Genomic DNA, 437,274 nt, shown 5'->3' with positions numbered 1-437,274 from the left:
CGATTGTTAGAACGATCTTGGTAGCCATTTAAATCGTATAAATTTCCACATTCTGTACGCATATAGAATAAAAAAGAAATGAAGCGTTACTTGGGTCACCAGCACTGAGAACAAAGAAGTTTGCTGGTACTTTCGCACATTCAAAAGGGATTGTTTTGAAAGTATTGCCTTTTATTTTTCTAATGAAAAATATGGTCACAATAAAAGGATGACAGCCCAAAGCGTTGTAACTAAACCTTTATCATATTTTGCCAAACTCATGGGCAAAGACAGAGGCACACAAACCCATGAAAAAACATCATACCACAAGGAGTTCGTTCAGGTTGGGCTGGATTTGCTACAAAGTTATCGCAACCCGCAAAAGTTATTAACCAGATAGAATCTCAGAGGTCTAAAGAGATACAAAAAGACTACGACCAATAGTAGAGTCTGTAGGGTTCTTAGGTCGACAAAATATTCCTTTAAAAAGTCATCGTCATACTGGCCTTCTGCTTCTGAACGAAGATGCTGGACCTAGCAATGAGGGGAATTGTTAAGGTTTAAAATCGCATCAGGAGATAAGACTCTTAAACAACACCTATCCATAGCATCTTCCTGGGCAACATACATTAGTAGCACCATTCAAAATAAATTGATAAAAGGTTGTGAAAAAATAATTGAACAAATAATGAATCAGGTTCAAAAATATTACTCTGTCATGTTTGACGAAACGACCGACGTATCCCACATAGAACAGCTTTCTCTAAATTTGAGATACATACACAATAACAACATTCGTGAAGACTTTATCAAGTTCATTGACGCTTATGAGAACATAAAAATAATTAGTGAAAATCAAGAAAGAGGGGAAAAAGAAGGACTGGTAGGAGAAGCATTGGAAAAAATAGTATTAAACTTATTGAAAGAACTGCACTTGGATCCGAAGAAATATGTAGGAATCGGTTCTTCTTCTTCTTCAAGTGCCGTCTCCTAATCGGAGGTTGGATATCATCATCACTATCTTTACTCTATCCACCGCTGCTCTAAAGAGTTCTATAGAACTGCATCTAAACCAGTCCCTTAAATTCTTTAACCATGACACTCTCCTTCTTCCTATACTCCTTCCGCCTCTTATCTTTCCCTGTATTATCAGTCTTAGCATTTCATATCGCGGTCCCCTCATTACGTGTCCCAGATATTGTAACTTTCTTATTTTTATTGTGTTTATTATTTCGCATTCTTTACCCATTTCTCGCAGTACTTCCGTGTTCGTTTTCCTCTGTGTCCATGCTATTCTAAGCATTCTTCTGTAACACCACATTTCAAATGACTGTAGCTTATTTATGTGTTCTTGCTTTAATGTCCAGCTTTCAAGTCCATATTGTAGTATCGAGAACACGTAGCATCTCAAAGCTCTTGCTCTCAGTTCTAAGCTAAGGTCTTTGTTGCAGAGAACTGTTTTCATTTTTACAAACGCATTTCTTGCTATTTCTATCCTGGTCCTTATTTCTGTTGTTTGATCATTTTTCTCTGAAATCCAGGTTCCTAGGTATTTGTATTTATCAACCCTTTCTATCGGTACATTTCCCAAATGTATGCTTGTTTGTATGTTTGTTTTCTTAGTTATTATCATGTATTTGGTCTTTTTTATATTCATTTTTAGTCCATATTCTTTACAGAAATTGTTTGTTTTGTTCAGTAGTAGTTGGAGTTGTTCAGAAGAGCTTGCTATAATCACGGTGTCATCTGCATATCTTATGTTGTTAATAGATCTTCCGTTAATTATTATTCCTTCACTTTGTGATAGCAATGCTTCTTCAAAAATGGCTTCACTATATGCATTAAAGAGTAATGGAGACATAATACATCCCTGCCGAACTCCTCTCCTGATTTCAATTTCTGGACTGGGTTCGTTATCTATTACAATTTGTGCTCTTTGATTCCAGTAAAGGTTTGTTATTATTCGTAAGTCCCTTTTGTCTATGTGTTTTGTCTTTAGAATTTGGACTAATTTTTCATGTCTTACTTTGTCAAAAGCCTTCTCAAAATCAACGTAACAAACATGCACATCAACATTCATGTCCATGCATCTTTGAGCTAACACATTAAAAGCAAATAACGCCTCTCTGGTTCCTAGTCCGTTTCTGAACCCAAACTGACTATCATCTATTCCTTCTTCTAGTTTTTTGTTTATACGACCATGTATTATTTTCAAGAATAATTTGAGAATGTGACTTATTAATGATATTGTTCTGTATTCACTGCAATCTTTAGCGTTTGTATTTTTAGGGATAGCACAAAAGGTTGAGAGTAACCATTGTTTTGGTATGTTTCCTGTTTTGTACACTGTGTTAAACAAGTCTACGATAATGTCTAAGGTTTAATCATTTATACATTTTAAGCTTTCTACTGGGATTTGGTCTGGACCTACTGCTTTACCATTTTTGCTGTTTTTTAATGCCGATTTAATTTCTTCTTTTAATATCTTCAAAACCGTATCATCTTCTACTTCGACTTCCATCTGCTCTGTTCTATTGTCTTTGAACAATTCATTTATGTATTCTGTCCATCTCTTTAATTTTTCGTTAGTACTCAACACAAGTTTCCCATCTGTATCTTTTAGTATTCCCGGTTTTCTTTTTCTGTTGATCTGCGTTAATTCCTTAATTTTTTTATGTGTGTTAAAATTATCATGTCTTTTCTGGTGTTCTTCTATTTCTGCGCATTGTTCTTTTAACCACTGTTCTTTAGCCTGTTTAATTTTGGATTTTATTTGTTTATCCACATTTTTGTACATCTGATTATCTTTGTTTTTATGCTGACGTCTTTCTTCCATTAAATCTAAGATTTCCTCCGTCATCCATTGTTTCTTTTTGTATCTGGTTGGTGTAAGAATTTCTTTTTGACATTTATCTATTTCTGTCTTTATTAATAACCATTTTGTCTCTGTTTCAGTATTTTGCTGGATTTGTTCTTTAACATTCATTAAACGGTTATTAATTTCATCTGTCAGGCGTTGTTTTATGAGTGGGTTTCTTAGTTTACTTGTATCGATTTTTACATCTGTTGTTCTGCGTTTTATTATTTTCATTTTGAGCCTAATTTTGGTCACTACTGGATTGTGATCTGATCCTATGTCGGCACCTGGATAGGTTTTTGAAGATATAATTGCGTTCTTGTATCTTTGTCTAATCAATACATAATCTATTTGGTTTCTTACAATTCTCCCTTCTTGATCTGCTGGTGACTTCCAGGTATATAGTCTTCTCTTTGGCATTTTAAACAATGTATTAGTTATGACAAAATTATTGTTTTGGCAAAATTCGATAAGCCTGTCACCTCTTTCGTTTCTGTTGCCCAGACCATATCCTCCTGTACATTCTTCTACTTTTTCGTCTCCAACCTTTGCGTTAAAATCTCCCATTATAATTGTAACATCCTGCGTTTTAATGGATTTTAAAATATTGTCTAGGTCTTCGTAGAAAGTTTCAATATCGCTCTCTGGTTTGTCCGCAGTCGGAGCAAAGGAATCGGTACGGACTTTAATAATACGTTATTAATGTTAAGTTTTGAATGTCTTTCTGGCCCTCAAAAGTGCGTCAAAATTGTCTTAAAACTCGCCATTATAACCCTAATTTTTAAAAATTACCCCCAGACCCCTTGGTACTCCTCCCCAAAAAAGGTCATGGCCCCTCCCGAAAATCGGTCCTCGATCCGCCCTTGGCTGAGAAAGCACTGGAATATAATAAAAACCTGCACTTATGTGCTTTATAGATCTGACTAAGGCCTTCGATTGTGTAAGATTGGAAGATGTGCTAAGATTGCTAAAGGAGAAAAAGCAGCCCAATAAGATGATAAGGATAATTAAAGATATTAACATCGGAAGTAGAAATCAACTCGGGAATCAGACAAGGGGATAGCTTGAGCCCATTGCTTTTTAATTTAGTAATGGACAAAATTATAAAAAACAAAAAAGGTACTCGAAAAGGATAAAAGATGGCAGAAAAACAAATAAAAATCCTGTTATGCTGACGACGCAATCGTAATCCCCGATAACGAGGATAACCTACAGCGAATGGCACAAACTTTCAATGCAGTGGCGAAGAACTACAACATGAAAATATCAAAAGCTAAGACAAAATCCCTGGTAGTGTCAAGGGAACCCATCAGATGTAAATTAGTAATTAACAACGAACTAATTGAACAAGTCTCGAGATAAAATATGTTGTTATGGAAATGTTAAAGAGAGTGTCCGAAAGCAAGCAAATAAAGCCAATCACGTGTCAGGCTGTCTGAGGGATGTCATCTGGAGGACCAAAAATATGAGGCTGAAAGGGAAAGTACGCATATACAAATCATGCGTAAGACCGATCATGACGTACGTGATAGAAACAAGATGTGATACAGCAGAAACCAAGAGGATACTGAGAATATCAGAAATGAGAACGTTCATGCCAATAACTGGGAAAACACCTATGGAAAACACTGACAGACAGAATACCGAACGACACAATAAGAGATCTCTGTAACATACAAGATATAATACGGTGGGGAAGACAGAGAAGACGAGAGTGGAATCAGCATGTAACGAGAATGGACAGCGAGAGAATAGCCCGTATAGCGAGCGATTCGAAGCCAACAGGCAAGAGACCAATAGAAAGGCCCTTTAAAAGGTGGCGAGGTAGCTGGCAGTCAACATCACAGCTACAAATACAAGCTCAAAATCGGTTAAGAACAGGCCAAGAGGTCTAATATAAGAAGAAAAAGAAGATGAAGGATCATTACTCAACAATAATTTGATTATATTTCAATTAATGTAGCTTTAATTTCTTCAGTACCTTAGTCGTTCAACTAAAATTATGAAGGTTCTGAAACTGTTTTCTTGTGGCATGTCTAATTTAAGTAGTGTGTTTATATGGCATTGAGCCACCATTATTGGTGTAATTAATATTACATTTTTATTTAACAAATGTTTGACGTTTCGTTTTCCACTCCGGAAATCGTTCTCAAAAAAGATTCTAAAAATTCTGAGAAGATTACATCTAGATTTATTAGGCTATGTATGTCTTCTCAAACGTTGATATATTTGGCCTGGATCTCACAGGACAGAAGAACAACCAGGATTTAGAGACGGAATATCTACAATTGACCACCTTTTTGCAATCACACAAGTCATGGAAAAGAAAACAGCGGTTAACCAAGAGATTCATTTCGTATATATTGATCTGAAAAAAGCATACGACGGCGTACCTTTGGTAAAGTTATGGGAGGCAATGAAGAATACAAATATAAACATAGAAATCATAAAAATAATTAAAAATTTTTTATAACAACACGACCACGAGAATTAAACAAGGAAACAAACTCACCGAAGGATTTCTGACAAATAAAGGGCTCAAACAAGAATGCTGCCTCTCTCCAACACTTTTTAAATTATACCTATTTAGAACAAGCTCTTAAAAATTGGAAACAGAAATGCAAGAACATGGGACTCCCACTAAATGACCATACACTATATACTCTTTGTTTCGCAGACGACCAAATATTAATAGCACAAGACTACGATGATATATGTTACATGACAAAAAAGCTAATAGAGGAATACAGGAAATGGGGACTAGAGATCAACATAAGAAAAACCAAATATATGAATATCGGTGGAATGCAGCAGGACTTGATACTAGAAGGAGGAGAAACAAACTGGACGGAGCCATTAAAGAACGAAATACTCAGGGCAGGAAAGCAATTACGCTCCTAAACTCAGTACTCTGGGACAAGCAGATAAAAAACCAAAACAAGAAAAAGATCTATAACGCCGTAGTGAAAAGCATCATAACATACAGCTGCGAAGTATGGCCTATGAAGGAAAAAGCAAAACGAATGTTAGAGGTCACCGAAATGGATTTCTGGAGAAGAGCTGCAGGAAGATCAAGAAGAGAACATGTCACCAACGAACGAATACGAGAAATAATGAAAGTCACACATACAATAAATGACGAAATCAATGAAATACAACTGCGATGGTTTGGTCACGTACAAAGAATGCACGAAGACAGAATCCCAAAACAAATACAAAACTGGAAACCGCAAGGTAGAAGAAGAAGAGGTAGACCGAGGAAAAGCTGGCAGGCAGGAATAAACAAAGCCATGGATGAAAGAGGTCTGCAAGTAGATCAATGTGCGGACAGAGAGGAATGGCGAACGGGTATCGGAAAACGGAGAATGTTGTAAACCGATAATATATATATCTCACAGGGCACAGCAAGTGTGTGGTTGAAAAAAATTGCTTGAAACTGATGTTATTACCATAGTGGTATAAAACCAGTATCATAGATGTGGTTGTATACAAGTAAGTTTTTTAAAAGTTTTATATCTAGAGTGTGTTAGTGTATTGTGTGTTAGATATGTATTGTGCATAAGATTGTTGTGATATGTTCTTAGACTTCCTTTATTTCGAAATTGTTGATATGTTCTTGATGTTGACTTCTTCTTTTAGTATTGTCAACCAAAGCCTGCTGTATGGGTTTGCTACATATTTTTCTTCGTTAAGTAGAATGAGGACTGCTTCTTGGACTTTTATCTTTTTCGTGTATGCTTCTTTCATGATTATTTGTGCATCCTTTCATTGTACTCTGTGCTCCTTGTTCCAGGCATGTTTGCCTATCTGGGATTTCTCGAAGTCTCTGTTCTTGATGTATGATTTATGCTCGTTTACCCTGACACTAAGTGCTCTTGCAGTTTGTCCCACAGAACTATGATACTGACTTCACAAATTAACAGAAAATAACACAAAAAACAGTCAGAATTTGATACCCCTAAGGCCTAGGGTATAACATCAACTTTAAGCAATTTCTTTTCAACTACACACTTGCTGTGGCCTGTGAGTTCTAGGGCAAATATTTCAGTCATTTGAGGAGACGTACATAACCTAATAAATCTACATTACACCAATAATTGTGGCTCAATCCCATATAAACAAAATATTTAAAACAAAATATAAAGAAACTACTCGAAATATATGTTACGGTTAAAACGCGAATATCGGATAATATTATAATTAGCCGGTAGAGTTAAAATAATTATCCAAGAATAGTGGATAAAGCTACATTTTATTTTAATTTAATCAGTTAAACCCATTGTACTTTTCGGTGTTGGGCTGTTTACATCTAGTTCAATATCTACAATTTAATACATTTTAATAATTATAAAATACCTACTTATTTTAACAATACAATTTTAACAAATATAAAGTACTTATTTCAACACATTTTTCTGTGCATATTTATATTTACTCTTGCGGTGCTTCTTTAATGCTTCTTTTCCATAATGTTCTATTTCGAGTTAATTGTTTTAACATATTCCATAGCAGTCCTCTTTTCTCAGCTTTCTGTCTAACTTGTTCTTCCCATCTCATTCTTGGGCGGCCTACTTTGTTTTTACCTTGTAGGTACCCTGACTTCATATACTTTTTGTATTATTCTTTTGTCGTTCATTCTATGAATGTGGCCTAGCAATTCTGCCTGTCTTTCCCCTATACTAATTGTCTCTATGGGTTTTTACTTTAGAGCTTGAGTTATTGTGTCGTTTATTATTTTATCTCTTCTTGTGACCCCTTCTATTTTTCTTAGGAATCTCATTTCTGTCTTGATTCTGTTTTCTGTTTTGATTTTTCTTTTGTTCTTTGTTAGCGTCCACGACTCACTCCCATAGACGATTGATGGCCTTACCATCAGTAAGTGTACTTGTTCTAATACTTGTCCTTCGACATTAATTTTTATTACTTTTTTCGTAGTTGTCATAACCATTGTTTTACTTTTATCTGTGCTTGTTTCCATGTTTATTTTTTTAGTTCTTTTATATAAATATGTATTATTTGTTGCAGTTTCTCTTCCGTATCAGCTAGCAGTACCATATCATCTGCAAATAGTCATTCTTGTATTTCTACATTATTCATTTTCCATTTCCCTATATCATTATTTTACTTTTGTCTTTACTTTTCTCCTTGCATTGCTTTATTGCATCATTAACTACCATTGAGAAGAGTAATGGACTTAGTACGCAGCCTTGTTTTACTCCTATTCTTGCCTGGAATTCATCAGATTCTTGATAATGAGTCCTTATTTTTATTTTATTATTTTTATATAAGGCTTTTATGATTTCTATCATATCCTTTTCTATTCCATTTTTCTTCAAACATTTCTATAATATATCTTCCCTTCTTATTTTATCAAAAGCTTTTTTCAAATCAATAAAGCATATATTATGTATCTCTTTGCCTTTCATCAATAGTTTTTCTCCTATTTAAAAATTAACAAGGAAAAAGTTTTCCTGTGGTTGGCTGTATACCATGTACTACAAAAAAAACAGTAAAATCCTGTATAAAAGGTATATTTAAAAACCCTCAAAAGGGCCACATCAAAATCACATAACTAGTTTTCGACTGGTTTACCAGTCATCATCAGTGCTTACGTGCAATGTACATGCTAACCACCAAGATAGTATTTAACAAAAATATTAGAGTCAAAGCCCAGTAAAAGAAGTCCGTCTAGGAAACATTGGTTTAAAAAGCTACATAAAGTATGGGTATTTAAAATATTAAACTAATCTGCTCCAGGTAACATCTGAGATGTGGATTTGACTTGTTTACATGTTGAATGTATGACGGCAAGTGCCGTCACTTCAGGCTTCAACAACCACCACATATTCGTGGATTTCAGAGCCACACATGGCTCACTTAATAGATTCTTCTTCTTACTATGGTGGAATTGCAAATATCGCGTCATCTTGTTCAACTTACTGAACTTGCACTTACAGGAGTAACGAGCATGGTCAGAATCCAGAATGATTTTTCAAGCTATTCTAATATAAAAATTGATGAAGACAGTGTGAGAGACTATCGTGTATTTTATTTAACCTTGCTCTAGAAAAAGTAATTCGATAGTCCCAGATTAATACGACTGGTACTATCTTTAACTAATCTTTACAAGTTGTCGGATATGCAGATGACATCGACGTCATAGCTAGGTTCACCGAGTTTCTAACCGAAGCATTCCGGTCATTAAGGGCGTCTGCACTGAAAATGGGACTAAATATAAATGCCCTGAACACCAAATATACTTATGTCAAGCTAGGCTAGTCTTATTTGCATACATCTATACATATAAAAGAATAGTAATTGACGATTTGAAACTGGACGGTCTAGTACGTTTCATCGCCGCCAGTTCATCGCCGGTCGATTCATCGCCGACCGATTCATCGCCAGTTAATTAATCGCTAACTGATTTATTTCCAAATTTCCGACCAATTTTCACAGTTACATTTATTATTTATTTTTAATATTAATTAGGAATTCTAAGAAATGACCTAACCTAACCTAACCTGACTCTACATAAATTTGAACATATATATTTCTACAAGGCCATTTAACACTATAAATTTAATACTATTTAGTATCAAATTTGAGGGAAGTAGAAATAGAACAGTAAATTAATATAATAATATTTTTTATCTTTTTAATTGTCATAAGTTTTGAACTGAATTTAACGTCGTGTCGTGTCATCTCCCATAATACAAAATCAACTGACTAACTGGCGATGAAACGGACGGCGATGAAATGGACTGGCGATGAACTGGCGGCGATGAACTGGCAGCGATGAACCGACGGCGATGAACCGGCGGCGATGAAACGTCCCATTCCGGAAATTGGAAGGTGTGGCCACCTTCATATACCCAGGCTCGTTGTTGACTAAAGATAACAACGTCAGCGAAGAAATTAAAAGAATAACGGTGCTTGCAATAAGTGTTACTATTGCTTGGCAAGACACATGTCTTGAAAACTACCCAGAAAAATTACAGTGACCGTTTATAAAACACTCATTAGGACAGACTAACATATGAAGCAGAAACATGGTCACTTACACAGAATGGTCAAGAAATGCTTAAACGTTTGGAGTGAAAAATCGTAAGAAGAATATTTGGAGTAATAAAAGGGCAAGGTTTGTAGCGCTACAACTTTGAGGTGTATAGAAATTTTGGGGAACCTGACGTAAAATGTATTAAGGTAGCACGCCTTAGGATGGATAGGGCATGTATTCAGGCGTGAGGAATTTATATGTCAGAAAAGTTTTTGATCGAAGAAGGCCGATGGGAGAGCGAGCCAGAGGAAGACCAAGACTTTGGTATCAAGATAACTTAGACGATGATTTAACATCTATTGGAGTTTGGAGTTAGAGCATGGAGAAAAGTTGTCAGAGACAGAGACGAATGGAGGATTGTTCTGATGAAGGCTTTGGATCATAACGAGCTGTGATGCCAGTGATTAAAATAAGGTTTTCAACTAGAGTCTTTGAGTCTTTTCCAATGGTGCTCCCACTTATTGTACTTTCACGAAATTATTCCATTTCATTTATTTATGTTCTCATAAAACCGCTGTTCGAGGCCAGTTTTAAACTATTGAAATTAGGGGCTATTTTACAATCAAGCTGATAATAGTTAACCGAAGCCATACTTAAATTTTTTACCTAAAAAAGTAGTTAACAAATGATAATGCAGAAACATAGATAAACGAAATTGTACTAGGTGTGTTTAAAAGTTACACATACTAATCATTCGACTGCGATCGTTTTGATTATTTTGCTTATGTAATTATTATGCTGTTGTCGGTCAGATGGCTTAGTGGGCTGAGGCGCTCGATCGACAAATATAGCGGATTGACGATCGAGATTCGATTCCCGGCCCGGTCATTGAAAAATAAAAAGGCCAACGTCGTAGTATAAAATTCTATAGAATCTAGGACTTGGTCTGGAATAAGTTGGTGTCTAATCGGCCAATGGAGGAGCGGTACGGCAAGGGATAAGGGCTTGTGGCTTGGTGATACTCCTCCATAGATCCCTACCGGAAGGGCGTTGACGCCTAAAAATAGTGTATACAGGGTGGTTCATCTTATTCGCCTCGGTCTCTGTACGGAAAACCACTTGATATTTAAAAAAAAAAATTTCACAGAAATATACAGGGCCTTTAATACTACAACCTAAAAATAATGTGAATTATACAGGGTGTTCCAAAAAAGAGTGGTATATCAAAGTTTTATTTTTTCTTATGGAATGCCCTATATCTGATGACATTATTGAATTGACCTTAAAAAATAAGCTATACTTTCATAAGGGTTCCCTATACCTAAATACAGGGTGTTTTGATTTATTTCGATTTTTAAAAAAATGTAAGGTTTTAGAAAAAAATAAATATCTACCAATCTAAGAAGCAGTAACAAATTCTTTCTTGGATCTTAATAAAAGACTATTTATTATACTTAAATAGATGCTTATTGCAACAAAATTTCTTACAGGGTGGTCAAAATATGAGATTGTTTTATTAAAAAATTCAAGCTGTAATAACTTACTTATTTTAAATGGAACACCCTGTATTTTACTAGTCTATTGCGTAGAAAATTTACTTAGCTTTCAATTTGTACTAGGGTTTCCTATACCTATCTTTTTACAGGGCGGTCAAAATAGTAGATTGTTCTATTAATAAATTCAAGCTGTAATAACTTACTTATTTTAAATGGAACACCCTGCATCTTACTAGTCTATCGAGTAGAAAATTTACTTAGCTTTCAATTCTTATTAGGGTTTCCTATACCTATCTCCCTTCATTTTTTAAATATTTAAAGATTTCCTAATTTGTAAGCTTTATAAATTAGAATTACATAAGTACCTATGTCGTGTTTATGTACAACACATCACCAACACCGGCAATATACTTAGACAAGATACTGTCATTAATGAAATTTTCAGTGTTATCATGTAGTCACACAGAGTGTTGTATTATTTTAGTTGATTTTGGCCTACATGTGAAATTGAATAATACGTTTATTTTAAACTGCATACCCTATATTAGATGCCGTATTCTGGAAGATAATTAAATTATATTTCATTCCGTATAAGTATTTTCCATATCTTAACTCAACGGTTATTAAGTAAATTTAAGAACGCCACTTTTTGTTTGAATCTTTAAATCGCAATTACAAACAATTAAATGCAATGGCTACTTTGACGAAAACGAGCCTATTGTACAAAAATATGTAAAAATGGGTATCTACAGAATAACACGGGAATTTATATCTACAGAATAACATGTGCATTGAGAATGTTAACATGGAATTGAAGAGATTTTAAATATCTTCCATTATAAAGAATAGAATATCGAGTATGTCATTTAAAATAAGAACACTCTGTGTGATTAAATGATAAAAATGTGAATTTTATTAATGAAACTATCTTGACTAAGATATTTAAGTATATTGCCGGTGTTGGTGATGTGCTGTACATAACCACGACATAGGTACTTAATTCTAATTTTAAAGCTCTCAAATTAGGAAATCTTTAAATATTTAAAAAATGAAGGGAGATAGGTATAGGAAACCCTAATAAGAATTGAAAGCTAAGTAAATTTTCTACGCGATAGACTAGTAAGATACAGGATGTTCCATTTAAAATAAGTAAGTTATTACAGCTTGAATTTGTTAATAGAACAATCTCATATTTTGACCACCCTGTAAGAAATTTTGTTGCAACAAGCATCTGTTTAAGTATGCTAAATAGTCTATTATTAAGATCCAAGAAAGAATTTGTTACTGCTTCTTAGATTCGTAGATATTTATTTTTTTCTAAAACCTTACATTTTTATAAATATCGAAATAAACACCCTGTATTTAGGTATAGGGAACCCTTATGAAAGTATAGCTTATTTTTTAAGGTCAATTCAATAATGTCATCAGATATAGGGCATTCCATAAGAAAAAATATAACTTTGATATACTACTCTTTTTTGGAACACACTGTATAATTCACATTATTTTTAGGTTGTAGTATTAAAGGCCCTGTATATTTCTGTTAAGAAATTTTTTTAAAATATCATGTGGTTTTCTGTACAGAGACCGAGGCGAATAAGATGAACCACCATGTATATATTTATTATGCTTTTTAAACATTTCCTTACGATCGTCCAATAATCTGTGTAAGAAGAGCACATAACAAAATAAATAGCACGCTTTTTATATTATGACACGGCACTTAAAAGTTGTTTTACTTCTGTTCTATATCACTGTAAAGGTATGTATACATAATATGCGCTCCGCTCGCGCGCAGCATATTTGTTAGATTAGTATGTGTTTTGTGCGCACAAACGGAGCATCGTTAAAAACACGTACTAATCTAACGAATATGTTGTGCGCGAATGCCGCGCACGCTAAGCGGAGCGCATATGTATACATACCTTTAGATAGGCCCTGATTTATATTTTTATGTAGTTAAGTACAGTAGAACCCCGCAAATCCGAACTAATTGGGGGGACAGCCTGTTCGGATTCCGAAAAGTTCGGATTATCCGAAAGTTAGCCTTAACTAGTAGTTCAAAGCTTTCATTGTGATTTTGAGTAGCCAAACGTTCTTGTAAGAGTGTGGACAATATTTTTGGACTCAAGTTGACTACGAGAGAACCAAAGTAAGTTTGTGTTTAACCTTTATAAACACTTTATAAACCTATATATTAAAGTATAATATTTATTTTTAAGAAATTTTAAATGTCAAAGTCCTAGTAATCCTACATTGTCCAATTTTCTGGCTTTACTCTGTATAATAAACATGTTTTTAAGTTTTTGTCTTGAATTTTTAAATTTTTTTCACTTTCCGTTGGTTCGGATTTGCCGAAAGTTCGGATTCGCGGGGTTCGGATTTACGGGGTTCTACTGTACTTATATATTTCGGAGGAGAGTTACAGCTTTTGGTGTATTTGTGTTTTTTATGGAAGAAAAATTGTTTTAATATAAATTGAATTAGACTTAATTGCAATAATTATGTTATGTTATACTAATCATCGTATTATCTTTAGGTTTTAATCGTGTTTGAGTTTTAACTGTCCCTAAAGGAACGGTAGCAGAAAGAGTTAGAAAATTTACTGATGGAAACAAATAAATTTCCTTTTACATACAAATGAGAAAGTTCAGTCATTTGTACTCTACTGTCGCCAATTAGCAACACTGGTATCATAAAACGATGGAATTACCTAACCTCACATCAATGTATTGTATCATTTGCATAGCGGTCTGGGCAAGAAATTAATATTAATAATTATTAATTAATGTTATTACATGTAAGTAAAATGTAATAAATAGTAATTAAAATGTAAGGTATTTTTGCAAACAATAATCTAGTGGGACCGTTTGTTCCCTTCCGTAATTATTTACACATCAGTAATAAACTTTTCCTCTTTCTGACATGAGGCGAAAGAGGCCTCTTAGTGAAAAGCGTTAGAAGAAGCTGTAAATAATATAGCTGACTCAGAGTGCTATTTCAGTGTCTTGAAAACAGCGAAAATGGAAGTGAAGGAGAAGTGCAAATGAGCGACGAAAAAGAGGAAGGTAACAGCAGTACTGAAGAGCAGATATAAGCAGTGATGATGAATGCCTTTCATCGAATGAAGAAAATGGTAATATCGGGAATTGTGAAACTAGTGAGTTGAACCCTAAAGGTACGTATAGATATGCGCGCCGAACACTTCGCGCCGTGTGTGCGGTACGCGTTCGTGGCTGGTTCGTTAGATTAGTACGCGTTAGTACGTGTTTTCAAGTGACACACAAACGGTGCGCACACGATCCAACTTCTGTCGGCGCCAAGAACGCATGGCGCACACACGGCTCGAAGTGCGCGGCGCGATTATCTATACATACCTTAATGTAAACATGAATTTTTTAACTTGGAAAACGTCTTCAAAAAGTTTTATACCTAGAATAAAATCGCCTAAGGAATCAAATGGTGTCAATCTTTTGGAATTAAACCGTTTGTAAAAACGATAAAGGTATAGGGCAGTTAGATCATCATCATCATTCAACCCGGATCTATCCACTGCTGGATATAGGTCTCCCTCAGTCTGTTCCATGCATTTCTGTTTTGTGCTGTTTGCATCCAGTTTTTGTCGATCGGTTTTATGTCATCAGACCATCTGGTTGGCGGACGACCTCTACTTCGATATGCTTCTTGTCTTGGTCTCCAGTGTATTATTCGCTATGTCCATCTGTTGTCCGACATTCTAGCTATGTGTCCAGCCCAGTTGCACTTTAGGGTCATAATTCTTTCTATGGCATCCGTCACTCATGTGGCAGTTAGATAACAGGATACTAAAGGAGTTTTATTTTTATCAAAGTGCCACTCACCATAGAACACTTAACAGGTGGAAAATGTGCTTTTAATTGCCCTGAAGCTATAGTATTTAACAATTAGAGCCCCCTCACATGAGAGGCGCTTAACGCGCGTTTTGATAACGCGCGATTACAACTACATACATTTTACTTGAGACCGTTCATATGCTAACGCGCGTTTTAGGTCATTAAACGTTTTAGGACCTAAAACGCGCGTTAGCACGTGAAAGGTCTCAAGTAAAATGTATGTAGTTGAGTAGTTGTAATCGCGCATTATCAAACCGCGCGTTAAGCGCCTCTCATGTGAACTGATTTTAAACATATGGGAGGGATTGATTTGGCTCATCAAAATATTGCCATCAACTATTTAGACATAAAATGTATGTATTAAATAGTGGCGTAAAGTTTTCTACAAATTGTTAATGGCATCTGTAACTATGAATTCATGGATAATATTATCAGAAATGCAGAATTAATGGAAGAAAGTTCCTCTTCTAAACTATTTAGTACCTATAGCTGAGCAGTAGATATGTTATGTTTGGAAAGATCCAAAGCCAAAATTTAAACAAAAATCGCTAGTCGTCCAAGTAGGCACACAAAAATGAAAAAATTAAGACAAATAGATCACCTCCCAAAACAAATTCAAAATAAAAGAATATTTCAGTTGTTCCTAACATAAGAAGGAAAGCGGTACAAACATTTTATGTTTTGCAATGTGTTTTGCAGCTCAATTTTCAGGATAGCTCAGAAGTAGTTAACAATGCAATATTTAACTGCTATTATATGGATATATCGAGTTTTAACGGAGCTAGAGCTCTTTAAAAATGGCGTCTTGGAATTAGTTTTCTTAAATATCACCAGAGCTCTTCTATTTAGAAAAACGAAACAGGTACGCTTATTTATCTTCCAAAGATAAATCGATTTCCAAAATTGCGACATTCTAGTACCAGTAATATGCGTCCGTTTTGGGTAGGCCACCGGTTATTTTATTGCATAACTTTTTTGTCTTAATTTTGAAGCATTTTTGACATTTGATGATTAATATGTTGTTTGTGGATATATCGCATACATTTAATCACGGCGATATAGAGGCCACACAATCTCAACAATGTTACCCATAGCCCCATTAACTAGTCCTTTTTCGACATTAATGTTAACTCGTAACATTACTCTTGCGCTGACGAATATCTCCAACTCCTTTAGTAATCCACCTATAAAGGCTATAGGGGGGAAAGGGATGGTCTGGAGCATTTGAGCGTGGTGGAGTGATTCCTGTATAACACGAATTAATACACCTCGCTCCAATGAATTTTTGCAACCGGACGCCATTTTTAGGCGTCTAGACTGGGTTGAATCAAATTGCTTGTTTGCTCACTCAAAATGCCATATATCACCCCGTAGTGGATCTGGGATTCCAAATTAAATTTGAAAACCAAGTACACAATAGAAATAAAATTTGATGAAATATATTTTGATGAATAAATAATTTCCAATATTTCCCTTAAAGTTGTGTGTTAAACATTTTCTTTGGTTTATATGAGTTTAACCCTTTAACGCTCTCTGGTAGCTATATATACCATGAGCTATTACGGCTTATTTTGTCATCAGAGTTGCGGTGAAAACAATCCTTATAGGCGCAGTCGATACACTGAATGCTTGCTGGTAGGTGTGAATACCGAAAACCTGTATGCGGCGTGATAATGACGTGCTTTTCACAAAACTGGTATGATAAGCTACCAGCGCCTTTCTGCAATAGTGTATGTAAAAAATCGTTCAATTTTATTTTTGTTTTTTGCACAAGTGTCATTTGGAATAAACTACTTGGACAAAAATTGAAGGTAAGACTTTTTTTAACTAGCAGATAATTCTTTAAAATCACTGGAATAGTTACTGCAAGAATAAATATATTTTATGAGAATTCTATCCCCAAAATTCATTGTTTTGATTTATCACGGCGTACAAACAATTTTTATTTCTTAGTTTTGAAACTTATGCCAGTTATTAAACAATATTGTGGCAATAAATTTCTATAAAAATCTTGTTGTTTGACATTAGCGATAGGAAAATACTTTTAATCATTTTGAGGATTGTACCAAATAAGAGGTTATTTTTTCACATATTAAACCAACAAAACCTCGAGATCGTAGTTTACGCACAATACTAAATTTTTTACGGATACATTAAAGCAAAATTTAGTATTTAATTGCTAGACGAGGTATAAGACTTTAAAGCAAAATTTAGTATTTAATTGCTAGACGAGGTATAAGACTTTATTATTTATTAGGCCTATTTGTCATTACAATTTTCTAGTACATTATTTAGGTTTGGTTAGATTTTTCCAGTACATTATTCCTATGTTTTTTTTAGATGTCTAGAAATCGACCGCTTACAGAAGCTGAACTCCAGTATATGATGGCGATGATGATGGCGATGACAATTTCCCTGAGACAAACTCAATTTCCATAACTCCGTCACAATCCTCGACTACTATAGTTGAATTTTAAACAAGAGGAGTAAACTAAAAAGACAGATTCACACCCAAGAAATTTACTAGAAAAGTCACCAAATTCATCTTCTTTTTTCGTTGATCATATCACCTTTCGATGATAATCCATACATATTATATTATACTAACACATCGCTAAAGAGGTCTAAAAACAACTGTTTTTATATAAAAGTAGACTAAAAATCTAAAAATTAAAGGAATAATGCAGAAAACACAAAAAATCGCCGATATACTTAATTAACCTATAAAATGACAGAAGTGCCAAAATTTCATAAATGTCATTAGTGTCAAAATTTAATAACAGTGGAGTAAACTTGCCTGCGATTGAACCAATTAGAAACAAACATTACGGCGCGGTAAGTTTGAATCACTCCTCTTGGTTAAAAAACAAACAATAGTATCGAGAACCAGCCGACATATTCCAGTACTTCAGTACAGCTCTTAAAAAGGGTGCGTCAATGTGCTCTTACATGAAAGACAAAAATAATTCTAGCGGAAACGAAGATTTTGGTGATTCGGATCAAGATCCAGACTTTGATCCAGATGACGGATTTGGTTTCAAATACAACAAATTGGCTAGGTTATTTCCTAAAAACATTTTTCCTGATGAAGACGACGAGGATGAACAACTGTTAACATTACCTCAAGCAACAAATTCCCTAACTCCTGCTGATAAAGATGAGAAGGCGGAACAAGCTCCTGTTCCTTTAAATCAATCTTTTGTGTGGTCCAAGAAAAACGACCCCAATGTTCTTTTCGAATTATTTTATTTTACTGAGCCTTCAAGCGTCAATGTCGACATAATTCGAGTAAGCCAATCGACAAAGAATCGAACCTCTACGCTAACCAGAAGAATTCAATACCACTGATGCAGAAACTACTGGAAAAGAAAACTTTTGCTTGTGACACTGTAAGGCAAACAAGAAAATATTTTCTAAAACAAATATTAAGTGTTGATGAAGAGCTTTCCCAAAATCAGTCAGATTCGATTAGTTCTTGGGGAATATCTGTTTAAAAGTGGAAAGATTGAGGCGTAAAATGTGTTAGTGTTGTCAGCAATCTACATAATTTTCAACAGAAAACTCAGGTTTTGAGAACAAACAAAAGCGGAAATAGAGATTATATACCATGTCCTCAGGCAATAGTGGATTATAAAAATACATGGGTGGAGTAGATCTATTCGATCAATATCATGCTACTACTCCATCGCATGGAAATCAAGACGTTTGTGGGTAAAAATATTTTACTACCTTTTAGACGCAGCAATAGTAAACAGCTATATTTTATATAAGGAGAAAAAAACTCAAGTGCTAAGCCTTACTTAATGAATGCATTACAGTTCCTAGCATTACATTGAACTAGCTGATAATTTGATTAGCACTTTTACTTTCAGAAAAAAGACTGGACCTTCATCAAATTCAACTTTGAATGATGGTTCACACTTACCCACCAAAGGAACTTATAGACGCTGTGCCCTTTGTGCTTCATCTAAAAAGAAACAAACGCGCAGCAATTCGATTTGTCAAGTTTTTAACGTTGCCCTATGCAAAGACTGCTTTGCACCCTACCATAGTAGATAGAAAGTTCTTAGATAATAAATCTAAAATATTCCTGTATTTAGTTTTTTTATATTTTCAAAATAAAGTATTTTTTTATAAATTTTTGTAATTGTTTTTACCGGTCGCTATATATACCATTGCCCACTAAGTATTGTTGTCACTAAGTGTTGTTTGTCAAAATTCACACTGGTAGCTATATATACCACCCTTTCCAGCCCTTCTTTTTTTTACATTTTTTATTTTTTTTTAACATTTTTTGTCTTACTAATGATGCATAATGAACTACTTTCACTATTCAAAAGTATAGTTTTACAAAAACAATAGTTCTGCCCGTTAAAGGGTTAAAGTCGATTACAAAATTCTTTTATGACATAGAAATTGAAACAACAAAATAGTTTATAATTTGATATTGGGTCCTATAAATAATGAAAACGTTTTATTATAAAAAGTTCTTTTTTATAAAAGTGTAATTATTTACATTTCAGTTCGGTCGTATAAATTTTTTGTTAATTAAAAAGGGAGCTATCATTGTTGGTAAATGCAGCTCATTATAAACTGTTATTATACCTCCATCGTTCTGAGAAACGATCATCGAAAGCAGCGGCCAAATGTTTTCGCGAACAAAAAACGTCGGAAAGGCACCACCATTATGTTGGTACGTACAATATATTTTGCAACAATCCTTAGCATTTTAGATCAATCCAATTAAAGTGAAGACCGTTAGGCCGGCCCTGTTTTTATTCACTACTGTCCCCTTGAGATGGCCATTAGCAATCTCGCAACAAACTGGACGCGATGTTGGCAAGTGGTAAATTATTTATTCGTTTTAAGGAAAATGTTTTTCTGAAGCTATTTCCTTGTGGCATTTTTATAATCAATTACTTTTAATGGGAAATAAGCCACAATTTTATTAAAAATTTTATTAAAAATGGAACAATGAGAAAATAGAACTTGACAAAAGATGGGTAGAAATCTTTCGGCATTTTAGAGTAGAACATATCCCACATGAAAATTTAAAAGTTTTAGTAGAAATTTTCTTATGTTGTCTAGGCACTAACTAATGCTGCTGTTGAAAGGGTATTTTCACTAGTAAATGATTATTGGAGCAGTGAGAAGTCGCAACTTTCTGGAAAAACATTATCAAAGTTGTTCGGATGTGGCTACATTATTATAGGAACATCCTCATTTAGCAAAAAAATTCATTCCGAAGAAAAATATGTTTTTAAAAGAAAATAAAGTTTTTATCTTTTTTTCTTCTTCTTTTTTTGTTTCGCATATGAAATACAGTAGACTCCCTCTATAACGAGATCTGAAATGGCGGACTAATTACCACGTTATAAGCGGATCTCATTATATGAGACAACAATAATATTGAAATGTTTTGATGCCTCTTACGTAGTTTATTAGGTGTCGTTGGTCGACCTGAACAATGACCGCCATCGTAAATTCTAAATTTTTATTTTGAAGGCGGAGTTTATTCCAGCACTGGCCTCGATAATAACACAGATGTTGGGTTTTTCTATATACAGGCAGTTGGTGTATTTATTTATAACCATTACTGCGCTAAAAACAGGTAAAGAAAGAAAAATATTCTTCGATTTAATTTTTCCTCGTTATAACCAAATATGCCCCGTTATAGAGGGTTACAGCTTAATCGGAATTTCATGGGACACCTATTGTACCTCGTTATAAGCAAAACCTCGTAATATCCGTGTTCGTTATAGAGAGAATCCACTGTACTTGCAAATTGTACTCATTTTGAACAAAAAATAGTTGGTCACCTTAGTATTACATACTCATTGTATATCTATCTATTATTAATATTATTTATAATTTAAACGTATTAAAGTCAGAATTTGGTATTAGTTTTTTGAAAGTAAATTAAATGTAAGACCAAATACTTACGATGTCGTGATAGTATCACGAGGTTCTTTCCTGATTTTCCCTCGTGATTTACTATGGAATCTCTAACGCGAGAATTTTACTGTCATCGTTGCATTTGGTTGTCTTTTTAAAGACAGATCACATGCTATGATTTTTTTGTGACGGATATTCTTGAGTTGGGATTGATTTCATTTAATTGAATGAACTATCTTTTAGTAAAGTCTTCTCAGGAACGCAACTCATAAATATTGGCGATATCATTTTAAAGTCTTCTACTTTAAAATGTATAATATACGTCTGAATTGCCAATATAAATGAGTCAGATTAAATAAATTATTAAAAGAATTTTTTTTTACTTAGCTACAACATTTTTGTTTATTTTAGGAGTATTTTGTATTTTGACAACGAAACCCGATTTGGGCTTCGAAACGTTAATAAAATCATTTTTTTGGTAAAATTGTGGCTTATTTCCTATTAAAAGTAATTGATTATAAGGAAAATGTGTTTGACGTTCAATTTGCCAAAATTGTGAATACAGTAAAACCTCCGTTAACCGAATCCTTTTTAACCGAAACATCGGTTAACCGAATCGCTGAGTTTCAATAATTTCGACAACATCGTCAACATTTCTTTCATACAAAAACGTAATTAAATTTACAACACATGTTTTTATTACTGTACTTATTTAATTATGTAACATGTAAATAAAAAAGAAAGCGATAAAATTAAGGAAAACAAACATGTTTAAAGGGTTTTTAAATAAATCTTTAAAAGAAAGGATTCTGATCACTACCTGGTCGAAAGTAGAGTAAGGGCTAGAATTTCAAACATCAAAAAGGAAAGAGGCTCTAAACATGAACGATACAAGGTAGAAGGACTCAAAGAAACAAACAGAAATAAAGAGTATAAAGAAAAGATAAGCATCAAACTAGAAAACATACCAAAACATGAAAACCCAAATAAGGAGTGGGAAGAGTGCAGAGAAATTATAAAAGAGAAAGCTAAAGAAGTATTAGGCATAGAATGTAAAGAAAGAAGAACAAGAACGAATGAATGGTTTGACGAAGAATGTCAGATTATAACAGACAGAAAAAACAGAGCATATTTACTGATGCAACAGGGGCACAGAACCCGACAAGCAGAGGAAGAATATAAACAACTACGCAAAGAAGAAAAGAAAACTCACCGAAGAAAAAAGAGAAAATATATGAACAAAGAACTTCAAGAACTGCAAGAACTAAGTAGATCGACAGAGACAAGAAAATTTTATCAGAAACTGAACAAAAGCAGAAAATACTTCAAACCGAGAACGACGATGTGTAGAGATAAGGAAGGCAATATATTGACAGAACAGCAAGAGATTCTAAGAAGATGCACAGAACATTTTACGGAAAAGTTTGAAGGAGATGGGAGTAAGACGAACCCTGATATACCATTAGACCAAGCAGACAACAGAGAAAAGAGTCCACCAAGAATAGCCGAGATTAGAACAGCAGTAGACAAATTAAAGAACAATAAATCACCGGGATCGGATCAAGTAGCATCGGAATTACTGAGGGAATGAGGAGACGCACTACAGAAAACAATACATGAATTGATAACAAAGATATGGTCAAATAAACAGCTACCAGCGGAGTGGAATAGTGGTATTATTGTACCATTACATAAAAAAGGGAATCAGTTAGAATGTGGAAACTACCGTGGAATCACGCTGCTGAATGCAGCATACAAAATAATGTCCAACGTCATTTATGAAAGACTTAGATCACACGCTGAAAAAATAGTTGGCAGGTACCAAAGTGGCTTCTGTAGACAGAAGTCAACAATAGACCAGATATTTGTTCTGCGACAGATCCTCGAAAAGACAAGTGAACATAACATCGACAAACATCATCTCTTCATAGACTTCGAAAGCGCATATGACAATATAAACCGATAATTCTTAATAAAAGCAATGAAAGAATTTAATATACCAACACAACTAATATAACTGAAAAAAGAATCTCTAAAAGTAGAAAGAAAAATCCGGATACAAAACGAACTAATGGAAACAATAGATGTAAAAAATGGACTACGCCAGGGAGACGCTGTATCATGCATCTTGTTCAACATCGTACTCGAGAAAATAATGAGGGACACAACAGTCAATACTCGAGGAACAATAATTAATAAAAGCGTGCAAATACTAGCATTTGCAGATGATGTTGACATAATCGCAAGATCAAGAAGAGAAATGATAGAGGCATTCAATCAAATAGAACGAGCTGCACAAAATAGTGGCCTTAAAATCAACCAGAACAAAACAAAATATATGCAGGTAAGTAAAAACACAGAAATAAGGCAGCCACAAAATATAACAATAGGAGAATAAAACATTGAGGGGGTAAAAAACTTTACATACTTGGGATCCCTAGTCACATTTGATAATAACGTAGCAGAGGAAGTGAAGAGGCGAATATTTATTGCTAATAAAAGTTACCATGGCTTAATTCGGCAACTAAGATCAGATAACGTCGCAAGGAAAACAAAATGCCAAATATAAAAAACCCCGGTACTCACATAGGGCTCAGAAACCTGGACACTCATTAAAAGAGAGGAAATATTGCTAGCCACCTTTGAAAGAAAAATCTTGCGACACATATATAAGGGCACAAAAGAAAATGGAATTTGGCGAAGAAGGTACAACTTTGAACTCTACGAAATATACCAAGATCCGGATATCATAATATTCATTAAAATAGGACGGCTGCGTTGGATGGGACATGTAGAAAGAATGGAAGAAGGCGAAATATCAAACAAAATATTCAAACAAATGCCAGTAGGAAAAAGAACAAGAGGAAGACCGAAGCTGAGATATTTAGAACAAATAGAAAATGATATAAAAACCTTAAAAATAAAAAACTGGAGAAAAAAAGCACGAAACAGATCAGAGTGGAGAAGAATCCTGGAACAGGCCAAGACCCAGAAAGGGCTGTCGAGCCAATGATGATGATGACTTATTTAATTATGTAACATGTAAATACAAAAGAAACCAATAAAATTAAGGAAAACAAACATGTTTAAAGGGTTTTTAAAGAAATCTTATATCTTCTTTTGTGTTTTCCTTTGACAACGATGTTTTGCAGATATATCTCTCCAATACTATGTAATTTGATACCTACAAGAAGAATACAAAAAACAATGTTATTTGTAAACGAAATATTCTTGTTATCCTTACAGTGCCGGTTTAACCTAACTTCGGGCCCTGGGCACTAGAGATTTAGGGGCCCCCTTCATTGTTATTCGTTGTCAATTTTTTTAACAAAAAAACACATGCATTATCCTGCATTAACTATAAACGTTTACTGTAAAACCCATACATTATTAAAAATTTTTAAAAAGATTTTTAAAACAAACGAGAAAAATAGCAAACGTAAAAAATATTACAAAAATACATTTGAACATATAAAAAAACAGAAAGTTCTACAGAACAACACATGACAAACAAAAAAACATATTCTAAAAACGATATAGAACAAAAATTAGCTCACTTTTTTTCTTGACTAGGCATTAGCAAACTGCCATATTAATACTATCAAAATTCAGTTGCTCCACTTCTTCATCTTTTATAATACGATAGTGATAATGCGTCGTTTTCTTGACCCTTTGACCTTTAATATATTATGTTATGTATCGTTATTCTTTGTAAACCCAAAAAAGACCGCTCGCCTGACGCATTAGAAATTGGTATCGTCAAATAAACTTGCACTAAAGTTAAAAATTAACAAAAGTTGGATGACATCCTGGATGACACCAAATTTTCAAATGTTTATTCAAATTTTGGCATAACGTTATAAAATGAATAATTTCATTATGCAAGTTTTCTTTGGTTTCATCAACATTTTTTTATATTCCTCGCATAAAATATTAATTCACTTTTTGACTTCTTCTTTATTTAGCGTAGAAAACATCTAAAAGCTGATTAACATTTTTGTAGCATTATATTCTCTTTAAAAGATCTTAAGAAATATTGGGGCATAAAACATTAAATAGGTACTTCAATTCTGAATATGTATCCCTTGTCCCTTTAAAATTGTTTCACTTTCAACTGCTTCATCGAAAAATGTTTTTTTCTTTGTTTTTTGAAGGCCAAATCTATAGAATATGTTTGAGATAATTGCCTTCACAAAAAAATATTTTTGACTTCTAGTTCAATTTCGCTTAATTTATTTCTTACATCTCCAACAATGCTCAAATGTCATTAATTCTACTCCAATTGACACGTTAAAGGCCACAGTTTCTAACGTTTTGCTTGTTGCATTCACTCGTTTTAAAATCCTAGGCCAAATAGAGTATCCAAGTTAACCTGTCTCAAAGGTATCCATTTTATTATGCAGTGCCTTGGCTTCACTTCTAACTTCTGATTTTTTGTTTCTATTATTACTTAACTGGAAAAATAGGTTTGATGGATGCGTAGTTTTTAAGTAAAGCATTTACAGCGTCAAAAGTTCCTACATGTTTTGTTTTCATCGCTTCCAGGAATTCATTGCAAGTTTGGTAAGACAGATAGCTAACTGAACCTTTTTCTTTATTCGCATTCCGCTGTAAATGCTGAGTTGTCAAAAGCAAAGTATATAAGACAATTTAAGTAATTTCCCTTATGACGACTCGTTAAATTCTCATGGGATCAACGAAGAGCTAGTCCTTGAGAAGTAAGTAATTTAATGGTGACAACAACTCTTCTTATGACCTTCAATCAATAGTCAGCTTTGCGTTTTACTTGCTTTTTCAAGCCAGCGTCTCTAATTTAACTGATGATCCATCTAACTCCAACTGATGATCTTGTTATTAATGTAACCATAGAGTTCAGATGAAATTTACTTTCTTCGTGAGATTTGAGTAAATTATTCAAATATTTCCAGTGGGTAAAACATATCCAAAATCAGTTAAACTATTTATTTTAATTGAAAATAATTTGCACGGGTAACAATAAACAGCTTTAACATTTCTCTTTGCCTCCATTGGGTTTTACTCTATAAGAGTTGCTTTCATTTAATCTTCTATAATAAGCTTTGTGTTAGGAATAAATTGATCTCTGGCAGATGAAAATTTTCATAAGAAAAATTCATTTAAAGTGCATCTCGAAGAGATGGAAAATGAAAAATTTATAACTCAGGAACAACTGACGGAAATGAGTTCAATTTTTATACTCTGGGGTTTTGGAGGTATGTAGTTGAATAGGAATTTCATCTAGGCGATGGACTCCAAGGTACCAGGTGCTCAGGGAGGAACACGTCGCCTGGAGTTTTATGTTATAATCAAAATCAATCAATAACCATTACTCGGGGGTTTTGGTGATCGCTGAGCACGAATTTCATGCCGGCAAAGGTCTCCGTAGTACCCTGGTGCCCATGGTGCAACTCGTCGCCTGGGGTTTTATGATATAGTCATTTAAAATCAGTCAACAACCGTTACTCGGCGGGTTTTGGTGGTCGCTGAGCACGAATTTCATGACGGCGATGGTCTCCGTGGTACCTGGTGCTCATGGTGGAACTCGTCGCCTGAAGTGTTCTGTTATAATCATTCAAAATCAGTCAATAAAAATTTCTCGGAGGTTTTGGGGGTCACTGACCACGAATTTAATGACGGGGATAGTCTCCGAGGTATCTAATATGCAGGGTGGAAGTCGAAGCCTGTAGTTTTATTATTATTCCTCGCCTGGTCAATAACCATTACTCGGGGGTTTTGGGGGACGCTGAATATGAATTTTTCATTAGTAAACTATGTATTGAATGATCTGAACGATTATAACATAAAACTCCAGGCAACGACTTCCACCCTGGGCATCGGGTACCTCGGAGACTATCGCCGTCATGAAATTCGTAGTCAGCGACCCCCAAAATACCCGAGTAATGGTTATTGACTGATTTTGAATAATTATAACAGAAAATTCCAGATCACGAGTTCCACGATGGGCACCAGGTACCTTGGAGACCATCGCCGTCAGGGAATTCGTACTCTGCGACCACCAAAACCCGCCGAGAAATGGTTATTGACTGAGATTGAATAATTACAACATAAAACCCCAGGCGATGAGTTCCACCATGGGCACCAGGTACCACGGAAACCTTTGCCGGCATGAAATTCGTGCTCAACACCCCCGAGTAATGGTTATTGATTGATTTTGAATATAACATAAAACTCCACGAGACGAGTTCCACCCTGGGCACCAGGTACCTTGGAGTCCATCGCCGAAATGAAATTCGTATTCAACGACCTCCAAAACCCCCAAGTATAAAAATTGAACTCATTTTCGTCAGTATTCCCTGAGTTATAAATTTTTCATTTCGAATCTCTTCGAGGTGCACTTTGAATGCATTTTTCTTATGGAAATTTTCATCTGCCGGAGATCAATTTAGTTCACAAACTTTCCTGACACTTTCCTAAATCGAATGCAAAAAGAAATGCGTCCAATTGTATTGATCTTCTTAATAAAAAAAACTTTGTGGTACTTATTCGCGTTTTTTGTACTTTGAAATAAATTTAATCCTTGAGCTGGTTTTGCGTTCAGGACTGTTTGAGGCTTAAGTATACCTTTTTCATACATATAGTAGTAGTTAAACTGAACCACTTCTTTGAAAGCCCGGAAGAGCTCGTTTGTTTAATTGTGAAGATGCTGTTTTCTCTTAAAAGATAATTAAAATAATAATATTAAAACGAAAGAGCCGTGAAACGTTCTCGTATTGGAGGGGTTATTTATGGTCAGTCGGACTTTTTGAACACAACTGAAGATATATGGACAGCTTAACTTCGAGCTTATGAAAAATTATAAACATATAGTACACAAAAATCTTTCAATTAAAGTGTGGAAGATCCCTTTGTGTATAATCTACAAATGTTGAGATTTTATAAGAATGTACATCGAGAGCCTATATTAAGAGAAGTATTTGAGAAGGGGTGAAAATAGAAACAAAAATCTCCCTTGTTCGTAGATATTTTTTAAAACCAAGAGATATACTAAAAATAGGTATGTGATCGATACACAGTGCTAATGTTCATAGACAAATCGCAAAGATGGACACTGAGTTTTTTAATACACGGTCACAAAAGCCCGTCTATTCCTCAAAAGCTACTAGAAAAAGCTCGCCTATCATCTCACATTGAAATGAATTGTTCCTATTTACTACATTAAACCCGTTGTGTAGCTCTCGTGACGGATCTATCGTTCTTTTATTAGACCCCAACAATGTGAAAAGAACCGTCGAAAGAACACCAGTAATGAAAATAATATGTATCGCAATATATAACTATACTATCTTGTACCTTTTCCTATATGAAGGAAAACGGAATGTGATTGCATATTGTAGAATCCTTTTCGTTTTCTATTTCATCGTCTCTATGCCTTGTAAATGGTAGAAGGCAGAGATGTAGGATGTTAACAGAAAACGGTTCTAATAAGGAAGGTTTCTAGATTTAAATTAGTGTATATTATTTTTAATAATGTATTCTATATCTGAGACCTTCCTGCTTTCTTTAATATATGTCGCTGCAGCGTCCTTAGAGGGGTTTCAATCTATCCTTGAAATTTCCCTTAAATATGCAATTTGGATTGGTTTTGGTTCAGAGGCGAGCAAGCATCTGTACTGACGACGGTGATACCAGAAACAGCGGTGTCTGCAGATTATGCTTTGCCGCTGAATCGAAATAAAAAATAAATTGCCTTTCACTTCACAGATAACTATACCTCTGAAAATGTGGATGTCTTCACATATCTGGGCACAGAAATCAATCGAAAAAATTCCTTCCGTAAGTAGCGAAATTAATGTACGTATTTCCAGTGGAAATCGTGCATATTATGCTAATAAAGGATTGATGATATCGAAATTATTAGACAAAAAGAACCAAAATCGCTATCTACAGAACATTGATTAGACCCGTAGTACCTATGGTTCTGAAACCTGGGCAGTGGCAGAAAAAGATGAAGCTCAACTCAGGACATTGGAGAAAAAAATACTGAGAAAAGTTGGTAGGTACCTATATGGTCAGGTGCAAGAGGAAGACGGCACATGGAAAATCAAGAGAAACGACGAGGTTAATGAATTGAATAGAGGTTGTGATATTGCAATATTTGTGAAAATTCAAAGACTATCATGGCTGGGACTTGTGTAAAGACAAGAAGATGCAAGAAAAATAGCAAAAAAAATATTACGATGGAAGCCGATAGGAAGACGAAAAAAGGAAAGCCCAGACCGAGTGATGGTTGGATGACGTGGGAGACGACCTAAAAACCATGAATATAAGACAATGGAGGAGAAGGACGCAAGAGAGATCTGAATGAAAGGACATAGCCAGACAAGACTCATCCAATGTTATGATGCCAGAAGAAGAACAAAGTGAAGTATAGACAGGGCCGTAAGTACGATGTTGGGGGCCAAGGGGCAAACCTGATCTGGGGCCCCCTAGCGGGGGTCTCGAGGGTTTACCGCCCAGCAAAAGGGGAGCTAAACCCCATCTCTCATCTTGAATTATCTGGAAAACCTTTTACGAATTGACTGCGTTGTTTTGAAGATCTTGTTCGTTTGCATTCAAAATAAAATCAGGTTGAACAATTCGGTACGTATCTAACACCACTTTTATTCCTGGAAAGCGAGTGTCTAGCTGATGGAATAATGTGTCGAGTAAAACACGGTTATTCTAAAGCATGACTTGGGATCTTGAAGTCTTCGCACAGTTCATCGAAACGTTTTTTCGTTTTCTGCATTATTTTTGGAGCGAACCCTACTGGTATTCCCCAACGTTAGCATATATTTGAAGCCTCTTCAAAAAAGATTTCAAATTGCCCTCTCATTTCAGTTAGTTTTAAGAGGCTCTCTTCAAGTAAACTGTAAGCTGTTACATGGTCCAAAGATTTTGATTGTAGTGTTTTCGAGACTGTGTTGGAGGATTTCAAGGATTTTATTTTGCACAACTAGTAAAAAAACAAATTTGAATGATTCTATTTTCTTTTTTTTAGTAGTGTTGCGTCGTCTCTTTCATTTCTTTTGTTACTAAACTTTGTTTTTTAACCAAGAAGAGTAAACTAAAAAGACAGATTCACACCCAAGAAAGTCACTAGAAATATCACCAAATACATCTTCTTTTTTGGTTGATCATATCGACCTTTGACGGTAATCCATGAATATTATATTATACTAATACGTCGCTAAATAGTTCCAAAAACAACTGTTTTTATGTACAAACAGACTAGAAATCTAAAAATTAAAGGAATACCGCAGAAAATACAAAAAATCGTTGAAGACTTAACCTATGAAATGCCAATAGGGTCAAAATTTTATAAATGTCATTAATGTCAAAAGGACACCGCACACATCTTATGGAAAATATAATGTCACTCAAATTCAATAAAATTTATGTGAATAGATTCGTTTTAAATTAACAGTCAATTCTTATCATTGCGCCAACTCTGTATTTTCAATAATAAGAGCAGGAATTGATATAAATAACTCTGAAATCAAATGGGTACATACATAAGTTAGAGAGAGAAAAAATATTTTAAAATACCCAAATTATCGGTACTTCATAAATCAGCGGATTAGTTTCACTAATCCGCTTAGGCCCAGCGGGGCTTAAGCTATTTTGAATAGCACCGAGAGCAATAGTGATTGTAACTGACAACTGACACATTTATAGATTCCAAAAATGTGATTTCGATAAACTTTAATTGCAATTTGCGCCGTACTTAATCATAATTAAGAGTTGGCGCAATGATAAGAATTGACCGTTAATTTAAAACGAATCTATTCATATAAATTTTATTGAATTTGAGTGACATTATATTTTCCATAAGATGTGTGCGGTGTCCTTTGATAACAGAGTAAACTTGACTGAAGTTGGACCCATTACAAACAAGCTTTACGGCACGGGAGATTTGAACTACTCCTCTTGGTTTAAAAATAGACTACAGTTAGAACTAGACTTGAAAGGCACTTCAAAACATCGCAAAATGTGTGTTTCAATGTATTGACTGCATCAAATCTTCCAGCCCAGCGTGTTGGATTGAGAGGTTTTAGTTTTAGAGTCACTTTCGAGGAACATCTTTCAGATTGGTATGAGAACTTCAGTATCTCTCAATGAACGATACGGTTCGTTCGAAGTTGTAAAGATATGAAGATATGAAGGTTTATTTAGAGAAAATGCAGAAAGAGGTAAACCGGATTCCTAAAAAAAGCCAGAAAATTGAAAAGGCGAAAGAAAAATTCGAGAATCCGTTAAAATTCGATATGAAAAAGTGGAAGAAAAATTGAAGGAGATAGGAAAATGACAAAAAGAGGAGGCCGTCGAGAAATAATTATTGTATACAGCTCTAATGAGATATCCAATTTGGCGGAGTTATTAGAAAACGACATCCGGTACCTTTTATTAAAATCTTAAAAAACAAATTCCAACATAATATGCAGAACTTCGAAGACTGCAAAGATATTATAAGAAGCCATCCAAAAGACGGAGCTGCTTTGCAGGTGAAATATGTTAAAATCGACTATTGAAGTTGTTAGAATAATTAATATGCCGTGTAGGTACTTATTACAATCGGACAACTTCAAGTAGAACTAGACTGAAAGTACTTTTAAAAGTTTATTTGACCTCGTTACAATCTATGCACGGCCAAACAAACGAGGGCCCGTGCGGGGGCCCTGGGGCCCCGGGGCACTGCCCCATTTGCCCCAATGGTAGTTACGGTCCTGAGTATAGAATTCGTTGATTCAAACAAACTTAAGTGAAAAAAAGTAAAACAGATGAATAAAATAATTCACAAAACTCAAAATACAATAGGATAAAACGCTAGGTAGTAACATAGTAGCACAAAAATAAAAAGGTAAGACCCATATACAGAACTTACCAAAAATATTTTAACAATCTCAACTTTAAAATTAAAGAATGCTGGTACCGTCTAAAATATCGGCAACATCGCTTGACAGACTTACTCTTCAACCTCTTAGCCATCAGAGCAGTCACATGATTTTTGCATCTTACCATTTACCAACTTTTTTTAATTAAAACTGGTATTCCCTCTCACTGTACCGTTAGTCTGTGAAAATAACAGCAATATAATTGTTCAATAGATATCTAGCTCACCCACGTCTAACAATTCATTAACATTTTTTTTATTTCTCAGCGTTTATTAGTACTCCCGTTAAATAAAAATATGCACATTTTACAATAACAAACATAAAAGAGAAATTAAGTTGGTAGGTAATCAATATTTTGTGATTTTTATAATGCGTTTTGCATAACGTTATAAGAATACCTAGATATATGGATATCCGGAGAAAGAAACTTAGTTAACATACATTAATATAATTAATTATATTACAGTAATTTTAGAATTTTACAATAAATATTGCTTAATTCTTCTTAGTCTTCTATCGTCCATTTTTGGACACAGGTCTCCCCCGACTCCTTACATCAATCTGTATCCTGAGTATACTTCCAATTTGTTCCAAGTTATTTTTTTGATGTCATCTACTACACACCCCATATTAGTGATGTTGAAAAAGTAAGTATTCGTTACAAAGTACTCGTTACTTAGGAATACCAAACGTAACGATTACTATACGAAGAGGCAAATCGTTACTTTGATTACTCTGATTACTTCGTACCAATCGTATCAGAGCGAGTAACGACTATTGTATCTACAACCTGTACACTTTATTACTTTCTACCAATCGTATCCCAGCGAGTAACGGACCGGACCCGTATTTTACGAGTGTTATCGAATATCGTTATCGGTTTGAAGCGTTTTAAGGGTGTGAGGGTGAGGAGAAGATAGAAGATGAAACAGAGGGAGGTATAATATGGTATACGTAAAATATGTAATGTATGTCACTAACAAAGATCGAATGCGAGAACCCTATATTTTTATCTAGATCTATATCTATACCTATACAAAATACCTACCTACTGAGAAATACGATTCTCGATATGATTACCGGTACTCAAATACAAAAGTAACAAAAGTAATCATAGTAATCAAAGTAACGAATACTGTAAATGATTACTTTATACAAAAGTCACGATTTGTAACGAATACTCGAAAGTAACTATAATCAACATCACTACCCCATATGCGGTCTTCCTCTTGGTCGTCTACCCTCTAATGTCTCCAAATTGTGACGTTCCAACGTTGGTCTTTTTGTATAACAGTGTGGCCTGCGAAGGTCCATTTGGGTTTGGCAATTTATTTTGTTGCGATATCTTTAACTTTTGTTTTTGATTTTACTTAGTCGTTTCTTTTTCTGAGAGTCGTATACCTAACTATGCCCTTTCCATTGCTCTTTATGTTGAGGCTAGTTTGTTCATATTTGCCTTGGTCATGATAGGAAGGATGCACTGGTTGAACACTCTGTCAATAGTGTTAATACTTTTCGAGTTATTTGAGAGCAAAAAAGAAAACATATTTTTGGACTGTTTTTTCGCAAATTACTCAAAAATTAAATATTTTATCGAAAAAAATATTCTTAGAAAAAATATACCTAGCCTATAAAAGAAAGTGAAAAAAAATTGTGTATGCACGAAGTCTGTAGACCCAGTAGAAGCAGAGTTGTAGCTAATGAAAAGTAGGTTCTTCTTCGTCAAATTCCAAATTGAATATTTTAACGTGAAATAACCAAAAAAGGAGTACTTTTCGGGAAAAACTCATTACAAATTTTTTAAAGTGTTAAAAAAGGGTTTATTTTTGTTTAAAAAAAAATTCTAACATTAAAATTAAGTGAGTTACGCTCAAAATATTGTTGGCCCCTTTTTTTTTGGTAAAAAGAATCTCGAAAATCACCCCCTAATTAGCATTCGAAATAAAATTAATCGTTACCGCTTCACAAGTTACTTTGCTTATCTATTCTTTATAATATGATCTGCAAGTTCCATCGGTTTAAAGTGCTTATTTTTGAAAAGGCTGTAGTTAAAGTAACAATAATATACGTTTACTCAAATCAATTAATAGTTATTAAAATAATTTACAATTTCAGTTTACTTACAATAAAATAAACGTAAAAAAGTCTTGAAAGCATAAACATGCTTGTTGACTTAATCTGTCTAATATTGAGAAGTTTATGTTTATTGTTTTTTTTACAAATCATTATTTTATTTTTACAGTTTCTAATCTAAGTTCTATATTTTTTTTGTCTAGTATAATTTAACATTTATTAAATTGTTACACAATTCCCTTTTTTGTCTTACCAAGCAGTAAGTATGTTTGATATTTTTAAAATTTATAAGCAATTGATTGTATATTCTTGGAGAAAAAAATAATTGACCGTTGCATGATTGTTTTTAAAGTGTGAAGACATTCGACATTCAATTTTCTTCTTGTTTCATAATTTGACACTTTTACTTTAAGAGAAATATTTTATCTGTATAAATATTTTTAAGTAGCTCTAAGCAGTACAATTGCCGAACATCAAGAACCTGAGTTTCATGAAAAAGTTGGTCTGAGAGATATGTTGAACCAACAAAATGACTTGAACGAGTCACTAATCACGAGTGTGAGCAAATTTTGAACAGCCATAGCATAGCCAATTTTTGTCTAACAGGAAAATAAAAAATTCAAAATATTCAGAAAAGCAAAACGTACATTTTATTACTCTTTGAGATTTTTCGTATTACTAATGATTTTTAAGTTATTTGGAAAGAAATGTAATTTTTTTCAAAACTAAAAAAATACTTTAGAACCAAAAGGAGCACTTTGAACAAATGAAACTTACAGATCATATAAAAAATACATAAGTAAAGTAACCTGTGAAGCGGTAACGATTAATTTTATTTGGGATGCTAACTAGGGGGTGATTTTTGCGATTCTTCTTACCAAAATATAAAATATATTTTCTACGTCGTAGTACAAAACTCACTAGACTCTACGACTTGGTGATACTCCTCCATAGATCCCTACCGAAGGGCGTTGACGCCTAAGGACAGTATATATATATATATATATATATATATATATATATATATATATATATATATAAGGGACCAACAATATTTTGACCGTAACTAACTTACTTTTAATGTTAAAAGGTTTTTTAAAAAACAAAAATAAACCATTTTTTCAATCACTTTAAAAAAGTTGTAATGAGTTTTCCCCGAAAAGTGCTGTTTTTTTGGTTATTTCACGTTGAAGTATTCGATTTGGAATTTAACGAATAAAAACCTACTTTTCATAAGCTACAACTCCACTTTTACTGGGTATGCAGACTTCATGCATACACCATTTTTTTCACTTTTTATAAGCTATATTTTTGCTAAGAATATTTTTTTTGATAAAATACTTATTTTTTGAGTTATTTGCGAAAAACCGTCTAAAACATGGTTTTTTTTATTAAAAATGAATTTATTCACTCGCAAATAACTCGAATAGTATTGACTTAGTGAAAACACTCTATAGAACAAAAGTTACTTAGAATTAGTCATTTTTTCTAAATCCGGACTTATTTTGAATGTATATTTTTTCACTCCTAAGGAGGGGATGTAGAATTGTAAACTCTTTCTTATATAATAATAGACAATTTCAACTACATATTCATAAATTTTCATCCTTCCTTTATTTTTTTTGGGTCAGATTGTTCTTTTGATCGGGCTATCCTGATTATGTGGAGGATCTGATTCGAAATTATGTACTCGCTAAATCCTTTCGGATTTTCTCTTAAAAACTAGTAATTTAATTAATCCCAGTAATGAGAAATGAAATATTGGCATAAATAGTAACCGGATGGCAGAGTGATGCACTACCAACACCGTTTTAATTTGTTAATTGACAAGAGACATCTTACTATTTTACCGCCTCTCATAAAACAGGAATGTGTAAATAACTACTAAATAGATTTGAAAGTATTTGTTTGTTTGGTTGTGCAAGTAATTAGATAAATTAACTAATTAGGTCATAAAATTAAAGTATACTGCGATCCGATATTTATAGTTCTTTAGCAGGAAAATTCCAATAAAGGTAAATATCTTCGTAGAAATTACGCTCTCTTCGTATGGTAAATGTCAGATTTTATTGGTTTCTATTTAACTGAATTTATAGTCCAGAGAAATAAGGATTTCCTCAGGACACTCAAATATCCAGGTAGCTGACTACTTATAACTTAGTAGTTATACTTAACTTAGTTATTGTAGACCTATAGGAAGTAAACCTACCTGTTTCCTGCCTAGAGTTCGCGTCGGTTTTTTAATTATTAACAATTTAGTGCAAAAAACGCGATTTTTTTTTATTTTTTGCACCACATTAAAAAGCTAAATAGTTGACATAAAATTACAAAATTTGATTTTTTTAGAACATTGAAAAAGCTTCAAAATGCCGATTTTTTAATGTTAAAAAGTCAATTTGGTGCTTCTCGAATTACAAAATAAATGAAAATCGATATTTGTTAATAACTTTTTGTATTTTGATACTTAACAAATCCTCAAAATTTGAGGCCGATCCGTTAATTAGTTTAAAAGATATTCCATTTGTTTATCCCAGAGACCTTTGTTCTGCAATAACATAAGACAGAAAATAATGAATATAGGGAATTCTGCATATGCCAAATGAAAGTATAAGAATGATAGTATCAAAATGTATTAAAAAAAGCTAAAAAGTTTAATTAAAATAGTCAAAAATCTTAATGCCAAATTTTTGAAATTTTGTGGTTTATAAATATTTAGAATAACTTTTAAAACATTGTCCGTAAAAACGATATTTTTATACATTCGAAAAACTAGTATTTTAACACGAATTTTCAAATAAAAAAATTTAGCCTGAGTTCATTTGGGACAAAGTGAGTCATGTGTTTTTTTTCAATTCACAGCTAATTTGTTTATAATAATTAAGGAATCTCATTGATGCTATTTTAAAGAATGGGATTTGCATTTTTTGTTAAAAAATTTGCACAAAGATTGTACCTTCCCAGCACACTCTACGAATTTTTAAAAATGTAGTTCAAACGGTTACTAGGGGGAACCTACAAATCCACCTAGTTAAAATACCGAAAAAGCAATTTGAAACTAATACAATGTTCTGTATCGCCGGATCAACTCAATGGATTTTGATCTTTCTTTTCTTAATTTGTATGTAATTTCTACGTACATTGCAAATATGCAATTTGTTTATAAATTTAATAATTAGTAATTAACTATTTAGATGGAAAATAAGCCACAATTAAATTGAAAATCGGGTGTCGTTGTCAAAATACAAAATAATACTCTAAACAGTTAATTATAAAAATGCCACAAGGAAATAGCTTCAGAACAATATTAATAATTAATAAACAGTCTAATTTGTTTAAACAATTCTTGAAAAAATAATTTTTTTCCAAAAATCTATTGATTTTTGTATATTTAATTATATATTTAATTAAGTATCATTAATGATCATAGAAAAAGTTAAAGTACACTTTAATAAATAAATTATTTTTATTAGATAATTATTGTATGAAGATAATTTATTTATTAAAATATACCTTAAGTTTTTCCATGATTAATAATGATAGTATGATTAAAAACATGGATTTTTTGGAAAAAATTATTTTTTCAAAAATTATTCAAACAAGTTAAGCTGTTTATTAATTAATAAATGTCTAGAAAAATTGCATATTTGTAATGTACAGAAAAATTACTTACAAATTAAAAAAATGCAAGATCAAAATCTATTCAGCAGATCCCGAGATATAGAAAATGAAAATATTTTAAGTTGTTGTTCTAAATCTATTTCCTTTATAAAAATAATTTTAGTAACGTTTCGACACCCAAATCGGTTATAAAATAACTGTGGTTATAAAATAAAAACTTTATCATTAAGCCGAAATGTTACTTGCAAAGAGATTTTCTTCCACAAAAGAATTGCGCAGATTAATTATTTATGATTTAATCGTCAGTGTTTGTCAAGATGGCGTGATATTAGTTCATGTTCATATAGATGGATTTTGGATTTGTTGGTGTCCTTTAAAAATTAACGGATATTTTGAAGGTACGTACATATTATTAAATAAAAGTAAATTGAGTAATTTATGATGTAATAATAATATTGTTGTGTATCCGAATGGTTATAAAAGAAACATAATAATATCTTTATATGTTTTTTAGGTATAATGATGAACAACTCTGAAAGAAAGGAGCTTATTATTATAACTGGGAAATAAGCCATAATTTAAAGCTGGGACAGAATGATATAATATATAGATTCAGAACAATATTAAGAAAGGAGCTATTAACCAACTGCGGGGCCTTCCAGAAATGGTAGAACTTTATACATGTAAGTACCTTCCTAAAAATATGTATACTTATGTATCAACTATAATAGGTTTCTTGAATATATCGTCTTCTATAAAAACATACAATACAATACTATATCAAACATGACGGGTACAAGGCTGAGGATGTTTTCTGTTCATTTATTTGTGATAAAGAAATCAGTTAGCCTATAAGAAATTTTATTGTCGAAAACTGTGAATTAGTTAATATGTATTAAATGAATTCCCGTAATAAAATTTCTTAATGATTAGGTATGATGTCTGTTTTAGATTATAAAAATAAAGAAAATTACATATTATTGTCTGCTTCAATGATTTACATTGGTTGTATTTTCCCTCTTGTTTTAGCTAAACAATATTTATTGTGTGACTTAATATTATACAGATAAATAATTAATATTTCATTAACAAAAAGAAAAAAATTACCAAAGATGTGTAGGTTAAATAATGCCATGTTTGCAATAAATAAGATTGATTATTATTAGTATTAATAGTTCTTATGTGGGGCCGTGTATTTGTTTTTTTTTGTATTTCCTAAATTTGTCAAAATAAATATCTATATTTTTATAAACTTTTTCTACGCGAACTCCGCGCCGTGTGAGCGCCGCTCGTTCGTGGCGCGGTTAATGTTCGTTAAAATTTTTCATTTTGACGAACCTTCCGCGATCCAGAGGAAACTTACGAACAATTAGGAATTGTAGATAATTAGTATTAAATGTGGGTGCCTACATTGGATCCGTTTTTCTCCGATCAGATCAGATCCGATATCGGCCGACGTCGGGAGTAGCTTCTCCTATTCTCATTGAGAAGTGTTTGGTTTCATTTCGAGTTGCAAGTTGGTTGCAAGTTGGTTGCAAGTTGGTTGCAAGTTGGTTGTAAGTTGGTTGTAAGTTGGTTGCAAGTTGGTTGCAAGTTGGTTGCAAGTTGGGGGTTGCAAACTAACATGTTTAAATATATTTAATGTCATCATCTCATTTTCCTTTTCCACGGTAAACATCAATAAGTTTGATATTTCCTTCCGACCACTCCATTACTAACTAATATTCAACTCAGGCGCCCCAAAACCAACAAACCACTCGCAAACCCGTCCAAACACGTATTGCGAACCATCAAAGCATTTGTTGAAAAGCCGAAGTTAGATCGTGGTGCGCCGTGTGCGAGCCGTTTGTGTGCCACTTGAAAACACGTACTAACCGCTTAACGCACACATTTATTTGCAAAAATACGTCAAAAAATTACCTATTTATTTTATTACAATAAAATGAACTACGAACAAGACTATTATCACTAGATATAATCTAAAGTAATAAAACGCATATTTTATTAGAAAAATATAAAATAGCAAATACCCTCATGCGCTCACCCGAGTTAACTTGGTCGTAACTTTTTACATAAAAAATACTACAATAAAAGAAGAAAATCGCAATTATTCAAGTATAATCATGTTAAATATTGTTAACAGTGTGTTACACTCTAAGACAAGTGGTTACACACAGAGGTACGTCCCAGTCAGGGCAGAAAGTGACGTCAGCAAAATATAATTCTACTCATCGTGATCCCACCCCAGTCGGCAGTCGATCGTAGAAAGTTTAAAATTAGAAACGAGAAAACAAGTGGGCACGGGTGCCCATATAAGAATTTTTAGGGGCGGCCAGACGTGAAGATGTGGCAGATTACATTTCTTATACTTTGGAAAACCATATATAGTTTAAAGCACCCGAAAGCTAGGGAGGGGGCCACGGGCCCCCCTGCCCATAGGTATGGACGCCCATGCCAGTGGGGATACCGTTATTTAGCGCTAGAGGAGTTAAAACGCGTAGGCGCCTTATATATAGTACAAATATTTTAAACACGAGTTAACTCGGTTAAGCGAAAATAGAAACGTACTTTAAAACCGAGTTAACTCGGGTAAGCACGTTAAGCGGCTAATCTAACAAATATGTTGCGCGCGAGCGGCTCGCACACCGAGCAGAGCGCATATGTATACCCGCCTTAACGATTTTGTTTTAGTGAATTGTTGATATACAAAATGCTATTAACAAAAGAAGGAAAAATTGACCAAGTTGGATTTGCCTCTCCATCCTTTTATTGTTGTGTAGAAGCAGTGGTTTAAGAGTGAAGAAAATATTTGTATGTAATAATAACGTTTTATACCTTGTTTTTATTAATAAATAATGATTTTACCTTAACACAATGATTTATTTCGCCGTATGTAATATCACTTTATTTTCAAGAAATATTAACTTAACTCTAAATATACGTTTATATCTGCGAAATATATTTCTTAACATTAAATACATTAATTATTAATATTAAGATACTAATATTCCTTACTAAGAAATATTATTGCTCTAAAAGAATAGTTTTGTAATGTCAAGAAAATAATATATTCGTATGACTAATAAAATCATTTAACATCAAGTGTAATTTCTTTGTGATAAATGGGTTTGAAGTTTGCCAGAAAGTGATACATATTTCAATCATGTTTAATATATATTTCTTTTGGCTATAGTAAAATTTATTTGAAATATTTTAGAAAATTATATATTACATACAAAGATATATTTCTTAGTCAATATTCCAAGTCGATCTTTCTTAAATAATATAAATAAAGTTTCTTTATGCCAAGAATTTTTTTCTCTCGGTGTAGTTCATTCGATTACATGAAATCAACCCCAACTCAAGAATATCCGCCACAAAAGTTTTAATTTGCTTTTTTAGTTTTTGAACTCGTGCATTTGTCGGCTCCCAGCTCCCCCTTCACTTACCATGACTAGTCACCATTTGAACTACAGTTTTTAAAATTCGACTAAAATACCAGCTTTTCGAATATGTAAAATGATTTTTTCTACGGACGATATTTTTAAAGTTATTCTAAATGTTTATAAACTAAAAAATTTCAAATATTTGACATTAGGATTTTTGACTATATTAGATAATTTTCTCTCTCTCTCTCTCTCTTTCTCTCTCTCTCTCTCTCTCTCTCTCTCTCTCTCTCTCTCTCTCTAAATAATTAGAAATTTAAAAAAAATTTAATAAGGTCTCTAGGAAAAACAAATAAAATAACTTTTAAACTAATTAATAGATCGCTCTCAAATTTTGACGGTTTGTTAAGTACAGTACCCCAATATCCAACTTTGGGTGAAACACTAAAGTTATAAATAAGTTTTAGTAAAAGTTATTAACAAATAACGATTTTCATTTATTTTGTAGGTTGCGAAGCAACAAATTTACTTTTTAACTGTCAAAAATCGGCATTTTGAAGGTTTTTCAATGTTTTAAGAAATTAAATTTTGTAATTTTATGTCAACTATTTAGCTTATCAATGGGGTGCAAAAAGTCGAAAAAACGCATTTTTGGCACTAAATTGTTAATAATTAAAAACGGACGCGAACTTTAGGCAGGAAACAGGTAGGTTTTCTTCCTTTAGGTCTACAATAACTAAAAAGTAGTCAGCTACCTGGATATTTAAGTGTCCCGAATATGATATATTTCTTGCCTATTTCCTTAGCCAAGCCGCACACCAAAGAAACATGAAACGAAAAACATGAAACATGAAACGAAAAACATGTTTCATGAAAAGAAAACACTGCTAAAAACATCTCAAAGTCCGCCTACTAATGAAACGAGTGTGATTCATACTCATGACACATTTTTATTTTCGAAGAGTCTCATAAATGGCCGGATATATATTTGTTTAGCAGTGGTTTATTTCCATGAAACGTAATTTACGTTTCATGTTTCTTTGATGTGCGGCCGGGCTTAGAGTTGTGGCCGGTTTGCGGGCTGCAAAGTAGTCGGGGCACACTTTAAACTATTTTATTTGTTTATTTACAACAAACTACATACATAAAACAAGTAAGAAAAATTATGACAGTTGTATTCTAAGTTTCTAAAATCTTCTGACAGACGTCCGTCAATCCGTCTCCTCTTCTTTCCCCAGCCAGTCAACACATATGTGGTCGTAGGCTAACTGTCAATCTGCCACAGGGCTCCCCTCCAGTGAAGAACCTACTGGTTTCGAACGGCAATGTTGACCGTGTTACTCATCAGACGGTTGGCATATACATGTTCTTCCTGCACCTGTTGGGCCGCTGGAATATATGCTGGCTTGAGTCGGTCCATGGAAATTCTCTGAGGAACATTTTTGACATCTACAGTTAGAAACTTGTCACTTCGTTCCAACACTCTGAACGGGTCGGTATAGTGAGGTGTAAGCGGAGGCTTTACTTTATCAGTCCGCACAAACACATGACTCGTAGTCTGCAGATCCGGATGGACAAAGGCAGTGCGGACTGAGTGGTTGCTCGTCGGTATAGGCCGCAATGCTCCCATGGTCTGACGTAGTCGTTGGACAAAACTATGCTCGTCGGGTGTAGCAGCACTAGGGACAAGCAGCTGTCCAGGGAGACATATTGGTTTACCATACACTAACTCGGAGGCTGTACACGCAATGTCCTGTTTGAAAGTGTTTCGAAGGCTTAGCATGACCAGAGGGAGGGCGTCAACCCACGATACTGTGTCCGCGGCGATGAGAGCAGCCTTAAGGGTTCGGTGGAAACGTTCAATACATCCATTTGACTGTGGGTGGTAGGCAGTGGTTTTAATATGTTGTACACCTAGTAATCTATTGAGCTGGCGAAATAAGTGGCTCTCAAATTGCCTACCTCGATCCGTTGTTATGGTTGCTGGCACACCAAACCGAGATATCCATCCCTCAAGGAGCTTCTGCGCAACATCTTCGGCTGTAATTTCCGAGATAGGTATGGCCTCGGGCCATCTTGTGAAACGATCGATGATTGTGAGCAGGTATCGAAAGTTCTGATTTGTTGGAAGTGGGCCCACAATGTCGACATGTATGTGTGCGAATCGATCGTCTGGCATTCCTATAGGTGTCACAGGTGTAACAGTGTGACGTCCAATTTTGGCACGTTGACATTGGATGCACTCTCGTGACCACTGCTTGACTTGGCGATTCATGTTATGCCACACAAAGCGTTCGGCAATCATTCGTAATGTAGCAGCATGTCCTGGGTGGGACTGCGTGTGGAACTTCAGGAAAACGTCTCTCTGGAACACAGCTGGCACATAAACTCGTATACGACCATCTTGGACTGAACAATAAATAGGTCGTTGGCTATCTGGTAGAACTATTCGCTGAAGTTGTAAGGAGCTAGCAGGATCGTTCAGAGTTTGTTGGAGAGTCTCATCTGTAGTCTGAGCTTCGGATAGCCGGTTATAGTCAATCGTAATGGGTGTTGTGACAGCGTCTACTTCGGGTCGTGAGAGACAATCGGCAACGATATTGGCTGCACCCTGAATATGTCGAATGTCGGTCGAGAATTGTCCAATAAATTCTAGTTGGCGTATCTGTCGTGGGGACTGCCGCTCATGTCGCTGTTGGAAGGCAAACGTTAAAGGCTTGTGGTCAGTATAAATGGTAAACGGCATGCCCTCAAGAAAATGGCGGAAGTGATGTATGCCACTGAATATGGCCAGCAGCTCTCGGTCATAAGTGCTATAGTTTCGCTCCGTCTTAGAAAGCTTTCTAGAGAAGAAAGCGATGGGTTGTAGATGTTCACCTATAAGCTGTTGCAAAACACCGCCGATGGCAACATCTGAGGCATCAACTGACATGTTCAATTGGGCATTCGGTGCTGGGAAAACCAATTCAGTCGACGCGGCCAAGAGTTCTTTGACTTTGGAGAAAGCTGCTGCAGCTGCTGGTGTTAATGTCAGTTCTTGCTTCTTTTTCTTTTGCTGAGACAGTAAGTCGGTTAATGGCATTAGTTCATTCGCAGCATTTGGTAACCAACGTCTGTAGAAATTGAGCATACCCATAAACCTTCGTAGCTGTCGATAGGTCGTAGGTTGTGGAAAGTTGCGAATTGCGCCTACTTTAGCCGGCAATGGACGAACGCCAGTTGGGGAGACCGTGGCACCCAGGAAGTTTACTTCACTTTCACGGAATTTTGATTTATCCTTATTGATTTGAAGTACATTTGCTTCCAGAATCCTAAGTACTGATGCCAGGTGTTTCTCATGCTCGGTATCAGTCTCCGAGGCAACCAAAATATCGTCGATGTATACATACACATATGGGCATTCTCGAAAAAGGTGATCGAGGTACCTCTGGAACGTCTGGGCAGCATTTCGCAAACCGAATGGCATTCGGAGAAACTCGTAAAGTCCAAAGGGGGTTATTACAGCCGTCTTTTGTACATCCTTCGGGTGGACTGGAATTTGGTAAAAAGCACGTACCAAATCAATACAAGAGAAAATTCTCTTTCCATGTAGCTGGTTAGCAAAATCCTGGATGTGCGGTATTGGGTAGCGATCTGGTTTGGTCATGGCATTTAGACGGCGAAAATCTCCACAGGCTCGCCATCGTCCATTGGACTTCTTAACCAAGTGAAGCGGACTAGCCCAAGATGACTTTGATGGTCGGATAATGCCTGCCTGCATCAGCTCATTGAATTCTGCTCGTGCAGCTTGAAAACGATCTGGTGGAAGTCTTCGTGGTTTAGAAAATACTGGTGTACCTCGAGTCTCAATATAGTGCTGGACCCTTTCAGTATCCTCTGGTATAGTGGCTGCCGGACGATCGTAAGGATGGGCAGTGGATAGGCCTACTTCTGATACTTTAACACGACGAGACACACAGGTAATACTGCTTGACATATTTGAGCTTACTAGTCGTTTGTTTCTCATGTCAACACTAATGCCATAATGTGTAAGAAAATCGGCTCCTAGTATGGGTGTGGTGACATCTGCGACTACAAAAGTCCATGTTACAGGTTGGTCTAGACCAAGGTTTAATGAAAGTTGTCTCTGCCCATACGTTTGGATGCACGATCCGGTGGCAGAATATAGGCATACAGTGCTGGGCCGAGTCGCAGTGCAGATTTTACGTGGAAGCACACTCAGGTCTGCCCCTGTATCAATAAGGAACTGAAGTTGGAGAACACTATCGGTAATGAAGAGGCGGCGTGGTATGTGAGGGGCTGCAGTTGCCGCCATTACTGCGCCCTTTCGTCGTTTTTTGTAAAACTGCAGGGTGGTCTACATTTCTTTGCTTGTGCACCAAATCTTCGATGGTAGTAACACTGCTCGTCAGATGATGACTTGGCACTCTTGACCATTTGAATCTGTTGCCGTTCTTCAGCTACAGCTAATCTGTTGGATAAAGCGCTCACTTGGTCATTCAATGCAGCCACTGCTTTGTCTAAGATAGGGCTTTCGGTAACAGCCATGACTGGAAAATTGGAACATCGGAGGTACTTATCGGCTTTCTTAGCAAGCTCTTCTAGATCTCCATCAAGAACAGATATAACACTTCGAACCGAAGGTGGTAGGCGGTCCAACCAAAAATTTTTTAGAACTTGTGTACTAATGCTATCCGTGGCCAGAGCTTGCATTCTGTGGAGTAGTTGAGTGGGTTTTAAGTCACCCAGAGTGAGCTCCATTAATCTGTGGATCCTGTCATCTGAGCTAATGCCATACCTTTCGAGAAGGCGAGCTTTCAGTTGTGTATAGGCATTGCCAGCAGTTGGATTCTTTACAATATCCGCCACTTCTATTAGTATGTCACTGTTTAAACTAGCAACAGTATGATCGAATTTGCAGTTGTCAGATGTTATTTTGGCTTGTCGGAACTGCGCCTCCAGCCGAAGAAACCATAGTTCTGGTTCATTGCGCCAAAACTCTGGAGCTTTTATGCCTACCCGTGCAATTATTGGGTGATCATTGCCTTCGTATGGTGTAGCATTATCGTTTGGCATTGTTTGGTCGTTATCTGTCATAATGTCGTCTTTAAATCCTTGTACTTACAGTCTTTTTCTCGGGGTCACCAATGTGGCCGGTTTGCGGGCTGCAAAGTAGTCGGGGCACACTTTAAACTATTTTATTTGTTTATTTACAACAAACTACATACATAAAACAAGTAAGAAAAATTATGACAGTTGTATTCTAAGTTTCTAAAATCTTCTGACAGACGTCCGTCAATCCGTCTCCTCTTCTTTCCCCAGCCAGTCAACACATATGTGGTCGTAGGCTAACTGTCAATCTGCCACAGAGTATTAATTATAGTAATCGTTTCATACATATTATTACATTTTTACCTTCAGAACTGATTTATATTGATTAAAATGAATGTTCATAAAAACAGCTCTACTTAATACCAATTAATAATTCAATTATGTATGTATGTGGGCAAACATAACTCAATCTCACATAAGTTTAAAAAAACTATATTATGTAACATTGTGTGATAGTCTGTGTAAATGCTAGGTAACATTGGGTTGCAATATTATAATATGATATTAACAAGAAATAAATGTTAATGTGCCTAGTAAAATATGAAATACAGTACGTACAATATAAATACCGTTACACGTTATAGCACATGATGGCACATGATACCAACACGAAATATTTAAGTGGTAGGTCTGGTCCTTTTTTAGGCTATGGTCTCCAATAAATGCCGTAGGTTGCGTACAGCGGCATGCCTACAGCGTCATGTGGAAAATTTTTTCATTTTCGTTATTTTTAATAAACTTTTGAGTCGCAAAAACTATCTTACAACCGAAAATAGATACAAAAGAGTAATTCTAAAACAAATTCAAATTACGGGGTGAATTGTAGTGACCACCGACTTAGCCGATGGTTTCCAATAGATTCCGCAGGCTGCGTACAGCGTATATTGGAGACCACCGTCTAAGATGCCGCCTAAGGGTAAGAACAGAACAAGTGGGTCGCGGTGGAGGTGGAGGTCGCGGTCGATGTCGATATCTATGTAAAACAAACACATTGTACTGAATGAAAGAGAAGAGAGCAGGTAAGTCGCGGTGGAGTGTAGCTTGCAAACCCGCTACTTTGTAGAATTTATTTTAATGAGACTCACTCTGCATTTAGAGGTCCTCTCAGGTAGCTGTTGATTTTCATTTTTAGCAAATATTTATTAGTCGGTCCATTCATATTCTTTTTGTGCACCCTGTATATACATTTTCAGTTCTATAATGGAATTAGTGATGCCTCATTTAAATTAGAAAAGTTGTTTCCATCATCTCGAATAATATTTATTGAGAAAATATTATTGTCGTTTTAATTTTAAACCGTTTAATTAAATATTTCCAGTTTTCGTTCTTTCTAAATATTTTATTCCGAAGCAAAATTATTTATCAAGCCATTAATTTTTTGTAATTTTAAAACGTTCAACTTTGTCAATTTCAATAAGAGTGTCTCTTTCGTTATCAGCTAATACTGACCTTCAATTAATTTCTTCTTTCATAAATACCATGATGGTGCCTTTCTGGTTCATTTCTATATTCTTCTCCAAGTAGGTAGCATCGAGCAACTACATACCTAATTGGTAAGTTGTTTTTGTGGTTTTATCGTTTACTTTTCCGACCATATCTTTTATTAATTGACTAACTCGAATTTGCAGAATGTATTTATATTTTTACCTATTTGTATTGTAAATTTGATTCATCCAACAAGAAAATAATTTTGGCGTATTTATTTATGTATTTTCCGTGAATGCTAATTCATTAGCATCAGCAGTTGTGTTAAATATTAATTATTTTCAAGTTTAATTTAGTACATTAATTTTATAGAAATATGAGGGATTAAATTAATTTATTTTTATTCATTTATTTTATTGTATTTTGTAATTGGGGTGTTAAAATTAAAATATTTGGGGTCTACTGTTTGATTTAGAAGTCACCTCTAAGATTTGCTGTGCTGCTGGTGGGGAATATTAGGGTTTTGTTGACTTGGGTGGTAGGAGCCCTTCATAGATTTATGCTGCGGGTTATCTACATCTTGATTTCTCTTCTAGGCACCCAGGAGAAGGGCGTGGCCCTAGCTTTACATCGTCTGTTTTGGCCCTGACAATAGAATGCTCTCCAGGAAGCAAATCACATCGTAAATGGTAAATAGCAGTTCCCCAAGACCGTCACCCATGGGTTCGACGAACAGTTAGACAGCTCCGGAGGCAACCACCGAACCACCAGTACATCAAACTACCACCTGACGCCTCCCGAAGAAGATCTGGAGCTGTAGATAACCTAGGACAGCACCGGAAGAAGCCTTCACACCACAAGCTAAGTCTTTAATTTAATCTTATATTTGCCTGTCAGCAGAGACAGTTTTTTTTATATAAAATAACTTCACAATGAATATGATGTAGATCCTGAATTATAACCAATGAAATGAGAAAATAAAGCATTTATACCGAAATTCATTCCTTTTACTGATAGTGTACCGTATGCCTGGAGAATGCAGAGGAGTAGAGTACAAGGAACCACATAAAGTCTCATGCTCGCCGCGTTGGTGTTGGTGATGTTATGTCGAATTTGTTTCTTGGTCCAATGTTGACATTTGGAGATAGGTTCGATATATCATTGTCAATATGAACACGACAGGAGGTTTAGCGCGATGCCATCTAGGAAGTTGACATCGATGCTTTTGAAAATAAAATGATTTTGTTTTACATGGATGTCTACTGCGCGGCCTACAAGGATGCTTTCCTGTAATTGATCCATTGTTCGAAGGCAAGTTGTTATTACCTGAGCTATCTGATTTGATACTTTTTATATAATCCCTTTTTTGTATTTAGTTTATTTTTGAATTTCTAAAGTAATTAAATTCAGTAAATTTTCGAAATAGGAAGGAGGATCTGATTATTTACAGCTGATATTTCATCACTATCATCACTTGACTGACACAACATCGCAAAAGCACAGTCTTTTGTCATTCAAATTTCATTAAACTACTTCACTTGAGAGTGGTTCTAGTTCGACTGACAGCGCAGGTGACCTCCTTGCCATGTGCTGTCGACATCGACCGCGACTTAACTAATAGCATCCACCACGACCTACTCCTCCACCTCGACCCACTTGTTCTTACCCTTAGAATCGTTTAGCCAAGTACACTGGAATTAGAGGAATTAGAGACGTCATTTATTATATACGCGTAGAAATAATATTGGAAGATTTCTATTAATGTAAATTTAAAGAAACATACCCTAACTAGTTTCATTTAATTTGTATAATGGAGTATACATTGTTTTTATAAAGCACACTTGTTCGGATTACACTCTAACTGAATTCGAAAAAAGGAGACTTTTTGGCATAAATTGGTAACATTTATTTGATAGCTGCTTGTGTTGACATTTCAGATTCCTTTTTGTTCTTTACTATAAGTATTTGTTTTATTATATTTAGTATAAACAATATAGTAGTATTAACAATAGTACGAAGCATCATGATATATGCCGCAGAAATTTGGGTCATAAACAAAAAAACCCAAAAGAAAATTCTGGCAACCGAAATCAAATACTGGAGAAGATGCTGTGGTCTCACCAGAAGAGACAGAATACCAAATGAAGAGATAAGGAGAAGAATGCAAGTGGAAAAAGATGCCCTGCAACATATCGACGAGAGGAGATCTTGGGAAAAAGAAGTCGACGAAGCCATGTCCAAGGAAGGATTGGAAGACGGAGACTGGGAAGATCGAAAAAATGGAAGTCATGAAATATTAATTTGTTTTGTTGTAAAATCCACTTCCAATTAGGTGATATATTTGATGTAAAATGAATTCAAAATATTTTTGGAATTGACGTAGATAATGACATGCAACGGTATCTATATTGTATTGTATACAGTGGCGTACTGATAGATCAGCGGGCCCTGGTTCCAGTTGGGATGCGAGCCCGCTCGCCCAATAAAAACACACATTGTATATCAAAAGTTTTAACATCACACATAAAATATATATCATATACATATTTATAAAAACTCAAACTAATTTATAGTCCATTTACTCAGGGCTTTTGCTGTAATTAAAAAAAACCGCTTGGATTGGCATGAGATTTGGCGTACACACACATGGCTAACATGTCAAAAAAAGCAAGTGATATTGTGCCGATGTGTGTTTTTGCCCTGGAGGTGAGTTTTAGCTCTTCTTGGGGGTGAAAAAACATATATTCAAAATAAGTCCGAAATTGAATAAACTGAGTAATTCTAAGTAACTTTAGTTATATAGTGTTTTTTCACTAAGTCAATACTTATTGAGTTATTTGCGGGTGACTATGTTTATTTTTCTACAAAAAAAACAGGTTTTTGGACTGTTTGTCTCAAATAACTCAAAAATGAACAACTCAATGGGCAAGTATTTTATCGAAAAAAATTTTCTTAGTACAAATATAGCTTATAAAAAAGTGAAAAAACGGTGTATATACGAAGTCTGTAGACCCAGTAGGAGCAGAGTTGTGGGTAATAAAAAGTAGGTTCTTATTCGTCAAATTTCAAATCGAATATTTCAACTTGAAATAATCAAAAAATGAAGCACTTTTAGGGAAAAACTCTTTAAAAGTCTTTAAAAAAGCTTTATTTTTATTTTTTTAAGTTTCTAGCATCAAAATTAAGTATGTAACGCTCAAAATCAAGTTGGTCCATTGTAAGTTATTGGTGATACCAAAAATCTCAAGAAGTAAAAAAATATAGGCTTTACTATTGTGAATATTTTGAACTTTTTGTTTTTCTGAAGACAAAAATTTGTTAAGATGTGGCTGTTCAAAATTTACATACACTCGTGATTATTGACCCGTTTAAGCCCATTTAACTACAGCCTTTTCAAAAATAAGCACTTTGAGCAAATGAATCTTACAGATGTTATAAACAATAAATAAGTAAAGTAATTTGTGACGCCTTAACGATTAATTTAATTTCGGATGCTAATTGGGAGTGATTTTCACGATTTTTTTTACCAACAAAACAAAATGGACCAACAATATCTTGATCGTAACTTACTTAATTTTGATGTTAGACAATTAAAAAAAAAATAAAGCTTCTTTTAAATACTTTAAAAAATTGGAGTTTTCCCCGAAAAGTGCTTGATTTTTTGGTTATTTCACGTTGAAATATTCGATTTGGAATTTAACTAGTAAGAACCCACTTTTCGTTAGCTCTCTGCTTCTACTGGATCTACAGACTTTATAGCTACATACAACATTTTTTCACTTTGTTATAAGCTATATTTTGCTAATAATATTTTTTTTTGATAAAATACTTACTTTTTGAATTATTTGCGAAAAACTGCCTGCAACGTGATTTGTTTGTGAAAAATAAACATTTTCACTCGCAAATAACTCGAAAAGTATTGACTTAGTAAAAAAAAACTGTATAGAAAAAAGTTGCTTAGAATTAGTTAGTTTATCCAATTCCGGACTTATTCAATTCCCTGTGTTTCTTAGTAAATTTTGTCTTTTAAATTTTTAATTTTTTTGATGAATTGGTAGGTATTTTTCGTTTTTATTTATAAGTATCTACACAAAAATTAAAATTTATTCAGTTAGTTAGATTTCCTAGTGTGTACTTGTGTAGTTCAAAAGGTCCCCGTCAAATTAGAACCAAAAGAAGCAAAAACGGCGTTAGAGCGGGCCCCTGCGGGGCACGGGCCCTCACGGAACCCGCGGAATCATGCTCAGTACGCCACTGATTGTATACAAAAAATACTTATTTTGTTTATAAATTTTTTTATACCTATTTTATTTTTGTACGGTCAATGGACCCCCAAAAATGTAAAAACCGCTGAGTGCTGCCCTTTTATGGGGTGTTTTTGAGAAAGGGGCGAATTAGTATACTTCAGTTTTTTATTTTTCATTTTCCGTACACATACATTTATAGAAAAGTTCATAAAAATTAAACATTTTCTATCGAAATGTAATCTTCTAAAATCAGAAAAAGGTTTTTCTTTCGTTTTATTTTCACGGGGGTATAGGTATAGACATTGCTTCACAGACAAAAAACTTCTGTCCTTCCTCTTCACAAAGACGTTTGAAAGAAGTCTTTAGGATTCATAACATCTCAGATCAGATTTTTCAAATTTCGCCACTCACACAATTTTTGGAACGTTTTCCCTATTATTCGCAATCATTCTTCTATAAGACTTCTTAAAATTAGACTTGTACGAGGACCTAGAAATAATCAAAGAAAAACAAAAAAGTCCGAATTGTGTCAATCGACATGTTTCGTTCAATCGGGACTTCCAACCACTCCATCGACAACTTTTTTCTTAACACATTTACAATAATACTTCACCCCCCTTTATTTCTTCGTCCACACTCACACTTATAATTCATCTGATACAAGCCACAATATTCCTGGTTTTCATCTTCAGCCATCAAACTACTTTTATCTATCCATAACATACATATAAATTACTGACATCATCATCCACAGACATCCACATTATATAAATTTTCACCTACATACAACCCACCATCATATTTCTACATATGACTATTCTCACTCTACCTATTTAATCTGTCATTACCAACATATAACACTCATCTATAGTAAAACCAAATCAAAAGTCTAATTTTCTTTCTGGGTCCCGTTCATGTTCCTTTCTCATTAACTTTCTCACAGACGTTTCATACCCCCCAGCCCCTACTGTCATCATTAGAGAGCGGAATATATGCAAAGTGCATATAGATGCATATATTGCATATTTTCAGACAACAAACACAACATTGCATATTTAAGCTAAACACGATTTATTTTGCATATTTTAAAAATAAATTATATAAAAGTTTAAAATTTTCCTCTCTTAGTTGGAATTTTATAACTTCGATATGAACGAGCTCGTTATTTATCTATCTATCGCTCATCTGGACTTTCCCATTACTACCTGAATTTAACAATTATGGGTGTTCCCAGAAAAATATTATTTTATTAGCGTAGCAAGTCGTAGGTACCTACCTGCTTTTAAGGGTCTAATAATTATTTTGTCAGTTTCCGGCCAACATTTAAACGTTTTATCATATTTAGTGTTTTTGAAGTGATTGGTATATATTAAATTTAAATATGTCTACCATTTAAAAAAGTGCTTGGATAAAGTGTTTTCCCGAGTTAAAGCTAAGTGGAGACAAAGTATTTTGCAAGGCCTGTTCCAAAATCGTAAGTTACATTCATTTTCACATTTCATTTTTTAAATGAGGAACTGACAAACAAAAGCATCATGTCCCACAAAAGAAATTTTTCTGGAAAGAGTGTTTTTATTCGACAAATTCGCTTTTACTTCTATAAAGACGGACATAGAGAGAAGCATCAAAATACAAAAATCCATCAAATTGTAGACAATTCCGCTTTTGTTCTTCAGCTTAAGTAACGTACTTTGTTCTTTAAGTAACGTACAAATTGCTAAAGAACTTATGTTCATAAAAGTTAATTTTAGTTTGTTACCAGATCTAATAAAGTCATTAGAACAAAGGAATTTACAATTAAGTGATTCGGTTAATCTTGTTAACACTTTTTCTGCTCATTGTCAAAAAATTCCCGGAAATACAGGGATTACAATTAGAAATAAATTAAAAAATGTTTTAGAAAAAAATGAGGGCTTCGATTGTTTGAGGAAAATTGTACGTATTTTTGAAGGCAACTTTTCTGAAGATCTTACGACTTAATGTATTGTTTTATTTTTGAGTATTTTTAATATGCATTTGCATATTTAGACAAATTTAGAAAAAATACCTGCATATTTGTAGTAAAAGTAATGCATATACATATATGCGCATATTTTGGTAATGTTGTGTTGCATATATTCCGCTCTCTAGTCATCATCTTACGACGGTTTTGGTTTTTGGACCCTTAGGGATCCGGGCAGCCTGCGAAGTCTTCAGGAATTAGTCGCCTAATTTTGAGCTTGTGCTTTCTTAACGATACATCCCCCTAGATTATTTAAGACATTTTTACACCTCAGTCACCCCCATTGTGATTTCTTTTAAATTTACACAAATTCCAACAGCTGTCAATAAGTTAAATAAATTCGATAACTTTAAATTAACACAAAATTGCTTTTTAAATCTTAGGTCTTTTGACAAAAAGATTTTATCACTGACTTCAGTTCTCGAATACAAACATTTGTGTAATGTGGTTTGCCTGTCCACCTCCACTAACAGTATACTCAAATACATTTTTAACTACAACATCTAGTTTACTGAATTTCAAATGATTATTTTCACAATGGAGTGTGTTATTACATCATTTCTAATTTTAACAAGTTGTACACCATAGTCTTAAAATATGACAGGCTAATTTTTCAACTTCCTGTGGAACTGTCATTTCTGTCTTGTGATCGTTCTGAGGTCTCTACCCATTTCATTGTCACTTGCTACCAGACTTTCACCATGTAATCAAGTCAAACCTCAGCTCAGATATTACCTGGGGCATAATATTAAAATACTTTAAACATCCATGCTTTAGTTGGCATTTTCAACCGATGTTTCCTTAAAGGACCACTTATAAAGGGCTTTGACCCACATATTTTTGTTAAACTATATCTTGGTGGTTAGCATGTAAACTTCACGTGAGTATAACCGATAGCTTTTTTAACCTTAGTCAAAATTTCAATATCTTTGCATTATTTTATCAGGTTATATTCATTTTAGGTAAGCACTGATGATGACTGGCAAACCAGTCGAAAACTAGTTATGTGATTGTGATGCAGCCCTTTTTAGGGATTTTAAATATATACCTTTTATAAAGGATTTACTTGTTTTTTTATTCTTCTATAACTTTTTTTACTAGTTTTATGCAATGTTAGATAATAAAAAGAAAAATTAGTTGCTTTTAAAATGGTCTATTATAGTTGGCTCTAGGACTAATTTCAAGCAATATATCTAGAAGTTTTTTACTTTTAATGCTCTTTCTTTCTATATACCATTGCATATTATACCTAAAACTGCCTATTCTACCTAAAACTAATAGAAAAAAGTTATAGAACAATGGCAATAAAGCATACCTTACTTACTTACTTACTAATGTTTGCGAACAAATAAGGGAAATGGTGTAAATGGTGAATGGCGAAAAAGCGCGCTAGATTCAGGCGAAAAACATATTAAATAAAGTATTAATTAAAAATAGGCCATATAACACCAATGTGTTACTAAACGTTATCTGAATAGTATCTTCTTCTTTTTGATGCCGTATCCATATTCAGACGTTAGCTGTCATAATGTTTACAATTTCCTGAAACCCTTCTCTATCGGTTGCTGTGCCAAATAATCATTTTTCTATATACTGTGGAACTACGCTATTGTCTAATATTACGTAGATACGAAAGTCTCGTTCGAATAATCCATCTCGTTCCCTCCACTTTTCCTTGTATTATAAGGCGAAAAGATGGAATTCATGTCCTCTAATTATATGGCGGAAGTATTCTGTTTTTCTTCTCTTTATGATGTTTATAAGTAGACAATCTCTATTCGTCATGTTAAGAAGATCTTCATTGAAAGTGTGCGAAACACACAATATTTTTAGGATCCGTCGATAGCACCACAATTCGAATGCTTCTATTTTGTTAAGCATTGTGATTTTTAATGTCCATGTCTCACAATCATATAATAGGATACACCACACATAACATTTCATGACTTTCTTGCGAATATGCATCGATAGATTTCTGTTAGATAAAACTGGTTTCCAGGGCATAAAAGCCTTACAATACGTGATATTTCGATCCTGCTTATTATCTCTTCATCAAAGTCACAACTTACTTTTAACAAGCTACCAAGGTATTTAAAATTATTTACACATTACATCTCCTCTCTGAGAAAGCAGACCTTGATCTATATTCCTCTTTCCAAGTGCCATCCAATTTGTCTTCTTCTTCTTCTTTTTGTATAGACATGACTCTCTCTGTTTTTTCAATGTGCCTCTAGTAAGTTGTCGTTCCATTGTTTTCGTGGTCTTCCCACTGATCGTCTTCCTATTGGGGAACCGTCTCTCGCTGTCCTGACTATCCTATTTGTTGGCATTCGGCTTATGTGGTCATTCCATTATATTTTTCTGTTTCTTACCCAGTTATTAATGTTATACACGATCTCCGTCGTATATCTGTACTTCTAGCTCTGTCCCATAGAGTCTTACCATCGATTTTTCGAAGAGTTTTCATCTCCTCTGTTTCGAGCAATCTTTTTGCCCTCTCTGTGTCGGGTCGTGTTTCTGTCGCGTATGCCGTTATTGGTTTGATGACTGTTTTGTAAATTCTGCCTTTCATTTCTTTCCCGATGTTTTTATTTCTCCCAAATTGTGTCATTCAGGCAACCTGTGGCTCTGTTTGCTCTATTAACTTGATCTTCCGCTTCTGTTTCGAGCCATCCGTAGCTAGATAGTGTGATGCCTAAATATTTAAACTCCATCACTTGTTCTATTGTCTGACCTTCCAGCTCCAATTTACATCTTATTGGATATCTGCTGTTATAACCATGCATTTTGTCTTTTGTGAGGAAATTAACATGTTACATTTTCTGGCAATTATGTTGAATTGGTGCTGCATAGGTTGAAAATCATCTTCACTTTGAGAGATTAGTATTATTTTAAATTGTTTTTTCCCATTTGGTATCCTTTTTTAGTTCTTACTTTTTTTATTATTCCGTCCATGATCAGGTTGAACAAAAAAGACTCAAGGAATCCCCCTGTCTTATCTCATTACCGGGTTCAATTGGGTCAGTTAATTCATCGTCCACTTTTACTTGTATTGTGTTGTTCTGGTACATGTTTTCGATCGTTTTAATTATTCCTAGAGATACCTCTCTCGAGTATAACAAATAGATAACGTCCTTTAATGTGACCCTGTCAAATGTTTTCATAAGGTCTACGAAACATAAATATGCCGGTTTGTTGTATTCCAACGATTTCTCTTGAACTTGCCTCATTATAAATATAGCGTCAGTGCATGACCTTCCCGACCTAAAACCTTGTTGTTCTTCTGCTAATGTTATAATTTCATTCAATTTGTTTATCACTTTGGTTGTTAATTTTAATGTTGTGTTTAAGTTAATTCCTCTGTAATTCTCCGGGTCCGATTTGTCTCCTTTTTTGAAGAGGGGTATTAGGATGCTTGATTTCCATTCTTGTGGTATTCTGTTTTGTTCTATTATTTTTTGTATTAGTTTTAATAGTTGTTTGGTTAGATCTTGTCCTTCGTACTTTAAGAGTTCTTTCGATATTCTGTCCTCTCCTGGAGATTTTCTATTTTTTAATTTTCTTAATGCTTCCTTTACCTCTCCCTCCTCGATGTTTATTTCTTCGTTTGTTGTAACTTCAGGTGTTGGTGGTTCATTATCGTCGCCTTTAGCAAATAGAGATCGGAAGTAGTCTGCCCATGTTTCCTTCTGAATGTGTTTCGCTTTTATTAATTCGTTCATTTCCTTTCTTTGCCCTCTGATCATTCTCCATACTTTTTTTTGTGTTCCGTAGAAGTCGTGTTCCATCTGTTTTGAGGAACTCTGTCAGTGCTCCCTTTTTATTTGCCTCACTAAAGTATTCGTTTCGTTTCTGATTCGTTTGTAGTGGTTGTATGCCGGTTGTGTTTGTTTCATTCTGTATTGTAAAAATGCTTTCTTCTTTTCTTCACATTTTATCTTAACTTCCTCTCTAAACCACGGGGTTTTCTTCTTTAATATGTGAGTATTCGTTACTTTTCTCTCTCCAAGTGATTCTGTTGCAGCGTTGATTATGTTCTTTCTATTCTATTCTATTCTCTGGAATTACTTCCAGTTATCAATTTCAGTCCATAAAGTATTTGTTATTGATATCAAAATATAAATGAAACTAACATAATAAATCTAAAAATTTATTATAAAATTCAAAAACAATGTAGTCAAGGTGCAGTTATATAAAAAATATTATCAGTAATGAAATTAAAAACTGAATCACAGTAAATTTTCTTTTTAAATGGTCGTAGATACTAAAATTTAAATAGTAATTTCCAAAAAAAAATTAACGAAAATTTATTATTTGATTGTGCCAAATTTTGGTTTAAAGGGCACAAAAAAGTAATAACATTAATTAATTAATTATTTTTTAAATGTGAATTCCATCTCCTTGTTTCTACCATCATGCCCCGTTCTCACACAATTTTTTTTTTATTTAAAAGTCATCACTCTATCGCCAGACGTAGTTGTCGTCTGTCCCATGCTATTCCAACAGTCTATTATTTATCCATCGGCCATCTCTCATTCTATTTATCCTATCCAACTTCATTTTATTTTAGCCATGCTTTAAACGATGTAAGTTACTTTAGTTCTCTTGTTTATGTCGTTTGTATTTAACTTTTTGTTTATCTGTTTTAATTTTTTACTGTGCCTCTGTCTGGTCCACTGGTAGACACTGATCATACACTTTTCTTTTCAAACTTATCAGCTATCTTTAAAATGTTTCGTAGTTTTCCATAGACTGCTCATTCCAGACATGACACTGTCCCAAAACCTGTCGTTAGCATAGCAAGAAGCACAACCAAAAGAACATATAATATAGGACTAGGTGGAATGGATAAAGCCTAACCACTGGTACGACCAAATGGCAAGGCTTTTAGACATGAACCTTTGAAGACGAGATCTAAAGATCTGCTGATATGAATAGGAATGACCTGAAAATCATCGTAGGTCTCTAACAGATTTTGTCGAGACGGCAGAACACGTTTTGTACAACTACACAGGGTTAGATAGGATAAGGTCCAATACATTTGAGACTTCGTAAAAGTGTTACCAAAGACCATAATAGACTTTGTTAAAAACGCTGGGCTGAAGGAACAACTTTTAGCCTGGGAATCAGTCACAACACACCTATTAGGTCGAGTGGAAGGAAGGGTGATTATACACCCACTAATATTGAACCTAACCTATTATCGAAGACAGATTCGCCTTTTTAATTGATGGTTTTGGATTTCTCTGTAAATCATATCTCATGCGTTTTATTTTTGATTTTAACGTGCTGTTGACTACTCAATTTGTAATCATGATAGTGTAAGATATGTTTATGTTTAAACCATGCTTTACAATTGTCTTAATGAATGGATGTAGCATATCATTTGTCATTCCAGAACCTAATCAAAAAGTTTAGGTGATTTTGGATCATTGTCTGATTCAACATTTTCTTTGTAAATACTTACTGTTTCTATGCAATTTAAAAGTGGTTGCCTCCTTTTTATTTAGAAAATCAGTCAAGACTAGAAAAAAGCCTGCCGTATTCCACTATTTTGTGAATAATGGTTTTCATGTTTTGTAGATGGTCGTTGGTTCCTTTTTGAAATCCTGCATTTTCCCTAGGTCTCTAGATCTCCAAGTTTCTTCCCATTACACATATTATGCTAGTAAACAACTTGTACGGGTGGCTTAAAAGACTATTAGGTCGAATGTGCCGTTCTTTCATTTCTTGGGAAATTGAGGTAAAGAAAATTGTTGAGAGAATATATATACCTGAAAGAAACTGTTTTCGTATATATCAAGATAGGCATGGAAGACTAGAAAGTTCACATGCGGGCATGCGGGACTAGGGCCAGGACGCGTGCAGGTAATGGTTAAGACTGCTTTACAGCTTGCAAGAAAACTTGCTGCAATTTTTTGCATGCAAGACTTTCATGCAAGTCTATTGCATGGTCTTTTACAGCTTGCAATCCGGCTTGCATGCAATTTGAAAGTTTTACCCTTAACCTAACTTATAAACTTTTGTTTTTTTTTTAATTACTTTATTGCTGTTTATTTAACTTGGTAAATTTCGAAATGCCAAGACTATCAGAAATAACCAAATATAAAAGGAAAAAGGCGGTACCAGCAACTTTAAGTATTAACTATTGCTGCAGCCAGCCTTTTCGTCACTAATTTAGAACGCCCGAGATCGGAGATGGTGAGTAAGATCTTAGTTGAACAAGAAGAGGGGTAATAATGTATCTCCAACAGAAGAATTTATCCAAGTAGATGATGAAAATGACTCTAATTTTCTAGGAATGAATGTACATTTTAATAAACCCTAGGGAAAAATTGAACAATTACAAAGAAATCTATATTTCGAAATAATATTTCTGCGAAACACAAATTAATTATTATCCTAAGGTACTTAGCTAGAGGAGAGAGAGCTCCCGTAACTTAATATACAATTTACAATAATTATAGAATCTCAGAAAGTGCCATTTCATTATTCATTCATTTCCATCGTTGATATATTTCACAAACAGAAAACAGCCGATCGGCATGTATTCGTGAATCCTTGTCGTCAATGACATTTGATATTGTGGAAAAATCAAATTCCCCTAGACTTGCATGAAAACTTGCAGAAAAAATGGCACCAAACCGATTATCGCGCAATTGCAAGAAGTTGCATGCAATAATCAACTGACGCCATACTGCGCATGCCTTTAGGCAACTTTCTTGCGTCTTGCAGGTAGAATTGCAAGCTGTAAAGCGCCCTTTATAAAGGGTCGGATTCTGTTATGGGTAAATTGTGTCTTCTAAAATGAGTCCTTGGTCAAACATGACACTAAAAATTTAAAATGATATGTGGTCTACAAAAATACCGATAGATTTGTAAAACAAATATATGTTTTGGTAAATATAGTAGAATATATCCATTGGATATATTCTACTCTTATATCCAATATTATAGTTGGATATAATAAATTTAATTCGTGCGAAAAGTCTGCAACTAGCTGTATATATGGCACGACAGAACTAACTATGCTCCTCATCAAATTATATATCATCAAACTATATCGTTTGACATAGCTTCATTTACATATGCAGCTTGCTGTTTGGAATCCATCTTATTATCATTGACTTCCTTTCCGCAATGTTTTTCTTGAAGACTTCTTCTCCAGGAAGAAATTAGGAACATAAGCAGATGAAGAATAATCAAGAAGACTATCACACCACAGCATGTGCCTACAGTGAGACCTGGTTTTGTCCAATCTACTATTTTGTAAATAAATGTATATCCATCTCTGAAACAAAAAATTAAATTGGTTAATGTTATACAGGGTGTTTCATTAACAATTGTCCATAACGTAACTGGAGAAACCTTAGCACGAATTACGAAGATTTAACCCAAAACACTTAAATAAAATATTCCTCCTTACCGAGATACAGGGTGTTTTATTACAAATATTCTAAAATGATTTAAGCCCATTGTTCAAGCACCTTTTAATATTTTTTGTTCAAACTTGACACACAGTTTACACATGCTAGGAAACTTTAACTACTGTTAAAAGATAGTTTTCCGCTGTTACCAGAGGCGTGCTGTAGGGATATATACTTCATTTTCGCTCCTTTTTCCTCCTCACAATCTACGCCACTGTCATAGTAATCATTTTATTCCTTGTTACTTTTTACATAAATATCATCATTTTTTCATTGCGATAAAGTAAGTAGTTTTCAAGTCAGTGGCGGCTTGTACCACTTTAAAAAGTAGTGTAAGAATTCGGACAGCTGCCAAAATTTTTAGTGACAGGTTCACGATATTGTCAAAAAAGTTATAAAACAAAAATTAAAAAAAAAATAGACGCTGATACTTTTATCTTATGTATCTTATGTATGTATATTTATCTGAGGTGCAAAGAAATTGTTCAAAATTTATCAAAACAGTTCCGTAAATTCATTAACAATAAAAAACTCTCAACTTACAACCATTATTTACTGCTAATATTACCTAGCTTGTATTACGATTTAGTCTCTATTTACAAAATTATAAAAATAATACTATTTCATTATTGACACACAGGAACAAAGTTGTGTTAATACCACTTTTAAAGTTTACGATACATCCTTCTTGTTTTCTTTTTGGTTGCAAAGTTTTCAATGACTTTATTATTAAAATTATCAATACCATTTACAAAATGCTTTTCTGCAGATAACATACCTTTCATTGTATTTTTAACTAATGTTTTAATTCGTTTTAACATCGAAAAACAGCGTTCTGCTTCAGATATTGATGTAGGAATGGTAATAAAAATGCTTAAAAGTTTAACAGTTTCTTCCAATGTGCTTTTTAAACCTTCCTCATTTAATAAAACTCATAGCGGAACTCTATGAGGAACTTTCTCTTTATGAGAAACTCCAAAGGTAAAATAATTCTCGACTTGGATGAAAAAAAGGAACAATGGACTAACTATATAAAAGAGCTCTTCCTGGATACGAGGCCACCACTTAACACCACAAAGTATACGAATACTGGTCCTAGCATTTTAAAAGCGGAAGTAGAGAAAGCCATCCAACAGAGCAAAAATGGAAAATCTCCAGGCCCTGACCAAGTACCATCAGACTGGCTCAAACTTCTGGATGACGACAATGTCTCACAACTAACAAACATTTATAACCATATATACGAGACTGGAATGATGCCACAGATATGGTTAGAGTCTACATTTATTCCACTCCCAAAAAAACCTAATACATCATCATGTAAAGACTTTAGACTAATTAGTCTCATGAGCCACTCTCTCAAGCTACTTCTTAAGATAATTCTTAATAGAATCAAGCAGAAATGTGAAGAGACAATGGGAAACAAACAATTCGGTTTCAGAGAAGGATTGGGAACAAGGGAAGCTTTGTTCTCAATGTTAACATTACTTTAACGATCATGGGGAGTACAGAAACCAATTTACGTCTGCTTTATAGATTTTGAGAAGGCGTTTGATAGAGTTCAACATGATAGGTTGTTTCAATATCTAGAAATGATTGGAATAGATGATAAAGATCTGAGACTTTTACAACATCTATAATGGAATCAAGAAGCTTCTATTCTGGTAGACGGCAAAGAAACAGACAAAATTTGCATTCAAAGAGGTGTCAGACAGGATTGTGTGTTATCCCCAACTTTGTTTAACGTATACTCAGAAATAATTTTTAATGAAGCCTTGGAAGGACAATGTGGAGTTCGAATCGGGGGTGAAACTATTAACAACATCAGATATGCAGACGACACCGCGATCATGGCTGAGAACATCGAAGATCTTCAATTCCTTATAGATCGAGTCACTAGAGAATGCTCCAATAACGAACTTAACATAAATGCAACAAAGACAAAGTTACTTGTGGTTAGTAAACAAGACGTCGGCCCTATGCAACTAATTGTCAGTGATGAATCAATAACAAAAGTTAACTATTTTAAATACCCAGGATGGTGGATAAACGAGACACTAAATCCGGATGAAGGAATTAAAACTCGTATAGAAATTGCAAGAGGAGCATTTATGAAACTTAGATCTATTCTGAGCAACTCTCAGCTGAACTTACAACTAAGAATCAAGTTGCTAAAATGTTATGTGTATCCTGTATTACTATATGGATGTGAAACCTGGATCATGAAGGTTAACATGATGAACAAATTAGAAGCCTTTGAGATGTGGTCATATCGTAGAATGCTCAGAATATCTTGGGTTCAACGCATTTCTAACAGAGAAGTCTTAAACAGAGTAGGTCAAGGCGAAGGTGACTTAATGAAGATGATAAAAAAGAGAAAACTTGAATATCTGGGGCATATAATGAGAGGTAGCACATACAGGATGCTGCAGTTAATACTCAATGGAAAGATCGACGGAAAAAGAGGAATTGGTCGAAAGAAATATTCATGGCTCCGAAACCTTCGTCAATGGACTGGCTTATCAGCAGATCAATTGTTACATGCCGCACAAGATCGAGAACGATATCGGCAAATTGTTATGGAAGCTACCCACGCCTAAAAATTTGGGCACGGTACTTAAAGAAGAAGATAGCGGAACAGCTCCAGAGGTATTACTTAATTCGTCTCACTAATACAGTACTTTTAATTCAGTTTTAAACCAAGTTTTGTTTAAAAATTAAAATTGTCTCCATGTTTCATTAAAAAATGATTCGGGGAACCGACGCTTGTAAGCAGAAAACTTCTCCGACATAAATAAATTAGAAGCAACTACATGTCAGAAGACGGTAGACCTTTGAAAGATCTGGAACTTTAAATATTATGAACCCATAAGTCGTTGTCTAATTCGGCGCTAAAATTGGCCAGTTCCTTAAATATGCCTCTATTTTGTGAATTTTTTTTCGTCGTGACCTCTTTAAGCTAACTCGAAAGCTCCACCAAACCTTATAAAATTTGTAAAGAAAAACCACCAAAAGAGTTTTTAAGATACTAATCTGATTCATTGTCAATTAATAAATTAAACTTAAGAAATAATCAAAATATTATTTATACTACACCCACGATCATGATGCACTAAAAGTTTAACAATAATATTATAAATACAAAAACTTTAACAGAAAAGAGACATAACAAAAGCGACAAGCCAGCACTTAAAGAAACTCAAATAATAGATACCTTCTCGTGCAAGGCACGAGATTCTCATTTAAGGTATACTAAATAGTCCAATATAGCTCTTTCTCTGTCACCTATATAGGATGCTTGTAAAATCTTTCTCCTTTCAGTCGTGCCAATACCAATTTTGGCTCAAGATTCTCCAGCTGAATAATCTCCGCTGTAAGTGGCAGCGATTGCACTACGCGCACAGTTGCCAGATTATATATAATTTATGAAGATAAAAAGAAATACACACAAAAATATTAACAGGCATTAAAAGATTTTAAAAATAAAAAATATGCTTCTGCATAGTTAGGAAGGTAGTGCCATGGCTCTATGGCACTACCTCACGGGCTGCCACTGTTTCAAGTTATTTGCGTTTAAAGATAATGGATTCCATAAGACTATGTACTTTAAACTACATTCAATAAGATTATGTGTTTAAAATACATAATCTTATTGATTCCATTACATTAAAACGCAAATAACTTGAAAACTACTTACTCTATCGCATTGAAACAACGGATGATATTTACGTAAAAAGTAAGAAGAATAAAAAAACATGCTGAAATGATTATTACGACAGTGACGTAGATTGTAAAGGGGGAAAGGGGTGAAAAGGAACTATATATCCCTACAGCACGCCTCCGCTAATAGCGAAAAACTATCTTTTAAGACTAGTTAAAGTACCTTAGCATGTGTAAACTGTGTGTCAAGTTTGAACAAAAAAAAGGTGTCTTAAACATGGGCTAAAATCATTTTAGAACATTTGTAATAAAACACTCTGTATCTCGGTAAGGAAGAATATTTTATTTAAGTGTTTTGGCTTAAATCTTCGTATTTTGTGCTAAGGTTTCTCCAGTTACGATATGGACAATTGTTAATGAAACACCCTGTATACAGGGTTGGGATAAAGCATGGAACCAAGTAAATATCTTTGAAACGTAAAAGACAATATTCATGAGACTTTCCTTTACATATTTTTGGTTAATATTTTACTTACGATTTCACGAGACGATATTCTCAACCTTTTCATTTGAAATAAGTATATTTTTGAAGTTTTTCAAAAAGTTTGTTATTTCTAATTCAAATATACCAAGTTTGGTACAGGAAATTTATTAAAAGGAGAAGAAATCACGTAAACAGGGAATTGTTAGAACTTTATAAGCAACTCTGGTGGTTCATTTGGAATTGATACCTCTATGGAAGGTTGTCACTCCATCTTTTACGTGGTCGTCCGATAAATCTTCTACCGATTGGTGATTTATCTGTTGTTATTTTGGCCACACGGGTCTCCCCATTCTGCTTATGTGGTTATTCCATTCCTTTTTCTGTTTAGTGTCCATTCGTTTATACACTCTCCGTTACATTTTCTTCTAATGTTTTCATAGTCCAGGGCGCATCTGTTTTGAGATGTACGTTGAGAGGTGACTCATATTTTTTTGCAGAAATTGCTTGGAATTAACTCATATAATAATATTTGAGTTATCCTCCCACTCAAAATGGTCCGGAACATTGTTTAAATAATCAAGATGTCAAAAAATGAAAGAAAAATTCGATTTTTTCTTCGTTTTTTGATTATAACTTTAAAAGTATTCACTTCCGAGAAAATTTGCACTGACATAAAAGTTGTGAAATTATATTTTCTACAATATAGGAATGGTTAGAAATTTTAAAAGTTGTCACCCTTGGTGCAAAATAGCAATAATTGCGAAAAATCCATAAAAAACAAGTTTTCGTATTTTACGGTTTTCAACCATTTTTGCTAAAGATAGGACCTTCATATTTTACACAGAAAAACTATCTAATATAATAAAAGAACACAGTAAATTTCATTAAGATCGGTTTAATAGATTTTGCAAAATAAATTTTGCAATCCAGCTTTAGCAAAAAAAATTCACTTTTTCAAAATGTTGCAGGACTGAAAATAAAGCAGATAGTAAGTTGAATTTTTTTACATATAGAAGAATACTGTACCTTTCATTTGCAATTTGTAAAATTAAAGTCGGTTAACTAACACGGCTTCAGGAATTTTTTTAAATAAACATTTATTTTTGGTGCTACGCGCAGTAGGGATGGCGGTTTTTGACAAAACACCGGTTTTCGGTTATACCGGTTTTTTTTTGCTTACGGTTTAACCTAGCGGTTAAGACCGGCCCAAAAAAGCGGTTTTTGCAAAAACCGGTTTTCCGGATATCAATATGATCAAAATTAGTACTATCGAAAGAACATGTATTACTTTTAACACGTTTGTATATTTGTAGAATAGGTACATTTTAACTCATTTAATAGTTCCTGTATGAGTGTATCGTTTTGAAAACGTAGCGAAATTCTTGGAGATTTGTATTCATAATCAGTAATTCGATATTCATGGTCAGAGCATTATTTTTGGTAATCAGAAAAGTAATTCACCCACTTTCAATGTCAAATATTATGATTACAAATACCTTTTCAAGGAAATATTATCATAAAACTTATAATTGTTTCTGGCTGATGCGAGATTGCACTTTCAGTTTGCTTCTGTATTTTATAAAATAAAATAAAATTTGAATTATGGTTTTGTTTGGAATAATTACTTGAGAATAATAATTATTATTGGGATACAAAATAATACCTAACCTAATCGTAATCACCGTAAAAACCTAATAACCGGTTTTTACTTTAAAAAGAAAAAACCGGTTATAACCGGGATAAAATAACAACCCGTAAAACCGGTTATTGCGAAGTAAAAAAACCGGTTTTAGGTTTTCCCATCCCTAACGCGCAGGACAGCGGTGTTCGATTCACATAAGTTGATTTCCAAAAAAATGTCTTCCAATCTTTATCTAATATATTAATTTTTTACTCTATATTTTGTTGTATTTTAATATTTTAATTCCACAAAAATCAAACTAATTTGACTATTGTTTGTGACATATTGTTTAAACAATTGCATATGTTCAAAAATAATAAATTTTTATTCTCTAAGTTAAGATATATTATTATGAACAAAGAAAGTTTTTGCTAAAAAAGTGTTATTTCAAAGGACAGAGTATGTGTTTTTATTTTGCAATAAACAAATTTATTTATTTACATCGAAATGTACTAAAAATAAAAATTTATCAATCGTTCAATCGTTAAAAATTAATGTTTATTTTAAAAAAATTCCTGACGCTGTGGTAGTTAACCGATTTTAATTTTGCAAATTGAAAATGAAAGGTACAGTATTTTTCTATGTAAAAAAATTAACTTGCTATCTGCTTTATTTTCAGTCCTGCAATATTTTGAAAAAATGGTTTTTTTTGCCGAAGCTGGATTGCAAAATTTATTTTGCAAAATCTATTAAACCGATCTTAATGAAATTTACACTATTGTTTTATTATATCATATAGTTTTTCTGGATGAAATATGAAGGTTTTAAGTTTAGCATAAATGGTTGAAAAACTAAAATGCGGATAGTTGTTTTATTATGTTTTTTTTGCAATTATTGCTATTTTGCAATAAGGGTGACATTTTTTAAAATTTTAAGCTAATCCTATATTGTAGGAAATTTAATTACGAAACTTTTATGTCAGTAAAACTTTTCACGGAAATGAATACGTTTAAAGTTATAATCAAAAACGTAGAAAAAAAATCGAATTTTTCCTTCATTTTTTGACGTTTTGATTATTTAAACAATGTTTCGGACCTTTTTGAGCGGGAGGATAACTCTAATATTATTATATGAGTTATTTTCAAGTAATTTGTGCAAAAAAATGAGTCACCTCTCAAATATTTTTACACATGCGCCCTGGTCTATCACTCCTCTGTCGATCTCCCGATATACATTGCATAAATCTCAAATCATGATTTACAAAGTTTATACATCGTAAATCATGATTCGAGGGTGTTCCTCATAACATTGAAGTGTCTTGGTTTGTTTATTTCTACTGCATCTTGATTGTAAATTTATTATAGTTTCAATTAATCTTTTTAAACATTTGCCACTTTCTCTCATTAAATTGCACCTTTGAGGAAAAGTGAAAAACGAGTATCTGGATACTTTGAACAGTACTGAAATAATCAGTTGCTTCCCAGCTAGATTCACATGCAAAATTCACTGCTAGATAAAGAATGATTCGCACATGGAACGGAAATAGCGGTTGACCATAATGCTCGTATTCGTGCTTGAAGCCCTGTATAACGACCCGACATTAAGTAGAATCTTTAATAAGATAGCTTCTTTAATTTCCAGCATGAAAGTTTCTACAAGTTTTGTTTTCATCACATCCAGGAATTCATTGCAAATTTGAGACAGATAGCTAACTGAACCTTTTCCTTTATTCGCATACTGCTGTAAATTCTCAGCTGAGAAGTTGTCCAATCTAGCCAAGTATACAAGATTAAGTAATTTCCTGTTCTATGCGTTAGCCATATTAACGTATCTGCGTATGAGATTATTTTCGGAAAATATGTAGATTATTTACCAACTTTATTTCGGACTTTATTTTTTTTATTATTAAAAGGAACACCCCACTCTGGGCCCCGAAGGGGCCCGCGTCCCTGCGCGCCTGCCCCAAGCGCCCAGTGGATGAACTGGTACTAAATTCATGTATCCTTTTCTATATATTTTACGTCTATTAGTTCCTTTACCTCCGTTCTTTGACCTCTTATAAAGCGCCATATTTCCTTTCGGAAAACATAAAAATCATGTTTCATTTCTTTGCTAGTGCATGTGTTTCGTTTCTTATTTCTTGTAATTATCGTATGCTTCTTACTTCTTATATATCCAATCATGTTACTTTGTAAAGGAGCATAGGGCATCCATGAAGCTTCTCCATTCCCCTCTATTTCTGGCCATGGTTGCTATTTCTCCCCAGGTTTTCTTCATAGTTTTGTAGTCTTCTTCAATGGTACTCCTCCATGTTTTGGTCGGGCGTCATCTGCTTCTTCGTCCTACTACACTCCATTTGAATGCTTGTTTTGTTGTGTCTGCATTTTCTTTGCTCAGGGTGTGTCTCAGCCAGTTCCATCTTTTCCTCTTTATTGTTGTTTTGATGGGTTCTTGTTTAGTTTTCCTCCATAGTGCTACATTTGTTATGCTATTGGGCCAATATACCTTTAGAATTTTACATAGACGTCTATTTACAAAAACTTGGATTTTATTTATATTTCCGTCAGTTATTGCCCATATTTCACTCCCATAAAGTTACACAGTTTTCAAGTTACAATTAAATAGCCGTAATTTAGTATTTTGGCTAATCTGTGTTGATCTCCATATATTTGCGAGGGTTCCAGAGGCTTGTTGTGCCTTCCGTATTCTCTGTTTAATATCTTGATTTAATATCCACCTTTGCACTGATTATACTGCCTAGGTAGCAAAATTCTTGAACCTGTTTTATTTCTTGTTGGCTGATGTACAGTTTGTCACCGTTAGTTACTCCTATTCTCATCTCTACTGTCTTGTTCGTGTTGATTTTAAGACCCACTTCTGCCGATTTTACCGCTAGCTTCCTTACCATGCTCTTCATTAAATTTCATCTATTGTGTTCTCTACGAAACAGATATCATCTGCATATTCCATAACTGCTAGTTTCTTGTTCTGAAGGTAGTTCCAAGGGATCCCATTTTTTCTTTCAATTGTTTTTTCCGGTATATGATTAAGACATATATTGAAGAGCAAAGGTGACAGTATGCAACCGTGTTTTAAACCTACTTGTATTGTTATTTTATCTGTCATTTGCCCTTTATGCAATACCTGACATGTTGTTTGCTGATACATCCTGACATTTTGATTATTCCAATGATCTTAGGAGGAAATTTATTTAGCTTTAAGATTTTCCACAGGGCTGTATATGTTTTATGCTGCCGAAGGCTTTAGAAAAGTCTATAAAGGCCATTATCAAGGCTGCGTTCTTCTCTATTGTTTCGTCTATGATGATTCTTGCCGTCGAAATTTGGTCTATACAGGATCGTCCCCTTCTGAAACCCGTTTGTTCTTCTCTGAGAGTTGTGTCTATTCTATTGTTGATTCTTTGATGAAAAATAAATGCTAATATTTTATTTATGGAGCATAACAGAGTTATGCCTTTCCAGTTTTCTCATAGCTGTACGTCCTCTTTTATTTGGTAGCTCTATAATTCCATTATTCCATTCCGTAGGTACAGTGGTATTAAAAAGTCCTGCATCACCACCTTACCTTAATACGCGGTCTGTCGTCGATTTTTCCTTGTGCAGCATACTTCTTAATGACTCTAATTACTGTAGATTGATTACGGTTTACTGCGAATGCTATTTGCGACTAGATTTGACGTTTTTATGGTGAAAAATAATTTCAAAACGCTTTTCGTCCGATAATTTAGTTTGTTTAGTGTGGGATATTTTGACCTTTTTATCAAAAATCAAAGAGCGAATAAATGTGTTAGGGTAACTACAGTGTTTATATAGTCAAAATATGTGGCAAATTTGTCATTAAGATTCAATTTAATAGTACATACTTTAACGACTTAATAATCACCTCATAATTTTCTCGGATTATGGGAAATCCCTTCAATCAGATTATTTTGATCTTTTCTGCAGAATTTTGAGCTATTAGTTAAAAAAACATTAGTAAGTATACCGTTAATGCTAATTACAAGCACAAACTTAAAATGAATTAGCGAAAATATACAAAAAACTTGTGTTAAACCTCAAAAACTATAAGGCGCTTAGGTGATGCAGGACTTTTTAACACCACTGTAGCATTTCTTCAGCCCATATATCTGTTCTTACATCTTGGTTGATATGTATTATTTCAGCTAAGATTTATTTCTTTTTTATTTTTTTTTTTGTAACTACTACACCGAGTCAAAATCGAGTTCTGAGATTAATGCACAAAACCTTTCGACTTTGTGTGAAAATTGGCAGTAAATGCAAAATGTTAGTTCGTCGTGGGATTAGGTGGATTAACTCTTTTGATATAAATAAAAATAGTATAAAACCAACAGCAACTTATACAGTAACCTCAACGCTACTAGACACACGGGTACATTGAGTTAATACAGTCCTGAACCCTTCACTTATTTCATTGTTTACTTGTATGTTTAGTGACGTCTAGAACGTCAAAAAATGTATAGAAACCAATATAAACATAGAAAGTTGACAGTTTATAGAACAACTGTATTTGAAATTAATAGTTGTCATTGTATTATTAAAGTTGTAAAAGTTAATAAGTATTGTAATATTGTTGGTGTTTGAACAAAGTTTTTTTAAAGCAGAGTGACAATAATATTAAGAAATGTATTTTTCTACGACCGTTTAACAACATGCTCATTATTCACTGTTTTTCAATAGATAATAACACCCATTACTTACCCGTGAGTAATGAACTATTACTCACGGGCTGAAATTAGGTTCAAATGGGATATGGCACTTTTAATAGGTATATTAGTCGTATACATATAAACTGCAAATAAAATTACTTAAATTTGTTTATTTAATACAATAATTGTTGTACTCTATATCAATAATCAACTTGGAAAAATTTTTAAAAGGGGTTTTAACTGTAATGTTAAAGTAGTTTTTTTTACGTTTATACATTATTTACTATAAATTTTGACGTTTATCTAGTGACGTGACATTAGCGCATTGGTTGGGTCTATTGAAATTGATAACTTATATTGTGTTTATTTTAAAAAGGTTATATGTTTAATATATTATAACATATTATATATAATTATATACAGGGTGTCCCGAAAAGAATGGTCATAAATTATACCACACATTTTGGGGTCAAAAATAGTTCGGTTGAACCTAACTTACCTTAGTACAAATGTGCTCATAAAAAAAGTTACAGCCCTTTGAAGTTACAAAATGAAAATCGATTTTTTTCAATATATCGAAAACTCTCAAAGATTTTTTATTGAAAACGGGCATGTATCATTATTATGACAGGCCCACCTTAAAACCAAATTATAGTGAAATTTGTCCACCCCATAAAAAATTTATGGGGATTTTGTTCCCTTGAACCCCCCCAAACTTTTGTGTACGTTCCAATTAATTCATTATTGTGGTACCATTAGTTGAACACAACGTTTTTAAAACTTTTTTGCCTCTTAGTATTTTTTCGATAAGCCAGTTTTATCGAGATGCAGCTACTTTTTTACTATATTTACATAAAAAATTTATGGGGGTTTTGTTCCTTTAAACCCCCCAAATGTTTGTGTACGTTCCAATTAAACTATCATTGTGGTACCATTAGTTAAACACAGTGTTTTTAAAACTTTTTTGTCTCTTAGTCTTTTTTTGGTAAGTCAACTTTTATCGAGATGTGGCTTCTTTTTCAAAATATACCAAAAAATTTAAGTTATAAATAAATTTTCAGATTATTAACAGGTGTCTATAATCATACTTAACCATATACAAATAGGTGGTGGATTCGACAAATATTCAAAATATCTCGATAAACACTGGCTTATCAAAAAAGTATTAAGAGGCAAAAAAGTTTTAGAAATATTGTGTTTAACTAATGGTGCCACAATAATAATTTAATTGGAACGTACATAAAAGTTTGGGTGGGTTTAAGGGAACAAAACCCCCATAAAATTTTTATGGGGTACACACATTTTACTATAATTTTTTTTTAAGATGTTGCTATGATAAGGATTCCTCATGTCCATTTTCAATAAAAAAGCTCTAGGAGTTTTCGATATATTAAAAAAAATCGATTTTCATTTTGTAACTTCAAAGGGCTGTAACTTTTTTTGTGTGCACTATTGTATATAGGTAAGTGAGGTTTAATCAACCTATTTTTGACCCCAGAATCAGTGGTATAATTTATGACCAATCTTTTCGGGACACCCTGTATATTATTATATTAAATACACTTAGTAAAATATAAATGTACAATATAACTGTATAAAATACGTCCACCGATAATAGCAATTTCCTATTTATTACAGTGACAAGCCGGTAACAAATTTTGTGCTTATAATTTTTCGGAAACGAATTGAATTGACTATTGGATTGACTTGAATTGACTATTTCTTCTTGTATGTTTACAATACATAAGACAGCATTTGTTAATAGTATGCAACTAATTAATCAGCCGCGTATTATTGGTAAACAAATTTTATTTTTTAAATTATAATTTTAATCTCGTGTAGTTGATAATATATTTTTTACTAAATAAAATAAAAAAAGGTCGTAGAAAAAGTATAGTATTCTACTCTCATGTAAATGCCATTACATGCTCCTTAAATAATATACTATTTTTGTATGGAAAAACAATTATTTTCAATAGTTTCTTGGTAGTCATACGACATGACAGACATGAAAGTCACAGATGAGAACGCGCCTGATTAGCACACGAGTAGAAATTAGGTACCCGTTTATCTACTAGCGTGGCGCTTACTGTAGTGTTAACCATAGTTTGTATTTGTGGTGTAAGTTCAAAGTTAAAATCGAACATTAACCCGGGAACAGTCGCGCTCTCTTCTTAGCTCGATCAAAGAACACAAAACTTTACGAAAACCTCAAAAAAATAAAAAAAGGATAAAAATTTGTGAATAGGTGGTTAAAATTGTCTATTATTATATAAGAAAAGGTTACAATTCTACATCCCCTCCATTTTACAGAAATGGAGGGGTATACCCTCTTCTCGGGGGTAAAGAATGTACATTCAAAATAAACGACATTGGATAAAATGACTAATTCTAAGCGACTTTTGTTCTATAGAGTTTTTCCATTAAGTCAATACTTTTCGAGTTATTTGCGAGTGAATATGTTCATTTTAACAACGAAAAACATGTTTTTGGACGGTTTTTCGCAAATAACTCAAAAAATAGGTAATTTACCGAAAAAATGTTCTTAGAAAAAATATAGTTTAAAAAAATGAAAAAAATGGTGTACGCATGAAGTCGGTCGACCCAGCAGAAGCAGAGTTGTAGCTAACCTAAAATAGGTTATTTTTCGTCAAACTACAAATCGAATAATTCAACGTGAAATAACCAAAAAACGGAGTACTACTCTGGTAAAAGAATCGCGAAAATCACCCCTTAATTAGCATCTCAAATAAAATGAATCGTTACCGCTTCACAAGTTACTTTGCCTATGTATTCTTAATATGATCTGTAAGTTTCATTGGTTCAAAGTGCTTATATTTGAAAAGGCTGTAGTTAAAATTGCTTGAACGAGTCACTAATCACGAGTTTATGCAAATTTTGAACAGCCATAGCATAACCAATTTTTGTCTAGGAAAACAAGAAATCCAATATTTTCAGAAAAGCAAAACAATCATTTTATTACTCTATGAGATTTTTGGTATTAGTACTAATAATTTTTAAGTTATTTTGAACAAAAATTGGAATTTTTTCAAAACTAAATTTTTTTTTTATTTTAAAACCAATTTGTTCAAAAAGGAGCAGTTTGAACCAATGAAACTTATAGATCATATAAACAATACATCAGTAAAGTAACCTGTGAAGCGGTAACGATTAATTTTATTTGGATGAATTAGGGGGTGATTTTTGCGATTCTTTTTACCAAAAAATAAAAGGGACCAACAATATTTTGAGCGTAACTCACTTACTTTGAATGTTCAAAGTGTTTTAAAACAAAAATAAACCATTTTTTAACACTTTAAAAAAGTTGTAATAAGTTTTCCCCGAAAAGTGCTCCGTTTTTGGTTATTCCACATTGAAATATTCGATTTGAAATTTGACGAAGAAGAACTTAGATACTTTTCATTAGCTAAAACCCTGCTTCTACTGGGTCTATAGACTTCATGCATACACTATTTTTGTTAAGAATATTTTTTCGATAAAATACTTACGAGTTATTTGCGAAAAACCGTCAAAAACCATGTTTTTTCTTTGTTAAAAATGAACATATTCACTCGCAAATAACTCGAAAATTATTAATTTAGTGAAAAAACTCTATAGAATAAAAGTTGCTTAGAATTAGTCATTTTATCCAATTCCGGACTAATTTTGAATGTATATTTTTCACCCCCGAGAAGGGGGTTACCCCACCATTTCTGTAAAATGGAGGGGATGTAGAATTGTAAACTTTTTCTTATATAATAATAGACAATTTGAACTACCTATTCCCAAATTTTCATCCTACCTTTATTTTTTTTTGGGATCAGATTGTTCTTTGATCGGGTTATCTGTCACGTAAGCAGTCGCGCGTTAGATTAAATCTAACAATACGAATTTAAAAATGAATTTAAAACAAATTTTTATTTTATATTTTTATTTACTTCTTATTTTAAAAATATTTATTTCTAACAATTTTAAAGCTAATTGGTTTCCACCAAAGCCATAAATTCCACAAAAAAAAATCAAATTTTTTTTTAATACCTACGCATTACTACAATCTTCCTCGAGGCACTTACGAGTGGAAGGTTATGTTGCAAAACTTTTCATCACGTTATCACGGAAAAGGATAGAATGGTAGATTTTTTCTAACGGCGCGACTGCTCCCGGGTTAAAAACGAGAAATAGAGGTGTAAATTAATAAAAATTAAGACATAACTTACTTATTAGTTCCGCCTGCAGAATAATAAATTAAAGTAAATATTGTATAAGTAACTCCCAAAAGAACAGTATAAATCACATGCAAAATTCTAATTGGGTGTCCTACAATCCATAAATCTAACAACACCATCAGTGAGTTATTTCCATGAACAAAATAATTAATAACGGGATTCGTAACTTTTTTAGCTAAAAAAAAACATTTTATTATTAATAATGTATATTATAGTTCTGCAATCGCACTAAGAGAGTCACTAATATTCAGCTAAGCGGGGTACTATTGCTGGAAATGTGTACTTAAATGAACAAGGGATCATTCCATAAAACAGGTAGACCCCGAGTTAATAAAATTTCACACCTCGAAGAATAGCACCCTGCTGAGCTGAATATTAATGACTCCCTTAGTTCGATTGCAGAGCTATACATAAAGTGTGATCCATTTAGATAGGATTCACGTTAGTCGAATTTAAAGTTATTAACCGAGTTTAGTCAATAAAATGCGAAAGGACCCCGCAACACTCCTTATGGAAAAGTAGCCCCGGTCAGATTTAACGAAAGATCGGTCACAAGTTAGAAACGGTCCAACTGTGAAGAGAGAGGTAAGTGGGAGTTAGAACATTATTTAATTTAAGCGAAAAGCAATGTTTATTTGTGAAATATACATTATTTCTCTTTTCTGACAGCAATAAAATGTATTTTGAAAAAAATAAATCACATACATAATTCTTTTGTGTGAATTTATTTAATTAAAAAAATATTTTTTTATCACCCCGTAGAAATAATTACGTTAATGTGTATATTACTGAATAGAAAATTCAATAACCTTTCAAATGAGCTAACACATGACCCCTATTATCTTTAGAAAATCATCGATTACGTCATCACGCTCAGATCGATGACGTCAGTAATATGATACACTACTCCAAGAAATTAACGCACCACCTTAAAATGGATCATTTTTTATGTCTTGAATCTCCTAAAAGTGTTGTCCGATTTAAGTGCTTTTTCAATATGTTATAACCTTATTCTTTAACAATATCACTGTAACAATATTGCTGCTAGACAGGTAAATTGCCATTGTATACCGGGTGTACCAATAAAACTGTGTTTTTTAACCTTTAACTACCCGCGCATCAAATTATAACATAAGTACACGCGTGGCGTACTTTGTACGCCACAATAAAATACACTTACAATAGGGCTTTTATTATTTTTTTTGAAAAATACGGGAATGCCCGGAGTTCCTTCTCAGTAAGTAATTTGAGATTTCTGACTAGAATCTAATCTCTTGAAAAATAAAATTACTAATAAAAAATTTTTCAAATGTATAATAATAATATCGTATGGCATTTTTGCCGGGGAGATCCTTTCGGACAGTTCCGGAGCCATTTACATCTTTAACCCTGTTTCAAGTAACTAGTGCCGATGTACACTAGCCCAGGGGGACCGACAGCTTAACGTGCTCTCCGAGGCACGGTGAGACGGCTCGTATCATTATTGGAAATGAAAATGGTTTGTCTTTGGCAGGGCTCGAACCCACGTGCACTGGCGTATGAGGCCAGCGATTATGCCGTTACTCCACGGCCGCTCACATTTTAAAATCTTAAAATTCTTAAAATTTTAAAATCTTAAAATCTTAAAATTTTAAATCACATTTTCCAAATGTGACTTTTTACATGAAAAAAGGTATTATTAATACAGAAAAATATATTTTGTACCATAATGACTCAAAAACAATTGAAAGATGTACTTACATTACTACAATCGTGGCATATTTTGTACATCACCGGAAACAACAAATAATAAACTGGTAATTACCGTCTTCTCAGAACGCCGATTATAACGAAACTAAAACCAATTGTAAAGCACTTTCCAGTAATAGGTGAGATAGATAAACAAGGTCAAAAATAAAAGTTTTAAATATATTTACAGTAGAATTCTTATATCTGGCGTACAAAATACGCCAGCGAGTGTAGTTAAAGGTTTAAGTTCACCACACCCTGTGGATATATTCTAGCGTTTATAAAATATTGAAATTACAACCCAACTATATCATCACGTTTTCTTAACATTCTGTTTTTGATTCATTCGTTTATGTTGGATAAAAAAAAGTTATGTACTTTAACAACTAGCCATGCTCTTCACCAATACATGGTATTTCTAAATAAGTGTGACAAACTTTAAGGGGTAATTCTGTATGAAAAATAATGGCAGCTGCTTTATAAACATATGTCAGCAAATGCTTCGTTTCCGAGATACGGGATGTTGAAATTTTTCTTACAAACTGACGATTTATTTAGTGCTCTAAAACCCGTTGAGATATGCAAATGAAATTTGGTAGGTTTTAAAAGGTAGATATTGCGCATTTTTTGACATACAATTAAGACTTTCACACTTTCCATTGGAGCGCATACGGGTCATATTACGGGTCATTGTGTGTCGTCAAAAAATGCGCAATAAATACCTCTTAAAACCAACCAAAGTTTATTTGCATATCTCAACCGGTTTTAGAGCAATAAATAAATCGTGAGTTTGTAAGAAAAATTTCAACACTCCGTATCTCGGAAACGAAACACTTGCGGACATACGTTTATAAAGCAAAACTGTCATTTTTTTTTTCATGCAGAATTACCCCTTAAAGTTTGTCGCACACTTTGTATTGATGAAAAACCTGGCTAGTTATTAAAGTGCCTAATTTTGTCACTATCCAACATAATTGATTGAATCAAAAAACGGAAGGTTAAGAAAATCTGAGGCTATAGTTGATTTTAATTTCAGTATTTTATAAGTGCTAGAATATTCCACAGGGTGTGGTGAACTTTGAGAAAAAAACACAGTTTGCTTGGTACATCCGGTATACAATGGCAATTTACCTGTCTAGCAACAATATTATTACAGCGATATTGTTAAGGAATAAGGCTATAATATATTAAAAAATCACTTAAATCGGATAAGAGGTTTAGGAAATTCGAGACATAAAAATAACCCATTTTTAAGGTGGTGCGTTAATTTCTTGGAGTAATGTATATTCAAAAAAATCATAATTTGAAAATAAAACTCGATCTAGTTCGTGATTTATCTCCAATATAGCCCATTCCCGAAAAATGAATTTATTTCATGATTTTGCCCTCACAATAATGTTAAATATGTATTACATTGCCACAAATTAATATATAAATATGTAGGTATAATAATGTATTGTTAAGAGAATTTGAATGAATTATTGTATACATATTATAATATTATGTTTGATAATACTTACGATTGTATATGACAGACCAGTAGATAGTGGTAATCGCAAAAGCAGTAGATGTCGCTACAGTGTTTAATAACCAGTAAACAGGATACAGTTTTAGAGTCTTTTCCTTTGTCCTGTGCATACTTTTGTATTTAGTTGCCAGCACTGCCATAAACAGCATCAAAAATGCTATAAGAGCTTGAATTGTACATCCCGTATATCCCCAATTGGTTAAATAAATTGGATATTTGCCTTTACCACTGCCCTCTATTATTGAAAGTATCCACGTAATAAAAAATATTAACATTACGATTGTGCGGTATATAAGGTACTTGATATTAGGTTCAGTCTTATTTCTCTGCCACTGAAACAAAAAAAATATAATTAAAATATGTTCTTAGACAAAATTATTCATCCGAATGCCGCGACATGTGGTTTTGCCTTGTTTTGACAAGTTTTGCTTGCTCGATCCTGATCGATAATCTTCTTCTTCCTTCTTGTATGTAGGCTTTAAAGCCTGTTTCTTCTTCAAAATTAGTCTCCTAAATTGTTTATATTATCGCACCATCTTTTTCTTGGTCTGCCAATACTTCTTCGTCCATATGGTGACTTATCTCGTGCTATTCTTACTATCCTATCCTCTGCCATTCTACTGTGTTCGTTCCATTCCTGTTTCCGTTTTGTCACCCATGCATTTATGTCTTCTACATTGCATGATCTTCTTATGTTTTCGGTTTTCGCTTCTCTCCCTATCCAACAGACTTTTCCCTGATATTCGTCGAAGTATTTTCATTTCTGTTGTTTCTAGTAGTCGCCTTGTTTTATACGTGTCAGGTCTTGTCTCCGCCGTGTATGTCAATATAGGTCTAATTGCTGCTTTATAGATTCTTGCTTTTGTGCCTTGTCTTGGGTGCTTGTTCTTGCAGATTGTGTCATTAAGAGATCCCGCCGCTTTACCTGCTTTTAAGCTTTGTTGTCGTACTTCCTCTTCAACATCTCCGTAACTGGTTATACCTATTCCCAGATATCTAAACCTTGCTTCCTGCTTTAAGTATTATTTTCCCATCAATTTCGATTTTACATCGTAGTGGGTATTTAGATGTTGTCATGCATTTGGTTTTTTCTGCTGATATTATCATATTGTATTTCTTGGTTGTTGCATTGAAGATATGTGTTAATCTTTGGAGACCGTCTTCTGTCTCGGCGATTAATGCGGCGTCGTCTGCATAACATAATATTTGGATTTCATTGTTCCCCATTCTCGTAAAGAGCAGTGGGATTAACGAGTCACCTTGTCTGACTCCGCTGTGTACTGGTATAGACTGTGTTAGTTTTCCATTTATCTTTTCCTGTGTTCGATTATTGAAGTAGATGTTTTTGATGGTTTGTATAATATTGATTGGTATGTTTCTTCTATACAGTATAAAAACTATGCTGGTATAAAGATATGCTGGTTTATTGTACTCGATGGCCTTTTCTGTGATTTGTCTTAGTACAAATACGGCGTCTACGCAAGATCTTCCGGATCTGAAACCTTGTTGTTTATGTGATAAAGTTGTTAGTTTATTGATTTTGTTGGTTAGGACTTAGGTGGTTAGCTTAAGTGCGGTGTTCAGTAGATTTATACCTCTATAATTGTTTGGGTTTTCTTAGTCTCCTTTCTTGAACATTGTTATCATTATACTGTTTCTCCATGCGTCTGGTATCTTGCAGTGCAATATTAATTTTTGTGTAAGTTTTGTTATCTTTAGGGTTATACCTTCTCCTCCGTATTTTAGGCTATCTCTACTGCCTGAAAACTGATTTCTATTTCGTGTCTTAATTCAGGTACGTTATTGTGCTGATTAATATTTTCCTTATCCTTTAACAGTTCCGTCAAGTATCTTTCCCATTCGTTTACTGGTATGCTATTGTATTCCTTCAATTCTGCCATTTCTTTCGTTGGTTTCTTATCCATCTCCATATTTGTTTTTGTGTACCGTAGAAGTCGCTTTCCATCCTTTTTGTAAACCGTTCCCAGTGTTCATTTTTTGTTCTTCTTGCCAACTGGTTTACTTCATTTCGTCTTCTTCTATAGGTGTCTCTGAATTCTGGAGTATTTGATGTTTTATACTACATGTAGGCCTCTCGTTTCTCTTTACATTTCTCTATTATTTCTTTTCTGAACTATAGTATATTGTTGTTGTTTCTTTTGTTCAGTATGACTTTGCGTTTTCCTAAAGCTTCTGTTGCTGCCTCTTCAATGTAGTTTTTAATTTTCTCCCAGCTCGCGTTTATATCTTCGATGTTGTCTATTAAATATTTAGTTGAAACAAATTTTGTTTCAACTGTATTTTCTGTGTTAGCCTCCTTTGGTACATTTCTCTTGTAGAGTCGTTCCACAGTGATTCTACATTGAGTTTTTCCTTGGTGATTTCATGTAGAAAATGTTTTAGTGTTATTTTCATTCTTATTTTTGCTAGAACTAGTTTGTATTCACTCCCTGAGTCTGCTGAGTTTAAAGTTCGAATATCTAGAATCTGCTTTGGGTGGATTTTTCTATTAGTGACTATAAAATCAATCATAGATTTGTGCCACCTGGAGTTTTAAACGTATATTTATACTGAAGCTTATGGCCAAAAAATGTATTATTGATTCTCAGTTCATTCAAAGCACAGAGATTAGCCATGAGTTCTCCATTTGCGTTGACATGGTTTTCATTCAATCTTTGTTTTACTCCTGGAACTATTTCATTTCCGATTCGTGCATTTAAGTCACCCATAAGAATTAGGGGTTCTTTATGAGGTATTTCATCCAGGATGGTTTGCAACTGTTCGTAGAATGCCTCTCGTTAGATAATGACAATATCAACTATGTGGGTCTTATATCAACTATGAAAAATTTCTATCCAACGGAATTGTATATACCGAGTATATTCTCTTCTAATATTAATAATTGTTGTGGTATACTTGTAATAATACTTAAGATATTGTCCTGGTCCTGGTGGAGGAGCTCTACATGATCGTATTCACTACTCTGTAAAGTGATCCCTGCGTAGCTATAAAAATGACCATCCATTATGTCATAGATTTTATAATGAGGCCGTACTATCGAAGATAAAGAAAAACTCCTGGTAAGCCAAACCGCGATGAAGCTTGTCAAGCTCTGAAAAAACGGCATATGTTCGGCACTAAATTTATGCAAACAGATTAAGGTACAGGTAAACAGAGTTAACAGAAACCCTCAAGGTCACTTCCACCGCATAAAAGAACGTATGTCATCTCTTCTCCTCACGGTTGCAGACAAATTGGTTTTGCTGTAAGTATCGAAAACACTTTAAGTCGCGACTACATACTTTTTACACTAACAATAACAACAACAAAAATAATAAGGTAAAGAAGAATTATAATGTATCTTCCTTACATACAGGGGTTATCCGCACAACTTGCAGATCTCCTGGCCAAGCATAATATTACAGTTACTCATAAGGGATATTAAAATCTCTTGAAAAGGAATTTTACTAAACTAAAAACGAAAACCCCTCAATCAAAAAAATCACATGTTGCATATGAGATTCCCTGCTCAAATTGCGGTGGGCTGGGACAAACTATCCAGCTACTTAACTCCAAAATTCGGTCTCACAAATACAGGGTGTAACAAAAATACAGGGCATAAATTAAATCACATATTCTGGGACCAAAAATAGTTCGAATGAACCTAACTTACCTTAGTACAAATATGCATGTGGCGACACGCTTTAATTACTATTTTTGCTAATTTTAATTTTTAATAACTTTTCTCAAAACGAAATAATATGGGTCATATAAAACTCACATTTAATATACAAACCAGATTCCAAGAAAGGCCCATTAAGTTTTACGAAACGAAATGTATCCCTAACCAGATGTTTTTGGTGTGTTCAGTTTAACAAACTGAATTCCCCATTAATTAATTACCTTATCAGACCTTACGTCAATAACTCGCTTTGGAAATGCATTCGAAGACGTTTCTTAAAACTGCAGAAATGTTTCGGCTTTTAAACGCTAGACCTAAATAACTTATCGTCTTTCTGGCCATATGGTAGAAACACAAACATATTAGCGTTTGTGGTTTTTTTCAGAAACAGGCAGTCGATCTACAACCACAGGTCGGTTCACACACCTCACAGCAGGATTCGGTCGGTCAGACGCACCCTCGCTGCGCTCAAACAATAACAAACCCTTTTACGAGATGAATAAGCACGCCTTTTAACCAAAATAAAATAAATATATTATTGTTCGTTGAACATAAAAAAAGTTACAGCCCTTTGAAGTTACAAAATGAAAATCGATTTTAAACATTTGGCATTCTTATAGTAGGAACATCTTAAAGAAAAATTATAGTGAAATTTGTGCACCTCAAAAAATTTTTATTGTGGTTTTGATCCCTTAACCCCCCCCCCCCCCCCAAACTTTTGTGTACGTCTCAATTCAATTATTGTACCATTAGTTAAATTCAATATTCTTAAAACTTTTTTGCCTCTTAGTATTTTTTCGATAAGGCACTTTTTATCGAGTTGAGATTTACATATTTTTTAATATGTTTACATAAAAATTTTATGGGGGTTTTGTTCTTTTAAACCCCTCAAATATCTGTGTACGTTCCAATTAAAATATTACTGCGGTGCCATTAGTTAAACACAGTGTTTTTCAAACTTTCTTGCCCCTTTGTACTTTTTTCGAGAAGGCACCTTTTATCGAGATTGGCTTCTTTTTTAATATGGTTCAAAATATACCTAAAAATGTAAATCATACATAAATTTTCATATTAAGTATTACCAAGTCTCCATAATCGTACTTAACCACATACAAATATATGGTGGATTTGACAAATATTCAAAATATTATCTTGATAAAAACTGACTTTTAGAAAAAGTACTAAGAGCCAAAGTTTTAAAAACATTGTGTTTAACTAATGGTACTATAATAATAATTTAATTGGAACGTACACAAAAGTTTGGGGGGTTTAAAGGAACAAAATCCCCATAAAACATTTATGGGATGTCCAAATTTCACTATAATTTTTCTTAACATGTCCATTTTCAATACAAAATATCTAATAGTTTTTGATAGGTATATTGGAAAAATCGATTTCCATTTTGTAACTTCAAAGGGTTGTAACTTTTTTTATATGCACATTTGTACTAAAGTAAGTTAGGTTCATTCAAACTATTTTTGGTCCCAGAATATGTGATTAAATTTATGACCTGTATTTTTGTTACACCCTGTATAACAAAAATAACACTACAGAATATATTGCAAAATCTAAAATAAACTATACAATTAACACTGCCAAGGAGGTAAGGCTACCTGAGGAAATGAAAAGCCATAACGTAATTAAATAAAATGATACTCAATCAGTGAGCACAAAAATATAAATATACACTAAGCGTCAAAATTAACGCACCATCTTAAAAATGGGACATTCTTGATGTCTCGTATTTCCTAAACCTGTTGACTGATTTGAGCGATTCTTTTAGTATATTAGAGCTTTATTGTTCAAGAATAATGATGTAATAATATTATTGGCAAACAGGTAAGTGCCATTGTATACCGGTGTAAAAATGATAGTGTGTTTTTTCCTCAAAGTTTGGAACACCCTGTGGAATATTCCAGTATATAAAATACTGAAATTAAAACTTAACTGTAGCCTTAGGCTTTTTTAACATTTTGCTCTTAGATTCATTTGCTTATGTTGGATAATAAAAAAGTTAGCTTTTTTAACAACTAGCAATGTTATTCATCAATACAGGGTGTTTCTAAATAAGTGCGACAAACATTAAGGGATAATTCTGCATGAAAAAATAATGACCGTTTGCTTTATAAACATATGTCCGCAAATGCTTTGTTTCCGAGATACGGGATGTTGAATTTTTTCGTACAAACTGACGATTTATTTATTGCTCTAAAACTGGTTGAGATATGCAAATGGAATTTGGTAGGTTTTAAGAAGTAGCTATTACGCATTTTTTGACATACAACGAAGAATTTTATAATAACCATTGGCGTGCATACGGGTATAAATATTTTAGATACATCCCGTATGCATGCCAATGGTGAAAATAAAATTCTTAGTTGTATCTAAAAAATGCGCAATAAGTACCTCTTAAAACATACCAAATTTCATTTGAATATCTCAACCGGTTTTAGAGCAATAAATAAATCGTCAGTTCGTAAGCAAAAATTCAACATCCCGTATTTCGCAAACGAAGCATTTGTGAACATATGTTTATAAAGCAAACGGTCATTACGGTCATTATTTTTTCATGCAGAATTACCCTTTAAAGTTTGTCGCACTTATTTAGAAACACCCTGTATTGATGAATAACATGGCTAGTTGTTAACGTACCTAACTTTTTTATTATCCCACATAAGCGAATAAATCAAAAAGTAGAATGTTAAGAAAGCCTAAAGCTGCAGTTGGGTTTTAATTTCAATATTTTATATACTTAAGAATATTCCACAAGATGTTCCAAACTTCGAGGAAAAAACACACTATCACTTTTACACCCGGTATACAATGACATTTACCTGTTTAGCAATAATATTATTTCCCTTAAATAGGCAGATTGTTTATGTTCCTTTCAGAGTTGTGACTGCATAGCTTCACTGAGGAGGCATGAGGATGCTGAAATAGCTATATGGAGATAGTGGTCCAACTCTGAATCGAATATAAACAAAAACTGCCTTTATCTTTTCCATTTTTACTCAGTTTTGAGTATTTAGAAACTGTCTTTCGGTCCTTTTCCTAGACGAAGAGAAGGTAAATGCGTGGCCTAAGTGTCTTCTATTTGCTTTCTCCTATTTTCGTCGTCTCTGTGATTATATATTGTAAAATCCCGAGATACGGGATGCAGCCAGAAAGCAGTTTATTAACGAAAAGTCTTGGATTTAAAATATTGTTTATTATATTTTTGTTTCAATTATTCTAATTGTTTAAAAAGTAGTAAACTTTGTATCTAGGGCTTTTCGTTGTTTTCCTCGTAATACGAGAGATGTCGCTAGATTGCGTCTCAAAAGGTGGAATCATTGTATCGCGATGGTTTCCCTTAAATAGGCAGATTGTTTATGTTCCTTTCAAAGTTGTGACTGCATAGCTTCACTGAGGAGGCATGAGGATGCTGAAATAGCTATACCGAGATGGTGGTCCAACTCTGAATCGGATATAAATAAAAACTGCCTTTATCTTTTCCATTTTTACTCAGTTTTGAGTATTTAGAAACTGTCTTTCGGTCCTTTTCCTAGACGAAGAGAAGGTAAATGCGTGGCCTAAGTGTCCTCTATTTGCTTTCTCCTATTTTCGTCGTATCTGTGATTATATATTGTAAAATCCGGAGATACGGGATGCAGCCAGAAAGCAGTTTATTAACGAAAAGTCTTGGATTTAAAATATTGTTTATTATATTTGTATTTCAATTATTTTAATTGTTTAAAAAGTAGTAAACTTTGTATCTAGGGCTTTTCGTTGTTTTCCTCGTAATACGAGAGATGTCGCTAGATTGCGTCTCAAAAGGTGGAATCATTGTGTCGCGATGGTTTCCCTTAAATAGGCAGATTGTTTATGTTCCTTTCAGAGTTGTGACTGCATAGCTTCACTGAGGAGGCATGAGGATGCTGAAATAGCTATACGGAGATGGTGGTCCAACTCTGAATCGGATATAAACAAAAACTGCCTTTATCTTTTCCATTTTTACTCAGTTTTGAGTATTTAGAAACTGTCTTTCGGTCCTTTTCCTAGACGAAGAGAAGGTAAATGCTTAGCCAAAGTGTTCTCTATTTGCTTTCTCCTATTTTCGTCGTCTCTGTGATTATATATTGTAAAATCAGGAGATACGGGATGCAGCCAGAAAGCAGTTTATTAACGAAAAGTCTTGGATTTAAAATATTGTTTATTATATTTTTATTTCAATTATTCTAATTGTTTAAAAAGTAGTAAACTTTGTATCTAGGGCTTTCCGTTGTTTTCCTCGTAATACGAGAGATGTCGTTAGATTGCGTCTCAAAAGGTGGAATCATTGTATCGCGATGGTTTCCCTTAAATAGGCAGATTGTTTATGTTCCTTTCAGAGTTGTGACTGCATAGCTTCACTGAGGAGGCATGAGGATGCTGAAATAGCTATACGGAGATGGTGGTCCAACTCTGAATCGGATATAAACAAAAACTGCCTTTATCTTTTTAATAATATTATTATATTGATATTCTTGAAGAACACTTGATCATATAATAAAAAAATCACTAAAATCGGACAACAGGTTTAGGAAATACAAGACATGAAAAATGTCCCATTTTTAAGGTGGTGCGTTAATTTTGATTCTTAGTGTAGATAAGGAAAATTATTGGCAAAACTCGCAAAATGAATGTGAATATGAAAGGAAATATATAAAATGATGGAGGGCAACTGTATGTACGTATTTCAGACTTATTGGTCCATCTTCAGTATAGTGTAGCCAAGTTAGAAAAGGAGAATGTTAACTTGGGAAAGGATCAATACAGGAGCAATGTTACCATCTTTGCATCAATTTAGTAGCGAAGACCTTAGAAACTCCAGAATATGACTTGCCTTAGCAGCAACCCTGCTACCAGGCGCTCCAGGGTCGGTTCTGATGGTTTATTCGTTTTCTGCAGCCCTGAAACCTCTCGTGTAACAAAATGTGACCCTTAATATATCCACTGAGTTTTACATGTCTTCATAAAATTCGATATGGTCCCAAAAGTTCAAAATTCAATTCAAAAGGTTGTAAGTCGATAGGTACTGTATTTAACAATCGATTTATTCCGGTGTTTTTTGTTCAAAATTCCCTGGTCTATCCCTCCTAGAGTTCTCGTCTCTCACTGATGGGTCACATCTATCTCATGGTATTCGATACTGTCTATCGTAATTGCAGACGCAACGTCATGGACACGGCCTATAAACCTCGATAACAATGTACTTATACAAAATCCCATGTCCGCAACGTGTTTTTTAAACATGTGGAACGTTTACAATCAATTGTGTGTATAAGTCACAGCCTAGTAGACACCTGGTATTTTGAGATCGCCATAGTTTAGTTCATTAACGATATCTTAATATGTGTTTGTTAACACTACAAATATGACTGTTATGAAATTATTTAACTAAAATACGCAGCAGCAGTGAAAATAATGAGTGAAACAAAAAAAATTCAAAAAGTAATAAAACTATAGTGTGCCTGCTAAACGAGAGATTTTTTCGGAATGCGCGAAAGTGTGCAGTGTGCGAATACAGTGCTCTTCAGATAAAATTAATCACCTTAAATAACTTTTAAACCACTGATTTTTAGAAAAAACTCAAAAACACGTCAAATAATACCTAAAGAGGGAGACATTATGCCATATTTAAGCTTGCCGAGAAAGGCACCCTCTCACTTCCGTATCATCCCTTAATTTTTTTTAATTACTTGCACCTTTTTTTTTTATTTTATACTGAATTCAAAAATGTAAAACACATGATGCTTAAAGTGATTAGTTTTTGAGAAAAATAAAATAAAAACCAAAGCAAGAAAACTGGATTGAAAAATTATTGTACATTATTGTACTCATTTGCCCTCATTTCCGGCAGTAAAGTAACACTTTATTGTACTAAATGAAGAATTTTACTTTACCTGCCGCGATTAATCAAATTAACCGAGATTGCATATAAGTGGTCGATGGCAGTAATCGAATGGCGAGTATTTGAGTGGACTTACAATTTATTTACTTTAATTATTAAAAATATTGTACGCAATTTGTGATATTATCAATTAAAATGTCAAAAAGTGAAATTCTGAAGTATTTTCTAATTATATTCATATAAAATAAATTAAAACTTTGCTGATTTAGTAAATATTCAATATTGATAACTATCGATTAAAAATCGAAAGCGGCCATCTTGCAAGTTATCTGTCATCAGTGTCATCACTGTCATGAACATGAAATTATTCTGACGTCTAAAATTTAACAAGTTCTTAAATTGTAAATTGCAAGTAAGTGTTAAAACCAATATCAAATTATGTTGGCAAATATTATTTTATATCAATAAAACACATCTTAACCGATTGTCAAATATACCAAGAAACGAGAAATAAACTCATCCTTCCCAGGGACATAGAGCTTCTTAGACACAATACAAATATCAACAATATCTTACAGTTTTTAACGGAGATAGGAATAAAAGACGTTTAATTGTATCACAAATTTTTCAGGTATACTTTTTGTTAGTAGGTACATATGTATTTACTTAATATTACAATCTCTTTTAATTTTTAATATGTATTTTCCATTGTTGTCGTTTATAACCCCAGTGGTTCGGACGACATTAAATTTAAAAAATATATGTCGGCGATAAAATTTTGTATGCACCACGTCAGTAAAGACTCCTTATCGAACTCGTCTGTTACTCGCCTCGCTCGCTCTTCTCGTAATATCAGACTCGTTCGATAAAGAGTCACTTTACTGACTTGGTACATAAATAACTATTTTTAACAATTTTATTAGATACAAACATTTAGAATGAACATTTTACTGCCAAAAATTTTAACAATAATTAATCAAAATGACTTTAAGGGCCGGTTGTTCGAACGCTAATCAAGAATGATCATTATCAAATAATTAATTACTGTCAATGTCAACTTTGTTTGGGTTGTTAAAAAGTCTGTGGAGTCTATAATCAATTAATATAACAATCATTATTAACATAATTAATAATAAATCTCATAATTGTAATTAATTATGTTTTCAGCAACCCAAACAAAGTTGACATTGACAGTTTTGGTGACAGTAATTAAATATTTGATAATGATCATTGTTGATTAGCGTTCGAACAACCGGCCCTTAAAAGTTTGAATAATTATTGTAAACATTTTTGAATAATTATTGTTAAAATTTTTGGTAGTGAAATGTTCATTCTAAATGTTATAAAATTTGTTATATGTAAAAGCTTTTTTATTAAAATTTGTTTAAAAACACGAAGAGTTCAAATATCGACTTCCAGTTTTACTTTCCAATTACTAATTACTTGTTAAATCTTTTCATTTCCCTTTATGTACTTTAGCATTAAAACCATCCATTATAATAAATATTTCATGTTTTTTTACTTTTTAATATTTGTTCAATATTACCATGGAAGGTGGACGGTTGAAGCTCAGCAACAAGGTATTGGCCTCATAAGCCAGAGCGTATCGAATCTCGGTACCAACAACGAGATTTTCATTTCTAAAAATGATCCGAACCCTTCACTGTGATTTGGAGGGCACGTAAAGTCGTTGGTCCTCCTGGGCCAAGATGCATCTCGATGCATGTCGATCCGCCTGTGCATCGACACTAGCTACTTGAAACAGGATGATAGATGCAATTGTTACCGGAACCTGTCCGAAAGAGAATTACCATACGTACGATATTATTATTATAATATGGCCGTAAAATTCTTTAATATCCTTGTCTTCGCTCTATACTTTAGGTGTATAGACGTGTATTACATTAACTTTAACTTTTGGGGTATGAAGTTCTCGCAGCATTGCTCTTCCTGGAAGAGAAATAAACTCACTTTACTTTTTTGTGTCTGGATCCGATTACAGTTTGTCTGCCCAGTATCGGGCTACGCCTACACCCTTTGTATTTGCGAGCCATAAATCATCGAGGGTGCACTGTTATGGGCAAAGTCTGCATACTCTCAGGTGCTCCACGTTTTGTATTTCCCCACATTCACAAAGTGCGTCGTTATCTGTCTTGATGTCCCATTTATTGAGGTTTTCTTTTACAGGGACAACACCTGTGCGTATGCCGTTGAGTATACGCCAGGTTCTCCAGTCCAGGTTCATTTCATTAGATCGTTCTGGATGTAGGGGGAACAGTTCGGGTGGTTCGACGCTGACATTTCTCATGAATTTTTCCTTGATTTAAGTCGGCTGGTCCTTGGCGGTTCGTCAAACCCGTATAATTGGTGTCTTTCATCGAATGTTGCCTGAACTTCTCCACAAATTGTGAGACGCATCTACGGTCGTCTGGTGATGCGAATCCAGCTGCCCGGTAGAGTAGGGTAGAGGGGTAGGCTTCATACAACCGGTACTTATTCTACCTACATGTTTCATTTAACGCCGTGGTGACTTGCGCGGGCATATCTAGATCAACCCCAGACGGGACAAGCATATTCCCCTATTGAGATACAAAAGGCCTCAGCTGTTGACTTTAAGACCTGAGAGTTTGCACCCCACTTGCTCCCTACAAGTTTCCGGAGAAGGTTGTTTCTCGTAGAAACCTTTTGTCTTGTGCTCTGAGAGTGTACTTTATATGTTAGTGACCGGTCTAGTATCACTCCAAGATATTTCGGCCTATCAGGATGTTCCAAGCGTTGTCCCTCCCAAGAAACATTCAGTTGTGCATGCGCCATATGGTTGTTGGGATGGAATGCACATACTTGGGTTTTAGTAGGCTTTGCCTTTAATAAGTTTTGTTTGTAGTAAGATGACATCATGTTTAAAGCCTCTTCCTATAGACTCTACTTGTGTGAGTGTTTTCCCCTTTACGGCGATACCAAGGTCGTCAGCGCAAACAAAACTCTCAGTCTGGGGTGCATTGGTTGGTCGTTGGTGTAGATGTTAAATAGGGACGGCGCCAGAACGCTTCGTTGAGGTAGGCCATTTTTTTGGGTTCTCCATCTGCTCTTTTTTTATTTAGCACAACGTAGAAGCGTCTATTACACAACAGTGATCTAATGATATTTACCAGGTCATAGTCAAGCACAGTGTTATAGATCTTAGTTAGCAAGGTTCTGTGGTTTATCGTATCATAGGCCGCTGTGAGATCTATCGAGGCTACTCCTACTATCTCTTTTTGCTCAAATCCCTCCTCTACGTACTCTGTTAGGTTCATCACTTGGCCTGTGCAGGATTTACCTGGCCTGAAGCTTGCTTGTTGTGGGAATAGTTTTGCATCTAATTTTTCCTGGATGCGGTTCAAAATGAGGCGTTCATACAATTTATACAAACGGCATAGCAGAGATATCGGACGATAGCTACTCGGTAGTCCAGGGTCTTTCCCAGGTTTTAGAAAGAATACTACTTTTAATTTCATCAAAGTTTTGGAATCTGATAGGTAGAGCGACAGATGTTAAATAGATCGAGCACCCATTGTCTCGCTTTTTGTCCGAAGTGTTTTATCTACTCTGTTAGGTTTTATCTGCTCTGTTAGGATTTCGTCCACACCAGGTTATTTTCCATTTTTCATAAGGTCCATGCCATTATTGAGCTCTTAGATGGTAAATGGGTTTAGCAAGACAGTTGTTTCCTGTTCTTGAATTCTTATGATCTTTGGCGTTTTGCAACGATGGTTTGCTTTGCCATTCAGCAGCACTTGGTGGGCTATCTGATTTGGCGTTATTGCACATTGCTCTTTCATCTCTGTGGGATCACCTTTAACCCTTAAGTACTAACATCTTAAATTAATGGCGCAAACACTAACTAACCGCCTGACAGACGGGTTTCACATTTTACTGGTTATTTTTCTTTTGTTAAATATTATAATGCAAAAAAATATTTCGATGACTTACTGAAAGTATTACTTATCTAAAAAACACAGTAATTGATCTAGTTTTTCTGTATTTATTAAAATACAAAACATTATAACAAGAATGGAAAGATTGTCTGTGCGACTTTTTATTCCTGAAAAAAAGTGTGATAAAAATGAAACAAATTAAAGAATCTTGATAAAAATTTATAATCGAGTTAAACAAAGAGTAATAAACATGAAAATAAAAAAAATTTTAAAAAATATTAAAACAAAAAAAAACTGACAGGCACTAAAATTTGTACAGTGTAGCAATGGTAGTCAGTGGCAACATTTTCATCACAAATTGATCCCACTTCGCTTACGTCGTCTTCTACCTCATCAAGTCATTTCAAAAGAGTTTCCTCATAGTCTTTATCCCCTTATTTGAACTTTTTGACGAACTGGGGCACATTATGTTTAATGACGAACTGGGCACAAACACTAACGTCTATTAGACGGAAATCACACTTTGAGTCTAAATATCTTTCGAATAAAAACCTGCAGCAAATTGCCGAATTCAATACTAGTAAATAACAACATAACTTGAAAAGTCATAAACGGATGACCTTCAAATTTTTCTAGGAATGGAAATATCCCACTTTCAACAAACGATGCCGTCTGAGAGACGGTGTGTTAGTACTTAAGGGTTAAGTTTTTAATCATATTCCAAGCTTGCTTACTACTGTGCGTCATATCCATTTTACTTAATGTCTCGCTCCACCGTTCTTGTCTTTAGGTACTTAGTATTTGCTGCAATCTCTCCACTATCTTTGTCGTAACTTCGCTAAATGGCTCTTTACTATATTCTTCGGTGTATTTTGTCATTTCGTCTTTTGCTTCGTCGTTCAGGCCAGAGATGTAATGTTGTTGGCATCCTCTAGGCATGTGTTTACATACCATATTTTTAGATAAATAAAGCCAGTGACTGATTTACACGTTAATTTTACCAAAATTCCGACTTCGTTTGAATGGGTGTGCTGATTGTCGCTTTTATAATAGTATAGCATGCCATTGCTTGTGGAGTATTTACCATTACCCGACCGTCATACCTTAATAATTCCGAGAATATCGATTTTCTGTATGACCAATTATTAAATTTCTCCCTGGGATTCTTATTACCCTCTATCGTTTACTTCGTTTATCATAATGGGAGGAATAATTGAGTAGTTTCCCATTTCTTTCTCCATCGTATTCTAAAAGTCATTAAAACTTCTAGTATCCAATAATAGATCGATCCAGAATAATTTCTCTCACGCTCTGTATTAGTACTGATGTTGCTGTAGTCCAACATCAGTGTCAGATTTGGGAAGAGAACCTTTGGTAATTAGGTGAGAAATTGGTTCTGGGACATTTATCCCAGGAACCAGGTGATAGGAGATTGGGAGATAATTATGGCTCACGTGGATAGGCTCCACGGATACAGTTGACAGCTCCTTCCCACTCCATCACTACGGGTAGTTTCAAAGCCGGACGATTTTAGGGACCAGGTTTTGAGGACAAAACTTTGTTGATGATTCCATTGCAAGGCAATCTTTTTCAAAGGCTATAGCGGGATAAGATGGTCAAAAATGCCCCCGCACCGATCAGCCCCGCTACTTATGTTTTCGATAAAGGATATAAAATTATACCCTCATGCAAATTTTTAGCTTCCCAGAGGTCCTAGAACCTCTTAAATTGAGAAAAGAAGAATATTTAGATTTTATTTTTTTGTAAGCGCAAGTTTACTTTAAAAAATCTGAAAAAATTCAAGAGGATGTATCTTTTGAATGCAAAACAGCCTGATGTTTTTCAGATTTTTGTAATAAAAAATGAGCCCAAAAATTTTTTTTTAATTTTCAAAAAAATTTTAGGTTATGATAATATGATTTGGCCAACTCTTAGGTAGTATTTTTTGTGTATTTTTTGTCGTTATTTTGAATGGCAGACACAGAATTTTCAATATCTGAGCGGAAAGAACGAAAAATTTTAAAAAACTGTTTTTTGGCTGTCTCGAGATCTACCTATCTCGAGACAGCCAATTTTAGGATTTAGGATCCTTACTACAACAATTGAAAAAAAACTAAAAGTGTGAATTTTGTCATAGAATATGGTATATGGGGTTATAATAATATTTGGAACAGCTTTTCCAAATAACTTTTTTCGATATCTCTAACGCGAGGCAAATCGAGTCGCATATCGGAAATTCACCCTGTTTGTGGATTCGCAGTAGGCCGCGTTTAAAATTTAAATTTTAGTTGACTATTTTAAAAATTGTGAACCATCAATCTGTATGACTGTCAAAACTCAAATCTGTATATATTTTGATAGCCGAAAATAGAGGCGTCTTCATCTTAAATGCGACACACTGTATATTATCAATTTGATAATTTATTGCAACTAATATAGTCGTATTTTTTATACCTAGATTCAAAATATACATTCAAAATACTGACTAATTCACTAATTTTATCATAAACAGGTTAAATTGATTGCATTGAAGTATTGAACCAATTAATATATTATTATTATAATTAAATTATTAGTCCTGTCGCCAGGGGGGGTACAACTGCCTTCTTAATTCAGATGGACTTACCCAAGTTTTTTTTATGTATTTTGGCCCGTAGAACACGAATCTTTTGGGTAACAGTTGATCCGGATGTCGATAAGATTGTTATAAACAAAGAAGTTGAGGAATTACATAACAGCGATTTCTCGCAAAACAAAACAATTTTTTGTATTTTTTGAGCCATTCTAACCAAAAAATGTTCCTACAAGTTTTTTCATAGGATGCATAGTTTTCGAGATAAACGCGGTTGAACTTTCAAAAAATCGAAAAATTGCAATTTTTGAACCCGAATAACTTTTGAATAAAAAATAAAATAGCAATTCTGCTTACCGCCTTTAAAAGTTTAAGTCAAATTTTATCTGTTTTGGATATTTGCATTGCTAAAAATTTATTCTTCGATTGTTAAAAAAGCTATAAACACATAGTGTTTCCCTCGCCTAATACATGCGTTTTAATGCATGCTACGTAGAAATAGCCCCGCTTGCACTTTTACCTCCTCTACCTACTCATTCGATTTTAAATGAGAAATCATTGAAAACATCACTCAAGCACTAGGTGTTTATAGCTTTGTTTTAACAATAAAATAATAAATTTTTAGCAATACAAATAATTAAAACCGATATAATTTGACTTGAACTTTCAAATGCGGTAAGCAGAATTGCTATTTTATTTTTTAATCAAAAGTTATTCGGGTTCAAAATTGCAATTTTTCGATTTTTTGAAAGTTCAACCGCGTTTATCTAGAAAACTATGCATCCTACGAAAAAATTTGTAGGAACATTTTTTGGTTAGAATGGCCCAAAAAATACAAAAAAATGTTTTCTTTTGCAAGAAATCGGTGTTATGTGATTCCTCAACTTCTTGGTTCATAACAATCTTCTCGACATCCGGATCAACTGTTACCCAAAAAATTCGTGTTCTACAGGTCAAAATACATAAAAAAAAACTTGGGTAAGTCCATCTGAATACAGGAGGCCGTTGTACCCCCCCCCCCTGGCGACAGGACTATATATTATGTATATTATATTATAAATTTTATAATATACAGAGTGAGTTTTATATATAGAAACCCACAATTATCTCGGAAACGGCTTGCACGATTTTTATAGTTTTGATGGGTAGGGGAGTAGGGGTTTTCTAATGCAGCCGATATTATAGTGATAATTACATTGTTGTCAGATCTTCCGTTTTTCTGGAAATACAATGAACTTTCCTATTCCAAATGGAATACTCACATATTTTTTGCGTTTTGAAGTCCTTAAGAAATACTGATTATTTTTCATGCTATATTCCTTATACCTAAATGCCATAGTCTCGGAGTTACTGCTACATTTATTAAAAAAAAATTTAAACAAATTATAAAAATCAATGTTTTCGGCCCGTCTAGACATTATTTTACGTTTTTTGGATCATTGGGAACAAAAAAGGTCTTTTGTAATTTTTCTCTAAAGTTAATCGTTTTCGAGTTATAAACAATTTAAACTGAAAAAAATAGAATAAGGTTCAAAAACACAAATAAAAAATATTACTTTTGAAACGGCGGAGTACCCAAATTCAACCTAAAGCCTTCTTCTAGGGTCTCGCTATAAAATTTTTTGGCACGTTTTATTGTAAAATATTTCTTTTTAACAATTGTTAATGATGCGCATATAAGAGGACGGGCGTTCGGGCTGCATTAACAACTAAGCTCCAAGCTACTTCAGTATGTGTTAAAACAAAATCTTTTGAGCTTATCGTTACCGCTGTCTACTCTACACCAAAACATAACCTCAAAAAAGATCAATATCTAGAATTTTTGAATAGACATGGCAAAAGATTTATAATTGGTGGTGATTTTAATGCCAAGCACACCTATTGGGGTTCTAGGTTAATTACAACAAAGGGGAAGGAACTCTTGCAGGCAGTTAAGCAATTAAAATATGAAACACTTTCAACAGGTAAACCGACTTATTGGCCTACTGATTCCAACAAAATTCCAGACCTGATTGATTTTTTTATAACTAGAAATATTTCTGTTAATTATTTACATATTGAAGAAGCTTGGGACATGAACTCCGATCATTCACCCATCCTTCTCACAGTTAGTGATACTGTTATTCAAAGCCAGCCACCTCCTAAACTGACTAATAGGCTAACAGATTGGCGGAGTTTTCAGCTTCACTTAGAAGAAACAATCAATCTCAAAGTTTCACTAAAAACTAGATATGAACTTGATGAAGAAACGGAATGTTTTGTTAAACAAGTTCAACAAGCCGCTTGGAATAACTCACCTGAACTGATTCATAGAGTTAAAGGTAATAATTACCCTAAAGAAATTAGAAAGCTAATCGAAGAGAAAAGAAAACTCAGAAGGATCTGGCAAAGCTCTAGAGCTCCATCTGATAAAACAAAACTAAATAATGCTACACAACAGCTTAAAAGAGAAATTAAAAAAAAATAAAAACGAATCAATTAGTAACTATCTAAGAGAATTGACAAATGATAGCACAACTGATTATTCCCTCTGGAGAGCCACTAAGAAATTAAAACGATCGATAATGCAAAATTCCCCACTAAGAAATACAGATGGAAGCTGGGCAAAAAGCAATACAGAGAAGGCTAATAAATTTGCTGAATATCTCGAGGAAGCATTCCAGCCAAATGAAGGTGATAACACACTGCAATGGGAAAATGCCACACAGGAAGAAGGTGAAATTAAACTAGTCACCCCAAAAGAAGAGGCCGACGCAATTAAATCAAACATCAATCCCAGGAAAGCACCTGGGTTTGTCTTAATTACTGGGGAAATCTTAAAACAACTTCCTAGAAAAGCCATAGTAAAACTGACATATCTCATAAATGCCTCGTTCAGATTAAGATATATTCCCAAGATATGGAAAGTGGCTGAGGTCATAATGATCCTTAAACCTGGAAAACAACCAAATACAGTAGGTATCATCGTACAGACCGATTTCATTGCTACCCGTAATTTCAAAGCTGTACGAGAAGCTTTTGCTGAAAAGGTTGAAACCTCTCATAGATACTAAGGCTCTAATTTCATCACACCAGTTTGGGTTTCGAGAAAGTCATTCAACTATCGACCAAGTCCATAGAATAACGGATATAATAGAGAGGTCGCTAGAAGGAAAGAAAGTTTGCTCCGCTGTCTTCCTCGACGTGGCGCAAGCTTTTGATAAGGTATGGCACGAAGGACTTAAGTACAAATTAAGCAGGATTTTGCCAAGACAATACACAGAATTATTGGAATCTTATATATCAGAGAGAGTTTTTAGGGTTAAGCAAGAAGAAGCCTACTCGGAACTAAAGGAAATCAATGCAGGGGTACCACAAGGTAGTGTGATAGGACCGGTCCTATACCTATTATACACTAGTGATATCTCTGAAGTACAACATAATACAATAGTTACCTTTGCTGATGACAGTGCCGTCTTAGCCGTAGGTGAAGACTATGAAGAAGCAGCAAGAAAATTACAAATATCTCTTAACAAACTTAACGAGTGGACTAAACGCTGGCGAATTAAATTAAACGAAATGAAGTCAGTGCATATAAATTTTACAAACAAGAAAAATCAATACATTCCTGTTAACTTAAATAATACTCAGATACCATATGCCGACACCGCAAAGGATTTGGGTATTACACTAGACGCTAGGCTACGCTGGAAGGCCCATGTTAAAAAGAAACGAGAACAGCTTAACATGAAGTATAAAAAAATGTATTGGCTATTGGGAGGACAATCCACTCTCTCGATCTACAATAAAATACTTTTGTATAAACAGATTATAAAACCTATATGGACATATGGCATCCAACTATGGGGCTGCGCTAGTAATACAAATTTAATTATCATTCAACGATTCCAAAACAAAGTGCTAAGGAGCATTGTCAACGCTCCATGGTACTATAGGAACAGTGATCTTCATAGGGACCTAGACATGGACACTGTTAACAAGACCATTGAAAAATTTGCCAAGAGTCACGAATGATTAATTATTTATATGGGAAATAAGCCACAATTAAAATGAAAAAAATAATTTTATTAACGTTTCGACGCCCAAATCGGGTGCCGTTGTCAAAATACAAAATACTACTAATGGAAACAAAAATGTTGTTGCTTAGTAAAAAAATTCTTCTAATAATTTTTTAATTTGACTCATTTATATCGGAAATTCAGATACATATGATACATTTTAAAGTAGAAGACTTTAAAATGATATTGCCAATATTTATGAGTTGCGTTCCTGGGACGACTTTACTGAAAGATAGTTCATTCGATTACATGAAATCAACCCCAACTCAAGAATATCCGTCACAAAAAAAATCATAGCATGTGATCTGTCTTTAAAAAGACAACCACATGCAACGGTGACATTAAAATTCTAGTGTTAGAGATCTCATAATAAATCACGAGGGAAAACCAGGAAAAACCTCGTGATACTATCCCGACATCGTAAGTATTTGGTCTTAAATTTAAATTACTCTCAAAATTAATACCAAATTCTGACTTTACTATAATTTTGTTTAAATTATAAATAATATCAATAATATATGGATATACAGGGTGTCCCGAAAAGAATGGTCATAAATTATACCACACATTCTGGTGTCAAAAATAGTTCGATTGAACCTAACTTACCTTAGTACAAATGTGATTATAAAAAAAGTTACAGCCCTTTGAAGTTACAAAATGAAAATTGATTTTTTTCAATATATCGAAAACTATTAGAGATTTTTTATTAAAAATGGACATGTCTCATTCTTATGGCAGGAACATCTTGAAATAAAATTATAGTGAAATTTGTCCACCCCATAAAAATTTTATGGGGGTTTTATTCCTTTAAACCCCCCCAAAGTTTTGTGTACGTTCCAATTAATTTATTATTGTGGTACCATTAGTTAAACACAACATTTTAAAAACTTTTTTGCCTCTTAATATTTTTTCGATAAGCCAGTTTTTATCGAGATGCAGCTTCTTTTTTAATATATTTACATAAAAATTTTATGGGGGTTTTGTTCCTTTAAACCCCCCAAATGTATGTGTACGTTCCAATTAAACTATTATTGTGGTACCATTAATTAAACACAGTGATTTTAAAACTTTTTTGCCTCTTTGTCTTTTTTTGATAAGTCACCTTTTATCGAGATGTGGCTTCTTTTTCAAAATACACCTAAAAATGTAAATTATAAATAAATTTTCAGATTATTAACAGGTCTCTATAATCGTACTTAACCATATACCAATATGTGGTGGATTCGAAAAATATTCAAAATATCTCGATAAACACTGGCTTATCGAAAAAGTACTAAGAGCCAAAAAAGTTTTAAAAAGATTGTTTTTAACTAATGGTGGCACAATAATGAATTAATTGGAACGTACACAAAAGTTTGGGGGGGTTTAAGGAAACCAAACCCCCATAAAATTTTTATGGGGTGCACAAATTTCATTTTAATTTTTTTGTAAGATGTTGCTGTCATAAGAATATCACATGTCCATTTTCAATAAAAAATCTCTAAGAGTTTTCGATATATGAAAAAAAATTGATTTTCATTTTGTAACTTCAAAGGGCTGTAACTTTTTTTGTGTGCACTATTGTATATAGGTAAGTGAGGTTCAATCAACCTATTTTTGACTCCAAAATCTGTGGTATAATTTATGACAAATCTTTTCGGGACACCCTGTATAAGTAATACTAAAATATAAAATATGTACTAACTCGACTATTGACTTATTAATTGTGGTATTTTCTTTCTATTGACTTCCTCTTTCAGTATGGGTATCCACATCCTACTGCATTCCACCGAGGAATTTGCGACACAATTGGTTTCGTTTAGCATAATTAGAGCCGCTTCTTTGATTTTTCTCTTTTTACTATCTGTTTCTTTCAGGACTATACTTGAATCTCTCCACTGAACTCTATGTTCATTATCCCATGCGTGTTGACATATTTGAGATCTATCAAACTCTCTATTTTTAATATAAGATTGATGTTCACTTATTCTAACGTTTAATGGTCTTGATGTTTCACCTATATAAAACTGTTCGCATTCACAAGGTATTTTATAAATACAATTCTTTGTCCTTTCTTGTTCATTGTTAGGTTTAGTCTTAGATAGAATAGATCTCAATGTGTTGTTTGTTTTGAATGTTGTTGAAATGTTGAATTTATTTCCTATTGTTTTAAGTTTCTCGGATAGTCCTTTTATGTATGGTATTGATTTTCCTCGTATTATTTCTTGTGAATGTTGTAGGATCCCGTTCTATGTTGTTCTGTTCCATTCGATCCAATCTTGACAATTCCTTATTTATAAACGATAAAGGATAATCATTTTTTAATAAAACAGATGTTAAGAATTGTTTTTCTTCTAAAAATGAATTTTCGTTAGAACAAGTAATTTTGGCTCTATCATATAAGGATTTTATGATTCCCTTTTTAACGCTGATGTTGTGATTTGATTTGTAATTGAGATATCTGTTGGTATGTGTTGGTTTTCTATACACTTGAGTCTCATATCCAGTATCCTTCTTTGAGACTAAAACATCGAGGAATGGCAGGGTGTTATTATATTCCTTTTCCATTGTAAATTTTATTGTCTCTTCTTGATCGTTTATAATATTCAGGAATGTATCCAACAATTCTGATCTATGAGGCCATATTGAAAACACATCATCTACATATCTCCACCATACAGTGGGTTTTAAATTTTGTTTAGAAATGATATTAGTTTCGAAATCCTCCATAAATATATTAGCCAATAATGGAGATAAAGAGGAGCCCATTGCTAGACCAAAATTTTGTTTATAAAATTCATTATTTAGTTGAAAATAGGTATTATTAGTACATAATGTCAATAACTCCATTATAGCTGATACATTTAGTTTTGTCCTATTTGTCAATGTATCATCATTCTCTAATTTCGTTTTGATTATGTTTAAAGTTTTATCTAATGGCACATTTGTAAATAAACTGTTTATGTCAAAACTTACTAAAGTATTATTTGGATTAAACTCAATAGTTGATAATTTGTTTAAAAAATGTTTTGTATTTTTTTTATAAATGTGTCATCATTATTAGCAAATGGTTTTATAATGTTTAATAAAAATTTTGATAGTTCACTACAAGGAGAACTGATGGTACTACAAATGGGTCTAAGTGGTATGTTCGCTTTATGAATTTTCGGCACTCCATAAAAATGTGGTGACTTACTGTAATCAGGTGTCATTAATTTTCTTTGATAGTATGTTAGATCATTTTTAAATTTGAATAAAGTTCTATAGATTTTGTTTTCCAGTGTTTTCGTTGGATCCTTCGTTAATTTGGTATAAGGTCCATTTGTAATTAGATCTGTAATTTTGTCCTCATATTGTATTTTATTCATTATTACAGTTGCATTGCCTTTATCCGCTGGTAGGATTGTTATGGAGTCATCATTTCTTAAAGTTTTTAAAGCTTTCATTTCCTCTTTGCTGATGTTCTGTTCAATTTGATTAGACTTTTCCAATTCAAGTTTACATAGTACCCTATATTGTTCTTTTTCGTGAGTTGGTAGACACTGGGATATTTTCTCCACTGAGCTGATTATGTCTAATTTTGGAATAGATGGATGAGTAACAGCATAGTTTAAACCTTTTGACAATACCAAATTTTCCGTTGCATTTAAATGTCTATTTGATAGATTGACAACTGTCGCTAATATGTCATTATTTCTATTTAGGTTATCAAAAGTATGTAGACTATTTTGTTCTAAAAGATTATTAAATTTATTTAAATGTATATTTCTTTGTTTCTGATATGAATTTTCATAAATTATTTGTAAACTAAAAATAATTCGATCAAAATCAGAATTTGATATCATTCCGAAAAGCAAATCTTCAATACTTACGATGTCTTGTTCTATAAAAAATAAATTTGACCTGTGAAATTGCAACCTTTCCCGGATCATCGACAAACTGGCTCTATGTAGAATATTTTGGAGTCTTCTGCTTGAGTATGCTGGCCGTAACCTCAAGCCCTTTGGTATTATGTTGTTATTTCTACATCTTCTTAAAAATTTTATTGAATTTTGACAATGTGCCAGTTTCTCGTAGAAGGTTTCCAATTTCCTATTTGTATCCAACAATTCTGATCTATGAGGCCATATTGAAAACACATCATCTACATATCTCCACCATACAGTGGAGATAACAACATAATACCAAAGGGCTTGAGGTTACGGCCAGCATACTCAAGCAGAAGACTCCAAAATATTCTACATAGAGCCAGTTTGTCGATGATCCGGGAAAGGTTGCAATTTCACAGGTCAAATTTATTTTTTATAGAACAAGACATCGTAAGTATTGAAAATTTGCTTTTCGGAATGATATCAAATTCTGATTTTGATCGAATTATTTTTAGTTTACAAATAATTTATGAAAATTCATATCAGAAACAAAGAAATATACATTTAAATAAATTTAATAATCTTTTAGAACAAAATAGTCTACATACTTTTGATAACCTAAATAGAAATAATGACATATTAGCGACAGTTGTCAATCTATCAAATAGACATTTAAATGCAACGGAAAATTTGGTATTGTCAAAAGGTTTAAACTATGCTGTTACTCATCCATCTATTCCAAAATTAGACATAATCAGCTCAGTGGAGAAAATATCCCAGTGTCTACCAACTCACGAAAAAGAACAATATAGGGTACTATGTAAACTTGAATTGGAAAAGTCTAATCAAATTGAACAGAACATCAGCAAAGAGGAAATGAAAGCTTTAAAAACTTTAAGAAATGATGACTCCATAACAATCCTACCAGCGGATAAAGGCAATGCAACTGTAATAATGAATAAAATACAATATGAGGACAAAATTACAGATCTAATTACAAATGGACCTTATACCAAATTAACGAAGGATCCAACGAAAACACTGGAAAACAAAATCTATAGAACTTTATTCAAATTTAAAAATGATCTAACATACTATCAAAGAAAATTAATGACACCTCATTACAGTAAGTCAGCGGTTCCCAACTTGGGGTACGCGTACCCCTAGGGGTACGCAACGACCTGGTTGGGGGTACGCCGAAAATATTTGGTAATGGCGGACTTTATGTGTTTGTCGTAAGTTACGTGATAAATCATTACGTGATTTTATGTTCAGTTTACTTTTTACTTGCTTATTGTGCGTGTTAGTTTTTGACTGATTTGTAAACGATTTAACTGTAATCAAGAAGATGGAAAAGTGGTTAAAAACTGGATCGCTTAAAACAAATCAGACTGATCCGGCAAGTCAGGTGCTTAGCAAGCCTAGTACGTCCCGGGACTCAGCAGCAGAACATTCTTCTTATGTGAGTACCAGTGATAGTAAACCTCAGAAATCTAGTACTAGTACTGGAACTTCCTCAAAGAAACGAAAATATTCAAATGAGTACTTGAAATATGGCTTTTCGTTTACTGGAGAGGAGGAAAGTAAAAACCCACTATGTGTTGTTTGTGGAGAAGTTTTAGGTAATGGTAGCATGAAACCTTATTTACTTTTGCGCCACCTTGAATCCAAAGACGCCCAGCACAAAAATAAAGAAATTACCTATTTTGAACGACTTTCAAAAAATTATGGGAAAGATGGCGTGGTTTCTTCTTATTTCGCATCAGTTAATAGAGATAATGAAAATGCTGTGGAAACCTCTTTCAAAATTAGCTACCATATTGCAAAAAGCGGTAAAAACCACACAATAGGTGAGGATTTGATAGCCCCTTGTATAAAAGATGCTGTTCAGTGTATGTTTGGTCAGGACTTTGTTCGTAAGGTGAACTCCATCCCGCTGTCAAACAACACATAACAGTTTCACGGCGAATTCAAGACATTTCTAAGTACATTGAAGAAAAAGTTATTCAGCAATTAAAAGACAGTGATTTTTTTTCCATCCAAGTTGATGAAAGTACGGACATTGCTGCCCTAACAATCTTACTTGTTAATGCTAGGTATGTAAATCCCAACAAGGAGTTTGAAGAAAATCTGTTGCTGTGCCATGCATTAACTGAGCGTACTACAGGGGAAGATGTGTTCAATGTGATTTATAGCTACTTCTGTGAAAAAGAAATAGACTGGGGTAAATTGTGTGGTATATGCACTGACGGAGGAAAATCGATGTCTGGCATATATATCGGTCTTCAAGGGCGCGTAAAAGAAGTGGCCCCCCACGTAGCATGGAGCCATTGTTGCATCCACAGACAGAGTCTTGCAGCCAAAAAGTTGCCGTCTTCTTTGAATGATGTTCTCAATGAAGCAGTTAAAGTAGTCAACTTTGTTAAAGCCAATGCAACAAACTCCAGACTGTTCAAAGTGCTTTGTGAAGGTATGGGTGGCATTCACTCCACGTTGCTTTTGCACAAGGAAGTAAGGTGGCTATCTCGCGGGAAGTTTCTTACAAGACTTTTTGAACTCAGACATGAACTGCAAGTATTTTTTGAAGAGCATCCTTTTTATTTAGCCTCCAAGTTTCATGATAGTGACTGGCTTCAAAAGCTTGCTTATTTAGCTGACATTTTTTCTCAGACCAATAAACTCAACTTAGAGTTACAGAACAGCTCAATTACAGTATTCAAAGTTGCTGACAAAATTGAATCCATGCTGAAGAAAATTGATTTTTGGAAAACCTGTATTCAAAATAATCAAGCTGAAGTTTTTGGCACGCTTCATGATTTCTTGAGTGACAATAATCTGCCCATATCTGACAAAGTGAAACATCAAATAGTGACACATTTGACAAACCTGAAGGACTCTTTTAGAAAGTATTTTCCTATTTATTTAGCGTATGGCTTAAGTATATCACAGAATATATTTAGATTTATGCATTATACAATGCATCACAAACAGATGTCCAATTTTTTTATATATTCGATTGACCCTTCGGTTGCCATTACAAAGTCTATAGGGTCGCCTGTGTATGCTCTGCGTGGGCAGTCCTGAACAATGTGACTGATCGTCTGTCTTGCAGCGCCGCAGTCACAAGAAGGCGAGGGGAGTTTACCCCATCTGTGGAGGGAGTCGGCGCATCTTCCACAGTTTGTTCGAATTCGATTAAGGGCTGCCCAAATCTTACGGGGACGTTCAAATTCGCCAGGTTTCCCTATGATGTCCGGTAGACTATGGTAATGCGGATCTGTCCTACTTTCCCAATCTTCTCTCCATCGGGTATTTAAGTCAAAGTTGGATTGCTGCAGCGCTTGAGCAGATTGTAGAGGGGGTAACCTGGATCGGAGACGGTTTCCAAGAATATCGGGGATGTCGTTGTGGACTAGAAGCTGGCGACTGTCCATTATTTTGTTATATTCTTTAACCAATGCATGTTCGCGGCGTAGGTTGGGTGGTGCTATATTACTAAGGGTAGGTAGCCACATTGTAGGGGTGGGCTTAATTGTGCCTGTTATCATACGCATAGTACGGTTTAGTTGGGTGTCGACCAGGTGGGTATGCCTGCTATTTAGCCACACTGGAGCACAGTATTCTGCCACCGGATATATCAGGCCAAGAGCAGAGGATCTTAATGTTGATGCTGTGGACCCCCATGTAGTGCCGCAGAGTTTCTGTATTATATTGTTGCGTGTTTTCAATTTTGCTGCTGTTTTCGTCAGGTGTTCAGTATTTTCCTAAACGAGGTGACGGAGAGAACTGGATTGCAGATCCTTTCAATGAAGAAAACGTCAAGACTGCTACATTGACCGTTCATGAGATGGAAAAGCTCCTAGAACTTTTAAGTGACTCCTCCTTGAAATCCGAGTTCAAGAAGAAACCCCTTGGACAATTCTGGGTGAGCATTAGGGATGAATATGGACCCTTAGCCACAAAAGCCCTTCTGGTTTTACTTCCTTTTACAAACACAGAACTAGTTGAGAGATCGTTCTCTTCCTATGATTTCATTAAGAATAAGTATAGGAATAAGCTAAATGCAAGTCCTGATTTAAGAGTGTATTTATCAACCTTTGATATTGATTTCAAAATATTATGTGCAACAAAACAGGCCCAAGGGTCACACTAAAACAGTTTTGACTTGTTTTAAGAATAATTTTGATTTCTTTTTTTTTTCAATAAACTTATTTGCTAATTCTAGTAGATTTTTGTGATAAGAAATATTGTATTTACTTTGTTATTATTTTTTACAGTTGGTATTTAGAATTTACTAAGTTTACTAGAAACATATATAAGCCTAATTTTGGAACAATAACTTTATTGTCAAATGAAAGATAAAAAAAAAACTCTTGCGTAAATATTTACTTTCCATGATTAATGTTCTTGCAACTTTTTTTTCTTGGGGGTACAATTTGAAATAAATTTATCTCAAGGGGTACGGCAGTGAAAAGAGGTTGGGAACCGCTGCAGTAAGTCACCACATTTTTATGGAGTGCCGAAAATTCATAAAGCGAACATACCACTTAGACCCATTTGTAGTACCATCAGTTCTCCTTGTAGTGAACTATCAAAATTTTTATTAAACATTATAAAACCATTTGCTAATAATGATGACACATTTATAAAAAAAATACAAAACATTTTTTAAACAAATTATCAACTATTGAGTTTAATCCAAATAATACTTTAGTAAGTTTTGACATAAACAGTTTATTTACAAATGTGCCATTAGATAAAACTTTAAACATAATCAAAACGAAATTAGAGAATGATGATACATTGACAAATAGGACAAAACTAAATGTATCAGCTATAATGGAGTTATTGACATTATGTACTAATAATACCTATTTTCAACTAAATAATGAATTTTATAAACAAAATTTTGGTCTAGCAATGGGCTCCTCTTTATCTCCATTATTGGCTAATATATTTATGGAGGATTTCGAAACTAATATCATTTCTAAACAAAATTTAAAACCCACTGTATGGTGGAGATATGTAGATGATGTGTTTTCAATATGGCCTCATAGATCAGAATTGTTGGATACATTCCTGAATATTATAAACGATCAAGAAGAGACAATAAAATTTACAATGGAAAAGGAACATAATAACACCCTGCCATTCCTCGATGTTTTAGTCTCAAAGAAGGATACTGGATATGAGACTCAAGTGTATAGAAAACCAACACATACCAACAGATATCTCAATTACAAATCAAATCACAACATCAGCGTTAAAAAGGGAATCATAAAATCCTTATATGATAGAGCCAAAATTACTTGTTCTAACGAAAATTCATTTTTAGAAGAAAAACAATTCTTAACATCTGTTTTATTAAGAAATGATTATCCTTTATCGTTTATAAATAAGGAATTGTCAAGATTGGATCGAATGGAACAGAACAACATAGAACGGGATCCTACAACATTCACAAGAAATAATACGAGGAAAATATCAATACCATACATAAAAGGACTATCCGAGAAACTTAAAACAATAGGAAATAAATTCAACATTTCAACAACATTCAAAACAAACAACACATTGAGATCTATTCTATCTAAGACTAAACCTAACAATGAACAAGAAAGGACAAAGAATTGTATTTATAAAATACCTTGTGAATGCGAACAGTTTTATATAGGTGAAACATCAAGACCATTAAACGTTAGAATAAGTGAACATCAATCTTATATTAAAAATAGAGAGTTTGATAGATCTCAAATATGTCAACACGCATGGGATAATGAACATAGAGTTTAGTGGAGAGATTCAAGTATAGTCCTGAAAGAAACAGATAGTAAAAAGAGAAAAATCAAAGAAGCGGCTCTAATTATGCTAAACGAAACCAATTGTGTCGCAAATTCCTCGGTGGAATGCAGTAGGATGTGGATACCCATACTGAAAGAGGAAGTCAATAGAAAGAAAATACCACAATTAATAAGTCAATAGTCGAGTTAGTACATATTTTATATTTTAGTATTACTTATATATCCATATATTATTGATATTATTTATAATTTAAACAAAATTATAGTAAAGTCAGAATTTGGTATTAATTTTGAGAGTAATTTAAATTTAAGACCAAATACTTACGATGTCGGGATAGTATCACGAGGTTTTTCCTGGTTTTCCCTCGTGATTTATTATGAGATCTCTAACACTAGAATTTTAATGTCACCGTTGCATGTGGTTGTCTTTTTAAAGACAGATCACATGCTATGATTTTTTTTGTGACGGATATTCTTGAGTTGGGGTTGATTTCATGTAATCGAATGAACTATCTTTCAGTAAAGTCGTCCCAGGAACGCAACTCATAAATATTGGCAATATCATTTTAAAGTCTTCTACTTTAAAATGTATCATATGTATCTGAATTTCCGATATAAATGAGTCAAATTAAATAAATTATTAGAAGAATTTTTTTACTAAGCAACAACATTTTTGTTTCCATTAGTAGTATTTTGTATTTTGACAACGGCACCCGATTTGGGCGTCGAAACGTTAATAAAATTATTTTTTTCATTTTAATTGTGGCTTATTTCCCATATAAATAATTAATCATAAAAATGCCACAAGGAAATAGCTTCAGAACAACATTAAGAGTCACGAACAACGACTTCTTCAACACGTCAATGTTGAGGCCATCCAGCTCCTCGACAACACGGATCTAGCTAGAAGACTCAAGAGGAAGAAACTCTTCGAGTTAGTTAAGTGAAAAATAGTGCACGGTGCAAGTGATGGTACACGTTAAAATTTGTGCAATATATTAACAGAACCTAGGGGGTACTATCGAGTTTGTCCTTAGTCTTAAGTTTTTTAGTAGTAATTTAGGTTAGAAATAAGTTGCTCATTGATCACATTATTTGATCAGATTGTAATGTCCTTAAGCATCTTATTGGTGTTTAATAAATAAAAAAATATATTAACAACTAAAAAACAATATTTTAGAATGAAACAAGCTCAAATTACTTATTGGTAGCTCATGAAATAAGGCTTTATCTTGAAATTTTCTATTTCGCAGTTTCAAAAATAATATTTTTGATTTGTGTTTTTGAACCTTGAAAATCGTCATTATTCGATTTTTTTCAGTTTTAAATTGTTTATAACTCGAAAACGATTAACTTTAGAGAAAAATTACAAAATGATTTTTTTGTTTTCAATGGTCCAAAGAACGCAAAATAATGTCTACACGGGCCAAAAAAAATTGATTTTTATAATTTGTTTAAAATTTTTGTTTAAATAAATGTAGCAATAACTCCAAAATTATGGCGTTTAGGTATAGGGAATATAACATTAAAAATAATCAGTATTTCTTAAGGACTTCAAAACGCAAAAAATATATAGGGTATTCCATTTAAAATAAGAAAAGTAATTAGATTTTCAATAAAACGGAAGATCTGACTACAATGTAACTATCACTATAATATCGGCTGCATTAGAAAACCCCTACCCACCAAAATCTATAAAAATCGTGCAAGCCATTTCCCAGATATTTGGGGGTCCATACATAAAACTCACTCTGTATATTATAATAATCTTAATGATAATATAAAATTGGTTCAATACTTCATTGCAATCAATTTGAACTGTTTTCGATAAAATTAGTGAATTAGTCAGTATTTTGAATGTATATTTGATTCCAGGTATAAAAAATATGACTATATTAGTTGCAATAAATTATCAAATTGATAATATACAGTGTGTCGCATTTAAGATGAAAACACCCCTATATTTCGGCTATCAAAATAGATACAGATTTGAAATTTGGCACAGTCATAAAGATTGATGGTTCACAATTTTTAAAATAGTCAACTGAAATTAAAATTTTGCGTATCCACAGACAGGGTGAATTTCCGATATGCGATTCGATTTGCCTCGCGTTAGAGATATCGAAAAACGTTATTTGAAAAAGCTGTTCCAAATATTATTATAACTTCATATACCAAATTCTATGACAAAACTCACACTTTTAGTTTTTTTTTCAGTTGTTGTAGTCAGGATCCTAAATCCTAAAATTGGCAGTCCCGAGATGCATCTCGAGACAGCCAAAAAACGGTTTTTTCAATTTTTTCGTTCTTTCCGCTCAGATATTGAAAATTCTGTTTCTGTCATTCAAAAGAACGACAAAAAATACACAAAAAAATACTATTTAAGAGTTGCTAAATCATATTATCGTAACCTAAAAAATTTTTGAAAATTTCAAAAAATTTTCCTGAGCTAATTTTTTATTACAAAATTCTGAAAAAAATCAGGCTGTTTTGTGTTCAAAAGATACATCCTTCTGAATTTTTTCAGATTTTTTAAAATAAAACTGCGCTCACAAAAAAAATAAAACCCAAAAATTCTTCTTTTCCCGATTTAAGAGGTTCTAGGACCTCTGGGAAGCTAAAAATTTGCATGATTTTATACCCTTTATCGAAAACATAAGTGATCGGTGCGTGGGCATTTTTGACCATCTTATCGCGCTATAGCCTTTAGCACATTAAAACTTTATACTATGTTCTTTCAAATAGCACTAGTTAGATCTCTTTATTGTTAAAAACAAAGGTTAAAAAAAGGGACTAATTTCGACCTAAATTCTCCTAGAACAACTTTTTTCTTAATGTTGTTCTGAAGCTATTTATTTGTGGCATTTTTGAAATTAACTATTCTAAATGGGAAATTAGCCACAATTTAACTAAAAGAATGATTTTATTAACGTTTCGATGTCCAGATCGGACGTCGTTTTCAAAATACAAAATAATAATAAAGTAAACAAAAATGTTGCTACTTAGTAAAATTTCTTCTAATAATTTGATTTAATCTGATTCATTTATTTTTATACTTTTTTCTTTTTAAATTTGTTAAAGAATGCCAGCTTTCCAAATATTAAAAAAATAATTTTCCTGTCCGTAATGGTTAAAAAGTTATTCTAATTATTTATAAGCCAAAAATCTACATGTTTTTCCAAAATGATTTTTAATATTTAAAATGCTTCATTTTTTTTTAAATAATATTATTAGAATAAACCTTCTTCTTTAATAACTTAGAATTACTGTAACTTCATGATTTTCTGAATTACATTGTTACAAAAAATTTAATTTGGTATAAACAAATAGAATAACTTTTAAACAATTTGACCAATCACTTTAAAATTTTGAGAATATTTTAAACATCACATTACCCAATATTCTGTTCAATCTGAAAGCTCTACGTTCATTTAAAAAAAAAGCTATTAACACTTATACAAAAACCGAAATTTTTTACTGATTTTACAATTTTCTAAGCAACAACAACTAAGGATAGAAGATAGAAATATTAAGAAACCACCATTTTAAAAATTTTTATATAGCTTATGGGTTTCTTACTCCCAAACTTGTTTCAAATGCTTCACTTTTTGCTGATAGACGAAAAAACTAAAAAATTTACTCTTTTTGCACCAATTTGTTAATAATTAATTAAGAAATCCACTGCAGGAAACGTATAGATTCTTATCAGAGAGGCCTATGTCACAAACAGTTTTTGCTTATTTCCCTGAACTTATTCTTTAAGTGCCGTCTCCTATTCGGAGGTTGGATATCATAATCACTATCTTTACTTTATCTACCGCTGCTCTGAAGAGTTCTATAGAACTGCATTTAAACCAGTCCCTTAAATTCTTCAACCGTGACACTCTTCTTCTTCCTAGACTCCTTCCGCCTCTTATCTTTCCGTGGCTTAGCAGTTCATATCGCTCTCCCCTTATTACGTGTCCCAAATATTGTAACTGGCCACTTGCCATTGCAGCAATTTACTGTCCTCCTAGACACTCCATTTCAATTGAAGAATACGAGACCTTTTTTCAAGAACTAGGACCCCGATTGATAGCAGCTGGAGACTGGAAGGACAAACACACCGTATGGGGATCGAGGCTTATATTACCAAAGGGTCGAAATTTATTGGCGTGCTCGCAGAGAAATAATTTAAACTTCCTTTCGACAGGTCAGCCAACGTATGGCCGACCGATCAAAACAGGATTCCTGACCTGCTAGACTTTGCCGTTATCAAAGGTATCTCAAATATACATTACAAAATAGAACCCAGTCTTGATTTAAGTTCAGATCACACCGCAATAATCATAACACTAAGTACAACTGTAATATGGAAGGAACCTATGGCAAAACTCTGCAATAAAAGAACCAACTGGGAACAATTTCAAGCTATTATTAACACAAATATAAACTTAAAACTTCGAATTAAAGAACCACATGAAATAGAAAAAGCAGTGCAACATTTAACAGAAATAATACAAGATGCTGCATGAAAGTCAACTCCAGATGAAAAAAAAATTACCACCCATGATCATAACATTCCTTTACAAATTAAAGAAATTTTAAATGAAAAAAAAAGAGCTAGAGCCAAATGGCAGCGGTCAAGGAATCCCCGGGATAAAATACAATTAAATCGGTTAACACATCAACTGCGTGCAGCTTTAATCCAGGCCCGTAATGAGACTTTTAAATATTACATCTCCAACCTAACACCTAATGACCATTCATTATGGCAAGCGACCAAAAAATTCAAGAGACCAATAGCATATATTCCACCAATTAGAAAATCGGATCTAAGCTGGGCAAAAACTGATGAAGAAAAGTCAAACACATTAGCACAACATCTCGCCCAGTTATTTAGTCTACATACAGAAGTCAATGCTGAAGATGAAGAAGTATACACATTTCTCGACGCTCCTTGTCAATTATCACTACCACTGAAACCATGTACACCAACAGAGATCTGGAAGGCGATAAATAAAATAAACCCTCATAAGGCTCCAGGTTATGACTTAATTAATGGTGATGTACTAAAGCATTTGCCTAGAAAAGCGATAGTCCTGCTAACTGTTGTATATAACAGCATGATAAGACTGTGTCACTTTCCTATTCAATGGAAATATGCACAAATAATTATGATTGCGAAACCGGGCAAACCGCCTACAGAACCCTCCTCCTATCGTCCTATAAGCCTTCTACCAATAATCTCAAACATTTTCGAAAGACTTCTTTTAGTCCGAATTCTCGAAAGAATAAACATAAATAACATAACACTTGACCATCAATTTGGCTTTCGACAGAACTACTCAACAATACAGCAGTGCCATAGGATTGTAAATTATATAAAAGAAACTTTAGAGGGAAAGAAAATGTGTGCGGCAGTATTCCTTGATGTGGAAAAGGCATTTGATAAGGTGTGGCATAAAGGCCTATTGTATAAAGTGAAAAAGAATATGCCTAATGAAATATACCTGATATTAAAATCATATCTGAGCGAGCGATTTTTCCAAATCAAAGTAAATACCTCACTTTCCAAATATCATCCTATACAATCCGGAGTACGTCAAGGTAGTGTCCTCGGTCCCTTCCTTTATCTCCTTTACACTGCTGATATACCTGCTGATGATGACATTACTATGGCCACATTTGCCGACGATACAGGAATCCTTACATCAGACAATAACCCAGATAGAGCTTCTAACAAACTGCAAAACTATTTAAATTCACTTCAAACATGGTTAACAAAATGGAAGATTAAAGTAAACGGTGAAAAGTCTTCACAAATTACGTTCACAACAAGAAGGATCGACTGTCCACAGGTTCATATTAACAACATTAACATTCCTATCCCCTTAAAATCAGATGTCAAGTACCTGGGACTCCATTTGGACCGAAAGCTGACATGGAAGAACCATATCAAAACCAAGAAAGCTCAACTAAATTTAAAAGTCAGACAAATGTATTGGCTGCTAGGTAAAAGATCCCAGTTATCATTAGAAAACAAAGTATTATTATACAAAATTATACTAAAGCCGATATGGAGTTATGGTATAGAGTTATGGGGCTGCAGCAAACCGAGCAACACTAAAATACTGCAAACTTTTCAATCAAAGACGCTGCGCATGATAGCGAATGCACCATGATACGTTTCCAATATAACTATCCATAATGACCTTGGGATACCATTCATCGAAGATGTTATTAAACTACAGGCAAACAAAGCCCAAGAAAGAAATTTCGCCCATGAAAGTCAAACTATTCAACAACTCTAGCAGCCGCCACTTGTGGAAAGAAGACTGAAAAGGATATGGCCAGAGGACCTAACTGATTAGGTGTATTGGAGAACCATCGATGGATGGTGCCCAAAGCATGCCAGGATTCAAGACTTTTCTACTATTTGCTAAATACTCTGTGTTGTAATTGGAGTAGATTGTAAATTTGCACTTAATAAAATGAAAAAAAAAAGATATTGTAACTTTCTTATTTTTATTGTGTTTATTATTTCGTATTCGTTGCCTATTTCTCGCTATATTTCCGTGTTCGTCGTTTTCTTCTGTGTCCATGCTATTCTAAGCATCCTTCTGTAACACCACATTTCAAATGACTGTATGTTATGTGTTCTTGCTTCAATGTCCAGCTTTCAAGTCCATATTGAAGTATCGAGAACACGTAGCATCTTAACGCTCTTACTCTCAGTTCTAAGCTCAGGTCTTTATTGCAGATAATTGTTTTCATTTTTACAAACGCATTTCTTGCTATTTCTATTCTGGTTCTTATTTCTGTTGTCTGATCATTTTTCTCTGAAATCCAGGTTCCTAGGTATTTGTATCTATCAACACTTTCTATCGGTACATTTCCCAAATGTATGCTTGTTTGTATGTTTGTTTCCTTAGTTATTATCATGTATTTGGTCTTTTGTATATTCATTTTTAGTCTATATTCTTCACAGAAACTGTTTGTTTTGTTTAGTAGTAGGAGTTGTTCAGCAGAGATTGCCATAATCATGGTGTCATTTGCATATCTTAATGTTGTTAATAGATCTTCCGTTAAATTATTCCTTCACTTTGAAATAGTAATGCTTCTTCAAAAATGGCTTCACTATATGCATTAAAGAGTAATGTAGACATAATACATCCCTGCCTAACTCTTCTCCTGATTTCAATTTCTGGACTGGGTTCGTTATCTATTACAATTTGTGCTCTTTGATTCCAGTAAAGGTTTTTTAGTATTCGTAAGTCCCTTTTGTCTATGTTTTTGGTCTTTAGAATTTGGACTAATTTTTCATGTCTTACTTTGTGAAATGCTTTCTCAAAATCAACGTAACAAACATGCACATCCACATTCATGTCCATGTATCTTTGAGCTAACACATTAAAAGCAAATAACGCCTCTTGCTCCTAGTCCGTTTCTGAACCCAAACTGACTATCATCTATTCTTTCTTCGTTTTTTAATTATACGACCATGTATTATTTTCAAGAATAATTTGAGAATGTGACTTATTAATGATATTGTTCTGTATTCACTGCAATCTTTAGCATTTTTATTTTTAGGGATAGCAGAAAAGGTGGAGAGTAATCATTGTTTTGGTATGATTCCTGTTTTGTACACTCTGTTAAACAAGTCTGTTAAACATGCTACCTGAACTATACCGCTTCATTTGCTTTGTTAGGAGAAGAAAATAACTTAGTAATCAAACACTTACTTGGCTTGTAAGAAATACATTTGGATCATCATGAAGTAAATAAAAGTTTTTGGGTGCAAAATGGTCCCTCCAAAGTGGTGTTAACATAGTTTAACACAGTAAGTGGACAGGTATCTGAAAAAAATATTTAAATTACAAAGTGTAGTCGATATATATAGCTTGCAATTTTTTAGATGTAACAGTCGTAATACAACATCGTTATAGGCTAAGAGCCGTATAGGAAAAATTTGCTAATCATTTTAGGCACCGTAAGAGTATATAACTTAAATAGTAGAACCTAAAAGGAAACGTATGAGCAATATGCCGTCAATTTTCAGTGGCACATGGGTCGATGGTGGAAAATCCCACCATCCCACCATCTTAAGGGTACCCCGTTAAGATAGCTTCGTGAAGGTACTCCCACAGTTCAATTTTTTTACATTCTATGTGGTTAAAAAATAAAACTCAATTTTAGCATAGTGTTCATACATACGTTTTCTTTTGGGTTTATTATTCAAATTACAGATTCTTACGGTGTTAAAAATGATTAGCAATTTTTTTCTGTCCAGCTCTTAGTCTATTAGTAAATAATTATTTTTAGTATTCTCATTATTCATTACTAGAATACACACAAGGCATCAGTTATTTTTTTTTGCAACACTTGACATTGCATTGATGTGTTACGTTAAAGCACATTGTGTAAGGTCTCCTTGTATCAAATTTGGTGGTTGTGGTTCGGCACCAGCTGTGTTAGACATCAATTGCTTAAATGTAAAAATATACTAGCTTAAATTAAGTACATTTATTTTGAAGGTGAACTCAATCCGGGTGATTTTTTGTGCCAATTTTTACTTATCTTTACACATGAGGTTAAGCTATAAATACAGTAGCGAAAATTGATAATAGATTAATTAAAAATGTAAATGAGATTGGTAAATATTGCATTTTGTTTATAAATAATAAATTATTATGAATTATTTTACATATTGTGTATTTAAATTAATTTTATTTTTTACATAATGTTAAAAGTCAGTGCAGTATTTTATAAAAAATACAGCGGTAACTTAAAAAACAGCCTCCGTTTTTTTTAGTTTATTGTGTCTCAACTAAAAGATTATTGACATTGGGCCAATTTTGTTACTATACATTTTACATTACCTTATAATTTACATTAAAGAGAACCCCACAAGGAAAAAGTTTTCCTGTAGTTGGCTGTATACCATGTAATACAAAAAACAGTAAAATCCTTTATAAAAGGGTATATTTAAAATCCCTAAAAAGGGCAACATCACAAATACATAACTAGTTTTCGATTGGTTTACCAATCATCATTAGTGCTTACCTAAAATGAATATAACCTGGTAAAATAATGCAAAGATTTTGAAATTTTGACTACGGTTAAGAAAAGTTTTAGATTATACTCACGTGAAATTTACATGCTAACTACCAAGACATAATTTTACAAAAATATGTGGTCAAAACCCTGTACAAGTAAATCGTCAAGGAAACATCGGTTGAAAATGCTAACTTAAGCATGAATGTTTAAAGTATTTTACTAATATGCCCCAGGTAACATCTGAGCTTTAATTTCAGATAGTTAGTCGTTTTTACAATTTATGCAAATAAAAAAAATCCAGGATCATCAGCAAAACTTTCGTGTGCCCACTTTTTGCAACTAGTACATTGTATCCAATTTTCTTATGAAGCGCTATTTTGATACGTGTCTAAAAAAACAGACAGAAGCATTCTTTACCCTCCGAGTCAATGTTTTTAACAACTTTTCTTTTGTTTCGTTTCTTTGATTCTGCTTTCTTATCTGGGCAAATACTTCTCTTTAAGAGTTTTACTATTATTTTACACTTCTTTAAGAGGTTTTTTTGATTGGAGTGTCGGTTAAAATTACTGCCTCTCACTTCCTTCTTTTATATTTTGCATCCTGATTTCTAGTCGCTGCTTTTGGTAGTGGTTTCAAAAGGAACGGACCTTCTTTTAGAAGGGTTTAGTTCCTTTGAGCACAACTTCGATCCTTCATCAGGTTTGCTCAAAGATCTTTCAATATTTTTTGTGAGCATTAAGTGCCTTTTAAACACTCTGGTTGCAGCTGTTCGTTGTATTGGTTTGACAGTTTTGTGGGATTTTCAAAACTTGAAGGTTCTCTCTTTGGCAGTTCCTGTTATGGATTTTCCATATATTTTTTATCTCACTAACTGCTCTTAACATAATATCTGGTGTAGTTTTACCCTTTTCGGACTTCTTTTTAAAAGAACGCATTTCATAAGGCAAAATGTCAAACCAGTAAAACTATATTTATTTATGCTCGGAGAAGGTTGACGCATGCGTCAACCAGCCCCTCATCGAATGCGTCAACTAGCCACATAGCACATGTTTGGAATATTATGGAAATCGACTCTATTAAATTATTAATTAATTTTTGGAAAATATAATGATTGTATCTTATAGTAGTAGTTCCAAGCTTCAATAAAAAACAAAGAACGAATTATTATCCTTAAAAATGGGATTTCTAGAATAAAAAATGTATGATAATAAAAATTTACTCATCATTGTAAAAAAACTACAGAACTGTACACTGTACCCTATTGGTTATCGCGCCAAACTGAAACTACCTTCCGAGAGTGTGCTTTTTGGGGAGCCTTGGAACTTGTGTAAACGGGCATGTACTAGTTCGCTCCGGTGGTCAGATTTTAATACCCGACAGAAAAGAGTCACAGGTAAATTCGCTCCGGCCATTAAAAATCAAAATTTCTAATAAAATTTCTGGATCAATCACTAACATTTTTCAAAATATTTACCAAAATGAAGTGAATATTATACTAAATAATCTAATTCAACTCTCTCTTAGCCATATAAATAACATGTAACAACTAAGTAATATTTTATATAATTTCCATATAAAATACCAAGATCATAGTAACAATTTTGCCGATATTAATTCTCGTAGAACTTAGTAGATAAATACTTAATCAGATTAACCATGGGAGCGAACTAGTATATAACTTTAAGAGTTTTTGACCACGGGAGCGAACTAGTGTGCTCCGGTGTAAACGCATGATTGCCAAGTTTCTTAGTTTTAAGAAAATTGCACTGCGTCAACCAACCCGGTGCGCCAACCAGACCCGGTCTCCCCTACACAAAGCACCTATAATCCAGTCGACAGCGAATGAGAGATCTATATTATTGTCGGGGAATATCAAACCGGGTTTCGACAAGGAAGATCTACAACTGACCAGCTATGCACAGTTTAGAACTAAAATGTCTAACTAGGCTAGACTTGAGTTTGAACCACGAACCTAATAATCTACACAAATCGAAGTGTCCTGTTAGCCAACCAAGCCATCAATACATTTACTGATTTATTCATCATCATCATTGGCTCTACAGCCTATAGTGAGTATTGGCCTGTTTTAGAATCAGTTTCCATTCCTACCTATCCTTCGCCTTGGTTTTCCAATTTCGTACTCTTAACACTCGTAAGTCGTCTTCCACCTGATCCTTAACCTTCGTCGGGCGGCATGGGTACAATTGTAACTTTTGAGTTTTTAAATTGTGATAACTTTTTTTGTAAAAGAGATAGAGACTTGAAATTTGTGACATCTCTACATTTATCCAGTAGATTATGTGAGCCAAATATAACAAAGAAATCTTTATTCAGTTCCCAGCAGGGGGCTTAAATTTTTCCTACCCCCATAAACGACGGCATAGGTACATTTGTACCTTGTATTTTTTTTAAATAAATGTTATAAAAAATCAATACATTTTGTATTTAAATGATAGTTTATTTGAAACAAAATTCAAAAATGAATGCTAGTGTGGATTTTCGCAACATACATGTCGTTTTAGACAAAGAATGTTCGTCACACACAGGTAGAAAACATACTACACAACTTTTGCTCGTTTTAGGCTGTTTTTCCCGTTCGTTTCGACCAACAGGGTAACTTCCGGTTACTGAAGTAGATTCACGAATGCTGTGAGATACTTGAGGAGGAGTATCTACAGCAAGACAAAGATCTTTAGAAATATCCTTCAAAAACTTCTTGCGTTGGTCCTTTTTTTTGTAATGGATTGTGGTCTCGATATAATGTAGAATGCTAAGCCAGTGACGTCAGTCATATTATAAAAAAAGGTCACGCTTAAGCGTACATTCACCCAGCATTTTATCCATCGTATCAACGTCCCTTTAGTTTTACTCTAATTCTTAACCATTTCAGGCTACTTGTCCTGTCATATGCATGGACGAGAGTAACACTACTGCTTTGTTTTTCTTTAGCAAATAAAAACATACGGTAGCATTATGATTTTATGCCAGATTTGTGGAAAAACAGCTCTTTCCTGGCTTGCTTTCATATTGGTGAGCAAAAATCTCTTATTTTTTTCTAAATGAGCCCACGAACGTCATGTGACACGAATTCTAGACATTAGCGAGTACAAAACTGGTAAAAAGTTATCTGTGGTAACCTTTCGCCCAGAACCTTAATAAGACATGACCAGATCCAAAACTGTTCGTTTGCTAACGTTAACTTGTCGGGAACCATATTCTGTTTTTCAAATACATATAAAGATGAGTTTGTATGGGATAAGGTGTTTGATGCATTACAAACCCAAAATACCATGTTTAGAGTGTTTGGAAGATATATATTGTGTACATTTTGTAGGTATGGCCTCTAAACAGAAACAATTGTTCATCTATGGTTATGCATTGGGATAGTTTGTAGTCTTGTTGCACATTTTTATTCAACATTGTCAAGATATCTCGTATGAGTTCAGCCTTATCAGCTTTTTTGGGTTATTGACGGGTATTTTCGTTGTCAAATCTTATAAATGTTAAGTCTTGAGATGATCACGAGACATAGCTGCACGTATGACTGGCAGAGACTCCATATTCCCCATCTCAAACAAGTTTTCTTCGTTGATTCTATTTATACCTCTTTTGTCGGCATTTTGTATCATTAATACTAATTGATGGATTCGACCGTTACTTGATGGAAGTTCATTTTATTTCACAATATAACACTGAAAAACGTTTGTTTTCTATACTTCCACAAAATTTATTACAACTATGTTATTACTACAGCTGTTTCGGCAAAGTGCCTTTCTCAAGTGATATATTTTACAATGTGCTTGCCTTTTTAAGTCTTTAACTGAAGAGGTTGAGGAGTGGGGAGCTGTTTGTCTCGAGTTGGTCATTCAGAATTATATCTGTATTTTTCAATTTATTAATTTCCATTGATTCCTTAAGCTATCACATTCCATTCCTTATTCCATTCCTTAAGCTATCACTTTTAGAATCAATGGAAATTAATAAATTGAAAAATACAGATATAATTCTGAATGACCAACTCGAGACAAACAGCTCCCCACTCCTCAACCTCTTCAGTTAAAGACTTAAAAAGGCAAACACATTGTAAAATATATCACTTGAGAAAGGCACTTTGCCGAAACAACTGTAGTAATAACATAGTTGTAATAAATTTTGTGGAAGTATAGAAAACAAACGTTTTTCAGTGTTTTATTGTGAGATTAATACTAATGATATTTTTCAGGTATACATATATTGACAAACACCAAACAACTAAATGTGGATGAAATCTATGTTTCCAGTTGAAATACAATACAATGCTACTCTTCCTAGAATTTGTTTACGACCACTATTTCCAAAAGTTTATTGTTGCAGTAATGTCAATAATTTACGATAAATAACAGGGATCTCTTAAAAGCGGCTTCCAATCTTTGTTTGTAAATCCGTACAAGAACAAATTACCAAATATTATTATTTATTTATTGCAATATTAAACAATTTTTTACCAGTTATGCTAGCAATAAATAGTACTATCTTAAAACTAACAAATATTACTTTTAGATTAAGGAATTTTTAAGAAAATATGTTATAGGTACAATTGTACCTATGCCGTCTGTTACCGGTGTAAAATTATGCCGCTCGACAAAGGTTAAATCGTCTTCTGGGGCTGCCTCTTCCCCTCAGTCCATCCAGTCTTTGGTTATAAATGTGTTTCTACGGCTCCATCTCGTCCATTTTCTCTAAGTGGCCTAGCCATCGAGCCTGTTTATTTTGATTGTCCTACCAATACTAGGCTCACTATAGAGATGGTAAAGCTCAAAATTATAGTGTCTACGCCATAATCCGTTTTCCTGCGCGCCTTTATAAATATGTCTGAGAATTTTACGTTCAAAACAGCCTAAACGTTCTTCATCATTTTTTGTCATCTTCCACGTTTCTGACGCGTAAGTGAGTACGGGCTTGTTTAGATTTCTGTATATGAATACTTTCGTTCTTTTCGTAACTATGTTTAACGTTTCTTTTGTGAATTTGATGGCATTGGCCGAGCCAATTAGCCAGACATTTTGTTATTTTAAAAACAAACAATGTTTTTTTCAATCAGAGGAATTTTTTCTCTATTTCTGACTCTAAATACATAACAAATTAACATATTACAAATTATTATCTAAGTAATACACTGTTTTGGTTGTAAATATTTTTTTGTAAATATTTAATTTTTTTTTGTATTTTTGTTATTATATTTTTAATTTGTTTTTTTTTATTATTATTTTTTATTAATTGTTTTTTTTACTACGCTAAGACATAACCCGATTCAACATCCCGGAGGTTTACATCTTCTTAGTTTATTTTTATCTTTTTTTTTGCTTTTTTTGCTTTTTTTTTTCTTTTTTTTTTCTTTTTTTTTTTTTGTTGTTTTTTTTGCTCTTTTCTTTTTTCAATTATAATATACAGTAATTACTTGTTTGACGTTTAAAACATCTTGAATGACGTTTGATATTTAATTAATGTTTGACGTTAAAAGTTTCTTTAATCCATTGTACGCTCTATTTGATTGATATATACGTCTGTTAATTTCTGTAGTAAAATTACTGGTTTATTATTCGGCGTATTTTTTAAAGACTTTAAAATGGCCTGCTTTTTGTCCAAAGATGTCGTTATTGATTATACCAAGGATATACTAGAACCATTCATATTCTAAGGAATCCACATCTGTACCAATTCTTTATTTAGTAAGAGAAGAGTCTTGAGTTAATTCAACCGCAATTTATTGACATTGTACAATGTTTAAATATGAAATTTAGGCAAACTATAATTGTGAAATCAAAACTACGCTTTTGCAATTAAACGAATAAAGTCATAAACATAAATATCCTTAATTACATTAGTTGTGTAAGTCTTGGTAAAAGTTATGTCTTGGACTATTCCTAGATATAAATTTATATAATTATACACTATACACAATCAAACTTATATGGAATCACCATGTATTACAAACCATTGATTATTTCTTTTGAAAAAACTTGTTATTGTTGCGAAGAATAAAGATTTTTATTAAAAATTAACAAATTTATAAAACAATTTCTCTTTTAATATTATTTATAATTTAAAATAACATATTATTTAAAGTCAGAATTTGGTATTAGTTTTGAGAGTAAACTAAATGTAAGACCAAATACTTACGATGTCGGGATAGTATCACGAGGTTATTTCCTGGTTTTTCTTCCTGATTTACTATGGAATCTCTAACACCAGAATTTTACTGTCACCGTTGCATGTGGTTGTCTTTTTAAAGACATATCACATGCTATGACTTTTTTGTGACGGATATTCTTGAGTTGGGGGTTGATTTCATGTAATCGAATGAACTATTTTTCAGTAAAGTCGTTCTTGGAACGCAACTCATAAATATTGGCCATTTTAAAGTCTTCTACTTTAAAATCGCCAGGATTACATTCACACTTAAAAACATTAAAAGACATCAAAGAACTCCTACAATAGACACAAGTAAGCTTCATATAAACCTCAAGATATAAAAGAATACCTCCAACATGAACTGCATATGAACTGTAGAAAACTGAACATAGACACCAATGATATTGACGAGCACTGGGATCGACTAAAACATTGCCTACTAGAACCGTGCAAAGAAATACTGAAGACTTCTACAAAAAGAAATAAAGAATGGATGAACGACGAGATACTCAATATGATGGAACAACGGAGACAACATAAGAACAAAGATCAACCTTCAAAAAAGATACGATCTATTTAATCTACACAAGAAAGTAAAAGAAATGGCAGGGCTAAGAAAACAAAATCTCACTGGTGCACTTCTGGATCGACACGGGATTACTATAACACAGACCGATGAGAAAGTACAACACTGGGCCGAATACATAGATGAACTGTTCGATGATGAAAGAGGAGACCTGGAAAACATAGAACTTACTTCAGAAGAAATAGGTCCAGATATCACAAAAGAAGAAATAGCACACACGCATTAAAAACAATGAAGAACGGAAAAAGCCCTGGGCCTGACATGCTTCCTATCGAATTAATAAAAATTATAGATGAACAGCACATTGATGTTCTAGTTATACTTTTGAACCAAATTTATAGATCAGGCGTATTACCCAAAGAATGGTTAACGTCGATCTTTGTTTGTCTCCCCAAAAAGAAAAACGCAAGAGAATGCGCCGATTACCGCACCATCAGCTTGATGTCCCATGTGCTGAAGTTGCTACTGACAATCATCCATAACCGAATATATCATAAATTGGACATAGATATTAATGATACACAATTTGGGTTTCGCAAAGGCCTAGGAACGCGTGAAGCTCTTTTCTCACTTAATATCCTAATACAAAGGTGCCTAGACGTCAATCAAGATATATATGTCTGTTTTATTGACTACAATAAAGCTTTCGATAAAGTACGACATGAACAATTAATGAATGTCCTGAAATTAAAGAAGATAGACTACAATGACCTCAGGATCATATCTAATTTATACTATAAGCAGCGAGCAAAAGTACGTGTAAACGAACAGTTGTCAAAGCAAATTGAAATTAGACGTGGGGTGAGACAGGGATGCCTATTGTCTCCAGTTCTCTTTAATGCCTACTCGGAAGAGATCCTAAAACAAGCTCTTGAGGGTGAAACAGCTGGAATAAAGGTGAACGGAGTTCCCATTAACAATATTAGATATGCGGATGACACATTGGTTAACATATTGGTTAACAGAATAGCGACATATAGCCAAGAATACGGTTTAACAATGAACATCAAGAAGACAAAATTTATGAGAATATCTAAAACTCAAAGAAATAACGAGAATCTCCTCATAAACGGAACCAACGTCGAACAAGTAGACCAATATGCATATCTTGGAACAATGATCAACTCCACAAATGATTACTTCCAGGAAATTAAAATTAGAATAGAAAAGGCTAGAGCGAATTTTAACAAAATGAGAAAAGTGCTCTGCACAAAAGATCTAAGGTTAGAGCTAAGAATAAGGTTGGCTAGGTGCTACGTTTTCTCGACTCTGTTTTACGGAATGGAAGCTTGGACCTTGAATGCGGCATCAATGAAAAAACTGGAATCATTCGAGATGTGGGTATATAGAAGAATTCTAAAAATATCATGGACAGAACACGTCACAAACAAAGAGGTTCTGAGAAAGATGAATAAAGAAATGGAAGTCTTAAATACAATTAAAACCAGAAAATTGGAATATCTCGGACATATTACACGTGGAGAGAGATACAACTTGCTCCAACTCATTATGCAGGGAAAGATTCAAGGAAAAAGAAGCATAGGGAGACGCAGAATATCGTGGCTGCGCAACCTGAGAGAATGGTACGGATGTACATAAACGAACTTTTCAGAGCAGCCGTCTCCAAGGTCCGCATAGCTATGATGATTGCCGACCTCCGTCGCGGAGATGGCACTTGAAGAAGAATACTTTAAAATGTATAATATATGTCTGAATTGCCAATATAAATGAGTCAGATTAAATTAAATTATTAGAAGAATGTTTTACTAAGCAACAACATTTTTGTTTAATTTATTAATATTTTATTTTGACAACGACATCCGATGTGGACGTCGAAACGTTAATAAAATCATTTTTTTAGTTAAATTGTGGCTTATTTCCCATTTAGAATAGTTGATTCAAAATTAACTTTTACTAAAACCAGTCGTTTGAGTTGACTCGAACTAGGAGTAGTCAACTCCAACTGGATAATCAACTTGCACTGTAACATAATATAAAAAAATTCGAGAAAAGAACTACAGTATGCGGCAAAATAAACCTTACTGAAATTTGTATGCCTCAGATTTGTATGTGTCAAGTGCTGAAACGTACTGAGTGATTTCCGAACGTCGTTATAACGTTTGTAAATGTCGTGATAATGTTAGGTGCTTCAGAATGGTTCTCAGTTTTGCAGAAAAAATTTTTATGGTGGAGTACTATTTTCGACCATACGGTACAGGTCACGAAAATGGTCCAAGCTTAAAATCAACAATGGTTTCAGCAGAACGGGACAATCTGTCACACTGTCAAGGAGTCTCTTCGAATACCGCGCGATCATTTTGGGAGTTTCCACTCACCAGAACTAACGCCACCAGATGCGTACATATGGGGAATGCTGAAGGAGTCAGACAGATCCATTGTCTGCCATTTCGGAATTGTGTACGAGAATTAAAGATTTTTTTCTTAGAGGGGAACTTCCAATGATAAACTAAACAAAAGACATAAAAAGATAAACGCAGATTACATAAGAAACATCAATAATAACTTATAGGCATTAGTATGGTGGTACTCCACCCTCAGGAACGTCCTATGTTAGTTGGGGCAGTTACCCCTATGATAGGGGTTGATGAAGTAGACACTATTTGCTGAATACTTATTTATTTACCAACTCTAAATACCACAGTAACTAGTTGGTGCGTTTGAGGTCTAACTGTCTAATAATGTATCTGAATCACGAATGATAATTGATGAAAGAATGATCCGCGATGCTTTGCTGTATCTAAATAAACTTAAAAAGTGTTGATATTTTTAATGCTGACACGGCTTGGCCGTGAATTATGAAAACTAGTGCACTTGTGTTGAGTAATCGGTGTCACCTAATTATTTAACAACAAACGTGATGTTTGTTTTGTAAGACCTTTAAAAATTAAATGAATATGTCTTGCTCCTTTTTTGGATGCTGATAATCCTGTACATTAGGTTCCCTTCTTTTTCCTAACTAGCGTGTTTGTTGGGTTGAATGTATCTGTCTGTGGTTTCGATTTCATGGCAGCTAATATACTTTTATGTTTGAACAATTTTTTTCTTGAATTTTGGACCTTATTAGGGGGTAAATTTCCTCAGTCTCCCTCCCCGTAGATCCCCCACTGGTCAGAGGGCATCTGAAACATCTGTTTTATCGGGAACGTGCGTCGTCGTGAATAATGTTTGGAAGGCTATATTATCACGTATAATAGATATATAAATAATCATAATCATTTCAATATTCATTTCAGTACTGTTTATTTTGCCTCTTACTGTAAAATCATCTTATTTTCTGTCAGTTCAGTCAGGCGATCTTCGTTAACTACGAATGTATATGAGAAGAATACTTTGTTTCCAATTACGTCATAAATTTAAAAGTATGGTGTAGTAACCTTACAATTAACTATATGGCAAATTTAAAACGGTTTTCTTTAAAACGAACGGCAATTTATAGATAAATAAAAATAGTAACTCGTAAAGATGGTCATAAAATGTCATTTAGTGGTATTTTCAATTACGATCCTAGACACTGAAGTACTATTATTACTTGTAACGAAGTGCAAAATCATTGTTTCTAATATATTGGCATATTTATTTTTAACCGATTGGTTTTATTAGAATGTATTGCAATTATCTTTCCTACATTTTATGTCGCTAAAAATCTAACAGAACCATGATTTTTTAAAAGTTTTTCTTTAGTTCAATCGTTTGGGTCAAATCTTTAGACGTTAATTTGACTGCCTTTTCTTCATAGCAAATGAATGAAAATTTGCAGGCATATGCATTCGCGGGAACAATACACGAATAGTCAATAATTTTTTTTTATGATTATTAATTGTTTAAATAAAAAATAAAGATTTTAATGGAAAATGCTTAAGTTGTCAAGGAAGAGAAGACATTTTCCCGTGCGTCGTGGGCTGTATACCACCAATCACAAAAAATTTTGCTTAAATTCTCTTGTTTTTTACAATGTAGAAACTTCAAACTTTTACAGATTGTAGCTAATTATATGAACTATACATAATTTCACTTTTTACGTTAATTGTTTAGGTCCGAAACAATTAACTTGGGCCCGAAAGTGTTTGCGGAAGGACAGGCTTACGTTGCATTAGTCCGAGTGCGATCATTAGACGGCTTGCACATCGAAGAACTACATTGCGAGAAATTAACAGGGTCTACACGGTGCAATAGTAAAGCATTAGAAAAGATGGAAATAATGCGAAAACTGTAATAGGTGTAAATAATGATTTTGATTTAAGAAATGTATGAAGAAATTACAGAAAATGTACCAAATACATTGTGTGTATCAAATGTTGAAATAAATGCAAAAAAATGTGTCTATCATATTATACAGCTTATACATCTCTAAAATTTTTAAGAAACGCTTTTCTTTAGTTACGCGTGACTAAAATTAAAAATATTATAAAAAAATCGCCTAAAAAGCAAAAAATAAAAAAAATTCAAACTCGAAGGATTATTCGAAAAAAAAAACTGTTAGACAGATAAAATAATAAAAAAATCTCACACATTCGTTAAATATTGAAAAAATCTAACACATTCGTTAAAGAAAAGCGTGGGGCGCGTCTTCATCGAATAAACGGTTTGAGGATAGATACTTTTTTACTTTTCGCGCCCCACGCTTTTCTTTAACGAATGTGTTAGATTTTTTCAATTTTTTAACGAATGTGTGAGATTTTTGTATATTTAATCTGTCTAACAGTTTTTTCGGATAATCCTTCGAGTTTGATTTTTTGCTTTTTAGTTGATTTTTTTATAATATTTTTACTTTTAGTCGCTCGTAACTAAAGAAAATCGTTTCTTAAAATGTTTTTTTAAGTTATACTTCTTTAGGCGCCATTAAGAGTAAAACTTCATAATTCTGCGCCCATGCGCACACAGACAGTATGGTATAAACGTTATACGGGATCTGATTGGATGTTAAAATCATCTGTCAATAATTGTTCAATATGGAGATTTTGGATAAACAAATTAATGTTGTGTATATTAATTTTTCTTGTTGTGATGGCAGAGAAAAGTGCAAGTTTATAATATTGTAGTGACTTTTTAAATAGATTTTAAAAGCGACAGATACGTAATAATTATAAATGTTTCAGTATCCTAATAAAAAATTTCATAGGTAGGACCTACCTATTTGGAAAATTTAAAAAGAACCTACTAAAATAGTACGTAATGCTTTGATTTACATAATTTGATTACCATCAAAATTTCTATCAATATTCAGCTAATATATTGTTTTCTTACTCTATGTTTTGTTGTATTTTAATATTTGTTTCAATTTTAAATAATTTCAATTTAAAATCAAAATAATTTGGTTAAATTCAGAACCGTCAAAAGTTTAATCCGTTTAGTTAGTTGATCTTCGCACATGATGACACATGGTCTCCGTGGGTATAAGTTTAAGGTGAATGAATTTCAATACTAACTGTGCTGATAAGCGGGTTCGAACCCCAATGGAAACTTTTATTTTTTTTATTTTTTGAAGTTATACTTCTTTACGATCGGGGGTGAAATTTTATAATTCCCTGGCGCATGCGCAGACACACAGGGTCAGGGACAGGGACAGACGCGTTGCTAATCTTTCAAATTATGTATGTGTCAGCGCAAATAAATCATTAAAAGAATATATTAGTGTTATTAATCTTCTTCTTCTTCTTCTTCTTCCTTCTTTTATGTAGGCTTTAAAGTTTGTTTCTTCTTCAATATTAGCCTCCTAAATTGTTTAAGTTATCGCATCATCTTTTTCTTGGTCTGCCAAGACTTCTTCGTCCATTTGGTGACTTATCTCGTGCTATTCGTAATATCCTATTCTCTGCCATTCTACTAATGTGTTCGTTCCACTCCTGTTTCCGTTTTGTCACCCATCCATTTATGTCTTCTACATTGCATGATCTTTTTATGTTTTCGTTTCTCTCCCTATCCAACAGACTTTTCCCTGATATTCGTCGGAGTATTTTCATCTCTGTTGTTTCTAGTAGTAGTCTCGTTTTAGATGTGTCAGGTCTTGTCTCCGCCGTGTATGTCAATATAGGTCTAATTGCTGCTTTATAGATTCTTAGTAAATGTTTTTAGTATAGTGTTCTTAGTAAATGTATTATTTATTATAATTTTTGTGTCTTCCTCGGGCGTAAGATAATAAAATATCCATTTTTATACTAACTTCACTTTGATCTATTTGTCACCGTGATGTGTAATTATATCTGACACGTCAATAGCACGGGGCTTCATAGCTCGGTTGGTATAGCATTGGACCAGAGATCGCGGGTTCGAATCCCGGATGATTCATATTCATATTCATTTTTTTTGGTATTGTTAAGTTTTGGTTAATTTTTGGTAATTATTGTTAATTTTTGGTATTGTAACTCTTAAGTATATTTATTTCGTTGAAATTATAAAATATAATAGAAGTATAACTTCTTACGTGCGTACAAAGTACACACACATTCTTTTTTTTCATATTTTTTTATTATAAAATGTAATTCAGAAGCCAAACTGATTTCTGATAGCAAATCATCATCATCAAAGCTTTTCATTCCGGATGTAACGTTTACCACTCTTACTTAGGCCTCTGATTCGCTTATTGTGGTGAATTACTCCGCATTCTTCTTGTGTATTGTCAAAGTTTGTTGTACAATTTCGTTACAATTTTCTTTCACTCATTTCGATATCTGCCTAATTCCCTCAGACCTGGTCCTTCCATTTCTATCTGGGTCTTCTGATTGGTCTTTCAGTTTATTGCTTCCATCCAGGCCCGGCCACAGGGGTGGGCGAACTGGGCGGCTGCCCAGGGCGGAAAAAATTCAGGGGCGGCAAATTTTAGAGGACAGCTAATTTTTGAAATTGAAGAAATAATAACTTATGTTTTTAATATTATAAAAATCAATATTATGAAGAAGAGCGGCAAGAACGCAACTGAAAAAACGAGAATTAAGTAAGTGAAACAATAACAATTGCAAGGCTCGGAATTGCAATTCGCGGAAAATCAACAACACCGCCTTCTTCTTCATCGCATAAAAATAGTAGGATCAGAACTAAACTAAATTCACTGAAATTCACTTAAAGTTAACTTTACTGAAAATGGATATATAATTAGAAACATCTGGCTGAAGCTTTGTCCAGCCACGCTAAGTCTCCAGCTCATCTACAATCACAGCGACAGTGGGTAGAACTAGCAATTAGACTAGAATCTGACAAAATCATAGATGAAGAAACACAAAAAGTTCTAAATTCAGAAACTGATCATTGAAAAACTGTAATACAACGACTTATATCAATAATACAGTTCTTAGCACATCAGTGTCATCCAATGAGGGGCGATTCTGATAAACATTTTCATCAAAACAATGGTAATATTTTTAAGCTTTTTGAGCTCTTTAAAAATGTTTATTCTGTGTTACAAGAGCACATTAGGAGAATAACAAATGGGAGTAACAAGCAGCATCACTACTTGGGAAAACGTATTCAAAACGAAATTATTCAGCTCCTCCATGACCAAATCAAAAATAAAATTTTAAACTTTTTGAAATCAGCAAAGTATTATAGCATAATTTTAGATTGTATATCTGATATTGCTGGGGTGAAACAGATGACTATTGTTGTACATTTTGTCGATTTAGGTTCTTGTTCACAAAGTGTTAAAATTTAAGAACATATTCTTGGATTTGTGCCTGTAGTGGAAACCACTGGCTTGGGTGTTACAGAGTCCCAGAATAAACTGGGAATATCTTTGGAAGATATAAGAGGACAAGGGTATGATAATGGGGCAAGCATGGAAGATAAGAACTTGGGAGTTCAAAACAGACTTTTGAAAGTGAATCCTAGAGCATTTTTTGTCCCATGTTCTAGCCATTCACTTAACTTAGTCGTGAACGATGCTGCTAAATCCTCACAGTTTGCAGTTTCTTTCTTTTTCTTAGTGACAAAATTTACATTTTCTCAGCATCTGTTCATCGTTGGACTATGCTGAAAAATCATATTTTTAGCCTAACATTGAAACCTTTGTCCGAAACTATATGGGAAAGTAGAATAATTGATGCAATTGGATACCAAATTGAAGAAATTTACGATGCTTTTGTAGAAATCACTGACAATAAAAACAACGATAAAATGGTTGCTCATGAGGCAAGCTGTTTGGCAAATCAAATCCGTGATTTTACTTTTCTTTGCTCTGTGGTAATATGGCATGACATTTTACTTCACATCAGCGTAGTCGCATATGCAGAGTATTGATATGGGAACGTATCAAGCTATCAGTTTATTAGAAAACTCGGTAATTCATTTTAAGTCTCTCTGAAGTGATTTAAAATTCCAGGGCTATTTGACAGACGCAAAAGGGCTCATCAATGTTAGAAATTGAGAATCCGAAAAGGAGGCTGAAGATGAAAGTATGGACCTAGATCCAGAGACACGATATAAAGTTGACTTCTATTTAAAAATTATAGGCACAACCGTTAATGCAGTAAGTGATAGATTTCAGCAAATTAAGAGCCATGGTGAAATTTTTGAGTTTTGGGTACACCAAGGGGGAGAGGCGGCGGTCGCCGATCTTGTTCAGGGCGGCAAAATCCCTAGGGCCGGGCCTGACTTCCATCTAGTGACCTTCTTAATCAGTAGGTCGTTTTTTCGTCTCTCTATGTATCCTAGCATCTCAGTCTCTGCGCTTTATTAAGTCTAACTATATTCTCTCCCTTTATTTTCTCGTAGTTCATAGTTCATTCTTCTTCTCATTTCTCCGTTTTCCATTCCTATAGGACCCATAATTCGTCTGAGAATTTTTCTTTTAAATATTCTTAATTTTTCTTCATCTTTATCTGAGAGGCACATTGTCTCAAATGCTTACGTAACTTCTGGTCTGATTGTAACTCTGTGTATTTTCAGTTTTGGATTTTTGGATTTCAAAGTTATTGTCTTTCATTTTTTTTTAAACGTTTACTTCAAACAGGTTTATGATTCAATTAATCGTGCAACATTATGGAAGGCAATGATCAAGCTCGGCGTACCAAAGAAACTAGCTGCGGTAACACAAATGTGTGTAAGTAACTCCTTTGCACAAGTTAGAATAGAGGGGAAAATATCAAATGCTTTCTGCGTAAATTTTGGACTAAGACAGGGAGATCCGTTGTCCCCTTTACCTTACTCGCCTTTGCTGATGACGTAGACGCAGTAGCACAATCAACGTTAGAAATTAAGGATATTTTCTCGAGCTTTGAAGAAGCTGCATTAAACATCGGTCTAAAAATAAATGAAGACAAAACAAAATACATGGTCGTCTCAAAACAAGAACGAAGGCGAATAAGGCAAAATATTACTATAAACGATCATAACTTCGAAGTGGTTAAAGAATTTAAATATCTAGGAGCAACAATCACAAATGACAACAAATTAGAGCGAGCAGTTGAAACGCGAATAATGGCAGGAAACAGATCTTTCTTTGCAATGAAACATTTAATGAAGTCAAAACTTCTTTCACGAGGTTCAAAAATCCAGATATATAAGACCATAATACGACCAGCAGTCGCGTATGGAAGCGAAACATGGACGCTAACAAAAAGAGAAGTAAATAAGTTGCTGGTGTGGGAACGTAAAATCCTTCGAATGATATATGGCCCTTACAGAGACAGCGTTACAAACGAATGGAGGCGCAGATACAATAACGAGCTAGAGTCTCTATTCGGAAAAGAAAATCTAGTCAGATATATAAAGGCTAATAGACTCAGATTGGCAGGGCATCTGATACGCAGTAACGACAATCGCCTTATAAAGAATGTGTTCTGGGAAAGGCCAGATGGAAGAAGGTCTGTAGGGCGGCCTAGAAAAAGGTGGAAAGATGCAGTCAAAGAAGATCTAGAGAAAATGGGAGCGCGACAATGGGAATTAGTGGCACAGGACCGACAAACATGGAAGGCAATAGTAAACGCGGCAAAGACTCACGAAGAGTTGTAGCGCCATTGATGATGATGATGTTTATTCAGCAATGTGTTAGTTATAAAAATTCTAACAATAAACGTCTTTGGACCCGTGTTGAGCTGGCCCCCCCCACTTGCAAAAATTAAAAAACAAATAGCCCTGATTTATGAGCTATTTATGAGCTCTCATATTCCGCAAACTAAAAATTTTGAGCTCGTTCCACTGAGCAGGAATTTAATACCCTAGTGGGGGGGGGGCTGAGTCAGCCCCCCCACTACTTAAAAATAGGAATATTGAATCGGTTTTTGCGGCAGAATTACGAGCTATTTATGAGCTCTTGAAATTATATAGTTTCGATTTTTGAGCTCATCCCCTTCACCCCCAAACAACCCTTTAATTGATTTAACTTAAGAGAAAGATGCTGAGAAAACTTAAAATATATCGTATTGCGGATATAATTCATATAGCTTATATACTCTAAGAATAAACTATTAAATCAAGAGCATTTCGATTATTGAGCTACAACCCCTTCGCAAGAAAACCACCCTATCTTCCCGGCTTAAGAGAAAGTTGTACTTAAAATGCATTAAACTAATTATTTGGCGACTACATATCATTTAATAATTTATAAGCTTCCAAATTACGCGCATTTAGATCAGTAGATTGCAATTTATTTTGTATAGTGCAGTCACTGAAGGTAAAAATCAACGATTACCTTCAATTTCGTTGAACCTTCATAGATTTTCACGAAAATTGGTCAGTAGTTAGAGGATACGTCAAGAAACAAAGGTGACATGGTTCCACCTTGCGCCTTTACCCTGAGGGTGGATACCGCCCCTTCTCGGGGGTGAAAATTATTTTATAAAAAATAAATGCACAAATCAATAAAAGAACAAATTAAAAGCAAAATTTATTATATAACGTTAATAAAATAAGTCAATACTTTTTAAGTTATTAAAGATCAAAGATTTTAATTATTTGTGAAAAAAATGCATGTTTTGAAAAGGTTTTTTGTAAATCACTGAAAAACTTTAAGTTTTTACAAAAAAGTTAATAATAGTTTAATTCGTATAGCTTATATTCTAAGAATAAACTCTTAAATCACGCGTCTTCCGATTATAGAGCTACAACCCCTTCGCAAGAAAACGACCCCATATTCCCGGCTTAAGAGAAAGTTGTTCTTAAAATAATTTAAATTAATTATTTGGCGACTACATATCGTTTAATAATTTATGAGCTTGCAAAATATACGCATCTCAATTATTGAATTGCCATTTTCTTTCTATAGTGCAGTCACTGAAGGTAAAAATCAACTAGTACCTTCGATTTCGGTAAATCTCCATTTATTTTCACGAATTGACAATAACAACTTGGGGTTTTAGCCTGGGGTATATGTCACCCCTTCTCGGGAGTGAAAATTACTTTATTAAAAATAACCCCACAAATCGAGAGAGGGACAAATTGTAAGCAAAATTTGTTATATAATGTGATTAAAATAAATCAATACTTTTTGAGTTATTAAAGATCAAATATTTTAATTTTTGGAAAGAAAATGCATGCTTTAGAGCGATTTTTCATAAATGACTCAAAAACTGTAAGTTTTTACAAAAAAGTTTTCATCACTAAAATTGAAGCTAATAAAAAATATAATAAATTGCTTACTTGAAAAACCCTTTAATGTTAATTTAAAGTAAGTTATTGGTAATTAAATGTATATTTTTTTCCGCAACTGTTAAAATCTAAGGGTTCAAGCTTAAATAACGGGAAAGAGATGCATTTTATAACACTTAGGTACTAAATACTTGTCAAAGTACTTAGAAATACCTATGAAAAATAAGATGCAGAAAAAGTTGATAGTATCAAAATCCGCTCACCAATTTTCGTGAAAATGAATGGAGATTTACCGAAATCGAAGGTACTAGTTGATTTTTACCTTCAGTGACTGCACTATAGAAAGAAAATGGCAATTCAATAATTGAGATGCGTATATTTTGCAAGCTCATAAATTATTAAACGATATGTAGTCGCCAAATAATTAATTTAAATTATTTTAAGAACAACTCTCTCTTAAGCCGGGAATATGGGGTCGTTTTCTTGCGAAGGGGTTGTAGCTCTATAATCGAAAGACGCGTGATTTAAGAGTTTATTCTTAGAATATAAGCTATACGAATTAAACTACTATTAACTTTTTTGTAAAAACTTAAAGTTTTTCAGTGATTTACAAAAAACCTTTTCAAAACATGCATTTTTTTCACAAATAATTAAAATCTTTGATCTTTAATAACTTAAAAAGTATTGACTTATTTTATTAACTTTACATAATAAATTTTGCTTTTAATTTGTTCTTTTATTGATTTGTGCATTTATTTTTTATAAAATAATTTTCACCCCCGAGAAGGGGCGGTATTCACCCTCAGGGTAACGGCGCAAGGTGGTACCATGTCACCTTTGTTTCTTGACGTATCCTCTAACCACTGACCAATTTTCGTGAAAATCGATGAAGGTTCACCGAAATTGAAGGTAATCGTTGATTTTTACCTTCAGTGACTGCACTATACAAAATAAATTGCAATCTACTGATCTAAATGCGCGTAATTTGGAAGCTTATAAATTATTAAATGATATGTAGTCACCAAATAATTAGTTTAACGCATTTTAAATACAACTTTCTCTTAAGCCCGGAAGATAGGGTGGTTTTCTGGCGAAGGGGTTGTAGCTCAATAATCGAAATGCTCTTGATTTAATAGTTTATTCTTAGAGTATATAAGCTATAGGAATTATATTCGCAATACGATATATTTTAAGTTTTCTCAGCATCTTTCTCTTAAGTTAAATCAATTAAAGGGTTGTTTGGGGGTGAAAGGGATGAGCTCAAAAATCGAAACTATATAATTTCAAGAGCTCATAAATAGCTCGTAATTCTGCCGCAAAAACCGATTCAATATTCCTATTTTTAAGTAGTGGGGGGGGCTGACTCAGCCCCCCCCACTAGGGTATTAAATTCCTGCTCAGTGGAACGAGCTCAAAATTTTTAATTTGCGGAATATGAGAGCTCATAAATAGCTCATAAATCAGGGCTATTTGTTTTTTAATTTTTGTAAGTGGGGGGGGGCCAGCTCAACACGGGTCGTCTTTGGGGTTTGAACTAAAAAAATGACATTAGAGAAGTCAGTCCAATGACTGGACCTCTAGTATGGAACAAACATGACATTCCGATAATATGCTACATACCAACATACATTTTACATTTACAAACAATACATAATACATATCTAAAATATAAACACAATTACGGTGAGTTATAAAACTTATTTATAAATAAGGTCCACTGGATTTTTACGTTTTAGTCTGTGAGTTTGTTGACTATTATCAAGCAAGTTTATTGCCAGGGCATTTGGATGGCTTTCTAGGCATTTTATGTACCGAACACTGCAATGAACTATCACTTCACCGCTGATCGTAGGTACTTCTAGATATGGGACAATAAGACAATAAATGTCTTTGGTTGACACGAACCATGGGGCGTCTGTTATAGAACGTAACACTTTGGATTGTAATCTCTCCATTATGGATATATTGGATTTTGCTACTGTACCCCATAGCTGGATCCCATAGGTCCAGACCGGTTTGAGTATTGTATTGTATACCAACAGTTTGTTACGTATAGACAACTTCGATTTCTGCCCAGTATCCAATAATGTTTACGAAATTTTAAATTTAACTGTTAGCGCTTTTTCCATATATGTGTTCTCCATGTCAAAGTTTTGTCCAGGTGCATACCAAGGTATTTAACGCTTTCGGTTTGTGGAATTGCTTTGTTATTTATTTCTATATTAGGCGATATTTTGCGATATTTTGTAAATATGATATGTTGTGATTTTGATTCATTGATCTTTATTCGCCATTTCTTTTTCCACTTTTCAATGTTCCTAATATGCCTTTGAAGAGATTCGGTATGTTGCGGGATTTTCATGTGTGACTAACATAGCTGTGTCGTCTGCGAATGTTGTAGTCGTTACATGTTCGTTTGTTGGTATGTCGTGTGTAAATATCAAATATAATATAGGACCCAGAACACTACCTTGAGGGACTGTCAATACGGGTAGCCCAATATTTGAAAATATTTTTAAATTATGGTCCTCTCTGTGCCCCAACTTGTGCCTAAATAACTTTTTTTCGTATCTCTTACGATAAACAAGTTATTGGACTTTTTCACACTATTGGTCCACCCTGTATATATTGCATTGTTTATAAACAAAAGTAAGTCTTATGCTCTTTCCCGTACTATTCATACATCATAAATTCTTTTTCAATTTTTTTTTCGATAATCAACGTAATCTAGCACTAAAATTTTTGAATCAAATCAATTTTCATGTTTATTTTATATATATATATATATATATATATATATATATATATATATATATATATATATATATATATATATATATATATATATATATATATATATCGGTCGCCATGCTCTTCGATCACGAATATCTTCCTCGTTGAGTTGTCTACTTGTCATTGCTTTCTCTACATCTTGTATCCATGTTCTTGTTCTCTTCGGTCTGCCTCTTTTTCTTCTCTCGAGTGGTGCATACTGCATCATTTTCTTGGGTAATCTTCTTGGTCCCATTCTCTGGACATGACCGTACCATATTAACCTTTTTTGTTCTATTCTGTCTATAATATCCTTTTCTACTTGCATTATTTCTTTTATTTCATCGTTTGGGATATGCTGTAGTTTAGATATTCTGCAGCTTCTTCTAAGGGCGTCCATTTCTTAAGCTTGGAGTCTTTTATTTTGTCGGTCTTTTACTTCCCACACTTCCGAGTTGTACAGGACAATTACTTCCACGATTAGTTTGGTAAATTATTTTCTTTGTCTGATTTTGCAATCCTTTACTCCACCAAATACCATTCAGCTGTTTTATAGCTTTTCTTCCTTGACTTATTCGATATTCTATATCTTGATCGCATGTGGAATTTTTGTCAAAAATAGAACCTAGATATTTAAATTCATCACATCTTTTTATGTATTCCCTTTCTAATTCTAAATCTTCAGTATCACCTCCGACTACAAGGTATTCAGTTTTCTCCATGCTGGTATCCCCATTGTTTGGCATTTCCTAGTCCAATATTTTAACACATGTGTAAGGTAAATTTTAAATAAAGTGGGCAACAGACAGCATCCCTGCAAAAGGCCTTTCGAAGTTTTAAAGGTATTTGAAAGTTTCCTTCCAATTTTAATTGCTGTTGTTGCATTAGCATAGAGATATTTTATTGTTTGGATGTATATTATACCGGGTGTCCACTTATATTTTCCCCCATTTTAACTGCCTATAACTTCCAAACGGCTCAAGATAAAAATATGCGGTTTTCGCTGAAATGTTTTATTTTAGTAAAAGTTTTGTCTGCATTGATTGAATTTTTTATATCACTTTCAAATACGAAAAAAAAATGGCGGATTATTGAAAAAAACGTTGTTGACTTTTTTTAAATGGAACACCCAGTATATTTTTTTGTAAATTGAAAGAAAGGTCATTCACCTATCCAGCGATATAAAGTTTTTCAAAATCGGTTGTCAAATCACTGAGTAATTAATTTTTAAAATGAGAGGTGCAACATGGATATCACATACCTAAATAACGTACATAACTAAGCAAATTGATATTATGTTATGTGATTTCTACATTGCATCTGTCTTTTAAAAATTAATTGCTGAGTCACTTGACAACCGATTTTAAAAAATTTTATATCGCTGGATAGGTAAATGAACGTTTTTTCAAGTTTTTGGGTAAATGACCATTTTTTATATCGTTTTTAGATACAAAATGGCGGAATTAAAAAAAAAAGTTGTTGACTTTTTTTATTAAAACACCCAGTATGTTTTTTCGTAACTTGAAAAAATGGTCATTTACCTATCCAGCGATATAAAAATTTTTAAAATCGGTTATCAAATGGTTGAGAAATTAATTTTTAAAATAAGAGATGCAATGTGGAAATCACATAACATAATATCAATTTGCTTATACATATATAATGTTATTTAGGTATGTGATATCCACGTTGCACCTCTCATTTTAAAAATTAATTACTCAGTGATTTGACAACCGATTTTGAAAAACTTTATATCGCTGGATAGGCGAATGACCTTTCTTTCAATTTACAAAAAAATATACTGGGTGTTCCATTAAAAAAATATCAACAACGTTTTTTTTAAATCTGCCATTTTTTTCGTATTTGGACGCAATATAAAAAATTTGATCAATTCAGACAAAACTTTTACTAAAATAAAACATTTCAGCGAAAACCGCATATTTCTATCTGGAACCGTTTAGAAGTTATAGGCAGTTAAAATGGGGGAAAATATAAGTGGACACCCGGTATTTAAAGCGGTTTGTTGTAATACCTCAAACATGTTTTCTCTGGGAACGGTATCGTCTGCTTTTTTTAAGTCTACAAATACCATGTGAGTTTCTAGATTTCTAGCAGAACGATTTTCTAGTAGTTGCCTTATGCAGAAAATATTATCTGTACATGATCTACCTGCCCTAAATCCACTTTGTTCTTTGGAATCTTGCCACTCCTTTTCTATCCGTTTCTTTATTATACGTCCGTACAGTCTTCCAACTGCGCTGTTCACACTAATGCCTCTGTAATTTTATTACAATTTTTTCTACCACCCATTTTGTATCTAGGGGTAGTTATGGACTTTTTCCACTCAGAGGGCACGCCACTATTGCCTTAAAGGCATCCGTTCAATATTTCAACTAAAATTTATTTTGCTTATGTCGTGCTGTACTTGATGAGTTCAATTGGAATACCTCCGGGACCAGGAGCTTTATTGTTTTTCATTTCTCTTAACGTTAGTTCTAGTTCTTCAATTGTTAAATCTTCTAGTTGTTTCAGGTTGTTTGGGGCGATGATGGTTTGCCTTACATGTTCCTGTCTATTTTTGTGTTTATTTTAATTATTAAAAAAAATTGTACGGTTTTCCTAACGATTATGTATTTCCGTGAGTATTAATAAATATTTATTACTAATTGCAAATGGTAGTTGTTTATAGTTACTTCTACGTTGCAACGCAATACAAAAATTGCATGGGAATTATGAGTCATTGATGCATGAATAAAATGATATGCAATCATATTTTTTACGATAAAACCTTGTATTAAATAATACATTTTTATTACTAACATAAGTTCATTTTGTATTTTATTACTAGTTACTTTACACATATCTTTATTATAAATATGAAGTGGTACTCTGATAGAGAATCAATAATAAGAAATGAATAGGTAAAGTAACAAAATTATCCGAAACTACTGAGGGAAGTATTAAAGGAAGGCTGTTAAGGCTGTACAGAACCGACTAACCAAATCAAAACTGATGGGGAACTGCAAAAATCTCCTCAACAACCTGGCAAAAGACAATAAAGTGTCTTTCATATGGGTACCGTGTCATGAAGGGGTGCATGGCAATGAACGAGCAGATCTGTTGGCAAAACAAGGCTCGAGAAAAACGTTTGAAGGTCCAGAATCTCTCTATGGCATCACTAAAGATGTTACGAAAACGAGGTTCAGGCTGATAAGAAATCATCAAAAGAAATGGAGATCCACGCAAAGGCAAATCCAAACTAAATAAATATTCAAGAATATTGATAAAAAACGCTCGAACAATTTGATGAACCCCAACAAACGAGAGATCAAAACGGTTACTGAAATGGTGACTGAACATTGCAATTTAAGAAACCACGTATGTACCGGCCAAACCCAATTTCAGAACAAACTAGTTTGGCCTAGGCCAAACTGTATTTTATCCTAGTTTATCCTGCAGTGTCCGTATTAATATCAGGATAAACTAGTTTGGCCTACGTTAAACTAGTCTATCCTATCGTGTTTAGGACAAACTATTGTCCTGAAATCGAGTTTGGCCGGTAACACCTATATAAGGTGGCACAGAAAGTGCCCAATGGAAGAAGATACTGCCATACACAATGTCATTGCACTGTGCGGCAGGATTTCAATGGTCAATTGAGGTTTGAACCAGAAAAGATCCTAAACCTCCCAATAAGAAAAATGTTGACCTTCGTTGCTTCCACAGGCCTCGTTAGAGTTTAATAAAAAAAAACAAAGGTATGGTAAAACAATACAAAGTCGTTACGGCCAAGTACCAGAAACTAACGAGTCTTGCCTGATTTTAGAAGAAGAAGAGAAGAATGGAAGACTGATATAAAATAGTTGCATGTAATTAACATTTAGATGGTGTTTACTGATCTTAGAAAGTATGTAGGAAAGCATAGAAGGGCAGAATTTTTAGGTAAACATGTTAAAAATTGAGCAAGAGGCCTACGATCAAATAAATATCAATTAAAGGTGAATTTCATGTAAAACAACTTTACCATTATAGTCTAAAATCTAAGATACGGTATAAGGTCGATTTGCACCGATCTGTTTAATGGATAAAAATTATTGGATATTTAATTTAGCATGTTAACAATTACAAATAACAAGGGTTGCCCGATCTAATCTTTAATTAATTAATAATTAAAAAATAACATTTTTTTTTATAAATTTAAAAAAGAAATTCGACCCGGGCATATATTATTTCAGATTTGTTAGGTCCTTCTAGACAAAAAAGGTCTTTTGTAATTTTTCTCTAAAGTTGATCGTTTTCTAATTATAAACAATTTAAAACTGAAGAAAGAACGAAAGTGGCGATTTTCAAGGCTCAAAAACATAAGTATAATATATCATTTTTGAAATTACGAAGCACCTAAATTGAAGTTCAAACCTTATTCTATCAGTTCTTGATAAGTCTTTTGGACTTATTACATTCTGAAACATTGTTTTTAGTTGTTAATGCCCGTCTCCCCATAAGAAACCTTCCTCATTAACAATATTAAAAACGTATGTTATAGAATAAAACATGGCTAAAATTCTTATCGAGACCTGATAGAAAAGGGTTTAAACTTGAATTTATGTACTTGATGATTACAAAAACGATATTTTTTATTTGTGTTTTTGAGCCTTGAAAATTGTCATCTTTCGTTATTTTTTCAGTTTTAAATTGTTTATAACTCGAAAACGAGATCAGCTTTAGAGAAAAATTACCAAAAGGCCTTTTTTGTTTAGAATGATCCAAAAAATCTGATATTAATATCTACCCGGGTCGAATTTTTTTTTAATTCATAAAAAAAATGTCATTTTTTAAATATTAATTAATTATAGTTAGAACAAGATTAGATCGGGTCCTTGTTTTTTTGTAATTGTTAACATGCTAAATTACATATCCAATAATTTTTATCCATTAAACATATCAGTTCAAATCGACCTTATATCGGATCCTCTACTATTACACAGTAGCCAAGTGTATGTTTTTGTTTATTTTATTAAGTAAATTTTATTAAGTAAAAACCAAAAGTAGCGCGAAATGGTATCGGAATCAAAAAAAGCGAACCTTATGTAAAACATTTACACAAAAAATGTGGTCTATCACTCAGATCATATTAGCCCGATCAAAGAACAATCTGACCCCAAAAAAAATAAAGGAAGGATGAAAATTTGGGAATAGGTAGTTGAAATTGTCTATTATTATATAAGAAAAAGTTTACAATTCTACATCCCCTCCATTTTTAAAATGGAGGGGAGTACCCTCCTCTCGAAGGTGAAAAATATACCTTCAAAATAAGTCCGGAATGGGATAAAATGACTAATTCTAAGCAACTTTTGTTCTAGAGTTTTTTCCCTAAGTCAATACTTTTTGAGTTATTTGCAAGTGAATATGTTCATTTTTAACAGACAAAAACATGTGTGTGGACGGTTTTTCCGAAATAACCCAAAAAGTAAATATTTCAGCGAAAAAAATATTCTTAGAAAAAAAACAATAAAAAACTTAAAAAAATGGTGTATGCATGGTCTGCAATGCAATGGTCTGTAGACCCAGTAGAAGAAGAGTTGTATTTAATGAAAAGTAGATTCTTCTTTATCAAATTTCCAATCGAATATTTCAATGTGAAATAACCCAAAAACGGAGCAATCTTCGGGGAAAATTCATTTCAACGTTTTTAAAGTGTTTAAAAAAAGGTTTATTTTTTTTAAACTTGTAACATTAAAAGTAGTCAGTCTTGACGGTCCAGTTAGCTGGGGCTCAGTCTATCGACAAGTTTAGTGGATTTGCGATTTGCGGTCGCTGGTTCGAGCCTCAGCTAGGTCATGAAATTTATAAAAGGCCAACGCCGTAGTATAAAACTCAATAGAGTCTACGGCTTGGTCTGGATAAACTGGCGTCGGATCGGCCTATGGAAGAGCGGTACGGCAAGAGATAAGGGCTTGCGGCTTGGTGATACTCCTCCATAGATCCCTACCGAAGGGCGTTGATGCCTAAGAAAGGTGTATACATACATACATTAAAAGTAAGTGAGTTACGCTCAAAATATTGTTGGTCCCTTTTATTTTTTGGTAAAAAAAAATCTAGAAAATCACCCCCTAATTAGCATCACAAATAAATTTTATCATTACCACTTCACAAGTTACTTTGCGTATGTATTATTTTATATGATCTGTAAGTTTTATCGGTTCAAAGGGCTTATTTTTGAAAAAGCTGTAGTTTAGGCAAATTTTGAATTTTTCAAAAATGAGCACTTTGAACCAATAAAACTTATAAATAATATAAACAATACATAAGTAAAGTAACTTGTGAAGCGGTAATGATTAATTTTATTTGGGAAGCTAATTAGGGGGTGATTTTCGCGATTTTTGTACCAAAAAATAAAAGGGACCAACAATATTTTGAGCGTAACTCACTTATGTTATAAGTTTTTTTTTAAACAAGAATAAACCTTGTTTTAAGCATTTTAAAAAAGTTGAAATGAATTTTCCATGAAAGTGCTCCGTTTTTGGGTTATTTCACATTGAAATATTCCATTTGGAATTTGATGAAGAAGAACTACTTTTCATTAGCTACAACTCTTCTTCTACTGGGTCTACAGACCTCAAGCATACACCATTTTTTTCAGTTTTTTATAAGCTATGTCTTTGCTAAGAATATTTTTTTCGCTGAAATACTTACTTTTTGAGTTATCTGCGAAAAACCGTACAAAAACATGTTTTTTTTTTGTTAAAAATGAACATATTCACTCGCAAATAACTCAAAAGTATTGACTTAGTGAAAAAACTCTATAGAACAAAAGTTGCTTAGAATTAGTCACAACGGCGGATCCAGTTACTTTATTTTTCTTTATGTACCATGGCCTTTCAGAACGTTGGTTACTATCATAGCTGTCTTAATTTTATTCACTGCCACCCTAAATCAACCACGAAGTGCTTTTTCGTCCTGGACTGCGTTTGCCTTCTATTTTCACTTGCATAATATTTTGTAGCAACCTGTATTTGAAACTTCTCATTACATGTCCAAAATACTCCACTTTTCTCTTCTTGATGCCTTCTATAATCTCAGTAGTCTTGCTGAGACGTTCTAGTGTTGTGGAGTTTCGTATCTTCTTCACCCAAGATACTAAATACAAGATACAAAATTCTTCTATAGAACCATATTTCGAAAGCCTCAAGGCGATTTAGGTAAGTAAATCGATTTTATTCACAGTCCAAAACTCGACACCATACAGTAAGACCTAGAAGATGTACTTTGGAGAAGGAATTCTGTTTTATGTTTCATTCCGTTATTCAGTTATCAACAGGACACAAAACCCACTATTTATTTTCAATTTTAATTATCTCTTGCTTAAAAAAAGGCGACACCAGGCAAAGTCTCAAGGAGGGGGCAATTGACCCCATTGACCCCCCCTTGGATCCGAGCCTGATTAATCATTTTATCAATTTCCGGGCCTATTTTGATGTATATTTTTTACTCCCGAGAAAACCTTTTTCACCCCGTATTTCCCAATTTTTGTAAAATGGAGGGGATGTAGAATTGTAAACTTTTTCTTATATAATAATAGACAATTTCAACTACCTATTCCCAAATTTTCATCCTTCCTTTAATTTTTTGGAGGTTTTCGTAAAATTTTGTGTCCCCTCATCGGGCTATATACTACTTCTACAACTGCAAAGAAACCCAATCAACGTTAAAAATATAGAAATCTAAGATAAATATCATGTCCCATATATTCATGAAAATATATGGGACATGAGATAGAACAATTTGTTTTCAGAAACGATATGAGAATCTGAGGGCCCTTGTTTAGTTTCATTGTGCACATGCAAAAATGTCGCTATCAATAAAAGATGCATATTTGTGTTTTATGGATTATGAAAAGGCCTTTGATAAAGTCAAGCATGAAAACCTAAATATCATGTTTATAAAAAAGAACATCAATCCCAATAATATCTATATAATACGTGAACTTTATTGGAACCAAAATCCATTTATTAGAAGTGAGATAGGGGACACTGAAACCATAAAAATCCAAAGAGAAAGTTAGACAAGGTTGTATACCCTTGCCATGATTATTCAACCTGTACTCAGAAGAGACATTTGAACGAGCCCTGGATGAGGAACAATTTTTCACAAACGGAGATCTTGACCTACCGCTGCAATATCAGTTGATAAAATGCTATATGCACAGTATCCTACTGCATGGCATGAAAGCCTGGACGCTGGCTCATTACGATGCCTGGAAAACTTGGAGATATGGATATTTTACCGCATTCTAAAAATTCCATATAGACTGACCATGAATAAAATTCCGTAGACGTATGAATAAAGATCGTGAACTTCTAGAAATTGTTAAAAAGCGAAAAAGATCTTATCTTGGACATATATTCAGACACGATAGATATAACTTGTTTCGACTAATGACGGAAGGAAAAATAGAAGGAAAGCGTGCTTCTGGAGAACGTCAAATTTAAAACGGACAGCATATAATATAGATAAAGTACCCCGCACAAACCTTATGGAAATTAGGTCCCAGTTGATTTCGTTCATACTTTGGAAAAATACCCTTTGAAGCATCCTTATAATAAGTTCTCATAGGCACAACCAGGCTCAATCGTATGAAGGATTTTCAAGATATAGAGGCACAAACTCGAAAAATTATAAGATTTGCTGGGTATTCCAATTCCCTGAGTTACTGGTTATGTGGCAACATGTAGAAGTTTGGATCAAGGAAAAGTACTAGTAGTCTAGGATTTTTCCTGGCTATCCAATGGCGACCTTTACTTTGACTTTAACCTCCAACGGACGTCATCTTCTAGAGTTTCGAAGGGTTTCGGCATTAAATTGATATAAACAGATTACTCATGGGTTTTTAGGATCGCTAAACACGAATATGCCATCAGAATTGACCTTCGGAGGACGTGGTAGCCAGGGCCACTGCAAGGGACGTCATCTTCTAGAGTTTCGATGGTTTTTGGAATTTAACACGTTCAGTGCTGATGACGCACCGGTGCGTCAAACTATTTCTTGTATAGGGGCGGATGACGCAACGGTGCGGCATATACCATATCGAATATAATGTTTATTTATGTGCTAGCACTTGTAGTGTGTGTATCGTAGGAGTGATAGCACTTGTGGTAATGTGTGTACTTATTTTGTCTTGTTTTTAACTTTTATAATAACACACATATTAACAATAATGGAGATCCAAAAATTTCAAAAATATGTATCAGGCCGGCAGAAATGTTACTAATATATGAGTAGCACTGAACGTGTTAATTGATGCAAATGAATTACTGGAGGGTTTTTTGGGGTCGCTAAATACGAATATGCCACCAGAACCGACTCCCGGAGCACCTGGTTTCCAAGGTCAATGAAAGGGGCTCCTGTAGTTTTGAGGGTCTTTGGTACTACATTAATGCAAACGAATTAGTTCTAGGTTTTTGGGGATACTGAACACGAATACGTGATCAGCACAGACACAGGAGCACCTGTTGTTTAAGACAGGTTATCTTCTGGAGTTTCGGAGGAATCAAATGGATTACTCTTAGGTTTTTAACTTCAGAAGATAACCTGATGACGTCCCTTGCAGTGACCCTGGCCACCACGACCTCCGGAGGTCAATTCTGATGGCATATTCGTGTTTAGCGATCCCAAAAACCCATGAGTAATCTGTTTATATCAATTTAATGCCGAAAACCCTCGAAACTCTAGAATATGACGTCCGTTGAAGGTCAAGGTCAAAGTAAAGATCGCCATTGGATAGCCAGGAAAAAATCCTAGAGTACTAGTACTTTTCCTTGATCCAAACTTCTACATGTTGCCAGATAACCAGTAACTCAGGGAATTGGAATACCCAGTAAATCTTATAATTTTCCGAGTTGGTAACTCTATATCTTGAAAATACTTCATACAATTGAGTTGTGCCCATGAGAACTTTTTATCAGGATGCTTCAAAGAGTATTTTCCCAAAGTTTGAACCAAATCCACTGTGACCTAATTTCCATAAGGTTTGTGCGGGGTACTTTGCAGGAGTCAAATCCTGGTCCAACCGTTCACGGTACTAGAAGCAGCATAACAAGCTTAGTCACAAAACGAATTAAACTATTGATATACAGAACTCTCTGACTCTGGAGCTTGTGCCCACTTACGCATCAGAAACATGAATGATGACAAAAAGCGATGAAGAACGTTTAGGCTGTTTTGAACGTAAAATCCTAACCCATATTTATAAATAAATAAAACGGGATAGTTCCCGAAATTATAACAGAATCCAAAAAACTTATTGTGGCTCAGGTGCTATAATTTTGACCGCTTTTATAGAAAACCTGATATTATTACCTACTAGATCTATGAAAATAAACAGATTGCAGTAAACTCCCGAAGATAGCCATAGCCATGCCTTAGCAGTGACCTTGGGCACCCAGCTAATCCGTTGGTCAGTTCTGAAGGCATATTAACTATTTCAGCAACCCGGAAAATCCCCGAGAAATCTGTTTACATCAATTTAATGCCGAAAACTCTCGAAACCCCAGAAGATGACGTGTCTTAGCAGTGATACTAGATTGATACCTCCGAGGGTAGGTTTTGATGTCGTATTCGTGTTACGCGACTCGTAAAACTCCCCAAGTAAGCTGTTTGCATCAATTTAGTGCCGATAACCGTAGTACCTCCATCTGATGTGCCTTAGCAATGACTCTGGACACTAGATGCTTCGGGGGTGGGTTCTGATAGCGTAGTCGTATTCAGAGACCCCAAGAACCCCCGAATAACAAAATCTGGCCCTTAATATGCTTATTTTGACATGGTTATGCACTTTTGGATGCATTCCATGCACTTTAAAATGCAATTATGCATTTCCACCCATTTTCTATAGTAGACTTCATCCTGAACACAATGCAAAAAGTTGTAAGTATCTAGGTGCTGTATTTAAAAATCGATTTATTCCGGTGTATTTAGTGCTAAGCAGAGCTTAGCTCAGCTTTAGTGCCAAGAGGAGCAAAAGCGGACACAGACCATTTTCTAGTATTAGGAGAAATTAAAATGAAGATAATTAAAGCAGAGAGAACAAGACAAAACAAAAGAAGATGGAATCTGGAGAAGTTAAAAGTATATGAACCAAGAGAACAATATGAGACAACCCTAAAGGAAAATCTAACAGAACCTAATGACACTGAGGACACATGGAAAAATATAAAAGAATCCATTCTGAATTCAGCTGAAGAGGTGCTAGGACAGAGGGAAATAAAAATAAGGAAAGAGTGGTTTGATGCAGAATGCTGAATCAAAATCAAACAGAAAAACCAAGCAAGAGATAAATGGATATCAACTAAAGAAGAACAACATCGAAACGTATATAAAGAAAAAAGAAAGCAGCTGATAAATGTTGCAAGAACAAAAAAAAACTGTGGATGGAAGAGCTGTTAAAGAACCTAGAAAAGAATAGCAACGACAGCACCAAACTATTTAGATACCTAAAACCTCAACAAAGAAAAGGCAGACCAGTAGTTAAAATTGACAATAGATCATCGGAAACACACTTCACAGAACTATATAGATGCAAAGAAAGTCCGGAAGAGGAAGTAGGCGCAATGGAAGACATTAGAGATAATGAAATAGGGATACCAACATAAATATGATGAATATTTAGACATTATTCAAAAAACGAAACAGAAAAGAACACCTGGCCCAGATGAAATTTCCAATGAGCTAATTAAAAACGGAGGGGAAAAGTTATTAACAAGCATATATAACCTAATAGTTAGAATATGGGAAGCAGAAGAAATGCACGAGGATTGGAAAGAAGGCAGAATTATACCAATATTTAAGAAAGGAGAAGTAACAAACTGTAACAACTATAGAGCAATATCTCTACTGAGTACAACATATAAAATTCTAACAGCCCTCATCAAACAAAAACTCACTCAATTCACAGAGAAAAAAATTGGGGACTACCAGCAAGGATTCAGAGAAGGCAGATCCACTACAGATGTGATCCACATAGTTACACAAACAATCGAAAAATGACACGAACACAACATAAAACTCCGCATCCTCTTTGTAGACTTCAGACAAGCCTTTGACAGTATTGGAAGAAAAAATTATTTATTGAAATGAAAAATCAAGATATACCAGCAAAATTAATCAGATTAACAAAAATGGCCATGGATGGATCTCAAGCTAAAGTAGCAACAGAAGAAGGTAGCACAAAATCAATTGCAATAGAAACAGGAGTGCGACAAGGCGATTCCCTGTCAAGCACATTATCCAACATAGCAGTAGAAGGAACAGTCAAGGCCGGCAAAATTAAAGGAACTATAGCCCACTCCTCAACACAAATAGTTGCATATGCAGATGATTTAGTTCTTATGGGAAGAGACAAGGAAAGATTAAAAGAAGCAGTAACAATCCTGGCAAAAGAAGCAAGGAAAAGAGGTCTAGAAATTAACGAAGGAAAAACAAAATATCTACTCTGCTCTAGAAGAGAAGATAACAGGATGAGAGAAATCAAAATAGAAAACTACACTTTTGAAAGAGTCCAACAATTTAAATATTTGGGAGTAATAGTGAATGGCCAAAACAAGAGAAGTGAAGAAGAAACGGAACGAATACTAACAGGCAACAAAACATACTGGAGATATCATAGGCTTCTGAAGGACAAGAACTTATCCAGAAATACAAAGCTGAAAATATACAGAGTTGCAATCAGACCAGTAGTTACGTATGCAGCTTAGACAATGTGCGTTACGGAAAAATATGAAGAAAAATTGAGAATATTCGAAAGGAAAATCCTCAGACGGATTATGGGCCCGATAAGAATGGACAACGGAGAATTGAGAAGAAGAATGAACCATGAACTAAGAGACATAATGAAGGGAGAAGATATAGTTAGATTTATTAAAGTACATACGCTAAGATGGCTGGGACACATAGAGAGAAGAAAAAACGACCTACTGATTAAGAAGATCACCAGATGGAAACCAGAAACTGAAAGACCAAGGGGAAGACCCAAATAGAGATGGGAGGACCAGGTCATGAGAGATATCAAAATTCTGGAAGTGAGAAACTGGAGGGAACTATGCACATATCGAAATGAGTGGAAGAAAATTGTAACGAAAGCCAAGTCATACAACAAACTTTGAGAACATACAAGTGAAATGCGGAGTGATTCACCGCAATAAGCGAATCAGAGAGCTCTAAGTAAGAGCGGCAAACATTCCACCCGGAATGAAAAGCCCTGATGATGATGATTTAGTGCTAAATGCCCTGGTCTATTTGTGCACTGTATAGTTTCCATATTTTGTTAGGTGTTTAACAATAATGTTGTCTTAACAGTAGTCACAAACAGGAATGTCGTCCGTTTTTGTACCGAACGACACAGTGATAATCGACACAGACCTAATCGAAGTCGAGAAATTTTGACTTGGTTTCTAATAAATTTTATCTGCAGAGATTGTTCATTAAAATGTGTCTGATAAAACTTATATTGATATATTCTTAGTTTCTCATCCTTATAAAAAGAAAGGAACAGGAACCCACCAAGTGGAAAGATATTCTCACATAGTTATGATGGTAAATACTAAGACAAGTAGTTCTACCATTGTGCTTTTATAAAATTCCCATTGAATGATTAACCGCAAGAGAACGAACATGGTCTTCGGCATATTAATGTGTATAATTTTGTATGGTAATATTATGTTATTAGGGATTAATTTAAATATGAAAGATTACAGAATTTCCTATCCATTATTTTACAAGTAGAAAATGTAATGAATTGTTTTAAAAAGTAATATATCGTAATTATTATTATAAAATATGACTTTAATATAGAATTTTAAATATTTTCATCAAAAGGCAATCGTGGAATCCAACGGGCAGAAACTTTCTGTTAACCAAGACTAGGTAATGAAATATGCAGTGAATATATGACTCGATATAGTATATTGTGCAACAAGTGCAGAAAGGTACTAATTTCTCACGAGTTTGAAAAGTTGCGGTACGAGCGCAAGCGAGTGCCGCAATTCAAACGAGTGAGAAATTACCTTTCTGCACGTGTTTCACACTATACTTTTTCTACAAGCACAGTTTTTCCTAAAAATAGAAATCACAATTTCCAAACGACGATTAATTATAATAGGTACCTATGTGATAAATTTTAAACTGTATTTAATTAATACCTACTAATCAATTTAAATTCCTTATACCTAAATAAATTGCACAGAAATCAGTTAAAAAATTAATGCACTGCCTTAATTTGTTTAAATTTAAACAATTATTACACATTATTGACATTATATTTATGCAGTCACGGATTTACACAAAACCTACTTCATTCGACGTCTCTTGCACAGGTTGCTAAATCCTTATTAGTTATTTGATAATTATAAAATGTTTAATAAGAATAAAATTGTAAAATAAAATAGTTGTAACATCCATAATTTAGTTTCTATGCTATAGTTAAATATAATAATTGTCTTATAGGTTATACATAATTTGTATAATTTGTATATATAATTTGTATATTTGTCTAAAGTTTAACCACGGATGTAAACAGAATATAACGTTACTCAGAATGCGGTAGTCCACGGATGTAAACAGAATATAACGTTACTCAGAATGAGGTAGTCAACTGTGCAGAAAAGAACTTTGCGGCACAGAAACGTCACTTTGCGGCACAGAAACGTCACTTTTCTGCACACTAATGTCAAATATCTTATACTGTGAGAAAATATCAAGTTTGCTAACATAAAACCGTGCAGAAAAGTGCACTTTGAATAGTGGTTGTAGAAAAATGGTATTTAAGCAAACGAACTCAAATAAACTTTGTGATTTTGGAGACAGCTCCTGAAACAGGTCGATTTTTATTTTTAAATTATGATTTTTGGAATATACATACTCCTGATATTATTTATCTGGGAGTGATGATTATTTTAAATGAAAATAGGGGTCATGCGCTAGCCCATTTGAAAGTTTATTAAATTCTCGATTAAGTAATATAAATATTAACATAATTATTTATACAGGTAGACTAAAAAAAATTTTTGTATTAAATTAATTGAACTTGTCTCCAAAATCACCAATTCCCAAAATAAATGTATTCCATAATTATGCTTCAATATTGATAGCAATTATTCTTATTAAATATTTGGATTTAAAAATTTTACTGTTAGTAAGACTACTGATGAGCCTGGTTGTGGCATATTTGGTATAAATCAATTGAAGTCATTATTTCTTCAGCTCTAAAATTAAAATATCCTTGTCCCAATTTTACAATAAATGTAGATAATAATATAATAGAGTATTGTGATTATATAATGGAGATGATGATATATTTTAGAAGCCGTTCAAAATTTAAAATATACGTGCCTCAGAAGTGCAGAAAGTATGAATTAAATAGTGACACTAATATTTGCAAGAAGTATTTGATAAAGAAAAGGTTTAATTCGGTATATTTATGTAACTTGAAGATCTGTTTTTCTTCTCTTGAACCTATATCTGTTATATACCGGTTGTATTTCAGTCAATTTGCTTATTAGTCCTGTCATGTCGCCAGGGGGAGTACAACGGCCTTCTTTATTCAGATGGACTTACCAAAGTTATTTTATGTATTTTGACCCGTAGAACACGAATTTTTTGGGTAACAGTTGATCCGGATGTCGATAAGATTGTTATAAACAAAGAACTTGAGGAATTACATAACAGCGATTTTTCGCAAAACAAAACATTTTTTGTATTTTTTGGGTCATTCTAAGCAAAAAACGTTTTTACAAGTAGTTTTTTCGTAGGATGCATAGTTTTCGAGATAAACGCCGTTGAACTTAAAAAAAATCGAAAAATTGCAATTTTTGAACCCGAATAACTTTTGATTAAAAAATAAAACAGCAATTCTGCTTACCGCATTTGAAAGTTTAAGTCAAATTCTGTCGGTTTTGATTATTTGCATTGCTAAAAATTAATTTTTTTTATTGTTAATCAAAGCTATAAACACATAGTGATTGAGTGATGTTTTCAATGCATCTCTCATTTAAAATCGAGCGAGTAGGCACGCCTACAAACAGGCAATTTCTACGTAGCATGCCTTAAAACGCATTCATTGGGCACGGGAAACACTATTTGTTTATAGCTTTGTTTGACAATAAAAACATTAATTTTTAGCAATGCAAATAATCAAAACCGGTATAATTTGACTTAAACTTTCAAATACGGTAAGCCGAATTGCTATTTTATTTTTTAATCAAAAGTTATTCGGGTTCAAAAATTGCAATTTTTCGATTTTTTTAAAGTTCAACCGTGTTTATCTCGAAAACTATGCATTCTACGAAAAAACTTGTAAGAACATTTTTTTGCTTAGAATGACCCAAAAAATACAAAAAAATGTTTTTTGTTTTGCGAAAAATCGCTGTTATGTAATTCCTCAAGTTCTTTGTTTATAACAATCTTTTCGACATCCAGATCAACTGTTACCCAAAAAATTCGTGTTCTACGGGTCAAAATACATAAAAAACTTGAGTAAGTCCATCTGAATAAAGGAGGCCGTTGTACCCCCCCCCCCCACTTTGCGACAGGACTTTATTGTATATCTTCCATTAACTATTTTACAAGCCCTCCCTACTTCACAGATCTGCTATATATAATGTTTCCGCCAACATCCGATGGGAATTTATGGCGCACATATCATTCAGTAGATGTTCAAGGCTCTTGTATCAAGACGACATTTGAACCCTCCCATACAACGCAGGAGGTTGCGCGGACGCTATCTCACCGTGCTAAAGGTTCGCCTGTAGAACCCTGATTGGTGTCATTTAGATCTATTTGGGGTTAAGACAGCAGCGACCGAGGTCGCCTAGGTATTGCTTCCTTCTAATTGTGGACCCATAAAAGTCATTCACAATAAATAAATAAAAAAACTGGAAGAAGGAATAGTCAATTTGAGTTCAGAAAATGCATGGATATGAATGTGGATGTGCATGTTTGTTACGTTGATTTTGAAAAAGCATTTGATAAAATAAGACATGAAAAATTAGTCCAAATTCTAAAGTCAAAAACCTAGACGAAAAAACAAACCTTTACTGGAATCAAAGAAATTTAAATCAAAAGGGGAGTTAGGCAGGGATGTATTATGTGTCCACTAATATTCAATGTATATAGTGAACCTATTTTTGAAGAAGCATTACTATTGCAAAGTGAAGGAATAATACTTAACGTAAGAACTTATAACAACATAAGATATTCAGATAACACCGTGATTATGGTAAGCTCTGCTGAACAACTCCAACTACTACTGAACAAGACAAGTAGTTTCTGTGAAAAATGTGGACTAAGTGAATATAAAAACACTAAATAATCACAAAGAAAACAAATATACAAACAAACATAGATTTTGGAGATGTACCAATAGAAATGGTTGAGAAATACAAATACTTGGGAAACTGCATTTGAGAAAATAATGAACAAACAACTGAAATAAGGACCAGGAGAGAAATAGCAAGAAATTCGTTTGTAAAAATGAAAACAATTTATCTGCAATAAAGACCTTAGATTAGAACTGAGAGTAAGAGGTCTGGGATGTTACGTGTTTTCGGTACTACAATATGGACTTCAAAGCTGGACGGTTACGCAAAAATACATAAATAATATACAATCATTTGAAGTGAACATACGGAACAAACGATGAATACAGAGCGTTATCGAGAGAAATCAGAAAACAGTGCCGTAAAGATAAAGCTGATTACATCTCTCAAATATGCAGAGAGATAGAGGAACATTGCTGTCGAAATAAACCGAGGGACTTATTCCAGAAGATAAAACTCCTTACCAGAGAATTTAAACCTCAAACGTGTTCTGTAATAGATAAGGAAGGTAATTTAAAGACCGATACTAATGAAATATTGGAAACATGGCGAAATTACTGTGGCGAGCTATATAAAAATAACGAGGTATCAGCAGAAAATCAGTGGCCTTCTGACTACCCTAGAGAACCTACTGTCTTACTAGATGAAGTCAAAGATGCAATTAAATCACTAAAGAGAAATATATCCCCAGGCATTGATTCAATACCATGTGAAATACTACAGTTACTGGGTGACAAAGGATTACATATCATCCATTCTATCTGTGTCGCTGTTTGGAATTCAGGAAAATTGCCATCTGATTGGTGTACCTCAATTTATATCCCACTACACAAAAAAAGAACTACTACTAGATGTGAGAACTACCGCACACTGTCACTAATAACACATGCTAGTAAAATCTTGTTGCATATCATCAAAAACAGATTAACAACCTATCTACATTACCAAATACCTCAGGAACAAGCGGGGTTTGTAAAGGGTAAAGGTACAAGGGAACAAATCCTGAACCTAAGACAACTCCTTGAAAAGTCTAGAGAATTTCAAGTACCCAAGATTATATGCTTCGTTGACTACCAAAAGGCATTTGATTGTGTAAGCTGGATAAATCTGTGGTCAATTTTAATAGAAATGGGCGCAGCAATGCACCTGGTGACACTTATTAAAAATCTGTACCAGTCTAATATAGCGACAGTACGACTAGATCAGAAGTTCTCAAACCAATTCAAGACCGAGAGAGGTGTTAGACAAGGATGCGTTTTGTCACCTGACTTATTTAACATTTATGGTGAACATGTCATGAGGATGGTTTTAGAAGGATGGGCCGGTGGAGTAACAGTAGCTGGTAGAAAAATCTCCAATTTAAGATTTGCTGATGACACTACACCTATAGCAGGAAATGAGCAAGAAATGTTTGATCTTCTGCGAAGAGTTGAGTACGAAAGCAATAAAGTTGGTCTGAAAGTCAATAAAGCTAAGGCAAAAATAATGGTGGTCGACAGATTCGACACTATTCAACTGACTAACATGTTACAGGACTACCATATAATAAACACCTTTATCTATCTCGGGTCTAGTATAACTAACGATGGTAATTGTGAAGCAGAAGTTCGGAGACGTATTGGTATGGCAAAAACTGCGATGAGTCGCCTAACTAAAGTTTGGAAAGACAGATCTATCTCTCAAAATATCAAGATGAGACTGGTAAATGCCCTTGTATTCTCAATATTTCTATACGGAGCAAAGAGTTGGACTCTTCGCGCACGCGAGCGCCAAAAAATTTATGCTTTTGAGATGTGGTCCTTGAGAAGAGTGCTGCACATACCTTGGACTGCTCATAGGACAAACGTTTCCATTCTAAACCAACTCAATATTAAAAAAAGGCTGTCCACAATATGTCTGCAACGAATTTCGCAATTCTTTGGTCACGTGGTTCGCAGAGGCGACGACAGTTTGGAGAGATTAATTGTTTCTGGGAACGTAACGGGGAAAAGGGTAAGAGGACGATCACCAGCTAGATAGTCTGACCAAATAAAGCATTCAGCTGGAAACTCATTCTGCGAAGCTTTTAGAGCAGCTGAAGATAGAGACCAATGGAGAAACATTGTTAGGAATATTGGAAGAAATCACGATCCTCAGTAATGGGGAAACGACAAGAGAGAGAGAGAGAGAGAGAGAGAGAGAGAGAGATTTGAAGTGTGGTGTTACAGAAGGATGCTTAGAATAGCATGGACACAGGAGAAAACGAACACGGAAGTATTTCGAAAAATGAGCAAACAATACTAAATAAAAAACAGAAAAAAAAAATAAAAATAAGAAAGTTTGATAGATTGATAATACAATGAGGGATAAGACGAGGAAATAGTATAGGAAGAAGTGCCATTGTTGAAAAATTTAAAGGCTTGATTTAAATGCAGTTCAATAGAACTCTTCAAGACATCGGTATAGAGATATAGTAAAGGCAGTGATGAGGGTATCTAACCTCTGATTGGGAGACGGCGCTTAAAGAAGAAGGAGATATGTCTTTTTAACTTGCTTTGAGTCATTTACTAAGCATCTTTCTAAAAATTGTTATAGTTCATCAATAAGTTAATCAAAGTTAAGTTTATAGAGCACTGTTATATTGAAAACAGTTTTATTTTACTATCACAAAATATAAAAACATATCTGCTGCTTATTTAAAGCCAGCCATTTATCTAAATCGCTAACGATATTAATAAAATACAGGGACGTATCTTGCCATTCCTGCACCCTTGGCGAAATTTAATGCTCCACCCCCCCCCCCCCCATTGGACAGGCCATTCAACAGTTTTGATGCAATGTCAAGAGACGTGTCTTTAGCTTGTAATGACTTGTTTGTACAATCAATTAATATTAATATTTCAGACCACAAATAGAGCAGGCAGATAAACTTAAACTCAATGATTTTGATTATGCTTGAAGCCCCAAAAACAGTTTTATTATTCCATTCATGATTGTTGGTCATCTCTTTTAGAGCAGTGTATAATCCCATAATGTTTTTCTCAATAGAAGTGATGGCCTGTCTTTTTGAAGACCATCGTGTGTCACTGTGTCCCTTCAGACTGTGACCCAAATACTTGTTAAAACATTCCCATCGTATCGTTGAACCACTGGCAAAACAGAATATACTCTGTACAATACCAAAAAAGTGATCATCATTGGGTATACTTCTGCTGCATGAACACCAACCAAATTCAAGCTGTGCGCGGCACATGGCACAAATCTAGCTGCCATTGATGTTGTCAATGTGAACTTGTACGCCGAAAAATGTTTAGTTTATAAAAATTAAAATCTTGGATTTCCTAAAAGTTTTTCTTCCGCTAATTTTGCGCCCCCTCACTCTTGCGCCTTTGGCGGGCGCCTATTTCGCCAACCCCTAAATACGTCCCTGATAAAATAGTGAATTTATATAATCCAATAATCTAAGATTAAGCTTAATTGGACATGAGGTTTTTATAAATTCAAGAGGCTACAGTTCAACTTCAATTTAACATTCTATTTTTAATTGTACTGTTCAACTTTCATCTGTTCAAAGGTTAACAATATAGCATCATTATTTATTTCAGGAAGCGTGAATTCTTCGATATTGCATTTAACTAAAATCTACACTGTAAATAGTCTTCCTGATGAGATGAGATTTTTTACATATTCACTTTCATGAGATACACCAGAATATGGTTTAAGAGGTCACTTAGGTCCTAATTTATTTAAATATTTTTTTACAAATTATAAAAAGTAATTTTTTCGGTACAGATAAATTTTTCTAGGGTTTTTTTGGATTATTTTGAACAAAAACGGTCTCTTGTAATTTTTTTCTAAAGTTGATCTTTTTCGAGTTATAAACAATTTAAAATTAAAAAAAAAACGAAGTGACGATTTTCTAGGCTTAACAACACAAGTAAAAATATTGTTTTCACCATTAAAATGTGAAAACCTTGAATTATCCATGTCTGTCAGTCTGTAGAGATGTTGAAAAAGTATCTATTCGTTACAAAGTACTCGTTACTTACGAATACCGAAAGTAACGATTACTATGCAGAGAGGCAAATTCTTACTTTGATTACTTTGATTACTTCGTTACTTCGTACCAATCGTATCAGAGCGAGTAACGACTATTGTATCTACAACCAGTACACTTGATTACTTTCTACCAATCGTATCCCAGCGAGTAAAAACAGATCGGTGATGGTCGTTGTTATATCGGAATACCTATACAAAATACCTACCTACTGAGAAATACGATTCTCGATATGATTACCGGTACACAAATACAAAAGTAACAAAAGTAATCACAGCAATCAAATCATTTTTATCCCTTTAACAGATCGGTGAAGGTCGTTATATCGGAATACCTATACAAAATACCTACCTACTGAGAAATACGATTCTCGATAGAATTACCGGTACTCAAATACAAAAGTAACAAAAGTAATCATAGTAATCAAAGTAACGAATACTGTAAATGATTACTTTATACAAAATACCTACCTACTGAGAAATACGATTCTCGATAGAATTACCGGTACTCAAATACAAAAGTAACAAAAGTAATCATAGTAATCAAAGTAACGAATACTGTAAATGATTACTTTAAACAAAAATAACGATTTGTAACGAATACTCGAAAGTAACTATAATCAATATCACTATCAGTCTGACTGTAAACTGGAAGTACTGTTTTAAATTCTGTAAAATAGTACAAGCGATATATTATTCGACGCGTCTTAGCAAGACGGGAAAAAATATTTACTTCCAATGTCATGCCTGTACGTCCGTCATTCTTTCCTGGAATTAATACGACTCTGTTATTAGAACAGATAGTATGACAAATGATGTGTCAAATGAAAGCTTATAACTCAAATATTTTAACGTTACAAACGTCACATCTTTGCTATTTTATTTTTAAATATTTATTTTATTCTGTTTTCTTTAATATTTCATTAATAATTATCTTCTACTTGTTTTACCGGTTTTCCATGTTAAAAACTCGTTGGCGCCCTCTTTTAGTATCCTCTAGTTCTAGTTTCTATCTCTCTTTTCATCTAAAATCATTCAGAGAATCAGATTCCGAAACAGCTTTACATCTGTCAAGACTTATCCTGGAACAGACTTAGAGACGGACCACGTTCCACTGGTACGAGTATTTCGCGTCAAACTTAAAATAGTGCAGAAAAAGAAATCACAATCATACGACCTACGTATGCTAAAAGACCCTGACACGAAAATGAGGGTCCAAGCCACGTTAAACGAGCAAGTGACTGCAATTAGAGACGCATCGAACGAAGAACAAATGATCAAACAGATGACCGAAATAGTTCAAAATGTAAAAGACACTTAAAGGCAGATAAATTAACCAAGAAGAGATCATGGATGACAGATGAGATCCTGAAACTAATGGACGAAAGAAGAAATGCAAAATATGACCCCAATACATACAAGACAATCAATATATCAATAAGAAGGAAAATTAGAGAAGCGAAAGAAAAAGAAGCAATGGAGAGATGCCAAGAAATTAAGATTCTACAATCAAAGTACGACAGTCACAATGTACATAGGAAAGTTAAAGAACTCACAGGTGGACTAAGACGGAGACAGAGAGGAAATCTAACTGATTCTGACGGAAACATCATCTTAGATAAACAGAGTAAAATTAGAACGTGGAAAGAATATCTAGAAAAACTATTTGAAGACCAAAGAGATAACACCTTTGAGCTAGAAGAAGAGGTAAATGATGGACCAAGAATATTACAGCAGGAAGTTTATTCTGCCATAACACAGCTAAAGGATGGCAAAGCAGCAGGTCCCGATAATATACAAGCAGAACTACTCAAACTGATGGACAACGAATCAATAGCAATAATCACAAAGATACTCAACAACATATACAACTCTGGACAAATACCAACAGAATGGCTGAAGTCTGAGTTTATTGCACTTCCAAAAAAACCAGGAGCCAAAAAGTGCGGAGAATACCGTACGATAAGCCTGATGAGTCATCTCCTAAAATTGTTCCTAAAGGTAATCCATACGAGAATTTACAAGCTATGTGAAAGTCAAATTTCGCCCAACCAGTTCGGGTTCATAAATGCTGTTGGTACGAGAGAGGCTTTGTTTTCAATACAAGTCTTATTCCAGAGATACAGAGACGTAAATTTCGACGTATACGCATGTCTGGTTGATTACGAGAAGGCGTTTGATCGAGTACAACACGCCAAGATGATGCAAATACTAAAAGAAGCAGGAATTAACAACCAAGATCTAAAAATAATTAGAAACCTTTACTGGAATCAGACTGCAAACCTCAGAGTTGACGGTGAACTCACCGAATATGTCAAAATCATGCGTGGAGTGAGGCAAGGTTGCATTTTGTCCCCCCTAATTTTCAATCTCTACTCTGAAAAAATATTTATCGAAGCTTTGCACGAAACTGAAAAAGGTATTCTACTAAACGGGTACCGGCTAAATAATATCAGGTATGCAGATGACACCATAGTATTTGCGGACAACCTAGAAGACCTACAAGTCCTCATGGACAAAATCACGTATTACAGTCAACAATATGGACTCAATATAAACGTAAAGAAAACAAAGCTTATGATCGTCAGCAAGAAAAAGATAACAGAAGGTCAACTCTATATCAACCAAACCCCTGTAGAAAGAGTGAGGCACTACAACTACCTCGGCACCATAATAAATGAAGAATGGACCAATAACCAAGAAATAAGAGCGCGCATCGGAAAAGCTAGATCAATCTTCAACCGTATGGGGGCGTTTTCCAAGAGCCACAACCTTTCTCTTGGTATAAAAGTAAGAATGCTGAGATGTTACGTCTTCTCTGTTCTTTTTTATGGTGTTGAATCATGGACCTTGAACGGGGATATGTGCCGAAAATTGGAAGCATTTGAGATGTGGATATATCGGAGAATTCTTAAAATCCCATGGACTGATCGGGTCACAAATGAGGAGGTTCTTAGAAGAATGGGGAAGAACCGTAAGTACTAACCACCATCAAATCTCGAAAGTTGGAATACTTTGGACACATTATGCGAAATGAATCCAGATATGCCCTCCTACAAGCCATCATGCAATGAAAAATATTTGAAAAGCGAGGTCCAGGAAGAAGAAGAACATCCTGGTTAAAGAACCTCAGAACCTGGTTCAACACCACATCTGTGCAGCTTTTCCGCGTTGCTGCAGATAAAGTGAAGATTGCCAACATTCGTCACGGATAGGCACATCAAGAAGAAGAAGATCTAAAATCAAAATCATCATACAGAACGTACTTCATATATCCTTACTCTCTAGATATCTGTCTTTCATTACGGAACATGCTTATCGCTTATTCTACCTTTCTACAGTTGACGCTGCCATATCAATGAGTGTCACAATTCTCAAAATGGAGGTGGATGTTATAAAAGCCAAAGAAGCTTCAAAAATAACACATTTATTTCCAGACTTTAATATTCTCTTGGGGTGAGTTTTTCATACCTAGCTTTTTATAATAGTTTTTATAGTATTTTTTTTATACCTAACCTTCCATGTCTACGAGCACATGGTCAGTTTGAAATACCTATTTCTGTCTAATTTTCATATATGCACGTGTAAATCAAATTTTAACCGATTTAATTTATTCTTGTCATCTGCTACTCTTTCTGACGATTATTTCTTAAAAGAATGGCAGACTTGGCACATTTGGGTTTTTACTTCTTGATGTCAAAACTTATACACGTTTTGTATTCTAGTTCTTGGGAATAAATCACTTTTCTCCCTTCGGGAGCCACCTACCTTCATCACCGGTGATGCTACTCATCAGGCAAAGACGACAGGATGCATCGCAACTAGACAGCAGTGACCAACACCACCAGTAAACTAGAGCTGCACTGACCTGAGGCTGTCCATCTAGCCCAGGTCAAGAGAAGTCGACAGCTGTACCATTCAACATCAAGAAGTTACCATCGAACCAACACCAAAAGCCATGCATAAGTATAATCCAAAAATTGTTAGTTTTTGCAAGAATTTGAATATATTTGTTAATGCATTTAATACGTCATATTTTTATTATATCTTTATTGAACAATAAACATGATTAGTTAAAAATACTGTTTTGTTTGCTTCCATTCTAAATTTTCAGAGTTCATATCTAAGATTAGGACAAGAGGAACACACACCCTGAGAGACTGAGCTGAGCTTGGGTGACGGATGGCTATCTTAGTTGGTTGAAATATTATTTTCGGATATTGTTTCAATTAGCTGGGGTAGTCTATCGCGTGTCGTTTTCGTTTCAAGATGTTATTAAAGGTGAGAAATTTTACCTCAGTCTTCTGGTTCCAGAGATGCAACCTAAACTACTGTTTTAAAGTCGCCAAAATAGTACAAACGGTATATTATTCGACGCGACTTAGCAAGACGAGAATGAATATATATTTCCGGTTTCATGCCTGTATGTCCGCCATAAATACAAACCCTCCACCATTAGAACAGATAGAATGACAAATTAGATGTCAGTTCTTTGCATTGTCTTATACGGACTAGTTTATTTCATGAAATAAATAAATAATTGCCCAATTAACGGAAATACAACAAATCGAAGCATTCAAATTATAGTTGGATATGGGAATAAAACCAGAACACAACAAGAAGTATGTAATTTATTTAATATAAATTATCTAATAAAATAACACTGAATACTAAGTCCATTCAAAGGTTTCTTCTTCTTCTTTAAGTACCGTTCTCAAATTTTAGGCGTGGGTAGCTTCCATAACTATTTGCCGATATCGTTCTCAATCTTGAGAAGCATGTAATAATTGATCTGCTGATGAGCCAGTCCATTGACGAAGGTTTCGGAGCCATGAATATTTCTTCCGACCAATTCCTCTTTTTCCGTCGATATTAAAGTTTTCTCTTTTTTATCATCTTAATTAAGTCACCTTCGCCTTGACCTACACTGTTTAAGACTTGTCTGTTTGAAATGCGTTGAACCCAAGAATCTTCTGAGTATTCTACGGTAGAATGCTCAGGTATCGTAGAAGTCAAAGGGTTAGCAAATTAATTTAAATATCTGGGAACGTGGCTTCTTGAAGACTGGGCATCGGAGTGGGAAGTAAAATGTCACATTGAGCAAGCACGACAAGCTTTCGTAAAATTCAGGAAGATACTGACTTGTTCAGAGTTTGATCTTCAACTGAGACTAAGATTTACTAAGTGCTACGTGTGGTCGGCTGGACACTCAAAACATGCTACGTTTGAGGCTGGACACTCAAAACGAGTGATATAAAGAGAATAGAAGCTTTCGAAATGTGGCTTTATCGCCGTATCCTAAATATATCATGGACAGCGAAAGTCACAATTGTAGATATCTTTAAAAGAGTCAACCAAAAACGCCAACTGTTCGCAATCATCAAGAAAAGGAAAACGGTGTGTCTGGGTCACATCATGCGAAATGGAAAATACCAGTTCCCCCAAGTTGTAATCAAGGGTAAAATTGAAGGCAAGAGAGGAATATGACGCAAGAAAATGTCCTGGCTACGAAATATAAGGTAATGGACAGGGATAACGACATACAATCTCTGACACATATTACAAAACCAGAGAGTTAATGCAAAATGCGATCGCTAACATCCATTAGTGGATTTGCATCTGAAGAAGAAGAAGAAGTAAATATCTTAAATTAATTAAATGCAAATTAACATACATTTACAAAAGGTTCAAAAGAGGCACAAAAGGTATTTACCGTGTACTAAAAAAGAGAAATATCATCCGTATAAAATTTGTAATGTCCCGGACACCAATGAGGATATTCCAAATCGCCGAATGCAGTTTTACGAAATAATGTAGATAATATTTATGTAATTACAATTTACATGGAACAGTAAATTGCCAAAACTGCAGATATTGGATCCTCCCCCAAGATCTCAAGATCTTACACCACTTAATTTTTTCCTATGGGCTTACTTAAAATCAAAAGTATATATACCAATCCATTTAAAAAATTTAATTAAATTGGAAATTCGTAACATAACTATAACATAACCAGATAATATAACGTAACATAACATAACCAAATCTGCAAAGAAACATAAGTTGTGGATGAGAGCAGACATACTAGAATTAATGGATGAAAGACGTAAATGAGGAATAATGCAGAAAAATACAAAGAGGTTGATAAGAACATACAGCAAGGAATAAAGAAGGCCAAAGAATCATGGATTGAAGAACAATGTGTAGAAATGGAAAACTATGAAAGAAAGTATGACATATTCAATGTACATAAAAACGTAAAAGAAATTACAGGAACCCAAAGAAGACATCAAATAAGTTTGCTTAAGAACAGAGACGGAAATATTATTATAGCTTTAACAGAGAAAATTCATAGATGGAGTGAATAATAAGATAATTGTTTAAGGACAACATAAATAACATAGTCCAGGTAAATGGTGAAACGGGACCTGAAATCCTAAAATAAGAAGTAGAAATGGCACTTAGAAATTCCAAAACTGGAAAGGCAAATGGATCTGATGAAATTTCTGCTGAATTGCTAAAGCTCTTGAATGACGAATTAATAGGTATAATATTGCACTTATTTAACACAGTATACAATACTGGTATTATACCTCAAGAGTGGCTGTTGTCTGCACTGCTTACACTGCCAAAGAAATCCAATGCAAAGGAATATTCAGAACATCGAACAATATCTTTAAATCTACTAAAGATATTTCTAAAAATCATACACAACCGACTTTATCAAAAGTTAGAGTCAGATATGAATAATACACAGATGGGGTTCAGAAAAGGACTAGGTACTCGAGAAGCTCTCTTCGGTTTGAATATTCTTACACAAAGATGCCTAGACGTTAATCAAGAAGTACATGCATGTTTTATCGATTTTAACAAAGCGTTTGACAGAGTACGCCACGATAAGCTAAGAGTCATTCTTGAAAGAAAATACATAGATAATAAAGATCGGCGAATAATTCTTAATTTATATTGGAATCAGAAAGCTAACATCAAAATAGAAAATGAGACATCACAAGCAATAGAAATACGTAGAGTAGTATGATAGGGATGCATTTTGTCACCACTCCTATTTAATGTATATAGTGAAAGCATCTGCCAGGATGCCCTTTTGCAAGCAAACGAAGGAGTCGTAACCAATGGAGAGGTTGTAAATAATATTCGATACGCGGACGACACTGTACTAGTTGCAAGAACAGTAGAAAAATTACAACGATTACTTACAAACATAAATATTGCTTGCAACAATTATGGCATAAACATCAATATAAAAAACCAAGTATATGGTGTTCGGTAAAAACATGGCACAACCAGCACATATTTTAGTATAAACGGCATTAAAATTGAAAAAGTATCAACTTACAAATATTTGGGAACTTTAGTAAACGAAACTGGAGACCAAAACAACGAAATAAAAGACATGTCGAAATTGCCAGGACCACCTTCAAAAAGATGAGAAAATTCTTCTGCAATAGAGATATAAGCATACCTCTACGATTAAGAATGCTAAGAGGCTACGTATTTACACGCTTTTATACGGTTTAGAGGTCTGGACTCTCAAACACAATAACATAAAAAATATTGAAATTTTCGAGATGTGGCGCTACCGTCGAATGCTGAAGATAAGTTGGATTGAAAGAGTCACAAACATTGAAGTAATACGAAGGAAATTAAAAGACCCAGAAATTCTGTTAACGATAAAACGAAGAAAACTCGAATATTTGGGTTACCTGATGAGAGGACATAAATACGCATTACTTCAAAATAGAATGCAAGGAAAAATAGAAGGAAGGCGGAATCCAGGTCGTAGAAGAATGTCATGGTTGCGGAAATTGAGAGAGTGGTTTGGCTGCACCACTAGTGAACTTTTTAGGCCAGCTGTAAACAAGGTCAGGGTAGTCTTGATGATTTCCAATCTCCGATAGGAGTGGCACAAGAAGAAGAAAAACATAACTCCATAAATGATATATAACGTTTAAGAAGAGTGTAGACTTCTATTCAGTTACTGCTAAGAAGCAGGTGGGAGGCAGTTCAAACATTTAATTTAACACAAAACAAATTTTAATTATGAAAAAACAAAATAGTGGATGTGTGAGTTATTCGTAAGGGGATTTTTCCACATTCTCTATTTCATTTGTTTAAATTTTAATTAGTTAAATAAACATTTTTTTCTGTTTTCTATCAGCAATAAAATGTATTTTGTGTTAAACAAATTACATACATCATCATCATCATGCAACATCTTCTGTCCACTGCTGGACATAGGTCTCTACCATTTTTCGCCACTGTCCACGATTCTGTGCGTCTTGTTGCTATTTCCTGGATATTGGTTTAATGTCGTCCATCCAGCGTGTTGGTGGTCGTCCTCTGCTGCGTTTGTTTTCTCTTGGGCGCCAGTCAATTAGTTTTCTGATCCATCTTGAGCCTTTATTCTCGCTATGTGAGCTGCCCAATTTCATATCAGCTATCAGTGATACCTGTTCTTTTCCTTAGGTCTTGGTTCCTTATTTTGCCTTTTTTGTCACGCCGAGAATCGATCTTTTCATGCGCCTGTGTGCCACTCGCATTTTTAGTGCTGTTGTTTTTGTGAGCGTGAGAGTTTCTGCTCCGTATGTCATAACAGAAAGAACGCATTGATCAAATGTCTTCCGTTTCATAGCTATCGGGATGTTGCTCTTAAAGATGTCTCTTAGTGAACCATACGTTGTTCGGTGACCATACGCCGTTCAAGCAAGTGTTATTTGTCGTTGAAATGGCGTTGCTAGCTTTCCGGAGCTTCTTGACCCGGGAAGCTTGTCCAGGATCACAGATAAAGTCCAGAACGGCATCTAAGGCGACGAAGAATACTTTCGGTACGGCGAAGATGGCGGAGTTGGCAACCCTTGATTTTAGGGATAGTATAAGGTCACAAACCTAGAAGCGTCTGACCCGGAGCGGGAGGCTTCAAACAACTACTCACAATGAGCGGCTGAATTAAAAACTCACCAACCCGCCTTGCCAGCGTGGTGTTTCAAGGCAAATACCTCCCAACAAAATATCAGATTTTAAAATAAAAACGGATGACCCCAGGTGAGTACCTATAGCGAGAAATCGAAAGTCTCACACTGATTTATCAATCAGTCCTAAGGATTCTGTCCCAAAGATTCTGGGGGGGGGGGGACAAAAAATTGACGACGCGAAAGACGAAAAATCCTTTAACACCCTTTATCTGTACCTACAATGCTGTTCTTCGTTTTAAACATTAGAATCAGTATGGTTGTATATGGCAAGCGGGATTGCCATTCTGTGAATTCTCCTTTAATATTTCACAGCAGTTAGCAGCGATAATCCTCTAAAAGTATCTGCCTAATACTACCTTTCACAGCCGTTGTCATTGAGAGCGGCAACATTGTCAAGAAAATTCTCATTTAGTTTATATGGGCCCTATCCTCCGTACACTGATTCTAATGTCTGACACGCGGTATATTATCTGGGTTATTATCTGAAGAAAAAGTCACCATTGGAGTCAGTGAAGTAAGGCGACATGGAGAAAACCTGACAACACTAAAATCAGGGCACATATTTTACAGTATAGGTACCGTAAAATGGGGTTACTTTGACCGCTGCCTGGGGCGAATTTGACCGAAAACATAGAAAATATCTATTGTGATATACTTCAGCCACCCTGTATAATTTTTAATATTATTTTTAACGATTCAAATTTATAAATATCTAAGAATTCATTTGTAAATTAAAAAAAAAGAATTAATATTCCAAGGGTTGTTAAATCCACCGATATAACGAATTAAGAAAAAATGGTTTAAAAAACGGTCAAATTAACCCCACCTAAAAGAAAAATAAATTTAACAGGCAAAAAGCATATACGGTCAACTTCCCCCCAGATGGGGTAAGAACAAAGGCATTTTTTATTTTTCTTTCTAAGTCATGATTATTTTCTTGTAATTATAAATCTAAGCTACTGCAAGTAGACGCCTAAACCCATAACATACTTGCATATACAAAAATGTAGCAAAATTTAAAATATGATTTTTATAGGATTAAAGTACAAAATCGGTCAGAGTCACCCCATTTTACGGTAGTGAAACCGAATCAATCGGGGGAGTCGGCTTCTTTATACACAGAAGTCTTGCAGATGCCATAGTAATTACAAGAAGCATATCCATAAGAGTACCCTATTTAATCATAAAGCTAAACCGAAGGTATAAAATAAAGATTATTCAGATATACGCTTCAACAACAAACCATCCGGATGAGCAGATTGAAGACTTCTAGGTACGACGATATCTCAACGGCACTGACAGAAATGTCAACACACTATACGATTATATGCGGAGACTTTAAAAGATTGGTCTAAATCAGGATGAACAGGAAACAGCACTGGGTAAATTTGGATCCAAAAGCAGAAACGAGCGTGGACAAACACTCCTATAATTTCTATTACAACAAAATCTATACCAGATTTATATAGTTTCTTCTCTAAGAAAGACAACAGAAGATGGACGTGTAAAAGTCCAGATGGGAAGACCAGAAACGAGATAGACTATATATATAATCAGTGACAAAAAATATATATTCAACGATGTCACAATACTTAATAACTTTACCACAGGCAGCGATCATAGAATGGTAAGAGCCAAAGTAAAATTAGACTTAATAACAGAAAGATCAAAAATGATTAGGAAGAAAGCCAACCCAATATGGAACGACCCAATGAATTTAAATGAATACCAAGACAATATCAATAAAATCCTACAACAAAATGAATGTATGAATAATGTAAATGCCCTAAACGAAAATATCATAGAAGCTATTCGAGAGGCCCAAATAAAATGCGAAAAATAAATAAAGAAGTATCAAAAGCTATAAGGAAAGATTTAAGGAAATTTAAGAATGAAAACACCGAACTACAGAAGAGAATAAAAGTCTGAAAGTCCTGAGAAGACGGCTAAACAATGGAAAATGTGAAATGCACAAACTAAATAACAAAGAAGGAGTCCCCACATCAAATAGAGAAGAACTACTACACATATTTGAAGACTTCTATCAAAATCTATACACAAATCCAAGAGAAGACCAAACGAACTTGGAAGCCGTCACATTACGCAAATTATCAACCAGGGTTTAGAGCTCATGCCAGAGATCACACTAAGCGAAATCCAGGACGCAACGAAGAAGATGAAAAACAACAAAGCACCAGGAGCAGATGGAGTCGTAATAGAAGCTATAAAGATGGGCGGACGTGCCCTTCTCAGCCAAATAAAAATTTTGTTTAACCTTTGTCTAACAGATTGTTGCATACCGGAAACATGGAACAATGGAGTAACAATTTTACTATACAAGAAAGCAGACAGGGCGCACCTAGAAAACTATAGACCAATCAGCTTATTGAACCACATCTATAAAATGTTTACCCGAATAATTACGACAAGACTAGAAAAGAAGTTGGATTTCTACCAGCCCCGAGAACAAGCTGGCTTCCGCTCAAAATTCGGAACAAACGATCACCTACAAACAGTAAAAACCTTAATAGAAAAATCAATAGAATATAACAGATCACTGATACTTATCTTCGTATACTTTCAGAAAGCCTTCGACACTGGGGAATTAGACAGCATTATAACTGATCTGAACAATAATAGAATAGACTACCGGTTTACAAAGTTAGTACAAACATTGTACCAAAACGCCACAATGCGTGCAAATCTACATGATACCACCAGAGAAATTTATATCAAGCCAGGTGTAAGATAGGGCGACACTCTCTCACCTAAATTATTTATAACGGTCCTCGAATACGCCTTTAAAATGCTATAAAGTGACAAAATAGAGGAATAAAAATAGATGGGGAAATGCTCAATCATCTGCGTTTTGCCGACGATATAGTACTTATTACCGCAGATCTGAGTGAAGCACAACAAATGCTACAAGAATTTAAAAAATATCTTCAATAATAGGTCTAAAAATCAACTTCAGTAAGACCAAATTTATGACAAATTTATTTCCCAGCGAACACCTAGCCGTCCAAAATCAAGTGGTAGAATTGACAGAAAAGTACATACAGGGTAGCGAGAAAGTATGGAAACACGGTCATTTATCGGAAACCGCTTGAACGATTTTTATAAATTTTGGTGGGCAAAGATGTTCTAATGTGGCCGATGATATAGTGGTAATTACATTGTTGTCAGATCTTCCGTTTTTCTGGAAATCTAATGAACTTTCTTATTTTAAATGGAATACCCTGTACATTTTTTGAGTTTTGAAGTCCTTAAGAAACACTGATTATTTTTAATGTTATATTCCCTATACCTAACTGCCATAATTTCGAAATTATTGCTACATTTATTAAAAAAAAATTTAAACAAATTATAAAAAATCAATTTTTTCAGCCCGAGTAGATATTATTTTAGGTTTTTTTTATCATTGGAAACAAAAAAGGTTTGTGTAATTTTCCTCTAAAGTTAATTATTTCCTAGTTATAAACAATTTAAAACTGAAAAATATCGAAAAATGACGATTTTCAAGGTTCAAAAACACAAGTAAAAAAATCATTTTTAAAATTAGAGAGTACCTAAATTCAAGCTCAAACCTTTTTGTATCAGATCCCTATAAGAACTTTTGGCATGTTTTATTCTAAAATATTGTTTTGTTTTTTAATTTTTAATGAAGCTCATACGAGAGGACGGGCGATCGGGCATTAACAACTAAAAAATAATATTTTAAAATAGAATAAGACCAAATCACTTATCGGTATCTGATACAATAAGGTTTGAACTTAAATTTAGGCACTTCAACGTAATTTCAAAAATAATATTTTTTTATGTGTTTTTGAACCTAGAAGATCGTCATTTTTCGATTTTTTTCAGTTTTAAATTATTTATAACTCGGAAACGATTAACTTTTGAGGAAAATTACAAAAGGTCTTTTTTGTTCCTAATGATCCAAAGAACCTAAAATAATGTCAACTTGGGCCGATAAAATTGATTTTTATAATTTGTTAAAATTTTTTTTTAATACATGGAGCAATAACTCCGAAATAGTGGCATTTAGGTATAAGGAATATAATATAAAAAATAATCAGTATTTATTAAGGACTTCAAAACGCAAAAAATATACAGGGTGTTCTATTTCAAATAAGAAAGTTCTTTAGATTCCAGAAAAACGGCAGATTTGACAACAATGTAATTACCACTATAATATCGGCCGCATTAGAAAACCCCTACCCACCAAAATTTATAAAAATCGGTCAAGCGGTTTCCGAGAAATTACCGTGTTTCCATACTTTCTCGCTACCCTGTATATGTCGGTCATGAAATCACTAAGCAAGGACAATCAGACCTGTGAATTTCAACGACGAATTTCAAACAAATTACATACATCATTCAAAAATTAAATATTTTAAAATAAAAATTTTTGACCACCCTGTATAAATACTTATATTAATATTTATATTACTGAATAGTCACTAGTATGATTATGATATATATTCCAACAAAATCATAGTGTAAAAACATAACCCCGACCTGTCTTGGGATTTGTCTCCAAAACTTCCCATTCATGAGAAAATGAATTTATTCCATAAGTTTGCCCCTCACTATATATTTCTTTAGGTATGTGTAAAAATACTACAATATGATTAATACTTACTTGTATTATACATATATAAAAAACATTAAATTTGGTTATTATCACCACACCATGTGCAATTGAGTTTCGTTAAATATTTATGTATGTAGGAACGTACTACGAAGCATAGTATCGTGAGGAGTGGGGAGGTTTGAATCTAAGGAATTGATCTTCACGACTAATCAATACACCTTTTATGTAGTATTCAACGGCTTGGAAACAATTGAAGCCAATGCAGGTATAATTGGCTTAATGATATAACCCTTATAGACTAAGAGCCGGGATAGGTGAAATTTGCTAATCATTTTTTTAGGTATCATTCTTCTTCTTGTGGTGCTTTCTCCTTTATAGTCCAGTGCGCATCTGTTTTGAGATGGATGTTGAAAGGTGACTCATATTTTTTGCAGAAGTTGCTTGGAAATAACTCATATAATAATAATTGAGTTATCCTCCCACTCAAAAAGGTCCGGAATATTGTTTAAATAATCAAAGTGTCAAAAAATAAAGCAACAATTCTATTTTTGTCTTCATTTTTCATTATAACTTAAAAGTATTCATTTCCGAGAAAATATGCAATGACATAAAAGTTGCATAATTAAATTTTCTACAAGATAGGATTGGTTAAAATTTTTTAAAAATGTCACCCTGGTTGCAAAATAGCAATGATTGCGCAAAAGACCATAAAAAAATTTATTTGCTTTCGCAAAAAATATGCAATTTTTGAAAATTTTACAGGACTGAAAATAAAGCAGATAGCGAGATGATTGTTTTTACATATAGAAGAACACAGTACCTTTCATTTGCAATTTGCAAAATTAAAATCGGTTAATTAGCACGGCGTCAGGAATTATTTTAAATAAACATTAATTTTTGGTGTTACGCGCAGGACAGCGGATGCGTTTGCTCTGATTGGGCATTACAATGACCTGTCAAAAATTATCGAATATTGCGGCAGTGGACAAACAAATGTGTTGTTGTTAATAATTGTTAAGTTGGTGTTTTAGTTTTTATTGTTGTGAGAACAGAGACAAAAGGAAGTTATACTTGTAGTGACTTTTTAAATAGTTTTTAAAAGCAACAGGTACTTAAGCGTAAATATTTTATTATTGTAATGAAAAATTATATATTCTATTTGGGAAATGTAAAATGTTGAATTTAAACAATTTGAATTCCAACAAAATTTCTACCAATCTTTATCTGATATTTATATTATTTTCTGATTCTATATTTTGTTGTATTTTAATATTTTAATTCCACAAAAATCAAACGAATTTGATTAATTCAGACATTAAGCAAATATTATGATCAACTGTCAAAAACTTTAAAACGTTCAGTTCGCATGCCTAATTGGGTACATTTTAATGTTCTTGATTCACAACCTAATGTACACGGGTTCGATCCCAATGCAAATTTTTATTTTTTATCTTTTTTATACATTTGATAACCTAACTTTTTTTTTAAAGGAGCGTTATTTAAAGACCTTTCTAATGAGCTTTTATAAATTTAATTTGATTGCGTAGTTTAAAAAGCATTTTATTTGTTTAAAAGCAAAAAAAAAATTTTATTTAAAAAAATTCCTAAGGCTGTGTTACTTAACCGATTTTAATCTTGAAAATTAAAAATAAAGGTACTCTGTCCTTATACAGGCTGTTTGGTAAAGAATGGGCCATAACTTAACCTTAGATTCCTGAGATTAAAATAGGTCGACTTAAGCTAACTTACCTTAGTACAAAAGTTGATAATAACCGAAATACATGGTGTCAAAGTTAAACTTTCATTTTATTTATTTTTGAATATTTCCTGACAGGCATGGGACAACAACACGAAATTTGGTAAGTGGTGCTGGTGCTGTACACGTACACCCTACTAAATTATGTTTAACAAACGTTTCTGGCTACTACCAGAGGCGTACGACGGGGGAACGCGAATGGTTGACCCTTCCCAAATTCTACGCCACTGGCGGAATTGCTATTTTAGTGCAATTTTTTTATTCTTCGATACTTTCTATGTAAAAAACATACTCTTCATTCGTGACGATGAAGCCATTAGTTTTCGAGATATTTGAAGCTAAAAACGAAGGAACATAATACATTAATCAAAATAAGTGTGCCTTTTCATTTTTAACTTCGAATATCTCGAAAACTAATGACTATCGTTACGAATGAAGACTATATTATTTGCGTAGAAAGTATTGGAGAATCTAAAAATTATGCTAAAATAGCAGTTTCATCAGTGGCGTAGAATTTGGGATGGGTCAACCATTCACTTTCCCTGTCGTACGCCTCTGGTATTAACCACAAACGAATATTCAACATAATTTAGTAGGGTGTATGTACAGTACCTACACTTTCTGCCAAGTACCATAAGAATATGTCAAATAGTTTTATAGTACCGGGCACACATAGTTCTTTAAAGTTTTAAATAAAGAATAAATTAAATATAGTAATGAAACACAGACTTACTCACAATCATTTAATTATACTTTGACGACCGGTTTCGATCTCTACATTATTCAGATCATCTTCAGGTCGGCGTTACAAGTAGTTAAATGCTACAATTAAAGAAAACCATAGTTAGAACATTGTCTGGTTGCACAGATGCTAATAGAAAGCCAAATTTGAAAATTTTTTAAAATTTTTGAAATAAAGGTTTGCAACTGTTGACATTTCAGAAATTTGATACATACAAATGCACACCTATGAGAAACAGATACTCATAAGCATGTATAAGCACATGGATGCATGCAGTTTATGACTATTTGTTGAGAAAAGGGTAAAAACTTTAAAATATTAAAAAACTAATAAAAAATATTAATCAAAAATACATATGCTTCGAAAATTCAAAAAATAATAATAAATAGTAATATTGCTTTGATCCACTTACATGCCGATACAAGGGATGCGTTGCCAGTTCGTTGATAACATGTTTATGCGTCCAACTTATGCTAATTGGTTAGCTGGGAGAGGTACAGGGCAAACAGACATGTTACGTAGGTCAAAACATAGTAATTTTTTTTTACTACAAAATTTACTATGTTTTGACCTACGTAATATGTCTGTTTGTCCTGTACCTCTCCCAGCTAACCAATTAGCATAAGTTGGACGTATAAACATATTATCAACGAACTGGCAACGCATTCCTTGTATCGGCATGTAAGTGGATCAAAGCAATATTACTACTTATTATTATTTTTTGAATTTTGGAAGCATATGTAATTTTTATTAACATTTTTTAATAGTTTTTTAATATTTTAAAGTTTTTACCCTTTTCTCAACAAATAGTCATAAACTGCATGCATCCATGTGCTTATACATGCTTATGAGTATCTGTTTCTCATAGTTGTGCATTTGTATGTATCAAATTTCTGAAATGTCAACAGTTGCAAACCGTTATTTCAAAAAATTTTTAAAAATTTTCAAATTTGGCTTTCTATTAGCATCTGTGCAACCAGACAATGTTCTAACTCTGGTTTTCTTTAATTGTAGCATTGAACTACTTGTAACGCCGACCTGAAGATGATCTGAATAATGTAGAGATCGAAACCGGTCGTCAAAGTATAATTAAATGATTGTGAGTAAGTCTGTGTTTCATTACTACATTTAATATGGACTCACAGATGCAACCCATTCAATATTTAAAGAATAAATTATTTAAAAAAAAATACTTGTTTTTTTATAGTTGTTTTCGCTAATAATTGCTATTTTGCAACAAGGGTGATAGTTTTTAAAAATTTTAACCAATCAGTTTAACCAGTGTTATGTGGAGTGTCCAGGCGTCCGTTCCATACAGAAGTGTTCACAGAATTCATAGCAATGCAGAAAACGACGTCTAAGGCTGATGTTAATGCTACTCTTAGAAAATAAGCTTTTCATTTTGATAAGCCCTTTTTGGGCTATTCTCGCTATTCTATTCTCGCTCTTGCTTCTTATTTATAATTAAGGTGATTGTTGAACCAGCAATCAAGTTATTTGTATTGGTTTACGTATTCAAGCTGTTGGTGGTTCACATATTTATATTGAAAAGGATAAATTTTTGTTCGTTGATATTTTCATAACTTTGATTTTCGCAGTATTGATCTTAATTCCCATTTTTTCACAACTATCAGTAACCCCATTTAACAATATCTGAAGACTATGGCCCGAATCGGTCATTAGCCGTGTCATCTGCACAGCGGATGTTATTAATTTACTCTTTGACCGTTTATCCTGATTCCTTCTGAAGTGCGATAAAGCGTTCGCAACTATTACCACAAAGTAAACGGTAAACAGTATCAGTGATAGCAGACAACCCGTCTGACACGTCGTTATATTTCAATTGGCCTTGACGTGTTACCATTGGTCTTTATGATTGCTGTCTGATTCCAATAAATAGCTTCTATAATTTTAGTGCTGCACCTGTGCCATCCTGTGCTGCACCCGGCCGAATGCTTTTTCAGCATCTATAAAACAGACAAAAATGTCTGCTTGGTGATATTGGCACTTTTGTGCCAGAGTTTGAAGACAGAATATTGCTTCTCGTGTTCCCACACCTTTCCTGAAGCCAAATTGTTCTTGGCCGGTGACCTCATCACATCTTCATAAGAGTCTTAGGCACCATAAGAGCCTATAACTTAAATAGTAGAACCTAAAAGAAAACGTATGAACACTATGCTGTCACTTTTTAGTGGTGCATCAAACTTTTCACTTATGGCTGGGATAACTAAATTAAAGGGTACCCTCCGTAACTCCCAGAATTCAATTTTTTTTTCATTTCTTTAAGTTGTATGTCATTAAAATAAGAATAAGTGCAATTTTAACCCACCAACCCCTTCCCCCCCCCCCCACCGACAAAAAGTCATTTTTCGTTTTTATTTTTTTTTAGGTGGGATGCAATCAATTTTAAAATTTCAAAAAATTCACACATATAGTGGAGGCTTTTACAAAACGTGTCTATTTTTTATAGACTCATAAGTTGAGTGTACATAACCTCAAAAAAAAATTTATTTTTTTTTTGAAAAAAGCTTATAACTTTTTTTGGACATGGCTGAAAGTCGTCTGATTTTTTTTATTTTGTATATTTTATCAAGCACTGTATTTCTAATTTTTTTCGGATATTTCCGTAAGGTTCGCCACTTTCAAAAATCCAAAAAACTCTTTTTATGGGGTGTTTGGGGTTTTAACGTGTTTCCCCGTTTTTGATTGTTCTTAAGGACTCAGTTACTTCAATTCCCATATTACTTATAAAGAAACCTTAATTTGATCTATTTTTAAGTATATAAAATAGCAAAAATCCCCAAAAACCTCCTAAAAACTGTTTTTCGGATTTTTGAAGGTGGCGAACCTTACGGAAAAATCTGAAAAAATTATAAATATAGTAATTGATAAAACACATAAAATAAAAAACATCAGACCTGCAACCATCTCAAAAAAAAATTATACGACTTTTTCCAAAAAAAATATTTTTTTTTGAGGTTATGTACACTCAACCTACGGGTCTATAAAAATAGACATGTTTTGTAAAAGCCTCAACTATACGTGTGAATTTTTTAAAATCTTATAATTGATTGCATCTTATCTAAAAATAACAAAAACGAAAAATGACGTTTTTGTCGATAGGGGACGGAGGAAGGGGTTGGCGGGTTAAAATTGCACTTAGTCTTATTTTTTTAATGACGTCATAGAACTTAAAGAAATGAAAAACATTGAATTCTGGGAGTTACGGAGGTCCTTTAATTTATTTATCCCGTCCACTATCCACGCATATGCCACTAAAAAGTGACGGCATAGTGCTCATACGTTTTCTTAAAGATTTACTATTTAAGTTATATACTCTTATGCCCACAGAATAATTTCATGTTCTTAGTAGATTCATAGAACATACTTTTCAGAAAAAGTATATGCTGAGAATATGCGTAATTGCCATTACGAATGTGCAGAGCAGATGCTGAGTATATACTACATTACAGTACTCAAACGTTCTATTTATATACTTAGAATGTACTACCGCACTTCTTTCAGTATATACCAAGAATATACTTTTTAGAATATTCCAAGGAAGTGCTATAAACCTTCTATTTATATACTCAGAATATACTACTGCACGCACATCTTTTTAGTATGTGGGAAGAATATACACCCAACGATGTAAAAATACTCATGGTAAAATCAAAATGAAAACAATTTTTTTTTCTTTAATACAAATTAATTTTTAAACTTTTTTACCATACCTACAATTAAACCAATTTTGAGAAATGAATTCGTCTGGGATACCTATGTACATACATAAATTTTATTAATTATTATAAAAATAATAAGTTGATAATCTATAAGGCTAACATTATTCTTTCTATAGAAACATATTTTTTAAGGTATTTTAAAAGTACATACGTACAAGTATGCGTTAAGCACATAGTTTTACAGTATATTCGATGAAGGTATATTCCAAGAATGTACTTTTACGAATATTCTGAGATACTACGTACACGAATGTGCTCAGTATATTCGGTACGAGAATATTCTTTAAGGTTGATGCAAAGAACATGAAATTTAGAATATTTTTTATGGTACATGCTACGCTTGTACTACGCATGTACTAAAAAGAATATACTCTGTCGAATGTTGGTAGTATATGCTTTTAACATGATGCGAACATCATTGTTATGTGGGTGGTGTCTAAAATGATTGGCAAATTTCACCTATCCCGGCTCTTAGTCTATTACGCACGATACAATGTCCAGCCTAAAAAATAGATTCATTTTCATTTCAATGAAGATTAATAACATTTGATTTGATTTTGATTGACCAATGCTTTCCGAAAGAAAACAAATATAGAAGTTACAAATCTTAAATATAAAACAATTGAATATATTCAGCAGAATTAATGATCTACAGTATCAACTTTCATTCGCAAAATAAATTTTAATTTGGTTAATAAAAATACAGTATGTGTCAAAACAAATGACAATTTGACAAAATAAATTTTACTTTAGTTCATAAAAATACAGTATCTACCAAAACAAAGGACAATGAAAATTAAAGTTTTATTAAACATGACAAATTAAATAAATAAATTCGACTAATGTGAATTTTTCTGCGACAAAAAGTGTGTTCAGTGTGCTCACCATTGCGCCCAGGGAGTACCCGTAACGCTTAAAGATTACCAAGCATAAAGGTATTAGAATTATTAAGGATTTATGAGCAGTGGTCTGGAATAATTTATTATTGCTGGCGTTTCATCTACAACTGCTGAAGACATTAGCAAAGCTAATGTGGTTGCGAACGAAGACGTGGCATATCGTTCCTAACTTACTGGTGCGGACATAGATATGATCTGCCATCATTCCCGTTATACACTTCTCAATTAGTGACCCGAGCAATAGGAGATCACGTCTTCTTCTTCGTCACTCCGTCCATCCACTCCTGAATGTAGTTCCCTCCCAATTGCTTCCATCTTTGTCTAACTTGCGCCAAGCTAATGCAATGTTTGCCTTCTACCGCTCTTATGTCATCTACCCATCTTTTTTGAGGTCTTCCCATATTTCTTGTCATCCTCCTTGATCTCCATTTTAGAATTCTCCTTGTCCATCTGTTATCATCATATCTGGCTGTGACTGGCCCAGTGCCATTTCATTTTTTTTGTCATTTCTTCCACGATATCCGTGTTCTTCGTTTTACTTCTTATCTTGGAGGTTCTCAGCCTTTCTCTCAGTGATATTCCAAGAAGAATTCTTTCCATTATCATTTGTGTTGTTTCTAGGTTTTTGGTAAGGGTTACGGTCTCGAAGCCCAAGCCGTAGGAATAAACTGCTAGTAATTTTATTTCCACAAAAGTAAACACTTCTTTTGGGATGAGATTCTGGTTACTGATGTATTCGTGGTTTCTAATACTTGCAAACCAAACGAACTATGAATCCCGGGAAAGTCTAAAACTTTCACTTCACTACCTGTCTATTCATCAAGGTAAAAATTCCATAAAATTCTTGGTCCCTATACTCAGATAGGACTAAACTAATATGGAATCAAAATGAGAGACATCTTATATTTCCATTTATTCAGAGAGGATCATAAACCCCTTACGTACGTTTCAACTTAAATAAACGTTTCTGGCTACTACCAGAGGCGTACGACGGGGAACGTGAATGGTTGACCCTTCCCAAATTCTACGCCACTGGCGGAATTGCTATTTTAGTGCAATTTTTTGATTCTCCAATACTTTCTATGTAAAAAATGTGCTCTTCATTCATAACGATAGAGCCATTAGTTTTCGAGATATTTGAAGCTAAAAACGAAGGAGCGTAATACACTAATCAAAATAAGTTCGCCTTTTCATTTTTAACTTCAAATATCTCGAAAACTAATGACTTTATCGTTACGAATAAAGAGTATATTATTTGCATAGAAAGTATTGCAGAATCTAAAAATTATGCTAAAATAGCAGTTTCATCAGTGGCGTAGAATTTGGGAACGGTCAACCATTCACTTTCCCCTGTCGTACGCCTCTGGTAGTAGCCAGAAACGATTATTTAACATAATTTAGTAGGGTTTACAGTGCCTACACTTTCTGCCAAGTATCACACGGATATGTCAAATTATTTTAAAGTATTAATTTTTTTAAATAATTTATTCTTTATTTAAAATTTTAAGAATTATTGTGTGCCCGGTACTATAAACCTATTTGACATATCCTTATGGTACTTGGCATAAAGTGTAGGTACTGTACACCCTACTAAATTATGTTAAATAATCGTTTCTGGTTAATACCAGAGGCGTACGACAGGGGAAAATGAATGGTTGACCCTTCCCAAATTCTACGCCACTGACGAAACTGCTATTTTAGCATAATTTTTAGATTCTCCAATACTTTCTATGCAAATAATATACTCTTCATTCGTAACGATAGTCATTAGTTTTCGAGATATTTGAAGTTAAAAATGAAAAGGCACACTTATTTTGATTAATGTATTATGCTCACTTGTTTGTAGCGTCAAATATCTCGAAAACTAATGGCTTTATCGTTACGAATGAAGAGTATGTTATTTACATAGAAAGTATCGGAAATCAAAAAATTGTACTAAAATAGAAATTCCGCCAGTGGCGTAGAATTTGGGAAGGGTCAACCCCGTCGTACGCCTCTGGTAGTAGCCAGAAACGTTTGTTTAACATAATTTAGTTGGGTGTACAGTACCAGCATCACTTACCAAATTTCGTGTTGTTGTCCCATGCCTTTCAGGAAATATTCAAAAATAAATCAAATAAAAGTTTAACTTTGATAGTATATATTTCGGTTATTATCAACTTTTGTACTAAGGTAAGTTAGCTTAAACCGACCTATTTTAACCTCAGGAATCGAAGGTTAAGCTATGTCCCATTCTTGTATATGGTTACCTCAGAGGTACCTAACTCGAGAACCGCCTAAGACGAGTAATATTGTGTGATGGGTGATTCTTTTCGATAGTAGAAAAATTAATTAAACATTAATAATAATGTTATAGAAAACTAAGTGCTTAATAATAAAAAAACTTTAATTTTACATTTTGTATTTAACTTAGATTAATGTTGCGAGTAGCTAAATAAAATAGCTGATAAATGGTGACACTAGCCTACTAATCAATGTATCAAAGAAGTGAAAAATACGCGTTAATATGTTTTATTTTTTCCATAAAAACGGCGCCTCATATGAAAAAAATCAAAAGAAATTTTTCGTCAAAAATTAAACAAGGAATTCAAAAATGAACTTTACCTATAGAATGTGAGCGTAATTTGTGAAGGAGTTTTTAGATAGAAATAATTTTTCAAATTATGTAACCCCTAAACCACTTATATATCCACTAAATTACGTAGTTAATGCAGGAAAATAGAAATATCTTTAGAACGTGTTGTGACAAAAACCTTTCGGTAATTATTATATAACAATAAAGATATCGTTTAAGTAAAGGTGATATACATTTGTCTAAAATATAAACACGTGTGGCAATAAAAATTACTTTGGAAAAAAATATAAGTTGTCTATACAACGAACGTGAGATAATTTAATTTTTAACATACATACTACAAAAGACGAGATTAAAGTTTAAGTTTACAAGGTTCGTGTTCTGACTCGTCTTGTGGTGCCACTATCTTCCTATTTATTTACAAACCTCAACAGGCCATGAAGGACTAGGGCTAAAACACAATAATTACAGTATGCGGCAAAATAAACAGTATTGAAATAAATATTGAAATGTTTATGATTATTATTATACGTAGTATACATGATACATATAACCATGCAAACAGAAAATATAAAGAAAAGAAAAAATTGTCCAAACATAAAAATATATTACTATATTAGCTAACATGAAACCGAACGCACAGAAAGACAAATTCAACCGATTAAATACGCTAGTTAGAAAAAATAAGGGAACTTAATGCATATAACTTATTATTTATATCTTTGATGTAATCTGAGTTTATCTTTTTTATGTCTTTTGGTTGGATTTTTATTGGTAGTTCTCCCCTAAGGCAAATTTCCCCTCTCAAGGCAAAATTCTAGATCCGCCACTGCCTCTGGCATGAAAAAAATCTTTAAATTCTAGTCCGCAACTCCCAAATGGCAGACGGTGGATCTGTTGCACTCCTTCAGCATTCCCCATATGTACGCATCTGGTGGCGTTAGTTCTGGTGAGCGGCAACTCCCAAAATGATCGTGCAGTATTCGAAGAGACTCCCTGGCAGTGTCACAGGTTGTCCCGTCCTGCTGAAACCCTTGTTGATTTTAAGCTTGGACCGTTTTCGTGACCTTTTCCGTGTGACCAAATATAGTACTTCAACATAATATTTTTTTCTGCAAAACTGAGAACCATTCTGAAGCACGCAGCATTATCACGACATTCACATACGTTATAACGACGTTCAGAAACCATTCAGTACGTTTCGGCGCCTGACACACACAAATTTGAGGCATTGATTGAGGCGAATTTCAGTACTGTTTATTTTGACGCATACCGTAATATAATAGTTATATAAACTTACGTGCATAGAAATCGGCCCACTTAAAAATTTGGTCATTTTTATGTCTCATATTTCCTAAACCTGTTGGAAAATTTAAGTGATTTTTTGAACATGTTGTAGCCTGATTCTTTAACAATACCACTGTAATAATATTGTTGCTAAATAGGTAAATTTTCATTGTATACCGGGTGTACCAGTCAAACTGTGTTTTTTTCTCAAAGTTCGCATCACCCTGTGGAATATTCTAGCATTGATAAAATACTGAAATTAAAACCCAACTATAGCCTCAGATTTTCTTAATATTTTGTTTTTTGATTCATTCGTTTATGTTGGATAATAAAAAAGTTAGGTACTTTAACAACTAGACATAGACATGTTCTTCATCAATACACGGTGTTTCTAAATAAGTACGACAAACTTTAAGGGGTAATTCTGCATGAAAAAATAATGACAGTTGGCTTTATAAAATTATGTCCGCAAATGTTTCGTTTCCGAGATACGGGATGTTTAATTTTTTCTTACAAACTGACGATTTATTTATTGCTTTAAAACAGTTGAGATATGCAAATGGAATTTGGTAGGTTTTCAGAGATAGTTATTGCGGATTTTTTGACTTAAAATTAAGAATTTTATATTTACCATTAGCGTGCATACGGGTAATACGATCGGTCATATTACACGTATGCGCACTAATGGTGAATATTAAATTCTAAATTGTATGTCAAAAAATGTGCAATAACTACGTCTTAAAACCCACCAAATTTCTTTGGCATAACTCAACTGGTTTTAAAGCAATAAAATAAATCGTCAGTTTGTAAGAAAAGATTCAACATCCCGTATCTTGGAAACGAAACATTTGCGGACATACGTTTATAAAGCGAACTGTCATTATTTTCTCATGCAGAATTACCCCTTAAAGTCTGTCTCACTCATTTAGAAACACCGTGTATTGATGAAGAACATGTCTAGTTGTTAAATTACCTAACTTTTTTATTATCCAACATAAACGAATGAATCAAAAAACATAATGTTAAGAAAACCTGAGGCTATAGTTGGGTTTTAATTTCAGTATTTTATAAATGCTAGAATATTCCACAGGGTGATGGGAACTTTAAGAAAGAAACACAGTTTGATCGGTACACCCGGTATACAATGAAAATTTACCTATTTAGCAACAATATTATTACAGTGGTATTGCTAAAGAATCAGGCTATAACATGATTAAAAAAATCACTTAAATCGGCCAACAGGTTTAGGAAATATGAGACATCAAAAATGACCAAATATTTAAGTGGGCCGATTTCTATGCACGTAAGTTTACTACAAAACTTGTAACAAGTGGGGTGGCTTCTTGTCCCAGAATGCACTTTGCCTACTAAATTGACTGACTATTTATCCCTATTTGTGGCTCTTCCTTCCCAACCATCAATCCCTCTTTTCTGAGATTTTTCTGTACACTATCAAACAATCTTTTAGTGATTGGGCCTCATTTTAAGGTAATCTTTGGCATCCGCTTCCTTTCCATTCTCATCACGTGCCCTATCCATCTCACTCTCTGTACCTTTATAAAGCGACTGATGCTTGGTTCGTTATACAGTTCTTTTAGCTCTGGATTGCTCTCAGTATTTTCCTTTCCCATATTTCCAATTTCGCCATATTTTCTTTTATTTTCATTGTCCATGCTCCACTACCATATGTGATAGTAGGCCTTATCACCGTTTTATATATCCTTAAGTTTATTTTCTCCATAAATATTTGGATTTTATCAGTAGTCTTAGGATTCCCATCTTTTTATTTCCCTTTGCCAATCTGCCATTAAGTTCTCATTTTTCCTGACCTTTCTTTTCTAAAATATTTCTCAGATACGTAAAATGGACCACTCTCTCGAAATTATATTCCCTTGATTTATTAGATAAGTAAACTGCTTCTTTTCTTTTTGCTCTGTATTTCCGAGAATTATGTAGGTACTGTGACTTATCATGTTTCATTTCTAGGTCAAAAATGTTGCCTCCTTTTCTAATCTTTTATAGTATTTCTTAATTATTTTCTTGTTTTCGTTAGAAAGTAAGATCATTAGCAAAGGCCAGTCGTTGAAGTTTATTCTTGAAAATGGATCCGGTCGATTTAAAAGTAACGTGAATAACGGATCTCCTTGTCTAAGACCCCTGTTCACTTCAAATCACTGTTCAAAATTTAAATCACGACTTTCTGTTTAAAAAAAATTATTGTAAAAGTACAGATGATTTAGTTTTGATTACAGAATAGGGTGACTACTATGTGCTTATACGTATTTCGAATTAAACTTATTCTCATCAGAGCACCTGTGTAGAAGCACTGAACTGGAATCAAAGCCAGTGCCGGATTTACCACTAGGCCGACTAGGCCGCGGCCTAGGGCCGTAAGCAGCGTTTTGTAAAAAAAACTTTTTTGGTAGAAAAATTTTACCAATTGAATTGAAATCAGTAAACAATTTTTCAAATAAGAGAATGGCTATTCTACTAAAACACGTGGGGTATTTTACAACGTTTTGACAAGAGTAGCAAAACATTCTGCTACAGACTTGCAACATACAAATCTCTAAAGGAGTATGCATTAAGTCTGAGAGACAACTTTGATTCCTATGAAAAAAGAGGAAAAGAGTTGTCTAACAACGAAACCTATATTCTTGAAATAAAAAGACGCCCTAAAAGAAAAGCTCTCTCTGGCTAAGACAAAAAAGATAAATCCACTGAATCCACTGAACTTTATTTCAGTCTTAATTAAGAATTTGGATGTAAAACAACTTATCATCAATTTCCAATGAAGAAATCGGGGTAAACGTTTCTATTTTGACTAAAAAGTATCGAATCGACATAGATGGCGACTTTGGAGAAGAGTGTGTACAGTTCAAAGGCTTTGTTGAAGATATGTTTGATGAAGAAAGAGAACCTCATGACAACAAGATTACCAAGCCTCCGAGAAATACACTTTTGGAGTATCTGAAAATCATTCATGAAAAACAGTTAACAACATTATTTCGGAATATAGACACGGCTTTGCGCATTCTACTATGCATGTTGACATCTAATGCATCTGGAGAAAGATCATTTAGCGTGTTGACAAGAATCAAAAACTATACTTGAGTAACTCGACTTCTGACGAAGATTCTAGATTGTCTAGTTTGGCCAGTTTTGTTTCAAATGCTGAGCTTTTTCAAGCCTTAGACTTGAAAAAGCTAGAAAAGTGAGTTTTTGGAGTTTAGATATGATATTTATTATAAGAGAATAATGAATTGAACGATCTAGAAGTTTATATGTTGTATTCTTATGCCTGGTTGCACCAACAGATCTTAAGCTTAAGGCGTGCATTAACGAAACATATGCGTTGCACCATTGAGTCTTAGATAAATTTTCAGCTTGCCACAATGGATTGTCATGTGGATTGCATTGATAAGAATTGAAAATTATGGTGCAACGTATGTGACACTTAAATCGGCCCTATCTATAAGCTGAGCTGGGTTAAGCTGGAGCTTAAGATTTGTTGGTGCAACCAGACATTAATATTTTTATTTTTCAGTACCGTAGCCTATTACTAGTATAGTTCAGATTATTTTGCTTGTTCTTTTACTTATAATGTCTTTTCAACTCGGCTTTTTTAGTTTTTTGTTGTCATCTGTACTTTTCCCTCCGAATGAATCAAATGGTATTTAATTTTAACAATTAACTACAATACTAATTATTTATAATATAATCATATTAGCAATATTAATAATTTTACAAATAACTGCTGTTTGCTAACATTTTGAATTATATATTTTATATTTTATCCTTAAGGTGCCTTCCCCATTACTGAAGGTTGGCTATAACTACAGCAAATTGTTCTAGATCTTGAGCGGTTCTTAGTATCGGATGTGTGTTCATGCCTGTCCAGTCTCTCACGTTTTTCTGCCAGGAGCATTATTTTCTTCCTGAACCTCTTCTTCCGTCCACTTTCCCTTCCCAAAAGTTGTATCTTTCTCCTATGTAGGTGAATTATTTTCTAGATAACTCGTTTTTCTGTTTTTTGCCATATTTAGGAATTCTCTCTCAGTCTCCATTCTCCTCAGCACCTCGTTGTTGGTCACGTGATCTGTCCAAGAGATCTTCAGCATCCTTCGAAAAACCAACATCTCAAAGGCTTCTAAATATAGAATTCTTTCTATGAATTTTCTTTTTCGAAATTTCTATAAATATAGAAATTGTTCGAGTTGTTTTGGGGTTTTAGCCAATTATTAGCCATTAGTAAATACATTTCAACATATTTATATCCGTATTCAAATAGAACATTAGAGGTATTTCTATTCATTTATGTTATACTTTGTATTATGAATTTTAAAAACTAAAATTAAAATAAACGTTTTAATTAGTAATATTAAATCTTTATGCTTTAATTACATAATCGTGAAGTTATCGGGGGCCGCTCGGGGTAATTTGGCCTAGGGCCGCAAATATCCTAAATCCGGCACTGATCAATGCGTTTCATCCTTTCTGTGTAATTATTGTGTTTAATACTTATGTGAGATTATTATATTAAAAAATATTAAAATTGTTATTTCAATTTTAAGTTAATGATTGTTCAATATAATCACGTATCAATTTTATCAAGGTTAGTTTAATCTAATCGAATCAATTTTTACCTGTGTTTTATGGATTTATGAAATGGTAGATATCGATGTCTATTATCTTTATACGAGTGAGTATAGGACACCAATGAAACGAATTAGAATTTGGCTTAGCAAAATTATCAATGGGAATTTATATTGTAAATTAATAATAATCTAAAAAATCACTATAGCAACGTATGTACAGGGTACTTCATTAAAGTGTGTGAATATTTTTCGATTGACGATTTAAAACCAATAACTTAGACAAAATATTGTTTTTTATTTTGTAAATTACATAGTGTTTCTAACATTTCTAACCCAAAAATCAATTGTTGATAAGTTACCTACAGAGCTTTAAAGAGTCGGTTTTTAGGCCATTTGAATAATATGATTGAATAATATACACGGTGTTAGTAAATAACTGCGTCAAAGTTAAGTGGGCGATTCTGTATGAAAAAATAATGAGTCTGCTATATAAATGTATCTCCAGAAATGCTTCGTTTTTCAAATAAAGAAAGAGAGAAAGAGATACGAGGTATTGAAATTTTTCTGATAGACTGACGATTTATTTGTTGCTCTTGAGATGTACAAATGAAGATATGCATACATATCGTATACACATGTATACATATGCAAATGAAATTTGGTGGGTTTTAAGAGGTAGGTATTGTTCATTTTTTGACGCACAATTAGGAATTTTATATTTATTATTGGCAGGTATGCGGGTATTGGTCTCAATTTTTAAATTTTTTTAAACAAAAATTGGTACGCAACTGAAATATTTTAAATCACCAACGAGGCGAGTACCAACAAGGCAAGGAAAGATAGCGCATTATACATCTCTTTTCTTCGGAATGCATTATCACTTAGTTTTCTACGCAGATGGAAAATTTGCCAAATCTCAAGTTATATTTGACAAGTAGTAATAAGAAACAAGAAAGTATTAGTACCACCGCCGGATTTACCACTAGACCGACTAGGCCGCGGCCTAGGGCCGCAAGCAAAAGGGGGCCGCAGCGTTTTGTAAAAAAAAAACTTTTTTGGTAAAAAAACTTTTACTAATTGAATTGAAATCAGTAAAAAAATTTCAAATAAGAGAATGGCTATTCTACTAAATCCGTGGTATCTACGACATTTTACAACGTTTTGACAAGAGTAGCAAAACATTGCAAAAACTGCTATAGACTTGAATGTGACATCCAACATACAAATTTCTAAAGGAGTACGCATCGAGTCTAAAAGACAACTTTGATTCCTATGAAAAAAGAGGAAAAGACACTCAACGAAAAAGGTACGTAATATCAATAAAAATGTTAATTCAGACAACAAACGCAATACTTAAAATTTGTCCAATTCTTGGTTTTATTGGGACAAAAAAGCGATGTTCATAAATTCATTATTTTCGTTAGTTGAGCCAATGTATTACGTTTATTGAATGAATGAACATTCATTATGTATACCATAATATCACTTTATTGATATTATGAACTCTGTTCATTGAGTCAACGAACACATTTAAACAACAACGTCGTTAATTGACCGACGATTATTCGTTGTGACAATAACAGTGTTATTTCTCCTTAACGTATTTCGTTTATTTCTACAATTATTTCCGTTTATTCTTACAATTAATTCCGTTCATTCCCACAATAAATACGGTTATTCTTACAACCAATTCTATTCATTCTTACAATCAGTTTCATTCATTCCTACTATGAACATATTTTATATTAATAATTACTGAATGCATTAGCCCAATATATGTTATTAATTAATAATACTTTTTTAAATCCCCCTTTTTTGTCCTAAACCTAATGGACTTTACACTGTGTGATTTCTCATAATATGAGAAATCATATAATGATTTCACTTATACAGTGCGCTGGAATAAGTGTTACACTCTCCCCCCCCCCCCCCCTTATTAACTTATTTATTTTTAGCACATAAGCAAAACGCTCGGACAGGTCGATTTTAAAAACAATCAGAGTATATTATAACATCAATGTTTCGAACTTTACACGATCCCTCTTCAGGTGACAGGCATAACTTTGATTTTTTTAAATAGGAAAGTAAATCACGTGACAGCTCATTTAAAAGCTTTTGAAATAGTGATTCCAAAAATGTATAACACTTTAATCCTTTTTGAGAGCGCAGGTGCAAAATTTCGATCGAATTCTTTTTAAACGCATTCCTTTTTTTTGGAATCCTGAGAAAAGTAATAAGTATTTTTGAAAAATTTAAATGCAGAATAAAACAATACATTATTATCGAGTTCTGAAAGTCCCTTAGAATAAACAAAAAGTTTCTTTTGAATGGTATATTTGAAATTAAAAATCATACTAAATTTTCTCTTTTTCACCCATGTGACTTATTAAAATAATCATTATAGAAGTTCTCAGGGACTTCAGACCCTCGATAATATTGTAATATTTTATTCTGCGTTTAAATTTTTAAAAATACTAATTAGTTTTCTCAGGATTCGAAAAAATTTAAAAATAATTCGACCGAAATTTCACGATTATAGACATATGAAAACTTCCTTCTACTACGGACTACATTTGAAAACGAAATGAAATTATTATTTGGCACTTCGGCAGAGGTAACAGCATTTTTTAACAAAGAATTATTTTTAAACAATGGTTACACAGAGAAGCTAGCGGTATTACGATAAGGAAAAGCCGTTACATTTTAAATGGTCAAGCAAAACATTTATTGTCTCAACAACTACGTTTATTGTCACCATGAACGCATTGAATGTGGCTATTAAATGCAGTAGTAGATTGATTAATGCATTCGTTGTCACAACAATCAGTTTACATCTATACAATAATCATATATTACTCTATATTAACAACATGTGTACATTGTTTTAATGAAATCTGTACGTTGTCACAATAAACCAAGGTAATTGCTTGTCATCTACGAAATTAAGAAAGTGAGTTGCTGCCAGAATTAACATTATTTATTAAATATACGAAACTAAGTTATTGCCTGAATAAATTGAGTGTTACTGATTTTAATGTACTTTAGTTATTTTTACAATTATTATTTAATCATTGTGACAATAACCAAATACATTCGTGAATGTCTAAAAGTTCGTTGAAACAAAAAATTAAATTGTTGTTACAACGAAATACTATTCAATAATCACTGTTAATCAATATTACGAACTAAATTTTTTTGAGCGGAGTTGTCTAAAAATGAAACCTATATCCTTGAAATAAAAAGACACCCGAAAAGAAAAGCTCTTCCAGGCTAAGACAAAGAAGATGAATCCACTGAACCCCACTTTAATGGCAAATAAGACTTAAACATTAATACATATTCAATGTTGTAATTGACACGCTTTATTCAGAATTGAATGAAAGGTCCTAACTTTATTTCACTCTTAATGAAGAATTTGGATTTTTAAACAACTTATCGTCAATTTCCAATGAAGAAATCAGGGTAAAAGTTTATATTTTGACTAAAAGTATCGAATCGACATAGATGGTGATCTTGGAGAAGAGTGTGTACAGTTCGAAGGCTTTGTTGAAGATATATTTGATGAAGAAAGAGAACCTCATGACAACAAGACTACCAAACCTCCGAGAAATACACTTTTGGAGTATCTGAAAATCATTCCTGAAAAACAGTTAACAACATTATTTCCGAATATGGACACGGCTTTGCGCATTCTACTATGCATGATGACATCTAATGCATCTGGAGAAAGATCATTCAGCGTGTTGAAAAGAATCAAAAACTACATGAGGTACTCGACTTCTGACGAAGATTCTAGATTGTCTAGTTTGGCTAGTTTTGTTTCAAATGCTGAGCTTTTTAAGCCATAGACTTTAATAATTTGATTTAAAGATTTTGCAGCCAAAAAAGCTAGAAAGTGAGTGTTTAGAGTTTAGATATGATATTTATTATGAGTATGGAGTGGAGTGAGTGTCAATGTTAATCACTAATCCAACTTTATCCAAATTAAGAACATGACCTTGACGTTTTTCAGTATAAGAGAATAATGAATAATGAATTGAACGATCTAGAAGTTTATTTGCTGTATTCTTAAATATTTTAATTTTTCAGTACCGTAGCCTGTTACTAGTGTAATACAGTTCATATTATTTTGCTTGTTCTTTTACTTATGTCTTTTTAACTCAGCTTCTTTTAGTCTTTTGTTGTCATCTGTACCTACTTTGCCCTCCGAATGAAGCAAGTGGTATTTAATTTTAACAATTAACTACAATACTAATTAATAATATAATAATTTTAACAATATTAATAATTTTATAAATAACTGCTGTTTGCTAACATTTTGAAATATATATTTTTTATCTTCTTCTTAAGGTGCCTTCTCCATTACTGAAGGTTGGCTATAACTACAGCAAATTGCTCTCTATCTTGAGCGGTTCTTAGTATCGAATGCGTGTCCATGCCTGTCCAGTCTCTGACGTTCTTCAGCCAGGAGCATTTTCTTCTTCCTGAACCTCTTCTTCCTTCCGCTTTCCCTTCCATTATGAGTCGTAAAAAGTTGTATTTTTCTCCTCTGTAAATTATGTTCTAGATAACTCGTTTTTCTGCTTTTTACAATATTTAGGAGTTCTCTCTCAGTCTACATTCTTCTCAGTACCTCGTTGTTGGTCACGTGATCTATCCAAGAGATCTTCAGCATCCTTCGAAAAACCAACATCTCAAAGGCTTCTATATATATAGAATTCTTTCTATAAATTTTCTTTTTCGAAATTTCTATAAATATAAAAATTGTTGTTAGAGCTGTTTTGGGGTTTTAGCCAAATTTGCAAACCAAGATTATTCAATTAGTGAATACATTTCAACCTAATTATGTCCGTATTCAAATTGAACATTAGAGGCATGTCTATTCGTTTCAATTATTAATATTATATTATAATAATCGTGAAGTTATCGGAGCCGCTGGGGGTAATTTGGCCTAGGGCCGCAAGTACCCTAAATCCGGGACTGATTAGTACTATGGTCGATCTTCAAGATTCGACAGAAGACGAAAAAATATCCTTTGTGGTCGAAATATAACCAAAATTCTTCTGTAGAAACAATTAAAAAATGTAATGGAAGCGCAACATCTAGAATGAAATTAAAAGATTCATTCAAAGATTCATTTATGAAAATTTGCATGCATGTACAATGACACATAATGCATCTGACGCCATGCTTTTATCGGAAATACCTCTACGTATTTAATTTAAATGGGAAACCCCGGATATTTTTGCATATTTTAAAAGAACTTCTTATTCCTGATTCATACATTCCAAGTTTGGTAAAAGAATATTGTTGAAACGAGAAATAACTTACATTACAGATTAATCACATTAATTAGTCCTACACAGTGGCGTACTGGGCATGGTTCCGCGGGCTCCGTGGATCAAGGTTCCGGGCCCCGCAGAGGTCCGCTCTATCTCGCTTTTTGCTTTTTTGTTTTTCTAATTTGATGGGGACATTTTAAACTACACAAGTACACACTAGGAAATGCAACTGCTTAATAAGTTTTAATTTTTCTGTAGGTACTTATAAATAAAAACGAAGAAAGGTTCCTTAGTCGTTAGAAAGAAAGGAGTAAGGTTCCTTACTGGTTTTGCAGAAAAAAAAAACGATTTTTTTTTCAAAGTTTAAAAAAAATGTAATTTAGAATTAAATTGTTTTCAAAAATGAGCACTTTGAACCGATAAAACTTACAGATCGTATCAACAATACATATCTCAAGTAACTTGTGAAGCGGTAACGATTAATTTCGTTTGGGATGCTAATTTTGATTTGGGTGATTTTTACGATTTTTTTACCAAAAAAAAGGGACCAACTTCATTTTTGATCGTAACATAGGTACTTAATATTGATGCTAGAAAATAAAAAAAAAACAAAAATAAAGCTGTTTTAAAAACTTTAAAAAAGTTGTGATATGTTTTTCCCGAGTTCTTCGAGAAAAGTCCTTCATTTTTAATTATTTTACGTTGAAATATTCGATTTGGAATTTGACGAATAAGAACCTACTTTTCATTAGCTACAACTCTGCTCCTTCTGGGTCTACAGACTTCGTATATACACCACTTTTTTCACTTCTTTATGAGCTATATTCTTACCAAGGATATTTGTTTTGGATAAAATACTTACTTTTTGAGTTATTTGCGAAAAACCGTCTAGAAACGTTTTTTTTTTGTTGAAAAATAAACTTATTTACTCACAAATAACTCGAAAAATATTGACTTAGTGAAAAGCCCTGTAGAACTAAAGTTGCTTAGAATTAGTCAGCTTATCCAATTCCGGACTTATCTTGAACGTATGTTTTTCACCCCCGAGAAGGGGGTGACCATTACCTAATTAATACCACAAATTCCCAATATGTAACAAATCTTTACTTTACTTTAATTACACACCCACAGACACACGGCACTCTTGTCTTGTTAACAGAAAGTTTACAGAACAGAAAGATAAAATTATTTAACCATTGAGGCGTATATTACTCATCCCTGGCATAATTTATACAAGCGCCAGTATATATAATATCCCTGACTATTCATAAATTTGATCTTTGTAAATTTTTTTAAGGATGTATGTAGATGTAAGTACATTGTTACCGTAAAACTACGTGACAAAAATGTCCTTTTAAAAAAACTGAACAAAATTTTTAGATCGTAAAAACATTATAGTTTGCATTAATATTGTGTTGTATAAAAGCCATAAAAATTCATAGGTTGCATTATTTTGATTAGAGAAATTTTGTTTTGTCTATTAATCTTTTTTTGGGGTATTGAATAGATAGCAATAGTTTTCTTATTATTAAAATTATTATTCAATCATTGTCAAATGAGGACAGAAATAGTGCTCAATGTTATGAAAAAATTATGAATATAAAAAATATTTTATTTTTATATCGGCAACCCTCAAAATTTGGCCTCTCAAAATATGGCCCGGGCCCGGGCGGTAGCCCGGTTCGCCCGGCCCTTTATCTGGCGCTGTTTTCGATACTGCAATATGGACTTGAGAGCTGGACATTGAAGCAAGAATACATAAAAATAAGCTACAGTCTTTGAAATATGGTGTTACAGGATGCTTAGTAGGGTGGTTCGAAAAAAATTTTTTTTATTTCAGATCGCTATAGTGCGCAAAAGTTGCCATTGGTATAGACTTGAAAAAAGCACTAATTACTATTTTTTTATTAATTTGTCTTCCGGTCGCGCAATGCCTTCGAAGTTAGCAAAAATTGTGAAAAACCTTAATTTTTCATATTTTTTTTAAAACAGGCCAGATGGTTTTAATTCCGTTCCTATCTTCTTCTTCTTCAGGTGCCATCTCCGCTACGGAGGTTGGCAATCATCATAGCTATTTTAATTTTTGAGGCAGTAGCTCTAAATAGTTGTTTCGAGCTGCATCCAAACCACTCTCTCAGGTTCTTCAACCATGAAATTCGTCTTCTTCCGATGCTTCTTCTGCCATCTATCTTTCCCTGCATTATGAGTCGTAGGATGCCATACTTCTCGCCCCGCATCACATGTCCGAGATACTGTAGCTTCTTTTCTTTAATTGTAAGTTCAACTTCCTTTTCTTTACCTATTCTTCGCAGTACTTCATTGTTTGTAACTCTATCTACCCAGGAAACCCTCATAATTTTTCTATAGGTCCACATTTCAAAGGCGTTAAGTCGTCTCATTGTCTCTACATTTAACGTCCATGATTCCACTCCATAGTATAGAACACTGTAGACGTAACATTTTGTTAGGCGTACTTTAAGAGCTAATGTTAAATCTTTGCTACATAGGACCTTTTTCATTTTTATAAAATTAGAACTTGCTTTTTCGATTCTGACTTTTATTTCTGCAGTGTAGTCGTTATTTTCTGTTATAAGTGTTCCTAGGTAAGTGTACTTTTTTACTCTTTCGATCTGCTGGCCCTCTACTATCAAGATTTCGTTAGTATTATGGTTGTTTTTACTAATTTTCATAAACTTCGTCTTTTTGATATTGAGAGAGAGTCCGTACTCCCTACTACACCTTACTATTTTACTCATGAGTCTTTGCAGGTGTTGTAAACTATCGGCTATTATTACTGTATCATCTGCATATCTGATGTTGTTAACTAAGACTCCATTTACTCTTATGCCGACTGTTTCATCTTCCAGAGTTTCTCGCATTACCTCTTCAGAATAAGCGTTAAATAATAGAGGTGATAGTATGCAGCCTTGCCTGACTCCTCTCTTTATTTCCATTTCTTCAGATGTTTCTTTTTCAATTCTTACTATTGCTCGCTGATTGTAATAGAGGTGTGTTATTAGTCTTAAATCTCTTTCATCTAGATTTTTATTTTTTAGGATTTCCATGAGTCGATCATGTTTTACTTTATCAAACGCCTTATTGTAGTCTATAAAACAGACGTAAAGAGGATGGTTAACATCCAAACATCTCTGTGTCAGCAAGTTGAAGGAGAATAATGCCTCTCTGGTACCCATGCCATTGCGGAACCCATATTGAGTGTCACTAATATCCAGCTCCAGTTTAGAGTGTATTCTGGCGTGGATAATTTTCAATAGAATTTTCAAGGTATGTGACATTAAGCTTATGGTTCGGTAGTCACTGCATTCTTTTGCATTCACCTTCTTTGGCAAACACACAAAGGCTGATGTCAACATTTCTCTAGGGATGATTCCTGTAGTATAGATAGCGTTGAACAGTTCTACTATTATGTCCAGGTTTTTCTCGTTGACCAACTTTATCAGCTCGCTAGGCAATTCATCTGGACCAGCAGATTTATTGGTTTTCATAGAGTTTATTGCCTGACTAACCTCTGCTTTGGTTATCTCTGGGCCTACATCTCCCGTTTGGCTATCTACGGATGTACTAGCTTCTCTCTGGTCATGAAATAGTTCCTCGATATACTCTTTCCATCGTCGTAGTTTTCGTTTTGTCTCCATTATAATATTTCCATTTTTGTCGAGTAATATATTTGAGGTTCTTCTATTTCCTATTCCGGCTAGTTCTTTGACTTTTTTATGTAGGTTGAAGTTGTCATATGTGTTTTGCAGTTCTTCTATTTCTTTACATTTTTCAGAGAAGTAGGTTTCTTTAGCCTCCCTAATTTTTCTTCTTATTTGGTTTTGAAGCTGTTTATAGCGGGTCTTATTAATGGTTTTGTTTTTTCTTCTTTCATTCATCAACTCTAGAATTTCCTCCGTCATCCATTCTTCTTTCTTACATTTGGTTGTAGTAAGTACTTTCTTACTTGGTTCTAATATAGAGGTTTTGAAGAATTGCCACTGCTGTTCTACGTTGCAATTATTTCCTGGGTTTCTGTCTAGATTTGTGTTGATTTCGTGTTTCTGACTTAAGTTTCTGTATGTTAAGTTTATTGTTGTTGCGGCTTTTTTGCGTCTTTTTTAGTTGAAGTTGAAACCTAGCAATAAGAAGACTGTGATCAGAGGATACGTCTGCTCCTGGATATGCCTTTACTGCCTGAATTGAGTTTCGATATCTGTGCTTTATTAGGATGTAGTCAATTTGATTTCTGACAATTTTGTGCTCTTTGTCAGCTGGTGATTTCCATGTATACAGGCGTCGCTTAGGTAATTTAAAGAATGTATTTGCGGCTATAACATTATGCTCCTGGCAAAATTCTATTAGGCGATCTCCTCTGTCGTTTCGTTCGCCAAGCCCATATGATCCTACATTAGGGTAGCATTTTCCTTCGCCAATTTGTGCGTTGAAATCACCCGTTCCTATATCATGCATTAAATACTAAAAGTATGTAAAATCAATATAAATGCATTTATTATACATTTCGATGGCTTAACTTGCAAATCGGCTAACTCCATTTTACCGGTAAGTAGTTTTAATGAAATAATATAACTTTTTGTGAGAAATATCCTAGTTATAACATAATATGTTGAGGATGGAGCTGTCCATTTTTAACGTAACTATTTACTATGTGAATTGAGGAGTTACCCAATATACCAATTCTGTGATTTTAAGAAGTTTGTTTGTGTTCCTGTAAAGTTTTAAAAAACGGAGTTAGCCGCTGTGCAAGTTAAGCCATCGATTTGTTTCATATCTTCCGGTCGCGCAACATAATACAAAATGAGTAAATTTAGCAGTTTTCGCATAATTTCAAAGTTTGATTGTTTAGTACAATTTAATCATACGACTTTTAGAGATGCTATAGTTTAATTCAATTACAATAATATATTTAAAATCCAAGCATATAGGATAAATTTTGATATTCAAGTGAAGTTCGGTCGCGCAGCTTCGTCAAAAACAGCAGACTACCGAGAGGCGAGGCGAAAGTGACGAGTGCCAGCGAAGCGCGCGCAGTCACAAATAGAGATACATGTGGGAAGACCTCTACAATGGAGTATTTGTCTTCTCCATTACAACGAACTGCCATTCCGCCACCTTTTCCAACACTTAGATGGAAATACAACAGGCACAATAGGATATTGAGGGATATTGAGGATATGAAAAAACGGAAACAGGAGTGGAACGAACACATTAGTAGAATGGCAGAGGATAGCTGGTAAGAAAATCTCCAATTTAAGATTTGCTGATGACACTACACTTATAGCAGCAAATGAGCAAGAAATGTTTGATCTTCTGCGAAGAGTTGAGTACGAAAGCAATAGAGTTGGTCTGAAAATCAATAAAGCTAAGACAAAAATAATGGTGGTCGACAGATTTGACACTATTCAACTGACTAACATATTACAGGAATACCAGATAGTAAACACCTTTGTCTATCTCGGGTCTAGTATAACTAACGATGGTAACTGTGAAGCAGAAGTTCGGAGACGTATTGGTATGGCAAAAAATGCGATGAGTCGCCTAACTAAAGTTTGGAAAGACAGATCTATCTCTCAAAATATCAAGATGAGACTGGTGAATGCCCTTGTATTCTCAATATTTCTATACGGAGCAGAGACTTGGACTCTTCGCGCATGCGAGCGCCAAAAAATTGATGCCTTTGAGATGTGGTGCTGGAGAAGAATGCTGCGCATACCTTGGACAGCTCATAGGACAAACGTTTCCATTCTAAACCAACTGAATATTAAAAAAAGGCTGTCCACAATATGTCTGCAACGAATTATGCAATTCTTTGGTCACGTAGTTCGCAGAGGTGACGACAGTTTGGAGAGATTAATTGTTTCTGGAAACGTTTCCGGGGAGAAGATCAAGAGGACGATCACCAACTAGATGGTCTGACCAAATAAAGCATTCAGCTGGAAACTCATTCTGCGCAGCTCTTAGAGCAGCTGAAGATAGAGACCAATGGAGAAACATTGTTAGGAATATTGGAAGAAATCACGATCCTCAGTAATGGGGAAACGACAGGAGAGAGAGAGAGAGAGGATAGGATAGTACGAATAGCACGAGATAAGTCACCAAATGGACGAAGAAGTATTGGCAGACCAAGAAAAAGGTGGTGCGATAACCTAAACAATTTAGGAGGATAATATTGAAGAAGAAACAGGCTTTAAAGCCTACATACAAGAAGGAAGAAGAAGATGAAGACAATAGGATATCCGGACCGATTGGAAAGGCCCTACCTGATTGTGAAAGACTACCAGTTGTTGATTTTAATCTTATCGATTGTGAGATTCAAAAAAATTGAGAAGCGGATTCTTAGCAAGGACCTATTGTACTTGCTTGAGATATCAGAAGTCGTCAAGTTAGGACATTGTTCACAAAACTTTGTGGTACGTGATCCTGACCCAATGACAAAGTTGGCATCGCTGAGCGGTGCAATAATGTGGTTCTAATATAGCCGTCGCTGGAACTGTGTCCACACACTTTACTTGAAGCTTCGGTCACTAGCTTAACGCATCTTTCAACTGCCTGTGTATGGCATGGGAAAGTATCTATACTCATAACAGGCTTGAAGTCATTGCTCACATACTGTTTTATCTCTTCATTAGTCAATGTTCCTAGCAGTGGAGAGAAGTCAGTGTACTGGTGTCCCATTTGATAATTTCGTAATACTATTTAGCTTCAAAGTTTAAGTTTGATGGTTTAAAGATTCTGATAGAGTCACTTTCAGATATTGCTGGCTTCTCCTTCATGATACACCTAAAGCCCAGCTCTCGGATATGGTTTCTTTCATCAGTTAAAATAGCCAAAAGTAAATTTTCGGGTGGACAAAGTAAGCATTCTGTTGTAAAACGTGATCAACAACTTGAAGAAGCTCTTTTGGTAAGAACCTTGAAGATTCAATGATTTTGTAATCATGTCTAGGCCCATCTGTGAATTTGTGGTTTATTTTTGTGGCAAACCACATAGGCATATTATAACTTTTGAGAATGAATGTGACAGTCTCTCTCGGATTTTCAGAAGGGTTGGACACACTGATGTAGAAACGCAAAACTCTGTTAGCAGTAGCAAGCCATTTTGAATGTGACGTTGGGCTAGGATCACGTACCCACTACAAAGTCTTCTGAACAATGTCCTGACTTGATGACTTCTGATATCTCAAGCAAGTACAATTATTGGTGCTTGCTAAGAATACGCTTGTCAACTTTTGGAATCTCACAATCAATAGGATTAAAATCAATAAATGGTAGTCTTTCACAATCAGGTAGGGCCTTTCCAATTGGTCCGGAATATCCTATTGGGCCTGTTGTATTTTCATCTAAGTGTTGGAAAAGGTGGTGGAATAGCAGTTCGTTATAATGGAGAAGACAAATACTCCATTGTAGAGGTATTCACACATGTATCTTTATTTGTGGCTGCGCGCGCTTCGCTGGCATTCTTCACTTTCGCCTCGCTTCTCGGTAATCTGCTGTTTTTGACGAAGTTGCGCGACCGAATTCCATTTGAATATCAAAATTTATCTTATATGCTTGGATTTTAAATATATTATTGTAAATGAATTAAACTATAGCATCTCTAAAAGTCGTATAATTAAATTGCACTAAACAGTCAAACTTTGAAATTTTGCAAAAACTACTAATTTTACTCATTTTGTATTATGTTGCGCGACCGGAAGATATGAAACAAATGTATAGTAAGTGCATTTATATTGATTTTACATACTTTTACTAGTTAATTCATGGTATGGGAACGCAATTATAACCATCTAGCCTGTTTATTAAAAAATGTGAAAAATTAAGGTTTTTCTTAATTTTTGCTAACTTCGATGGCATTGCGCGACCGGAAGACAAATTAATAAAAAAATAGTAATTAGTGCTTTTTTCAAGTCTATACCAATGGCAACTTTTGCGCACTATAGCGATCTGAAATAAAACAAAAATTTTTTTTCGAACCACCCTAATGCTTAGAATAGCGTTGACACAGAAGAAAACTAACACGGAAGTGAAGTATTGCGAGAAATGGTCAAAGAATACGAAATAGTAAACACAATAAAAATAAAAAAAGTTACAACATCTGGGACACGTATTGAGGGGACAGTGATATGAACTGCTAAGACTGATAATACAGGGAAAGTAGGAGAAGGAAGGAGTATAGGAAGAAGAATATTATCCTGGTTGAAGAATTTAAGCGACTGGTTTAAATGCGGTTTTATAGAACTCTTCAGAACAGCGGTAGATATAATAAAGATTGTGATGATGATATCCAATCTCCGATTAGGAGACGGCACTTAAAAAAGAAGACAAAAAACTACAATCACTAGACTCGTCAATTCGCAAAAGATCAGATGATTGGGGCATGTAGAAAGAATTGCAGCGTACATAATGCCTAAACTAGTTATGACTAGAAAACTAATCGGCGTTAAAAGAAGAGATACACTCATAAGGAGGTGGATTAACAAAGTGAAGGAAGGCCTTAAGCACGTTAATGTGAGGAACTGGAAAAGAAAAGGACAAAACAGAAGTGAATGGAGAAATATTGTTTATCAGGACCTTCCGAGTAGTTAAGACTTTTGTATATACTTAAGTTGGAGTTTTGTTTAAAATAACTGTAACAAGTTAATCCTGCGAGTTATAGGTGACTTTAATGCCAAAATCGGTAAGGGTAGTTATGGTGAAGTAGTAGATTCATGGGGTTTGGGTGAGCGAAATGAGAGAGGAGAACGCCTACTCATATTTGCTAACGGAAGAAGAGTTGGTAATCACCAATATACTCTTCAAATTACCATACAGAAGGTTGTATACGTGGCGCTCACCAGGTGACACGCCAGAAAATCTCATAAGAAACCAGATTGACTATATTTTAATAAATAAAAGAATCAAAAACTCAATAACATCAGTGAAAACCTACCCTGGTGCAGATATTAAGTCAGACCATAACCCACTTTTCGGTAAGTTTCGTCTGAAATTTAAAAATCCACAAACCTAATCCTATAAAATACGATCTCAAACAACTAAGAGATGATGACATAAAGCAAGAAGTACGGGAATATCTGAAGAACAACATATCTAAGTCAGAAGTAGTTATGTCTATTAAGCTAGAAAGACCATTTCATAAGGGAACCATGAAACACACCCCATATTTTTTTGCTATTTTATTGCTAATTTATTACGCAAATTAAAAATGTATTGCTTCATCCCCTTCAGAGAAATAGGTGGCCATTCCAGCTTAATATTAAGCTAGAAAGGCCAACATTCATATATCCGGAACGAAAGTAGATAGAGAGTTGCTTCCGGTGGCCTATTTTATTGCTAATTAATTGCTAATTTATTACGCAAAACAAAAATTTATTGCTTCATCCCCTTCAGAGAAACAGGTGGCCATTCCAGCTTAATATTAAGCTAGAAAGGCCAACATACATATATCCGGAACGAAAGTAGATAGAGAGTTGCTTCCAGTGGCCTATTTTATTGCTAATTAATTGCTGAAAGATTGAGTTTACAAGAATTTACAAACTCACCCCCTTCAACCCCTACCGATATCATCATTCCCCGGAATCCACAAAAAGTGAAAATAACCAGTTTAAAGAGCTAAAACCAAGTACGTATTTTTTGCTTATTCATTGCTATAGGTCTAAGCCAAAAATGAATTTTTTGCTTCCTCCCCTAACGAGCCACAATGGCTACTGCGGTTTAATACTTAAGGCTACAATACTCAACACTCCTATTTCAGGAAAGAAAGCAGATAGAGGGTCGTTTCTGGCGGCATATTTAATTTTTAATTAATTGCTGAAAGATGGGGTATACCAGAATTTACAAACTCACCCCCTCCAACCCCTACCGTTATCATCGTTCCACGGATTTCACAAAGAGTGAAAATAATCAGTTTAAAAACTTAAAACCAAGTGGGTATTTTTTTCTAATTAACAGCTGCAGGTCTACGCCAAAAACCAATTTTTTGCTTCATCCCCTAACGAGAAACAATGGCTACTGCGGTTTGATCCTTATGCTACAATACCCAACACTCCTATTTCAGGAACGAAAACAGATAGAGGGTCGTTTCCAGCGGCATATTTTATTGCTAATTAATTTCTGAAAGATATGGTATACAACAATTTGCAAACACACCCCCTCCAACCCCCACCGTTGTTCTCATTCCCCGGATTTCACAGAAAGTCAAAATTACTAGTTCAAAAACCTATGACCAAGCGGGTATTTTTTTCCTAAGCAACTGCTGCAGGTCTACACCAAAAACGATTTTATTGCTTCATCCCCTAACGAGCAACAATGTCTAATGCGGTTGAATACTACAACACTCAATTCTCCTGTTTCAGTAACGAAAACAGATAGAGCGTCGCTTCTGGCGGCCTATTTTATTATTAATTAATTGCTTATTTATTACGCAAATTACAAATTTATAGCTTCAACCCCTTCAGAGAAACAGGTGGCTTAATATTAAGCTAGAAGAGCCAACATTCATATTTCTGGAAAGAAAGTAGATAGAGAGTAGCTTTTGGCGGTATATTTTATTGCTAATTAATTGCTGAAAGATTGGGTATACCAGAATTTACAAACTCATCCCCTCCAACCCCTACCATTATCATCGCTCAACGGATTTCACAGAAAGTGAAAATTACCTGTTTAAAAATCTAAGACCAAGTGGGTATTTTTTTCCTAAGCAACTGCTGCAGGTCTACGCCAAATTTGATTTTATCGCTTCATCCCCTAACCAGTAAAAATGGCTACTGCGGTTAAATACTTAAGCTACAACACTCAATTCTCCTATTTCAGTAACGAAAGCAGATAGAGGGTCGCTCTATCTGCTTTCGGTCTTGAAATAGGAGTGTTGGGTATTGTAGCTTAAGAATTAAACCGCAGTAGCCATTGTTTCTCGTTAGGGGATGAAGCAAAAAATTGGTTTTTGGCGTAGACCTGCAGCCGTTAATTAGAAAAAAATACCCACTTGGTTTTAAGTTTTTAAACTGATTATTTTCACGCTTTGTGAAATCCGTGGAACGATGATAACGGTAGGGGTTGGAGGGGGTGAGTTTGTAAATACTGGTATAACCCATCTTTCAGCAATTAATTAAAAATTAAATATGCCGCCAGAAGCGACCCTCTATCTGCTTTCTTTCCTGAAATAGGAGTGTTGAGTATTGCAGCCTTAAGTATTAAACCGCTGCAGCCATTGTGGCTCGTTAGGGGAGGAAGCAAAACATTCATTTTTGGCTTAGACATGTAGTAATTAATGAGCAAAAAATACGTACTTGGTTTTAGCTCTTTAAACTGGTTATTTTCACTTTTTGTGGATTCCGGGGAATGATGATAACGGTAGGGGTTGAAGGGGGTGAGTTTGTAAATTCTTGTAAACTCAATCTTTCAGCAATTAATTAGCAATAAATATGCCGCCGGAAGCTACCCTATATCTACTTTCGTTCCGGAAATATGAATGTTGGCTATTCTAGCTAAATATTAAGCTGAAATGGCCACCTGTTTCTCTGAAGGGGATGAAGCAATAAATTTTTGTTTTGCGTAATAAATTAGCAATTAATTAGCAATAAAATAGGCCACCGGAAGCCACTCTCTATCTACTTTCGTTCCGAATATATGAATGTTGGCCTTTCTAGCTTAATATTAAGCTGGAATGGCCACCTGTTTCTCTGAAGGGGATGAAGCAATAAATTTTTGTTTGGCGTAATAAATTAGCAATTAATTAGCAATAAAATAGGCCGCCGGAAGCAACTCTCCATCTACTTTCGTTCCGGATATATGAATGTTGGCCTTTCTAGCTTAATATTAAGCTGGAATGGCCACCGTTTCTCTGAAGGGGACGAAGCAATAAATTTTTGTTTTGCGTAGTAAATTAGAAATTAATTAGCAATAAAATAGACCACCGGAAGCAACTCTCTATCTACTTTCGTTCCGGATATATGAATGTTGGCCTTTCTAGCTTAATATTAAGCTGGAATGGCCACCTGTTTCTCTGAAGGGGATGAAGCAATAATTTTTTGTTTTGCGTAATAAATTAGCAATTAATTAGCAATAAAATAGGCCGCCGGAAGCAACTCTCTATCTACTTTCGATCCGGATATATGAATGTTGGCCTTTCTAGCTTAATATTAAGCTGGAATGGCCACCTGTTTCTCTGAAGGGGATGAAGCAATAAATTTTTAATTTGCGTAATAAATTAGCAATAAAATAGCAAAAAAATATGGGGTGTGTCTCATGGCTCCCTTATGAAATGGTCTTTCTAGCTTAATAGACATGAAGTAGTTAATGATGTTGACACAGAAATAAACCACTTAGAAAACATTGGGAAGGAAATATTAGGCCAATACCTGCGACCGAAAAAGACAGAAAAGAAAAAACCATGGATGACCGACGGTATATTACAGATGATGGACAGAAAAAGAAAATCCAAGCGGAAAGACTACGTTACATATCAGTTTCTAGACAAAGAGATAAAAAAGCTGTCAGAGAAGCTAAAAACAGAAATCTGGAAGAACAGTGTGAAGAAATCGATATACTGGAACATAAACACGATTCCTTCAACCTCCACAAAAAGATCAAAGAAGCAGCAGGCATCTATAATTCAAAAAGGCCGGGACACTTAACAGACGCTCAAGGAAATCCAATAGTTGGTATTGAAGAAACAAAAACAACATGGATGAACTATGTGACAACAACATTTAAAGACGATAGGAATGTCACCATGACACAAAATAAAAATGACGATACCGGACCACCTATTCTCGAAGCGGAAGTAGAAGCTGCTATAAACAACATTAAGGAGGGAAAAGCCGCAGGACCAGACGAGTTCTACTCAGAATTTTTGAAAATTATGGATAAAGACGAAGTCAAAGGACTTATCTTGATCTTCAACAATATATACCAAAGTGGAAAAATACCCCAACAGTGGCTAAGATCAACTTTTATAATAATCCCTAAAAAACCATGCCAAAAAATGTGAAGATTATCGAATAATAAGCCTTATGAGCCATCTCCTGAAAACTTTTTTAAAAATTATACATAAAAGAATATATAAAAAGTGTGAAGAACACATGACAAACACACAATTCGGCTTCAGGGATGCATTGGGTACTCGAGAGGCACTTTTTGCAATACAAGTTCTCTTTCAAAGATGTAGAGACGTGAATTGTGATATATATGTGTGTTTTGTTGTTTACCAGAAAGCGTTCGATAGAATAAAACATGATGAACTGATGAAAATAATAAATTCAATTGGTCTAGACAGCAGAGATCGCCGTACAATAAACAATATCTATTACGAACAAACTGCAGCTGTTAGAGTAGGGGATCAGTTAAGAGACGACATAAAGATAAAAAGAGGTGTGCGACAGGGATGTATATTGTCCCCATTATTGTTCAATACATATTCAGAGCACATTATGAACCTAGCGCTAACGGACATAGACGAGAGAATACTTATAAACGGAGAACGATTGAACAACATAAGATACGCTGATGATACTGTTTTTTGCAGACAGTCTTGAAGGTCTGCAGACACTTGTCTCCAGGGTGGCAGAAGTAAGTAGCAGGTTTGGGCTTGATTTTAACATAAAAAAACCAAATACATGGTTATAAGCAAAAGTAGGATACCACCTGGTCAATTACTAGTTAACCAACAACCTATAACACAAATCACCAACTTTTGTTATTTGGGTGCAAACTTAAATGAACAGTGGGACCAATCGACGGAAATTAAGATAAGGATCGAGAAGGCAAGATCAGCTTTCGTCAAAATGAAAAAAATCTTTAACAGCCACGATATAAAATTGGAAATAAAAGTTCGTTTACTAAAATGCTACGTATTCTCCGTTCTTTTATATGGCGTGGAGTCATAGACCTTAACTGAAGTATCACTGAAGAGACTCGAAGCATTTGAGATGTGGTGCTATAGACGCATGTTGAAGATTTCCTGGATAGACAGAGTTACCAACGAAGAAGTTCTACATAGAATGGGTAAAGAGCGCGAACTAGTCGTAACCATAAAACGTCACAAACTGGAATACCTGGGCCATATAATGCGCAATGAACAACGATATGACATACTTCGGACCATACTTCAAGGTAAAGTGCATGGGAAAAGAGGTCCAGGACGAAGAAGAATATCCTGGCTGCATAACCTGCGAAAATGGTTTAACTTAACCACTACCGGACTTTTCAGGGCAGCAGTCAATAAAGTCAGAATAGCCATGTTAGTGTCCAACATCAGTAACGGATAGGCACCATAAGAAGAAATCCTGCGAAGAAGAACATTTCGAAGATACCCAATTTGGTTTTAGAAATGCTGTAGAAAAAATGCCGTGACCAAAGAAAAGATGTATTTGCATGTTTTGTGGACTTCTAAAAGGCGTTTGATAAAGTACAGCATGTAAAATTAATGCAGATACTGAAAAAGATATAAATAAATGACAAAGATGTTAGTGTCATTAAAAATTTGTACTGGAATCAAACTGATATCAATCTCCATACAACGAGGAGTGAGACAGGGTTGCATTTTGTCGCAAACATTGTTCAATGTATACTCGGACCAGTCATTTAAAAAGGCACTACTTGAGAGACAGCCATATGGATTAAAAATCGACAGGGAACTACTTAATTAATGTGATTGTGATTAGATACGAAGACGATATAGTAATTGTCTGTACGCAGACGATACAGTCAGATAATATTGAAGGTCTCCAAATTCTGCTTATTCTCAGACATATAAATAAAACGTAGATTAGCAATGACTAAAACTACTTTTATGAAAATGAAATAATTTCTTTGCAATCATCATCTCAGTTTAGAACTAAGACAAATAATGGTTAAGTGCTATGTTTGGTCTGTACTTTTGTATGGTGCAGAACTGTGGACGCTAAAAGTATCGACCATGAACAGAATTGAAGCATTGGAAATGTGGATTCATAGACGGATGCGAAAGATACCTTGGACAGCAAGAAAAACTAATAAAAAAAGTACTAAGGAGGGTCAACAAAGCTAGAGAACTGCTAAAGACTGTTAAACACCGGAAAATATCTTATCTGGGACATATAGTGAGAGGAAATCGGTATCAAATATTACAACTGATCTTTAAAGGCAAAAAGTCCATAGATCTTAAAGGCCTGTTGTACGTATCAATAAATATAATAGCAACAACCTCCTTTGTGCGGTTACAATGATTTTCAGTTATTTTTTTTTTTTCAAAATCAGTTTGGAAAAAACTGATTTCGGAAAAGCAAAAAAAATCAAAATTTGTTTAATTTATTATTATTTTGTATTTTAATAACGATTTCCGAAGCGGAACTTAAAACGTCAAACTAAACGTCAAACAAACTTAGTTTTAAATAAAAATTGCGGCTTATTCCCGCAAAACTAAATATAAATAAATACATATATGTAATAATATTATTAAAAATACTATTAAAAGAGATAATTAAGTCAAGTAAAACTTACATTATATAGGTTGCCCCAGTCATAACTGGAGTAACATGTCTAACAATGTGGTCAGTTGCATAAGAAGCTATATACAGTCTATTCTTCAGCGCGCTCGCACAAAATATTTATTACATAACTTCAACAAGTGAAATCCAATCGTAAATGCTATTACTTTTTCTGCAAGTTAAATACCACCATCGATTCGACCAACACAAAACACAACAAATCACAGAATACGCGATTTTGGCTTCATTACACCGCGTGCTACTTTTGAAGACATCAAAAAATATAGTAAAACACCTCTATGTATATGCTTAGGCTTCTCCTTCGCTGCAACCGATTGTAGTTTATTATGAAATAATCTTCACGATTCGATGTTGAAATTTCGCAAGGACGATTGCATACAATTTTTACGTTATAAATGTTTCAGTTTTACATTTCTATTATTCGTTTATTGAATGTCAAGGCTGTAGGTTATAATTTGTAAGTACAAATATATAAGTACTATTTATTTATAATTTATTTATAACATAATATCGGTAATAAAACACTAGCATTTCCATTTTATCTTTGCAACTTACTTTCTAGATTTTCGCCAAAATGATAATTAAAGAGAATATTCCGCATTGTAAAGAAGCTGGCTATAGTGGCTAATACTGAAATATAGTGGCATTACTGAAAAATGCAATTGACAGCAGTAAAAATTAAAACAAACAGGTACCTACTATCTGACCGTAGCATGAATATATTATATTATTGGCCTCCTAGTTTACATGTGCGCGATTAATTTTGAAAAGGCTTTTGATAAAGTTCGCCATGAAAAAATGCTACATATTCTCAATACTTCCGGTCTAGACGGTAGGAACATTAGAATCATCTCAAATTTGTATTAGGGCCAGGCTGCATATGTTAGGGTTGGGAATCTGTGCTCTGAAGAAGTAAAAATCAAGCGTGGAGTTCGTCAAGGCTGTATGTCACCAATGTTGTATAATCTTTACGCTGAAACAATCTTAAAGGAAGTGTTGGAAAACGCAAAAGAGGGCATAATCATTAATGGCGTCTTATGAACAATATCAGATCCGCAGATGGCACCTTGTTAGTGACATCATCAATTGAACATCTTCAAGCATTATTGAATCGAATGGTGGCGATCTGCGCGATATAGGTATGGACTCATACTCAAAGCAAAAAAAGGTTATGGTTATTAGTAAACAGGCAGTCGTAAATAATAATAACTATAAGGTAACAATTAATAATGACTCAATTAAAAGCGTAAGTTATCTTGTATATCTGGGTACTTAATGAAAGATGAAACCATAGTACAGAAATAAAAAGTAAAATTGCCAAAGCAAGAACAAGTTTTATGAAATTTAAGAAAATCCTGTGCAGTCATTATCTCAAATTGGAACTTCGCATAAGAATGGTTCGATGTTATATATTCCCAGTACTACTTTACAAGGTTGAAGCATGGACCCTGACAGAATCGCTTTTAAAAACCTAGAAGCATTTCAGATGTGGGTCTACAGTCTACCGCCGTATTCTGAAGATCAGTTGGGTAGAAAGAGTAACAAACGAAAGGGTTTTGCAACGTTTGAACAAAAGTTGTGAAGTAGTACGGTTAAAAGGCGTAAATTGGAATACTTTGGTCATATATTGCGTCACCCAGAAAAATATGACATACTTCACCTTGTCATGTAAGGTAAAATAATGGGAAAAAGAAGTGTGGGCCGCCGTACAACTTCTTGGCTTAAAAACCTACGCCAATGGTTTGGGAAAACTAGCACTGAACTATTTCGTGCGGCTGTAAATAAGACAATTATTGTTAATATGCTGGGCAACACGAGAGCCAACGATCGACAAGCGGTCTCGGCACCTTAAAAAGAAGAAGAAGACAAGCCACAAGCAATGAAAAATATTGTCAATCATTTAATTAGGTATTTAGGAAATAGACTTTAATAGGCGGAGATTTCAACGCCAAAAATACCTATTGGGGTTCACGATTAACTACCTACTACAAATGGTAGGGCAGTGGCGTAACCAGGAGGGTTTTGGGGGTTATAACCACCCTCCCCCCATTGGGATGTACTTGGAGCTATATACGCTTAACACCATTACTATTTCATACCCCCAGAGACCCTCCAGTAGTTGTAACCCCCCTTAGGATCATCCTGGTTACGCCGTTGGGGTAGGGAACTCTAAAAAGCGATCAAAGAATATGGAGCAGACACTATATCAACAGTACGGCCAACTTATTGGCTAACATACCGTAATAAGCTACCAGATCCCATCGATTTTTTCGTATACAAAAATATCTCAGCTAATTACACACAATTACATGAATGTGAAGATTTACCCTCAGAGAATTCAGTTGTAATATTAACACAGCAAAAAATACAATACAGAAAGAAGAAATTACTTAAAAAAAAGATAGATTTAAAGATACCACTTAAAACAGAAGAAGATATGGAAAAAGAGATGGAAAAATGTAACCAAGATATCCAAACAAGAGCATGGGAATGCACACCAGATGCAACAGAAAAGCTGCAACTATCCAACAGAAATCAAAAAAGTAGTAAAAGCACACTCACAAAAAAAGCCAGAAGAAATTGGTTTCACACTAGATCCCCTCTTAATACGACAATTATGAATAATCTCATACAACAGCTTAAAAGAGAGATAAAAGAATTCAAACATGAAACTATACATTCCTCCCTCAGAAAGCTAACTAATGATAGTACCACAGATTACTCTTTGTGGAAAGTAACAGAGGTTAAAAAGACCAATCGCGCAAGTCCCTTCTAGATCAAATCTTTAGAACTATAGCTATAGCGAAGTCTATAGTTATGTTAAAAAGAAACGGAGAAAGCACGCATTCCTGTCTGACCCTAGTAGGTACGTTAAATTCGTCACTGTTGACCCCATTGTGTGGCACGCTGCATTTTGCCTCAGTGTACAGTGACTTTATAATGGAAATTATTTTATGCGGGAAATTTCTTCTCTCTAAAATTTTCCATATAGCAGGATGACATAATCGGTCAAAGGCACTCTCAAAATCGACAAAAACCATGTATAAGGGTGTGTTCCATTCAACTGATTGTTCCGTTGTTACCCTCACAGTATTAATGTGATCTATGCAAGAGGCTTCTGGTCTAAAGCCCACTTGATTAGCTTTAAATTTAACTTTGTTTGTTAATTTTTTCAGTATAATGGTCGTGGAAATTTTATTTTTGGCGGTAAGCTTTTGTTTCTTTGATCTCTATTTGGCTATTTTATATATTTTTGTTTCGCCTACCCTGGTATCAAGTTGATCATATAGGTTTGAATAAGCTTCTGCTTTAGCTTTTGCTACAGCTACTTCCGCTTCCTTTTTGGCGACCATATAGTTTTGAAGATCTGTGTCCAATCTATTTTCTTGTCACTTTTTATATAATTTTCCCTTCTCTTTTATCTTTCCTTGTACTTCGTTTGACCACCACCAAGTCTCTTTATGCTCAAACTTCTTTCCTGACGTTTCCCAAGTATTTCTATAGCAGTCTCTCTAATAATACTGGTCATTTTTCTCCAAATTGTATTAGGGCTTCCTTTCGTGTTCCAACATATTTTTTCTACTATTCTTTCCCTGAATAAACCTTCTTTCTCATATTTTAGCATCCACCACTTCATTTTTTGTGATCCTCTCCGATATTTTGGTTTAGTTTCGCTTTTTACTTCGATGTCCAGAACAAGCAGCTTATGTTGTTGGCTTACTGTCTTGCTAACTATTACCATTAAATATTAATATTATAATATTAAATAACTATTCCTATTAAATATTATTATAGTTATATGAATAATTAATTTACACATATAAGTACTTAATTTGTTTGTGTTATAAGATACATAAATTTGAATATATTTTTTTGTTGTGAATGATCATAGAAAAAATCATGTATACAACTTGCATTTAGTTATTATATGATGCTCGTATTCTATACGAAACTTACCGCTATTCGGCTCATTTCGTATCCATCCTAATGACCAGAATTGAATGCTCGTTGCATAATATACTCTACTGCATCAGTTCCGTTTAACTTTTGAATAATTTAGTGACAGTAGACATTGCTATTATAATATTAGCTTATAAAAATATAAATTATTAAAGATTATTCAAATTAAACGAGTTTATTCATATTATAAAAATGTACTATTTTAAAGTCGGCGAAGGTAATGTACATGTAGCAATAACTCTGAAATTATGGCATTCAGGTATAAGTAACATTAAGTACATAAAAATAACGATTATTTCTGAAGGACTTCAAAAGGCAAAAATGCATAGGGTATTCTATTTAAAATCAGAAAGTTCGTCAGATTTCCAGAAAAACGGAAAATCTGACAACAATTTAAATACCACCATAATATCGGCCGCATCACAAGACCCTTACACACCATAATCCAGGGGTGGACAAATACTTTTAAGCGCGGGCCAAAATGAATTTTTAAAATGTCTTCCGGGCCGAAGGACTATAATGCTTACGTACGCTTGTGCACTCAGGGCCCCCGTAACCGGGCGTGCAACGCGTGCGGCGCACGCGGGCGTAACCCTCAAGGGGCGCCATATGAGTATCAAAAATATGAATTTCGATCAAGAGAACCTTATATTTCACAATATCGAAAATTATTATTATGAAAAGTTGTTTGAAATTAATTAAAAACTATGTTTTAATATGCAATTACATCCTTTTAATTGAAATTTTTTTTCTCAAATTACAGATACCCAATGCCTTTTTCATTTATTACGAATAAATGAAAAATTCGATAACTTTATTGTTATTGATTAATTAATTAATAATAATAAAAGAGTTATCACATTATTTGTTATAACTGAAAAGGACTAATTATAGACTTATCACATTATTTCTAATAAATGAAAAGGGCGTTGTTGAAACGTACAATTAATGTACGATAAAAAGTTCTTTCTGAAAAGCTTTGCATGGTCTAAAATCTAAGATGCAACCATCAAATCCTATCAAATTTTTTCAATTTTAAATGAGATATATGTAAAAATATGAGTTTCGATCAAAAGTAAAGTGCATTTCTAGATCACAATATATTTCAATTAGAAGGATGTAATTGCATATAGAAACATAGTTTTTAATGCTGAACAGCTTTTCATAATAACTTTTCAATATTGTGAAAACTAATCGTACTTTGCTCTTGACCGAAATTCATATTCTTTGACATACCTCGTATAAGATTCATAAAATTTGATATTTCTGTGGTGTCAGAGTAAAAGTTCTTAAGTCAAGTTTTGGTCATTTTGAGTTAAGTGGACAAACGGATAGATAACGTTCTATATTTGTGGGTAAAAAATCCTAAAAAAATTTTTGGGTATAAAAAAATGCCATATACAACGATTAAAGCATACAGAATATACGTCGGAAATAATAATATAAGTCAAATCTTGCAATTTTTGAAACGAATCTCAATACGATGATTTCTGACTTAAGAACTTTTACTCTGATACCACAGATTTGATGGTTGCATTCTGAGTTCTAGACAATGCAGAACTTTTTATGAAGAATAACTTTTTATCGTAAAATTAATAATAAAACAGTTTTCCATATGGTTCCTAGTTATGTAGACACCCTGTATAAAATTTGTTTGAAAACTTTGAAATGACAAAATATTATTGTTTATTTACTTAAATGTATATTTTTAATTTAATATGCAGGGGGCAGGCAGAATGAAAAATAACGTTATTGCCGAGGGCCGACAGTCCCTTAAAATAAATAAAAAGTTTCTTTTGAATTAAATATTTGCAATTATTAAAAATCACACTAAATTTTCTCTTTTATTTTCACCCCTGTAACTTATTAAAATAAACATTTTAGAAGTTTTCAAGGACTTTAGGCCTCAGTAATAATGTAGTCTTTTATTCTGAGTTTAAAATTTTCAAAAATATTTATTAGTTTTTATAATAGATTTAAACGGCGCTAAAATATGTTCCGCACGCGGTCGCCAATCAGCCTTGCGGGGGCCCTGTGTGCACTCGCGAATATTATTGGTGAACTTTTTTCCCTACCCAAGAAATTTTTTGACAAAAATAGTATAAATCATTTTAAAGCATTTGGACAAAGAAATTTTACTGTTTAGATCAGGGCTTCCCAAACTTATTCGTACTGTGACGCCCTTGAGACTTTGGTATTTTTCTGCGACGCCCCTCAACCCAACCCCCAATAAAATTTACCAATTTTACTAAGTACTAGCCTAGTAACAGGTTATAGTTATAACAAAAACACTATTTGAACATTTATATTTTTATTAGAAATTAAGAACGAAATCAAAATATAGGCACAAAAATAAAAAGGGATATTTTTATGTACATAACTGGCTGGTTAACGTGAGGGATGTGCTTGCTTTTTTGAGCACAGCTTATGAAAACGGGGCTCCAATTTGGAAATTGCCACTCTAGTTTCTTTTTCTAAGTTTATGTTTGACCTGTACTTGTTTTTAATTACTGTCACTGCAGAAAATTCCGTTTCGCACAAGTACTAAGTCGCAAATGGTAATAAAACCTTTTTCCACCTACCTCTACCGAAAGTATACTTTTCCGGACCTGATTGTAGGGAGCAAAGTTGTATTTTTCCTCCCTAGGGAGGAAAAGTAAAAGTGACGTCATGGTATTTCATTCATGAAATATAACTTATTAACGCCCTGTACAATATCTATTTTCTATTACGTAAGTATCTATACATTTTAACGTTTATTTATAAAACACTCCGTATTTTGCAGAATGGTAAAAAACAGTAAATTGTTATTTTGATTTAACAATGTTTACATTAATAATTTGACTTATATTTGACAGTTGACAGTTATATTGTACCTACTTGTTAGTTTTAGTTTTAATAAATTTTGTTGGTTAGTTACATAAATAAATTAAGTAAAAATGAAAAATGACTAGTTATTAATTTGAGGAAGGTGGAAAAACCATATGTATAACATGGGAGTAAAGTGCCTTTTCCTCCCTTGAATGATTACTGCCCTCCGCTACACGTCGGGCAGTAAACTTCATTCTCGGGAGGAAAAGTAGCACTTTCCTCACTTGTTATACAAATAGCTATAATGTTGCAGTGCTAATAGCATGATATTCATGAGAAACTGAGCTCCAAAATTCAAACAGTGTGTCCTTGTCGTCTTAAAGCTTTAGGCGGAAATCACAAGACAATTAATTCTGTCAGTTGTTCCTCTTTTTTTGTCGGTCTATCTGTGCTAATAACGGAGGAGTTGTGTTTACGGACGGACAGACGGACAAACGCTTTAAATTTTTTTTTTTCAAAATGAGTGAAAACAATAATTGTCTTACTTTGGTGCATATGCGAAGAATTTGTGCCCAGTAAAATATGTCACGTAATTTTTAAAGAAATATAAATATAAATATAATATATTATATTAAGTCATAACAAGGATCCAGATAAAAGATGAAGATATTGAACAAGTGGACAAAATAAATATTTTACTTAGGGTATGGGTCTGGATTACGGATGATCTACATCCGAAATTCGATCAAGAATCCGACACTAAAGAGCAGCTTTTTTGAAGATGAGAAAATTTCTGAGTAACCCAAGACTCAATCTGCAAATCCGATATCGCATGGTAAAATGTTATATCCACTCCATTCTTCTTTATGGTGCCGAAGCTTGGACTGTTCATGTTGACTTAATGAGAAAGCTAGAAGCTTTTGAGATGCAGCTTTTTAGGATAATTTTGAAAGTATCATGGACCGATCATATTACGGACGAAATGGCGTTGCACAGAATGGGAAGGGACAGAGTACTTTTGACCACTATTAAAAGGAGAAAGGAAGCGTATTTGGGGCACATGCTTAAAAATAATAAGTATGAGTTGCTGCAGCTGCTTATGAAGGATAAAATTGAAGGAACAATTTGTCCTGGTAGACGACAAATATCTTGGCTGAAACCAAAACATCACTGCCTCGAAGAGTGAGAGAAGTGCACCTTCAATTCTATGTAATCAGTCGGACCTCGCTTTTTTGAAAGTGTGTTGAATACTTTGAAGTATAGGAATAGCGCTACAGCTGTTCGAAATTATAATACAGTGGAACTCTGATAAGTCGGCCCCCGATAACCCCGAAGTCCGGCTAACCCGGATCGATTTTTTTCAGACAAACATTTCAACAATAAAAATGTATGTAATATAATATTTGAGAGATAATCGGTATTTGTTTAATTTGAACTACATATACGGTAGTAAAAATGACTCATGGCACACGACGTTCATTGTCGTGTTATCGGAAACAACAGAGACCTGTAGTATCCTTTATTTATTTCAAAGTGTCTTAGCATTGTTTAAAAAAGGCTAAAAGACTAATAAAAAATTATTTTTTAAACAATGGTCTTAGTCTTCACTGTTATTAAATAACATAACATCGTTGCGATTGAGACCGTATTGTGTGTACTACAGTCGTATTGTTCGCTTCCGTTCTGTAATCGTTCGTAAATCTATTCAGATTTTGTGTTTGCGTGTTTTTTGTCTACTTAATGCCTAATGGCAACAAAACGTAAACATGCTGTAGTGACAATGGAAAAGAAACTATGTAGAAGCATTAGGAAGAATTGATAAAGGCGAATCTTTAAAAACAACTACAGCATCATATGGTATCCGTACATCTACAGTCAGGCGCGGATCTAGAAATTCATAATAGGAGGTGGGTCAGACTTACCTCAAATATATTTTCCAAATTTAGCCATCATACGACTCACACTTACTCTAAGGATAAAATACACTATATAATCCCAGATACCTACGGTATCAAAAGGATTAATAGACACGACTATTAATCTCACTGGTCGTTCTTTACCATATGGATTAACCTTTCTACCATCAATGGATAGGTACGCATGGATTATCTAGTAAAATACAATTTTTCATATCTTTATTCCCAGTGTAATATATCTGCATTTTAAAATATCATTTTTGTTATTGTTTGAATTGAGAAAAATATTTCCATTCTTTATGGTTCCACCGGTACCCAAACAAATGCGCCTGCAGATTATGTTTCAGAGAAGGGTGTTTTATTAGATTGTATGGCTTCTTTCAATTCTTTGAAACAGAATTGTTTCAACAGAAATGTTAACAGAAAAAAAAGTAATAAAAAATACTTATAGACTAAATACAATAGGGGGGTCCATGGACCCGTTGCCCCCCCTGTCTACACAATCGGATTGGAAGAAAAATAGAACTAAAATCGAAGAATTTTGTTTCAAAATGATAACAAAAGACAGTTTGGACAAACGGTGCAAAGCTAATAAAGCTAAAAATGAGACTCTCGACGACGCTTTGTATATGTGGTTTTGTGAGGAACGCAAACGTGGTTTACCAGTGTCTGGACCAATTATTCAAGAATCAACACTCAAGCTGAATTAAATGTTGCCTGATTGTGAACCAAATTTCACTGCGAGTCAAGATTGGCTGGATAGATGGAAAAAACGTCATGGAATACGCCAACTATCTGTAAGTACACCGTATTTTATTAATTTTTACCATTTTCTCCGCCTAACCCGGATTTTCGATAACCCGGATCGGCCGCGGTACCGATTAATCCGAGTTAACGAGGATCCACTGTACTCTTTATTATTTACATATTTTATTATTTATATGAACACTATGCACACTAATACTGTTGATTTCAACAAAATCGCATAAAAGAGATTAAAAAAATTGATTGTGGGATTTTTCAATGGGCCGGATAAAGTAAGCGAAAGGGCCGGATCCGGCCCGCGGGCCGACTTTTGCCCACTCCTGCCATAGTCTATAAAAATTTTGCAAGCTGTTTCCTAGATAATTGAGACGTTCCATCTATAAACATCTATAAATGTCGCTGTGTATTTTGACAAGAATTTAAATTGAATGTAATTAGAGAATAGAATAAAAATAGAATTAATATTTAAAATACTAAGATTTATAAAAAAAAATACGTAGTAATATTTAAAACTCAGCTAAAACAATATAAAAACAGTATCTATTATATAATCTGAAAACAACTTACCAAAATTTTGCAGAAAATATTTAGTACTTGTACCTGTCTGTATAACATCACCTATCTAGTTATTGAATATACTCAGTATACAATATACTCTATAAATCATCAAAAATTAGACAACAGAATTAATAATCGGTATCGATAATCTTTTTTCTACATAAAATATTGTTATCTTTCAATTATACGGATATGTAAATGGATGCTAACTTTTATCACATTACAGGCACCAAATACTTGGCAAATTTAAATACTAGATTAAAATTAGATTTCTAGTAGGTACACCAGTCTATCTGTGAAAAATCATCGATTTCGCGTCTTATCCACGTTTTTAATATTCTAAAAGGTGTACGAGAGATATAGTTGTTCCATTTTATCTTTGCCCAAACGTCATGATTCATTTTCAAACAAGTTAAATCAAAACATTAGGTGAAACGTAAGTCGATGTGTAACACCATTGATACGTACTGTCAATATAATAATTAGGAAATGGCTATTAAGGTATTTAATCTTTTTATACTATTGAGGAGGTTGATGGACTCAACATTAAACAGCTTGAACATCATACCGACTATTACTAGTATAAAGATAAATATAGAACTTCTTCTTTTTCAGCTTGTTTGCATCCACTGTTGGATAAAGGCCTCCCCATGAGTTCTCCACACTCTTCTCTGTTTTGTGCTATTTGGTACCAGTTTGTCTCCACTTTTGCTTTGATGTCGTCTAGCCTTCGTTTTTGTGGTCTTTCTCTTCTACGATTGTGTTCGCGTGGTCTCCAATGTTCAATGTTTCTCGTCCACTTGTCGTTGTTTTGCCGTGCCACGTGTCCTACCCAGTTCCATTTATAGCGATACGCTTTAATTACTATTTTCGCTAATTTTAATTTTAATATTTTTTCTCAAAAGCGAAACAACTTAGTCATTCGAAATTCGCATTAAATTAAATACAAAAATGTTAAGAGTCACATGGCTTTACTCTGTCAACATCTGTTTTCTCACCCACATAAATTAGTTATCATATCAGACCATTATGTCAACAACTCACTTAATGCATCGAAATTGTTTTCTTAAAACTGCGAAAGTGTACGCCAAACCTAGTGATTTATTGACAGCTGGTCAAAGTAAAAGAAACACAAACATATTTATCGTTTGTGGTTTTTTTCTTCAGTCACAGCTCGACAGGCATACGTATCGGGTCACACCCCTTCGCCGTCGCTAACATCGACCTTTCCTTCCGAGTGTCTTAAGTGAAACACATTTTTGTTACAATAAATAAAATATTTATCGTTCTTTTTATTACAGTCATTTCAATTAAATTCCGGCAACTCACCCACCTGAATACATTTCATTTGCGCAATTCTTCCAGTTACGTCTTCCACCTTCGTCCTGCTTCGCATGTCCTCGTTTCGTATAATATGTTCTCTCATGCCTCCTCTACGGTAGACCGTCAAAATAGCCCCGTCGAAAAAGCTCCGACACAATAGCCCCAACATAATATCCCGCACACAAAATAGCTCCGCCAAAATAGCCTGCAGACAAAATAGCCGCGGAATAATAGCTCGCCACAAAATAGCCCCAACAAAATAGTCCCGGCAATAAAGCTCCCTTCAGAATTCATCATGAAATAATCCCTTAAAAATACATTTTTTCGGAAATGGTAATTATCCTCTGTTCAGATGTTTATCTTAACCACAGTAAATAATGTTGTTCTGAAGCTATTTCCTTGTGGCATTTTTATGATCAACTATTTAGATGGGAAATAAGCCACAATTAAATTGACAATATAATTTTATTAACGTTTCGACGCCCAAATCGGGTGTCGTTGTTAAAATACAAAATACTACTAAATAAACAAAAATGTTGTTGCTAAGTAAAAAAATTCTTTTAGTAATTTATTTAATTTGACTCATTTATATTGGCAATTCAGACGTATATTATACATTTTAAAGTAGAAGACTTTAAAATGATATTTCCAATATTTATGAGTTGCGTTCCTGGGACGACTTTACTAAAAGATAGTTCATTCGATTACATGAAATCAATCCCAACTCAAGAATATCCGTCACAAAAAATGCATAGCATGTGACCTGTATTTAAAAAGACAACCAAATGCAACGATAACAGTAAAATTGACAGTTTGAATTGCCAATATAAATGAGTCAGATTAAATAAATTATTAGAAGAATTTTTTTACTTAGCAACAACATTTTTGTTTATTTAGTAGTATTTTGTATTTTCACAACGTCACCCGAATGGGGCGTCTAAACGTTAATAAAATTATATTTTCAATTTAATTGTATTTCCCATCTAAATAGTTGATCACATTAAATAAAAATGGTCTTTTCAGAAACTCCTTCCCTGTCTTCTGTTTCGATTGAGTGTTCTGCTTTTCGATTAAATTCAATGTTCAAGCCAGCTCCCATAAGCCATTTATTGCTTCTTGGAAGTTTGAACATTTAATTTAAGCGATAATGAATGTTTATTTGTGATATAAACATTTTTGTCTGATTTCTGACAGCAGTAAAATGTATTTTGAATTAAATGAATTACATACATTCTTCTTTTTTTTTGTCAAATAATTTAAATTAAAAAAATGTTTTTGGACACCTTGTGTAAGTAAATATGTAAATGTTTATATTACTGAATAGAGAATTAAATAAGCTTTCAAATGAGCTAACACACGACCCCTATTCTCATTAAAAAAATCATCGATTACGATATCACGCCCAGATGGATGACGTCACTGGTATGACATATATACCAAAATATCGTAATTTAAAAATAAAAATCGACCCGTTTTAGTGTTTTTCCTTGACGTCGCGGGTTTACGAAATATCGAATTTATTCCTTTCATTTGCACCATACTGTATGTCTGAATTGCCGATATGAATGAGACAGATTGAATTAAATTTTTAGAAGAATTTTTTTACTAAGTAACAACATTTTTGTTTAATTCATTAATATTTTGAATTTGGACAACGACGTTCGAAGTGAAAGTCGAAACGTTAATAAAATATTTTTTAACTTAAATTGAGGCTTATTTCCCAATTAGAATAGTGATTTAAAATAAATAGTACTCCGTTAAAAGGTAAAACTTTTTATTGGGGATGTTATCGCCGGGGCTGTTTTAGCCGGGGCTATTTTGTGTACGATCTATTTTGTCGGGGCTATTTTGATTACGGGCTATTATTTTGTCTAGCCTATTTTGTAACCGGGCTATTTTGACGGGGCTTTTTTGATGGGGATATTTTGACCGGGCCATTTTGACGGGTCACGCTCCTCTACACACCGGCAGACGCGTCCGCGGACAGCATCTACGTATGCATCCGCAGATGTGTAGATGGGGTAATTTGATCGTTTGTTGTTTATATATCACGTCGGCGGACGTGTCTGCGAAATACCCGATTGTTGTCGGTTTTCCTAGGACAGTCAAAGAGTTTCGGTGCGAACGCCCGATGCCTCTCCACACATCTGACCTCTGAACGACGCATTAGTTTTCGCAGTGAATTCAAAGTAGATATTGCGTCACCCGAGAATTGACCCAGACTGAACGATTTCACAGCACACCCCCACATAGCAATGCAAGTTCCGTGTTAACGAGTGAAACGACGATTGTCGCATCAGCCAGTGGTCGGGAGCGTAACTATATGCCATATGGCGGTAAATTCAAAAGACCTGTAAAATTAACTGGGATTGAGAACTCATTTTAATGTAAAGGATAATCAATATAACCTTAAAATAACAAAAGATCGTTGATTGATAAAAATATACCTGTATGTATTTATCAATCAACGTTTATAATTCGTATACTATTTGGATTTTCTTGTGTTATTTTGAGGTTACATTTATTTTCCATTACATTAAAATGCCAAAGTGGTTAAAAAATTAAAGAATAAAACATAGAATACAATCTTTATTTATAAAAATGTTTATATGTATGTTCATAAAATATGTTTGTTATCAATTATCAATGTAAAAACTTAAAACACAACTACCTTATTACACATAATATATATTTACACAATATTATTTTTATTCATCAGTTTAAACCACACCAAAATTGTATACATTTGGAATAAAACACAACTGCTGTAATTCACTTTACACTTTTTGTTGTTGGATGCACTATTTAAACGCTATTTATTAAAAAATAAAACAAATAAATATGGCGTCGTATTTTTCTCAAGGAAATGAAAACACAACGAAACGAAAGTGACAGTGGTGACAGAACGAGCGAACGAACAACGTGCAGAAATCTGCAGAAATGAGACTAGTATCGCCATCCCGTGCCAGGGAGCGAACTAGAAAACGTGCGTTGACCTTGAATATCCCTGTTACATTGCTATGTGGGGTTCTGCTGTGGAACGATTTACAGATGTGTACATACAGATGTGTGGTCAGCTCGTGATGATACATCGGCAGATGCATCCGCAGACGCTTCTGCCGATGTGTAGAGGAGGCATCAGAGATACTCCCAACATAGCTTGTTCGATGGAACTCTGTGTTGTATCTATTGGCTGATAACTCTGTAAGTGTCACGGTCTCCATTCCATAAGTCATAACTGGTAGAATACAACTGCTGCATACTCTTTTATTTTGATTTATTGGTATTTTTTTTTGTTTTTCAAGACATCACTGAGTCTTCTTAGTGCTGCCCAAGTCATTCGTTCTAGTTATCTCTGCCGTTTGATTCTGTTTGCCTAGTTTGATCGTGTGACTTAGGTATATAAACTCTTCGACACTTTCGATCTCGAAATATAGAACGGTAATAAATAAATTAAAAAAAAAACAAAAAGTTAAACAGTAATCTCGAAAATAAACAAATAAGTTTCCATTCGACAGAACTATAACCACACTCATGTAGTATGACAATTTGTAGGTTAAAAATATTACTTGTCACATTTTCGTAAAAAAGAGATAGGCACTTATCAGAAGTAATTAATTTAATAGAGCCATTATTGCTATTACTATTATAGTTAGTCGTTCTAACAATTATGCATAAAAATTAAAATTAAAATGACATATACACCTACTAAAAGTTAAATAATTTGAAAAACCAAATAAACAATAAATTAAAATAAACTAATAAACAACAAAAATGCCTTATGTCACTGTCACTGAAAATGATAAACGTCAAAATTCATAGTAAACAAGGTATCAAAGACATGCCGTATTGTTTATCCTTGTTTTACTTATTGCTGTTTCTATGGACAAGCGGTTTAATTTTGCGATACTAGTTTAGTGAGTAAAAAGGGAACCTAGTATAAAAAGTAATTCGTGAATAATTTCATGCATCAGGAAAGATACAGTGGAAGAACTGTAGCCCATAAACTATAGATGGCAAATCCTTGAAGACTGATTTTGCTTTATTTTTTTTAATAACCATAAAAAGTAAAAAATCATTTTTTGTCTGTAAAACTTTTGTTATACATTTTATAGAGAAAAATTATTCAAATTAAAGTTACAGATCTTAAAAAGTTCATTAATTTTGTAAGTTTATAAATTTAAATATATAAAAAATTGACCCAGATAATTGCAAAACCTCTTAGTTTTGCAGTAAATTATAAATGTTAATACCTTTATTTTTGAATAATGATATGAAATGTGTATAACTATTTGAAATTATGACAATTAATGAGTTACTGAAGTATTCTAAATCTCAGCTTAAAGTGAATTGTTGACCCTTCCCAAATTCTACGCCACTGACGGAATTGCTATTTTAGGAAAATTCTTATATTCTCAAATACTTTCCATGTAACAATATATTCTTCATTCGTAACTATAAAATAATTAGTTTGCGAGATATTTAAAGTTAAAAATGGAGGGGCACAAAACATTAAACAAAATAGCTGTACCGTTTCATTTTTAACTTCAAATACCTCGAAAACTAACGACTTTATCGTGACAAATGAAGAGTATATTATTTACATACAATGCATTAAAAAATCTAAATATTGAGCTAAAATAGATAGCAATTATGCCAGTGGCGTAGAATTTGAAAAGGGTAAACCAAATACTTTCCCCTGTCGTAGGCCTTTGGTAGTGGCCAAAAACGTTTGTTTACCATAAATTAATAGGGTACACCGTACTTACACTTTTTGCTAAGTATGACAAGGATACGCCAAATAGTGTTAAAATAAAGTAATTTTTTGGAAAATTGTGGCTTATTTCCCATTAAAAATAGTTAAAGAACAACATAAAAAATATTAGGTTAATGAGCAGATCCATGCCTTTTAGCGTTAGGTTGGTTCTATGTGATGTTTCTCATCAGGTTTCTACTTCTTTCTTTTTTCTATCTGGACTTCCGTCCAAAACCGAAGCAACAAAAGGAAAAAAAAAAGAAGTAGAAACCTAATGAGAAACATCACATAGAACCAACCTAACGCTAAAGGGTAAGGATCTGCTCATTATCCTAACATTATTGTTTGTTTTTCTTTTGTGTTAGTATATTTATATTGTTCATATCCCAACAACGTTTAATTTTTTATTAATACCTACCCAAATCACTTAAATATTTTTCCACAGAAGTAGGTATATATAATCTATGTCAATAACCGTTGGCATATATGCATGTATAGCCATTAAAAAACTAGCTGGTTTCAAGACTCTGGTGTCCAGATCTGAAAGTATTTGTAAATGTACTGTTTTTTCTTTTTCAAACCCTAACTTATTTCAACACCCTTGTGTCAACACACGCTAGCATCTGTAAATGTACTGTTTTTCCAAACCCTAACTGATTTCAACACCCTAGTGTCAACACACGCTAGCATCTGTAAATTTACTGTTTTTCCAAACCCTAACTGATTTCAACACCCTGGTGTCTAGACACGCTAGCATCTGTAAATATACTTCCGGGATTATAGCAACAGGCAGTTCACCAACTAGAACTAGATAGTCCGACCAAATTCAGAATTCAGTGGGGAATTCAGTGGGCCACTCATTCTGCAAAACCGTTAGAGCAGCTGAAGATAGAGATAATGGAAAAAATGTGAGTAAAAGAGGAAATCACGATCCTCAGTAATGGGGAAACGGCAAGAGAGAGAGAAAGAGAGGTGCTTAAGTCTCCGTTCCACATCTTTCGGAGATTTATGATAAATTATTGCTACGATCTTCCAGTATAACCACATACTATATTCTTAGGAACACACAGATCTTGTTCTAGAAAAAATGACGAATATCCGAAACATCACAAAAGTATAGTTAGGGTATCCGAAATATTATCAGAAGTACGTCGTATATGGTTACTATATTAATTAATGTTGGAGAAAGGAACAAACTCTGGGATTTTTCTGTGGTAAATATTCCTAGACAGATATTTTTCATGGTTGGTGGGTCTTTGATTTTGAAGTTGGTAACTTTATTCTACAGTGAAACCTCGATAAGTCGGATTAATCGGGACCACGGCCGATCCGGGTTATCGAAAATCCGGGTTAGCAGGAGAATATGGTAAAAATTAATAAAATACAGTATACTTACAGATAAACTCTTATTATAATTGCAAAACCTGATATACATATGCACAGTACATCTAAATTACGTACAGTTGTAGGTATATAGTATTGTTAATTTCTTGGTAAAAAACTCAGTCAAACTGAAAAAATGTTTGTTTTGTCTGATGAAAACCGTTCCGAGTTAACCGGACTTCCAGTTTATCGGAGGCCGACTTATCGGGGTTCTACTGTACTTTGGTTTCTCGCAGGTGTTCGCTGGGGGGTCATTAACAATAACCTGAGATTAAGATATTTTAACACTGAGAGATGGTTTTTATGAATTTGTGTGATTATATTATTTTAACGATATTAAACTACATATTTTTAAAAGCTATCGCATTATTGAACAAAATCCTATGGGACCAAAGTATATCCAAAGAAAATAAACATAACATCTATAACAGCATTGTTAAGAGCATTATAACATATAGCAGCGAAGTTTGGCCACTTAAAAAAATCCAAAAATATGCTCAGAACAACTGAAATGGACTTCTGGAGAAGAGCTGCTGGTATATCAAGAATAAATAAAATCAGAAATATTGGAGATAATGGATGTAAAGCATACAAATAATGGACGATATAAAAACAAAGCAACTAAGATAGTTTGGCCACGTAGAACGTATGGAAGACGACAGATTATCCAAACAAGTGCTACGATGGGCACCAAAAGGACGGTGGAAAAGAGGAAGACCTAGGAAAAGCTGGATGGAAGGAATTCATAGGGAAATCAGAGAAAGAGGCTTGAACGAAGACATGTGCTACGATCGAGAACAATTAAATGGATAGATACACTTCTTCTTCTTCTTCAGCCTTCAGTAATCCAACTTTGGACATAGACGTCCCCCAATTCAATCCAGTGTTGTCTATTTTGCTCCACCTGTTTCCAGTTGTGTCCTCCAAACTTCTTTATGTCATCGGCCCATCTCATTTGTGGCCTTCCTCTACTTCTTCTTCCTAACCACGGTCTCCATTGTTGTATTTCGTGATTCCATCTTTTATCCTTCAGTCGGGCATTGTGTCCTGCGAAGCTCCATTTTAATTTGGCTGCATGTTCTCCTGCGTCTTTTACTTTGGTTTTGCTTCTAAGCCATGTATTTGTTTTTTTGTCTATAAGCCTCACCCCGAGCATTGATCTTTCCATCGCTTTCTGTACCTTTACTATTTTATCCATATTGGCCTTGGTGAGTGTCCACGTCTGTGAACCATACGTAAGTATATGGAGGATACACTGATCGTAAACTCTGGTTCTCAAATATTGTTCTATTTTAGTGTTTTTCAAGATCCAACTCAGTTTTCCAAATACTGCCCACGCTAACCTTATTCTTCTAGTAATTTCGGCGGTTTGATTTTCTTTGTTAACTTTCATTATCTGTCCCAGGTAGATGTATTCGCTTACTGTTTCTAAATATATGTCATTCAACGTTATTTTTGTAATGTTCGGTGTATTCGTCATTACTTTTGTTTTTTCCAAGTTCATCTTAAGACCTACTTTTTCCGAAGCTTGAAATAATTGCGTCATCATGGTCTGTAATTCTTCGAAACTTGTAGCGAATATTACAATGTCGTCAGCATATCTCAAATAACTCAGTTTTCTTCCATTAACATTTATTCCTTTATCTACCCAGTTATTGTCTTTGAACACGTCTTCAAGTCCTAGTGTGAACAGCTTTGGTGAAATAACGTCTCCGTGGCGAACTCCTCTGTTGATTGGTATAGCTTTGGTTTTCTGATCTATTTGTATTTTCATTGTAGCTTTCTTATAAATATTATGTATGAGCATTCTGTATCGAGAATCTATCCTGCAGTTGTTCATAGCTCTCCCTATTGCCCAAAGTTCTATGGAGTCAAATGCCTTTTCATAATCAACGAAGCCAATGTATAAGTTCAAGTGATATTCATTGGCTTTCTCTATTAGCGTTCTGACTGTAAGAAGATGATCGGCTGTACTGTAACCTTTTCGGAATCCTGCCTGCTCTACCGGTTGATAGCTATCAAGCTTCGACGTTAGCCTATTAGTTATTACTCTCATAAACAGTTTGTACATTTGGGACAACAGGGAAATTGGCCTAGAGTTCTTCAGATCTCCCCTGTCTCCTTTTTTGAAGAGAATTATTGTCAAGCATTCTTTCCAATTATCTGGGACTTCTCCTTTTTGAAGGCATTCGTTAAAAAGATTTTTCAATTCTTCGAGAATAATTTCACTTCCCTCTTTTAACATTTCGGCAAGTATTCCATCTGGGCCCGAGCCCTATTGTTCTTTAGTTGTGCCTTAGCTTGTTTTATTTCCAAGGATTCTATATTAGGGAGTACTTCTGAGTTGACATTTATTATCTTTTTCTTAAGATTTTCCTTTGCAGTGTTATCTGGGTCTTTGTTTGAGAAATATAAATCACGGTAAAATGTTTGTGTAACTGTTAGGATTTTGTTCTTTTCTCTGGTTTCTTTTCCATCTTTATCTTTTAATGAGATAATTAGAGGCTTTCCTATGTTTGGTCTTAAGCATTTTAGGCCTCGGTTCTTTTCTATAATTTTTTCTACCTTGTTTTCATTGTAGATCCTTAAGTCTTCCTTTTCTACTTCTTTATTTTATTTCGAAGGATTCTATATTAGGGAGTACTTCTGAGTTGACATTTATTATCTTTTTCTTAAGGTTTTCCTTTGCAGTGTTATCCGGGTCTTTGTTTGAGGAATATAAATCACGGTAAAATATTTGCGTAATTTTTAGGATTTTGTTCTTTTCTCTTGTTTCTTTTCCATCTTTATCTTTTAATGAGATTATTAGAGGCTTTCCTATGCTTGGTCTTAAGCATTTTAGGCCTCGGTTCTTTTCTATAATTTTTTCTACCTTGTTTTCATTGTAGATCCTTAAGTCTTCCTTTACTCCCTTCTTTATTTGTTTATTCAATTCTTTGAAACCGTCGGTGTTTCGCTTTCCTTCGCTTAGAAATAGGCGTCTTTTTTCCATCAACCGTTTTGTTCCAACGCTTTATTTGTCTACTTTACTTTTCGTTTTCTTTGCCACAGTCAGGCCTGCTTTCAAGAGCTTTCGTTGCATGTCTCTATTAATTGTATTCATGTCGGTATTTTCTTGTTGATAATATCCTACAAATTCTTCTCTTAAGACTTCTCTATACTCATCTCCCTTCTGTCGGATTTTAATTTTATCTATCTGATTACAATTATTTGACCTGTTTCTACGGGTTCTGGTCTGTTTAAAAACAATCCTTGCTCTTAAAAGATGATGATCGCTGCCAGTTGTGAATTGATTGAGAACAGTTATGTCTTCAAAAATGTCTTTGTTCCCACATAAGAAGTAATCGATCTCGTTTTTCGTCTTTTTATCGGGAGATATCCACGTCTATTTTCGGTTTGCTTGTTTTTTGAAATATGTGTTCATGGCATATAAATTTTGTTGTTCTAAGAAGTGATATAATTTTTCTCCTCTTGCATTTCGTGTGCCATAACCATGCATCCCTATTTTAGTTTCAGTATTTTCTTCTTTTTTACCTCATTTTGCGTTGAAATCTCCCATAATTGTAGTATATCTTGTATCATTTTCATCTAATGCTGTTATCAGATCTTCGTAGAACATTTCAACTTCCTCTCCCTGATGTGATGTTGTGGGAGCATACACTTGTATTACCTTTATCTTTATTTTATTATCTAGGTCTACTATAATATAAGCTACTCTATAAGAAACGCTTTTATATGTTGAAATGTATGGTGTGAGATACTTTTTGATAAGAAATCCTACTCCACCATATGTTTCGTCTATTTTCCCTGTGTAGTAAAGGCGATTTTCAGAGTTTAGCTGCATGCATTGTTGGCCTCTTCTTTTCACTTCTGACAGTCCTACAATATCCCACTTTATCTTGGATAGTTCTTCTTCTAATTCGTGTACTTTTTCATGTTTAGCCATCGATTGAATGTCGTATGTGGCTAATAGTAACTTTTTTTGTTTGGTCGTATCTATTTCGGCGCGTTTTGTTGAGCTTGTGCCTCCTCCAGAATCCGAGAGGCTGGCCGTTTTTCCGGTGTGGGAGTCTGAGCTACTTGCTCTACCCACCAGGGGAACCATTCCATTTTGTTTCAAATTCAACATGTTTTGTTTTGAGGGGTATATTGGCATTAAAACACCACGCTTGCCGGACGGGTTGGTGAGTGTTCGCAGTATGACAGCCGGTTAAATCAATATCAGATTGTCGCCTGCGACTTTGTGGAACCGCACCTGCCAGGAATTGTATTCCACAGCCACGGGCCACTAATGACACAGCTGCTTACCTGTATCATGTCTGGATCAGACGCTGCATTTGATTTTACACAAACCCTAAAGTTGGGGGTCGCCACTTCCGCCATACACACCACACTGAAGATGTTCTTCTCCGCCGTGAATACCGTTGTGGTCTTCATCCGTTACCCTGGACAAGGGACCCTAAGCAGGTACTAGTTTCCCGGGTCAGGAAACTCCTGGAATCTGCTGAGGGCAGGGATTGGATTCACTTTCCCTGGTAGGACTGTCCAAAGGAGTTCCTACCCGCTACCAACGGATAGATACACAGATGTTTATATTTCAATATTTTCTTCTTCCTCTTCTTCGTTTTCCAATGGATTTATTAGACTATCTGTATTAGTACAATTTACTCCTGCACATTTTTACTGCACCCACATGAATTTCCGCAGTCCGTCTTGCAATTACAAAATATCAAATTCATTATACTGGGTGGACCAGGCATTTGAGTTATTTTTATGGGAATTAACGATTCATCCATTAATTCCCATCCCCACTGTGTTGGATCCAAACTGTCTTTACCTTTCCATACATCCAACTTTTGACTTGGAAGTAAATCCTTTTTAAACATTGGGTGAAGGCATCTACGCTACAGTAGAAAGTATATTACCAACAGAAACTTTTTTATTTTTAGAAATTGCCATTAGATACATTGTGTACCTATACGTTTCAGCCAACTCATTAGTACTCAATAGAAATTCTTACGGTATTTTAGATTTTCTGAAACTCATTGGAGCATTATACATCACTAGAAGTAGTTGACAGCCATGTTCAACTACTTCTTCGATAGAATGTGCGTTCAAATTTTTGTGCGTGGATTAATAAATCAGCACTCCATAATACCAGGTAAAGAGTAGGTGCTCTGGGCAGCAGGTACTCCGAAGATCACTTCAGATGTCATATTCGTCGTCAGCGAGCCCAAAAACCCCCTGAATAATGATTTTTGACCAATCTTTTAATGAATTTGCCGAAAACTCCAGAAGACGAGGTAAACAGTAGGTACCCTGGATACCAGGTACTCCGGAGGTCACTTACGACGCCATATTCGATTTCAGCGACCCCAGAAACCCCTAAGTAACAAAATTGAACTCATTTCCGCCGATAATTGATGAGTTCTGAATTTTTTTTATTGTCTGTTTGAGATGAACTTTTAGAATGCGTTTTTTGTATGCACTTTTTCAATATTATTTCATGGTTAGGGGTGACAAATTTTCCTGGCGTATTCATAAATCAAATGCAAAAAGAATTATTAAGATCCGTCTTGTCGTTTTTTTTTCGGGGGTTCAGTGCTTTATTGCTTCGATTATTATCACAAATAAAATTGTAATATTTATATGCTTGAGAGATAAGTAAGATTGATAATATAGATCAGGTCCTGTAAAATTTCTTTATTGTTACAGATATTTATTCTAAAACGAAACACTCGTGGGTGTTCGTCACACGCCTTTGTTCCCACCTGCAATAAATTAATAGTTCGAAGTTCAACTATTAACTTATATTGTCCCAATTAAGCCGAAAACCTTTTATGCATAGACGTTGTTGGGAACTTTAATTTTTTTGAACATGACAAATCTTTGTTTTATTACAGCGCGGTATTAGGAGAGACATGCACAGCCGAAATTTTTAATTAAAAAAGTATAGACTTACAACAATTTTAATTAAAATAAATATTTGGCAATAAAAATAGACATGTGAACAAAAATCTCACTCTCGTTCAGTGTTGTATATGTTACCGGCCAAATCCGATTTTAGGACAAACTAGTTTGGCCTAGGCCGCGTTAGGATAAACTAGTATGGCCAAACTAGTTTATATATATAATGGATTTCTACGGCTGTCGCCGCCTCTCCATACCCAGCTTCCAATTTTTTCGATCGTAACACATATCTTCATCTAATTGCCTCGAATCCATTGCCTCCTGAATATTGTCCCTCCAGCTTCTTCGTGGTCGTCCTCTTCTTCTTCTCTCCGGTGGGACACACTCTAATATTTTTCTCGGCCAGCGAGTCTCATTCATTCTTTTAACGTGACCGAACCATGTCAGTTGTCTCTTTTCAATATCGTCTATTATAGTTTTTTCCACCTTCATACGTTCTCTAATTGTTTCATTTCTTACATGTTCTAATCTCGAAACCTGACAACTTCTCCTCAAAAAGTCCATTTTTGTACTAAGTAGCTTCTTTTTGTTTCTTGCACTTACGTCCCAAACTTCTGCACCGTAGATTGTAGCGCTCTTCATTATACTTTCATATATTCTTCTCTTTGTTTCCTTCCTGATATCTTTGTCCCATAAAATTGAATTGAGGAATCTAGTGATGCTTCTACCTTTAGTGCAGGACTTCCCAAACTGTGCGTCGCGACGCCCTGGGGCGTCGCCGAGTTGTCCCAGGGGCGTCGCGTGTCAGAGCGGACTTTTAATACAGAAAAAATATTTATTACAATACTCATATCCTGCAATTGGCAGATAAAATTACTGGGTTTCAGAATAAGTTGGTCTTATGGAAGAGAAAATTAGAAGATCAAGAAATTGACTGTTTCCCTGCTTTACAAGGTATTCTACAAGAAAACTCGATAGAAATACTCGATCCCTCTTTAAAAAATATGTTTACACAACACTTGTTATCATTGAGCGAACACTTTGAGAAATATTTTCCCGAAGATCTGAAGTAATATGACTGGGTCAGAATCCCTTTCCAATTATCCACATTATCGACACTTTCAACAGAAGAAGAAGAACAACTGACAGAATTGTTCTGTGATTCCAGCCTAAAGCTTCAATGCGACAAGGACACACTGTTTGAATTTTGGAGCTCAGTTTCTCATTAATATCATGCCATCAGCACTGCAACATTATAGGTTTTATTACCATTTGCGACTTCGTACTTGTGCGAAACAGAATTTTCTGCAGTGGCAGTAATTATTAAAAACAAGTACAGGTCAAACATAAACTTAGAAAAAGAAATGAGAGTGGCAATTTCCAAATTGGAGCCCCGGTTTCATAAGCTGTGCTCAAAAAAGCAAGCACATCCGTCACGTTAACCAGCCAGTTACATAAAAAATATCCCTTTTTATTTTTGGGCCTATTTTTTTATTTCGTTCTTAATTTCTAATAAAAATATAAATGTTTAAATAGTTTTTTTTGTTATAACTATAACCTGTTACTAGGCTAGTACTTACTAAAATTAGTAAATTTTATTGGGGGTTGGGTTGAGGGGCGTCGCAAAAAAATTCCAAAGTCTCAAGGGCGTCGCAGTACGAATAAGTTTGGGAAGCCCTGCTTTAGTGATCCTGTGTTGTATTTCATCTTCACTATTTCCTCGTTTGTTAAATATAGCTCCCAAATATTTGCATTGTTTCACACCAACAATATGTCCTTGTTCCAATGGTAGGTTTTCAATGCCTTCGTTTCCCACTATGAAGTATTCTGACTTATCCATATTTATTACTAATCCTGCCTGTTGGTAATGTTCATTTAGCTTCCGTATCATATAGCTTAAGTCATCTTGATCTTGGGCTATAACAACTTGGTCGTCCGCAAAGTATAATGTAAATAGGGAGTCGTCTCCCACTTTCAGTCCCATCGGTTTTACTGCTTTTGTCCACCTCTGTAAGGATTGGTCAAGGTATATTTTAAAGAGAGTGGGAAATAGACAACATCCTTGTCGAAGGCCTTTTGAAGTATTAAATGCCTCAGTGACCAACTAGTGCCAAACTAGTTTATCCTGATATAAAGACGCACACTTCAGGCCAAATTAGTTTATCCTGCAGTGTATGTTTTTATATCAGGATAAACTAGTTTAGCCTAGTCTAAACCAATTTAATCTAGTCGAAAATACATAATTGATTACAGATTGGTTGCTGATTTAAATGTAAGATTAGAAGGCCCTATTAAGAGTTCTAAGACTTTTAAGTATTTAAGGTAGATAAACCGACCTGGCACTTGTATGAAAGATAATATAGAAATGAAAATAGTACGGGGAAAACAAGCCACCAAAGCACTCCATAGATTGATATGGAAGAACACTCTAACTAAAGAAAACAAAAAAGGATTTGTCATAGCATAGTGCTGAATATAACCCTACAAGAGCGGAAGAGTAGCCAGTGACAACAATAATACGAAATAAAATACGAACAGTTGAATTGGAGTTTATGAGAAGGTGTCTTCAAATTACCAGGTCGGATAGAATATGAACAGAGGAAATATGAAACAGAAGAGAAGTAAAATGCTCAATTACAAAAAAGGTGTGGTAGTAAAAGTAGAGCCCTGAAATGGTACGGGCATGTACAAAGAATGCCGGAGCACAGGTGGCCGAAAAGATTACTGCACTCACTAAGACCCGCAAGGAAGACGGAAAACTCATATAGGAAATGCTATGATAGATAGAGACCTCAGAAATGGCAACTGGGAGAATAGAGTGCTATGGAAGATGAAAAAGGTAAACTCATAATGGGAAAAAGCCAAGAAGAAGAAAGTAATTCAGCGAACTAGTACGGCTTAATATAAATAATAAAATGAATAAAATACTTTGTTCTTGGAAAAATATTCATTTTTATTAAAATTATAATTATTCGTAACAAACAAACAATAATATTGAGTTATATTCGCGGTCGGACAAACAGACAGCCTAGGTCAAATTTCTCACCTTTAGTACCATCCTTAGATTATAAGCTTTCAGTTGACACCTCATTTGTTATTCTACCTGGTATTATGACGGAGGAGTTGAGTTCATGGACAGATAGACAGACGGACGTGGAAAATTCAACGTTTTTCAACACAATATTAATTCGTACTCGATTTTATTCGTAAGTGTATCTTTTCTTTTAATTTTTGGAGAAAACCTCATCCTTTTATTTATTATTTTTTATATTCTTTAATTATTATACAACAATATATTTATTTATAGCATGTATCAATATCTTCATTCGATGTATCATATGCTATAATATCTTCTTTTTCATGTGCCGTGCTCGATTATCGAACGTTGGCTATCAAATTGGCTATAGCAATTTTATTAACGGCAGCTTGGAAAAGGGATGCAGAGGATCTGTTATACCATTCTCTCAGATTTTTAAGCCATGACGTTCTTCTTCGACCTGGTCCTCTTCTTCCGTCTACCTTGCCTTGTATTAATTAATGGAATATATTATATCTCTCTGGGTGTCACATAACATGGCCAAAATATTCAAGTTTTCGATTTTTAACTGTTCTAACGACTTCCGTGACTTTTCCCATCCGGTGCAAAACAACTTCGTTACGAATTCTATCCACCCAACTTATTGGTAGGATTCTTCGGTATACCCAAATTTCAAAGGCTTCCAATTTTTTGAGAAGAGTATCTGTTAAAGTCCAACCTTCGACACCGTACAAAAGAGTAGAGAACACATAACATCTCACTAATCTAATTTTAAGATTCAAAGTAATGTTGTTTCCACATAAAAGTTTCTTTGCTCATTTCCCAGTTTTTATTTAGATTGCAACCAAGGTAGGTGATACTGTTAGTTCTCTCCAAAGGCAAGCGTCCACAGACCCGCATCGTACGCATCGTACGCAACGGATTTTAGTTTGACAATCGATAATGCGATCCGTACGATGCGGATCAGTGGACGCGGTTACATAAGTTTCTGTACAAGGCAAACTAAAATCCGTTGCGTACGATGCGTCCGATGCGTACGATGCGGGTCTGTGGACGCTTGCGTTAATTGTTCACCATAAGCTGTTACTACGTCCGGTTGTATTGGCGTCTTACTGACAACCATCACCTTGGTCTTTGCGGTGTTTAGCTTGAGTCGATATTCATCACACGTTGTGGTAATCCTATTATTCAGATGTTGATGTTCTTCATAACTGCTCGCAATTAACACCGTGTCATCCACATATCTTAAATTATTAATATTGACGCCATTCATGTTGATACCACATTGAACATTATCCACTGCTTATATCGCTGAATATATATATATATATATATATATATATATATATATATATATATATATATATATATATATATATATATATATATATATATATATACGAATATCGCTGTTTAAGGAATAGAAATTTAAGGTCCCGAAACGTTTCTACTAGCAACCAATGATCTGTTATTAGAATAACCCGGTTATACGAATACTTTTGCTGGGCACCAAGGCTATTCCAATAAGCGGGTTCGACTGTATTTGCATGTTTTCTGTTCTGACCGGTGAGTTCTTTTATTTTTTTTATACACATTAAATTAATCCATGTTTTCTCTGCAACTCTTCAATTTCTAAACGTTTGTCTTCAAAGTATGTTTTTTTGCCGCTCGTATTTTAGTCCTTATCTCTTTACTAATGCGTTTATACCTTTCGATGTTTTGGTTCTTAAATTTGCGTCTTTTTTCCATCAAATTCAAAATCTCATCGTTCATCCACTGTTGCTTCTTTTGATTTTTCTCTTTGAAGTTTGGAGTTGAGTTGCTTATAATCGTTTTGATTTGGTTCCAATGATCCTCGATGGATTCTTGTTGTTCGCTATTCTCAATATTGCTCTCTAAATTGTTTGCAATCCCCTGACTGTTGTTTCTAATAAAATCGGTATCCAGTTTGTTAGAGGATCTTTGTTGTTTTATCCGTTTAAGTTTTAATTCTATTTCGGCTAACAATAGATTGTGATCAGATGGCACATCGGCGCCAGGATAGGTTTTTACAGATTTTACTGCATTTCTGTAACGCTCACTGATGGTTATGTAGTCAATTTGGTTTCTTACGATATTATGGGGGGTATCTGCTGGAGATTCCTACGTATATAATCTCCGTTTGGGTAATTTGAAAAAGGTATTCATTATACATAGATTATGTTCTTTGCAAAAATCTGCGAAATAGTCTCCCCTTTCATTTCTATCGCCCAGTCCATAACATCCAATAATATTACTTTGTCTGCCTTTTCCCATTTTAGCATTAAGGTCACCCATCAGAATGGTGAGGTCTCTAGTCTTGAGTTGGTCGGTAAGTTTTTACATCGGCGTAGAACTTGTCAAGTTCTTCTAGTTCACTTTCCGCTGTCCGTGCATACACTTGTATTAAACTTATGTTTCTGGATTTCGCGTTCAACTGAATCATTATGACTCGTTCAGATACCTGGCATACCGCCCTAACACATTTGCTAACCTCCTTTGAGACTATGAATCCTACACCATGACGATGGTAATTACTCTCTTCTCCTGCATAATATACTTCATGATCATCCACATGGTATTGGCCAGATCCGGGCCATCGCATTTCACTGACACCCAGAATTGATATTTGAAGGCTTTTCATCTCATTTATGGCATTGTGTGTTTTTCCTGGTTCATATAAATTCCGCACATTCCATTTGCCTATTCTACAACTTCTCTGTATATCAAATTTGGCTAATCGGGAGATTCTTCGCACCCCTGCCCCATTTAAGAAGCGCCCGTACTCGGGGCCATCGTTTATTTCCTCAGCCATATTGATTAACCTGGGAAAACTAGTGTAGTAGTCATTCCATATATTGTGTACCATGTAGTAGTCATACAAGTACAAAGATAAATTACTAGCCACTGAGATGGATTTTGGAGAAGGTCAGCAAGAAGATCTAGACTAGAACACATAAGAAACGACGACATTAGACAACAAATGGAAATAGAAAGAACAATCATAGATATCATCGAAAGACAACAGCTAGTTTGGTACGGACATGTAAGACGAATGGACGAAAGGAGAATCCCTTAAAAAGTGTTAGAATAGACCCCCACAGAAAAACGAAAACGAGGAAGACCAGCAACTACATGGATAAAGGGCATCTCCAAGGCGATGTCTGAAAGAAATCTAAGAGAGGAAGACTGCCACAATAGAAAGGCGTGGCGATTAGGAATGGAAAGGCGTAGAACGCTATAAAACCGATATAATATATTATATAGTCATTCCCTTGGCTTTCTACACCGCTGTGTACACGCTGTTTAAGTGGTTGCCACCTCACCGAGTACTATTCTGTATTGACCGTTCTGGCCTACATGACTTCCGCTCCATACAGATATTGAAAAACCAGCTGCCGATTTCCAGGTTCGATTTTATACAGGCCCTAAAACCAGGGGGCTGCCACCTCCGTCCTCCAGACCGTTGTGAAGATCTTCTTCTCCGCCCTGGATGCCGTTGTGGGCTTCATCCGTGACCCTGAACAGGGGACCCTTAGCAGGTACTAGTTTCTCGGGTCAGGAAACACCTGGAATCTGCAGAAGGCAGGGATTGATTCTGCATGATATAATATATCGATGTATAATTTTTTTGCCATACTTGTTGGGACGTGATTTGGGAATCCCCCGCATGTAAAAGTCCTTACATGTTCGCTAAATTACTTTCGACTCCGCTAAATTGGTTTAAACTAGGTCGTACTAGTATATCCTGAAGTGTGAGTCTTTATTATAATCAGGATAAACTAGTTTGGCCTGAAGTGTGTGTATTTATATCAGGATGAACTAGTTTGGCCTAGAACAAACTAGTTTGGCCTACGGGCGATAGGACAAACTAGTTTGGCCTAGGCCATAATAGTTTATCCTAACGCGCTTAGGACAAACTAGTTTGGCCTAGGCCAAACTAGTTTGTCCTGAAATCGGGTTCGGCCGGTAATATATATACCAGTAGATAATGGTCGCATTCAGGAGACGAAAAAATGAGGGAGCAGTTACCGATGGAGCGGTAACAGTTGTGTTTCGTCTTTTGAATGCTCCTCTCCCTAATTTCGTAACAGCCTATAACTTTCTATTATATGTGAGGTCGATTCTTGCCTCTGCACAATAAATTATTTTTTACTTCATAATCAAGGTCGAAAACCATGGATTATTCACCGTCCCATTATTCAACCGAACATAAAGTTGACCCCTTCTGAATATACGACTTTTGATATCTGATTTTTCTCCACTCTTTCCTGCTATTCATTTTTCTTTTCTGGTCTTCCTTTTCTCTTTTTTGAGGCTATAGTGTAGTTTACTACAGGTGAGGTCATAGGTGACCTCGTCATCTAAGTCTCGGTGTCTTCCTCACTCACTATTTTATTAGGTTGGTTGTATAATTCTTTTAACTCATCATTTTTGATCTTCTTATACATAAGCCGTCCTTTATTATTTCTCCATATATCTTCATCAGGATTTTCCTTTCCCAAATCTCCAGTAAATTGTGTTCATTTTTTGTCATTGTCCATGTTTCACTGCAATATGTTACTATGGTTTTGTGTATGTTACTGGTCGTATAGTTGTTTTTTTTAATGTATCTTTTCTTCTCGATAACTTGCTTTTCAACATTCTATTAAGCACATGTACACTTCTATTGCCTGCCATTATTCTAGCTTGTATTTATTCTTTAATGTTCGGTTTACGTGATATTATTGCTCCTATGTACCTAAATCTTTCTGCCTTTTCGAATTCAAGTGATGTTCCTCTTCTCTTTTACGTTAAAGTTTTCTCCATTTCTGAATTGACCGTAATCTGTCTATTCCTTAATTTTTGTTTTAGTTTCATTTATATACAGTCCCATTTTCTTCGCTGATTTTACTATTGTCTGTACTATCTCATATAGCTCTTTTTTTCTATCTCTCACCAAGCAAAACTTGGTGTCTTTTTTGATATAGGAGTCCTCTATTTATTTTCGCTTCTCGCATTATTTTTTCTACACATAAATTGAAGAGATATGATGACAAAGGATCGCCCTGCCTTAATTCTTCGTTTACTCTAAATTTGTCCGATGATTGATTGTTTATTTTGACTCTGTTTTCTGTATTCTCTAAAGTAAGATGTATCATGTTGCGTAACTTTCTTCTACCTAACTCCCAATTCCTCAAGCACCTCTTTTAAAGAGGAAGAATCCTCTTTATTCTATCCAAGCCCGGCCCTAGGGATTTTGCCGCCCTGGGCAAGATCGGCGACAGCCGCCCCCCTTGGTAGGCCCATAACTCACGACCTTCCTTCACTTACTCTTAAACCACGATTGTATTTTTATTGATGTGTGCTTTTAGCTGAATTATTTAGTACACTATTTTCCACTTTATTTGAACGATACATGCTTAAGAACACTATATTTGCAATATTCTCATGAATTTTTACTACATTGCCATACATTTATTTGCTCATGCTCATGACTCACATCCGAGTCGAGGTTGTAGGTACCAAATCTAAAATTTTATTTTTGATTTGCTCATGGAGGATGCTGCTTGTTACTACCATTCGTTGTTCTCCTAATTTGCTCTTTTAAAACCGAATCAAATTTTCCACAGAGCTCAACAAGCTTTAAAAAGTTGACAATGGAAGACACTGTTGTGCTAAGAACTGTATTATTGATATAAGTCGTTCTATTACATTTGTCTAATGATAAGTTTCTGAATTTAGAACTTTTTGTGTTTCTTCGTCTATGTCTATGGTTCTGCCCGACTCTAGTCTAATTGCTAGTTCTACCCACTCTCGCTGTGACTGTGGATGAACTGGAGATTTAGAGTGGCTGGGCAAAGCTTCAGCCATATGTTTCCAATTATTATTATATCCATTTTCAGTAAATTTAATTTTGACATTGGAAAATAATTTACAGAAATAACAAAACACAGAATTGTTTGCGTTAGAATAAATTAACCACTCTCTCAAGAGTTTCATCATTGTACATTTTGTAGTTGTAGTATTTAGTTGTAAATCTGCGTTCTAAATTATCTTTCGGGTACAACTGAGCTTCTGCAATAGGTAATTTCGGCGAGGGCCTTTTGTAACTAAAGTTGTTCTAGCAAAATCATTAATTTTATTGGATCACTTTACTGGATCATAATCAATAATAACATTGTTACCGTAGTGTGTCATCACTGTGTGTTACAGTAGTAGTGTCATCAGTAGCTGACGTAGATGATTGACTTTCGTTGACTGGCGTTGGTCTGAGAGGCGGCGGTATCAGACGTAGATGCCGATGATAGTCCTAGGTGACTTTCGTTGGACTGGGAGGGAGCGGCAGTAGACGTGGATGCAGATGATAGGCCTATGTGGGTGAATGTTATCAGACTCAAAGGGAGAGTTAGCAGCTGTATGTTCTCTAGGTTGAGCAATATTTTCAGCATGAGTGTATAACTGTTATAAAAATTTACCTAGGGAAATTCTAAGCCTTTTTGTTTCAATCTACTTCTTTGCTATCTTTTTCCTGTACTGACTACCAGAAAGACGTTTTCTACCCTCCATTATTGCACTTACACAATTATTTTTAGTATCACTAAATACTTAATAGTATACTGGCACACACCGGTAGATACGGAAACTATACTGTACAACAATTGATCTAAATTTATTTAATAACTAAACACAGTAAAAATACCTACAAGCCTATACACTTAGAGCAAGGACACACCAGGCGGCGCGCGTTGAATCGACGTCGAGGCAGCGTAAAACACATGGCGCAGCGGCAGCTATGCTACGATTTAAAATATTTGTATTTCGTTGTTGCCAAATTTAGTCACGTGTTGGCTGCTGTACGATACGATGTCTGAAAGTTATGACGATTTGGCTTTTGTAATAAATACAAGTTTATTTTATCTTAGATTAAAGAAAAAAAGAAACGCAGATATTGGATACATCCCATCATAAAGGAACGAAATTATAAGGGATTTTTTACACATTATATTAACGAAATTAATATAATAAAGGCCCAGAGATGTTTTTTAATTTTACAAGAATGTCTAAAAAATCTTTTCAGGAGTTATTAGTGAGTATTAAAGAGCTGTGTTCAAGAAATAAAACCGTTATGAGGGAAAGCATATCACCTAAGAAAAACTATTTATAACGCTAAGAGGCTGTCCATTCTATGGTACGCCACTGAGCAAATGCAAGTGTTAAATTGATGCCCCTCTATTGTACCCCATCTATTAGGAAATAGTGATGTTTCACAAATTAATATTAACAAAAAAATTATTCAAATTAAAGCCAAAGTACGTATCGAGAAAGACGAAAACCAGAATATACAAAACCGTAATAAGAGCAACAGTCACCTACGGATGTGAGACATGGGTGCTAAATAAAACAGAAGAAAAAATGATATAGAGTTGAGAACGGAACGTACTAGGAGCTATTTTCAGGGGAAAGAATACAGATACAGAAGACGGCTGGCAAGGAACCAAGTGTAACAAGATACACAAAGTCATAAAGAATCAGGTGGGCAGGTCATGTCGAAGGGATGGATAAGGAAACAATGCCAAAGATGGTACTGCACAGAAGACCAGTTGGGACTAGGAGACGAGGTAGACCAAGAAAAAGACGGCAAGAAAGTTTCAGGAGGGTATAGTATCGATGCAAATTATACACTAGAAAGAGGAGGTGAAAAATAAGATATAGTGGAGAACCATAGTTCAGCAATTTTTACATAGACATCAAATACAATTATATATAAAATTCTAAATACAAGGCCTGTAGAGCATAATAAATAAAATAATAAATAAAGCCTGTTTTTTATTATTCTGTTTGAATATTCATCAATACGCATATCCCAAATAGCTGGTCTCATCTGAATTTCATTAATTTATTTTTCTACATCTGTATTTCCCATCACAAAAACACGATCTGACAACACTCACTACAGAATTCGCTAGAAAACAGCTCAAACGTCTGTGTTGAACCACGATACACGCATTTTTGATATGCCGTCGAAGTAATAAAACCGATTGACAGTGGATGGGTTCCAGGATATGTCGCCAGAAATACGCTGCATCGAAAATTTTAAGAGTGTCTGGTGTGTGTTACTGCATCAAAGTATAGTAAGGGATGCGTCGCTTTCGACATCTCAGCGGGGGTTCAGTCGACGTACGCCGCCCCGTCTGTGTTACCTCTTAAACGAAATACAAACACACAATAAAATTGTTAACGGCACATGTATGATCTATTCAAACTTGGTAAAAGGCTACGAAAAGCGCAAGTCAACAGATATCAGTTATCAGTCGGTACTAATGCACCTGAACCATAAAAACAATCCTGAGTTGGAGTGGTGGGGACGGGTAGTTCTGATCCCACTCAGTGGCGTAACTAACGCCAATGCAACCAATGCGGTGCATTGGGGCGCAGGCCTTAGGGGGGCGTAAAAAACTGATATTCTGGAAATATTTTAGCAAAAAAAATATGTTGAAGCAAAACTCCCTGTAGCTTCCCGACAAAACAAAATGTAAAAAAATATTCGTGGTATTTTATTCCGTTAGCGCAATAACAGACGGGCGACTGTGGCCGGGCACTCTGTGGATCCACAAAAATAGTTTCCGATTATTGACCGTGGGTTCTTATGTGGCGTGGACGTTGCATCACAGACGAGAAACTGTGGCCGGCCACAAATACCCCTAGTTGATGGTATAGAAAATAACTTATATTTCAATAATAACTTCGAAATTTCATGTTTCAGGGTCTCTATTAGTCCCAATTACTGCAGCAGTGGAGATATGTTTTTATTTTCACGGTGCAAGTAGATGGCGCATAAATCGTTTAATTTTCGAAATTTTTTTATGAAAATTATTTTACATGTACTTCTTTTTATAATAAATTCTCATGCAAATTTTCAAAACAATTAGTACAGTTCTTTTTATTTTAGAAATTAACAAAAAGTATGTGAATTTCGTAGTTTTACAATAGGATAGCCCCTTAACTTTACTTTCAATGAATTTTTTGAATAATAATGTTTTTTAATAATTAACTTTAAAATTACTGTTATATTTCTTTGAATAATCTTGCTCTGATTTTGAATTTTGCATATAGTGATATTTTTAAAAATACGGTGCATATATAATAGATTTTCAAAACGAATTGCGCATGTTTCTTGGAATGAATAAAACACCGCAACTGGAATATTCCAAATGAAAGAAGCTTAAGAAGAAACCAGGTCGATTCTGTATATTCTGCGGTATACCAGCGGATACAAACAGTTTTAGACCTGTCTCTCTTTTGTGTCACCTTTACAAGGCATTTGAAAGAATGATACTGAACCGGATCGCTGAATATGTGGAGACTAAAATTATTCCAGAACAAGCAGGATTCAGACCCGGAAAGTGCTGCTGCAGTCAATTTTTTTAATCTCACCCAACATATTGAAGATGGTTTTGAATGGAAAGAAATAACAGGAGTAGAGTTCATAGACCTAAGTACCGCTTATGACACAGTTAACCGTCAGCGGCTACTCGCAAAACTCTACGAAACTACAAAGGATTTCCGACTAACAAGGTTAGTGAAATGTCTCCTCCAGAATAGACGCTTCTACTTAACGCTCCAGTCCAAGAACAGTCGGTGGAGGGACCAAAAAACGGGCTACCACAGGGAAGTGTCCTCGCGCCCATTCTATACAACATATACACCAACGACCAACCCATACACCAACAAACAAGGCAATTTAGTTACGCTAATAATACAGCTGTGGCAGCTCAGGGAAAAACTTTCAATGAAGTCGAAGTGAAACTGACAGATGCCCTGGGAGACTTAGCTCTATACTACGATAAAAACCATCTGAAACCCAATCCCACAGAAACCCAGGTATGTGCTTTCCACCTTAGAAAAGCTGGAAAAATGCCCGAAGGCCGCTGGAGGTGGAATGGCGTGGTCAGATGCTGGAACACAACGAAACGCCAAAATACCTTGGCGTCCGTCTGGATAGAACTCTGTCTTACCGATACCACTGTCGAGATGTCAAGAAGAAAGTAAGTGCCAGAAATAATATCATCCGCAAGCTAATACAAAATGGGGAGCACAACCACATACTCTCCGCACTTCTGCCTTAGCACTATGTTTTTTGGCTGCGGAGTTTGGAGCACCAGTAAGGGCAAACTCTACTCACCCAAAGAACGTCGACGTGGCTCTAAATGAAACGGTTCATATAATAGCGGGTTGCCTGAAACCGACACCTATCGAAGAGATATACCCCATAGCTGGGATTGCTCCACCACCTATCAGGAGGAAGGTCACGTCAGAGGTAGAACGAAAAAAGCAGGAGACGGACCGAAGACACCCCTTATATGACCACCAAACTCAGCCAAACAGACTATGATCTCGGAAAAGTTATTAGAAATAGTAGATAATAAAAGGTACAAATAATACTAAGCAGACTATTTATTTTATAACCGAAAAACCGTAATATTACAATATACAAAGAAATTAAGATACGTGTTTCTACAACGAGATATTCTTCTAGACTACTTATCGAACGCAGAACTAACACTAACATACAGTTCTGGCATTCACATCCCTTGTAACATGTGCAATTTTAGGTAAAAGTTTATCGCCCTAATGCATTCGGAGAATTGGCCCAGCCATGAAGAGAGACCCCACATGTGTATTCTAACACTTAACAAAAATAATAAAGTTGAATTCCAACATCCCCTCGCAACTAAAATTATTTTTGAATTAGTCAAACAGATCCCCTTTACTACTTAAGTACTCTAACTTAACCCTATTCAGCGGTTTAGTCAACATATCGGCTATCATATCCTCGGTAGGACAATACCTAAAGTTAACAACCCCTTTTTCTATATAACTAATTCCGGCTCTAAACCCACAAATTCGTTTATAACCTGTTTTAACCAAATTGCTTCCTGACATCCTTCAGCCAATCCTATGTACTCTGCTTCAGTTGATGATAGAGACACGCAATTATGTTTTCTACATCCCCAATTTATAGGCGAACCCCGTAATAAAAATATATACCCGCTATTGGATTTTCTGTTCCCCTTGTCTTCTGCCCAGTCAGCGTCTGCATAGCCGTATAATGCATTATCTGTTCCTTCTTGTCCTAAAATAAGCTTTTTATATTTAGTTTTCTTTAAATATCTTAACACCCTCTTTGTATTTACCACAATATATAATAAACCACCAATCAGTTGTTGGTATATTTCACTGTTTTTCATCGGCTTCTCTCTGCTAAGCTTATAGTATCCAACATCCAGCGGTATATTGGACTCTTTTGCATCTTTCATCTTAAACTTGTTCAGCAATTTGTCAATATAACTGGCTTGATTTAAACTATATATCCCTTGATCGCACCTTTCAATCTTCATACCTAGATAATTTTGTAATAATCCCAAACTCGTTATTTCAAAATTAAATTTTAGATTCTCTTCAAATGTATCAAGTACCTGTGTATCCTTTGCTGCTATTAAAATGTCATCCACGTATATAAGTACGTAAACCCTTTCATTATTTATTACCTTGATATATAAACATGTATCAATATTGCTTTTACAAAAATTCTCTTTAGATAAAACTTCATCAAGCTTTTTGTTCCAAGTTCTGGCAGATTGTTTCAAACCATATAAACTTTTATTTAATTTGCAAACACAACTTGTATCCTTTTGTTCAAATCCCTCAGGCTGTTTCATAAAAATTTCTTCTGACAGTTCTCCATTTAGAAAGGCTGTTTTTGCATCTATATGCCTTACTATGAGATTTTTTCTCCATGCCTCTGTCAATAAAATTCGAAGAGTAGCTTGCCGCGCAACCGGAGCGAACACTTCATCGTAGTCTACGCCGAATTTTTGGCTAAAACCCCTTGCTACCAGCCGTGCTTTGTACTTCTTCGAGCTTTGATCTTCGCCTGTTTTTAACTTGAATACCCATTTACATGAGACTATATTCTTTCCCTTTGGTGCTTGTATTAAATCCCAAGTTTTATTTTTCCTTAATGACGTGATTTCCTCTTCCATAGCTTGCTTCCATTTTTCACTATCACTTCTTTTAAGCGCTTCTTTAAAGTTTCTAGGTTCTACTTCTTCGAGTTCTGTCAACTTTGCTATGTAGCGCTCAGGTGGAATACCTTTATTTATTCTGCTAGATCTACGATCACCTGAATTCTCTATATCGAGATCTGTATCTAATTGATAGTTAGAATCACCGTCATCGTCATGGGATTCTTCCCAACTTAAGCTCTCATACGTGTTAGATGTGTCCGTAGAATTTTCTATTTCCTCCGTGTTTTCAAAATTTGCAACCTCGCTGTCTTCTACGTCGGTTGGGCCTTATTTTTGCCCGTTCCATCATGGACCCAATGGATATTTCCTCACTTTTTGCCTCCTTTTTCTCGACGCATATATTTCTCTTGGAAAACACCACACTACGGCTAATTGTAATACGTTCTGTATCTACATTTAACAATCTATACGATTTTGATTCATCAGAGTAACCTACAAATATCAGTGACTCACCTTTTGGATCAAATTTATCCTTCATTTTTTCTTTGGGAATGTGGCTATAAACCGTAGACCCAAATATTTGCAAATTCGACACATTCGGTGTTACTTTATGCCACAATTCATAGGGCGTTTTTTCTTTCGACTTAGTAGGTAATATTTTGCAAATAATTGGCTGTCACTATCGCTTCCCCCCAAAATTTCTTTGCTAAACCCGCATCGATTAACATGCACCTAGCCATTTCAACTAGAGATCGATTCTTTCTTTCTGCAACCCCGTTTTGTTCTGGAGAGTACCCCGCTGTATATTGAATTTTTATACCTTTACCCTTTAAAAATTCCCTTAAATTATTATTTACGTACTCGCCACCCCTATCCGACCTAATTACTTTTGGAACCCTACCTAACTGATTACTCGCAAATTCTATAAACTCTTTTATACATTTTACCGCTTCATTTTTATGATTTAATAAATATATAGTTGTATATCTAGAAAAATCATCAATTAAAGTCAAAATATAACGTTTACCCCCTGGAGTGACAGTCTTCATGGGCCCGCAAATATCCGAATGTAATAAGTCAAGAATATTAAATGTATTGCTATGAGAAAATTTTGGAAAACTCTTACGTAAAATTTTACCTTTCATACAGCATTCACAAGTTTCCCTAATCCTACAGTCAGTCATATCAATCCCGACTGCCATTTTCTTTTCCATTAAGTGTTTGACTGCATCCATGTCCCTGTGTCCAAACCGTCTATGCCATGCATGTTGACAGTTGCTAGAGTGCTCCACAGCACTCAATCCATGGTCCACAGTTGAAAGTTTGTATAAGTCCGGTGAAGGCACCGCACTCGCGACGACTTTTCCGTGTAAAGCGATTTTACACTCGTTTTTATCGAATTGCACATTATGTCCCGCACTTGTTAGCTTTTTCACCGAAAGCAGATTTGAGTCTAATCCCGGCACATACAACACTTCGTCGATTTTTAAATTTTCCACTCCCGATCCAGTCACGCACTCAATAAGTCCTGTCCCTATACCCTGAACCTCGGAGTATTGCCCTTTCTCCGCCAAACTTACAACGCCCTTTCTGCTACCGTCAAATTGGGTATAGAATCCTTTGTAATTAACCATGTGACTCGAAGCTCCTGAGTCCACATACCACGAAGCAGAATCCCTTTTTCCGTCCCTTGAGCTATAATTGACCATAAAACATGCATCATCAGTACCTTCAGTGACTTTATTGGCCTTTTCCTTCTTAAACGCTTTGTACTTAAAGCAATCTCGTTTAAAATGGCCCTTCCGGTTACAAAAATAACACTGCCTTGCTTCTGCCCTTGCAGTACCATTATTTTTGTTACCCTCGTATACTGACTTCATCACCGACTCCTCCTGATTTCTTCCCAAAGCTCCCTGACGTCTCCTGTACTCATCTATTAATTTACTCGTAACAAATTCTAGAGTAAATTCACTCGATGGCCTACTTTCCAGCGCTGTAATCAAAAAACTGTATGAGTCTGGAAGACTTCCCAGCAAAATTCCTGCTGAGAACCTGTCCTTAATTTCTTCCCCTAAGGCGGCCAGTTTATTCAACGATTCTAGGAATAAACTAATGTGTGCTTCCATATCACCATTCTCCTCTAGCGATAGCCTACAGATTTGCTTTAACAAAAACACCATACTAGACAAACTTGATTTCTGATGATACTCCCTTAGCGCTATCCACGCATCGCGCGCGAATTCCCTGTTCCGGATATGCACTAATTGATTAACGTCAACAAGTAAGGCTATAGTTGACAAAGCCTTATCATTTTGTTTTTTCCAAGAACTGCTTCGATCTGCTTCTAATGGTAACTCACTCGAAACTATTTCCCATAGATCAGCATTGATGAGTAACATTTTCACTAAATAACTCCAAGATTGATAGTTCTTGCCGTTCAACTTTTCGACGTTATATTTCGCACTCTCCGCCATTATGTATTCGGTTAACACGAAAATTTCGCGACTGTACACTTTTAATTATTATCTTAATACAGGTGAGCTAACAACGTAACTGAGCCCAGAACCTATTAGAAATAGTAGATAATAAAAGGTACAAATAATACTAAGCAGACTATTTATTTTAACCGAAAAACCGTAATATTACAATATACAAAGAAATTAAGATACGTGTTTCTACAACGAGATATTCTTCTAGACTACTTATCGAACGCAGAACTAACACTAACATACAGTTCTGGCATTCACATCCCTTGTAACATGTGCAATTTTAGGTAAAAGTTTATCGCCCTAATGCATTCGGAGAATTGGCCCAGCCATGAAGAGAGACCCCACATGTGTATTCTAACACTTAACAAAAATAATAAAGTTGAATTCCAACAAAAGTTTCCTGAAAACATCAAGCGTCAGCTATCGCGACACATTTTCCTTCCTCAGAGAAATGGCTGCTGGACACAATTTACCGTATCCGACTTGGAAAGCGCTAAACAGACTAAGAACCGGCGTTTCACGTTGTACTAGTAACCTGAAAATATGGGGATACCAGGAGGATGATACCTGCGACTGTGGCGCGGTTCAGACCAGCCGGCATCTACTATCATGCGCAGAGATGAGAGAGACCTGCACAGAAGAAGACTTAATTATAGCAAATGGCAGGGCCATCTGTGTGGCCAACCATTGGAAATACAGAATTTAAAGTTGTTGGAGTTCCGGACACGGAAAGTAAGTAAGCCTGCATATTTGCCTGACTTTGCTGATTGGATATGGCTTGTACAATGTCGTGTGTAGTGAAATAGTATCCCCTGGAAGTACGGAGAAATGTCGTTTGTTAGTTTCGTTGGAGGTTGGTGGGGGAGGAGGAGAATAAGTCTGGGAATAGGGGCGCACGAGGAATACTTGCATTGGGGCGCAGGTCAGACTAGTTACGCCACTGATCCCACTATTCTTATGCGATGAAGAAGAAGACGGTGTTGTGGATTTCCGGTCGAATGAGCCTTGCATTTGTTTCACTTATTTAATTCTGGTTTTTACAATTGCATTTTTGCCGCTCTTTTTCATAATATTGATTTTTTATAATATTAAAAACATAACTTATTATTTCTTCAATTTCAAAAATTTGCTCTTCTGTAGCCGCCCCTAAATTTGCCTCCCTGGGCGACCGCCCAGTTCGCCCACCCCTGGGGCCGGGCCTGATTCTATCGTATGCTTGCTGGAAGTCGATGAATAGGACTATCGTTTGTAAGTCGTGTTTATAGTTTTCTTCTTGTAATTATCTGATTACGAACACTTGGTTCGTTGTGCTTCTCCCTCGTCTAAATCCGCACTGATATTCACCTATGTTTTCAACTTCTTTTTCAAGTTTATCTTTTAAGGATTTTGACAGGATTTTATGTACGGTATTTAGTACTGCTACTGTAATTATTGCATTCTATTTTGTCGCCTTTTTTGTGTAATGGGAAAATAATTGATTCCTTCCAACCTTCTGGTAATCGTCCTTTTATCTATATCTCCTTGATGATCTTGTAGGTACATCAAATCATTTAGCAATTTTCCACCATATTTCATCATATATGCTGTTATGTTATCGCTTCCAGGGCATTTGTTTTTTTTTCAGATTTTTTATTATTTTCTCGATTTGTTCTTTGCTGGGTGAATTATCTTCTATGTATTCTAAGTATTCATATCCTGCTTTTACTTCCATGCATTCTCTTTGGTTTGACTTATTTTTGCCATTTAGTATTTCGTCAAAATACTCTTTCCATCTCCCTACTATTTCTGCTCCACCGCTTATATTATTCCCCGCTTTATTTTCAATGAATATGGGTTTTTGTTAGTAATCTCTTTTCTGGCACCCTGATACAGGTTTTTTATTTATTTATTTTTGTAATTTTCTTCTATTTGTTTAGCTTATTTGGTACTTGCTTTCTCTTTTTTTCTCTCAGCAACCTCTTTACTTTTTGTCTTTGCTGTATATATCTATTCTTCGTCTCTGTTGTTTCTTTCGTGGTCATTTCCATCCTTAATGATCTTCTTAAATATATTTCTTTTTGACACCCTATGTCGAACCACTCCTCCCTCTTTTCATTCTCCTGTTTATTACATTCTCTTGATACTTTATTGATTACTTGCTTTATGATTTTCCAATTGTTCTCCGTTTGTTCTTCTATTTGTATCTTTTTTAATTCTCTTTCCATTTTTCTCCGTACGTTTCGTGTTCTTTCTTTGTTGCTCTAAAGTTATTAACTTCTCAATGTTCATAAGAATTTTAATATGTGAAAATTTGCCTATTATTTTTTAGCGGAACCAAAGAGCTAGATATCAAATTTATAATAAAATAAAAATGATACTCGGTATCGGTAATTTGAGAAAAATTTGGCAAAAATAAACAAAACATCGAAAGTCAAAAAAGTATCAAAATGTCAAAAAAATAATTATAAGCGCTAGAAGGTTACGGAAAGAAAAATAACATTAAAAAATCTAAATAAAATGTTAATAAATCAACAACAGTTTGCCCTACAAAATATAATAACACATGGAAACACCGTAAATTATACCACAACTTTCAAATTCATGGGATCAACATTCGATGCACATGGGAACATGCAACCAAAAATTCACAATCGCATTGCAAATTTAAACAGACTATACGTATTATGCGGTCGGCAAAACATTTATAACGAAAAAGAAGTCACCGTGAAAATATATTTAAAATATTTAATAGTTTATATCTACATATAGGGGAGTGCATATAGATTTTCACTTCGGAAAAAATCAAACAAGATAGAACTTTTTGTAATTTCATTGAGAAATGTTTAATAAACAACGTATCAAAAAGTTCTACTCGAGAAGTGGGTGCTTCATTTTTTATTAAACAAATGAACTACGGAGTTTGATATTTTTTTAAATAACTCCGAAAATATAAATTTTAGAACAAAACTGACTTGACCATTGAAAAATTCAGAAAATTTTACAAAAAAAACCTTATATAAAGAATTGTCTAAAATTAAATCTGCATCTTCTATAATTTTTTATTTATAACGCTAAAGTCACCCTTCTCACAAACATTGGCGCACTGTAAACTAACGTGCGGCGAAGTGCACGGTTGAGTTTTTTTAATGTAATTCTTTAACTAATGGATCAAATGAAATTTTACAAATTGAACCTAAAAGAAGAATAGTTAAGCTATCTTATGGTTATAATAAAAAGAAATAAAATGTATGGGCATAAGTACGGTGGGGGAGGAAAATGAGCCTTACATGAATTTTGTTTAAAAATGATTTAAAAATGTGTAACTAATACAATTTTTCTTACAAAACCCTCAATTTTGCACAACTTACTTTTCAAGCATCGTACTAAATGATGTTTCATTCAAAAAAAATCTCAAAAATTTAATTCAAATGATATGACTCATATGACGTCTTAAAAAATGTAATTTTTGAAATCTTCTTAGTTTTATAGAATTACCACCAGTTTAAGACGGTATTACTCAAGTTTGAACAGATCTATTACAGTTTTATAAGTGCTTTTTTATTACAGATTAGGATGTAGTATTTAAAATGCATTAAATTATTTTACTTTAGAGATGAAATAGACTATTTCTTTTTGAGAAAATTAAGAAAGATAACAAAAATGTAATACAAAAACCGAAAATTACCAGCTAAAAAATGTTTCTATAAAGTGATCAAAACTTTTTTCTGTAAAACTTACCTAAAATACATTTAATAGTAAGCTTCAACAATAATAAATGTTCAGCAAAAAATTTTTTTTAGCTCTTATAGAGTATGTCTGCGTAACTTGGAACCTATTGATAACTTTTTTATTATCAGCTTTACGAAAAAAAGTTATCCCTTATAAAATACTCTGCATCATATATAATCTAAGATGTAATTATCAAATATCAAATTTAATGAATTTTATACGAGGTATGTCAAAAAATATAATTTTCACTCAAGAGTAAAGTATTGAGAAGGATTAAGAGAAAATTGTTATTAAGAAAAGTTGTTTGGAATTAAAAAATTTGTTTTAGTGTTGATTTGCATCCTTCTAATTAAAATATTGTGAATAATAGAGGCACTTTTAAGAAAAATTCATTTTTTTACATACCTCGTATAAAATTAAAAAAGTTTAATATCTGATGGTTGTATCTTAGATTTTAAACCAGGGAGAGCATTTTATGAAGAATAACTTTTTTTCGTAAAAGTGATAATAAAATAGTTATCATAATTGTAATAAAATGAAGATGAGTATTCGTAATTTGAGAAAAAATTGAAAAAAATTTTTCGATTAGAATAATGTAATTGTATATTTAAACATAGTTTTTAATTTCAAACATGTTTTCATAGTAATATTTTTTGATATTCTGAAATATAAAGGTACTTTACTCTTTAACGAAATTCAAATTTTTGGCATAACTCGTATAAAATTGATAAAATTTGATATCTGATGGTTGCGTTTTAGATTTTTGACTATCCAGAGCATTTTATGAAGAATAACTTTTTTCGTAAAATTGATAATAAAAAAGTTTTCCATGTGGTTCCTAGCTACGCAGACATACTGTATAAGAGCTTCTGTATAAGAATTTTCAAATTGCAATGCCATATTCGGATTCAGTATAATCAAAAACCAAAAGAAACATATTTGATCAAAGTAAAATGATGAATTTAACGATATTTTTAAAATTATTAATACAAAACAATTATTGTTATTGTTTAAACAATTAATAAACAATTAGCGGCCGAATCCGCGAGTAGAACTTTTTACTTTAAATGTATATAAACTAACAAAAAAAGTTTTAGAAAAATATAAGCTTGTTTGAATTTTTCCGAAACAATGCATATTTCCGTTCTAATTGCACCCCCCTAATAATTGTTCTCCGTTTGTTCTTCTATTTGTATCTTTTTTAATTCTCTTTCCATTTTTCTCCGTACGTTTCGTGTTCTTCCTTTGTTGCTCTTAAGTTATTAACTTCTCAATGTTCATAAGAATTTTAATATGTGAAAATTTGCCTATTATTTTTTAGCGGAACCAAAGAGCTAGATATCAAATTTATAATAAAATAAAAATGATACTCGGTACAGGTAATTTGAGAAAAATTTGGCAATAATAAACAAAACATCGAAAGTCAAAAAAGTATCAAAATATCAAAAAAATAATTATAAGCGCTAGAAAGTTACGGAAAGAAAAATAACATTAACAAATCTAATAAAATGTTAATAAATCAACAACAGTTTGCCCTACAAAATATAATAACACATGGAAACACCGTAAATTATACCACAACTTTCAAATTCATGGGATCAACATTCGATGCACATGGAAACGTGCAACCAAAAATTCACAATCGCATTGCAAATTTAAACAAACTATACGTATTATGCGGTCAGCAAAACATTTATAACGAAAAAGAAGTCACCGTGAAAATATATTTAAAATATTTAATAGTTTATATTTACATATTTGTGTTAATATATTATGGTTGCGTGGCTTGAACTTTGAATAATAAACTGAATAAATTATTAAGACATTATTACAACGACTTCACTAATGTTGTCAAAAAGATTAGGAGAAATGAAGTAATAATAATAATGGGCGATTTCAATGCCAATGTTAGCAAATGATAATGTGAAGTTTCTTTGAAAGTGGAATTTACAAGGTACGAGCAGCTTTTAGTGGCAAATATCTTTGTTGATCTTCCTCCAAGATGATGATGTACTTGGAAATCGTATCAATATTCTACAGGCCACTTATTAAGAAATCAAATAGACGATCGTCGTCCAAATCTTTGCAGGTGGATGAATCTCTATGAAATTTTTTGCATTCGATTCGTAAAAGCCTTAGGAAACTTTGATATAAAATGATGAGGAAATAAAAATTGCATTACTGAACAACGAAATGTTCTGTCCAAAATGCATTTCGAAGTGTAATACATTTTTGTAATTCGGAAATAATTGTCCGACACGAGTTCAACTTAGCTACCCGGGGGTGTTTGGGCTAGCTGAACACGAATATCATGACGGCGATGGTCTCCGAGGATAGGAAAATGATAAGGATAGGAAATCTGGAGTTTTATGGAAATTGGATAGAAAATCAATACAAACTCATTACTTGGGGATTTGGGGTCGCTGAATACTAATACCACGTCGGCGATGGTCTCCGAGGCACGTGGTACCCAGGATGGGCGTCATCTCCTGAAGTTTTATGGAAATTTGATACAATATCTATCAGTGCCGGTTTATCCACTGGGCGCTTGGGGCGGGCGCCCAGGGGCCCGGGGCCCAAAAGGGCCCGTTCCTTTTAATTATAAAAAAATAAAGACGCTAAATAATCTACATATTCTCCGAAAAAAATCTCATACGCAGATACGCCAATACACTGCAAAAGCCTATGTTCTATTGTTACATCTCTTCACGCCTATACACAGTGGCTTAGCCTAGCCCCACGGGGGCCCCGTGTCAGTGTTTGTGGCGGGGCTCTTTTCCAAAAACTAGAGAAAGTTGTCAGATTTAGCTATGTCTCGAATTGTATCCAAAATAATCGCATAAACGGAGTTTTTTTAGTTTCTAATAATTTTATTTTGAATTGTGGGGCTTAAATAATAATAGGTATATCTCACTTTTCGACTTTAAAATAAGTTCTTTTAAAATAGTTAAACGAAAGACAAAAATAGATATACATACATTTAATTTATAGATAAAGAATAGATTATTCTCGAAAATGCCAACACCAATACCCAAACAATAGGTATATAGGCTATTCCACGAATATACGACTGTTTTGGATTATCGCGACAACGAATATTTTAGTGTCCAACATAAGAAGTACGAACGTAAATTGCTCTAATTATTATTCCAATAAACAACAATGTAATTTGCAAATTACTTTCGTTATTCATATTTTGCACAGTAAAATATTGGTTGTCGGGGTAATTCAAAACAGTCGTATATTCGTGGAATACATAGTCTACACACTCTTTCAAACATTCAAAAGTAAAGCGATTACAAAAATTGCAATTTGGCATTATACAGTGGCCTCAAAGGCTAGCACTCCACTTGCGATTTGTAGTCGCGGCGACAAAAAAATCGCTGTCGCAGAAAATTTAGAGTCTAGAAAATTAGTCGCTGTTTTCAGAATCGCGAATTGAATGCTACAAGGATGTGACATCAGCTTTTAGATGTTTTTTTACTTTAGATAAAGAAAAAGTCAAGACGTCAATGAATACTTTATGCGAGAAACATAAAAACGATGTTGATGAAACCAAAGAGAACTTGCATAATGAAATTACCCATTTTGTAACGTTATGTCAAAATTTGAATAAACATATAATTTATGAAAAATTTGATGTCATCCAGGATGTAAAGGCAACTTTTCCCAATATCTTAACTTTACTGCAAATTTATTTGACGCGTCAGGTGAGCGGTCTTTTTCGGCTTTAAAAAGAATAAAAACATACTTATAGTATGGTATAACTAGATCCAAACCCAGACATCCAAAGTGAAAGTTATCATTCAACACCAAATTGTTCTATATGGTCCACATAGTGTTCAGAAAAAAGTCACACCATTTTGAGCGTCGGGTTTGGAGGGGAGAGGGGGGAGAAATCGGTAAATTCGTAGTTTTTTAAGTTTTTCGTCAATATTTCTAAAACTATGCGGTTTAGCATGAACAACCTTCTATACAAAAATATTCTGCATTAAATTTGAAACAAAAAAGGCCCTATGCATAATCCTTCTAGAATGAACGGTTCCAAAGTTACGGAGGTAGTATAGTATAATTGGTCCAAAAAAGGCCTAACCCAGACATTAAAAGTAAAAGTTTTCCTTCAACACCAAATTGTTCTATATGGTCCAGATATTGTTCAGTAAAAAGTTACACCATTTTGAGCGTCGGGCTTGGGGGGCAGATGGGGGAGAAATCGGTAAATTAGTAGTTTTTTTTTGTTTTTCGCCAATATTTCTAAAAATATGCTTTAGCGTAAACAATGTTCAATGCAAAAATGTTCTACATCAAATTTAAAACAAAAAAGGTCCTATACATAATTGTTATAAAATCAACGGTTCCAGATTTACGGAGGGTGAAAAGTGGAGGTTTTTGATACTTTTTATATTTTTTGGGCAATTTATAATATTTTTACTGATTGACAGAAATTTTCTTTAACAGGATTTGCTATTTCAGTGGCCGATGGTATGTTAGTGACAAGCCCTTGAAGAAACGTCAACCTCACCACTCAAAATCATCATCAATTGACCAAAAAATATAAAAAGTATCGAAAACCTCCACATTTTACCCTCCGTAACTCTGGAACCGTTGATTTTATAACAATTATGGATAGGACCATTTTGTTTTAAATTTTATGTACAAATAGTTCATAGTTTTAGAAATATTGACGAACTAAAGAAACTACTAATTTACCGACTTCTCCCCCCCCCCCCCCAAACCGGACGCTCAAAATTGTGTAACTTTTTACTGAACAATATGTGGACCATATAGAACAATTTGGTGTTGAAGGAAAACTTTTACTTTTGATGTCTGGGTTAGGCCTTTTTTGGAGCAATTATACTATACTACCTCCGTAACTTTGGAACGGTTCATTTTAGAAGGATTATGTATAGGGCATTTTTTATTTCAAATTTAATGTAGAACATTTTTGTAAAGAAGGTTGTTCATGCTAAACCTCATAGTTTTAGAAATATTGACGAAAAACATAAAAAACTACGAATTTAACGACTTCTCCCCCCCTCTCCCCCCGCCCCCCTCAAACCCGACTCTCAAAAAGGTGTGACTTTTTTCTGAACATTATATGGACCATATAGAACAATTTGGTGTTGGAGGATAACTTTCACTTTGGATGTCTGGGTTATGTCATTTTTTGAATCAATTCTATCATACTATAAGGTCAAATTTGGGTCAAAAAAACCTAGACGCATTATCACTATTGTATATAGAGAATGAAGAACTGGAGAAACTGAATAGTGATAATATTATATGGCAGTTTGCCAATGCCGTGTCAAGAAAAAAAAGTGATTTAATTGTTGTCTTTATGTATTTTCTAGAATATGTTTTTTTGCTTGTTGTTTGCGTGTTGTTTTGTGCAACTTTCTATTTTTTATTTATGTTGTTAAAAGTATTTTTTGGATTATTTTTTACGTTTGCTATTCTTCTTGCTTGTTTCAAAAAAATTACTTTATGGATTTTACAATCAACCTGTATAGTTAATGCATGTGTTTTCTTGTTAAAAAACGGACAACGAATAGCAGTGAAGGGGGCACCTAAACCTCCAGCGCCCAGGCCCGAAGTTAGGTTAAACCGGCACTGATATCTATCAATGCAAACTAGTTACTCGGGTTTTTTTGGGGCTGCTGAACACTATTATCATGTCAGCGATGGTCTCTGAGATACCTGATGCCCATAATGGGTCTCATCCAGTGGTGCCATGGTGCCGGAACGCGCCGGAACGCCGTTTGGGCACTGGTTAAGAAAAGAAAAAGAAATAAATAGAGAATTTAGGTTTTGTAAACAAAAATTAGCAGTGCGTTCCGGCACTGCTGATTTTGCCATAACACCACTGGTCTCATCTAGAGTTTTATGGAAATTCGATACAGAATTAGTGCAAACTCATTACTCGGTGTTTTGGGGACGCTGATTACAAATATCGTGACGGTGATTGTCTTCGACATACCTGGTGACCAGGACGGGCCTTGTCTGCGGGAGATTTGTAAAAAATATGTCGATATGGAACAACACACTAACCAAAGAAAACAAAAAGAAAATATCTTTCAGAGCATGGTGGTGAATATTATCCCATATATAGCGGAAGCATGGCCAATGACAACATCGATACAAAGTAAAATAAGAACAGTTGAAACGGACTTATGAGAAGATGTCTAAAAATCACGAGAGAGGAACAGAGGAAATATGGAACAGAATCGAGGTAGAATGCTCAATTACAAAAAGAAGTTGAAAAACAGAGCCCTGCAGTGGTACGGGCATTTACAGAGAATTCCAGAGTACAGGTGGACGAAAAAATATTAGACTGGGACTCGCCGGGAGGAAGACGAAGAGGAAGACCTGCTACAAGATGGAATACGTACATAGTAAATGCTATGATAGATAGAGACCTCACAGAAAGTGACTGGGAGTGCTGTGGAGGACGAAAACCTTGAACTCATAATGGGAAAAAGTCGAAGAACAAGAAAAAAATATGTGTACTTACATAGTTAAAATAAAAATATTAATAATCAGTGATTAAGGAAAGGATTGTCTTGTTGGAAAAGTGCTAATAAATATTCTAAAGGACATTTCCGGATTGGAAATCGAAACGTCAGAAACAAATGTAAAATGTAAAATATAATTTTCATTACAACTAATTTTATATGGTATTCTCCCAAATAAATACAATATTTAACTACTTAAAGAATCTCCTTGAAATATATTTATTTTGCCATATCCGTAACCTATTTGTGATGAGCGATTAGGTGATAATATTGATAGCAAGGAAAGCACGCCAATGATTTGGACTGGTTTTCAGGAACGCAATTAATTTCGGGTATCTGTTGTATAATTAACTGTAGTATATATAAAATTATACATTGGATAATATTAATTATTAATTTAATTTATACGTAACATATAAGTAAAATACAAAAACCAAGCATCGAGTGTATTATCAAATGCCTTTTATAATATTCAATAAAGATGATAGGAATATTGAAATGTTTCCCAGTTGTTGATTGTCGCAGGATTACAGAATCTATAAAGAATTATTATTTACATGTGTGATTGTTTGTTTTGCAGCCTTTCTGTTCCTACATATTATATATGTTTTATCACCAACGAATTGTAATGGGTTTATTTGTAGGACATAGCTAATAAAATAAACCAGAACACGCAATTGGGCTTCGTAAGTTCTAGGTTTTCACCCAATCTGACCGGAAGTAGAACCGGAAGTCACTAGTCCGGTCATAACTCTTTAACCGAAAATCATATATAAATGGGAAGTAAATATATATTTGTTTTCTTCTGCTTAACACGCGTTGAATAATATATCGCTTGTACTATCTTAACTGGTGACAAGTATTTAAATTTACTGAATATCCCAAAATTATTCCTGTACTTCAGCTGAATGGCCATTTACCACAGAACTGTTGGTAGAGATTTTTTGAATGCGAATTTTTCAAATCGATGGATTGGACGTAGAGGATTTCTAAAGTGGCCTGCTCGTTCTCCGAATCTTAAGCTGTTAGATTTTATTCTTGGCAGTATTTGAGGCAAATAATTATTTATGAATGTGGATTAATAGGTAGAGAAGTTTTACAAAGAGTGACTAACGAATTTATTTATAGGCTTGCACATTGTCAGGAAGTGAACAGTGAGCATTTTGAACATTTGAAGTCTTCTTCTTCTTCTCCGTGCGACTAGGATTACCCCTGTTTGTCTGCTTATTCTGTTTCAGTTGTTGTTGACTGTACATTGTCTTTCCACCTTTTCGGCGGCCTTCCAAGCTTCCAACGGGTCTTCTGCTATTATACGGCTTGTTGTTTTTAGAGATGTTCGCTAATCTATCTGGTTCCATTCGGTTTACATGTTCGTTCCAGTTTTTTTGTCTTGTTTTTATCCACCTGTTAATATTTTGAATTTTGCATTGTTCGCGTATACTTCTGTTGCTTTGTCTGTCTCTTAATGATATGTCCGCTATTGATCTTAATACTTTTGTTTCGATATTGTTGATTTGTTGTTTCGTCTTTCTTGTATCGTCTTTGTCTACGCTGCATATGTTAGAATTGGTCTTACTGTTGTCTTGTATACTTTCATTTTGCTTTCCGTGGTCAGATATTTGTGTCTCCATATGATTTTTCGGAGGCAACCACTTACTCTTGCTGCTTGCCTTGTCGTTTCTGTTCTTATATTCCTGTCACTAGTAGTCTCTACTCCTAGGTAATTGAATTTCATTACTTATTCTACAATTTTGCCGTATATTTCTAGTTTGCATCTACACGGCTCTTCACTGATCACTATACATTTAGTTTGTTTGCTGTGATATTGAAGGTCTGGAGCTGCCTTTGTAGGTCATCCTTGTTATCAGCAATTAGTACTGTATCATCGGCATAGCATACTATCGTGATTGTATGCGCTCTCATGTGGTATCCATGTCGTTTTCTTACTTCGTGAATTATTTGATTCATCACCATATTGAATAACAATGGGCTGAGCGAGTCTCCTTGGCGTATTCCTCCCTTTAGTTTTATGCAACATTTGAAGTGCTTTTTTTAATTACTATTCCGATTGTCTTAGAAACTAAATTTATCTATGCTTTAGCTTTAGGTAACTGTAACAGTGATTAATTTTTCGTCATTTTTAGCAAACTTGGTATGAATCAATTAGGAATAACAAGTTCTTTTAAAATCTGCAAAAATATAGAGGTTACGATACTAGGCATCGATACTAGTACTAGGGGTACTCCAATATTATTAAACACACTCTCTGTCGACAACACCCCATCAACCCTCACAACCTGCACCCCTTCATATACCATTTTATGAACTCAACACTCTCGGAACAAAAATGTTATGTTTTTCTAATTTCTGCAGGAGAATTTCATGGCTTACGAAGTTAAAAGCCTTGCTCAAGTCACAAAAAGGAAGTGAGAAATCAGGTACAAAAAGCAAATAGACTGGCAGAATGCGTTACTAACACTACAGGGTGATTGATTAGTGGGGTAAAGCTCAATAGATCCGCTATAGTAATAGATAGCAATAAAAGTTAATAACAAAAATTTTAGCCACCTTTGAGCTTCACATTACAAAATTATTTAGAATGTTACGGGGTGTTCGATAACAAAGTGGCAGACCAAACTTATGTTTTTTTAAATGGAACACCCTATATTTTATTTTAAATTCAAAATCCTGTTAACTTCTCCATCACAAAAATTTTACGGTTTGTTATGTTATACAGGGTATTTACAAAGTTATAACCAATTTTATATGAAAATCGTAACAAGTTCAACTCCCTGTATAAACAAAAATAAGCAAAACAGCAATGGTTTATTAATGTCATATTTTTTTACGTTTCGTTAAAATTTTCAAGAATGATTGATATATTGCTAATTTTCATACAGGGTGAGTCAAAACGCAAGTACATTTTTTTCTCAGTAATTTTAAATGGAACACCCTGTATTTTATATCGCTATTGAAAAGTACCATTAACGTTCTTTAATTCTTAGATAACATTCCCTATGTCTAAATTTATCAGTTTTCGAGATATTTTCATTTTTCAATGGACCAGCAGCGTGGCCACTCAAATCACCAGAATTTAATAAACTGGACTGATTTTTTTGGGGTTAGGTACCTACGTTAATACTTACTTACTTTCCGTGTCCGGAACACCAACAACTTTAAATTCTGTATTTCCAATGGTTGGCCACATAGATGGCCCTGTCATTTGCTATAATTAAGTCTTGTTCTGTGCAGGTCTCTCTCATCTCTGTGCATGATAGTAGATGCCGGCTGGTCTGAACCGCGCCACAGTCGCAGGTATCGTCCTCCTGGTATCCCCATTTTTTCAGGTTACTAGCACAACGTGAAACGCCGGTTCTTAGTCTGTTTAGCGCTTTCCAAGTCGGATACGGTAAATTGTGTCCAGCAGCCATTTCCTCCGAGGGAGGAAAATGTGTCGCGGTAGCTGACGCTTGCCATAGGTGTATTCGGCGCGTCTCTGGCGCTTCGGGGATGGATCTTGATGTTTTCAGGAAGCTTTTCCGAGATCTTAGTCTGCTTGGCTGAGTTTGGTGGTCATATAAGGGGTGTCTTCGGTCCGTCTCCTGCTTTTTCCGTTCTACCTCTGACGTGACCTTCCTCCTGATAGGTGGTGGAGCAATTCCAGCAATGGGGTATACCTCTTCGATAGGTGTCGGTTTCAGGCAACCCGATATTATACGGACCGTTTCATTTAGAGCCACGTCGACGTTCTTTGCGTGAGCGGAGTTTGCCCATACTGGTGCTCCAAACTCCGCGGCCGAAAAACATAATGCCAAGGCAGAAGTGCGGAGAGTGTGTGGTTGTGCTCCCCATTTTGTATTAGTTAGCTTGCGGATGATATTATTTCTGGCACTTACTTTCTTCTTGACATCTTGACAGTGGTATCGGTAAGACAGAGTTCTATCCAGACGGACGCCAAGGTATTTTGGCGTCTTGTTGTGTTCCAGTATCTGACCACGCCATTCCACCTCCAGCGACCTTCGGGCATGCTTGTTTCTCAGGTGGAAAGCACATACCTGGGTTTTTGTGGGATTGGGTTTGAGATGGTTTTTATCATAGTATAGAGCTAAGTCTCCCAGGGCATCTGTCAGTTTCACTTCGACTTCATTGAAGGTTCTTCCCTGAGCTGCCACCGCTGTATCATCAGCGTAAATAAATTGCCTTGTTTGTTGGTGTATGGGTTGGTCGTTGGTGTATATGTTGTATAGAATCGGCGCGAGGACACTTCCCTGTGGTAGCCCATTTTTTTGGTCCCTCCACCGACTGTTCTTGGACTGGAGCGTTACGTAGAAGCGTCTATTCTGGAGGAGACATTTCACTAACCTTGTTAGTCGGAAATCCTTTGTAGTTTCATAGAGTTTTGCGAGTAGCCGTTGATGGTTAACTGTATCATAGGCGGCAGTTAGGTCTATGAACGCTACTCCTGTTATTTCCTTCCGTTCAAAACCATCTTCAATATGTTGGGTGAGATTAAGAATTTGACTGCAGCAGCACTTTCCGGGCCTGAATCCTGCTTGTTCTGGAATAATTTTAGTCTCCACATATTCTGCGATCCGGTTCAGTATCATTCTTTCAAAGGCCTTGAAAAGGTGGCACAAGAGAGATACAGGTCTAAAACTCTTTGTATCCGCCGGATCCTTCCCTGGTTTTAAGAGGGCTACCACTCTAGCTTTTCTCCAGATTTTGGGGATTTGTAATGTACGGATGCAGCAATTCATCATTTTTACGAGCCACTCTACGGTTTTTAGTCCAAAGTTCTTTATTTGCTCTGTTCGTATGTCGTCCAGGCCAGCCGCTTTATTATCTTTCATTTGATGGATCGCGCCTCTCATCTCCTCTAGACAAAAAGAGGTACCTAGAATATCTCTTTCTTCGTCGATATTCCGTTGAGCTCTCACCTTGTTCTTTCTTGATGTCGTCTTACCGTTCATTAGAAGATGATGGGCTATCTGATCGGGTGTGACTTCTGTCATGTTGACTGCCGGAGCAGCGGGACCTACGTTAATAATGAAGTTTATAAAATACCTCCAACAACAAGGGATGAGATGAAAAATAGAATACAAAGTGTATTTCGATGTGTTAATTTACAAATGCTTCGTAGAGTAAGTAGCTCATTCCATGATCGTTTTTAGGCGTGCATAAATGTGTTAGGAGGAAATTTTGAACTCCCTATGTAATTAAATATTAAAGATATTTTATTCAAAGTAGCTTCTAATTTTTTCAAACATGTTTTTTGCAAAATGTATTACTGATAAATTATTTTTCGTTCTTTATTTGTTACATTAATACATTTACATACAGAAGTAGTTTTTAATTGTTTCAAAAATGTTGCATGTTGTGGTTGTTTTTTTTTTTTGTAAAATGTATTACTAATAAATTATTTTTATTTCTTTATTTGCTACATTGTTACATTTATTACCGGATTGATAATCAGTAATCGTCAATTGTCAATTGAGTCATGGCTTACTTAAAATTTAGATAAAATAAAGACACCTAAAATAATTTGCTCAGAAAAATGAAAATATCTCGAAAAGTAATCAATTTGGACATAGGGAATTTTATATAAAAATTAAAGTACGGTAATGTTACTTTTCAATAATGATATAAAATACAGGGTGTTCCATTTAACATTACTGAGAAAATAATGTATTTGCGTTTCGACTCACCCTGTATTTGATATAAAGAAAATTAGCAATGTGAATGATTCTTGAAAATTTTGACAATAAATAAAAAAATGGCATTAATAAACCATTGCTGTTTTGCTTATTTTTATTTATACATGGAGTTGAACTTGTTACGATTTTCATACAAAATTGGTTATAACTTTGTAAATACCCTGTATAACATAACAAACCTTTATATTTTTGTGATGGAGAAGTTAACAGAACTTTGAATATAAAATAAAATATAGGGTGTTCCATTTAAAAAAACATAAGTTTAGTCTGCCACTGTGTTATCGAAGAACCTGTAACATTCTAACTAATTTTGTAATGTGAAGCTCAAAGTTGGCTACAATTTTTGTTATTAACTTTTATTGCTATTGATTACTATAGCGGATCTATTGAGCTTTACCCCACTAATAAATCACCCTGTATATGGGGAAACCGACATATTAACACTGAGATGAAGTCTTCTTCTTCTTCTTTAAGTACCGTGCCCAAATTTTTAGGCGTGGGTAGCTTCCATAACAATTTGCCGATATCGTTCTCGATCTTGTGCGGCATGTAACAATTGATCTGCTGATAAGCCAGTCCATTGACGAAGGTTTCGGAGCCATGAATATTTCTTTCGACCAATTCCTCTTTTTCCGTCGATCTTTCCATTGAGTATTAACTGCAGCATCCTGTATCTGCTACCTCCCATTATATGCCCCAGATATTCAAGTTTTCTCTTTTTATCATCTTCATTAAGTCACCTTCGCCTTGACCTACTCTGTTTAAGACTTCTCTGTTTGAAATGCGTTGAACCCAAGATATTCTATGAGCATTCTACGATACGACCACATCTCAAAGGCTTCTAATTTGTTCATCATGTTAACCTTCATGATCCAGGTTTCACATCCATATAGTAATACAGGATACACATAACATTTTAGGGACTTGATTCTTAGTTGTAAGTTCAGCTGAGAGTTGCTCAGAATAGATCTAAGTTTCATAAATGCTCCTCTTGCAATTTCTATACGAGTTCTAATTTCTTCATCCGGATTTAGTGTCTCGTTTATCCAACATCCTAGGTATTTAAAATGGTTAACTTTTGTTATTGATTCATCACTGACAATTAGTTGCATAGGGCCGACGTCTTGTTTACTAACCACAAGCAACTTTGTCCCTGTTGCATTTATGTTAAGTCCGTCATTGGAGCATTCTCCAGTGACTCGATCAATAAGGAATTGGAGATCTTCGATATTTTCAGCCATGATCGCGGTGTCGTCTGCATATCTGATGTTGTTAATAGTTTCTCCCCCGATTCGAATTCCACATTGTCCTTCCAAGGCTTCAGGCTTCCAAGGAGATGAAGTCACGGATTTATAAAGCCAGTGTAAGACCACTAATGACATATGCATCAGAAACCAGACCCGATACAGCCACAACACAAATACTACCAGAAACGGCAGAATGAGGATAATGAGAAGAATTACAGGAAATTCGCTGAGAGATCGGAAGAGGAGTAAAGACATTAGAAGAAAATGTAACGTACAGTGTATAAACGAATGGAAACTAAATAGAAAAAAAAAACGAAATAACCACAGAAGCAGAATGGGGGAGACCCGCGTGGTCAAAATAGGAAGAAATAAACTACCAATCGATAGGGGCGACTACGAACTCCCCCACGCTAACTAGATTTTAATGGGTTCAGTTTTATAGTAAGATTAAAAGCGACTACGAACTGCCCCACGGTACCTAGGTACTAATATTTTTGTGAACATATATAGTTTTTAATTTACTTTATTTTATTCAAAAGGAACCCAATTCCCAAATCATGAGCGAAAATTTTAAATGATTAAATAATGAAAATATAACAATATAATCGAATAAAATTTATTTATAAATCTACATTAACTTATATACAATAACAAAAACTACAGTTTAACAGTAACAATGCTTAATTCTAATGTCTGATTAGTGATTAAAATAAGTAAGAGTGAACACTATGTTTTAGATTTTAAAAGCATAATAATTGCAAACTGACTTAATGAAGTCTAATATAGTAATGTTTTGATTAACGTAATATTTATTTAGCCTATTTTCAATAAAACCAACTTTTGTTTTTGCTGTTTTCTCAAGTTTTTTTTCCGAAACTATGTGCAGTTCTAATTTTCACATATACTCCTTCCTGAAAATTTAACAAAATGTCTGTAAATTTAAATATGTCAGGATGCGATTTATAAAAACATTCGTTAAATTTCGAGTGAAATGGTTCACATGCGTTTGTAGTAAATATAAGAGATGATGAATTTGAAGCCCACATGTAAGGTGGAAATGTTGTCATCTTCTGGCATAATATTAAAAAGTTTATCAGAAAAAACGTCACCAACATCATTTGGATCTAAATAAGGAATGCCGAAAAACAATTTTAAATATTTTCCAATAACAGTTTGATTTTTATATTTCGAGGACAAACCTAAATTTTGAAATTTTCGGTACCAATTTTGTGTTAAATGAAATTTGCAACAAAAAATAATAATGTCGAGCCACATTAACCGATCTAGCTGCATTTTGAATTGCTATTTCAAAATCAGAAATTATTCGCTTCGGTTTGAAATTTAAATTCAAATCTGTACATATTGTTATTAATGTATCAAAAGTACTTTTGTACGATTGCTGTGATTTATTTGGTAACAAACAAAATACTAGAGGAACATAAAAACGATTTTTGTAGCCATGTATAGTAAACATCTGACAAAAATATTTAGAACAGTATTGAGAATTCCATCTACATACAATGAATCTACATTACACAAAAATAAAGATTTGTGAAACAACAAAAAATTGCGGAATTATTTTTCGTAGATAATAAAAAGTTTTCATCTGTATTTGTTTTTAAATTTAAGTTCACTAACACTTGTAGAACTTCTTCCTGTGACTTGGGCATTGATGGTGTGGATTTTCGTCTTGCAGCATAGATATTTCTTCGAACGCAAGAAATGTCTTTCGTCGTCAGCGGTAAATTGCTGAAATTTTCCTTCCTCAATTCCTTGTGGACAATCTTTCAAGGTCTTTCACATATATCTTCTACAACTTTCCTCTTTGTAGAATTACTAAAAATTTGCTGGTCAAGGTGGATATCTGGAGCATAATTATGCTCCACCGATGCTTTTTCAAAAATAAAGTAATTTTCATCACCTTCCTTTGTGTACACTTTTTGTTGACACCCTTTTTTGATGCATCGCCTTCGAACTTTTCCATCTTTGGAGACATGGGCCTTTGAATATTTATATTCATTAATTATTAATAAAAGTTCTCCCCTTTGACTAAACATAGTCGTTGGATTCGCCATTTAAAAGTTAAACACTAACGGACAAAACCGGACACTATACCGTAATACTTGCAACTGAAGTGAAGGACTGAAAATATTTATATTCTTACTTTCAACTATAATCAAATTTGGAATTTCCGGTCATTGAGACTTAATCCCCAACTTTCTCGGCGATGGGGCAGCAGGTACTTGGGATTTTATGGGCCCAGGTAGTTCGTGGGGCAGTTAGATAACGCCGATCGATAGAAGTATCGGACGACCGCGCAAAAGGTAGAGTGACAATCTTCCATAGAAGTATTAATCCGCCAATGAACAAATAGAATTGCTTATATACCCTATTCCATGAATATACGACTGTTTTGGATTATCTCGACAACGAATATTTTACTGTGCAAAATATGAAGATCGAAAGTAAATTGCAAATTACATTTTTGTTTATTGGAATAATTATTAGAGCTATTTACTTTCGTACTTCCTATGTTGCCCACTAAAATATTCGTTGTTGCGATAATCCAAAACAGTCGTATATTTGTGGAATGGCCAAGAGAATGAAGAAGGTTTAAAATAGTTTAAACTGTATTTTTATTTTTACGAAATCCAAACTGACATTCATCAAACATATCATTGAACTCAAAAAAATGTGCTATTTGTAGTGCCATGCACGTTTTCACAATTTTCGAAATAATTGGCAGCAGTGAGACTGGCCGATAATTGGACAGCATTATGCATAACTCGACCAAGCGCCATTTCTTTAATATCGAGATAACAGCGGATTCTGGTGACACATAGCTAAAACTATCTTGGAAAAAATCCCTGTTATTGTCACGTTAACGGTTACTAAGAAAAACAAAATTAAACCAAGCGGCATTAATCCACTTACCATTAAGCGACCATTAAGCAACCAAGAAATGAAAAACTTTGAAGTCATTTATCTCAAAACTACGTTTTGGCACTTATTCAAGTTATGCATAACGCTGTCCAATTTTTTAGCAGGTTTTAGTCTTCTTTTTTGAAGATAGGACAAATTAGAGCTTTTTTAAGAACAAATGGAAGAACATTTTCTTTGATGCAGGTATTAATTCGCTTAGTAAGTGGAATTATTATGATATTTTTTTATTGTTTTGATCAACTTTACATTCTGTCCAAGATTGTCACAGCTGATTTTATTTTTTAAATTACTGTTAATAATTTGTTGAATATTAAGACGCTTTTCCTTTCTATGCAAGCCTTATTATTAATTTTTTTTCAGAGTGTTACCATAATTATTATTATTTTTCATTTGATTAAAACCCCTTTCTGACCTTTTAGACATGTCTATGATAAATGGTGGCGTAAGAACAAAGATTTTTAAGAATAAAGAATGCTGCGTGATGTCAAGTTGACGAAAGTAGACAGAAGTCAGAAGGCACACAGATTCAGCCATGTATGGTCCGTATAAAAAAACTCGACTTTAACCAAGACTGGTTTTCATGAATTCATATTTATTACATTTTACAAGCAACTTCATCAGAGATTGTACAAAAATATGCAAATTTTGAACCAGTAGAACATATAAAAATATTTCAGTGACCGATTTCGCCGCATTTTTAATTCAGGAATGATTATCGCATAACTTTTCGTTTTAGATATAATTTTATGGTTATGATCTCCTAAATTTAACCGGTCCACCAACAATCAACCAGTTAAACACTTCCCAAGTTTGAGCAGTTGCTCGACATACATCGTTTAAAAAAGTAAAAGTCGCTGTCCCATCCAAAAATTTAATAACAAAGTTGTCTAAATTGTGAAAATATGCAATTAGTGTTTAATTAAAACAATTATAAATTTATTTATTTCACAAGTTAAAACCGGAAAGTTCCCGGGACTTGGCTGTATACAGTGTGTCTGAGTAGCTTGGAACAATATAGAAAACTTTTTTAATATCAATTTTACGAAAAAAGTTATTCTTGATAAAGTACTCTGCATAGTCTAAAATCTAAGATGCAATCATCAGATATTAAATTTTATCAATAGTATACGAGGTACACACACCCAAACTTATATGGAATCATCTGATATTTCTTACTATTTCGTGCGAATTTAAAAAAACAAACACACGAAGTCAAACAATATTTATTTTAAAGCAATCTAATAACAAATACATAACAATTAAATAAAACAATAAAGTATTTAACAAACAAATTGAAAGTAGTTGTTTTAAAGTCAATAGCATACAAAATTTCAATGTAAAACGAATAATGTTTAAATTGTTTTTATTTATTTTTTTTTTGTATTTTGTGGTAGTCAGTGTTATCACCTCTAGTCCTTATGCAAGCTTTAGTTTGCGTGGGTACTCTGCTAATCAAATTATCAACATTTTGTTGTGGTAGGTTGCTCCATCCTTCAAGATCAGCTTGTACTAGCTGTGCGGTGTTTTGTGGATTATCCCGGCGAGCTCTAATTTTTCTTTTAAGCATATCCCACAAATACTCTATGGCAGTGCTTCCCAAACTGTGCGCCGCGAAAGTTTTCTTCCAATATTAGACATAATCACATAATTACCTTCAAGTATTAAACATTAAACTAAAGTTTTTATGACAACTTTTTAACTTTTAAAATATACCTATATAAAAATGTTTCCCATGATAAACGAGTTCAGTTATTAGTAATTTTATTTGATGCCGACAATATATCCTCGATAATTTAAATTCCACGAGACAATTCTCTTACTACAGTAAAACCTCGATAGAACGGACCTCTATTTAACGGATTTCGGATATAACGGACAAAAAATCCGATCCAATGAAAAAAAAATTTTGAATGCAAAAAAATATGAAAAATCGAATTCTGGAAGAAAAATTAGCAAGGAAAGGATCTCGGCACTAGTTTGTACTCAAACCGATGGATCGCATGGATTGACTGTTATAATTATTGGCAAATCTCGTAAATCTATGAAGAGTTGTCAAAGATATAATGCATCATCTGCCCATTTCATATTATCGCTCTAATAAGGCATGGTTCACCACAGATATTTTCAAAAATTGTTTTTTTAAGAATTTGTACCTGCAGTGAGAAAATTTCAAGAGAAGGAACTGAAAATACCGCCGATAGAGGTGAATTGTTTATTGATTTCAGACAACACTCCTGCTTATCCCCCTGAAAATATTCGTCATTAAGAAGATGGTAACTTTAATTGAATCGTTTTTTCAAAAAATACATAGTTTATTCAACGCATTGATCAGTAAATAATTTTGGCAACCAAACGAGTATATTGTAGAAAGTTTTGAGATGAAGTCGAGAAGTAAAAAAGTAGCAAACAAAACTTAATTCCTCTCTTAACTTAGAGATTTGTACACTGTATCTAAAGTACCTACTATGGCATATATTTAAAAGAAAAATTTTGATTGATTTTAAACCTATTTTTATATAACGGACTTTCGGCTTTAACGGACATAACGTCCCCCCAATTAGTCCGTTATATCGAGGTTTTACTGTACTGTAAATTGACTTCGGACCGACAGGCCATAAATCACTGCCGGTCGGCAAATGCACATTTTAAAACTATGAATTTTTACTTATCTAAATTTTAGTTAGTTGAATTTGTAGTTTCATACTGTTCGCATCGTTTCATTTATCAGTGTGAATATAAACAGGGCTGTTTCGCCTACTTGTGTGCAAAAGTTGCTGTAAAACTGGAAAAGTTTTTGAATTTAAATAAACAAGGTGGTTCTAAAAATAAAGTGGATGCACCACAAACTAGTGGTAGAGTCGTGAAGAAACCAAAATACCGCAAATATGATGACAGCTATTTGGATTTTGGCTTTACATCAACAAACGTCAATGATGAAGAGAGACCACAATGTTTATTGTGCCTGAAACTTTTGGCTCCAGAATGCATGCTTCCAAGTAAGTTAAAACGCCACTTGGAAGCCAATCATCCAAACTTTGCTGACAAACCTCGTAGCTTTTTTACCAGGAAGTTAAATGATTTGAAGCAACAAAAAGGTAACTTTTCCAAGCATTTGTCGATACCTAAAAATGCTTTGCTGGCATCATACAAGGTTGCGTATAAAAAAGTGTAAAAACCCCACACAATCGCAGAACAATTAATTCTACCGGCTGCTGTAGATTTGGTAAACATTATGATCGGAGAATCTGCGGGAAAATTTCTTTCAGTGGTGCCTTTATCTAACAACACCATCAGTTGCAGAATTCAGCGTATGGCGGAGGATCTTAATGATCAAATAATTGAGAAAATAAAAGAAAGTGAATTTGCGTTACAGTTGGATGAGGCAACAGATTCTAGTAAAGATGCACACTTGATTTGTTACATAAGGTTCTTGGATGATAATAACATTGTGGAGGATCTTCTGTTTTGTAAAAAAATCACTGCAAGTACAAAGGCGCAAGACTTGTTCGAGATCCTGAATACATTTGTGGTTGAAAACAATTTGGAGTGGACAAAGTGCGTTGGTGTTTGCACTGATGGTGGTCGTTCAATGTCTGGCCGTTATGGAGGATTACAGGCGCTTGTTCGAAACAAAGCTCCGGATTCAGTATGGACCCATTGCATCATTCATAGAGAAGCGCTTGCATCAAAGAATCTGAGTCCTTCACTAAATTTGGTCTTAGAACGTGTGGTAACTGTGGTAAATTATATAAAACTAGGCCGGTGAAAGCAAGGTTTTTCAAAAAAATGTGTGAGGATATGGGTGCAGAACACACGTCTCTGTTATACTACTGCCACTCACGATGGCTCTCTCGTGGTAATGTTTTGTCTCGTACGTTCCAATTACGGCAAGAAATGTACATTTTTCTTGAAGAAGAAAAACACCAGTATGCCAAGTACTTTGTAGAAACGGATTTTTTGATTCAACTAGCATACTTTTGTGATATCTTTGAAAAGTTAAATGCGTTGAATCTCTCCCTGCAAGGCCGCAACACGCACATTTTAAAATTGGCGGAGAAGATTTCAGAAAAAAATTAGAAGTATGGAAGAGAAAAATTAATGATAATAATATCAATTATTGTTGTCCCTTGTTGCAGGAGTTTATTATCTCCAATGAAGTTAATATCTCTTGCAATATTAAATCTATTTTTGCGGATCACTTATCAGAGCTTATCAAATGGTTCGAAAAATACTTTCAAGCCGATAATATCGACCAGTTTGCATGGATTCAAGATCCATTTAGAGCGGAAGCTCCTTCTGAATTTACTTGTTTAGAAGAAGAAAATCTCATTGATTTGTCTTGCGACAATACGTTGAAGACAAAGTTTGGCTGCACGGAACTAACTGATTTTTGGATATCAGTAAAAGATGAATATCCGCTGCTGAGTGGTAAAGCTCTGCGCATCTTAATTCCATTTGCAACATCCTATTTGTGCGAAGCTGGGTTTTCGGCGGTCGCTGTAATAAAAAGTAAATACCGTGCGAAAATTAACGTGGAACAAGAAATTAGGGTAGCTGTGTCCAGTTTGATTCCGAGATTTTAAAAGTTGTGTAATGAACAAGAACAAGCTCATTTATCCCATTAATTACTGTAATTATTTTTTCAATAAATTATTTGTGAATTTAAAGTATGTTTCATTATTATTAAATTAACCTAATCATATCAACTGCAACAGAAACCGTATTAACTACAGTTAAAGTTAGACGTTAAATCAGTATTTTGACTCAGGGCGCCGCGGAAAAATTCTAGTTTATTAAGTGCGCCGCGAACTAAAAAACTTTGGGAACCACTGCTCTATGGGATTAAGCTCGGGTGAGCAAGCAGGCCACTCCAAACAAGGGATACCTTCTGCTTCAATGATGTCTGTAGTCACTCTAATGGTATGTAGAGGTCCATTATCATGCAATAAAATTAAATTTTCTCCTGTTGCACCTCTCCAGAGCCTGACTACAGTATATCAACATACCTGTGAGCAGTTCAAGTTGATTGGATGAAAATTAAAGGAGTTTTTTACGGATCACAATTCCTCTCCAGAACATTACACGTCTCCTTGTATATTTGTGAACTGATCTGACAGTTTTCGTTCTTGCTTGTCTTCCTCGACATCTAAGAACACGATTTCATGGGTCATCTGATTTTACACTAATCCTGACTTTTTTGAAAATAGCACATTTTGTCAATTCCCAATGTTCCAGTTTTGGTGGTGAAGACTGAAGACACCAATGTAGGCGATCAATCTTGTGCTGCCTGGATAACTCAGGAACCCATAACTGTCTCCTGCTGTATACTTCTTGGTACGAACTCATCTTCTTATGGTTTCAACTGAAACAGTTATATCTGTAGCTTCCAAAAACTGCCTTTGGAGCTGCAGGTGAGAAATGGTTGGGTATTTTCCAGCTGATTGGACAATTAGAAGATCTTGGAGAGCCGTTATTACTTTTGGCGACTTTCCCTTGCTTTATTTTTGAGCTTCTCTAGTTCCTGTTACCTAGCATAGGTTTTGGACAGAACGCCCTGTATTACGCCTAGCTCTACAGCTAGGTCCCTCTGAGAACATTACTTTCTCCAAAAGACCAATAATCTTTCCTCGTTGCAAGTTCTATGACCCCACATCAGGCATATTTTCGTTTTTAGACGCAAAAGTTAGTTTATTTATTTTCGTTCCATTTGCAACTCAAGCAAAAGCCTATACCGTACCGAGCTGTACTATCCGATTGTCTTATATATTTGTTTATTTTCAATAAAAACCTTTATTCTTCAAAACAATAACAAGTTTTTTCAAAAGAAATAAATATTACTTTGAAATACATGGTGATTTCATATAAGTTTGGGTGTGTGTATATCAAAAAATATGAATTTCGCTCAAGAATAAAGTGCGTTTATATTTGACAATATCTAAAATTGTTATTAAGGAAATTTGTTCTGAATTAAAAATTATGTTATAATAATATGCAATTACATTCTTCTAATTCAAAAAAAAATTTGAAATTTTTTCTCAAATTACGGATACTCAACATCAATTTTATTTATGATAACTCCGTTAATATTAATTTTACGAAAAAAAAAATGATTCTCTATAAAAAGTTCTGCATAGTCTAACAACCAAGATGCAATTATAAGCTATTAAATTTTATAATTTATACGAGGTATGTAAAAAAATATGAATTTCGCTGAAGAGTAAAGTACCTTTATTTTTCACAATATTGAAAATTGTTATTATAAAAACTTGTTCGGGAATAAAAACTATGTTTCAATATTCAATTACATCCTTCTACTTAAAATATTGTCAGTTCGTATTTTGACACACCTCGTATAAAATTGATAAAATTTAATATCTTATAATTGCGTCTTGGTTGTTAGACTATGTAGAATTTTTTATAAAGAATAACCTTTTTTCGTAAAATTAATAATAACGCAGTGATCATAAATAAAATTGATGTTGAGTATCCGTAATTTGAGAAAAATCTTCAAAATTTATTTTTTTAATTAGAAGAATGTAATTGCATATTATAACATACTTTTTAATTCCAAACAACTTTTTTTAATAATAATTTTCGATATTTTCAAATATAAAGGCACTTTAATCTTAAGCGAAATTCATATTTTTCTTGACATACCTCGTATACTGTTGATAAGATTTCATATCTGATGATTACATTTTAGGTGTTAGACTATGCAGAGCACTTTATAAGGAATAACTTTTTTTTCGTAACATTGATAATAAAAAAGTTTCCCATAAGGTTCCAAGTTACGCAGACACACTGTACCATTAGTTAAAAAACTCGTAACATGGAAGTAAAAAACTCCTTAGTGATATAATTTAATTAAAAATCTTAAAAATCTAAATGGATTACATAGATTTGTTCAGAATGAACGTTTTCGGACTTATCAGTCCATCATCAGTGAATTTATGTATGTACTTGCAAAATATGTAGCCATCCATTAGATAATTTCCAAAACTCCATTATTCTTGATATCAAAAAAATATTACATAATCTAAATTCCACAAAAAAAAACAGTGACTTTACTGTGGGTTAAAGGACATAGTGGAGTAGTTGGAAACGAAATAGTGGATAGAATGGCAAAAAATACATCTGAGATACCAGAAATCACAAACATTTTCAACTTCAAAGACCTATTATCTATTATCAGAAGTGTTGGCAGGGAAAGATGGAGGTCCAAATACGAAGATGTTCAGCAGACATCAAGAAATCATTACTTTTCTATTCACCCATTATTACCAAAAAGTATACCTCATTTTAACTACAATTATAACAAAGTGCATTCCTCATTAATAACCCGGCTAAAACTTAACCAAGGCCTTTTTCCAGAGCATCTACATAGGCTTGGAATCTAGGAAACTCCCTTCTGTTCATGTAAAAATCAGTCCATCAAGAATCTGAACCATGTATTCTTTGATTATCTTAATCATAGGGATCAGACTAGAAACTTATATTTGGGTTTAATTGACCTTAACATTAGCCTTCCAGTTAACATCAGCAATCTTTTATCTTATTCTGACAAATCTATATATATCTTAATCAAGATTATAAATGATACTAAGATAAAAATTTAAACATCTTTATAACAAAATTCTGTGGCAAAAAGACTCTTTGTCTAATGCCATCTCTTTCTCTCCACACACACACATACACACACTTGCAAAATAGCCCAAATCCAGACAGTTGTTATATGTAGAATTCAATTAATATTCTTAAATCGTAAAATGGTAAAGGCTTAAAGCCGATGTTAGAGGATACTTTCTGGGAACATTACGAAACCCTACACGAAATCTTAAACAACCATCTTGGTCAACTGAAGTCTGCCAAGTGATAAGTATTTCAGTCATTCATTCATAGTTTCCTGAAGTGGAGAAAACAAATAAAAAGAAAATTTTAATTCTATCGGGAATAAATATTGATACAAAAGATGATAAGAAACTAAAAGAAAGCATGGAAGCATTTTTATCGCATATGAATAAAACTTATAATGGAAAAATTCTCGGAGTTTGATCGTGAGCTTCATCAGATGGTCATAGATTTTAAACAAGCATTTGATAGAGTATGCAGGGTTACACTATGGACAGCGATGCATTAAATTGGCTTTCCCAAAAAAGTAGTCAATTTGATACGGATGTGTATGCAACGGTTAAGACGTAGGGTTAGAATTAGACAACAATACTCGGAGACATTTGAAATAAACAATGGACTAAAACAAAGAGATGCCCTTTAACCACTCCTCTTGAACTTAGCCTTGGAACACACAATCAGAAGTGCAAGAATCGAAAAACCGACCACAGTATTTCATCAAAAAGAACCAAAGTTACTGTTGGCAATTGCAGACGATATCGCTCTAATAGGAAACACCAAATTAAGGATGAAGGAGACTTTCGTCATGTTCGAGAAGGAAGCAGAGAAGATGAGGCTCGTCATCAATGAAAGAAATCTATCTATAAGCGAGGTTCCTACAGTCTCTGCCGCTTCTCGCATTTCGATCGACATATTTTTCTGTCCATCCATTCGTCTTCTTTGATATTATTATTATTTTATACTATCTCTCATGATGTGCCGTACATATTCTTCCCAGGCAACTGAAGGCCTTCCCCTCTTCTTCTTTGTGGTGGTATGTAATTTAAAGCTTTCTTTGGCCATCTATCTTCATTCATTCGTTTCACGTGACCATACCACACTAGTTGTCTCGTTTCAATTCTATCTACACTGGAATATACAGTATTTGTCCTCCTTCTAATATCTTCATTCCTGATGAGATCTTTTTGGATATACCACACGCTCTCCTTAGATAATCCATTTCTACTACTTCTATTATTTTTCGATCTTTCTTCGTGGTCTGCCAAACTTCTGCCCCATAAGTCATAATAGGCTCTACCAAGGTACGATAGATTGTCAATTTCGTTTTTTGTCTTATATCTTTAGACCATAGTAGAGAGTTTAGAATGTTTACCGCTTTTTTACCCTGCTGCGTTCTGTCATGCCATGCACTGATGCCATGTTTTCTGTACTACATGAGGTTTACCAAGCACTAAACAGTAATCTTTATACTGCCACTGTTTTCTGCGACTATGCCAAAGCTTTTGATTGTGTAAATCACGACATCTTGATTACAAAACTAAATTTCTATGGAATTCGAGGTATTTCTTTAAATTGGTTCCAATCCTACTTGAATAATAGGAAACAACTAGTTAGAGCAAATGATACTGACTCTAGTCTCAAAAACATTGTATGTGGAGTACCACAAGGTTCAGTATTGGGTCCTCTTCTGTTCCTTATCTTTATAAATGACATCACTAATTTAAAAATCGATGGGAAAATTTGTCTTTTTGCTGATGATACCAGTATCACTTGGAGCAACTCAACTATTGCATCTCTTAATGAAACTATAACTCCGGATCTACTGACGATAAAGACCTGGTCTGACTCTAATTTACTCTCTTTTAACGTAAATAAAACAGTAGCATTTTATCCTATAAAGGAGCTCTTCAACCTTTGCCTCTTAATAACAGCCAGATCAGTACCGTTGATTCTGTAAAATTTCTTGGTATTTTTTTAGACAGCAACCTCAAATGGTCCCTTCATATCGATTCGTTAAGTAAGAAACTCGCCTCAGCTTGCTATGCAATAAGATCTGTCTCAAGGGAACTCAATTTAGCATCTTCTAAAATAACATATTTTTCGCTGTTCGAGTCTCATCTTCGATATGGTCTTCCTTTTTGGGGTTCTAGTACAGCTGCTCAATTTGATGTTATTTTTAAATTGCAAAAAAGAGCAATAAGATATCTGTTTGGCCTCAGAAGATCTACACATTGTAGAAGTTACTTCAGAGATCACGGAATTTTAACACTTCAATCTTTATATATTCTAGAAACGGTTTGTTTAATTCGTAAACACCTTCATGTCTTTCCAGCAAGGTCCAATCATCTTTACTCCACCAGAAATTCAATCTTTGACATTTATTTACCGATTCCATCCACTGAGTTAGTAAAGAAATCTATATTATACCATACAGAAGTAAAAACTTCTTTTGTATATTGGTATAAAAAGTTTTATTAAAAAACATAAAAGTCCTCCAAAAGGATTTGCAAAACGTTTTCAATCTGAAACAGATCATCCTCAGTGCGTTCTGCTTCGTAAAAGAAACTAGCAACTTTTTTAAAAAGGTTACATCGATATAAATGGTTTACATAATAATTAAGTGATATTTGTAGCGACTCCAAGTCGATGTTACAAGATGAAATGTGCTAGGAGTGTGGTATTATAATATCACCCTGTACAAAATATGTTTAAAACTCATTCAAAGTCATTAATCCATGTAGTATCTGTTCTTGTATCAATAACCGCAAGTAACATTGAATTGTCATGTTTTGTTATTATTTAAATGTGTATATAAACATTAACTCGGTGGAGAAAGATTATTGTACTCACTATTTAATTAATGTAAGGTAGGTCGCTACTGATATATGTAAACAGATTGTTATAGTTAGTCATTGATGGAGTTGAGTGTAAATAATATAATGTATTTGAACTAAGAAGAGACTTTTAATTAATTACGACCTAGAAGACAGTAACAACACACTATTTAATACATGGCTGATCCTGCAGACTAGAGGAGGTCTTCTGAAAGGAGCAGAGATGGTGGCGCCAACGTGGAAATACAGACGGCGAAGATGGACCAGGACGAAGATGCAGAGAACCCAGGGAACAAAGACAAAGTGATAAAATGTAAGTAAGAATGTCTATCTTTATTAAAAATGCTTCCCTCGTTTTATATTATTATTGAACATTGAATATTTATCTTTGCTGATTTTTGAATAAGTTATGAAGTATCGATTTTTTTTTTTAAGAATATCTATAAATTTTGAAATATGAAGTGATTTTTGAATTGAATATTTTTATAGAAGTTTATTATATATGCTATTCTTGAATTTTTATTGAATTTTGAATTGTTATTAAATTTATTTGAAAAATCTCTATCCGATTTCGATTTTTAGTACGGTTATTTTTAAATATTGTATGGAATATCGAATTTTTTCCAAAAAAATTCTATCGAATTTTGAGATATGAACTGATTTTGAATATTTTTATCTAACTTTTGCATATGCTATTTTTGAATTTTTATTGAATTTTATTAGCAGTTGTTTTTGTTATTGATCTTTTAGATACATTTTTATCGATTTTGTGTTACATTTTGTATGATATGAACCTGAATTAATATTTTTTGAGTGATAAATGATATTTTTTTAATGAATAATGATTAGTGATGACAAACGTTGATATAAGAGCTTAAGATAAACATTGCTATAAGCAAGAGATATGTTTTTAACGAACCGACCTGATGAGTCGAGATAAGGAATTTGAAGAAGAACTATATAGATTAGAAGAAGAACTAACAATATTATAAGCAAAATATTATGAGGCAACTCGAGACAATAAGAAACCCACTGCTCTTGTCAAATTAGGAAGGTACTAAGTGATTTATAGAAGCTTGAAAGCTTATTAGAGACCCACTCTGTGTTTTGAGAGTACCTATTTTATTCATGATTATTCGTGAATAAACAACGGCCTCAAAGCAAGGGATTGAGGTTGTGATATTTTTAGAAGAATTTGAACCGCATAAAATACCTATTTCGTGTTTTGAGTTAACTATACCACCTAAATGGTGCGTACAGATCAGGACGAAAATTCGGGTTAATATTGGCGGAGAACTAAGACATCCGAGTGAAACCTCTTTTATTAAGGTAAAACGAAGGTATCGGAGCTAGTATATGAAGTGATGATTATGATGTTATATGAAATGATATATGAGATAAATGATATATGATTGTTATATGAAATATGTATATGAAGATGAATTATGTACACTGTAAAAGTGTTATTATGTGGAGAAAATGAAGAAATATAGTTGTAGTACCAGACAAGAAGAAGAAGAGAAAAAAAAAGATAATTTTTTATTAAAATATGTGGGAAAAATGGAAGAAGAAACATAAAAAATGCCAAAATAAACAAGCAAAATTAAGAAGATACTAAGCAAATAAGTAGCTAATCATTGAATTATGTCTAAGAATTAAAGTTGTAAATTTTTGTTTTCTCTAAAGTAACGTAAATTATAAATAACTTATTTTTAAATGTAGATAATGAATTCAGGTTAAATTTTCGCGGAAAATGGAAGTGTTTGAATTAAGGATAGACAAGATCTTACAATAGTGTTAGTAGATAGTAAGCAAAGGGACACAAAAAGTGAAGTTCTTAGAGAGATTAAACCTTTATTATAGGTACAAGAGAGTTATTAGAAGTTTTTTTTAGAGACACATATTAAAAGTTTTAGAGAGATTACATTTTTATTATAGGTACAATATTTTAAAGTTAGTAAGACATATATAAATAAATCAAAAAAGACTGAAATAGGAATTATTAATAGAGTAAAGGATACATTTTTTTTTACTTGTTCGAGTAATATTAGCTTAGCTTAGGACTTTTAGGTAGATACGAGATTTTTAGTTAGGTATTCCCCCGCTTATATGAGATGCCTATAGGCACTAAAAGACTATTTAAAAGTAAGGATCAATTTCATTCACTGTGGACACTGTTTCGATGAAGTGAATTAGTGAACGGAAAAAAAAAGGACGAAAAGACACGACGTGAAAGTACGTGAACTAGTAATAGGTTATAAAATACCAGTTTAGTGTAGGGAAAAATCGATTGATCTGAAATATGTTACAGTTATTTAGCATAGTTAGGAAATTTAATTTTTCAAAATAGTATTAGGTAACCATAAACATTTTTGTAAAAGGGAAAGAGGAGCATCACATTTTAAAAATATGTAATTTTAACAAAACGGGGAGGTGTGGTATTATAATATCACCCTGTACAAAATATGTTTAAAACTCATCCAAAGTCATTAATCCATGTAGTATCTGTTCTTGTATCAATAACCGCAAGTAACATTGAATTGTCATGTTTTGTTATTATTTAAATGTGTATATAAACATTAACTCGGTGGAGAAAGATTATTGTACTCACTATTTAATTAATGTAAGGTAGGTCGCTACTGATATATGTAAACAGATTGTTATGGTTAGTCATTGATGGAGTTGAGTGTAAATAATATAATGTATTTGAACTAAGAAGAGACTTTTAATTAATTACGACCTAGAAGACAGTAACAACACACTATTTAATACAGGAGTGCTCAAAGGGCAACATGGTTCCCTGCTCGTTAAGAACTCGTGGTTCTTGCCAGTTCAATGGACACAGACCAACCTCCATTGGACTGGCAAGAACCACGAGTTCTTAACGAGCAGGGAACCATGTTGCCCTTTGAGCACTCCTAGCACATTTCATCTTGTAACATCGACTTGGAGTCGCTACAAATATCACTTAATTATTATGTAAACCATTTATATCGATGTAACCTTTTTAAAAAAGTTGCTAGTTTCTTTTACGAAGCAGAACGCACTGAGGATGATCTGATTCAGATTGAAAACGTTTTGCAAATCTTTTTGGAGGACTTTTATGTTTTTTAATAAAACTTTTTATACCAATATACAAAAGAAGTTTTTACTTCTGTATGGTTTTTTAACTATGGTATACAGCCAGCTACGGGGACTTTCCCACTGATTTTGTTTTAATCTATATTATATTCCGCAAAGAAACTGTACAACCATCTCCCGATACAACTTAAATCTGTAACATCTTTCCCAAAGTTCCGTAAAATGACAAAAGCCTATCTATCTAAAAGACCATACTATTCAATAGAAGAATTTCTTAATAAATAACTAAGAAAATTGGGTTTCATACGCAGTAGCATAAACTTGTCAGTTCCTTATGTATTTTATTATATTTGTTGTAAGTTTGCTCAATTTGCAATTTATATAAATTTTGCAATAAATTGTTTTTGTCTTGGCTTTTATATATTATATTATACTGTACATATATTGACGATTTATCTTATTTTAGTAAATTTTACTTGTTTTTATTTGTTATTGATATTATATTTCTTTTGACTGTATGTAAGCTTTGTCCATAAAATTGTAAAAATTTTCAGTGACAATGAAGCATATTTCTATTCTATTCTATTCTATTCTGTTTTCGATGACTCTTTTGGTAGTGCCTTCTTTAGATATTATAGATTCGACATATTTATATTCTTTACATGTTTTTGTGGTTCTAATTTCTAAATCTGGATCTTCTTCATCGTCCCCTATTTTAACATATTCTGTCTTTGACATATTCATATTGAGGCCCCACTTTTCATATTCTTTCTTTAGTTTTCTAAACATGTAGTCCATGTCTTCCTCATCATTCGCTACGACTACCTGATCATCTGTGAAAATAAAGTTGTTAGACATTTACCACCGACTATGTCTATTATTCTTTCTCATCATTCGCTACGACTACCTGATCATCTGTGAAAATAAAGTTGTTAGACATTTACCACCGACTATGTCTATTATTCCCATTCCGGATACTTGTTTCCTCCACTGCTCTAGCGATTCAGATATAAAGTTTCCTTCTTTAAAGACACTTCTTGCATTTTTGTATATATTTACGATAGCATCCACATACTCTCTACTAAGACCTACTTTCGTCAATGTTTGAAACAGTTTTTTCAAAGGTACCGTATCGTATTCCTTTTCTAAATCTACAAACAATAGGTGGGTAGATAGATTCCTTGCCTTCCCTTTTTCTATTACCTGCTGCAGAACGAATATATTATCAGTGCACGATCTTCCTGCACGAAATCCACTTTGTTTTTCCATGTCTTCGTAATCTGATTCTATTCTTTCTTTTATTATTCGACCGTACAACCTCCCAATTGAGCTGGTAACAGTTATTCCTCTGTAATTAGAGCATATGCGTTTATCCCCTTTCTTGTATATTGAGACTTTTAAAGTGAAACTATTGAAGTTATCGCATGTTCTGCTAAATTGAGACTCAAGCTAGCAGAACAAAGTCAGCAGAACACAGCTATTCTTATACCATAACTAAGTGTTAATTTAATGCTAATTTAATGTTCCAAGAAAAAATTGATTGCTCTTCTTCTTTAAAAGTTATCGCATGTTCTGCTAACTTGAGACTCAAGCTAGCAGAACACTAGGTCAAAAATTGGATAAATCATTTATAATTGAATGCCAAAGTATTCTCTGAATTAAATGCTAATTTAATGTTCCAAGAAAAAATTTATTGCTCTTCTTCTTTAAAAGTTATCGCATGTTCTGCTAACTTGAGACTCAAGTTAGCAGAACAAAGTCAGCAGAACACAGTTATTCTTATACCATAATTAAGTGTTAATTTAATGCTAATTTAATGTTCCAAGAAAAAATTTATTGCTCTTCTTCTTTAAAAGTTAGCGCATGGTCTGTTAACTTGAGACTCAAGCTAGCAGAATACTAGGTCAAAAATTTGATAAATCATTTATAATTGAATGCCAAAGTATTCTCTGAATTAAATGCTAATTTAATGTTCCAAGAAAAAATTTATTGCTATTCTTTAAAAGTTATCGCATGTTCTGCTAATTTGATAATCAAGCTAGCAGAACACTAGGTCAAAAATTTGATAAATGAAAGACTAAATTATTATCGAGGGCCGAAAATCCCTTAGAATAAATAAAAAGTTTCTTTTCAACGAGATAATTGGAACTAATAATTATACCATATTTTCTCTTAGTTTGTCACCCCTGTAACTTACTAAATAAACATTATAGAAGTTTTCAGGGAATTTCGGCCCTCGGTAAGACTGTAATCTTTCATTCTGTGTTTAAATTTTTCAAAAATACTTATTAGTTTTCTCAGGATTCGAAAAAAATGAATCCTCATTTGAATAGCATTGCAGCCGAAAATACGTACCCATCCCCTTAATGAAATTGATTTATCTCTGAAATATAAATAAACATACCAGTTTTCGGATTTCTAAATATTTTTTTTAATTTTTTTTGGAAACTCAAAAAAGAAAATATTTTAAATCGATTTTTCTAGAAAACGGTGTATTCTATCGACTTAAAACTAGAGTACCTTTTAGTTTGTAGAATATCTCACAATTTAATAATCCAGAGTCAAACATGCTCCAAAATTAAAGATAAAAAAATTATGCGATAAAATATCTATTGCCCACCCAAAACGGACGCCTATGACCGGTACTAGAAATTCGTAATGCATTGAATGGGTTTATCTCTGGAAGATAAATATGTGTACCAATTTTAATTTTTGTCAATAAAAGTGTTCTGGAGTTATTTAAGGAAAACTAATTAAAGGACGCCATTTTCAAAGAGCTCTAGCTCCCTTAGGAAGCATTTTCTGACTAGGTGAATTGGGTTTAAATTGTCTTAAAATTATCTGAGGAATCTCCTGTCTTCTTTTGTGGGTAGAGTTTGTGTATACAGGGTGTCCAGAAAAGTTCAGAAAATTATCGTTTTTGTAAATAGTAGTGTTCTGGAGATATTTAAGAAAAACTAATTCCATACGCCATCTTCGAAGAATCTCCAGTCTTCGCTTGTCGGGAGAGTTTCTGGATACCCTGTATACAGTGATGAGCGCACTAATAACCGGGAAAATAACGCAAAAGATGGAAAACATATTAAGTTGTGAGATAAAAAGAAATGAACCTAGTGGAGGTGTTAAATTAAGCGATAGTAACTTATAGATTGACATTATATTAATTGTTTCCCACCTTTAGACGTATAGGACGAATTTGAGAAATGCCACTGCCACAGTGATAGTTTTAGTTGACATATTCCTCTGATACGTATAAAGGTGGGAAACAATCAACATATTGTCAATTTATACAGTTGAGTCCGCGAGTCTTTACCCGTGCGTCATCATTTAAAGCATACGAAATAAGTCGGATATCTATTTCACGCAACAACAACTGACAGAAAGTGGCTACTGTTCCGATTACGGGTTTTATTATAAAATTTGACGTTATCAAATAATATACAGAATGTTAAATGTAAGTTTTGCTTCAAAATTTTTGTGCAGAATTAGAGCTACATTTGAAGTAGCTTAATAAATTCTTATATTATTATTGATTTATAAATAAATAAACAATTTATAAAAAAATTCAGTAACATATTTTATTTTTGTTATTTTATTCACTTTGACGGAAATCTAAACACAATTATTTCTTTACTGTGTGAATGACGTTAGCTTTGTATGTTTTAAATATTAATTGCCAAAATATAATTATTTACCTTAAAATTTCAAAGCCCAATATAAAATTAGTTGTGAAAACAACTGTTTGTGTAATATAAAGAAACTTCAAAACGCAAAAATTCGACAAAAACCGCAAAAAATTCAACTGATTAACAGCCACAAAAGTAAACAAAGAAGAGACGTCAAACAAATTGTGCTTAAAATATGAAAACATACCGAATCGTCTTTTTGTGTACCTATCTCTTTTCAATGCACTGAGTCTAGATGGTTCATAAAAATAACATGTGTTGTTACTTAATAACAAACGGCAGCTGGTTTGTCATGAGTTTCATGTATGGAAGAGAATGATGCTAGATAAAAAGTATGTGTTTTATCTCTTCAGGTATTAATGACGCACGGGTAAAGACTCGCGGACTCAACTGTATGTTACTATCGCTAAATATAACAATTCTACTAGTTTTATTTCTTTTTATCTCACCATTTAATATGTTTCCATCTTTTGCGCTATTTTGCCGGTTATTAGCACGCTCATCACTGTATAGCCTGGTTAGGCTGGCAATGTGTTATATTTTCTCGACTCTGCTTTACGGGATAGAAGCATGGACACTTAACGCGTCGACTACTAAAAATTTGGAAGCATTTGAACTGTGGGTGTCTAGAAGAATCCTGAAGACATCATGGACCGAGCATGTAACAAATAACGAAGCCATGGGAAGAGTCAACAAAGGAATGAAAATATTGGAAACAACATACTTCCGTCGTGGATATGGCACGTAAAGAGGAAGACCAGAGTATTCTCTGAATTAAATGCAAATTTAATGTTCCAAGAAAAAATGTATTGCTCTTTTTTAAAAGTTATCGCATATTCTGCTAACTTGAATTCAAGCTAGCAGTAGTTCAACTTTAACATTGAACAGTAGTTCAATAATTATGGATAAATCATCAAATAATTGAATACCACAGTATTCTCTAAACTAAATGCAAATGAAATGTTCCAACAATAAATTGAATTCTCTTTATTTTTTCGGAAAACAAATTTAATTCCACTAGTGCTATCTAATACCTAGAGTTACGTTGTTATTCTTTGAAGGGGTCAAACATTACTGGGGCTGTATTGTACAAATTCGTTTACAGCTTTGCTTAACTCTTTATGGCATGAGATTTTATAGAATTTCTAGACACTTGCTGCAAGCAAACAATCAATTGTATGTACAAAATGGATCTTACCCTCACATTTCAAGAAACAGATGATAAACATTCGCGTTTGGTCGGACGAAGCCATGGGAATTTTACCAATATTTACCAAAAGCAGATGCGATTAGAAACTCTATAACCATTCTTCTTCAATGCACAGTTGAAGTTTTTTTACCATTATTATTCGTCAATATTGCTTCAATAACATTGACCGTGACCGCCTTTCTGACAATTCAACAAAATTAAAATCTTAGCGATTATCAACGGTTCGGACTGTAATGTTGTCGATAATAATAAAAAAATATCATTTTACAATGACTTCCGACTCAGCAATAATAAAAGGATTTCGGTACCACTATTAATAGGTCTGGATCCCGCGTATGAAAAAAAAAGTTGATTAATAGCAAGCTGAAAATTTGTTAATAGCTTAAGGGTGTCTAGTCGGTCAAACTTTGATATGTGGGAACACTGGAACAGGGGAAGTTTTAATTGTGGAACAGGTTAAAAATTTGGAACGGTCAGACCACGAAAACGGCACATGTATTTTGTCCGACAGAACAGACTTAAACTCTCCAAACAGAGATTAAACTCTCATGCAAAAATCAGACTGTAATTTATCACCAAATGGGCATATTAATGAGTGGAACACGTAGAATATGTCAAATGACAGGAATTATGACAGGTACACATATTTATCTTCCAGAGATAAATCCATTCCATGCATTACGAATTTCTAGTACCGGTCATAGGCGTCCGTTTTGGGTGGGCAATAGATATTTTATCGCATAATTTTTTTATCTTTAATTTTGGAGCATGTTTGACTCTGGATTATTAAATTGTGAGATAGTCTACAACTAAAAGGTACTCTAGTTTTAAGTCGATAGAATACACCATTTTCTAGAAAAATCGATTTAAAATTTTTTCTTTTTTGAGTTTCCAAAAAAAATAAAAAAAAATATTTAGAAATCCGAAAACTGGTATGTTTATTTATATTTCAGAGATAAATCAATTTCATTAAGGGGATGGGTACGTATTTTCGGCTGCAATGCTATTCAAATGGGGATTCATTTTTTTCGAATCCTGAGAAAACTAATAAGTATTTTTGAAAAATTTAAACACATAATGAAAGATTACAGTCTTACCGAGGGCCGAAATTCCCTGAAAACTTCTATAATGTTTATTTTAATAAGTTACAGGGGTGACAAACTAAGAGAAAATATGGTGTGATTATTAGTTCCAATTATCTCGTTGAAAAGAAACTTTTTATTTATTCTAAGGGATTTTCGGCCCTCGATAATAATTTAGTCTTTCATTTATCAAATTTTTGACCTAGTGTTCTGCTAGCTTGATTATCAAATTAGCAAAACTTGCGATAACATTTAAAGAAGAAGAGCAATAAATTTTTTCTTGGAACATTAAATTAGCATTTAATTCAGAGAATACTTTGGCAATCAATTATAAATGATTTATCAAATTTTTGACCTAATGTTCTGCTAGCTTGAGTCTCAAGTTAGCAGAACTTGCGATAACTTTTAAAGAAGAAGAGCAATAAATTTTTTCTTGGAACATTAAATTAGCATTTAATTCAGAGAATACTTTGGCAATCAATTATAAATGATTTATCAAATTTTTGACCTAGTGTTCTGCTAGCTTGATTATCAAATTAGCAAAACTTGCGATAACTTTTAAAGAAGAAGAGCAATAAATTTTTTTTTGGAACATTAAATTAGCATTTAATTCAAAGAATACTTTGGCATTCAATTATAAATGATTTATCAAATTTTTGTCCTAGTGTTCTGCTAGCTTGAGTCTCAAGTTAGCAGAACATGCGATAACTTTTAAAGAAGAAGAGTAATAAATTTTTTCTTGGAACATTAAATTAGCATTACATTAACACTTAATTATGGTGTAAGAATAACTGTGTTCTGCTGACTTTGTTCTGCTAGCTTGAGTCTCAAGTTAGCAGAACATGCGATAACTTTTAAAGAAGAAGAGCAATAAATTTTTTCTTGGAACATTAAATTAGCATTAAATTAACACTTAATTATGGTATAAGAATAACTGTGTTCTGCTGACTTTGTTCTGCTAAGTTGAGTCTCAAGTTAGCAGAACATGCGATAACTTTTAAAGAAGAAGAGCAATAAATTTTTTCATGGAACATTAAATTAGCATTAAAATAACACTTAATTATGGTATAAGAATAACTGTGTTCTGCTGACTTTGTTCTGCTAACTTGAGGGACGTAACTATTTGTGTATGGTCGGATGATTCTTCCATTTCGATCTCTTGGAATTTACATCTATCTTCTGTCAGTAAGACTTCATAATGGTGTTTTCACTGTTTCAGATCTATTAACTTTATGTTAGATTTTTCCTTCCCTTCCCTCCGGAAAGACTTTATCACCTTCCACGCTTGCCCAACTCTTGTTCCACCCATATACCTTTCCACTTCTGCGCATTTTCGATCCCAAATCTCATTCTTACTTTTCACTACTTCTCTTTTTTCATCTCGAATTAATGCTGTATATCTCTTATGATCTTCCTCCTTTCTTGTTGACATCCATTTCTGATAAGCAGTTTTCTTCTTCTTTACTAACGTTTGCATATTCTCCGACCACCATTCTTGATTTTTTCTTTCATGTTTGTCTTTATACCCCAACTCTTCACTTGCAGCCTCATGAATGTATTTTTTAAGTTGCTGGTATAATTCTTCCGCTGTTATATTTTCTGGTCCCACATTTTTTAATTTTGTGGCCAGTCGTAATTTGTAAAGAAATTTCGTTGAATCTTCTTTTAAGCTTTCTAGGTTATATTTAGGAGATCTTACTTCTTGTCCCTTTTCTACATTCTGTACCTTAGTATTATTGTTTTTGCGATAGTTAACTATCACGTTGGCCATAAGTAAACGATGGTCGGATCCACATTCTGATTCACGGTATACCCTTACGTCAGTGGTTTTCAGCTGGGAAGTTTGACGTTGAATTACATAGTCGATTATCGAGCGCAGATTCCTAGTAGGTTGTATCTAGTAAATTTGTGGATGTCTCTATGTTGAAAAAGTCCATTCATAATTTTAAGAGACATTGTTTCACAAAAATCTCTGACGCATTCCGTTGTCATTGGTTATTTGTTCCCCATATCTTCCTACGACTCTATTATTTTCTTCTTTGCCTACACTGCCGTTTAAATCTCCTAGTATCTATGTAAGATTTCACAGTTTTCTTTAACTTGAGAGATTTTGTCATTCATCTTGTCGTAGAAATAGTCTTTACTTTCTGGATCTGCATCTTCATTTGGGGCATACACTCCGACAATTACGATATTGTGCCCATTCTTTTTAATTTCCATTATTAACAGTTGTTCGTTTACTTCAGTCCACGATTTAATATTGTTCTTAAGATTTTTTCGAATAGCAATAGAGACTCCTCTTTTATAGTCGGTTCGCTAAACGCAAACGCAATTTGCTAGTGATTTTAGTAAGTAATTTTGCCAATTTGGTAAAATTGACAAAAGAATAATTACTAAACAGTTAATAATTACTAAATAGTTAGTAATTTTGACAATTCAATTTTGGCAAAATTGGCCAAAAATAAAAAAATTACCTACTAAAATCACTAGCCAGTTGTGTCTGAGTTTAGCGAACCGACTATAGCTCTGTTATCTTTGTTCAGTCCACTGAAGATATGTATATACCCTCCTATCTCTTCATTTCCTTTTCCCTTTTTCTTGGTTTCGGTGAGAACACTTATATCTATTTTTCTTTACGCTAATTCTTTAAATACTTCTGCTTTCTGTTTGGTTTTAAGCCCTTGCACATTCCATGCCTATATCATTTTTCTTTTCCGTTGCATTAGTCGTCTTTGTTTTGATCCGTTCGAAATCCGAGGCGTTTTGTCGAAATTTTTAGCATTTATTTCTTTTGACAAGGGACGGGTTGCTAGCCCATCGCCTCAACCCTCCTCCTTTATCCGGGCTTGGGACCGGCACCGGCATTTACTGAGCTACTCAATCCATCCAGCACCGGAGGCGGAGTAAAAGAAATACTAAATATATGTATATGAGCTGCAATAACCAAAACAGAGACAGGATTGGTCAGAACATCACCATTGATGACTTTAATTTTGAGCGCGTTAGAGAATTTAAGTATCTTGGAACAACAATAACGGAAGACAATAAAGGATCACAACAAATAAACAAGAGGATACAAGCCGGTAACAGATTATTTATGCCCTTCAAAACCCTATAAAATCGAAACAACTAACAATACGTCCAAAGATACAACTATGTAGGCATACAAAACAATCATACGACACGTAGTGATGTATGGTAGCGAAACGTGGACGATAACAAAGGCAAACAAAGAGCGACAACATGTTTGGGAAAGAAAAATCCTAAGAAAGACCTTTGGGCCTGCGCTGGATGAAGTAGCAGGACAAGATAGGATAAGAACTAACAAAGGGCTCGAAGAACTATACTCAGAAGCCAAGATAATAAAAGATATAAAACAGTTGGATATAGGAAATGAGTCAATATTCGCAATCTTAAGTTTGTATTTTAGTAGTTGTTACATAATCATGGGGCAACCGGTTTCGAGGCATACAATTTATGCCTCATCTTCAGGCCCAGTACATAAAGTCTTCACAATTACAAACTACAAGCTAAAATCATAACAAGAGACAATAATGTACATATACATATATAAAAACATAAAAAACAATTATGTCTTGATTTAAATTACATACAATAAAGCCAAACAACTGTATACTATTGAACTCAATAGTCTATAGAATGTATACTAAGACATTTTGCCATTGGGAGTGACCAATCTGATGAGAATTGCTTGGCATATAATTTATTATATACTAGCATCAATCCTTAATTAGTTAAGGGTTGATGGAGTCTTGACAAGATGGTATATGATCAAAATACACATAAAGTTTGTAGTAATAGGTATGTACTTACATATCAGTTACGGAAACTGTACTATAGCTAAAGATATTCGTGGAAGTCACCAGCCCCATCAAAACAGCTGACTAGTCTAGTATCTCTTAGGCAATCCGCACACCAAAGAAACATGAAACGTAACACATGAAACATGAAACGTAAAACATGTTTCATGAAAATAAAACACAGATAAACAAATCTTGAAGTCCGCCTACCAATGAAACGAGTGTGATTCATGCTCATAAAACATTTTTATTTTCGGAGAGTTTCATAAATGGCCGGACGTCTATTTGTTTAGCAGTGTTTTATTTCCATGAAACCTGATTTACGTTTCATGTTTCTTTGATGTGCGGCCTGCCTAAGGGAAGCCGCACACCAAAGAAACATGAAACGTGAAACACGTTTCATGAAAATAAAACAATGCTAAACAAATAGAAGTCCGCATACCAATGAAACGAATTTAATTCATGCGTGTGAAACATTTTTATCTTCGGGAGGCCGCACACCAAAGAAACATCAAACGTGAAACACGTTTCATGGAAATAAAACACTGCTAAACAAATAGACGTCCGCCCATCTAAGAAACGAGTGTGATTCATGCCCATGAAACATTTTTATCTTCTTGAAACGTGTTTCATGAAATAGGACGTGTTCTATTTTTCGATTTCAGTTTCATTGTTTTAAATAATTAATTACGTGCGTAAAATGAATGCCGACCAAGAATTTAATGTTGCATTGGTTTCTGTGGTGGAGCAGAACGAAGAGTTGTACAATTATAATCTGGAGTGGTACTCGAAAAGACAATAACAAGAAAATATCGTTTTTTAAACCAGGACCCACAATAAAACAATGTAAATGTTTGAATACTCATTCTATAAAATTATTCATATCCATCATACAACATATTCTTCCATGATTACGTTAGACTTTACAGGAAAATTTACCATAAAGCCATAAAGGCCGCCAAGGAAATTTATTATAATGCGACGCTGGCTAAATCAGGTAATGTTGCTAAGGAAACGTGGTCTATCGTAAATGAACTGAGAGATAAGACTTCTCCTCCCACCACAATCCCGACTTCTCCTGAGACCCTGAACAATTACTTTGTAAATGTGGCAAAAAATCAGGATCCGATTTCATATCTTTCGCATAAGAATGTAAATAGTTTCTTTTTTACACCCATAGTATTAGGTGAACTACGCTCTACAATAAATGACATTAAAAATAAATCGTCATCTGGGACTGATGGCCTCACTCTTAAAATGTTTTCTGCTCTACCTGATTGCACTTTAAATCATCTTACTACCTTAATAAACAGGTCATTCGAAACTGGAGTTTTTCCAAGCTGCCTTAAGACAGCGATAATTATTCCTATACACAAAGGAGGCGATAAAGATCTTGCTTCGAATTATCGCCCTATTGCACTCCTGCCCACGTTGTCGAAGATAATTGAAAGTCTGGTAAAAAAAAGAATCTTATCTTTTCTGTTGAAATACAAATTGCTTACTCCACATCAATTTGGATTCCTGAGTGACAAATGCACGAATGATGCTATGTTCTTCCTTTTCGATCATGTTTACTCCAGTCTAAACAACCATCACTCTACAGCAACAATTTTCTGTGATTTCTCTAAAGCATTCGATTGTGTAAACCATAACATCTTGACTGACAAATTACAGCACTATGGATTTAGGGGAAAGGCTCTTAAATGGCTTAAATCATATCTTAATAAAAGAAGTCAGTTTGTAAGGGTTGACACGAAGACGTCTTCTTGCATGCCATTAGAATATGGGGTACCTCAGGGTTCAGTTCTAGGCCCTATATTGTTTCCGATATACATAAATGATATCTCTAGTCTGAACATTAAAGGTAAAATATGTCTCTTTGCAGGTGATACTAGTATTACTTGGAGTAACACGGATATTATGGATCTTCGCAATACCATAGCTACAGTCCTAGTCACCATTAAATCGTGGTGCGATTCGAATCTCCTGTTATTTAACGTTTCTAAAACCAAAGTCCTACCTTACAACAGTATGATGCAACCTTTAGTACTTAATAACAACAGTCTAGAGGTAGTTGAATCGGTGAAGTTCTTAGGGCTTATTGTGGATAAGTCTCTAAAATGGAACTTGCACATTGATGCCTTACACAAAAAATTAAGTTCTGCTTGTTTTGCGCTAAGATCAGTTGCTACGGAAATGAATTTGTCAATATCTAGGACCGTTTATTATGCCCTTTTTGAGTCTCATCTTCGGTACGCCCTTCCATTCTGGGGTACGTGTTGTGCGACTCAATTTGAGCGTATTTTTAAACTACAAAAGAGAGCTCTTCGTTACTCCCTGAGACTCAATAGCAGAGTTCATTGCCAAGAATTCTTTAAAAAATTTAAAATATTAACTCTTCCTTCTTTGTTTGTTTTTGAATACGTTTGTTTAATCAGCAAACATGCATCAGAAGGTCCAGAGAGACCCACTTACAACTATCCCCTTAGAAACGTAGAGCATAATCTTTATCTGCCAACCCCACGGTCTGAGCTTGTTAAGTGCTCTATACTATACAATTCGAGAAAAATGCACAATCACCTGCCATCTAACATCAAATCTATTACAGCATTTCCCGCTTTTTGCAAGGCCTTGAAAGCTTATTTGCTAGAGAGAGCTTTTTATACAGTGAATAACTTTTGTATAAACGATTTGAATTCAGCAAATTGACTTGCAGGATTATTACTGTCGAGTACTTTTGTACATATTTGCAGCGGCATAGAACTTTTGATTTACTTTTCCTTTCCCTTTTCCTTGTTCGCCTTCTTTTTGCTCTGACGTTGTATACATATTGTTTGCAAAATTTTTAATTTTTTAATGTGTACTTAATAACTGTAAAATTATATTAAGTAGTATAACTCACGCCATTTACTTGGTGTCTGTTTCTGTTTTTGTTTTGTTTGTAGTTTTTTATTATTTTTTGTTTTTTATTGTATTTTTTTATTTTGTATACGCTTTGTCCACAAATTGGTAAAATTTTATGACAATAAAGCATACCTTACCTTACCTATTGAAATTTAGCAAGATGACTATTTAATTCGTTTGCAACCAAACATCATTTTCCATTATTTACTATACAAATTGTATTTTTGTTTCTTTGATTAGTAAATTAGTGTAGGAAACAGGTTGAACTTCGCAAACTCGACACAAGTCCGGTTTTATTTTTTTTTTTTTTGGTATATCAAGGGGTGCTTATTATGAGACTAACTTTTTCTTAAAAGATTTCGCCCCGGAACACCCATTTTCATCTCTTTAAATGGGGTAGGGAAAACCCTACTCCATCAGTAGGGTTTTTTATAAATATATATTATGGCTATTGCAAAATCCCAGCGGAAGCTACCCCTATCCCTGAAAATAAGTTTGACGAGCATGTTTTTACGATTGGCTCATTACCTATATAATTTTTTGAAACAAAGCTTATACAGAATTAAAGATCACTATTTGCTCTACAAATAAGGTCCTAATATGTATTTTTTTCGTAAGGGCAACCGTTACGGCACAGTGGCGCCGTAAACCTCAGAAATGCTTTTGCGAGTTCCAGTTTTTTTTTTTTTTTTCGTTACCTATTCATTGTATTGGTAACGTAATTATGACAAATAATAGAACACTGTCTGCTACACATTATGACCTATACATATTTTACTTTCTTTGCACCCTAAAGCTACAGTGGTGGCCCAGAGTCACTTTTTGCATATTTTTTTAATTCATTTTCCTTTTTTTTGGGCGGTTTCGGGGAACATATGGAAATAACACTTGTACATGGGTAATTGCTGAAAGTTTTTTTACACTAGCATAAGCGGTTCAGATGGTATAAAAAGGGCCTTTTTTAAAATTTAACACCCTGTGATTAAAGAATGAGCAATTGCCCTTACATGAAACCTATACCAAAAAATTAGCCATTTATTTGTGATTAATTGCCGCTGGGTTGCTTCTTGATTCCCATTACGGTTAGGGAAAAATATTTTTTTAACATCTTTTTTAAAAACTTGTTAACTTTGGGGCGCCACCCCCGCTAAACAGTGTGTGACAGACATATGCTGTCGCGGAATAAATTGTAGGAAATATAGTCCTATCTCTATTAAGGAATTTTTTGCAATAACGTACAGGAAGGGCTACGTTTCGCAAGAACCACAAACTACCCCCTTTAACGTGATGGAAATGGGTGTTCCGGGGCGAAATCTTTTAAGAAAAAGTTAGTCTCGTAATAAGCACCCCTTGATATACCAGAAAAAAAAAATAAAACCGGACTTGTGTCGAGTTTGCGAAGTTCAACCCCTGTTTCCTACACTATATTATAAAATGAAACGGTTTCGTTCGTCACAATTTATTTGTTTCATGTTTCACGTTTTATGTTTCAGGTTTCTTTGATATTAAAAAGCAATTAAAGAGCGGCGCCAACAGCAACGATCACGTCATCACTTTCCATTACCGACTATACAAATTTTATTTTTGTTTCATCAATAATTAGCATATCACATGAAACGGTTACTTTTTTTACAATTTATTTGTTTCATGTTTCACGTTTCCTGTTTCCTTGATGTGCGGCCTGCCTGAGTCTCTTAATTATTATTTGTTATATTGTTCAATGTGGAATTTGGTATTAATTTATGTGTTCTAAGTGATGTATGTTTTTTTGCAATTAACAGTTGTTGTTTGTCTAAGATTTTTGCAGTTGTTTTTTATTTTAATGTTTATGAAAGAGTAAAAACATTTAAAATAATTTTTTTAATTTAAAAAAATGGGACATCACTCACAAAAATTCACGTGCACAAATTTTAAAAGGGTTTTTTAGGCTGCCAGAGAGACCTTTTTATTTTTTATGTCATATTTAAGATTGTGCTGTCAGATTTCCCAGTAATTTTTTTTCTCAAATAGAAGAAGACATGTAGATCAAAAATTTCTGGGAAATTTAACAGCACAATCTTAAATATGACATAAACAATAAAAAAATATAAAAGTCTTTCTGGCAGCCTAAAAAACCCTTTTAAAATTTGTGCACGTGAATTTTTGTGAGTAATGTCCCATTTTTTAAAAATTTTAAATTTTTTTACACTCTCATAAACATTAAAATAAAAAACAACTGCAAAAATCTAAGACAAACAACAACTGTTAATTGCAAAAAAAACATACATCACTTAGAACACATGAATTAATACCAAATTCCACATTGAACAATATAACAAATAATTAAGAGACTAGAGATACTAGAGTAGTCAGCTGTTTTGATGGGGCTGGTGACTTCCACGAATATCTTTAGCTGTAGGACAGTTTCCGTAACTGATATGTAAGTACATACCTATACAAACTTTATGTGTATTTTGATCATATACCATCTTGTCAAGACTCCATCAACCCTTAACTAATTAAGGATTGATGGTAGCATATATTAAATTATATACCAAGCAATTCTCATCAGATTGGTCACTCCCAATGGCAAAATGTCTCAGTATACACTCTATAGACTATTGAGTTCAATACTATACAGTTGTTTGGCTTTATTATATGTAATTTAAACCAAGACATAGTTGTTTATGTTTTTATATATGTATATGTACATGTTTGTCTCTTTTTATGGTTTTAGCTTGTACTTTGTAATTGTGAAGACTTTATGTACTGGGCACTGGGCCTGAAGATGAAGCATAGATTGTAAGCCTCGAAACCGGTTGCCCCATGATTATGTAACAACTATTAAAATACAAACTTAAGATTGCGAGTATTGACTCATTTCCTATATCCAATTTTATAATGGACTCGCATTGGCAACCCTTTCATCATTTGAAAAGAAATAAAGTCCAAAAGACTCCAATGGGCGGGACACCTCAGAAGACATTCTGACGAAAGAACAGTAAGGCTGGTATGATGGGAAGAAGTCCCAACTGGAAGAGGACCACTTGGATGCCAAGATTTGAATTTGCTGCCATTTTTGCAATAATGTGTTGGCAACAAAAAAACTGCAACAATTTAACAGCTGATAGTTTAGAGTTAGTAAGAATTGAACAAGTCGTTGAATAATATCTTAAAAATAATGAAAATTTACTAACTTTCGCTTTTTCTACATATTTTCTTTAATGATTGTCATCTTTCTCTGTTAAATAATTCTGTACAACAGTGGCGTACTGAGCATGGTTCCGCGGGTTCCGCGGAACAAGGGCCCGGGCCCCGCAGAGGCCCGCTCTAACGCGCTTTTTGATTCTTTTATTTCTAATTTGATGGGAACATTTTAAACTATTACACAAGTACAGACTAGGAAATGTAACTGCTTAATAAATTTTAATTTTTGTAGGTGTACTTATAAATAATAAACACGAAGGATATCTATTCATCAAAAAAATTAAAAACACAATGTATGAAACACTGCGCTTTTGTAATGTTCCTTATTCATTTTATCTGCTCTGAAGCCCTTGTTTCTACACTTTTAAAGACTATTATCACCGCCGGTGCTGCCTGCACGTGCTAACTCAAACACTTGAATTTTTTTATAATATGTACCGGGTGCCCCAATAAGAATGGCTCTCGGCCATATCTCAGGAACCGTTTATAGTACAGCTTTAGGAAAAAAATATTTATAACAAAAGTTGCCCCAGGAAAAGCCTGGAAATTATTTTCATAATTGTAAGCTCACCGCTAGAGGGGACAATCCAACCCTGGAAATCCAATAATCGTATTCTTCATAAAATTCTGCGCATATTTGATTTTACAAGTTTAAGTCTACCTTTGCAAATAAGAGGTGGGGGTGAGTGGGAACCTTCTTATGAAAAAATGGCTGTAAGTCCGGTTCTGTTAAATCGAATTTTGCATACTTGGTCTTGTTGAAAACAGCTCTTTTTCGTCAATGTAATTGTCTTATTTTCGAAATAGTCTAATAAGTAATATGCGAGCTAGGAGGCGTTATTTAATTATTTTCAGAAATCTAGTTTTCTTTGGAAAATATTAAATACAAGTATGCATTTTTAATCTTGTATTACAAAATTAGACCAAATTATCAACATAATACAGAAAACCGCATGTCAATACCTTTTTTCTATCTCGAGATATCTTAAGAAATGTGTAAATTTTAAACATAACTGTTACTGTCACCGGTAAAGGAGGTTAAGGAGGTAGTGTGCTATGGAAAAAACAAATAAACATTTTCCAGATGTAAACATATATAATTAATTAAAACAACAATAAGACAAACAACACTATAAAATATAACACAGAAATAAAAGAAACTACTTACTTAGTCTTAGTGACTGCCTAAATGTTCAAATTGTTGCCCATCATTTTCCATGCAAGCATTTACTCTTTTAAGAGTAGATTAAATAGCAACATATTTAACTGTTTTAGACTTTTATTTATGGGGACGGATTAAAGACCTTGTTTTTGCCGCTAGGCCCACTACTCGAGAAAACATGATCTAGAATCTTGAGAATACGAAACGCCATCAAAAGCATTGCGAAAGCAGAAATTGAGACTGCTGTTCAATCTACTCTTGAAAGAGTAAATGCTTGCATCGAAAATGATGGGCAACAATTTGAACAATTAGGTCGTCACTAAGTAAGTAGTTGCTTTTATTTCTTTATTATATTTTATAGCGTTGTTTGTCTTAGTGTTGTTTTAATTAATTATATACGTTTACATCTGGAAAATGCTTCTTTATTTTTTCCATAGGACACTATTTTTTCTTAACTTCGTTTACCGGTGACATTAACAGTTGTTTAAAATTTACACGTTTCTTAAGATATCTCGAGATAGAAAAAAGGTATCGACATGCGGTTTTCGGTATTGTGTTGCTAATTTGGTCTAATTTTGTAATACAGGATTAAAAATGCATACTTGTATTTATTATCTTCCAAAGAAAACTAGATTTCCGAAAATAAGTAAATAACGCCTACTAGCTGGCATATTACGTACTAGGCTATTTCGACAATAAGACTCTTAACATTGACGAAAACCAGCTGTTTTCAACAAGACCAAGTATACAAAATTCGATTTAGCAGAATCGGACTTACAGCCATTTTTTTCATAAGAAGGTTCCCACTCACCCCCACTCACCAAGAAGATATTAAGTCGAGACCAGGAGATGAATAATTTTTTAGGTTTTGAAGATGATGTTTAACTTTTTCAGGAGTAATGATTATATTTTCAAGGGAAGAAAAAACTCGTGAAGAAATAATACTAGGCAACTGATGATTAGTGGGTTCGACAGAGAAAACCTTAGAGAAAGTACTGGCGAGGAGTTTGGCATTCTCACAATTATTTTGGGATATATCACCATTATCTTTTTCCAGTAAAGGTATAGAAACTTTTGTTGTCAACGAAGATCGAATATACTTGTACAGTTTTTTACAATTATTACTAATGGCTATACTCTCTTCGTAAGCAACACGAGCTTCATGTAGAGATTTCTTTAAATCTTTGGCAAAGTCTCGATGAATTAGTAAATCCTCTATGCGATTTGTACGTCTATATTTGTTCCACAACTTTCTTTTTTACTTGATCAGATATATTAATTCCCCATTAATTTTTTACGTTATTTTTGTATATGGTTTTTTGAAGGTATTTTGGTTTTTGCAGAGATTAACAACGTGTAAGAACTTATCCCAGAATATAACTGGATCCCTTATGTCACCGAAAACATCATTCCAGTCAATATCAGCCAGTTGGTGATTTGCATTTTCAAAATTAATTATTTCACATATAGTCCAGGGCGCATCTGTTTTGAGATGGACGTTGAGAGGTGACTCAAATATTTTTGCAGAAATTGCTTGAAAATAACTCAAATAATAATATTTGAGTTATCCTCCCTCTCAAAAAGGTCCGGAACATTGTTTAAATAATCAAAATGTGAAAAAATGAAGGAAAAATTCGATTTTTTACTTCGTTTTTTGATTATAACTTTAAAAGTATTCATTTCCGATAAAAGTTGTACTGACATAAAAGTTGCATAATTAAATTTCTTATAATATAGAATTGGTTAAAAATTAAAAAAAAATAGTCACCCTTGTTGCAAAATAGCAATAATTGCGAAAAAAAAAACATACAAAACCAAGTATTCGCATTTTACGTTTTTCACCCATTTATGCTACATTTAAGACGTTCATATTTTACTCAGTAAAACTTTATAATATAGTAAAATAACACTATAAATTTCATTAAGATCGGTTTAATAGATTTTGCAAAATAAATTTTGCAATCCAGCTTTCGCAAAAAAAAATTTATTTTTTAAAATGTTGCAGGACTGAAAATAAAGCAGAAAGCAAATTGAATTTTTTTTGCTCATAGAAGTGTACTGTACCTTTCATTTGCAATTTGCAAAATTAAAATCGATTAATTACCACGGCGTCAGGAAATTTTTTAAATAAACATTAATTTTTGGTGCTACTCGCAGGACAGCGATGTTCGATTCACACAAGTTGATTTCCACCAAAATTTCTTCCAATATTTATCTAATATATTATTATCTTACTCTATATTTTGTTGTATTTTAATATTTTAATTCCACAAAAATTAAACTAATTTTATTATTGTTTGTGAAATATTGTTTAAACAATTGCATATGTTTAAAAATAATAAACTTTTATTCTCTAAGTTAAAATATATAAACAAAGAAAGTTTTTGCTAAAAAAATGTTATTTCAAAGGATAGAGTATGTGTTTTTACTTTGCAATAAACAAATTTATTTATTTATATCGAAATGTAATAAAAATTAAAATGTACCAATCATTAGCAAAGGTCATTGGAATGACCAATCAGAGCAAACTATCCGCTGTCCTGCGCGTAGCACCAATAATTAATGTTTATTTAAAAAAATTCTAGACGCCGTGGTAGTTAATCAATTTTGAGTTTTGCAAATTTTAAAATGAAATGTACAGTACACTTCTATAAGCAAAAAAAAGCTATCTGCTTTATTTTCAGTCCTGTAACATTTTGAAAAAATGAATTTTTTTGCTAAAGCTGGATTGCAAAATTTATTTTTCAAAATCTATTGAACAGATCTTAATGAAATTTACAGTATTGTTTTACTGTATCATAAAGTTTTTCAGTTTTTCTGGGTGAAATATGAAGGTGCTAAGTGTAGCATAAATGGTTGAAAAACGTAAAATACGAATACTTGTTTTTGTATGGTTTTTTCGCAATTATTGCTATTTTGCAACAAGGGTGACTATGTTTTAAATTTTTAGCCAACTCCATATTATAGGAAATTTAATTACGCAACTTTTATGTTAGTACAACTTTTCTGGGAAATGAATACTTTTAAAGTTAGAATCAAAAAACCAAGAAAAAAATCGAATTTTTCCTTCATTTTTTGACATTTTGATTATTTAAACAATGTTCCGGACCTTTTTGAGACGGAGGATAACTCAAATATTATTATTTGAGTTATTTTCAAGCAATTTCTGCAAAAACATTTGAGTCACCTCTCAACGTCCTACTACTACTAATATTTTTACAGATGCGCCCGGGCAGAGCCGGATTTAAGGCAGTGGGGGCCCCTGGGCAGAATTGGTTTGGGGGCCCCTGGGCAGAGTTGGTGTGGGACCCTACCTCCTACCATTAAAAAATTGTTGTTATAACTATGGTATACAGCCAAGTATAGAGTTTTCCCTTTTAAAAAATAAAAAAAAATGTTGATCTACATTTATAAATATATTTTTAAATAATAAAAAATACAAGAGGTGTAACTTGTTACCGTAAAATATTAAAAATAAATATTGTAAAATGTATGGTTAAAGTCTGGGTATTTTTTAGATTTTTGAATTGAAAATTCCTTAATTATGTCTGACATATCTATTTAGTTCCTTTAAGACATCGTGTTTAATGCTCATTATAGAGAGATGAAACGCTCTTGGCCCATCATAGACCGAAGGCGATTTTTAATTAACTTTAGTTTTGAGAATGATCACTCTCCACTGTAGTTAGAGACAGCAAGGCTGGACTTGCTCTACCACTCTACTATTCATACATACACCATTTTTTTCACTTATTCATAAGCTACACTTACATTTTTGACAGGAAAGTTTTTTCGATAAATAACTTACTTTTTTAGTCATTTGCAAAAAACCGTCTAAAAACTTGTTTTTTTTTTTGTTGAAAAATGAACATATTTACTCGCAAATTTACTGCAAATAACTGAAATAATAACAGACTTCTTCAAAGAAAAGTTTTAAAAAAACGGAGACGGAGATCCACTATATGATGGAATTATACTGCATCAAACGGATACCAGAGAAACAACCCCCTTCAATAGCTGAATTGCAAGAAGCAGTTACCAGAGTGAAAAACTACAAATCACCTGGATTAGACAATATTAGCGCAGAATTAATAAAAGAAGGCGAATACTCCCTATTGAAATAACAGTACTGTAATAGACTAAGATCCGCTATAGGTGAAATTTCTTAATCATTTTAGGCACGACGGGACCCTATAACTTAAATAGTAGAACCTAAAAGAAAACGTTTGAGCATTGTGCCGTCACTTTTCAGTGGCACATGCGTCTACAGTGGCGCATCAAACTTTCCACTTATGGACGGGATACATAAATTAAAAAATACCCTCCCCATTACCAGAATTTAATTTTTTTCATTTTTTTAAGTTCAATGTGATTAAGACATAAGATTAATCGTAATTTTAACCCACCACCCCCTTCTCCCTGCCCCCACCATCAAAAACTTTATTTTTCGATTTTTTTTTTTGTGGTATGCAATCAATTTTAAAATTTCAAAAAATTCACAAGCATAGTTAAGGCTTTTATAAAACACGTCTATTTTTTATAGACCTGTAGGTTGAGTGTACATAACTTCAAAAATTTTTTAAAATTTTTTCTTTGGAAAAAAGTATATAACTTTTTTTTGGGGATAACCGCAGATTTAATTTTTTCTTAGTCTTGTGTATTTTATCAAACACTATATTCTTAATTTTTTTCAGATTTTTCTGTAATGCTGGTCACCTTCAAAAATCCAAAAACCTGTTTTTTAAGGGGGTTTTGGGGGGTTTGAGCGTGTTTTTCTTATTTTTAAATATTCTAAAGGACTCAGTTACTTCAAGTTACATATAACCTAAAAAATCAAAATTGATCTGATATATTATGAAGTCTATAAAATAGGGAAAATCCCCCAAAACCCCCCAAAAAACAGTTTTTCGGATTTTTGAAGGTGGGGAGCCTTACGGAAAAATCTGAAAAAAAATTAAAAATATAGTGTTTGATAAAACACACAAGATTAAGAAAAAATTAGACCTGCAGCTGTTCCTCAAAAAAAGTTATACGCTTTTTTGAAAAAAAAAAAATTTCTTTTAATTTTTTCAGGTTATGTACACTCTACCTATGGGTCTATAAAAAATGTGCATGTTTTATAAAAGCCTCAGCTATGCGTGTGAATTTTTTGAAATTTTAAAATTGATTGCATCCCACCAAAAAAAAAAATAAAAACCAAAAAAGAAGTTTTTGATGGTGGGGGCAGGGGAAAGGGGGTGGTGGGTTAAAATTACGCTGAATTCTATGTGTTAGTCACATAGAACTTAAAAAAATAAAAACAATTTAATTCTGTTAGTAAGGGAGGGTAACTTTTAATTTATTTATCCCGTCCATAAGTGGAAAGTTTGATGCGCCACTGTCGACGCATGTGCCACTGAAAAGTGACGGCACAGTGTTCAAACGTTTTCTTTTAGGTTCTACTATTTAAGTTATAGGGTCCCATCGTGTCTAAAATGATTAAGAAATTTCACCTATAGCGGCTCTTAGTCTATAAGTTAAACTGAATATGAAACGTTATGACTGCATGATCTGAGTTACCTACTGGAGAGCTTATTAGCGAATGTGTCAATAAATGGGGATCATTAGAGAATACCAAGTCCAAAATAGATGGTAAATTATTGATTCTTAAACGAGTCGGCTCCGTTATAAATTGAAGTAAGTCAGAATTTAATACAAAATCTGTAAATACATTTTTTTAAGTTGTTAAATCACTAGGTGGATCAGTTATAGGCCACGAAATGTCTCTAAAATTAAAGTCTCCAATAACAATCAGATTCTCTAGCCTAGACAGTTCATCAAGTGATGCAGGCTTTTCCCGAGGCAACTTTTGTTATAAATATTTTTTTCTCAAAGCTGTACTATAAACAGTTCCTGAGCTATGGCCGAGAGCCATTCTTATTGAGACACCCGGTACAATAATTATGAATCAGTTTTAGGTAAACTACAACCGCAGAAAGTCGGCAACTGATCAATACAAGTTTTATACGGTCATAAAAATAATCCCAATACAATTGGCTCGTAGATTCTTATGTTTATAGAACCCGCATCCTTCAGTCTGTACTTTTAGGTAGTTCTGAAGTTAAATTCTAAATATAGACAACATATAGTGGTAAATATAATAAGAATAAATATAGACACTAATTTCCTTTTAAGAAAATCTCGTCGTTTGATAAAAGATATCAACCCCACCGTTATCCAAGATTTCTTTTGATATTTTTTTATTTGACCGTTTTATCTTCCTAGTATGTAATTATTTAACTTATTTATAAATTTCTATATTATATCACTTTGAGAATCTATTTTGTTGATATTTTCATTCCAATGTTAATTTTTTAGAAGCTGTTTTAGTTTTCCTATATTAAGGTTCTTAATTATGACTGGGGATTTTTGAGTTTCATTATTTATGAAAACGGCTGGCGTAAAGTGTTCAGTCATATCAGTATGAAAAACGATAGGATTAATATTAACTTACTGTTTTAATAGTCCATTGTTTTTTTAATTTCTAACATAACAGTAAGTAAGTTACGATCAAAATGATGTTGGTATCTTTTTTATGGTTGATAAAAAAAAGCCGTGAAAATCACCCTCTACTTAGCATTCGAAATGAAATTCATCGTTACCACTTCACAAATTACTTTACTTATGTATTGTTTATAAGACATGTAAGATTCGTTGGTTTAAAGTTCTTATTTTTGAAAAGGCTGTAGTTAAATGGGCTTCAACGAGTCACTAATCACGAGTGTATGCAAATTTTGCACAGCCATATCTTCTATAACCAATTTTTGTCTTCAGGAAAACCAAATACAAACTAAAACCAAAATATTCACAATGCTAAAACATAACATGTTTGTTACTAGTTGAGATTTTTGGTATCAGCAATACTTGGGTCATATAACACGTGGTGACAGATATGAACTCATAAAATTAATAATGGAGAGAAATATTAAAGGAAGGAGCACCATAGATAGAAGAAAAAAGTCCTGGCTGAGAAATCTAAGAGAATTCTTTGGATGCAGCTCAACTGAACTCTTTCGGGCTGTAGTGTCAAAAGTTAGAATAGCAATGGTGATTTCCAAACTTTGTCGCGAAGATGGCACGTAAAAAAGAAGTATCGCCAATAATTTTTAAGTGTTTAATTAAGAATTAGTCAGGTTATCCAATTCCGGACTTATCTTGAATGTATGTTTTTCACCCCCCGAGAATGTCAACCCCAGGGCAAAATAGGTATCACTTTCTTTTGTTTGACATTTTAGCTACGGCCGAGCGGTTCCTTAACAGCAAGAACCGTGAGTAAATGGACTATAATTAGCTTGAGTTTTTTATAAATGTATGATATATTTTATGATAATATGATGATTTATATTTAATGTTAATTAAAAATTTTTTATATACAATGTGCGTTTCTATTGGGAGAGCGGGCCCGCATCCCAACTGGAACCAGGGCCTGCTGGTTTTTATCAGTACGCCACTGCTGTACAATAGATATATTTTTCACCTTTATATTATTTATTCTCGCCATCTCCCATCTCTGAGATATAAAGTATGAAAATTCATAACCATTTTTTCGGTTGGCTTCTCATAAACAAGTGCAATCATATATACAATAAAAAGTGGCAGCAAATCGTAGCTATATATCATAATCAAATCAAATCAAAAAAGCAAAAAAGAACCATATTAATAATTATACTCGTATAACATAAGAAGCAATTTATATTAATAATCAATTTACTATTCCAACTCTGATATAAGCTACAATTTAACTTAAACAACGATTTTATTGACTATTTACTATTCTAACTCTGATATAAGCTACAATTTAACTTAAAAAACGATTTTATTGGCGTTTCGACTTCCACCACGGACGTCCTTATCAAAACACAAAATATTGCTAAATTAAACAAAAATGTTGTTGATTAGTAAAAAAATTGTCCATGTTCCATGCGTGTTGACATATTTGACAATGAACATAGAATTCAGTGGAAAGCTTCAAGTATAGTCCTGAATGAAACAGATAATATAAAGAGAAAAATCAAAGAAGCTGCTCTAACTATTATGCTAAATGAAACCAATTGTGTCGCAAATTCCTGGGTAAAATGCAGTAGGATGTGGTTACCCATACTAAAAGAGGAAGTCAATAGAAAGGAAATGACAGGATTAGCAAGTCAATAACATATCGAGGATAGTACATAATTTATATTGTAGTATTATGTATATATCTATGTATTATTAATATTATTTATAATTTAAAATAACATACATAGATATAAAATCAGAGTTTGGTGTTAGTTTTGAGAGTAAACTGAATGTAAGACCAAATACTTACAATGTCGGGATATTATCATGAGGTTTTTTTTCCTGGTTTTATATCCTCGTGATTAACTATGGACTCACTAACACAAGAATTTTACTGTCACCATTGCATGAGGTTGTCTTTTTAAAGACAAATCATATGCTATGATTTTTTTGTGATGCATGTTCTTGAGTTAAAGTTGATTTCATGTAATCGAATGAATAAAGTATATCTTTCAATAAAGTCGTTCCAGAAACGCAACTCATAAATATTGGCAATATCATGTTAAAGTCTTCTACTTTAAAATGTATAATATATGTCTGAATTGCCGATATGAATGAATCAGAGTAAATTAAATTATTAGAAGAATTTTTTTACTAAGTAACAACATTTTTGTTTAATTTAGTAATATTTTGTATTTTGATAACGACGTCCGAGGTGGAGGTTGAAACGTCAATAAAATCATTTTTTAAGTGAAATTGTGGCTCATTTTCCAGTTAAAATATCTAGTAAATTACATAAATTCCACAAAGGAATAGCTTCAGAACAATATATTTATTAAGATTCTGAAAGTGTTTTCTTGTGGCATGTCTAAGTTTAATATTGTGTTTATATGGGATTAGCCACACTTGATTGTAATGACAATTACCTTTTTACCTAAAAAAATTGACGTTTCAATTTCTACTCGAAAAATTATTTTTGATTAAATATTTTCACATCCGCCCTAATAAAATTTCACGTAATTTTTGTTGCAACTAACATTTGATTTAAAGAATCATGAATAACTTACAAATTAAAGTAGTTAGGTATAGGAAATGTTTATGAAATAAAAAAGTAGCATACAATATTATTTCAAAACAAAAATAAAATACAGGTTGTTCCATTTAAGAAAAGTCAGAAATACTCATTCCGAGTTTCGACTAACCCTGTATACTTCCATTAAACATTTAGCTATACTAATAATTTTTAACAATAGTAGGCTATCTTAAAATCATTTGAATATAAATAAATAGAGTTTTTGATGATTTCTACGAAATTAATAAAAAAAAGTAATTATCTTTTAAACTGAGCCGTATAACATTCCAAAACCTCATATTTTTAAAGAAGGCATCGAGGAGAATCCAAAAATGTAAAAATATACAGGGTGTCCCATTTAATAAAACGAAGTTATAAGCAACTGTCGGTATAACATATAAAATATACAGGGTGTAACAAAAAACAGGTCATAAATTAAAGTACATATTCTAGGACCAAAAATAGTTCGCATTGACCTAACTTACCTTAGTACAAATATGCACATAAAAAAAGTTACAGCCCTTTGAAGTTACAAAATGAAAATCGATTTTCTAAAATATATCGAAAACTATAAGAGAATTTTTATTGACAATTGACATGTGGCATTCTTATGGCAGGAAGATCTTAAAGAAAAATTATAGTAAAATATGTGCACCCCCTAAAAATTTTATGGGATTTTGTTCGCTGAAACCCCCCAAACTTTTGTGTACGTACCAATTAAGTTGTTATTGTGGTATCGTTAGTTAAATTCAATACTTTCAAAACTTTTTTGCCTCCTAGTATTTTTTCGATAAGGATGTTTTTATCGAGATGCGGCTTCTTTTTTAATATGTTTACATAAAAACTTTATGGGGCTTTTGTGCCTTTAAACCCCCCAAATGTTTGTGTACGTTCCAATTAAACTATTACTGCGGTACCATTAGTTAAAAACAGTGTTTTTAAAACTTTTTTGGCTCTTTATATTTTTTCGATAAGGCACCTTTTATCGAGATGTGGCTCCTTTTTTAATACGGTTTTTGGTATGGCAATTCTCATATTATTACCATGTCTCCATAATTGTACTTAACCATATCCAAATATGTGGTGGATTTGACAAATTTTCAAAATAGCTCGATAAAAACTGACCTTTCGAAAACGCACTAAGAGGAAAAAAAGTTTTTAAAACATTGTGTTTAACTAATGGTACTACAATAATAAATAAATTGGAACGTACACAAAAGTTTGGGGGGTTTAAACGAACAAAACCCCATAAAATTTTTAAGGGGTGTCCAAAGTTTACTAAATTTTTTTAAGATACTACTGCCATGACCTCCTAAGTCCATAGGTCCAGCCAGCTGGACAATGCTTACTAATTTATTACACGGTGACTATTCGGGTTGAATATCGCTGCGTCCTATATTGCAGCATATTGGACTTCCTATTTATCAGTAAAATTTACTCGTTTGAAAAATTTAACAACAGCGCCTATTTCGGTAGTTTGTTGTTACATGTGGTGAAACTTTTTGAGTTGTGATGGTGGCTCCATAAAAATATAATAAGTTGTAGTGTTTTTCTGTACTTTAAAGAATTGATTGTTTTAATGTATATTACTTGATGTTTGGACGTATTTGTGGTAAATATATATTTGAAAATAATTACAACTGAACACGTTAGGGATCCTCTAAACTTTTTGTCCAACATTTTGGACATTGGTACTTAGTTAGCAAATTATGTTACCATACTCACGTTTTTTGAGTTAAGTTAGAGATAGTAAAACAAAAATGACCATTTGCCAATATGCTCTGTCAGCAATAGAAATTCTTACCGCGTTGCCTAAACCTCTTGCATGCACTAAGAAGACGAGATTTTTTTGTACAAAATGCAAAATGTATATGTGTATTTCTTCTGAACGAGAAAATGTTTTTTCAGTTTCATACTTAAATTATATGAAAGCTAAGTTCTGATGTCCATTATGCTGGACCTGTCATATTATGTCTGTCAATTAATTTTTTTATAGTTTCTACAGATTTTCATTTATTGTCTTCACAAATGAGGAGAGAAAATAGAAAATATTGTTAAAATAATAAAGACTCTTTTCTTGGGGCTGAAGAGGATGTGATTGCCACATGTCCATTTTCAATTAAAAATCTCTAATAGTTTTCGATATATTGGAAAAAATCGATTTTCCTTTCGTAACTTCAAAGGGCTGTAACTTTTTTCATGTGCACATTTGTACTAAGGTAAGTTAGGTCTAATCGAACTATTTTTGGTCCCAAAATATGTGATTAAATTTAGGACCTGTATTTTTGTTACACCCTGTATAATATATGAAAATATTTTCATTGAACAGGTCACTGTTCAAAACCTTTTCATCCAATTTTCATGATTCGGTTACCTTTAGATCTCGAAATATTTCTAATTGGCCGTTTATGTGCCTTACCCTGTAGATAGTATAATAAAATATTTACAAAAGTTTATGTATAAACTGGAAACATGGTCTAGGAATGCTGGTTTGGATTTTTAAATACAAAAACGTGTAATGGTTTTTACCGATAATATATTATGACCAACAAATATAAATACCACGCCAAATATTACGTTATAGGAAAACCAAAACACTCAATCCTCATAATGAATTCTTAGGCATTTGAACACCAAACTAACACGTCGAGAACATAATATATAATGCAGTTACAATAAAATTAACTAACCATAAGAGAATATTTTAAAAACCTCAAGCAGGAAATAGAGTTCTGACCAAGATATAATAAGTATTATCTATTAGTATAGAAATTGGTAATCAGATCTAAACTGGGATGCACCGCTTATTTCTCTGTCACACAATCTATTTTAAAAGCTATAGGTATAATTAATAATATTATTCTAAGAATCGTATTAGGAGCATTTAGAAGTACACCTATTAAGAGCATATAGGATGAACTTAAGATCCCTTTACCACTATACTAAATTTACAATCAAGATGCAGCAGAAATAAACAAACCAAGACACGTTAAATGCTACTAGGAGCACTCCTGAATCATAATTTACAATGTATATGTTACGGTTGATGTGATAAATCTGGTCTGTATTAATAAATAGGTACCGGTAATTATTAATAGTAGCCGTAGCAACTGGTCGATGTGATTAATAATGCCTTTATAATCAGATTTACCGGCTATTATTAATACTTTCCTAACAATTCTGGTTAATTTAATAAAAACGCATTTTGGGCTTCAATTTTGCTTATTCATGAGATTTGTTATGCCTGGTTGCACCAACAGATCTTAAGCTTAAGCCGTGCCTTAAGCTCAGCTTACGAAACATACGCGTTGCACCATTGACTCGTATGTCAATTTTAAGCTTGCCACAATGGATTGTCACGATGATTGCGTAGATAAGAATCGAAAATTATGGTGCAACGTAAGTGAGACTTAAAGCAGCCATATCTATAAACTGAGCTGGGCCAAGCTGGAGCTTAAGTTTTTTTGGTGCAACCAGGTATTTAACACTTAAACAAAATTGATCAATAACAAAACTTAACAATCTAAATTTACAATCAAAATGCAGTAGAAATAAACGAACCAAGACACGTTAAATGCTACTAGGACCACTCCCGAGTCATAATTTACAATGTATAAACTTTGGAGATCATGATTTGAGATTTACAATGTATATACATTATAAATTATGATTCGGGGGTGCTCCTAGTAGCATTTAACGTGTCTTGGTTTGTTTATTTCTACTGCGTCTTGATTGTAGATTTAGATAGACACCTTATAAGTAAAAACAAACGCATACACACGCATTAGGCTTTAAGTTACTAGACTATAATTACTTGTTTTTATAAGAAAGGCTCTTGTGGCACTTAGAATTACAAAGAACGCTTGTTTTGCGTTTGCAGCGTTTTTAATTGCATTGGCCACTACAATTGCAGTGACGGAATACTTGACTACCTAAATTCGAATCTTTGCGAACGCATTCAATGAGACTTAGGCAGGCCGCACATCAAAGAAACATGAAACGTAAATTACGTTTCATGGAAATAAACCACTGCTAAACAAATATATGTCCGGCCATTTATGAAACTCTCCGAAAATAAAAATGTGTCATGAGCATGAATCACACTCGTTTCATTGGTAGGCAGACTTTGAGATTTGTTTAGAAGTGTTTTCTTTTCATGAAACATGTTTTTCGTTTCATGTTTCATGTTTTTCGTTTCATGTTTCTTTGGTGTGCGGCTTGGCTTATGTGAGTATCAGGCGCTTCATTGACTGAAATAAGTGTTATAGCTTTTCATCTATAACATAAATAATAATGGTAATAATGTTTCGGCTATCGGCCTTACCTCTATCAACTTCTGGAATTTGCACTCTTAGCCAAGCCGCACACCAAAGAAACATGAAACGAAAAACATGAAACATGGAACGAAAAACATGTTTCATGAAAAGAAAACACTGCTAAACAAATCTCAAAGTCCGCCTACCAATGAAACGAGTGTGATTCATGCTCATGACACATTTTTATTTTCGGAGAGTTTCATAGATGGCCGGACATATATTTGTTTAGCAGTGGTTTATTTCCATGAAACGTAATTTACGTTTCATGTTTCTTTGATGTGCGGCCTGCCTAACACGTTGACCTACTTTTTCAACAGATAATGTATCATTGGAATGCTTTAACATTCTGTCAGATTCTTTTAGAAATGACTGTTTAGCAAGATCCCGATATTCTTCGTCTCCCTCATATGCTTTAATGCCAATACTGGCATTGTCTTCCTCATTTACAGCAGTTATCGCACACGCATTATGTTCCATTGGGCTGTTAGTGTTACCTGTATCTTCAATATTCGCTAACTGTGAATCCTCGGTTGTACTGTTGAGTTGCATATCACCACGATGCTTTGCTCCATCATCAGCGACATCAGAATGATCTGCTATTATCGCTTCTAAATCTTCTTCTGATTTCGGATAAAGTACCAGGAGGTAAGGATGGTTTTAATCCTGATTTAGTCGTATGTATTTAATACATTAAATAGTGTATTACACAGTGGCCGACTACAGTTTGGCTAACACTGTGGTATGTGCTATGCGCCGTATTAAGCTTTGGTATGTCGCAGTGACAAATAAACCTCCCTACACCCCGCAAGCTTCTACGCACTTAACGGTATTAAAATTTATCACATTTACCATTCTAATCCGGGAATTATTAATAATTACCGGTCGATGTGATTAATTCTGGCATATTTATTACTTTTACCTAGCTATTCGGTTTGTATTAATAATAACCAGTAATTATTAATAATTTCCAATTTATCATACTTACCGTAACATATGTACTGTTATATTTCTATTTGATATAAAAATTAAAATTTGATAATTATAAACAAAATTCACTTTAATATAAAATATTTTTAATTTTCTCAACCTCGGGCATATAAATTTAGAACAACCTGTATACAACAAATTGTTATATTTAATTTTAAGAAGTGATTAGAATAAGCGTACGAAACTCGGAACAATGTGCTTAGATAAACAAAGTGAATGACGCGTACCATTATCGTTCTTCTCGGAAGGTCGATCATTAGCCTATGCTAAATAAAACTCAGTGAAATAGATGATAGTTCATTATCGTTTTTCGCGGAAGGTTTCGATCATTAGCCTATGCTAAATAAGACTCATTTGAAAGAGAGAATAGGTCATTAAAATTTGTAAATAGTTAGAAAGTATTTTAGAATGGGAATTAAATATTTTCTTTTGAAATCCATTAAGCATATTTAGAAAGATTAAAAATTGGTTTTGAGGAATATTACGAATGAGAGTTGGTGGTGGAAGATTGATTTGTGAATCTGGAAGGGATATTTAGAAAGTAGGGGAATGAATGACAAATAGAGATCAGAATGTTTTGAGCTGTCGAGAAGTGAAGTCGAGTAGTAGACGGTAGTGTACGGAGAGTGAGAAAGCCGATGTAGTTCCGTGAGTGTGGAGTATCTATCGTGGAACGAGAAGTAGGCCAGGTCGAGAGTAAAAGAACCTCCTTGAGCCAAGAGTGTCCCGGTAGCTGATAGCAGTTTCGAGAAAGGTAGAACACAGCATCACGACAGACGCAGGAACGAGAGCTATACGAGCTAGTTTTTCAAAGGAGAACATTACTGGAAGCCAGGACGAGGTTTGATCGCAGCCAAGGATAGCAGGAAACGGGTCTTGTGTGAGGACATTTTCAGTTCACCAGGAAAAGGTCAGTCTCATTTGTTTGGACATGAATGTATGGGTTTTTCGTATTAAATTCCACATAAAAAATTGAATAACATAATCAATAATATCAGAAAAGCTTCATCAAACTTAAATAGAGTTGTTCCTAATAACTCCTAATAGTTAAATGTTAATAAAAACTTTCAATTGAAAACCAAAAGGAAATAAGATTCCCATTTGTAAATGTTATGTTTAAGAATAATAAGAAATAGCAAATATTAAGCATTGATTGCCTTTTAAATAAAATAAAAAATATTTTGATTATAATTGTAACCCATATGTGTATTTTTTTTACTCTTTTCTTTTCTATCCCGATTAGGAACCATTAAGAAATATTTAGAAGCCACGAAAGTAAGTAATTAATTTATAATTCGCCCTGAGATTGAAAACATATTGATATGTGATCTGGTTAATTAATTAGATTAGTATTAATACATTGATTAAATTAAGTGACATATAAGAATATTATCTCATATCAATAATCAAGATCACATCAACTGGCGCCCAACGTGGGGCATTGTAAAGTATTTCTAGTGGCAAATTTGAAGGATAGAAAGAGTAAAGCCGGTATTTGAAAATTTATATGCCTGTGGTAAAAAGTGAGATACTTACATTTGATAACATAAAATTTTAGATCTCTTTAGGTACAAATTTTACATAACTGATTTAATATTTTATTTTTACGATATTTACATTTGATATATTTATTGACAATTTATAATATTTGGGTAAAAAAAAAGTCGTATTGGTAACATACTAGTAAAATTTCATATTTGGCGGGGATAATACTTCTTGAAAACAAATGTCTGTGACAAGAAGCCAAAGCAAGGATAACAAAAAACAAAAAGAACATTCAGACCAAGAAGATATTTTAGACACGACAATCATGGCATCAGAACAGCAAGAATTATCAGGAATAGATAAATTATTACAAATGATGCAACTCCAGTCACAAAGAATGGAACAGAAAATGGATGAAACACAACAAAAACTGGATGACAATCAAAGAGAAACAAAACAAACAATGGAGAAAAATCAGGAAGAAACATCAAAGAAAATGGATAAAGTGGATCAAAAAATGGAGGAAACACAACGAAAAATGGATGAAACACAACAAAAATTGGATCAAAAAATGGATGAAACAAAAAGAATAATGCAAGAAAATCAGAAGGAAACAAAACAAGCCATAGAAGAGAACAACAAGAAAATGGAGGAACGCATAGAAAAGTATGAAATGAAAATTCAAGATAAAATAAAGGAGTTAACGAATGGCCAGAAAAAGGAACTAGAAAATTTGGAAAATAAGTTGGAAAATGCTATTCAAGTAGACAGAGAAGAAGTGGAAAAAAGAATCACAGAAATAGAAAAACAAGTCACCGAAAACCGGACGCAACAAAATGTCGGAGAAAGAAGAGAAATTGTTATACATAGCACAGATGACGTGAAGATAAGGTTTGGCGGGGATGTAAGAAGATTACACCCAGTGCCGTTCATAAATAGCCTGAAAAAGAAAATACAGCACATCGGAAATTTCGAAACAGCAAAAGAAACTATCAGAAACCATCTCAAAAATGAAGCAAGCCTATGGTTCGATTGCAAAGAAGAAGAATTTGATAGTTGGCAACAATTTGAACAAAAATTTTTGAATTATTTCTGGGGAAAAGTCCAACAATTGGAAATTAACAAGGAATTGCAAAATGGAAAATACAATGATAGGATGGGTATATCAGAAAGGACATATGCATTACAAATTTACTATAACGCAAAACATTTACAATATAATTACTCATCGGAACAATTAGTCGAACTGATTGCAAGACATTTCGAAGAAACGCTGGAAGACCATATCACATTGCAAAACTACAAAGACATAGATAGTTTATGCCAATTCCTACAAATAAGAGAATTACGTGTAAGAGAAACAAAATCAAGAAGGTCGCGAGAAGATTACAGGCCCCGAGAAACACAGGATTACAGAGATAGAAATCAAAATAGGAGGGACTATACAAGACGAGATTTTAATCCCAGAAGGGAAAACGAAAATAGAGACAACGGAAGAGGAAATTATGAACAAAGAAATAGGCAATGGAATGAGGACAGAAATCGAGAATACCAGAATAGAAACACCACACGCTCAAATCAAGAAAACAGAAATAATGGTAGACAAAATGAACAGGGATATCAAGAAAACCGAAACAGATCCGACAGACCAAGAGAAAATAGAAGAGAAGTAAATAATACCCAGACAGATGGATATGACGGAGAGAGACATTATGACGAAAATATAAACAACGATGAGCAACCGGCGTTTTTTCACGACGGCGCTCACTAAAAACCAAAAATCAAACAGGAATCTTTTGTAACCCCAAGGAGTTTATTAAATTGGCAAGAAACAACGAAAAGAAAAATGGAGTTAATTTAAAATTTGTGGATGGATTTATCAACGAGAAACCAATTAAAATTATGATAGACACTGGATCTGAAATAACATTGGTCAACAGAAAACTAATAGAAGAAGTTAACTTAACAAATTTAATTTACAAAATACCTAGGGTAAATTTAGTGGGCGCAAACAAACGGACATTGGCAACTATAAATGAAGGCATACGAGTAATGGTACGACTGGGTAAGAAGATGTATGCACTACAATGTGTAATAATGCCAAACATGTCACATGACATGATAGTAGGAGTTGACGAATTGGCAGAAAAACATGTAGTGATAGATTTTAAAAATAATACGATGAATCTAACAGAAGAAAAAGAAGAAGAACAGGACAAGGAACAGGAGAAACAAAATACGGACGAATCAGGTAAAGAACAAACAGTGGAAATGAATTTGGCAACGAAGCAAGGACAAAGAAGAAAAGGGAGAAAAAGTCAGAAAAAGACAAAAGAAAATGAAACCTGTGGCTCCTCAAAAGAAGAGTTGAGCCCAGAAGAAGAAAATTTGAGAGTATCAGAAACAAAGGAAACCTGGGATTCCTCAAAAGAAGAGACGAGCTCAGGAGAAGAAGAAATAAAGCAAAAAAATGAAAGCGAAAAAGATATGATCGAAACAGTGGCATTTGAAGAGGAGGCATATGAAAACGAGGATGCAGAATACACGATAAAAGTATGTGAAAAATCTGAGGAAAAAGACAGAAGATTAATATGGGAAAAAGGGAAAGACAACATAATAGCCGACACTCTAACACAGGATGAGGACACTGAAAATAAGGAAACAATTACTCTACAGGTGGGACTAATTAGAGTAATACAAGAAGAAGGGGTATAAGACGTAGATTAAAGTAAGGAAATATACAGGGAGTTGGTTTTGCCTCGAGAAAATTTATTTAAAAATGCAGATAAATTTTATCGAATACAAGGCGGGGATTTGTTATATTTCTATTTGATATAAAAATTAAAATTTGATAATTATAAACAAAATTCACTTTAATATAAAATATTTTTAATTTTCTCAACCTCGGGCATATAAATTTAGAACAACCTGTATACAACAAATTGTTATATTTAATTTTAAGAAGTGATTAGAATAAGCGTACGAAACTCGGAACAATGTGCTTAGATAAACAAAGTGAATGACGCGTACCATTATCGTTCTTCTCGGAAGGTCGATCATTAGCCTATGCTAAATAAAACTCAGTGAAATAGATGATAGTTCATTATCGTTTTTCGCGGAAGGTTTCGATCATTAGCCTATGCTAAATAAGACTCATTTGAAAGAGAGAATAGGTCATTAAAATTTGTAAATAGTTAGAAAGTATTTTAGAATGGGAATTAAATATTTTCTTTTGAAATCCATTAAGCATATTTAGAAAGATTAAAAATTGGTTTTGAGGAATATTACGAATGAGAGTTGGTGGTGGAAGATTGATTTGTGAATCTGGAAGGGATATTTAGAAAGTAGGGGAATGAATGACAAATAGAGATCAGAATGTTTTGAGCTGTCGAGAAGTGAAGTCGAGTAGTAGACGGTAGTGTACGGAGAGTGAGAAAGCCGATGTAGTTCCGTGAGTGTGGAGTATCTATCGTGGAACGAGAAGTAGGCCAGGTCGAGAGTAAAAGAACCTCCTTGAGCCAAGAGTGTCCCGGTAGCTGATAGCAGTTTCGAGAAAGGTAGAACACAGCATCACGACAGACGCAGGAACGAGAGCTATACGAGCTAGTTTTTCAAAGGAGAACATTACTGGAAGCCAGGACGAGGTTTGATCGCAGCCAAGGATAGCAGGAAACGGGTCTTGTGTGAGGACATTTTCAGTTCACCAGGAAAAGGTCAGTCTCATTTGTTTGGACATGAATGTATGGGTTTTTCGTATTAAATTCCACATAAAAAATTGAATAACATAATCAATAATATCAGAAAAGCTTCATCAAACTTAAATAGAGTTGTTCCTAATAACTCCTAATAGTTAAATGTTAATAAAAACTTTCAATTGAAAACCAAAAGGAAATAAGATTCCCATTTGTAAATGTTATGTTTAAGAATAATAAGAAATAGCAAATATTAAGCATTGATTGCCTTTTAAATAAAATAAAAAATATTTTGATTATAATTGTAACCCATATGTGTATTTTTTTTACTCTTTTCTTTTCTATCCCGATTAGGAACCATTAAGAAATATTTAGAAGCCACGAAAGTAAGTAATTAATTTATAATTCGCCCTGAGATTGAAAACATATTGATATGTGATCTGGTTAATTAATTAGATTAGTATTAATACATTGATTAAATTAAGTGACATATAAGAATATTATCTCATATCAATAATCAAGATCACATCAACTGGCGCCCAACGTGGGGCATTGTAAAGTATTTCTAGTGGCAAATTTGAAGGATAGAAAGAGTAAAGCCGGTATTTGAAAATTTATATGCCTGTGGTAAAAAGTGAGATACTTACATTTGATAACATAAAATTTTAGATCTCTTTAGGTACAAATTTTACATAACTGATTTAATATTTTATTTTTACGATATTTACATTTGATATATTTATTGACAATTTATAATATTTGGGTAAAAAAAAAGTCGTATTGGTAACATACTAGTAAAATTTCATATTTGGCGGGGATAATACTTCTTGAAAACAAATGTCTGTGACAAGAAGCCAAAGCAAGGATAACAAAAAACAAAAAGAACATTCAGACCAAGAAGATATTTTAGACACGACAATCATGGCATCAGAACAGCAAGAATTATCAGGAATAGATAAATTATTACAAATGATGCAACTCCAGTCACAAAGAATGGAACAGAAAATGGATGAAACACAACAAAAACTGGATGACAATCAAAGAGAAACAAAACAAACAATGGAGAAAAATCAGGAAGAAACATCAAAGAAAATGGATAAAGTGGATCAAAAAATGGAGGAAACACAACGAAAAATGGATGAAACACAACAAAAATTGGATCAAAAAATGGATGAAACAAAAAGAATAATGCAAGAAAATCAGAAGGAAACAAAACAAGCCATAGAAGAGAACAACAAGAAAATGGAGGAACGCATAGAAAAGTATGAAATGAAAATTCAAGATAAAATAAAGGAGTTAACGAATGGCCAGAAAAAGGAACTAGAAAATTTGGAAAATAAGTTGGAAAATGCTATTCAAGTAGACAGAGAAGAAGTGGAAAAAAGAATCACAGAAATAGAAAAACAAGTCACCGAAAACCGGACGCAACAAAATGTCGGAGAAAGAAGAGAAATTGTTATACATAGCACAGATGACGTGAAGATAAGGTTTGGCGGGGATGTAAGAAGATTACACCCAGTGCCGTTCATAAATAGCCTGAAAAAGAAAATACAGCACATCGGAAATTTCGAAACAGCAAAAGAAACTATCAGAAACCATCTCAAAAATGAAGCAAGCCTATGGTTCGATTGCAAAGAAGAAGAATTTGATAGTTGGCAACAATTTGAACAAAAATTTTTGAATTATTTCTGGGGAAAAGTCCAACAATTGGAAATTAACAAGGAATTGCAAAATGGAAAATACAATGATAGGATGGGTATATCAGAAAGGACATATGCATTACAAATTTACTATAACGCAAAACATTTACAATATAATTACTCATCGGAACAATTAGTCGAACTGATTGCAAGACATTTCGAAGAAACGCTGGAAGACCATATCACATTGCAAAACTACAAAGACATAGATAGTTTATGCCAATTCCTACAAATAAGAGAATTACGTGTAAGAGAAACAAAATCAAGAAGGTCGCGAGAAGATTACAGGCCCCGAGAAACACAGGATTACAGAGATAGAAATCAAAATAGGAGGGACTATACAAGACGAGATTTTAATCCCAGAAGGGAAAACGAAAATAGAGACAACGGAAGAGGAAATTATGAACAAAGAAATAGGCAATGGAATGAGGACAGAAATCGAGAATACCAGAATAGAAACACCACACGCTCAAATCAAGAAAACAGAAATAATGGTAGACAAAATGAACAGGGATATCAAGAAAACCGAAACAGATCCGACAGACCAAGAGAAAATAGAAGAGAAGTAAATAATACCCAGACAGATGGATATGACGGAGAGAGACATTATGACGAAAATATAAACAACGATGAGCAACCGGCGTTTTTTCACGACGGCGCTCACTAAAAACCAAAAATCAAACAGGAATCTTTTGTAACCCCAAGGAGTTTATTAAATTGGCAAGAAACAACGAAAAGAAAAATGGAGTTAATTTAAAATTTGTGGATGGATTTATCAACGAGAAACCAATTAAAATTATGATAGACACTGGATCTGAAATAACATTGGTCAACAGAAAACTAATAGAAGAAGTTAACTTAACAAATTTAATTTACAAAATACCTAGGGTAAATTTAGTGGGCGCAAACAAACGGACATTGGCAACTATAAATGAAGGCATACGAGTAATGGTACGACTGGGTAAGAAGATGTATGCACTACAATGTGTAATAATGCCAAACATGTCACATGACATGATAGTAGGAGTTGACGAATTGGCAGAAAAACATGTAGTGATAGATTTTAAAAATAATACGATGAATCTAACAGAAGAAAAAGAAGAAGAACAGGACAAGGAACAGGAGAAACAAAATACGGACGAATCAGGTAAAGAACAAACAGTGGAAATGAATTTGGCAACGAAGCAAGGACAAAGAAGAAAAGGGAGAAAAAGTCAGAAAAAGACAAAAGAAAATGAAACCTGTGGCTCCTCAAAAGAAGAGTTGAGCCCAGAAGAAGAAAATTTGAGAGTATCAGAAACAAAGGAAACCTGGGATTCCTCAAAAGAAGAGACGAGCTCAGGAGAAGAAGAAATAAAGCAAAAAAATGAAAGCGAAAAAGATATGATCGAAACAGTGGCATTTGAAGAGGAGGCATATGAAAACGAGGATGCAGAATACACGATAAAAGTATGTGAAAAATCTGAGGAAAAAGACAGAAGATTAATATGGGAAAAAGGGAAAGACAACATAATAGCCGACACTCTAACACAGGATGAGGACACTGAAAATAAGGAAACAATTACTCTACAGGTGGGACTAATTAGAGTAATACAAGAAGAAGGGGTATAAGACGTAGATTAAAGTAAGGAAATATACAGGGAGTTGGTTTTGCCTCGAGAAAATTTATTTAAAAATGCAGATAAATTTTATCGAATACAAGGCGGGGATTTGTTATATTTCTATTTGATATAAAAATTAAAATTTGATAATTATAAACAAAATTCACTTTAATATAAAATATTTTTAATTTTCTCAACCTCGGGCATATAAATTTAGAACAACCTGTATACAACAAATTGTTATATTTAATTTTAAGAAGTGATTAGAATAAGCGTACGAAACTCGGAACAATGTGCTTAGATAAACAAAGTGAATGACGCGTACCATTATCGTTCTTCTCGGAAGGTCGATCATTAGCCTATGCTAAATAAAACTCAGTGAAATAGATGATAGTTCATTATCGTTTTTCGCGGAAGGTTTCGATCATTAGCCTATGCTAAATAAGACTCATTTGAAAGAGAGAATAGGTCATTAAAATTTGTAAATAGTTAGAAAGTATTTTAGAATGGGAATTAAATATTTTCTTTTGAAATCCATTAAGCATATTTAGAAAGATTAAAAATTGGTTTTGAGGAATATTACGAATGAGAGTTGGTGGTGGAAGATTGATTTGTGAATCTGGAAGGGATATTTAGAAAGTAGGGGAATGAATGACAAATAGAGATCAGAATGTTTTGAGCTGTCGAGAAGTGAAGTCGAGTAGTAGACGGTAGTGTACGGAGAGTGAGAAAGCCGATGTAGTTCCGTGAGTGTGGAGTATCTATCGTGGAACGAGAAGTAGGCCAGGTCGAGAGTAAAAGAACCTCCTTGAGCCAAGAGTGTCCCGGTAGCTGATAGCAGTTTCGAGAAAGGTAGAACACAGCATCACGACAGACGCAGGAACGAGAGCTATACGAGCTAGTTTTTCAAAGGAGAACATTACTGGAAGCCAGGACGAGGTTTGATCGCAGCCAAGGATAGCAGGAAACGGGTCTTGTGTGAGGACATTTTCAGTTCACCAGGAAAAGGTCAGTCTCATTTGTTTGGACATGAATGTATGGGTTTTTCGTATTAAATTCCACATAAAAAATTGAATAACATAATCAATAATATCAGAAAAGCTTCATCAAACTTAAATAGAGTTGTTCCTAATAACTCCTAATAGTTAAATGTTAATAAAAACTTTCAATTGAAAACCAAAAGGAAATAAGATTCCCATTTGTAAATGTTATGTTTAAGAATAATAAGAAATAGCAAATATTAAGCATTGATTGCCTTTTAAATAAAATAAAAAATATTTTGATTATAATTGTAACCCATATGTGTATTTTTTTTTACTCTTTTCTTTTCTATCCCGATTAGGAACCATTAAGAAATATTTAGAAGCCACGAAAGTAAGTAATTAATTTATAATTCGCCCTGACATTGAAAACATATTGATATGTGATCTGGTTAATTAATTAGATTAGTATTAATACATTGATTAAATTAAGTGACATATAAGAATATTATCTCATATCAATAATCAAGATCACATCAGTACATTGCAAAATGATTTTTCTGCTAACATTGTGAATTTGAATTCTGAAATTAAGGGATATGCGACAGCTCTGAGTAGAAAAAAAAAATAAAATGCAACTTAATTTTAATTAATACCATTATTTAATCTAAATTGGTAAAATGTTAACATTTCAGTGTTTTTTTATTATTTGTGACAAATAGGTTATAGCGTATATTCATCTTTAAATAATAAATAAATAATAAAAGCCAATAAAAATAAATCACTTTAATCAATAAAGTATCTAAAAATTAAAACAAAACAGCGAAAATTTGGAGGATAATAACTATTCAAAACTAAAGTACTGAAAATTACCACCACCAAATTATTGTTATGTGTCAAAATGTTAATATTTTACCAATTTAGATTAAATAATGGTATTAAGTTTAAAAAAGTCATATTTTAATTTTTATTATTTCGAGCTTCGCAATTCACATAATTTCAGAATTCAAATTCAAAATTTTACCAGAAAAATCATTTTGCCGAAAATTCAAAGTATACCTACCACTAAATTTAGTTTTTCATCCTGTTTTCAAATGCAAAATCCATTTTAAAAAAATTTAATATATGTACATGGTGTTTTTTTTTTGAGTCGGAACATGTTGCAATATTTTTTAATCCGGCCAGGGGTTTTTTATAATTGTAAATAAATTAATTGGTTAGACACCTTAAAGAATATTTGCGTGTTAAATATAAAATAAATGTACAGTGTGGTTAACAAGTTGTAAGTCGTATTTCAGTTTTTTTCTAATTCAAGCTCTCGCAATTCACATAATTTCAGAATTCAAATTCAAAATTTTACGAGAAAAATCATTTTGCCGAAAATTCAAAGTATTCGCTATGTGCAAGTACTTGGAGAGGATACGAGAAACGATCGTGCGCGAATAGCGGAGAAATTTTATAACTTTCTTAACATATTACTTAAATAATTCATATTGTCAATTGAAATTGTAATATTGACATATTTCATACTTACTGTCATTATGAAATCGGGAATTAATATTGCTTCACAATATTGATATGATGTGCAATTATTAAAGTGAATTTAATTAATTGTAGGTATTTTACTTGTAATACTGCATTTTAATAATTCATTTTATTTAGGTACTACATACAATTGTTTACCTTGTAATAACATAACCTTATTCTTACTTTTTTTTCTTATTTTTTTTGGGCTATAGCCTTGACAAATTATGCAGCAACCAGGACTAATATAATTAATTGGCCAATATAATTAAAAGTGCTAAAAATGTTGCTGAGTTATGAAACCAGGTGTCGCTCTTCCAAACTTGCACGATCCCAATACCACTAAATTTAGTTTTTCATCATCTTTTCAAATGAAAAATCAATTTTAAAAAAGTTTAATGTACAGGGTGTTATTTTTGGGTCGGAAAATTTTTCCAATATTTTTTAATCCGAACCTGGATTTTTTACAGTTGTAAATAAATTAATTGATTGTACACCTTTAAGAATATTTGTGTGCCAAATATAAAATAAATATACAGTGTTGTTAATAACTTATGAACCAAATAAGAAAATGGCAATATAAAACACACAGTATCTTTGTTATTAATGAAGTAAGACCCATTAAGTATGGTATTTTTGAGACGCCTAATTGTCCTCTTTCTACAGTTAACGTATGTTACTTTCCCAATGAAACACCCTGTATCTATACTTGTAAAACTGTACAGATAATAACCATTACATGGATGCGGCTTTGTCTTTAAAAAAAAAAAAAAATAACAAAGTATACTACCTATTGTAGTGCAAAGTGCATCCATTACGTACATTAATTGGAATCCTAGAAATGGCACAAATTTCAAGATTTTTAAATTATTTAAATTATAGCCGTGTTCGTAGAATTATCTTTATTTAAAGATGTTTATTAAATTATTCCTACAATCCAGTTTTATGCAAACTCTTTATAAAACCAGTCGATAAATCTGAACTGATCCAAAAAATCAATAGTATTAAAGCAAATCTTCCTGTAGTACTGATGGTCTATCGATAAAAATTTTTTCTAATCTCCCAGAAAATGTGTTAGAAGTCCTCACCTCACTAATTAATGATTCCTTTGAGAAAGGTAAATTTCCAGAGTGCCTGAAGACAGCCATCATTATTCCTCTTCATAAGGGTGGTGAAATATCTAATACCTGCAATTATAGACCTATTGCACTACTACCGGTACTCTCCAAAATTATTGAGAAACTCATAAAAGCCCGACTTATGTACTTTCTAGTTGAAAACAAAATTTTATCACAAAATCAGTTCGGCTTTTTAAATAATAAATGCACCACTGATGCCATGTTTTCTGTACTACATGAGGTTTATCAAGCACTGAACAATAATCTTCACACTGCCACAGTTTTTTGTGACTACGCCAAAGCTTTTGATTGTGTAAATCACAACATTTTGATAAAAAAACTAAATTTCTACGGAATTCGAGGTATTTCTTTAGATTGGTTCCAATCTTACTTGGATGAGAGGAAACAACTGGTTAGAGCAAATGATACAGACTCTAGTCTCAAAAACATTGTATGTGGGGTACCTCAAGGTTCAGTATTAGGTCCTCTACTTTTCCTTATCTTTATTAATGACATCACTAGTTTAAAAATCAATGGAAAAATCTTTCTTTTTGCTGATGATACCAGTATCACTTGGAGCAACTCAAATATTGCAACTCTTCATGCTAATATAACTTCTGATCTACTTACAAAAAAAACCTGGTCTGACTCTAATTTACTCTCGTTTAACGTAGATAAAACAGTAGCATTGTCTTATAAAGGAGCTCTTCAACCATTACCTCTTAATAACAGCCAGATCAGTACGGTTGATTCTGTAAAATTTCTTGGTATTTTTTTAGACAGCAACCTTAAATGATCCCATCATATCGATTTGTTAAGGAAGAAACTATCCTCAGCTTGCTATGCTATAAGATCTGTTTCGAATGAACTCAATTTAGCATCTTCCAAAATAATATATTTTTCTTTGTTCGATTCACATCTTCATTATGGTCTTCCTTTTTGGGGTTCTGGTACAGCTGCCCAATTCGATGTTATTTTCAAATTATAAAAAAGAGCAATTAGATATCTGTTTAGCCTCAAAAGAACAACACATTGCAGAACTTATTTCAAAGATCACGGAATTTTAACCCTTCCATCTTTGTATATTTTAGAAACTGTTTGCTTAATTCGTAAATATCTACGTGTCTTTCCACCAAGACCTAATCATGACTACTTCACGAGAAATTCTACGTTTGACGTCTCTTTGCCGACTTCGTCCTCTGAGTTAGTAAAGAAATCTATATTATATTCCGCAAAAAGACTTTACAACCATCTCCCTCTACAACTTAAATCTGCAGCATCTTTCCCCAAATTCCGTAAACTGACAAAAGCCTATCTATCTGAAAGACCATATTATTCAGTAGAAGATTTTTTTAATCAATAACTAAGAAATTACAGTACCCTTTCCACAATTGGTATTTTTATTATTTTTTGTCTATATTTGGGTGTCATATGCAGCATCTTAACTTTTAAACTTATTAACTACTAGGTAGACTATGCATTTGCAATTTATTTAAATTTTGCAATTGATTATTTCTGTTTAACTTCATTATTATTATTATTATTATTTTAAATATATTGACGATTTATATAATTTTAGTAAATTGGATTGTTATTGTTTTGTTTTCTTGGCTTTTTATAAGCTTTGTCGATAAAATTGTACAATTTTTCATGACAATAAAGCATATTTCTATTCTATTCTAGGCAGAGTTTTCATTAACTCATCGCTGGAACTTGAATTTCTTTTAAAGAAATAATGAACACTAATTATGTGGAAATTAATTAATATAGCGTGGGCGTACTTGGAAAATCCACTAACTCCATTTTTTTAAATTTTGACATTTTACTACCATTAAATCCACAAACATCAATATGTTAACAAGAAAAACCCTATATCTCCAAATTCGTCATCCACCGTGCTTAAATCGGCACATTCAGTGACAAAGAATATTAACTAACTCCATCTTTTTCTAAGTTTTCATGAACAAAATAATGTTTTTCCAAATATTTTTATGTACATGTATGTTAGGGTGGTGTGAAAAAAGTCAAGTTGATAATTCCGTATCGCTATAGTGCGGAAAAGTTGCGCTTGGTAATTACAAGAAAAACAAAAAAGAATTATTCAAATCGGACTTTATCTTCCGATCCCGCAACGGACCTAAAAATTATGAAAAAAAAAATTAAATTTTACCTTTTTTTCAAAAATTTTTATTTATCCTTCGAGTGCGTTTTATTTATCGCTATAGTAAAATTTATTTACACTTTGCATGATTGAGTACTAAAAAAATTGTTTTACGCATTTAACGGATATTTTCCGATCCCGCAAGGTCAATCAAAATCTATAAAAATTTGAAATTTTTGATGATTTTGAAAAATTAAAAAACATTTCTTTATCTCATTTTTTTGTTACATTGTGAAGCTCTTCGCTTGTTTAGATATTGTATGACAATTTTTAAACAACCCAGATCTTAAAACGCGGGGGTGGTTGCACTTCTAGGTCCACGCGCACCCTTCTCTCCAACCAACCAATGAGCGTGTCTTTTTTACATTATTTGCATATGTACATTTCTTTTTCATCTGTTTGTGTCCAGCTCTCAAACACCAACTTTGCATTGTGATTTCTTGGTAAATCTGGCAGCATGGAAATTGAGTTAAGTGTTATTCTGATGCATCCATCTCTTGATTGAGGCCCACATACATTAGCATTAGACGATGCTTCCGTGGCCAACTTTAGACACCGCTCATCAGCTGGCTTGTGGCAGTGATACTTTTGTACATTCCAGTCTGACATGTCGCCCGATGAAATACAAGGAGTTATATCTTCATTTGAAACTCTTCGAGGAAGTGGTGGAGAAGATAGTTTTGCAACATTTCAGTCTATTATTTTAGTTAAGTACTGTGCTTCAAAATTTCAAGTAGTTGGGAGAAAGGAAACACATTAGAGAGCTGGGGCCAAGCAGAGTGTTAAAAGCCGGACCGACTAAAGTCAAGGGCAAAAGTATTAGAAATTTCATCCCTCCTACTTTAAATTTTCAAGCACAGGACTACACTGAAATAATAGACTGGAATGTTACAAAACTATCTTCTCCATCAGTTCTTCGAAGAGTTTCAAATGAAGATATAACTTCTTGCATTACATCGGGAGACATGCCAGACTGGAATGTACAAAACTATACCTGCCACGTGCAAGCTGACGAGCGGTGTCTAAAGTTGCCCACGGAAGCATCGTCTAATGCTAATGTATGTGGGCCCCAATCGACAGATGGATTCATCAGGAAAACATTTAAATCAAGGTCCATGCTGCCAGATTTTACCAAGAAATCACAATACAAAGTTGATGTTTAAGAGCTGGACACAAACAAATGAAAAAGAAATGTACATAATATGTAAATAATGTAAGAAACACACACTCATTGGTTGGTTGGAGAGAGGGATGCGTGTGGAGCTAGAACTGCAACCACCCCCTCGTTTTGAGTTCTGGGTTGTTTAAATATTGTCATACAATATCTAAACAAGCGAAGAGTTTCACAATGTAACAACAAAATGAGATAACTAAAGGTCTTTTAATTTATCAAAATCATCAAAAATTTCAATTTTTTTTAGATTTTGATTGACCTTGCGGGATCGGAAGATATTCGTTAAATGCGTAAATCTATCTTTTTATTACTCTACCATGCAAAATGTAAATAAATTTTACTATAGCGATAAATAAAACGTACACGAAGGATAAATAAAATTTTTTTGAAAAACGGTCAAATTTCATTTTTTTATAATCTTTAGGTCTGTTGCGGGATCGGAAGATGAAATCCGATTTGAATAATTCTTTTTTTGTTTCTCTTGTAATTACCAATCGCAACTTTTTCGCACAATAGCGACACGAAATTATTAACTTGACTTTTTTCGCACCACCCTAATATATGTGCACAACACCTGTGGTTAACATCCTTCAAAATATATAAAGTATATAATATACTTACTACTACTTGTTCTTCATGTGCCTTGTCCGTTGCGGACGTTGGCTATCATCATAGCAATTTTAATTTTGTTTGCGGCGTTTTTGAAAACTCGATTGATGTTAGTTCAAACCATTGGCGTAAGTTTTGAAGCCATGAGTGCCTTCTTCTTCCGGGTCCGCGTTTGCTCTATATTTTACCCTATATTATCAGTTGCAGTATACGATATTTACCACGTCTCATAAATTGACCGAGGTATTCAAGTTTCCGTTTCTTAATTTTTAAATAAAAGATTTCTTTTTGTTTTCCCATTCAGCGCAATACCTCTACGTTGGTGGTGTGGGCCTTCTAGGATATTTTTAGAATACTACGGTACACCCACATTTCGAATACCTCTAACTCTTTCATTAGTTAGATGAAGTTAGTTTTCAATCCTAATAGCAAAAATTAATATTAATAATATTGAAAATATTAAAATATTACTAAAAGATTTTTAAATTGAAAACTTATTGGTACATTTCCCTGGTGACACCTCCAAGGCTTCTATAATTTGCAAGCCAAATGGATGCTGCAGTGAAGACAAAGGGAAGCAATTCTACACTATGCAATTCACATCCCAAGTCTGCAGCTCGGTAAAGTTCCAACGGAAAATGCACCTGGTTACTCTACGGAGTAATATGACTATCAAATAAAACAAAAATGTATACCATTTGTATTCAGTTGCAATGCGAAGGCAAAACAATTTTACTTTTCAATTAGAATACGGAGCGCAGTCCAGTCCTCTGAATCGCGATTTTCGGCTCTTATTGGAGCCTCATCGGAAAGAACGTATGCACTGTTCTCCATACCCCAATTGACCAGCGTCGAGAGAGTTTCCCACCCATTGCAACCGAAGTGAAGGTATTAGGTGACTAGCGTCATCTGGCAATTGAAAGATGAAGTTAGTTTTCAATCCTAATAGCAAAATTAATAATATTGAAAATATTAAAATATTACTAAAAGATTTTTAAATTGAAAACTTATTGGTACATTTCCCTGGTGACACCTCCAAGGCTTCTACAATTTGCAAGCACATGGATGCTGCAGTGAAGACAAAAACTCTCGGTGCTGGTCATTTAGGATATGGAGAACAGTGCCTACGTTCTCTCCGATGAGGCTCCAATAAGAGCCGAAAATCGCGATTCAGAGGACTGGGCTGCGTTCCGTATTCTGATTGAAAAGTAAGATTGTTTTGCCTTCACATTGTAACTGAATAAAAATGGTATACATTTTTATTCTTTCATTAGTGTTTCCGTTATTGTCAATACCTCTGCGCCATACAGCAAGACTGGAAATAAATAGCACTTTAGCAGCCGTATTTTTAGTTGGAGAGATATGTCGCAATGGGTGAATATAATATTTGACATGGTTTTAAATGTTGCTTAAATGTTTTTAAATGTTTAAATGTATTTCGGATGTTTGATCCTATTTCGAGTTGATGACTCTTTCAAGGTATACATATGATTCTACGTATTGAATTAACTGGTTTTCTATTTTCAATTGTCTGGAAGGTTTTTCTTTGAGTTTTGCTCACTAGCATCCATTTTGTTTTATTTATGTTGAGGTTAAGTCCGCTTTCTTCACTCGCTCTTTGTACTGTACCCTGTTCATAAGATGCTGAAGTTCCTCAATACTGCTGGCAAGTATGACTGTATCGTCCGCATATCGGATATTATTTGTCAATTCTCCATTGATTTTTAAACTCCGTTTAATTCATCCAGTGATGTTTTAAAAAAAATTTGAACACCCTCTATAGATAATAATTATGTTATTGTTTATATTACTGAATACAGCATTCAATAACCTTTCTTATGAGCTAGCACACGCTCCCTATTCTCATTTTAAAAATCATCGATTAAGTCATCACGCCCTGATGGATGACGTCACTAGTATGATATACAGGGTGTTTGGTAAAGAATGGGCCATAGCTTAACCCTAGATTCCTGAGGTTACAATAGTTCGATTTAAGCTAACTTCTTCTTCTTCAGGTGCCGTCCTCGTTCCGAAGTTTGGCTATCATCAAGGCTATGCGTATTTTTGATACCGTAGATCTAAATAATTGGCAGCTGCTGCACTTGTACCAATCTCTTAAATTCTTCAACCATGAATGTTTTCTTCTGCCAATGGATCTTTTACCTATTATTTTTCCCTGAATAATTAATTGTAGTAGCTGGTACTTTTGTCCCCTCATTATATGTCCCAAGTATTGCAGTTTGCGCTTTTTAATAGTAAGCGCAAGTTCTTTTTCTTTCTGCATCCTTCGCAACACTTCTATGTTTGTCACTCTCTCTGTCCACGATATTCTCAGTATCCTGCGGTACATCCACATCTCGAATGCTTCTATTTTCCTTGTATCGATATTTTTCAGTGTCCAAGCTTCCATTCCATAGAAAATAACTGACAGCACGTAACATCTCATCAGGCGAATTTTAAGATTTAAACTTAGCTCTCTTCCGCATAAAACTGTTTTCATTTTGGTAAAAGTAGCTCTAGCTTTTTCTATTCTGATCTTGATTTCTTCAGAGTTGTCGTTGTTTTCATTAATCACAGATCCCAGGTAATTATATTTTCTAACACGCTCAATTCTTTGATCATGTACGGTTATGCCAGAAAAATTTTGTGGAGATTTCGACACCATCATTATTTTTGTTTTTTTGATGTTAAGTGATAAACCGAACTTTTCGCTGCACTCTACTATTCTGTTTATCAGTGTTTGGAGATCTTCCGGGGTTTCTGCTATTAATACTGTGTCATCAGCGTATCTCAAATTGTTTATTAAAGTGCCATTTATTTTAACTCCTATATCTTGGTCAGCAAGGGCTCTGTTTATAATATCTTCTGAATAAGTTAAACAAGGTTGGTGAAAGTATGCATCCCTGCCTTACGCCTTTTTTGATCTCGAGTTCCTCGGTTGTTACCCGTTCTACTCTAATATTCGCCTTCTGGTTATAGTAAATATTGAAAATAATTCTGAGGTCCCTTTTATCCAAGTTCTTCTCTACCAACAGTCTCATCAGGTGTTCGTGGCGAACTTTATCGAACGCCTTGTTGTAGTCAATAAAGCACATATATATATATATATATATATATATATATATATATATATATATATATATATATATATATATATATATATATATATCATAAAGGAGTACGACCGTCAATTCCAATATAACAAAGGAGCACTCGTAAGTGTAGGGTTTTATCGGTCAAGTGGGTGAAAAAAGAGACAAAGGATTCAGCTACTTCATCTATTTATTGAAGACGTTTCGTCTACTGCTCAGTAGACATCATCAGTTCATCTACAAAAAGAGTGGTATAAGAGACAACATCCAAAAGAGAGGTAAAAAAGCACTAGCGTTACCTTAAAAAGACATGTAGCAAAAGATAAGATGTACATAGTAAAAAAACCTTATCCATGAACCAACGTAATGTAAAAGTATATAACATTTAAGTGTATAGTTAATATTTAAAAAACTTTAGTACAGCCAAAGACAAGACCATGTGGTAACAGTCATATATAAAAAACAAGTGGAAAAAAAGCCGGCTTGCTTTTTTGAAGTCAAGAATGAACCAAGAAAAAACCAGATTCACTTCCAAAAACTTAGTGTATTTAAGCATACTTCATTTTAACTTTAGGTAACATCATTAAATGAGTAGAATGCTAATATGCAACTTTGAAAATTTAAAGTCAAATAGTTACCAGCAGGTCATCCTAGCCCAACGGACACACAAAAGAAAATGGAGTTTGAATTATCAGGTGTAAACTGACATCTCGCCAAGAGGCAGGCAACCTTTACAAAAATTATAACAAAGAGTGACTGACAACTGCAGTGCAGCGCGGTAAAATTTAAATTGATGTAATTAAGACAGTTATAAAAGTGTTTAAAAAGTGAAAGTAATATCAAGAAGTAATCAAGGGATGTACCTTATACCTCGTAGACAAGAATCACAGATTATTTTAAACAAGTGAGGGCACTTCACACAATTATATGGAAAAGTGCCTACGTTAGTACTGGTAATCCAGTTAACTAACTAATATATAAGATAGTACAACAGTATAACTCCCATATATCGCAGCTCAAAAAGCAAGAAAAAAATATGCAATAATTTAAGAAAATTTATAAATCAGTTTAGCAAATTGTAATTTATAATTAATATCAATAATGCAAAATTTTATCCTATGGAAAATTTTAAATTGTTCAATCTATTAAGTAAACTGTTATTATCAAAAAAAGTGGGAAAAGCTTGAAAAAACCACCAAAAACTTTTTTACAATACAATAATTTAAGTGAATAACATCGACTGATTCCGCAAGATCAATATTAAAGAAGTGGAAAAAGCCTGAAAACCACAAAACTTTTTTACAATATAATAATTTGAGTGTAATAATACCAACTAATTCTGCAAAATCAATGTTAGTTTCTGACCGTCTGGGTTATTTAGATTTTCAAGTTCCTTTTGTTAAACGTTATGTGGACGACCTATTACTAGCCTTACCACCAGACAAGACTCAGGCCACCTTGTCCATCTTCAATGGGTTTGATCCTCATTTGCAGTTCACATGTGAACTCGAGGACCCCAACAACTATAGTATCCCCTTCTTGGACATGCGTGTCACTAGAAGTGGAGATAACACACTTTGTACAAGTTGGTATAGGAAACCAATGGCCTCTAATAGGTTTCTCAACTACCATTCTTGTCATCCTTTTAAATATAAAATAAATCTTATTAAAGCTTTAAGCTGTAGGCTACATAGGTTGACACATCCGGTTAATCGAAGGGAATCCCTTCTGCTACTCAGAAGTATATTGGTAGATAATTCCTACCCTTCCTCCCTTATCAATAAATTTCTTTTTTCCCAAAGCTACGGTTCTTCTCTGAACGACATACCCAATGGTGACCAACTTAGATCAATATCGAATAATACTGTTAACATCACAATTCTGCCTACTACTAATCTTGGGACTCCTGTTTCCCAGTTTTCTTCACTTCCTTATTTTCCTCAGGTTACTGATAAACTTATTAAACTATATAAAAATAATAATATTCCTGTTAAGATTGCAATTAAGAACGCAAGAACAGTCAGAAATTTGTTCTCTAAGACTAAAACACCCTTGTCCCCTTTGGAACAAGTTAATGTGGTCTACCACATACCTTGTGCTGAATGTGACGCATGTTATGTAGGGCAGACAAAGCGAGCTTTAAAATCACGTTTAATTTCACACCGTAGTGATATCAATTTGAAAAAACCAACTTGTGCCTTAGCCCAACATGCAATAGATACAAAACATAGGGTGGACTTTGATGAAGCCAAGATCCTTTGCAATGAACGCAACCTGTCGAAAAGACAGTTCTTAGAGATGTGTTTCATATTAAAAACCTCTAATGTACTTAACAAGAGAACTGACATCAGTAACTTGAGTCAAATATACCATGCATTGATTTTGCAGAATTAGTTGGTATTATTACACTCAAATTATTATATTGTAAAAAAGTTTTGTGGTTTTCAGGCTTTTTCCACTTCTTTAATATTGATCTTGCGGAATCAGTCGATGTTATTCACTTAAATTATTGTATTGTAAAAAAGTTTTTGGTGGTTTTTTCAAGCTTTTCCCACTTTTTTTGATAATAACAGTTTACTTAATAGATTGAACAATTTAAAATTTTCCATAGGATAAAATTTTGCATTATTGATATTAATTATAAATTACAATTTGCTAAACTGATTTATAAATTTTCTTAAATTATTGCATATTTTTTTCTTGCTTTTTGAGCTGCGATATATGGGAGTTATACTGTTGTACTATCTTATATATTAGTTAGTTAACTGGATTAAAAGTACTAACGTAGGCACTTTGTTATAATTTTTTAAAGGTTGCCTGCGTCTTGGCGAGATGTCAGTTTACACCTGATAATTCAAACTCCATTTTCTTTTGTGTGTCCGTTGGGCTAGGATGACCTGCTGGTAACTATTTGACTTTAAATTTTCAAAGTTGCATATTAGCATTCTACTCATTTAATGATGTTACCTAAAGTTAAAATGAAGTATGCTTAAATACTACTAAGTTTTTGGAAGTGAATCTGGTTTTTTCTTGGTTCATTCTTGACTTCAAAAAAGCAAGCCGGCTTTTTTTCCACTTGTTTTTTATATATGACTGTTACCACATGGTCTTGTCTTTGGCTGTACTAAAGTTTTTTAAATATTAACTATACACTTAAATGTTATATACTTTTACATTACGTTGGTTCATGGATAAGGTTTTTTTACTATGTACATCTTATCTTTTGCTACATGTCTTTTTAAGGTAACGCTAGTGCTTTTTTACCTCTCTTTTGGATGTTGTCTCTTATACCACTCTTTTTGTAGATGAACTGATGATGTCTACTGAGCAGTAGACGAAACGTCTTCAATAAATAGATGAAGTAGCTGAATTCTTTGTCTCTTTTTTCACCCACTTGACCGATAAAACCCTACACTTACGAGTGCTCCTTTGTTATATATATATATATATATATATATATATATATATATATATATATATATATATATATATATATATATATAAAAAACAAAATATGCACAAGATGGAATGCAACCATAGACACGTGTTTCTGACTTATTAGTCGTCATCAGTATGATATAGCTTCCTTATATATATATATATATATATATATCCTGGTTAACATCCAGGCATCTTTGGCACATGATATTAAGTGCAAATAGTGCTTCCCTTGTTCCAAGCCCGTTTCGAAACCCGAACTGAGTATCACTGATGTCAGCGTCTAGTTTTTTGTGAATTCTTGTATGTATCACTTTAAGAAATACTTTTAGTGTGTGTCCCATTAAGCTTATTGTGCGATAGTCGGTGCACAGTTTTGCGTTTGTTTTCTTTGGAATAGTCACAAAAGTTGACAGAAGCCATTCCTTAGGTATTTCTCGCGTTTTATAAATGCAGTTAAAGAGGTCAACCAAAACATTTACTGTTTCATCTTCCACAAGCTTAAGAAGTTCCGATGGAAGTCCATCTGGACCCGGTGATTTGCCATTTTTCATTGTTTTTATAGCATATAGTATTTCTTCTTTACAGATTTTTGGTCCTTCCTCACCTTGTATTTTACCAATGTCATGATCCTCTCTTTCATCGGCAAAGAGTTCTTCTATACAGTTCTTCCAGGTCGTAAGATTTTCTTGAGTGTCACTTATTATTTGTCCATTTGCGTTGTATAGCACATTGGGATGCTTCCTTTTTTGTATTCGCGGTGTGCAAGTACTTGGAAAGGGAAACGAGAAACGAACGTGCGCGAGTCGCGGAGAAATATTGCAACAATCTTAAATAATTCATATTGTCAATTGAAATTGTCAAATTGACGTATATTTTATACCTTCTGTCATGACGCAGAAAAATTATATATTGCTCCACAATATTGATATGATATGCAATTATTATATAAAGGTAAATTTAATTAATTGTATTTTGCTTGCAGTACTGCATTTTAATAACTGATTTTAATTACTACATACAATTGTTTACGTTTGCTAAACATAACCTGCATCTTATTTTTTCTTCTTATTATTTTTTTGGACTGTGGTCTTGACAATTATCCAGCAACCAGGACTAATATAATTGGCCAATATAATTAAAAGTGCGAATAAAAGTACAGAGCGTAGAAATAGAGGTCGCTTTGCCGAACTTGCACGGTCCCAATACCTGCCAATTCTTTTACCTTTTTATGTAGGTTAAACGTATCATGTTTTAATTGCGGTTCTTCAATTTCTTCACATTTTCTTTTGTAAAAGTTTTCTTTCGCTGACCTTATTTCATCTCTAATTTGCTTGTGTATCTCGTTGTATTTTTGTTTGCATTTTCCCTTAAACTGTCTTCGTTCCTCCATGAGACTTAAAATTTTCTGTCATCCATTCTTGTCTTTTTGTCGTATTTCCTCTGCTAAGGATATTCTGAGCGGGTTTTATTAGGGCTTCTTTTAAGTCTAGTACAAAGCAGATAAGCTAACTTACCCTAGTACAAAAGTAGATAATGGTAAGCTAGTCTAGTAAGCTAACTTACCCTAGTACAAAAGTATAGATAATAACCGAAATACAGTCAAAGTTAAACTTTTATATTATTTATTTTTGAATATTTCCTGACAGGCATGGGACAACAACACGAAATTTGGTAAGTGGTGCTGGTACTGTACACCCTACTAAATTATGTTTAACAAAAGTTTCTGGCTACTACCATAGGCGTACTACGGGGGAACGTGAATGGTTGACCCTTCCCAAATTCTGCGCCACTGGCGGAATTTCTATTTTAGTGCAATTTTTTTATTCTCAAATACTTTCTATGTAAATGACATACTCTTCATTCGTAACGATAAAGCCATTAGTTTTCGAGATATTTTAAGCTAAAAACGAAGGAACATAATACATTAATCAAAATAAGTGTGCCTTTTCATTTTTAACTTCAAATATCTCGAAAATTAATGACTTTATCGTTACGAATGAAGAGTATATGTATTATTTTCATAGAAAGTATTGGAAAATCTACAAATTATGCTAAAATAGCAGTTTCATCAGTGGCGTAGGATTTGGGAAGGGTCAACCATTTACGTTCCCCTGTCGTACGCCTTTGGTATTAACCAGAAACGATTATTTAACATAATTTATTAGGGTGTACAGTACCTACACTTTCTGCTAAGTATTATAAGGATATGTCAAATAGTTTTATAGTACCGGGGACACGTAGTTCTGAAAGTTTTAAACAAAGAATAAATTATTTAAAAAAATGAATATTTAAAAATAATATGACATATCCGTGTCATACTGAAATATAGGCACTGTACACCCTACTAAATTATGTTAAAATAATCGTTTCTGGCTACTACCAGAGGCGTACGACAGGGGAAAGTTAATGGTTGACCCTTCCCAAATTCTACGCCAGTGATGAAACTGCTATTTTAGCATAATTTTTAGATTCTGCAATATCTTCTGTGCAAATAATATACTCTTCATTCGTAACGATAAAGTTATTAGTTTTCGAGATATTTGAAGTTAAAGATGAAGAGGCACACTTATTTTGATTAGTGTATTATGCTCCTTCGTTTTTTGCTTCAAATATCTCGAAAACTAATGACTTTATCGTTACGAATGAAGAGTATGTCATTTACATAGAAAGTATTTGAGAATCAAAAAATTGCACTAAAATAGCAATTCCGCCAGTGACGTAGAATTTGGGAAGGGTTAACCATTCACGTTCCCCCGTCGTACGCCTCTGGTAGTAGCCAGAAACGTTTGTTTAGCATAATTTAGTAGGTTGTACGGTACCAGCACCACTTACCAAATTTCGTGTTGTTGTATTATGCCTGTCAGGAAATATTCAAAAATAAATAAAATAAGAATTTAACTTTGACACCCTGTATTTCGATTATTATCAACTTTTGTATTCTTTTGTACTAAGGTAAGTTAGCTTCAATCGACCTATTTTAACGTCAGTTAAAAATCATAATTTAAACATAAAAATTGGCGACTTATTTCCAAAATCATCAATTCACCAAAAAATGAATTTATTCCAACTTTTACGTGTTCACTGTATAATTAATATTTCTAATATCTAAATATTTCAGCAAAATCGTAAAACAATTTCACTGAGACCTTAACTAAATTGTTTATATAGCTTCGTACTACAGAATAATAATTAAATAATTAATTCTTTAATATTATTTCTTATCGAATGAATACTGGATGGGTGGAAAACTTCACCCACAAATAATCAAATTTGAAAAAATTGCTATTACAACTATAAATCGCATAAACGACAAAAATCTGATCTTTTAAATGACGTCAAAAAACCACATCCCGGATTGATAATAAAAAGACACATTACCCTCACTTACGACATAGTTAAATCCCAACTTAAATTAATTCTATATAAAAATACAATTCCACATTGAAAATTGAAAGGAGCTATCAAATACAGTATGACGTAAATAATTAATTTGGAAAATGTTTTATTACTATGATATTTATATAACTACTAGTTTTAGGAAAAAACCACAATGCTGATAAAAAATAGTTCTGTATCTGTAGAGTAGGGAGGGCGACTTAAGTATCACAGCACTTAAGCCACAATTTACTTATTGTGCATCCTCCCAGGGGTTGTCGTCCTTAGCTCATTGTCCATCTCCCCTATGTCGGCAGGTGTAGGCCAAGGCTCGCCAAACGCATACTCGTATTGACGATAACTCCGGACATTCACATAGGACATGCTCGACATTTTCGTCATCAGCGCCGGATTAACCATTAGGCGGATTAGGCGGCCGCCTAGGGCCCACGCACTTGATGGGGCCCGAGTCCCGCTCAAATGCATTAATTAATATTGAATTATTTAAGCAGTAATTAAAAAAAATGTTAAATGTTAAATAAATCAAATAGGGTTAACGAAGACAAAGAAAAAAGAGAATGGTTAATTTATAATTTCCAATCAAACTCAGTTTTTTGTTTTGTCTTCTGTCAAATATGTCAGGAAAATACAACCGACTTCAAGCTAAAATTAAGCAGTTATCTCCTACGGCATTTTATATTCCATGTTCTAATTATTCCCTCAATTTGGTAATCAATTTTGCAAACAAATTTTGTTTAGAAGCTGGTAATTATTTTGGTATGGTTCAAGGGATTTGTAGGGATTGCTGATTGTAGGGAGCAAAGTTGTACTTTTCCTCCCTAGGGAGTAAAAGTATTTTTCCTCCCTAGGGAAGAAAAGTAAAAGTGACGTCATGGTATTTCATTCATGAAATATAACTTATTGGCGCCCTGTACAATATCTATTTTCTGTAAGTATCTATACATTTTAACGTTTATTTACAAAACACCCTGTATTTTGCAGAATGGTAAAAAACAGTAAATTCCTATTTTGATTTAACAATGTTTACATTAATAATTTGACTTATATTTGACAGTTGACAGTTATGTTGTACCTACTTGTTAGTTTTAGTTCTAAAATTTTGTTGGTTAGTTACATAAATAAATTAAGTAAAAATGAAAAAATTACTTGTTATTTGAGGAAGGTGGAAAAACCAATATGTATAACATGAGAGTAAAGTGCCTCCGCTACGCGTCGGGCAGTAAACTTCATTCTCGGGAGGAAAAGTAGCACTTTCCTCCCTTGTTATATAAATAGCTATTGTTTTCAATTTCTACCCACCGATGGGCCTTATAGTCCATTCACTCACGGTAAAATATTGCAAAACCTCCGGATTTTAAAGACCTTTGGAATTTAAAAAAGAGCTTGGATTGAAATGAAATTTGGCATACATAGAGCTAACATGTCAAGGAAAAAAGTGATTGTGCCGATGTGTGCTTTTGCCACGGGGGTGAGTCCACCCCTTCTCGGGAGTGAAAAATATACGGTCAAAATACGTCTGAAAGTGAATAAACTGACTAATTCTAAGCAACTTTTGTTCAATAGAGTTTTTTCACTTTGAAAAGTCAATACTTTTCGAATTATTTGCGAGTGAGTCTATTCATTTTTCAACAAAAAAAAAACGTTTTTATACGGTTTTTCGCAAATAACTCAAAAAGTAAGTATTTTATCGAAAAAAATATTGTTAGTAAAAATATACCTTACATAAAAGTGAACAAATGGTGTACGTGTGAAGTCTGTAGACTGTGTGGACCCAGTTCAAGCAGAGTTGTAGCCTACATAATGAAAAGTAGGTTCTTATTCGTCAAATTCCAAATCGAATATATCAACGTGAAATAAACAAAAACTTTTCAGGGAAAACTCATCATAACTTTTAAAGTGTTTAAAATCGCTTTATTGTTGTTTTGTAAAAAAATGTTTCTGGCATAAAAGTAAGCTAGATACGCTCAAAATAAAGTTGATCCCTTTTTTTGTGTAAAAAAACTGGTGAAAATTACCTCCTAATTGGCATCCCAAATGAAATGAATCGTTACCGCTTCACAAGCTACTTTACTTATGTATTGTTTATATGCTCTGTAAGTTTTATTGGTATAAAGTGCTTATTTGTGAAATGGCTGTACTTAGTAGAAAGGGCTCGAACAAGTCACTAATCACGAGTGTATTCAAATTTTGAACAATCATAATTAAACAGTTTTTATCTTCCAAGATAACGAAAATCTACAATATTCAGAAAAGCAAAACCTACATTTTTTACTATTTAAAAATTTTGGTACCACTAATAATTTTTAAGTTATTTTGAAAAAAATACATTAAAAATTGTTTTATTTTAAATCCCAATGTTTTGAAATATAAGCACTGAGAATCGGTAAAACTTACAAATCATATAAATAATACATATGTACAAACTAGGGGATGATTTTTTTCAAGATTTTCAAAATTTCAAACAAGATTTTTTTTGCCAAAAAAGGAACCAACATTATTTTGAGCTTAACTTGCTTAATTTTTAAACTAAAAACTAAAAAAAACAAAAATAAAGCTTTTTAACGCTTTAAAAAGTCGTGATGAGTTTTCACTGAAAAGTGCTTCATTTCTTGGTTATTTACGTTGAAATATTCGATTTAGAATTTGTCGAATAAGAATCTAATTTTCATTACCTCCAGCTCTGCTTATACTGGGTCTACATACTTCGTACATACACCATATTTTTTACGTCTGTATAGGTACGCTATATTTTTCCTAAGAACATTTTTGCGATAAAATACTTACTTTTTGAGGTACTTGCAAAAAACCGTCTAACAACGTGTTGTTTTTTGTTGATAAATGAACATTTTCACTCGCAAAAGCTCGAAAAGTATTGACTTAGTGAATAAACTCTATAGAACAAAAGTTACTTAGAATTAATCAGTTTATCCATTTCCGCACTTATTTTGAACGTATGTTTTTTCACTCCCGAAGGGGTGGCACTTATCCCCAGGGCAAAATCACACATCGGCACAATATAACTTTTTTTCTTTGGCATGTCAGCTATGTGTATGCCAAATTTATGTTGGCTATTGACAAGTTGTTGCGAAATGTCGGTTAAAAGACATACTAATACTAGAATTTACTAGATGGTCAGCTAGATTTGATGCTGTTAAAGCAGTTCAAAGGTTATGAGTAAGTATCAAACAGCTCTTTTAACCATTATGTGGTCCGAAATTTTAGAACGTTTTAAAAATAGTGCTCCTAGTAAACATTAAAAAATCCAATTATAAATTTATCAGATGCAGTTATTTTACTTAAATCTTTAGCAACCTTTATCTTTATTTTTATATTGTCGTAATTTATTTTTGTACTAACTACCTCCCAAAACAACAAAAATATCTGTAAATTTATTTATAGTAAATGGTCGCTATAAAGGGACCTACTTCTTATGGTCGCCTAGGGCCCCATGATGCCTTAAACCGTCACTGTTCGTCATCTCGTTCACACTTCCTGCATAGACGTGTGTCTACTAGCCCCAATGTGTGGAGGTGTTTGCTTAGTTGACAATGGCCAGTTAAAATACCATCTGTCAAGCGTTAGCTTTTCCTGGTCATTCTCAAGTACTTTTCTGATGCTGACTTCCCAAGGTTCCTTAGTGTTACCTTGTCAAGTCTACGTCCTGGCCATTTTCCCATCTTTTCACGGTTTGCGTGTGAGAGTGACATCTGGCAATTTCCGCGATTGTTGCAGTTGACCAGCCAAAAAGATCGCCAGGTCTTAAGATTCTTAGGTCTGCTGCCTTCCTAGCTAGCTGGTCAGCAATGTGGTTGCCTTTATTTCCGTTGTGTCCTTTAACCCAGCGTTTCTCAACGTTTTACCATTTGCGCCCCAATATTCCATAATTATTTTCACCGCGCCCCCCCCCCCCTCGTTGAATAACAATATATCTATGCAATAATAATATACCTTGAGCAGCATGAAACCTAATAAACTAAAAAGACATTGGGAAACGCTTCATAGTGAGTTCATTAACAAACCCCGAGAATTCTTCAAGTTAAAATTAAAGTGGCGTGAAAAGCAAAAATTAGTTTTAATAAAAACTTTGACTGTGAATAAAATAGCTTTACTTGCCTCTTATAAAGTCTGATATTAAATAGCCAGATCTAAAAAGCCTAACATTATTGGTGAAGATCTTATATTACCAACTACAATTAAAATTGTAGAAACTGTGTTTGGAGATAATTTTGCTAAAAAATTGGAGTTTATACCTCTATCAAATGATACTGTTGCCCGCCGAATTGGTGATATAGCTGAATATGTACAGGATCAGCTAATCAGGAAGTTGCGTGGAAAGCCGTTTTCGATTCAGCTTGATGAGGCAACAGTAACAGCAGCAATAAATATGCTCATTTTATTGCCTACGTTCGATTTTGTGATGGCAGATCAGTAGCAGAACTACTTTTCTGCAAACCAATAGAATTGATAGCAAAGTCGCTTGCATTATTTGCTATGTTAAATGATTATAGTAAGTAAGTAAGTAAGTAAATGGTTATATATGTAGATGAAGCAAAAATAGAGACACTGTATGATCAACAGAGAAGCTCTGGCTTGAATATTGTGCTAATTACGGTTGTAAAATTAGCTAATTATCTACATAAAAATGAGACCTTTGAAAACAAGAATCTTTTCTGTACTTTGCAAAGACATGGATGCGGTACATTCAGCATTATTATTTTATTGTAAGGCAAGCTGGTTATTACGTGGGACATTTTTACAACGTGTTTTGAATTAAGACATGGAATCGCCATTTTTCTAGAAGAAGAAAAGAGGCCGCAAGCCAAGATGTGTCACGATGGTTTATTTTTGATGAAATTGAGTTAATTGGTTGATATATTCGAGAAACTAAATATTTTGAACTTACAACTTTAAGGGGCCAATACACATATATTTGATACGAATGATAAAGTTAACGCTTTCTGTAGAAAATTGAAATTGTGGAGCAGAAATTTAAAGCAAAAAACCTAGAAATATTTGAAAATGTGGATGAATGTTTTAAAACTTACCAGGTTGAAGAACAACACGTGAAATTTTTTTTTGTAGCCATTGAAAATCATTTAGCAATGCTGACAAAAAATTTTAGAAGATACTTTTTTGCCGACGACCAATTAATACGTACCTAATAGTTATGAGTGGGTCGGGAATCCGTTTCAAATTACACCCGAAGAGCTCTCTACTTCAGAAGAAGAAACCTTCATAGACTTCACAGCAAATGCCGAAATCAAAAAACAGTTTAATATTAGATCCCTCGTTGAAATTTGGGCAGGGGTAAATGATGAGATTTCTGCACTGAAAACCAGAGCGTTCCGTATACTATTACCGTTTTCACCATCCTACCTTTGCGAAACAGGATTTTCCGCGATGGCTGCTTTAAAGACCAAATAAAGATCGCAGCTAAATATAGAGAAAGAACTGAGAGCGTCTATTTCTAATATTACACCCTGTTTCGATAAGCTTTGCTCTGCAAAACAGGCCCAAGGAAGTCACTAATTTACATTAAACTATACCTCGTCCAATTTACTTACCGTTGCACGTCATCCGCGCCATAGCCTGTGACACGATACCAACACGAAATATCTAGGCGGTAGGTGTGTTCACCTTTAGAATCATTTTGATTCTAAAAAAGAACACACCCCCCGCCTAAATATTTCGTGTTGGTATCGTGTCACAGGCTATGGCGCGGATGACGTGCAACGGTAAGTAAATTAGACGAGGTATAGTTGATTTAGTATTCAGTGCTCATAACTATGTATAGCTTCTTGTTCACGGGTATTTTATTTTTTTGTTTGTCAGAATTTTGTTTTGTTTTGATTTTAGTAAATTAGTCAATGTTTTAGGTGTTTTTTTTTATATTTTCACGCCCCCTCATTGCTAAAAGCGCGCCCCCCTAGGGGGGTGCGCCCCACAGGTTGAGAATCACTGCTTTAACCCATCTAAAGCCATGGTTTGTTAGAACAGTGAGCGACGCACGGCATACGCGTACAGCAGAATCTGTTGTAGTCGATGCACGGCAGATTTAAGTGAGTCGGTTTGTTAGCATATTCTGTCGCTCTCAAAATAGTTTGAGTTTGACGTTTATTATATACTCCCTTTTATTACTCCCAGAAGAGGATGAGGAAGAAGAGTTGATAATATTAAATTTATAAAAAGAAATTAAAATGTACCTATACGAAATTTTTTCATGCCGTAATACAGAAGGTGCATTTAGATTAACAGTCGAAAGAAGATTGTTTCAGAACGATGAAAGATTTCGAGAATATTTTAGACTCTCCAGGGATTTATTTGAAACTGTATTACAATTTATAAGATATTACTAAAAAACCCTACAACAGAAGACAACATCCGATTTCAGCAGAAGAAAAATTAAGCATAACTTTGAAGTAAGCTTTTTTATTTAGAAAAAAAATAAAAACACAGTTAAGTACAAAAAAAACTTAAAAAGTATATCATAAATACATCTTACATTTGTACATTGCTATTAATTGATTCTGGCGAAAATACAAACGAATGCATGCTCTGAGATCCTATATTGGTTTCAAAAAAATTTTCGCTACAAGAATTATTTGTTGTAATAGGAACCAATTCATGTACCTAGTTCATTTGCAGCCAGCTCAATTTCATATCGCGAAACAATATTCATCACTTCAATTTTTATTCCTGCCTTTTCAATCGTAGGAAATTTCGATACTGTGGAAGCAACACCTTCAAAAAACTTGTATATAGAAGGATCACCTGATTTTTGAGCCAATTTCGATGATGTTTCCGACTTTTTAACAAGTATTTCAATCAAAGCGGTTCGTTCCTCTCGTCCCCCTTTTAATTCACTCATTAATGAGAAATCTCTGTTTTTAGACATTGACTTTTTTTGGTTAGGAGACTCCTTGTCAGACTAAAATTTTAGAAATTTCTCTTATGTGGAAGTTATTGAACATTTATATTTTATATATATTTATTGACAAAAATGGTTTCGAAGAAAAAGGACCTAGCAAGTGTATATTTCTCTCTCCTGGAGCCAGGAGTAATAAACCGTCTAATACAATAGTAATACCGTTGATTGAGGTATAACCTAACCTAACCTAACCATATCAATATTTCAATCAACGGTAATACATAGAATTAAATGTTCGGTTCTTTGAAAGGCACTACTGAAAGGTTTCTAGTACCTTTTGTTAAGCATTTCGCTTTGAATATTTACCCAAAGTATTGACCTGAAAACAGGTAAATTTACAGAGAACAATGTACATTTGTACATATTTAAAAATACGAAAAAAGAATAATAAAAAATGAGATATTCAAAAATATTTTAATAGTGATCTGATCAGGGATCTGTAGAATGGCAAGACTAAACCGTGTCACGTGTTGAATAATAACGATACACTTTATTTTGTATTAACGTTGTTTTATTATAATGCATGCTTTAGTTTAATAAATAATACATAGTAATAATACCAATTAATCTAAATACCAATTAAATACTAATACTATCAATTTAATACAAATAACTTTTTCATTTACTTTGTGCAATTAAAAATATGTCAAATCATGTAAACTTATTTTTATTTGAATAAAATTAGTTTACCACCATGTTGTACACTGTGAGTTAAGCTGAACGTTTGCGTCCAAATTAAATCTGAGTTTGTCGGTCTGTCGGTCTTCAGAGCGCGCAACTAAGCAGAACCTAACAATCCGTTAACATACAGAAACCATTCCTTTGATTTCGACTGACTGTGAGTTGTGCGTCGCTCACTGTCCTAACAAACCGTGGCTTTAGGATGATATTGTTACCATCTGAAGCTTAGACTAGTGACTCATGACACTCCATTACTAGCCCTGATATGACACGTGGTCTATTTAGGGTTAGTAGTGCTTGTCTGCTGTCTGTGGAGATTATTATGGTTTTACCGGCTACACCTTTCCGGGTTACCTTTTTTGCGGCTATGGAGATACCGGCCAGTTCAGTCTGAACTACGCTGGCATTGTTGCCTATACCCCATTATATACTAAGTTTCAGTTGTCTGGAGTATATCCCGCATCCTGAGTCTTCTTCCATTTTGGAGCCATCGGTGTAGATGCAATATGCATTTGCCACATTTGACTCCCTATGTTGTCTTGTTTCGATTTTGTAGGGTTTTAACGAAGACAAACATAGGTTTAATAGAGTCGCCTCCTCCATGGCCTGCATGTAGCAGGCAGTGGCGTGCTGGCCATATAAACGAAACGGTGCAATAACCGAGAGGCTGCAGCCTCTTCAGGCCGGTCAAATAAGTTTTTTTCACAAAAAATTTTAGATGCAACAAAATTGTTTTTATTTATAATCGAATTATATTAACAAAACATTTCAAGAAAATTTAATTCTTTTTTAAAGCTAACCAGCTTAAAAATCTGGTTGGAATCATTCTCACCTGGGCAAATTTTTGTTTGGTGTTACGCTCACAAACTTAACTTAGTTATTTATGCTACAAGTAAAATAATTCTATCTAACAATAAAACACTTAAAACGTTTGTTTTCTATACTTCCACAAAATTTATTACAACTAAGTGACTACAGCTGTTTCGGCAGAGTGCCTTTCTCAAGTTATATAGTAGTTTACAATGTGTTTGCCTTTTTAAGTCTTTAACTGAAGAGGTTGAGGAGTGGGGAGCTGTTTGTCTCGAGTTGGTCATTCAGAATTATATCTGTATTTTTCAATTTATTAATTTCCATAGATTCTAAAAAAGATAGCTTAAAGCCTTTATTTTGGATATGCAGAATTTGAAACTCTTCATTGAAAGCCCTTTTGTGTTCTGCTATCCGTTTGTCAAAGGTTCTGCCAGTTTGACCGATGTAAGTTTTCGGACAGTCACCACAAGTTAGTTTAATGTTGTTCTGAAGCTATTTTCTTGTGGCATTTTTACAATTTTAACTATTTAGAATGGGAAATAAGCCACAATATTATTAAAAAATGATTTTTATTAACGTTTCGACGCCCAAATCGGGTGCCGTTGTCAAAATACAAAATACTATTAATATAAACAAAAATGTTGTTGCTTAGTAAAAAAATTCTTCTAATAATTTATTTAATTTGACTCATTTATATCGGCAATTCAGATACATATGATACATTTTAAAGTAGAAGACTTTAAAATGATATTGCCAATATTTATGAGTTGCGTTCCTGGGACGACTTTACTGAAAGATAGTTCATTCGATTACATGAAATCAACCCAACTCAAGAATATCCGTCACAAAAAAATCATAGCATGTGATCTGTCTTTAAAAAGACAACCACGTGCAACGGTGACATTAAAATTCTCGCGTTAGAGATCTCATAGTAAATCACGAGGGAAAACCAGGAAAAACCTCGTGATACTATCCCGACATCGTAAGTATTTGGTCTTACATTTAATTTACTCTCAAAATTAATACCAAATTCTGACTGTACTATAATTTTGTTTAAATTATAAATAATATCAATAATACATGGGTATATAAGTAATACTAAAATATAAAATATGTACTAACTCGACTATTGACTTACTAATTGTGGTATTTTCTTTCTATTGACTTCCTCTTTCAGTATGGGTATCCACATCCTACTGCATTCCACCGAGGAATTTGCGACACAATTGGTTTCGTTTAGCATAATTAGAGCCGCTTCTTTGATTTTTCTCTTTTTACTATCTGTTTCTTTCAGGACTATACTTGAATCTCTCCACTGAACTCTATGTTCATTATCCCATGCGTGTTGACATATTTGAGATCTATCAAATTCTCTATTTTTAATATAAGATTGATGTTCACTTATTCTAACGTTTAATGGTCTTGATGTTTCACCTATATAAAACTGTTCGCATTCACAAGGTATTTTATAAATACAATTCTTTGTCCTTTCTTGTTCATTGTTAGGTTTAGTTTTAGATAGAATAGATCTCAATGTGTTGGTTGTTTTGAATGTTGTTGAAATGTTGAATTTATTTCCTATTGTTTTAAGTTTCTCGGATAGTCCTTTTATGTATGGTATTGATATTTTCCTCGTATTATTTCTTGTGAATGTTGTAGGATCCCGTTCTATGTTGTTCTGTTCCATTCGATCCAATCTTGACAATTCCTTATTTATAAACGATAAAGGATAATCATTTTTTAATAAAACAGATGTTAAGAATTGTTTTTCTTCTAAAAAGGAATTTTCGTTAGAACAAGTAATTTTGGCTCTATCATATAAGGATTTTATGATTCCCCTTTTAACGTTGATGTTGTGATTTGATTTGTAATTGAGATATCTGTTGGTATGTGTTGGTTTTCTATACACTTGAGTCTCATATCCAGTATCCTTCTTTAAGACTAAAACATCGAGGAAAGGCAGGGTGTTATTATATTCCTTTTCCATTGTAAATTTTATTGTCTCTTCTTGATCGTTTATAATATTCAGGAATGTATCCAACAATTCTGATCTATGAGGCCATATTGAAAACACATCATCTACATATCTCCACCATACAGTGGGTTTTAAATTTTGTTTAGAAATGATATTATTTTCGAAATCCTCCATAAATATATTAGCCAATAATGGAGATAAAGAGGAGCCCATTGCTAGACCAAAATTTTGTTTATAAAATTCATTATTTAGTTGAAAATAGGTATTATTAGTACATAATGTCAATAACTCCATTATAGCTGATACATTTAGTTTTGTCCTAGTTGTCAATGTATCATCATTCTCTAATTTCGTTTTGATTATGTTTAAAGTTTTATCTAATGGCATAAATCTAAACATATTATCTAAACATAATCAAAACGAAATTAGAGAATGATGATACATTGACAACTAGGACAAAACTAAATGTATCAGCTATAATGGAGTTATTGACATTATGTACTAATAATACCTATTTTCAACTAAATAATGAATTTTATAAACAAAATTTTGGTCTAGCAATGGGCTCCTCTTTATCTCCATTATTGGCTAATATATTTATGGAGGATTTCGAAAATAATATCATTTCTAAACAAAATTTAAAACCCACTGTATGGTGGAGATATGTAGATGATGTGTTTTCAATATGGCCTCATAGATCAGAATTGTTGGATACATTCCTGAATATTATAAACGATCAAGAAGAGACAATAAAATTTACAATGGAAAAGGAATATAATAACACCCTGCCTTTCCTCGATGTTTTAGTCTTAAAGAAGGATACTGGATATGAGACTCAAGTGTATAGAAAACCAACACATACCAACAGATATCTCAATTACAAATCAAATCACAACATCAACGTTAAAAGGGGAATCATAAAATCCTTATATGATAGAGCCAAAATTACTTGTTCTAACGAAAATTCCTTTTTAGAAGAAAAACAATTCTTAACATCTGTTTTATTAAAAAATGATTATCCTTTATCGTTTATAAATAAGGAATTGTCAAGATTGGATCGAATGGAACAGAACAACATAGAACGGGATCCTACAACATTCACAAGAAATAATACGAGGAAAATATCAATACCATACATAAAAGGACTATCCGAGAAACTTAAAACAATAGGAAATAAATTCAACATTTCAACAACATTCAAAACAACCAACACATTGAGATCTATTCTATCTAAAACTAAACCTAACAATGAACAAGAAAGGACAAAGAATTGTATTTATAAAATACCTTGTGAATGCGAACAGTTTTATATAGGTGAAACATCAAGACCATTAAACGTTAGAATAAGTGAACATCAATCTTATATTAAAAATAGAGAATTTGATAGATCTCAAATATGTCAACACGCATGGGATAATGAACATAGAGTTCAGTGGAGAGATTCAAGTATAGTCCTGAAAGAAACAGATAGTAAAAAGAGAAAAATCAAAGAAGCGGCTCTAATTATGCTAAACGAAACCAATTGTGTCGCAAATTCCTCGGTGGAATGCAGTAGGATGTGGATACCCATACTGAAAGAGGAAGTCAATAGAAAGAAAATACCACAATTAGTAAGTCAATAGTCGAGTTAGTACATATTTTATATTTTAGTATTACTTATATACCCATGTATTATTGATATTATTTATAATTTAAACAAAATTATAGTACAGTCAGAATTTGGTATTAATTTTGAGAGTAAATTAAATGTAAGACCAAATACTTACGATGTCGGGATAGTATCACGAGGTTTTTCCTGGTTTTCCCTCGTGATTTACTATGAGATCTCTAACGCGAGAATTTTAATGTCACCGTTGCACGTGGTTGTCTTTTTAAAGACAGATCACATGCTATGATTTTTTTGTGACGGATATTCTTGAGTTGGGTTGATTTCATGTAATCGAATGAACTATCTTTCAGTAAAGTCGTCCCAGGAACGCAACTCATAAATATTGGCAATATCATTTTAAAGTCTTCTACTTTAAAATGTATCATATGTATCTGAATTGCCGATATAAATGAGTCAAATTAAATAAATTATTAGAAGAATTTTTTTACTAAGCAACAACATTTTTGTTTATATTAATAGTATTTTGTATTTTGACAACGGCACCCGATTTGGGCGTCGAAACGTTAATAAAAATCATTTTTTAATAATATTGTGGCTTATTTCCCATTCTAAATAGTTAAAACAAGTTAGTTTGTACACACCACTCTGTAGTTGCTTTCTATTTAGGCTTTTATTGTTCTTAATATATTTACTTAAGTTGTTGTTAGTTCTGAATGCTGGTGTTATTCCTTTCTTTTTATGTATCTGGCTATTTTTGTTGTTATCTTGCCAGTATATGTGAGAGAGCAGAAGGTACTGGGTTTTTTCTGTGGTGGTGGATACACTAATTTCAGGGCTTTCTTATGGAGTTTTTGGTTTAAAATTTTGTTAACTGTTTGTTCGTTATAGCCATTGTTTACTGCTATTTGTTTAATGATGTTTAGTTCTATCTCGAAGTTATTTTTTGTCATGGGAATTTCTGTCAGTCTATGTATCATGCTATGGTAGGCTGCTAATTTGTGTTGTGTAGGATGGGATGATGAATTGTGTATGGTTGTGTCAGTATGGGTAGGTTTATGATATACGGAGAACTCATGTTTGTTGTGTAGTCTGGTAATCGTTACATCTAGAAAGCTTATGGAATTATTCTGTTGTGTTTCTCTTGTAAACTCAATATTACTATGAAACAGGCACACTACGAGGCACTCTGCCGAAATAGCTGTAGTCACTTAGTTGTAATAAATTTTGTGGAAGTATAGAAAAAAAACGTTTTCAGTGTTTTGTTGTTAGATAAAATGAACTTCCATCAAGTAACGGTCGAATCTATCAATTAAATTATTCTATGACTCATTTTTTAAATAGGAGGAGTAAACTCAAAAGACAGATTTACACCCAATAATGTCACTATAAAAATAACCAAATCCATCTTCTTTTTTCCTTCTAATCCATAAATATTATATGTATTATACCAATATGTCGCCAAAAAGTTGCTAACAGCAACTGTTTTTTATATAAAAGCAGACTAAAAATCTAAAAATTAAGGGAATATGGCAGAAAACACAAAAAATCGCCGATATGTCTTAATTATCCTATGAATATTAAATGCCGTTAGTGTTAAAATTTCATAAATGTGAATAGTGTCAAAATTTTATAATTTATTGGAGTAAACTTGCCTGTGGTTGGACCTGGAAGAGGAGGAACATCCCAGCAAAAAATCCAAAATAACACCTAGAACACCACAAAAAACAGATGAAGAAAACATAAGTGGAATGGAACAAATGATGAAAATGATGGGGAATTAGCAATGGATTTAAAAGACATAAAAAAGAACAATATAAACTTACGTGCATAGAAATCGGCCCACTTAAAAATTTGGTCATATTTGATGCCTCATATTTCCTAAACTTGTTGACCTATTTAAGTGATTTTTGAAACATTTTATAGCCTGATTCTTTACAATACCACTATAATAATATTGTTGCTAAGTAGGTAAATTTTCATTATATACCGGGTGTACCAATCAAACTGTGTTTTTTTCTCAAAGTTCGCATCATCCTGTGGAATATTCTAGCATTTATAAAATACTTAAATTAAAACCCAACTATAGCCTGAGATTTTCTTAACATTTTGGTTTTTGATTCATTTGTTTACGTTGGATAATAAAAAAGTTAGGTACTTTAACAACTAGACATGTTCTTCATCAATACACGGTGTTTTTAAATAAGTCCGACAAACTTTAAGGGGTAATTCTGCATGAAAAAATAATGACAGTTGGCTTTATAAACGAATGTCCGCAAATGTTTCGTTTCTGAGACACGGGATGTTGAATTTTTTCTTACAAACTGACGATTTATTTATTGCTTTAAAACCAGAAGATATGCAAATTAAATTTGGTAGGTTTTAAGCGAAAGTTATTGCGGAATTTTTGACATAAAATTAAGAATTTTATATTCACCATTAGTGTGCATACAGGTAATATGATTGGTCATAATACACGTACGCGCGCATAGTGAATATTAAATTCTTAATTGTATGTCAAAAAATGTGCAATTACTACGTCTTAAAACCCACCAAATTTCATTGACATATCTCAACCGGTTTTAAAGCAATAAAATAAATCGTCAGTTTGTAAGAAAAAATTCAACATCCCGTATCTCGGAAACGAAAGATTTACGTTTATAAAATTAAGTGTTATTATTTCTTCATGCAGAATTATCCCTTAAAGTTTGTCGCACTTATTTAGAAACACCGTGTATTGATGAAGAACATGCCTAGTTGTTGAAGTACCTAACTTTTTTAATATCCAACATAAACGAATGAATGAAAAAATAGAATGTTAAGAAAACCTGAGGATATAGTTGGGTTTTAATTTCAGTATTTTATAAATGCTAGAATATTTCACAGGGTGATGCGAACTTTGAGAAAAAAGCACAGTTTGATTGGTACACACGGTATACAATGAAAATTTACCTGTTTAGCAACAATATTATTACAGTGGTTGTACAATAAATATATTATACACGGCTCACTAAAATAATTAGTTACGCCCCTGTACTACTGATTACTTAAAATTCAAGTAGTATTTATGTAACCTTTCTGGAAACTCCAGGTTATTGTTGAGACTCGCATTTGAACCCCTCGCCGGGGCAGATCGTCAAAAGCTTCCTAACGAGAATCATCTCTAATCTATCGACGCTCCCGCTATTCGTAAAAAGGCCGCATTTTACCGGCTTTTTTTGCTATCGTTTTATACCGCTCAGATAATTCAATCTGCTCAGTATTATCGACGATGATTTATTTAGCGTATTAGTGAGTGCCTTACAAATGAACCAAATGGATTATGGAATTCAATCAGAGCTCTGATGTGACACGTCATCAAGGAATAAAACTGTAAGTACTCTACATGTATGTGAACATAACTTATTAGTCGTGATACTGTATGCATTTTGAACCATATACCTCTCGTAGCAAATATTCTTTGTGCCATTTATGCAGATAATACTTTAAATTACATATGAAAAATCGTTATCTACTCTTAACCAGCTTACCTATGGGAATATACTCTATAACCGTACAATAAGTATAGGTTACTATTGTTAAGGATACTTTACGTATTGCCTAAACATTTCTGTTCCATCGAGCCGTATCATATTAATTATTTATTAATTAAATCCTCAAGGTCCTTCGTATTTGCATATTTTGATAATCTCTATTCTGAGAATAACGGTTTTTCATTTATAGTGTCTTTCTGTTGCATTTGGAAATTTCCAAGCCACGCCGCCCCGGCACAAAAATAAAATATTCCTCTCTTTCTGCACTCAAATTCTCAGTATTTAACCCAGCACGTCTCTACAATAGCTGGTAGGTTGTTAAGCCCGGTCTACACGTGCAATTTCAGAAACTACTTGCTTTGTTCAAATAAAGGAGTCGTTTTGTTTGTATGAAAAAATATTTGCATATATTACATTATTTTATTTTCGTAAATATATTTTTCTGTTTATAGTATACAAAAAGTGTACTCATTTCTTGGCTGATAGTACGGGTGTTATAATTTTAACATTGTTTGTTCAACCTTTTGATTTAAATTAAATTTATAATTTTGAATCCGATTAAGCCTGGTTCACAGGTTACAAAAATTATTAAAAATAATTTTGTTTTCTTGCATAAATTGTAAGTTTTTGCTACATTTAGCTTCGCTTAAGCTCATTTTACACTTCTAGAAAACTATAGAAAATAAATAATTGTTTTTTCCTTCAATTTAATTAATTTAAATACTTGTTAAGGGTGTCTCACACTTGCTGAAAAATACCCATTTTGGAAAATTGCATATATTTTGAAATTTTATAGTTTTGCATTTCATATACTAATCTGCGCTCATACAGGGTGATACTATTAAGCCAATCTCACACTATTAAACGTGTAATATATAATATATTGTACATATTCTCTCATTTTCGCATCGATTTATAGGTTTAGACATTTGCAAATAATCTATCTAATCTCACATTCTCGCAACATGGCTGACCGATCAAAATATAACCGACAGAGGCTCACCGCAAAACTTGATATAACCAAGTTGGCTGATTCGGTTCCCACAACTCTTAATTCTCTAAACAAATATAAAATTCGTGAAATAATTTCACAACTCAAACATTCTTACGGACTTTTCCGCGATGCTCAAAATGTGCTGGAGACGATCCCCGAGGAACCTACCCCCTCTACTGATTCCTCTGTGGTTTTTGATAAATATTTGGATACAATTTCTCTATTGGAAGAAAGGTTAGAGGTCATTGAAAGTTCTAATGTGACTGCTACCCCCTCCCTCCAATTTGACCCTAATTCTTCTCTAACCTCACAGTCTATGGCTAGGCAACGAACAGTAAACCTCCCTCGTATTCAGTTAAAACCATTTAGTGGCTTAGTTACTGAATACAATTCATTCATTGAGACCTTTGATACAATAATAGGATCTGATACTACATTAAGTGATCTGGAAAAACTCATTTACCTCAAAAGTTTTCTAACTTCCGAGCCTTTGACGCTTCTCGAGCATATCCCACTCACAGGTGACAATTACAAAATAGCCCGGGATAACCTGACACAAAGGTACGCCAACTCTAAATCGCTTATCAAAACTCTCATCTCTCAAATTCTTGATGCGCCTCCTATTTCTGGAAACGCAAATCACTCACAATTAAGAAATTTTCATACGGTCATGTCAAATAATTTCAAGGCCCTATTGAACTTGAATAGGCCCCCTTCAGATCTCTTGCATTTACTTCTCATACATATCGCTACTCAGAAACTCGACGCACCTACCATTAGGGCTCTTGAGTTCCAATCCGGTGGTAGCCAAGCTACCCCTGATTTTGTCCATTTTCTAGGGGAAATCGAGACACGCGTTGTTCATCTTGAGAATATTCAATCTCAATCAAAACCAAAATCGACTACTACTTCCAGACACTCTTTACACCTAGCCTCAGACACTTCTACCAGTAACCTTTCGCCTCGCTTAGGTCCTAAGAAATGTTCCTATTGCAACGACTCTCACTCGATCTACTCTTGTCCTCAGTTCAAGCAGTTGAATTCTAAAGAACGTTTTAGTTTTGTCAAACAAAATAAATTTTGTATTAATTGTCTTGGGTCTCACATGCTCGATCAGTGTAAATCCAAATTCTCTTGCATAGTTTGTAAATCTCGTCATCACACGTTGCTCCATTTCGACAAAACGGGTCATAGTAACCCTTCCGCGGCTGTTGGCCAACACAACTCAAATAATCATAATAAAACCGCTATCTCAAATAACTCCCATACACAGGGTAATTCACAACAGGGGCCCTCACATGTTAGAGCTCCTGAAACGGAAGTTAATCTTCAAAATTCGACTCCACATTCAATGGCTCTATCTGCAGCCTCGCTTGATAATCATTTGGTGTTATTAAGCACACTCCAGGTCTATCTTGTCGCTCCTAGCGGCAAGAGGGTCTTCGCAAAGGCACTTTTAGACTCGGCCTCACAGGTTTCATTTATTAGTGCTGACCTCGTAAAGGAACTGTCACTCACCACTAGAGATGGAAAATTACGGATCAATGGAATTAACTCCACCTCATCCTCGTCTCAATCTATTGTAGATACAACAATTTTCGCTGTCGCTAACGACGTTCCTTTTGACATCTCGTGCTCTGTACTCCCAAAGATAACAAATCCGCTTCCTCAAATTTCTATTTCGGCGAGCAAACTAAACATACCCTCAGAGATACCATTAGGTGATCCGATGTTCCATGTAACATCCCCAATTGGTATCCTGCTCGGTGCAGACCTGTATAACGATATCATTCAACCTGAAATAATTCGTTTGGGAAAAGGTCTTCCCGTTCTTCAACGCACTCTACTCGGGTACACGATATCAGGGTCAGTTCCAGACTTTGCTCTTAAGTCGAAAAATACTAAAAAGGCTTTGGAATTTTATTCAAACTCTCTCGTTACTTGTTGTTCTCATAACACTCCTTCCGCCGTAAATGAGCCGGTAGTGTCCAACGAGGAACTATCCGATCATTTACAAAAATTCTGGGAGCTGGAAGAAGCCGCTCCTCAGAACACCGATCTCATTAATGATCACCCCGCTGAAATTAATTTTGTAAAACATGTTAATGTTCTCCCCAATGGACGATATGAGTCCACACTCAATCTCAAACTCCCTATCGAAGATATAGACATGGGAAATTCGTTTCTCTCGGCAAAAAGACGTTTTCTCAGTCTCGAGAAACGTTTTCAACTCAACCCTGATTTATTGGAAAAATATCAGGACATTATATCGGAATATCTCAATAACGGACAAATAATTCAAGTGCCGTTAAAAATGCTAAATGACTCAGGTAAACCTAATTACTTTCTCCCTCACTTTCCCGTTTTCAAATCCAACTCTACTACTTCCACTCGTATAGTTTTCGATCCAAACAATAAATCGTCTACGGGAATCTCCCTCAGTGACGTCATAGACAAAGGTTATGTCGTCCAACATGAACTTTTTGACATTCTCGCTAAGTTTCGTCAGTTTAAATTCGCACTAGTAGGCGACATCAAGGCTATGTTCCTACAAATCGCCATTTGTCCCACTGAAACATTTCTGTTAAATTTTCTCTTTAGGGACAATATTCAGCAGCCTTTACGGTGCTATCAATTTCAAAGATTACCCTTCGGGCTCCCAAGTAGCCCATTTATCGCTCAAAGAGTTATCAAGCACATCGCTGACAACAACAAACATACCCACGAACTTGCTACTAGTGTTCTGCAAGAATCTATCTATATGGATGACCTGATCAGCGGTGCTGACAGTCTTCATGAATTAAGTTGTCTTTTCGAACAATTAACTTCTTTGCTAGAAACCCATGGTTTCCTCCTCCACAAGTGGAACTGCAGTTCTTCAGAATTTCTGTCTCAACACAATTTAAATCCCGTCTCTGAAGTCAGTCTTAACTTCACGGGATCTGATAAAGTCTTAGGCATATTCTGGGATTCAGAACGCGACCACTTTTCGTTTAAAACTCCTATCTTCAAATTGGCTAATGTTGTTACTAAACGTACTATTCTCTCCTACATTGCTACTTTGTATGACCCGCTAGGATGGTTATCCCCTGTCCTTGTGAACGCTAAGCTCTTGATACAGGAAATATGGTCCCAGAAATTGGACTGGGATCAACCCATTGACTCACCCATCATTATGAAAAATTGGCAAAACCTCTTATCGACATTCAAAACTATAGAAGAGGTCAAGGTACCTCGATGCTTACTTTTACAAAAGAAAGTTGTTGATGTTCAATTAATTATTTTCACCGACGCATCGGAAAAAATATACAGCACTTGTGTGTATCTCAAAGCGACATACTCAGACTTTTCTGTATCGTCGCGGCTTATCGCTTCTAAAAACAAAATTTCTCCGCTAAAAAATAAACTCACCATCCCCAAATTGGAACTTTGTGGAATAGTGTTGGGAGTCACTCTGGCTCATAGACTTTTTCACATCTTCAAGAAAAATTTGAGTATATCTTCATCTCATCTCTTTGCTGACTCTACAATTGCCTTGTCTTGGATACTTTCTAAAAAACACATTTGGAACATTTTTGTACAAAACAGAATTCAAAAGGTCAATTCCTTGTTGGAAACTTTTCCTTGTGATTTCCATTTCGTCAGAAGTCACGAAAACATCGCTGACCCCGCTTCCAGAGGGATAAATGTCTTTGATAATCCCCAGACCACCGAAGACTGGTTATGCGGACCTAGCTTTATTAGAGACAATCCCATCGATTTTTCTCTTCATCAAATTCCTCATTTTCAGGATGATCTTCCTGAATTAAGGAAGTTAGTTGTCTCAAACATAGCAACAAATCACGAACTCAACGACACCTTTGAAAATCTATTCGCTAAATCTTCTTCTTTTCGTAAAATTCAAAGAATTGTCGCTTATCTTTTTAGATTCATCAGTAATATTAAAAAGAAAATAAATAACTCTCCACGAGATACGGATATATTGACGCCACCCGAAATGGAGATCGCTGATCACGCGATCATCAGGTATATCCAAAGTATCTACTTTAAAAAAGAGATTCTTGAATTGAAAAATGCTAAACTCGTGACCAATAAAGCCATTCGTAAACTCAACCCCTTCCTACAACATAATGATGGGCTGATTCGTGTGGGAGGACGTCTCCGACACGCCCCCATATCGTATAATCAAAAACACCCCATTCTACTTCCTTCTAAATGTCGAGTTGTAGAACTAATCTTGACTCAAGCTCATCATAAGTTATTACATTCAGGCGCGCAAACAGTACTTTCGTATGTCAAAATGAAGTACTGGCCAATTGACGGATTAAGACAGATTAAACGCTTAATTCGTAAGTGTGTAAACTGTTTCCGATTCATGACACCCAATTCTGTTCAACAGATGGCAGATATGCATCCCGATCGTGTACTCCCCACTAGACCCTTCCAAGTCGTCTCAGTGGACTATGGGGGGTTCTTCTTAATTAAGTCCTCACATTTGAGGAAGGCACCGCTTTACAAAGCATACGTAGCCTATTTCATTTGCATGAGCACTAAATGTGTTCATATCGAACTCGTCACAGGATTAAGCGCAGAAGCCTATATTCTTACTCTGAAAAGGTTTATTGCCAGAAGATCCACGCCCAGTATTATTTGGAGCGACAATGCCACAAATTTCCATGGGGCAAAAAATGAAATGCGCGAATTCTATGATTTTTTCTTAAATCAAAATAATTCGGAACAGATTAAGGAATTCTGTACTCAAAACTCCATAACTTTCAAGATGGGTGTTCCCCGCAACCCCCATCAATTCGGCCTCCATGAGGTAGGAATAAAGAGTGTGAAGTATCACCTCTATCGAATTATAGGAAATTCCCACTTCACCTTTGAAGTGTTTAACACAGTATTATGCCAAATCGAGGCTATTCTAAATTCGAGACCCATCACTAGGATGTCGTCTGACGCCAATGACTTCGCTTTCCTATCTCCAGCTCACTTCTTAGTTCAAAGAAGTTTAACCGCGCCCCCTGAACCAAGTGTTTCAGAGATACCTGAAAATAGGTTGAATCTTTTTCAGCGTATTAGTAAAATTCAACAGCAATTTTGGAAATTGTGGAAAAAAGACTATCTTTGCCTCCTGCAGCAAAGAAATAAATGGACCGACCCTACTGACCCTGTCAAGATCGGGGATTTGGTTCTGTTGAAGGAGGATGGTACTCCTCCACTCTTATGGCCAACTGCCAGGGTAATAGATGTATTGCCTGGTAAGGATGGTCTAGTTCGTACTGTCAAGATTCACACTACTCACGGTGATTTTCTTCGTGGTATTACGAAAATCGCTGTGATTCCCCTGGAAGATTAAAATCTATCCCTAGGGGGAAAACTTATCGTTTTCCTCCATTTTATCGTTGTTACCCCTTGTGTATATAAACTCTAATTTCTTCAAACATTTCTTATCGTTGTGCACATCTTTGCCAATCCCCTCTCTTCGAGGTGATATAGGCCATCTCTCTCGCCTGTCGCCCCCGGCAATATGTACAATAAATATATTATACACGGCTCACTAAAATAATTAGTTACGCCCCTGTACTACTGATTACTTAAAATTCAAGTAGTATTTATGTAACCTTTCTGGAAACTCCAGGTTATTGTTGAGACTCGCATTTGAACCCCTCGCCGGGGCAGATCGTCAAAAGCTTCCTAACGAGAATCATCTCTAATCTATCGACGCTCCCGCTATTCGTAAAAAGGCCGCATTTTACCGGCTTTTTTTGCTATCGTTTTATACCGCTCAGATAATTCAATCTGCTCAGTATTATCGACGATGATTTATTTAGCGTATTAGTGAGTGCCTTACAAATGAACCAAATGGATTATGGAATTCAATCAGAGCTCTGATGTGACACGTCATCAAGGAATAAAACTGTAAGTACTCTACATGTATGTGAACATAACTTATTAGTCGTGATACTGTATGCATTTTGAACCATATACCTCTCGTAGCAAATATTCTTTGTGCCATTTATGCAGATAATACTTTAAATTACATATGAAAAATCGTTATCTACTCTTAACCAGCTTACCTATGGGAATATACTCTATAACCGTACAATAAGTATAGGTTACTATTGTTAAGGATACTTTACGTATTGCCTAAACAGTGGTATTGTTAAAGAATCAGGCTATAACATGTTCTAAAAATCACTTAAATCGGCCAACAGGTTTAGGAAATATGAGACATCACAAATGACCAAATTTTTAAGTGGGCCGATTTCTATGCACGTAAGTTTATATTCTTCTTTTTTTATGTCTTTTATATCCATTGCTAATTCCCCCATAATTTTCATCATTCGTTCCAATCCACTTATGTTTTCTTCATCTGTTTTTTTGTGAAAGAATCTATATTAATGATGATATGTCAAAAGAAGAAAGAAATATCCAGAAATAAATTAGAAGCAAGGCTATAGTAGAGAGGCATAATGGAAAAAATGGAAAAATAGGATACCAGAAGCTAATCATTAATGGTGAAATATGGACATGGAATAAAAGCCAACAACAACTCATAAAAGAGAAAAATATACAACCGAAAAACTAGCAATACAACTAAAGCAGGCTAAAAGAAGCCCATAAACGAAAATTTATTAGTAGGAACATGGAATGTAAGAGGAACATACGAAGAAGGAAAACTGAAACACCTAGTAGATGAATGCAAAAAATATAAATTCGAAATAGTAGCTCTACAAGAAACGAAACAACTAGGCCAAAACTCAATGGAACTCCAGGGAAATAAGGCAAAAATATACCATGTTCGGGACACTTGAGCAGACAGGCAGCAAATGGGTTTTTTGGATACTATATACCTAATACATTATACATACAAAAATGCCCGTCACAGTTCGGACGAGAAATTTAGTTATTAACAAATAAGTGTCAAAAATGGCAGTTTTTTCGTTTAAATTGCTACGGGTAAAAATAGGGTAATTAAATATGTTATTTATACCATTATTCTCGTAGTAGATGAGCCAAGGTTTAAACTGGCAGTTTTTGAATTTCGGTTCGATCATTTGTTGCTTCAGAAATTGCAAAATAAAACTAAAATTTAGAAAAATAAAAAAATTGCTATAACTTTTGTGAAAATGACCTTAAGACTTTCATGTTGCACGAAAAGTTGAGACAAACAGTCCGTATAATGCACAAAGAATTTAAAGACGATTCGTCAATTAGTTTAAATTTTATTCAATTTGTTTTCCCAATGAGATTTTTTTCGCAATAATATTGTTCAGAAAATAGTAATGTAATAGCAATTCTTTGAAAATTACATGAAAGAGAAAAAGTCATGATTTCAAAGTATTTAAAAAAAATCATTAAAAAGTCATTTTTATCATTCCGAAAACAGTTTACTAAAGTAGGGTCATTTTTAGTTCAAAAACAATTTGAATAACTTTGTTAATATTGACTGTAGATTAAAACTACTTTGGGATTTGAAAAGCTGGTATTTTTATACGAATTTTCGAAAAAACACTTTTTGCCTAGGTTAATTACAGTCAAAGTTAGCCACTTTTTTTATTTAATTGACAGCTACTTTGTTTATAACAATTAAGCAACCGAACTAGCGCCATTTCGAAGTTGAAGGTATATAGTTTATGTGTAAAAGTTTGAGTAAACTTTAAACTTCAACAGAGTTGTTATTAAAGCTTTAAAAATAACGTTCTAACGAAATCGATTTGTTGTCGGTGGAAATGAATTATTAAAATCCGTGCACTCAAAAAATGAAACTGATTCTTCAAACATATGCTGCGATTAATATCTCCAGAGCTTGTTGATGGATTTTGATCAAAATTTTCTTAATTGTATGTACTCGTAGTCTTGTAGAGTACGTTATGTAAGTAAATCCCCACCTAACATTTCAAAATGTTAGGGGGAGTTCCCCTTATCACTCAGAGATATGAAAAATAGATTACGACCGATTCTAAGACCTACCGAATATACATATATAATTTCATAAAAATCGGTCAAGCGGTCTCGGAAGAGTATGACAACTAACACTGTGACAGGAGAATTTTATAGATGTAAATATATAGATGGGTATTAACAAATAGGGGTTGGTGATGGAAAAGTGTAAATTAAGGGTTGTATGTATTTTTTACTCATACATCATATAAAATTAAGATAGACAATTTTGTCCAAAAAAATAAAAAATAATGTCAGGGGGGCAACCCCCCTTATAACTTATGGATATGAAAAATAGAGTAAAACCTATTCTCAGTCCCATAGCATACACCTGTAAAATTTCATAAAAATCGGCCAAACCGTTTCGGAGTAGTATGGTAACTAACACTGTTACAGGAGAATTTTATGTATATTGAAGGAACTGTGAATTAAATAATAAACGTGGCTAATTTTGACCGTTATTAACATACACGAAAAGTTTTTTTTAAATTTGTGTAAAAATACCAGCTTTTGAAATTCCAAGGTAAATTTACTCTACAGTCAATATTAACAAAGCTATTCAAATTGTTTTCAAGCCAAAAATGACTCTACTTTAGTAAAATGTTTTCGTAGTGACAAAAATTACTTTTTAATGATTTTCTTCAATAATTTGAAAACAAGACTATTTTTCTTTCATGTGGTTTTCACAGAATTTCTATATAATTATTATTTTCTGAACAATAACATTACAAAAAAAAGCTCTTTGGGATAAACAAATTGAATAAAATTTAAACTAATTGACAAATCGTCTTATAATTTTTTGTGCAGTATATGGACTCTTTGACTCAACTTTTTGTGAAACATAAAAGTCGTAAGGTCACTTTCGCGAAAGTTGTAGCAATTTTTTTATTTTCGAAATTTTAGATTTATTTTGCAATTTTCGAAGCAACAAATGATCGGACCAAAATAAAAAAACTGCCGTTTTAAACATTGGCTCATCTACTAAAAGAAGAATACTATAAATAAGATATTTAATTATCCTGTTTTTACCTGTAGCGACGTAAACGAAAAAACTGCCATTTTTGACCCTTATTTGTTAATAACTAAAATTCTCGTCCGAACTGTGACGGGCATTTTTGTATGTATAATGTATTAGGTATATAGCACCCAAAAAACCCATTTGCAACCTGGCTGCTCAAGTGTCCCGACAAAAACCTTATTTCCCTGGAGTGACTATTTACTTTTCAATAGCCGAGGCGAAAATAGAATGTTAGGCACAGGATTTGTAGTAAACAAAAAGCTGAAAGATCTAATCGTTGACTTTAAACCAATTTCAGAGAGAATATGCATACTAATAATAAGAGGAAAATACCAAAAAATAACATTTATGAACATACATGCACCGACTGAAGAGAAAAACATAGAGATAATGGAAGACTTCTACAGTCAAATAGATACAGTATTCGAAAATATTCCCAAATACGATATAAAAATAGTAATAGGTGATGCTAATGCCAAAATTGGAAAAGAAGAAATATACACATCCACCGTAGGAAAATATAGTCTGCATGAAACAACGAATGAAAATGGTCACTTCTTAATAGATTTTGCAAAAGAAAGAAACATGATCGTTATGAGCACGTACTTTCCACACAAAAGAATAATAATAATAATAATATCGTATGGCATTTGTGCCGGGGAGATCCTTTCGGACAGTTCCGGCGCCATTTACATCTTTAACCCTGTTTTTTACGTAACTAGTGCCGATGTACACTAGCCCAGGGGGCAGCGGCGGATCCAGCATCGGTAAGAGGGGTTACCTGTTCAGTACTTTTTAAAAATCTATCGAATGACACCAAATACGACCCCCTATTCCAACCCCTGGAGGTGGGGTGGGGCTCAATTTAAAATCGTAAATGGAAACCCCCAGTTTTTATTGCAGATTTGGATTCCTTGCGTAAAAGTAAACAACTTTTATTCGAGACATGTTTTCTATTCTATAGAAATAGAATAATATAGGAATAGTCTGTCTCGAGAAATACACTTCCAAATGAAAAACTAAAAAACACGTGTTTAATATTTTTCAAAAACCTATCGAATGACACCGTGTCGTGTTTGGTGGCATTCGCATTCGATAGGATTTTGAAAAATATTCAACTTGTGTTTTTTTATTTTTCATTTGAGAATGTGTTTCTATAGATATTAAACAATTTCTATAAATTACCCATGGTATCACGATAAATCGTTTTTCCGATTATAGCGCCATCTATCCAGAATTCGAAAAAATGTCTCGAATAAAAGTTGCTTACTTTTACGTAAATCTAAAAACCATAATGTTATAAATATATGGAATATACTACATAACCAAACAAAAAAATCGTTGCCTATGTTCTACATTGATCTAGAAACAAAAGATAATAACAAGGACATCTATAACATTAAACAAGTATTGCATTCCATAGTAGAATTCGAAGCACCGCATGTCAAGAGAATAATTCCGCAATGTAGTAGATGTCAAAAATACAACCACACAAAAAACTTCTGCAATAAACAACCGTGCTGTGTCAAATGCGCAGAACCTCATTACACTAAAGATGTCCAAGGAAAACCAGAGACAGTAATGTTAAATGTGCTAACTGTGGTGAAAATCGCCTCGCAAATTATAGAGGGTGTGAAGTTCACAAACAATTACAAAAACTTAAATTCCCTAACTTGAGACGACATAACGCGAGGACAAACCAAGATAGAACTACAACAGTCAACTATGTGCAACCTGGAATAACATATGCACAAGCGACGCAAGCAGTTAACCAGCAAGCCTCCAACCAAACTAATACACAACATATTATACCAAATCAAACTAATAACCACACAGACATGTCAGAACTGAAAGACATGTTAAAAAAACTAACGGAACAAATGAGCACTATGCTCAACCTCCTAACCATGATTCTCAACCAGAAATTACTCAGTTACTAAAGCTAGTATTATGGAACGCCAATGGCTTAAGTCAACATGTAGAAGAATTAAAACTATTTATTAACACACAAAAAATTGACATAATGCTGATTACAGAAACTCATTTTACATCCAAAAACCACATTAATATTCCACGATTTACAAATTATCATACGCAACATCCCAACGAAAAAGCACATGGAGGCACTGCAATAATAGTTAGTAATAAACTAAAGCACTACGAAATACAAAAACATGAATGCGACTATCTACAGGCCACCAGCATTGTTGTGGAAGATCAACTAGGCCCACTAACAGTATCAGCTATATACTGTCCGCCAAAGCACAATAACAAAACGGAACAGTTTGAAAATTTCTTTAAAACATTAGGAAATAGATTTATAGCAGGAGGAGATTTTAATTCTAAACATACTAGCTGGGGATCCAGAATTATTACCACAAAAGGCAGAGAACTTCTTAAAGCTATAAACGCGACCAATGCAAATTATCTCACCACAAGGGAACCAACTTACTGGCCTACCGACAATGCAAAAATACCTGATCTACTCGACTTCTATATTGTTAAAGGAATTAATGTTAAATTGGCAAAAGTAGAATCTTGTTACGATCTACCCTCTGACCACTCTAGCGTAATCGCGACATGGTATGCACAAATAATAAACAGTACTAAACAACCATCACTATACAGTAACAAAACAGACTGGAGCATTTTCAAGACTAAACTAGATGAACTAATTGACATAAACATTCCATTGAAAACAGAAAGTGACATCTACGCAGCAGTAGAAAATCTTCAGAAATCTATACAAGAAGCTGCTTGGTATGCTACCCCTGACTGCTACCAAACAGAATTTAAAGAGCATTGCCCAACTGTAATAAAGGAAATGATTGCTAGAAAGAGAAAAATAAAGGAGGAGTGGCGAAGAAAAAGAACACCTGAGAACAAGACAAAATTAAATAAAATCACCAAGGAAATTAAACTACAATTGCATAATATCAAAAATAATAAAATACAAGAATATCTTACAGGTTTATCAGCAAACGCAGATAGTGAATATTCCCTTTGGAAGGCCACGAGAAAAATCAAACACCCGAAACAACAAATACCACCAATACGGAACCAAGAGGGAAACTGGTGTAGAAATAATAAGGAAAAAGCCGAAGCATTTGCAAATCACCTCACAAATGTATTCCAGCCACATCCCATGGAAGATGGTGACACAGAGGAAGAAATAAATGACTTCCTGGAATCGCCCTACCAGATGGACTTACCTATACAAAAAATCACCACTAAAGAAGTTATAAATATTATCCAGCATGAAATCAGTCCAAAAACAGGGTATGACCTGATCAACGGGAAAGTACTACAGCAATTGACACGCAAAGATCTGAAAATGATAACGCAAGTATTTAATGCAATATTTAGGCTAGGTTACTACCCAGAACAATGGAAAGTTGCTCAAATTATTCTCATACCTAGCCAGGGAAAAATAAAACTCAGGTGACTTCATATAGACCAATAAGCCTGCTACCTGTTCTATCAAAAATCTTGGAAAAACTTCTCCTTAAACAATTATCACCAGTTATAGAAGAAAGGAAACTAATTCCCCAACACCAATTTGGATTCAGAACAAAACACGGAACGATAGAACAGGTACATAAACTGGTAAAACACATCAGAAGTGATCTAGAAAATAAAAGGTATTGTTCTGCTGCATTCCTGGACATTGGTCAGGCCTTCGGCAAGGTATGGCATGCTGGTATGCTCTTTAAACTAAAGAAAAACCTTCCCCATCCTTTTTGTCAAATCCTAAAAAGCTATATTTCCAATCGACATTTCCTAGTCAAGCAGGATAATGAATACACAAGCCTAAGACCAATAAAAGCCGGAGTACCACAAGGAAGTGTCTTGGGACCGATATTGTACTTGCTCTACACTGCTGACCTACCCACAAGTAACAGAACAACGTGTGCAACTTTTGCTGATGACACTGCTGTACTAGCCTCTCGCTATGATCCAAATACAGCAATCCGAATCCTTCAGAAAGACCTTAATTATATACAAAAATGGCTTAAAAATGGAAGATAAAGGCGAATGAGAGTAAATCCATCCATGTAACCTTCACCATGCCATGAAAAGACAAACATGTCCATCTGTAACATTAAATGACAGAATTCATCTAAACAACAAGTTGGCAAACAGAGAATTGCGAGTGTATTTTAATAACAAGCTGTTAAAACACAATAAATACCCGAAATACCTTGGGGTTACTCTAGACAGAACGCTCACATTCAGAGAACACCTGACGAAAACAGCAGCAAAATTGAAAACACGCAACAATATAATACAGAAACTTTGCGGCACTACATGGGGGTCCACAGCATCAACATTAAGATCCTCTGCTCTTGGCCTGATATATCCGGTGGCAGAATACTGTGCTCCAGTGTGGCTAAATAGCAGGCATACCCACCTGGTCGACACCCAACTAAACCGTACTATGCGTATGATAACAGGCACAATTAAGCCCACCCCTACAATGTGGCTACCTACCCTTAGTAATATAGCACCACCCAACCTACGCCGCGAACATGCATTGGTTAAAGAATATAACAAAATAATGGACAGTCGCCAGCTTCTAGTCCACAACGACATCCCCGATATTCTTGGAAACCGTCTCCGATCCAGGTTACCCCCTCTACAATCTGCTCAAGCGCTGCAGCAATCCAACTTTGACTTAAATACCCGATGGAGAGAAGATTGGGAAAGTAGGACAGATCCGCATTACCATAGTCTACCGGACATAACGTCCTCGTAAGATTTGGGCAGCCCTTAATCGAATTCGAACAAACTGTGGAAGATGCGCCGACTCCCTCCACAGATGGGGTAAACTCCCCTCGCCTTCTTGTGACTGCGGCGCTGCAAGACAGACGATCAGTCACATTGTTCAGGACTGCCCACGCAGAGCATACACAGGCGACCCTATAGACTTTGTAATGGCAACCGAAGGGTCAATCGAATATATAAAAAAATTGGACATCTGTTTGTGATGCATTGTATAATGCATAAATCTAAATATATTCTGTGATATACTTAAGCCATACGCTAAATAAAAATAAATAAATAAATAAATAAATAAAACATTAAATGAAACGCAACTCCCACAAACCGATACTGTCAAGTACCTAGGAATCCATCTTGATAGGAGATTAACTTGGCAAAAGCACATTTTTACAAAAAGAAAACAACTAGGAATAAAATTCCGAGAAATGTACTGGATCATCGGTCGTAAATCTCAACTATCTCTTGAAAACAAACTGCTGATATATAAATCTATAATAAAACCAGTGTGGACCTATGGTATCCAACTTTGGGGGACAGCCAGTCAAACTAACCTAGAAATACTGCAGAGATTCCAGAACAAAGTCCTTAGAACAATGCTGAATGCCCCTTGGTACGTGCCAAACTATGTGATAGAGCAAGACCTCAATGTGTCATCCATAAAAACAGTAATAACAGAATACTACAAAAAATATTCCAAGGGACTAGAATTTCATCCAAACGAGTTAGCCAGCAACCTCACTGATGACCACAATGATGTATGACGCCTGAAGAGATTCAAAGTAGTGGGCCTAGCAAGAAGATTTGAATAATCTGTGATAACTAAACTTTTAACTTGTTTTAATTTAATTTATGTAAAGAGGGTGATCACTGGATCTCCCTCTACAGGTCAAATTTTCAATTTTTGTCAAAGAATTTATCTATTGTTCTTAGTTAAGGATAGATTGTAAATATTACAACATTAAAAAAACTTTTACGTAAGGATTCCAAATGTGCAATTAAAACTGGGGGTCTCCATTAAATATTTTAAAGTTACCCCCATACCACTTCCAGGGGGTCAAGTAGGGGGTCGTGTTTGGTATCATAATTTGATAGATTTTTAAAAATTATTGAACACATATTTTTCATTTTTTCGATCCGATGTTCATTTCACGAAATATTCAACGGTTCAGCTACTTTTGGGTTGGGACACCCTATATATAAAGTGGATGAAATAAAAATAATAAAAATAAATATATGTAGTGACTTATCATTAAAATTTAAAAAACCTACAAAATGAGACTTTATAAGTTAACAACTTACAGTAGTTTCGGAAATGTAACAATGAATTAACCAAATGTACTCGTAATTTTCAAAAAATCAAAATACTTTACTTTTTTCGAGGCAAAAAAATTCATGTCGAAATAGTTTTAATTTTATTTCGTAATGGGAAAGTACATCTTGTGACACATCATTTAAAATCGTTTGAAATACTGATTACAAAAATGTATAATACGTACATGCGCAAAATTTTGGTCAAATGCTTTTTAAATGCATTCATTTTTTTTCGAATCATGAGAAAACTAATACGAGAATCTTTGAAAAATTTAAACGCAGAATAAAATATTACATTATTACCGAGGGCCGAAAGTCCATTAGAATGACAAAAAGTTTCTTTTGAATGATATATTTGAAATTAACACGCTGACGGACAGAACGTCTATAGACGTCTAATTTCCATTGATGTAATGTGACACAACGTCTATAGACGTTGCATTTTCCCCTATTCTACTTTGCAAAATACATATAGTGTCACAACACTTGCTTATACATTTGACGCACTGCCCGTCAACGTGTTAAAAATCATACTAAATTTTCTCTTTTTTTCACCCCTGTAACTTATTAAAATAAACATTATAGAAGTTTTCAGGGACTTTCGACCCTCGGTAATAATCTAATCGTGCATTTTGCGTTTAAATTTTTCAAAATACTTATTAGTTTTCTCAGGATTATAAAAAAAATGAATGCATTTAAAAAGCATTGGACGGACATTTTGCACAAGTATTGCCTATACATTTTTGTAATCAGTATCTCAAAAGATTTTAAAAGATGTGTCACATGATGTACTTTCCCATAATATGAAGTTTAAAATTTAATTTAATACCATAATTTTATATGTGGATGATTGCATCCCGCGACATAAATGACTATCTATCGTACTCGTGGAGAAATACTCACTTCTGTCAAACGTGATATAAAATAAACTTAAATAATATATAAGACATACATTTCATGCATATAAGTATAATACATAATACCTTTTTCATAATAAGACATAATAAGACATAATACCTTTTTCCATAAAATTCTCGAAAGTAGAATTGGTATTACTGCATCATCGTTGATTTGTTTCGGGCACACTGAAAAATCGCATGACTTGTTTCGAATGCTCTCAGAACTTAAATTTGATCCAAGATCAGTAGGTCTCCTAGTATGATCTATCTGATAAGATGTACCTTGTACATATTTATTATCATCATTACTATTAATATTATCACACAGAATAACGTTGATTTTTAAAAAAATAATCAGTTATATTGCGACATTTCAATTTTTTACTTTTTAAGCTCTCGGTAGAAGCTTGTGATTCCTTTCGTTTATTGTTTATTTGACATCTTATAACTCTTCGTAAATCACAAACTATATTAATATAAAAAAGAAGAATAAACTCAAAATATTATTAATCACGCTAACAATGTACAAACTAAGATCTGTACGAATCAGTATTAGAGATGTTATTTGCATCGATAACCAAAACACACTAATTACTACTAATAATTAATAAGGGTGTTCTTTTTTCGTGGTCAGCTATCGGCGTGTGAACATATTTATATTTTCGGCGAACTAATATAGTTTTTGCTAGGCGCGCAATTTTCGAGAGATTTTTGGCGAATCTGTTATTTGCAAACGATTTTATAATTATACGTGGAGATGCTTAAGTAAGCGTTCACAGAATATAGGATTACATATTTTTTTAAATATGCTTATTGTGATTATTTTTAATTCTTAATTTATAAGGATTATAAATTACTCATTTCCAAATACACTGGCGTCACTGGCCCGTTTTAGCCAAGTCCCATACTAATAAAATATATTTATATGTAATTCATAATTCATATAATATTGTAATTTTAAAACATGTGTCATTATCCATTTGAAAAAATAAATGAATGTTTTTGTAATCTTTATATTATAATTAAAAAAAAATAAATCACTTGGGTTGAGAGGGGGGGCCGATCGCCCCCATCGCCCCCCCCCCTGGATCCGCCACTGCCAGGGGGACGGACGGCTTAACGTGCTCTCCGAAGCACGGTGAGACGCTCGTGTCATTATTGGAAATGAAAACGGTTTGTCTTTGGCAGGGCTCGAACCCACGTGCACTGGCGTATGAGGCCAGCGATTATGCCGTTACTCCACGGCCGCTCACACAAAAAAATATACCAAGGAACATGGAGATCACCAGATGGGAAAACCATAAACCAAATAGATCATGTGCTCGTCGAAAACGACATGGAAAAATGTATAAAGAACATAAGAAAATATAGAGGACCAGATTCAGACACAGATCACTTTATAGTCGGAATACAACTGAAACAGGTTATACCAGTTCTTAGAAACAAACAGAAAAAAAGGTACAAAGGAACTAAACCTACTAGACTACTGTCATAAGAAGAACAAAGTAAATATGAAAGACTTGTCACTAGAGAACTGGAAAATATTGCAGAAAATGGAAGCATCGGACAAAAATGGACGCAAATAAAAGTATGTATGACCAAAGAAGCGCAAGTCAGTAATAGAAATATAAAAGATAGATTCTAAGAATAGTTTGATGAAGAATGTAAAATAGAACTGGATGAAAGGAATAAGCTAAGACTCAAAATGATGTAAGTGAAAACACCAGAGATGGAGATAAAATACAACGAACAAAAAAAACGAACTAAACGAATCATAAGAGCAAAGAAAAGAAAGTACAACGAAGATAAATTGAAATGCATAGAAGAAAACTATAAAAATGGAGAAATCAGAAACTTATATCAAGGAGTAAAAATGAGAAAAAGGAGTTCCAAAGAAAACCTGTACACTACAAAAGCAATAATGGAAGGAATTTAGTAAGCGATGAAGAAATACTGAACAGATGGAGAGAATACTTCGAAGAGCTTCTAAATGAAATTCCCACAACAGAATATGCAGAAGAAGAAGAAGAACCCAATGAAAATATTGATCAAGAAGAAATACAGGAAAGATCGCGTAATGAAAAAGAAATAAAAGAAATAATAGAGAAACTAAAGATAAACAAGAGCCCAGGTAAGGATGAAGTAACAGCTGAAAATGTTTAAATATGAAGGAACAGTACTAATTAAGCATTTGGAAAAGCTGATAAAAGAAATTTGGGAACAAGAACACATACCAAAATAATGGACTGAAGCCACACTGTGTCCAGTTCACAAAAAGGACGACAAAAGTTTATGCCATAATTACAGGGGAATAGCCCTACTAAACGTTGCATATAAAATACTTACAGTACATATAAAAGACAAGATAACACAAAAGATAGATAATGACATAGAAGAATATCAATGTGGATTCAGAAGAGGACGCAGCAAGGGGGATCAAATTTTCCTGCTGCGTGAGATACAAGCGGAAAGTTACGAATACGGGAAATCTACAATGGCCCTATTCATTGAATTAAACAAGCTTTTGACAGAGTTAAACGGAAAGAAATATACAAAGCACTATGTGAAATTGGAATTAGTGAAAAACTAATAAAGATGGTAAAAATTACACTCAGAGAAACAGAGAACAGGGTTAAAATAAATGGAAAGGAAACAGATAAGTTTAGGATCGGTGAAGGGGTACGACAAGGAGGCCCACTGTCATCATTGTTGTTCAGTGTACTTCTTGAAATGGTCATCAGAGAAGCCGAAATTAATAGGACAGGACTTTTATACCAACGAAAACACCAATGCTTGGCATTCGCTGATGACATAGTACTGATAGTCAGAAGTAAACAAGAATTAAAAGAAATACTAAAAAGACTAGAGGCGATAGGAAGAAAGAAAGGGATATACATAAACGAAGAAAAGACTAAATATATGGAATCGACAGAACGAGAATACACACAAGGACAATATCTGACAATGAACACAGAGGCAAAAATATATGAATTCGAGGAAGTAGAGAGATTCCAATATCTAGGAGCGACATTCACTAGGAGACCAAATATAAAAGAGGAAATCCAAGCGAGAATTATGGCTGGTAATCGTTGTATCTTTGCTACAAACAACTTATTAAGAAATAAGAACATATATCTAGAGGGGTTAAGATAAGAATATACAAGACAGTGATAACACCTATAGTATTGTATGCCAGTGAAACAAGTCATGCTTAAAGTGTGGGAAAGAAAAGTCCTAAGAAAAATATTTGGCGGAAAGATATGGAATGGAATGTGAATAAGAAGACCAAATGTAGAACTGGAGAGGATGTATGGTGAACTAAACATAGTAGGGATCATTAAATCACAAATACTAAGATGGTTGGGACATATCCAAAGGATTCCAAACACGAGACTTCTCAAAAAATACTAACGGGAGAAATAGGAGGAAAGAAGAAGAAAGGTAGACCGAAAACCAGATGGAAGAAAGATGTTGAAAAAGACATAGAAGAACTGAAAATCACAATATGGAAAAATAAAGAAGCAAATAGGAGAGATTGGAAAGGAATAGTAAACCAAGCCATGGGCCTTCTAGGCCTGGAGAGCTAAACTATATAAACTTGCCTATGGTTGAACCAATTACAAACAAGCATTACGGCGCGGTAAATTTGAATTACTGCTTCTATTTAAAAATCGAGGTTTAGTATCAACAATGTTTGGACTATTAAATGTCATTGCTTCTTTTTTTGAGATAGTTATCTCTGCGAATGGACGTTTGGAAAAAAATATTGCAAAAATAAAAGACTAACTTTAGTACGAGATACTAAATGGTGGGCTAAAGTCCACTCTTCGTAAAATATTTGGAACCTTCGAAGATAATTCAGAAAGTTTATTTGTTGAATTAATTTTAAGTTTAGAAGAGATTATTAATAACAGTGGTAATAACAACGCTTGTTATTTATTTAATGCTCACTTTAAAAATATCATAACATTCGAAAAAATCCTGATTGCTAAAACCTTTTTGAGGATATTTCCTATCACAACTCCAACTGAAATAATCGACGAATTTGCTCAAAAATCTTAATGCGGAAATTATTGATTGAAAGTTAATTATTTTACAAAGTAATTGCAAAATAATGTTTAGATTATTGCTTTGTATTAACATTTAAATATTATTATTAAATTAAAGTATTTGTACTGTACTACTTGTATTTGTACTTCTTGTATAATTGATTTACTAAAATTCAATTGAAAGCATAATTGAAAAATTCACAAAATTTTATTTGCCTTTTATCTTAATTACACTAAATTCATATTTATTTATTCAGGAAATTATGGTTTCTGCCTTACTGCAAACAATATTGTCATACATGTGATAATATAGGAATGTATGGGATAGTGATGCGCAACGTATAGCCTCTCCTATCCAAATGTCAACCTCACCTGCCCGTGTAATGGTCTTGATACTGACCTTTCGGTGCATCCTGCCAGATAACAAACGAGGCTCTGACCATCTGACGTCCGAGCGATTGCCGGTATAAGCAAAGGTATAAGCAAAGAATACTAACACACCCACGTGTGTTAGTATTCTTTAGTATAAGCAATCCGTCCACTTGCTGGCCAACGGCTCCGGGCGGATGAGCTGATAAGGCCGATGCCACATTATGCGTTTTGACCGGATGCGGTGAAAACACATCCGTTTCCAACGCAACCGGACCGACCTGTCACACTATGCGTTTAGTCTGGTGCAGTTTGTAAGCGCGTACCGATGATTCAAAACGCATCCGTTTCCAACGCAACCGGACCGATCTGTCACACTATGCGTTTTCACCGGATGCGGCGGAAACGCATCCGGTCAAAACTCATAATCTGACATTGGCCTAAGTGGAAGGGCACCTTTTTGTCCTGAGATTGATAAATCGGTCTCGAAGGCCGATGAACCTATTAACAACGTAACGGTCAACGGCATAAAGATGCAGAAGGCAACGAGGAACCACTGCATTAAAGACTCGGAGAGTACCCCTAGTACAATTAGCATGACTACGACAAATCATAGAAACGATATTACTGATCATGGAACTCGGATACCAAGATCCGGCAGAGAAGGACAATCACAAGACAGCCTTCTCGGTCGCCAGTAGAAGAAATCCTTGCCAATATAGTGTAAAGATAAACCTCACGATCTGCATATGGAACGTTAAAACATTATACGAGGCAGGTAAGACTCATAATGCAATTAAGGAGATGGATAGACTATCAGTAGACATAATGGGAATAAGTGAAATGAGATGGACGAACTCTGGGCAATGTAAAATTAATGATCATCACATATATTATTCAGGTAACCCTAATGGAAGACACGAAAATGAGGTAGGTATAATCATAAATCAAGAAACTGCCAAACATGTTAAAAAATTTGTACCTATATCGGAAAGAATACTTCTGCTTTAACTTAATACCTACACAATTACAACAACTAACATTATCCAGGTTTATGCCCCTACAGCTGACAAACCGGACGAGATAATTGAAGCATTTTATAATGAACTATTCAACACCTTAAAATGCCCCCCCCCCCCAAAAAAGGATTTAACTTTGATTATGGGTGATCTAAATGCCAAGATTGGTAGGGCACAATCGGGAGAATTCATAGGGCAATTTGGACTTGGAGAAAGAAATGAGCGAGGAGACCGACTGGGTGAATTTGTGGCAGAAGAAGAGTTTGTAATTACTAACACTTACTTCAAACTACCTTACAGAAGATTATATACATGGAAATCACCTCAAGACACTCCAGGCCGCATAGTGAGAAATCAAATAGATTACATCATGATTAATAAAAGATTCCTTAACAGCATAACATCAGTCAAGACATACCCAGGAGCTGATATCAAGTCAGACCATAACCCACTGATTGGCAAAATTAAGCTCAGGCTAAAGAAGGTTATACGTAGTGTCAATCCAAAATTCGACACCAGGCTATTAAAAGACCAAAACACAGAACAGAGTGTATATACAGAACAACTTGAATACCGTTATTCAATCGGATGTAATGGACCAGGAGATAGAAAAGTTGCATACGTGAGAAATTCCTCAAACCATCAAAAATAAAGAAGAAATCGTGAATGACAAACGAGATTTTAGATATGATGGAAGAGAGGCGAAAGTCCAAAGATCAGGACATGTCATTATACAAAGAAATAGATAAAGAGATCAAAAAAGTAATTAGAATAGCTAAGGATACACAACTAAGACAACAGTGTGCGGAAATCCAGCAATTGCAACATAAACACGATTCATTCAATATGCACAAAAAAATTAAAGAAGCTGCAGGCTTATACAAACCTAGAAGAGTTGGATGTTTGGCAGATAACCAAGGCAAACCACTGTTAAGTGTGGAAGAAAAACTAGACACGTGGAAGAAATATGTGGAAGTAACTTTTGCAGATGAAAGGCAGAATACCATTGAAGACACTGAATGCCACACAGGACCCCCGATTACCATTGAAGAAGTCACGTCAGCTATTAAAACAACTAATGATGGTAAAGCTGTAGGGCCTGACCAGTTTTATGTAGAATTCCTAAAACTTATGGATGAACAAGGAATAAAATGGATAACAACTGTATTCAACAAAATATACGTTACTGGAAAAATACCCCAAAGCTGGTTAAAGTCGACCTTCGTAACTTTACTCAAAAAAGTAAATGCCAAAACATGTGAAGACTACAGAACAATTAGCCTAATGAGCCACTTACTCAAAACGTTTCTGAAAGTGATACACGGCAGAATATATAAAAAATGCGAAGAACAGATAATATCATGGACGCAGTTTGGATTCCGCGATGCCTTAGGCACCCAAGAGGCTCTATTCGCTGTCCAAGTGCTTATGCAAAGATGCAGGGATGTTGAATGTGACGTGTATATTTGTTTTATCGACTACAAAAAGGCGTTTGATAGAGTAAAACATGATAAACTCATAAACATCTTGAAAGAAGCGGGAGTAGATGATAGAGATTTGAGAATCATATATAATTTGTATTACAACCAAACTGCCAATATTAAAGTGGATGACCAATTGACAGAGGCAGTCTCCATAGATAGAGGAGTGAGGCAAGGATGCATCCTGTCCCCGGTGCTGTTTAATATATACTCTGAATGTATCTTCGAGCAAGCGCTGGGAGAACTACAGGAAGGCGTATTAGTCAACGGAGTGCGTTTGAACAACATTAGATATGCCGACGACGCTGTAGTTTTTGCAGACAGTCTAGATGGTTTGAAAAGAATAATGTCGCGCATATTAGATATAAGTAGAGAATACGGACTTGATCTCAATACGAAAAAAACAAAGTACATGGTAGTCAGTAAGCCCGAAATATTAAATACACAGCTTTTGGTTAACCAACAACTAATTGACAGAGTCGACAGCCACACATACCTTGGTACCAACATAAACAGCCAGTGGGACCACTCAACTAAAATAAAACAACGCATAGGAAAAGCGAGATCAGCGTTCATAATGATGAAGTCTCTTTTCAGAAGCCACGATTTACCTCTTGCTACCAAAATCTCTATCATCAGATGCTATGTATTTTCTACGTTATTATACGGAGTAGAGGCCTGGAGACTTTCTGAGGCTTCTGAGGTTCTACGTAGAATAGGCAAGGAATGCGAGATTATTAACAAAATCAAAGAGCGCAAACTAGAATATCTTGGCCATGTTATGAGGAATTGACAGAGATATGGCTTGTTGCAACTCATTCTTCAATGCAAGGTATTTGGAAAGAGAGGACCAGGGAGAAGAAAAATATCTTGGCTTCAATACCTGAGAAAGTGGTTTAATACATCGACAACCGGACTATTCAGAATAGCAGCAAGCCAAGTTAGGAAAGCCATGCTGATCGCCAACATCCGGAACGGATAGGCACCTTAAGAACAATGTGATAATACATATTTATTATTTGTAAGATTGCTTATTCTTAAATAAAAAAACAGTGCATATTCAAAAAAATTTCATTGAATTCAAAGTTTTATGTTAGATTTAAAAATAATTTACATTTTTGTTTTATAAATAATGAATAAAGAAACCTGATAATAGAAGATGGGAGGCCGCTTTTCTATAAAATCACCGGGCCGCTTGAAGAGTTCCAGCACGCCACTGAGCAAGGGTAGTGCCTCCAGCTCACCCCGCCAGAAACGACATATATCAATTGTCCCATTCCTACATCTAGGTTTACACCCGCTGAGCGCAATCGCATCATCGTTATCAAGGCCACCTCTTTAATATATATGTCTAAGGCCCGGCGCAAATTGAACCTAAGCGAGACACAACATGCGCCGGCGGGACGGGTGACCCGTGCAGTTATTTTTCTAGCGCACCGCATATTGATCACAACATGATCACAACCCAACCCAACCGTTGGCTGTCGCTGTAACGAATAGAAACGGGCAAAATCAGTGAGGACATATAACGGTTACTTTTGATACCGGTTCTCAGTGGTACTGAGTACAAATATTGATTAAAAAATACTGATGTATCTGATCCTTGTACTGAATTGAGTAGGCAACTTAAAATCGGTATTTCCGTACTTGTAACTAGTAACATTTTAAAAATATCTTACACGTCCCTAGTAGTCGTAGCGGTATGACTTTCGAAAACATCGAATTTGATCATAAGCGGGTGCATAAAAAGATATCTTACACTGAGTATTTTATTTTTGCACATAATACCTACATATTTAAAATAATCTCTCCCCTACTGCTCGGTCATAACTCATATTCCTCAATTTACTGCTCGGATCACAATCATTTACAATTACTGCAGGATCCCAATCATTTACAATTACTGCAGGTCATAATTCATCATCCCTCCGCTACTGATCGGCCATAAAAAAAATAACACTATCTGCAATAAACAAAAATGTAATATGCCGACAAGTTGAATTTGAAGGTAATACGATATTTTTATCGATCACGGTTTTAAGTAATATAAATATTTTCTAATAATGTGTTTTTGTAAAGGCATAACTTTAATTATTAATTTCGTCGACCAACATTATTCAGTATAAGCTTATTTTAGTCTACCAAAAGTTATCAGAATTTAATGATGAATTTTTATTTATCACAATAAAGTGTACTTAGGTAATATCAACCGTATTCATTTCAGATATGTCCATCTCGCAAACAAAAACAAATAAAAATAAACATCTGGCAGTGAGTCACGCGTCCCACGACACAAGAAAACTGTACGCCGATGACAAACGTTCCCAAGCTTGACCTGCGAACGAATGAATTGATAGTAGGATGCGCAGAACTGTCTACGCAGTTCGCCGGCGCAGGTTGTGTCTGGCTTAGGTTCAATTTGCGGCGGGCCTAAAGGAGTGATGCCAATGAGCAACTCTATTGCAGCAGTTGGTGTCGTTTTCATGGCACCTGTTTTTGTATTTAGGCAAGCTATCCGCTGAATATGGTTTAGTTTGTTGATCGCTGTTGTCTGTAGCACTTTTGGTACCCAAGCAATAGCTCCGTAAGTTAGCACTGGTCTAATGACAGTAATGTAGATCCAGGCGACCACCCTGGACGAAAGGCCCCAAGTGAGTCAGACCGTTCGCCGACACTGTTCATAGGCAATATATGCTCTTTTAGCTCTACTATCTAAGTGAGAGCTCCAGGTTAACTTCCTGTCAAGGGTAATACCAAGGCATTTCACCTCTTCAGATAAGTTTAGACTGCAGTTTAGAAATTATGGGGGTATTAAGCCAGTAATTATTATTTCTCTGGTGAAGAAGACCATCTCTGTCTTTTTTGGATTTATAGACAGTGGGAGTTCCTTACACCATGTTTCTATTAGTCAGAGAGCAACTTATAGTCTCTTACATAGTGTGTCCTCAAACTTACCGCTTTGCAAGACGGTTATGTCGTCTGCTTAGACTATTGTGTAGAAACCGTTCTTGCTGAGTTCGTCAACCAGGGCATCCAAAACTATGTTCCAGAGAAGGTGGACTTTCAGGTGGGAATTCCACACTCTCCCATATGGACATCCCCTCGTAACCATGCCTCTAACCGAAACGTCTTCTACATTTATGCTTATTGCTCTATTGGAGAGCATATTAAATACCCATTCACTCACGCCCAGGGGGACATTCCTGACATTGAGCTGTTGGGAATGTTGTTTTTTCAAACGCTCCCTCAATGTCTATGAATATACCTAGGGTGGATTCTTTATTATCCAGCGATCTTTCAATTCTTCCCACTACTTGATGCAGTGCAGAATCGGTAGATCTTCCCGAACTATATGCAAGTTGATTTGGGTGAAGTGGGTTAGGTGAAGAGGATTTAATAATTTTTTAAATGAGCTAGCACTTGACCTCTATTCTCATTTAAAAAAATCATCGATTACGTCATCACGCCCAGATGGATGATAATTTAAAAATAAAAATGGCCTGTAGCCGAGTGGTACGGGTCGATAAGGCCGAGTGGAATGGGGGCCGGCGTAGCCGAGTGGTAGTGTGTTGGGCTAGCGTGCCGGTGGTCCGGAGTTCAAATCCTACCGCCGGCAAGAACAACTAGATATTTTTAAAATGTTTATAGGCCCCAGGTCGACTCAGCCTGAATAAAATGAGTACCTTGGGTAAAACCAGGGGTAATAATAGGCGGTTGAAGCGTAGCACTGGCCCTGTTACCTTCCTTCTATACCGTAGGCCCTAGATATAGCAGACTACCCTGCTATACTCCCAAAGCCACGTGAGCGGTATAAAACGGGAGACTATTATTTTAAATGGCCTGTTTCGGGACTTATTTTCAAAATTGCCCATTCACGAAAAAATGAATTTATTCCAACTTTTACTAGTCCAGGGCGCAACTGTTTTGAGATGGACGTTGAGAGGTGACTCAAATTTTTTTGCAGAAAGTTCTTGAAAATAACTCAAATAATAATATTTGAGTTATCCTCCCACTCAAAATGGTCCGGAACATTGTTTAAATAATCAAAATGTCAAAATATGAAGGAAAAATTCGATTTTTTAATGGTTTTTTGATTATAACTTTAAAACTATTCATTTTTGAGAAAAGTTGCACTAACATAAAAGTTGCGTAATTGAATTTTCTACAATAAAGAATTGGTTAAAAATTTAAAAAATAGTCACCCTTGTTGCAAAATAGCAAGAATTGCGAAAATAACCATACAAAAACAAGTATTCGCATTTTACGTTTTTCAACCATTTATGATACACTTAGGATATTCACATTTCACCCAGAAAAACTTTATGATACAGTAAAACAATACTGTAAATTTAATTAAGATGGGATAACTCAAATATTATTATTTGAGTTATTTTCAAGCAATTTCTGCAAAAAAATTTGAGTCACCTCTCAACGTCCAAATGTACTAATATTTTTACAGATGCGCCCTGGTCTATACGTGCTCACTGCATAATTATTAAGAATTGATAAATCTAAATATTTCAACAAAATCGTAAAAAATTTCACTGAGACCTTAACTAAAATGATGTTATAGCTTCGTACTAGAGAATAATAATTAAATAATTAATTCTGTAATATTATTTCTTACCGAATGAATACTGGATGGGTGGAAAACTTCACACACAACTAATTAAATTTGAAAAAATTGCTATTACAACTATAAATCGCATCAACAACAAAAATCTGTTCTTTTAGGTGACGTCAAAAAACCGCATCCCGCATTGATAATAAATAGACACACCACCCTCATTTACGACATAGTTAAATCCCAACTTGAATGAATTCTATAATATGAAAATACAATTCAACATTGAAAATTGAAAGGAAGCTATCAGAGACAGTATGACGTAAATAATTATTAATGTGGAAAATGTTTTATTACTATGATATTTTATATAGACTAAGAGCCGGAATACATAGGTGAAATTTGCTAATCATTTTGGGCACGATAAGAGTCTATAACTTAAATAGTAGAACTTAAAAGGAAACGTATGAACACTCTGTCGTCACTTTTTAGTGGCACATGAGTCGACAGTGACCCATCAAACTTTCCACTTATGGACGGGATAAATAAATTAAAAGGTACCCTCCCTTACTACCAGAATTCAATTTTTGAAGTGAAAACTTCTTTAGGGACGTTGTGCACTTTTTGGATGGGGGAAAAGCATTGAATTCGCGACCGTCATCGCGACCGTCATTGAGACCGTCATCGCTTTTGCTATATATTATACGTAGGTATGTATATATAATGTTGTTCTGAAGCTATTTCCTTGTGGCATTTTTATAATGAACTATTTTAAATGGGAAATAAGCCACAATTTTACCAAAAAAATGAATTTATTAACGTTTCAACGCCCAAGTCGGGTGTCGTTGTCAAAATACAAAATAATACTAAATAAACAAAAATGTTGTTGCTTAGTAAAAAATTCTTCTAATAATCTATTTAATCTGACTCATTTATATCGGCAATTCAGGCATGTATTATACATTTTAAAGTAGAAGACTTTAAAATGATATTGCCAATATTGATGAGTTCCGTTTCCTGGGACGACTTTACTAAAAGATAGTTCATTCGATTACATGAAATCAACCCCAACTCAAGAATATCCGCCACAAAAAATCATACCATGTGATCTGTCTTTAAAAAGACAACCAAATGCAACGATGGCACTAAAATTCCCGAGCTAGAGATTCCATAATAAATCACGAGGGAAAACCAGGAAAAACCTCGTGATACTATCCCGACATCGTAAGTATTTGGGCTTACATTTAGTTTACTCTCAAAACTAATACCAAATTCTGACTTTAATGTATGTATGCTATTTTAAATTATAAATAATATTAATAATACATATATATTATATAAATAAAACTAAAATATAAAATATGTACTAACCCGATATGTTAATGACTTACCAATCGTGGTATTTTCTTTCTATTGACTTCCTCTTTTAGTATGGGTAACCACATCCTACTGCATTCTACCGAGGAATTTGCGACACAATTGTTTTCATTTACCATAATTAGAGCCGCTTCTTTGATTTTTCTCTTTTTACTATCTGTTTCTTTCAGGACTATACTTGAATCTCTCCACTGAACTCTATGTTCATTATCCCATGATGCGTGTTGACATATTTGAGATCTATCAAATTCTCTATTTTTAATATAAGACTGATGTTCATTTATTCTAACGTCTAACGGTCTTGATGTTTCACCTAAATAAAATTGTTCGCATTCACAAGGTATTTTATAAACACAATTCGTTCTTTTTTCTTGTTCATTGTTAGGTTTAGTTTTAGATAGAATAGATCTCAATGTGTTTGTTGTTTTGAATGTTGTTGAAATGTTGAATTTATTTCCTATTGTTTTAAGTTTCTGGGATAGTCCTTTTATATATGGTATTTATATGTTCCTCGTATTATTTCTTGTGGGTGTTATAGGATCCCGTTCTACGTTGTTGTGTTCCATTCGATCCAATCTTGACAATTCCTTATTTATAAACGATAAAGGATAATCATTTTTTAATAAAACAGATGTTAACAAATGTTTTTCTTCTAAAAATGAATTTTCGTTAGAACAAGTAATTTTGGCTCTATCATATAAGGATTTAATGATTCCCTTTTTAACGTTGATGTTGTGATGTGATTTGTAATTGAGATATCTGTTAGTGTGTGTTGGTTTCCTATACACTTGAGTCTCATATCCAGTATCGTTCTTTGAGACTAAAACATCGCGGAAAGGTAGACTGTTATTACATTCCTTTTTAATTGTAAATTTTATTGTCTCTTCTTGATCGTTTATAATATTTAGGAATGTATCCAACATACAGTGGGTTTTAAATTTTGTTTAGAAATGATATTAGTTTCGAAATCCTCCATAAATATATTAGCCAATATAATAAATTCATTTTTTTGGTAAAATTGTGGCTTATTTCCCATTTAAAATAGTTCATTATTTATATATAAATTGTGTTGAGGCATTTAAATTTAAAATAAATGTAAGACATATTTTAAGATGGGGAAAAAGGATTTATTTCACGACCTTCATCGCGACCGTCATCTCTTCGGCGAAATAATTTTGTACGTATATATATTATGTATATGTATATGTATATGTATATATAAATTGCATAGAAATATTTAAATTTAAAATAAATGTAAAACCTATTTTAAAATGGGGAAAAAGGATTTATTTGACGACCGTCATCGCGACCGTCATTTCTTCCGCGAAATAAATTTTGTACGTATGTATATTATGTGTATGTATATGTTACCGGCCAAACCCGATTTCAGGACAAACTAGTTTGTCCTAAGCGCGTTAGGATAAACTAGTATGGCTTAGGCCAGGCTAGTTTGTCCTATCGCGCGTAGGCCAAACTAGTTTGTCCTAGGCCAAACTAATTTATCCTGATATAAATACACACACTTCAGGCCAACCTAGTTTGGCCTAGCCCAAACTAGTTTATCCTGATAATAAAGACTCACACTTCGAGATAAACTAGTACGGCCTAGTCTAAACCAATTTAGCCGAGTCAAACGTAATTTAGCGAACATGTAAGGACTTTTACATGCAGGAAATTCCCAAATCACGATCCAACAGGGATAGTTAAAAAAAATATACATCGATATATTGTATCATATGATACATCGAATGAAGATATTGATACATGCTATAATTCAATATATTCTTGTATAATTAAATAATATAAAAAATAATAAATAAAAGGATGAGGTTTTCTCCAAAAATTAAAAGAAAAGATACACTTACGAATAAAATCGAGTACGAATTTATATTGTTTTCACCAATTTTGGAAAAATGTGAAAACGTTGAATTATTCTCGTACGTCTCTCCATCTGTTCGTCTGTCTGTCTGTCCGTGAACTCAACTCCTCCGTCATTATAGCAGGTAGAATGACAAATGAGATGTCAAATGAAAGCTTATAATATAAGGATGGTACTAAAGGTGAGAAATTTGACCTAGGCTGTTTGTCCGTCCGATCGCGAATATAACTCAATATTATTGTTTGTTTGTTACGAATATGTAGTTATAATTTTAATAAAAATAATTATTTTTCCAAGAACAAAGTATTTTATTAAATTTATTATTTATATTAAGAAGTACTAATTCGCTGAATTACTTTCTTCTTCTTGGATTTTTCGCATTATGACTTTGCCGTTTTCGTCTTCCATAGCACTCTTTCCCAGTCGCCATCTCTGAGGTCTCTATCTATCATAGCATTTCCTATGTGAGTTTTCCAGCTCACAGCAGGTCTTTGTCTCCGTCTCAGGGGTGCCATTTAAAATTTTGATTGGGGGGGAGCAAGCATTATATATACAGTACAGTATATATGATGTAATGATCAAAATTTTTGTATTTTTTGTAAATTTCAGTCATTTTCAGGGTCGCAAACGACACACCATTTCAAATGACGCACCTGCTCCGTCTTCCTCCCCGCTGTTCCCAGTCCAGTAATCAGTCCAGTAGCATTCAGCACTATGCCCTGAAAAATCCTTTTTTGTTTTCTTTAGTTAGAGTGTTCTTCCATATCACTCCATGGAGTGCTTTCATGGCTTGTTTTCCCCCTACTATTTTCATTTCTATATCTTTCATACAAGTGCCATCTCGGTTTATCATTTACCCTAAATACTTAAAACTTTTACAACTCTTAATAGTGTCTTCTAAACTTACGTTTAAATCAGCAACCACTTTGTAATCAATTACTCTCGACTAGATTAATTTGGTTTAGACTAGGCTAAACTAGTTTATGGTGATATAAAAATATACTCTTCAGGATAAACTAGTTTGGCCTGAAGTGTGCATCTTTATCTCAGGATAAACTAGTTTGGCCTAGGACAAACTAGTTTGGCCTAGGCCATACTAGTTTATCCTAACGCGCTTAGGACAAACTAGTTTGGCCTAGGCCAATCTAGTTTGTCCTGAAATCGGGTTTGGCCGGTAACATATTATAAATTGTATAGAAGTATTTAAATTTAAAATAAATGTAAAACCTATTTTTGGATGGGGAAAAAGGATTTTTTGGCGACCGACATCGCGACCGTCGTTATCTCTTCGGTGAAATAAATTTTGTACGTATACTTATTATGTGTCTGTATATATAAATTGTGTATTGTGTATATATAAATTGTGTATAAAAAATGAAAAAAAATGAATTCTGGTAGTGAGGGAGGGTACCTTTTAATTTATTTATCCCGTCCATAAGTGGAAAGTTTGATGCGCCACTGTCGACGCATGTGTCACTAAAAAGTGACGGTGAAGTGTTCATACGTTTTCTTTTAGGTTCTACTATTTAAGTTATAGGCTCTTATCGTGCCTTAAATGATTAACAAATTTCACCTATACCGGCTCTTGGTCTAATATAACTCACTATTGGTTTTAGGAAAAAATCACATTGCTGATAAAGAAAATGATTTTATTTATTATAAAATTGTTGTTATGCACATTTGTGGTCAAACAGAGTTAGATTACCGATTTTTGGTCAATCGGTTGCATTCTTGATTAGATTAGCATTCAAAATATGAAAAACGTTTATAAAATGTAAAATATTTTTTAATTGTTGTAATATATAGTTGTAAACATACAGGGTGTTACAAAATAATGAGGTGATAAGCCAACCGCTTATTCTGGAGCTAAAAATGTTCAATTAAACCTAACATCTCTTTTTTTTAAGCCATCTGTTTGTATGATGTTTATTGTTACTGTTATAATTTAAAAAAAAACTTTTATTACAATTAGTTGGCTGTAGTAATACTGGGTAACCTCAATGTCACATTTTCAGTTTGATTTTGACACCTTTCGGAAAGATCACTTAATTTTCATTTAGTTGCCATTAAATTGTTGTAATGTAACCAACTCAATTTACATCCCACGTGTTGTGTAGGTTCATATCTTCCTAAGGGCAGTATTCTGTTTTATCTATATCCATGCTATGGAGTTTTAATGCAACTATATAACATTTAAAGGGTTTTTACCCTAGTATTTCTTTGGTGGCTCAGCTGGAGTCTAACCTGTAAGTATAACCAACTTGCTTTAACCTTTGTCAAAATTTAAATATCAACTTTGCATTCATTAAAACGGTTATACTTACTTTTAGGTTTTAACACTGATGATGATTTTTAATAAAATCGAAAACGTTCTGTGATGTAGCCCTTAAAGGGAGCTTCAATAAAATTTTATACCTTTTACAAAGGATTTTTTTTTCAAAATGTCGAAACCCAAAAGACTCCATTTTCAAACAAATAAATGTTTAAAAATAATAAAATCTTTGGATTTCTTAGTTCGGAAACAGATTCTCTCTTATACCTATTCCCATCCTTCTAAAAATTGCAAGGAAAAGGGGTGATGAATGTAGAGACATGGGGAGTCTACATAGTTGCACTCCAAAACATATATCAATTCACCGAGGTAAAGATCAACAAATCTGCTTCCTGGTACTCGATACGTGAGTAAAACCGTGGGTAGATAAAAGGCATTATATTTAATTTTGATTCAGAGAGCATTACCATCTTTCTATGGACCATTTCGAACTCTTTTGTTCTCATCAGGAAAGCAACTGTAATGATGCTCTGATGATTTTTTTTCAATTCCCATGCAAAATTCTGCAAGTACCACCGGCTAATAGATTACTAAAGAAATGTGAAGAGGTCAGTGGCTGGAGTCAGTTTGGTTTCAAAAATGGACTTGGCACGAGAGATGCGATCTTTAGTATGTAAACATTGTAATACAGAATTGTTTAATTCAAATAAAGGATATTTTTCCTCTGTTACATCGATTATGAGAAAGCATCGGATACCGTCAGACACGAACTAATGATAAAATATCTACAAGAGTTGGGATTGGATGCCAAAGATATAACAGTTATCGCCAATATGTACTGGAACCAAACGCAATAGAAGATTTCTCAATAAAAAAAGGAAGTAAGGCAAAGTTGTATACTGTCTCTAATGTTGTTTACACATTGCTACTACTAAACTTCTACTTAAACGCAGAAAAAGCATTTGCAGAAGCAGCGACAGACTCTAATAAGAGTATTAAAGTAAAGGGCATATTTATTATCAATACATGTAAATACACCCATGTTATGGCGAGCACGCCATTGTGTGTGTTTTTATTTCAATATCTAGACTACATCGAAGATGATAAACACCCACGCTGATAATTTCAAGGTGTCAGTAATATGTTTCAGGACTATGAAAAGTTTTTAGAAATAGTTTGTATTCATTAATTTAGTATCTTTTTGTCCTATAGCTGTTAACAAGTCAATAAACTTGTGAATTCCTTCAGAGTTTCGTTACTTAATTCTACAACAAACACACATCATTTTATACAGAATAAAAGTCCTATACTTCGCTTTACGGCCTAGATACGTTCCACGAAACTTGGCCGTAAAGCGAAATTCAATGGGATCGGTTCCAAATTTTTTAAGTATGTAACATGGTTTATCATTCAAAAGGCATTTTATTTTATGTAAAACAAAAATACATACAAATACATACATAAAATAGGTACATACAAACAACTTCGTGTTACATAAAATATGTGTACAGTCGGAAAAATGAAAGAATACCCTTGAACGAACATATAAAACACGCTGTATTTTCCTGTCACCGTGTCACAAAGAAAATTGCCCAGCGCAATTACATGTAATAATAATTATTACATGTACTTGCGCTCACCAATTTTTTTTATGACACGGTGACAGGAAAATACAGCGTGTTTTATATGTTCGTTCATGGGTATTCTGTAATTTTTCCTACTGTATGTAGGTATACATACATCAATCAAATGAAATAGAGAATGTGGAGAAATCCCCTTACGAATAATTCACACATCCACAATTTTGGGTTGGGAAAATTTCCTGAATAGAATTAAAGATCCAAACACTAGTTCTTAGAAATGTGTTTCGCCCTCTTCAACCTCTCTGGGCTCATCAGTAAAGATGAGAGGTTGAATATCTTTAGACACACTCCACTCAAAAACAAAATTCGAGACCTAGACATAGCGGAAGCGTATATCTACGCCAAATCTGACAATGACAGTCTCAAGTTTTAATTCCCTAATTACTTAAAGTAAACTATATCTTTTGTATACATAGGTACATATTTTTAATGGCTTTAATAGGAAGACGATGAAGAAATGGTAACCTGCAGATCACTATCGTCATATTTCGCTGGTAAGGATGGGCCTAGCTTGAAAGATTTGTCCAACGTTGTTTGTCTTGCCTTCTTGTCTATTTCGTTCTTCAGTGATTTATAACAGCTAATGGCTGAGTTAATTCCCCGAGAAACTTAAACGCGAAGTTTGACGTCAGGATCTTTTTCAAGGATGTTTATTTCTTTTTGGATACAACAGGTTCTGTATATACATCAAATCCTGGTTCTGCTTGCAACTGAATGAGTTCCTCATATGAAATGAGTTCCCTATGAGCTTCAAATAGATCAAGCACATCACGCTCGTTCAAACCTAAAAGCCGAGATCATATAAATCCAAAATATTTTGCCTAATTTCAGATAGGAAATTAACTTCTGCATTAGTATTTCTTACATAATGTGGCCATATTTTTTTCCAAACATGGTTCATTGTTGATAATTTTAATTCCTTCCATGATTCACTGATACAGTCAGAAGCATCCTTGATGTTATAGTTTTTCCAAAATGTTGTAATTTACCATCGGTTTTCCTTATAAGTTATCGGGAAGTTCGGCGTAGGTAATATGCCTTAAAAGTGGCTGGATTTGGATTTGATTTGGATCAGAGCTGATCCAAATCAACTGATTGATATACTCAATCATGACATCTTCAGATAGTTCGGATAATTTAGTAATAGGATGCCCTGATGATTTTCCATAATGTAGATGTATCGACATCAAAAAAAAAATTTTTGGCCGTTATAGCGAAAAATTTTAGACCGTAAATCGAAAACGTGCCTTAACATTCCGATGACAACCTTTTTTTGTTACACGGAAGACCAACGGTCAAAAATGGCCCCCAGTCAAAAATGGCCCCCAGTCAAAAATGACAATTATTGACAAAAAAAGTAAGTTGTTTTAAGGAATAAAGTCAGTTTATCAGACTTAAGTTCATCATGCGAACAATCTGACGATGATTACCTTTCCGATCGATCTCAAAGGTCGCAACACTCACAAATCTCCCATTTTAATACATCCCATTCAGTTTAATTCAATGGAATTGTGATAGGTTTTACCCTCATCTAGAAAATCTTTAACTGCTTGTTTCTGATACTTCACCAGATATCATTTGTTTGCAAGAAACCAATTTTACTAGTAATCATAATCCATACCTTAAAAATCACATGCACGAGCTAGTGGTGGTAGCTCTATATTTATTTCTACAGATATATTCCACCAAGAATTCCACTGAACAACAACTCTAGAAGCCGTCGCCGTAACTGCCTGGTGTCCAAATAAAATTGTAATTTGTAACGTATATATTCCTCCACATCACACCCTAACTGCTCTGGAAATTACAAGCCTAATTAACCAACTTCCTAAACCATTTATCTTAGTTGGAGATTTTAATGCACATAGCACTACGTGGGACTCCAGTAATACTTTCGGTAGAGATAAAATGATCGAAAATATCATAATCAATTCCAACCTTAATTTTCTAAACACTGGAAGCAGCACATACCTACTTTGATATCCAAACGGGTACACTCTCTTCCATTGATTTGAGCATCTGTAATCCAGAATTATCTACACATCTTACATGGAAAACACTGGAAAGTCTCTATGGCAGCAACCATTTTCCCATTTTAATTTCTAACAATGATAAGTCACCAAGACAAAGCAAAATTAAGTGGAAAATTGCTCACGCTGATTGGGATCTCTTTAGTTTAACTGTCAAGGAACAGACAGATCAAATGTCTTTTATGAACTCTGCTGATGAAGATCTTAATATGCTGATTGATTGCATTATAACTTCTGCTGAAAAATGTATCGGTAAATACCACATCGATCCCTCTAAAAAATATGTTCCGTGGTGGAATGAATCGTGTAAACTAGCTGTAAAAGATTGTAAAATAGCATTAAACCGATTCCGTAAAACTAGAAACCAAGCGGATCTAACAAATTTTAGAAAACTAAAAGCTAAATCTAAGCGAATTGTCAAAGAAAGCAAAAAGGACTCATGGAACAAATACATCAGTAGCATAACTTCTAACACACCTCCTAGTCAAATATGCACTAAAATAAAACAGATGAAAGGTAGATATACAACACATAAAATTCCAGCCGTTATAGAAGATAATAATGTCATAATTGATGATCAGCAGATTGTAAATACACTTGCCAAATACTTCTCAAATAAAACAAAACATAATAACAGCGCTACTGGAACAATAAATATATCAAATAAATGTTTTATACATAATAATCCAAATTCCAATGATTATCCTGTCAATCTCCCACTAACGATCGACTAATTACTCGAAGCTGTTAATTCCCTAAAACATAGTGCTGCAGGGCCGGATGATATTCCATCGATACTTTTAAAACATCTTCAAGAAGATTCCCTAATAAAGTTACTAGAATTCTACAACAACATATGGCTAGGTAACCAATTTCCATCATTTTGGCGACAAGCTATAACTATTCCACTCAAGAAAAATGATACTTCTACTAATGCAACTGTGTCATTTAGACCCATCTCATTAACGTGCACACTTTGCAAATTCCTGGAAAAAATTGTCAACAAACGCTTATTTTCGTATCTTGAAACACGTAATATTATCAATTCCGCCCAATCAGGATTTCGTCCGAATCGTTGCACAATGGATAATCTTATCACTCTTCAATTCGATAACATAGAGGTATTCTCTAATAGAAATAACCTTGTAACTGTCTCTCTCGATATAGAAAGTGCTTTCGACACAGCATCAAGGCTGGAAATTCTAGAAAAACTGCAAGAGTCTAATTTATCTAGGAACATATATCTATTTGTTGAGAATTTTTTAACTAACAGAAGTTTCAAAGTCACTGCTAATGGTAAAATGTCTCCCTCATATATCCTGGAGACAGGAGTACCTCAGGGATCAGTCCTTAGCACAACTTTATTTTTACTACTTCTTAACGACGTTAGTTCCTTAATACAAGCCCCTGTCAAACATAATATCTATGCGGATGACCTAGTCATTTACTGTTCGGGTAAAGTAACAAGCTCCATTAGTACACTTTTGCAAAATACCATTGATAACATGTCACTGGTCTAACAAAATTGGTTTTAGCTTCTCACCCCTTTAAAGTAATTAACTAGCAAAAAATATAAGCAAACTCTTCCACACATAACATTAAACGGGCATCCACTACAAGTAGTTGAAAACCACAAATTTTTAGGGGTAATTTTTGACAAAAAAAATTAACATGGAAGAGGCATATAGAAAAAACCAAAGCCAATGCTGCAAAAAGTATAAATATTTTAAAATCATTAGCCAATCGCCAATGGGGAGCCGAAGAAGAAATACTGTTAAGAGTATACAGAGCCCTAATAAGATCTAGATTACACTATGGATCTATATTATATATGACTGCCTCTAAAACTTATTTAAAATCACTAGATACAATTCAAAACACTTCATTAAGAATATGCCTCGGAGCCTTTAGATCTAGCCCTACAGAACGTGTATATATTATGTCGAATGTGAACACCCTTTAAATATTAGAAGACAACGTCTATTAAACTCCTATTTTGCCAAGGTCTCTGCAAATCCTAATAATATATCTTGCCAACTCATTAAAAATATTCAGTTAACGGGAGCACACAGTTCAGCTATTTCCAATTCATCTCTACAGTTCCTATTGCCACTTTTAGAAAATATTGACCTTAATCTCACCACCCCCATTATTCAGCCCAATACTCCACCTTGGCTAAAAATATTACCTGCCTTTAACGTACATTTGTGAAGATATAAGAAAATGGAAACCTCCACGATACTCGTGAGACAAACTTTTAACGATATAATTAATAGAGGCAAGTTTGATAACATAATGTTCACAGATGCATCTAGAGACGAAGAAAGTGTTGGATGTGCTGTTACTTCCACAAATAATACACTAGCCATGTGTAGACTACCCAATATGACTAGTATTTTCACAGCTGAACTCTACGCTATACTCAAAGCTCTAGAGGTTCCAATGCAGGGTACCAAAAATTTAGCAATCTGCACAGACTCATTATCATCCATACATTCGATTAGAAAAATTTATACAACAAATCCAATAGTTAATAAAATCAATAAAAAATGTACAGCGCTTGCTAAATCAAATACTTCAGTTTCGATTATTATATATATGGAATCCTTCACATGTTGATATCAAAGGAAACGAGAATGCTGACCACGCAGCAAAGGAGGCACGTCGCTCTGATCTTACAGATGAAAATATCCAGTTGTTTCAAGACATAACAACTGAAATCAAAAAGTTATCTACCTCAATGTGGCAAAATCAGTGAAGCAAGTGCACTACCCAATTAAAGTCCATCCAACCAAGCATTTTAGGACTTAGACTGGTAAAAATGGACAGGACATCGAAGACCATCATCAGAAGGCTCAGAATTGGGCACACCCGCCTAACCCATGGATAGTTGATGGTTCCCGAAGAACCTCCAGACTGCCAACACTGCAACACTCTCACTCGACTAAGTGTACTGCGCTTACTTGTGGAGTGCAACCACTACGCAGCAGGACGGACCAAATATGGCATCCACGGAAATTTGTGTACTATTTTAAACTCTAAAAACAAATTGTGTAATGTGATAGAGTTCCTTAATAAAAAGTACATTGTAAAGTATACTACCTGCTGTAAATTTAACTTAATTATTTATTGTGATTATAATGTTCCTTGTGTCAATGGCCGCAGCAGCCGAGACACGTTAATTGAAATAAAAAAAATTATTTTTATCTCCAAAATTATAATTTACTATTTATTCAATTAGATGATTTTTAGGTACATATTTCGTATCGAATTAATTTTGTGGGTTTATTTAATGGACATAAAATCGTATTTTACTTTTATTTCGTATACCTAATTATTTGTTAAAATGTCGTATTGATCCTATAAAGTTAAAAATATGGCGTATAATGTGTTAAAAAATGTAAAAGTTTATTATCTTCAACTGTACTGAGGTTAAACTGACTACTTAGTTTAAAGCGGCAGATTTCTAGGAAGATGAAGGTAAACCAAAGGTGGTCTTTGGTAAAAATCTTGTGACTCCGTTATGCAAATATTTGTTTATTCTGATTCTACCGTCCATAAGCAAAGCAATTAACATGCTTCTCAGGAGTCTCAACTTAAATATTTAAAAATGTTTAGAAAGTATAGGGTGATTTACACATAAAAACTTTCTGTGCGCTGTTATTTTTTTTTATTTTAATAAAGGCCGTATCTATAATAAATGCAAGGAATATCTAAGTGACACACAGTTTGGTTCCGTAATGGGATGTGGAACGAGAGAAGCATTGTTTGGGATGAACGTACTTGCTCAAAGATATCGTGATATATCTGTAGACATCTGTTGTTTTATTGACTTCCAAAAGGCATTTGATCGTGTTAAGCACTCTATGTATATTGATCGAAGTTCTAAAAGACATTGGGTTGGATGGCAGAGACGTTCACATAATCGCAAATTGGTATTGGAATTAAACAACATCAGTTTTAGTAGACGGTTTGGAATCACAGGATTAATTAGGCAGAATTAATATTAAAAGAGAAGTACGGCAGGAATGCCTCTTATCACCCCTGCTTTTCAACTTTTACTCCTAAAGAATTTTCAAAATGCATTTCCTTAAAAACAAGAAGGAATAATTCTGAATGGTGAAGTCATCAATGATTTGCGATATGCGGACGACACAGTACTCATAGCTTCTACTCAAGAAGATCTGCAAACATTACGTGATAGTGTCGTTGAGAGCTGTTAGGAAGCAGGTCTGAGGTGGGTCAAAGAAAAGAGTCCACCTCGATATTTGGCAGCAGTTATTATATTTTAAGGAAATGCCGAAACAAGTCGATTTTTCTTTTTAAATTACAATTTTTTGATATATATTTCATACTAGTGACGTCATCCATCTGGACGTAATGACGTAATCGATGATTTTTTAAATTGTAATAGGGGTCGTGTGGTAGCTCATTTGAAAGCGTGTTCAATTTTCTATTCAGTAATATAGACAATAATATCATTATTTACACAGGGTGGCCAAAAAAATAATTTTTGAATTAAATTAATTGACGCAAAAAGAAGAATATATGTAATTTATTTAACTCAAAATACATTCTATTGCTGTCAGAAAATAAAACAAAATGGTTATTTGGCAAATAAACATTGCTTTTCGCTTAAATTAAATTTTCAAACTGTCAAGAGGTAGGTGGGAGGCTATTTGTGATTTAATTTAAGCGAAAAGAAATGTTTATTTCTGAAAAAACATTTTTTTTTTCATACATTCTTCTTTTTGCGTAAAAATTAATTTAATTCAAAAAATATTTTTTGGTCACCCTGTATGATATTAATGTTTATATTACTGAATAGAGAATTGAACACCCTTTCACATGAGCTACCACACGACCCCTATTCCCATTTAAAAGAATCATCGATTACGTCATCACGCTCTGATGAATGACGTCACTAGTATGAAATACCTATATGCCAAAAAAATTGCAATATAAAAATAAAAATCTTCTATCTATAACAGCCTACTTCGCTGCTACTACACAGTCTTAAACGGTGAGTAAAATTTATCTAAATCGTCTTGAGGCTTTCGAAATTAATTCGAAACTCCACGATACTAAAACGTCTCAAGATTAATATTATCTAATATTATTAAAAGCAACAAGAAGAGAATAAGAGAAAGCTGAAGTATTTTGAACATGTAATGAGAGGTCCCAAAAGGTTGCTACAAAATATTATGCAAAGGAAACTAGCGGGCAAACGCAGTCCAGGACAAAGAAGAACTTTATGGTTGAAAAATTTACGAGATTGGTATGATAGCGATACAAGCATGCTACTTAGGGTAAATAGCATACAAATAATAACTGCTTAATAAATAATAGCTTTGCTTATATATATATATATATATATATATATATATATATATATATATATATATATATATATATATATATATATATATATACGTATGAACTTTACACATTGCTAAAACATACAATAGATTGTAAGAATATAAATGGAAACATTAAAGGCGGATATTGGTACCGTGGAGCCATTCCATTGCCTCAGGAGTTAGTTCGTGGATTTCGATTAAGCTTCCTTCGAATCGTGTGGCTGGACATTATTGTGTAATGTGGTGGACTGTTTGTTCGGCAGCATTGCATTTGTCACCTAGCGGGCTCTCTGTGATGCCCCATTGGTTAAGTGATTTATTGCACACTCCATGACCTGCCCTGATTCGGTTCAGATTACACCATTCTCGGCGCGGAAGAGAGAAACCGTTGAGTTTCACTGTGGGATTTCCTATTAGGAGTGCATTGTTCACTTCTTCGTTCCATTCGCTTATCCAATGCTCATCGATTGTGAAATTGTTTGGAAGATTTTTTGCTGTTCTTGTTGGCGGGTTTCGAGATCTCAGCCGCAATTGGCCCTGGTTTAACTGATATATGTCGGTATTTATTGGCAATGAGGAATTCTTTTGACATTTCTGGTATTCTGATTTAAGGGCAGCTAACCGTCGTGTTTTGGTTGGTGCAATATTGCTTAGAACTGGAAGCCACTGAGTTGGTGTGCTTTTTATGGTCCCCGTAATATACCTCATTGTCTGATTTAGTTGTGTGTCTAGGACGTTAGTATGGTGACTGTTTAGCCAGACTGGAGCACAATATTCGGCTGTTGAATAGACTAATGCAAGAGCGCTTGTCCTGATTGTGTCTGCATTGGCTCCCCAAGAGGTGTTTGCAAGCTTGTGAATGATATTATTGCGAGTTTTTACTTTAGCTGCAGTTTTATGTAAGTGTTCCTTGAAAGTTAGAGTACGATCCAGTATTACACCGAGATATTTTGGATTTGGGTTATGTTTTAGGGTAACCCCTTCGCTTTCTATGTTTAGTCTGTAGTTCACTTCCCGGTTATTTAGATGGAAGGCAGTAACTTCTGTCTTTGTCCCATTTTTTAAAATATGTGTTAATAGTATTTAGGTCGCTTTCTAGGATAGCTTGGGCGTTCTCGATGTTTGTTTCTTGTATGCCTAAAGCCATGTCATCTGCATAAATAAACTTTCGTGAGATTGTAGTGGGAGCGTCTGAGGTGTAAATGTTGAACAGGAGCGGCGATAGAAACGATCCTTGGGGTAACCCATTCTGTAAACTTCTGTATTTACTAGTTTTCCCATTAACGCTAACTTGGAATAATCTGTCACACTACATTTGATTTATTAGCTTATTAAATGATTGACATGGTAATATCTGGTACAATTTAAGTAGTAGTACTTCTTTCCACACCGTGTCATAAGCACAATGAATGTCAGATCAATGAATGCTACTGCCATTTTGATTTTCTTTTGGAAGCCATTTTCAATAAATGTGGTTAGAGAAAGAACTTAATCACTGCAGTTCCTTCCTGGCATAAATCCAGCTTGTTCTACGGGAATACTTTCGCTTACAGAGTGTAAAAGCCTCGCGTAGATTATCCTCTCAAAGATCTTATAGCAGACACTTAAAAGGCCGATTGGTCTATAACTCTCGGGCAATGAAGCATCTTTGCCTGTTTTGCAGATTGCGATGACTTTGCTTTGCTTGAATAGTTTGGGGAGCTTTTGCGTCGTCATTATCTGGTTGAAGAAGTCGAGGAGCCACTTTCGAGTTTTTGGACCAATGTGTTTTATTAACTCGGGATATATTTTGTCAACTCCTGCAGCTTTGCGGCACTTAATTAAGTCTAGTGCGTTGAAAAGTTCCTCGGTCTCTATTTGCCTCATGATGGGTAGGCTTTGTTGAGATGCTGTTTTGTTCTTTTTGAGCTAATATCGTACTTCTCTTTTATGAGCCTTTTCTATGACTGGTTTGGAGATTTGCGCAATGCGTTTCGCTATATCTTCTGGATTTGGTAATGAAGAGTTAGTTGTTGGGATATTAGGGCCTGTGTCCAGTTTTCTGAGCAGGTTCCAGGCAGTGCGACTACTAGGGTGAAGTTAAGGTTTTCGAGAGTTTCCCTCCACCTGGTAGTTCTTGCAGAATTTAGAGACTCTAGAAGTTGTTCACCTAGGTCTGGGTCTCTGGTTTGCTCATATTGATCATACAGGTCTTTGCATTCTTCGGTCCAGCATGGGATGTAGGATTTGGTTAGGCCACGTGGAACATGTTTTTTAGCACAGCTAATTATAAGTTTGACGAATATTTCGTAGTTTTCTACCTTAGGCTCAATAAATCTGATATATTTCTCCAATTGTGCTTGGTACTTATTCCGTTTGCCTTACGAAAGTTCCATCTAGGCAGAGGAATTGAGTTTATAATGGGAATAGTGATGCCCATAGTTGTTATCACCGGCCTATGCTGCGATTTTGGGAAATTATCAAGAATTTCTCTAGTTGCATGATTATGGCAGTCATCTTTGGTGGATATAAATGTAAGATCTGGGTTGTAGCCATTTTTCCATCTAGCGGAAAAAAGGTAGGCTTCTGTTTTGCATCAAACCGCTTGAGCTCCGCCCATTCAATCACTTGTTCGCCTTGGAGATTACACTGGTTATAGCCCCATATAGTGTGATGACTATTGAAGTCTCCCGTATATATTGATGGATGCGGGAATGAGAGAAGCACTTCTGGTGGCCATATTGCATTTGGTGGTTTATATATATTAACTGTTGTGATCTTGTCTATTACGGTTGCCAGTATGAAGAGTTCTTGAGACGAGTAAGAATGTACGGTGTTAACATTTTTTATATCTGTTCTACAATAGGTAGCAATTCCATATTGTGCGTGGTTAAGTGCCAATCTATATCCTGGAATTTGACCTCGGTTGTTCAGTTGTAAGTCATCAGCAGTGTGTGTTTCCTGAACTGTGGCTATGTCAATGCTATGTTTTGCAAGGGGTTGCTGATGTATTCGTTCTTGCTTCTGCTAATACCTTCAATGTTTATTTGGCATACTCGGATTGTTGGTCCAATTGTGAGATGATTCTGAGAAGAACCATTTTTTGTTTGTTGCATGGTTGTACTGCAATGTGTTCGCCAGGAGATCTGAAAGATGGTCTGACGGTTCGATGTTGCTGCTCATTTAGCGTTACCCAGGGTGCATCACGAGGAGGCGAGACAGCTTTGCACCCCATAGCTTTGCTTAATAAGCAAAGACAGAAAAATAGTCAAAGCCATAGTAGGTCTGCTAACAGGGCACTGTAAGCTGAATAGGCAGTTGAACCCTTGCTTTGTCCCCAGTATACTGGCTCCTACATCCTCCGATATTTTTGAGCCATCAGTGTACCAGGTAGCTTTCGCTCTTATGGATACACTTTCCTTCCAGTCTCCCCTGCATGGTAAGTATATTAATTTTAAATTTATTGTCAAAGCTATATCTCGTAGATATGGAACGATGTGTTGCCCCATTATAGTATCTGCTCTTAGCTCCTCGACTAGCTTTCTATTATTACCACCATGTGCCTGGTTTATATGTTTTTGACTATGTATTAATCTGTGCATCACAGATCTGGCTTCGTCCTGTATAAAGATATGAAGTGGTGGTTGATTCAGCAGGACTTTCAACGCAGCTGTATTAGTTGGTTTATGGTCCCTGTAACATAAAGGCATGCTAGCCTTTGTGTAATTACTTAGCAGCCTTATTGCTCCCACTTGCTGCGTTTTCTTCCACCACGTCACGACCCATAGGTTATCATTGGTTTAATAGCCCTTGTGTATAACCATAAGATCATGTTGGTGTTGAGCCCCCAATTCGTACCGAACATTTTTTTACATTTGTCCAAGGGCATAATAGCTTTCTGTGTACACACATGTCCAAAAGTTTGGAATATGTACAAATAATATATCTACGCCTATGGTGGTTTCAAAACTGTTGTTGACATTCATTTTAGAGCGTCTTTACATGAAAATGATAAAAATTTTGAATCGTTTTTGTATCATTTTGCCCATTTTGGTCACATTTAACTGATTAGCGTATTTACATATTATTTCAGTCTGTGTTTAAATTTGAATTGAGCCGTTTAAAAATGCCTAGAAACGTGATATCTCACTTTGACAGATCTAGAGTAATTGCTTTGTTACAACAGGGCTTTAGTCAAAGTGATATCGCGAATATTGTTGATGTTACTCAGAGTGCTGTATCTAAAATTTAAAAAAAAATTCCAAGAGACAAATGACGTCAAGGATCGTCCCAAAAGTGGTAGAAGTCGATGTACAACAGCAGCACAAGATCGGCAGATAACATTGATAGCTCGAAGAAATCCTCTGGAATCCACAAGTGGTATATCCAGAGAAATTTCTAGGCTGCAAGGACTGAATATTTCACGCCAAACAATAACACGCCGACTAAATGCGGTAAATTTGTATCGTAGAAGGCCCTTATATGTTCCTAAACTAACCTACCAACAGAAAATAGTAAGGTTGCAATGAGCAAGAGAAATGGTGCAACATGGTCCTAACTGGAATAACGTGATGTTCTCTGATGAGTCAAAAATTGGCTTGGTATCTGATTCGCGAAGAACACTGGTTTGGAGGGCCCCAGGACGACAAGCCCGAGTAGAAACAGCCCAACGGCGTGTCCCGTTTGAAGGTGGCAGTATTATGGTTTGGGGTGGTATTATGAGTGGTACACGGACGCCACTGCTGGTTCTGGAGAGAAGTGTCACTGGTGCTGTGTACATCGAGGAAGTTTTAAATCCTGTCGTACGTCTATTCCGAGGGGCAGTAGGTGATGAATTTGTGTTTATGCATGACAACGCACCTCCTCATCGAACAGCAGCAGTACAAAATTTTCTGGAAGAAGAAGGAATATCTACATTACAGTGACCCTCGAATTCCCCCGATATGAACGTTATTGAACATGCTTGGGATATTCTCAAAACACGCATCAAAAAGCAAACAATTCCCTTATTACACTTTGCGAACTAAAAGATGCTGCTCGTGAAGAATGCGAGAGAATTCCGCAAGCCCAGCTCGACCAGCTAATCGGCAGCATGCCAAATCGCCTACAGGTATGCATACAGGCCAATGGAGGAAATACTAATTATGTATTAGTTTTATTGAAAATTATTTTTTTCTTTACTAATTTATTTTTAAATGTAAGTTGTACTTTCAAGTTTTTCACTCCAAATATTTTTTTTGCATATCGTTTATCTGGTTTTGAGATTTATTTAGTATTGCTAAGAATTGAAACAAAATGATGTTTAACTATTCAGAAAAGTTTATATAGGTATAATAAAAAATGTGAAAAAAAAATTTTTAGGAAACGCTTTTCTTTAGTTACGAGTGTCTAAAATTAAAAATATAAAAAATCAACTAAAAAGCAAAAAATAAAAGAAATTGAAAAAATCTAACACATTCGTCAAAGAAAAGCGTGGCGCGTCTTCATCGAATAAACGGTTTTCGCTCCACGCTTTTCTTTAATTCGTTAAAATCACACTTATTAGGTACGTTTGAACGAAAAATCTTTAGACACATATTTAAGGGGGTGAAAGAAAATGACGTATGGCGCAGAAGATATAATTTTGAACTATACGCAGCATACAACGAACCCGACGTCAACATCCATAAAGATCGGACGTCTGCGCTGGATGGGCCATGTTGAACGGATGTTGGAGACCGAAACACCAAAACATATAATGAGGCAAACTCCAGTAGGGAGAAGGTCAAAGGGAAGACTCAAACTTAGATACATGGAACAAGTGAACAAGATCTGAAAACACTTGAGATTACCCACTGGAAGAACAAAGCAAGGAACAGAACAGAATGGCGGAAAATCGTAGAACAAGCCAGGACCCAAAAAGGGTTGTCGAGCTACTGATGATGATGATGATGATTTTCACTACTTCGGGTTGCTCTTTAGACGTTGTAGTTGCGCTGATTAAAAAGCAATGGTGACAAGATGTGAACCTGTCTAACTCCTCGGAATATTTGATTCAGAAGTATCTAGGCCTAATCTGACTTGTACTTGGTAATGGTAGTATTGATGCTGTATAATTCTTAAGTCTTTGTCGTCTATTCCTACTCGTTCAAGAATTTCCATAAGTTTTCTGTCTAGACTTGCCGAATGATTTCGCAATCTATAAAAAACACGTATATAGGATGATTGACATCTCTATACCTCTCTGCACCAGTACTTGCACACTGAATAGTGCCTCTCTTATTCCAAGATTATTACAGAAACCAAATTGCATATCACTTATTTCTTCCTTCATTATATCATAAATTCTGGAGTAAATTATTCCAAAAAAGATTTGCATGACTCATAAGACTGACTGACTGTCCTATAGTCGGAGCAGTTTTTAGAATTTCCTGTTTTGGAACCGTCACAAATATAGCCTGTCGGTATTTACCCTGTTTCGTATAACTTTTGAAGTGAAAACTTCTTTAGGGACGTTGTGCGATTTTTGGATAGGGGAAAAAGCATTGAATTGGCGACAGTCATTGCGACCGTCACCGCGACCGTCATCGCTTATGCTATATATTATGTGTATGTATATATAAATTATATAGAGGCATTTAAATTTAAAATAAATGTAAAACCTATTTTAGGATGGGGAAAAAGGATTGATTTCGCGACCATCATCGCGACCGTCATCTCTTCTGCGAAACAAATTTTGCACGTATCTATATTATGTGTATGTATACATAAATTGTATAAAAGTATCTAAATTTAAAATAAATGTAAAATATATTTTGGGATGCGGAAAAAGATTGATTTCACGACCGTTATCGCAACCGTCATCGCTTCGACGAAATAAATTTTGTACGTGTATTATTATAATGTACATATAATAATACTAATATTATTGAAGTGAAAACTTATTTAGGGACGTTGTGCACTTTTTAGATGGGGAAAAGTATTGAATTAGCGACCACCATTGCTTCTGCGAAATAAATTTTTGAAGTGAAAACTTCTTTTTTCTACAAGCGTGCAAAAATGTCTACTTTCGCGCAAGCATTTTAATTTAGAAAGTTTCACTTTTCCGCACCCGTGTTACTTTTCCGCACGCGTGTTACTTTTCCGCACGCGGTTTTTACTATTCCGCACGCGTGTTAATTTAGATATGTTAATATGGCCTTAAAGTAATTATAATACATGCAATAAACTAATATTTAGATATTATTTACTAATTTATTTCAAATATATCTTATTGTGTTCCTGTTTTAATGAAATTAACGCGACGATTCGATGAAATAAAATTATTTTGACATAATATTCGAAAGTCAAATCGGTAAACAATAACAGTCGTTTTGAATCATCGTCATGGAAACCAAGATCGTCGTCATGCTAACTAATTATATTGAAAGTTTGGTTTTGACAACCTTGTCAAAGAATTAATTTGTGTATGTATTTTCATATTAATTAAATTAATTGATTAAGATTTGGTAATTTTTTAAAGACTCTTAGAAAAAATATTGTTCCTAACTCTTGCAGAAAGTCTCTTTTCCGCACTCGACTGCTTGCCGAACTTCCGCTTCGCGTCGTTCGGCAAACTGCAGTCGCGTGCGGAAAAGAATGACTTCTGCACTTCTTAGGAAAATAACTATAGCAACGTGGTGCACTTTTTAGATAGGCAAAAATATTGAATTAGCGACCGTCGTCGCGACCGTCATTGCTTCGACGAAATAATGTTGTGAAGTGAAAATTTCTTTAGGGACGTTTTGGTTTTTTTTTTATGTGGAAAAAGTATTGAATACTGTCATCAGAAATTGACCGTCATCACTTCAGCGAAATACATTTTTGAAGTGAAAAGTTCTTTAGGGACGTTGTGCAGTTTTTAAATGGGGAAAAATATTAAATTAGCGACCGGTATTTGTTCGACGAAATAAATTTTTGAAGTGAAAACTTTTTTAGGGACGTTGTGCACTTTTAAGATGGGGAAAAAGTGTTGAATTAGCGACCGTCATCGCTTCGGCGAAATAAATTTTTGAAGTGAAAACTTCTTTAGGGACGTTTTGCACTGTTGCGATGGGAAAAAAGTATTAAATTAGCGAACGTCATTACTTCGACGAAATAAATTTTTTAAGTGAAATCTTCTTTATGGACGTTGTGCCCTTTTCAGATGGAGAAAAATATTGAATTATCGACTGCCATCGCGACAGTCATTGCTTCGACGAAATAAATTTTTGAAGCGAAACCTTTTTTAGGGACGTTATACACTATTTATATGGAGAAAAAGTGTTGAATTAGCGACCGTCATCGCTTCGGCGAAATAAATTTTTCAAATGAAAACTTTCTTAGGGACATTGTGCACTTTTTGGATGGGAAAGAGGTATTGAATTAGCGACCGTTATTGCTTCGACGAAATAAATTTTTGAACGTTGTGCCCTTTTTAGATGGAGAAAAAGTATTGAATTATCGACCGTCATCGCGACCGTCATTGCTTCGACGAAATAAATTTTTGAAGCGAAACTTTTTTTGGGACGTTATACACTTTTTTGATGGGGAATAAGTGTTGTATTAGCGGCCGTCATCGCTTCGGCGAAATAAATTTTTCAAATGAAAACTTCTTAGGGACGTTGTGCACTTTTTAGATGGGGAAAAAGTATTAAATTAGCGACCGTCATTGTTTGACGAAATAAATTTTTAAAGTGAAAACTTCTGTAGGGACGTTGTGCACTTTTTAGATAGGAAAAAATATTCAATTTGCGACCGTCATCACTTTGCCGAAATAAATTTCATACGTACGTAATATACAGGGTGTCCCGAAAAGATTGGTCATAAATTATACCACACATTCTGGGGTCAAAAATAGTTTGATTGAACCTAACTTACCTTAGTACAAATGTGCTCATAAAAAAAGTTACAGCCCTTTGAAGTTACAAAATCAAAATCGATTTTTTTCAATATATCGAAAACTATTAGATATTTTTAATTGAAAATGGACATGTATCACTCTTATGACAGGAACAGCTTAAAACAAAATTATAGTGAAGTTTGTCTACCCCATAAAAATTTTATGGGGGTTTTGTTCCCTTAAACCCCCCCAAACTTTTGTGTGCGTTCCAAGTAATTCATTATTGTGGTACCATTAGTTAAACACAACATTTTTAAAACTGTTTTGCCTCTTATTATTTTTTTGATAAGCCAGTTTTTATCGAAATGCGGCTTCTTTTTTAATATATTTACATAAAAATTTTATGGGGGTTTTGTTCCTTTAAACCTCCCAAATGTTTGTATACGTTCCAATTAAACTATTATTGTGGTACCATTAGTTAAACACAGTGTTTTTAAAACTTTTTTGCCTCTTAGTCTTTTTTTGACAAGTCACCTTTTATCGACATGTGGCTTCTTTTTCAAAATATAGCTAAAAATGTAGATTATAAATAAATTTTCAGATTATTAACAGGTCTCTATAATCGTACTTAACCATATACAAATATGTGGTGGATTCGACAAATATTCAAAATATTTCGATAAACACTGGCTTATCGAAAAAGTACTAAGAGGCAAAAAAGTTTTAAAAATATTGTGTTTAACTAATGGTGCCACAATAATAATTTAATTGAAACGTACACAAAACTTTGGGAGGGTTTAAAGGAACAAAACTCCCATAAAATTTTTATGGAGTGCACAAATTTCACTTAAATTTTTTTTAAGATGTTGCTGCCATAGGAATGACACATGTCCATTTTCAATCAAAAATCTCTAAGAGTTTTAGATATAATGAAAAAAAATCGATTTTCTTTTTGTAACTTCAAAGGGCTGTAACTTTTTATGTGTGCACTATTGTATATAGGTAAGTGAGGTTCAATCAACCTATTTTTAACCCCATAATCTGTGGTATAATTTATGACCAATCTTTTCGGGACACCCTGTATATTATGTGTATGTATACATAAATAGCATAGAACGTACGCAACGCTTATATAATATAGGTATAGCACTTCCTTTTGACTGTGGAAAAGCATTGAGCTTGTAATTTATATACTATAAGAAGTTTTCACTTCTGTCGGCACTCCTAGAGTGCTTTAAATTTTTTTTAAAGGCTAAGAAGTGATTTTTCACTTTATTTATCCTGTATTTGGTTTTTTGTTATTGCATTTTCTAATTCTTCCATTGTTATTGTGGGACTTGTAATACAATTTTATATCTATTTTACAGTTCATCGCTAAGTAGTTCTGTAATGTGCTCTTCCCACCTTTTTAGTTTCTCCATATCGTTTATGATATGGTGATAAGGTCATCTTCTTTATCGACAAAATTTCCCTTACCTTTTTGTCTAAATTGAATGCATCGTTCTTCTTTTATAGATCTTTAATTTCAAGACATTTTTCTTAAAACCACGCTGATTTTGCTGTTCGTATTTACCTTCTTATTATTTTCTATATGTTGCTATATTTTTGAGGCTCTCATATACCATCACATATTATATCTCCTGTTTCTTCTTCAGCAGTCTGTCCTGTGTTTTCTATATTCAACTGTTTTGAGCTATCTGATGCCAGTTTCTTCCTGCCTTTTCTTTAATGTCGTCAATCCATAGCGTTCTTCCTAGCCTCGTTTCTCGTTTATGTGCTCTTGATCGCCATTGTATTATTCTCTTTGCCCACTTCTCTTCACTTTCTCTTGCCACATATCCTGCCAATTTCCATTTAGATTTTGCGATAGCTTCGATAACATCTTTTATTTTGGTTCTTCTGCTTAGATTTTCGTTTCTCATATGATTTCTTAAACTTACATCATAAGTCTCTCAATAGCTCTTTGAGTTATTCTAAGTATATTGAGAGATTGATTAGTAAGTGTCATGGTCTTCATTCCATAAGTCATGACAGGAAGGATACATGTGTCAAAAACCTTTTTTTTTTTTAATTAACTGGGATTTACGGCAGATCTGAATAGTTCAGCAGGTGACAATCTGAACCATTGCCTCAAGTTTTGGAGCCACGAGTGTCTCATCTTCCCTGGACCCTTTGTGCTGTCTATTTTTCCTTGGATAATTAGCTGAAGTACTCTATATGTACTGTACCTCCTAACGTAATCCAAGTATTCCAACTTTCTTTTCTTTATATTTATTCCTACCTCTCTCTCTCTCTTTACCTATCCGGCGTAGTATCTCCTCGTTGGTAACGTACTCGGTCCAGGATATACGCAGGGCCCCCGTAAGAACTACTGGCGCCTGTGTGCAAAAAAGGATTTTGGCGCCCCTTAACGCATTTTGATAATGCTTCTTTATTTATGTTTTTGAAGGAAGGTAGGTAGGTGTTTTTAATAAAGCAAAAAGGAACAAATAACACCATTGCAACACCATAGCTAAACTTAATTGAATAAAGAAAGTTTAAGGGGTTTTATTGAATCAATTCTGCTGAACCATCTTGTCACACTTAGAGGGTTAAACTTAACCCGAGAACATTTTGTCTCACAACATCCCACCTTTTTGAGGATCACGAACCCAGAGTATCGTGATTTTCAAATTTTGTCCATTTAGACGGGATTGTATCGTCGCCCCCGTTAGCGAAATTATTCCGATTCCATTTTTTGCACAAACTTACTCAAAAAGAGGTGCTTATAACAAATACACAGGGTGGCAGGCAGAGCCGTGGTCGAAGAATTGTTTAAACAATGTTTTTAAACAAATTCACAAAAAAAAAATTTTCATTTCGAACAATTTTTTTTAGATAACTTGGGTCATTCTGAGTAAAAAAAAATTGCTTGGGATTTTTCTCTAAAATTGATTGTTGTCGAGTTATACGCGATTTAAGATTTGAAAATGCGAAAATGACCATATAACTTATAACTCGACAACAATAAATTTTAGAGAAAATTCACTAGAGACCTTTTTTGCTCAGAATGACCCAAATTATCTAAAAAAATTGTTCGAAGTGAAAAAATTATTTTTGTGAATTTGTTTAAAAAAATTGTTTAAACAATTCTTCGACCACGGTACCGCCTGGAACCCTGCGAATTTGTTATAAGGATCTCTTTTTGAATAAGTTTTTGCAAAAAATCTAATCGAAATAATTTCGCTAACGTGGGCAACGATACAGTCTGGACTATAGCGCTAATTATTAATAATTAAAAACAACAGCTTTGTAATATAATAATGACAAAAATTTCTTCAGGATCTTGAAGGAGGGGTTTTAAACTTTGCTTTGGTCACTTTTTGACTTTATAATAATAATTTTTATCGAGTTATTAAGCCTTGAAAATGGCCATTTTCGCATTTTTTAAATCTTAAATCGCGTATAACTCGACAACAATCAATTTTGGTGAAAAATGACAAAAGACCTTTTTTACTCAGAAAAAATTATTTTTGTGAATTTGTTTTAAAAAAAATTGTTTTTAACAATTTTTCGACCACGGCACCGCCTGGCACCCTGTGGATTTGTTATAAGGACCTCTTTTTGAGGAAGTTTGCGATACAGCCCGGTCTAGTTAGTTATTTAATAGGTATGCGATTTTCAAATCTTGTCGATTCATCATTTGAGCGCCACAAAATCGTTCGCTTATCGATGAGATAGAATTACCGCCCACACACTATTGCTACATGTTTGGAATTTTTCCACAAAATCAGGGCAGAGGTATTCCTTATCTACAGTTTTGTCTACGTATATTTTTATAGCGGGATTTTTTATTTTATATCTATAAAAAGACTAATAATGTCATCCAAACAAAGTAAAACTGATCTATTTAATTTCTCAAATTTTATTTTAAAATTAATCTTTGCTTTTTGATTTTTTTGTAAATATTTTTGCAAATTTTGACCCTCGGTTTTGGCGCCCCTAAAGGATGGCGCCCGTGTGCATTGCACACTTTGCACATATGGTAGCGGGGGCCTTGGATATACGTAATATACGTCGGTGCGCTCACATTTCGAAGGCCCTTGTCTACTATTTTTATTAATATTGCTGTTATTGTCCACGCCTCCATTCCATATAACAAAACTGGAAATGCATAAGATTTGAGAAGTCGGATTTTGAGATGTAGGGTGAACGACTCTCTTGCTTTTTCTATTCTTATACGTTAGTTATAAAGCTTAGTTTACCTACTGCTATCCGAGTCATTCTTATTCTTCTGGTCATTTCTTCAGTTTGATTTTCTTGGCCTTGCTTTATTTTATATCCCAAATGCACATACAGTGTACGTAATATGTCTGAATTGTCATTATGAAAGAGGCAGATAAAATTAAACTATTAAAAGAATATTTTCTAAGTCCCAGAAAACGTATTTAAAAAGTGATCACTTTCCTATTAGCACTGCAAGGGTTACCCACAAAATGTTTTGTTGTAGGAAAATTGTAAAATGTAACAAAATCATTATCATAATATAAATAGAATAACCTAATAAGTGTAGCCTGATAAGAGCAGTAGACTAAACAATAATAATTAGTATTAATTAATAATATTTTTAATTGATACCTTGATACCAGGAAAAGCGAAACGAAGATATATAAAATAGCCAAACAGAGAGCAAAGAAAGCAAAAGATTTTAATCAGATTAGATGTATCCGAGATGAAAATAATAAAATACCAGTTCACGAAAGGGATGTCAAAAAGAGATGGAGAAAGTACTTTGACAGCTTATTAAATAGAGAATTTGACAGACAGCCTGTAGAGTCAATGGAGACAGTAGCAGCAATGGTCACCAAAATAACCAACGAGGAAGTGGCTTCAAAAAATAAAAAAAGGAAAAGCGGTAGGACCAGATGATATTCCTGGGGAAGTATGGAGAGCATTGGGAGAGACAGGAACAAGGTAACTAGCAGGTATATTTAATAGAATTATGGAAGTCGGACAAATGCCAGACGAATGGAGAAGCAGTATACTGGTACCTGTTTAAAAAAACAAGGGAGATATACAGGGTGTCCCGAAAAGAATGGTCATAAATTATACCACACATTTTGGGATCAAAAATAGTTCGATTGAACCTAACTGACCTTAGTACAAATGTGCTCATAAAAAAAGTTACAGCCCTTTGAAGTTACAAAATGAAAATTGATTTTTTTCAATATATCGAAAACTTTCAAAGATTTTTTATTGAACACGGGCATGTATAATTCTTATGACAGGTCCACCTTAAAACCAAATTATAGTGAAATTTGTCCACCCCATAAAAAATTTATGGGGATTTTGTTCCCTTGAACCCCCCCAAACTTTTGTGTACGTTTCAATTAATTCATTATTGTGGTACCATTAGTTGAACACAACGTTTTTAAAACTTTTTTGCCTCTTAGTATTTTTTCGATAAGCCAGTTTTTATCGAGATGCGGCTACTTTTTTACTATATTTACATAAAAAATGTATGGGGGTTTTGTTCCTTTAAACCCCCCAAATGTTTGTGTACGTTCCAATTAAACTATTATTGTGGTACCATTAGTTAAACACAGTGTTTTTAAAACTTTTTTGTCTCTTAGTCTTTTTTTGATAAGTCAACTGTTATCGAGATGTGGCTTCTTTTTCAAAATATACCAAAAAATTTAAGTTATAAATAAATTTTCAGATTATTAACAGGTGTCTATAATCATACTTAACCATACACAAATAGGTGGTGGATTCGACAAATATTCAAAATATCTCGATAAACACTGGCTTATCAAAAAAGTACTAAGAGGCAAAAAAGTTTTAAAAATATTGTGTTTAACTAATGGTGCCACAATAATAATTTAATTGGAACGTACATAAAAGTTTGGGGGGGTTTAAAGGAACAAAACCCCCATAAAATTTTTATGGGGTACACAAATTTCACTATAATTTTTTTTTAAGATGTTGCTACGATAAACATTCCTCATGTCCATTTTCAATAAAAAATCTCTAGGAGTTTTCGATATATTAAAAAAAATCGATTTTCATTTTGTAACTTCAAAGGGCTGTAACTTTTTTTGTGAGCACTATTGTATATAGGTAAGTGAGGTTTAATCAACCTATTTTTGACCCCAGAATCTGTGGTATAATTTATGACCAATCTTTTCGGGACACCCTGTATAACAATGTACAAACTACAGGGCTATAAAACTGCTTAGCCACACCATGAAAATATGGGAAAGAGTAATTTATAGACGGATACATGAAGAGACCGAAATATCTGAGAATCAATTTGGCTTTATGCAGGGTAGATCAACAACAGATGCAATTTTCATTATAAGGCAGTTGATGGAAAAATACAGGAGTAAAGAAACAAACGCTTATATGGTATTAATTGATCTTGAGAAAGCATATGATAGAGTTCCTCGAGAGATTCTGTGGTGGGCACTCAATAAGAAAGGAGTCCCTGGTGAATATGTAAAGATTGTGAGGGATATGTATGAGGGAGTAACGACTAGTGTTAGGACAGGTGTGGGAGAGACTGATAAATTTTATGTGAAAGTAGGATTGCACCAAGGCTCTGTGCTTAGTCCTTATTTATTCTCATTAGTTTTGGACCAGATAACAGCGAAACTACAGGGTAACATTCCATGGTGCTTAATGTATGCTGATGATGTCGTGTTAGTAGGAAATAGTGAAAGAGACTTAGAACAAAAACTTGAACAGTGGAGACAAGCTCTGGAGGAAAAAGGTTTAAAACTTAGTAGGACAAAAACAGAGTATTAGGAATGTTCATTTAAAGATGGAGCTACTACAAATAAAATGGTATCTTTGGATGGTGCAAATGATTGTGAAAAGCAATAGTTTTAAGTACTTAGGATCGGTATTACAGAGTAATGGAGAAATAGATGGAGATGCATGCAGTAGAATTAGGGCTGGATGGATGAAGTGGAAAGAAGCGAGTGTTGTGTTGTGTGACAGAAAAATTCCAATGAAGCTGAAGGGAAAACTCTATAAATCAGCCATAAGACCGGCTATGATGTACGGAACTGAATGTTGGGCAGTGAAAAAGAAAGAGGAACAACGAATGCATGTGGCGGAAATGAGAATGCTTAGATGGATGAGTGGAGTGACAAAGAAGGATAAAATTAGAAATGAGTATATTAGGGGAAGTCTAGGTGTGGCACCAATTGATGCCAAAATGAGAGAGCATAGGTTAAGATGGTTTGGTCATGTTCAACGTCGAGACGTTAATCACCCAATACGAAGAATAGCTGAAGTGCAGATTCCTGGAAGGAGTAGGAGAGGAAGACCAAAGAAGACCTGGGGGGAGGCGATAAGGCAGGACATGTTGGTAAAGGGGATTAACATTGATATGACCCAAGATATAATTGTGTGGAGAAATGGAATTAGGGAAGCCGACCCCGCATAGGGATAAGGAAAAGAGAGTGAGAGAGTGACAATAATATTTTTAATTATTAATAATAATATTTGACTACATTATCGCAAAATAAATCAAACATGTACGACATTGAGTCAGAGGTATATAAAAATTGAACAGCAAGAGATAATAATATTATTTTGTCATTTATAAAATAAGCACTCGCGAAGCGTCCATGTAACCACTGTTACCATTGGTTACAGTTAAAAATCTTGCAAATAAATACTTTATGACTACTATGAAATAATTCCGTTTATATTTTTTACTAACAGAAATATTTATTAATAGTACCTAATTCAGTAAATAGCCAACAAGACGCACGAAAATATTGGCGACATTATGTGAATCCGTTGCACGTTATTATATATGCTGTTACCACATTTGGGTATGGTCACGTAGGAGAATACTCGCTATCGCTCGGGACTAGCTCGTTTCTGAAAATTTTTAAGGAGCAACGGCTCTAGAGACGGCGCTTTGGCACGTTGTGTATATCAGCATTGTAACCACACTTTGGTTTGGTAACGTTGGTTTAGTACCTATTACAGATTACAGTGTGCATGCATTTAAACATGGAAGAGTGTTGCTGTTTATTGCGTAATCGATCAACTACTTGAAAAGTCATTCTCCTTGTATATTTTTTATATATAATTTTGAAGAAAAAAATGGGATTATTGAAAATGGAAGACTTAAAATATAAACAAGAGTTTTTAAAATATGTTCTTTTTCCTACTTGTTCATTTTTATGTTAATTTTATGGTAGAATAATCTGTTTAGTTTGTTTATTGTTTATTGTTATACTTATTACATACATATACATAATTACATACATATAATTTGGGAATAGTGATTTGTTTAATTTTATCCCACAGAATTAAAAACAAAAACTTATATTTGGGAGGTTCAAAATAATTTTTTTAAATAAGATTTTTTTACATCTGGTTTTGGTAACATTTTCGAAAAAGTCACGCTTCGCCACTGAAAATAAGAGAAGAATATTTCTTTCTTTCTTTCTATCTCCCTTTTCTTTCACCCTATCAGTCTGATTTGGGCTATCTATTTTAATTTCCATTCACCCATCTCTTTCATTCTTTTCTATTCCCTGTCATTATTTTCAATTTCTCGAGTGATTTTTGTCTAGCTTTTTCCGCCTCTACTACTTGCTGTATCTATTTTTTTCTTGGTCTGCCTCTTTTTCTTTTTACGATGTTCTTTGCTTCATGGACTTTTCTTGTAATTCTGTTGGGTTGCATCCTCATCAAATGTCCATACCAGTTCATTTGTCTGTTTGCTATTTTGTTCATTATTGGTTCTTGGTTGGCCATTCGCCTAATAGTCTCGTTGCTTAATCTATCCTATTTTGTCTTTCCAACTATCCTTCTTAGGTGTCTTATCTCCACTGCATTTATCCTGCTCTTATGTTTTTCCAGAATTGCCCAATTTTCACTTGCATAGAACATAGACGGTATCACTATTGTGTTATATATTTTTATCCTTGTCTCTTTTATAAGTTCGACGAGAAAAATATAAGAATATAAAATATTGAGTTACATAAAAATTCAACAGTAAGGGTTAATATTTCCTCAGTTAAAATAGAAGAGAAAAATATTATAAAGATACAACTAAAAAAAGAAAAGTTTGTAAAGAAATCTTTGTCATGTTAGCAATTTTTGGACAGCCCCGTCAGGGCCGCCGAGAGGGCGGTACAACCGGTACATTTTACCGGGGCCCGGCTATGTAAGGGGCCCGGCGTCATCCAGACCAAAGACGTAATTTTTCTCGTTTTTTTTTGCTTTTCACTTTATGTACATAATTCGTTTGATTTAGTTTAAAATTTTATCCGCAATAAATCACATGTGTCAAATACTACAGTGCAGTCAGATAAAACTATGGTATGGATATGGAGATTAAAAATATATCATTGCTTCTAAAAAATTTACAAAAAATCAGAAGAATCTATGTTGAAGAATCGAAATGAGATATCAGCAATTATGGAATAAATCCAGAATGTACATCAAATAAAGAAAAACGGCGCAAAAGGCCTGTGAGATTTTTTGATGATTTGCCTGGGCCTAATAGTGATGCGACTGATAATTTTGAGCCCGACGCAATATTTCCCTGGGAAATATTTAATATTGTTATATAATAAGCAATTTAACCAGAAGATTTAATGCGGAAAATACAATTCATTCGCTTTTTAACATTTTATGGATATTCCGAGATGAAGATGACGACAATATTAAGAAGAAAATTGATATAGGTATGTATTGCGATAGTTTTATAAAGAAGACATCAGTGAAGAAATGAGAGATGGAATTTTTCATTTGAGAGCGATATACAAGGATAATATTGGTAAATCTCAACTTTCTCCAATAGATTTGCTTAATAAAATTAAACATCTCAAATTTGAATCGTTATTGTGTTAAGAATATTTTGCACATTACCGGTGACAGTCGCAGAAGCAGAAAGATCCTTTAGTTTTCTTTTTCGCATAAAAAACGCTATGAGGTAATGAATGAAACAGGATCGGTTAGCTGCCTTTCAAGTTTGTGAATTGAAAATGATTGGGTAAAATCATGCGATTTTTGCCAAATCAGAAAACTCGAAAAGCACCTATATTATAAATATTTTCACTCTTATAAATTGAATAAAATTTTGTATAATCAAAATTTAATAAAATTTATATGTATTTGAAATGTTTCTTATTATTTATAATTTTATTTCTATAAAAATTAAACAATTTTTTCGCTCTTCACTTTTTGCCGGGGGCCCGCCCTTCACTTTTTACCGGGGCCCGCTCATCCCTCTCGGCGGCCCTGGCCCCGGTAACCAACAGGACATTGATCTTTAGTTTGCGTATGTGGCAACTTTTTCTTTTGACATTTGGAATTCTGCGTATAAATATTTAACCTTATACCTACTCTAAATGGACGCATTTGGCTCCTAGTAATCCCAATAAAACGGAGCAAGGTACTGAATGTTTGTATCTTTCGGGACACATGATTTGCCCAAAATCCGATTAAGGAAAACTCATTTTTCTATTATTTTAAATCACACTTACATCAGTGGTTTTAAAGATGTCTGAATTAAAAAAATGATTTCATAGATTAGATTTTAAGGTCTTCACTGTTTGACTTTTATTTCTCCGAATAATTTTAATGTAGATACTGATACTCTATATTTATAAGGTACTTACTAGTTTATATGTTATGTTAAGTAAAATTTGAAAATATCGATATATGACAATATCACACTGTACATGCAATTGTCATGTTTTACTTCATAGCTGTTTCACAGAACCTATAATACAATAAAAAGAAATCAAATATTTCAATCGAGGAAAAGCTAAGTTAGACCAAAGTTAACACCAAGAAAGATGATCCAATAATTTTACAAACAACAAAAAACGAAATTGCCTGACAAGAATTTAGCTCAGAAGAATTCGAAGTAGAACTGAGGTAACGAGATCTAATTTCTACTAGTGTACATAATCTAACACTTTGAATAGTATTTTTTCTTCTTTGTGTCGTTTCCCAATAGGAGGTTGAATATCATCACCACTGTCATCGTTCTATCTACCGTTGATCTCAAGAGTTATATTGACTGCATTTAAACCAGTTCCTTAAAATTTTCAACCAGACACTCTCCTTCTTCCCATACCCCTTCCTCCTCTTATTTTTCCCTGTATTATCAATCTTAGCATTTCATATCGCTATCCCCTCATTCCGTGTCCCAGATATTGTAACTTTCTTATTTTTATTGTGTTTATTATTTCGTATTCTTTGCCCATTTCTCGCAATACTTCTTAGTTCGTTTTCTTCTGTGCCAATGGTATTCTAAGCAAACTTTTTGTAACACTAAATTTCAAATGGCTGTAGCTGATTTATGTGTTCTTGCTTTACTGTCCAGCTTTCAACTACACATTATATTATCTAAAACACATAATAGACCAGGGCATTTAGCACTAAAAACACCCGAATAAATAAATTTTTAAATACAGCACGTAGAGACTTACAGTTTTTTGCATTATGTTCAGGATGACGTCAGGGAAAAAGTCTACTATTCAAAAATGGCTGGAAATGCATAATTGCACTGTAAAGTGCATAAAATGCATCCAAAATTGCATAAATATAAAAATAAAGTCAAAACCAGTATACTAAGGAACATAATTTATTATTTGGGTTGTTTTTGGGGTCACTGAATACGATTACGCCATCAGAACTGATCCCCGGATCACCTGGTGCCCAAGATCACGGCAAGAGACGTCATCTTCTGGAGTTTCGATGGTTTTCGGCATTAAATCAATGCAAGTGGATTGTCACCAGTTTTAGGGGTCGCTAAATACGAATATGATATCAGAATTGACCTCCGGAGTACCTGGTGCTGAGGGTCGTTACTAAGGCACGTCATCTTCTGGAGTTTCGAGGGATTTCGGCACTAAATTGATGTAACTGGACTACTCGGGGGGTTTTTGAGGTGGTTAACCACGGAGATGCCATCAGGACATAGGTACCTTAGGAATACCTGGTGCCCAAGGCCACTGTAAGGGACGTCATCTTCTGGAGTTTCGAGGGCTTTCGGTATCAAATTGATGCAAACGGATTAGTTACGGGTTTTTGAGGTCGCTAAACACGAATATGCCATCAACACCGACTCCCTGGTGGTCCCCCAAAACCCCCAAAACTCCAGAGGATAACGTGCCTAGGCCCAGGTGCTCCGGTGTCTCTTCTGATGGCGTATTTGTGTTTAGCAACCCCAAAAACCCGTGAGTAATCTGTTTGCATCAATTGAGTACCTGAAACTTTCGAAACTCCAGAAGATGACGTGCCTTAGGCACCAGGTCCTCCGTTTTTTGTTCTGATGGGGTATTCGTGTTCAGCACCCCCAAAAACCTATAAGTAATCTGTTTGCATCAATATAGTACCGAAAACCTCGCCTAGCGGATGACGCCCCTTGCAGTGACCCTGGACACCAGGTTGTACGATGGTCTGTTTTGATGGCATGTTAGTGTTTACCGACCTCAAGAACCACCGATTTCAATTTAATGCCAAAATTCCTTAAAACTTCAGAAGATGACGTCGATTGTAGTGACCATGGGCACTAGGTGCACAGGGTGTCGGTTGTGATGGCATATTCGTGTTTAGCGACCTCAGAAACCCCCCGTGTAATCCGTTTGCACCAATTTAATACCGAAACCCCTCGAAAGTCCAGAAGATGACTTCCCTTGCAGTGGCCTTGGGCACCAGGTGATCCAGAGGTCTGTTCTGATGGCACATTCGTGTTTAACCACCTCAAAAACCCCCGAATAGTCCAGTTGCATCAATTTAGTGCCGAAATCCCTCGAAACTTAAGAAGATGACGTGCCTTAGTAGCGACCCTGGGCACCAGGTACTCCGGATGTCAATTCTGATGGCATATTAGTACTAAGTGACCCCTAAAACCCGTGAGTAATCCGTTTGCATCGATTTAGTGCCGAAAACCATCGAAACTCCAGAAGATGACCTCTCTTGCACTGACCTTGGGCACCAGTTTATCCGGGGGTCAGTTCTGATTGCGTAATCGTATTCAGTGACCCCAAAAACCCCCCAAATAATAAACTTTGTTCCTTAGTATACTGATTTTGACTTTATTTTTATATCTATGCAATTTTGGATGCATTTTATGCACTTTACAGTGCAATTATGCATTTCCACCCATTTTTGAATAGTAGACTTTTTTCCTGACGTCATCCTGAACATAATCCAATAAACTGCAAGTCTCTATGTGCTGTATTTAAAAATTTATTTATTTTGTGCTAAATGCCCTCGTCTATATATATATATATATATATAACATCTCTGAGCTCTTACTCTGTTTTAATTGTAAAGAATTATTTTCACCTATCCTGGCCGTTATTTCTGTTGTTTGATCATTATTTTTGAAATCCAGGTTCCCACGTATTTGCATTTTTCAACCCTTTCTATTGGTACATCTCCCAAATGTATGTTTGTTTCTATATTTGTTTTCTTTGTTATTATCATATATTTATATATTTAGTTTTAGTCCATATTTTTCCCAGAAATGGTATATCTTGTTTATTAGTATTAGTTGGAGTTGTTTGGCAGAGTTTCATATTCACAGTGTCATCTGAAATCTATATCTTATGTTGTTAATAGTTCTTCCGTTAATTATTATCCCTATACTTTCAGATAGTAATGCTTCTTCCTAAATAACTTTACTGTACACATTGAATAGTAATTGAGACATAACACATCTCTGCCTAACTTCTCTCCTGATCTTGAATTTGGAATTTGGACTAATTGTTCGTGTCTTACTTCACGCTTGATGGCTGATCACCATCAGCTGTTTCAAGTCCACTGACGACATAGGCCTCCCCTGTCTGTATCCAGAGTACACGGGCTTAAGCAGTAATTTTTCGTCATCTTTCGCAGATAATTTTGAAATTGTGCAGGTGGTCTTCCTCTGTGACGTTTATCTATTCTTGGTCTCCATTCGGTCAACTTGCGTGTCCATCTTCCATCCTTCAATTTTGCGATTTCTTCATCCTTCATTCTTCATTTCAATCTGCAAGCTCTCTTTCCACATCTGTAACTCTGGTTCTGTGTCATAGGTTTTCGTTTACCATCTTGTCTTTTATTGGTACCCCTATCATTGAATACTCCATCTTTCTTTGTGCTAATCTTAGTTTTGAAGCATTGTTTTTTTGTTAGGTACCGAGTTTCCGCACCGTAAATCTATACTGGCAGGCTCTTTCCAGTTCTTCTAACATATTGTTGATTTCACCTAGGTCATTTACTATCAATACAATGTCATCAACATAACTCAGATGGTGCAGTTTTTCCCCTTCGATACTTATCAGTTTATGATTTCAGTTAAAGGTTTTAAAAGCAAGTTATACGGCAGTTAAAAGTTTTGGTGATAGTGTTTTACCCTGTCTGACCTCTTTGAATTTTTACTTTACAAAGAAACAAAAAATACGGTGATGTAAAAATAACAAACTTTCTAAAGCCACAAACAGTAGGCTATAGCCTTATAAACTTTTGATAATAAAACTTTTATATTTATTTTATATTCTATTATTTTCTAGACAAAATTCATATTATTGAAAATTGTTTTTAATTTTTTTTTAAATTGATGTATATGTTACCGGCCAAACCCGATTTCAGGACAAACTAGTTTGGCGTAGGTCAAACTAGTTTGTCCTATCGCGCGTAGGCCAAACTAGACTGTCCTAGGCCAAACTAGTTTATCCTGATATAAATACACACACTTGGGCCAAACTAGTTTGGCCTAGGCCAAACTAGTTTATCCTGATATAAAGACGCACACTTCAGGCCAAACTAGTTTATCCTGAAGTGTATGTTTTTATATCACGAGAAACTAGTTTAGCCTAGTCTAAACCAATTTAATCTAGTCGACAGTACATAATTGATTACCGATTGGTTGCTGATTTAAACGTAAATTTAGAAGACATTATTAAGATTTGTAAGACTTTTAAGTATTTAGGGTAAATGATAAACCGAGAAGGCACTTGTATGAAAGATATAGAAATGAAAACAGTACGGGGAAAACAAGCCACGAAAGCACTCCATGGAGATATGGAAGAACACACTAACTAAAGAAAAGAAAAAAGGATTTTTCAGTGCATAGTACTGAATATTACCCTACAAGAGCGGAAGAATGGCCAGTGACAACAATAATACGAAATAAAATACGAACAGTTGAATTGGAGTTTATGAGAAGGTGTCTACAAATTACCAGGTAGGATAGAATAAGAACAGAGGAAATATGAAACAGAATAGAAGTAGAATGCTCAACTACAAAAAAGTTGTGGTAGTAATAGTAGAGCCCTGAAATGGTATGGGCATTTACAAAGAATGCCGGAGCACAGGTGGCCGAAAAGATTACTGGACTGGGACCCGCGGGGAGGAAGACGGAGAGGAAGACCTGCTGTGAGATGGAAAACTCACAAAGGAAATGCTATGATAGATAGAGATCTCAGAGATGGCGACTGGGAGAATAGAGTGCTACGGAAGACGAAATTAGCAAACTCATAATGGGAAAAAGCCAGGAAGAAGAAAGTAATTCAGCGAACTAGTATGGCTTAATATAAATAATAAATTGAATAAAATACTTTGTTCTTGGAAAAATAATCATTTTTATTAAAATTATAATTATTCGTAACAAACAAACAATAGTATATACAAACAATTTAGTACCATCCTTGGATTATTAGCTTTCATTTGTCGGTGGTATAATGACGGAGGAGTTGGGTTCACGAACAGACAGACGGGCAGACGGACGTGGATAATTCAACGTTTTCACATTTTTTCAAAATTGCTGAAAACAATATTAATTCGTACTCGATTTTATTCGTAAGAGTATCTTTTCTTTTAATTTTTGGAGAAAACCTGATCCTTATATTTATTATTTTTATATTATTTAATTATACAAGAATATATTAATTTATAGTGTTATAGCATGTATCAATATCTTCATTCGATGTATCATATGATACAATATATCGATGTATAATTATTTTTGCCATCCCTGTTGGGACGTGATTTGGGGAATTCTCCGCATGTAAAAGTCCTTACATGTTCGCTAAATTACTTTCGACTCGGCTAAATTGGTTTAGACTAGGCCGTAATAGTTTATCCTGAAGTGTGAGTTTTTATTATATCAGCATAAACTAGTTTGGCCTAGGCCAAACTAGTTTGGCCTGAAGTGTGTGTATTTATATCAGGATAAACTAGTTTGGCCTAGGACAAATTAGTTTGACCTACGCGCGATAGGACAAACTAGTTTGGCTTAGGCCATACTATTTTATCCTAACGCGCTTAGGACAAACTAGTTTGGCCTAGGCCAGGGGTCGGCAACCTGCGGCTTGCGAGCCGCAAGCGGCTCTTTGGATGTGAAGCTGCGGCTCTTTAGTTCCACAAGCAAATATTATTTACTTTACCAAAATAAATAAATATCAAAATATCGCGATAAAACCAGTACAACTGTTGACACGAATTACTTCAGCACAGTTACAAAAAAAATTAAAGATGGATTTTCTGGCAGAATTGAACAATTCAAAACCAACAGAACCACTCTAGAATTCATAGTAAATCCTCTCAACAAAAATAGTAACGAAATCCACGTTGAGAAATTTGGAATAATTGATACTGGATCTTTAGAAAAATAATTGATCGATTTAAAAAGTAAAGCTTTGTGGAGTGGAAAATTTACAGAATTGAAAAGCAAGTTGGAAAAGTTGGAGGTCCAGAAATGTATGTAGGTACGTTACGCAATAAAAGTGGACAGCTTTGAAAGAAATGCCTCGAATTGAGGGACTTGTATTCGACGCATGGAATAGTCTTCCAGATTGCTAGTGCTACAGTGAGGTAAAGAAGTTTGGCATTTGGAGTGCTAACTATCTTTGGATCGACATATTCTTGCGAGAAAGCGTTCTCTTGCATGAATATAATTAAAAGTAAACTAAAAAGCCAACTAACAAATGAAAATTTAGAGTCGTGTTTGGAACTTAAAACAACAAGTTATGAGCCAGATATATCCAAACTTTTTAAAACCATGCAAAGCCAACGCTCCCATTGGGATTATTTGCTCAATTGTTTGTCATTGAAGTACAAGTTAATGTAGTAAGTGAATATTTTTGTTTTAATTTTTTACTTGAATAAATGAAATGTAAGAAAATATATACATATGTCTTCTTCTTCAAGTGCCGTCTCCTAATCGGAGGTTGGATATCATCATCACTATCTTTACTCTATCCACCGCTGCTCTAAAGAGTTCTATAGAACTGCATCTAAACCAGTCCCTTAAATTCTTTAACCATGACACTCTCCTTCTTCCTATACTCCTTCCGCCTCTTATCTTTCCCTGTATTATCAGTCTTAGCATTTCATATCGCGGTCCCCTCATTACGTGTCCCAGATATTATAACTTCCTTATTTTTATTGTGTTTATTACTTCGCATTCTTTACCCATTTCTCGCAATACTTCCGTGTTCGTTTTCCTCTGTGTCCATGCTATTCTAAGCATCCTTCTGTAACACCACATTTCAAATGACTGTAGTTTATTTATGTGTTCTTGCTTTAATGTCCAGCTTTCAAAGCTCTCACTCTCAGTTCTAAGCTAAGGTCTTTGTTGCAGAGAACTGTTTTCATTATTACAAACGCATTTTTTGCTATTTCTATTCTGGTCCTTATTTCTGTTTGATCATTTTTCTCTGAAATCCAGGTTCCTAGGTATTTGTATTTATCAACCCTTTCTATCGGTATATTTCCCAAATGTAATCTTGTTTGTATGTTTGTTTTCTTAGTTATTATCATGTATTTGGTCTTTTTTGTATTCATTTTTAGTCCATATTCTTCACAGAAATTTTTTGTTTTGTTTAGTAGTAGTTGGAGTTGTTCAGCAGAGCTTGCCATAATCACGGTGTCATCTGCATATCTTATGTTGTTAATAGATCTTCCGTTAATTATTATTCCTTCACTTTGAGATAGCAATGCTTCTTCAAAAATGGCTTCATATATGCATTAAAGAGTAATGGAGACATAATACATCCCTGCCGAACTCCTCTCCTGATTTCAATCTCTGGACTGGGTTCGTTATCTATTACAATTTGTGCTCTTTGATTCCAGTAAAGGTTTTTTATTAGGTATTCGTAAGTCCCTTTTATCTATGTTTTTTTTCTTTAGAATTTGGACTAATTTTTCATGTCTTACTTTGTCTAAAGCTTTCTCAAAATCAACGTAACAAACATGCACATCCACATTCATGTCCATGCATCTTTGAGCTAACACATTAAAAGCAAATAACACCTCTCTGGTTCCTAGTCCGTTTCTGAACCCAAACTGACTATCATCTATTCCTTCTTCTAGTTTTTTATTTATACGACCATGTATTATTTTCAAGAATAATTTGAGAATGTGAGTTATTAATGATATTGTTCTGTATTCACTGCAATCTTTAGCGTTTGTATTTTTAGGGATAGCACAAAAGGTTGAGAGTAACCATTGTTTTGGTATGTTTCCTGTTTTGTACACTGTGTTAAACAAGTCTACGATAATGTCTAAGGTTTCATCATTTATGCATTTTAAGCTTTCTACTGGGATTTGGTCTGGACCTACTGCTTTACCATTTTTGCTGTTTTTTAATGCCGATTTAATTTCTTCTTTTAATATTTTCAAAACCGTTAATATCTTCAAACCTACTTTGACTTCCATCTGCTCTGTTCTATTGTCTTTGAACAATTCATTTATGTATTCTGTCCATCTCTTTAATTTTTCGTTAGTACTCAACACAAGTTTCCCATCTGTATCTTTTAGTATTCCCGGTTTTCTTTTTTTGTTGTTCTGAGTTAATTCCTTAATTTTTTTATGAGTGTTAAAATGATCGTGTCTTTTCTGGCGTTCTTCTATTTCTGCGCATTGTTCTTTTAACCACTGTTCTTTAGCCTGCTTAATTTTGAATTTTATTTGTTTATCCACATTTTTGTACATCTGATTATCTTTGTTTTTATGCTGACGTCTTTCTTCCATTAAATCTAAGATTTCCTCCGTCATCCATTGTTTCTTTTTGTATCTGGTTGGTGTAAGAATTTCTTTTTGACATTTATATATTTCTGTCTTTATTAATAACCATTTTGTCTCTGTTTCAGTATTTTGCTGGATTTGTTCTTTAACATTCATTAAACGGTTATTAATTTCATCTATCAGGCGTTGTTTTATGAGTGGGTTTCTTAGTTTACTTGTATCGATTTTTACATCTGTTGTTCTGCGTTTGATTATTTTCATTTTGAGCCTAATTTTATAGTCACTACTGGGTTGTGATCTGATCTTATGTCGGCACCTGGATAGGTTTTTGAAGATATAATTGCGTTCTTGTATCTTTGTCTAATCAATACATAATCTATTTGATTTCTTACAATTCTCCCTTCTTGATCTGCTGGTGACTTCCAGGTATATAGTCTTCTCTTTGGCATTTTAAACAATGTATTAGTTATGACAAAATTATTATTTTGGCAAAATTCGATAAGCCTGTCACCTCTTTCGTTTCTGTTGCCCAGACCATATCCTCCTGTACATTCTTCTACTGTTTCGTCTCCAACCTTTGCATTAAGATCTCCCATTATAATTGTAACATCCTGCGTTTTAATGTACATATGTGAAATACACTATATATACATATTATGAATAAATAGATTAACTTTTTTATCAAAGAACTTTATTTATGCGAGTACTATTTATCGTTGACAAAAAAATCTGGCTTTTTAAAAACTTTGAAATTTTGTAAATTGTAATTTTTGGCTTTTCCGACTCAAAAGGTTGCCGACCCCTGGCCTAGGCCAAACTAGTTTGTCCTGAAATCGGGTTTGGCCGGTAACATATACACAGAACTGAAATATCAGAAATATTATATACTGATACTATAATATAAACGAATATTAGCAACAACAAAAAATTATTATTTTAAAGTGGATTAAATGCGAAAATTTTTAAACATAATGTGATCATACAATACAGTACATTTTGGTCTTTTAAACAGACTTCTTATTCTGTTTCTTCCTGTACAATGATATTTGTCGATCCTATTTAGTACTTAAAGATACTGAACTCCAAGCGAGTTTATCTTAATATTTGTCTTTAATAAAAATATCGTACCAGGAAAATAAAAATAAAACCTGTTGGAATTTGTAGTAAGTATAGTTCTTAGGATTATAATTAAACTTTTTCATTCGTTCCTTATAACAAAAAGTAAATAGCACAATAAAGTCAAGCATTTTTCAAATAAACTAGATATGAATATTTACAGTTATAATTATATGGGTATATTATACCCATATAATAATATACCTATATTATGGGTGTTTATAGAAACTTTTAATTCCTGGGTTTGTCGGTTTGTTGTAAATAAAATACACACATCGGAAAAGTCTAGGGATATTTTTGTAACGTAATAAAATTAATAAAAATAGATCCACGTGATCATTTTAATTTCAATTGAAATTATACAGTGGCTCATCCTGTAGATTTTAGTAAATAAATCGTAACGGCAATAGTGATGATAACGAATATTTGACAAAGCTTTTTACAGGAGGGGAACAAACTATGGGTTATACACTGCAGTAAATATTCTGCTAGTTTCGATTTTGTTCATGCTATAAAGTTCTTGTTTACTTAGTGCATTGAAAATATTGTTTTTTATCATGGAACGACGTCATACGTCATTTAACTTTGGATGAGTTAAATAGGGTTTTATGCTTTCTTCAAGGTGGTCAGGGCCGCGCCGTCCACGTGTGCAATGTGTGCGGCGCACACAGGTGCCAGCAATTAAGGGGCGCCACTAGAGTTGTTATAAAAATTTTTACGCCGGTCAAAACAACACTTACCCATTTAGCGATCTTGCCACCCTATATAACCCAACTTCAAACATAGGCACATTACGTATTGATTTATGCAATCTGCATAAACAAAAAAATCATGTAGGTACAGACATGCAGCCATCAAGCCTCCGGCCCAGAGGAATTTATGCTTTAAAGCCATTGTACAAAAATTTGGCCGAAATTTATGATGCTTTATGTGAATTTGATCTTGATTCAAAATATCAAGCCAGATGTTAAGAAGATAAAATGTCAACATTTACATGCATATGCTCAGTCCATATATTATTATATGGTATGAAGTTCTGATCAAAGTTAACTTCGTTACCAAAATTTAACAAGCAAAAACAATAAATATGCAGCTGGCCTTAACCGTTATGTCTATACCCAAGTACCTGATACGGTAGTCTATACCCGTACTATCCAGGTACCCGGCAATGTTTCTGTACACTTAGCTTGTAGATTCGACGATAATTCGCTTGACGATAATTCGTATCCACTTACTAGACAAATATATACTGGAAAAAATTCAACTGGACGTGAAACTAATCAAGGTAAACGCGTAGTAAAAGATTTGTGTTACAGATAAAAAAATTCTGGACGAAGCATAACAATGGATAATTTTTTCACAACTCTTCCACTAGCCCGTCTCCTGTTGTCTTGGAAGTTATCATTAGTTGGTACTTTGAAAAGAAACAAACCATATATTCCACAAGAAATGCTGCCTTCGTCAAAGCATGAGCCTGAATCGTTATTATACGGATTCATCGCAGGTCATGTTACTATTTGTTCATTGTGTGCCAAAAAAGAAAAAGCGTTATTTTGCTGTCAACAATGCATGATAACGATAATTTAAGTGGCTCAAAAAATAAACCTGAAATAATTCAGTACTATAATAAAACTAAAGGCGGCGTAGACAACATGGACAAAATGGTTTCTCGTTATTCCACTAAACGCAGAACTTTGCGTTGACCAGTAGCCTCTTTTTACAATATCCTAGACGTAGCTTGCCTAATAGCAACCTATAATACGCTATAAACCTTTGTTTATCATCATCATCATCATCTTGGTACTACAGACCTTAGAGGGCCTCAACCTTCTCAAGCTTTCTACGTCATTCTGTTATGTCCCTTGCTTGCATTTTCCAGTTGCCGACTCCGATCTTCTCGGCATTTTGTTTATACCTGTGTTTATAGCAACTTATAATACAAATCCACAGAGTTCTACTGAAACTAGTAAGCGTAGAATTTTTTGCAAGAGGGAAACAACTAGTGATGCCTGCAATTTCTGCTAGATATAAAGTACCAAATTAATGTATATCGAAATTTTTCATCAAGGTCAGGAATTTAGTGTATGTTAGGAAAACTCTACCTACACATTCAAGTAATACAGCAGTCATTACCTCTCCTAGATTCCACTGGACGTCTCAAAGTTGTTGGAAATTTGCTACATTTGCATGTCTTTAGCGAAAAAGCGGCTAAGAAAGACACGAAAATCATGTAATGTTTGTAATCGTCCACTATGTAACGAACAATCAGTAAAAATAAGTAAGTGCGGACAATATGTTTGAAATGTAACTTTTATTTATGTTTCTTTATCACTTTTATTACAAAAAAAAACTAGACACAGCTTCACGATTTACTAAACATTAGGGCTACCCTGGTGCCACGGGTGTGGACGTAATTGTGTAAAAAATTTGACGGTATTTTTAATATATTATATGCATTTTTTTTTCTTTGGATTCGATTATAAATCTCTTCATTCTGAATAATTTTAGGAATAACTAGAAGCTTGAATAAAAATATTTATACTATCGCCAATGATTTAGATAAAACAATTACCAATGATACCCAGGTACCTGGGTATAGACACAAAGGTTAAATGCTTTACAGGAGGTAAAACAATTCTTGCTCGGGTTTCGGACAGATAGCAAATTTAATGATGTTAGTACCACAGCAAATGAAACTGTATAGAAACTGGAAGTGGAGCTCAATTTTCAACCAGCAACAGCTACGGCATCGGAATAAAAGCAGACAGTTCGATTACGAACATAAAGACGAACTGATTTTGGATCCTAAAATTTCATACAAAGTTCATTTCTTTTATTATTTTCTCAACCAAGCATTAATTTCAGTAAATGAAATATTTTCCATATTGGAAAATCATGTTGATTCTTTAAAATTGTTATATAATTTGAACAACATTTCAAAACACTCACAATAGGGCTTTTCAACAACAGTCATTTGTTTCGAGCTTCTGTCTTATGTCGTATAATCCGTGTATATTAATATTATACACAGCTTATACAACATATGGCAAAAGCTTGAAACAAATGACAATCGATGAAAAGCCCTATTAAAACTTTTTAAAAATTTGTAAAAAAAATGAGATTTAATGATCATCTAGATATAGCCGGAGACGATTTGTTTGAAGAAATTATACAGATTCTTTGTTACAAGAATTAAATAATGATGTACAATTTTAAAATTAATAGTTTTAAACGAATTTACTGCAGTTTGTCGAAATTTAACAATAGCTCTTCGCATTTTGCTCACTCTGCTCATATCTGATGCCACTGCTAAACGATATTTTTCTAAATTGAAACTTATAAAAAATTATTTGAGATCGACCATTAGTAAAGAGCGATTGTCAAATTTATCTATCATCTCTATAGAGTCAGTATTAAATGAAAATTGATAAAGTCCTTTTCGTGAGCATTTTTCAATGCGTCACAAATGATAAAAAAAGGTAAGTCCGTGATAATACACATTTATGACATTTATTCTAACATGACATTTTAGTTAAATCTGACAGTTGTCACATTTCATTTGCAATTTGGCATAAAAAGAAATCAATTGTGTTTATTGCATTTATAAAATGGTATTTTCTTTGATTTGCATAGTCTTATAAATTGTACAGATTATATTCGTATAGATATATTATATAAGTAATTCGTAAATAATTTTTTCTTCGATTATAGTGCTATCTATCGACAACTAGAATAACTAGAATAAATGTTATAAATGTCTGTCATCACAGACGTGCCTTTTTTCTGTCACATACAATTTCATGCGTTAGAAAGAAATCGAAAAACTGTGACGCACTGAAAAATGCTCATGAAAATGACTTTACCACCTATTCACCATATTATAAAAATATATTCCGAACTGAAGGCGCGAAAAGTTAATTTTTTATAGAATAGCTATTTCATGTTTATATATTATATCGTTAGTTTTTTTATGTTGTTACTCCAAAGATTTATTTTTAATTATTTTTTCATACTTTATTTTCCTGTTGAATATGTGAGAATTTCTAGTTATTTTTGTTTGGTTATAATCAGTAGAGCACCTAGTATTTTCTTCTGGGTGGTGTTGGCTTGGCCACCGAAATTTTTTTGTATTGTTTGTAAAAGACAAGTTACATTTTCCTACTATTATTTATATATTTTACATATGCCGTAGAGGGGGTTTAACCCCCAACAAAACCCCCCTGGGTACGCCACTGGTTACAATAAATAATTAATAATTTTGGGCGCCATTAAATGTTTTGCACACAGGCGCTACCACTTGCTGGTGCGGCACTAAAGGTGGTATGCGGTAAACTAATGTAGTTGAACGGGTGGGAGTCTCCCAAAGTGTTATAAGTCAATTGTGGCAGCATTTTTGTGACACTGGAAGTCCAGCCTAAGGCTCGATGCACACTTGGACCTTTTTAAGCTGCGTGCACGCTGCGAGCAAGCTGCATAGCTGCACACTCCGTGAGTTGAATTTATTCACTGTACACTCGAGCTGAGCCGTGGCCTGCAAGCCACGTGGACCAAGAGCACGCCAGTTTCTGTTACACCGCCACTTGCACGCGGCTTGAAAACAAGTCAGGCGGTTTGGCAGTCTGTGCTGGGCAATCAGTGAGTACACGTTGACCGCGCGATGGATTTCAACGTAGATACAAAGCTGTTTATTTCTGGCGTGTATTGACCCCGAAAAACCGCTCAAATGGGTGTTGACGGGAAACTTGGCTTGAAACCAAGCAATAAGAGGAATAAACTTTTAAAAATATTGTTAAAAGTTTGTATGTACTTATTTAAATAGTTGTTCGTGTTTAAAGACTTTTAATACATATATTCTGAAACACGAAACATAAAATGTGTTAAACATGTTTATCCCAGTACTGATTCGTTAAATTAATAAACATAATTTAAATTATAACTGTAATAATAGTTAGTTTCCACTTTAACAAACATAAACAGAATAATTCAATTTTGACGTTACGAATGGTCCGTTACGAATTTTACGAACTGTCGCCGTTACGAAGTGTCGCCGTTACGAACTGTCGCTGTTACAAATTGCCCGTTACCAGTTGTCCGGTTACGAACTGTCGCGTTACGAGATGTCTGGTCACGATATATTATACCAAACGGTATATTATACCAAAACGCAACAGCTAGTGACGCTAGTGTTAGAGTGGGTGATCGTCATACTCCGAAATTCACGATGCAACGTGGAGTACGTCAGAGGAACACCATACCACCGAAACTGTTCACTACTCTTTTGGAATATATTTATGTAAAAGGGCAAAACTGGCCGATAAGGGCATAAACGTAAACGGGGGAAATCTTAGTCACTTGATGTTTGTAGACGATGTTGTGCTAATAGCTAATAGGGTAGATAGGGGCCAAAGAACTTTTAAATCAGCTCTACCTTTCCGTGCTAGAAGGAGGATTGAAAGTAAATATATCTAAAACCCAGATGATGACAAATCTTGTAGTCAGCGAAGAAGAAGATATGCGTAGGAACAAGATCGATAGACCAGGTGGTGGCTTATAAATACCTGGGTGATAAGTTTGCATAGTAAAAGATAACCAAACCGTTGAGCTTTTAATCAGTATGTTTTGCCAGTGTTGACTTACGGAGCGGAAACGTTGACCATGATAAGGACAACAGTGCAAAAGATCCGTGTATCTCAAAGGGAGACAAGATCCCAAACCGTCAGCTACGACAAATATCAGGAGTGGCTGATGCGTAGAGAGAATAACAATACTGAAATGGAACTGGGCTGGGCACGTGGCTCGAATGACAGAAAACAGATGGACAAGGATACTGGAATGGAGACCAAGAGATGATGCCTACCGAAGCAGAGATCGTCCACTAACACGCTGGACTGATGATCTAAAACGTTGGCATGGGCAGGGCCGCCGCTAAAGTGTTGGCCGCTCGTATGCAACTTAATATTTGCCGCCCCCCTTCCAACACTTCAGTCGTTTCACCATAGGTGTACTAGCATTTAAAGAAATGTGCAGGAGACCGTAACGCGTATATGAATAATAATAATTGCTCTGATCTCGACGTTACTTTTAGACCTGGATCCCGCATATCAAAAAAAGTTATTATTATTATGTCAATAATATACAGAAATGCAATCTTGCACTAATACCTACATGTATAAGTTTTGTTTACAAGACTACTTACAACATTCGGCATGCTTAATGGTTTACTAATATATTTAAATATATAAGCCTGGATCCCGCGTACCAAAAAAAAGTTGATTAATAGCAAGCTGAAAATTTGTTAATAGCTTAACGGTGTCTAGTCGGACAAACTTTGATGTATGGGAACACTGGAACAGGGGAAGTTTTAATTATGGAACAGGTTAAAAATTTGGAACGTCAGACTACGAAAACGTTCCATGTTTTTTGTCGAACATAACTTCCAATTGATTTGTTACCATTTCATTAAACTCTCACACAAAAATCAGACTGGTGTTTATCACCAACGGGCATTTTAATGACTGGAACACGAAGAACATGTCAAATGACAGGAATCATGTTGGTTAGTAATAGCAGTCTGATTTTTGTATGAGAGTTTAATGAAAGGGTAACAAATCAATTGGATGTTCTGTCCGACAAAATACATGGGAAGTTTTCGTAATATGATTTTCCAAATTTTTAAACTGTTCCACAATTAAAACTTCCCCTGTTCCAGTGTTCCCGTACATCAAAGTTTGCCCGACTAGACACTGTTAAGCTATTAACAAATTTTCAGCTTGCTATTAATCAACTTTTTTTTGGTATGCGAGATCGAGGATTATTTGAAATACAGTAGTGTGCAAAAGAAACGGGCAAAATCGTTTATCAAAAGCGAGTCTAAAATTATCAAATTCTCAACTTAGACTGAACTATAACCCATCTATAACCTACGTAAGCATAAAGAAACAATATTATGACAGAGCAACCATCGAGTAATATAAAATATTTTTTTAAACCATCGAGTAATAAAAAAGACTTCTTTATTACTCAATGAGAGCAACTTAACAAGCACTTATCTAAATTCCCGGAAAGTATCCTATTGTCGTAACGTACTCTCTTAACAAAAAATCGCATATGACCACGTAGATAAAAATGTCTTAAAGTCCGAAAGCCGCCAGCCACTTTGAATTAAAAAGCATTCCCGGAACTACTTTATGACTACAGCTGCAAAAGGGCAGTTCATATAATAAATAACATTTTCTGGCATTTTTGTTTAGATTGTTTGGAATATTAGAGTTTATAGAAATATCTGAATCATTACTATTTAATTTTTTGAATTTATTTTCGTTTAAAAAAA

The 437,274-nt window shown here is 34.0% G+C and overlaps 3 protein-coding genes and 1 long non-coding RNA gene across 7 annotated transcripts; 1 reads left to right on the top strand and 3 right to left on the bottom strand.

Annotated features, from left to right (window-relative positions):
* Positions 1-24,672: 24,672 nt before the first annotated feature.
* On the bottom strand, positions 24,673-45,401 carry LOC126893126 (uncharacterized). Its single transcript, XM_050663074.1, has 2 exons — positions 44,924-45,401; positions 24,673-24,773 (listed from the first exon to the last, which is right to left on the bottom strand). Exons 1-2 carry the CDS (start codon positions 45,399-45,401, stop codon positions 24,673-24,675), a joined length of 579 nt encoding a protein of 192 aa, XP_050519031.1.
* Positions 45,401-46,183, bottom strand: LOC126893125 (uncharacterized). Its single transcript, XM_050663073.1, has one exon. The coding sequence runs from the start codon at positions 46,181-46,183 to the stop codon at positions 45,401-45,403; it is 783 nt and encodes a 260-aa protein (XP_050519030.1).
* A 1,516-nt stretch (positions 46,184-47,699) lies between these two features.
* Positions 47,700-48,620, top strand: LOC114333927 (uncharacterized). Its single transcript, XR_003653033.1, has 2 exons — positions 47,700-47,751; positions 48,220-48,620. It is a non-coding gene; the product is annotated as an uncharacterized LOC114333927 (long non-coding RNA).
* A 9,388-nt stretch (positions 48,621-58,008) lies between these two features.
* On the bottom strand, positions 58,009-386,663 carry LOC114333928 (protein rolling stone). 4 transcript variants are annotated; one of them, XM_050641220.1, is made up of 5 exons: positions 386,532-386,663; positions 116,708-116,821; positions 79,226-79,565; positions 75,969-76,152; positions 58,009-61,163 (listed from the first exon to the last, which is right to left on the bottom strand). In XM_050641220.1, the coding sequence occupies exons 2-5, from the start codon at positions 116,792-116,794 to the stop codon at positions 60,926-60,928; spliced, it is 849 nt and encodes a 282-aa protein (XP_050497177.1). In that variant the 5' UTR covers positions 116,795-116,821; positions 386,532-386,663; the 3' UTR covers positions 58,009-60,925. The 4 variants fall into 4 exon arrangements, with proteins under 4 accessions (XP_050497177.1, XP_028139726.1, XP_028139728.1 ...); XM_028283925.2 differs by lacking the exon at positions 386,532-386,663 and adding an exon at positions 220,484-220,646; XM_028283927.2 differs by lacking the exon at positions 386,532-386,663 and adding an exon at positions 210,457-210,743.
* Positions 386,664-437,274: the final 50,611 nt, after the last annotated feature.

Source organism: Diabrotica virgifera, chromosome 10 (assembly GCF_917563875.1).
Source record: "Diabrotica virgifera virgifera chromosome 10, PGI_DIABVI_V3a".
Taxonomy (NCBI): Eukaryota; Metazoa; Arthropoda; class Insecta; order Coleoptera; family Chrysomelidae; genus Diabrotica; species Diabrotica virgifera.
This window is presented reverse-complemented; position numbering and strand designations above follow the sequence as displayed.

Coding starts and splice junctions, on each gene's coding strand:
- LOC114333928 (XM_050641220.1), bottom strand. CDS start 116,794: ATGTTAACACCACTTTGGAGGGACCATTTTGCACCCAAAAACTTTTAT. Junction 79,566..116,707: donor ATGTATTTCTTACAAGCCAA/GTAAGTGTTTGA, acceptor TTTTTGTTTCAG/TGGCAGAGAAATAAGACTGA. Junction 61,164..75,968: donor TCTGCAGGCGGAACTAATAA/GTAAGTTATGTC, acceptor TTTTTGTTTCAG/AGATGGATATACATTTATTT.
- LOC126893125 (XM_050663073.1), bottom strand. CDS start 46,183: ATGACAGATAACGACCAAACAATGCCAAACGATAATGCTACACCATAC.
- LOC126893126 (XM_050663074.1), bottom strand. CDS start 45,401: ATGGCGGCAACTGCAGCCCCTCACATACCACGCCGCCTCTTCATTACC. Junction 24,774..44,923: donor GCACTATATTGAGACTCGAG/GTACACCAGTAT, acceptor AATATATTAAAG/GTCAAAGGGTCAAGAAAACG.